The sequence below is a fragment of the Schistocerca cancellata genome, chromosome 3 (genome assembly GCF_023864275.1).
Source record: "Schistocerca cancellata isolate TAMUIC-IGC-003103 chromosome 3, iqSchCanc2.1, whole genome shotgun sequence".
Taxonomy (NCBI): Eukaryota; Metazoa; Arthropoda; class Insecta; order Orthoptera; family Acrididae; genus Schistocerca; species Schistocerca cancellata.
Genome location: NC_064628.1, coordinates 629,878,972 through 630,403,766, shown reverse-complemented (window position 1 = coordinate 630,403,766; position 524,795 = coordinate 629,878,972). Strand labels below are relative to the sequence as shown.

At 42.6% G+C, this 524,795-nt stretch overlaps 1 protein-coding gene across 1 annotated transcript; it reads right to left on the bottom strand.

Annotated features, from left to right (window-relative positions):
* Positions 1 to 233,682: 233,682 nt before the first annotated feature.
* Positions 233,683 to 513,743, bottom strand: LOC126176473 (leucine-rich repeat and fibronectin type-III domain-containing protein 5-like). The gene is made up of 5 exons (XM_049923628.1): positions 513,723 to 513,743; positions 488,612 to 488,835; positions 363,790 to 364,090; positions 324,848 to 326,875; positions 233,683 to 234,380 (listed from the first exon to the last, which is right to left on the bottom strand). Exons 1-4 carry the CDS (start codon positions 513,741 to 513,743, stop codon positions 324,926 to 324,928), a joined length of 2,496 nt encoding a protein of 831 aa, XP_049779585.1. The 3' UTR covers positions 233,683 to 234,380; positions 324,848 to 324,925.
* Between the last annotated feature and the right edge of the window lie 11,052 nt (positions 513,744 to 524,795).

The window sequence follows — 524,795 nt, the reverse complement described above, 5'->3', positions numbered from 1 at the left end:
ATAACAAGCTACATCTGCTCAGATCACTTTGAAGAGAAATATGTGGATGACACAAATGATCAGAGGTGTCTTTTGTCCAAGGCAATCCCAACTGTCTTTAATTTTCCACAACATTAACAACAAAAAGAAGGTGAAATCGCATAACCAGGACCCAGAAAGTGAACTTCTGACAATTTGTACAATAATAGTCGTAATGAGTCATCAGTATCACACAGTAAGTCTATAATTTAATAATTATACTGCTTTTACATTCTTTGCCAACAGCCATGCCATGGTGATATCACCGGTTCCTGTTAGATCACTGAAGTTAAGTGCTGTCAGGCTGGGCTAGAATTTGGGTGGGTGACCATCTGGTCAGCTATACGCTAGCGGCAAGCGGGATGCACTCAGCCTATGTGAGGCCAATTGAGGAGCTACTTGATTAAGAACTAGTGGCTCATATCCACATCCACTGACACCTATCAGCTGAGAATGATACGGCGGGTGGTGAGTTCCATTGGGCCTTCTGAGGCCTGTTCGGATGGACTTCTACATATTTTCATGCAAAGAAAATACCATTTCTGTTAGCTAATGCAATGCACATTTTGAAGTTTACTCAATAATCTTCACGTGGTGCCTGCTCATTTTGCGCTGAATGACATTCAGTTTGCGAGCAAAAAGAAGTTATTGAGGGTGGACGAAAATGTTTTGAGTTGCCCCACAGTTTTATCTACATCAATAACTTAATGCGTATTTTGACTAAAACTTTCCTTGTTGCAGCCAGTGTGCACAGAAATCTCCCCTGTTTACTGTTTTTTTGAAAGTAAATAATGCTAGCGTGAGCTATGTGAAGTTAGTCAAAGTCAATTTCAAGAGGGTGAAACAGCAGACAACATCCTTGACTACAGATAAAATGGCAAACTGATATTCATTTTGCTTCAAACATTGCAGATATATAGCCACTCTACAAAACTTAAGCTCTCTCAGCAGACACTAAGCCATACCAGCAGCGGAAGATGAATGTGCCAAGCTGCACCTGAGCTAGCGCAGATATCTGCTGCTGATTCTGCCACTTCTACCTGTCCAGTAGACAGCATTCTGAATATGGGTTTGAAAGTATCTTGATTTCTCATGTTTTTCGATTAGTCATGTGTCTTCTCCCCCACATTACCCCGAATAATTGGGAGTATACTGTATATCAGAATTATATATAAAAGATGAATGCTATTCCATTGTATATATATGGTCAGTGACGAATAAAGATGAATCCAGCAGTATTGATATGTACTTGGACTTTCATGATGATAATATTAGCTTCATGGCCCTTAGTTCCGCTGCTGGTGGTAAAAAGCCAAGGGTATTGCGGTAAACATGTGCCATGAGGAGTGGTAAGTGATGAACCTGGAGGTTCAGCTCTGTGATATGAACTTGTTTGGAAGTGGACTTCTGTAGGAAACATTATTTGGCATCATAAGCAATGGACTAGTGTCGATCACACTGTTTCCATACTCCCCACTGATCCTGATTATACCGTTAATTTTATAATATGGGAATGAGGCAATGAGGGCTTGGAAGTTTTGGCATTGAGCAAGGTGACACAGTGGTTAGCATAATGGATTCATATTCGTGAGGACAATGGTTTAAATCCTTGCCGTACCATCTACATTTTAGTTTGCTGTGATTTCCGTAGATTGATTGAGGCAAATGTGGGATCATTCCTTTGATAGGGCACGGCTGATATCCTTTCTCATCCTTCCCTAATCTGAGATAGTGCTGCCGGCCGCGGTGGTCTCGCGGTTCTAGGCGCTCAGTCCGGAACCATGTGACTGCTATGGTCGCAGGTTCGAATCCTGCCTCGGGCATGGATGTGTGTGATGTCCTTAGGTTAGTTAGGTTTAAGTAGTTCTAAGTTCTAGGGGACTGATGACCACAGATGTTAAGTCCCATAGTGCTCAGAGCCATTTTTTTTTTAGATAGTGCTGTGTCACTAATGACATCATTGTTGTTGTGATGTTAAGTTCGTATCTTCCTTCCTTCAAAGATTTACTTCATAGACACAAAGTTTTTGGAAATAATGGTCTTCATGTGGCAAAATTAATAGACCAGGATCAAACTGTGGTAAAAGTAGCTTACTATATGTGTCACAGTTGGCCAGAACGCCCTACTAAAGTTAAGAATCTGACACTACAGACTTACTTTTTAGCATGCCTCAGATTAAATCAGAGCTATGGTGTACTATTGCTGTCCACAAAAGAGTCTTAAAATACTAGGTGGCGTTCCTGATCAAATGCCGTACTATTATTCAATGAAGTACACTACAGGATGTCTAGGATGAAGGGATTAGCAAGGAATGATGCATTTTGGCCAGGCATTAATGCAGATATCAAATGTGTGCACAAGGCCTGCCAATTATGAACACAAAATCAGTCGACTCTAGCATTTTACCCTACCCTTCTCAGTAATCTATAGGAATGAGCACAAGATACAAATGCATTCATGGGGTTTGTGTAGTTACTCATTGTGGGAACTCTTCAGAATTTTAATTGTGTTGCCCAGGTGCAGTCAACAATGGCCAGAGCTGCAATATGGCCACTGGCAACTATATTTGATATAGATGAAGCACCTCACATTATAGTGTAAGATAACAGCCCACAATTCATATCTGGCGTGTCCTTTCCCTTATGTCAAAGGAATGACATAACATATCTGTCTATGGCTCCTTTTCACTTGGTATCCTAACTCTAAACAAAGCAGATGGTCAAAGCATTTGAAATCTAGCTAAAAAGCTATAATGATCTCTGATGAGTGTCTGACATGCTATTTCACTTCCTATTGCCCCACAACCATGGCTCAGCAGAGATTTATGTGAGTGTAGGCTTTAGAAACTATTCAGCTTCTTAAGTAATAGAACCCAGTACGTTGTACTCGATGGTGAGTGTTCATCGGAGGTGAGGGTATCATCTGGAGTGCCACAGGGAAGTGTGGTAGGTCTGCTGTTGTTTTCTATCTACATAAATGATCTTTTGGATAGGGTGGATAGCAGTGTGCAGCTGTTTGCTGATGGTGCTGTGGTGTACGGGAAGGTGTCGTCGTTAAGTGACTGTAGGAGGATACAAGACTTGGACAGGATTTGTGATTGGTGTAAAGAATGGCAGCTAACTCTAAATATAGATAAATGTAAATTAATGCAGATGAATAGGAAAAAGAATCTCATAATATTTGAATACTCCATTAGTAGTGTAGCGCTTGACACAGTCACGTCAATTAAATATTTGGGCATAACATTGCAGAGCGATATGAAGTGGGACAAGCATGTAATGGCAGTTGTGGGGAAGGCGGATGGTCGTCTTCGGTTCATTGGTAGAATTTTGGAAAGATGTGGTTCATCTGTAAAGGAGACCGCTTATAAAACACTAATACGACCTATTCTTGAGTACTGCTTGAGCGTTTGGGATCCCTATCAGGTCGGATTGAGGGAGGACATAGAAGCAATTCAGAGGCAGGCTGCTAGATTTGTTATGGTAGGTTTGATCATCACACGAATGTTACAGAAATGCTTCAGGAACTCGGGTGGGAGTCTCTAGAGGAAAGGAGGCGTTCTTTTCGTGAATCGCTACTGAGGAAATTTAGAGAACCAGCATTTGAGGCTGACTGCAGTACAATTTTACTGCCGCCAACTTACATTTCGCGGAAAGATCACAAAGATAAGATAATAGAGATTAGGGCTCATACAGAGGCATATAGGCAGTTATTTTTCCCTCGTCCTGTTTGGGAGTGGAACAGGGAGATAAGATGCTAGTTGTGGTACAAGGTACCCTCCGCCACGCACCGTATGGTGGATTGCAGAGTATAAATGTAGATGTAGATGTAGAAGTTTGTGCTCAACCCTGAGTAAACTGGGTCTGTGGCCATGCCTGTATTGTCTAATGGGCTTACTCATCTGGGCTTGTATGTTCAGGAGTATATTGGGATGGACCAGATGACATATCTTTGCTCTTAGAAGACTACTAATATGTGAAGTAGTGGTGAGTCAGTGGCAACATGTGTGGTGCTGAAATTAGTTCATGCCATGGAAACAAATGGGTCACACTTCCTAATAAAACCATGGCAGGGCGCAAATAATCATATCAGACTTCCACCACTGCTGGTTATGAACTACAGTTGGGCTTAGTTACCCTCTCAGTAACATAAAATCATAGCTAGTAAGATTCTGTGCCTCAGCTTCCAACAAATCTTAGGGGGACCCCAGAAGCACCAAGGGTCTGTCCTGCACAGGCCAGTACAAGCAGTGGTAATGTAGGAGTAAATGGTTGTTGAATTACTTCCCACATTAGTGGAGGCATCTACTGTTATAACATTGTTGGCACAAATATAAGCACACCTGTCATCCTTGAGCTTAGGACCATATCAGATGTCACCCTCACGGAATAAATTGAATTAATTTGTCGCACTAAGCGACAAGATATTTCGATGATGACTGACTACATAGACTGCTAATTCTAACCGCCCCACATCATCACGTTTTTGTAGTTCCATTAGTACCCACAGTTGATTTCACTATTGTGCACTAAATTGCCATTGTAACTACAAAGACATTTTCACTCTCCAGCGGACTGTGCACTGATTTTAAACTTCCTGGTAGATTAAAACTGTGTGCTGGGCTGAGACTCGAACTCGGGACCTTTGCCTATCGCAAGCAAGTGCTCTACCATCTGAGCTACCCAAGCACGACACACGCCCTGTCCTCACAGCTTTTATTCCGCCAGTACCTCATCTCCTACCTTCCAAACTTCACAGAAGCTCTCCTGGTAGAGCACTTGCCCACAAAAGGCAAAGGTCCCGAGTTCGAGTCTTGGTCTTGCACACAGTTTTAATCTGCCAGGAAGTTTTGCCATTGCAACTGTTCCATTGATACTTCAATGGATTATTAGATCTTTGCACTATGCCTGTTGCTTATTTATGACTGATGCTGTTATCTGTTAGTTGTTTTGCAAAAAGGTACTATCTTGGCCTGCTCAGACAATTCCAATCACCTCATGGTGCCCGACTCAGAAAATGCCTGATACCAGTAATCAGTTACAGCATCTGAAATGGGTATAGACGAGAGCAAGAGCTAATGTTACATGCATTTTGAATGAGATACACTACTTTAATGATGCAACCCCCTTTGGAGACGACAGATTTTCTATAGATCAATTACAGGAATTATTGTGTACATTAACAGACACTGATGACAAAATCTACAATCTACTTGATGGCACAGCCAATGTGATGAATATATAGTCGCAGTCAAGCATGCCGTATGATGCACATTACAGGAAATATAAGGGAAATTGATAAACACGAAGGGTCACACTACTGTTGATGATAAACAACCTTCCATGACCGGAACTTCACCAGCTAATGTCAGACTGCCCATTATAAAACTTGAGGCATTTTCTGGAGATGTTGAGACCTGGGCTCATTTTTGGGAAGAGTTCTAGCAACCAACTGATCATGAGTCACAGATATCTACCACTCATAAACACACATTTTTCGTGGATGCCTAGACGGAGAGCCAAAGTATTTAAATGATAGTAGTGCTGTCATCTCTGACACACAAGAAAAAACCAACAGAATTCTCACGGCACAGATAGAATTATACAAGGTCACGTGGATTACTTGGAATGTATTAAACACACAAACTTTCCAAATCAAGGATCATACAGTTTTTCATTTATCGATTGCAGTCATCGCATCCAAGCATTGTGAAGACTTAAATGTTTGTGGTTGTGTACTAGCACCAAAACTACTCAGAACTTTTCCTGACAATATCTGCTGATGTTGTGTTATTTATGTTGAAGCAGACAGGTCTCTGATGGGGACATAGTTCAGTTGATGGGATTTGTAGAAATGGAAATAGGTGCAGCACTTATTTCACAGAAAATCCACTGTGATGATAAAATGTTGATTTACTTTCAACGGCAGCAGACCTTCATGTCTTTACTGGTCAGAAACAAACTTAACCCAAAGACAGTAACAATTACACTCCATTTTGCATGTTCTGCAAAGAATGTTGTCATTAGACCCAAGGATATAATAAAATGACTGATGTCACTGAATGAAAACAGAAATTGAGAAGTACAAAACGGTGTTTTTTACACCTAAACCAATGACATAGTTTCACAATGTAGGAAGGAGGGTAGGATATTTTGTGCTAAGTGTAAAACATGCATCACAAGTTGATGTGTGTCAAAGGTACGGTGTGCAAGATCTCAGCAGCACAGTTGCCTCAACTGTACAAAGCTTCATGTTGTTGCAAACAGCTCAATACTTCAGTATCCTGCTAGATACCTCGTAATATCCACAAGACATTTTAGTCTTCAACATTTTAATTATTGTCTCAATCTCTTGTCAGTGTCACTGACATGTATTTCAGGTAGCAGTGTTGTACAGCTATTTTCTAAGGGAGTTAGATGATTCCCAGTCGAAACTAACTTTTTGTTTAATTCATCTATGGTATTCAGAAAGTGGTTGTTACATTCTATACATTTATCTGAATTATCAGGAACAAAAACGTTTTTGTTATATATTGAGTTTATATCCTTCATCTTGTGCTTTTGGCCAGATGACTGACCATACTGTTTAATTTTATCGTGAGAATTAGCTGCCCTCCAAAATGAGATTTTCATTCTGCAGTGGAGTGTGCGGTAATATGAAACTTCCTGGCAGGTTAAAACTGAAAACTGTGTGCCGAACCGAGACTCAAACTCGGGACCTTTGCCTTTCGTGGGCAAGTGCTCTACCAACTAAGCTACCCAGGCATGACTCACGACCCACCCTCACAGCTTCAATTCTGCCAGTACCTCGTCTCCTACCTTCCAAACTTCACAGAAGGTCTTCTGCGAACCTTGCAGAACCAGCACTCCTGAAAGAAAGGATATTGCAGAGACATGGCATAGCCACAGCCTGGGGGGATGTTTCCAGAATGAGATTTTCACTATGCAGCGGAGTGTACGCTGATATGAAACTTCCTGGCAGATTAAAACTATGTGCCGGACCGAGACTCATTTGCCTTCTACTTCTACATCTACATCTACATACATACATACTCCGCAATCCACGATACGGTGCATGGCGGAGGGTACCTTGTACCACAACTAGCATCTTCTCTCCCTGTTCCACTCCCAAACAGAACAAGGGAAAAATGACTGCCTATATGCCTCTGTATGAGCCCTAATCTATCTTATCTTATCTTTGTGGTCTTTCCGCGAAATGTAAGTTGGCGGCAGTAAAATTGTACTGCAGTCAGCCTCAAATGCTGGTTCTCTAAATTTCCTCAGTAGCGATTCACGAAAAGAACGCCTCCTTTCCTCTAGAGACTCCCACCCGAGTTCCTGAAGCATTTCTGTAACATTCGTGTGATGATCAAACCTACCATAACAAATCTAGCAGCCTGCCTCTGAATTGCTTCTATGTCCTCCCTCAATCCGACCTGATAGGGATCCCAAACGCTCAAGCAGTACTCAAGAATAGGTCGTATTAGTGTTTTATAAGCGGTCTCCTTTACAGATGAACCACATCTTTCCAAAATTCTACCAATGAACCGAAGACGACCATCCGCCTTCCCCACAACTGCCATTACATGCTTGTCCCACTTCATATCGCTCTGCAATGTTATGCCCAAATATTTAATTGACGTGACTGTGTCAAGCGCTACACTACTAATGGAGTATTCAAATATTATGAGATTCTTTTTCCTATTCATCTGCATTAATTTACATTTATCTATATTTAGAGTTAGCTGCCATTCTTTACACCAATCACAAATCCTGTCCAAGTCTTGTATCCTCCTACAGTCACTTAACGACGACACCTTCCCGTACACCACAGCACCATCAGCAAACAGCTGCACACTGCTATCCACCCTATCCAAAAGATCATTTATGTAGATAGAAAACAACAGCAGACCTACCACACTTCCCTGTGGCATTCCAGATGATACCCTCACCTCTGATGAACACTCACTATCGAGGATAACATACTGGGTTCTATTACTTAACACTTTAAGGTCTGGGACATAGTACGACATTCTAGCACACGAGACTGGTGTTTCTTGTCGTTTTTCAAAAAATCGTAATTCAGGAACGATTAGAGATAAATCATTACAGTTTTTTTCATTTTAACCACTGTAACTTAAACTTTACAATGAAGTAACACATTATAGTTACTAACTTCACTTAAATTTACACTGTTATCACAAGCTGATAGCTGAAACAAGGAAAATATAAACATCTTGTAGTAGGATTTATTGTTGGTAGAAAGAATATGGCACTGGATTATGTTTTATAAAAACAAAATGAAAGGTATTTATTTTAAAAAATTACAATGCACAACTAAATTACATTACATTTTGTATAAATCATTTCTATACGTAATTGGCTTTTGTATGAAATAGTTCAAAGCATTCTGGCACGCACAGTGAAACATCACACATTGCACAGTAATAAATTGTATCTTTCCTCTTCCACTTTCCAGTTGCTTTCTCAGCCCTGTCACCACACACTTCGCACGATCTGCATGTCCTCGCTTTGTTGTCAGTTGGAGGAATGCCCAGTTGGTCTGTCGCATACAGTCGAAGGGTTCACTCCCAATTGTTCCTCCCCTGCCATCGTGGCTAGTTTTTCTTCAATCACAGACATGAATATATGCAGAGAACATGGTTGTCTGTGTGACATTTTATACATTATGTAACTGTTTACTATTCCCCGAATGAAAAGGTGGAAGAAAAGCTTCTTCCACCATTTCATACTTTTCTTTTTGAAGGGATAGTAAGCAACAAGTTGATCCCTTCAATCAACACCTGTCTTGTTCATATTATAATCAAGGACTGTATCAGGCTTGAATTTTTTTATATGGGCCCCTTTAGCCCTGACAGTTACGTCAGATACTGTTGCCCCATGTTTTGAAGACAACACTGTCACATCCCAGGTGTCTTTCCACTTACAAGCCATCATATGTGGTCTATGTCTGAATGTCATTTCAACTTTCTTCAGTACAACTTTTTTCAAACTCTTAGGCATTTCTTTTCTGTTTAGCATAACAGTGCTAACACCTGAAGTGTCTTTGCTCCATAAGAAGTCAATAACTTTAGGGCTAGTATAAAACCGGTCCATGTAAACAGTGTGACCTTTAGATAAATAGGGTGAAAGTAGACGTTCAAACAATGGAATAATTGTGAAGGCATCACCTTTGCCTGTGTAAATCTCCATATTTAGAACATAACCAATGTTTGAGTCACACACAAAGGACAGTTTGGTGCCATACTTCTCTGGTTTGTTCTTAATGTAGACTCTAAACTGTATCCTGCCTCTAAAGGCACACATTCCTTCGTGTGTGGTCAAATTCTCACTTGGCACTAGCGAGTCTCTGAAGCTTTGCACAAGATAATCAAAATATGGCCTGATGTTATGTAAAGGATCAGGACTTGGCTGTCCACGTTGTATGTATGTATGTATCATTATTATTTATATGCAGCATTGCCAAAATTGACTTGAAACGATCTCGGGACATCAGTTTAGCTGCAAATGTGGAGTGAAGAATGGGAGCTGCGGACCAGTAATCTGCTATGGATGACTTCTTTACCAGGCACATGTGAATTACTATAGAAAAAAATTTATAAACCTCTGCTAAAGTAACAGGTTTCCAGTGCGACCACAAAGTGTGTTCCTTGATTTGATTGGTACGCCTCAAGTTTGCAATGGTATTTGCATTATACCTGTTTGTTTCTTGTTTCACAAGCTTCGCCATATTCCTGTTGAAATTGTTTTCAAAAAACTCAAATTCAGTTGATGTGGCATCAAGTGGAACTGTAACTCTCGGAACTTCTCCATAAACAGTGTTCCTTACAGGAGGTGCAGACATAGGAATGTCATCCCACCCAAGTCAGCCAAAATTGTTTACTTTTATTACAGTCTACTGATTATTTATAAGCACAGAGAGGGAGTGAGAGCAATTACCCTTCCGAAATTTGTGATCTATTGGACGCGTTTCCTGCTGAAATGTCAAGTCAATATCATTCTGAAGCTCTTCTTCTGTAAATAAATAAGTCATATGTACAACTGGATAAACTTGTATTATCATTATAAGTCTAAAATATATTACTCGAAATATACATAGCAAATGGGTATGAGCAGCCTACTGTTTCTTACATGTTTTAATGTATCACAACCTCAATTCCAGTAAATATGTTATAATTACCTGTAGTATCTCTGCCATCTTCAGAATAGTCACTAAGTTCTCCTTCAGGACCCGAATCATTGAACAGAACATCCAAAATTTCTTCATCTGTAAGTCTTTGTCTACACTGTGACATCTTGCCACCACTGCTAATGCATGGATGTGGCAGACTCTATAGAAACGAACATTTCCCCAGTTGGTGCTGCTATCTAGCGGATTTTTCGCATAACTAAACCATCAAGCTGTGTAACGGAACACACGAACTGTGAGTATAACCCGTAGTTTGTTTTCTATGCATTTTTATACATCACTGCGGGCATAGCTCGTCGCTCGTTGGCAGCGCTCACAACAGGGACTGCGGGCATAGCCCGCAGCTAGACCACAAAGTGTTAAGAAGTCTTGCCTTTCGCGGGCAAGTGCTCTACCAACTGAGCTACCCAAGCATGACCCGCTCTCACAACTTCAATTCTGCCAGTACCCCGTCTCCTACCTTCCAAACTTCACAGCACTAGCCTGCGGAAGGTGAAGGTCCCGAGTTCGAGTCTCAGTTCGGCACACTGTTTTAATCTGCCAGGAAGTTTCATTAGCTGTCCTGTTTGCATACTACACACTTTTTGCCTTCCTTATGACATTTGAAGCACCTTACAGTACTGTTTGTAATGGACTCGTGCAGTTCGTCTGTTACTATTCGTATCATTTTGATATAATTTACAGTTTGTTGTGCATGTTATCTTTATCCCATTAGTCACCCATCCGGGTTGCCTGTTAGTGACAGTATGCTATTTTAAACTTTCTAATGTGACTGTGTTGGTGATCCCTGTAACCCGTACAACAGGTCTTGCTGTCAAGGACAGAGGCCGTTTCTTTACCAAAGCACTGTCATTGGGATGGAAGAGATGTGCTCGGGTGATCTGTCAGCAGCTCTGTGTTGTGTGGAGATAGTAACAGCTTAGTCTTTCCACCAAGGATGGTCAGGGATGTGGATGACTGTTTACAGGTACTAGTCAGGGGCAGCAACAGTTAGCACACCTGTCCTCCTGTCCTCTAAACTCTTGAAGTTGGTTGAATGTATTGGTAATGTACCAAGTGAAACTGTCTGAATATATCCTTCACCTAGCAGTCTTCTTACCAATTCCCATTTCCTATTCCCCAGCCTCCTCCTCTCTCCTCATCCTATCTAATTCCTCCCTTACGTTTTGTAAATGCACCTAAGGGCACAGATCTTATTCTCCTGCTTCTCTATTAACTTATTTTTGGTACATATCCTGCAATTCCTAGTGAGAATCTCCAGTATTTTTGACAAATCTCACATTGTAACCCACCACTCGTGAAACTACAATAAAGCCCACACTTCTCACTCTTGGTAAAACTTTTACAGCTGTCACAAAAAAAACCTATCTATGTTGTTTCACTTACCATAAGAAAGGAAAATGCATACTCATTCACCCAAGAAAGCACACCTCATGCACACATGACTGTTGTTTCCAGCTAGAATGCAACTGTGTAGCATCGAGTGGAAGCAGTAATCCAAAGTGGGGTGGGTAATGAGGAGAAGCTGTGGGGGAGGGAGAGGGTAATGGCAGTAGAAAAGGAGAGGAACAGAGAAGGGGAAAAGACCGGTGGGTGCATTGGCAGAGTGTGCTGCACAATGAGGGTGAGGGGATGTCAATTGGGAAGAGGCGATAGGGCGGAGAGGACTGAAACAGTTGGTGTAAGGTGTGGGGACAGTAGGTTGAAGCCGGGATGACTTTTGGAGTGCAGAATGTGTTATAAGGATAACTCTTCCCTGGCCATTGAAATCAAGCATGTTATGGTCACCTGCTTGTTGTGCCACACTTCGCTTTTGGCCACATTTCAGGGTTGGCAGAGTTGGTATATGACATGGCTGCTTTCATAGGCGTCTGATGAAGTAAGATAAGCATGTGACAGGGCTGAATAGGACGTGCTGGGTGCATGTATTGGGCAGGTCATGGATCTGGGTTCAGTTGTTCCACTCTGCAGTGGAATGGATGATTGAGGGGGTGCTCCATTGTAGCTGGTTCTTGGGGGTTCTTGGGGATGGTGCGTGGATTGCTCGATATTGTATGGAAAATCTTTTTGCAGACTATGTCTGGGGGATAGTGTCTGTCTGTGAAAGCTTTTGTGAGACCCTTAGCATACTGGGCAAGGGAGTTGTTGTCGCAACAGATACACTACGCCTGGGTGGCCAGGCTATGCGGGAGGGATTTTTTGAAGCAGAAAGGAGAGCAGCTTTTGAAATGAAGGCACTGTTGGTGATTAGTGTCTTTAATGTGGATAGTGGGTGGATGATGCCATCAGAGAGATTGAGGTCAAGTGCAGGAAGGTGGCACACTGGGTTGAGGAGCACTAGGTGAAATGAATAGGACAGAAGGTGTTGAGGTTGTGAAGGAATGAAGATAAGATGCCTTGGTGCTGAGTCCAGATCATAAAGATATCGATGAACCTGAACCAGACCAAGCATTTGGCATTTTAGGAGGCTAGTAAGGTTTCCTCTAGATGGCCCAGAAACCCATAAAGAGGTTGGCATAGGCAGGTGCCAATGGTTGTAATGCAGATTTGTTTGTATACCTTCCCTTCAAAGAAGAAATGGTTGTGTGTTAGGATGAAGTTAGTGAGGTGTATGAGGAAAGAGATAGTGGATATGAAGTCTGAAGGACATTGGGAAAGGCAGTGTTAAATAGTGACAAGACCATGGGCATTACGGATGTTGGTGTATAGGGAAGTAGTGACAGCATTGATGAGTAAGGATCCAAGAGGTAATGTGGTGGGGATGGTGGAGAGTTGGTGAAGGAAGTGATTGTTATCTTTGACATGGGAGGCTTGATTTTGGGCAGTTGTTTGGTGGTGCCCAATGAGGGCCAAAATTCTTCCGGAGGGAGCATAATAACCAGCTACAATGGGATGTCCAGGATTTTTGGTCTCGTGGATTTTGAGGCACATGTAGAAGGTGAGTTTGTGGTTTTGTTTTTTGGTGAGGATGGAAATAGATTCTGGGAAGAGGCTCTGGGAAGGTCCTAAGGTTTTAAGCAGGGATTCGAGGTTATGTTGATCTTTTGGGATGGGATCACTTTGGCAGAGTTTATAGATGGTGCAGTCACACAGTTTGCAGACTCCTTCTGCCAGGTAGCCACTGTGATTCATAACAACAGTGGTGGAACCTCTGTCTGCAGGTAGTTTGTGTGGATCAGGATCTGTTTTGAGGCTGTGTGTGGCTGTGCTTTCTTCTGCTGAAAGTGTGGTGTTCTGAGGAAGGGACCTGGGGAAGGATGGTGAGACCAAGTTGGAGGTGAGAAATTCGTGAAAGTTGACCAGAGGGTGGTTAGGTAGGAGGGAGAAGATCGTGGTATGAACTGGGAGAAGCAGGGTTCATGGTATGGATTAGTTTGACTTTGACTGGATGGATTGGTAGCAAAGAGGTGTTTCCATTGCAGGGATTGAGAGAAGTAGAGTACAGCTTTTTGACAAGTCCAACATGGTTAAATTGGGTGTAGGGCTGAAGACGAGGTTTTGGATAGGACTGTAACTTCTGTGGGGCTGATGTTTTTGTTGAAAAAGATAACGACAGTATTCTGGGATTGTTTCAGCTCTGAATTTAGTGGAGTGTTGGCAGAGAGTTTTGGGGGATGAAGCAAGTTGAAAAGAACAGGTATCCAGGGTCTAGGTACTACGAGGGGTTAACAAGGAGGAGCACTGTGAGTAGAATAGGGGTTGGATAGTGGTGCCACAAGGCAGCAGTAGGATGTCAGTCGACCGATACATTATGGAGATGATGTCTGAAATGCTCTTCCAGGTGCTGGAGTGCAAGGCATTCAATTTCAGAGATGAGATGTATGAAGTAGGGATTGCACAGTTGCAGTATCCTGCAGAGAGAGCAGAGATGGTTCTGGGATACCTGTGCCCTGGAGATGTGTGTTTTGCAATACCAGGTTTGTGATGGGGAGGGACAGGAGGAGTGTCAAAAGGTGAAGGTCATTGTGAAAGGAGGGATGTGATCCAGAGAAAGGAATTTTTTGGTTAGACCATTAGGGGGATTCCATGGTTTAGGCTGCATTTAAGGAACAGGATGTGTTGCTGAGTTTTAGCCAAGGAAAGGAATACTGGAAATGGTGCAGAATTATGGGGCAGGGGTCCATTGTGGCAGGGATGGCGTTGAGGAAACAGGAAATGGACAAGTGAAGCCTTGTGTTGCGCATGGCCAAGATTGTTGATTCCATGTGGTTTGGATGCCAGAGCATGTGCGGTTTGGAAGGCAATGAAAAAACAGAGGGAAGAAGAGAAAGAATGGACACTGAGTAGACTAATGCTTTAGAGAATAGTAGCAAAGGAATACATCACTGTGTTGTGGGTTGGAAGGAAAGCTATTAAGCAAAATTAAATAATGGCAAAGATAGATTGCTACCCACTGTAAAGTGACATATTGAGTTGCAGACTGGCACAAAAGAAGACAATGTAACGTCTCCTGGCAAAATACGTATTATATGTGGTAAAAAAGAAAAAAAAATTGAACTGGATAATTGTAATTTTATTTTTGTGTGTACAGTGATTGTGTGAACTTTATGTAATAAAGAGAAACCATTATGTGTCATGTTTTATACTTGTTTAGAATTATGTACAGATTTTTTTAAAGATAATATCTGTGTCGGCGAGTACTGAAACCGCCACAGATGATACTTATTAATATATCAAACAAAGATGAGAACATGTCAACCTATAAGTATTAGTGACCGAGCATTAATGTCTGTGTCATCTTTTTGGAATTATGTGAGTAGGAAGAGCCTGTGACGCTATATTGTATGCTTGTGTAGCATTTTTTTGTCAAGATTGAGAGGACGCCATTAGGTACTGATTTTTAAAGGTGTGTAAGAATTTAATCTGTCTAAATGTTTTGAATAGAGTTACTTAGTGAAAACTTACATTATGATTTGTAATAAGCTTGCCTGGTATTTTATCCCATTCTTTTAAGACATTTACAGCTATTTAAATACTATTTGTGGTGCAGAGCTGTGCTACGAATGAACGAGCTGATGCCGCGGCGCATTCAAACTGCATTAAATGAAACCAATCATACTGCAAAGAAGCAGACAGGTAATAGTGAACTAAAATTATTTATTTCAGCTTTCGGGATTGCAGGGCAGAACAGCAGATTTTATGATGTGTTTTACAGGTGGACGTGGGCTCCAGATGATATATTATTAACAGTGCAAAAAGATAATTTACCTTCATGTCATAAAAGAAATCTTGCTATGCATAGTTCTGGTCTGGCAAACATTATAGTAAAAACATTTTTGCTCTGATAATAATCTCATGTTCTCATGTTAGTTGTGGTACTTATTGGTGTTTTACTGTTAACAAAAGTCCACTGCAAAATTTTGATGTTGAACAAACATTGTGTACTGTAACCTCAGTATTGATAACGAAATAATTTTCAGTAACCTTTTCAATAACTATGAAATAAGGAAGATATGATGAACTTTATAGTGAGTTGCAGTAACGAAACAATGTTCTTTTTATAGAAAGCCAGATGCAGAATAATAAGAACATAATATATTTTGTTTTGTTGAAAATTAATGATCCAAAGAAAGTCACAGCACAGCACCCCTAAAAGGTATTTCAGGGCTCTTTTTGTAGCAACATATTTTATCTCATATATTCGTTGTTACGCGGGCAATAACAAAGCAGAGACAGTGAAAACAGTCACACAAACAACCAAACAACCACACCTCTCTCTCTCTCTCTCTCTCTCTCTCTCTCTCTCACCCCCCCCCCCCCCACACACACACACACATACACACATGACCATTATCTCTGGCCGTTCTGGCCCAAATGCAAGTGTGTGATGTTGAGAGGTGGCAGTAATTTGAAGTTTGATGGCTGGGCCCTCACTTTGTACTCCTGAGATGGTGACAAGGTACCGAGTTGCCTGGGCATCCTGGTGCTCAGGCGACAGGCAGGTATTCAGGGCCTGACAGTGGTAGAAACAGTTCCATCATCAGCACGATGCTGTCTGTCAGAGACTGGACATCAAGCAACTGTCTAAGCTGTTCCATGATGACGATCTGGTTTGGTCGGGTTTAAATGCTGTAGCTTCCTGCTGAAATTGTTGTGGTCACTGCATTTGTTGACCATGCCAAACCCTTCTTGAAGGCTGGCCGTAGGGCGTTGACACTAGGAATAGTGTCACTTCCCACTGCTGCTGAGGGGTGCTGATCAACTAGAGACGACACCCAGCAGCAGCCATTGCCCACTTTGTAGTGTGTTGTTCTTGTGTCGAAGCTTTTCTGTAGTTCATCCTGTCACAGATGAATATATTGCAACAGATTTTGATTGATAGTAGGTCACAGATTGTACCAAGTTATGTTTCAAATGCAGATTTACAACATTTTGACTTTGATATTTGATTACACCTTCGGGTGTTATTTTTGAAAACTTGTATTTTCAGGAGTTTTACATGAATGTTGAATAAATTAATATTTCCAAGATTTTTGCAGTATTAACAAGCTGCATTTCTGCATTTACTTGTATGCATGAGATCAACTTTTTACACATTTTAACGTCAGAATTTCCAAAAGACTGAATCCAAACTATCATTACCTACCAACCAAAACAATCATAAAGGAGTAGGTAACCTGTCATTCACGTTTACAGAGTACAGTGTGAACTGAGAGATCAGCTCATTTGTGGAACTGAGACATAAATGTTTCATACACTGTGGAAGGAAGGAAGGAAGGAGGGAAGGAAGGAAGGAAGATTGGGTTTAACATCATGTTGACTTTGAGGTCATTACAGATGGAGCACAAGTTCGGATTGAATAAAGGATCAGAAAGGAAATCGGCTGTGCTCTATCAGAGGAACCATCCTGGCATTTGCCTGAACATTGTGTAATGAGATAGAATCTTCAGGAAGTTAAAATGACACAATGCAGATGTTAACAGACAGAATTAGGTGCCAAAAAGTAATTACATCTTCTGTATTATCATTTAACTGTCAATAAACAATTACATATTCAGCTATATGTGTTTTGTATCTACTTTAAGACAACTTGGTTTAATAATAAGAATTTTGGCTATAGGTTATTTTTGTAGTAAACGTGTTTCATAATAAATCGGTGTTTATAATTTACAGTTGCTGTGAATGAGTAACATATTGTGTCACATTAGTTCTCTGTTTTAACAGGATTTTACATTAGCTACATTTATCATAAATTAATGCTCCTGTCAAATTTTCTTTGTAATCATAACCTGAAAAGTGCTTCAGAGAAATAGTGAAACTTGTAACAAGTTTCCTGTTATCATAACAGATAGCTCATTTCTGGCTGTAGATTACTTAAATTCCAAAAGACTACTGATAATAATTAGAGTATGTCGGGCTCATAAATTAAAATAGAATCAAAACTTAGTATAAAGTTATTTGTTTACTGTTCTGTAAGATATTGCACCAGACATCATGCAGCACCACTGTGCTTGTTCTGAGGCAGAGGACGAGTCGGTTGCTATTCATAAGCAGCTGGAAATCACCCCGAATGCTGTCAAACAATTGGTAGCTGCTGCAAATCAGTGTGTTGGAAGAGCTCACATATCGGTCGATACCTGTGGTACCCAAAGTTACTTAAAGTACTATCCTCTCCTGTTGATTGTGTCTCATCTGCAGAAAGTACGGGATCTGTCATTACTTGTCCACTTTACTATGAGTGGCATGTCAGTGGTAGTTCTAAGTGTCCTCTACAGGGTAGACAGGGACCAAGGAGGAGTCAGGGTGTTGTACTGATTCCCCCAAAATCTGAGGGGAAATCTGCTTTGTTCTGTGTCAAAAGGAAGCAGATGCACAAGGGCAGCAGTCTATTGATCACTGGCAGTTCAAACATATTGCAAATAATGCTACCCCTATAGAAAATAGCAGCAATTGACAGGAAGGAACATAAGTTGCACTCACTGTGTAGGCCTTGGGGCCTCATTCAACATGTTAAAGAGGTCATTTCGGCAGCCATTGAGGGAACAAGGTGCAAGCAACTGCAGATTGTGGCACCTGTTTGAACAAATGTTCTTTGTCGTCTAGACTCTGAGGTCATATTTGGATCATTCCAGTGACTGGCAGAGAAAGTTCAGGAGGCTAGCCTTGAACATGGAGTTTCAATGAAGCTCACAATTTGCAGCATTGTCCCCAGAACTGATTGTGGCCACTTGCGTCTGAGTCGAGTGGAAGGACTGAACCAGAAACTCTAAAAACTCTGTGACAAGCTAGGTGAAACTTCCTGGACTTGTGCCATAGGATTGAAAACTTTAAGAGTGCCCCTGGATGTGTCATGTGTGCACTACACATCAGAGGCTGATACCCAAGTAGCTGAATGTGTGTGGAGTGCACACAAAGTTTCTTTAGATTGTATAACTCTCCATTCAATCCAGATGACAGCTGTAGGAGACCCAGAAGTGTAAGTTTGAGATCTAAAAGAATGCTCCTTGCAGGCAAGAGTGTCAAAATCTTAGTAGTAAACTGCTGAAGCATTCAGAACAAAGTGCCAGAATTTGAAGTGCTCCTGAAAAGCAGTGAAGCTCACGTAATACTAAGTACAGAAAGCTGGTTGAAACATGAAATTTATAGTTTTGAGATTTTTGGGGAAAATTTAAGTGTATTTTGAAACGATAGACTAATGAGAAATGGAGGTGGTGTATTTGTCACAATACACAAGAAAGTCAAATCCACTGAGATAGAAATTGAAGCTACATGTGGGATTGTTTGGACAAGATTCGTATAAAGGGTGGGCGTAAAATTATTGTAGGGTCCTTCTATCGACCACCAGATTCTTCTTCTGATGAAACCTAAAACCTGAGAGAAAATCTCATGTTGCTTATAAATAAGTTCTCTAATCATACTGTATTCATTGGAGGAGACTTAAATCGTGCAACATTCAGTTGTGGAAATTACAGTTTTGTATGTGGGAGTGTGACAAGACATCCAGTGGAAAAGTACTGAATGCCTTCTTCGAAAACTACCTAGAACAAATAGTTCAGAACCCCACTCATGATAGAAATATATTTTATCTAATGGTAACAGACTGACCTGACCTCTTTAAGGAAGTACACGGTGAAACTGGTATTGGTGACCAAGAGGCTGTTATAGCAACTGTGAATACCAGAATACAAATGGCAACTAAAACAAGTAGAAAAATTTATATTTGCAGCAAACTGGACAGAGAAACAGTAGCGTCATATTTCAGTGAGGAACTTGAAACTTTTAGCTGAGGACAGCAGCATGTAGAAGAACTATGTCTCTAGTTCATAGGAATAGTTGATCATGCACTGGATAGATATGTAGATATGTACCCTGTAGAACAGTTCATAACGGGAGTGATCTTCCATGGGATACACTCACCATAAAGAAAATTCTAAAGAAATAGAAAACTATTGCAAAATAGGTATAAAACAATCCATAGAGCAATAGATAGAGATGCTGAATGAAGTTCATGTGGCAGTCAAGGAGAGCAATTCATGAAGCCTTCAATGACTACTGTAGTAGAATACTGTCAAATGATCTTTCAGAAAACCAGAAGAAATTCAGGTCATATGTAAAGGCAGTTAGTGCCTTTGGAGTTAGTGTCCAGTCACTCTTGGATGAGATAGGAACTGAAAATGAGAGTAGCAATATTTAGTTTTATTCTTGCTTACGGGTCTGTTAATTGATATTGCGACACCAAAGCTGCCTGTAAATTACGTAAACTTCTATATAATAGAAGTCAGACTTCTGTAGGCAAGCATACATATATTAACAATTACAACATACACACCTCCTCAACGTAAATGACTCTTAAAGAAAAGAAAAGAAAAGAGAGAGGAAAAAAAAGCGAAAACACAAGTAAGACAGACAGAAGTAGTAGTGGCTATTACAACCATTTCTTGAATAGAACAAGAAAGCATATTATTATCTGTAATTGCAGTGGTCAGGGATGGTAGCTATATTGTTCAGACTATGTCTCTGATAAAAAATGATTACTGTACACTTCAGACATTTTAGAATAAGTTACAAAAATCTCGCAGTCTTTAATGTCAAGATATTTCACTTACTGTAATGCCAGGAGCACACTGGTTCATGGTTTGTGTGTGGCAGTGCACTTAAGCGTTCAATCACTTTATTGCACAAATAATAAGAGTTCTTTTATCCACAAGTTCAAAAATTCACATACATTACAATGTTCATACATACCTTTTGAAAAATATTTGAGTTGATAGTGTCTTTGAATCTAGACTTGATTTCATTGATGCTACATAGTCACAATAATTAAAATCTTTATATATTTCTACACAGTTATGTGTTCAGTTGAGTATAGTCTGTAGATTGCAGTTTGCTGGGGATTAATTTTTGTCAGATGCTCCTCCATTTGGATGTGGGCTGACAGAAAACCGTGGTGGAGAAGGCAGACTATATAACTCATTTCTTTCATTTCATGCTTTTGTTTTCCATATGTCAAGGTGCAATTAAAACAGTTCTACAGAAACAGAATTGAAAATACTATAACGAATAATGCAAAAGACATCGTCTCTACATCACATAACATTACATGCCACATGATAAAAGTTTTTCATTTTACAGTGTTAAGATTTAATTTTTCTTGATTTTGGTTATTGTTTTGTTTTGGTGGTTTATTCAAAATTTGTTACTGTGGGCACAAAGGTGACCACTACATTTTCTAATTAAAGGTTTTTTTGTTATTTGTTTCCAAAAGTTCTTAAATAGTCAAATTTTTTCTATGAGCTTCTGCACAGTGGTGTATAAATATTTTCTTAAATGCCATTGTCTTGATGCATCGTCATAGTCGTCGTATGCTGACTGGAGTGACAGTGCATTGGCTGGAAAGGGATGTTGTTGGTGAGGTGAATGCTCGGCCAGAACACGCGTTCAGGTTTCGAAGTCTGATCCAGAAAAATAATGCTGCTAGTTTGGAACATTGCCGGGTGGAGTCGTGAAGGCCCACTCTCTTCGCTCCGATGCTCAGCATGACAGATTGAGTCATCATGAACAGGTTCATGAAAATAAATTTAAACATAGTATAGGATTCTGACTACAGGCAGATGTTATTTTGGTGCAGGGTAGAATTCAATTAATCTACTATTTATTTTTCCATACAGGCCCAGTTTCTGTCACTGTCTCTTACATTACACTTGCGTGAGCATTTAGTGTCTTCATTTTCCAAAACATGGTTGCTTTAATTCGTACAACATAAGTCTGTTCACAAATGTTTCACATATAGTTTGTAAAACAGCTATTAATTCATTAGGTATGTGAAATTATGATGCACGTCAGAACATAGGCTTTTAATAAGCATTCCTCTATATTGACAGTTTGCATCCTACACAGGGTTGCACAAACATTTCCACTCACACCCTCTTGCAGTTCATTTCAGCTGGAGTCTGCAGTGAAGCAGAATTTTACATTGTTGATGCACTGTAACTCGCATCCATTCCAAGCACATTTACTTCATCATTTTGGTTCTATACTCATATCACCATCTTAATGTCTTGTGTTTTTCTGTGCATACTGATGTCTTGCCACAGTTTGTACATAGTATGGCTAACATTCAATGTTACGTGCTCTTGTCACTAACCATAGTTAATTCACAGTCACTGTTAACACAAATGTTCACTTTTTAATTGCTTTCACCAACATACTTTGTTTTAAAGTTCATGTCAGCTTAGCACATTTGGTTGCAATGCCCTTGCAGCTGTATGTTCCTTTATGCGCCACAGTTCACAATTTCAGTACATCTTGTGCATGAACATATAGGTACATATTTATTTGTGTTTCCTTGTTATTACTTACAGCATCCCATATCATTTTGTGGTCAATAGACCATTAAGACTAACAAGACTCTGGTCTGACTTTACCATATTTCTCCTTCATTTTCAAAGCAAGTCATATTTTTGTAATTATATTTTTCTTTGTAGGGGCGCCAAACACATTTTTGTTTTTTACGTAAGTAGTGAATCGTGGATCCCATCGTGAAGATCATAAGGACACAACTAAGGAGGTACATGTGCTCACATGGCATGACACAACTAAAACAAATAACCCTACATGTTGTACTATCATAGCATCATAGATGATTCATACTATTTGCTGTTTACACTGCATTACACATGTGATCATTTCCTCCATTGTTTTCATTAAAGTCTCTTTCTGATTTTACTAGTGTGATTCCAGTGTAAATAATTATAACTATAAGAATTGAAAATCGGAAGAGGAGTTGGAGCAAATGACCAAAGCACTAAAGGAGGCTGCCAGCAAATTTGGGCTAAACATAAACGAAGCCAAGACAGAGTACCTCGTTATGATGTGTGGTCATTGTCAGACTGCTGATCATCTACAATCACTGCAGGTTGGGGACCATTCCTACAAGAGAGTGCAAGAATTCAAATACCTAGGGGCACTTTTCACTGAGAACTCGTCATGTGAAGCAGAGATCAATGCCAGAATACAAGCAGGAAATCGATCTTACCACAGCCTAGCACAACTGCTTTGGTCCATATCTCTCTCCAGACAGTTCAAGATTCGACTGTATAAAACCCTGATCCAGCCTGTTGTTCTATATGGCTGTGAGACATGGAGTATCCGGAAACAGGACTTCCATAAGCTCCTTGTTTTTGAGAGAAAAGTGCTTCGGAAGATCTTCGGTCTGGTTCTGTATGCAGATACAGGGGAATGGAGGATCAGATACAACCAAGAGCTTGAGGAACTATACCAGCAGCCCAACATAGCACGAACTGTCAAAGCCAAACGAATGCCAGCCATGTGGCCCGGATGGAGGATCACAGATGGCCTCGAAAGCTCCTGGATTTCACACCTACAGGAAAGAGACCGCCAGGGAGACCCAAGAAGCGTTGGAGGGATGGACTCCATGTAGATTTAAACCAAGTGTCAATAGATGTGGGCGAATGGCGGATAGCAGCAATGGACAGAATACAGTGGAGGAGGAAACTTGTAGATGCGTGCGGTCCACTGGGCCTGATCACGTAGTAGTAGTAGTAGTAGTAGTAGTAGTAGTAGTAGTAGTTGTTAAGGATGACTTAGGGTGGTTTCTTGCTAGATAATAGTTTTTTCACGGTCTTATCACATTTTGCTTTCCTCTGTTGAGCGCAACTAGTCAAACTGACTAGAGCTTCTCTTACGTTTTCATCGCTTGATTTGTTTCATCCTGGTAATTTTGGCAATGGCTTAACCACTAATTTGATTCAATTACATTAAACACAAGCTCATTGGGTGTGTAACTCATCGCTGGATGTGATAATTTTTGTATATGCTTTTAATACAGGCACCAATTCAGACCACCTGGTGTGTTGTTTAGAGGCATAAGTGCATACAAAGCAATTGAACTCGTGGAATAATTTCACTGGTCTTGCTTCTGTGTGGAATCTGGCAACTAGAATGTGCTTGATGCCTTGGTCTTCAAGGAACAATTTTCATTTGAAACTAGTAAAGTATTTGACATTATCAAATAAAATGGCAGGGTTGTTTACTCACTTTTGGGGTATAATCTCTCAAGATTCTTTTAATTATTGGGTTCGCCATAGTGGTTTTCATGGTATAAAGTTTGAGACACTTGGTGAAAGTATCATAGACAATCATTCAATATTTGGCCCCACTCCTCATTGTGGGTTGAGGTCCTGCAACATCCACAGATGTTAACCGATGTGGATAAGCCGGAACAGTGGATTGGAGCTTAGTTTTGCATGATCTGTTGATTAATTTTGCCTTTTGATAGACTGTACAAGTTCTTACAGTTTTATGTATGATGCATTTGAGGTTTGGAATATAAAAGTAGCTTTGAATGATGGCGACACACTTTTCAATTCCTACGTGACCCTAAGCATCATGTGTATACCATATAAAATCTTCTGTGCATTCATTGGGGATGCACACACACCAGATTTTCAAATTCATACCCCTCCTATAAAATAGCCCATCATTTTCTACCTTGTAATGTGGACTTAAGTTATTACTTGGGTCTGTTTTATGGACTGTTTGATCTTCCTCCATACGGGATCAGAGTCATGTAAGTGTTTTTGCATAGGTGTAAATATTCACGTCTGTGTGACTGGTTCTTTATTGATAATATCTTGAATTCTGATACTCGGTCTACTAGTTCCACTAATTATGGTGTGCCCTGTGACAGTCTAGATGGAGTGTCTGCAATAACATTGTCCTTTCAGTTTATGTACTTTATCTGAAAATTATATTCCTGCAGGGCTAGAGCCCACCTAGCTAATCTTACATGCAATAGTTTGCATGTTAATAAAAAGCCTAAAGCTTCATGATCACTAAATACTTTTATTTGTTTCCCATAAACATAATAATGAAATTTTCTTAATGCTGACATGACAGTCAAAGCTTCTAACTCTTTAACAGAGTAAGATATCTCACAGCATGTCAAAGCTCTGATGGTGAAAGCTATAGCTCTGATCTTGTTGTTGCCAGCTCCTTCTACTTGAAACAAACACCCCCCTCCCCCTCTCTGTCAATCCATAGGAAGATGCAGCTGTTGCAAGACAAAAGTCCTTCTCCATATTAGGGTGGTATAGTATGTTTGAATTTATCAGTGCCTGTTTAATACACTCAAAAACTCTGTGGCATTTATCTGACCAAAACTATGTAGTATTTTTATGTAACAGGCCCAGTAAAGCATCGCCATTAAGTAATTTGTCCAGCACGAATCTTCTAAAAAATGTTAAAAGGCCGATAAACACCTTTGGTTCTCAGCTTTGAGAATTCCTCAATTACCAGCGTTTTCTTACTATTGGGAACTATTTCTAGGGGAGAGAGATGGTATGCCCTAGGAACTCTATTTGTTCCATCCCAAACTTGGATTTATTGTTACCCGAGCATCTGCAAATTTTCTCAGCAGTCTTTCTAAGATGTCAACATGTTCCTCCCACTTAGAGATGATTGCTGACAGACCATCGATATATGTGACCATTGTGTCAGTAGCTCTGGTCTTAACACTGTATCCAAAGTGGTTACAAATACTCTTGCACTCACATTAAGTTGATGACTTCTGCCTCCAAAAATAAATGCAGTGTACTTTCTGGATTCTTCTGAAAGTGGGATCTGCCAGTAACTGGATTTTAAGTCAAGGTTAGGTTCTTAGCTCCATAGAATTTCTGTATCTGCTCTTCCAAATTCTCGGACCTTGTGCGTACTGGTGCAACAATCTTGCTAATGTCTCTGGTGTCCAACATCAACCTAAATTTCCCTCTCGACTTCACCACAGCAACTAATGGACTACTATATGGCAATAAAGATGGTTCTATTATAGCCCATTGTATCCCATTGTATCATTTTTCTTATTTCTTTGGTAACTGCATCTTTTTTTGTCCACGGGACAGAGTAAGTTGAGTGACAAAATGTTTTGTGGGGATCCACTTCAATAACGTATAAATAACTTTTAATTATACCTGGTTTCTCCGAAAAAAAAAAAAATCTAAATAACCATTTGATAGCTGAATCAATTGCTTTTGTTGCTTGAAACCCAAATAATCCAATTTTTACACCTTGGAGTTAATCACGAAATCCAGAACAATTCACCTACCTTAATTCACTATGCTGAATTCTCTGTTCCATAGGTTATTTGCCTTTCTTTCACATAAGAAGTCACATCCCAGGATACAGGCAACCGTTAGTCCCTTAACCACAAGAAAAGAGCATTTCATGGCTTCTTCTCATATGAAAATATCTACCTGCATCTGGTACTTAATACTTGTGCCTTTGCACCAGTGGCTCCAGACACCTTACAGTACTGCACTGGATACATGGGCAATTTTTGTGCATCACTCATAGCTTTGAACAAATCATAGCTCAGGACACTATCTGGTGCTCCTGTGTCAATATATGTATCCACAGGTATGCTAATATAAGTGCTCTATTGCTTGCAACATCTAAACTCCGGTGCTCTTGCACCTGCGTGGTTCCATTAGTATATCTTTCTGCATGTCCATACCATCTTTGTACCTCAGCATTTGTGTATTCGTGTTTTTGTCAAGAGGTGTGTCCCCTCTCTGCCTGTCAACCAACAGTTGGGAGCTTATTGGGATCGATTCTAGTTTGACGACCGCGAGGGGTCTGAATAGCTTTCATTCGTCACCTCGACAATTCTTACATTATGATTTGGATCAGGCCAGTGTTGTTGGTTGAGGTTTACATTCTGTCCTGAATTCCTACTGTCATTAGGATAAGTATGATTATTCTCCTGTGGTGGTGGTGGTGGTGGTGGTGGTGGTCTTGTGCTCTGGATCCACTGTACTGGATAATTACTGTTACTGATGTTATTATTAGTCCACTGATTTCTGTTATTCCTCCTCTGCTGTTGTTATAGCTTGGATTAAATCTCTCATTATAGTGCTGTTTTCTGTTAAACTGCGTGTGACCATTTCTGTTTGGCAGTCCACCTGTACCTTGTTGTTGCTCATACTTCCTCCTATTATCATTTCCTTGGTTGGAATGAGGAATTTGGTTTTCATGTTTGCACAGAGACGATTGATTATTCCCCTGCTCTCTGCTTGCTTTTGCGTCTTCTTGTGCCATGTCAGTGGCGTCTAACACAGAAAGATACTTTTCTAGATCATCTTCTGATACATTTATTAATATATCTTTGATGTGACTAGATAGTCATAATTTCAATATCCTAGTCACATCTTGAGTCGAAATTGGTTTGTCCCAGTGCCAGGTAGAGCACTTGCCCGTGGAAGGCAAAGGTCCCGAGTTCAAGTCTCGATCCGGCACACAGTTTTAATATGCCAGGAAGTTTCACCTTTGTTATAGTTGGCAACTGAGGCTTCACATTTGCCAGTGGCTTTGTTTCTATCACTTGGTATCATGTAATAAATTTTTTCAGTTCACCCATTAGGGTATATGGGCTTGACATCACCCATTGTCCTATCCTATCATGTGAAAACATTCCTGTATGTTTCCCAACTTCTTCCTATTGTTCCAGAAGCTTGGTGTTTTCCCATCTTTCCCAATTGTTGGTCTGATTACGTCAAATGCTTAAGGCTTCTTCCTTCCATATAGTACCTCATAAGAGAGGTAGCCCAATGCTAGTGAAATCCTTTGATCAGTATGCTGTGACAACAAATGACAAGTAAGTATTCTAATTATTATGGTGAGAATTGACACAGTAACTCAACATTCCACCAATCATAAGATGCATGCATTCCGTTTTACTGCTGGCTTGCAGGTCCAGTTCTTAGTTTCTGAATCAGTAGCAAGTAACATGGAATTGCTTCACCAGGGCTCACATGAAATTAGTACATTAGTCTGTCATTACTGTTTCAGGGACGCCAAACTCAGCAAGTAGTTGTTCACCATGCTCCACTGTAGTCATGTGTTGATTAGGAATGGTGAATATTTCCATGTACTGTGAGAAATTGCCAATAATCATTAAAACAGTGGTTCCCTGCTGCAGTCCACTTAAAAGTTCTTTGAATACCCATTCTTATAATTCCAAAAGGTTTAGTAGCCTCTGGCAACCTTTGTGGTGGTACTTGCTGATGATTTGTATCTGCTTATTGCACATACAGTACACAATTTATAACGTACTTTTCTTTTTTTCCAACAGTAACACTCCGCCACCCTTCATCACCCTCCGACACTCTTGCCCAGATAGCACATGGTTGTGTGCTTCCTTCAACATCTCTTCTCTCATGTTAGTGGCTACTACCACACGTGGTCCCGGCTTATGTGACCTATATGACAGGCCATCATGCACAGTGAACAGTGGCTGTGTTGTGTACAGCTTGCATTAGTGTCAGCAGCTTGTGCTGCCTGCCACTCTGCAAGACCATAGCCCATTGCTTGCACCACTGTAATCTTCTTGCTTGTTTCATCTGCATTCCCATGCTTTTAGCCTGACTTGTGAATAACTTGATATTCAAACTCACTCAGCCTCTAGGCCCACTTTGTGAGTTTGCTTGAATCTTTCAACTCTGTAGTTGGTTACCACCTTGAACTTCTTGCCATACAAAGAACACTGAATATAGTTAATCCTGTGTATTAAGTGCAGCATCTCCTTCTCCATTGTGAATGAATTCCTTTCTACATTATTTAACTGTTGAGTAGCGTAAGCCGCAGGATGCTTTTTGCCATCTGTTACTCAATTCAAAACGCACCTCAGTGCCTGGTTGGAAGCATTACATGATAATAAAAACTTGTTCTCATAGTCTGGAAAAATCAACACCGGACTTAAGATCAGACTGTCTGTCAAGCTCTCAAACATGGCTTGATGCTTTTGCCTACACAAATTTCACTCCTACTTTTAGCAATTGCTTAAGTGTCCATGCAAGATCTGCCAAATCTTCATAAATTTTGTAAAACAATTGACTTACCTCAAAAAGGACTGTAACTCCTTGCTTGTCTTAAGGGTTCTAAAATCTCTTACTGCTTATATGAGCCTTGGGTCATTCTTCATCCCCTTTAGACTAATTATGTGTCCAAAGTAACCAACTTCCTCCAGGACAAAATGACACTTCTCAGTGTGTAACGTAAAATGTATGGCACATATCCTTTTAAAAACTTCCGTAACTATTGTACATGGCTTCTTCATATGCTTCTTCTTCTTCTTCTTCTTCTTCTTCTTATTCTGTTCCCTTGTGCTTTCTAGTGTCAGGGTAGCCTTGCTCTATTTTAGGATTCCACTCTGTTCTTGAACAATCTCTTCATTTCCATGACTGTTTTTTGATTCATTTGTCCCAATTTCTTGACTCTGTTGTCCCATGTGATACAGGTTCTTCCTCATCCAGCTCCTCACTACACATACATTTTAAAGACTTGTTTCATTTTTCTTTTTTCTTCCATTCTCTTAATGTTCCCATACCATCTCAGCTGATGCTCCTCAACTATCAAACTCATTGCTTTATTCTGCCCAGTCTCTTCTCTAATTCTTTAATTTTTAACTTGATCTCTTGTGGTTTTTGCTACCGTTCTTCTCATAAACTTCATTATATGGCAGTGATCCTACTTAGATGTTTCTCTTGTAGTGTCAAACTCTCCGTATTATCTGCTGTAATTGGTGCCATAATTTCATGGTGTAAGGATTTTGTGACCCCATCACCCAGTGAGAAACCAACACAATCAGCCAACTGAGAACTGGTGGGAAAACCATACCTAAATGCTAACCCCATATACCTGGGGTATGGTGGCCAATTGGACCAAGGGGAAGGTGACCCAACAAACAACTCTACATTGGGCTGATCACCCATGAGGAAGTAAACAGATCGTATGCCTTGAGAACACAATTATATCATCAAGGTACACCATACATTGTTGAGGTTTCAAACCCCTTAGTAGCACATCAAATGACAGCTGAAATGTTGTGATGGACTTTTTTTTTATCAGAATGGCATACTCGGTATTGGTAATTACCCAAGGGAGCTGAGAACACCAATGTTTGGCCAGTCACCTGGAACCACCTCTAATTGGTGGTACTTAACCCCCATGGACTAGTGCTCTTTAATTGGCTAGCTGCTCGTTAATGAAGTCCTCATACTTGACTGTAAATGCCAGGCTATATAGGATACAGTTTCTTTTATACTGGTGCCTCAATGGAATTGTATATCGTGTTATGGGCATTGCTGACAATGGGCCTTGAGGACTAAATAGATCCTTGAATTCCTGTAACAACTTTTCCATTTCCTCCCTCTCTGCTCCCTTTGCATGCTCTGCCGTCATATGTAATACAGTAAAAATTGACAGGTACTACTCTCCTGCCATCCTACTCCTGTATGTGTACAATGTGTCTTCACACAAAACAATGTGATGCATTCAATACATCATTTTATCTAGTGGCTGCAGTACGCACAATATATCAGTAGGCATCTCTGGCTCCACTCTCGCCCAGAGTACCTTCCCATTGCCTCCTGACGCCACATCACACAAATTAACTCCAGTGTTCTTTTCCCACAGTTTATATTATTGGTCTGAATGAACCTTGTGACAGTACTCCATTGGTGACAGCTTCTCATAGGTAGCACATTGTCCCTCTAAGTCAGGCTGTTCCAGCTCATTGGCTCCGTTGTGAGCCGCGGAGCGCTCCCTGCTCCAGGGAGCCGCGTCGCTCGCTGTGACCATTCAAGTGGGCCGGCACGTGGCACGGCTGGCTGAGGCGGGCGGCAAGGCGAGCGTTTTGATGTGCCAGCTGCGTCTTACAAGATCGACAACCTCGTACTCTTAGCTGCTAAGACGTGGTGACGTGCTACACCAGGAAATACGATGTTCAGGAAATAAATAAGGAACAACTGTTTTACAAATTTATTGGGCCTCTTTAGCTTGACATTTTCTTTTCATTAAAAGATCGGAAATATCTGGCGTCAAAGTGTTCGCAGCGTTAATGCGGAGGACGGCCTTTATTGTTGCATCCTGAAGAAACGATCGTTCCTTACTTTTTACTCTTTTCATTGCTGAGAAAAGCTGCTCACAACAATACGTAGATCCCAACATGCAGATGATCTGAGCGGCATCGTTGTGAAGCTTGGGAAATGTTTTCTGCTGTAATGAACGATACCATCGTGACAAATCCAACGTGTTGTACCTCTCTTTCAACAAAGTTGAATTTTGCAAATCAATAATCTCCAATTGAAGTGACGATGACAAGTCATCGGGGGAAACTGAAAAAGGAGTGCTGAACACCGTAAGTTCCATTTCCAAACTAGTGAGGTCTCGGAATCGTGTTTCAAACGACGTGATGAGCTGCTTTAACTTTGCTTGGTAATCGCCGAAAGTAGTACCTTCAGGTAGTTTAAAGAAGCAAGACGATTGAAGAACGTTAAATGTCCATTACTCATCTGCCTCTTAAATAAACGTAACTTTTCCATGAACGCTTTGATCTGGTCGTGCATGTCAACGATTAGCTGCCCTTTGCCCTGCAATGACAGATTTAAATTATTCAGATGCATAGTTATGTCAGCTAGGAACGCCAGGTCTGATATCCATTTTATATCTTTCAGACAACGCATTTCTTCCCCTTTCATTTCGAGAAGAAGGGATATTTCCTCACGAATGGCAAAGAAAACATCAGAACTTTTCCCCGACTCAGCCAACGAACTGTACTGTGGTAAGGTATATCCCCATATTCTGCTTCCATATCTTTCAGGAATCCTTTGAATTGGCGATGATTCATACCGTGACGCCACACAAAATTCACACATTTCACGACATCTTTCATTAGGCCACCTAGCTCTACTGTTTCAGCACACAGTGCCTCTTGGCGAACAAAACAATGAAGAGTCAAAATGTTTTTCCCGAATTCGTCCCTGAGTTTATTTTTCAAACGAGAAGCAAAACCTTGGTGACGCCCGATCATTTGTGGTGCAGCGTCTGTCGCTACAGAATGGAGCTTATTCCACGGGAAATCCATATTGTCCACTGATTCACAAACAGCTTCAAAAATGTCACGTCCTGTTGCGGTGTAATCGAGTGGTACCACATCCAAGAGTTCTTTAGTTACTTGCAGCTCCATGTCGACACCACACACAAACACTGCCAGCTGAGCACAGTCCGATATGTCGGTGCTTTCACCAAGCGCTAGCTAAAATGCAACGAAGCTCTCCGCTTTTTCCCTGAGCTGTGTCTCTAAAACCGCTGCCATATTCAGGATTTGACGAGACATTGTTTGCTTCGACAGGCAAACTCAGGCAAACCCCTTCAATTGCTTGCACCTCCCTTGGAAACAAACATTCTGCAACTGCTACCATGCACGATTTTACGAGTGGTCCCACCGAAAACGGCTTGTCACTGGTCGCAAAGACGTGAGCGATCCTGTAGCTTGCTCGAATTGCAGGTTCAGTAGTGTTTTCTCCGCTCTCATTCACCTGAAAATTATAAACGCATTACAGAACACGAACTATGTTGCATGTTTCGATACCCTCCGTATTACGCCTCCTGGTATGTCGTTCTTAAGCCCAGCTACCAATTATCTGCGTGCAACGCCTTCTACCTGATCGTAGTGCGCTGCGTGAAGACGTGTATAATGTCGGTGTATATTGTACCTCTTCGCAGAATTAAATACTTTATAACATACAAGACACTGGGGACGACCATCCCTCTCAATGAATAGAAAGGTATCCTCCAATAGAGGTACAGGGCTCCCGCGGCTAGTCATAGCTGTCATTGAACACGGATTATTGCGTCAGTTGCGGCTGCATGCGGCCAGGGGGCAGTGAGTTCGCTTTCCCCCTCCACGCAGGCTCCGAGCTGCCGCAGTGAGCGCTCCGGAGCGCTCCGGCTCCCTGGAGCTCGGTTGGAACAGCCTGCTCTAAGTTCTACCATGCATCACTGAAGGTCAGTTTTGACTTTTTGTTTGAGGAGAAAGTCTAACCCCCAGGATTGCACAGTAACGTGAACATACACAAGGTACTACTCTACATATTGTTGAAATTGATCCGTCTCAACCTGAAAACTGAATACTGCTGAACCTAGGGATTTTACATTACAGTCGTTCACTAGCACAAACTAGAGTGGGTTTAGGTCCAGACTTGCCACGACCTATGTTCCTTTGTGTCTAACATCCTTCTGCGGATCCGGGGGTTAGAATAGGCCTGAGGTATCCCTGCCTGTCGTAAGAGGCGACTAAAAGGAGTCTCACTCTTTTTGGCCCTATAAGTTCAGGTTCCATTTTATGGTGTCAGTTGCCACTTTCCAACTTCTACAGAAGTGCGGGCCATATGGGAAGGATGCCTTATGTGGTGCATAAGTTATCCATAGTGCCCTTAGATTCGATCTCCTGAACCTCTTGCATGGCTTTGCATCACCACCTGTAATTCAACTATTTGGGTGGGGTATGTCATCTTCTTCCATTGTCTCCTGCCCTCTTTCGCCCCCATCACAGCATTGGATTTCTCTGCACCCAATATCCAGCACGGTAGCCAGTCTGTTGCAGTGGGGCCGTCATGTACCCATTTGGTGGTAGCCTCCTGACAACACAGGGATCATACTGCTGATGCCTGAGCTGTAAACTCCCCATGTATGCCAAGGAGTAGATGCCTGTCTTCCTGGGACACCAGGACTCCCAGCAACGGCCATCGTTACAGGTGGCCTTTGCTGTGGCTGGGTGATGACCGTGGGAGAGCCCCTGATTGGAGTTGGTGGCATCAGGGTGGATGACCCGCAATGAAGCGGACTAAGTCATCTCTTGCTGGTGTCTGTACGGCGCCAGCAGTCTCTAAGAAGGGCAAGATTGAGTACAATGCTGACAGATATGATCCTAAATTGTGTCCCTCCCTTGCTACACCATGGGAGGAACGTAGGGCTACAGAAAGAAGAGAGCCGTATTCGCCTCGGTATTTAGTCTGTAGCAAAATGGGCAGGGACTCCTTTCTACCTATGAAGCCTCAATTTTTTGTTGAACATCTTGAGGAGAAGTTTGGGGAAGTGACAGCGCTGTCCAAGATGAGAAGCAGTGCGGTCTTGATTCAGACAGCATCTGCAGCCCAATCCTGGTCGTTACTCACTTATGACTGGCTGGGTGATATTCCTGTTTCTGTCACTCCCTATAAAAGCCTCAACATGGTCCAGGGGATTGTTTTCCATTGCGACCTCCTCTTGCAGTCTGATGACGAGCTCCGAGCCAATCTAGAATGGTGGGATGTTCATTTCATCCGGTGCGTTTAAAGGGGACACAAAGACAACAGGGTTATTACTGGTGTCTTCATATTGGCCTTTGAGGGCGATTCATTGCCTGAAAAGGTCAAGGTGATGGTTTATCACTGTGACGTTAAGCCATATGTCCCTCCCCCTATGCAGTGCTTTAAGTGCTGGCAATTTGGGTATATGTCTTTCCGCTGCACTTCCAACGCCACATGTTGAGACTGCGGACGTCCACTGCGCCAGATACTCCCTGTGCGCCTCCTCCCACTTGTATCAACCGCAGAGAGCAGCACTCCCCCTGCTCGTCAGACTTCACAGTACTCCAAAAGGAGCGGAAAATCATGGAGTTCAAGGCCCTGGACCGGTTGACTTACCAAGAGGCTAAACGTAAATTTGAACGATTACACCCCATTTGGTTGACATCCACATATGCTGCAGCTACATTACCATCGCCATCACAGGTACCAGTTGTACCACACTGTGTGCCACGAACAGTGGGCCCTCCAGGCCTCCAGAATATATCTGCCCCCTTGGTGGTAGGGGGAAAATCTCCTTCCACCCCCAAACGCAGGGGACATCGCTCCTCTCCCCCCAGCCAGAGGCAGCAGCCTCCTCCGGCTCCTCTCATGCCGTAGGGGTCCCTTGGGACCCTCTCTTCCAAAGTCTCCACTAATGCTTCAGTGGACACTCGCCATTGGATAAAGGAGCCAAAAGCTGCTGGACGAAGAGCTTCACGGTCTTCCTCCGTGCCTGAAGCTACTTCAGAGAAGCCCTCCCAGCAAGCCCCTAAAGAGAAGCGAGAGGGCAAGCAAACAAAGAAGTCTACTAAGAAAAAGGACCCTGCAGTGGCCCCAACACCACCACTCCCTACCATTTCTGCATCTGCAGATGAGGTGGAGATCTCAGTGTCCCCCGAGGACCTGGATTTCACTGATAACTCATCCACAATAGAAACGGATACAACTACTCAATCAGTGGCAGCAGCTGACCCTGAGGCGTAACCTGCCTCCCTGCATGCTTCATGCCTTCCTAGCCTCAAGATAACGATATCCTTCAGTGGAATTGCTGCAGTTTTTTCCACCACCTGGCTGAGCTACGGCAACTATTAAGTTTTACACGTGCTTTCTGCATTGCTCTCCAGGAAACCTGGTTGCCAGCAATGGGGACCCTTGCCCTTCAGAGCTGCAGGGGATATTCCAAGAACTGTAGAGACTATAATCGAGAGTCAGGTGGGGTTTGTGTATATGATCTGAACTCGGTATGCAGTGAACCCCTCTTGAAGCTGTGGCTGTCAGGATAGGGACGACACGGGAAATAACTGTCTGCAATGTATATCTTCCTCCAGATGGTGCAGTACCCCTGAACTCATTGGCTGCACTGATTCATCAGCTCTCTAAACCTTTCGTACATTTGGGAGATTTTAGCGCCCATAACCCCTTGTGGGGTGGCACTGTGCTTACTGGCCGAGGTAGAGATATTGAAACTTTCCTGTCTCAACTCGACCTCTGACTCTTAAATACTGGAGGTCCCCACACCTTTCATTGTGGCTCATGGCATTTACTCGGCTATTGATTTATCCCTCTGCAGCCCAGGACTTCTGCCATCTGTCCACTGGAGAGCCCACGATGACTTGGTTGGTATGACCACTTCCCCATCTTCCTGTCACTCCCCCAGCGCCATTCCCCCGGACGTCTACCAAGATGGGTTTTAAACAAGGCAGACTTGGAAGCTTTCAGCTCTGCTGTCAGCACTGAATCTCCCCCACATAGTACCATCAATGTGGTATTTGAGCAGGTCACTAGAACGATCTTTCTGCAGCAGAAATCACGATCCCTTGTTCCATAGGGTGCCCCCAGCGGGAGTCAGTACCCTGGTGGTCGCTGGAAATCGCTGAGGCCATTAAAGAACGTCAGCGAGCTCTACAGCGACATAAGTGGCACCCTTCCCTAGAGAGCCTAATAGCTTTTAAATGGCTCCGTGCCCGCGTTCCCCAGCTTATAAAAAGACGGAAACAGGAGTGTTGGGAGAGGTACGTCTCAACCATAAGGTGCCGTGTGTCACCTTCCCTAGTCTTGATGAAGATCAGACGTGTTTGTGGGTACCAGACCCCAACAGGTGTTACTGGCATTAACATCAATGGCGTGTTATCTACCGACGCAAACGCAATTGCCGAGCACTTTGCTGAGCACTATGCTCGAGCCTCTGCATCAGAGAATTATCCCCCAGCATTTCGCACCCTCAAATGGCGGATGGAAAAGAAAGCCCTCTCGTTCACTGAACGTCATAGTGAACCCTATAATGCTCCATTTACAGAGTGGGAGCTCCTCAGCGTCCTTGCACATTGCCCTGCCACAGCTCCCAGGCCAGATTGGATCCACAGTCAGCTGATCAAACCTCTCTCGGCCGACTACAAGCGACATTTCCTCATCATCTTCAACCGGATGTGATGCAATGGCGTCTTTCCGTCGCAATGACGGGAGAGCATCCTCATTCCAGTGCTCAAACCCGGTAAAAACCCGCTTGACGCGGATAGCTATCGGCCTATGAGCCTCACCAACATTCTTTGTAAGCTATTAGAACATATGGTAAGTCGGCAGTTGTATTGTGTCCTGGAGTCACGTGGCCTACTGGCTCCATACCAGGGCAGTTTCCGCCAGGATCGCTCTACCATTGATAATCTAGTTTCCCTCAAGTCTGCCATCTGAACAGCCTTTTCCAGCCACCAACACCTGGTTGCTCTCTTTTTTGATTTATGAAAAGCGTACAACACGACCTGGCGACATCATATCCTTGCCACATTATATGAGTGGGGTCTCTGGGGCCTGCTCCCCATTTTAATCAAAAATTTCCTATCGCTCCGTACTTTCCATGTCCAAGTTGATGCCTCCCATAGTTCCCCCCCATATCAAGGAGAATGGAGTCCCGCAGGGCTCTGTATTGAGTGTATCTCTATTTTTAGTGGCCATTAACGGTCTAGCAGCAGCTGTCAGGCCACTGATCTCACTTTCTCTGTATGCAGATGACTTCTGCACTCCGTACTGCTCCTCCAGCACTGGTGTTGCTGAGCGGCGCCTACTGGGAGCCATCCACAAGGCGCAATCATGGGCTCTAGCCCATGGCTCCCAGTTTTCAGCCGCAAAGTCATTTGTCATGCACTTATGTCGGCATCATACCATTCATCCGGAACCAGAACTGTACCGTAATGATGATCCCCTCACTGTAATGGAGACATATCGATAGTTAGAACTGGTTTTCGATGCCCAATTGACGTGGCTTCCTCATCTTCGTCAGCTGAAGCGAAGTGCTGGCAGCATCTCAATGCCCTCCACTGCCTGAGCAACACCAACTGGGGTGCGGATCGCTCTACACTGCTGCAGCTCTACAGAGCCCTTGTTCAATCCCGCCTTGACTATGGGAGTCTGGTTTATGATTTGGCGGCGCCCTCATCGTTGCATTTACTCGACCCAGTGCACCCTGTGGCGTTTGACTGGCAACATGAGCTTTTAGGACGAGTCCAGTGACCAGCATCCTGGTGGAGGCCAGAGTCCCTCCATTGAAGGTTAGCGTGCACAACTGCTCGCCAGTTACGTTGCACACGTTCGTAGTTCTCTTGCGCATCCGAAATACCGTCTCCTTTTCCCATCGACAGCGGCTCATCTCCCATCTTGGAGGCCCAGCCAGGACTTAAGTTTGCAGTTCGAGTCTGATCTCTTCTGTATGAAGTGGAGTCCTTGCCTTTACCACCTATTCTCAAGGTCCATTCACGTACACCTGCATGGTCTACACCTAGGCCAAAGCTTTGCCTGGACCTTTCACATGGTCCTAAGGACTCTGTTAACCCCACAGCTTTCTGCTGTCACTTCCTCTCGATTCTTGACATGTACTGGGACCATGAAGTGGTTTACACTGACGGCTCGATTGCTGATGGTCACGTTGGCTTCGCGTATGTCAATGGAAAACATATTGAAGAGCACTCCTTGCCAAATGGCTGCAGTGTTTTCAGTGCAGAGCTGGCAGCCATTTATCGTGCTCTTGAACACATCCGCTCATGCCCTGGCAAGTCGTTTCTTCTCTGTACTGACTCCTTGAGCAGCCTACAAGCTATCAACCAGTGCTACCCCCGCCATCCTTTTGTAGCGACCATCCAGGAGTCCATCTATGCCCCAGAATGGTGTAGTCGTTCTGTGGTGTTTGTATGGACCCCAGGCCATGTAGGAATCCCAGGAAATGAACTTACCGACAGGCTGGGCAAACAGGCTACACAGGAACCGCTTCTGGAGATCAGCATTCCTATTATTGACCTGCGATCATTATTATGCCGCAAGGTTTTTCAGCTTTGGGAGATGGACTGTTATAATCTTAGTATGCGCAACAAACTGTGTGCCCTTAAGGAGACTATGAATGTGTGGAAGACCTCTATGTGGGTGTCTCGCAGGGACTCTGTGGTTCTCTGCCAGCTTCGCATTGGCCATATGTGGCTAACACATGGTTACCTCCTCCATTGCAAAGACCCACCTCGGTGTCACTGTGTTCACATGTGACTCTCGTCCACATCTTGCTGGACTGCACACTTTTAGCCGCTGTTTGGCGGACTTTTAACCTTCCCAGCACCCTAGCTTCGGTGTTGGGTGACAATGCCTCAACAGCATATTTAGTTTTATGTTTTATTCGTGTTTTTATCGTACCATTAAGGGTGGACATTTAGACTTCTCTCTGAGGTCGCCAGCCTGCCTCCATTTTAACTCGGTCGCACTTTATTTGAATTTGTTTGCCTTGGTGGTCGCCTTTTCTCTACATGGGTTCATCTCACCTTGTCTTTGTGGGGTGGACATTTAATGTGTTGCAGAGTGGCTGGCTCATCCTCTTTTAGTATTGTGATCAGCCGGCCCAGACCATATGCTCTATGGTTTTAATACCCTCTTCTACTTTTCCTTGTGGTATATGTTTTCCCCATGTTTTGTTCATTTCATTCGTTTTCTTTTTAGGTGTGGTTTTGGGGATTTTTGTACCTTGAACCTTATTTGCGTCAGGAAAAAGGGACTGATGACCCTGTAGTTTGGTCCCTTTATACCCCAAACCAACCAGCCAACCAACCAACCTAGTGTCCCCCACTTCGTGTTCGGTGGTTAGACTAGGTCGCCGTGTTCCTGCCTGTCGTAAGAGGCGACTAAAAGGAGTCTCAAACTTCTCTGTCTATTTGTGATGATCCCCTCTCGGGTTTGACCTCCATATTTCCAAATTCTTCCGAAGAGCGAGCCAATTGGGGAAGGGCGCCTTACATGGTGCATTGTGTTCATAGTGCATTGAGACCTTTAGCCAACTTTCTTGTCGGCGCTTTGCCATCCCTCTCGTTCTCCATCTCTTGGGTGCGACTTCCACCATGCACTGTGCAGTGTTGTTTTTTTGCGGAGACGACGACCATGGACTTCCTTGTACTTAATATCCAGCATGGTAGCCAGTCCTTTATGGTGGGGCTGCCATGTACCCTGTTGGTTGTAGTCCCGTGACAGGGATTGCTTTGCTGATGCCTGCGCCATTAACTCCCCGTGTATTTCAAGGAGTAGATGCCTATCTCCCTGGGGCATCGGGACTCCTGGCAATGGCCGTCCTGCCAGGTGGCGCTTGCTGAAGCTGGGTGGCACCCATGGGGAGGGCCCTGGGTCAGAGTGGGTGGCATCAGGGTGGATGACCTGCAATGAAGTGTGTGTGTTACATCATCTCTTGCTGGTGGCCAGTCGCTGGCAGTCTCTAAGTGTTCTCGGGCTCAATTCAATGCTCAGAAATATGACCCCAAATCGTTCCCTTCCATGGCCACATTGTGGGAGGAGCGTAAGGCAGTGACACTTATTCGCCCCAGTTCCTAGTTTGTATGAGTGCTGATGGGGAGTCTTTCATGTCAATGAAGCCTCAATTCTTCGTAGAGCATTTAGAAGACAAGTTTGGGGAGGTGGAGGGCTTGTCCAAAATGCTCTCTGGGTCAGTATTGATGAAAACGGCATCCTCTGCCCAGTCACGAAGTAACTTGCTTGTGACAAGTTGGGGGATGTTTCAGTTACCATCAAACCCCATAAGAGTTTAAATATGGTCCAGGGTATTATTTTTCATAGGGACCTTTTGCAATCTGATGACGAGCTGCGCGCCACTTTAGAGCGTTGAGGTGTTCATTTCATCCGGTGCGTTCACTGGGGTCCCAAGGATAATCAGATTGCTACCAGTGCCTTCATCTTGGCCTTCGATGGTGATACATTACCAGAGAAGGTCAAGATGATGGTCTGCTGCTGTGATGTCAAGCCCTATATCCCTCCCCCGATGCGGTGCTTTAAGTGCTGGAAGTTCGTCCATATGTCTTCCCGCTGTACTTCCAGCCTCACATGTTGAGATTTCGGACTCCCATCATATCCCAATATGCCATGTGCCCCGCCTCCCATCTGTGTCAACTGCAGAGAGCATCATTCACCTTGCTCACCAGACTGCAGGATCTTACAGAAATAGTGGAAAATCATGGAATATAAGACCCTGGACTGACTAACCTATACTGAGGCTAAGAGGAAATATGAATAACTCCATCCTGTGCGAATGACTTCCTCATATGGCGCCGCTGCGACAACTGTGATAGCCCCATTAGTTCAGCGAAATCCAGTCGGCTCACTGAGCTGTACATCTCCACATGTCCCCTTGCCCATGGGGGCGGGGTGCGGGGGGGGGGGGCACTACCCACCCTGTTGCTACTGCGCCACCTACTTCGGGAGCAACACTCCCCCCCCCACCCCCCACCCACCCATCGGGGACGTCCATCCCTGCTTGTATGCCAGAGAAGCGTCCAACTTCTTCGGCTCCTCTTGGTCACAAGGGGTCCCTTGGGTCCCTCCCTTCCCAGGTTTCCACAAGTGGGAAGGATGACTCCCAGCAGTGGCATAAGTGCCCACAAGCAGCTGGTCGTAGGGCTTTGCGATCCTCCTCTGTCCCGGAGACTGAATCTGAAGCCCTCCCAGCCAGTGAAACCCAAGGAGCGCCGAGACAAGTCCAAGAAGACCTCTAAGACGAAGGAACTTGCAGTGGCACCCACCCCACCTCAACCTACAAGCTCTGCGTCTGAGGACGAGGTAGAGATTCTGGCGTTTGCTGAGAACCTAGATCTCGCTGGACTCTCAGACACAATGGATGTCACTTGCACAGGTATTCAATCAGTGGCAACAGGTGACCTAGTGGCGTAATCTGCCTCCTCGGTCCCTTCACGCCTTTCTCGGTCATGGACAATGTCATCCTCCAATGAAACTGCAGCGCTTTTTTCCACCATCTTGCGCGAACCCCCACTCTCTGTGGCTATTGGAGTTATTATAAAAACCGGGCAGCTTATGAGAGGGTATCTGGTGGCGTCTGCATCTACGTCCTTCACTCCCTTTACAGCGAGTCTGTCCCTCTACAAATACCTTTAGAGGCTGTCACTGTTCGGGTGTGGATGCCTCAGGCTGTTACTGTCTGCAGTCTCTAGCTTCTACCGGATGGTGACGTCTCGCAGCATGTCCTGGCTGAGCTGATAGCCCAATTGCCGCTACCTTTTCTGTTACTGGGTGACATCAACGCCCATAACCCTCTGTGGGGTGGATCAATGGCAACAGGCCGAGACAGCATCGCTGAGCAAGTATTGGCACAGCTCAACCTCTCTCTTTCAAATAATGGTGCCTTCACACATTTAAGTGTGGCGCGTGGCATGTACTCAGCCATCGACTTTTCGATCTGCAGCCCTAGCCTATTACAATCTGTCCAATGGAATGTGCATGACGACTTGTGCAGTAGTGACCACTTTCCAATCATTCTGTCACTGCCACAGCGTCACTCTTCTGGGCGCTCCTGCTGATGGGCTATGAGTAAGGCTGAGTGGGACTTGTTCGCCTCCATTGCCACTATTGAGCCTCATTCCAATGACGCCATTGATGCGGTGGTCCACTCAGTCACCACTGCCATCATTACTGCCACAGAATCTGCCATTCCCTGTTCTTCTGTGTCCCCTCGGCGGGGGACTGTGTCTTGCTCGTCGCCTGAGATCACTGAGGTGATTAAAGATGGCAGGCAGTCCAGCATGATGAGCCAGAGGTTGAGTTGGCTACTTGAGTCTCAGGGCCTTCTGGCTCGGTCTCAGGGTGGGTTCTGTAAGGGCCACTCTGCCGTCAATAATCTGGTGTGCCTGGAGTCAGCCATCCGTATGGCCTTTGTCCGCCGTCAGCATCTGGTCGCCATTCTTTTTTGATATGCGATAGGCATACGATACGACATGGTGACATCACATCCTCTCTACGCTTCATGGTTGGGATCTTTGGGGTCCGCTCCTGATTTTCATACAAAATTTTCTGTTGCTTCGGTCCTTCTGTGTGCAAGTTGTGGCATCCCATAGTTCCTCCCGAATTCAGGAGAATGGGGTACCACAAGGATCTGTCTTAAGTGTCTGCCTCTTTTTGATTGCAATTAATGGGCTCGCTGCGGCAGTGGGAACGTCTGTCTCAGCTTCCTTGTATGCTGACGACTTCTGCCTATACTAAGGCTCCACACTCATTGCAGCTGCTGAATGGCAGCTGCAGGGCACTATCCGAAAGGCACAGTCTTGGGCTGCAGCGCATGGCTTCCAGTTTTCAGCTGCCGAGACCTGCATTATGCATTTCTGCCGGCGACGCACTGTTCATCCTGAGCCATGGCTTTATATTGATGGCGAACTTCTTGCTGTGGTTTTTGGGATTGGTTTTTGATACCTGGTTGGCTTGGCTGCCTCATATTCGGCAGCTTAAACAAACGTGCTGGCGGCATCTAAACGTTCTTCATTGCTTGACTCACACCAGCTGGGGTGCCAATCGGTCTACCCTTCTACAGCTGTACCAGGCGTTAATTCAGTCCCGTCTAGATTATGGGAGCCTGGCTTACAGTTCAGCATCCCCTTCCGCATTGTGATGGTTGGACCCCATCCTTCACAGCGGGATCCGACTCGCCACTGGAGTTTTCCGGACAAGCCCTGACAACAGCATACTTGTGGAGGCATGTGTCCCTCCATTGCGGTTTTGGCGCCAACGATTACTGGCCGCTTGTGCTACACAGGTTTGTAGTTTGCCCGGGCATCCCAGTTATCGTCTCCTGTTCCTTCAGTCAGTCGTCTATCTTCCGGAATGGTGGCCCTGGTCAGGGTGTACGATTGCGGTTTGCATCAGAGCTCTTCTCTCTGGGCTTGAGGTTTTCCATCTTCCTCCTCTTTTCTGGGCCCCTTTGCGTATACACCCATGGTGTGTGCCCTGCCTGTGCATTCGGCTCGATTTGGCACAGGGCCTGAAGGACTCAGTCCCTCCTGAGGCCCTCCACTACTGCTTTCTTTCAATCCTTGCCATGTTTCAAGGCTCTGACGTTGTCTATACTGACGGTTCGATGGTCGCTGGTCGTGTCGGTTAAGCTCTTACTCTAGAGGATCATTATGAACAACACTCATTGCCAGCTGGCTGCAGTGTTTTCACTACCGAGCTGGTCGCCATCTCATTTGTCATAGAGTATATCCGCTCCAGCTCAGGTGAGTCCTTCATTATCTGTAGTGACTCCCTGAGCAGTTTACGAGCTATTGACCAGTGTTTCCCACGCTCTCGTCTGGTGATGGCTATCCAGGGGTCCCTCCATACTCTTGCCCGTTGTGGCTGCTCTGTGGTCGTTGTGTGGACCCCGGGTCATGTAGGCATCCCGGGAAGTGAACGTGTTGACATTTTGGACAAACAGGCTGTCGGTGCACCAGCCTTGGAGATTGGCCTTTCGGAGAGTGACCTCAGGTCAGTTTTGCAGCAGAAGATACTTCGCAGCTGGGGTGAAGAATAGCACACTCTTCCTTCACCCAACAAACTTCAGACCATCAAGGAGGCTACCAGTCTGTGGCGCTCCTCCTTGTGGGTCTCTCGCAAGGACTCTGTTGTGCTCTGCCGGCTGCGCATTGGCTACACCTGGATGACGCACAGCTATTTATTGCGCTGCGAGGACCCACCTTTATGTCGCTGTGGATCAGCTTTGACTGTGGTCCACATCTTGTTGGACTGCCTGCTTTTAACTCCCCTCAGGCAGACATTTGCGCTGCCTGATATGCTTCCTGCACTTTTATCAGATGACGTTGTGATGGTAGATTTAGTTTTGAGTTTTTTTGTGTTGAGTCTGGCCCTTAGCCTACGATTTTAGACTGGGGTTTTTAGTGCATTTCTTGGTGGTTGGCTTTTTCTTTTTTTGTTTCTATGGTCAGCCAACCACTGTCACACTCGGTCTGATTTTCATTCCTTTTGTCTGGTCTGTCTGTGTCTTTCTTGTCCTGTGTCATAGCTTGTCATCTCCATTGTTGGTTTTTTTCCTTGTGGGTGTTTCAAGTTCATGGAAAAAGGGACCGATGGCCCTAGTAGTCTCGTCCCTTCAATGCCACAAACCAACCAACCAACCTAGTATCCAACAGAAATTTTTATTTCTTGCCTCTCACAATTCCCCTTCCATCACTTTCTGCCTCTGCATATGTTTCTGTGGCTTCAGCTCGTAAGTCTGCAAATTTACTTCCCATATTCTATCAGTAAAACTTTCCACTGCCCCATCCCGTATTCCACTTAACTGCCCAGGGAAAAATCTTGCAATGTTCTAGTATTATAGCTTGTTGGAGGCCCTGCTTCAACTCCTCAAATGTCTGTGAATTTTTTTATGCCTTCCATGCATCTCTCAAAGGCTTTTGCTTCTCCTATCGAACTCATCGTTGCCAATTGGAATAGCTGACTATTCACCCAATCCCAATCTTTGATGCAGCTTCTTGAATGTCTAAGAAAAACATTACAGCCTCAGTTGACCTGCCAGAAAAGGAGTAACCAAATTAATGGCACCCGAATGTATTAGAGGATTAGCTGGCTTAGTTAATACCTCCTTTTCCTTTCTAGCTGCCAGTTCCCTTTGCAGCTTTGAATTATCTGTGGACATCTGCACTATATCATTAACTCACAACGTAATCAGCTCTAGCTCAGTAACAACCTATGTCCTGTACTCTGCTGTTGTTGTGCCTCTAATGAAAATACACAACCATGTATACAAAAAAACAGTACTACAAAACAATAGTTTACACACTCATAACCATAGCATACTAACTCACACCTGAAGCTTCATCATTAATCAATTTGCCTCTGTACTCTTCCTAGCAGTATGGCCATAACGGTAACACATAAAATACTCTACTGATACAAACTCAGCACATGACACACTGTGTCCTAGTAAGTTGTGTTGTGAATACCTGACGACGCTGCGGAGCTTTCCCTGACATTGTCATGAAATTCTGACTAGTCACCTGCTTCTAATTGCTTCACAAATGCTAACTTTAAATTCCAGTGACAGTCCCACCCGGAGCCCACATCCTTTGCACACAAAAACAGGAGAAACAGAACAGTACCTTCACTCATTCCACCATGCTGACAGTGTGAGCTGCAGCTGTGATGTGATACTGCATGTGGTGACCCTTACAACAACTGTAGAGGTCAGTGGTAGATGGCCTCTGTGGTGGTATGGTTGGGGGTAGCGGTGGTGGATCATTGTCAGGGTGTTGGCCATTGATAATACAAGAAAACAGCATCAGTAGACAAACATTTTATTCAAGTTTGAACTGCAGCACTTGCAGTGCTGCTTCACAGCGACCATAACCCATTTGGCACATGGTGAGGGCAGCATGTGGAGGACTACTGAGCCAGCATGTAGCCAGAGGTCAACTGTGACTTGAGCAACCAGAAGAATGCTGATGCCTGGAGTCCTTGCAGCTGCACATGTACTAGCTATGCATGGTGCATCTACTTGTGGTGAGGTGTGTTAGTGATGCCAAAGCCCTCAGAAGTGAAACTTAACTTTGCGAGGAAAGGTGCTCTGCATCAGAACAACCCGCACCAGTGTAGAAGGGTATGCAGCTGCAACATGCAGGTCTCTAACAACCACCATGTGACAGGTCTGCCGTGGCCAGAATTAGCTGGAAGGTGGTTCATAGCAGGAAGGTGCAAAGTCCAAGGATTTGGACCTCGAGCTTGCAGTTGGACCAATGGTGGTAGAAGCCCAAACTCGTGGTGCTTGCAGAACCATAGTGCCATGTCATCTGATGTAGTCCTTTGTGCTTCCAGACTGGAATACCTTTGGCCAGAAATGATGGTTATTTATACAGGTTAGGTGCTCATCTGTTGTACCGGTGTACTACTTCTAAAGACTTATGGTAAGACAAATCTATGTCTAGCTTATCTTGCAAGACATCTGTCCTTTTTCTATATTGTCAGTTCCCAATACATAAACAGGGTTGTTGCCGTAATTGCAGTGACAGTGTTTTAGCTCCTGCCAGCTTCTAAAGCTTTTTGTAAGTGTTGTGGCAGAGCTGCTATTTTCTAAGTAATGCGAAACAATAGTGGCTGCACTACATAATATCATACCATTATAAAATCTTTGTGCTTTCCTAATGTGTTGCATGTAAAGTGCATTCTTTTTAGTTTTGATCACATAAAATTTAACCTCTTAAGAGATAGGGTATTACCTGCTGATATGCTCCATTTTGATGCAAAACATTGATATGAACTTTTCTTAACTCTAAAAGGCATACCATGATGCAGACCCTAAAAGACCACGTTGCTTGCAGGCAAATTGTTGAAAGGTTGTTCTGTTGTTTGGTGAGCTATGCTATGGCATGTCTAAATGAAAAAAATCCTATATCCATGAAATCTCCCCTTCAGTACAAACCTCAGTCCTTCAACTGTTCAACTGCACCATGGGTGTCACCAAAACTAAATTACTGGGAGTGGGAGGGAGGGGAGGTGCGTCGACTCAAAGATAGGGTATAGATCACAAGGGGGTCGAAATGTGAGACTCCCTTAAAAAAGGCTGAAATAATTCTAATCTAAAACCACTTTACTTTATGTAACATTCTGGATGCCTGAGACCATATACAGAGTGTTACAAAAAGGTACGGCCAAACTTTCAGGAAACATTCCTCACACACAAATAAAGAAAAGATGTTATGTGGACATGTGTCAGGAAACACTTAATTTCCATGTTAGAGCTCATTTTAGTTTCGTCAGTATGTACTGTACTTCCTCGATTCACCGCCAGTTGGCCCAATTGAAGGAAGGTAATGTTGACTTCGGTGCTTGTGTTGACATGCGACTCATTGTTCTACAGTACTAGCATCAAGCACATCAGTACATAGCATCAACAGGTTGGTGTTCATCACGAACGTGGTTTTGCAGTCAGTGCAATGTTTACAAATGCGGAGTTGGCAGATGCCCATTTCATGTATGGATTAGCACGGGGCAATAGCCGTGATGCGGTATGTTTGTATCGAGACAGATTTCCAGAACGAAGGTGTCCCGACAGGAAGACGTTCGAAGCAATTGATCGGCATCTTAGGGAGCACGGAACATTCCAGCCCATGCCTCGCGACTGGGGAAGACCTAGAACGACGAGGACACCTGCAATTGACGAGGCAATTCTTCGTGCAGTTGACGATAACCCTAATGTCAGCATCAGAGAAGTTGCTGCCATACAAGGTAACGTTGACCACGTCACAGTATGGAGAGTGCAACGGCAGAACCAGTTGTTTCCGTACCATGTACAGAGTGTGTAGGCACTATCAGCAACTGATTGGCCTCCACGGGTACACTTCTGCGAATGGTTCATCCAACAATGTGTCAATCCTCATTTCAGTGCAAATGTTCTCTTTACGGATGAGGCTTCATTCCAACGTGATCAAATTGTAAATTTTCACAATCAACATGTGTGGGCTGACGAGAATCCGCACACAATTGTGCAATCACGTCATCAACACAGATTTTCTGTGAACGTTTGGGCAGGCATTGTTGGTGATGTCTTGATTAGGCCCCATGTTCTTCCACCTACGCTCAATGGAGCACGTTATCATGATTTCATACGGAATACTCTACCTGTGCTGCTAGAACATGTGCCTTTACAAGTACGACACAACATGTGGTTCATGCACGATGGAGCTCCTGCATATTTCAGTCGAAGTGTTCGTACGCTTCTCAACAACAGATTCGGTGACCGATGGATTGGTAGAGGCGGACCAATTCCATGGCCTCCACGCTCAGGGATTCCATGCGACGGAGGGTGGATGCATGTAACCTCGCTAACAGAGGAGATTTTGAACATTTCCTGTAACAAAGTGTTTGAAGTCACGCTGGTACGTTCTGTTGCTGTGTGTTTCCATTCCATGATTAATGTGATTTGAAGAGAAGTAATAAAATGAGCTCTAACATGGAAAGTAAGCGTTTCCGGACACATGTCCACATAACATATTTTCTTTCTTTGTGTGTGAGGAATGTTTCCTGAAAGTTTGGCCGTACCTTTTTGTAACACCCTGTATTTCACTGGCACATAAAACATTCAAAGCTTGCATTTGAAAGCCTGGATTACAACATATTTTGTGATTACCAAGTACAAAAAGTCATATAAATTAACGTTTAAATTTATCGACTCTGTGTGTGTGTGTGTGTGTGTGTGTGTGTGTGTGTGTGTGTGTGTGTGTGTGTGTGTGTGTGTGTGTGTGATTATTATTATATTTGCATCCTAAACAGCCATGGGAATTATTTAAAGTTGAATTGTTTTTCAAACTAAATAACAGCTTAGTTCATGCAAAATTTTGGCTGTCATTTAAGTGAAACAGTGATAGGCCTCTGCATTCTTAAATACTGTATTAGTTTGATTACTAAAACCAGTCTAACAAAAATTAAAATAATCTGCTAGAAACCAAAATGTATTTTGCAGTTTAAAGTACAGACCTATGCTTTTTACAAGAACACCTTAAAAAAATACACGCTGTTGTTGTTTTCTTTTACTGTGTAATGCAGGCAAAGATGCGAAGGGTAAATTGCTAGTTTATTACAAACCTTTTTGTGGAACTTAATAGGCTATATGTTATATGTAGATCAGTTTACAAAACAGTTCATAAATTCCTCCAAACTAGGTGTTCTACAACATATAGTGGCAAAATTCAGTAAACTGGAATATATTTTGTAATAAATATTTACATACCATCATTCCATCGTGTTAAAAAAAAAAAAAAAAAAAAAGAGTATGGATGAACTGACTTAAGCTCTCCTCACAGAAATTCCTCTTGACACACACACACTGAATATAACTTTATTATTATACCAACATCAGACTGTAAGTGATTGTTGTATGGAGTTCAGTTGTTATCCATGTGCCTCCAGGCCACTGCTCCTAAAAACTTACAGAAAAACCTAGTAGATTGGTTCTTATCTATCCCCTTCCTTGACCACTTGTAGACGTATCAACACAGTTCATTAAAACTCGGAATATTGTCTTTTTAGTGAACAACAGAAGTATAGATTTGATTTACTGGAACGTTAGTAAATCCTGCAGACCATTAATTCTTACTGCATGAGAGCATTTAGTATGTGTAATTAGTTAAGCTTGGATATATTCATTCAGTCGTGTCATTTTTTGTCAACTAAGAATCTAAAAAATCAGTTGTTTTTCAGAAAATATTGAGGGAAGAGGGGAGGGAGGACGCACACTTTCCTCCCTATCCCCCATCGTGGTGACTCTCATGAACTACCCACACTTCAAGTACTTGTATGCTCCTCATGTCATTCTCGAAGGTACATCACACACATTTCACCAGTCACTTGTAAACAATGAAGAAATAAACAAGATCCTTTGTAATTCCACTATTCCAGCCAGAACGTGGGATGATGAAGCATAGAAAGAGAGAACTGACATCATTGTCCTAGCTGGAGCCGGCTGGTGTGGCCGAGCGGTTCTAGGTGCTTCAGCCCGGTACCACGCTGCTGCTACTGTTGCAGGTTCGAATCCTGCCTCGGGCATGGATGTGTGTGATGTCCTTAGGTTAGTTAGGTTTACGTAGTTCTAAGTCTGTGGGACTGACAACCTCAGATGTTAAGTCCCATAGTGCTTAGAGCCATTTGAAGCATCTTAGCTGGAATAGAAGAGAGTTGACTTCACGTCAATGGGAATTATTAATATCACAGTCAAGTTGATGAAAGCATGTGGACAGGTCAGGTTTATTTCTGCAGGAAAGTTTTCCTCAATTGTAAGGCGAATGCTAGGATTAAGTAATAAGCGTAAGAACATCTTTCTCTTGCCCACCAGCATAAGGTACTATGTGTTAATCAAATAAGAACCCAAGGTTAAAAATAAATTGTGGCACTACAACATTAACAGTAACTAGCTGAAAAGAGCTTCACCCTGGTGTGGCCTGTCATCTCTTTCAGAGATGGAGAGAGATTAAAAACAGGCATCAGTGGCGTGTATGGTATTTTACACTTACAGGCATGTCACATCACGAGGAGTCGTCACTAAAGTTGCGGCGCTCCTGCCTCAGCACAGATGCTGAGAATAGGGCTGGTCTTAATGGCTCTGGTAGCCAGCCGAACTCCCTGATAGTACGTCACATCTAATGTTTTTAAAGGCAGCGGTGTAATAGACCCATAAACCATGCACAAGAAGGCTTATCGAAAGTGGAGTGGACGAGTTCTCTTTGTTTCACATGGACTACGAGCAACACATTTTAATATAGTAGTGTTGTCGGTAACCATTCTTCCACGTGCCTCGGGTATGGCAAACTTAAAATCAAGGTCCAGAAATATCATTATTTGTTTCAAATTTGAAATAGTGCTCCTCATTCTCTGTTTAGGAAAGTTAAAAACAGATAGCGAATGATTAAAAAAAAAGGACAAGCAGATTTATCTGTTGATAACTTAATACCCTCCTTATCCGACCGTACTTCCAGCCTTCTGTGGATCAGCTGCAACTGACAGATTGGTGTTGTGACGCCCTGAGAAAGAACAAAAGATGCAGAAATCATCTACAAATAAAGCACGCTATACAGAACTTATCGCTATTGATGCTATACTGTTAATAACGACAGTAAAGAAAATCATACATACAAATTTACCTCAAGCAACACCATTCTGACTGCACGTCTCCGACTCAATGTTTAAAATAATGTTGACAGAGGAACTGCAAACCTTACGAACGTGTCCTCTGAAGCACCATTCGTTAGTTGTTAGTGGTTCAATGACATTTCCTGAAGGTGACTAAGCCTATTTTAGCGATCTCCATGTGATGTCCAGGATTGTTGTTAAGTCTCTTCTTGCTTTCCTTAATAGCTGCGGATCACTTCATTATCACTACCCAAAAGGCTGCAAAGTTTTCTGTACGTGCCGCCGCTTGGACCTTTGCAGCGATGACCTATTGTGCCCAACTGCGGAGCAACACCTGTTACTCCACCAGAATACAACTTACAATCATAGTTGGCCTGAAGACCAGGTAAAAGCTCCAGCGTCGTGCTAGATCTTGTTGGTAATGTGATCCATCCATTTGTGAACAGATTGCCTATACTGCGTCCAGTTTGTCTTGCCGAGCACCCATCTGGCTGGATAATTTTAGGGGGAGTGACAGGTGACTCTAGATTGAAAAATGGCTACTGGAGCCAAAGTTGTCTACTTGTTTTTACTGAATAGTTTGGTGTCAGGGAACGACTGCATTACAGCGCTAGAGTCCGTGTTCTGCCCCTTGTTATTCAGACACATAAATGATTGTAATAGAAGGCTCTCAGAAGGTCTGTCCGTGGGATAGGCGACTGCTGAGCCCCATAACGGCTTGTATGCGTTACAAATATCCTTTAAATGAGGAATGGATGAGAGAGCTTTTTAATGTTTTTTTCCCCCATAAACCCTCTTGTGGAGTCAAGTTTAGGGAACATATGTTTGCTCTGCGATTCACCTGCATTGATATAGTGTTTACATTAAATTAGTGGTGAGGGAAGAGGCGAACTGTGGACGTGTTAAAAAAAAAGAAAGTACATTCTTTAGCTGTCTCGCTTTTAGGCACAGGGGTGTCAGAAATGTTAAAATGCGTATAACGGAGACTTGGGTATTCTTCATGTCTCTTGAAACTGCTGATGTTTCATTTTAGTTTGGAAGACAACTAAATGCTAAGAATTTTCTCTTTCTCTTTTCCTTTTATCTTTTCAATAAGCAAAGGGGTTTGTGATGGTGGGAAAGGGGCTTTACTTCAGAGACACTCTAGTTCTCTGAGGGAGGTATCGACGTCAGTATGTAAGTAGCATGGTTGTCAGCAGATCTATCAGCTAGAAACAAGATCATATCTTTTGTAACTTTCCACCAGACCAAGTTTTTTTTGCTGTTGCGCTTGATGTGGGCTTCGTGTTCGAAGATATTAATGATACTATGCTACGTGACACACTGGTTTTCTTCTTTTTGAGTGCACTTGCAAGTTTTAGTATTTACAGAACTTGTCGTAGTTTGGATGCCAACACTAATACTCACTTCGTTTTTTTGGCGGATTGTTTCACGAAAGTAGCCGGGCGAAAGTTAATTTCTGTACTCAGAGAAGAGAACTGGATAAGAAACACTGGTGAGGTACTGTCCGTCTGTAAACTGGAAAGGGAGCAACGGTCATGTTGAGGGAAGTTGCCTTTTCCAGAAGAACGCTACAAACGCCGTACAGAGTGACTACGAATCAGTTTCTCCTCTGGCAGTGTAAAACAGTGAGAAGAGATTTAATAGAATCTCTCCAACGCGTTCCTTGCGTTAGTATTATTATTAGCAAGCGTCTGTTTCCATTCTGCGTTAGTGTTCTTTGTGGAAAATCCACCTGGGCATGTCTGTATAGTGGTACATGCCGTTTAAGCAAATGACAATTCCCACTCCCTGTTTATGGCAATGAAAGATGATCGTGATAAAATAGTAAAACCGTATTAGATAAGGACTAACTGGTAAGTCGCGCTGTCGTTTTGTTTCGCGTTTGCGCAGAGTTGAACGGAGAAGTGTGCGGTTCGAGTAATCGGCAATGCACTACGGCGAATAAACATCTTCACCTGCTATTGGCGGGGCCTTTTATGCTTTGACTTCGCGGCTTGGCGGTGACTTGACTGTCAAGAAGCAGAACCTCTCTCCAAGAATGTTAACAGCCAAGAAAAGGAACGAACTGCGGTATTTCTTGTCGAACCTTCGAGGCGGATGTTATGATTGAATTAAATTGTATCTGCTCTAAGTTACGAAGTAATTGTGACCTATACATCCACTGAAACAAACACAAGACAGTGAATGCTGAAATGTTGATGTCATTTCGTAATTAGAGTAAGTATTGCTTTTCCTTCCAGCTGCGAAGGAGGAGAATTCAAGTTTTTCCAGGCCTACGCACGGTTCTACGGAGATATTGCTTTGCAGAACCTCCACATGAAGACAATTAACGGTGACCGAGTTACATTAAAGGTGAATTAACACACGATACGTCGGGTGACATATCAAATGTGAGTGTTCTGACTCAGCTCCAAGCACGTAAGAAGAAGATGATGAAAAACACTTCATCTGCATACTGGGTCATAAGTGATTCATGTGGTGAGCTGCGGAAGGATCGGCATTACTTTGTGTTTTTCAGCTTGCACATCTATGAAGGAGGTCAGACATCTACATCTACATCCATACTCCGCAAGCCACCTGACGGTGTGTTGCGGCTTTGAATTCCTCTATCGGTTCTCCCTTCTATTCCAGTCTCGTATTGTTCGTGGAAGGAAAGATTGTCGCTATGCCTCTGTGTGGGCTATAATCTCTCTGATTTTATCCTCATGGTCTCTTCGCGAGATATACATACGAGGGAGCAATATACCGCTTGACTCCTCGGTGAAGGTATGTTCTCGAAACTTCAACAAGAGCCCGTACCGAGCTACTGAGCGTCACTCCTGCAGTGTCTTCCACTGGAGTTTATCTATAATCTCCGTAACGCTTTCGCGATTACTAAATGATCCTGTAACGAAGCGCGCTGTCTCCGCTGGATCTTCTCTATCTCTTCTATCAACCCTATCTGGTACGGATCCCACACTGCTGAGCAGTATTCAAGCAGTGGGCGAACAAGCGTACTGTAACATACTTCCTTTGTTTTCAGATTGCATTTCCTTAGGATTCTTCCAATGAATCTGTCTGGCATCTGCTTTACCGACGATCAACTTTATATGATCATTCCATTTTAAATCACTCCTAATGCGTGCTCCCAGATAATTTATGGAATTAACAGCTTCCAGTTGGTGACCTGCTATTTTGTAGCTAAATGATAAGGGATCTGTCTTTCTATGTATTCGCAGCACTTTACATTTGTCTACATTGAGATTGAATTGCCATTCCCTGCACCATGCGTCAATTCGCTGCAGATCCTCCTGCATTTCAGTACAATTTTTCCATTGTTACAACCTCTCGATACACCACAGCATCATCTGCAAAAAGCCTCAGTGAACTTCAGACGTTATCCACAAGGTCATTTATGTATATTGTTAATAGCAACGGTCCTACGACACTCCCCTGCGGCACACCTGAAATCACTCTTACTTCGGAAGATTTCTCTCCATTGAGAATGACATGCTGCGATCTGTTGTCTAGTAACTCTTCAATCCAGTCACATAATTGGTCTGATAGTCTATATGCTCTTACTTTGTTCATTAAACGACTGTGGGGAACTGTATCGAACGTCTTGAGGAAGTCAAGAAACACGGCATCTACCTGTGAACCCGTGTCTATGGCCCTCTGTCTCTTGTGGACGAATAGCGCGAGCTGGGTTTCACACGATCGTCTTTTTCTGAACCCATGCTGATTCCTACAGAGTAGATTTCTAGTCTCCAGAAAAGTCATTATACTCGAACATAATATGTGTTCCAAAATTCTACAACTGATCGACATTAGAGATATAGGTCTATAGTTCTGCACATCTGTTCGACGTCCCTTCTTGAAAACGGGGATGACCTATGCTCTTTTCCAATCATTTGGAACGCTACGCTCTTCTAGAGACGTACGGTACACCTTCGCGTACTCTGTGTAAAATCGAACTGGTATCCCATCAGGTCCAATGGCCTTTCCTCTTTTGAGCGGTCTTAATTGTTTTTCTATGCATCTGTCGTCTATTTCGGTATCTACCATTTTGTCATCTGTGCGACAATATAGAGAAGGAACTACAGTGCAGTCTTCCTCTGTGAAACAGCTTTGGAAAAAGAAATTTAGTATTTCGGCCTTTAGTCTGTCATCCTCTTGTTTCAGTACCATTTTGCTCACAGAGTGTCTGGACATTTTGTTTTGATCCACCTACCGCTTTGACATAACGCCAAAATTTCTTAGGATTTTCTGCCAAGTCAGTACATAGAACTTTACTTTCGAATTCATTGAACGCCTCTCGCATAGCCCTCCTCACACTACATTTCGCTTCGCGTAATTTTTGTCTGTCTGCAAAGCTTTGGCTATGTTTATGTTTGCTGTGAAGTTCCCTTTGATTCCGCAGCATTTTTCTAACTCGGTTGTTGTACCACGGTGGCTCTTTTCCATCTCTTACGATCTTGCTTGCCACATACTCATCAAATGCATATGGTACGATGGTTTTGAACTTTGTCCACTGATCCTCAACACTATCTGCACTTGAGATAAAACTTTTGTATTGAGCCGTCAAGTACTCTGAAATATGCTTTTTGTCACTTTTGCTAAACAGAAAAATCTTCCTACCTTTTTTAATATTTCTATTTACGGCTGAAATCATCGATGCAGTAACCGCTTTATGATCGCTGATTCCCTGTTCTTCGTTAACTGTTTCAAATACTTCGAGTCTGTTTGTCACCAGAAGGTCTAATATGTTATCGCCACGAGTCGGTTCTCTGTTTAACTGCTCAGGGTAGTTTTCAGATAATGCACTTAAACAAATTTCACTGCATTCCTTGGCCCTGCCACACGTTATAAACGTTTGAATCTACCTGTCTATATCCGGCAAATTAAAATCTCCACCCAGGTTATAACATGGTCGGGAAATCTACTCGAAATATTTTCCAAATTTTCCTTCAGGGACCTTCACCCAAATTATTTCACATTTCGGATCTCCGACAATTTCCTTCGATACTATTGCACTTTTTATCGCTATAAACACGCCTCCCCCTTCACTGTGCAGCCTGTGTCTGAGGTATACATTGCAATCTGAGTTTAGAATTTCATTACTGTTTACATCTGGTTTCAGCCAACTTTCTGTCCCTAGTACTATGTGGGCAGTGTAACCGTTTATTAATGAGAGCAGTTCTGGGACCTTTCTATAGACGCTCCTGCAGTTTTCTATTACCACATTAATATTGTTATTCCCTGTTGCGTTTTGCCTACTACTACCTTGTCGCGTCTCAGGAGGCGTTTTGTCGGGCCTAGGGAGGGAATTCTCTAACCTAAAAAACCCACATGTGCACTCCACACGTACTCCGCTACCCTTGTAGCCGCTTCCTGCGTGTAGTGCATGCCTGACCTACTCAGGGGTACCCTACATTTCTCCACCCAATAGCGGAGGTCGAGAAATTTGCACCTCAGATCTCCGCAGAATCGTCTGAGCCTCTGGTTTAAGCCTTCCACTCGACTCCAAAGCAGAGGACCGCGATCGGTTCTGGGAACGATACTACAAATAGTTAGCTCAAATTCCACCCCGCGAGCGAGGCTTTCCGCCTTCACCAACTCCGCCAGCCGCTTGTATGAACTGAGGATGACCTCTGAGCTCAGATGGTAGGAGTCATTGGTGCCGACATGAGCAACAATTTGCAGTCGGGTGCACCCAGTACTCTTTATCTCCGCCGGCAGGGCCTCCTCCACATTTCGGATGAGACCCCCCGGCAAGCAGACAGAGTGAACACTGGCCTTCTTCCCCGACCTTTCCGCTATTTCCCTAAGGGGTTCCATCACCCGCCTAACGTTGGGGCTCCCAATCACTAAAAACCCCCTCCCCCCGTGTGCCTGCTCAGACCTTACTGAAGGAGCGGCTACATGTCCACTCACTGGCAGAGTGCGCGATGCCACACGGCCAGCCTCCACATTGACCCTCCGCCTCGTGCGCCGCGAACGTCGCTGAACCCGCCACTCCGCTTGGGGAGAGGGTGGCCCAACCGCGCCCGGTACCGCGAAGATGTCTCGGCAGCAGGGACCGTGGGTGAAGCATGTAACACCTGGGGTGTACCATCCGTCCACCTGCCTTCCCTGAATTTTTAGTATGTCGATTCGAATGCCGGACATTTGCCACACCGGACATTTGCCACACTTGCTCCTTCGCCAGGTAGCTTGAGTAGCGATCCCTCAGGTAAGGGACGCCCTTCCCCGCACTACCTCTGTCCGCTTTCAAACCGCCGTCTCCACATCTTACTCGATACAACTAGTACGTAAGGGACCTTCTTCTTCGACGTCTTGGCCAAATACAGAGCTTCTTTTCCGAAATCGAAATATTTATAACTTTTGGGAAACGAAAGCAATACCGACGATTATGTCAGCATGTAATTAGTTCTGCCAAGTATAAATATAGATTCCTCTGTCTGTACGGTAGCTTCCTTTCACGCTTACTGATTGCGATAGAAACAGTCCATCGGCATGGGAGCAACAAGAAAGGAACGATGAAACGAGAATCCAAATGTACGCTAATCATTTCTTTTTTATCACTGCATTTGTGCCTACTTTAATTACTACAACTGCATACCCAAAAGACACTAGGGAAAGAATAAATGAGTTTGTGAATGTTTGAAAAGAAGAACGACATACTCCATATTAATTTACTCTCTAAAAACATGAGTTAATAAAGTGTAGTGGGACAATGTTCAAAACGACTGAAAACACGTTCACTAAATAGAGATAAGAACATCTATGATTGACATGTCATCTAAAGTAGACTTACAATTTTAAAATGTTAGAAATAAGGAAATGAAGTAATACAGAATGCTACGCTTGTAACGTTGTAAGTAGGCTGTTTAGATTTTTATATGGGTAATGCCACGTAGCGCTCTATATGAAAATCACTGGCTGTGCTGTGTGCAGTATGTGTTTTTAGGCTGTTTAGATTTTTATATGGGTAATGCCACGTAGCGCTCTATATGAAAATCACTGGCTGTGCTGTGTGCAGTATGTGGCTAGTTTGCATTGTTGTCTGCCATTGTTGTCATGAACTGCTACAGCTGGAGGTGAACAGCGCGTAGCGTTGGGCAGTTGGAGGTGAGCCGCCAGCAGTGGTGGATGTGAGGAGAGAGATGGCGGAGTTTTGATAATTTGTAATACTGGATGTCAATTATGAATATTAAGGTAAATACATTGTTTGTTCTCTATTAATATCTTTCATTTGCTAACTATCCCTATCAGTAGTTAGTGCCTTCAGTAGTTTGAATCTTTTATTTAGCTGGCAGTAGTCGCACTCGCTGTATTGCAGTAGTTCGAGCAACGAAGATTTTTGTGAGGTAAGTGATTTGTGAAAGGTATAGTTTAATGTTTGTCAGGGCCATTCTTTTGCAGGGATTTTTGATAGTCAGATTGCGTTGCGCTAAAAATGTTGTGTGTCAATTTAAGCAGAGTCTTGTCTATTTGTAAACTTTGTCAAAAGGCGAAACCATCTACTATCTCACATCGTGCTCCGCTGTTTCCTATTATTCCTTCTAAATTAAAAGAATTTGCTGCTGTTGATCTCTTGGGACCCCTTGTCAGAACATCGAATGGATTTTCGTACGTTCTAGTCGCTGTTGAACTTACTTCAAAATTTGTTTCTTTCACTCCGTTACGTAAAGCCACGGGACGGTCTGTATCCAACGCCTTTGTTAAAAATTTCTTACGTGAAGTGGGACACGTTAGTAAAGTCATTTCAGATAACGGACCGCAATTCAGATCTGCTGTTTGGTCACGCATGCTTCGGAATCATAAAATCAAACCTGTTTTTATTTCATTGTATTCACCACACTGTAACCCGTCTGAACGGATTATGAAAGAAATCAATAAGCTTTGTAGACTTTATTGTCACAGAAAGCATCAGCATTGGGACAGATATTTACACTTATTTCAAAATGTGCTGAATGAAATGCCTCATGATTCCACTGCTTTACCACCTACTCTTGTACTGAAGAATGAAGAACCTCCTAACAGAATCAGAGAGCTTGTACCTTTCCCGAATACACGTAAACTTCGACACAAAGACATAATTGATTTGGCTCTAAAAAATATAAAATCTGCAGCAGACAAAAGGAGAAAACTACACGGTAAAGCAAATGCAAAGAAATTATATATTGGTCAGAAAGTTCTCATTAAAGCTCATTCATTGTCACATAAGAAGAAACACTTGAGTCACAAATTCTTTCTAGTTTACAATGGACCTTACAGAATCCGACGTATACCACATGATAATTGCATTGAAGTTGAAACTCTGCGTACTAGGAAGAGTAAAGGTTTACACCACATTTCTCATGTAAAACCATTTATTGACAGATAATCTGGTTTTTAACTTAGTCTTTGCAATTTTCACTTCACGCTACTTGTACAATTTGTCCCACTGAGAAACTGTTAACATGCAACTATGTTTTAAAGCTAACTAACCATCCAGTCAAGAACATAGGTAACTTAGACAAGTAATTGCGAATGCATTGTTATTGCGAACAGACGACACAGTGTTGTTATTTATACATTCCTCCTTGTTAGTTGCACGATTACATAACGAATATACGGCTTACATACTTAGAACATATACCAGCACTGCTAATGAAATTTTCATGCAACATTTTGGTTTGCTTGAGAGTGGATTCAGGATTTGAGCTGCTTTCTGTGAAATGCCAGATGACACAGTGGTTAGTTTATGTGACAGCTACAAGATTTTATCACGACGCTGCTAATGCGTGACAATTTACAATGTTGCTTTTGCGGTGTATCTGTTTTATGTCTGCACAGTTTTTTCTGAATTCTTCTATAAAGTGAGACATGTTTTAGTGGTGACTTTTGTGCTATTGCTACAAAGAGACAGCCTTTTCCGTAGGACAACAATACGTTACAGCACAGTACTTTCCTCATCACGGCAATAAGCGTAATAACTAAGTTATCTATACGCAAAGCATTTCACTTTTGTGTATCATGAGGTAAGTACATTGACTTCTGCAGAACTTAGCTTTCGGAGGACAATAACTACGACACTTCCCAGAGATTATCTTACAGCAAGACGCATATTTAGCGCTACAGGACACGTATTTGAGTGATTAATTTTGTACTTAAAACATTTATTTTTAAAGATTTTTGAATTACAAAGAAAGTTTTTCGTGATACATCTCATTCCATTGCTGTAATCTGTCACACCTGAGGGTATAATTACAATAAACCTCAGGGGGGTACACGCCTACTTTGTGTACCATGTGTTTGGCAAGCACAAGGAGCCCTAGCTAATATGGTATTTGCTTATACAATTTAACACATCGGTACCATATTTCTCTAACACATAAATTACACAGCTATCTGATCATTTAACAGAGAAACAAACATCTTTTTACTACGTCAGTGACACATGTTTACGCAATTACAGAGTTGGATTACTTCACACTTAAGAAATTGTACTTTGTACTTTGTGAACTGTTCATATTTTTTCGAAACCATTGTGATACTATGAGAGCTTTGAATGATGTATTTGGTATGAGATCATGATTTTTAAAGTACGTTTGAGGTAGATGACACTACTGAAATGAGCAGAGAATTTTCTTTAGGTTTTGAAACAATTGCAGAAAGCTACGACGTTTTTGAGATTTGACTGAGGTGTTATGATGTTATTATTACGACGACGATGTGTATTATGCTGTTGAGGTATGTTTATGTCAATAAGATGATGCTACCATATATGAGGAAGGTGATTACCTGTTTATATGTATATGAATAATGAATAGAAGATAGGGACTCTTGACTTGTGAAAAAGGTTGTTGGAAACCAAGAATCGTACTTTAAGAGTTATGAAATGTGTGTAAATGCGTGAATGTATCACAATGCCGGCGAAAATTTTTTTGGACAATGTTGTATTCATAGGATTTTGTTTCTACACATTTGCAACGCAAATTCTCGACCCGTGAAATTTTGTATATGAGACTGTCTCTGTAGCGGAAAAATGTCGTAAATATTTCCATAAGAAAGTTAAGTGACCACCTGCACGTGCGTCGTCGGCACACAGCTGTGTCAGACACCTGGAGAACAAGCCATTAGGGTGTGCCTTTCATCGCTAATGCGACACGCTCGTTACTTGAAAACATATGATTACTCGCACTTTGTGCTAATTACTGAAATGCTTATGAATTGATGGGAAATATTCGTACATCTGCACACCTGATTATGACAAGTGCCTTTCTCCGAGAGTTGAGTGCTACTGACTTACGAAATGCCACATGACTATTGAATGATATTTTTATGCTTTGCTTTTCATAGTTGCTTATTTCATTTAATATCTGGTTTCCAGCTGTGTTGCAGCATTAGTTTTATAAAATAAACTTAGATGCATTTGCTAATGTGAACTCTTTCTGTCAACAGATCTATTAAATAATAATTTTGTAATCCACATTCTTTAAAAAAGGAGCTCTTGGAAAGGAAAGAACAATAAGAAGGGACTAGTAACAGTCACTGGACACATAGTTTTCTTTTCAAGTACATGGTAATATTTTTTTACAATAAGTTGTTATGGTGCACCACTTTAATTACATAGACATTAAGATGTGAATATGCATTTCCCTTATCTGCATTGTTGTTTTTAGTGTAATATTTTTTCTGCTTGAGCTTTGTCACGTTTAGATATAAGTTGCTGCTGCTGTTTGTCAGGCTTAGTGTTACTGAATTGGACTTTGTGTTACTCTTCTAAGCTAGTTTTTCTTGTTTCCTGCACAGTGCCTTATATTAGTTGTAATATTGCACTTGCTTTGCTAATTTATGCTGCTAGCTTTGCCAATTTGCATTTTTTGTCATTTCTGTTTGTGTTGATTTGTTGTGATGCTGCATTGCCTCGTCCCTTGGTATATATATCTGAGCTCAGTAGATTTAAGTTAGCTTAAGAGGGGGTAGACTATATAAGAAACTGACTATGGAGAATAGGTAAAGAATGCATTGCGAAGAAAGATTTGGGCCCAATGAGTATTGTACAATCAGAAATAATTATTTTGAAAGAAATATGAATAGAATACAGGAACGAGGTATAGGTAGGATTTTCTTGGAAATAAATGATGAGGTAAGCAATGTGTGAACATATAAATACAGAAAGCATGCTTAGATAGAATTTTTTGGTGGAAACAAAGGATGAAATACGAGGAAAGATATAGGGAATGAATTTGGGGTGGACTGCAGTACCAAATGTTACACTGAACACAAACCCTGTCCTTTCCTTTTGTGTTATTCCGCTATATGTTTGTGTGCCCTTGTGTATTTGTGTTTTTCCTGTCTTTATGTGTTTAGCTGATGAGAGCTATGTTGTAGACTTTTTCTAATAATATGTTATTTACCTTGTAAAGATGTTTAGACATTATTTATTCTGTGTTGTTTTCATGCTCATGTGTGAAGTTGACGTTTCAAAAGTGATTCTGATCTTTTATTTTTGTACTCATGTCATCATTCCTGTAACACTGATGTATATGTTTATTTCTATTCTTTTGTAAAGCCCATATTACTACAAATATTATCTGTATTGTTATGTTTTTAATGATGTATCTTGTATCTTTGTAATTGTATTCTTATGTTATATAATCGTAATTGACACCAGTTCATCATGTTATTAACTTGTAAGCATTCATTTCACTGCACACTTTTCTGTTGGTCATAGTATATGGACAATATGTGAGAAGTAGGGACTGTTAGTGTTTGCACATGTGTTAATAATTCAGCAAGGGACTGGATAACAGCATTGCTGGTTCTAAGGACAGTTCCACAAACTTTGTGAGTGCACAAGTGGGGGTATATGGACTTGCTATCTTCTCTGCAAGACTCTTCGATGGTGATTGTGCACCTGCACAGTCGCAACAGATGGCTGCTGGCCATCTCTACAAGGACTACAGTGGGTCTGCATCTCTGATGACCCACCAATACCATTATTTCTACAAGGACTGCAGTGGGTCTGCATCTCTGATGACCCACCAATACCATTATTTCTACAAGGACTACAGTGGGTCTGCACCTCTGGTGGCCCACCAATACTCTCTACCAGGACTGCAGTGGGTCTGCACTGTGATGACCTACCTACCAATATTCGTCAGAACTTCGAATGACTCTGCTGTGGGTTTGCTCCATTGTGGCCCATTACCTGTCAGCATGTCAAGAGTCAGCACTGTCTTTCTGTTGGAAGGACAACACTACTTCTTCAAGACTGCGTGGAAAACCACTACTTCTGTGTGCAATTTCTTTTACTAATGAGACTTTGTGAAAAACAAAAACTGTAATTACTATTATGATGAACAATCTGGACTGTCTTTATGGACTGTGAGAAAATTTAGCTTTTGACCAACATTGTATCAATAAGTGTGTGCATTTGATATCTTTGTTATTGTAATTATGAAAAATTTTATCAAATCTTTATTGGCCACTGCCCAAAAATATTTTGTAAAATTTTTTGTGGGGAGCATGGGGGCTATGTAAGTAGGCTGTTTAGATTTTTATATGGGTAATGCCACGTAGCGCTCTATATGAAAATCACTGGCTGTGCTGTGTGCAGTATGTGTTTTTAGGCTGTTTAGATTTTTATATGGGTAATGCCACGTAGCGCTCTATATGAAAATCACTGGCTGTGCTGTGTGCAGTATGTGGCTAGTTTGCATTGTTGTCTGCCATTGTTGTCATGAACTGCTACAGCTGGAGGTGAACAGCGCGTAGCGTTGGGCAGTTGGAGGTGAGCCGCCAGCAGTGGTGGATGTGAGGAGAGAGATGGCGGAGTTTTGATAATTTGTAATACTGGATGTCAATTATGAATATTAAGGTAAATACATTGTTTGTTCTCTATTAATATCTTTCATTTGCTAACTATCCCTATCAGTAGTTAGTGCCTTCAGTAGTTTGAATCTTTTATTTAGCTGGCAGTAATCGCACTCGCTGTATTGCAGTAGTTCGAGCAACGAAGATTTTTGTGAGGTAAGTGATTTGTGAAAGGTATAGTTTAATGTTTGTCAGGGCCATTCTTTTGCAGGGATTTTTGATAGTCAGATTGCGTTGCGCTAAAAATGTTGTGTGTCAATTTAAGCATAGTCTTGTATAATTTGTTCTAAGTGGACGTTTCATATGTAAAATTGTTCTAAGGGGATGTTTCAACGTACGTTGTTGTTCTACATTGTTTAGCTCTGGTATTTACAGGGTCACAGAGAAAGCATCTTAGGTTCTGGAGGGAAGAGCCGTAATTGTAATTATCTGCGCTACAACAGAAACAAGAAGGACTACTTAAGGAAAAATAATGTGAGCTCACTATCGACTTTGAAGCAGATAGTTCCTGTGACTTAGTATGGGCAGAGGTTATACTCGACAACAGGAATAAACAATAACTGTCTCCTTTTACAGACCCCCCTGTCTCAGATGAAACAGTTGCTGAACAGTTCAAAGAAAAGAAAACTTGAGTCTCATCACAAATAGGTACCCTAATCATACAATTATAGTTGGCAGTTACTTCAATCTACCTTCCCCATGTTGACAAAAATACATTTTCATTCCCTATTGTAAATAGAAAACAACTTTCGTAATTGTTCTAAATGCTTTTTTAAAAATTATTTTTAACAATTAGTTGATGAGGACATTCATATTGTAAATGGTTACGAAAACACACTTGACCTCTTAGCCACAAATAATCCTGAGCATCACGACGGATACAGGGATTAGTGAACACGCAGTCGTAGAGAGGCTCACTTCCGTAACAAAGAAATTCACCAAAACTAAACGCGAAATATATCTATTTATAAAAGCAGCTAAAAATTCAGGTGACGTCTTTCTAAGAGATAGTCTCCAATCCTTCCAAACTATGTAAATGGAGACTATATGTGGCTTAAGGTCAAAGAAATAGTATCAACAGCACTCGAGATATTCATACCAAATAAATTAATAAGAGACGGAACTGATCCCCCATGGTACACAAAACACGACAGAAAGCTGTTGCAGGAGCACCGCAAAAGGCACGTATAATTTAGACGAACGCAAAATCTCCAAGATTAGTGAAGTTTTACTGAGGCTCGAAGTTTGGTGCGGATTTCAATGCGAGATGCATTTAATAGTTTCCACAACGAAACTCGCTCTAGAAATGTGGCGGAAAATCCAAAGAAATACTGATCCCATGTAAGTAAACCAGTGGAAAGGCTCAATAAGTACCTTTACTGCGCGACAGCGATGGTAATGTTACTGATGACAGTGCCACTAAAGTGGAGTTAGTAAATGCATTTTCCGAAATTCCTCCACCAAAGAAGACGAAGTAAATATTCCAGAATTCGAAATGAGAACAGCTGCAAACATAATTTAGAAGTAGATATCCCTGGTGTTGCAAAGCAACTGAAATTACACTGTCAGTGACAGAGGAAATGATCAAACATCTTTAAAGTAGGTCTAATACATTTGTTTCTGATGTTCTTTAGTAACAATTAATTTTCAGTAGTAAGCTCCTTGCTTTTATTGACCTGTTTAAAGATAATCAACAATTTAGTAAGAAATTTTAATTTTTAAAGGATTATATCTAAATGCACTTAAGTAGATGTAAATCTACTAGAAATGTTTGCAGCTAAACTTAAATAAAAAATATTTGAGGTGCTAAAATGTCTACATCAGATCAGTTTTGGGATGTCAATTTTAGGTGCAATTCAAAGGTTCAGTTCCCATTTTCTTTTACGAAAGCGTATACTATCAGCTTAACAAACCATGATATTTTAGGTGATGGTTGCGATTCTGAAGCTTCATAAAATTATTTTAGCACTCACAATTATTTAATAGTATGGCCATAATATTGGAAGGCAGAAAAAAGTTATCTTAACGTGACAACAATAGGGATACTTTTGTGAGGCTTGAAACACTTTTTAATTTTTACATTAAAGGCTGATTCGCATCACACTTTGCACAGGCTTTGGACCGTGAAAATGATAAATGACCATCTACCATTCTGGCGTGTGTAAAATCAGCCTAAATACGCTGAACTAATGTACACTCTATTTACAATTACAACTTAATATTAGCTCCGATAATGCTGCTTCAATGTTTTAATAATTTTATGTCAGTAACCTGCGAGGACTCGGTAGTCTTCATAGTTTTTAATACATTATTTTTAACGTATTTTAGTCGAGTTTCTGAATATGGGCAATGGCTTTCAAGCAAGACCTAATGTTGCCATTCTCTTCATAATTCTTTATGATTCTCTCTATCCTGTCGTCCAGCTTCAAGTACTACTTCTTCCTCTTCTTACCTTCAAGATTCATTTCCAATTTCATGTACATACAGTTTGTGAGCTGTGCTTCCTTTTTCAAGCACTCCACCAAATAGTTGATTTTAGGGTGAGGGTTTCCAATAATACTATTTATTTTGTTGTGCCGCCCTTCAACAGCATTCGTCGTTCGGTGCCTTTTTCCGTAACTGTCCCACATTTCTATTGCGATATCCTCATTCTCTAGCCAGTTATCCACAAAGTAGTCAAAAAATTGAGAGAACCTTCTGTTATCAGGAGCTTCTGCATGAATCTCAATCCATCCATTGCTTACGTCCTCCAGTTTTACAACTGCCAGCGCTGCACACATGCTGACGTGAAGTCTTAAATCCTCGTTCTAGCGGTACTCCTCAGTTAGACCGAGAACTCGAGTTCTTCTCCATAAACTCTTCTTCATATGGAAACAGAATCCATTTATTTCAGTTGTGGGAAAAACTTGACGAATGGCCGATATCGCAGCTGCCTCAAAGTCCATCTTTACTTGTTTAGGACACCACTCAGAGACTGCCTGTTTTATCAGACGAAACAGACGAACATGTGTGTCTTTCTTCTTATTAGGGAGCAGTGCAAATACAGTAGGAAGAATGTTTGTTTCTTTAATCGGGCCTCCTAAGTCTACGTGTATGGTGTAGATCTGTGCAAACTGCTTGCTGCATCTCTTAAATGTTCCATCCATAAAAAAAATGGGAACATCTTTTTAAACTTTCTTTTCCTTTGCTTTCACTAAAAATCATTATTCTCACCTCTAATCTATCGTCTTCCAGAAGAATACTACTGCCATCTCCCATTTTTAATAGATCTTCATGAAGATCAATTTCATAAGAGTTCTTAGGCTCTTGTTGGTTCCCCCACTCTTGACTCCATCGAAGACGCATGGTTCTCTTCATAGATTCTGAATTAGGCATCACTGTAACAAAGTCATAAACTGTATTATGTAGATTTCCCATTTCATCCGCGTATACCCCCGATAACTGTGTAGTTTCTTCTCGAGACCTTCTCTTCGCTCTTTCCACTTTCAGAGCTGCATCGTCAGGTGGTCCACAGAGATGTTCTAATACACTCAACATTTCTCCGTTCCTCGAAAGCAGCTTTCCCTTGCAATGATCCGCTTTTCGGCGTAAGCACATCCATGTAACACCACCTTCTGTAGATTCCCTCTGTTTAAGATACGCGTAACCTTTCTAATGAGCAGGAGGCCTGCCCTTGTTCGTTGTAATAACTTCCATACTGATGGTCACGTTAGGAACTTCGAAAGCAAACTGGGCGGGCGGGTGAGCAGGAAGAGGAGGGGGAGGGGGAGGGGAGACAAGGGACCGAACCCTTCGGAGCAGGTAAAACCGTGGCAAATGTCCGGCGTGGCAAATGTCCGGACACCGTCGATTCTGGCACTCCTGCCTATCACCGTAGAAAATTTGTGATTATACGAACTTTCCCCTTACTTTGACTGGACTAACGCTACGTGCCCCACACTGTCAGGGGCACTGCCTCTCCCCCTCCCCCCCCCCCCCTTCCTCCCACACGCACAAGACTTTTATTCATACGTCGTGTTCCACACTGAGACTGTTTGCTTTACGCTGTTAACAAAATTCTCCTGAAAATCGTTTATTGATACACCCACGTATAAGGATGTACCCAACGAGGGGAAACAGAAGGCAGCTGCCCCGTACATGCTTAAAAAATAATTTTAAATCAAACTCGTGTCATACCCCACCAGACAGACTGACTTATCAATTTAAGTGTGAAAAAAGAACACTTAATTGATGTTGATAGTAGCAAGTGTACCCGAGCAGTTCGTCGTGAAATCTCAAAACTCTTTCGTCATTCACCGCGAAACTATATGAATTTAACAGTAGGTCGGTCACATTGTTCCCAAAGTCCGAAAACTATTAGTTTTAGTTAAGGTTAATAATTGTTTACGTTTACGCTTTTTTTCACTAATTTGAAGTTCAGCCACACTGCGCCTTTGCAGTAGAGTCGAGTCTTGCTAATGCGGTCGTTCCTTGCACATTTGGATAAGGTAAAGTGCCGCATTATTGAGAGGCTGTCTTAAATTTAGTGCACATAGGGATTATACTTTAATAAATCCAAAGATACATTCATTTTCACAAAAAATTTGGTCCATGAGTGTGTACATATACGGTAGTATGTAACTATGAAGTATGTCCTAAATTCTTAGCTGGCCCCATGATGATACGTGACGGAAGTATGCTTTATCACACAACGGCTTTACAAGCATTACTGTACGTTTCTGAGTGTTGTGTATTGTACTCCAAGAAGATCTCTGCAGCTTCAGCACCAGCTGTGTGTGATATCTCATGTTCTTTCCTCCTATGTCCTCTTCTTCATCACTTTCATCGCAATTTTCTTGTACGCTTTTGATTATATCTTCGTCTGTTAAAGTTTGGTCATAAATAGTTGCTCGTCCAACATTTTACTCAGCAGCGATGGCTTTCTGTGAAGAAACTCAATTCAGCTTATTTCTAATTACGAGTTTCTGCTTGAGGTCTAGCATAACGTGTCTTCTTTCAGAGGCCATGATACTGAACTGTGAAGAATGTATAGCATTGTAATTAGCAACATTGTAGGACACCAAAATTCATTGCTGTATGCGTCGCTTCTGATTGAGCGACTAGAGGCTGGATGTTGGCCGGGTTACTGAGAGGCCTGATCAGCGAAAATTTAGTGTACTCTGTCATGTTTCTACCGATTTCTGCAAAATTTTCATCGTTGATTCAATGTTTAACACATTCAGATACGCCAATGTTGCAGTGTTAGGTTTCCAATTTTCATCACTAAATAAGCGTTGATCAAACTTCCACAGCCTGTGTCACTATATTGTGTTCTATCCAGAGGACTAAATTTTAAAAGTTTATGAGGAATTTTACTGTTTAACGTAGGTAGTAATAATTTATAATCAGTTTCAAGACAGTCTGTACAAATTAGCGCTTGCATGGGCGGGCAACATATAAGTTCTGCTTGCTGGTAATTCGAATAGGCCTAATGGTAACAGTGGTTACCTTTCACTTCCCACGTACTGAAGACAAGAGCGAGAACTCGCTGGTTATACCTGAAACTATCGGTTTTAGGTTATACTGTTTTTCTCGTCTGCGGTTTAGCTAGACTGTCAAAAACGCCAAAAATAAACGATTTCTCTAATAAGCGCCTTGCTGTTCTTTTTTTATTGCTCGTATTTCCAGCAATAAACGTAGACTTTGAACAAAGATTGAAAAATTCTAGTGAAGATAGGAAAAATAAGAGATTTCGATCGATATGAGGATGAGGGTGTAGCAGAAATCGGTCTCACTGTCTCCAGTAAAGATGGTGAAGATGAAGGGAATGGGCGTGGCCACGACGAGAGCGAAAGGTCACAAGTTGATGACTTTCCTGCATGGTCGCTTTTGAGTGGTATAAATTTTTCAGCCTGAAGCAACAACAAAAGTAAGCGTTCAGTTGTTATTTCAAGTATATAGCACGTCAATATAATGTCTGCAGCTCGCGGTCTAGTGGCTAGCGTTGCTGCCTCTGGATCACGCGATCCCGGGTTCTATTTCCGGCCGAGCTGGGGATTTTTCCTGCCCGGGGACTGGGTGTTTGTGTTGTCATAATGATCATCATCATCATCATCATCATCATCATCATCATCACCACTCGTGACAGTGGTTAGATTGGATTATGTACAAATTGGACTGTGTAAAAATTGGGACTCTGTACGGGTGCTGATGACAGCGCAGTTGAGAGCCCCACAACTCAAAAATCATCAAAAACGTCAGTATTGCAGAATGACACCATCCCTAGTTTGAAAGTATTTAACGAAGTGCGGCAATATTGAAGTACAATATTCCATTTGCTGTAAACGATTACAGACGGGAGGAGGCACAACAAACTTGCGACCAGGTGGACGCTGTAACCGTTACCAAACAAGTACCGAGAAATTCCGGTTATTCAGAACAAATATGCCCTTATCGGTTTAACCGGTCGCTTTTCCCCATCCCTGCTAAACGGGTGAATGCGCAGGTGGATCTACTAGTGTTCAAACCCATCTGCGTATCAGTGTTCTAATGTAGACGTGCTTTTTCGTATTCTTCCATTGCCTAAATAAGTGCGAGTAACTGCATTGAAACAACATTGTGGTTGACTAGCGGAATGGTCTCGGATCGACGTGGCGTCGAATCCGAGAGCCTCGAAACTTGACTGTATGGCCACCTCATTAAAAAATGGTTCAAATGGCTCTGAGTACTATGGTACTTAATATCTGAGGTCATCAGTCCCCTAGAACTTAGAACTAGTTAAACATAACTAAACTAAGGACATCACATACATCCATGCCCGAGGAAGGATTCGAACCTGCGACCGTAGCGGTCGCGCGGTTCCAGACTGAAGCCCCTAGAAACGCTCTGCCACAGCGGCAGGCCCACCTCATTAGGTTAACAATTTTCTTGCAGGGACGTTTTACTGTTTATTGTGTCAACATTTCTTTTTCCTTGCTATGTGAATTGAGTTAATAAAACTCAACTGTGATGGACAATTTTATTGTCTTGATAAATGTTTTTTTAAAATTTTTAGTCATATATGATTAAAAATAAAAGTACATAGTGTTCGTTAGTACTTTAGTTAAATAAAACCATCAAATATTACATTGAAATAAAATAGTACTCTTAAAAGAAAGAACGTTTTGCTGCCTTGGGATCTCGCAGGTCTTCAGTGCTACGAACCCCGCGCTAACCTAAACTGGCGCTGCTTATAGCATAAAGAGATCTCGGTGGTGCGGCGTTTAACAGTTTGCTTACTTGGGTTACTTCTTTCGCGGTCTCCAACGGAAGTGTATCGTTTCTTCTTCTTTTATTTTTTAAATTTTTTTTGGCCGTACAAGCTCCTCTAACGGTTTATGAATATAGAAAGAACACAATAAAATTAGCCGTCGTTTCTTTCAGTTAAAATAAATATTCATTGTTCTTTGTTGTGTTGCCACTCCAGGAACCTTGTCTGTTTGGGCCAGGTGGACCTCCAAACAGCTGCGAGTATTGTGTATCGTTGTATAATCAATAAATGCCCCTCAGGCCCTTGCGCTATTTAAATATCTACTTAGGAAGAAACCAGAATACCTGATTAAGCCTAATGCATTTGAAGTTTCTCCCTAAGGCAATAAAACAGAATCAGTTATATTTATTAAATACTATAATATTACAGTTCAAATGCTACTTATATAACACTAACATTAAGAGTGTACTACGCTCATGCTCATAAATTAAGGATAATGCTGATACACGGTGAAACAACGCTCTGGTGGGCGGTTTGCTGGTTTCAATCACCTCGGGGTATGACCAAGCGGTGCATTTGACCTGCAGTCGTCGCACGGTGGCGCTGGCAGCAGTCCACATAAGCAGAGTGTGTTGGTGCTTGTCTGAGTCGGTTCACCGAGTAAGTGTGCAGACGTTTTCAGACGTGTTAATGGTGATTGTGTGTTGAAAATGGCTCAAAGAACACATGTTGATGACGTTATGAGGGGTAGAGTACTAGGGCGACTGGAGGCTGGTCAAACACAGCAGGCCGTAGCACGGGCCCTCTGTGTGCCACAAAGTGTGATCTCAAGATTATGGCAATGATTTTCAGCAGACAGGAAACGTGTCCCGGCGCTACAGCACAGGACGTCCACAGTGTACAACACCGCAAGAAGACCGATATCTCACCATCAGTGCCCGCAGATGGCCACAGAGTACTGCAGGTAGCCTTGCTCAGGGCCTTACCGCAGCCACTGGAACAGTTGTCTCCAGACACACAGTCTATAGTCGACTGAACAGACATGGTTTATTCGCCCGGAGACCTGCAAGATGCATTCCACTGACCCCTGGTCACAGGAGAGCCCAGAAAGCCTGGTGTCAAGAACACAGTACATGGTCATTGGAACAATGGTCTAAGTTTATGTTCACAGACGAGGCCAGGTATAGTCTGAACAGTGATTCTCGCCGGGTTTTCATCCGGCGCGAACCAGGAACCAGATACCAACCCCTTAATGTCCTTGAAAGGGGCCTGTATGGAGGTCGTGGTTTGATGGTGTGGGGTGGGATTATGATTGGTGCACGTACACCCACGCATGTCTTTGACAGAGGAACTGTAACAGGTCAGGTGTATCAGGACGTCATTTTGCACCAGGGGTGCAGTGGGCCCCATCTTCCTCCTGATGGATGATAACGTACGGCCCCACCGAGCTGCCATCGTGGAGGAGTACCTTGAAACAGAAGATATCAGGCAAATGGAGTGGCCTGCCTGTTCTCCTGACCTAAACCCCATCGAGTACGTCTGGGATGCTCTCGGTCGACGTATCGCTGCACGTCTTCAAACCCCTACGACACTTCAGGAGCTCCGACAGGCACTGGTGCAAGAATGGGAGGCTATACCCCAGCAGCTGCTCGACCACCTGATCCAGAGTATGCCAACCTGTTGTGCGGCCTGTGCACGTGTGCATGGTGATCATATACCATATTGATGTCGGGCTACATGCGCAGGAAACAGTGGCGTTTTGCAGCACATGTGTTTCGGGACGATATTCTCAACTTATCACCAATACTGTGGACTTCCAGATCTGTATTCCAAAAATGAACAGCATAGAGACAGAAGTGATGATGACACTTTCTGCAGGAACTAACCATCATTGTGCAGGACAATGCTCAAGCACGTACAGTGCAAGCTTTTACTGATTTGTTTGACTGATGGGGCTGCTAAGTGCTATACCACCTACTGCACTCCCCTGACTTAAGCGCTCGTAAGTTCAACTCGATTTCTAAACTGAAGGAAACACTTCACAGCATTCGCTTCAGAACTGTTACAAATTCGTCAGGCATTAGACCGCGCTGCTCGAACTGCCAACGCAACTGGCACTGCCAAGAGTATCCTACGACTTCCACATCGCTGCCAACGACTACTTTGAAGGTCAGTAAAACTTTGAAACACGTATCTATTTTGTATGAGCTGTAAATAAATAGTTGCCACTATTGAAGTTCCAACCCTCGTATTTTAAAAAGCGTATCTTTTATTTACATATATGAAATAAAGACCTTATTAAATCTATGCTATCAGTTTTCCTCTTTCGGTTATGATCTATCTACAGTTTCTAAAATTGTACACTATATATTTTCTCAATTTCATTGTTTACATGAAGTGTAATTTTAAGTTATGGTGTTCGATGAAAAGTACTGAACTGTAACTACTGATTCTTGTCAAAATTCAATGACAAACCATTTGGCTACATATTTTCAAATATTTCATTGTCTTAAGTTGATGTAAGATGACGGGCACTTGTTTTGCTCCTATTGTATCATCTGAAAAAAAGGACTATTTGCATCTTGTGGAGGTACAAGGTGAGAATTATTCGTCGTCGTTGCTGTGGTCTTCAGTCTGAAGTCTGGGTTGATGCAGCTCTGCATTCTAGTCTATACTGTGCAAGTCCATTCATCTCTGCATAATTACTGCAACCTACAACGATTTGAATCTGCTTACTGTGATGAAGCCACGGTGTTCCTCTATACTTCCTCCTGCCTCCCTTCATTACCAAATTAACTATTTCCTGATGCTTCAGACTGTGTTATATCAACCAATCTGTTCGTTTAGTGAAATTTGCAAATGGCACATATGGCTTCGAGTCACCTTCAGGGGAGCTTAGCCACCTGATGCAAGTATGATTATTTGACGCCACTTAATCGACTTGTGCAGCAATTATGAAATGATGATAACAATACACACATCCAATTCCGAGCGGAGAAAATTGCTGATCCGGCCGGGAATCAAACACAAAGCCCTATGATCGAGAGTCAGAAATGTTAACCACAAGACCACGAGCTGATGATTCTTCCTTTAGTTATTTAGTTAGTTACATGTTCCATAGGTCATTTGAACCATCCTTTCATCGAAATGATACGGAAGGAGTCAGTTTACATGGTATGTATACATGATTAGTGTTAACACTAATAAACACATTATTTTTTTAGTCCTACGTATGCAACTGTACGTAAAAACAGATTTACCTTTTTCTTGTTTTCTGTTCTCGTTTTTCTTACTGGCTACCAGTTCTTAAACAAAAATTTGACAGCGGAATAGGAGTAGTTAGTTGTTCAGGAGAAATGATTTTAAGCTAAATTTAAAACTTGCTTGGCTACCTGCAGATATTTTCTGTTGTTGAGCAAATGGAAAAAAATTGTTGTTGCATACTGAACTCCTTTCTGAGCCCGAACAGCTTTATTAATGAGTAATAAAGGTAATTTTTCCCTCTAGTGTTGTTCTTCTTCTCAAATTGTAATGGATTATTTGTAGAACGAATTTCACTAGGAAATATGAATTGTGACAGTACAGTTAAAATGCACAGCTCCTTGAAGAGGTGTCTACATGACGTCCCTGGGTGAACACACGTTATGATGCGACAGAGCAGAAAATTATTCCGTAAGAAATTATTGAGTGGATTATTCTTTCTACTCGTTTTTGGGCGATCAATACTTTCTTTTTAAGTGATGAGTTACCGCAGAAAATTATTCTGTAAGAAATTAGTGAGTGGAAATACGCAGAATATGTCAGTAGGTTGATTTGTTTATTTCTAAGATTAGAAATTATATGAAGTGCAAAAGTAGCTGAACTTAATTGTTGGAGAAGCTCAGTAATATACTTCCTAGATTTTAAGCTTCCACCAATATGTATACACAAATATCTGGAATATTCTACCCTATTTACTGATTCCTTCTCATGTGCCACTTCAGTCGTTGGTATGACTCGTTGCCCAGAGTTGAAACAGTATGTTTTTTCAAAATTTAGGGAGAGTCCATTTTCTGATAACCACTTTATAATTCTTCCGAAAATATCATTTACCAATGTCTTTTGTTGCTTTCTTTTTGATGGGATTTAGTGTAACAAAGAGTCCAATGCTGCTTGTCGAATGTGAAGTGGAAGGTCATTCACATACACAAGGAAAAGTAGTGGACCCAGAATTGAACTCCGTGGGACTCCCTTTGCGATTTCTCCCCAGTCACTTAAATTTTCCTCCCTTCCGGTACTGTTTGAATTATTCCACACAACCTTTTGCAGTCTTATACGTTAAGTGTGATTCAAACCAATTGTGCACAAAGCCGTTCAATTCCATGAAACTTGAGTTTCTCTAAGCGGGTAACATGAGGAGCACAACCAGACGTGTTGGAAAGATCGCAAAAAATATCAAGTGGTGATATTTCATTATTTAAGGTTTGTACTATTTGGTGAGTGACTGTGTAAATAGCATTCTCAGCTGAACATCTCCTCTGGAATCCAAACGGTTATATGGTATGCTAAGTAAATTGTTTCCTATTAAGTATAAGACTACTCCTAAGTACATTATTTTTTCGAATATTTTCGAAAAAGATGTCAGTAATGAAATTGGACTATGACTTGAAGTCTGTCTTCTCACATTTCCTATGAAGACGTTTATCAGTGACATATTACCACACATTACCTGTCCAGAAAAATTGCTGTGCCAGTGATGCATTGCATATATCACTAAGGACATTACTTATGAAGTCGGAACAATGTTTTGGAATTTGTTTCAAATTCCATCAACACCACTTAAGCTTTTGTTTTTTAGAATTTTTATAATTCTGTTAATTTCAGTGAAGGATGTTGATGCTACTTCTAGTTGCTTAAAGTTTTGTGAAATGACATTTTTAATTTATTCTCATGTTTCTTCAACTGAGCCGTTTAATCCTGTACAAATTGTATAGGTTAATTACCGTCTTTTACAACTGTAATGAAAGTTTTATTAAGACCTTCTTCTTCTTCTTCTTCTTCTTCTTCTTCTTCTTCTTCCACCTGTATGTGTTGGGTTTTGCACACAGTAGTTTCACAGCACAAAATAATTTACGTTTCTGTGTTGAGAAGTATCACTGTTTCTCGCCATTTCGTGTGGCAAGAGGTCACTGGTACTTCTCAGCACAGAAATGTGAATATATTTTGTGCTGTGAAAGTGCTATGTGCAAAAACCCAATACATACAAGTGGAAGAAGAATGAAGTAAACAACAAAAATCCTGATCACTGAAGATGCTTTTGAATAAGAAGAAAAGCGTCTGGTCTTAATAAGACTTTTATTACAGCTGCAAAAGACGGTAACTAAATGATACAACGTGTATACCTGCGACTGCGGAAAAGAGAGACCGAAAAACAAAATAGACAACATGTATTTAATCCTGTTTTTGCTGCTACATTTAGAAAGAAGTTGTTAATCACATTGTGCCTTAAATTTCTTTTCCCTCAAATTGGATTCAGTTCTTGTTCATTAGTTGTCTAATGTATCCATCCGGTCTCTCACACTGAATTCAGTTCTTCTTCATTAATTATCTGCTCTATCCGTCCATTCTTCAGCATTCTTCTGCAGAATCAAATTTCAAAAGCTGTTGTTATCTTCTTGTCGTCTACATTTCTTTCCACATATGGCTATACTCCAGACAAATTCTCTCAAAAGATTTCGTAACACTTAAATGTATATTCCTTAATAATTTTTTTCAAATACACTTGTTTTGTCATTGCAAGTGTGCATTTTATATCCTCTCTATTTAGTTTATCATCTGTTATCTGGTTGCCCAAATGACATATCCCATTTGCCACTTTTAGTTTCTCATTTCCTAAGTCCGTCAACATCGTCTGATTTCAGTCGACTGCTATTCATTACCCTTGTTTTACTGTAGTTAATGTTCATCTTATAGCCTGTTTTCAAGACCCTATCCATTCTGTTCAATTGATCTTCGAGGTCCTTTGCCGTTTCTGATAGAATTATCATGTTAGCGGCTAACTTCGCAGTTTCTTATTTTTCTCCTCAGTGTTTAATTTCCTTTCCAAATTTAATTTTGGTTTCCTTCACAGCTTAGTGTACAGATTTTACACTGAAGAGCAAAAGAAACTGATACACCTGCCTAATATCGTGTAGAGTCCCCGCGAACAAGCAAAAGTGCCGCAACACGACCTGGCATGGACACGACTAATGTCTGAAGTAGTGCTGGAAGAAACTGACACCATGAATACTGCAGGGCTGTCCATAAATCCGTAAGAGTACGAGGGGGTGGAGATCTCTTCCGAACACCACGTTGCAATGCTTCCCAGATATGCTCAATAATGTTCATGTCTGGGGAGTTTGGTGACCAGCAGAAGTGTTAAAACGCAGAAGAGTGTTTCTGGAGCCACTCTGTAGCAATTCTGGACGTGTGGGGTGTCGCACTGTCCTGCTGTAATTGCCCAAGTCCGTCGAAATGCGCAATGGAGATGAATGGATGCAGGTGATCAGACAGGATGCTTTCGTACGTGCCACCTGTCAGAGTCGTATCTAGACATATCAGGGGTCCGATATCACTCGAGTTGCACACGCCCAATACCATTACACAGCTTCCACCAGCTTGACCAGTCCCCTGCTAACAAGCAGGGTCCCTGTATTCATGAAGTTGTCTCCATAACCTTACATGTCCATCCGCTGGATACAATTTGAAACGACTCGTCCGACCAGGTAACATGTTTCCAGTCATCAACAGCCCAATGTCGGTGTTGACGGGCCGGAGCGAGACGTAAAGCTTTGTGTTGTGTCGTCGTCAATGGTACACGAGTGGGCCTTCTGCTCCGAAAGCCCATATTGACGATGTTTCGTTGAATGGTGCGCACGCTGACACTTGTTGATGGCCCAGCATTGAAATCTGCAGCTGTTTGCGGAAGGATTGCACTTTTGTCATGAGAACGATTCTCTTCAGTCGTCGTGGGTCATGTTCTTGCAGGATCTTTTCCCAGCTGCAGCAATGTCGGAGATTTGATGTTTTACCGGATTCCTGATATTCACGGTACACTCGTGAATGGTCGTGCGGGAAAATCCCCACTTTTTTGCTACCTCGGAGATGCTGTGTCCCATCGCTCGTGCGCCGTCTATAACACCATGTTCAAACTCGCTTAAATCTTGATAACCTGCCATTGTAGCAGCAGTAACCGATCTAACAACTGTTGTCGTATATAGGCGTTGCCGACCGCAGCGACTTGTTCTCTCTACATACCTTTGTATTTGAATACGCATGCCTATACCAGTTTCTTTGGTGCTTCAATGCATATAGCATTAAGGTAGGGTACAACTCTGACTCAATGCCTTCTCATATACTGATGTCCTTTATTGTTCTTCGACTCTTACAACTGCATCTTATTTCTGTACAAGTTCTAGGTGCCCTGTTGCTCCTTGAATTTTAAAGAATGTATCAGCACTGTCAAAAGCTTTTTCTAAGTCAGTGCTATAAATGTACATTGACTTTCGTCAACCTACCTCCCAGAATATGTCGCAGGGTCAATATTGCCTTGTGTGATACTATATTTCTACGAAATATAAACTGATTATGGCTGCGCGCTTTTAGACGCCATGTCACTGATTGCGCGGCCCCTCCCGCCAGAGGTTCGAGTCCTCCCTCGGGCATGGGTGTGTGTGTTGTTCTTAGCATAAGTTAGTTTAAGTAGGGTGTAAGTCTATGGACCGATGACCTCAGCAGTTTGGTCCCTTAGGAATTCACACATACATGAACATTTTTGAAACCGATTGTACCTGAGCTCGGTTTTTGCCAATTCTGTAAATAATTTGTGTCATCATTTGGAACGAATGACTTATTAAATCGATGACTGTATAACATTTACACCTTTCAGCATTAGCCGTTTCGATATTGGATTTACTGCATTCTTCATGAAGTTCGGGGTATGCGTCGGCGCGGTTACTTTCTTCCATTACCTGCACCTACCTGTGAACTCGTTGCAGCAGATCGCCGCTAGGAAAGCCGTACAGAAACCTACCGTACTGCAACTCACACCAGGTTGCATACAACGTACTATTCTAAGAATTGGGAGAAGGTCTTAATTTTGAATGAAAGGTGGAAATACTGGCAAATCTTCGGTATATTTTGAACCTTGAGATGTACAAGTTCACTGCCAAGCCCGTGCTAATCTTAACACGGTCATGCACAAACCCTTTCATTCACGTTAGCAAGTTTATGATAACGTATTGCCCGAAATCTGAACAGCTACTAAGCACGGATTGTTATTAAATGAAAGTGCTCGTCATACTATTAGTCTAAGTTTATCGGTGTCAAATTAGTTTTTAGTCACCGATCTGCTCAATATGGCACTGTTTTTTCTCATACACAACATGCCTTCACTTAAAAAAATTTTTGAAACATGTAGCACAACTAAAACCGGCAAATTATAACTTCCTTCAGAGCTCATACTATACTCGACCATACCATTGAAAGGCTGGTCTCCGACTCCTTAAACTGCCATAAGCATTCAATATATCCAAGAGAAAAGACGCACGAAGAATACTCCGTGTTGATTGGTCAGTTTTCTTTAAGGCCAATTGAAAAACATTATTCTCCGCGTTAGTCCGCGCTTTTCATGACTAACCAACCAACAAATAACACACTTTCGAACTGTACTTCTTCCCGAAATAAATATTTAACATTCTGATATTTTGTTTATACTTTACGTTATTAACTATTTTCATTTGCACTCGAATTAGCTTTCCTTTTACCATAAACTTATTTAACTTCTTATGACACAAAATTCCCCTCGTCTGCATTCACACTGTTTTAAAACTTTCTCACACTAGTTTGTACTGCGTTCATCAGTAGAGCAATGAGCTACATATTTACTTTAGACCACATTCACGCATCATTCACATACTAAAAGCGTATTCAAAACTGTACAAACATAAATAAACAGAAAAGCCTTCAAGAAATAAACAGAACAATTCACAAAAACATTCTCTTGACCTTTTTCGTGAATGTCTCTGTGCACTACTGGACTCTGGTGCTCAAACTTCTTAACTATATTATAGTTCTTTCTGTTTAGTCCTGTCCGCTACTGTCCTCTAGCAGACGAAAATTAGAACTGCATACTCGACCGAACCCGCTTCAGACCATCTGTCACTGTGCGCGCATGAGTCATTCTCCCGATACACAGGCTCTAGACAGGAGCGATACAAGGCGCCACGCCTCAGGTACTTCGTCAATTTTGAACGCATTGGTGACCACTGCCCATCGCGAAACTGACTTGCCGCTTGGTTGGTAAGGTTATTAATTAAATGAAGCAGAGAATCACTGATCTGCGTCCAAGCAACGAGCTTGGCCGACCACAGGGCAATCAGAGCGCTGTGGCCCCCCATATCGCCGATGCGCCACCGGCGCGAGAAAAGACGACCAAAGCGCTGCTGAGAGGGGTGCCTTGGTGCTGTTATGAAACAGCAGTCCAGGAAGGGCTGTTACGCGCTGGGTTCGGTAATGCAGCTGGAAGGCTGCATAACCGGACCAGCAGGAGGAGACCGCCGTTGTTTGCCATAGCGGTGCAGACAGCAGACGGCGCAAGTCACGTCTTCTGTCTGCGGAAGCTGCTGGGTTTCCCTGTGACAGTGGAAGCTGTCCTGACCGGCATGGATCCTCAGCCCCAGTGCTACACGTGTCAGAGCGAGAGCCATGTGGCCAAGTACTGCTGCTATGCAGCGCGGTGTGTGAAGTGCACTGGCGAGCACGACAGCCGCACTTGTGACCGCGACAGAGAAGTTTCAGCGACCTGCGATCGATATGGCGAGCCACAAGTAACAAACTGGTGTGGCTGCCCAGTTTTCTCAAGCTTCAGGCGGGCCGACGGCGGCGTGGATGCTGCGGCCTCCACTACGCATAAAAGACGACGGCGTCGATGGGCGAAGACTAGCCCGGCACAGCAGAGGGACAGCACGGAAGCAACCCTCCCCACCGACAGCGGGGAAAACCGGCCGAAGGGATCGGTCGGGAAGCACCTCCCGTAATGAGAAGACGATGAGCGATGACCTACGCACCGTCGCAGAGGAAGCAACAGCGACGCTTAAAGCCACCATAACGGCAGAGAGGGCCCTGTTCACAGTAGCCCTGGCTGCTGAGAAGTTGGAGGCCATGAGACAACTGCAGGCCTCAGACCATCTACAGGGACGCCTACCCCGGCGACCGCTCCTGTACCATCGCAAAAGGCCGTCGCCGAGAAGACAATCGTTGGAAGGGTGCCTGACCCTGCAACCACTCCAGCAGCACCGAAGGAGAAGGGCGCCACGAAGACTCCCGTCGCCCCATCGGCAACGGCGACGACTCCACAAGCCACGTGGATGACTTGCTCAAGGAAGAGAAGAAAGCAGTACTAATCGCGAAAGTGCGAGAAGACGGCATGCAGCTCGCCGAAGAGGACGTAGTGCAGGTCTCCCACTGTGCAGCCCTGCTCGAAAACCAGTTACAGAAAAAATGCGTCATGCAGTAACAGAAGAGGCCGAACACCAGTGAGCTGTCAACCTGATGCAGCTCCAAGTCACTATTGACACGGCGCAGCTGTAGGGCTCACAGTAGTGCACTGTGCTGCCAGACAGGACCGACCTTACTATGATGAACACTAGGTCTGACACGGTATCTAGATACATGATACGCACTAGTAACATAACCTATCCTTGCATGATCTTTTGCAGTTAGCAATAAATCCGCTATTGCTCTTACTATCCGTCCAGACTGTCGCAGAGGTTTTTCTCCTTGGCGCTTGCCTTGGCACTCTTTCCCTCTGCCCTTAAAACCGCTACTCTTCATCACTTTTCGCCCACTTCTATCACCTTGATGGCCCGTGTTAGTGGTTAATCCTACCCAGATGCACGGACAACGTCACAGCTCCACATCCCGTGAACTCCTCGATTTGCAGCTAACAATAGGGAGGTGACAGCAGACCCATCGATATGGTCACCACGATGATTCGGGCGTTGAGGACCAATTGTGCTGCAGTGGTTTCAGAAGCATGATAATAAAGTCACAGTGATGCCTTCCGATGGAATACATGTGGGACGCTGTAGGACGCCAGCTCCACACCTACAAAACACTGGCCTGTAATTTATGAGAAGTAAGTGACCTGTACATAGTCATCTGATGAAAACCTAATAAGGCCCACTCTCATTTTTCTAGCATAGAAAGTTTGAAAACAGCGCTAAATGTCTTCGGTAGTCATAGCTTGTGACATGTAGTGGCCAAGGCAACAACTGTTTCCGCACCCGCTCTCGTACCGGCTATTTTACTTTCAGTTGTGCTACGGCGTTCAACGAACGAGGGCTGCTTCTTATTTTCAAGGTACGTTTCGTCTAATGCAGTCGTTTCGGTTATGAATAGTTTTTACTAGTAAATATGTATTTATGAGCAGAAAATTGTGTTGTATTAAGATAGTGGCATTATCTTCCTAATAAGGAGTTTGTTTTTAAACAATAAACGCACACGCGTTTGAAACTGGTTGTTCCCAACAAGGCCCATCCGTTACGGTCAAAACAAGGCCCGGGCGAGTCTTATTAGGCATCCTGTTGTATAGAGCTGTGCATAACGACAATGCATATTTAATTTTAGCGTGTCCTGGAAAACCTCATGTAGCATGTATTTACTATCTCTAAATTAAATCTAAATTATTTTATACATTTTTACTGACCTATTAGTTGGTCGTTGCAAGAAATGCCAAAAGAAAACATTTCAAATCCCTTCTTGGTAATCTTCGTGACAGGGCGTTCTTCATTTAGGTCAATAATTTTTAGTAGCTATAATTGAAGTAAGGTACTTTAAAAATATATATAATCACAGTTTTACATCCCTAATTCAGGAACGTCAGGCTGACTGGAAATGTTTTTAGATGGAGCCATAGAAAAAAAAGAGCAACATGGGATCCAGATAATTTAAAAAGAGTTATGGTAGCTGTTGCTGAAGGGATGCCTGTCACATCCGTTTCGAAAACATACAGGATTCCTCGACGTGCGTTACGCAACCACTTAAGTTCTGGACTAACAACCAAAAATCTGTTTGGGCGAAGCTCAGGAAGAGAACTATGCCGAAGAATTTTTCGACTCGCTGAAGTTGGTTATCCAATTACAGCAAAATTGCCCAGAAAATGTGTATATGTATACTGTGAAAAGAATAGTGTGCAGAATCCATTTAATGAGATGAAGAGATTGGCTGGACACAAATGGCTCAAACTTTTCCTACAAAGACACCCAGACGTTGGAAGAAGGAAGACACAACACTTGAATCCAGGAAGAGCTGCATAGCTAAAACAAGATTATTGTAAATGATCATTTTCAGAAACTGAAAATGGTCTTTTCCAATTTGGAGTTATTTGACCAACCCCACCTTATCTACAATATGGACTAAAACGGATGTCGCCTCTCACTCCACAAGTCTCGTGAAGTTTTAGCGAAGAAATGTGAGAAACGCTTGCACTTTGTTGCCCCAGAACATGGGGAAAATGTTACCATTGTCTCATGTGGGAATGCAATTGGACAGGTTATTGCTTCCATGATGCCTTTGAAAGGAAAGCGACGCAAGCCAGAATGGGAAGACTATTTGCCACCTGGGACAGCAGTAGAAATGACAGATAGGAATCAATTAATACTGCGACAATCATCAAATGGATACATCATTTTGCCAAATACAGCCTGAAAAAGATGTTATTTTGATATTTGGTGGAACATCGCCACATTTGGACTTGATATTTGTGACGTTGCCGAATAGCACAATATCAGACTTTACTGCTTGCGCAGCAATACAACACATGAGCTACAACCCATGGATAAATCAGTATTCAAGCCGTTTGAGTCTTACTGGGATGATGAAGTTCAGCTGTGCTGGTATACACATGAAAGGGAAGGAAACAGAGCAATTAATAGGCGTGTGTTCGGAAAAATCATCAGCAAGGTGTGTCCAAAAGTAGTATCCCAGTAAATGTCATGTCTGGGTTCCGTGCAACAGGGACTTATCCTTTTGACCCAGAAGCTATTCCAGACACTGGGTTTGCTCCCTCTCGTCTATCAGAGCGTTCTGACCCAGGAGAGCACATGACAATTGCCCCTGAAACAGGGAAACTGCCAGAGACTCAATCAGTCCCAAAGGCTTCCCGAAAAAAGAGACGCCACTCCATTGATTCCAGTTCATCAGAAAGCGAGGCATATTCAGTAAAGGATAGTTCAAGTGATTTCAGTCTTGAAGATATTGACGCAGCTGAAGATCTCGATTGTTCTTTCAAGGAAATTTTGCAAACCCGAAAGCTGAAGAAAAATAACCAAAACACTACGGAAGAAGGCATTAAATAACAAGGCGCAAGTCGTATGTAAAGCACTGTTTACGCAGATTCGAAAGAAAAATGCTACCAACGAAAGCAATGGGTCTAAGGAAGATACACGTAGCAAAAAAATTTCAATGTCAGTAAAGAATATTCAGAAAAAATGCAAAAATAAAGACTCCACTGAAGTAAGCATCAGCTCTGCCTCTAAGAAAGTGTTGCAAGAGGTTAGCTGGTTTTGTCACGTGTGCTGTTAAGATATTCGAAATGAGACTCCAAAAAAGTATGAAATTTGTGCGTGAAGATTGTGTAGGATTGACACTCAAAGACAAAGTGCAAAATTTCGTGTGCCCCACCTGTAAAAAATGATTTAAATGAGCTAAACCATTTTCACGAATCATTATTCACGTGTTCATTGAAAATGCAATGATTAGAATGAAAGGGAAGAAAACAGGACAATTAATAGACGTTTGTTCGGAAAAATCTTCAGCAAGCTGTGGCCAAAAGCTGCTGTCAGAACAATTTTGATTGCTGATTAAATTTAATAGTCTGAAGAGCTAATAAGCAGTAAGTACCAACAGTTCTATATGAAGCGTTTGTAAAAACAAGTAATTATAAGAGTCTAAGTATCATATCATTTCACTTATTTCTAAACTAAAACTACATTGCAACTCTTGCAGTGTATTCAAACAGTTTTCCTGCCATTTACATGCCCCAGTCTGTTAATATGAACAAGATGTGGCTACGGGCCATATTAGGAACAAGGTCTCCTAACCAGGTCCACTTGCAAGAGTTAAACATTTTCTTTAAAGTGACGATATTAATTACATAAACTTTCATTTATTTTTGAACTGAATATGGTTCCAGGATGTTTCACGTACGATATCAGAATCTTACCACTTACACATCCTGAATACGAAATTCCTAAACGTTATGAAACTTCCTGGCAGTTTAAAACTATGTGCTTGACCGAAACTCGAACTCGGGACCTTTGCCTTTCGCGGGCAAGTGCTCTACCATCTGAGCTACCCAAGCACGACCCACGCCCCGTCCTCAGAGCTTCAGTTCTGCCAGTACCTCGTCCAAACTTTACAGAAGCTCTCCTGCGAACTTTGCAGAACTAGCACTCCTGAAAGAAAGGATATTGCGGAGACATGGCTTAGCCACAGCCCTGAGGGATGTTTCCAGAATTCTGGAAACATCCCCCAAGTCTGTGGCTAGCAGTAGACTGGTACGAGTCATACATGCCTATATGTAGTCAGGGCTGGAGTCAATACAACATTCCCCTCCTGACAGCCTCTAACCCCACAGTGGTTGCGCTACTTACTCCTCTGCCGATGAGGTAAGCAGCCAACTTTACTCGGTGTACATCCAAATTGACAAACATCAATTAAAATTAAACACGTTTTAAAATATTACCGTCTCTGTAGCTTTTTTTCTTTTTTGTTAGTTAGCCCTGATTGTTGCCAGCATCATATTTAAAGTACCAGGGAAGCAGGTTGCTAGCCTTACTTGCCCCAAGTCCCATTGGGTTTTACCCCTAACGGCTGAGGGACTAACCGGTGGATTTGATAGTCTTTGCCGTATGAGCACAAATGTGACCACGACTCAGAATATGTCCGAGATGCCCAGCCTTATTCCAAAGTAACTGGTATCCCGACTGTCGGGACCACTTACTTGGCCACTCATACGTTGCCCGTGGTTCATGAACTAGGACATGACTACAGGAACCCAGACCATGAAGCAGTAATCACACCAATCTTTAAACATGGAAACAGAAAAGATTGTAACAACTACAGAGGTATCTCTTTAATCAGCGTTGTGGGTAAAATCTTCTCAGGTATTGTTGAAAGGAAAGTGCGAGTATTAGTTGAGGACCAATTGGATGAAAATCAGTGTGGGTTTAGGCCTCTTAGAGGTTGTCAGGACCAGATCTTTAGCTTACGGCAAATAATGGAGAAGGGTTATGAGTGGAATCTATGCTTTATAGATCTAGAAAAGGCATATGACCGGGTTCCTAGGAGGAAGTTATTGTCTGTTCTACAAGATTATGGAATAGGAGGCAAACCTTTGCAAGCAATTAAAGGTCTTTACATGGATACTCAGGCAGCAGTTAGAGTTGACGGTAAATTGAGTTCATGGTTCAGAGTAGTTTCAGGGGTAAGACAAGGCTGCAACCTGTCTCTTCTGTTGTTCATATTATTTATGGATCATATGTTGAAAACAATAGACTGGCTGGGTGAGATTAAGATATGTGAACACAAAATAAGCAGTCTTGCATATGCGGATGACTTAGTTGTGATGGCAGATTCGATTGAAAGTTTGCAAAGTAATATTTCAGAGCTAGATCAGAAATGTAAGGACTATGGTATGAAGATTAGCATCTCCAAAACGAAAGTAATGTCAGTGGGAAAGAAATATAAACGGATTGAGTGCCAAATAGGAGGAACAAAGTTAGAACAGGTGGACGGTTTCAAGTACTTAGGATGCATGTTCTCACAGGATGGCAACATGGTGAAAGAACTGGAAGCGAGGTGTAGCAAAGCTAATGCAGTGAGCACTCAGCTACGATCTACTCTCTTCTGCAAGAAGGAAGTCAGTACCAAGACTAAGTTATCTGTGCACCGTTCGATCTTTCGACCAACTTTGTTGTATGGGAGCGAAAGCTGGGTGGATTCCGGTTACCTTATCAACAAGGTTGAGGTTACGGATATGAAAGTAGCTAGGATGATTGCAGGTACTAGTAGATGGGAACAATGGCAGGAGGGTGTCCACAAAGAGGAAATCAAAGAAAAACTGGGAATGAACTCTATAGATGTAGCAGTCAGGGCGAACAGGCTTAGATGGTGGGGTCATGTTACACGCATGGGAGAAGCAAGGTTACCCAAGAGACTCATGGATTCAGCAGTAGAGGGTAGGAGGAGTCGGGGCAGACCGAGGAGAAGGTACCTGGATTCGGTTAAGAATGATTTTGAAGTAACAGGTTTAACATCAGAAGAGGCACCAATGTTAGCACTGAATAGGGGATCATGGAGGAACTGTAGTATAAGGGAGGGGGGGGGGGGCTATGCTCCAGACTGAACGCTGAAAGGCATAATCAGTCTTAAATGATGATGATGATGTTAGTTAGCATGGCAATTACACTCTGAAGTTCTGAACGTTAGTTGAGGTTTTTGGATTTGGCTGTTAGTTGCTAGATCATCTTCTTCGCTATATACACTCCTGGAAATTAAAATAAGAACACCGTGAATTCATTGTCCCAGGAAGGGGAAACTTCATTGACACATTCCTGGGGTCAGATACATCACATGATCACACTGACAGAACCACAGGCACATAGACACAGGCAACAGAGCATGCACAATGTCGGCACTAGTACAGTGTATATCCACCTTTCGCAGCAATGCAGGCTGCTATTCTCCCATGGAGACAATCGTAGAGATGCTGGATGTAGTCCTGTGGAACGGCTTGCCATGCCATTTCCACCTGGCGCCTCAGTTGGACCAGCGTTCGTGCTGGACGTGCAGACCGCGTGAGACGACGCCTCATCCAGTCCCAAACATGCTCATTGGGGGACAGATCCGGAGATCTTGCTGGCCAGGGTAGTTGACTTACACCTTCTAGAGCACGTTGGGTGGCACGGGATACATGCGGACGTGCATTGTCCTGTTGGAACAGCAAGTTCCCTTGCCGGTCTAGGAATGGTAGAACGATGGGTTCGATGACGGTTTGGATGTACCGTGCACTATTCAGTGTCCCCTCGACGATCACCAGTGGTGTACAGTCAGTGTAGGAGATCGCTCCCCACACCATGATGCCGGGTGTTGGCCCTGTGTGCTTCGGTCGTATGCAGTCCTGATTGTGGCGCTCACCTGCACGGCGCCAAACACGCATACGACCATCATTGGCACCAAGGCAGAAGCGACTCTCATCGCTGAAGACGACACGTCTCCATTCGTCCCTCCATTCACGCCTGTCGCGACACCACTGGAGGCGGGCTGCACGATGTTGGGGCGTGAGCGGAAGACGGCCTAACGGTGTGCGGGACCGTAGCCCAGCTTCATGGAGACGGTTGCGAATGGTCCTCGCCGATACCCCAGGAGCAACAGTGTCCCTAATTTGCTGGGAAGTGGCGGTGCAGTCCCCTATGGCACTGCGTAGGATCCTACGGTCTTGGCGTGCATCCGTGCGTCGCTGCGGTCCGGTCCCAGGTCGACGGGCACGTGCACCTTCCGCCGACCACTGGCGACAACATCGATGTACTGTGGAGACCTCACGCCCCACGTGTTGAGCAATTTGGCGGTACGTCCACCCGGCCTCCCGCATGCCCACTATACGCCCTCGCTCAAAGTCCGTCAACTGCACATACGGTTCACGTCCACGCTGTCGCGGCATGCTACCAGTGTTAAAGACTGCGATGGAGCTCCGTATGCCACGGCAAACTGGCTGACACTGACGGCGGCGGTGCACAAATGCAGCGCAGCTAGCGCCATTCGACGGCCAACACCGCGGTTCCTGGTGTGTCCGCTGTGCCGTGCGTGTGATCATTGCTTGTACAGCCCGCTCGCAGTGTCCGGAGCAAGTATGCTGGGTCTGACACACCGGTGTCAATGTATTCTTTTTTCCATTTCCAGGAGTGTACATAAACTGCGGTTCCCTCCTCGCTTCTGTCTGTTCGTATCGTCTAGTCTCAGGGACTACAGTAGGGATTTGACTAACGGGTAAAGTGATTCAAAAGGAAGAACTTTAATGAATTAAAGTCCGCTATTCCTGTGAAAACGATGGCATAGCCATCTAGCGGTACAGCTGCCACAGCTCCAGACGACAGCGCAGCTTGAGTAGAATTCGATTCGGGCTGATCGTCTACCGGTAAACTGCGTCCCTGAAAACCGAAAGGTCGCAGGATCCAATTCTGGTTGGACTCCGGTTTTCTAGCTGTCTTTTAACCTAGCATTCACATCTCAGTGATGTGGACATACGCCAGAAGCAAGTACTTCATGTTAAACTGTGGAGTAGAATTAGAAGCTGGGCTTGGTGGTCTAATGATAATGTCGCCTTGCGCGTCGAGCGAGCGGGTTGTCATTAACTTCCGCCTGTGCCGCAGCGCCGCTTGTGTCGAAGCTACTCAGTCTTGTTGGTGTATCGGCCGGAGTCACATCGTAGTTGCGTAGCGGAGCTTGTTGTCGTTTTCCTCTTGGCGGCGGTGTTTTCTGCCCGCGCCATGGTGTCTGTCGAGTCTCCTAAATCTGTTCCTCGTCGAGCTACTGTTCGTTTCAGTTTTGACATGAGTACGCGTCGTGTTCAACCTGGCTCCTTAGAAATTCACGATTGGTTGGATGGTATTATCCGTGTTACACCTGATCGGGTTAGATACTGCTTACTTTGATTCTCATTTGTATGCATTATTTATGTAGTTTTATGATCCCGTTCAAGTAGAACTACTTCTCTGCCTGGTTGGTTCTCAAGTGTTGTTTACACATTGCGATGGTTCCGTTAGTCAAGTCTCCTTGAAAATGCGGCACTCCAGTATACTCCGGTTCGAATTTATAACCTTCCTCCTGAAGTGGACGATTCATTTCTTACAACAGCGTTGCTTCCGTTTGGAGTAATACGACATATCGCCCGCGTCTCGTGGTCGTGCGGTAGCGTTCTCGCTTCCCACGCCCGGGTTACCGGGTTCGATTCCCGGCGGGGTCAAGGATTTTCTCTGCCTCGTGATGGCTGGGTGTTGTGTGCTGTCCTTAGGTTAGTTAGGTTTAAGTAGTTCTAAGTTCTAGGGGACTTATGACCATAGCAGTTGAGTCCCATAGTGCTCAGAGCCATTTTTTTTAATACGACATATCCGATGGGAACGCTGGTCAGCACAACATCACTTCCAATGTTATAATGGTATCCGGACTGTGGACATGTGCGTTAAAAAGAATATTCCTTCCCACTTAACTGTTTGTGGTTACCGAATCCATGTTGCGTATGCAGGGCAAGAAGGAACATGTTTTCTCTGTAACGAAAGCGGTCATCTCAGATCTGATTGTCCGCGCCGTGCTACTGTTCTGACGTCGGCTTATTAAAAATGTCTCCCTTTAACGTTAGCGGACATAGTATCTTCGCAGTCAGCTGTCAGTCAGTCTCCAGCTTTAAGCGATGTAGGGGCAACATTACCCCCTACTCCCCGCGAATTTCCACCGTTACCAGCGCGTACCAGTGCTGCCTCTGTCCATGAGGGGACGACGGCTCCTGCAGCGCAAGTCAAACGCCGGCGGACTGACGGTACAGATTTCGAGGACGCCCCACTCCAGTCTCGTTCTTCTGACACGGCGTTGACAGAGGGTGCACCTTCTGGCGGTAATGAATTGTCTACTGGTGTTAATTGTGATTCCAGCTGCTTCTGTTGATGTTTAAATGTGCGTTGAATCTGCGTCCCCCACTTCACCCGTCGACGTGACGTTTCCCATGAGTTCCGCTGTTCCCGCAGAGACGTCGCCTGCTGGCCAGTCTTTACAGTGTTCTAGTGCAATACCACCCCTCCTCCACCCCGAGACGGTAGAGCAACAGGATTCTACGGGTTGTCTTCCTGATGTTCAAGAGATGCCACCCTACACCGGCACTGCATTACCTGTCTCTTCCGTACCTGATGTTGCTGTTGGTCGTTTAGAATTATACCTTCTTTTCCCCGCCTCCAGACGTTGAGACTGACGTGATAGTGCTTTTTCCTTAGTATTGTTTTATTGACATTACATGTGTTAACGGATGCAGGCGTATACATTTCTAACCCTCAGTGTTAATAGGATACGTTCCCAATTACGGCTTGCTGCGTTATGCCAGTTCATTTAAGATTCCCAAGCTGATATCGTGTGTTTTCAAGAGGTATTAAAGTGTTTTGTCTTCCTGGATATTCTATATTTATCAATGTCGCGCCTGAAAATTCTACCGGTATGGCTTTGCTTTATCGAGATGGAATCCCACTGACGGACTTCGAAACACTAGATGATGGTCGCGGTATAGACTGTAGTTTTTATGACCTCACCTTAATTTTTCTTTATGCTCCTTCTGGATCCGGTCGTTCATCCGATCGCGAGCGGTTTTATAAGGAAGAAGTTGTTTATTTACTCCGACGGAACCCGCGCAAGGTTTTGTTAGGGGGCGATTTTAACTGCGTCTTACGCCGTGTAGATCAGACCCCCAATTATACATTTTGTCGTGAACTTAATGATATGGTGACGTTCTTGCATCTCCAGGATGCTTGGGTTTGCATATATCCTACATTGGTGCGGTTTACGTTTTTTACAGCCACTTCAAGTAGCCGATTGGACCGCTTTCATTTATCTGCCCGCATATGTAGTCAGCTTCTATCGGTTGATGTAATTCCTGCCAGTTTCACTGATCACTGTGCCGTTTCAATGACTTTTAACCACGTCCCTCAGCGGGTCCATCTTTCACGCCCTTTATGGAAGCTAAACACTCTACATCTCACGGACGCCTCTCTGGAAGATATCGTCGCAGACGTATGGCAGCGGACAACCCAGTCCCAGGAGAGTTATTCCTCACTTCTAGAATGTGGGTCACCTTTGCTGAACCCCGGATTCGAAATACACTCAAGCATTTTAGTGCTGAAGAAGCGGCTGAAATAAGGCACACTAGGGAATTTTATTATGCAGTACTTCGCGATCTTTACAATAATACTCGTGATGCCCCCTTGAGGGTCGTCGACGTCCACTGTGTGAAGGCAAAACTTCTCCAACTCAAACGCAGGCAAATGGATGGTGTCCGACTGCGTTCCTAGCCTCGTTCAATCGTACAGGATGGGTTGACCTCTCTATATCATCTTCTCCGGCTTCACAAGCGATCTCAAAGGACGTGTGTTTCTACCATTCGTTCTCTAGATGGGCGTGAGTGGTCCTCCAAATCTGATATCATCGTGAACTTTACCTGTACTATTCCGAGCTTTATACTGAAGTGGACTCAGACGGTCCACAGTGTGTTGATTTCACCTCCCTCCTTGATAGTGTTGTTACGCCAGCTCTCCAGGAAGAGTTTTTCTCTGCATTCCATCGCGATGATATACTTGATATCGTGGCTCGTTCTCCCTCCCACAAATCGTCTGGCCCCGATGGCCTTCCCATAGAATTTTATATTCGATTTTGGCCCCTAATAGGAGATACGATAACTTACCATGGTGGATGAATTGTTCCACGGAGGCCTTCGACCGCCCAGCTTTAAGGTTGCTAAAATTGTCCTGGTCCCCAAAAAGCCGGGACGTTTGCGTGTGGATCAGGTCCGCCCGATAACCCTCTTCAACTATGATTACAAAATAGTGGCGCGAGCGGTCAACAGCCGACTATCTGTATTGTTGACTACCATCATCGCGAGCCATTAAAGTTCTCTTCCAGGTCGTACTCTCCTGACTCCCGTTGCTGAATGTCGTGACTTAATTTCGATTGCTTCCACCATTTCCGTGCCAAGCGCTTTGCTTTCCATTGATTTTCACCAAGCGTTCGACTGTGTTAATCATGGATTCCTTATGCGAGTATTGACGACTGTTGGTTTTAACGATGCTGCACGACGGATGTTTAGCTCTCTAATCACTGGTATTCGGGCGTCCATTGACGTAAATGGCAGTCTTACTTCCCCCATCGCGGTGGGTCAGGGCCTCCTTCAAGGGAGTCCATTATCCATGTCGTTCTACGCGCTGTTTCTGGAACCCCTATTGCGAACTATAGCTGCTCGTTTGGGTGGCTGGTCGCTGCTGGGAGGGAGGTTCACCGTTCGTGCATATGCTGATGATGACGTTGTGGTTCTTCTCTGTACCCATGGTGATATACCACTGTTGAAGGAAGTTTTGGATGCCTTTTGTCGTCTTACGGGAGCGCGGGTTAATGACCAGAAATGTCGTTTACTCAGTTTGCGAGGATTTGACGCTGTTGAAATTCCATGGGCTTTTAAGGTCACCCGATATCGATCGTTGGGTGTTATAATTGACGGTTGTCCGCTAAAGGTGGCTACGATAAACTGGAAGTCTGTCACGGATAAGATTCAAGGTGCAATCATTGAACGAGAGCGTCGTTCCCTCTCACTTCTTCATAAGGTTCGGGCCATGGAAACGTATGTGTTAAGTAAGGCTTATTTTATTGCACAAATCTTTCCACTTCCTGCGATGATGTACCGCAAGCTGCAAAATTTAACTGGCAGGTCTATCTGGCGCCACTCTGTATGGCGCGCCCCCCGTTTGCAGGGAGGTTTGGGCCTCCCTGATATTCGGGTTAAGGCTTCTGCCTTATTCATCCGCCGCACTATTTTAACATGTCAAGCCCCCCCCCCCCCCCCCCCGCCCCCCGTCACTTACAGCTCGTCTTTATGAGTGTATCCGATCGGCGAGTTTAACACCTCCAGTGGATATTGGTAGGATTAGTTATAAACTACGGCACGTTAAAGAATTTTTTCTTGAGGTCAGTTATTTAGGAGTAAATATTCTTTCCCAAGCGAATCTCTCCCTAAAAATTTTGTTAAACCGCTGGACAATTCCTCATAGTATTCCCTCTGTGGAAGCCCTGTCGCCAGGAACGAATTGAAAGATTTTTTGGTCTAACATCAGCCTCCAGATTTTCCCGATGGAAGTGGCGTCCTCTTGGTACCAAGTTGTTCACGATATTGTACCTACCAACGTGCGACTTTTCCGTATTGGCCTCAGTGTGACGGATCGTTGCAATCGTTGCCATGAAACTGGTACATTATCTCATCGGTTGATTTCCTGCGGTCATGATCATTGGAGGTGGCTTCGCCGACAGCTGGTTTTTCTCCTCAGGACGTCGCAGGCGGCTATCTCGGGAGAGATTCTCGTGCGTCCCGATTCAACCTTCTTTCCCCGATCGAAGAACAATAGCATCATGTGGCTTGTTGGACATTATGTCCACACCGTGATGGTGAGTGGATATGACGCAGATCCGTGTGCCTTTTCCCAATATATGGCCACTGCCCATTCGACGTGGTTCAGGATGCCCCGTTATCGTGAATTTTTTTCTAATATGTTGTATCTTGTTTTTCATCGACAAGGCGTTGGATGGGTTGCCATTCCCCCCTTTTTATTTTTGTGGACACTTCTATGGATTTAGATGTTCCACGACGTAAAAGTGACGGAGGAAATAATGTGTGGGCACATTAAAATTAACGCCTCATTCCTTCATGTACGTTATTCTGATTTCACCCTTTTGTTTTTGTCGAAATGACTTCGTTTTATTTTAATTGATTGCCTTCAATAAGTGCTTTGAAAAAAAGTGAATGTTTTCGTTTTTTGAAGGAATACGCTGCCATTTGAGTGTATATTTAGGTGTGTTTCGTGTGTGCCAAAAAAAGTGGTTATGGTACTAGATTCTAAAACAAAAAAAGTGAGTCGTCAGTTCTAATGAATGCGTAAATCGTTTAATTTATATGAAAGGGATGATATACAGTTACCTTGCGTTGTTCTCTGATTTTTAATCCTACTTCTACGCAGTGTGCCTTAAACAAAATTACCGTTACGCTAGGCAAGTTGGGTAGCGCTCTGTCTAGGGCGCCTTGTCACGGGTCATGCGGCTCCCCCTGTCGGAGTTTCTAGTCCGCCCTCGTGCTTGGATGTGTGTGTATTGCCTTTAACGTAAGTTAGATTAAGTAGTGTGTAACGCTAGGGACCGACAACCTCAGCAGTTTGGTCCCACAGGAACGTACCATCAGACAAGTTATCCGGTCGTAGATACTTAAGGCCACGCATGTGAAGCCAGGCCAGGTCGCTGGTATTGTTATAAAATATGGCTGAGAACCGTGGGCGGCACGGATACAGGGTGCTTACACTTAAACTACCCAGTACTTGATTCTGGCCACATACGGCCTGCGAGCCGCAGTTTGACGACCACTGCACTGTATTATTATTGATACATTTCTAATGTAAGAGTCGACCATCGTGACCACCAGTGGTCGCCGACTCATACCCAAAGGCTACAGTTGGAGACTTGGCAGTGGTGACCATCGGCTAGTTTGCGAAATCTTGTCTCGTTAAACCCTTCCTCAGTGAAAGCTGACAAAATTCCCTGAGATGTTCGCCGTTTAGCATGACGCAGAGGCACATTTAGACATTGGTACAGATAGGACGGACATACCACCTGGGACATTGTGTTTAATCCAAAGATATTTATCAGTATAAATATTTGTTCGATTCATATTTCCTAACATTTATTAGACAGACAGTTTAAGAAGAAACTGAATTGGTTATGTACGTTACACATATTGCAGCTCGTTTTGTAGAAATGATATTTTCATTTCATGATGGTATACGAAACAGTCTCCAATTCAGTGTCTGTGTCAGGGATATGCCTGTTTGGTTTCTGGTTCGCTCCGTTGTTTTTAATTTCAGACGGTCTCTTTCGTTACCGGCTTTTCTTACATTTTTAGGTGCATGGCTTAGTAAACCTGCTACGTTGAATGAGAAATGTCTGTTATTTATTAGAGAAATCTACGACGTCATTTTATTACATCTTAAGTACTTGTAAAATACGTAAATTGTAAAGAAAATAAAGTGTGGGAGATGGGGGAGAAACTTGGTCATATTTCGCTTTTAGCAATCCGTCTATTTAAAGCACCGATAGTCTGACTATCAGATACCTTAGAAACAGAGTAGACCACAATTTCGTCAAGATCATTATCATATATATTTGTATGTTCATTTTAAGTGTTCTTTAAACAATCTAAACATTAAATTTTGCGGTATAGAAACTCTATAGGGATTTCTGAGTATCCACTGCAGTCGCAATTATTCACAGATTGGCGTGAATTTTAGACTATTGGCGTGACTGAACGGTGCTATTTTTAAGATGTCCTGGTAAGAGAATAACTATAATCATTACTGGAACATGGTAACAGTTTTTACATCATCACATTTAGACTTTGGAAACGCTGAACGTACTTGGTTTGAACAGTTTGTCGAAGAGAAATCGAGTCTCTCACTGCAGAGGTTTCTGAAATGGCTGATATCTCAGACGGGTGACGCGGATTGTGCACCAAAATCGTGTGATGTGATACCGTAAGATTTATTTCTTTGAAAGTTCCTGAAATCTTACGCATATACCACAAACCCAACTAGCGAAATATGCATCGGCGTTTGAGGAATAACGGGGGTTGTCAGACTTGACAACTTTCCTATGTTAACAATTACCTGCTCGACCGCTACTGACAAGGGAATTAGACCCAGCTGGAACACCTAATTACGGAGAGTTTTATGTTCTCCCACACGTCAAGATCACGCAAACCGCGAGATCATTTGCTTGAAGCAGTGTGTGTTAACACATGCAGTACTTGCAGAGCCATATTTCCCAAAATAGAAGTTGCTGTGTTGTCCAGTCGGGTCATGTCGCAATTACTCCACTATATTTTGGCAAACACAGACTTATTGGCATTTTCAGGTGGTTCAAATGGCTCTGAGCACTATGGGACTTAACTTCTGAGGTCATCAGTCCCCTAGAACTTAGGACTACTTAAACCTAACTAATCTAAGGACATCACACACATCCATCCCCGAGGCAGGATTCGAACCTGCGACCGTAGCGCCGGCCACTGGTGGCCGAGCGGTTCTAGGCGCTTCAGTCTGGAACTGCGCGACCGCTGCGGTCGCAGGTTCGAATCTTGCCTCGGGCGTGGATGTGTGTGATGTCCTTGGGTTGATTAGGTTTAAGTAGTCCTAAGTTCTCGGGGACTGATGACCTGAGATGTTAAGTCCCATAGTGCTTACACCCATTTTGCGACCGTAGCGGTCGCGCGGTTCCAGACTGTAGCGACTAGAACCGCTCGGCCACCCTGGCCGGCCATTTTCAGGTGGTCCCTGATGAATGTTACTCCGCTCCCATGGGCTTCCTACATATGCTGGCCGTTGATCCCTCCACAATTTCTCTCCTATTGCTATTCGTGCCGCCGCTGCAGTGGATGGTGGCCGTTGTGGGGGTAGCGGCGCCCGGCTCCGAACTCTGGTCTCAAATGTCAGCGCTATCGTTGTCGGGATATGGGAACGCTTTTCTTTTCCTAGTCTAAGTGCAGGGTTCCACGCCTGACTTAACCGTAGGCTGTTATCTTTATGAATTAGACCACCTTGGATGCAGATTTCAACGGCCTCTTTAATCACGCAGTGCCAGAAGGAGGAAGATTGCCTAAGTATTTTGGTGTTGTTGTAGTCTATAGTATGGCCAGTTTTTATACTGCAGTCGGCCACAGCTCATTCGTTGGTCTGGATTGATTAAGTGTCGCCTATGTTCACGGCACCGCTCTTCTATCGTGGGCCGTAAAGAGGGTATTCCACTGCGTCCCATAATTAGCAATATGGAATCATCAACATACGGCTATGCCAAACACCTGACTGCCTTCCTCAGTCCATCTGTGGGGAAATTCGAACATTACACACGCAATTCCATTCATTTTGTACAGCATCTGCTAGAACTTCGATTCAACGACAGTGATCTGTTGGTGAGTTTCGGTCTGGTGCCCTTCTTCACCAGGGCACCACTGAAGGACTTGTATTCTATTCAACGTACTTCTTGTTTGATGGAAATTATTATGAACAGGCGGAAGGCGTCGCCATGGGATGTCCTCTGTGGGTGGTTGTGAATTTGTTCGTGGAGGATTTCGAGGAGCATGCTCAACAAAACGGAACTTATTTCTATCGCTATGCGTATGACACGTTTGTCGTCTGGCTGCATGGACGGAACAGCTTGAGTGGATTTCTCTGCTACCTGAATTCGCTGCACTCCAACGTACAGTTTACCGTGGAGGTGGAACAGGGTGGCGCTCCCATTTCTTGACGCCCAAGTGAAACGGAAACGCTGATCTATATCTGCGTGCCTCCAGTAGTCATCACAATTCACAGCATTAAACGCACATAGGTTCACGGGGCACGATCCATCTGCGACCAAGACAGTCTCCCAACTGAGCTGAAGCACCTCGAGATGACTTTCCGAAGAACTGGGTACACCAGCAAGCAGATAAGGCGTGCGTTTAGACAGCCTGTATCCAGACAAAAGCAGGAAGAAAAAGACGAGCACAAATCACTGGCGTGTGTCGCGTTTGTCGCCAATACCTCCAGAAAAATCGGCATTATCTTGGAGTGACATAATGTCAAATGTGCAATTTATCCACCACCTAAAACATCGACACTACTAGGCTCTGTGAAAGATTATCTATACCCTGGCCGTTGAAACATGTCACTTCGAGGTCACTCCCCAAGCGCCGTAGAATTGGTAGTGTAACAAACAAACAAGTGAGGAAAGGGAGGCGCCGCGTCTTCTGAACAATAACAGCACCGAACAAAAGCCGGTTCCGGCGTCGACGCTACCACGTTGCCGGCTACCATGTAAACACTGTACGCTAGTGCGCGAACGCCTGCTGTCGTGTTGTGTTACCTCCTCGACTACAGTCTTCGTTTGTTAAACAATGTCACCAAAACGATGTCGTTCACGAGGCGACAATCCGTTGCGCCGTGGAGTGCCGTTAGTCAGGCTTTGGAATTGCTAAGGAGGACGCGTGAGTTTTACGACCAAGAAGAAGAATTAGTTTCTGTTCATGGGCATGCGTCGATTCCTGCCCATAAAGTTTTAGAGTGTACCTCGAAAACTCTAGGACTCAGTGAAAGAACAGTTATAAGGAAAGGGGTACTACTTCAAGGCTTACAAGACAGTGGAGTAAACAGTGTGGAAGAAAGCCCCTGTGGAAGAAACAGTGTGTTTTTAAGTACTCCGGGCAAGAAGAAGAAGAAAAAAAAGACAGTCTCATCCTGTTACAGATATTGATTCTTTTCAATCCGATGCAATTCGTCGGCACATGTACGGATACTACAAAAGGAAAGAATACCCCACAATAGCGATGTTGCTAATTTCTTTAAAAGAAAGTGAACTTTTCTCAGGGGGGAAAACGTCACTTAAGATGATATTAAAATGTATTGGCATCCGTTTTAAAAAGTTAGATGGACGAAAACTGTTACTAGAAAAAGCTCATGTCGTTGCAGCTCGTACCATTTTCTTACACAAAATTGTAGAAAGGACATACTCAGTCACATGGTTAGACGAAACCTGTGTCAACGCTGGAGAATCAGTTGAGAAATGCTGGACAGATGATACTCCGAATAGCAGCGGTCATCAGCCAACAAGAAGAGGATCCCGATTAATTGTGGCCAATGCAGGATCTTCAAACGGATTTGTGCCTGATGGATCGATCGAAAAAAACCGGTGACTATCATGAAGATATGGACCACCCACGGTTTCTACAGTGGTTTAAACATTTGTTGCTCCAGTTTAGTGTTGCGACAGTTTTTGTGATGGACAATGTACCGCACCATTCCGTGATTTTAGATGAAACTCCCACCACTAGTGACCATAAACTATGGCGCAGTGGTTACAGGCGATAGACATTGCTGCGGACATGAGCGTGACAAAGCTGCTGTTATATTCGCTCGTGGAAGAAAATAAGCCTGTGACGCCTAAATACATTGTAGATGAAATTGCAAGCGAACATGGTAACTTGGTAATTAGGCTACCGCCTTATCACTGACATTTTAATCCAACTTATTTGGTCTGGAGTGAAGTCAAGGCGTACATTAGAAGTAACAACAAGACTTTTACTATAACAGAAGTGGAAAGACTGCTACGTGAAGGTCTTGCTACTGTAAACGCTACCTCTTGGAGGAAAAAAGTACACCATGTTGCTACACTAATAGTAGAAGCACAGACCATAGATGACATTATAAATTAAAACGAACAATTAATGATTTCTCTTAATGATGATGATGACGAAGACAACGGTTTTGGCGCCGATTCCGACGACAGTGAAGGAGAACTTGATGGAATTGCGCCATTGACATCGTGAAGTGGTGAGTGTAAATATGTACAGAACTAATTCTTTTTCTCTCAGCAATCGGACAGACTATGCATGTTTTGCTTTATTTCTTTCTATGAGTGTGGACAGCGTGTTTTCTGGTATGCTTAGATTACATTATTATACGACGTTTCACATGAAGCTATTACTGTAATAATTTGCAACGACATTTCGTAGATATTGTCTTTAAATTCGGGTGTTTTTATTTCCCGGTTTAATATACTATCAAACGCTTAGTCTCCGTCGTCGTTCTCTCCATTGTTAGAAAAACGTACTTTGTTGCACCTATGTATAAACGTTGATTGTAGCTTACATTTACAAAACGTACTTCGGAGTTGTGGACGAGTGCGGTGGCAGTTATTGCAACCTCGCAATCTCAGTGTAGCCAACCACACGCGAGCTGTCAAGTGACATGTTTCACCGGCCCGGGTATAGGCCTACGCCAACAAGGAGTCTACCAAGTCCCTTGCTAGTACGGCAAGACAATTACCTTGAAGGGGACAATATCGTTGGAAATTTAGGATGGAATAATGGCAATATTCCGACAAATACAGACAGCTGCTCACCATATAGTGGAGATGCTGAGTCGCCGATGTTTCCGTCGGTTTTTGAAGTTGAAGGTCTACCTCAGCGAAGTTCATCTTCAACCTGTTCTAGATCTTTTAAAAATGGTTTTAATCAGCGGTAAACGTGTGCTCTTGATAAGGAATGTTCCCCATAGGCGTGTTTCAACTATTCAAATGTCACACTCTGAGATTCCCCAAGTTAAGCGTCAAACTTTATTGCATAAAGTTGCTCTAAATTCTGCTATTCCATTTTCGTAAAAAATAACTAAAACACAACTTCAGTCTTGGTGCTCTCAAATATCTCGTCATGGCTGCACTTAACTGAAGCTCGGACTGAGCATCTGGAGGGTGTTACACATCGTGCAACATTATCGAGATGGTCTCTGTAGATTCAGTAAAACTTTCTAGTTCACCTTTACAACCTGTTCACACAATATTTCGACAGATAACACCTGTAGACACCCTGCAAGTTCTATATACAAGAAACATAAAATGGATTTTATAGCTTATCGAAAATTATCTTCAATGTAGGCTTGCAACCAAATCTGCAACAATGCAATTATCGAGAAAAATTCTGAAGCAGTCAAAAGTCATATCACATGAAAACAAACATCCGAGCATTAACAACATAGAAATAGACATGTTAATTTAAATAACAAACCAAAAGCTGAACGATACAGATTGTGCAATATTGTTAAATTATTAATTATATCATCTTTTGGAACTTTATGCCTCATCCGAAAACTTAGGACACAGAGACAATGAAATGCTTCCTAGTTTTTGTCAGTACTACCAAAATAGAAAATAGCCAAATTTGAAATATGAAAATTGCTTCGTAATTTTCAATTCAAAAAAATAGTTGATTTTTCCAAACTATTCACACCAAAATTACTTTTATTATTTGTAAATCCTGGCAGGGAGCGTAAAACAGATGTAATCTATTCGTAGAAAACACAAAACTGCAAAACACCTGTCTGACAATCAGACTGGAAAACACGCCAGAGACAAATTAAGTGTACCATTGTCAACACTTTATGAACATCATATTCCCGTAAATAATTGTCAATAGTTACGGTAAGCATTATTCTCAACTTGTAAGTTCCACATTTTTCTAGTTTTTGTAAGGATATTAACCTGTCTCAAAAGCTTGTAAACAAAAATCAGAATAACAACTACAGCCTGAATCTGGAGGTTTTACGAAGTTCTTGATGTCTCGTTGCAGACGACGCAATTGGTCGTCAGGAGGGTAGGAAGTGTACGTGTTTTGAGGGTCGCTCTAAAAACTGTTATCACTAACACATGTGAATACAGTAACCAGCAGTATTGAAAGTGTAATCAGGATTTTGAAGTAAACTATCTGTTGGAATATGACATCATCATAGCCAAGACTTATTTAAAGACAAATGTCAAACCTTTTATCAGAACCTATTTAGGGTAGAAGACGAGTACTGGAATTTGGTCGTACCCAAAACGTATTAGGACATGTGGATGAAGCCACGTTCGACGTGGTACCGTGACCTGAATCCTAATGTGCAGATATTAATAGATTCTATTTCTATTGCAGAAAAAGGTGTTTAGAGTTTCTATTTTCGTGACATGTAACCGTAGGGTAACCGATCTACACAAGTAGAACAACTAAGCGTTACCAGATCGCTTGCAGTATTGTCAGTCTCATTGCGCTTCTGAAACAGCTCGTAGGCCGCCAACAGGAGCGGAGCGGCTTTCATCGGGGACCACCAGAAGATGGCAACAACTATATTTGGAAATATCGTGGAGTAATTACAACGTGACCCAGCCGGGCACCTGAGAGTTCTACAGGTTAGAAATACGCCTCAGAAACATCATATGGTAGCGGTAGTCTTACACCGAGGTGACAAAAGTCATGGAATAGCGATATGCACTTAGACAAATGGCGGTCGCATCGCGTCCACAAGGTATAAAAGGGGACTGCGTAGGCGGAATTGTCATTTGTACTCTGGTGATTCATGTGAGAAGTCCGACTTGATTATGGCCACACTATGGCAATTAAGACTGTGAACGTGGAATCGAAGTCGGAGCCACACGCATGGGACATTGCACTTCGGAAATCATTATGGAATTCAGTATTCCGTGATACGCAGTGTCAATACGCCGAGAATACCAAATTTTAGGCATTGCCCCTCACCACAGACGATACAGTGGCTGACGGCCTTCAGTGAATGACCAACAATAGCAACATTTGTGTAGAATTGTCAGTGCTAACAGACAATGAACACTGCTTGACATAACCGCAGAAATCAATATGGGACGATCGACGAATATATGCGTTAGGACTGTATGGCGAAATTTGGCGTTAATGGGCGATGACCGCAGACAACGACACTTTTGCTAACAGCGTGACGTCGCCTTCAGCGCCTCTCATGGACTTGATGACTGGAAATCTGTGGCCTGATCAGATGAGTCTCGATTTCAATTGGTAAGAGCTGATGGCAGGATTCAAGTGTGACGCAGACTCTACGAAGCCATGGATCCTAGTTGTCAACAAGGCACTGTGCATGGTGGGTTGGTTCCACAATAGTGTGGGCTGTGTTTACATGGAATGCACTGTGTCTTCTGCTCCAACTTAACCTATCATTGACTAGAAATGGTTGTGTTGGCAACTTGGAGACCGTGTGCAAACATTCATGGTCTTTATGTTCCAAAACAATGATGGATTTTTTTGGATGACAATTCGCCATGTCACCGAGCCATAATTGTTTACGATTGGTTCGAACGTTCTGGACATTTCGAGGGAATGATGTGGCCATCCATATCGCCTGACATGAATCCCATCGAACATTTACGGGACATAATCGAGAGGTGAGTCCGTGCGCAAAATCCTGCACCAGCAACGCTATCGTAATTATGACGACTATAAAGGCAATATGCCTCAATATTTCCGCAGGGGACTTGTTGAGGCCATTCCACGTCGAATTACTGCACTACACCAGAAAAAAGGAGGTCCAGCACGATATTAAGAGGTATCCATGACTTCTGTGACCTCGGTGTAGGTAACTGTTCTTAATAAGTACCGAGCGAGGTGGCGTAGTGGTTAGCACACAGGGCTCGCATTCGGGAAGACTACTGTTCAATCCTGCGTCCATCCATCCTGATAGAGGTCTTCCGTGATTTCCATAAAATCGCTCCAGGCAAATGACGGGATGTTTCCTTTGAAAGAGCACGGCCGACTTCCTTCCCCATCCTTCCCTAATCCGATGAGACCGATGACCTCGCTGTCTGGTCTCCTCCCTCAAACAACCCAACCCACTTAATATAAGTCGTTTTGTGTGACAGTCGCAGTGTCATTGTCCTTGACTCGAATCTGTCGTCAATTACCTGCAAAACTTTGCTGTTGATAGGAAAAAGGGAACAATAACTACGCTGTCCCTTAGAAATCTCATTTTCATCCTCCTCCTCCTCCTCATCCTCATCCTCATCCTCATCCTCATCCCCTTCATCATTGTCACCATCATCATCATCATCATCAAAACATCGGGTAACTTTTTTATGAAAATGCGATTGATTGCTAGGAGTGGCGAAAGGTTACTAAATAAAATGGTGTTAGTGTGAAGGTATGTGGCCGTGCGGGACCTTTCCTGCGGGGACAGCGGGGGCCTATTCCGGGCGCGGCGGCCGGCCGTGCAGCGCGGGTAGCAGGCACGCCTCATTGGGCGGTCGCCTTTGTGCCCGGCTGATATTCATGCGCCATTTGGCGCGCGGCTGATTCCGCGGACAGGCGGCCGCTCCGGCTACGCGCCGGCCTTCGTCTCAGATGACCGTGGCCGTGCTTCCTGACGACGTGGTGTGGCGCGGCGCGGCGCGAGCTGCGAGCCTCAGAGTCGCCGTTAATCTTCATATCTGCCTCCCACTTCTCCGTACCTCCAACGACAGTTTCCTCTTTTATGGTGCACATGCTTCATTGCACCGAGCTGCTGTGCCTAGTCACACGTACGAAAGTGATTCAATAAATAAGCTAAAACGATGCTCCCGTGGACAAAACTTCATTCTACAGACATTCATACTGCTGTACCAGGCTGCGCCATCCTCGCCCTTTGTGCCATGCACGCCTGCGAGTCCATGATCGTACACCGGGCAGATGCTTAAGCCGTCGGCACATTGGCACGTTGAGCGTGCCGAGTTTCTGATTCAAGGTATGAAAAAAGCACGCTGGGGAGTCTTGCCGAACGTCCAGTACAATACCCAGCATGTCAGATATTCTGAACGTGCTTTTCAACGTAGACTAGAGAGATGCAAGAACGTCACCTTGAACAGATGACGCCATCTCTCGTCAGTACAGAGTCGCGAGGCGCCATTTTGTCTTTCAATCAGCCCAAATGGACACATGTCATATCGAGACACCAGCAACTTACGGATCTTTCGAAAAACAGTCTTTAATTGCGGTATTTTTTTGTAATAAAATGATGGGATACATCATGTTGGTGATTACAGAATTATTATAACTTGCGTGTTATGAAAGTATGCTGTTTCAAGGAGACAGAATTTTGAGGATCTATCAAAAAGGCATTGTTCTTCCTACAATTTGTCTTAATTCAATGTCAGTTAATAAGGTATTTACGATTAAGGCTTTCAGGAGATATTAAGATGCGAAGTGTGGTCATTGATTATGCGAGATTGGTATTGCGTAAGGAGTGGAGACGCTGATCTATACAAATAAAAATCAATTGCCGCATATATGAAAGATCATTGCCTTGGGAACGGCTTGGCCAATTGATTGATTTTTTGTTGTTGTATTCGTTAGTATCTGGACAAGGTCAGTATGAAGAAAAGAAATGAAAATAGAACGGAAAAGTCGGAAATTAACATCAGATGCACCATGTATTAAATATCATCAATTGAGAACGGCTCGATAGATTTGGTTGATTTTTGTCTTTGTTATGTTCTTAATTTTCAGGGCAAGATTTGTATGAAAGAAAAATTTTGGGAAATCCCGGGTAAAGTCGGAAATTAAAATCAGCTGTGAAAGATCTTACTTGAGAACGGCTCGACCGATTTAGCTGATTTTTTTCATTGGGGATGGTAGTAGCATTATTGACATGAAAAAAAAAAAGAAATTGCCTTCTCTTTGACTTTTTAAACGACACTCTAATGAACGTTTGAACGGACGTAGGCTACATATGTTTGTAATATATACATATACACGTAATATATAAAGAGAAAGCGTAGTTACCACAACTCTTGAAAAGTTCTTGACGGATTTACTTCAGATTTTACTTTAATGAACATTCAGACGGAAATAGACATAGATAGGGGAGAGAAGATGATGGAAAGGGAGAGGTGGCAGGAGGTTTTGCACAGAGGATGGGGAGGAGGGGGGGGGGGGGTAGGAAGAGATCTACGGCCAGAGAGGGCCAGAGAAGGGGGGTGTGAGATGACGGGAAGAGATGGAGGGGGGAGGGCAAGGAATTTAGGATGTACATGAAATTCCGATACATGTAGCAATTGTCAGGCATTGCCGGATTCGGTAGTTAGTAATGTTATCACACGATGTGTCGTTGGTTCACATCGCATTGGATGAAAACATTTTTTTGTACTAACCTTCGCGTTTTCTGCTTTCTTATTAGTTTAATTGAAGAATATTCTACAATATTCAACTTTGTGGACATAAAAGTGTGCTGCTTCTGAGGAATAAGTTTGTTCGATTGGCTTTATTTACAACACAACTTTCACTAATTGCAGTAACATATTTTTTGCACTTTGTTGTTTCAAGTTTTGTATTTCACATGTTGAAAAGATTCTGCTACTGAAAAGGAACAGTGATCGAGTAAGAATGACGTTTAGGTTTTACTAAAAAGTGAGAATAATGAAATAATGTTTACATTACGTGGGGAACTATTGTAAAACTACATCGCATTATTTGTAATGAAACTTTTAGAAGCCAATGTCGTTACTGACTAGACATGCTACTTTACTACTTGCCTTTACCATGTTCATGAATATTGAAATTTTTATTTATGTATGCTACAGACAGAACAGTGTGACTAGCGTATGGAGAAGGGAGGAAGTGTGCTTCTTAATAGAGCTAACTCAGGAAATTTACGTCCACCCATTTCGTAAACAATGTGATTTGCGAACCAGTTAGTGACGAAAAATGCCGATGAAGCGCGCTGCGATCGTGTGTACCCCGTCAAGGTACACGTACCCTATGCACAAGCCTCATCGTTTCTGAGAGTTCAGCAGCACATTGATCTCGGCACGCTCAACGTTGATGTTCGAAATCACGGTCCGTGTGCCGACTACTTTTTGGAAGCCCTCCAGGCAATATGCCGACGTCATGACGTACATTGCATGAATTTCGTATTGAGCCGGGGGTGTCAGTCACTTCAATTTCAAAGGTCTTTAGCTTGGAGACTATTGTTGACATACCTTACCATCGTGTAGTAGAGGCAAAAAATATTTTAAATTCTTTACGAGTCTGGACGAAATCGTTATTTTTATGGCAATGACAAGACAAAAAGTCTCATAAATCTGCCGGCTTATCTCTCCTCGCTTTTACAAGAAAAACCCTAATCGTTGGAATGTGCCATAAGATGCGTTCTTCGACAAATCGACAAAATTTTACTTCAGCTATTACAATCACAAGACAACTGTCATGGCATACCGCCTAATATTGTGCCGGACATCCTTTTGCCCAGCTTAGTGCAACAATTCGGCATGACAAGCATCAACAAGTCGTTGGAAGCCCCTGCACAAATACTGAGCTACGCTGCCCGTAAAGCCCCCCCCCCCCCCCCCCCATAATTGCTAAAGAGTTGCCGACGCACGGTTTAGTGCACAAGCTGACCTCTCGATTATGTCCCATAAATATGGATGGGATTCAAGTCGTACTGTCGGGCTGATCAAATCATTCGCTCGAGTTGTCCAGAATGTCCTGTCACGGCGCATTGTCATCCATAAACATTCTACCGTTGTTTGGGAACATGGAGTTCATGAATGGTTGCAAATAGTCTCCAGGTTAGCGAACTTGACCATTCCAGTCAATAATCGGTTCATTTGGACCAGAGGACCCAGGCCATTTCATGTAAATACAGTTCACATAATTATGGAGCCACCGCCTGCTTGCACCGTGCCCGTTGACAATTTGGGTCCATGGCTTCGTGGGACCTGCGCCACACTTGAAACGTACTATCACCTCTTACCAACTGAAATCGGAACTCCTGTAACCAGACCACGATCTTCCAGTCGTCTAGGGTCCAACCGATATGGACACGAGCCGAGGAAAGGCGCTGCAGGCGACGTCCTGCTATTAGCAAAGGCACTCGCATGGGTTTTCTCATGTCATAGCCCATTAACGCCGAATTTCGCTGCACTGTGGTGGTGTAAGGTAATGCCTGAGATATGGTATTCTCGGCACTCACTTGACACTGTGGATCTTGGAATATTGTACTGCCTAATGATTTCCAAAATGGAATGTCCCATGCGACTAGTTCCAGATACCATCCCGCTTTCAGTCTGTTGATTCCCGTCGTGTGGCCATAATCACTTCGGAAACGTTTCCACATGAATACCTGATACAACTGACAGCTCCGCCAATGCACTGCCCTTTTATGCCATGTGTACGTTGATACTTACATGTTCTTATCACTGACTGTACATGTGCACATCAGTATTCCATAACTTTGGTCACTTCAGTGTATAAATGTAATTTTGTCTTTTATCGCTGCAAGTACTTTCAGACCAACAGCACACCGAGTAACTCCGCCAGTCTCGAGACAAATAGTCAAGACCTTCGTATCATTCAATATTAAATTAAATTATGTATCACTTATTTGTCAATTTCACCTGATACTGTGTGTATTGAAAAGCAGTTAAAAGATTACACATTTACTATATTATGTTCTCACTATAGTACCATGACTCTGTTACGCTTTTTTGTGACGCACATGTAGAAGAATTTTATAAATGATACAGAAATGCAATCGGGATCATGGGAACACGTGGGTCGATTTTTGTTTGAGGGGAGGAGAACATTTTCCTCTCATCAGAAGGAGTAAAATGCGGAAAGATCCCAGCTTCACGATCCAGCAAGGAAAAACGAACTCATCTTGTGACAAATCGGGTTCTGACACCGATCATTTTGTCAGTTGTACATAAAAAGACAGCCAACACTTAACAAGCAGTATGAAATATTCGTACTTCAACTTTTGAAATATTCATTATTCTACTTTATCGTGAAGCTTTCCTAGTAATCACAGTCTTATTTACGTAGTCATAATAAGCTCACTAGTTAGTGTTCTTGTGTACACATGTAATGTACCCGCTCCTTCCCACCCCGCATCCGTTCTCGGATATCACCTCCACATGAGACACCTATCATAGGTCTTGCTACACATATAGACTAGTCTTACTGCTGTTTGACTCTCTCTATAATTCATGGATTGAATCTTAGGATAGTGAATCCATCTTCACATTCAAAATTCCACGGCTACCAGCCTACGAGACTTCCTTAGGCACTCTGACTAATGCAGTCTCGAAGAGCGGCAGCTCGTTCATTGAATCAGTAAAACGCAGTCAGGTTATCAATTGTACGTGTTCACCCCAATAAAATACATATAAATCACTGGTGGTAATCAAAAGGATAGACCCAAGAAGAAACACACGTATAGGAATACGGCTAGAAAATGACTTTTATTTTTTCAGTTAACCACCAGTGATTTATATGTATTTTATTGGGGTGAACACGTACAATTAATAACCTGACTGCGTTTTACTGATTCAATGAACGAGCTGCCGCTCTTCGAGACTGCATTAGTCAGAGTGCCTAAGGAAGTCTCGTAGGCTGGTAGCCGTGGAATTTTGAATGTGAAGATGGACTCACTATCCTAAGATTCAATCCATGAATTATGGAGAGAGTCAAACAGCTTTCAATTAACAAAATGTGTCCAAAGTTTTCGCCACGCTTGTGATTGCTACCACAGCAGTGAAGCGTATTCAAGTTGTAACGCGCCCTTCACCAGTCTGCTATCGAAAATTCTGCTTCCAGTTCTTTATTACTACCTTTATTACTATATTCGAATGCGTCTATATTTTCCACTCATCCACACTCTTACTATACAGCTGAAATGGTTCAGTGTTCTTTGGAATACTTAGTAGCCCCCTTCTAGGAATGATGTAAATCTCCTCCTTCTTTGCAAACTTTGAGGACGTTATCCTTGGGTCACACCCTAACCATTCCCTTGTTTAGGACTTTTTGACCGTGGTGGCCGGGAGAGTACAGCAAACTCATCATGGTCCTCTTCGAACCACGCACGTACACAGCGAGCTGTGACACGTTGCATTGTCCTGCTGGTAGATGCCATCGTGCCGGGGAAAAACAAATTGCTTTTAGGGATGGACATGGTCCCAAGAATAGATGCGTACTTGTGTTGGTCCACTATGCCTTCTGGAATGACGAGATCACGCAAGGAATGCGACGAAAACATTCCCCAGATCGTAACTCATGGAAGGTATTGTAACGTCCCCTTAGAAAAATTAATGAATTACTGTGCTGGTAAGCCCCTATGTTACTTGATTTTCAAACAGCTGAGCAGAACTGAACGTACTCAGACATTTCGCATTTCGCTGTCTACCTATTCTGATCAACACTAAAATGACACACAATGTTTTTAGCGCAACGCAATCTGACTCTCAATAATCCCTACAAAAGAATGGCCCTGACTAACATTAAACTATACCTTTCAAAAATCACTTACCTCACAAAAATCTTCGTTACTCAAGCTACTGCAATACAGCGAGCGCCACTACTGCCAGCTAAATAAAAGATTCAAACTACTGAAGGCACTAACTACTGATAGGCATAGTTAGCAAATGAAAGATTTTGATAGAGAAAAAACAATGTATTTTCCTTAATATTGTTCAAAAGTCATATTATATATATATCAGTTCATGACATCCAGTCTTACAAATTTAGTGTCTCTGTCCAGATCATTCGCTCTCACAACTCCGCCATCTCACTCCCCACATCCACGACTGCTGGCGGCTCACCTCCAACTGCGCAACGCTACGCGCTGTTCACATCCAGCTGCCCAACACTACAATGGCGAATATTACTCCAACAATGCAACCCAACCACAGCCTTCACACAGCACAGTCAGTGATTTTCATATAGAGCGCTACATGGCGTTACCAGCATAAAAACCTAAACAGCCTACTTACAGTGTTTGCTTTCAATCCTCATGCCGTACACGCCAACGGCCATCTGTCCGAGGGAACACAAAACGCGATTCATCTGAAAACGCCACTTGTCGTCACTTGGTAGACGTCCAGTTGCAGTACTATGATGCAAATTCCAACCTCCGTCGCTGACGATCACCAGTCAGCGTGAGTGCATGAATCAGGCGCTTGCTGCGGAGACTCATATGCTGTAACGTTTGCTGAACGGTCGTCGAGGAGACACTGTTGGTAGCCTCTTTGTGCATCTTGATGGTCAGTTGCTTAACAATTGCTCGTCTGTTCGACGGTACACATCACTGCAGCCGTTGTTCACCCCTGTCATCTATGGCCCGTGGTGCACCACAGTTACCTCGGCGCCAATCTTGGATAGCGCCGTTTTTCCATGCACGGTGTATTTAGTCACGGCAGCACCGAACAGTGTACAGCCTTAGCCATTTCGGAAATGCTTCCACCCTTTGCCCGAAAGCCAATGATGGTGCTCTTTTGGACTTCAGATGAATCGATCCGTTTCTGCATTGCGACAACGGCTGCATTGTTGCTGCTCATCCCCCCGACAAGCTTTGTATACTCTTCATTGCTAGTGCTGCCATCTCCAGTCTGTGAGCGTTATTACACCTTTATGTCGAACATAGGCGGTGGTCACATTAATGTGACTGGACCATATACACTCCTGGAAATTGAAATAAGAACACCGTGAATTCATTGTCCCAGGAAGGGGAAACTTTATTGACACATTCCTGGGGTCAGATACATCACATGATCACACTGACAGAACCACAGGCACATAGACACAGGCAACAGAGCATGCACAATGTCGGCACTAGTACAGTGTATATCCACCTTTCGCAGCAATGCAGGCTGCTATTCTCCCATGGAGACGATCGTAGAGATGCTGGATGTAGTCCTGTGGAACGGCTTGCCATGCCATTTCCACCTGGCGCCTCAGTTGGACCAGCGTTCGTGCTGGACGTGCAGACCGCGTGAGACGACGCTTCATGCAGTCCAAAACATGCTCAATGGGGGACAGATCCGGAGATCTTGCTGGCCAGGGTAGTTGACTTACACCTTCTAGAGCACGTTGGGTGGCACGGGATACATGCGGACGTGCATTGTCCTGTTGGAACAGCAAGTACCCTTGCCGGTCTAGGAATGGTAGAACGATGGGTTCGATGACGGTTTGGATGTACCGTGCACTATTCTGTGTCCCCTCGACGATCACCAGTGGTGTACGGCCAGTGTAGGAGATCGCTCCCCACACCATGATGCCGGGTGTTGGCCCTGTGTGCCTCGGTCGTATGCAGTCCTGATTGTGGCGCTCACCTGCACGGCGCCAAACACGCATACGACCTTCATTGGCACCAAGGCAGAAGCGACTCTCATCGCTGAAGACGACACGTCTCCATTCGTCCCTCCATTCACGCCTGTCGCGACACCACTGGAGGCGGGCTGCACGATGTTGGGGCGTGAGCGGAAGACGGCCTAACGGTGTGCGGGACCGTAGCCCAGCTTCATGGAGACGGTTGCGAATGGTCCTCGCCGATACCCCAGGAGCAACAGTGTCCCTAATTTGCTGCGAAGTGGCGGTGCGGTCCCCTACGGCACTGCGTAGGATCCTACGGTCTTGGCGTGTATCCGTGCGTCGCTGCGGTCCGGTCCCAGGTCGACGGGCACGTGCACCTTCCGCCGAGCACTGGCGACAACATCGATGTACTGTGGGGACCTCACGCCCCACGTGTTGAGCAATTCGGCGGTACGTCCACCCGGCCTCCCGCATGCCCACTATACGCCCTCGCTCAAAGTCCGTCAACTGCACATACGGTTCACGTCCACGCTGTCGCGGCATGCTACCAGTGTTAAAGACTGCGATGGAGCTCCGTATGCCACGGCAAACTGGCTGACACTGACGGCGGCGGTGCACAAATGCTGCGCAACTAGCGCCATTTGACGGCCAACACCGCGGTTTCTGGTGTGTCCGCTGTGCCGTGCGTGTGATCATTGCTTGTACAGCCCTCTCGCAGTGTCCGGAGCAAGTATGGTGGTTCTGACACACCGGTGTCATTGTGTTCTTTTTTCCATTTCCAGGAGTGTATTTCGGTAGCCGAGTTAAAGTGTAGTTTGTACGCCGGACATGGAAATGATTTCCTTGGCGATATTGTCAAGCGAATTGCATGATTTACCACAGTGTGACCTTTCGCAGCATATAGTATCATATGTTCTCATATAACCTACAGCAACTGGCGGAAAGCCGGCCGTTGTGGCCGTGCGGTTCTAGGCGCTTCAGTCTGGAACCGCGTGACCGCTACGGTCGCAGGTTCGAATCCTGCCTCGGGCATGGATGTGTGTGATGTCCTTAGGTTAATTAGGTTTAATTAGTTCTAAGTTCTAGGCGACTGATGACCTCAGAAGTTAAGTCGCATAGTGCTCAGAGCCATTTGAACTGTCGGAAAAAAATATTTTCGTTCCTTCCGAATAACTCTCTTTCTGCATCATCCCAGCAACTTACATATAAAATCACTTATTGGTTGTTAATTAATCTACACCACATCAAAATATTTTGAAACTCACCATTTATATAAACCAGGTTGTTACAAAAGGATGAGTGCAACTCTCTTTGCGTATCTCAGTTCAACATCCTCCTGGAAAAGACAAAACAGAGATGCTTCTATACTAGATGAATTTAGTCTGAGTATTTGCACGCGGTGAGTCGCGCTGCTTCAAGACTTTTACAAAATTTCTAACTGTAATACTTGTCTTACAGTGTTAAACTTTTAACGTAAGTTTATAACTTTTAATGAGTAGATTATGCGAGCATTTTAAATTTTGAAGTTCGGTCAATAACTACAACAAAAGCAAAACGAGGGTAATGGAATGTAGTTGAATTAAATCAGGTGATGCTGAGGGAATTCGTGTAGTAAATGAGACACTTAAAAGTAGCAGATGACTTGCTATTTGGGAAGCAAAACAACTGATGATGGTTGAAGTAGGGAGAATATGAAATGTAGACTAGCAATGACAAGAAAAGCGTTTCTGAAGAAGAGAAATGTGTTAACATGCAGTATAGATCCGTCAGAAAGTCCTTCATGAAAGTATTTGTACAGTGTGTAGCCTTGTATGAAAGTGAAACATGGACAATAAACAATTTAGACAAGAAGAGAATAGAAGATTTTTAAATGTGATGCTACAGAAGAATGCTGAAGATCAGATCAGTAGATCACGTAACTAACGAGGATGTACTGAATAGAATTGGGGAGAAAAGAAATTTGTGGTACAACCTGACTAGAAGAAGGGATGGGTTGGTAGGGCACGTTCTGAGGCATCAAGGGAGACAAAGAGATGAATACAGTAAGCAGATTCAGAAGCATGTAGGTTGCAGTAGTTACTCGGAGATGAAGAGGCTTGCACAGGATGGAGTAGCGTAGAGAACTGCATCAAACCAGTCTTTGGACTGAGGACCGCAACAACGATTACTATATGAAATATTGAAAATCAAATTTTTGTTGCTCCTGGAAGGCGTTAGATTGTTAACCTACAACTGGGACCGTGCACCATTAACCATGAGCTGGATTAGCCACTTAGTAATGCAGAATCAAAATAAGATAAAATTCTTTTATACAAAGTGTGGACAGCTTCTTTGCTACTGCTCGTTATGACAGTAATCTTCGTTTCTGCTATGATGTGAAGATCCTGAAAGTACTGGTTCTGAGGTTGTCTGGTTGGTGATTGCAGTGTGATGGATTGTGAACTGCTTGAGATTGGTGAATCACAGTAGGTTTAAGTTCGTATGCTCCCACGCTCAGTGTTATTTTGAGTAAAATAATTTTGGGTATTAGACCGCATCATTATAAAACATTAAAGTAACTAAGCCGGACCGAGCACACGGGGACCACCTGTGGATTTCCCCTTACGTAAACAACCACTGTCATAACTCTACAAGGGTACACTAGGTTCAGTCTGACTCTGGGGCAGCGTTGCCAAACATTCAGCTTTACTGGATCGCATAATTGCATCGAAATTATTGTACGTTTCGTTAAGGGATCGTACATATCTACTATCTACAATATAAAATCCGTTTTTGGGTGTCTGTCCTGGTTTTTGTTGAGGTGTCCTGTCTAACGGATTCCAGGGGTAAAAAGTTCATTTTCAATATTTCGCGTAATTATTGACCGATTTTAGAAACTTAACATGTTTTTATAATCTACTCATTAAGAGTAAGTCAAGTTTAACACTATAAGTGTTACAATTAGGAACTAAGTATTTGTCTAGAAACCGATGGCGCTCAAATATTCCAACTTTGTTCATCCATTACACGAAAATGATGACACTTCCAACAGACTTTACGTATAGCTTCAAACTTTTACGAAACTTTCGCTGACAGGCCCCACAAAATGATAGAAGGAAAAAAGTTTATTGCTGACTACATTTTCACTATTTATGTGGCCAGTCTTCAGCATCTGTCATGATCTTTTAATTTTTTGTTTCTTTATTGCTACTGCTATTCGCAACTCACTTTGGAGACATTATCTAAAAACGTCACTAAATGCACCTGCAAAATTATATCACATACGACACATAGTTCAGAGGGATATGACGTGATAGAGACTTAGAAGTGTCAAAAACTAGCTTTTGCTTACATTGGCGTTCAACATCAGACGTGACTTTTAATTTATCACTTTTATACTACTAAATCCATTCGTAACACTTTGCACATAGTATATACATACATGTATCACTGAATGCACCTGCTGTGTAATAACACTGTACAGCAAATATACACATCAAAAAAAAGTTTTGTATCACCTCGGTTCCGAGGGTTCCGGAACCTGTACAGAAAATTGGAACAGAGATCAACATAAACATCATTTCCGCCCTTTTTATTCCTCATGAAAACCACACCTTGCATGTTGTACCACAGTACAGGGAGACCTTCAGAGGTGGTGGTGCAGATTGCTGTACACAACGGAACCCCTAATACCCAGTAGCACGTTCTCTTGCACTGATGCATGCCTGTATTCGTCGTGTCATACTATCCACAAGTTCATCAAGGCACTGTTGGTCCATATTGTCCCACTTCTCAACGGCGATTCGGCGTAGATCCCTTAGAGTGGTTGGTGGGACACGTCGTCCATAAACAGCCCTTTTCAATCTACCCCAGGCATATTCGATAGGGCTCATGCCTGGAGAACATGCTGGTCACTCTAGTCGAGCGACGTCGTTATCCTGGTGGAAGTCATTCACAGGATGTGCACGGAGGGCACGATTGTCGTCCATAAAGACAAATGCCTCGCCAATACGCTGCCGATATAATTGCACTATCTGTCGGAGGATGGCACTCACGTATCGTTGAGCCGTTACGTACGTCGGCCTCACATAATGCCACCCCAAAATAGCACGGAACATCCGCCCTGTTGCACTCGATGGACAGTGTGCCTAAGGCGTTCAGCCTGACCAGGTTGCCCCCAAAAATGTCTCCGACGATTGTCTGGTTGAAGGCATATGCGACACTCATCGATGAGGAAAACGTGATGCCAATCTTGAGCGGTCCATTCCGCATGTTGTTGGGCCCATCTGTACCGCGCTGCATGGTGTCGTGGTTGCAAAAATGGACCTCGCCATGGTATCTCCTCCATCTACGAACAACATCGCTTTGGTTCATTCCGAGACGCCTGGACACTTCCCTTGTTGAGAGCCCTTCCTGGCACAAGTAACAATGCGGACGCGATCGAACCGCGGTATTGACCGTCTAGATATGATTGAACTACAGACAACACGAGCCGTGTACCTCCTCCCTGGTGGAATGACTTAAACTGTTCGGCTGTCGGACCCCCTCCGTCTAACAGGCGCTGCTCATGCACTATTGTTTACATCTTTGGGCGGGTTTATTGACATCTCTGAACATCAAAGGGGCTGTGCCTGTGATACAATATCCACAGTCAACGTCTATCTTCAGGCAAGGTCTATCTTCAGGATTTCTGGGAACGGGGGCGATGCAAACCTTTTTTTGATATGTGTAGTTCAGGATATATGACGTCGGAGATAATGAAATGCGTCAAGAACGCACTTCTGCTTGAAAAGGAGCGCAGGCTACTTATCCCATAATATTTCGTTATGAAAGCATTTAGCAACTTCCAGTAAACTTTAAGTATAATTTCAACCCTTTTCTAACCTTCTTCTCACTTGCGTTCTTATCGTCAAGAATAACGGAATTAGAGCGCTGTTATAATTGTAGCAGTGCATCGGGGAGAGCACTCGGCCGGGGCTGTATGCTGGTACCTTATAAAAATAGGTGTCTCCAATTATTTCACGTTAACTTCTCCACCTTTTAATACTGTTGAATTTTAATTTTTTTACTAGGAAACAATTTATAAAAATTAAACATAGTTTATAAAATTATATAAAGAATTACTTCGTTATTTGGTTATCTTGAAAGAGTTTTCTTCATGCTCAACACTGGCTGGCAAGCAAACATCCATTTACTGAGGAAGTAACGAGCCTATTCCTGTTTTTCACTTTTATAAGATTCACCTTACTAAACAGTCGTTCGCAGCCAGCATTTCAATGTGAGAGGGATAAACAAGAGAGCACAAACTCTGGTAGGGCTGGGAATTTTTTCTCGCTAAATAAAGTTTTTGTGTTGACTATGTTCCCCCCAAAATACGTCCACTTCTGAGCAGTTCTCAATATTTTCGTCTATTTTTACGACAGTAAGTTTCCTCCAGTCATAATCGATTTGTTGTAGATGTTTAGCATGATCTAGAGAGACCATTCTTGCCAGTTTTATCATAAGACGTATAAGAGAGGAAGTTTTCCCTCTTTATTTGTTTGAAAGAGCCCCTTTAGGGTTCAAAACTGCAAGCAATGGCAGTAAATCATCATCAGAATTATATCTGTTTGTCTGTTTTGAACATCCGGTCTGCATGAAATCCCTACACCTGCGGTAAAAGTCTTCATGGCATCCCGTTCATTTCGTATTTGTGGTTTCTGAAATGCCTTCAGTACTTTAACTCCTAAATGCATTTGACTGTCAGGAAGAAATTTTACTTGTTGTTGGGGTCAAAGTCATTCAATTTATTGGTTGCGACATACTGCTGGTCCATGTAGCAAAGCAACATTTCTTTCCGCCCTTCTACCATATTTTCCTGTAAGTCAGTAATACCAACTTTACCACTTTGGAAAAGCTTATTTTAATCTTTTAATTTTGGTGAAATATAGGCCAAAAATAAATTTAAAAAATTGTCATTGAGCGATTGGTGAATTTCTTCTGCCGCAGTTAACCTCTCCTCTTGGTATTTTGAATCAAAATAAAGACGCAAAGCTTTTCACTGTTCTAAAATTCTCGCTACAATGGCCCGCGAAGATGTCATCTTGTCTGTGATGGATGCAACAATTATGAATTTTGATATCTAAAAGCTTTTGAAATTCATGCAGTTGTGCCTACCTCTTTTGAAAATGCAGTCATTGTTTCTTTATTATTAGGGATATGTACTTCAAATAATGTTATGCATTCACATTTAACTGTTTGTATTACTATAATGTCCAGAAGATTCCAAATTAAGAAATATACCTTATTTTAATAATAGACCTTATTTTAATTCGGCATTTTTTATAGACATATTCTGTTTATTTCGTTATGGAGAGTTGGCAACAATGCTGCCACCAATGTAAATTTAGAATGGAGTGAGACCTAGTAGAGGATGGACGTTCAAAGTTGAGATAGATTTTTGTTTACTTAATATGACACAAATATTATTTGAAGGGTCGCTATGACCCTAGAGTATAGATTGTATGATTGTTCCATCGCTGAGTGTTAAGGATACAGGGTACTTATAAATGGTGAAAAAAATCGAAATTTTTTATGACTTTATTAAATTCTATAGTGTGACCTGATTACATTGATATATACATTATACGGTTTCAAATGTATGCCGCCGCGCCTCCTTTATTTCTGTTATAGAAACCAATGTTAGTTCGAAAAGAACTGTGAACTTTTCTGTTTCCAGTGATTATACGTATGACACATTGTATATGTTGGTAACAGTGCAGGTTCCTAGTGTCTGTAAATGATTATCTTTGCTAGTATTTACTTTTGTTTCGCTGAAGCAGTTTGTTCACGTGTTACTGAATGTTTGTTGCCCAAGTGCTACATATCCCTTAGTGTGCAATCATTACGAACTATGCCACGCATCAAGAAATCCAATAAAAGGAAATTCCTTGGTAACCAGTTCACAAACAAAGCAGGCTACACTGTTGAAAGTAGCCTATGTATCAGTTCTTCAGGGAAGGAACTCCCACATGGCACGCATCCTGTTGACTCAAATTTTTCTGTTAACAATGCCGCTGTTTGTAGTGGGTTTGTTGTTGTTGATATGGGCATCTTATATTCTTTGATAAAGGAAATGGCGAAATGTTAACAATGTAATGGTGCAAGCTGTCTGGAAATAACTGAGCAACAAAGTAACAGGAAGGGTTTAGCGTCAAAATTAGTTGTTCTGTGTAGATCCTGCAATAAATCTACCTCTAAAATGACTTCGAACATTGTGCATAATTCATATTATGTGAATTTGAAGTTAGTGTATGCAATGTGTGCAATAGGAAAAGGAAAAAAAGGGTGCTCAAAAGTTTTGTGGTTTGATGGACCTTCCTCCTCCTCCCAGTAGGTTTGGAAAGTATATAAAACTACTTTTAGGTGCCTTGATGGTTGTGTCTAAAACATCTATGAAACGTGCAACAGAAGAAACTGTAGATATTGGTGGAACCAGGGTCATTGCTGTTGCACTTGATGGGACATGGCAACATCGAGGCCATCGTTCCTTGAATGGTGTTGTAGGTGCTACTTCTCTGGAGAATGGAAAAGTTGTTGATGTTGAGTGCTCATCTAAGTGCTGCCACACCTGCCATGGTAACACTGAAGGACATATTGAACATCAGTGTTCTAAGAATTATGGTGGTTACAGTGGTGGTATGGAGTGTGATGGAGCTCTACAAATATTTCAGAGGTCGGTGCCCGTTTGGTTCGTTGGTTCACATCGCATTGGATGAAAACATTTTTTTGTACTAACCTTCGCGTTTTCTGCTTTCTTATTAGTTTAATTGAAGAATATTCTACAATATTCAACTTTGTGGACATAAAAGTGTGCTGCTTCTGAGGAATAAGTTTGTTCGATTGGCTTTATTTACAACACAACTTTCACTAATTGCAGTAACATATTTTTTGCACTTTGTTGTTTCAAGTTTTGTATTTCACATGTTGAAAAGATTCTGCTACTGAAAAGGAACAGTGATCGAGTAAGAATGACGTTTAGGTTTTACTAAAAAGTGAGAATAATGAAATAATGTTTATATTACGTGGGGAACTATTGTAAAACTACATCGCATTATTTGTAATGAAACTTTTAGAAGCCAATGTCGTTACTGACTAGACATGCTACTTTACTACTTGCCTTTACCATGTTCATGAATATTGAAATTTTTATTTATGTATGCTACAGACAGAACAGTGTGACTAGCGTATGGAGAAGGGAGGAAGTGTGCTTCTTAATAGAGCTAACTCAGGAAATTTACGTCCACCCATTTCGTAAACAATGTGATTTGCGAACCAGTTAGTGACGAAAAATGCCGATGAAGCGCGCTGCGATCGTGTGTACCCCGTCAAGGTACACGTACCCTATGCACAAGCCTCATCGTTTCTGAGAGTTCAGCAGCACATTGATCTCGGCACGCTCAACGTTGATGTTCGAAATCACGGTCCGTGTGCCGACTACTTTTTGGAAGCCCTCCAGGCAATATGCCGACGTCATGACGTACATTGCATGAATTTCGTATTGAGCCGGGGGTGTCAGTCACTTCAATTTCAAAGGTCTTTAGCTTGGAGACTATTGTTGACATACCTTACCATCGTGTAGTAGAGGCAAAAAATATTTTAAATTCTTTACGAGTCTGGACGAAATCGTTATTTTTATGGCAATGACAAGACAAAAAGTCTCATAAATCTGCCGGCTTATCTCTCCTCGCTTTTACAAGAAAAACCCTAATCGTTGGAATGTGCCATAAGATGCGTTCTTCGACAAATCGACAAAATTTTACTTCAGCTATTACAATCACAAGACAACTGTCATGGCATACCGCCTAATATTGTGCCGGACATCCTTTTGCCCAGCTTAGTGCAACAATTCGGCATGACAAGCATCAACAAGTCGTTGGAAGCCCCTGCACAAATACTGAGCTACGCTGCCCGTAAAGCCCCCCCCCCCCCCCCCATAATTGCTAAAGAGTTGCCGACGCACGGTTTAGTGCACAAGCTGACCTCTCGATTATGTCCCATAAATATGGATGGGATTCAAGTCGTACTGTCGGGCTGATCAAATCATTCGCTCGAGTTGTCCAGAATGTCCTGTCACGGCGCATTGTCATCCATAAACATTCTACCGTTGTTTGGGAACATGGAGTTCATGAATGGTTGCAAATAGTCTCCAGGTTAGCGAACTTGACCATTCCAGTCAATAATCGGTTCATTTGGACCAGAGGACCCAGGCCATTTCATGTAAATACAGTTCACATAATTATGGAGCCACCGCCTGCTTGCACCGTGCCCGTTGACAATTTGGGTCCATGGCTTCGTGGGACCTGCGCCACACTTGAAACGTACTATCACCTCTTACCAACTGAAATCGGAACTCCTGTAACCAGACCACGATCTTCCAGTCGTCTAGGGTCCAACCGATATGGACACGAGCCGAGGAAAGGCGCTGCAGGCGACGTCCTGCTATTAGCAAAGGCACTCGCATGGGTTTTCTCATGTCATAGCCCATTAACGCCGAATTTCGCTGCACTGTGGTGGTGTAAGGTAATGCCTGAGATATGGTATTCTCGGCACTCACTTGACACTGTGGATCTTGGAATATTGTACTGCCTAATGATTTCCAAAATGGAATGTCCCATGCGACTAGTTCCAGATACCATCCCGCTTTCAGTCTGTTGATTCCCGTCGTGTGGCCATAATCACTTCGGAAACGTTTCCACATGAATACCTGATACAACTGACAGCTCCGCCAATGCACTGCCCTTTTATGCCATGTGTACGTTGATACTTACATGTTCTTATCACTGACTGTACATGTGCACATCAGTATTCCATAACTTTGGTCACTTCAGTGTATAAATGTAATTTTGTCTTTTATCGCTGCAAGTACTTTCAGACCAACAGCACACCGAGTAACTCCGCCAGTCTCGAGACAAATAGTCAAGACCTTCGTATCATTCAATATTAAATTAAATTATGTATCACTTATTTGTCAATTTCACCTGATACTGTGTGTATTGAAAAGCAGTTAAAAGATTACACATTTACTATATTATGTTCTCACTATAGTACCATGACTCTGTTACGCTTTTTTGTGACGCACATGTAGAAGAATTTTATAAATGATACAGAAATGCAATCGGGATCATGGGAACACGTGGGTCGATTTTTGTTTGAGGGGAGGAGAACATTTTCCTCTCATCAGAAGGAGTAAAATGCGGAAAGATCCCAGCTTCACGATCCAGCAAGGAAAAACGAACTCATCTTGTGACAAATCGGGTTCTGACACCGATCATTTTGTCAGTTGTACATAAAAAGACAGCCAACACTTAACAAGCAGTATGAAATATTCGTACTTCAACTTTTGAAATATTCATTATTCTACTTTATCGTGAAGCTTTCCTAGTAATCACAGTCTTATTTACGTAGTCATAATAAGCTCACTAGTTAGTGTTCTTGTGTACACATGTAATGTACCCGCTCCTTCCCACCCCGCATCCGTTCTCGGATATCACCTCCACATGAGACACCTATCATAGGTCTTGCTACACATATAGACTAGTCTTACTGCTGTTTGACTCTCTCTATAATTCATGGATTGAATCTTAGGATAGTGAATCCATCTTCACATTCAAAATTCCACGGCTACCAGCCTACGAGACTTCCTTAGGCACTCTGACTAATGCAGTCTCGAAGAGCGGCAGCTCGTTCATTGAATCAGTAAAACGCAGTCAGGTTATCAATTGTACGTGTTCACCCCAATAAAATACATATAAATCACTGGTGGTAATCAAAAGGATAGACCCAAGAAGAAACACACGTATAGGAATACGGCTAGAAAATGACTTTTATTTTTTCAGTTAACCACCAGTGATTTATATGTATTTTATTGGGGTGAACACGTACAATTAATAACCTGACTGCGTTTTACTGATTCAATGAACGAGCTGCCGCTCTTCGAGACTGCATTAGTCAGAGTGCCTAAGGAAGTCTCGTAGGCTGGTAGCCGTGGAATTTTGAATGTGAAGATGGACTCACTATCCTAAGATTCAATCCATGAATTATGGAGAGAGTCAAACAGCTTTCAATTAACAAAATGTGTCCAAAGTTTTCGCCACGCTTGTGATTGCTACCACAGCAGTGAAGCGTATTCAAGTTGTAACGCGCCCTTCACCAGTCTGCTATCGAAAATTCTGCTTCCAGTTCTTTATTACTACCTTTATTACTATATTCGAATGCGTCTATATTTTCCACTCATCCACACTCTTACTATACAGCTGAAATGGTTCAGTGTTCTTTGGAATACTTAGTAGCCCCCTTCTAGGAATGATGTAAATCTCCTCCTTCTTTGCAAACTTTGAGGACGTTATCCTTGGGTCACACCCTAACCATTCCCTTGTTTAGGACTTTTTGACCGTGGTGGCCGGGAGAGTACAGCAAACTCATCATGGTCCTCTTCGAACCACGCACGTACACAGCGAGCTGTGACACGTTGCATTGTCCTGCTGGTAGATGCCATCGTGCCGGGGAAAAACAAATTGCTTTTAGGGATGGACATGGTCCCAAGAATAGATGCGTACTTGTGTTGGTCCACTATGCCTTCTGGAATGACGAGATCACGCAAGGAATGCGACGAAAACATTCCCCAGATCGTAACTCATGGAAGGTATTGTAACGTCCCCTTAGAAAAATTAATGAATTACTGTGCTGGTAAGCCCCTATGTTACTTGATTTTCAAACAGCTGAGCAGAACTGAACGTACTCAGACATTTCGCATTTCGCTGTCTACCTATTCTGATCAACACTAAAATGACACACAATGTTTTTAGCGCAACGCAATCTGACTCTCAATAATCCCTACAAAAGAATGGCCCTGACTAACATTAAACTATACCTTTCAAAAATCACTTACCTCACAAAAATCTTCGTTACTCAAGCTACTGCAATACAGCGAGCGCCACTACTGCCAGCTAAATAAAAGATTCAAACTACTGAAGGCACTAACTACTGATAGGCATAGTTAGCAAATGAAAGATTTTGATAGAGAAAAAACAATGTATTTTCCTTAATATTGTTCAAAAGTCATATTATATATATATCAGTTCATGACATCCAGTCTTACAAATTTAGTGTCTCTGTCCAGATCATTCGCTCTCACAACTCCGCCATCTCACTCCCCACATCCACGACTGCTGGCGGCTCACCTCCAACTGCGCAACGCTACGCGCTGTTCACATCCAGCTGCCCAACACTACAATGGCGAATATTACTCCAACAATGCAACCCAACCACAGCCTTCACACAGCACAGTCAGTGATTTTCATATAGAGCGCTACATGGCGTTACCAGCATAAAAACCTAAACAGCCTACTTACAGTGTTTGCTTTCAATCCTCATGCCGTACACGCCAACGGCCATCTGTCCGAGGGAACACAAAACGCGATTCATCTGAAAACGCCACTTGTCGTCACTTGGTAGACGTCCAGTTGCAGTACTATGATGCAAATTCCAACCTCCGTCGCTGACGATCACCAGTCAGCGTGAGTGCATGAATCAGGCGCTTGCTGCGGAGACTCATATGCTGTAACGTTTGCTGAACGGTCGTCGAGGAGACACTGTTGGTAGCCTCTTTGTGCATCTTGATGGTCAGTTGCTTAACAATTGCTCGTCTGTTCGACGGTACACATCACTGCAGCCGTTGTTCACCCCTGTCATCTATGGCCCGTGGTGCACCACAGTTACCTCGGCGCCAATCTTGGATAGCGCCGTTTTTCCATGCACGGTGTATTTAGTCACGGCAGCACCGAACAGTGTACAGCCTTAGCCATTTCGGAAATGCTTCCACCCTTTGCCCGAAAGCCAATGATGGTGCTCTTTTGGACTTCAGATGAATCGATCCGTTTCTGCATTGCGACAACGGCTGCATTGTTGCTGCTCATCCCCCCGACAAGCTTTGTATACTCTTCATTGCTAGTGCTGCCATCTCCAGTCTGTGAGCGTTATTACACCTTTATGTCGAACATAGGCGGTGGTCACATTAATGTGACTGGACCATATACACTCCTGGAAATTGAAATAAGAACACCGTGAATTCATTGTCCCAGGAAGGGGAAACTTTATTGACACATTCCTGGGGTCAGATACATCACATGATCACACTGACAGAACCACAGGCACATAGACACAGGCAACAGAGCATGCACAATGTCGGCACTAGTACAGTGTATATCCACCTTTCGCAGCAATGCAGGCTGCTATTCTCCCATGGAGACGATCGTAGAGATGCTGGATGTAGTCCTGTGGAACGGCTTGCCATGCCATTTCCACCTGGCGCCTCAGTTGGACCAGCGTTCGTGCTGGACGTGCAGACCGCGTGAGACGACGCTTCATGCAGTCCAAAACATGCTCAATGGGGGACAGATCCGGAGATCTTGCTGGCCAGGGTAGTTGACTTACACCTTCTAGAGCACGTTGGGTGGCACGGGATACATGCGGACGTGCATTGTCCTGTTGGAACAGCAAGTACCCTTGCCGGTCTAGGAATGGTAGAACGATGGGTTCGATGACGGTTTGGATGTACCGTGCACTATTCTGTGTCCCCTCGACGATCACCAGTGGTGTACGGCCAGTGTAGGAGATCGCTCCCCACACCATGATGCCGGGTGTTGGCCCTGTGTGCCTCGGTCGTATGCAGTCCTGATTGTGGCGCTCACCTGCACGGCGCCAAACACGCATACGACCTTCATTGGCACCAAGGCAGAAGCGACTCTCATCGCTGAAGACGACACGTCTCCATTCGTCCCTCCATTCACGCCTGTCGCGACACCACTGGAGGCGGGCTGCACGATGTTGGGGCGTGAGCGGAAGACGGCCTAACGGTGTGCGGGACCGTAGCCCAGCTTCATGGAGACGGTTGCGAATGGTCCTCGCCGATACCCCAGGAGCAACAGTGTCCCTAATTTGCTGCGAAGTGGCGGTGCGGTCCCCTACGGCACTGCGTAGGATCCTACGGTCTTGGCGTGTATCCGTGCGTCGCTGCGGTCCGGTCCCAGGTCGACGGGCACGTGCACCTTCCGCCGAGCACTGGCGACAACATCGATGTACTGTGGGGACCTCACGCCCCACGTGTTGAGCAATTCGGCGGTACGTCCACCCGGCCTCCCGCATGCCCACTATACGCCCTCGCTCAAAGTCCGTCAACTGCACATACGGTTCACGTCCACGCTGTCGCGGCATGCTACCAGTGTTAAAGACTGCGATGGAGCTCCGTATGCCACGGCAAACTGGCTGACACTGACGGCGGCGGTGCACAAATGCTGCGCAACTAGCGCCATTTGACGGCCAACACCGCGGTTTCTGGTGTGTCCGCTGTGCCGTGCGTGTGATCATTGCTTGTACAGCCCTCTCGCAGTGTCCGGAGCAAGTATGGTGGTTCTGACACACCGGTGTCATTGTGTTCTTTTTTCCATTTCCAGGAGTGTATTTCGGTAGCCGAGTTAAAGTGTAGTTTGTACGCCGGACATGGAAATGATTTCCTTGGCGATATTGTCAAGCGAATTGCATGATTTACCACAGTGTGACCTTTCGCAGCATATAGTATCATATGTTCTCATATAACCTACAGCAACTGGCGGAAAGCCGGCCGTTGTGGCCGTGCGGTTCTAGGCGCTTCAGTCTGGAACCGCGTGACCGCTACGGTCGCAGGTTCGAATCCTGCCTCGGGCATGGATGTGTGTGATGTCCTTAGGTTAATTAGGTTTAATTAGTTCTAAGTTCTAGGCGACTGATGACCTCAGAAGTTAAGTCGCATAGTGCTCAGAGCCATTTGAACTGTCGGAAAAAAATATTTTCGTTCCTTCCGAATAACTCTCTTTCTGCATCATCCCAGCAACTTACATATAAAATCACTTATTGGTTGTTAATTAATCTACACCACATCAAAATATTTTGAAACTCACCATTTATATAAACCAGGTTGTTACAAAAGGATGAGTGCAACTCTCTTTGCGTATCTCAGTTCAACATCCTCCTGGAAAAGACAAAACAGAGATGCTTCTATACTAGATGAATTTAGTCTGAGTATTTGCACGCGGTGAGTCGCGCTGCTTCAAGACTTTTACAAAATTTCTAACTGTAATACTTGTCTTACAGTGTTAAACTTTTAACGTAAGTTTATAACTTTTAATGAGTAGATTATGCGAGCATTTTAAATTTTGAAGTTCGGTCAATAACTACAACAAAAGCAAAACGAGGGTAATGGAATGTAGTTGAATTAAATCAGGTGATGCTGAGGGAATTCGTGTAGTAAATGAGACACTTAAAAGTAGCAGATGACTTGCTATTTGGGAAGCAAAACAACTGATGATGGTTGAAGTAGGGAGAATATGAAATGTAGACTAGCAATGACAAGAAAAGCGTTTCTGAAGAAGAGAAATGTGTTAACATGCAGTATAGATCCGTCAGAAAGTCCTTCATGAAAGTATTTGTACAGTGTGTAGCCTTGTATGAAAGTGAAACATGGACAATAAACAATTTAGACAAGAAGAGAATAGAAGATTTTTAAATGTGATGCTACAGAAGAATGCTGAAGATCAGATCAGTAGATCACGTAACTAACGAGGATGTACTGAATAGAATTGGGGAGAAAAGAAATTTGTGGTACAACCTGACTAGAAGAAGGGATGGGTTGGTAGGGCACGTTCTGAGGCATCAAGGGAGACAAAGAGATGAATACAGTAAGCAGATTCAGAAGCATGTAGGTTGCAGTAGTTACTCGGAGATGAAGAGGCTTGCACAGGATGGAGTAGCGTAGAGAACTGCATCAAACCAGTCTTTGGACTGAGGACCGCAACAACGATTACTATATGAAATATTGAAAATCAAATTTTTGTTGCTCCTGGAAGGCGTTAGATTGTTAACCTACAACTGGGACCGTGCACCATTAACCATGAGCTGGATTAGCCACTTAGTAATGCAGAATCAAAATAAGATAAAATTCTTTTATACAAAGTGTGGACAGCTTCTTTGCTACTGCTCGTTATGACAGTAATCTTCGTTTCTGCTATGATGTGAAGATCCTGAAAGTACTGGTTCTGAGGTTGTCTGGTTGGTGATTGCAGTGTGATGGATTGTGAACTGCTTGAGATTGGTGAATCACAGTAGGTTTAAGTTCGTATGCTCCCACGCTCAGTGTTATTTTGAGTAAAATAATTTTGGGTATTAGACCGCATCATTATAAAACATTAAAGTAACTAAGCCGGACCGAGCACACGGGGACCACCTGTGGATTTCCCCTTACGTAAACAACCACTGTCATAACTCTACAAGGGTACACTAGGTTCAGTCTGACTCTGGGGCAGCGTTGCCAAACATTCAGCTTTACTGGATCGCATAATTGCATCGAAATTATTGTACGTTTCGTTAAGGGATCGTACATATCTACTATCTACAATATAAAATCCGTTTTTGGGTGTCTGTCCTGGTTTTTGTTGAGGTGTCCTGTCTAACGGATTCCAGGGGTAAAAAGTTCATTTTCAATATTTCGCGTAATTATTGACCGATTTTAGAAACTTAACATGTTTTTATAATCTACTCATTAAGAGTAAGTCAAGTTTAACACTATAAGTGTTACAATTAGGAACTAAGTATTTGTCTAGAAACCGATGGCGCTCAAATATTCCAACTTTGTTCATCCATTACACGAAAATGATGACACTTCCAACAGACTTTACGTATAGCTTCAAACTTTTACGAAACTTTCGCTGACAGGCCCCACAAAATGATAGAAGGAAAAAAGTTTATTGCTGACTACATTTTCACTATTTATGTGGCCAGTCTTCAGCATCTGTCATGATCTTTTAATTTTTTGTTTCTTTATTGCTACTGCTATTCGCAACTCACTTTGGAGACATTATCTAAAAACGTCACTAAATGCACCTGCAAAATTATATCACATACGACACATAGTTCAGAGGGATATGACGTGATAGAGACTTAGAAGTGTCAAAAACTAGCTTTTGCTTACATTGGCGTTCAACATCAGACGTGACTTTTAATTTATCACTTTTATACTACTAAATCCATTCGTAACACTTTGCACATAGTATATACATACATGTATCACTGAATGCACCTGCTGTGTAATAACACTGTACAGCAAATATACACATCAAAAAAAAGTTTTGTATCACCTCGGTTCCGAGGGTTCCGGAACCTGTACAGAAAATTGGAACAGAGATCAACATAAACATCATTTCCGCCCTTTTTATTCCTCATGAAAACCACACCTTGCATGTTGTACCACAGTACAGGGAGACCTTCAGAGGTGGTGGTGCAGATTGCTGTACACAACGGAACCCCTAATACCCAGTAGCACGTTCTCTTGCACTGATGCATGCCTGTATTCGTCGTGTCATACTATCCACAAGTTCATCAAGGCACTGTTGGTCCATATTGTCCCACTTCTCAACGGCGATTCGGCGTAGATCCCTTAGAGTGGTTGGTGGGACACGTCGTCCATAAACAGCCCTTTTCAATCTACCCCAGGCATATTCGATAGGGCTCATGCCTGGAGAACATGCTGGTCACTCTAGTCGAGCGACGTCGTTATCCTGGTGGAAGTCATTCACAGGATGTGCACGGAGGGCACGATTGTCGTCCATAAAGACAAATGCCTCGCCAATACGCTGCCGATATAATTGCACTATCTGTCGGAGGATGGCACTCACGTATCGTTGAGCCGTTACGTACGTCGGCCTCACATAATGCCACCCCAAAATAGCACGGAACATCCGCCCTGTTGCACTCGATGGACAGTGTGCCTAAGGCGTTCAGCCTGACCAGGTTGCCCCCAAAAATGTCTCCGACGATTGTCTGGTTGAAGGCATATGCGACACTCATCGATGAGGAAAACGTGATGCCAATCTTGAGCGGTCCATTCCGCATGTTGTTGGGCCCATCTGTACCGCGCTGCATGGTGTCGTGGTTGCAAAAATGGACCTCGCCATGGTATCTCCTCCATCTACGAACAACATCGCTTTGGTTCATTCCGAGACGCCTGGACACTTCCCTTGTTGAGAGCCCTTCCTGGCACAAGTAACAATGCGGACGCGATCGAACCGCGGTATTGACCGTCTAGATATGATTGAACTACAGACAACACGAGCCGTGTACCTCCTCCCTGGTGGAATGACTTAAACTGTTCGGCTGTCGGACCCCCTCCGTCTAACAGGCGCTGCTCATGCACTATTGTTTACATCTTTGGGCGGGTTTATTGACATCTCTGAACATCAAAGGGGCTGTGCCTGTGATACAATATCCACAGTCAACGTCTATCTTCAGGCAAGGTCTATCTTCAGGATTTCTGGGAACGGGGGCGATGCAAACCTTTTTTTGATATGTGTAGTTCAGGATATATGACGTCGGAGATAATGAAATGCGTCAAGAACGCACTTCTGCTTGAAAAGGAGCGCAGGCTACTTATCCCATAATATTTCGTTATGAAAGCATTTAGCAACTTCCAGTAAACTTTAAGTATAATTTCAACCCTTTTCTAACCTTCTTCTCACTTGCGTTCTTATCGTCAAGAATAACGGAATTAGAGCGCTGTTATAATTGTAGCAGTGCATCGGGGAGAGCACTCGGCCGGGGCTGTATGCTGGTACCTTATAAAAATAGGTGTCTCCAATTATTTCACGTTAACTTCTCCACCTTTTAATACTGTTGAATTTTAATTTTTTTACTAGGAAACAATTTATAAAAATTAAACATAGTTTATAAAATTATATAAAGAATTACTTCGTTATTTGGTTATCTTGAAAGAGTTTTCTTCATGCTCAACACTGGCTGGCAAGCAAACATCCATTTACTGAGGAAGTAACGAGCCTATTCCTGTTTTTCACTTTTATAAGATTCACCTTACTAAACAGTCGTTCGCAGCCAGCATTTCAATGTGAGAGGGATAAACAAGAGAGCACAAACTCTGGTAGGGCTGGGAATTTTTTCTCGCTAAATAAAGTTTTTGTGTTGACTATGTTCCCCCCAAAATACGTCCACTTCTGAGCAGTTCTCAATATTTTCGTCTATTTTTACGACAGTAAGTTTCCTCCAGTCATAATCGATTTGTTGTAGATGTTTAGCATGATCTAGAGAGACCATTCTTGCCAGTTTTATCATAAGACGTATAAGAGAGGAAGTTTTCCCTCTTTATTTGTTTGAAAGAGCCCCTTTAGGGTTCAAAACTGCAAGCAATGGCAGTAAATCATCATCAGAATTATATCTGTTTGTCTGTTTTGAACATCCGGTCTGCATGAAATCCCTACACCTGCGGTAAAAGTCTTCATGGCATCCCGTTCATTTCGTATTTGTGGTTTCTGAAATGCCTTCAGTACTTTAACTCCTAAATGCATTTGACTGTCAGGAAGAAATTTTACTTGTTGTTGGGGTCAAAGTCATTCAATTTATTGGTTGCGACATACTGCTGGTCCATGTAGCAAAGCAACATTTCTTTCCGCCCTTCTACCATATTTTCCTGTAAGTCAGTAATACCAACTTTACCACTTTGGAAAAGCTTATTTTAATCTTTTAATTTTGGTGAAATATAGGCCAAAAATAAATTTAAAAAATTGTCATTGAGCGATTGGTGAATTTCTTCTGCCGCAGTTAACCTCTCCTCTTGGTATTTTGAATCAAAATAAAGACGCAAAGCTTTTCACTGTTCTAAAATTCTCGCTACAATGGCCCGCGAAGATGTCATCTTGTCTGTGATGGATGCAACAATTATGAATTTTGATATCTAAAAGCTTTTGAAATTCATGCAGTTGTGCCTACCTCTTTTGAAAATGCAGTCATTGTTTCTTTATTATTAGGGATATGTACTTCAAATAATGTTATGCATTCACATTTAACTGTTTGTATTACTATAATGTCCAGAAGATTCCAAATTAAGAAATATACCTTATTTTAATAATAGACCTTATTTTAATTCGGCATTTTTTATAGACATATTCTGTTTATTTCGTTATGGAGAGTTGGCAACAATGCTGCCACCAATGTAAATTTAGAATGGAGTGAGACCTAGTAGAGGATGGACGTTCAAAGTTGAGATAGATTTTTGTTTACTTAATATGACACAAATATTATTTGAAGGGTCGCTATGACCCTAGAGTATAGATTGTATGATTGTTCCATCGCTGAGTGTTAAGGATACAGGGTACTTATAAATGGTGAAAAAAATCGAAATTTTTTATGACTTTATTAAATTCTATAGTGTGACCTGATTACATTGATATATACATTATACGGTTTCAAATGTATGCCGCCGCGCCTCCTTTATTTCTGTTATAGAAACCAATGTTAGTTCGAAAAGAACTGTGAACTTTTCTGTTTCCAGTGATTATACGTATGACACATTGTATATGTTGGTAACAGTGCAGGTTCCTAGTGTCTGTAAATGATTATCTTTGCTAGTATTTACTTTTGTTTCGCTGAAGCAGTTTGTTCACGTGTTACTGAATGTTTGTTGCCCAAGTGCTACATATCCCTTAGTGTGCAATCATTACGAACTATGCCACGCATCAAGAAATCCAATAAAAGGAAATTCCTTGGTAACCAGTTCACAAACAAAGCAGGCTACACTGTTGAAAGTAGCCTATGTATCAGTTCTTCAGGGAAGGAACTCCCACATGGCACGCATCCTGTTGACTCAAATTTTTCTGTTAACAATGCCGCTGTTTGTAGTGGGTTTGTTGTTGTTGATATGGGCATCTTATATTCTTTGATAAAGGAAATGGCGAAATGTTAACAATGTAATGGTGCAAGCTGTCTGGAAATAACTGAGCAACAAAGTAACAGGAAGGGTTTAGCGTCAAAATTAGTTGTTCTGTGTAGATCCTGCAATAAATCTACCTCTAAAATGACTTCGAACATTGTGCATAATTCATATTATGTGAATTTGAAGTTAGTGTATGCAATGTGTGCAATAGGAAAAGGAAAAAAAGGGTGCTCAAAAGTTTTGTGGTTTGATGGACCTTCCTCCTCCTCCCAGTAGGTTTGGAAAGTATATAAAACTACTTTTAGGTGCCTTGATGGTTGTGTCTAAAACATCTATGAAACGTGCAACAGAAGAAACTGTAGATATTGGTGGAACCAGGGTCATTGCTGTTGCACTTGATGGGACATGGCAACATCGAGGCCATCGTTCCTTGAATGGTGTTGTAGGTGCTACTTCTCTGGAGAATGGAAAAGTTGTTGATGTTGAGTGCTCATCTAAGTGCTGCCACACCTGCCATGGTAACACTGAAGGACATATTGAACATCAGTGTTCTAAGAATTATGGTGGTTACAGTGGTGGTATGGAGTGTGATGGAGCTCTACAAATATTTCAGAGGTCGGTGCCCGTTTATAACGTTAGATATACGAAGTACCTAGGCGATGGGGATTCTTAAGCTTTCAATACAATTAATGAGTTCAATGTTTATGGTGATATCTTGGTAACAAAACTGGAGTGTTGTGGACATGTGCAAAAGAGGATGGCCGCTAGGTTGAGGAAAATACGAAGAGAAATGAAGTAAAGTTGCTATTTGATAAAAAGTCTCTGTCTGACCAAGGCAGATTGACAGAAACTGAAATGGATCAACTTCAGAGTTATTGTGGACTGGTCATTAGACGAACTGTACCTCTGAATGATGTTACAGCAATGAGAAAAGTTGTATGGGCCACCTACTTTCATAAGTTGTCCACAGATGACCACCCTGTTCACGGACTTTGCCCTGAAGGAACAGATTCTTGGTGTGGTTATCAAAAAGCAAAAGAAAGAGGTCAAATATACAATCATAAGCATTCTCTTTCTGAGCCTGTTATGAATGAAATAAAACCAATTTTGAGAGACCTGGGTGACCCTGTTTTGCTTAGTAAATGTCTTCATGGGGGCACTCAGAATACAAATGAAAGTTTCAACCATTGCATATGGGAAAGATTACCCAAGAATGTTTTTGTAGGACTAAATACATTAAAAGTTGGTGTACTGGATGCAGTAATATGTTTCAGTGATGGAGTGATAGGAAGGTTGGAAGTCCCAAGAAATTTAGGCATAAAATATGGCTCTAACATATAAGATCAATTGCTTGCATGTGACAGACAATGGGTGCATGAAGCTGAAAGTTTCGCTCTTCAAGTTACCAAAGAAGCAAGAAGTGATGAAAGGAATGCCAAGAGGACGCTTGAAGATGAGGAAATGCTGCAGCATGAAGACTATGCTTCAGGAATGTTCTGAGGCACTGTTTGATAGGACTCATATATTTATTCGCAATTTCCCGCAAGTTATATTTTTCAGAATTCAGGCACAAGTATTTCCTAAAGTTCATGAACCACTGCTCTAATTTTTTTCTGTAACTTGCAATAGTCCATACTTATGTAGTAGACCTAAGCTTTTTTACAGAATCAACTAAATTATAGAAAAATAACATTTTTATTAGGAAAAAATTATAAAACTTGAAAGATGAGATATTTTTTATCCTTGTAATACACATAATAGGTGGAATTAAATAGGTCTAGTACCTCAGCCATCATGTCATGCATATCTGCTAAGAATTTGGTCTCCTTCAAATGTATAACATTGGATTTAATGGTACCTCAATTTGAGGAAGCTTTTTGAAAAAAAGATTGCATCAATTTCTTTGTAATTTTTTTAATAACCCTAAGCGGGTTCAAAAATATTCAAAATACTTCTAATTTGTTTAGAAAGTGTGCTGCATTACCTGATATCAACAAAAAAGATGTAAAACATATTTGTGCCTGAATGAAATAGGCGTTGATTTTTACGTAATATTGAGACGGAAAACTACCCTGTATCCTTAAGTCCATTTATGTGAAAATGTCACATAGAAATGACGTTATTCAAATGGCTCTAAATACTATGGGACTTAAGCCGGCCGAAGTGGCCGCGCGGTTCTGGCGCTGCAGTCTGGAACCGCGAGACCGCTACGGTCGCAGGTTCGAATCCTGCCTCGGGCATGGATGTGTGTGATGTCCTTAGGTTAGTTAGGTTTAACTAGTTCTAAGTTCTAGGAGACTAATGACCTCAGCAGTTGAGTCCCATAGTGCTCAGAGCCATTTTGAACTATGGGACTTAACATCTGAGGTCATCAGTCCCCTAGACTTAGAACTACTTAAACCTAACTGACCTAAGGACATCACACCCATCCATGCCCGAAGAAGGATTCGAACCTGCGACCGTAGCAGCAGCGCGGTTCCGGACTGAAGCGCCGAGAACCGTTCGGCCACAGCGGCCGGCTGAAATGACGTTATTGGGAGATGCAGTATGGGAAGCATTGTTAGAAGAACATGTTAGTGACCTAAGTGACATTCCTGAAGTATGTGTTTCTGAAGCTGGTGCAGCAGTTGTGGACAATGCCGAAACTGAATAGTCTGCCGAATCTCAGACAATGATGAATAAAATACAGTCGTCCATAGTGAGAATGGCCATTGTTGGAACACAGCTGTCGCTAATAGAAGAGGCTGGCTAGTTGTTCATATTCCAGGAGGGTGGGAATAATGAGTGACTCAATTTATGAATAATTGAGAACATCTCTAAATATTTGTGTAGTATGTGAAATTAATTAATGAATAGCGTATTCATCTAATTAATCTGTGATTAAAATCTTTAGATCAGGATCACTTTAAAGTTTGATCATGGAAAATCTTCCAAAACAGTTTTTTCTTTGCCTCGAATATTGGATGCATTAATGCTAATATTGACTGAAAATACCTGACAGTGGCGAAATAAAATGCGTTTAGTATAAGACAGTCCAATTTCATTGTAAAATATTCTATATTCAGGCATTTTCTCCAGCAAGTAACTAAGGGCCACCGTGACCCTATTGTATAGTTCATGTGACAGTTTCATAGGTGCACATTATTAGGGTTAAAACTGCTGGTGACATAGCCGAATGCTTTGAACTGTAGGAGGTACAGTTCCGTGCTCTCGAAGAAAATCTCGCTGAACGGTTGCAACTGAACAGAACCTGTTGAAACAGGGAACGCAAAATGCTTTTTGTTGCTGTGTTACCGCCATCTTGACTCCACACACTTTTCGTAAAGACCGAGCGAGCTGGCTGCACCATGGAGATCCCCATTGGCAGCCACATTAACCGGCGAAATACACTTTTACTTCCAAAGGTTAAGTTACGTTTCTTCCTTTGTAAAACTAGAAGATATAGTTTTATGAAATCCTATAAACCTTTCCCAAACGCTCTGTATATGAATTATTAATTTAAAAATATTGTTCATTCTTGACAGTGGCTGTACTCGTCCTAAATAAAGAAAAAGAAACTGTAATGTGAACATGGCTGTTCTCAGCGCAAGTAAAAGAAATGTATGCAGCTTTAGTTCTCTCACGGCATGTAATGCGTTACTGTAACATACATTGAATCGGCAAAAAAACTCGTATAGGCATGCATATGCAAATACAGATATATGTAAACACGCAGAGTATGGCGCTGCGGTCGGCAACGCCTACATAAGACAAGTGTATGGGACGGCTCATACACTTTGCACGTACTTCAACGACCCTGATCAGGTAGAGCGGTGGAACAACAGATGTTACCGATAGTTATCTTGGCTGATTGCTGAAATGGTTGAATGAAGATCACTGTGATAGCATCTTAATTGCAAGAAGATCTACACTTGGAAGAGGAATCCAGCTTTTGGGAGAAACACTTACCAAATGTGAAACCATATGAGTTGCTGAACCTCAGTGGAACTAAGTTCGGCGAGAGAATACAGGTGTGTTTGTTTAGCCTTTCGCATGGCTAAGGTAAGTCAACATCTGAAAATTCCAAAATATCGAACTCTTATCACGATAACTTACAATTAGTACGAGATCTATATTTCAAAAAGGTCCTGCCGAGTTATAACGGCGAAAAGGCGATGTGAGGTGACTATCTAACAAGAGCGCAAACAGCACAAAGGTCAGCTTCTTTTTTCATTTCATTTGCCATATGCGCACTGACAAAGTACATTATGGAATGATTAACTCTACTTCTTTCCTGACTCTACCTTCTGAAACCTTTATTCTCCTTCAATTGCCACACCCTACAATTATAGTAGCTTTATTACTGAAGACCATCACTTCGTAAGAACCGTTATAACTCGAGTCGCTAGACGAAAACATCTTTCTTCTTCCACAAACTTACTTAAATTGTTCTCTAATAGAAATCGTTCTTTCTATCTAGAAGAGAGAAAAGTCCAGTAGCTCTAGATAACGAGATTTATACTTTGCGCCGAAGTGCGAAAGACCTCTAAGGAAGTTAAAAAAATGTGAGTTTTCATAGCTCTTTAAAAAACTGGCAGCTGCAGCAGCGTTATAGACAAGTCAAGCAGAATCGGACCGAGTGGATTGTCCATCACCTCCAGATTACTGATAGGAGGTATATACTGTTAAAGGTACACCTCAACATGCCAAGCTAATAAGCTTCCAGCGAGATGTCTCCAGCTGCAATCTCACCAGTCACTATCTAAGAATCAATGTGTAGCTGAAAACGGCGAAGCAAAGGATACTACTCCAGAATCATGGCGTGTGGTCCAAATGCCGATCTAATTCAGACATCTCATCAACGTTCAAAAGGTGAAAATAAATACAAAGTGAATATCAGAAACGGAAAATAACAGATAACAGTAGGTTATGTTGTATTCGTTTCTTTCATAAGCATTGCGAATGTACGAAAAGTTAACAGGAGAATTTCTAGATCACAAGAGGAATCAGTCTCATCAACTCCGTCGAAATAGTGAATCTCCAAATAAAATTTTGGGACTACTCGCAGCCAGTACAGAAAATATTATACTTCTATTACCGGCACTTACAAATAAAATATATTATTTTGACGATAAAGGACACTAATCAACAGAAAAAATTGGAGCAGGAAGCAAAAAACCTATCTAGGTAACTGCCATGTTTAAGTATGAGATCAGAAGAGCAAATAGAGTGCTTGAGTTCAGCTAGATTTCTGTGTGTGAATGGTTTATGAGTTCAAAACATGAGTGTATATCTTAAGTGTGTGAATGCTGTTCACTATGGGAAATTACTTAACTTTTATTTTATGTTTAGCTATATTTTATTAGTAACATTAGCAATTTTGCACACTAGTATGTTACCTTCATTAAATTTAAGTCACTGTGCTATTTAATTATCTATAAACTGCCAACATTTACCCATTCACAATAGCAACTAGTAATACAGCTGGCAAATGACTCGTTTGTAATCACTTCGACGGAACTCTTGCAAACGATTCGTGACACATGGAATTAACTAAATAACTAACTAAGCACGACTTTTGAAGGAAATTGTGTATATAGGGTGACTCTTATTAACGTTTAAGAAACACCAAAGAGACGTAGATGACGCTGAAACAAGTAATTTAATATAAGACTCGTGGGGCAGCAAATGTCGGGAAATGCCCCAAAAGTGGATGACAAATGTTGAACATGTGACGTCACCAGATGCAGCGGTGGGGCCCAACAGTCCGTCACACCTGATCATGCAAACTCATATGAAGTATTCACATCGGCGTGGCTCAGGGCCTGTACGCGCGCTTTTAGCTCGTGGGGCTCAGGGTTCGAGTCTTGCGCCTGGCAGGCAGTATTTTTTTGCGTTGCATTAGAAACTTTTGAGATTAAATTCACTTAATATTCATTATTTTATTTACCGGCTAATTGCAAAGTACAGTACAACAAAAACCTATCACATTGCGTCACAGGTAAATAAGAATTCGCTTCCAGTAAATGAACTACTCGTTCTTTACAAAATAGTGTCTAAAATAAGGGGGCAAAAGGAAAGACAAAATAAGAACATCTTGTGCTTGGTTACATCGAGGACAATAATTATCTAACTTCTACGTTTACAACAGATCACAATTACGAAAGGTGCTCGAAAACAGAGTAGCCTATCGGCGCGATGTGTGGCCTCTGCTGGCGTGTGTAGGATCGACAAGCCCAAACGCTGCACGTGCGGGGAGGTACGTCATCTGGTAACTTCACATGTTCAACATTTGATGTCCACTTTTGGCGTATTTGCCGACATTTTCGGCGTCTTGTGTCTTATATTAAATTACTTGTCTCAGTATCATCCACATCGTTTCTGGAGATTTTAGGCGTTAATAAGAATCACCCTGTATGCAAGATGTTTCAGAGTCTCTGCATCAAAAGTCTAGGCGTAACAGATCATGTCATGGGGAACAAGTTTTACTAGAGACGATATGCTCTCTGGGATTTTCTGACGTCATTAGGCGTCTTTCATAATTGGTTATGCCCCTACGAGGCGGCTGGGCCAAACCAATCTGCGGCCCCTGCATATGCAGTACCGAGCGAGGTGGCGCAGTGGTTTGCACACTGGATTCGCACTCGGGAGAACGACGGTTCAAACCCGCGTCCGGATCTCCTGATTTATTCTTCCCGTGATTTCCCTAAATAACTTCAGGCAAATGCCGAGATGGTTCCTTTGCAAGGGCACTGCCGATTTCCTGCCTCCATCCTTCCCCAACCCAAGCTTGTGCTCAGTCTCTATTGACTTCGTTGTCTATGGGAGGTTAAACATTAACCTCCTTTTCATTCTCGTATGCAGTGCCTTTAATTCAGTCATCTCCTTCGAGTGAAAGGGGGTAGGCTCAGTTTCTAAGATATTTTAATTCGCTTACATATACTCATTCTTAAGGTGTTATTGTTCTGCTAGTTTGGTGAAATCTCGTCGTCTGCGGGTCGGCGAATTCAATAAAAAGACGCCTAGCGTCTCCGGGAAGCGTCAGCGAACAGTTTATCTGTAACAAAAGTTGTTTGTCATGACGTGATTTATCACCCCTAGATTTTTTATGCAAAACATTGAAACATCCTGTGTAGACACTAATGAGACATAACATTACGATCACCTGAAGAATTACGTGTTGGCACAGCTTTGGAATAAATCACAGCAGCAGTTCTGCGTAGCATGAACTCGATAAATCCTTCATGGGCTTCCGGAGGTATTTGGCACTAAAAGTATTCGTAAAAGTGAATCTGTTCCCGTAAATTACAGGTCGGTGGTGTGGAGGCATGGAGATCGCGCCCTATATCGTCCCAAATGCGTTCCGGCGAAGTCAAGGTCAGACGAATTTGGTGGCCAGGACATAAACGTCAGTTCTCTATCTAGCTGCTGTGCCCGGCATTGTCCCGCGTGTTTCATACCTGCCACACAAACAGATTGTGCCTGTTCCTTGTTGATACTCATAGCGAATGCAAGCCGCTTGAGAAACTGTAATCGTTCTAAATTGAAGGGCATGTTTGAATCACTGGGTGTCAACTGAATGCGACGAATGAATGAATGTGTCTGCATCCGTGTGGAAAGATATTTAGTTGCGCCATCAGTTTTTACGTTTACCGATTAATATTTCGTTGTTTTTGGGGAATTATTCTTCTACGGTTTCAGCTCAGTTTTCGCTGTTTCGAGTAGGATTTTTTTTTTTGGGCACGATTCGAACTGTTCGAACTCTTTACGTCACAGTTGGGTCCTCTTCGAACTTTTGATCGGCCCGCGATCTAGTGACTTTTGTTGGTACTATATCCGAGAACTGCCTTAAAATTTGTATGGCACAGTGAATTTTAATTAAAAAGCTGTGAAACACGGATTAAAATATCTCCTTTATACTGTATATTACATACATGTATGTTTCAAGTCTGATTACGAAATCGTATGTAGACAGTGTACAAAATGTCACCAAACTGTAAACAATAATAATGGCCAATTCCTTCTGTATCATTTAAGGAAGCCACACGTATTTACAAATACTGAGTATACTGATACGGTAGTTGGTGTACGGATTTTGTAATGGAAACACTTCTGCTATCTGTAGAGAGCATAGTAGACGTTTTATAATCGCAGAGTGCCAGATTAAGGAGTTTTTACTTGTATTTTCACTAAAATGTGAGAGCTTGCTGCAATGTCCAGCAGTCATGTTTCATATGAGCATCCAGATGTGTAGTTGCGCCACTGAATCTTCACTTGGCAGTTGAAAGTCGTGGCCGAGTTAACAGAAAGCGTCACCAGGTGATGGCGCAAGAAGAAGACTCAGAGAAGTAAAGCATACTGAAGTTGGCAAGGCCTTTTTTACAAGTCACTACAGGCGCGCTATGTTGACACAGCAAGAACCTCTTCCTAGGCCCTACTGTAGAACAAGTTACCACATATTCAGCCTCGACACCACTGTCAGGACCGCGAACAAGCTGACTCAGGAAGAGTACTGAAGCCAAGCCGCAGCAAAGATGACCCGGATTACCAAACGTCCGTACCCGGCACCAGGCCACTTCACTGGTCTATGCGACGAAGAGTGATGGCCTAGCCAAACAGTGGTGAGTCGATCTACCACTAACACCGCCCATTTCAGCTATGCAGTGTCTGTCGGCACCTAGCCAGCTTCGAGAGGTCCTTCACGACAGTCGTCGATCTGTATTGAGTAATCTAGCTGCTATTACTAGACGCCAACTCCGCCAGCTGCGGAACTACGTGCTGCGGCTAGGCCTGACGTCACTGGCAGCTGTACTGGTGTCTCCCAGCTAGGGAAGCGTGGTTCACACCTTGGCTTGAGCAACTGGCGAGTCGTCGCGTGCCCTGTGCGGCACACTCTACTACTGCAGGCTTCCCTCTGCTGGTCGCTGACCCTGCATCCTAAGCCGTGGACTTTGGTTCAACTCTGCACACTTGAGTGCTTCCCATACTGAGACGCGCATATGTGACAGCCAATGTGACCGACTTCGGCAGAGACCGTTGTAGCTGTGTGCCAGCCCGCTGCCTGGAACCGACAATGCGCTTCGTCACTTGACAGACAGCTGACAGGGTGACTGCACTCATTAAATAGTACAAGTCTGATATAATAAAATATCACCAGTTAGTATTTTTTGTGATTTTTCCAAGGCGTTTGATTATGTAGATCATGTTACTCTCTCAGAAAACTCAAATTTTATGGAAGTGGTGGCTTTACATACATCTGGTTAGCTGAGTGTTCAGCGCGACGGAATGTCATACCTAACGGCCCGGGTTCGATTCACGGCTGGGTCGGAGTTTTTCTCCTCTCGGGGACTGGATGTTGTGTTGTCCTTATCATCATCATTTCATCCCCATCGACACGCAAGTTGCCGAAGTGGCTTCAACTTGAAAGACTTTCACCAGGTGAACGGTCTTCCCGACGGAAGGCCCTAGCCACACGGCATTTCCATTTACATACATCTGGTTTGAATCATACAGAATAAAAAAGATTGTGCTGAATAATGTAGTCAATGTCCGAAAGACAGAAGATTTTAGTGACTGGAGAGAAAAAAAAAGAAACAATCACAAAGGGAATTCCACAGGATTTAGTTTTGGGTCCACTTCTAACCTTATATATGTGCGAATGACCCTCTACATGACAGTCAGCAAGCGGAATTGTTATCTTTTACAGACGATACAAGTGTGATAATAAATCCCATTACAGAGAAACCAGCAGAAAAGTTCATCATAAATGATATTTTATAAAGAATTATTAAGTGGTTCTCTGAAAACGGACTCTCCATAAATTTTGGAAAAAAAAACGCAACACATTCAATTCTGTACAACACTGACGTAGCACATGAGCAGGAGTCAGTAAGTATGGTAAATTGCCCCAAATTTTTGGTGTACATTTTGATGAAAACTTAAACTGGAAGTAGCATATTAGTGAGCTTCTCAAACAATTAAGTTCAGCTTCGTGTAATTTGCTAATCTTGGAAACAAACTTATCAACCTCGTGACAATTTTGCATATTTCCACTCAGTAATGTCTTACGGAGTAGCTTTCTGGCGTAACTCATCCAGAAAGGAAGTATTGACTGCACAAAAGCGAGCCACAAGAATAATATGTGGTGTTCATCCACGGACGTCATGTAGGTACCTCTTCAAGGAGCTACGCATTTTAACTGCGCCGTCACACTACATAATTTCACTTGTGGAATTCGTCATAAATAGTCAGTCACAATTTGAGAAGAACGGTGTTGTACGTACCTAAAAAGCTAGAGGGAGAAATGACCTTCATTACCATTCTTAAAGCTATCAGCGGCTCAGAGAGAAGTTCAACATGCAGCAATAAAATGTTTGTTCATTTGATCAATAACATAAAATGTCCGATAGGCAGCGAAGCAACTTTAAAACCTAATTTAAAATCATTTCTCCTGGGCAACTGTTTTTATTCCACCGACGAATTTATACTTAAAAACTGGTAACCAGAAGTAGAAAAAAAGAAAAAATGTTGCATGAATAGGACTAAAAATAATAATGTGACTATTAATGTTAACACTAACCTTGTATACATATCCTGTAAACTGACTGGCAGCGAAGCAAATTTAAAACCTAATTTAAAATCATTTCTCCTGGGCAACTGTTTTAATTCCACCGACGAATTTATACTTATCGTTCGGATAGTGAATGGTGGAGCCCTCATAAAACGACACCATGACTACCTCGGCAGAGCTGCAAGTAGTGTGGTCAAAAGTACGTCGAAGTCGGTGGTGACAGTTTTGAAAATCAACTTTATACTTAATCATTTGCCTTTGCTTAATATCTTCTGCGAATATTTATATGTGTTGTGTCCTAACGCATAAAAACTAGATACTTGTTATATGGAATATTTCATTCAAAATAGTTTATAGTGTCATCTTCTAAAATATTTGCTATTCATCTTGAAACACACGGTATGCTGTGGTTCGTATGATAGTAATGGATACGAGTCTCCGGGTTATTCTGAGAACGGAGACGATGAAACAAAGATTAAAAATGTATTACATTTACCTAAAAAACGGCTTATCCTCCGAATTCAAAAAATTCTCAATCGTCTCTCTCTTCCTCAAAATAAAGTCGTTAATGCTCCATAGCATAGGAACAAAAATTACATAATAGCGTAACTCACTTCAATTACCCGCAAACATCTGTTATAATGTAGACCTAAAGTTCACAATAAAAAAATAAATCTTGATTCGTTGAGCTCTTTTGAAGCTGCAGTTATTTACAATAATCTACATTTACATCTGCATGGATACTCTGAAAAGCACAATAATTCTACACTACTGGCCATTAAAAATTGCTACACCAAGAAGAAATGCAGATGATAAACGGGTATTCATTGGACAAATATATTACACTAGAACTGACATGTGATTACATTTTTACGCAGTTTTGGTGCATAGATCCTGAGAAATCAGTACCCAGAACAATCACCTCTGGTCGTAATAACGGCCTTGATACGCCTGGGCATTGAGTCAAACAGAGCTTGGGTGGCGTGTACAGGTACAGCTGCCCATGCAGCTTCAACACGATACCACAGTTCATCAAGAGTAGTGACTGGCGTATTGTGACGAGCCAGTTGCTCGGCCACCATTGTCCAGACGTTTTCAGTTGGTGAGAGATCTGGAGAGTGTGCTGCCCAGGGCAGCAGTCGAACATTTTCTGTATCCAGAAAGGCCCCTACAGGACCTGCAACATGCGGTCGTGCATTATCCTGCTGAAATGTAGGGTTTCGCAGGGATCGAATGAAGTGTAGAGCCACGAGTCGTAACACATGTGAAATGTAACGTCCACTGTTCAAAGTGCCGTCAGTGCGAACAACTGGTGCCCGAGACGTGTAACCAATCGCACCCCATACCATCACGCAGGGTGATACGCCAGTATAGCGATGACGAATACACGCTTCCAAAGTGCGTTCACCGCGATGTCGCCAAACACGGATGCGACCATCATGATGCTGTAAACAGAACCTGAATTCATCCGAAAAAATGACGTTTTGCCATTCGTGCAACCAGGTTCGTCGTCGAGGACACCATCGCAGGCGCTCCTGTCTGTGATGCAGCGTAAAGGGTAAACGCAGCCATGGTCTCCTAGCTGATAGTCCATGCTGTTGCAAATGGTTGCTGTCTTGCGAACGTCCCCATCTGTTGACTCAGAGATCGAGATGTGGCTGTACGATCCATTACAGCCATGCGGATAAGATTGGGATCCAGCACGGCGTTTCGTATTACCCTCCTGAAACCACCGACTCCATATTCTGCTAACAGTCATTGGATCTCGACCAACGCAAGCAGCAATGTTCGCGATACGATAAACCGCAATCGCGATAGGCTACAAAATGGTTCAAATGGCTCTGAGCACTATGGGACTCAACTTCGGAGTTCATCAGTCCCCTAGAAGTTAGAACTACTTAAACCTAACTAACCTAAGGACATAACACACATCCCTGCCCGAGGCAGGATTCGAACCTGCGACCGTAGTGGTTGCGCGGTTCCAGACTGTAGCGCCTAGAACCGCTCGAACATATCGGCAGGCGATAGGCTACAAACCGACCTTTATCAAAGTCGGAAACATGATGGTACGCGTTTCTCCACCTTACACGAGGCATCACAACAACGTTTCACCAGGCAACGCCGGTCAACTGCTGTCTGTGTATGAGAAATCGGTTGGAAACTTTCCTCATGTCAGCACGTTGTAGGTGTCGCCACCGGCGCCAACCTTGTGTGAATGGTCTGAAAAGCTAATTATTTGCGTATCACAGCATCTTCTTCCTATCTGTTAAATTTCGCGTCTGTAGTACGTCATCTTCGTGGTGTATCAATTTTAATGGCCAGTAGTGTACATTATTCCAATCTCGAACAGCGCGCGGAAAGAACGAATACTTATGTCTTTCCGTGCGAGCTCTGATTTCTTTTAATTTATTATGATGATTGTTTCTCCCTTTGTAGGTCGGCGTCAACAAAATATTTTCGCATTCGGAGTAGAAAGTTGGTGATTGCAATTTCGTGAGAAGATTCTGCTGTAACGAAAAGTGCCGTTGTTTTAATTATGCTCACCCCAAATCCAGTATCATCTCAGTCACACTCTATCCCATATTTCGCGATAATACAAAAGTGCTGCTGTTCTTTGGACTTTCTCGATGTACTCCGTTAATCATATCTGGTTAGACTCCCACAATGCGCAACAGTAGTCCAAAGGAGGACGGACAAGCGTAGTGTAGGCAATCTCTTTGGTAGATCTGTTACATTTTCTAAGCGTTCTGCCAATAAAACGCAGTCTTTGGTTTGCTTTCCCCACAACATTTTCTAAGTGAGCTTCCAATTTAAGTTGTTCGTTATTGTAATTTCTAGATATTTAGTTGAATATACGGCCTTTAGATTTGAATGATTTGTCATATAACCGAAGTTTAACGGATTCCTTTTAGCACTCATGTGGATAACCTCACACTTTTCATTATTTAGGGTCGATTTCCTTGTTAGCACCATACAGATTTCTTTGCTAAATCATTTCGCAGTTTGTTTTGATCTTCTGATGACTTTACTAGACCATACGCGAGAGCATCATTTGCAAACAACCTAAGACATATTGTCTCTTAACTTGTTTATATAGATAAGGAAGAGCAGAGTGCCTATAACACTACCTTGGAGAACAGCAGAAATCACTTCTGTTTTACTCGATGACTTTCCGTCAGTTACTGTGAACTATGATCTCTCTGACAGGAAATCACGATTCCAGTCGCATAACTAAGATGATATTCCATAAGAACGCAATTTGATTGCAAGCCGCTTTGAAGGTACGGTGTCGAAGACCTCTGGAAATATAGAAATACGGAATCAATTTGAAATCTCTTGTCAATAGCACTCAAAACTTTGTGTGTGTAAAGAGCTAGTTAAGTTTCACAAGAACGATATTTTCTAAATCCGTGTTGACTGTGTGTCAATAGATCGAACTCTTCAAGGTAATTCATAATTTCGAACTCATTATATGTCCCAAAATCCTGCTGCATAACGAGGTTAATGACATAGGCGTGTAATTTAATAAATTACTCCTACTACCTTTCTTGAATATTGGTTTGACCTGTACAACATTCCAGTCGTTCCTGTCTTTCGTCGAGTGAGCGGTTATATATGATAGTTACGTGTGGAGCTATTGCACCAGCATATATCTATCTCAAAGGAACCTAATCCTGACCAGTCAACAACCCAGGGATTCTGGCCCTCTTGGACAAGATGTGTCGCCGATGGAGCAGTGTAATAAAAGGGGAAATGCCTCAGACACGGCCTACCGATGTGACTTATACACTCTAAGACAGAAGAAAACGACGCACCACAAAGGAATTATCCGAATGGAACGGAACTCGGTAGATGTGACAAACATGTACACTGAAGCGCCAAAGAAACTCGTATAGGCATGCGTATTCAAATACAGAGATATGTAGACAGAATACGGCGCTGCGGTCGGCAGCGCCTATATAGGACAACAAGTGTCTGGCGCAGTTAGATCGGTTACTGCTGCTACAATGACAGGTTAGCCAGTTTGATGCTAGTTTGAACGTGGTGTTACAGCCGGCGCACGAACGATGGGACACAGCATTCCGAGGTAGTGATGAAGTGGGCATTTTCCCGTACGACCACTTCACGAGTGTGCCGTGAATATTAGGAATCCGGTAAAATATCAAATCTCCGACATCACTGCGGCAGGAAAAAGATCCTGCAAGAACGGGACCAACGACGACTGAAGAGAATCGTTGAGCTTGACAGAAGTGCAACCCTTCCGTAGATTGTTGCAGATTTCAATGTTGGGCCATCAACAGGTGTCAGAGTGCGAACGATTCAACGAAACATCACCGATATGGGCTTTCGGAGCCGAAGGCCCACTCGTGTACCCTTGATGACTGCAAGACACACAGCTTTATGCCTCGCCTGGTTCGGTCAACACCGAAATTGGACTGTTGATGACTGGGAACACTGCCTGATCGGTCGAACCTCGTTTCAAATCATATCGAGCGGATGGACATGTACGGCTATGGAGACAACCTCCTGAATCCATGGACCCTACTTGTGAGCAGGGGACTGTTCAAGTTGGTGGAGGCTCTGTAGGGTCTGTAATAGTGTGAGGCGTGTGCAGTTGGAGTGATATGGGGCCCCTGATACGTCTAGTTACGACTCTGACAGGTGAACGTGCGTAAGCATCCTGTCTGACCACCTGCATCCATTCATGTCCATTGTGCATTCCGGCGGACTTTGGCAATTCCAGCAGGACAATGCGACACTCCACATTTCCAGAATTGCTACAGAGTGGCTCCAGCAACACTCTTCTGAGTTTAAACACTTCCTCTGCCACCAAACTCTCCAGACATGAATACTGTTGAGCATATCTGGGATTCATTACAACGTGCTGTTGAGAAGAGATCTCTACCCCCTCGTACTCTTACGGATTTATGGACAGCCCTGCAGGATTCATGATTTATGAACAGTCCTGCAGGATTCATGACGTTAGTTCCCCCAAGCACTACTTCAGATATTAGTCGAGTCCATGCCACGTCGTGTTGAGGCAGTTCTGCATGCTCGCGGGGGCCCTACATGATATTGGGCAGGTGTACCAGTTTCATTGGCTATTCAGTGTACGGTACATCCTAAAAATTATTACAGGTTCAGAAAAGCTGGATGTCTTATTCCAGAGAAAGAGCTTCACAAATTGAGTTGGTCCACGTCTGGCCGTTATGCAAGCAGTTATTCGGTTTGGAAGTGATTGCTACAATTGTTGGAGGTCCTCCTGAGAATATCGTGTCAAATTCTGTCCAGTTGGCGAATTAGGTTGTCAAAATCCCAAGAGGTTGGAGAGCCCTGACAATAATGATCCAAACGGTCTCAATTGGGGATTGATCCGGCGAGCTTGATGGCCATGGCAGGGTTTGGCAAGCACAAAGACAAGCAGCAGAAGCTCTCGCCATGTGCGGACGGTAATTATGTTGGTGATACGTAAGCCCAGGAGGGGTTACCATGAAGGGCAACAAAACGGGGCGTAGAATATCGTCGACGTACTGCTGTGCTCTAAGGGTGCTGCGGATAACACCTAAGGGGTCCTGCTGTGAAAAGAGACGGCACTCCTGGCCATCACTTCAGGTCGTCGGGCCATGTGGCGGGCGACAGTCATGTTGGTATACCACCACTGTCCAGGTCGTCTCCGTAAACGTCTTTGGCTTGGAATCTCATTGACTGGAATAGAATTGTCTTCACTGATAAGTCCCGCTTCGAACTGAACACCGATGACCGGCGAAGGCGTCTGGAGATCTCCAGACAGTGGTGGGATACCAACCTGACTGTCGCCTATCACACGGCACGACAACCGGGAGTGATGGTCGGGTGTCATTTGTTTTCATGGCAGGTCTCATTTGGTTGTCATCAGCGGCACCCTTACAACACAGTGGTACGTCGACAATATTCTACTCCCATATGTTGCCCTTCATGGCAAGCCATCCTGGGCGTACATCTGACCAACATAATAATCGTCTGCACATGGTGAATCTTTCTACCTCTTGTCTTCGTGCTTGCTAAACCCTAACTTCGCCAGCTAGGTCACCGGAACTCTCCCCAACTGAGGACGTTTGGTGCATTATCGGCAGGGCCCCCTAAACATTTCAGGGTTTTGACGAGCTAACGAGCCAATTGGACAGAATTAGACACAATGTCCCTCAGGAGGACATTCAACAACTCTGACAATCAGTGCCAAGCCGAATAACTGCTTAAATAAGGGCCAGAGGCGAACTAATGTGTTATTTGCTTGGTTAATTTGTGAAACTCTTTTTCTTAACTAAATCGTCCAATTTTTCTGAAGCTGTAGCAATTTGTTTGTATGTACATATATATGTCACAACTACCGATATCCGTCTCATTCCGATAATTCAATCGTTTTATATTTTTTTTTATTTCTTATTTTTTTTAGAATGTTTTTGGCTGTCCGCTTGTGTACAACCTAAAATGAAAGACTCTAAGATAGTTTGACTCGACATCCCGCCGTTTTTGAGAAAACCACCCTAGAATTCATGGTGCGCGATCGATTCAGATTTGACGGAATTGATAGATAATTGAGAACTGAACATGTTTCATCGTCTTTTTGTGATCCTGAATAGTGTATTTTCTTAGAAATCGGGGAAAGAAGTTGTTACAACTATCGCTTATGTATGCATAAGGTAAACGCTATTAAACAAAAGCGCCGCTGGTGTAGCGACAAAGAATCTCGCTGGGGAGAAGAAAATCTGTGTTCGATCCCCAAACGTATCCCCCAGTATTTTTTCCGTTTAGAAATTAATAGGAATAGGAGGGTAGGTAAAGTAATCAATAAGGAATAATAACAAAGTAGGTAAATAAATTTCTCAAACGACTTCGGTTAGTAAAGAATTAAAATTTTGACTCTGGTTGCCTTACAATGGCTCTTCCACTTACTCGGTTACATCTCCTCAATTTCCTTCGAATAACGACATGAATGGTACTTGTCATGCAAACATTCCAAGCGGCACCAAGAACATCTAATGAATGCAGTCTTCACGCATCTACATCGTTCCTTCGGAATATTTGGCGGGAAACAGACTTGGCTTGCTTTTAAAAATATTTCTTTTTCGGCAATTAATTTTAATGCATACCACGCAAACGATGACATCACCTGAAAAATCGAAGCTGAATGTTGATCATGGACTGGTGTTGCATCCGTTCGGTTGTGGAATCCCACCTGGGTTTCCAGAAGCACGTTTCCCTTTTGAAACCTCCAAATAAAGTTATATACCGCATCTCGTTGTAATTAAGCATCGTGCGGTCGGCTGTCCACGGTCCCTCATGACGAATTAGTAGCTGTATTACTCGGACTTTTCACATAACGTTGGCTTAAAATTTTAATTCTTTACTAATTCTACTCGTTAGAGAGATTTATTTGTCTACCTTGTTATCATTATTTATTGACTACCTTATTAACCCTGCTATTCCTACCAATTTCGATGTAGGAAAATACAGATAAAAAACTACAGAATGCATTTGAGCATAGAACACAGACCCTCTGCTCTCTAGCTCTGGTCGCTACACGAGGCGCTTTCGTTAAACAGTGTTTGCCGCATGGGTACATAAGCAACAGTCGTAACAGCTTCTTTCCACGTTATCTAGGAAAATATGCGTTTGCGGACCCCACACATGATGGCAAAACATGCTCAATTTTCACTTATTTATCAATTCTGTCAGTTTTTATTCGATTGTGCGTAATGAACTTATTTAGCGTGCTGGTGGGCGGGAGGGGGGGGGGGGTTGAGCCCAACTACCTTACACTCTGTCATGAGCCGAGACGCATATTCGGAAAACCAGCCCTTTTCATTTAATCGTCGACAGCACTTGTGAATGAGGCACATGAACCACCTTCAAAAGGAAATAGTGTTGAATAGAGTAAACAGAGGCTGAATCGCTGATTAACTGTGTAATATCGTTGGATGAAAAGCAAAAAATGCTCGTGGCATGCCATATCAATCTGCTAAGAGCTGAACAATTGCTAAACCCACTCTAGCGACGCCCTCGAGTCATTCGTTACTGTGTCAGATGGGAGGGTCTCATAACTCTAGGTCTACACATGAGTAATTCTTATATACACTACTGTGTGCTGAACTGGACACGAGGCTTACCTTGGTAAACTGCCTCCAATGCTCTAAGTACTTCTCCAACCTACGCTGGAGAATCTCAATGGGATCACAACGTGTCTCATTGGCCTTCGTGAGCCAACTGACAAGCATCGTTTCCTTAGAAATGGCATACCGATCGTCAGCTGTCTTCCATTGTTGCGTGCACCATGGCTTCACGTGAGTACTAGGGTACCGTATGGTTCAGCTAAGACACACGTCTTGCAGGTACTGGTGTGAGTCCTGCTACAGAAATTCTTTAATGTGGAATGTTAACTCCAGAAACAATCGACCAGTGTATGTTATCTGAAGGTAACCTATCGGTTTCACTGAATGACTGGCATGACCATAATGATGATGAAATTTTTTCAGGCGCATAGTCCTTGTGTTTTACTGGTTTTAAATCATCTATCTACTTGACTGCACTATTTTCATATTATATTAGAAGAGTTGTTAGATTGTAGGACACCGTATCTTATGTCTATAAAAAAATGTGGATAGTGACTGTGTTTGTTTAAGAAATTAAACCAACACATTTGTCTATCAGTTGCTGTGCTACTGAAGTGCAACTCTCTGTACCTTTTGTGCTTGTACCGGCTGTTTGTGCTTACTGCGACGGTTTGCTGGAATTTGTTGAGATGGTGTACCATTTAAACGAGTAATGTCTGAATATAGATCTAGAGATTTCTATTCCTGATGGCTCTCAAATGGCTCTGAGCACTATGGGACTTAACTTCTGAGGTCATCACTCCCTAGAACTCAGAACGACTTAAACCTAACTGACCTAAAGACATCACACACATCCATGCCCGAGGCCGGATTCGAACCTGCGACCGTATCGGTCGCGCGGTTCCAGACTAGCGCCTAGAACTGCTCGGCCACTACGGCCGGCATTCCTGATGGGTTTGAGTAGTGAAACAAAGAAGGTAATTTAAACAAAATTATGCAGATAAATTGGATATAGTAACAGAACTTTTGGCATAGTTGAAGGCAGGTGAGAAAGAGAGGGAACCGAGGGTGGAAGGAAATAAAAGAGAGGAGGAGTTAGAAATAGACAAAATCTAGGAAGAGGCCGAAAAGGAAAGAGACAGAGAACAGAATAGGACCTAGAGAGAAAGTAAGAAGAAGGAAGTGGACGAAGAAAGAGAAGTGGATTGAAGTGATTTCCAGGCAGTTAAGATTAGGGCGGGGAGCATGTAAAAAGGGAAGGACGAAATAAGTTGGATGAGAAACGGAGGAGTTAAAAGAAGAAAATTCGAGGTCGCTCTTTGAGGAGGATTTATCATGACTGTGACTCAGAAGATGATGATCTCTCCCAAAATGGTGGGGAGAAGGATACTGTCTCATCCTCACAAGACGTGGATGGAGCCTTGTCTCTTGGCCTCTAATAGCAAGGATTGGAAACCAACGAAGAAAGAGATTCATCTGAACTAGAAGATTCATCTGAAGAGGTGCTGTGTTGAGATGCTGTGAGATATTACTGAGTAGCTGGGAATGACAGTTAATAATGAGCTCTCAGAAATGAGTTATCTACAAATCTGGAATTGGAAGACAAGTCGTAAATCTGAAGGGAAAAACCTGTTGTCCAGAAAGAAAGACTAATAGGAAGAAAACTGTAGGTGCCAGGGGAAAGAGAAATTAAACTCAGAAATCGATACAGTTTCAGTGGCAGTCAACATGTGCAGTTGTTGGTACTAGCGCAACTTGCTTAGTTTTCGGCGTAGCTGCGACATACGAAGCGGAGATCGCTGCTGAAAGCACTTACGAGGTGCAGACGAGGAAGACATTACTGCCTCATCGTTCGAAGAAATCGCAGGATGGAGAACCAAATCCTCCCTGACGGTCCATGTGACCTCCACTATACCATACACTGCACCCTCCCGAATTCTCCTCAACGATCCCATCTAGTAAGTTGATTGTGCAGCAGGTTTGCAGTGATTATCCAAATACGCGCTCCAAACATGGAGATGCTTCGTATTTGAAGTGTTGAATGAGAACCTGCTTGGTGAGTGATTTTCAGTTACGAGTGTTTGTTTTTCTTTGTGCTACTGATGTGCTCAGGTGTTACTAGAATGGTTGTTAGCAACAGTATCCGTTCTTGAACGTAAATGTAGGCATCATATTCAGTTAATTGGGATTAGACACACCTTTTGGGGTCGGGACTTGACCTCAGGGCGGCTGAGGATTCGGCCAATCGTAGGTTAGGATTAGGTGCCGCTTCCTCGCCCTGACGTGGGTTGTAGAGGTGGTGGTAACTGGAAATGCTTGCGAGCCGTTAATGAAACATCCCTGTTTACAAAAGTCCTTTATTCACTTTAATGCAGAGAAGGGATTGAAGCGGGTGGGAGGCTATAGTCTTTTGATAACGTCGATGGCTACCAGTGCCTCGGATGCTGAGGTCAGCAACTGCTGGCTCGGAGAACGGCTCATGTTAGCAGCGACGGCGTTGGCGTCAGCAAAGTTGTCGCCGAAATATGCCACGCACATCTCCTGGCACGCTGACAAACACGTGGCTGCAACGTTCCACGCCGATGTAGACAGCATGGCTGAAGTCAAAGATGTGCCCACACTGTGTGGTGATCAGCGACGATGAAGGGCCTCAGGAACTGACGTACGGCCACAGAGTGGCTGGGAAACCCGCAACCCAGGCTCGAACACGTGATCCTTCTGGGAAATAGTTGCCAGCAGAAGATAGTCACTCGGCAGGTGATCCTGTCACCATGTCGTCTACATACGATACCCAGCCCAGCGGTAGCCTGCAACTTCTGGAGACAAGTTCTCGGTAGGTTACTGGATACTTCATCTGACACTGTAGTGATCTTCACCTCGAAGTCAACAGCTGAGGAAAACAGTGTCCTTCAGCATCACACACACACACACACACACACACACACAATGGTACAGTTATGTACAGAGAATGCTAGCGAGCATCTGAGAACTTCTGAGAAAGAGGGTCTGACTTTAGGGGCGGGGGGTATTCATGTGAGTTTGCTGGCCAGTACTTCTCCAGCAGCAGTATGCCCAGTCTGAAAGAGACAAAAGACTGTATCAGTCAGGTGTCACTAACTGGTGGTGATGACTTCAATCGTTCAGCTTTTCTCGTTTTGTCAGCTCTTGCAAGAGCTGTAATATTGCCCAACTTCATCCACCAGAGGCTCTGATTAGCGTCTTCTGCATTATCAGCTTCCTGAATTAGTGCTCATTCTGAATACACCTTCTTTTGAAACGGTGTCAGGGCTGTCGGCTGACGTTCACTTCCCTCCGTTTGATGTCTTTTTGCTGAGCACTGAAGGAGCAGTTCATTGTACCTGACAGAGGCAACACTCCTCCCTACTTGAAGAAATCAGGTCTGTGGATTGGGACCTATTTACATTTCTGGACTACAAGGATCTTAATATAGGTTATACACGTTAACATAAAAATACATTATTTTTCCTCTTCCGTTTACACTTATTCGTAGCATAAGCCACAAGGTTCCTTAGCTGTTCCTTTACTCTAAACGTTGTTTACTATGGTTAGCCCAGTTAACTTCTCTCGTTTTCACACACAGATAGAGCTCTATTGAATTGTCACTTAACAGACTATTAAATTTAAATTACTAAAACTCTTCTTTCGTTGCAAATTCTTGTAATAAATCATTTAACACAATATGATTTCAACTCAACTGGAAATCTACTTGTTGTTCAGGTGGTTTCTTAACTCCCTGATTTCGTACATCATCCAAAACTTTATCTTCGAAACAAAAGATACCCTTACGTTTCTCAGAAAACAAATCCCTAAAACCATACTCATACAAAATCTACACGTAGCATAACCACACGCAACATTTTGATCGGCAGAGCCACTTAATCCATTTACTTTCAGGCTAATTACAGAGTGAATACTTCTTGCGATGCCATGCTTTCTTGTACCTTTACTCACCAAAACCAACTTCTCTGTGCCCTTCGGCAGTTGAATGTGCGAACTGAATCTTGACGATTTCATTTGCAGTTTGCTTGATACCTCACTCATGTCGATAGAACGTTCCGACAATGTATCACTTGCAGCAGTCTGCTTCGCCTGAACAGTGTCTCCCTGAATACGACTGTACATTGCCGAAGAATAACTACGCAACGTTTTTACTACCCATAACCCTACAAGCATCATCAACTTCATAAACCTCCCGACCCTGCAAGGATGCAGTCTTGTTGGCTTGTGGTACATGTACTTCCCTGTACATCTCGTCCAAGCTCCACGTCCTCCAAACAACACGCGCAATCACCCAGTGGAGTAAATATCACTGCACCTAAATAAATATCACACATATTTACTTCAGTACAGCACACATTCAATTTGTCTGGCAGTGCAGGTAATTCATGCTCCACACTTTTTCAAGATATGGGAGCTGATAATTCTACGTTGTTCGCCTCAACTTCTAAAATATTAGTACTTTGTGCGCCAATTAAGCTCACACTATAATGTTCATTCTCTTCATTTCCTGCTTCCGTGCAAGTACTGTCTTCTTTAATCTCTCAAGCGTACTTGAAAGATTAATAGTGGTCGATTTTCTACCCACCATTCCTCCCACTCCTGCTCCTTCTTCTCTTCCTCTGGAGTAGTTGGACTCTCCAATCTCGGTTCCTTTCCTTCTCAGTTTTTACTTTCTTTGCTATATCAGCCTGGTGTGCTACTGTAGTCTCTGTTTTACATATTTTCACATTACTTTCTTGCAATTGAACTACTGGGGCTGCTAAAATGTGCATTGTTTGTCCAGTGTAGCTCACTGTGGCATAGAAAACGACACTGTCGACCCTTGATTAGTTACACGAAAAACAGTAAATAGCAACAGAATGACAAGAATAACTCTTAAACATACTGCTAACATAACACTTCTTATTGTAACACAATCTTTCCTTCTAAATGGCTACTCAAGGCTTTAAGTACTCAAACCAAAGAGTCATACTCCTTGCTCACCACAAAATAAATTGCCTGTTCTAAATGGCACAATCTAAAACATGTACTCATTCCCGGAACTCCATCTGAATTTGCTTTCCTTACACGGCATGTATCCGCAGCTCGTGTCCTCGCGGTAGCGTTCTCGCTTCCCTGGTTCGATTCCCGGCAGGGTCAGGGTTTTTCACATGCCCCGAGGTGAAAATCATCGTTCATCCCCATTACGGTCGGAGGAAGGCAACGGCAAACCACCTCCATTAGCACCTTGCCTAGAACGGCGGTGCGGGCCTGCTGCGTCGTTCCCCTACGCTCTGTCAAGAAGCATGGGACTTCATTTACATTTTACACATCGCATGTACAAATACAAACAACTGGCAAAAACCCGTAAATTTCCGAGACCCTTGCAGACAAACGAACGCACAAAAAGACACTGTATTCACAACACTCTTAGTGTCGAAACTGCAACCCAGGGTGGTGGCAACGTCACAGTTAGGGCGCCCTCTTAGCTGATGGCAGTAGGCGATGCTGTAGACACTTCTGACACCAAGATATTGACGGAAGTGTCTATCGTTTTTCATTCATAGTCACAACTGTCAGGCCATGGACTGGTGACCACTGCTAGGTATCAGTGTAAGCAGGTCGCTGTGGCAGCAAAGTGGCATCGAGAAACGGCCAAGTCAGGCCTCTGGCCCTGAAGCAGCGCTAAATGTGGCCGGTGAAGGACAGCCATGATGGCTTGTGCATACACACAGCTTGGAGCACGGCACATCGGAATGTGTAGAATTGAACGGTAAGGGGACCGCCAATGATGGGTGGTGATCTGTGATGATTAAGACCCACAGGAAATGTTTTACAGAAACAGAGAGACCAGACAGCTCCTAGCCCAAGCTCGAACGTCCAACACACCACGGAGGTGGTCGCAGGAGAAGATAGGGCCCGGCAGGTGACCTATAGGGGAGAGGCGCCAACCTATCTGCGTGCAGTCTCTCGCTCAGACAATCGCCTACAGCTTCTGCAGGTGAAGTCCTAGGAAGTTGATTGGATGCTTCATCTGGCATTGCAGCAGTCTTCACCCTGAAGTTAACAGCTGATAGAAGCAATGGCGCTCAAAATCACATATACAATCCAGTAGTGTCATGTACAGAGAACATCGGTGATTGTCTGAGAACGTCTGAGAATGAGGGTCTGATTTGGAGGGATATTTATGATATTCTGCTATTCAGTACTTCTCCAACAGCAGCACCCCTACCTCGGAACAGACTGTAGCAGCCAGGTGTTACCATTCTTTGGCGTTGACTTCATTCCTACAGCATTCCTTATTTAGTCAGGGAAATACTATTAGGGAAAAAACTACTGGAAGTGTTGACAGGCAGAAACGTCTTATAGCAGTACTATGAAAATTAACCGGAAGTGGCTAAATGAAATGCCTCCTTTCTGATCCGGAGGCTAATTGATCGAAACGTCTACATGTTAATATGCTTTCGTGGAGTTGTTGGCAGCCCGTGAAATCGACGAGTGCCTTGGCAGCTCTAGTGGGTTGCAGGGGGTTAGTTTTGAGTCCTAGTGTGGTGGCGTGCGTTTCAGAAAATTATATTCAGGTATCAATAAAGTTCTTCTCTTGGTGCGGAAAGTTAAAAAGTTCTCAAGTGTTCGGAAGTGCATTCCCGTGTGCAGGCGTGAGAAGTGTCCTGTTTTCAGGGCGGGTGTTTAGGCAGAAGATGCCTAGCAGGGCGTGGAGCAACTGGTAGCTGGAGGGGCTGCCTAACTAAGGTGGTGGATTTGTCAAGGATTTTTAGAAGATGATAAATTGCGTGTTGTCCTTATCGTCTTTCACTTAGACTGTGAACCAGTGTTATTTACAGACAATACCGTAGAAACAGGTCGGTAATGAATGACACTGTGGTGCTCGTTGTCCAATCCAGTGGTCGGATTTGGGAGTCTTTGGAAAGTAGTCAGATGTTGCAGGGCGTTGATTAGCAATACATATGTGATTTGTCTCACACACTAAATGCTGTGAAGATTTTGTGGACCCTGTCTGCAGCTATGTGTGGATCTTCATCAGACGCTAAAGAATATCACTGGGCAGGATGAGGAGGAGTATTTCACGTCAAGATATCATAAATATCGACCAGGTGGTGGAGTAGTCGAATTTTGGTGAAAATCACGATAGCTCTGTCGTATCGCAAACAGTGGTCACTTGAGTTGCTGAATGGGGCCGACGTGGTTTAGTTCTTTTTACAATTTGTATAAAAAATTATAAGTCCTTGAAAACATATGGGGAGGGCGGCAGACCGAACAGCTGCTATTGTTACGTTCACCTGAAACTCTACCAATTCTCATTAATGTCTTGTACAGTTGTGTCCCCAGAAGTTATCGCTTTACCTCATTTCTTCTTGATAGCAGCAGCTCCGGAATCTTCTTCTGTGGCCTTCCTTTTACTAGATAAATAAATTTCTTCTGATCTTGTCGCGCTGATAAGGCTTCGTCTTCGTGACATAAGATTTTTGTAGAAGGAGCCGTAGGTGTTTCCTCCTACTAAATAAAACTCCACTCTAAACTTGTAATAAACACTGTGTTGAATACTTTGTGGTACAACTTTATTCTTTCTTCCATCACACAAAAAACGGAGCGTCTCCATAAGACATCTTACCACGGAGGCGTCCGAAACAAGAGAAGTGATTAATAAAAGAAAACTGTTAACAAACGAACATTTAAACAATTTAAATTACTTAGATAACATCTTTTCTATACAGCATGTAATATAGTCTTGTTGGGTTTTTCTTCCTATGAATTATGAGGAAGAGAGATAGAAACAATTAAAAAATTACAGTCTTTTAGGTATCCCAGTCTAGGTACAAATCATAGCTTTCGCATTACTGTCAGTATAGTCGTTAATATTTCATATAATGAACGATATGATTCAATGTCTAAAGCTTTTGTGCATAATACAACATTCATGATTATCCATGAGTTCGAACGAATCTTTAACTTAGACGACCCTCATTACTCATAAAGAGACAAAAATTCCGTTAGTGTAATACTCCGCTACTCTTTGTTTTCAAGGAAAATAAGGCAGTCGATTAAACTACCCACAACATAATTTCGTCCAGCGTACACTTCAACAATTTATGGGAATCTATCTAATTAAGTGTTAGTTGCTCTTACTTTAGAACCTAATACAGAAAAATGATTGTGGGGTTGCAGTCTTTTTTTTTTTCTCCATTTGCATGTAGAAATATTTTGAGTTTTACGTGTTGACACGTACACGGCATTTTCTTGAAAGTGAAACCGAATGGTCCCATAAACACTGTCCAGCATTACAGGTAATTCAGAGATTAAGGTGAGATGTTATTAGTCAATGCTAGAGTCGCGGATGTGTGATCTCCTCGCTGGAGGTTTTCCTTGAGCACTCAGAAGGTTTTTAACCTCCTGAGAATTCCTTGGAATATATGTAGAATGAGGCACATGGGAGACTGAAGGTCAATTACGTTCGTTTTCAAAGGATAGCAGTGCTTGACTGAAACTACAGTATACTGTAGGCGACTTGCCTACAACAAATAATTGCATAGCCGTCCGGTACAATGTGTTAACGAAAAAATATTTATTCGCAAAAACTCACAATGAGAAGAAAACTAAAAAAACAACAAAGAAGTAACAAAAACTAGGAGACTCTATGCTCTCACGGCAAAGATAAAAAAACAACACACGACCATAAAAAACTCTCGCGCACTTTTTATATCACTTTGCACCAGACATGAAAAATATCACTGCCACACAGCCCCCCCCCCCCCCCCCCCCCCCTTAAAGTGCGGAGCCCCAGGGATATCTTGATACTTGAATTTTATTCGACGTCCAGCTCTGGTGTGCGTCGGGTGTCTCGGGGGCGGTGACGTTGTTGTTTGTGGTGGTGATTCACCTGTCTCGGACGATGTACTGAGCGGTGTTTCGGTATGCTCTGCGTCCATCATGTGTTGATGCACAGGCGTGGTGTCAGAGGTCGGAGATGGTAAAACCCATGCTGGCTTGACACGTTCAATCGATACCTTTGTCGGAACACCATTGTACATTATGTTCACGGTATGCTTATTTCTACTCAGCACCTGAAATGGGCCCGTATATGGTGGTTGTAAAGGCGATTTGACTGAGTCTGTTCGCAGCATTACGTGAGAGCAATCGTATAAGTCTTTGTGTACAAACACCTTACGGTTGCCTTGGCGAGAAGGAGGCGGGCAACGTATATTTGTGCAGTGACGTTTTAGCTACTGCGCCCAGTGCTTGAGGCCCTCTGATCCAGGTAGTGAGGTTGGTACTGAATAATCTGCAGGAATCCGTAGCGGCTCGCCGTAAACCATCTCGGCAATTGATGCACCAATATCGGGTTTGTGAGCTGTCCGCAGGCCTAACAACACTAATGGTAATGCTTCCATCCTTCTCTCTTGATGACAAATCAATGCTGCTTTGAGTGTTCTGTGCCATCGTTCGACCATATCATTACTGGCAGGGAGATAGGTAGTCGTGTGGTGGCGTTGGAAACCGCACATTTTGGATAGCTCGAGGGACAACGTAGATTCGAACTGACGTCCTTGGTCAGTTGTGACATGAAGTGGGCATCCAAAACGGACAACCCACGTACACAGAAACGTCTTCGCAGTAGTTTCGGCTGAAATATCGACTATTGGAGTTGCTTCTGCCCATCTTGTGCACCTACCTATGGCCGTAAACAAATATCTGTAACCCTCTGACTGTGGGAGAGGTCCAACCAGGTCCACGTGAACGTGTGTGAATCTAGCAGAGGTACCTTGAAAATCTCCAATATCAGCAAGCAAATGTCGTCCTACTTTACTTCGTTGACAAGGAATGCAGGAACGTACCCAAAGGCGCGCGTCTCTTTTCATAGAAGACCACACATAGCGGTCTGTCAGCAGCTTGATTGTAGCGTTGGTTCCTGGGTGCGATAGTGTGTGGACACTGTCAATGTCGTCTTGCGCAGTATTTCTGAAATGAATGGTCTTGGCCTGCCTTGAGAAAAGTCGCACCACAGCTTCAGCTTGGAGTTAGGCACAAGAATTTGCTCGAACTTCAGACCTGTAGACGGGTCGTTTAACAGCTGTCGTAGCTCTGCATCCTTGGTCTGTTCCACTGCAAGTTTATCATAGTCTATAATTTCTGAAATCCCGCAAATACGTGAAAAATAGTCAGCCACTAAATTTTCTGCGTCTCTTAAATGGCGTATATCTGTCGTGAACTGACTTATGAACTCAATATAACGGAACTGTCTTGGTGAGCACTTATCAATGGTGTTTTTAAAAGCCGATGTTATGGGTTTGTGGTCTGTCAACACAGTCACTGGTCTAGCCTCTATTTGTGGGCGGAAGTATCGAATTGCTTCGTAGATCGCAAACAATTCTCTGTCATACGCGCTCCACTTCCGTTGTGCAGTCTGTAACTTTTTAGAGAAAAACCGTAGTGGTTGCCATTGCCCTTCTACACGTTGGTGCATCGCCGCCCCTATTGCTGACTGGCTCGCGTCTACAACAATAGCTAGCTGTGCGTAGTGAACTGGGTGAGCGAGCAACACTGCTTTGCTGAGGCTTGCTTGAAGATCATTAAATGCTTTGTCCATTTCTTGTGTCCACTTAATTATTCGTCGACCTTTGGCGTCGCGTCCCTTGAGTGCATCAGTGAGTAGTGCTTGCACCGTAGCCGTTGCTGGCAGATGACATCTATAAAAATTTATTACTTCCATATATCGTCGTAGCTCTTGGCAGTTTGTCGGTTTCGGAAGGGCCTATATCGCCGCGATCTTCTCTGGCAGAGGCAATATACCTTCTGATGACACAGTATGGCGGAAGAAAGTGACTTGGTTCTTGTGCATGACGCATTTATTTTCGTTTAAAACGACTCCGTGGTCAGATAGACGCTTCCAAAGTTGACACAGATGCTGTTCATGTGTTTGACTATCCGGAGAGAAAACCAAGATGTCATCAAGATAAGCAAAGCAAAATGTTAATCCCTTTATCACTTCGTCGATAAAACGCTGCCAAGTCTGTGCTGCGTTCTTAAGGCCAAAAGACATAAATAAAAACTCGAATAATCCAAATGGTGTAATCACTGCTGTCTTCTGAACATCTCTTGGAGCCACCGGTATCTGGTTGTATGATTTCTTGCAATCGAGGACGCTAAAAATTTTCGCGCCGGCCAAAGCACATGTGAAGTCCTGTATATTAGGTACTGGGTATCTATCTAGAAAGGTTCTTGAGTTTAATGCTCGGTAATCCCCACACGGTCTCCATGATCCATCTTTCTTACGTACTAAGTGTAGCGCTGAAGACCACGGACTGTCTGACCGGCGAATTATTCCCGACTGTAACATTTCCTCGAATATCGCCTTTGTTTCTGTCAATCTCTCTGGTGCGATTCTACGTGCTCGTCGTGAAACTGGTTGTTCTGGCGTGGTACGAATATAGTGAACCGTACTATGTTTAACTTCTTTTGTCTGTCTGTCAGAACATCTCCGATTCTTCTCTTCGTCATGTAGCTCTTCGGCTACAGAATTGCCAATCGCCGGTAGCTTCTCACACGTTGTGTCCCCTTTAGTGCTTGATATTGCACTGTTGTCTGTCAGATTTAACAAACGTTTTCCTTGTAAGTCGACCGCCAACTCGAAATGTGCCAGAGCCGGCCGGGGGGGGGGGGGGGGGGGGGGCGAGCGGTTCTAGGCGCTACAGACTGGAACCGGGCGACCGCTACGGTCGCAGGTTCGAATCCTGCCTCGGGCATGGATGTGTGTGATGTCTTTAAGTTAGTTAGGTTTAAGTAGTTCTAAGTTCTAGGGAACTGATGACCTTAGAAGTTAAGTCCCATAGTGCTCAGAGCCATTTGAACCATTTTTTTGAAATGTGCCAGAAAATCAGCGCCCAAAATAGGTTCTGATATACCAACTATCACAAAAGACCAGGTAAACTGTTTGGAAAAACCCACATCAATCTTGCACACTTTACATCCGTACGTGTTAATCACCGAGTTATTCACTGCCTTCAAACGTGGCTGTATGTCTTTTTCGTTGTGTGGCGCATGGCTGTCAGGAAGCGAACTACGAGCTGCATTCAAGTTCTAAAGCCTCCGATTTTTTTCTCTAATTAACTAGTAACCCGAAATCGATGAAACTGGCGTTACTTCTCGACGTAATCGCCCTGCAGACGTACACATTTTTCACAACGCTGACGCCATGATTACATGGCAGCGGCGAAGGCTTCTTTAGGAGTCTGTTTTGACCTCTGGAGAATCGCTGAGGCAATAGCAGCACGGCTGGTGAATGTGCGGCCACGGAGAGTGTCTTTCATTGTTGGAAAAAGCCAAAAGTCACTAGGAGCCAGGTCAGGTGAGTAGGGAGCATGAGGAATCACTTCAAAGTTGTTATCATGAAGAAACTGTTGCGTAACGTTAGCTCGATGTGCGGGTGCGTTGTCTTGGTGAAACAGCACACGCGCAGCCCTTCCCGGACGTTTTTGTTGCAGTGCAGGAAGGAATTTGTTCTTCAAAACATTTTCGTAGGATGCACCTGTTACCGTAGTGCCCTTTGGAAAGCAATGGGTAAGGATTACGCCCTCGCTGTCCCAGAACATGGACACCATCATTTTTTCAGCACTGGCGGTTACCCGAAATTTTTTTGGGGCGGTGAATCTGTGTGCTTCCATTGAGCTGACTGGCGCTTTGTTTCTGGATTGAAAAATGGCATCCACGTCTCATCCATTGTCACAATCGACGAAAAGAAAGTCCCATTCATGCTGTCGTTGCGCGTCAACATTGCTTGGCAACATGCCACACAGGCAGCCATGTGGTCGTCCGTCAGCATTCGTGGCACCCACCTGGATGACACTTTTTGCATTTTCAGGTCGTCATGCAGGATTGTGTGTACAGAACCCACAGAAATGCCAACTCTGGAGGCGATCTGTTCAACAGTCATTCAGCGATCCCCCAAAACAATTCTCTCCACTTTCTCGATCATGTCGTCAGACCGGGTTGTGCGAGCCCGAGGTTGTTTCGGTTTGTTGTCACACGATGTTCTGCCTGTCGCACCCACGAACGCACTTTCGACACATCCATAACTCCATCACCACATGTCTCCTTCAACTGTCGATGAATTTCAATTGGTTTCACACCACGCAAATTCAGAAAACGAATGATTGCACGCTGTTCAAGTAAGGAAAACGTCGCCATTTTAAGTATTTAAAACAGTTCTCATTCTCGCTGCTGGCGGTAAAAGTCCATCTGCCGTACAGTGCTGCCATCTCTGGGACGTATTGACAATGAACGCGGCCTCATTTTAAAACAATGCGCATGTTTCTATCTCTTTCCAGTCCGGAGAAAAAAAATCGGTGGCCTTAGAACTTGAATGCACCTTGTAATGTCTGACCCGGTATCCACCAAAAACCTTGTACACGTAAGTAAGTCTGATACATACAATCTTTTCGAAGCAGGAGGCATATGTATTGACGATTGCTGCCGCCGACATGAAAACACTGCACTGTTTCTGTACATACCTTGGTTGTCTGAGTAGTCGCACAGTGATGTACATCTTGTAGCATCTCTCCAAAAACGTTTATGGTACCAACACACCTTACGCTCGTTGTCTTGTTGACTTCGTGTTTCACGCCCAGCCCGGTCTCTCTTGCGCTTAAAGGTAACTTGTGGTCGTTGTAGCGTGCGTAGCTGCGTTCGCAAATCCTCTATTTCAGCTCCTAAATCTTTAATTTCGTTTGAACTTTTTGTTGTTTGTCGCGTTGCGACCGCGGCACACTTTACTGTTATATCGTCAGTTTGGTCTTGCTGGTAATGGTAGTTATCGTACATGGCATCTGCCGACGTCATTGCGAATGTTGCAGTAGGTTAGTGCGTCTCGTAGATTCTGTCTGCAGCGAGCAGCAGTTTGTCAACAGATCTTTCGTCTTATATAGCTAGCGTAGTTCTTACTTGTGTTGGTAGCTTTTGTTGCCATACGTGGAGTAACAGTCTATCAGAGACTGTCGAACTATCTACCAGGCTGCGTAAATGACGCCAGTATTCTGACGGGGTCCTATCTCTCCGTTTCTCTTGGTACAGTACTGTTTTGACTCTGAAGTCGACTGACTTCACACACCGAGAAGTTAATTCTTCTTTCAGTCTACAGTATGCTCCTTCAGAAGGCGGGTTCACTATAATGTCAGATATCAAAGCCGAGGTCTGATGGTCCAAATTACTTATCACCAAGGTGAACTTCTCGTGATAACTGACTATTCTGTGTTGTAGAAATATATTTTCCATTACCGCGAACCATGTGTGTGTCTGAGAAGGCATGAATGGGGGCGCTCGTAATTGCAACCATTGAGTTGGTGAAGCGTTGAAACCAGTGGGTAGTTCCATTTCTGTTACTTGTTGTGGTTGTGCTGCAGTAATCCCAGTTTCCGATGATGTTGCCTTGCTGGTGTGTGCCTGCAGTTGTAGGTTGGAGAATAGAGAGCAAAACAGAACAGAACAGACCAGAAACCACTAGCTTCATCCCACAGGCTCCAAAAAGTGATCTTTGCACCATGCTATTTTGGTGCTATTGTCAATTACATATTCCCTACTGGAAAATGGTTCTAGCTTGCAAATGTGTCACAAAAAAAATCAAATACTATACCTGAAATATAATAATTAGTAGTATATTCATGCAATGTCAATGCATACACGTAGACATTTATTTTAATTGTATATTTTAAATGCCAACAACATCTGGCGAAGTATTGATTGACAGAAGATAGGTTAAATTCTTCTCATACTTAGAAACGGAAAGTTTTTGCCAATTATACCCACAATGGACTTACATGAAAATTAGGGGTCAGAATGACCAGTTTATAATGCTTACAAGAGACAGTATCATAGGTCTACTTAAAAGTGGAGTAAAAGGGACTGTGCTCTAATGACAAAAGTAAGAAGTTCACATTGCTAACAGTGGTTGCAATATTGAACATATTGTAGTCTTCACACATGTTTTCTGTTGATGGCATCTTTTGCTTCTGTTGTATATCTCCACAGCGAGCAGCACAACCTTCAAAGGATTCGCCATCACATGTGACGGGAGACTGAATGTTCATCTTAAAGTGGCTTGCTGAGTATAGATACAGATGCAGAGAACATTTTTCACAACTCGAACTGGCGCCAGGACGATTGTTTCTAAACACGTAGCAGACAGTAAAAGAAAATGCAGCCCATAGAAACGAATATTAGTTTCCCTTTCTCACCAAAATCTTGCAGCGATAGCACTTTTTAGTGAACGCTTCTAAAGGACGGCCGCACTCCCGAAACATGTGCGTAATGCTCACCATGTCAAGAGCTCGCCACTCTCGTTTTCCAGGAGTAGCCAGCCCTCACTGCAAGCCACAAGCAAGAAAAACAGCCGTTTTCGTGATTTTGTTTAGGTGACTTCCGTTTCATGTCAGTAGTTACAGTTTTACATGCGGACCTTCCCATAGTTAACTAACAGTGGTAAAAAAATCTGTACATGTTTCGGCATGACAAGTCTCACCATTTCCTTGTAAGATGTTCAACCTGAAAGATAATGTCTTAAATTGGTAACATTTACCTTTAAACAAGAAAACTGTATATGGTCTTGATTCTTCAGCTAATGGAACCTGTCAATACTAGCTTTAGGTCCATTAGGCTAGAGAAGCTTGCTTCTTCAAATTTAGATAATAACTCTAGTATAGCAATGGGCCTCTTGCGTCCAGTTTTCACACATCTTTTCAGTGTTCTGGCATTCAAACCAAGTGAATATACAGGGTAGTCCATTGATCGTGACCGGGCCAAATATCTCACGAAATAAGCGTCAAAAGAAAAAACTACAAAGAACGAAACTTGTCTGGCTTGAGGAGAGAAACCAGATGGCGCTATGCTTGGCCCGCTAGATGGCGCTGCCATAGGTCAAGCGGATATCAACTGCGTTTTTTAAAATAGGAACCTCTATTTTTTATTACATATTCGTGTAGTACGTAAAGGAATATGAATGTCTTAGTTGGACCACATTTTTCGCTTTGTGATAGATGGCGCTGTAATAGTCACAAACATATGGCTTAAAATTTTAGACGAACAGTTGGTAACAGGTAGGTTTTTAAAATTAAGATACAGAACGTAGATACGTTTGAATATTTTATTTCGGTTGTTCCAATGTGATACATGTACCTTTGTGAACTTATCTTTTCTGAGAACGTATGCTGTTACAGCATGATTACCTGTAAATACCACATTAATGCAATAAATGCTCAAAATGAGGTCCGTCAACCTCAATGCATTTGGCAATACGTGTAACGACATTCCTCTCAACAGCGAGTAGTTCGCCTTCCATAATGTTCGCACATGCATTGACAATGCGCTGAAGCATGCTGTAAGGCGTTGTCGGTAGATCACGATAGCAAATATCCTTCAACTTTCCCCACAGAAAGAAATCCGGGGACGTCAAATCCGGTGAACGTGCGGGCCATGATATGGTGCTTCGACGACCAATCCACCTGTCATGAAATATGCTATTCAATACCGCTTCAACCGCACCCGAGCTATGTACCGCACATTCATCATGTTGGAAGTAGATCGCTAATCTGTCATGCAGTGAAACATCTTGTAGTAAAATCGATAGAACATTACGTAGGAAATCAGAATACATTGCACCATTTAGATTGCCATCGATAAAATGGGGGCCAATTATCCTTCCTCCCATAATGCCGCACTGTACATTAACCCGCCAAGGTTGGTGATGTTCCACTTGTCGCAGCCATCGTGGATTTTCCGTTGCCCAATAGTGCATATTATGCGGGTTTACGTTATCGCTGTTGGTGAATGATGCTTCGTCGCTAAATAGAACGCGTGCAAAAAATCTGTCATCGTCCCGTAATTTCTCTTGTGCCCAGTGGCAGAACTGTACACGACGTTCAAAGTCGTCGCTATGCAATTCCTGGTGCATGGAAATATGGTACGGGTGCAATCGATGTTGATGTAGCATTCTCAACACCGAAGTTTTTGAGATTCCCGATTCACGCGCAGTTTGTCTGCTACTGATGTGCGGATTAGCTGCGACAGCAGCTAAAACACCTACTTGGACATCATCATTTGTTGCAGGTCGTGGTTGACGTTTCACATGTGGCTGAACACTTCCTGTTTCCTTAAATAACGTAACTATCCGGCGAACGGTCCGGACACTTGGATGATGTCGTCCAGGATACCGAGCAGCATACATAGCACACGCCCTTTAGGCATTTTGATCAACGCGATATGACGTTTTCCGCAAATGGTAAACAGTCCATTTTAATGTATCACGAAGCAAATACCGTCCGCACTGGCGGAATATTACGTGATACCACGTACTTAAACGTTTGTGACAATTACAGCGCCATCCATCACAAAGCGAAAAAAGTGGTCCAACTGAAACATTCATATTTCTTTACGTACTACACGAATATGTAATAAAAATGGGGGTTCCTATTTTAAAAAAAGGCAGTTGATACCCGTTTGACCTATGGCAGCGCCATCTAGCGGGCCAATCATAGCGCCATCTGGTTTACCCCTTCAAGCCAGACGAGTTTCGTTCTTTGTAGTTTTTTCGTTTGACGCTTATTTTGTGAGATATTTGGCCCGGTCACTATCAGTGGATCACCCTGTATACTGACAGTTTCTTAACAACTAATAATGGATTACTATAGACACTAAGACTACATTCTAAAATGTCATTGTTAGCCATCTTCTGCATTTATTTTCTAACAGCATTTTGTAGACTCATATGTGTAGAATAAGGTTTACAGGAGAAATGTTTATGTTCCTTTACTTTAAACTTGTAAACATAGGCCTCAGTTATACCTGGCTTGCCAGAAAATATATTCATGTGCTTTAAAAATGTATTTCCTAAAGCTCTTTTGTTCTTCACTCAGTATATCAGATTCTTTAGATTTCAATTTAACATTTTTTCCAGCAGTTCTTATCTAACTTGTTCTGTTTCTTTTACCGCAACAATATCAGTAAAAGCTACTAGATGAATACATTTGATATTTATTTTTCTTCATGGAACTGTAATAAATTAGTGCGGAAAGATATACGAGCCTGACCATCATTAATTTTCCGCAAGACTCTTTTTCTAGTGAAGTCGAATATCACCTTGTTAAAATTAGGGACTACAAGTTTAAATTTGGGACTAAAAGAAATGTTTGGCAGAAAGTGAATGTGTTTATATTCATATTTGTTGTTTAATTTGCTTTCCTTTATTGCCAGTAATGCCAACAATAAACACTCATGCTACTGTTAGTAAGGATATGAAAACTTTTTTTCTCATTATTGCTAGCAACACGTGAGATATTAAAGATATTTCACTCCAAGAATCTGAATGAATGTCCACTTTTGTCTTCAGTCACAATAAGTTTGACTTTTCCATTGGCAGTTGTGACTGTTTGAGTATGAGGGTCCCGGAGCCTGGCCCTGCTCCAGAACATGTATTATCTTCCAACAACTATTATTGAAAAGGCCTGTCCATTGGTCTATTCACATGTTCATTGTTCATGTTTATTTTACGTTGGAACTATCGTGGTTCCTGATTCCATTAATATTATCTGATCGATGATTCTCCCCTTGGGGACAGACTCCTCGGTGCCAGATTAATGTATCTAGTCCCTCTCTTAACATTAGTAACTCTTTAACAATAGCCCAACCCCGATACCACATTTCTTTTCGCAGTTAGTAGGGCAGCCAACAAACCATTATCTTCATTAAGTGACCTTCCTGCATGGGGCTGTGTAAATACTTTGACCTAATGAAGTATCGTTCAGTATATTTCTTGTAACTACTCCAGCAGTTTTTATAATAATGATGATCCAACAACTGAAGTGCTAACTCATTTCTTGTACTTGACGACCAGTATTTCCTTTTCAAAATTTCTTGGAAGTCATTATATGAAGTAAATTCCTTTGAATGTCTTGCATTCCCGGCTAGGTTTCTACGTACAAAATATGTCTTTCTCTTGTCATCCCAACGTTTTGGTAGTGACCTAGGAAGTACTCTTAAAAAGCATGTGGAATGAATTTCCCCTTCTGGTTTGAATTTTGTAATTTGCTTGTATTCAGTTTCTTTCTCTTAACCACTCACTGCTTTCTAGGGCGTCTCCAGACTCGTCTTCGGCCTGGTATCTCATTGAATGGAGTAGAACTGTCTTTTGTGATGAGTCCCGGTCCGAAAGGCGCCCCTAAGACCAACGAAGACGTGTCTGGAGTCGCCCTGGACAGCGGCGGGATACCAGTCTGACTGTCGCCCGCCATATGCCTCGACAACCAGGAGGGATGTACTTGGAAGTCATGCTCTTTCATAGCAGGACACCGTCGGTTGTCATCCGCGGCTCGCTTGCAGCTCAGCGGTATGTCGACGATACTCTACGCCTTGTTTTGTAGCCCTTCATGGCAAGCCATCCTGGTTTTACATTTTAACAGGATAATACTAGCCTGCACATGGCGAGAGTTTCTACTGCTTGTCTTCACGTTTGCCAAACCCTACCATTGCCAAGAAAGTCGCAGGATTTTTCTCCAGTTGAGAACGCTTAGAGAATTATGGGCAAGGTCCTCCAACTAGCTCGGGAGTTTGACGAACTAAAGGCTAACTGGACAGAATTTGGAACGATATTCCTCAGGAGGACATCCAACGATTCTATCAATCATGACAAATCTAATAACTGCTTTCATAAGAGCCAGAGGTGAACCAACTCGTCATTGACTTGCTCAGTTTGAAAGCTCTTTCTCCTGAATAAATAATCCAATCTTTCCGAAATTATAATCATTTGTTTGTCCGCACGTGTACATCACATCTGCCGATTTCCGTCTCCTTCGTATAATACCTTCGTGGTGGGTCGTTTTTTATTTCCTTCATTTGCCTCATAGTGTGTTTCGAACTTGGATGCTGTTTGTCTAAGCTACAAGGAGCCTACTCTCTCGCCACGACCCATTACCATGACGCAACCCCGCACAGAAGTGGCCCTACATTCCAGGACCACTTCACACAGAACATATACAAATATAATAAATGAATCCTTCACATCAGGGACATTTCCAGAGCAGTTAAAACAGGCAAGAGTTGTACCTTTGCTTAAGAAAGGTAATGCAGAAGACATAGAAAATTACTGGCCCATTTCCCTGCTGTCAGCATTCTCAAAAATAATAGAAGCAATTATGAAAGACAATATTTTAAGCAAATCATAGTTTGGTTGCCGAAGTGGCAAAAATACGGAGTCAGTCATAGTAGAATTCACAAAAGTTGTACTTGATGCTCTTGATAAAGATGAGTTTGTCACAGCCATATTTTTGGATCTTTATAAGGCGTTCGACACAGTCAACCACAAGTTGTTGTTGTTGTTGTCTTCAGTCCTGAGACTGGTTTGATGCAGCTCTCCATGCGACTCTATCCTGTGCAAGCTTCTTCATGTCCCAGTACTTCCTGCAACCTACATCCTTCTGAATCTGCTTAGTGTATTCATCTCTTGGTCTCCCTCTACGATTTTTACCCTCCACGCTACCCTCCAATGCTAAATTTGTGATCCCTTGATACCTCAACATGTCCTACCAACCGGTCCCTTCTTCTTGTCAAGTTATGCCACAAACTCCTCTTCTCCCCAATTCTATTCAATACCTCTTCATTAGTTATGTGATCTACCCATCTAATCTTCACCATTCTTCTGTAGCACCACATTTCGAAACCTTCTATTCTCTTCTTGTCCAAACTATTTATCGTCCATGTTTCACTTCCATACATGGCTACACTCCATACAAATACTTTCAGAAACGGCTTCCTGACACTTAAATCTATACTCGATGTTAACAAATTTCTCTTCTTCAGAAACGCTTTCCTTGCCATTGCCACTCTACATTTTATATCCTCTCTACTTCGGCCATCATCAGTTATTTTGCTCCCCAAATAGCAAAACTCCTTTACTACTTTAAGTGTCTCATTTCCTAATCTAATTCCCTCAGCATCACCCGACTTAATTCGACTACATTCCATTATCCTCGTTTTGATTTTGTTGATGTTCATCTTATATCCTCCCTTCAAGACACTATCCATTCCGTTCAACTGCTCTTCCAAGTCCTTTGCTGTCTCTGACAGAATTACAATGTCATCGGCGAACCTCAATGTTTTTATTTCTCAATGTTTTTATTTCTTCTCCGAATTTTTCTTTTGTTTCCTTTACCGCTTGCTCAATACACAGATTGAATAGCATCGGGGAGAGGCTACAACCCTGTCTCACTCCCTCCCCAACCACTGCTTCCCTTGCATACCCCTCGACTCGATTGCCATCTGGTTTCTGTACAAATTGTAAATAGCCTTTCGCTCCCAATATTTTACCCCTGCCACCTTTAGAAATTGAAAAAGAGTATTCCAGGCAACATTGTCAAAAGCTTTCTCTAAGTCTACAAATGCTAGAAATGTAGGTTTGCTTTTCCTGATTCTATTTTCTAAGATAAGTCGTAGGGTCAGTATTGCCTCACGTGTTCCAACATTTCTGCGGAATCCAAACTGATCTTTGCCGAGGTCGGCTTCTAACAGTTTTCCATTCGTCTGTAAAGAATTCGCGTTAGTATTTTGCAACTGTGACTTATTAAACTGAGAGTTCGGTAATTTTCACATCTGTCAACACCTGCTTTCTTTGGGATTGGAATTATTATATTCTTCTTGAAATCTGAGGGTATTTCTCCTGTTTCATACATCTTGTTCACCAGATGGTAGAGTTTGTCAGGACTGGCTCTCCCAAGGCCGTCAGTAGTTCTAATGGAATGTTGTCTGCTCCCGGGGCCTTGTTTCGACTCAGGTCTTTCAGTGCTCTGTCGAACTCTTCACGCAGTATCGTACCTCCCATTTCATATTCATCTACATCCTCTTCCATTTCCATAATATTGTCCTCAAGTACATCGCCCTTGTATAGACCCTCTATATACTCCTTCCATCTTTCTGTTTTCCCTTCTTTGCTTAGAACTGGGTTTCCATCTGAGCTCTTGATATTCATACAAGTGGCTCTCTTTTCTCCAAAGGTCTCTTTAATTTTCCTGTAGGCAGTATCTATCTTACTCCTAGTGAGATAAGCCTCTACATCCTTACATTTGTCCTCTAGCCATCCCTGCTTAGCCATTTTCCACTTCCTGTCGATCTTATTTTTGAGACGTTTGTATTCCTTTTTGCCTGCTTCGTTTACTGCGTTTTTATATTTTCTCCTTTCATCAATTAAATTCAATATTTCTTCTGTTACCCAACGATTTCTACCAGCCCTCGTCTTTTTACCTACTTGATCTTCCACTGCCTTCACTACTTCATCCCTCAGAGCTACCCATTCTTCTTCTACTGTATTTCTTTCCCCCATTCCTGTCAGTTGTTCCCTTATGCTCACCCTGAAACTCTGTACAACCTCTGGTTCTTTCAGTTTATCCAGGTCCCATGTCCTTAAATTCCCACCTTTTTGCAGTTTCTTCAGTTTTAATCTACAGTTCATAACCAATAGATTGTGGTCAGAGTCCACATCTGCCCCTGGAAATGTCTTACAATTTAAAACCTGGTTCCTAAATCTCTGTCTTACCATTATATAATCTATCTGATGCCTTGTAGTATCTCCAGGATTCTTCCATGTATACAACCTTATTTTATGATTCTTGAACCAAGTGTTAGCTATGATTAAGTTATGCTCTGTGCAAAATTCTACCAGACGGCTTCCTCTTTCATTTCTCTCCCCCAATCCATATTCACCCACTATGTTTCCTTCTCTCCCTTTTCCTACTCTCGAATTCCAGTCACCCATGACTATTAAATTTTCGTCTCCCTTCACTACTTGAATAATTTCTTTTATTTCGTCATACATTTCATCAATTTCTTCGTCATCTGCAGAGCTAGTTGGCATATAAACTTGTACTACTTAGTAGGCATGGGCTTCGTGTCTATCGTGGCCACAATAATGCATTCACTATGCTGTTGGTAGTAGCTTACCCGCACTCCTATTTTTTTTATTCATTATTAAACCTACTCCTGCATTACCCCTATTTGATTTTGTATTTATAACCCTGTATTCACCTGACCAAAAGTCTTGTTCCTCCTGCCACCGAACTTCACTAATTCCCACTATATCTAACTTCAGCCTATCCATTTCCCTTCTTAAATTTTCTAACCTACGTGCCCGATTAAGGGATCTGAAATTCGACGCTCCGATCTGTAGAACGCCAGTTTTCTTTGTCCTGGTAACGACATCCTCTTGAGTAGTCCCCGCCCGGAGATCCGAATGGGGGTCTATTTTACCTCCGGAATATTTTACCCAAGAGGACGCCATCATCATTTAACCATACAATAAAGCTGCATGCCCTCGGGAAAAAGTTACGGCTGTAGTTTTCCCTTGCTTTCAGTCGTTCGCAGTACCAGCACAGCAAGGCCGTTTTGGTTAGTGTTGCAAGGCGAGATCAGTCAATCGTCCAGACTGTTGCCCTTGCAACTACTGAAAAGGCTGCTGCCCCTCTTCAGGAACCACACGTTTGTCTGGCCTCTCAACAGATACCCCTCCGTTGTGGTTGCACTTACGGTACGGCTATCTGTATCGCTGAGGCACGCAAGCCTCCCCACCAACGGCAAGGTCCACGGTTCATTCTATTCTATTAAATTCTATTCTATTAAATATTCTATTCTATTATATAAATTAGAAGCATTAGGAATAAAACAGGTAGCTAATGACAGGTTTCGATCATACCTAGCAGATAGGGTACAATGATTAGAGATACCACATACTTTCAAATAGATCTAAACATTTAGTAAAACACTTATCAGAATCAAAATACATTAATATAGGGGTTCTGCAAGGTAGCATATTAGGGCTAATACTATTCCTGATATACATCAATGACTTTCCCACTAGTGTTACTCATGGTGAAAAAATTCTCTTCGCTGATGACAGCAATATTATAATCACTGAGAAAACAAGAGAACTCCTTGCCAAGAAAGCAAATGAAACTCTCAAGGAAGTTTATGATTGGTCAATAACCAATATAGTGACATTGAACATAAAGAAAACTAATGCCATGAATTTCAGTTTCAAGAGGAAAAATGACAATGTTAAATTAAGTGTAGAACACACCTCTATATACTGTGTAACAAATGCAAAACTTCTAGGAATGAATATTGATTCTCAGTTGAAGTGGTGTGAACACACAAAGGTACTTGCAAACAGAATGTTATCAGCATGTTATGCCCTTAGAATCCTATCATCAGTGTGTAACATGCAATGTATTTTAGTTACATATTATTCATATGTACACTCAATTCTTAGCTATGGCATTCTTTTCTGGGGAACAAACGCACAAAATTTGAACACAGTTTTCAAACTCCAGAAAAGAGCCATAAGAATAATAACCAAAAATACTAGTCGAGCTCATTGTAAAGATCTGTTCAAAACACTGGGGATATTTAACTGCTCCATGTGAATACATTTATCAGTCAGTTACACACATAAAAAATAACATTGTTAATTACTGCCCAAACAGCTCTGTCCATGACCATGCAACAAGAGATAGACTCAACTTGCAGTTACCAAGAAAAAATAAACATAAAACTCAAAACAGCATTTTCCACCAAGGAATAAAACTATACAATAAATTACCAAAAGGCATGAAAGATATTGCAAAAATATACTTATTTATAAAGGCAGCTAAAAAACACCTGTTAAGCAATACATTTTATACATTGGAGGATTACTTAGATAAAACAAAGTAGCCGTGTGATAAAAAGTGTTGTACAAATAAATAATAGTAATAATAATGATTATAAAACATCCAACATTCCACATAAGACCTTGACTTTATGTTTTTTTGCTTCTTTTTTCCTATCTAGAAATACTTACCCCCAAGCTATGCATAGCACAATACTAACACCTCTTCCTCTTTCTGAGTTCAACATCTTACTCAGTATGGAGGGATGCTGACTCAGTTTTTCAGGATAGCAAATGGAAAGCTGCGGTACAGAAAATAGCCCAGAGATCACCAGTGTGTGTATGTATGTATGTGTGTGTGTGTGTGTGTGTGTGTGTGTGTGTAGTGAGTGAAGTGTTATGAAACTATGTGCGTATAGTGTGTGCAGTGACTGATAGTGAACGGTGTGGCATTACATTATTTAATAAGTTATTTGTAAAAAAAAATATTGTATACCAGGAGTAAATCTAATGATTATGTCTAACTGGAAGTCTGTAAATATATGTGTATAAAATTAGCTTTTTTAAATTGGTCTAAACTTGTAAATACTTTGACATGTCCTATATCCGTGTAAAAAGAGATATACAGATGAATAAAGCTACTACTACTACTACTACTACTATTATTATTATATCTTGTGTGTTCTCTTGAGGTCATCTGGTACTCGCAGTTCCGTTTGTGTGCTGAACTGCTGCTGGGAATAGTCGAAATCCTTACTGACGCTAGTAGTGCTATTAAAAGGTGACAGAATTATCATCCGTGAAGTTGTCACTAAACTCTAAGCCCATGCGAATTTTCGACAAGGAGGTTGTCCTTCCAGATTTGGAATTGTGCTTTTAGTCTAATATGTGGTTTTTGGAACACTTTTCTCAAAAATTTCGTTGATGACAGCTAGCTTACAAATGCATTTTTTAAGAATATATATTACAGAACTGGTCTTCATTCATTTTTGTGTCCAATGTTCTTGAAACACAAGTTTCCAATATTAGCAGTATTGACTTACGGCAATGAGATAAATACTTTTAATACTAAAATCATTCAAATAATGACAGTTGAACGATGAATAATGGAGCTATGCATGTGGGAATTACTTGGACTGACAGGAAGCGTAATAGACGAATCAGGCTACTGGTTGGACTAGAAGGCATTAGAATGTTCGTAATGAAATTGAATTGATGGTGATACTGAGATGCAGCAAGGCAATCAAGAGTAGATGAACAAAGGCAGTTGTTTGCTGTATTGCAAGAGACGAGAAAGGATCGAGACGAAAACCAGAAATAAGCAGGCTAGATGATACGCAGGAGCAACAGGGATATGTACAACGGAAGAAGCAGTGCATGTTAAATTACTGATCGTGATACAAAATAATTGTTTATAGACAGTGTAGGGAACATGGCTGAAATTATTCTTTGTATCACTCTTATCCGTATGGCTTATCCCATCATCAAACTTTCTCGAGTTGCTGAAGAATGTTTGATGCATTAGCAAAAAATTGTTCCCACGGACTGGAGTACATGGCGCGATGTTTCATAGGTAAATGAAGTGTATTCGCTGTTGCGAATGTGGACAACAATTAGCTGTACAATGGAATGACGACAATGTAAATTTGTGCCAGAATGGGACTCGAACTCGGATTTCCCACTTATCGCTATCGGTCTCCTTACCGTTAGGCTATCCGAGCACGATCATACAGCAACACCCAAACCTCAATATGTCGTCACCGGTGTGTTGAAAGTCGCAGTACCTGTTCCTTTGGATATGCATGCATATCCGAAGGAACCCTGCATCATAATTCGGAATAATACAAGCACTGCAATATCCTGTCAGCTGGCAAGCGACTTTTAATCAAAATGTATCCCCTGTACGGGAATATACATAATGGATGTACGAGTACATGTCGTAGACACATTGTTGACGACATTTGGAAGGTTGGATCTAGCCGTGAGTCGGGCACGGATAGCCTAATTGTAAGGCGACCGCTCGCGATAAGGGGGGATCCGGCTTCGAGTCCCCGGCCCGGCACAAATATTCGTTGTCGTCATTCCATGCTACAGCTGATGGTTGTCCATATTCGCAACAGCGAATACATTTCATGTATTTCATAACGGCTGTAGTCGCTGCAGAGTCTTTTCCTTCTGATATGCATGCATGTCTGAAGAAACATTGCATCGTAATTTGGAAAAACACAGACGTTGCAATATCATATATTTCATAGGTCTTCCGCGACTATCCAGCTGAAACGTCATTGAGTAAGGTTCAAATGGCTCTGAGCACTATGCGACTTAACTTCTGAGGTCATTAGTCGCCTAGAACTTAGAACTAATTAAACCTAACTAACCTAAGGACAGCACACACATCCATGCCCGAGGCAGGATTCGAACCTGCGACCGTAGCGGTCGCTCGGCTCCAGACTGTAGCGCCTAGAACCGCACGGCCACTCCAGCCGGCATTGAGTAAGGCAATCGATTCTCAGATTCGAGGAGCTGAGCTAAAATCCCTGTACAGCCATCCTTAAAATTATTTTCTGAAATCGAATCAAGCGCCCACTGGAATAGTTTGACTGGAACTATAAGCACGATTTCATTCCCTGTTCTTGCCTTGTCAGAGCCTGTACTCCGTGACTAATGAATTTCATATTTTGTGTTATATACCGTGACTGTTTAAGAGTGTCCTCGGTTTCGTCGTTTACTAAACTAATTATTTTATAACTTCATTCATAAATTTTTCTTGTTATGTAATGTCGTAATTGCTGTTAACGTTCCCGACTAAACGTACAGGTATTTCACTCGCTGTAGGCAGAGCACGTACTCTTTCAATTATAGTTATCTGTAGTGGAAGTGAAGGATGCTGTGTGAGAGATCATTACGGATAAACTTTCCACTGTGAACCACAAAGAACTTAATACTTTTACTAAGTGACGCCGTGTTATTCTGGAGACATATTATTGTATTGTGAGCCTCCACTGTTTTTTTGTTTTTTAACTAAGTCAAGTACATAACTGGTATGATTACAGAGAAAATATTCTAAAAATATGGTCCATTTTTATACAAAATTTTGACTTATCAATGAATAACAATGCGATGTGAGTGTTGTATGTCGGGCATAGAAGCAGGAAAGATTTTCGTAGTGCGACAAAGTAGGAACGGAACGGCGACTCTGGGTCAAATACACACACCGTCCGTGTCTCGTGCTGTGACAGGTGGTGGAGAGGGCAGGGCTGTAGTGGTGGCGGGATGACGTCATCGTGCCCCTCCAGTCTTCTAAGCCATGCCTCTTCTTGAAAATAGACCTATCAGACAACATTTAAGCCAATACACATACACTACTGGCAATTAAAATTGCTACACCAAGAATAAATGCAAATGATAAACGGGTATTCACTGGACAAATATATTATAATAGAACTGACATGTGAGTACATTTTCACGCAATTTGGGTGCATTGATCCTGAGAAATCAGTACCCAGAACAACCACCTCTGGCCGTAATAACGGCCTTGATACGCCTGGGCATTGAGTCCAACAGAGCTTGGATGGCGTGTACAGGAAGCCCATGCAGCTTCAACACGATACCACAGTTCATCAAGAGTAGTGACTAGCGTATTGTGACGAGCCAGTTGCTTGGCCACAATTGACCAGACGTTTTTAATTGGTGAGAGATCTGGAGATTGTGCTGGCCAGGGCAGCAGTCGAACATTTTCTGTATCCAGAAAGGCCCCTACAGAACCTGCAACATGCGGTCATGCATTATCCTGCTGAAATGTAGGGTTTCGCAGGGATCGAATGAAGGGTAGAGCCACGAGTCGTAACACATCTGAAATGTAACGTCCACTGTTTAAAGTGCCGTCAATACGAACAAGAGGTGACCGAGACGAGTAACCAATGGCACCCCATACCATCACGCCGGGTGATACGTCAGTATGGCGATGACGAATACACGCTTCCAATGTGCGTTCACCGCGATGTCACCAAACACGGATGCGACCATCATGATGCTGTAAACAGAAACTGGATTCATCCGAAAAAATGACGTGTTGCCATTCGTGCACCCAGGTTCGTCGTTGAGTACACCGTCGCAGGCGCTCCCGTCTGTGATGCAGCGTCAAGGGTAACCGCAGCCATGGTCTGCGAGCTGATAGCCCATGCTGCTGCAAACGTAGTCGAACTGTTCGTGCAGATGGTTGTTGTCTTGCAAACGTCCCCATCTTTTGACTCAGGGATCGAGACGTGGCTGCACGATCCGTTACAGCCATGCGAATAAGATGCCTTTCATCTCGACTGCTAGCGATACGAGGCCGTTGGGATCCAGCACGGCGCTCCGTATTACCCTCCTGAACCCACCGATTCCATATTCTGCTAACAGTCATTCGATCTCTACCAACGTGAAGCAGCAATGTCGCGATACGATGAATCGAAATCGCGATAGGTTACAATCCGACCTTTATCAAAGTCGGAAACGTGATGGTACGCATGTCTCCTCCTTACACGAGGCTACACAACAACGTTTCACCAGGCAACGCCGGTCAACTGCTGTTTGTGTATGAGAAAGCGGTTGGAAACTTTCCTCATGTCAGTACGTTGTAGGTGTCGCCACCGGCGCCAACCTTGTGTGAATGCTCTGAAAAGCTAATCATTTGCATATCACAGCATCTTCTTCCTGTCGGTTAAATTTCGCGTCTGTAGCACGTCCTCTTCTTGGTGTATCAATTTTAATGGCCAGTAGTGTACATATTCAGGCCCGCTCAGACGTAGCCACTTAGCAACGATTCTTAACAGCGCTACCGATGGCGAATGTTATTTAGGTATCTGAGCAGTGTCACACGCAGCCACAGCCACTAAACGGTGGTGTTGCTGGCGAACTCGGTGCTCTACTCCGCCGCGAGTGGCGACCTCATAAAACGTGACTCCACTCGTGACCATGTAGGGAACGTAATGGCAGCGTTCAGACCGAGCCACCGCCACACCACTATTTCAAATGCATGAGCGCGGCGCTGCTAACGGACGAGCTGCTTTTTCCTAGCGCAGTGGCTGCTGTAGTGGGAGTACACGGACCGAGCATCAAATGCAGAAGATTTCATCACAAAGGTTGAAAAGTGGCCTGCCATATGGGATCTCAAACACGAGATTACAGCAAAAAGGCTGAAAATAAGAACGAGTGGAAGTTCATCGCAAGGAACTCCTGAACAAATTTTACTGACATGCACACAGAAGAGGAAAAGTCAATCGGTAAGTAAATTAATGATAATATCCACCAAATATCAATAGTACAAGAAAAATTGAGTTCGCTGAAATACTTTACTAATTCAGCACGTGCTAAGTTGTAATTATAGCAAATATCTCAACTGCATGTTAATACTGACTTCAAATGTGACGTACACTGAAATTATTTCCATTTGCAACGGAGATGCTCCTTCGTTCATGAGTTAATTTGCAGTCGGCCGAAGTGGCCGTGCGGTTAAAGGCGCTGCAGTCTGGAACCGCAAGACCGCTACGGTCGCAGGTTCGAATCCTGCCTCGGGCATGGATGTTTGTGATGTCCTTAGGTTAGTTAGGTTTAACTAGTTCTAAGTTCTAGGGGACTAATGACCTCAGCAGTTGAGTCCCATAGTGCTCAGAGCCATTTTGAAGTTAATTTGCAAACTCTGTTCGGATGCATTTAGTAGCGTTTCCTGGTAGAGGGTTGTCTACTGGTATCTCACCGTCTAGTCTAGCAACACAAGTGTGCCCTTAAATTTATACCCATGTCTTTCCTTGACGAAGTTATGCAGAAGACAGCAAATTTTTATTACAGTTATTGTTGAATATTTAAGGCTGATGAAATATCCTCCATTAATTGCTCGGTTTATCAAAACACATTCGCTGTATCTTCTGGCTCTTAGTCAATACTTGGACACTCAATATACAACAGTTAAAAATCTTCCTGCAAAATCTCTCAGAAGAAACTGAAAGGGTCCAAATCCATTGTCTCCTTAAGGCACATTCGCAATTGCCTCAAACTTTCGTTGTGAAATTGGTGTTGATGCTGGTAACTTGATTCTGTTGTTGTTCACCATTTTGTAATAATCTAAATTCTTGGACACTTTCAAAGAAGCCTATTTTCCTGCCCCACGTACCTCAACGTAAAGAAATTTATACCATGAATGACATGCAGCGAGTAGAACCATAAAAAAGTTTGTAATTAAAATCCAATGATGCACTTCCTTCAAGCTTTATTGCTCCTACCGCTGCTACACAGTAGGGAAACTTGGCTTATTCTTTAAATCCTGCGGCACACTCTGCTAAAAGTTCTGAAGGTAGAGATGGAAACCAGTTTGCTTTCCACGTCGACCACATAGCTTCGGAAACGTCACGTAGCATCTCATATATTTCTGATAACCCAATGTGATGATCGATGTGCAGATTGCTCAAAATGCAGAGGGTATTATACAAATATCTTTGTACAAAGATATAATGTTACAGTTGTACCAGACATAAAATAAGACTTTTATGCTGTTTCTGCAGTCACTGCTTAGCAATAGAAAAGTAACTGTGCTTCGTACAAGAGGGAAAGAGGCAAACCAACAAAGAATGTTGCATCAGGTTCTCCTGAAAGGTACAGGTGACAGTACATATTTTATGAAAAGTTAAGCTTTCTCGATACTGTGTACGAGAGCCCAGGACCAAATTCGTATCTCGTCGTTTGACGGCTAATACGGTACAAAATCTTTAGATTAGATGATCCTGAACGAGACTACGTGGGCATTAACGGTATAAATGTCGCAACTGACATTAAAAATGTTCATGTATTTTGTCATTTTCTGACAAAACCGTTTGGTTTCAGACTTTTGGGCATAGTATTTGGCCTGAGCACATTTTTAAAAATACAAAATGTTTTTACCGAACTACACTCCTGGAAATTGAAATAAGAACACCGTGAATTCATTGTCCCAGGAAGGGGAAACTTTATTGACACATTCCTGGGGTCAGATACATCACATGATCACACTGACAGAACCACAGGCACATAGACACAGGCAACAGAGCATGCACAATGTCGGCACTAGTACAGTGTATATCCACCTTTCGCAGCAATGCAGGCTGCTATTCTCCCATGGAGACGATCGTAGAGATGCTGGATGTAGTCCTGTGGAACGGCTTGCCATGCCATTTCCACCTGGCGCCTCAGTTGGACCAGCGTTCGTGCTGGACGTGCAGACCGCGTGAGACGACGCTTCATCCAGTCCCAAACATGCTCAATGGGGGACAGATCCGGAGATCTTGCTGGCCAGGGTAGTTGACTTACACCTTCTAGAGCACGTTGGGTGGCACGGGATACATGCGGACGTGCATTGTCCTGTTGGAACAGCAAGTTCCCTTGCCGGTCTAGGAATGGTAGAACGATGGGTTCGATGACGGTTTGGATGTACCGTGCACTATTCAGTGTCCCCTCGACGATCACCAGTGGTGTACAGTCAGTGTAGGAGATCGCTCCCCACACCATGATGCCGCTTGTTGGCCCTGTGTGCCTCGGTCGTATGCAGTCCTGATTGTGGCGCTCACCTGCACGGCGCCAAACACGCATACGACCATCATTGGCACCAAGGCAGAAGCGACTCTCATCGCTGAAGACGACACGTCTCCATTCGTCCCTCCATTCACGCCTGTCGCGACACCACTGGAGGCGGGCTGTATGATGTTGGGGCGTGAGCGGAAGACGGCCTAACGGTGTGCGGGACCGTAGCCCAGCTTCATGGAGACGGTTGCGAATGGTCCTCGCCGATACCCCAGGAGCAACAGTGTCCCTAATTTGCTGGGAAGTGGCGGTGCGGTCCCCTACGGCACTGCGTAGGATCCTACGGTCTTGGCGTGCATCCGTGCGTCGCTGCGGTCCGGTCCCAGGTCGACGGGCACGTGCACCTTCCGCCGACCACTGGCGTCAAACATCGATGTACTGTGGAGACCTCACGCCCCACGTGTTGAGCAATTCGGCGGCACGTCCACCCGGCCTCCCGCATGCCCACTATACGCCCTCGCTCAAAGTCCGTCAACTGCACATACGGTTCACGTCCACGCTGTCGCAGCATGCTACCAGTGTTAAAGACTGCGATGGAGCTCCGTATGCCACGGCAAACTGGCTGACACTGACGGCGGCGGTGCACAAATGCTGCGCAGCTAGCGCCATTCGACGGCCAACACCGCGGTTCCTGGTGTGTCCGCTGTGTCGTGCGTGTGATCATTGCTTGTACAGCCCTCTCGCAGTGTCCGGAGCAAGTATGGTGGGTCTGACACACCGGTGTCAATGTGTTCTTTTTTCCATTTCCAGGAGTGTATATTGTAGCCATCCGGTCCAGTTTTCTTTAAACCTTTTGATTGACTACCAGGATTACCATAATACTGTTTGTAGACGTTTTTCAATGTCAACTACACTTCCAAAAACGAAAAGAATGTTTCGGCGCTTTTACGATCCTGTGATGATACGATACTTGCAGAAAAATTGAAATTACTGATATGAGATCAGTAGATGTTTTAATCATTGATGAATTCTTGGTGCAGAATACCTTAGAAGACATTCTACGAACGTTCGGAGATCTCTCGAAGAATATTTTGTATACATTGTACAAACATGGTGTTGCAAAAATTGACCTAATATTTCACAGATATTTCTACCCTTGTAATAGGAACACCGATCATGGATTGCACGAAAGCATAAATCGGTAGATTTTTACATCTCAGGATCGCAACAAGATAGACCTTCAAATTTCGCAAATATAAAGAATTTCTGGCTAAATGTTTAATTAATAATTGGTCCCAATGGGACATGGCGCAGATCGTCGTGAACAAAACCATCTATGTTAATCAAGACATGTGCTATGAATATTGGGTTGAAAATCGTACTGTTAACCAGACAATATACGAGTACTGTTAACCAGACAATAGACGAAGATATAACTTGTCAAGAGCACGACCAGAGAGATATAAAGATTGTTTTGTGTTGACTGTAGCAGAGGACACATGGCAGCCCCTAGTGGCTTGCACCTCTGTTGCATTTTATTTTAATTCTATCTGACGCTGACAGGTATGACCGCAGCTTTCGTATTTTTTGGTACGCTATGCTGTAACATTTAGTTTTAATTTTGTCCGAAGAAGGTGTCCCTTGTGACACCGAAACCTAGGTCACAAATTAATTGTGTTCGCGACTGAGGGCTGTGTTTTTCGAAATTTTGTATTGTTCAATAACTCTAAATTTTGATTTACCTAATTACGGCGCGTGCAATCTACTGCCGTATAAAGCAGAATTGGATTATTTATTTATTTTTTTGTTGAGAACAAGATATATTGCGCAAGTATGGTACAAAGCTCATACGATAGCTCTAAACCCCACGGATTTCGGACGGTTTGACAACGACAGATGTTACTATTTCTCGTGATTTTTCTCTAGCCAATTAAGAGAAATGAGCGGCATTATTTTAGATGAAGATTCAACTTTAATGTAAGATATTTTTAAGAAATGAGTAATTTTGACTAATTGTATCTGTTTTCCAGTAGAAAACATCGAAGATCTGGGTAGTGACATAAAGAATGATTTTGATGGCAACGATAATGAGTCCGACAGTTAAAAACATTTGCATTTTTTACATTTTAAATAAGTTGTATTTTTCAAAATTTATCCCCGTTTCCTTTAGTACAATTTATTTAAAAATTCCTTCAACTTAAGGCAGCGGTTTCGATTATGCTCTTTGCTAATTATCTGAGAATCTGAGGGTTGCAGCTTATTCACTGGATTTCAGCATTGACTTTCATACGCCCCAGTATGATTTTTTAACGTATTCTGAGCATCGAAAAGTTGTCGAGTTAATGAGGTACTGAACTAAATTTTTTTGATATCAGTTTTTCCTACAGCTGGGCAACTAATTTCGTCAATCCAACAGTTTTCAGATGTAATGCTTTGTTACCGATCGGTGAAACTTTTTAACATTTTGAAAACGGAAGGTGCTCAGATTTTCTTCTGAAATATAATTTTTTCGCATTAATTGTGCCAAATCCACCAGTAAAACAGATTTTCATACGGTATGCTATGAGTTTACTTCTTTGGTCTAAGTTTTAATTTTTTCAAATGGTTTGCACTACGTTACAGGTATCTGCAAAACGTATTTTCGTTTATCTTATATCTATCATTCAATCATCTTCAAAAAATCAGGTTTGTTGCTGTAATACAGTTCGGTAAAATTTTTGGACATTTTTGAAAATGCTGTCGGATTGAACGCGACGCTGTAAATGTCTGAAATTAGTATTTTTTTGTTTAGTGTAATCAAATCTGTCGATTTCATTCGGTTTTGGCGATACTGCTATAGCTTAAAATTTTTGGCGTGGGCTGTCGTATTAATATTAAACTGACTGAAAAAAGCCAGACACTTGGGAGTGTTGTCTTCTGCTAAACGTGCTGCCTATGCACCTGTAGCACCAATAGGCTCCATGATCCCTCAATTTTGTATACATCAAGACAATGGGACCTCACTACCAGCCTAACTTCAACAATCACCTTTGCGGTTACACCAGCAACAGTCCATGCTAACTGGGGGCTTGCTGCGTTTCCATACAAGGACAATAATAGGACTCGACTTTGTATACAACGTGATGATTACTCAGATAATCGTTTACTTCAGAGTCCTGATGCAGTGACCTAAGCAGCTGTAATGATGTATCTAACGACGTTTTTACTGTACTGTTTCTGTATGCAAGTCAGTATAACGTTTTCTTGCGCCTGATAAATGCTGGAAAATATCAGATTTTAAAATTTAGATTTTTTACTTACCTAATTGTCAGTGCTCGAGTCTCTTCTAGCAGAATGGTCTGTCGCGTAGCGGTCTCTTTGCTTCGAATGATATTACTAATTCAGCCAAAAGTTCTTGAAACGAATGTTTCGACTTACGAAAATCATTGTCAGATTTCATATCATCAAATAATGTGTGAAAAATTCCACGATTGCATCTTTTAGAAGACTAAGATAAAATCCAAGGTCGGTTATGTTGAAGCGATAGCCTAGTGTTATGTGTAGAGGCACCATGTTGCACTGCAGCGTTTAAGCACGTATAGTGTTGGAACCCTGTTGCATCATTTTTTTTTATTCACCTTCGCATCTTCGGAATGGTTGTGCGACTTTCCTACGAAGTTAACAGAAATAATTTCTGTAATACTTAATGTTACGGAAATATAAGTGCGTTCTCTGTCAGAATTGAGTTTGTTCAATTTAGTGAACTTTCATGAGCTGGTGTTCTTACTAACCCAGACATGTATCTTTCCTCTTTGTCTTATTACATGTTCATGGGTATTGAAATTTTTATATATGTATACCACAATAGAAATTTTTATATATGTATACCACAAACGGAACATCACGATTAGAATATGGACAAGGGAGAGAAATGTGCGTTTTAATAGAGTAACGCAGGAATCCTACGCGTCTCCATTTTCGTGAGAAAACTGTACTGTTTACGAGCCAAGTAACGCAGACAGATCCGCTGGAGAGCACTGAGAGTGTAAAATCACGTTAACCGTGTGCCGACGGCACTGTCTCTCGTGGCGTTGTACATCACGTGTGCGTGTACGTCAACGTTAGCTGCCTCGTCCCGTGTGCTGACGGCTTTACGCTTGGTAGCAGCGCCACCAACGTCAGCGGAAGCGCTGCTTGCGAACCACTGAGCAATGCTGTGAAGGCCCCCCTTCTAAAGCTGGCCTTAGATCTCCCAACCACAGCCATGTATTTACCATCCAATCACATTTTTCGACTCCTCCTTAAGCCACAGCACTTTGTTTGAAAGAGGCCAATCAATGAAGTTCTAAGACAACACAGACATATTTCGATCTCCCAGTCACAACCCAGCAACCCAGTACTTCACCGGCCATTAAAACCAAACAGCTAATCAGTATGTCCCACAGAACAGCTGTTTTATCAGCATAATCCACACAGTTTTGTCAGCAGGTAGCACCCACCCACACAAACACACACACACACACACACACACACACACACACACACACATTTTGCTCTCCATATCGCAACCCCAGCATTTTTCTAGCCCCATCAGCTTCTCCTATCACGATTCTCAACTCCTCCTTAAGCCGTACCATCTCCACCCCTTTTTACTTTATCTCTTTGAAATATGCTAATGAGAGAGCTCCTTATTTCACAGATGGGAAAGAGGAGAGAGCATGATATCATTCTGTTCCAGTGTTGATAGCGATTGCCCTATCCACAGCATATGTTTAGCTTGTCTGCACAGAGTCAAGTCCTTACACATACACTCTCAGGGATATATCACTTGATATAATGTATGCAGTATAAGAAGGGGATAGATATTTTGTATGTTATGGAATTTGAAACAGGCAGGACAGATACAAATCACAACAAAAAAAACTGAAATCTGTAGATCAATACATTCTGGAACGTCCCATTCTCAAAATATATCAATAACATACAGATTACTAATTCAGTTTCATAGTACATTTGTAGCATGTGGGCTACAATTTCAGTTTCATAATACATATACAATAAGTAGGTTACGAATTCCATTTCGTAATACTTGTACAATTTATCGATTACAATTTCAGTTTCATAATACTTTTGCAACTTACACCTTACACTCTCCGTTTACATTTTTTCTACGAGGATAATCCCATAAGTAAGGTCTCCTATTTTTTTTATAAGTACGTAGACCTGTTTATTTCTACAGTGGTTGACATAAGTTTACAGCTTGAACATTTAGCTATTTTTCGACATAACCATCATTTCTGTCGATGCATTTTTGTAGACGCTGTGGCAGTTTTTGCATGCCCATGTCATATCATCTCGCCGCCAAGCAGTTCAGAAAGTTATGAACCTCTTCTTTCACCTCGTCGTCGGAGCTGAATCGCTGAGACCACAATTAACGCTGACATGTACTGCGAGACTCTGAAAAAACTCAAACGGGCAATTCAGAACCGGAGCAGAGGAATGTTGAGCAACGGCGTACGCATTCTGCATGACAACGCTCGCCCACACATCGGTCGGCAAACCGTGGAACATAATCACTCACCCACACTATAGTCCTGGCTTGACGCCCAGTGACTATCACCTGTTCCCTAGATTAAAAGAACATTTGGCCGGAAAGCGATTCAGCTCCGACGACGAGGTGAAAGAAGAGGTTCATAACTTTCTGAACAGCCTGGCTGCGAGCTGGTATGACATGGGCATACAAAAACTGCCACAACGTCTACAAAAATGCACCGACAGAAATGGTGGTTATGTTGAAAAATAGCTTAATGTCCAAGCTGTAAACTGATGTAAACCATTGTAGAAAAAAATAGTCTATGTACTTATAAAAAAATAGGAGACCTTACTTTTGGGATTACCCTCGTATAATATACAAATTACAATTTCAGTTCTGGGTTTATAACGGGTAGCTTACAGTTACAGTATTTTGTATTCACAACCGGTAGTTTAATGCTGCAGTAATTGCTGGGTACAGAGCTGCCTTCTCAAAAATGACCCCACACAACTGTGCTCACTTTATCGGCTTGTATGAAACGCTTTTCATCTTTTGCTGACAGCCTTAATTTATACTGCTTTACAGTCGAAACTATATGCAGTTTGTGTCGAATTATGTACTACTGTACAGTCGACTTATCTACATTATTCAGCACTGATTGTAGTTAGTTATGAACTGTCAGTTTCTTTTCTGACGAACGTTTCACACCCTTCTCTCTTCGCATTATGCATTGTACCTCAGCTTCGACATTTTTGCTCTCAGTAATATTAATTATTTAATAATATCCCCTGATTATTCATCTTCCATGAAATCCACTTTCTTTTTATTAGCGTATGGAATGTGTCAAACCTCCTGTGCACATTACTTTTATTGTAACATCATGCATAATTGAGGTAGTTGCATTATGTAAGAGTATTAAGCTATCCGTCTCTGCATAGTACTTTAAAATTTTCGCCTCAAACTTCTCAACATACAGCCGTAATAGAAATCCACAAGTAGCGTATAAAATACACAGTCCTACAGCAATGCATTTCTCGAAAACAATGTTAAGTGTACTTAATTCAATCGCAATAAAATTTTTCTTAAATACGACAGCGCACGTGAAATTCCGTCTTAAAGTCAGAGCAGCCACTTCATATCTGCCATCTCAAGTTGTAATTAGCTTCAACACTAATTTTTCGTACATAATGCATAATTTTGCCAAAATATTGTTATTTATACGTCTCAAGAAATTATTTTCAAATCTTTTTTTGCATTCATATTTAAGCAGTAACATTAAATATGATTTTATCCAGGGACCTTTACACACTGATAATATCAAATAAATTTTGCTTAGAATACGATTATTGTTCAGATACTGCTTTAAATTTCTGTAGTGATTCACATAATGTTTCTACCATATAATGTTGAAATCAGCTTGTTTGAAACATCTCCTTGTTGATGCTACGTGATAGTAAAATTTTCTTTGGAAACACTCAAAGGTCAGAATGAAGTTCATGCATATTTTCTGGATACTTAAGATCTACTTCTAAACTGAAACCTGTGCCAGAATCAGGTGGTATACTCGTTACATCAGAACTGTGCACAGACAGCCATGCAAAATCAGAAGTGGAAGGGACTGCATCATTTCATAGAGACTATAACTCTGAGGCATATAATACCAGATCCATCGTTATTTTCATTATAATGAGCCATAAACGTAGCGTGTGCAACTTTATATGAATGTGAACAGTAAACAATACCACTTCTGATGACATGCCAAGTAAATTGTAATTATTCTATGTCCATAATAAGCTACAATTATGTGATAATAGTTTTCAGCAGGGCACCAATGCTAAGTCAGGCTAAGTCTCATTTGGGCTGGCTCCATTTCGTTTGTATTAAAACATATGCGCGGAAATTTTCGAACACATTTGCCAAGAGCAAGGCATTAGCTTTCAAGTATAAGTCGAAGTAAGCTCCTAACGTCTTGCATTCAAGTAAACACAATTGGCGGCAACTGTTCATCCAACAGAATATATTATTCAGTCATATACTCGTGTGGAAACACGCCTCTCTTATAGGTCATATTGAACTGCTCGCTCTTAGAGAAGTACTTTTTTGTTATCTGCAAGTCATTGGGCTATAGATGTGAGTCACATTTTTGTAGACAGCTCACCGAAAAGATAAAGGACTTTATAAAGCGTAATATACCACTGTGATAGATTTAGTAAAGACTTGCGACAAAGATCGAAAAGTAAACCCATTCGTTCACGTAGATTCGTAATTATGAAATGAGCATCGTAATTCATCAGATTGCAAACACAGCGGGTGCTGTATAATTAGGTCTATAACTTAAATTACAGCTGTCATGTCAGCAATTTAAATTACAAATCTCAAGTGCATCTTTGCTTAATCTACCTGTAAAGTGAATTTAAGGGACTCTGCAGGTGAAAGGACTTTTGTATGTCTATAGTGCTGAGTAGGAAAAACAATCCTATAAGGTAGGAATAAAGAATTGATGGTGTACTGCCCGACACAGTCACATTCGTTAAATACCCGAGTGTAATGTTGCAATGCGATATGAAGTGGTACAAGTGCGTAAGGTCTGTTGTAGGCAGGGATAACGGTGGAACTCTGTTTATTGGGAGAACTATGGGAAAATGTAGCTCATCTATAAAGGAAACGCGAGTGTTTGGGATTAAGATTAAAGAAAGACTTCAAATGAGTTCGGAGACATGTTGCCAGATTTTTTACCAGTAGGTTCGATCAACACACGAGTATTATGGAATTGCTCTGTGAACTCTAATGAGAGGCCCTGGAGGAAAGAACACATTCATTTCACAAGACACTATTGCGAAGTTTAGAGAAATGGCATTTGCAAAGACTGCAGATCGATTCTACTGCCTGCGACTCTTATGTAGCGTAATGATAGTGAAGACAAGACAAATCAGGACTTGCGTTGTTTATTCAGGAAACCACTTCTCCTTACAGGAGAACAGGGAGTAGGTATTTTGATGGGCCTAATTGTTTCGGAAACTGATTGAATTTTGCAGTCTGATGGAAACAAGTGTGACTGGTCTTCATAAGTAGCATCCTGGAGGTCTGCGTTTTCCCTATTCTGTGTGACCCTAGATTACACGCGCCTGTGCAAATTTGTACTACGAATGTAGAGCGTGCGAGGGGCCATAGTTGAATCCTACCACGTCGAGGTAGAACGCACAAATGTTCTAATTGTCCACTGACCTGGTGTCTTGATGAAGAAGATGATGATGTCGCAACACAGAAGCAGCACGTAGGTCGTTGGTGTCCGGCTCTGTTGATGTGAGACTGTAATGAAAGCTACCAGCGAGTGGGCTGAGGCTGTCTAAACACCGGAGAGAAGTCCATTTTAAATTTCAGGGATGTCAGTGGCTTTTAATTGTAAATAAAAAGGATATAGCAGATAAGGTCACAAACTGGTAATAAAAGAAACGATGAAAGATCGACAACAGAATCACACGTTATACTGTTAACAGTTAACAAACCTGATACAATTCAAAAAAACTTTGTATGCAGCACGTAATGAAGTAACTCTATAATTCATAGAATCTGATCTGCATTTTAAGCAGAATAATAGTACAAACGTGATGAACAAGGATATTATCCATGCAGCACTGCCTGCATCAAGACGTTTAGTCGCGTTCAACCGCCCATGTTCCGCGCTGGACTCCAGATATATTACAGCCAGGAAAACTTCATTCAGCTCTCATTATTGGAGTACCGAATTGGATCACGTCAGCGTTCTAATAAATGAAAGTTGTCCGTACTTCACTCTGTCACATACGTCATATCAGCTAAAATTAACCTTTAGATATCCTTAACTCGATCAGTGGGCCTGGTGAAGATCAGCCGGCGGCGTCTGATCGTGAACTTGAGTCAGCCGACTGTAGCGTGACGTTGCATGGCGTAATATCAAACTTCTCCAAGTTGTGATATGAATAAATACTGTTTCTCTTTCCTCTCTTTTCCATCGAGAGTATACAGGCACATGTTTACCTGAAAATACAAAAAGAGGCACTAAATTAGCAGTCTAGTTTACACACTCAAAATCTGGAATAAATCATAATACGAGGGTTGGAACTTAAATAGTGACAACTATTTATTCGCAACCGATACAAAAGACTTACATGTTTGCACCTATTACTGTCCTTCAGAGTAGTCACCAGCGTTGTGTGGAACCCGTTGCCAGCGATGTGGAAGGCACAGTATACTGTTAGCAGAGCCTGTTCTGTTGATGGTGCGAACGAGGCGGTCTACTGCCTGTCGAATCTCTGGAAAAGTTCTGAAGCGAATGCCACGAAGTGATTCCTTCATCTTCGGAATCAAATCAAAGTCAAAAGGATTTAAGTCCGGGGAGTGTGGTGGATGGTACAGTACTTCCCAGTTCCATCGACCGAACAGAGCAGCCACAGCTTGCGCTGTATGCTCATGCGCGTCGTGCAAAATGATGGGTGGGTTGTGCAGAAAGTGTCGCCGCTTGTTTCACAAAGCTGGTAGCAGGTGATGCTCCAAAACGAACAGTAATACTGTGCATTGACGGTCTGCCGTGGAGGAACGTAATTCGTTAGGATAACACCATCACAGTCATACACGAGACTCACCATATCTTTAGACCGCTCCACTCGCACCATCAACAGAACAGGCTCTGCCAACGGTATACTATGCCTTACACATGGCTGGCAACGGGTTCTACACAACGTTGATGACTACTCTGAACGACAGTAACAGGTGCAAACATGTAAATCTTTTGAATCGGTTGTGAATAATACTCGGCGGTCTCTGTCAGTCAACAAACAAGGTCAGCCTGTAGGCTTTTGTGTTGTACGTGTTCCTTCACGTTTCCAATTCACTATCACATCGGAAGCAGCGGACCTAGGAATGTTTAGGAGTGTGGAAATTTCGCGTACAGGCGTATGACACAAGTGACATCCAACCACCTGACCACGTTCGAAGTCCGTGAGTTCTGCAGAGCGCCCCATTCTGCTCTCTTACGATGTCTAATGACTACAGAAGTCGCTGATATGGAGTACCTGACAGTAGGTGGCAGCACAATGTGCCTAATATGAAAAACGTATGCTTTTGGGGGTGTCCGGATACTTTTGATCACATGGTGTATGTAGGTCTCCCAGTCGCTGGTTATCAGCGTTCATTTCGAAGCGGGACGCATCACTGAAGGCAACTGTACTCCAGTCAACAAGATTCCAGGTCGGGGACGTTTCTGGAGATGCCCTGGATAGTGCTGGGATACCAACCTGACTGTCGCTCGTAATTCGTTTCGACAACCAGGAATGACGGTTTGTGGTGCCATTTCTTTCATCACCTCTTTGGTTGTCATCCGCGTACCTTGCAGCACAGCGGTACATCGACGATACTCTACGCCCCGTTTTGTTGACCTTCATGGCAAGTCATGCTAGGCTTACATTTCAGCAAGATAAGGAGCGCCTGAACACGGAAAGAGTTTCCCTTGCTTGTGTTAGTGCTTGTCAAACCCTTCCTTGGCCAGCTAGGTCGTCGGGTCTCTTCCCAATTGAGAACTTTTGAACCATTACGGGCAGGGCCCTCCGGTTATCTCGGAATTTTCCCGATCTAAAGCGCTTGTTGGACAGAATTTGACACGATATCCCTCAGGAGGACACACAACTCAGGTCGAATAGCTGCGTGCATAAGGGCCAAAGCTGACCAACACGCTGTTGAGTTGCTCAATTTGTGAAGCTCTTTCTTTTGACTAAAGCGTCCATTTTTTTCTGAAATTGTAATCATTTGTTTGTCTGTACATGTTCATCACACCTACCGATTTCCGTCACATTCGTATAATTCCATCGTTGTGCTTCGTTTTTATGCCTCAGAGTGTATTACGGAAATTCACACTTGCAAGCAGTGGTCTCACTATACATTCCTGCATGTTGCAGCATAGAAATGTCCATCAAAATGAAACATAAAAGTCTTCGAATTAGTGTAGGAAGTGTGACTATTCAAGCTTCCCCGGCGGATGTGTTGTAAATAGTCTTCAAGGGTTTGCCGCCGGCGGCAAACCCGTGAAGACTAGTGCAGGCAGAGTTTTAATGATGCGTCTAGTTTCACCGGTCCTGGACCACCATGTGGTTTGTTTCGCAGTCTATTCGAGCACACTGCTCAAAGCTATGTCACGCTGACACCAGACTGGTCAGACAGCTTCTCCTCCAAAGTGCAGCGCGTAGACTTATCTCCTATATGCAACTAATACTTCGGTGTTTGTAGCAGACGAAATCCCTGTGCAGTGAGTCTATGCATCTCGCCAGTGACCAACAAATGGCTAAAGATAAATGATCTGAACAGTGTTTTCTATCGCACGGCTTTCAGTATTACCATTTATAAAGCACATTTTTTTATTTTTTGTTATTGACTACTTGTCTAAACTAGAGTAAGTGCTTCGCTTTAGAATGAAGAGTACGCTGTTATGAAGCTCCTGACACGTCATACCTCTGTCAGGTGTGAGTACATGTCTGCTATACATTTCCACTCTATCTGCTCGCTCTTTACGTTCAGAAAGACCGATTACCATATAATCGCTTATATACTGAAATCGGTTCTAACTATCCATTACGAATTGTACGCTTACTGTTGTTCAGTGGATGGGTTTGTTTGAGTTCCTTTGTGTTCCTGTCAGACTAAAGACTTGTCATCGTAATTAAATTTCATTTCAGTGTGTTGTCGCATTATTACGCGAGATTTTTCAAAGTGTTTTTCATTGGCCTGTCACTACCAGTCCTGAATAGTTTCTAGGAATCGAAAAAGGTTGCTACTCTGGGATGACTGTTACAGGGTGACATGTTTTACCGCATGCAAGCGAAAACGGCTGTAAGCAAGTACACGAATTACTACATATGTTTGAAGTTCTGTAGCAGTATCGTCCCAGGCTTCCCACTTTATAATTTGCGGGTTCGAAGTGCCGAAGGGTAGTGGAGTTCTCTGCACAGCACGTTGTCTCGTAACATCTCGCGAACGCTGAACAAGATTCACGTCCGCCTAATACACAGGCCACTAAATTTGCGCGAACCCCTCTCTCCCCAGTGTCTCAGCAACTTTGGCAGGACTGTGTCTAGGGATACCGTCTTCTATTAGAAGTACCAAGTGAAGTGGCGTAGTGATTGTGAGACGGGAATCCTATCTTGGAAAATTTGGAAATTTTTGGTAAGTTCCTTTGGGACCAAACTGCTGAGGTCATCGGTCCCTACGCTTACACACTATTTAATCTAACTGAAACTAATTTACTCTAAAGACAACACACACACACACACACACACACACACACACACACACACACACACACACATGCCAGAGGTAAGACTCGAACCTCCGATGGGGGGAGCCGCGCGAACCGTGGCAAGGTGCCTGAGACCGTTCGGCTACCCCGCACGGCCATATCCTGGAGGCACAGGATCCAGATCCCTGTCCGGCTGTTCAGATTTAGATTTTCGTAGTTTCTCTGGCTCAATGGTTCCTTTGTAAAGACTACAATTAACTTCCTCATCCTTATGCAATCCGAGCTGGTACTCTGTCTCTAATGACCATTCTGTCAACAGAACCTCAAAACCCTAATCTTTCTTTTTCTATGAAAATGAGTAAAGGTTCACTGTATCCAGATAAAATAGAACTTTCCATTCTATGATGTCGTTACAGCACCTTTCCTCTGTGACCATCCATGCGAAAAAGGTAAGCAGTGACATTTTTCTATTCAATTACTCAACTGATCCCAACTTCCCAATGCATTTCTTTGAGAAATATGCGGGGACGGGGGTTCCAGCTATTAAATTTATCCATATCTCATGCATTTGTTGTGCCCAGTGCCATGGACACTGACTCGCAACCAGTAAACAGGGAATTAATTGAGGAAGTCATTACGTATATTCATAATCGATTAATGATTTATTCTTTTACTAAATGCAGTTTTTATATTAACCTGGTTACTAATTTTCATCGTCGCTTCCTGTTCCGAAATTTCCTTAACCATTTTAAAGTCTCAGGGGGGAGTTTTTGTAGCGTTATGTGAGAGGGAGGGTAGGTTGCTATGGAAAACAGTTCTTAAACGATTTAATCAGTCACATTACGTCCATAGCAATGGTCGCCATTGGCATACATCTGATAATAAGAACATTGTTTGCAAAACATACATTTATTGAGATGATCGTTAAACAAATTGTTACATTACACAAATAAACAAATCTGTGGACTAAAGATTCTCTCAAGCTGAATATACTATAAGCTGAACATCCTAAAGGCAACTTATTACTATACTCAGTAATTTAATGCAAATACAGATCAACATGACAAACCGTCAGCTCTGATTATAAAAAATTTAAAATGAGAGAATATACTTTACCCTTCAGCGTCAGTCTGGAATACATACTTGAACAAGCCATGTTACCGTTTCTGCCATTCGAAACGATCTTCCTCCGTCCCCCAAGAAAGGCGGTGTCAGCTGGAAAACACACTACCCCCCCCCCCCCTCCCTCCGCCTCCCCAAGCTATCTGTCTACTGTTTCTTTCTTAGTCACAGCTATTTTCATTATTTAACTGAAGTACTTTCGATCACTTACAAGTTGAACATTTGAAAACCATGCTGCATCCTTTCTCCATCGTCGTTTCTATCTTTATTAGTGACTAGCTTAGCATCCACTGCTTCACTAACGTAGACTGTATGGTCTGGTCTGCACATATGTTTTTGTTTTTTTTGTGTTTTTCTTGAATCGAATTTTTATGTTGTTCACAAATTGGAACATCTAAACTTTTCAATCTGCATTGTCTTTTCCGAATGTACTTTTGACCAAAAAGCGACATTTGTAGCTGGGGTCAGAGATCTTTGTAGATCCTGCCTTTTGAGTTCTTGTGGTGATATTTCCGTTGAAAATTTCATCCCTAACACATATTTCCTTAGAAGTCAAATACCAATTTTCACAGATTTAGCCTTAAAAATGTTTTAATATAACGAAATATTTTAATAAAAAATTTCTTACCGTAATTGACCCCTTTAGGACTCGAATTTCCAAAAGAACTGAGCAGGTATTTTTTATTTCCAAAAGAGAAGCCAACAACAGTTTTCATGGATGTAGCTTCGAAAATGCTTCTATAATGAAACATTTCTATAAAAACTTTCATTCCCTGTTCCACCCCCTTAGGAACTGAATTTTCCAAAAACACTGAAACACACGTATTTTATTTCCAACTGAGAGTTCAAATGCCAGTTTTCATAGATAGAGCTTTAAAAATGGTTAGTAATTCTTTAATAAAGATTTATTGTAAAAAATCTATCACAGACTATTTCATATACTTAAAGATTAAATTTCCAAAAATGCTGAAACACATTTTTTTTCGTAGGCAATTGTCTACAGTTGTTAAATAATTTGGAAAAGGCGTATTTGTGCCATTTGCTGAACAATTTTATGTTTATTCTCTACCGGCTTCGATTCTTAGAATTACTTTCAAGGAGAAAAACATTGTACATCAAAGGATCAACCGCACATTTCCGTCATATATGAGCTATACGAATGTAGAACATATATAATTGTCATAATAGTGTGTCTTATCATAGTCCATATGAACAAAAAATGGTTCAAATGGCTCTGAGCACTATGGGACTTAACATCTGAGGTCATCAGTCCTCTAGAACTTAGAACTACCTACACCTAACTAACCTAAGGACATCACACACATCCATGCCCGGGGCAGGATTCGTATACTCCTAGCTCACTCATTTGTTACATAGTTTAATTCTTAATTTCTTTGCGTGTTTTTGGTACTTGCATTGTTTAATTCATAAATTTCGGGCGTATTATAGTATTTGAGAGTTGTAGCATCGCGTTTTAGTACCTGAATAGTGTAAATTCGCGTAGTCGTCTGTCAACTGTTTTTGTTTTGAACGGCCAGTGTCGGTTGGTCACAGTCAGTGTGCTCCCTGCCGCCGTTGGATAAGCAGCTGCAGCAGCAAGTCGTATACTCCTAGCTCACTCATTTGTTACATAGTTTAATTCTTAATTTCTTTGCGTGTTTTTGGTACTTGCATTGTTTAATTCATAAATTTCGGGCGTATTATAGTATTTGAGAGTTGTAGCATCACGTTTTAGTACTCGAATAGTGTTAAATCGCGTAGTCTCCTTCTGCCGCCGAGCAGTGTGTCAGCAGTGCACAAGTGGCAGCATTACTGCATTTACTAGGCAATCTTGTATTTTAATAACCGCTTCAATTTTGTGTCGTTTTGTTTGCGCTCTCTGTAGATTAGTTCAGACGTTCTTTGCACAGTTTTTAGCATGGATAGGGACTGCAACTGCTGTGTTCGGATGCAGGCTGAGTTGGCATCCCTTCGCTCCCAGCTTCAGGCAGTGTTGGCTTCGGTCACACAGCTTGAGGCTGTTGCCAATGGGCATCACTGTGGGGGTCCGGATGGGGGTTTGTCGGGGACGGCCAGCTCGTCCCACGCATCCCCCGATCGGACTACGACTGTGGTTGCCCGGGATACTGCCCGCATTGAGGCTGATCCCTCACCTGTGGTAGAGTGGGAGGTCGTCTCAAGGTGTGGCAGGGGGCGAAAGACATTCCGGAGGGCTGAACGGAAGGCCTCTCCAGTTTGTCTGACGAACCGGTTTCAGGCTCTGTCTCAGGCTGATACTGATCTTCAGCCTGACATGGCTGCTTGTCCTGTTACAGAGGTTGCCCCTCAGTCTGCAAGATCCGGGCAGTCGCAGAGGGTGGGCTTACTGGTAGTTGGGAGCTCCAACGTCAGGCGCGTAATGGGGCCCCTTAGGGATATGGCAGCAAGGGAGGGGAAGAAAACCAAAGTGCACTCCGTGTGCATACCGGGGGGAGTCATTCCAGATGTGGAAAGGGTCCTTCCGGATGCCATGAAGGGTACAGGGTGCACCCATCTGCAGGTGGTTGCTCATGTCGGCACCAATGATGTGTGTCGCTATGGATCGGAGGAAATCCTCTCTGGCTTCCGGCGGCTATCTGATTTGGTGAAGACTGCCAGTCTCGCTAGCGGGATGAAAGCAGAGCTCACCATCTGCAGCATCGTCGACAGGACTGACTGCGGACCTTTGGTACAGAGCCGAGTGGAGGGTCTGAATCAGAGGTTGAGACGGTTCTGCGACCATGTGGGCTGCAGATTCCTCGACTTGCGCCATAGGGTGGTGGGGTTTCGGGTTCCGCTGGATAGGTCAGGAGTCCACTACACGCAACAAGCGGCTACACGGGTAGCAGGGGTTGTGTGGCGTGGGCTGGGCGGTTTTTTAGGTTAGATGGCCTCGGGCAAGTGCAGAAAGGGCAACAGCCTCAACGGGTGCGGGGCAAAGTCAGGACATGCGGGGACCAAGCAGCAATCGGTATTGTAATTGTAAACTGTCGAAGCTGCGTTGGTAAAGTACAGGAACTTCAAGCGCTGATAGAAAGCACCGAAGCTGAAATCGTTATAGGTACAGAAAGCTGGCTGAAGCCAGAGATAAATTCTGCCGAAATTTTTACAAAGGCACAGACGGTGTTTAGAAAGGATAGATTGCATGCAACCGGTGGCGGAGTGTTCGTCGCTGTTAGTAGTAGTTTATCCTGTAGTGAAGTAGAAGTGGATAGTTCCTGTGAATTATTATGGGTGGAGGTTACACTCAACAACCGAGCAAGGTTAATAATTGGCTCCTTTTACCGACCCCCCGACTCAGCAGCATTAGTGGCAGAACAACTGAGAGAAAATTTGGAATACATTTCACATAAATTTTCTCAGCATGTTATGGTCTTAGGTGGAGATTTCAATTTACCAGATATAGACTGGGACACTCAGATGTTTAGGACGGGTGGTAGGGACAGAGCATCGAGTGACATTATACTGAGTGCACTATCCGAAAATTACCTCGAGCAATTAAACAGAGAACCGACTCGTGGAGATAACATCTTGGACCTACTGATAACAAACAGACCCGAACTTTTCGACTCTGTAAGTGCAGAACAGGGAATCAGTGATCATAAGGCCGTTGCAGCATCCCTGAATATGGAAGTTAATAGGAATATAAAAAAAGGGAGGAAGGTTTATCTGTTTAGCAAGAGTAATAGAAGGCAGATTTCAGACTACCTAACAGATCAAAACGAAAATTTCTGTTCCGACACTGACAATGTTGAGTGTTTATGGAAAAAGTTCAAGGCAACCGTTAAATGCGTTTTAGACAGGTACGTGCCGAGCAAAACTGTGAGGGACGGGAAAAACCCACCGTGGTACAACAACAAAGTTAGGAAACTACTGCGAAAGCAAAGAGAGCTTCACTCCAAGTTTAAACGCAGCCAAAACCTCTCAGACAAACAGAAGCTAAACGATGTCAAAGTTAGCGTAAGGAGGGCTATGCGTGAAGCGTTCAGTGAATTCGAAAGTAAAATACTAGGTACCGACTTGACAGAAAATCCTAGGAAGTTCTGGTCTTACGTTAAATCAGTAAGTGGCTCGAAACATCATGTCCAGACACTCTGGGATGATGATGGCATTGAAACAGAGGATGACAAGCGTAAAGCTGAAATACTAAACACCTTTTTCCAAAGCTGTTTCACAGAGGAAGACCGCACTGCAGTTCCTTCTCTAAATCCTCGCACCAACGAAAAAATGGCTGACATTGAAATAAGTGTCCAAGGAATAGAAAAGCAACTGGAATCACTCAACAGAGGAAAGTCCACTGGACCTGACGGGATACCAATTCGATTCTACACAGAGTACGCGAAAGAACTTGCCCCCCTTCTAACAGCCGTGTACCGCAAGTCTCTAGGGGAACAGAAGGTTCCAAATGATTGGAAAAGAGCACAGGTAGTCCCAGTCTTCAAGAAGGGTCGTCGAGCAGATGCGCAAAACTATAGACCTATCTCTCTGACGTCGATCTGTTGTAGAATTTTAGAACATGTCTTTTGCTCGAGTATCATGTCGTTTTTGGAAACTCAGAATCTACTATGTAGGAATCAACATGGATTCCGGAAACAGCGATCGTGTGAAACCCAACTCGCTTTATTTGTTCATGAAACCCAGAAAATATTAGATACAGGCTCCCAGGTAGATGCCATTTTCCTTGACTTCCGGAAGGCGTTCGATACAGTTCCGCACTGTCGTCTGATAAACAAAGTAAGAGCCTACGGAATATCAGACCAGCTGTGTGGCTGGATTAAAGAGTTTTTAGCAAACAGAACACAGCATGTTGTTCTCAATGGAGAGACATCTACAGACGTTAAAGTAACCTCTGGCGTGCCACAGGGGAGTGTTATGGGACCATTGCTTTTCACAATATATATAAATGACCTAGTAGATAGTGTCGGAAGTTCCATGCGGCTTTTCGCGGATGATGCTGTAGTATACAGAGAAGTTGCAGCATTAGAAAATTGTAGCGAAATGCAGGAAGATCTGCAGCGGATAGGCACTTGGTGCAGGGAGTGGCAACTGACCCTTAACATAGACAAATGTAATGTATTGCGAATACATAGAAAGAAGGATCCTTTATTGTATGATTATATGATAGCGGAACAAACACTGGTAGCAGTTACTTCTGTAAAATATCTGGGAGTATGCGTGCGGAACGATTTGAAGTGGAATGATCATATAAAATTAATTGTTGGTAAGGCGGGTACCAGGTTGAGATTCATTGGGAGAGTCCTTAGAAAATGTAGTCCATCAACAAAGGAGGTGGCTTACAAAACACTCGTTCGACCTATACTTGAGTATTGCTCATCAGTGTGGGATCCGTGCCAGATCGGGTTGACGGAGGAGATAGAGAAGATCCAAAGAAGAGCGGCGCGTTTCGTCACAGGGTTATTTGGTAACCGTGATAGCGTTACGGAGATGTTTAACAAACTCAAGTGGCAGACTCTGCAAGAGAGGCGCTCTGCATCGCGGTGTAGCTTGCTCGCCAGGTTTCGAGAGGGTGCGTTTCTGGATGAGGTATCGAATATATTGCTTCCCCCTACTTATACCTCCCGAGGAGATCACGAATGTAAAATTAGAGAGATTAGAGCGCGCACAGAGGCTTTCAGACAGTCGTTCTTCCCGCGAACCATACGCGACTGGAACAGGAAAGGGAGATAATGACAGTGGCACGTAAAGTGCCCTCCGCCACACACCGTTGGGTGGCTTGCGGAGTATAAATGTAGATGAGTATAAATGTAGATGTAGATGTAGAACCTGCGACCGTAGCAGTCGCGCGGTTCCGGACTGAAGCGCCTAGAACCGCCATATAAACACACTGTGCCTTGGCACAGTTACAATAGTGCACATTTGGTGATAACTCCATACTTAATTATTGTGTTATCACCAAATATGCACTACTGTAGTTGTGCTACGGCACAGCGTTTTTGTATGGACTGTGTTAAGGCAAACTATTATGACGATTTTATGTGTTCTACATTTGTATGGCTTATATATGAGGGAAATGTATGGTTGATCCATTGATGTACAATGTTCTCCTTGAAGATGATTGTAACAATCGAAATCGGTACGGAATAATCATAAAATTGTACAGCCGAGGGAACAAATATGCCTTTTCCAAATGTAATTCTGACAGAGAAACCAAATACTAATTTTCGTAGTTCTAGCTTCAAAATTGTATTAATAGCGACATATTTTCAAAAAGCTTTCATCAGCTATTTCATCCCACAGGGGTCGAATTTCGGTAATTCCGTTCTTAAACGATGCCTACAGTATAATATCAGCACCCTCTTCAAATTTCATGTTTCAGTCCTTAGCAAGTTTGGGCTGGGCACTGATGAGTCCGTCAGTCAGTAGGACTTTTCCTTTTATATATGGAGATTACATTACACTTTTGAGCAGTGCCTCATAGCCAAATACAGGCCGTAGAGGTCAACGGCATGTCTCCTGTTCCACCCTGACCGGCGCTGCTGGGGGAGGGGAGGTGGAGTGGGGTGTGAATCACTCTCGCTACGGCACCGTTAAAAACATGAAAGCGGCCCCACACACTGTCGCACGCAGCCGCTGCTTCCACCGTATAGGTCACCGACTTTGATCTACCCTGGTTGAAAGTAGCTTCCAGCGCTGCGAACGGGTCACCGTACATTCAACTATTACGCGATACGGCACACCATGTTCTACTTGCAGTCTATCGACTTCATAACTGTGTTATTACGAGTGCTCGTTCTCAGAAAATAATGTTACTGCTAATGGGTCATACTCAGGAATCACAGTTTACAATACCTTTCTTTGCAAACTATCTCGATGTTGCACCTACCAAGCAGCAAGAAATCGCTAACTGAAGTGTCCATACTCTGCTGTGGAGGCTGTCTAGCCGAAAGGCGTGAACGTTGAAATGATTTCGCGGAGCGGTTTTGGAGTTCTCGAAATCGGGACTCAACCGGCAGCCCTCGCGACGGCAGGATGGGAGTAGTCGGCGCTCTGGGATTGGGCTGAGGTTTCAAAAGTGTTGCGTGTATTGATCCTCACTGATAAATAGTGCTCTTCTTCTGCTACGGGAAACTGATACGATTGGCAAGTGCGTTTCATATATTGAGGTGTAAAGTGCTCAGCTGCTTTCCGACTTTTGTGAGAAAAGGGTGCGGCTTGATGAGTGAGCTCTTGTTTGGTCGACAGAAGGTCCCATTTGAGAAGGTGGAGTCATCAGCGCCTCACATAAAATGCTTCGATTCTCTTTTGTTCCGGTTTTCCCACACTCCATGTTTCACTGTTGTGCAATGCCGTGCTGAAAACGTACATTCTTAGAAATTTCTTCCTCAAATTAAGGTCTATGTTTGATACTAGAAGACTTCTTTTAACCAGGAATGCTCTTTTTGCCAGTGCTAGTCTGCCTTTTATGTACTTCTTGCTTCGTCTATCATTGTCTGTTTTGCTACCTAGGTAGCAGAATTCCTTAGCTTCCCCTAATTAATGATAATCAATTCAAGTTTCTCTCTCATTTTTGCTACTTCTCATTACTTTCATTTTTCTTCTATTTACTCTCAACCCGTATTCTGTACTCATTAGACCATTCATTCCATTCAACAGATACTGTAATTGTTCTTCACTTTCACTGAGGATAGAAATCTCATCAGCGAAACTTATCACTGATATCCTTTCATCTTGAATTTTAATCTCGCTCTTGAACCCTATAGAATAAAATAGATTCCATTTGTTCCAGTGAAAACTTGTGGTATTTTTAAGCGTGTTCTCCTTTTTAACTTTAGAGTGTTACCTTGTTTTTCCGACTGATAAGATACTAGCAACCGGTTGGAGACAGTTTAGTAACCGTTTGCAGTTCTCGTATTCCAACCCAGTGGTCACAGCTGCGAATTTTTTGAAAGCAACTGAATAGCTGCAGGGCACTGACTATTGTTATAGGAGTAGTGACTATTTTAACCCTGTCTCTCGGGTGAAAGCGAGGCTGCCGACCGTCATTTAGACTGATTGTGTAGCAGTGCAGATAATTAACCCGCGTCCGCTAATGTTCCCAAGTAAGTGTGAGAAGTAAGAGCGTGACTCGTCGGACGTCACGGAAGCTCCGTGCACTAGACGGGAAGCGGCGTTCCAGGCCACCACGACTTCGGCAATAATTACTGCGAGCTCCACTGACGACAGGTTCGGAAGTCCTGTCATTAACACAAACCACCGGGGAAGAAACGTTCGTTTCCTAATTGACACAAGGGTTCAAATTTCTTTGACGTGATGCCGTACAGAAGAAAGTTCGTGATAGACAAGGTCTGTAATTGAGACGTTGGTTGGCAACCGACTAGGCAGTTACAGACACGTTTTGATTGATTTCTTATAAGTCTAAGATAGATATACGGTCGGAAGTCCACTGATAAGGCGTGAAGAAAGACGTTACGAATGTGTATTAAAGTCAGCTTTCCTGATTCCTAGCCATCCTTAGAGCAATGTAGTCAAACGAGGACTTCTTTTGGGTCGTAACAGTTATGGCTGTGAAGCTAATTCTAAAAGTCATATTCAAAGTGGCGTTGAAGTAATGTGCAAATCAAGTAGGTACGCAGTCATATCGTTCGAAATTGAAGACTATTTGACTGAATCTGAATGTGAATACAATACACCCCCCCTCCCCCCTCTCCTCTGCCAGGGGCAGTGAAAACTACGTCAAAATATTCCAACTACGAGAGAATTGTTCTGAACACAGCTATCATCAACTGGAATTGATAGATCTGAGATATCGTTATGTAGCAGTGTGATTGACGAAACGTTCAACGGAATGTTGTGCGTTCCAGTGAGTATTGCTAACATGGGCGAGCCATGGCGGCTCTCTGGATATCGACGCTGGCAACCTGTTTTGATCTTCGGTCGTCTGTTGTGACTCGAGCGCGACGTGGCGCGCTCTGGTGGCAAGTGAAGGGGTCGCTGGAGAGAGGTGAGGGCAGTGTCTCGCGCTGTCGTCGTCAATGTAGCCGGCGTTGGCAGTGCTTGCACTGTGTTGTGTTTGCTAGCCGGGGAGACCAGGCGCTTGGAGATCTTTGACAGCTGTTGCTATGTGGACCTGGTTCTCTTATCTACCAGTTGGAGAATTTATGCTCTCGAACGTGGATTCTTGGAAATGATTTAAGGTGATTTTCCTGTGCTTACGTCGTTTTATTTGAACATGTTTTCTGGCCTCTAAATCTACAGGTGTGTTTACCCTGTAATTGTTTTATGTGCAGTTTGCTGTTTGGTCCTGAACTCTGCGTTCATATTCATGATTTATTGCGCGGATCGGTGTTACGATCCGTTAAGTTCAGTGGTGCTGAGTAATAATTCAAGTTACCGCGCCTGTGTTCGAGTTGTTCCATTGACACTGTTAGTTTGAAAATCTGTCAACATTGTGGTTATTTTTTGTTTCACCCGCTCTTACAAGGGAAACTCCCTATCGCACGCCCCTCAGATTTAGTGGTAAGAAGGCTCAATGGAAAGCCCGTCAAAAACTGAACACAGATCTAGGATGAAAACAGGAAGAAGGTGTACTGAACTGTGAGAAAAAGCAAAATAGAAACAGTGAGTGGTTGAAGGACAAGAAGTCCAATATAGAGTTGCGTAAAACATCAACGGCATCGTGGTTAAGTGGTCACGGTGTTCGACTGCTATGTGGGCGAACCGTGTTACTTCGTGCTAGTTCCATTATTTTTTCTTTTTTTTTTCTCCTCTGTTGACTGTATTCAGATTTGTGTCTGCGTCGTTCTTTAACGTCCGTTTGTAACAGCGAGGTGTAAGGAAGGGACTTATAATGACAGTTGATTCTGCAGAGCTACTCTATTAGCAGTAGAACGGAAGTGGGCTTCGAATGGGAAACGCAAACGTTTGATGACAAGGCGTCAAGTCAAACGTATCTTCCATCGGAAAACACGTCTGGTATGCCATTCAAGGCATTAGTGACAGTACATGTGTCATGTACTGAAGAGCCAGAGAAACTAGTACACCTGCCTAATATCGTGTAGGGCCCCAGCGAGCACGCAGAAGTGCCGCAACACGACGTGGCATGGACTCGAATAACGTCTGAAGTAGTGGTAGAGGTAATTGACAACATGAATCCTGCAGGGCTGTCCATAAATCTGTAAGAATACGAGGAAGGGGAGTTTTCTTCTGAAGAGCACTTTGCAAGGCATCGCAGATGTGCTCAATAATGTTCGTGTCTGGGGAGTTTGGTGGCCAGCGGAAGTGTTTAAACTCAGAAGATAAGTTATCCTCTTAGCTTCTTACCACTAAATCTAGATGGTGCATGGGGAGTTTGCCTTTGCACTACTCGCATTTAGTCTGTTTCAGGCAGCACTGTGTATTACCGAGCAAAAGTCGTATTCGACAGCCTTGTTATTGCGCCAGATATTTCCTGGGGAGCTTTGGGTGTTGCCTCTGCAGCTGAAAGCAATGATTGTAAGGCAGATTTATAACTGGATATTTAGTGAATTAGTTTTATGGCAATATTGAGGTGGTTTTCACCCGAGTGTTTTAGGATTTAATTTTCTTGTTACCTTGATTTGACTGTCTCCTGTTTGTTCGTGATTTATATTTTGTACACTCAGTTGAAATTGTGTCTCTGCATATGGGTTCCTTGCGTTGGTTCCTGGCTTAGGTGTGTGAATATAAATTGGTTGCATGCAGTTGGGGTGTCGGTAATTTAATATTTACTAATGCATGTTCTGTACTCCAGGTATCTACGCTAAAATTGATTGCTTGTGGGCCATGTACTGCTATGCGCGGGCGTGTGTGTGTGTTTGAGCCTGGCTGGGGCTTGTGATCCTTGTTTCGCACGCCCGTAGTCTGTTGGTACACTCTTCGTCCCCACGGCGGCTGCTGAGCGGTTGCGCTAGCGTGGCATTAACCTGCGTCTGCCGTCCTGCGCGACAGTGTTATCAGAGCCCACTCTTTGCACGGAATTCATATACAAGAAGTTGTATTCGTTTTGTACGACCCCTCAAAGCTGTCGACATAGTTTTGGAGTGTCTGCTTTAATGGCTTGTACTCTCCAGACAGTCACTAAATTCTGTGTTAAGCGAAAGAGTTTTAATTTTGGCATGAAGAATTTCGCGCGTGGTACTCACCAAGAGTATGGGGGTCTGTTGTCCCCGCTAATAGCGATGATTACGATTGTTCAAAATTATTTTAATAAGGAGGGGTTGTAAGCCCCTCACTTTCCTAGATCAAGTTCTTGCCCTTTATTGCCATTATCTTATTCTTTCTAGGGCCAAATTATTATTTGTATGGTTGCCACCCCTTGGGGCTTGTTATCTGTTGTAAATATATTTTGTAATTGTCGTTATTTGTTCAACCCTTTATTAATTGATAAAATTGTTATTAATTGGTTCATGTGAAATGAAATTCACTTAATGATCTCTTTCCCACTAAGGGGTTGTTGCTGAAGTCATTCAAACAAAGTTCACAGCCCTCTACTCAGCGGTCCAGCTGCCACCGTTTTTCACTTAGAGATCCCCTCCCACTTTTTTTTGCCACCAAGGAGCGCCGCTATTGGTTTCCGATAGTCGTTTCAAAATTAATAGGCAGAGGTGATGCTTCAGGATGGCATACAGTGCCACAACACGTCAGCCAGCTATGACCTTGCTGTAGTAGTCCTTCTCTTGACACCACGAAACTACCACTTTCGTTTTTTCAGAGACAGAATCATCCACTGTCCTCACCCCTGAAATCGCCTGGCCATTTCAGCAACTGCAGGCAAACAGCTCACTGGAGTCCCACAGCTCCACTCACACAACAAGAGAACTGACACCAATGGAGATGGACATCATCGTCCCAACAGCTCCGGCCACCAGTGCAGGACCTGTCTCCTCCAGGGTATTCCAGGGATTAGTTCATGAGCCCACGCGTATAGTAAACGGTTGTGAAAGCACACTTGACCTCTTAGCAACAAGTATTCCTGAGTTAAAAACGAGCATTAAAACGGACACAGATTAGTGAGCACAGGATTGTCGTAGCGAGACTGAATATTGTAACCCCCAAATCCTCCAAAAGTAAAGACAAAATTTACCTATTCAATAAAGCAAATAAAAATTCACTTGACGCCTTCTTGAGAGACAATCTCCACTCCTTCCGAATTAACAATCTAAGTGCAGACAAATGTGGCTTGAATTCAAAGAAATAGTATCGGCAACAATTGAAAGATTTATACTAAATACATTAACGAACGACGGAGCTGATGCTCTTTGGTACACAAGACGGACCAGAACACCGTTGCAGAAACAACGAAAAAAACATGGCAAATTTAAACAGACGCAAAATCTCCATGACTGGCGATCTTTTACAGAAGCTTGAGATTTAGCGGATTTCAATGCGAGATGCTTTGTCTTGAAACCTGACAGAAAAACCAAAGGGATTCTGGTCGTATGTGAAGTATGCTAGCGGCAAGACACAATCAGTGCTTTTCCTGCGCGGTAGCAATGGAGGTATTATCTGAGGCGTAGCGCTGTATACCGACCCAGCCTTGGAGGCGGTTAGGTGGGAGATGGGTCTGAGAGCTGGATAGTGACAGATGGTGACGCGAGACTGGACGCGCACGTAGTTTATGTATCAGCCGATAGAGGACAGTATTGGATAAGGGACTGATTTAGTTTAGATTGTGCCCATTACAGTGCACTAAAGTAATAGAATGTTTTTCATAAACTGTTCTAGTATTTTCATAAAGTGTTATGTCTTTTTGTGTAGACAAAATGTTATAAATGTGTTTTAGCAGTATGAATGATGCGTGAGTGTGGATTAAGGTTAATATGAAGATAACTGTTTAACGAGTTATGTAGTGGGATTTAGTGTGGGAACATTTCGAAGAAGTATGGATGTGGACAAAGGGGATTTTTGTAGATAGATTTGTAAAGTAAGTTTATGATAACGGGAAAGTTAATTCAGATATAAATAACAATAGTAAATAATTTTATGCATAAACAAAACTTCAGGATATTAGATAATTACATCGGTAAAAAGTGTAGTCGTTAGGTTTACTATTTTGCGATTGGTTATTGATGAAAAGCGCGGATTGACGCGGGAGAATGTTGTTTTGCTATTGGCTGTTGAGTAAACTGACCATTCGTAAAGCAATATTCTTCGCGCGCCTTTCTCTGCTGGTAGAGAAGACTTAGAGTATTCTAGAGAAGAGTCGGAGCCTAGCCATGAAACGGTTAGGACGTGTGTAGTAGTAGTAATAGTAGTAGTAGTAGTAGTAGTAGTAGTTCCGATAGAAATGATAACTTGCCGGATCTAGCAGTGTGTCATACATCAAAGTGATGTAAAGTGACGGCATAATTATTCCGATGTGTGTGTAGAAATTTCGGAATTTTTAAGTGAATTTTGTGACGAGAAAAGACATAAATTTCGCGTGGATTATTGAGCAGGTAGGTGGCTAAAAACTGTGACTGCTTTAGGACCGACAGACTTAATATTTGGCGAGCATTCTCATCCAAAAACAATACATATTTTTGTAGCTATTACGTTTTCGGGAAATGCAACACCATAAACTTACTAACGTGAATGAAAAGGATTGTGAGTGACAGCGTTAAGACTAGCACGGGCTTGGCAGTGATACTTGTTTACCTAAGTTTCAGAATATACACTCCTGGAAATTGAAATAAGAACACCGTGAATTCATTGTCCCAGGAAGGGGAAACTTTATTGACACATTCCTGGGGTCAGATACATCACATGATCACACTGACTGAACCACAGGCACATAGACACAGGCAACAGAGCATGCACAATGTCGGCACTAGTACAGTGTATATCCACCTTTCGCAGCAATGCAGGCTGCTATTCTCCCATGGAGACGATCGTAGAGATGCTGGATGTAGTCCTGTGGAATGGCTTGCCATGCCATTTCCACCTGGCGCCTCAGTTGGACCAGCGTTCGTGCTGGACGTGCAGACCGCGTGAGACGACGCTTCATCCAGTCCCAAACATGCTCAATGGGGGACAGATCCGGAGATCTTGCTGGCCAGGGTAGTTGACTTACACCTTCTAGAGCACGTTGGGTGGCACGGCATACATGCGGACGTGCATTGTCCTGTTGGAACAGCAAGTTCCCTTGCCGGTCTAGGAATGGTAGAACGATGGGTTCGATGACGGTTTGGATGTACCGTGCACTATTCAGTGTCCCCTCGACGATCACCAGTGGTGTACGGCCAGTGTAGGAGATCGCTCCCCACACCATGATGCCGGGTGTTGGCCCTGTGTGCCTCGGTCGTATGCAGTCCTGATTGTGGCGCTCACCTGCACGGTGCCAAACACGCATACGACCATCATTGGCACCAAGGCAGAAGCGACTCTCATCGCTGAAGACGACACGTCTCCATTCGTCCCTCCATTCACGCCTGTCGCGACACCACTGGAGGCGGGCTGTATGATGCTGGGGCGTGAGCGGAAGACGGCCTAACGGTGTGCGGGACCGTAGCCCAGCTTCATGGAGACGGTTGCGAATGGTCCTCGCCGATACCCCAGGAGCAACAGTGTCCCTAATTTGCTGGGAAGTGGCGGTGCGGTCCCCTACGGCACTGCGTAGGATCCTACGGTCTTGGCGTGCATCCGTGCGTCGCTGCGGTCCGGTCCCAGGTCGACGGGCACGTGCACCTTCCGCCGACCACTGGCGACAACATCGATGTACTGTGGAGACCTCACGCCCCACGTGTTGAGCAATTCGGCGGTACGTCCACCCGGCCTCCCGCATGCCCACTATACGCCCTCGCTCAAAGTCCGTCAACTGCACATACGGTTCACGTCCACGCTGTCGCGGCATGCTACCAGTGTTAAAGACTGCGATGGAGCTCCGTATGCCACGGCAAACTGGCTGACACTGACGGCGGCGGTGCACAAATGCAGCGCAGCTAGCGCCATTCGACGGCCAACACCGCGGTTCCTGGTGTGTCCGCTGTGCCGTGCGTGTGATCATTGCTTGTACAGCCCTCTCGCAGTGTCCGGAGCAAGTATGGTGGGTCTGACACACCGGTGTCAATGTGTTCTTTTTTCCATTTCCAGGAGTGTATTAAGGAAAAAATTTCCAACCTTTCATTTCGTGTGAAAACTTTCTCCCGAAACGTAGATTAGTGACTTTAATTGCAGCCTGGTTCACGTCGAAGTACAGTAGGTTTCGCACGGCTTCCCTACTGATCTGCTGAGACAATGTTCACAGGTAGTGCAGGTACGTCGTAAAGGGACGGAAAGAACCGCGCTGCCGCATATGCATTCAGAAAAGAAGACGAAGTAAATATTCCAAAAATCGAATCAAGAACAGCTGCGAACATGAGTAACGTAGAAGTTGATATCCTCGGAGTAGTGAAGCAACTTAAATCACTTAATAAAAGCAAGTCTTCTGGTTCAGACTGTATACCAGTTAGGTTCGTTTCAGAATGTGTTGATGCAATAGCTCCATATTTAACAATTGTCAGCTCGACGAAAGATCCGACCCTAACTCTGGAAAGCTGCACAGGTCAAACCAATATTCAAGAAAGGTGGTAGGACTAATCCACTAAATTACAGGCCCATATCATTAACGTCGATATGCATCGGGATTCTGGAACATATATTGTGTTCGAACATTATGAATTACTTCGAAGAAAACGGTCTATTGGCACACACTCAACACGGATTAAGAAAACATCGTTCATGTGCAACACAACTAACTCTTTACTCGCACAAAATGTTGAGTGCTATCGACAAGGGATTTCAAATTGATTCCGTATTTCTGTATTTCCGGAAGGCTTTTGACACTGTTCCACGCAAGCGGCTTGTAGCGGAATTGCGTGCTTATGGAATATCGTCTCACTTATGTGACTGGATTGGTGATTTCCTGTCAGAGAGGTCACAGTTCGCAGTAACTGACGGTAAGTCATCGAGTAAAACAGAACTGATTTCTGGCGTTCCTCAAGGTAGTGTTATAGGCCTTTTGCTGTTCCTTATCTATATAAACGATTAGTGAGACAATCTGAGCAGCCGTCTTAAATTGTTTGCAGATGACGCTGTCGTTTATTGTCTAGTCATCAAAAGATCAAAACAAATTGCAAAACGATTTACAAAAGATATCTGTATGGTGCAAAAATCGGCGATTGACACTAAATAACGAAAAGTGTGAGGTCATCCAGATGAGTGCTAAAAGGAATCCGTTAAACTCCGGTTGCACGAAAAATCAGTCAATTCTAGAGGCCGTAAATTCAACAAAATACTTAGGAATCACAATTACGAACAACTTAAATTGGGAGGAAAACAGAAAATGTTATGGGGAGGCTAACCAAAGACTGCGTTTTATTGGAAGGACACAGATATTCGAAGGAGACCGCCCACAGCACGCTTGTCCGTCCTCTTTTAGAATACTGCTGTGCGGTGCGGGATCCTTAACAGGTAGGATTGCCGGAGTACATCGAAAAACTTCCAAGAAATTTTTGTATTATCGAGAAATAGGGGAGCGAGTGTCACTGAAATGACACAGAATTTGGGATGGACATCATTAAAACAAAGGCAGTTTTCGTTGCGGAGGAATCTTCTCACGAAATTCCAATCACCATCTTTCTCCGCCGAATGCGAAAATATTTTGTTGACGCATAGGGAGAAACGATCACCATGATAAAATAAGGGAAATCAGAGCTCGTAGGGAAAGATAGAGGTGTTCGTTCTTTTCGCGCGCTATAGAAGACTGGAATAATAGTGGAATAATAGAGAATTACGAAGGTGGTTTGATGAACCCTCTTCTAGGCACTTAAATGTGATTTGCAGAGTATTGATGTAGATGTAGTTGTGGATCTTCACCTTCACCATCTCGTCCTCTCCGCCGTGGGGTGGCGGTGAGGGTTGAGGAGGGGTGCTGTACTGAGAGTAACGTCTGTGGTTTGAGCAACCAACGCTACATCCGTGCTTCAAGGGTGCGTAACATACGGAGGACAACTTTCCAGAAGACTAACGGACATACTGGCCATCAGTAGGCTACTCAGGCAGTGCTAGAGGTCGCAGGCCGCAACAATTATTCCCCTCTGCAAGACGCATGATCCGCTCAGTACGGAAGAACCGAATTCACTCCAAGTGAGTCTCATTGGTCAGGTGCTGAATCCTTAAGGATTCCATCAGTCAGGATTCTCACCCGAGAGCCGTCTCTACGAAGTCGCTGCCGTGCTTGTCTGACTTGCGACACTTGGAACTACTATCCGTTGACTAAAATTGTTCGTGGTTCCTCACTGTTGTTGTGGCTGACTTGTGAACTTGTAAAATTTTTCCTTTTGGACTTTTCAAACATGTGCACACCAGACAGAGATCTTTGCTCCCTACGGGACTGAAACTTTATACATTCGGTATGTAAATAAATTCTGAGCGTCCTGTGACGCTCTGACTTTGATTAAGTGTGTGTTTAAGGAGCATAGACCTCGTTGATAATCTATCCGGCCTTCAGCCACCAGAAATATTCGTGGTTATTCCATGAAGTGACTTATTTTATGCCTTGTTTTCAATCCACGTCGGAGTAGAAAAATGGTTCAAATGGATCTGAGCACTACGGGACTAAACATCTGAGGTCATGAGTCCTCTAGAACTTAGAACTACTTAAACCTAACTAACCTAAGGACATCACACACATCCATGCCAGAGGCAGGATTCGAACCTGCGACCGTAGCAGTCGTGCGGTTCCGGACTAAAGCGCCTAGAACTTTTGACCAATACAGCTGTTCCATTATTACTACCTGAGTCTTTTTGTCTGCTTCTCTTTGGCAGACTTACCAGAATCCCAATCAGCTTCTGTATTCTACACCTAATTTGCAGCTGAGGTATCCCCTCTTAATCATAAAATTCCGTAGATCCTTCGAACAGAAAACGGTACCGAGTGGTGAGAAGAAAGCAAATCTGCCTACAGAAAGAGTAGCAGAAGTGATCCACAAAACTACATTCTTGACATCCATTTGTTATACACTCTTAGAAAATATCCTCACCTCAAACATAACGAGGTATGTGCAATAAAACGATCCCCACCACCACCGAGCGTGGATTCATAGACACTGATTATATCAAACCCAACTCACGCTGTTCTCACATAACATCCTGAAAGCCGCCGATCTAGGATTCAGGTAGATGCAGTATTTCTTGATTACTCAAAATCATTTAACACAATACCACACCTCTACTTATTATCGAAAGTACGATTTTGTGAAGTATAAACCGCATTTGTGACAGGATTGAGGATTTTTTGTTAGGGATGAGGCAGGATGCTATCTTTCATTGAGTCTTACACGCGCGCCCCAGAAAAGTGTACTGCGACTCATTTTTTCATACTGTATCTTAAGGACTTGGCAGACAGTATTAACAGTAACTAACCCCAAACTTTTAGCGGTTGAGTCAGTTATCTACAAGGAAGTACCGGAAAAGAAACGAGGACAAATATCCAGTCAGATCTTGACAACGTTTCATAGCGGAGCAAAGCTTGGCAGAAAAGTTGTATTCTACGACCACAACATCAGTGAGTCGCAAATGGAAAGATCACTTCAGCACAGTCTTAGATACGGCAGCTAGTAGAGGTTGGTTCAGTGATAATATACTGGGAAAATGCAGTCACCAAAGGAGACTGCTTACAAACTGCTATGTGTACCAGCACAGAATATAGCTCAAGTGTGTGGGACACACATCAAACAGGAATAATAGGCGATATTGAACTTATACAGAGAAGGGCAGGTTTTCATGACCCAGAGGAGAGCGGCTCTATGAGGCTGGAAGAACTGAAATAGCGACAGAATATATATACAAAAGATGGGCAAAAATTATTTCGTCAAAGCCTACTTGAGACGCCCTGCTAAACCCGCAGGACAGGACAGGTAGTTTAAATTGTGGAAATGGGCTAAAAAAGCGGCTGTCAGTTACGCTCGAACATACAACCTTTTATTTGATCAAGAGCCAAGAATTTTTTTTTTTTTTTAAAGGAACACAGCTTTAGTTTCGGAACTTAATTAGCGGCTGAATGCGCCGTACAATCTCATGGCTTAAGGTCAAGACCACTTTAATTTAAAAACGGGTGAAAGCCAATAACTTAAAGCTCAACCAAAATCAGAGATTTAAAAGGCAAAGGCTTATCTTAAAACAGTTCCTTAATCAGGCTGAAAGCGCAAAGAATCTGACACTTTAAGAGCAAACAGCTTAAATTCAAAATCGGCTGAAGGCCCAACACTTAAGACTCAATAATATTAATTTTAAAAATGCCACAGGCTTTACGTAAAACAGTTCTTAAAATTGGCTGAAGGCACAAACCATCTGGCGCCTTAAGGACAAAACAAACTTAATCTAAAAATCGGCTAGAAGCCATACAAGTACAAACAACAAGAACAAACAAGAAAAGGCACTACACCCAAAGGCGCTCAGAAGTTACGAGGGTCGGCCTGGAATTGAAACACTAACGCTCGCTTAGGTGAGACAGGCAGTCGGCCCAACCATTACGATCCGACGACAACCCAACCGACAGAGTCAACGGACCAAGCGACAGGATAACTAATTCAAACGACACAATGTGACCAGTTGGAGATGGCTGGTAGATTAAGTAAAGATTCAACCTTCGTGTCCGGGATCGGTGAACCACGGACCTCGTAGCAATGGGAACAGCCCCTCACACTTCTACCGCGCATGGACGCCTCCAGGCCCCGGCCAGACACCCGCTACGGAGACTTCCCCGCTACTCCACGTCAACCGACCAACTGCCCAGGCCCGGAAACGGTGAAAGGACCAAATATACGTCGGCCGATGAGACAACCAACCGAACGACCAACCAATTGGTCGGCCCGCTGCAATCTCCGTCCGTCGGACAGTTCTTGTGTGTCGCCAGCGGTCGGCGAGCACTGGCTGTCGGCGCCTCACCGGCGCTCCGTCCCCGACTTCGCTGCTGCTGCGTCCCAACTGCACTGCTAGTCCGTCTCTAACTGACTTCCAGACACACGACGACCCGGAAATACTATCGGTCGCTCCGGAGATGGTACGACAGTGCACTTATCGATACGCTCTGCTGCTGCCGCTCACGGGCAAGTAAGGCAGGAAGTTAGTGACGCCAGTAAATGGAATACGAAAACGAGGCGGCAGTACCGTAAAGATGACAAACAATAAATGGGATAAACGCGAGCCATGCACGCCTCACTACTTACGGACTAACATAATGGACTTTTAAACTATGTCCCCGTGCTTACAGAAAATAATGTTGAACTGAAAAGGGCCCGCCTTGTTCCAAAAAAACTTACGAAGTTTCAAGAACCAACTTTATGGGTGAAACTAGGAATATACTGTAACTCCGTACGTATCACTCCCGTGGGTGTTACGAAGACTAGATAATGGCAGCACGCTCAGAGGCGTTTAAGCATTCTTACTACGTCCCATACTTCAATGGAATGAGAAAAATCACAAAGAACTGTTACAGCGAGAAGCATCATCTGCCATACTCGTCACAGTGGTTTAAAGAGTGCTGGTGTAGATGCAGCCTAGGGTGCTACAGTGTTCTTCGATTTCCGAAACACGTCAGACACATATCCGGATTGTCGCTTGGTGAATAACGTACGAGTTCATAGAACATAGGGCCAGCTTTGTGAATGAACTGGAGACTTCCTGTTACATAGGTCTCCGTACGAGGTATAGTAGTTTTCATTATCACCTCGAAAAAAATGAAGTTACGCGCATCCTGGTACACACTGTCATCCCCGCGCCACAGCACTGTAGCACACCGCTAGTGGAGGCAAAATAAAATGGCCGAGGCCATTGGTAAAACGGAGATCGTGTAGAAATTAGTCTGCAGCGTTTGAAAGGAAACATCGCTACAACAATCCACGCTGGACTGGTGCAAGTGGACGTCAACAATGCATCATATGACAAAGTGATTAGGCTACATAGACGCTTCCAGCAGCGTCAAATAATTCCGAATGACGAAGAACATTTTCCTGTGAAGAGACAGCAATCGCAAGAGGAGGCTCTGGTGCCAGAAGTCTGGCTTATCACTATTGAGACGATAGCGAAAATTTGTCTGGGATGAGTTTTTAACATCTTGCATGACACGTTGAACTTGACAAATGCTTGACAGGTGCTGGATGTATTATTAAGACACAAGATCAGAGGAAGCAGTTGAAACATGTGGATTCACTCCCACCGAAAACGGCGAAGATCCAACCATCATATAAAAAGGTGATTCTCGAATTTTTTTGGATTGGTGTGGGTTGATCGCATGTCAAAGTGAAAGTCGAGTAATAACGTATAGAAGGGCTTTCTAGAATGAAATCAGGTCCTAGGCATCCCTATTTGAAGAAGGTTCCTTTGAAGTTGGAATATAGTTCAGTAAAAGAGAATGCACTGGCTGCAGTGAGCTTAATTCTTCAAAAAGTGAGGGCAATTAAAGGCAAAATAGATGAATTGCTAATACATCTTGACTGCAGGCTACAGGGCCCGCGATGGCCTGTCGAATGGTTCCCGCGTCAACGTGTTAAATGCCGCACTAGGAGCCTTTTCGGCCAGTGTCATTCGAACAGTGAAACAAGCATCACGTGTGTGTTGTAACATTACATGAGTATGTCCTATATGGTCGGATCTACTTTGCGTCACGTGAGTGTAGGGGAGTCGAAACCAGTAGTGACCCATGACGTCATATCAACTTGAGATTTTTTTACATATGTCATCCATTTCTAAGTTTTATTATTTACAGAATAAAATATTTAATTATGTACAACATTTAATAGGTAATGTGTTTTAATCAGATAGATATAAATATGTTTTGACATAGCAAATAACCTTGTTGCATTGCATGATATGTTTTCTCTTTGTAAGGAAATAAAACTTCCGTGTTGCTCGAGTGCGCGATCAAGTAGTCGTCGAGTGCGGATCTGCTGTAACTTTCATGAATGGACATAGAATTGTTAATTTAAAACCCGCAGTTGATTTAAAAATTATTCTAGGGAACCACGGCCCGACTTTGGTGCAACCAAATCGCGTGCGAATTCTCAAATATCGGCGCGGACGGAAAGTCATCGAGTAATACAGATGTGATTTCTTGCGTTTTCCAAGGTAGTGTTAAAGGCCTTTAGCTGTTCCTTATCTATATAAACGATTTAGGAGCTAATCTGAGCAGCCGTCTTAGTTTGTTTGCAGATGATGCTGTCTTTATTGACTAGTAAAGGCATTAGAAGATCAAAACAAATAGCAAACCGATGTAGAAAAGATATCTGTATCTTGAAAAAATTGGCAGTTGACCATAATTAATGGAAAGTGTGAGATCATCTACATGAGTGCTGAAAGGATTCCGTTAAACTTCGGTTACACGATAAATTAGTCAAATCTAAAGGCATTAAATACAACTAAATACCTAGGAATTACAATTAAGAACAACTTAAATTGGAAGGAACATATAGAAAATGCTATGGGGAAGGCTAACCAAAGACTGCGTTTCATTGGCAGGACAGTGCCCCGATAGCTGAATGGTCAGCGTGATGGATTGCCGTCCTAAGCGGCCCGGGTTCGATTTCCGGCTGGGTCGGGTATTTTCTCCGCTCAGGGACTGGGTGTTGTGTTGTCTTCATCATCATTTCATCCCTATCTGTCGCGCAGGTCGCCCAATGTGACATCGAATGTAGTAAGACCTGCAGCAAGGCGGCCGGGTCTGCTCCATAACGGGCCTCCCGGCCAATGACGCCAAACGTTCGTTCCCATTGGCAGGACACTTAAAAATGTAACAGATCTAAGGAGACTGCCCATACTAACCTTGTCCGTCCTCTTTGAGATTACTGCTGCGGGGTGTGGGGTCCGTGTTATCGCCAACAGGGGACAGTGTGTCACTGAAATGATACAGGATTTGGGGTGGACCTCATTAATACAAAGGCGTTTTTTGTTGCGATAGAATCGTCTCACGAAATTTCAGTCACCAATTTTCTGCTTCGAATGCGAAAATATTTTGTTGACACCTTCCTATATAGGGAGAAAAGACTTCATAATAAACTAGGGGAAATCAGAGCTTGCACGGAAAAATGTAGTTGTTCCTTTTTTCCCCGAGCCGCACGAGGTTGGAGTAACAGAGAATTATTGTGAAGGTGGTTCGAGGAACCCTCTGCCAGGCATTTAAATGTGATTTGCAGAGTAGCCATGTAGCTGTAGATGTTCTTTAGTATGTGAGGCACTTACGGGGCTGAACTATAGCTTGACAGCGGTAGTCATTTTCTATGATTTGACAAAAGCATTTGATTGTGTAGACCATACATTATGGGGTTAGGGGAAAAGCTCAACAATGGTTAACTTCATAAGCATAAGATTTTCCTCCAGTATCCACAAATAGGGAAGAGGTCCGATCCCGACTAGGGCCATGTAAGGTGGGAGAGGGAGTGATACAGGCCTCTGTTCTAGTCCAATTGTTTTTCTCGATATACGAGATGCCTCTCCTAAGAGCTGTCAAGCGCATTTAGTCTAGTGTTTCGCAGATGTTTCCAATTTCGGTTTTGCATTGTGTAGCTGGAGTCAACCCAAACAATTACTGCTCGCCACGTTTTTCATGCTACGCCTGGTACCACCAGAAACCGTAATTTTACGTGCCCATTCGATAGATCGCTCGCAAACTAGTCTAGTCTGATATTCGTTATAGCGCTGTGTATTAACAGGGAGAGCAAAACACGGAGAATAAATGGAAATCCAGCAGCGACTCAGTAGCGCGTGGTTGGCAATAGCAGTCAGCGCGGGCCAGGGCAGTGCTGTCGTTGCTGTAGTACTGATTGTTCTTCGTGTTTTACTGTCCCTTTTAGTATATATCGATAAAACAAATATCGCACTAGATTAATTTGGGACCGCTCTATCGAATGGGCCCTTAAAATTCTTCTTTAAAAATAATTTTGCTTGTAACAGGAAACAAACCTACACCTTCTGTTGGCACTGGGCGTCGAATGAAAGAAGTTACGAGCAGTTATTTGTTTGGGCTGACTCTACGTACACAATGCAAAAGAAAAATTGCAAATATCTGCCGAAACACGAGAGAAAATTCGTCTGACGATCTGGCGCTATACATCACAAATAACAAAAAAAATTTCTTTGCTGATGACACAAGTGTTTTTGTGAAAGATTTAGGACGTAATATAAATTGTATAGCTAACAGGGTGGTCAGCAATATCAACACGTGTTTTTCAGCGAACAGATTAACGCTTAAATGTAACATAACGAAATGCATAGAATTTCTTACATGGAACTGTTATAAAAGAGACGGCTTTCTTGGAAGTATCATGTTCTAGATCTTGTGGAAAAACTCAGTTCTGCTACCTTCACCATAAGAATAATCTCCACTGTCTCTGACGCTGAAACGCCAAGGCCTGCTACATTGTTTGCATTCATTCTGTTATTGCATATGGTGTTATATTTTGGGGCAATTCTGTGCAGTTACTAAACATTTTCTCAGGCCATAGATTGCCGGTCAGATTGATCTGCGGCGTCAGTTCACTAACTTCGTGTAATGAAAATACAATAAAATCCTGACCGTTAGCTGCTTACAGGCGTTGATAAACATCAACGGGGACAGTTGAAAATGTGGGTCCTGACTGGGGCTCGAATCCGGGATCTCCTGCTTACATGGCAGACGCTCAATCCAACTGAGCCATCGAGGACACAGAGCATGTGACTGGCACGCTCCCCGCGAGACCTACATTTCCAACTTTACTGTCCATACACTACATTTGTGTAAGGCGTTGTTCTAGTGTCTCGTAATTCTAACCCTGTCGTTCCTGTACATATATTCCTTTACAGGATATGGTGCTAATACTGATTCATTAATAGTGTGCATCCGGGTGTGCTGCAGAGTTGTTGTTTCCATTTTATGCACAATGTTTCTCCAGGTGCTGCGAGTTTTGCTGTTATGTGAACTCACTTCCTGGATTCCAGCCGGACTGTGTGTTGGTCTCACGCCGATATGTATAGCCGAGTTCGATTCCCGAAGCCCACTAGTCCCTCTGATGCTCTTTTGTTTATCATAGCTCGTCCTGAGATTCCGTGAATAGAGAAATACTATGGAATATCGTGGCTGAACGAAGTTATCCGTCTCACCTCATAAATGCTGTTACGAGCCTATATACAAACACCGAATGTGTTACAGATGTGGGAAATATAACAACAAAGCCAATGGACACAAACAGATGAGTACGACAAGGACGCCGTATTTTTCCAACATTCTTAAATATATAGATATAGATGAAGCTATCAGCAAATGGAAAATGCTGAACATAAATGGAGTTCTTTTAGATCGTGACACTAGATCAAATGTAATTTTATTTGCAGTTAACTTAGCTCTGATTACAGAGAATAAAGAAGACCTTCAGATAGGAGTCTGCAAGTTGCAGCCTATAGCTTCAAATTACAATCTAACATTGTCGGTACATAAAACGAAAGTGATGTCATCTCAGAACAGACAACCAGAAATATCTAAAATAGTCCTGAATAATAAAATCTTGGAATAACTAAAACATTTTAAATATCTAGGATGCGACATCACTTATGTTTATAAACATGACGTGGGCTGAAAATTAAATAAATTTACTTACATATGTGGAACCAGAATAAAGCCAGGAAAGAAACCCAACTGAAGTTATAAAACAGGAGCAGTACCAGCTCTTACTTAAGGAAGTGAAGCATGGGCAACAACAAGACGCCAAGAAAGTAGAATAAAAGTTCAAGTAATGAGATATCTAAGAAGAGTGGAAGGATGTACAAGGGGAGATCGGAAAAGAAATGAAGATTTAAGGAAAGATGTAGGAATATACACTACTGGCCATTAAAATTGCTGCACCACGAAGATGACGTGCTACAGACGCGAAATTTAACCGACAGGAAGAAGATGCTGTGATATGCAAATGATCAGCTTTTCAGAGCATTCGCAGAAGGTTGGCGCCGGTGGCGACACCTACAACGTGCTGGCATGGGGAAAGATTCCAACCGATTTCTCATACAGAAACAGCAGTTGACTGGCGTTGCCTGGTGAAACGTTGTTGTGATGCCTCGTGTAAGGAGGAGAAATACGAACTATCACGTTTCCGACTTTGATAAAGGTCGGATTGTAGCCATCGCGATTGCGGTTTATCGTATCGCGACATTGCTGCTCGCGTTGGTCGAGATCCAATGACTGTTAGCAGAATATGGAATCGGTAGATTCAGGAGGGTAATACGGAGCGCCGTGCTGGATCCCAACGGCCTCGTATCACTAGCAGTCGAGATGAGAGGCATCTTATCCGCATGGCTGTAACGGATCGTGCAGCCACGTCTCGATCCCTAAGTCAACAGATGGCGACGTTTGCAAGACAACAACCATCTGCACGAACAGTTCGACGACGTTTGCAGCAGCATGGACTATCAGCTCGGAGACCATGGCTGCGGTTACCCTTGACGCTGCATGACAGACAGGAGCGCCTGCGATGGTGCACTCAACGACGAACCTGAGTGCGCGAATGGCAAAACGTCATTTTTTCGGATTAATCCAGGTTCTGTTTACAGCATCATGATGGTCGCATCCGTGTTTGGCGACATCGCGGTGAACGCACTTTGGAAGTGTGTATTCGTCATCGTCATACTGGTGTATCACCCGGCGTGATGGTATGGGGTGCCATTGGTTACACGTCTCGGTCACCTCTTGTTCGCATTGACGGCACTTTGAACAGTGGACGTTACATTTCAGGTGTGTTACGACCCGTGGCTCTACCCTTCATTAGATCCCTGCGAAACCCTACATTTCAGCAAGATAATCCACGACCGCATGTTGCAGGTCCTGTACGGGCCTTTCTGGATACAGAAAATGTTCGACTGCTGCCCTGACCAGCACATTCTCCAGATTTCTCACCAATTGAAAACGTCTGGTCAATGGTGGCCGAGCAACTGGCTCGTCACAATACGCCAGTCACTACTCTTGATGAACTGTGGTATCGTGTTGAAGCTGCATGGGCAGCTGTACCTGTACACGCCATCCAAGCTCTATTTGACTCAATGCCCAGGCGTATCAAGGCCGTTATTATGGCCAGAAGTGGTTGTTCTGGGTAGCGATTTCTCAGGATCAATGCATCCAAATTGCGTGAAAATGTAATCACATGTCAGTTCTAGTATAATATATTTGTCCAATGAATACCCGTTTATCATCTGCATTTCTTCTTGGTGTAGCAATTTTAATGGCCAGTAGTGTATAAGCTCAACGAGAAAATAAAGGGAAATAGGAAAAAATGGAAGAAACATACAGACCGTATGGGTGAAGAAATGTCCCCAGTAAAGGATCTAAATTATAAATGCACTGGAAGAAGAAATGTAGGAAGACCATGCAAGAGACAGGTACCGTAACAGGCGATTTACGTAATGCATGAAGTGACGACGAAGTAGAAGAAGATTAATTCTTTAATTGTTTGTTTATAAACTCTGTAATCAGCATCATTCTGTAATCTATGTACAGACTAGTTCCAGGAACAAGTAGCTTTGGCTCGAATGGTTCACGGGACTTGATAAATAATAAAATGAAGGGGATGTGTTTGCTCCACTACAATGTTCCCAGTTCACAGGAGACAGTCACACATGCTACATCTCCGAAATATCAAATTTTGCCTCCGTGTCGTTCCAGCCTTGGTCCTGTTCCCGTCTGTCTCGGTCTCGGCTTTCTGCTTATAGTTCCCGGGAACGGGAAACGGTCTGTCTCATTCCCGAACGGCACATCGGCGGGTCTTGTTCCATCCTCAGTACTGTTCCCGTCTGTCTCGGTCTCGGTCGCGGCTTTCTACTTATAGTTCCCGCGAACGGGAAACGGTCGGTCTCGTTCCTGCAACGGCACGTCGGCCGGTCTCGTTCCAGTCTGTCTCGGTCTCGGTCTCGCTCGGCCGGACTCGTCCTTCTTCGCGTGACCACTCGCCGCAGTTCCACTGCCGACTGATCATAGTTAGTTCAGTATCGATTTGTTGTTCTCCGTTTCGTTCGCATCGCACGCCCATTCTAGATCTGTTTCAAACCTTTTTTGAACTCTGAACTTCTGGTTCTTTTCGTATTCTGTTCAGCGTACACGACCGATAATTAAAATGTATTCTATAGTCAGGTAAATTACACTAAAATTACGTGCTATGTAATACGTAAATCTTTTCAGGTAACAAAACGGCGTATCATCTTACTTAACTATTCGATAAACAGCAGAAGAAATACTTGTAAAAAGGCAAGATTTTTTGTTATTACACATGCCTAGGACGTCGGCACTGCACACACGAGTGGCCATTTTCCTTCTTCTTTTGATCCAAGATAAAAGAGCATGTTCATTGCTATGGAAACCAGACCGACTTACAACCGAATGAAGCCCGCGCTTCATAATCGAGTGTATGGTCTCACATTTTGTAAAGAGAATATAACTCTTACAATATTATTTCAGTGGTACAGGGTGGCGCACGAAAAATGGGCCCAGAGTACTAACTGATCATTCTCTCTTACCACTCGTCATCTATTGCTTCGAAGTTATTTGCATTAGCTTATTTGTTATTTTTTCATTGCCTAATTATTACATGTTTATCTATTCTGCTCGTAGCGGTCAACAAATCGTGCGTAATTGGCGAGCAGTCTGTACTAGGGGCCGGTTTTTCGTGCGCCACCTTATATTATTTCACTGCGATCAGCCACATAACGCTGCAGTTGGCTAAACGAGAGGTTTCGTAGAATCGCGAAAATTACTCATCAAGTGTGTGAGAATTCTGTAATGAATAAAAACTCTGTACACTAGAGGGGAGGCAAGTGCCCCCTCTTGGCACCTTCCATCTTCAGTCACCTATACTACTAATTTTCAATTTTTCATATGGACCATATACCATGATAAATGAACGGTGAACGAGTAAAAATGAACGGTTCCAAAAAAAGAGCGATCACCAGTGAACTAGTTTACAAGGATGAACGACTTTGCCCATCTCTATTAAGAGTGGCGCTCGTAGCGCTCTATGAGGATACAAATGAGGTTTGCTTTAACGCTATAACGGTACTGAGCATTAGTTACCTTTGAGATTGCACTTGGTGAGTTGATGTTAGTCAAGACTGCCTTTAAGGGGAGCCGGAGGTGGTCAAATCCAAATAATAACGATTTTTTTTTTGCTACCGAAAATTAATTGTAACATTCCTCTTTAATGTAAACTTTGAATTATTGTTCTACTCGCCCTGGAAGTGGAGTTATTACCATTTTCCCCCACGCCTGCAGAGGAAATGGGTGGGCGCTGAATGCATCTAACACCCTCTCGTGACTTCCTGGCGAACTGCTTGGGATTTTCTCGGCCTGTTACGCATACAGTGCCTTATGTTACGCATACAGCGAGTGTGCAAGGGTTGGCTTCATTGTTTTCGGTGACAAATGAAGCGCTAAGAGCGCGGAACATCGTCTTTGCTGTTTACCGTTTCGAATTAGTTCAGTGTTGCGCCAGTTGTTGGTAGTATTATACTTCTTGTGTAAAGCGTTGTTCTGGTTACGATGCCACGTTTTAGTAACCTTGTATATAAGAAGAGGAAGAACGTAGGGAAAAGAAAATTGACACTAATACCAAGTTGCGATACTACAATTACTGAAACAGTGCGTTCTTCTGCTAAGCAACACATGGCCGGCCATAGCCCTGTGACATCTTCTAGCAAGAAGCTGACTGGTGGAAGTGACAGATTTCGTGAATATGTTAGTGACAGTGATGATATTTTTCATGACTTAGCACAGCCAGAATTGTTACACAAATGTCTACACGGAAAGGCACAGAATCCTAATGAGAGCGTAAACAATTTGATTTGGAAAGTGATTCCTAAAAGGGTGTTTGTAAGCATAAAAACACTGAACTTTGGCATTTATGATGCAATAGCAACCTAAAACCAAGGGAACAGTGTGAAGTGTGAAGTTCTGAAGGCATTAGGATTTACAGCTGGGGTGAACACTGTACGAGCACTAAGGAATATTGACAGAGAAAGGATAAGAGGAGAAGAAGAGGAGAAAGGCATATGAAGTATGATGGAACAACAGGCCAGAAAAGAAGACAGAAGAGGAAGCTTTTGGTTGATGAAGAAGAAGACCCTGATAATCCATCCTATAGTGCAGAAATGTATTGAGAAACTTTGATGTCCATTTCCCGTAAATTAGAATTTTTCGAATATAAGGAACATTTTCTCAAAATCCACTCAAGCTAGAGAGATGAAATTTTTATACAGCACTCCTAGTGGTCAAACTTACATTGTAACACAGCCATTTGGCAATATGTTCAGTAGTTTCATTTGTTTAATTATAAAGCAATTATTTGTAAAAAAAATTGTGTCATTAATAAAAAAAATAATTGGAAGGAAACTAGAAAAGATACTCCAAAATCCCTCTGTCATAACTGCAATACTAAACTACTCTACGTGTAAAAAAAATTCAAATTTTTCTATTTGGAAGTTTATTCATAAATGTTCCTCAAACTTAGTGATTTTAACATGGGCAGCATAGGCACCTCCGGCTCCCCTTAAGGCGACAAAGACGCCATTATCAACACATCACTGAGTTTGAACGGGACTGTGTAATAGCGCTACGAGAAGCTGGGGGTTCCTTTTGCTATACTGCAGAAAGACTTTGGAGGAATGTAACCACTGTACATGATTGCTGGTAGCGGTGTCCACGAGAATCTACGGCCGCAAGAAGACGGGGCTCCAGACGGCGACGTGGCACTACCGGAGGAAAGACCGTCGTGCTCGGCATATTGTACTGCATCTGCCTGAAACCAGTCTGTCTGGGCGCTTAGACGCTCTGGACCTTCACCTGCAGTTATGGCGTGGAGTGCGGTTTCATACGACAGCAGGAGTACTCTTGTGGTTATCCTGCTCACCCTGATTGTGCGTCAGTCTGGTGGTTGGAGCTGTTGTGCTGCTGTTCATTCCAGGGTGTTTTCCATCATGCTCTCAGAACGTCGATATGTTGGCTTGGCCTGCTCGATCTCCAAGTTTGTCTGGAATCGAGCACATAAGGGACATCATCGGACAACTCCAGCGTCATCCACAAACAGCATTAACCGTTCCCGTATTAACCGACCAAGAGCTACGGACATGGAGTTCCATACCACAAATTGACATCCATCACCTATTCAACACAATGCATGCATGTTTGCATGCTGGTATTTAACATTCTGGCGATTACACTGGTTGTTATTGTACCAGCATTTCACACTTGCAATTGCCTGTCTCGCGCTTACATTAACCCGTGATCTTGCAGGTTTAATGACTTGAATATGTCATATAGGCAAATGTATTCCAGGAACTTCTCTACATTAATTATTTTTTTGTTGTTGTAACTTTGTTCGGTGAGTGCATTTCATGTGTTCTAGTTTGATGAGCTTTCAGCAGTCAAAGAACTCACATTTATTTCCGGACGAAAAAGCTTCGTCTGGTCACAACAACGTCCATTTGATTTTCGAGGGGAAAAGTTTTCCGAACAGCCAAAATGCAGACTGTTACAACCAAGATCTGCACCAAGTCAATGATCTTCAAGAAAAAAATGTGACATTGAAGAGTCGACATGCATAGAAGTACTGACACCACTGGAGGTAGCTTGATTCTTTCGAGGTGATGATTGAAACCTTACGATCAGTTTCGTCCATCGTTCTCAACGGAATGAAATCGTCAGACAAGATAGTAGGGCGTGCCACAAACTAGCGTTCTGGAATTGTTATTGTTTACGAGATATATAAACAAACTCGTGAGTAGTTTTGCGAACTCCGTGAGGCAGTTCGATGGAAACTGGCTAAGAACATGTGTAACCTGACCGGGTGAAGTCTGAGGAATTCGGTCTCTCGAAACATGAACTCTGTGAGGATGTGTCGGTGACAGTGCTTACCTATGGGCACTGGAAAGTGATTTTACAGCTCGTGGCCAGTTGCCTTCTTCGCAGAGGGCGTCGTTTAATAGAGTGATTTTTCCGAACTTGTTTTCAGGGCGTAATGTAAAACTAGTAGTGACTATCCGTGATCAGAATACCGATGGAATGATTGAAGGCTGACTGATAAGACTCTTTTCGACTACAGGCAGTTTAACTTCTAGGTTCATTTCGGGATGATCTAAGGCACACAGAAATACACACATCAAAAAAAGTATTGCATAACCTCGGTTCCGAGAGTTCCGGAACCTGTGCAGAAAATTGGAATAGAGATCAACATAAACATCATTTCCGCCCTTGGTATTGCTCATGAAAACCACACATTGCATTTTGTACCACCATACAGCGAGACCTTCAGAGGTGGTGATCCAGATTTCTGTACACACCGGTACCTCTAATATCCAGTAGCACGTCCTCTTGCATTGATTCATGCCTGTATTCGTTGCGGCATACTATCCACAATTCCATCAAGGTACTGTTGGTCCAGATTGTCCCACTCCTCAAATGCGATTCGGCGTAGATGCCTCAGAGTGGTTGGTGGGTCACGTCGTCCGTAAACAGCCCTTTTCAATCTACCCCAGGCATATTCGATAGGGTTCATGTCTAGAGAATATGCTAGCCACTCCAGTCGAGTGATGTCGTTATCCTGAAGGAACTCATTCACAAGATGTGAACGATGGAGGCGCGAATTGTCGTTCATGAAGACGAATGCCTCGCCAATATGCTGCCGATATGGTTGGACTATCGGTCGGAGGATGGAATTCACCTATCGCACATCTGTTACGGTGCCTTCCATGACCACCAGCGGCGTACGTCGGCCCTACATAATGCTACCCGAAGCAGCAGGGAACCTCCACCTTGCTGCATTCGCTGGATAGTGAGTCTAAGACGTTCAGCCTGACCGGGTTGCCTCCAAAAACGTCTCCAACGATTGTCTGGTTGAAGGCGACACTCATCGGCGGAGAGAACGTGATGCCAATCCTGAGTGGTTCATTCGGCATGTTGTTGGGCCCATCTGTACCGCGCTGCATGGTGTCGTGGTTTCAAAGAAGATGGGCCTCGCTATGCACGTCGGGAGTGAAGTTGCGCATCATGCAGCCTATTGCTCAGTTTTCGAGTCTTAACACGAAGTCCTGTGGCTGCACGAAAAGCATTATTCAACATGGTGGTGTTGCTGTAAGGGTTCCTCCGAGCCATAATACTTAGGTAGCGGTCATCCACTGCAGTAGTAGCTCTTGGGCGGCCTCAGCGAGGCATGTCATCGACAGTTCCTGTCTCTCTGTATCTCTTCCATGTCCGAACAACATCGCTTTGGTTCACTCAGAGACGTCTGGACACTTCCTTCGTTGAGAGAACTTCTTGGCACAAAGTAACAATGCGAACGCGATCGAAACGCGGTATTGACCGTCTAGGTATGGTTGAACTACAGACAACACGAGCCGTGTACCTCCTTCCTTGTGGAATGTCTGGAACTGATCGGCTCTCGGACCCCCTCCGTCGAACAGGAGTTGCTCATGCATGGTTGTTCACATCTTTGGGCGGGTTTAGCGACATCTCAAACAGTTAAAGGTACCGTGTCTGTGATACAATATCCACAGTCAACGTCTATCTTCAGGAGTTCTGCGAACCGGGGTGACGCAAAACAGTTTTTGATGTGTGTAGAAAAAAAAGTCCGCAGATGATGCTCTTGTATTTTTAAGTTTTTCAACGCCAGAAAAATATAGCGAAATTGAGAAAGATCTGAAGATAGCCTTTAAAATGTGCAAGGATTTGCAGTGAAACTTCTAACTCCCAGAAATGTAACATATTGTACGTAAATAAATGAACTGTTACTCGATTGCAAAGTTGGCCAGCGATCACTGCAAAACAGTCACAACCGTAAACTGTGTAAGAGCATGCGTCTGAATTAATTTAAGTTGTATCGAGGACGAAAAACAAATAGTGGAAAGTGTAGGATCAAGACCTAGACACATTGTAAGATTGCAAAGGAAATGTAATTCATCCATTAATGAGGTAATTTTAAAAACCACCTTTCAATCGATTCTTGAGTATTGACTATAAGTATGGGAACCTTACAAGTCAGATTAACAAAGGGTACAGGGAAGAGTCAACACGGGGTCGTTTAGTATGCGTGAGAAGTCACGGAGACAGCAGACGCTAAAAACAGAAGCGTTGCGAATGTTCGAGAGGGTTAATGTAACGTTTCCGGAAACACACGTCCAGGGAGAGCCAGGGATCATACTACTTCCTCCTTCACCCTCTTACATTCAACCCTCCCCTCCCTTCCCAAATTTCATTTCACTTCTTGCCTCTCACCTTTCTCCTCCAACTCACTATCCATCACTCTACTATGCTCTTTGCCCTCTCATACTTGCTTCTCCCTCTCCTGTCTACTCATAAAAAAGCAGTTCCATCATTATTCCTTCATTAATTTTACACACTATATAAATACAGAGAAAAATAATCAAACAGAATAGCATACTCGCGATGAATTACAGAAAAAAGAAAGAAAAAAGAAGAAAAAATATTGATCAAAGACAACTAATGGGAATGTTAGCAACACTGCAAAACACAATATACAGTTGGAGTATACAAATAAACAGTGAACAGTGGTGTAAGGAAAAGTATGCTGTATAGAACGTGAGAAATGCATAGTTCTGCAAAGCAGCGTAAAATTAGACCACATGTATCAGTGTCTAACGTAGAAAGGAACCAAAGACGTGTTAGAAGACGGCGTTTCCTGATGTAGGCGAAAAACCAAGCAGAAATGACCATAAGTTAAATCCAACAGTTTGTTGACGAATTAGGAAACAAATTAGACTGTAAATATGTTTAATTACAGACCACTGACGATAATTTGCTTCAATAAAGTGAAACATGTCTGGTAAGAAAAACACCCTTTTTCTTTTAGTAGTAACAAAAATACCCTAAGGAATCTCAAGAAATAAACTTGGCGACAAAATCAAAGAAAATCAATCTTGAATAGTGACTTGACGACAATTGTTGTTCTCTCACATAATTTGTGAAAAGAAGGTGGAGGGAGGGGCGAGGAGGGGGAGGGGGCAGTGGTACACAGTTTATACTCTGTTACGCACCCCAAGGTGGCTTGCTTAATTCAAACGTTGATGTAGATATAAAGTGGAACGATCGCTTTCATTTGTTAGTTCACTAGCAGTTCCTGTATGAGTGACTCTACTTCAATGTGTCTGCTATTATTGAAATACTATCTTACTCCCGCGGTGTTACCATAGGTTAACCACTCATTTATAAAGAAATGTTAATGCCGAAACTTACTATGCACACGTATGTGCCATCACAAAAGTTACTTCTTGGAGTTAATGAGGCGCGAACAACTTGCGGTCCAGTAAATCTCACGATATGAAAAAGAAAAAGAGCCTCATCAGATGTTAGGTGATGGAATAAACTGACAGAACACATGTCGCTCAAAATTCTCTCGTTTACTTATGGAAAAAAACCTAATCCCTACGCTAAACTTAATGTTTTAATTTGATAGTTAACTTTCATGGATGACTTTTTAGTGACGCTACCCATTGCACGGGAACGACGTTTTCTTTCGGAATAAAAGGTAGCCTACGTATTAATTCATGATATAGGCTACCTCCATTTACAAGTTCATCCAAATCCGTCCAGTCGCTTCAGCGTGAAGCACTAACAAACATACTAACTCGACGAAGAAAGGAAACAAGCAGTTTCTACTTTGGTGCACCGTAAATTTTATAATGTCTGTACTTGTAACAACGTCGCCTGGCCTCACGTGTATGCCTGTTACCAGTGGATAAGCTCGCATATCATAAATAAATCCAGCTCAGCGGCTAAACTGCAACGGGCTTGTGTGCAAGTATGGGTTAAACACTTTGAGGATTGTATAAGCATTGTATTCATTATGTTGAATCGTATTGTGTAGAACATATTAAACAATAAAAGCATTTTCACAAGTACGACACAGTTAGAAAATAAGAGTGAACAGCTTCTTCTAAGAATAACTGTTGTTCCACTGGTAAATACTTTTACAACTCTTGGCCAGTTGCTGACAATTCTCTTCTTCGGAGAGGCTGACATTTACTAAAGTGATTTTCCAGAACTTGTTTCCAGTGCGGTGTGTAAGCATTCCAAATTTCTTCCAAAGCCGTGCAACCGTTTCAGCGAGAAGGAGCAACAAACATACTCACTTACGAACTCTCGCATTTATAATATATATGGAAATCTTAGGCAGGTTTTTGGAACAAAAATTTTGTCGACTGGAGGAAGGATTATATCAGTAATAGTCGTTTCAACTCACAGTTCACATACATCGGGCTGATCTGGTCCACTATTGGTAGTCAATTTTTTCTTTGCAGGCAAGTATATATTCAATTAATTCGCTGTTTTTTAGCTTAAAGTATCCAGTAAGTTGTTACAAGCCATTAGTATGAAACACATTTATTGACATTTATAAAAAATCAACTGCTGAGTTACTCGCACACACTGAGTTCAAAAAAAGACCTTGTAACTTCAGTACTACATCGCTGTCACTGTCCAGATGAGCCCCTGCACATTATGACACTGAAAGTAAACAAGTTCAGTCCTATGACCAGTCGAAGACTGACTACAGTTTGAATACGTGGAAGCCAGATTTCCTCCTCCGTGGGTGCCTCCGTTTGCTCGCAAAGTGAGTTCTCTCTTGCACGTTCTGCGAAGAGAGAGCGAGTAACGCCACGGTGACAGAAGGGACAGCCATCCTTCTTCCTGGCAGTCGCCGCATCGGCGAAGAACTGCGTTCCACAACGGTGCCTTGTCTGCTGAAAAAAAAAAAAAACAATTATTTCTGTATCACCCAGGTTTCAGTAGTAATACAATAATACATCCAGAAAGAATGTTCACTCTGCATCGGAGTGTGCGCTGATGTGAAACTTCCTGGCTGATGAAGACTGTGCTGGACCGAGACTCGAACTCGGGACCTTTGCCTTTCGTGGCAAGTGCTCTACCATCTGAGCTACCCGAGGACGATTCACGAGGTAGTAGCGGAATCAAAGCTATGAGGTCGGGTCTGAGTCGTGGTAGCTCACATGGAGCCGGTACGGTAGCTTAGCGTTTTCGGTCAGAGGGTTCGCTGCACTCTGTAATAAAAGAAACTGAGTGAGCAGATCAACAATGGACTTGAACAGGTGTCATGGGAGGTCCGCCCCGGACATATGCAACGAACATTAATAAAAAAAAGCGAGATCAGAAAAAAAAGATGGTAGAACACTTGTCTACGAAAGGCAAGGGTCCCGAGTTCGAGGCTCGGTCCGACACACAGTTTTAATCTACCAGAAAGTTAAAATTTTTTGCTGTGCATGCAATAAAACTGTCGCATGCAGCACCGACTTTTTAATTTATTTTTTCTTTACTATCAACTGTATTTGTGACACATTTTGTAGATAGTATTCATATATGCCACTGAATGGACCAAAAAAATTAGATCACTGTATGACAGTTCAGAACATAGTAAGACGCGTGAAAAACTAATGCGCCACGCAAGATGTTTAAATTTATTACTTCGTTGCTACTAACTTTATTCGCAACACTTTTCACAGACAGTATACAAATCTGCCGCTGAATCAATCTATAAAAATATGTCATTGTATGACACATAATTCAGAAGATATGACGTCATAAACACTGAGAAGCGCATGATGCATTACGTTTCAATTTCTTACTTTTTTACTACTATTTCTACAGTAGTCATAACACATTTATCAGATAGTAGACACATGTAACACTGGATGTACCTGCAAAATTATATCATTTTACAACACATATTTCAAGAGATACGACTTGATATCCACTGAACTGTGTGAAAATGAGGGCGAAATTAACTAGAAATACAGGTGAAATATGTGTGTGAAATACGGGGTGCTTCAAAAAGAATATACCTATTTCGAGTGCAGATATTTATTAAACTTTAAGACATACGAATATGAAACTTTACAAACATGTTTACGAACCTCTCAAGTTCAGATTACGGATGTTCAATATGTCCTCCATCAGCGACACGAACAATATCACATCGATACTCAAATTCCTCCCATACACGAGCAAGCGTGCCCTTCGTTACTGATGTTATGACAGTACGGATTCGGTTCTTCAACTCTTCCAGGTTCTATGGGAGTGGTGAAACACAAACGTTGTCTTTAACAAAACCCCACAGGGAGAGTCAGAGGGCGTCAAATCCGGTGACTGTGGAGCCCAGCTGAGACACGCTAAGTACCAGCTCCTTGACGACCAATCCAATGGTTGGGTAGAGTTTCATTCAGATATTCACACATTTTGTGACTCCAGTGAGGGGGTGTCCCGTCTTGTTCAAAAATGAAGTTGTCTTCGTGCGGCCTCGGAAACAACCAGTTTTGTAACATAACCGAGACCATTAACCATGTTTCAATCAAGGAAGAATGGGTCGTAAACAGATGATAGGGATATCGCACAAAACACATTGACTTTGGGAGAATCTCGTACATCTTCAATGGCTACGTGTGGGTTCTGTAGGCCCCAAATTCGAACATTGTGTTTGTTTACCTGACCACTTAGGAAAGTCGCTTCATTACTAAACACCATGCATTGTGCGAAAGTGTTATCATTGTCAATAGCATCAAGAATCTCGTTACAAAATGTCACACGTTTGCGTTTGTCATGAGGACGCAGTACTTGTAACAGCTGCAAATTGTACGGCTTCGTAACCACCCGACGTCTCAAAACACGCCAAATTGTTGTTTTAGACAGTTGTAACTCCCGACTGGCACGACGAGACGACGAGTTGATTTTGAAGGACTACGTAGGAAGGCAGTTTTAATTCGTGCATCATTTTCTTCAGGAACACGAGGGCGGCCAGAACTCTTTCCTTTACATACACATCCTGTGTCTAGAAACTGTCGATACCATCTGCGAATGTTCCACCCATTCGGTGGATCAATTTGGTACGTCAATCTGAAACGTCTTTGCACTGTAATCGTGGAATTGCACTTCGAAGACTCGAGAACATAAAGTGATTTCTGTTGCGGCGTAGCCATTTGAAACATATGACGGTTACGTAGTGAAACAGAAGACAACTGACAGCTAGCGGCTATTAATATAAATTAGACTATGTATTCGTTTCTCCAATAGCCGAGCCGAGGCGCAGCGATCGATAATTTGGACAAAATAATACTTTGTATACGTATATTCTTTTTGAAACATCCTGTATGTTAAACGTATATGAAATAAATAGAAGCGAGAAGTCATCGCTGAACGCCACAGAAAGCCACTCAATGTCCCAGTTAACTCTGGCTCTAACCCATGCAGGTGTCTGTTTTCTGTGGTTTGGTGTCAGCGGTAAGCGGCACATGGCAACTCAAGATCTCAATCCAACTCATTGTAACCAATTATACGACAGTTCGTGGTGACACCATGTCTGTAACGCATGCCTGGCTTTCTGCTATTTTCATCCACCTATACCTCAGAGCCAGGTGAACAATCCTACGGTCCGCCTGCGGTGTAATGATGGGGGGGATTATAGCTTAGTCGTCTTGCCACACTGCTGTCTTGAGTCCATTTCGACACCACTGTTCCACAATCAATTCGCTTCAGCCAAGTGTCTTTGCGATATGTTAGTATGACGGTGTTATGTCCTCTTGCCAATGATCTGATCTATCTCAGAGTCCAAAAGATGAGAAAATGCTGCTCTCGGCGTGCTATGTTGCGATCTCCATCTGAAAAATCCCAATAACGCTAGACAGTAACCGCACCCAATAGCCTCCATGTACTCACCCCATTCTCCATCTGTAGGAGTAGCTTTCTTCTGCAATGAAGGTAGAGAAAAAATACTTGCATAACAATGAAATTTTGATGAACATATGTTACACACATGGAAATACTGGAGTATTAGTTTGGTAGCGATCATGATGTGGTGTCGTCCAGAGATCGCAGTGTCACACCAAAGTCGGCAATGCACATCGATACCAGACAAATTAGCGAGGTCTGGCTGCATGAGCAACAACGAATGAGAGACACTCATGAAGATCATGGCCTCTCTCTTAACACAGCAGCACACTCGCACAGAGGTCAATATCGAGTTGAGCATGTATGCGCTCTGCTCCAGTTTGAGTCCTCAGATGAAGCAGTCAACACCATCAAGTAGGACTAAAGAGTTAATGAAAATGAACTTCTGTAAATGTTGAACATTGTACTTCAAGTTATGCTTTAATACTCAGTGAGGGTTGTAAATTATCAAGCACTCTCCTCCGGCGAAACTTTTTATCATTCACACAATAAAGTGAATAAATATTTCATATGTTTAAGTTCCAATAACCCATGTCCCAGAGCAGTCAAAGGACCCACAATTATGGTGGGACGATTGTAATGTCATCTGGTTATAACGCATCACGTAAAATATTCCGTTTCCGTCAATGTAGCGAGATCGGAGTTGTGAATTCCTAATCTTAATACTAGGGCTAAACCAAGACTGAAAAATCTACTAAAACAATTTCACGAGTATAGTTCCCCCAGCTATACGGAGTGATGTTTCCTTCACCGAACGTGTCATATACGTAGGTCCATAGCGTTTAGAGAACACGGACGGTGACAGAGGGTCTCTCTTCTTCGACCACGCGCAGCAGAAGAAGCAATATTTCTGGTTTAGTCATTAAAATTCGATGTATGTACTATTTACAGGGCGACTGTGACATCTAAACAATGTTTTTTTATCCTTTGCTCGCAGGAGTAACACGAGTTTTCAGTCTCCTTTGGCTCATAAGATTTAAGTAAAGAAAAAAATAAATCAAATAAAAAATGTTTTTAGCCCAGATCCACAAAAAAGAATTGTAATTCTATAAGACTTAGACGTCGAAATTTTTGCACTATATGTTCTCCGCTATAAATCTATCTTGGAGAAATTGCGTTTAATACGTTTCACATTTCTACAGTATATTGATGTGCCATGGCATGATAACTGGTCGTATTTTGTACGAGAGAGTGTTGAACCTAGACGATAGTGTACCTAGGAACTCACAATCTTTTATGGCCGGTACTTCGGTCTGCTGACTGATTTTAGAATCACATGGAGCAATACTCTCAAGAGACAGCCATAAGCAGTTACCGCCATTTTCTACAATTTTTGTTCTTGTTGTTTTGGGCAGTATGTGTAAATATTTCGAGTTCTACTTGTTTAAATGCTGTATGGTTTATTAAAGCTATTTGGAACAGATAATTAATTCTTCATTTACAGAATTTTGTGGTAAAACAAGTTATATAACTTGATGACGATGAAACCATACTTCATCGGTCGTACACTATGTTTTATCTTGAAACGGCATAAAGTCTTTTACCATGGAAAAAGTGATATTTGCAAATGAACTGAGTTTCTTTAATTTATTAACAATTTTACCTGTCTCTAAAACTGAAGTTTGTGTTAGTTTCCAGTAGCTTCTATTTCAAAACGTATTTAACATGGAACTGGTATTTGATAATATTACTGCACAATTTGATTTCACTTATTGATTCTTGGTCTGTAGTAGAGTAATAATGTAACATACAGTCGACTATATACATTATTGACAAGATTTTTCTCGACTGAAACGCTTTTAAATTTCAATCGATTATTTGTTGCTAGGTACATGACCTTGAAACATGTTTTCACATATTCCGGAGCAATTTTTGGAATTTCAGAAAAAGACTGCATCACATAAAAGGTGATTACCATCAATTAAAAGTAGAATAACAAAGTATTTTACACTTCCATTACAGGAACGGCCAGAGCAAAAGTCTGAAAATTGTTCCAACCTACAACATTCTCCCCTATCAGTTCGTAAAGAATATCCTCGACAGCATGAGTAGATAGTTAGCACTCCTCAAAGTTTTGGCAGCTAAGTGAGGGAATTCCGTGACATCTTGTAACTTATTTTTCTCACTAATGCACGATGGGCTCTTTACAATCACGTTCAACTATTGTATTTGAAGAAATCAAACCTCAACTGTAATAGAACACCGAGGTGACGAAAGTCATGGGATAGCCATGTACACATATACAGATCACAGTAGAATTGTGTACACAAGGTATAAAAGATCTGTGGATGGTTGGAGCTGTCATCAATACTCAGGTGATTCATGCAAAAATGTTTACGACGTGATTATGGTCGCACGACAAGATTTAACAGACTTTAAGCGTGGAATAGTAGTTAGAGCTAGACGTATGGGACATTAAAGTTTGGAAATCGTTAGGGAATTCAATATTCCGAGATCCACAGTGTCAAGAGTGTGCCGAGAATACCAAATTTCAGGCATTATATCTGACCACGGATAACGCCGTGGCCGAGGGCGTTCACTTAACCATAGCAGCAGCGTTTGCGTAGAGTTGTCAGACAAGCAACCGCAGAAATCAATGTGGGACGTGCAACTAATGTATCCGTTGGGAAAGTGTGTTGAAATTTGGCGTTAATGGGCGATGAGAGCAGAAGAGCGACACGAATGCCTTTGTTAACAGCACGACATCGCCTGCAGCGTCATCCTGGGCTCTTTACCACATCGGTTGGACCCTAGATGACTGGAAAACCGTGGTCTGGACAGATTAGTTCCGATTTAAGTTGGTAAGAGCTGATGGTAAGGTTCGAGTGTGGAACAAACCACACGAAGCCATACAAGTCGCCAACAAGGCACTGTGCAAAGTGGTGGTGGCACCATAAAAGTGTAGGCTGTGTTACGTGAAAATGCACGGATCATTGACTGAAAATGGTTATGTTCTGCTATTTGGAGACCATTTGCAGCTGTTCATGAGCTTCATGTTGCCAAACAACAAAGCAATTTTTATGGGTGACAATGCGCCATGTAAACGGGCCATAATTGTTAGCGATGCTTGAAGAACATTCTGGACAATTCGAGTAAATGATTTGGCAACCCAAATCACCTGACATGAATCCTACCGAACTATTACAGACCTAACTGAGAGGTCATTTCGTGCACAAAATCCTGCACCGGCGTGACTTCCGCAATTATGGCCTGCTATAGCGGCAGCAAGGCTCAATATTTCTGCAGGGGACTTCCAACGACTTATTGAGTCCATGCCACGTCGAGTTGGTGCACTACACCGGGCAAATGGTAGTCCGACGGGTTATTAGGAAATATCCCATGACCTCTGTCACCTCCGTGTGCATCCATTGGCTGAAATACTTCTCCTCTAAGAAATTCATTGGATCCAACAACTTTTTACCAGCATTCATCTTTCGTCGTATTCATTTGTAAGCGTGACATGTTAATTTTTGCACGGACGCTATAATGATATCCTACTAGCGAACTACAACCACAATGTTTCATGTGTAACAAGTATTGCCATTTGGACACCATTTTAAATTTTAACGATTCTCTAAGTTTTCTGAGTCTCACATTTAATTTGACGCTGTAATGGCAACCCTACCAAACATACTTGAGGGAAGGTCGTTCAGTCCACTGAACATCTTGGGGTGCCATAGTCACAGGTCTTGGGGAGCAAACAGGTCACGTCTGCTCAAATTTTATGAAGGTATTGTACGATCCTAGCTCGACTAAGGACGCGTGGTTTATGGATCACTGCGAACTTCCCCAGCGTAGTCGAAACAACCTTGGCAACATGTGAAGACACCATTTATCGTCGCCAGTAACGATACGGGATAGGAATGGTCGGTGTTGTTCAATTGATCACGAACAAGCAGAGCTGCACATATGGCCACCCGCTGATTTTTCTGGTTTGGGCTTAGAGCATGCGGTACACATACATCCGATTTTTGAACTTTTCCCATTGCATACAAATGTCGCATGATAGTGGAATGATCACAACATCCAGTACTCGAGTACACTGACGTTGATAATTGTGGATTAATGCGTGTAAATGAACTTCATCAAACCGTGAAGATCTTCCCGAATGTGAAGGTTCACTAATGTCAAAACGATCCTCTTTAAAACTAGAAAACTATTTTCTTTCCGTGCTCTGTCAGGTGGCATTATCTCAATAAATGGTGCAAATGTTTCTACCTGCTTCCGCTGACGTCAAGTCTCTACTGAACACAAACAGGAGAATACGTCGGAAATGTTCCGATTTCTCCACTTGGCACTTCATTTTCTAGCGTCCACAACTCTACTCACTATCTCAAAATTACAAAATGACAAAATGTAAACATACAGCAACAGTGAACTACAAATAAAAAATGACAATCGATGAATAAACCCATAGTAACCGGAATACCGACATGCAAAACAAAAACACTACGAACTAATGCACCAACATAATAGTAAACAAAAGGTTTAGAGATAGGAGTCTACTCTTAATGCTATCTTGGGAAGGAGCCTAGAAAACAGACGACTTGAACGACAAATGTAATCCAATTCTTTTAATCTTTATTACTTTCTTTAATAACTCCTTCCTATTGCAAAAATGCAGGCACATATGCAGTACTAATAAACAACCGATTTCGATAACTCATAGCTAAGGAATGTTATCAGACAGGCTAAAACAATACATTACATCAAAGGTCTCGGAGCATGGGCCAGCACATGTTTCGAATACGTTGCAGAAGTTCCGCTGGAAAGCCCGTACATATCCTCCATACAGACCCAATCTGTCCCGATGCAAATTCCGTATTTTCGGAGCCGTAAATGAAGTATTCGTGGCCGTAGATTTTCTTCAGACAAAGAGGTGCTCGCTTAGGTACAGCCATGGTTCCCTAGGCGACCGTAAAAATTTTTCCATGAAGACATCGACTGTCTCGTCTCACAGTGAGATACATACAGTAAGAGATATGGCGATTGATTATGAAATGTCCGCCCCTGGTAGCTGAGTGATCTGCGCGACGGAATGTCATTCCTAACGGGCCGGGTTCAATTCCCGGCTGGGGTCGGTGTTTTTCTCCGCTCAGGGACTGGGTGTTGTGTTGTCCTTATCATCATCGTTTCATCTCCATCGACACGCAAGAATCCCAAGTGGCGTCAACACGAAAGACTTGCACCAGGCGTACTGTCTACCTGACGGGAGGCCCTATCCACACGGCATTTCCATTTCCATTTCCATATTATGAAATAATAAACGGTTTAATTACTCTTTTTCCGACTTTCTCGTTTTCATTTGACTGCCCCGTATACTTAACCGTGGCGTTTCTCATTTCGACCACTGAGTGAAATGGAGTCTTTCTAACTTGACTGCTGAAATAACAGAGTTTATGACAGGACCATTCAATGTTTGTTGCTTGCAGGGTGCAGACGTAAGTTTAGCACATTTTAATTTTGTGTGTTTTATATTAAGACAAGAGGGGAGAACCTACTTCAGCAACTGATCCTCTGTTCTAGCAGACAAATGTGATACGGTGCTTAAGATTATGTTAATTGTCCTTAAATTATCTGGGAGAAGGTTTTAATAAGTTCTTAGCCCTGTTAGCCCTATTAGCTGTGTAAGTTGGCTGTTAAGGTTTTTATGTTGGTAACGCCACGTAGCGCTCTGTATGAAAATCACTGACTGTGCTGTGTGCAATCTGTGGCTGGGTGGACTCATTGTTGGAATATTCGCTTGTGTAGTGTTGGGCAGTTGGATGCGAACAGCGCGTAGCGTTGTGCAGTTGAAGGTGAGCCACCAGAAGTGGTGGGTGTGGAGAGAGAGATGCCATAGTTTTGAAAGCGGACGATCTGGGCGTGTGTCCGTCAGAAAAAGGAAATTTGTAAGACTGGATGTCATGAACTGATATATATATATATTATGACTTTTGAACACTATTAAGGTAAATACATTGTTTGTTCTCCATGAAAATCTTCCATTTGCTAACTATGCCTATCAGTAGTTCGTGCCTTCAGTAGTTAGAATCTTTTATTTAGCTGGCAGCATTGGCGCTCGCTGTATTGCAGTAGTTCGAGTAACGAAGATTTTTGTGAGGTAAGTGATTCATGAAAGGTATAGGTTATTGTTGATCAGGGCCATTCTTTTGTAGAGATTGTTGAAAGTCAGATTGCGTTGCGCTAAAAATATTGTGTGTCAGTTTAGTGATGATCAGAATAAGTAAAGAGAGAAATGGCTGAGTTCGTCCAGTTTTGCTCAGCTGTTTGAAAATCAAATAATGTAAGAGGTTTTCCAGGACAGTCATGCTTAATTTTTCTAAGGGGACGTTTCAGCTGGTTCATTCTCGATTTTTTTGAAAGTGACCAGATACACAAACTGTCCTGATTTATTATTTTTGCCTTTATTTTGTTGATTGGTTCCGAACGCATATTTTAAAATTGAGAAAGCTATCTTACATTCTGCAGGACTTGGTATTATTGGGTAGATGAAGGAGAATGTACAGGGTGTTTCAAAAATGACCGGTATATTTGAAACGGCAATAAAAACTAAACGAGCAGCGATAGAAATACACCGTTTGTTGCAATATGCTTGGGACAACACTACATTTTCAGGCGGACAAACTTTCGAAATTACAGTAGTTACAATTTTCAACAACAGATGGCGCTGCAAGTGATGTGAAAGATATAGAAGACAACGCAGTCTGTGGGTGCGCCATTCTGTACGTCGTCTTTCTGCTGTAAGCGTGTGCTGTTCACAATGTGCAAGTGTGCTGTAGACAACATGGTTTATTCCTTAGAACAGAGGATTTTTCTGGTGTTGGAATTCCACTGCCTAGAACACAGTGTTATTGCAACAAGACGAAGTTTTCAATGGAGGTTTAATGTAACCAAAGGACCGAAAAGCGATACAATAAAGGATCTGTTTGAAAAATTTCAACGGACTGGGAACGTGACGGATGAACGTGCTGGAAAGGTAGGGCGACCGCGTACGGCAACCACAGAGGGCAACGCGCAGCTAGTGCAGCAGGTGATCCAACAGCGGCCTCGGGTTTCCGTTCGCCGTGTTGCAGCTGCGGTCCAAATGACGCCAACGTCCACGTATCGTCTCATGCGCCAGAGTTTACACCTCTATCCATACAAAATTCAAACGCGGCAACCCCTCAGCGCCGCTACCATTTCTGCACGAGAGACATTCGCTAACGATATAGTGCACAGGATTGATGACGGCGATATGCATGTGGGCAGCATTTGGTTTACTGACGAAGCTTATTTTTACCTGGACGGCTTCGTCAATAAACAGAACTGGCGCATATGGGGAACCGAAAAGCCCCGTGTTGCAGTCCCATCGTCCCTGCATCCTCAAAAAGTACTGGTCTGGGCCGCCATTTCTTCCAAAGGAATCATTGGCCCATTTTTCAGATCCGAAACGATTACTGCATTACGCTATCTGGACATTCTTCGTGAATTTGTGGCGGTACAAACTGTCTTAGACGACACTGCGAACACCTCGTGGTTTATGCAAGATGGTGCCCGGCCACATCGCACGGCCGACGTCTTTAATTTCCTGAATGAATATTTCGATGATCGTGTGATTGCTTTGGGCTATCCGAAACATACAGGAGGCGGCGTGGATTGGCTTGGCCTCCCTATTCGCCAGACATGAACCCCTGTGACTTTTTTCTGTGGGGACACTTGAAAGACCAGGTGTACCGCCAGAATCGAGAAACAATTGAACAGCTGAAGCAGTACATCTCATCTGCATGTGAAGCCATTCCGCCAGACACGTTGTCAAAGGTTTCGGGTAATTTCATTCAGAGACTACGCCATATTACTGTTACGCATGGTGGATATGTGGAAAATATCGTACTATAGAGTTTCCCAGACCGCAGCGCCATCTGTTGTTGAAAATTGTAACTACTGTAATTTCGAAAGTTTGTCTGCCTGAAAATGTACTGTTGTCCCAAGCATATTGCAACAAACGGTGTATTTCTATCGCTGCTCGTTTAGTTTTTATTGCCGTTTCAAATATACCGGTCATTTTTGAAACACCCTGTAAATGGAAAAAGTCTGATGGAAGTTTTAGGTGAGGATACATTCGATGAATATTTAGTCTTATGATTTTTAACAACATTCGTATCATATTAATTTAACAAAGGTGCTAATAACTCTGCTGCTAGGCGCCCTAAACACACAGGCACACACACACACACACACACACACACCTATATGTCTGCATGATTTCACAAGGTTCAGTAATGACGCACAAACACATTAATTCGTTTATTTATTGCCGTAAGTGTTTATAATATCGATACTCTTTTTGGGAAATCCTGCGGAATTAAAATCATGGTCGTGTTCATTTCCTCAGCACCTAATACATGATAGAATTTTCAGCTGACCCGTGCAATTCCCACATCCAACCAAACATTTTATGTTAAGTAGGTGCAATAACACTCTGTGACGGAGAAATATTGTCGAACATTCATGTTTAAAGTTAAGAAATGGAACTACCGATATTTTAATACAGAGTCGCGTTTAATCATTTATTATTTTGCACCACTTACTGTTGGTGTTTCCACTGCGATCAACAAGTACTCATGTAATGTTGATTGGCCTGCGATATCCCCTTTATACATGGTTTTCCCGTTGTCAGAAGTTATCAGTGTGTACACAACTGTGGACACTGCACGTGTAACGACAGTGATAAAAATATATTGTAGCAAAAAATTGATCAAATTGATCCGTGCGATCCCATCATGCAGGTATAGATGAACCAGGGAGCGGTCTCAGACGCCGATAAATTTCGGTTCTGTGTCCATATTTTTCCCCACTTCGGTGTGTAAGAAAATACATATCTTCGCGAAATACGTTAGAAGTTATCCAGTTAAAGTAACAGTTCTGTGAATTTAGATCGCAAAAATTTTGAAACACTGAAAAAGCAATGGAAAGTATAGCGCAGTGGTCTGTGATTTAGGACTGTTCAACGAAAAGAAATATTTTTTTAGCTCGGAGACCGGCATGTCGGATCATGCTGCTTTCTGACGTTTCGTCAGTAGCTCTTCTGAAAACTGCTGCAAGGCTCTGGGGGTGTCCACCTGAGGCATTACCGAAATATCAGGAATCACTGCGGACAGTATTTCTTCATGTACGATAAAATTATACAAAAGCACTAATTTCATTTACTATATTAGTTAGTTCTAAAATTCTGAACCCTCTCTAATGTTGTTGTAGGCTGAGTTACCGGAATAGTAGTCGCTTTACTGCATTACTTAGTTCTAAAATTCTGAAGCCTCTCTAATGTTGTTGTAGGCTGAGTTACCGGAATAAGTAGTCGCTGGCGTCTTGATGCAGCATAAATCTGGAGACGCTCAGTAGCTCGGTACGGGCTTTTGTTGAAGTTTCGAGAACATACCTTCACCGAGGAGTCGAGCAGTATATTACTCCCTCCTACGTATATCTCGCGAAGAGACCATGAGGAAAAAATCAGAGAGATTAGAGACCACACAGAGGCATACCGACAATCCTTCTTTCCACGAACAATACGAGACTGGAATAGACGGGAGAACCGATAGAGGTACTCAAGGTACCCTCCACCACACGCAGTCGGGTGGCTTGCGGAGTAGGGATGTAGATGTAGATGTAGATGTAGAGTACCTATGTGACAGAACGCAAGGTCTCTCTCACAATTGTACACGAGTTCTGTGAGACAGGTTTGGTCTACAGTTCGTTAGTTCGTACGGTTTTATTATTGGTTCTCGTTTTGTATTTATGGCTAGGAAGTTTGAAGAAGAGCCTGTTGCAGTTTCACGACTATTGAACCTCACACAAGGAACTTATAAACAAAGATACAAAAGTAAGATACACTTCCGAAAAGAAAAATAATACACTCTTTTAGAACTTTCCCGTTCACTCAAGATTTATTGTTGCAACAGTGGAGTGTATGAAATGCGTATGTATACAGATCAATAGCAGAAGCAGTTATAAGGTGGCAGATATCGAACATGCTGAAAAACCCATATTAGTACGTGGTGTAGTCTCCACGGGCGCAATGCAGTCGCTAGCTCTAGCATCCATTCGATCGTACGGACGGCGAATACTGTCCTGGGATACGTTACGCCACGCATGCTCGACCTGTTCACTTGGTTCTGTAAAGTTGGGGGTTGACGAGTCACACAAGTAACTTCTTGTCCAATCATATCCCACACGTACTCGATTGGAGCCAAGTCCGGAGACTGTGCTGGCCAGGAGAGCTGCTGGGCTTCTTGCGGAGCACGTAGAGTTTCACGGGCTGTGTGGGCGAGCATTATCCTGTTGGAAAAGGATATCACCTTCCTGTTGCAATAATGGCACAAGAATGGGTGTAACAACGTTCTGCACGTACCGAGCGCTGTTGAGCGTAGCCTTCAGAAACACCAAAGCTAAACGAGAGTTATAACCTTGTAAGAGGTCCGAGCAGATGTAATTTCGATGTATTGCTCATGCGCTGCCTGCGATATGCAAGGTATAAGAGAATCGCTGACCAGAGAGCAGTGTTGACTGCAGTAGGAACTGTGTAGCTGTAGCAGTAAGTTGTGGCTAGTCTGCAGTCTGCTCTGGTCTGGTCTGGTGTATCGTGTTGGCTGGGCCGGTCGCGGTGCAGCGATGCCGGAGCCTGAGTATTATTGTATAAGGTAAAAAGCAGCCTCGCGCATATGTAGTAATGTTATCTCAAGTCCCATGTAAATGTTTTAAAAATGTCCTAATAATAATCTTTCTAATATAAAGTAATTTTTAACAACCATTCATTTCAATTTAAAGAATTTACTAATTTCTCCAATCCATGATCATCCCGATTGTTGCAAAAGAAAAATCAGTTGCTTCCTTTCATAAATGACAAATCTATCAGCCAGCATTGCACAGGGCTGTGCCAGAAAAATTTATTGTAAGAGCAGATATATATGTGTTATCCGGCGACTTCATTGAGGTAAGAATTTTTCTCTTTTTATTCAGAATGATCTTTCAGGGCCATGACGCAGCACTGCTGACGTCCAAAATTTACCACAGTCTGTTATTGAAAAGTTATAAGCGAGCGACAATCTAATAGAGATGTTAGTTACATTGTATTATTACCAGTTTACTGAATATTTTTTTGTTGCGACGTTACACTGAATGTAAACGACATAATTATAATTTTTACTGTTGAGAGGTTTAGGAATTTTTCTGTTTTGAGGTTACACTAAAATGGGAACGAATTTTGTGGGGAGGTTAAATGAGAATGAATTTTGTGGGGAGGAAAAATGAGAATGAAATTTGTGGGGAGGAAAAATGAGAACGAATTTTGTAGGGAGGTTACAAATGTGAAAGAAAGAATTTTGTGGGGAGGTTAAATGTGAAAGAATTTTGTGGGGAGATTACAGCCTATCGCACCCCAGACCATAAGGCCTGAGGTGGGGCCAGTGAGTCTTCAACGAATGCACTTTACGAGACAGCGCTGAATGGGTCTACATCGTACGCTCAAACGACCATCACCTGTGCGCAGGCAGAATCTGCTTTCATCGCTGAAAATCACTGCGCGCTGTTATCCTCTGACGACACCAGTCGTGCCGTGCACGTCGATGCTGTGGCGTGAGAGGAGAACGGTTAGAGGTGTGGGTGCCGTAGTCCTACCGCTAACAAACAGATTTCAACAGTTAGTGTTGACATGTCTGGGCTCACAATCCCTGTTATCTGTGATGTGGTAGCTGTACGGTCTGCCACTGTTGCCCTTACAATACGACGATCCTAGCGGGAATCTGTGCTGCGTGGACGTCCAGAATCTTGTCTGTGGATGTGAGAATGTTCGCGTAACCACTGATACCAACACCGTTGCACAGCAGACTCTCACGTCCGACTTGTGTGACTGTTTCAGAGAGAGCCATCCCGCCACTTGGAAGGCCACAGTTTGCCCCTTTCAAACACGCTCAGTGGACTGTACGAAGCGCGAGTGCCTCTCCGTGGTATGCTTGTCTGCCTGCTACATACGTTTCCACTACACTGAGCTTTCCGGCTGCGAGCATTCTCTATTGAAGGATAGACACAGATAGGGCTTTGGTAGCTATGCCACTACGCTATGTGTTGGCGGACGACTTTGAAACCATTACCAGTATATCTTCTGTTTCCCAGATGGCACATCCGTCATAGAATCAAAACTGACATCAACTTTCCAGGTGTACTAATTTTTTTTTCCTTCAGTGTAACCCCGAAAACTTGAATAACCACTGGAGGCCTTCACTCAACACTTTTACGTGGCATAGCACTACTGTATTTTTTCCATAGTTACATATCAACTGAGAACCATGTCAAGATAACCATTTATTTCTCTTTTCCTTCCTCCGATTCTCTTTCATTTTCTCAGAATGGGCTCTTTTCATCTCATTTGACCATTTGACACCAGTTGTTCTTCGTTTCTTTTAGCTTACAGAAAACCTTTGTATGTCTTCAACTCTAGTCTGATTCTTTATATAGTAAGGTCTCCTATTCAACCTGCATTTCTTCTAAGTTCTTTTTAATTTTGCCTCCCCACCCAGTTTCTTTGTCTGTTTAACTGTTCTGGAAGAATACTTGGGTAGTCTTTGTTAATTTGTCTTCCTCCATTCTCTCTAGATGTCCATAAACTTTAACACATCTTTTCCACGTCATGTCTGTTATTTTAAGGCAGAATGAGTGTATTTCTTTATTTGGACCAAAAAACCAATTGGCATCCTTGTTCTTTGTTGGACCTAACATTTTTCGCTGGATTCTTCTTTGTATCTTTTCCAGATTTTCTAATAGCCTTTTGCATCTGGATAAAATTAGTGCTTCCAATCCATAGAGAACTACTGGTTTTACAACTGCATTATAATGCCTTAATTTAATATCTTTAGAAAAACATTTTTGTTGTACATATTTGTTACATCATGCCTGCTCTTTTCATTTTTTAGTCTTGATTTTACCTGCTCCTTTTTCACTTTTTATATTCATATTTTCTCCCATATATTTAAAGTTGTCTGTTTTCGTGATGTTACCATACTTGATTTTTAAAATTCTTGTTGCTGTCTTTTCATATGATATCTGTAGATCTGTCATCTCCGTTATCTCCTTCAGAAGTTCTGGTCCTTTCCTTGCATTCTCTGAGTTCCCTCTATTATTATCCGATCATCTGCAAAGACCAAACAATTTATTTTTTCTTTCCATTTAACTAACTTTACATAGTTATTAACTTTTTGTTCTTATTCCTCTGTTTTACATTCACTTACAAAAAAATAACAGTGAAAAGCTGTCTTCTTGTCTGACTTCTAATACAATTTGGCAGGGACTAAGTTGTTTCGAGAAGTTTAACTATAGATACTGTGGTTGTAAGTGTTTCTTTAATCACTTTCAGAGTTTTCCTGTCTACTGCAAATTCCTTCAGGGTTTGGAGGAGGGAGTCACTGTCTATTGAAACACACGCCTTTTTAAAATTAAGAAATATTGGCACAGTCTTTTAATATGATATTTTCATATAAGTAATTATTTGTTTAAAATATAGAATTTTTCTCTGGACAGGATCCGTTACTTCTAAATCAAGTTTCATACCCTCAGATTTATTTATCTAATTGAGGATATGATATGTCCAGAAGAGCTTTCGATAAGATTGTGTATTCAAAGGGTAGCAGTGAAATTCCTCATAATTATTGATATCTGTTTTGTTCCCCATTTTATAAAGAGGGTGAATTAATGTGACTTTCTAGTTTTCTGGAATTGTTTCATTGTTCTGAACAATGCATAGCATTGCTATAACAGCACTACTATTATTATTGTTAAATGCATCACTTTTTGAGATCTTCATTGAAATCCTACCATCTTTTCACTTCTTTTCTCTGCCTATTTAGACTTCTTTGTGTCCATTTTCTGTTGTCTCCTGCCTCAGAATCCTTCAATTCTGTTACTCTCTGATGCTGTTTCTCCAATTTTTGTTGTCCCTCTTGGTACACAGAATGTAACATGTTGATGACCACTGATTTAACGTACTGTACCTCATATAATATTACAATTTCTGGTGTGTTGTATCATTTGTTTCTTATTTACAAAATTTTGTAGTTGTTAATGAACTTAATATGTTTGTTGTATTTAATCCCTCTTGTATTATCAGTTCTCATAAATGATATAATCTGACATAATTACCATAAAGGATTGTGACTATAATATAAGTTAAATGTTTATTTGACATTACAATAGTGAAGCGATAGTCACAATACATACAACCAAGAAACCACCTCCCCCCTCTTCCCTTTCCATACAGTAAGTATAGTTTACTCACCACCCCTTTCCCTTACATTCTCCCCCATCCTCCCCTCCCCCTTCCTACCTCCTTCAGATATACAACACATCCAGCACTATATGCTTTTATATATAGTGTCCTGATGTGATACATAGTTATTATATCTAGTAAATAGGATTTTAATTTGTTCTTATAATTGTCTGTGTGAAAGACTGTAACAAATGACAGCTTAATGGGAAGCATGGCACTGGCATTTTGTAATTTGTGTACAACAATATATTGGTTGTTATAATGCTGTTTTGAGTTGAAACTTAGTTTCTTTGGTATAATACCAATGTATACCAGCATTTTGGTTTTTATACCAGTGTTTGTACTAAACATCAGTGAAAATAGCAAAAAATAGCTACAGATTTTAACAAGAAGTATATTTTGCATAAAATAGTCCCAAAGTATGCAAAAATCAGTATAATAACAAAAATAAATTAGCACAGTTAGTTAAAGCTAGAAGTGAAAACTTTTGGTTAACTTGCAGATAACAGAATTTTATAAACAGCACTGTATTTTAACAAAGATAGTCAGTAAATGTAGGAATACTTTTAAAAAATTATCTATCACAAGAACATTTCATTGCAATACAATGTGTTATATGCATGAAAGTGAATAAGTCTCTCAGACCAATACAGAAAAGACATGATAACAAAATTAAGTCTTTGTTGTTAGTAAATAATTGTATGTATGAAATACAGCAAGCAAATAAGAATAAGTTTGAAGATAGAATGATTAACCTTACTGACATCACTTTTACTGAAGAAGAGTTGAAGCTGATTGATAAAGGTTTACAATATAATATCCCAAAGAATTGGGCAGAAACAGTATTAAAGAGACCATTGCAGAGGTAAAAATAGCAACAGAAATGACTAAATAGAAAAATCCAGAAACAACTAATATTGGTGTACAGGTAGCTACAGCAATCAATGCTGAAAGTAAAAATTCCCTAAGTAGAAATACAGAATAAACTGTTTTAAAAACTATTAATAAAAAGCTTAATGAGAATAAAATATTAGCAACCAAGGCAGACAAAAGCAACACCATTGTTTTGATTAGTGATAATGATTACACTAAAAAAACAGAATAATTCTTTTCAAGTAATGACATTATAGAAGTTAACAAAGAACCAACTAATAAGTTTCATACAATGCTTAAAAAGCATTACTTTTTACTGATAGGGAGAAAAAAATACATGATTGTGTCACTCCCTAAGTTAAGATCACAGGTTAAAACATGTAAATTAGACAAAATGATCAGGCGGATTGTGAATAATATGACATCACTGAACTATGAGTTAAATAAAATACTGAGTTGTATACCATACAACATCATATTAATGTGAAAAACAGTTTAGAATTAATACAAGCTTTGAATAATATTAAAATTTCTCAGCAGTCATGTCTTGCATCTCATGATTTTACCAATTTACATACTAACTTTCCAATTGCAGACACAGTTGCAGTTATTAAGGAAAATAAGAAAGCAGCACCTGAGGAGATTATTGAATTAACTGAACTTCTACAAAAGTCATTACAGTACAATTATTTTCAATTTAATAAGAAAATTTGTATCAAAAATAAGGATTAGAAATTGGTAACGGTCTGGCTGGAACACTTTCCGATATTTTTGTAAACCATGTGGAAAATGCCTTTTTTTTAGCAACATAAAGAAATAGCACAGAAAGTAGTGTACTATAAAAGATATGTAGATGATATTATAATTAGGGTAAATGGCACAGAGCAAGACATGGTAAGTGTTAAGAACAGTATTAATAAAATGCACAAAAATATGCAGTTTATTCTGGAGTTACAAGAAGGCAATTCTTTGGATTTTTTGATCTAACTATTAAGAAAGTAGGTGATTCCCATTTGTACAGCATCTACAGGTAACCGACAAATAGTGGTGTGATTATAAATGGAACATCCTTTCACCCTGCAAATTACAAAAGAATCTTTTTTTAATTCTATGAGTTACTGGTTATTAAGAACACCACTTCCAGAAGTAGAGATTAAAAAAGAATTACAAATTTTGAGACAGATTGCCAGTAATAATGGATATGAAAGAGTTTTAGTGGATAAAATATATAATAAAAATGAAGATTTAATTGAAAGTAAATAGGAAGAGGGAAATAAACAGAACAATAAAGATAAATGTTCTTATGTTTCAATGACTTACAGAGGCAAGGTTCCTGAAAAAATTGATAGGCAGTTTAGAAAGAATAAAATCAAAAGTTACAACATAATATTAGCAGTAATGAAGACAAGTATGATAGGTCAGGAATACATAAATTGGAACATTCAGATTGCAATTCACTGTATATATGACAGATGGGTAGAGCATTTAAAATTTGGTTTAGAGAGCATCTGTATGGGCGAAACAACACTGGGTTGCATTTAAAAAGTACTAAACCCACGGTGGGTGACATCAGGCAAAATATGGATATATTACATAGGGAAAAAAGGGGCTTGGACTGGAATTACTGGAGAATATTAATATATACAATTTCCACAAGAAAGAGTGTGATAAAATTTTAAATGAACAGGCTGATTGCAAATATAAGAACATTTTACATTTCTTGATGAGGTTATACAGCAATATGTACTAAGTACTAATTTGCTATAACTTTGAAAATGGTTAATGAAACATCCTTCTTCATTTTGGGTAAATTAAAAATGGCAAATAGTCTGAATTAAGCAGTAATTAGTTTACCACTTTGTATATCCTTAACATTATATAGTTGCCCATCAGTACATATACACCGTGTTATGGCCTAATATAAAAAAAAAATTAGTTTGCTTACTTTGTATATTTAGGATCAGGTTGTCTTTGTGTATGGCAAAGTTAGATAAAATGCACTTTGCAGTTACGTGATAGTTGGACTGCTTTCAATACTTACGTTTTTATGGTGTTTATCCCATTACATAAGGTAAAGAATCGTGCAGGTTACATAGCCTACTGTGTTAGATGCTGTGAGTGTCTACGACACATAAATAGCATTGTGATAAATTACTTTTATATGTACCTGTTGTGTTAATTAATATCTTGTACACACTCTGTACCTATTTTCATAGGTTGCTTTTATCATTATTTAAGATTGCTGGAATGTAGTATGTAGAATGTAGTTTCAGGTTTGCAGTAACTATGATGTTGTTGTCTACTGTTAGCTATTTTACAATTGTATATGTACGATTACATACTAATAGTATAGTCTTTTAGTTTCTTAATATTAATTTTGATGGATATATATATTAATATAAAAAACACACATTTCTGTAACTCTCCTCCTCTCCCCCCCCCCTCATGTTTTTTATACAATCAAGAAACCCCCCTTCCTTTTTCATGAAATAAGTATAAATTACTCGCTGCCCCTTTCCCTCACATTCTTCCCCCATTCTCCCCTCCTCTCCTCCCCTCCCCTCCCACCTCCCCCATTCAAATACACAACAGATCCAGCCCTTTATGCTTGTGATATATAGTGTTTTGCTGCGATATTTAGTAATTATACCTGGTAAATAGGATTTTGATTTGTTTTTGTAATTGTCTGTGTGGAAGATTGTAACAAACGACATCTTAATGGGAAGCAAGGGACTGGCATTTTGTAACGTGTGTACAACAATATTTTGGTTGTTATAATGCTGTATTGAGACGAAACTTCGTTTCTTTGATATCATACCTTATCGACTATGCTTTGCTATCTAATTTGAAACTGTGAACAATGTATACCAGTGTTTTGGTTTGAATACCAGTGTTTGGTTTGTGTTTATATTTCAACTAGAGGCTAGTTTCGTCAACACTTGATAGTGGCGCCATCTAGCGCCCGTTATTGTACATTATGTAGGTACTACTTTTTTTCTTTTGCTTCTTTACTACGTTCATACCTTCTAGTGAAGGAATGGGTTACCAGGCAAATGGAGCAATGTTATTATAGCAAGTTAGTAGTGTGTCAGTCTTACATGAGAATAAAGTGTGTTTTGAGATTTTTTTTGGAACATAGTAAAATCATGTTACAGCGTGAAGGCAAGCGCCGGCACGTCGGTCGGGAACGTTAGAGCAAAGAGAGCTGTGAAGATGACGTCAGCCAATAGCATGCTGACCGATCCCTCTCTAGGACGACAACGCGACAACAGCGGCCTCTAGGTGAAGAGAACATAAGCGCCGCTCATGACTGGTTGCGCCCACTTCTACACATACATCAGGATCAGCGACCTGGATTGAAACATCCACTGTATTACTTCACTTGTACTGGAATCGTCATACTGAAGGACACTGATTATTTTGCAAGTCGCCCTTTGCTTGCGACACAACTGTATTTCCCAAAGTTAAGTATTGTCATTTATTTTCTGTAATAAAATTCATTAATACGATTTGCTTAAATTGTTGTTAAGTGATCCGAGAAAGCAGGTTTCCTAGGCACCCCATATTTGACGAGGAGGCAGGATACAACACAAAAGGTATTTCATACACCTCAAGATACAACCCAACTTACACCATCCACTTCCAGTGCAGATGATGTACAAGGGGCAGTCAAAAGATGACGAGGCAGATAGAAAAAAGTAAGTAAACTGTTTATAATTTCAGAAGTAATCGCCAGAACTGTTAGTACGTTTATCCCACTATGAGATAAGACGGTGAACGCCTTCATGGAGAAAAGTTTGTGTTTGTATACGAATAAGGACAACTATCAGCTGTAAGTCGAATGACGACAACGAAAATTTGTGCTGTAACGAGATTTCCCTCATGTCGCGAGTGGTCGACGTTGTACTTGAAAGTCGCTTGCCAGATATCGGCAGATAAATACCATATTGTAGTGCCCGTGTTATTCTGAGTACGATGCTAAGTTCCTTTGGAAAGGCATTCATGCACTGCAATATCGTATTTATCTGCTGGGCAAGCGCCTTTCAAGTACAGTGTTTGATCTGTACGGGAATATACACAATGGATGTACGAGTACAGGTCGTAGACGCATGGTTGACGACATATGGAAGTTGGGGTGTGGCAATGAGTCGTGCACGTAGAGCCAAATGGTGAGGCGACCGCTCACGACAAGCGGGACGTCCGGGTTCGAGTCCCGGTCCGGCACAAATTTCATAGTCGTCATTCCATTCTACAGCCGATCAATGTCCTTATTCGAATTGCGAATTCATTTGATGTATTTCATAACGGCTGCAGTTGCCGCAGTGCCTGTTCCTTTGGACATGCATCCATGTTCAAATGGTTCTGAGCACTATGGGACTTACATTCTGAGGTTATCAGTCCCCAAGAACTTAGAACTACTTAAACCTAACTAACCTAAGGACATCACACACATCCATGCCCGAGGTAGGATTCGACCCTGCGACCGTAGCGGTCACGCGGTTCCAGACTGTAGCGCCTAGAACCGCTTGGCCACCCCGGCCGGCTGCATGCATGTCCAAAGGAACTTTGCATCGTAATCAGAATAACGCAGGCACTGCAATATCGTCTTGGCTCACAGTGGGATAAAGGTATTAACAGTTCTGGCGAGTACTTCTGAAATTATAAACAGTTTACTAACTTCCAGAATGAGATTTTCACTCTGCAGCGGCGTGTGCGCTGATATGAAACTTCCTGGCAGATTAAAACTGTGTGGCGGACCGAGACTCGAACTCGGGACCTTTGCTGTGAGGACTGGGAGTGAGTCGTTCTTGGGTAGTTCAATTGGTAGAGCAGTTGCCCACGAAAGGCAAAGGTCCCGAGTTCGAGGCTCGGTCTGGCACACAGTTTTAATCTGCCAGGAAGTTTCATATCAGCGCACACTCCGCTGCAGAGTGAAAATATCATTCTGGAAACTTCTCCCAGGCTGAGGCTAAGCCATGTCTCCGCAGTATTCTTTCTTTCAGGAGTGCTAGTTCTGCAAGGTTTGCAGGAGAGCGTCTGTGAAGTTTGGAAGGTAGGAGACGAGGTACTGGCAGAAGTAAAGCTGTCAGGAATGGGCGCGAGTCGTGCTTGGGTAGCTCAGTTGGTGGAGCAGTTGCCCGCGGAAGGCAAAGGTCCCGAGTTCGAGTCTCGGTCCGGTACCCAGTTTTAATCTGCCAGGAAGTATCAGTTTGTTAACTATTTTTTCGATCTGGTTCCTTTTGGCTTGACTACCCCTTGTTAGTGGCGTTGCCTTCTTAACGTGCATGATATATTTTCTGGGACATTTTTGTCCACCCTATATATGTTCTTTGTCATTGTATCTTTGGTTCCTTGATGTTGCCCGCTCCGTTTATCTGTAAAATGCACGTTTTCAACGTCCGATGCCTGATTTTGGAGCAATAAGAAATGCTTTTAGTCTTGTGAAGGAACTAAACAGGCAGTGAATAAAACAGTTCGTTAGGATAAATTACTTTTGACGGGAATTTGGAGTCATAGTGCACCCACAAGATAAAAACGAGGATGAAAAAGTGTAGACATTTCAAAACAATAAGCCTGATGACTCATCTCTTGAAAATATTTCTAAAAATTACTCACAAAGAATGTATAAAGTCTGTAAAGAACAAACGGAACCTACACAGTTCGGCTTCAGAAACGGTGTCGGAGAGTTTTAAGAGTGCTACGGACACACAAAATTATTGACAATGTAATTCTACACAAAATGAAGAAAGGAAAGGAAGTCCTAAACACACTATAATGCAGGTAACGACAATGTCTCGCCCACGTAATGAGGAATGTGAAGAAATATAAAATGCTGCAGGACATACTTCAAGGAAAGATACCTTTTAATAGAACACGAGGAAGAAACAGGACATCTTGACTCGGAAACTTAAGGACAGGGACTTTACACACGAAGGAAGAACTTTTTCGAATAAATTGAATTGATATAGCTGTGATGGTCATTAGCATCCGAAACGGATAGGCACTTCAAGAGGAAGAAGAATGGGAAAGGAGTCCGCGTGCCATTGTTCCCGTTTGTGGTCACCGTAAGCCTACTGAAACCCTGTACATTTAAGTTTTTGCCGCGAGCAGTAGTGTCAGTTGCTGTGTGGAGTCACGCTAGAAAGCAGAGGCCTGGCTAAGCCTAAGACAAATGAGTTTCCGCAGGTGCGGCAGGGTTTGCAATCTCATTACTTTTCCTGCTCAACGCCCGCTGATCTCCTCGGCTTACAGCTTCCTCTCCCCTCTCAAAGCGCTCCTCCCACAGTGGGGTTTTACTGAGGTCCGCGTCTCTCAGGATAAAGACGGGAGAAGGCGAGGTGCCGCCCCTCAGACAAACAACATTTTAAAGTCATCCACGACGGTTTTCGCCTACGTAAGCAGGGAATATTACCGTGGCAGGAGGCTAGTTACTCCACATCTGGAGAAACGTTTATCGTGTTGGGAGATCCTTAAGGCTAACGGATTTAAAACCACCAATGGCTGCAGTAAGGTACGAACCCAATGAGTATTGCCTTCTAAGTTATTGCAGTTTTTTTCCTATGAGTGAAATGATTTATAGTCCGATTAAAATTGCTTGATAGTTGACATCTAACGCGTTGGTGCTGGTTTTCTCCAGGCAGAGCGCTCAACGTCACGCACAAACTCCTCGCTGTTGCAAAATTACCACAACGGTTGGTCACTTCACTTGCAGTTCCTTGTCCGGCATTCTTTTTTGATGTGTTTGGATCTCCAACCATGGGGTCTGGCACTGTTATTTCATCACACACGAATAACAGAAGTCCGCAGCTCGTGGTCGTGCGGTAGCATTCTCGCTTCCCGCGCCCGGGTTCCCGGGTTCGATTCCCGGCGGGGTCAGGGATTTTCTCTGCCTCGTGATGACTGGGTGTTGTGTGATGTCCTTAGGTTAGTTAGGTTTAAATAGTTCTAAGTTCTAGGGGACTGAGGACCATAGATGTTAAGTCCCATAGTGCTCAGAGTCATTTGAATAACAGAACCCCCCCCCCCCCCCCCCACACACACAAACACACAAAACGATGCTATGAAATACACTCGCTTCATATACAGCACTAGCCAAACACTGCTGGATACTTCCGCGCAAGACACGATTCAGCGTCACGTATACAGTTATAATCACAGTTATCGGCTTACAGTAGATAAGCTTAGAGCGACATTGGATGAAAAAAAAGAATGATGGTCCAAATGGCTCTGAAAACTATGGGACTTAATTTCTGAGGTCATCAGTCCCCCTAGAACTTAGAACTACTTAAACCTAACTAACCTAAGGACATCACACACATCCATGCCCGACGCAGGATTCGAACCTGGGACCGTAGCAGTCGCGCGGTTCCGGACTGTAGCACCTAGAACCGCTCGGCCATCTCGGCCGGCTCGACACTTGGTGACACCGCCCTTTGGAAGGCTGGACTGCGACTGGACCTCCACGTTCCTAAGTATAAATTGGAACCAAGTGTTGTAGCGTAGCGCAATGGATAGCAAATAAACCTACCATGTAGAAACTTATAGGTTCGAATCTCGTCAAAGATACGGAAATTAGCCGGCCGGTGTGGCCGAGCGGTTCTAGACGCTTCAGTCTGGAACCTCGCGACCGCTACGGTCGCAAGTTCGAATCCTGCCTCGGGCATGGATGTGTGTGATGTCCCATAGTGCTCAGAGCCATTTGAAGCCATAGAGAAATTATTTTTATTTCGAAAGCTAATCAAAAGAATTTGATTATTATTTTTATTCAGTTAATTTGTTTAAATACAGTTTTTTGTTTCTAATTACTTGCCACACCATTTTCATCATCGTCTTAACTTTTTTGATTTGCTCTTATTTTCCTTCCTATCACCTTTTCTTCGTCTGGAATCTGTCTGTGTCGCCTATAATCTGCATCCAAGCGGCAACCAGGAGTCGTCATCAGTCGATAATGCGTCATCCTGTGTAGCCGGCGTGAGGTTAGTTTTTTGTAGCCGATGCCAGCGAGAAATTACAGTTTACTTTTAGCGCTGAAGCCGGCCGCGGTGGTCTAGCGGTTCTGGCGCTGCAGTCCGGAACCGCGGGACTGCTACGGTCGCAGGTTCGAATCCTGCCTCGGGCATGGGTGTGTGTGATGTCCTTAGGTTAGTTAGGTTTAAGTCGTTCTAAGTTCTAGGGGACTTATGACCTAAGATGTTGAGTCCCATAGTGCTCAGAGCCATTTGAACCATTTTTAGCGCTGAAACTGATTTTTTTCTGTCTTGACTTTGCTCGTAGAGGTTAGCTTTAATCGCCGTGAACAAAGCGATTTGATTTTAGTTCTGCCGTAGATTGGTGACTCGTTTTCTCGGGTACATTGCACATGTCGAGGTTGTGTTAGGTTAGGGCATGAGTTTAAATTCAGGGCTGCAAAAAGCGTCGTTTGCCGCAGTTGCCATTGGTCATTTAAAATCAGCTGCCGCAGAGCATCTCGCATTTTCAACATACCTCGCGGCGGCCTCGGCAACATTGCTCGGGGCTACACATTAACAGCATTTGTGAGGTGGACCGCTGTGTTTGTGCGTCACCAATAACCGAGCGGTAGCCGATGTGGCAACACTGTAGCGACAAATGACAGATGTTCACTATCAAGTAATTTTAATTGGACTCTACGGGCACTATTTGGACGATGTTTCAGTAACATAAATGGCTGCAGTCCCACTATAAAAGAGGTTTGAAAGAACTCGTATCCGTCGCAAGAGAGATGTGTGACATATACAATTTCCATTGTGGAATCCATTCACGCCTCCTACGACTTTTTTGATGCTATGCAAAGTCGCTTGACTAGACAAGATTGTAGGTCACACCTGAACACAGTAAGGTGCACTACAACGGATGCAGAGAACTGCAGACGAGTATCGTCAACGTCATTGTGTTACTAGTTTCTACTGCACATTATAAGGTCGAGGATTTTGATTTCGCTGAAGAAACCGAAGCTTCTCTCAAAGAATGGGCGTGTGTTAGAGAAAAATTATTCGTTTTAAACAAAGCTGGAGTTTTTCAGCACGGTGCCTAGCAAATGGTCGATGCCAGTTAATAGCTACATTGCGTTTTCCTAGATTTCAGTAAGGTGTTGGATGTTTTACCATATTGTTGACCAGTAAGCCCGATGCCATCCTATGGAGTGCTCTCTCTAATTTCTAAATATGTCTATGTATAAAAGGCAATGTCTCAACTGATTCACTCACTCACCGACTCATCATTGCCCTGCCCAAACCACTAAGGAAAGAAAATTTGCAAAGGGTGTTTATTTTATACTATAATTTTTCAAAAATTCCTTCCATAAGGGGTTGAAATAAGGGATGAAATGTTTCTTCAAAAATAGCGTTATCAATGCAATTTTGAAGCTAGAGCTACGAAAATTGATATTTGGTTTCTCTGTCAGAAACAAAGAAATACGTTTTCCGGCATTTTTCGAAATGTGACCATTATGGGGGTGAAACAGACGGTGATTTTATTAAACAAATAGTTATTTAAGACCTACTAAAGTATTTTTAAAGCTACATATATGTATACTGGTATTTGACTTCAAGGTTAGAAATTAAAAAATACGTGCTTCAGCGTTTCTGGAAATTCAACCCCAAAGAGAGGATGAACGTTTTTATGAGAATATTTGATTATATTAAAGCAAAGCTAAATCTTTGAAAATTAATATATGACTTCTAAATATGTATGGTTAGAGGATGAATGTTTCTCTCAAAATATCAGCACGAGAACTCAAAAGGCAGGATTAACACACATCTCCGACTCTAGCTACCAGAATCCCTTTTTGGTCAGAAGAAAATTCCGAAAAGACCATGCTTTTATGCCCTTAATTAGCGTGAAAAGTTTAGAAGATGGTACAATTTTTGAGCAACATAAAGATTCGATTAAGGGAAAAAAAATCAATCCAGACCATACAGTACACGCGAACGAACCAGTGGGCGCTAAGCTAGTACGTCCATAAGACCCTCTCTTACATCTAACCATACGTTCTCGATGTTTTGTGATTATGTGGGTCTTACGTTTAGTATGGACTGTATGGACACTTAGAAATTATAAAGACAGAAATAGTAAAAAAGTAGTTGCATTACCAGAAAAGACATCAATATTTATTTGTGAAAAATAGACTGACAAAGATAATTTACAAGCAGGTTGTTGTTGTTGTCTTCAGTCCTGAGACTGGTTTGATGCAGCTCTCCACGCTACTCTATCCTGTGCAAGTTTCTTCATCTCCCAGTACTTACTGCAACCTACATCCTTCTGAATCTGCTTAATGTATTCACCTCTTGGTCTCCCTCTACGATTTTTACCCTCCATGCTGCCCTCCATTGCTAAATTTGTGATCCCTTGATGCCTCAGAACATGTCCTACCAACCGGTCCCTTCTTCTCGTCAAGTTGTACCACAAACTCCTCCCCAATTCTATTCAATACCTCCTCATTAGTTATGTGATCTACCCGTGTAATCTTCAGTATTCTTCTGTAGCACCACATTTCGAAAGCTTCTATTCTCTTCCTGTCCAAACTATTTATCGTCCATGTTTCACTCCATACAAATAATTTCAGAATCGACTTCCTGACACCTAAATCTATACTCGATGTTAACAACTTTCTCTTCTTTAGAAGCCGGCCGGTGTGGCCGTGCGGTTAAAGGCGCTTCAGTCTGGAACCGCGTGACCGCTACGGTCGCAGGTTCGAATCCTGCCTCGGGCATGGATGTGTGTGATGTCCGTAGGTTAGTTAGGTTTAATTAGTTCTAAGTTCTAGGCGACTGATGACCTCAGAAGTTAAGTCGCATAGTGCTCAGAGCCATTTCAACCATTTCTTCTTTAGAAACGCTTTCCTTGCCATTGCCAGTCTACATTTTATATCTTCTCTACTTCGACTATCATCAGTTATTTTGCTCCCCAAATAGCAAAACTCCTTTACTACTTTAAGTGTCTCATTTCCTAATCTAATTCCCTCAGCATCACCCGACTTAATTCGACTACATTCCATTATCCTCGTTTTGCTTTTGTTGATGTTCATCTTATATCCTCCTTTCAAGACAATGTCTATTCCGTTCAACTGCTCTTCCAAGTCCTTTGCTGTCTCTGACAGAATTACAATGTCATCGGCGAACCTCAAAGTTTTTATTTCTTCTCCATGGATTTTAATACCTACTCCGAATTTCTCTTTTGTTTCCTTTACTGCTTGCTCAGTATACAGATTGAATAACATTGGGGAGAGGCTACAACCCTGTCTCACTCCCTTCCCAACCACTGCTTCCCTTTCATGTCCCTCGACTCTTATAACTGCCATCTGGTTTCTGTACAAATTGTAAATAGCCTTTCGCTCCCTGTATTTTACCCCTGCCACCTTCAGAATATGAAAGAGCGTATTCCAGTCAACATTGTCAAAAGCTTTCTGTAAGTTTCCAAATGCTAGAAATGTAGGTTTGCCTTTCCTTAATCTAGCTTCTAAGATAAGTCGTAGGGTCAGTATTGCCTCACGTGTCCCAACATTTCTACGGAGTCAAAACTGATCTTCCCCGAGGTCGGCTTCTACTAGTTTTTCCATTTGTCTGTAAAGAATCCGCGTTAGTATTTTGCAGCCGTGACTTATTAAACTGATAGTTCGGTAATTTTCACATTTGTCAGCACCTGCTTTCTTTGGGATTGGAATTATTATATTCTTCTTGAAGTCTGAGGGTATTTCGCCTGTTTCATACATCTTGCTCACCAGATGGTAGAGTTTCGTCAGGACTGGCTCTCCCAAGGCCGTCAGTAGTTCTAGTGGAATGTTGTCTGCTCCCGGGGCCTTGTTTCGACTCAGGTCTTTCAGTGCTCTGTCAAACTCTACACGCAGTGTCGCATCTCCCATTTGATCTTCATCTACATTCTCTTCCATTTCCATAATATTGTCCTCAAGTACATCGCCCTTGTATAGACCCTCTATATACTCCTTCCATCTTTCTGCTTTCCCTTCTTTGGTTAGAACTGGGTTTCCATCTGAGCTCTTGATATTCATACAAGTGGCTCTCTTTTCTCCAAAGGTCTCTTTAATTTTCCTGTAGGCAGTATCTATCTTACCCCTAGTGAGATAAGCCTCTACATCCTTACATTTGTCCTCTAGCCATCCCTGCTTAGCCATTTTGCTCTTCCTGTCGATCTCATTTTTGAGACGTTTATATTCCTTTTTGTCTGCTTCATTTACTGCGTTTTTATATTTTCTCCTTTCATCAATTAAATTCAATATTTCTTCTGTTACCCAAGGATTTCTACTACCCCTTGCCTTTTTACCTACTTGATCCTCTGCTGCCTTCACTACTTCATCCCTCAGAGCTACCCATTCTTCTTCTACTGTACCTCTTTCCCCTACTGCTGTCAATTGTTCCCTTATGCTCTCCCTGAAACTCTGTACAACTTCTGGTTTAGTCAGTTTATCCAGGTCCCATCTCCTTAAATTCCCACCTTTTTGCAGTTTCTTCAGTTTTATTCTACAGTTCATAGCCAATAGATTGTGGTCAGAGTCCACATCTGCCCCTGGAAATGTCTTACAATTTGAAACCTGGTTCCAAATCTCTGTCGTACCATTATATAATCTATCTGATACCTTTTAGTATCTCCGGGATTCTTCAATGTATACAACCTTCTTTTATGATTCGTGAACCAAGTGTTATCTATGATTAAGTTATGCTCTGTGCAAAATTCTACCAGACGGCTTCCTCTTTCATTTCTTAACCCCAATCCATATTCACCTACTATGTTTCCTTCTCTCCCTTTTCCTACACTCGAATTCCAGTCACCCATGACTATTAAATTTTTGTCCCCCTTCACTATCTGAATAATTTCTTTTATCTCATCATACATTTCATCAATTTCTTCATCATCTGCAGAGCTAGTTGGCATATAAACTTGTACTACTGTAGTAGGCGTGGGCTTCGTGTCTATCTTGCCCACAATAATGCGTTCACTATGCTGTTTGTAGTAGCTTACCCGCACGCCTATTTTTTTATTCATTATTAAACCTACTCCTGCATTACCTCTATTTGATTTAGTATTAAAACCCTGTATTCACCTGACCAAAAGTCTTATTCCTCCTGCCACCGAACTTCACTAATTCCCACTATATCTAACTTTAACCTACCCATTTCCCTTTTTAAATTTTCTAACCTAGCTGCTCGATTAAGGCATCTGACATTCCACGCTCCGATCCGTAGAACGCCAGTTTTCTTTCTCCTGATAACAACGTCCTCTTGAGTAGTCCCCGCCCGTAGATCCGAATGGGGGACTATTTTACCTCCGGGATATTTTACCCAAGAGGACGCCATCATCATTTAACCACACAGTAAAGCTGCATGCCCTCGGGAAAAATTACGGCTGTAGTTTCCCCTTGCTTTCAGCCGTTCGCAGTACCAGCACAGCAAGGCCGTTTTCGTTATTGTTACAAGGCCAGATCAGTCAATCATCCATACTGTTGCCCCTGCGACTACTGAAAAGGCTGCTGCCCCTCTTCAGGAACCAAACGTTTGTCTGGCCTCTCAACAGATACTCCTCCGTTGTGGTTGCACCTACGGTACGGCCATCTGTATCGCTGAGGCACGTAAGCCTCCCCACCAACGGCAAGGTCTATGGTTCATGGGGGGTACAAGGAGGTAGGTTTGGATTTTTGGCCTGGCAGAAGAGACTCAGGAATATGGGGAAGTGGTGGAGTACCAGTAACTACTAAAGGAGTAAGAAAGAATATGACGTTAACATCAGAAAAACAAAAAGAGAAAGGATCAGAAATGACAGTAGGAGTGAGCATTTGATTTGCTGTTTCTCGCAGAGATGTGGCTATACATTTAAACTGTTTCTTGAAAGCTTTACAACATATCCTACATTTGATGATTCCGTGAACAGACATGCGTCTGAATGGTGTCAATGTTTCGACAAATTGTTGTTAGATTTTAAATTATGACAAGTGCCAAGGCGCTTCGAAATTTATCCAATAATAAGTTGACATCACGTTCGTTATACACATCTGAAAAAAACTTGCAATTTCTCGCCTGGAATTGTGTGTAGAATGCAAGGTACATGGTCTCTGATGCACACAGCAGCAATGGAAAAATGTCTGAAAGTGCATGTTTAAGGCAACAGTTGAGATATGTATTTCGATTATGATAAAATGATAGGTACTTGAAGGGTGGCGAGCGAATGAGGGGCATACAAAAGTGACAGGTTTCAAGAATTTTGACTACAAGAAATCCGTTTGTTGTACCGGATGTGGAATAATCAACAGAAACGAGCGGAACATTAAGTGTGTTCCAAAGAAGTGCGAGAGATTCGCTTTTTAAGGGGACCAAAAATGGCGTAATCACAGGGATAGAGGTGCGGACTGTATGGAGGGTGGCCGAAAGCCTCCCATGTGAATTTCTGCAGGAGTACCGCGACTGTGTTGGCAGCATGAGGCTTTGCAGGGCGTGGAGCAGAATGACCCCAAGGGTAGGATTGCCTGGTCGTTTTGATATGATCGACTGGCGAAGGATGGTCAAGGTTTGCGAGTAACGCTGGGCATCCACTGTTGTCCCTTGCTGCAAGAAGTGAATCACAAGAGGGTTCATCTTGGTCTCCATAAAAAGACTCTGAGGGGCAAACGATTCACCTCGGACGACGACGTCCAGCAGTACGTGCGGAACTGGTTAACTTCGCAGCCCTGGGAATTTTATGAGACAGCCATTCACCGCCTTGTGTCACAGTGAGTTAATTGTCACAACAGCCAGGGTCAATACATCTAACATACAGCAACTGGTTTCGATAATTATGCCTCCAGCTCGTTTCCTTTCAAACGCCCCTTATAGAATTAATTGACTTTTGTGAAAGTTATTATTTCGTTTTTCAAAAGAGAGTTCTATATAATCTTTGAAAAGACGCTACTCATTCTGTTTAATATTGTAAGAAGTACAGGTGGTTAATAAATATAATATACCAACAGGAGAAATTATACTGAATAGAAAGCTCCATGTTTCTGGTACCCAATCTGTAAGAAGAGTCCGTAAAAATCCTATACTGGATCTGTTGAAGTAACTACATACCATTAATTCTGTCAGGTAGACGTTAAAGACATAGACACCATCAGTGGGAACATATTTTGCACATTTTGTTGGTACGAGATAAGCAATGGGGTGGCTACCCGCTTACGGAAAAAATACTCATTGTACAAAATAATTTGATTAGAATTTTAGAATTATAAAAGAGGTACACACAAGAACATCTTGTGCATTTTGTTCAGACACATGAGCTACCACCGGAGTTTGACACTACATTAATACTCTGATCAATCGGAATCCTGTCCAGGTAAAGCATAATAACTGCTTTCAAGAAACCATATTAGACGGAGAGGAAAGAGCGGATACGTGGGACGATTACAATGAAGGCCTCTACCAGGGGAAGAAACTGTCTGGTGACGTGATAGAAGAAGAGCTGAGTCGATACTTAAGTGTGTGGAAGGTAATTCACTATTATAGCCATAGTTTGTCTTCGAAAGGCTTGCGTAGTAATAAGGCGGAAGGCATAGATAACATTGCTCCGCAATTACTGAAATCAACGGGGTATCAGACATTCGGAAAAAATATCAGCACAATCCCGAAGATAGCAATGACAGATAAGTTTCACACAATCCGCTTGACATCTCATACACTCGATTTGCTAAGAAGGATAATGTACAGAAGAATGGAAAAGAAAACTGACGATCAGTTAGATGGCGATCAGTTTCACTTTAGGAAAGGTAAACGCTCCTGATGTTGTGCTCGATAACGGAAGCAAGACTGAAGAAAAATCAAGACACGTTCACAGAATTTGTCGATCTGAAGAAGTGTTCGACAGTATATGATAGTGCAAGATGTTCGAAATTTTGAGAAAAGTAAGCTTAGGTTGCAGGGAAAGACGCGTAATGTACAGGGTGACTCAAATGAATGGGAGATTTTGGAATGTGTTGTGGCAATGCTGGGTGGCAGGTGGCGCCGAATGAGACATAGAATGCTGCTCGCACTGTCTTGCCATTTAGGAAACAGTAAACACGGAGCCTTTGCGGGAAAAGTCTATTATCAGAATGGAAGTGTTGAGACCGCGCCTCGACATTTTCGGCGTCATTTCAACATCGGACGGCGTGGTCCTGGCAAACAACACCTGGATCCTCAGTTTTAAAGCAACGAGTTCGGCACTGAAGAAGCAATCTACAGGGAGACCCCGAAATACTCGTACGGGAGACAGCATCGAGGCTGTGCCAACTGCTTTCGTAACAAGCCTACAGCGTTCTGTGCGACGTGACGCATAGTCTCTACAGTTGCATCGTTAGATTGTTCAACAAATGCTGAAAGTTAACGACCTGTGGACGTCGGACGAAGCTCACTTCCACCTCACTGACTTTGTCAGTAGACAGAATTTTCGCTGTTGGGCTCGGCAAAATCTACGTCAGCTACACGAGCGTCCATGGCAGAGCAGCAAGGATTCTGTATGGTGCGTCGTGTCGTCACATGGTGTTATAGGATCCTACTTTTCTTAAGATGATGATGGGTGCACCACCACTGTTAACGTCCCTTTGGAGTGATGCCATGATGGAAAGTCTTGTAGCTTATCAACTGCCCCATTTCCCTGCCAACAGTTAGTTTCAGCATGACGCTGACGCAACTAGTGCGCACTGCGTTAGCACAGATATCGATGGGAGCTGTGTGACGATTGTTTGCTAATCGCGTCATTCCAAGGCACGGTGACACCGTATGGTCCCCAAAATCGTATGACCTAACAGTGTGTGATTTTCTCCTGTGGGCCACCTTACGAGCCTGGTTTACGGTACTAGACTTCCTACCACCGAAGAACTTAAAGCAAGAATACGAGAGGAAATTTCCAGTATTCCTATTGAAATGTTGGGTCGAGCGATGTATAATGTTTCTATCAGACTGCAGGAATGTGTGTGCTGCTAGGGAGCTCATCTGTCGGATGTGATATTCAAGAAATAAAAATGCTTGCGGCATTCAGTAATGGCATATCCTGTACTATATATTGACATAAAAATATTTGTAAAGTAACTACGCTCATCCATTAGAATCCATTCCAGTATTTCTTGTTCTTTTGAGTCACCCTGTACAGTTTGTGGAAGGACCGTGAGGGAACAATAATATTGAAAAATCGAGAAGGAAGTACTCTGACTAAAAAATGTGCAGGACAGGGATGCATTCTTTCGCCCCCACTGTTCAATCAATACGTCGAGGAAGCTACAGAGGACGTAAAACAAAGGTTCAAGAGGGGGGTTCAAATTCAGGGAGAAAGGTTATTAGTAACAAGATACGTCGATGCCATTGCTATCCTCGGTGAAACTTATGAAGAATTACAGGGCCTGTTAAATGGCATGAATAGCCGAATGAGTACAGAACACGGATTGAGAATAGTCGGAAAAACACAAAAGTAACGATAAGTATCAGAAATGATAATGGTAAGAATCTTAACACCAAAATCGATGTCACGAAGTAGACGGAGTTAAGGAATTCTGCTACTTTGGAAACAAAAAAACCCATGACAGACGAAGCAAGGAAGACAAAAATGCAGACTAGTACTGGCAAAAAGGGCATTCATACCGAAAAGAAATTCACTAGCATCAAACATCAATTTTCATTCGAGGAAGAAATTTACGAGAATGTACATTTGTAGCAAGAGAAATGAAGAAAATCAAAATGTTTGAGATGTGATGATGTTGAAGGGTGTTGAAAATGAGATTGACTGGTACGAAATGAAGGTACTCTCCGCAGAATCGTTGAGGAGAGGATCACACGGAAAAGACAAGAAAGAGAGACAGGATGATAGGACATGTTTTATGACAACAAGGAATAACTTCCGTAGTTCTAGAGGGAGCTGTAGCGGGTAAAAAATGTAGGCGGTGTTGGAGAATGCAGTACATATAACAACTAATCGAGGATGTGGGTGCAAGTGTTACTCTCGAAGGAAGAGGCAGGTACAGCAGAGAAATTCGTGGTGGGTCGAATTAAACGTCAGAAATGTGATGAACACCTTCTCCCCCCCCCCCCCCCCCCCCGCCAAGAAAAAATGTGACAAGATAGCTACACCCACATCACTTGATCTGATACCAATGGGCTACTTTACGTCAGAAAATGCGTACACCAGATCTGTCGTCACAGGGCCAAGTGTTGTGGTTCGTGACGCTTTAAAAGTGATCAGCCACGTCTTTACGAATCTCCTTCAGCAGTGTTTCAACAAAACACTAGCTGTTTGAGTGCTGAAGGTGGAAATAATAACCCATCACTATTAAAAAAATGTACTAAGACTAAAGCTACTTAGCCCATCCGGTTAGGCGTGCGGTCTAACGCACTGCTTTCCGGGCGGGAAGGCGTGCCGGTCCCCGGCACGAATCCGCCCGGCGGATTAGTGTCGAGGTCCGGTGTGCCGGCCAGTCTGTGGATGGTTTGTAGGCAGTTTTCCATCTGCCTCGGCGAATACGGGCTGGTTCCCCTTATTCCTTCTCAGTTATACTATGTTGGCGATTGCTGCGCAAACACTGTCTCCACGCATGCGTACACCAAAATACTCTACCACGCAAACCTTTGGGGTTACATTCGCCTGGTGTGAGACTGGGGGCCGAACCGCACAATAACGTTGGGTTCGGTGTGGAGCGGCGATGAGGTGAGTGGACTGCTGTAACCTGTTGTGGGGTTGTGAACCACTGAGGCGGTATGAAACGCTACGGCAACGTCAAATGAGCACGGACGAAGCCTCTCCGTCCTTTCTAGGTCCCCAGTTCAATACAATACAACATACTTAAATTCGTCTTATAGTCATTTAGATCACTAGAGAAAGAACTAGATGTTCCCATTTCCTAGTTACTTACATGATATAATCTGTTAGCGTGCACTTTATCACTCCTTGATGTTTCTGAAAGTAATTTCTCCACATCACGTGTGCGCAACTCTTGTACAAGTGACGAGTTTATCAAGAATATGGTTTGAAGACCATGTATGTAGCACTCTTGTACAAGTGATGAGTTTATAAGAATATGATTTGAAGAACATGTGTCTAACAGACTATTTTATTTAGAGTAGCAATTTTTCTTCCGAAAGTCACACTTCTGCAGAGAGTGAACACTGACCTTTTGTATAGCCGTGTCTCTGTGTCGTTTCATTGTAAAAGTGGGTCGTTTTGTTTTCTATAGGTCAGCCGCTGCCAAATTCGCTTTTTAAATATTAACAATAGCAGCAATTTACTTGGAATTCTATACTCTCATTTATTGAGGATATCAATTAATTTACCCATGCCTGCAATAGGTCTTACAAACGCATTTTGCAGTGGTGTTATATAAGTACAATGTATGAGTTTACGATATTTTAAGCTTCATGAGGCTATATGAAACGCTACAGTAACGTGAAATGAGCAGTAGAGAAGGTGAAGGAAACACTTTTTCAGAAGATTCTGGGATAGCGAGATGCATCTGTAAAGAAAATCGTGTCGTGGATGCTGCTAGTATTAACTATTGTGGAGTACTCCTTCGGTATTTGGAGTCCTCACCGTTTAGGCATGACAGAATACAACGAACAAATTCAGAAACGCGAGGATAGGATCATAATAAGTCGGTACATACTTTACTAGAGCGCAACGGAAGCGTTCACGTTGCTTAACTGGGAATCTATTGAAGAAGTACGATGTTCTTCTAGTGAAACCCTATTTGGTAAATTTAGATAAACGGCATTCGGGAAGGTTTGTGCAATAGTATTGCTGTCTCCATTGTATATCTCGCTTAAGATCCATGATGATTGGATAAAAGGCATGTAAAACAATTTTACCCTGACCATTTGCGAATAGTATAGGACACAAAGTGGCTGATATCGGCAAGAAGGACTCTCCATCACACTCTGTGCAATGACTTGTGGATTGTATGTATAGATGTATAGGGCAATTACAAAAATCAAGCTCGGACTGGCCGGACGAAAATCTGAAATTTGTCCCTTGCGAGGCCATGCTGTGCCTCCTATATTTTATGTAATTGTATGCCAAGCTACAAGAAATTCGCTTTCAGCTAATAATTTCGCTTCTTCTTATCCGCCTTATCTGACAGATGTTTATGTAGTTACAATTACATATGCTGGCCACTGCACTAACTCTCATTTCACGTAAGACAGCCAGGTAACGAACTGGAGAGATTGTGGTTTGTGACATGCGCGCTAACACTAGTTGAACACTTTATGAAGTCCGCTAACTGATACTGACGTGATAATTTTATCATCACACAATTTACCGTTACAGGGCTGAAAACCACTAGCTGTATAATCTTTTTCAATCTACATCGTCTTTCTACCAGTCACTTGAAACATTCAGCCGTCTTCGATGGTTTTCCAGTTTACCGTGGAGATAACTATGACTTGAAAATAAACAGGCATCACACGGCACTTCTTATTCCCCCAAGTTGTGCCTCATAATGGAGTTCGAACACTGAGACAGAAATTGAAAACTAATTTTAATTATAACAATGTAACAATAACTGCAAATAATGAACCAAAAGATTGTGCACCCTTAACTGTTTTATCAGAAGCATTGACATATAGATAAAATTATATTTTATGAAGATCATTGCGCCGTATACAAGGTTCTAAATAATGTGAAGACACTGCTCATTCTGTCTCGTAGTGTGACACATACATGTGAACGGTGAATGCAGTATAACATCAAGAAGAGTTACATATAACGGAAAACTCCACGTTTCTGGGAACCAGCGATAAAACCGTAACGTGGTAAAATAATATAGTGAACCTATTGAAACGATCACGTCTGTAGCTACATTTGCATATACTCTGCAACCCTAGCGGAGGGTACTCTGCACCAATTTTAGTCATTTCCTTTCTTCTTCCTGTTGCAAATACAGCGATGAAAAGAAGATGGTCTACACGATTCCGTAAGAGCTACAATTCTCTCATATCATATATTTGTGGTTCAAATGGTTCTAAGCATGGGACTTAATATCTGAGGTCATTAGTCCCCCAGACTTAGAACTACTTAAACCTAACGTAACCTAAGGACATCACACACATCCATGCCCGAGGCAGGATTTGAACCTGCGACCTTAGCAGCAGTGCGGTCCCGGACTGAAGCCCCTAGAACCTCTCGGCCACAGCGGCCGGCTATCTTTGTGGTCTTGACGCCAAAGTTACTTTGACGACAGTTGATTCGGCCAGCTTCAAATGCCGGTTCTCTAAAGATTCCCAACACTGTTCCTCGAGATATACGTCACCTTCCCTCCAGCGACTCCTATTCGACTTCCCGAAGCATCTCTGCAATACAGTACTTGTTCGAACCCACCGGTAACTAATCTGGCAGCCCGCCTCTGAATTGATGTTGTCCGTCAATCCGACCTGGTTCGGATCCCAAACACTCGTACAGTACTCGAGAATGTGTCGCACTGGCGTCCTATATGCGGTCTCCTTTACAGATGAAGCACAGTTTCCCAAAATTCTCCCAATTTAAGTCGATCAGTCGCCGCCCCTACTGCAATCCTTATCTGCTCGTTCCGTTTAATACTACTTTCAGTGTTATACCTACGTATTTAATCGACATGACAGTCAGGCAGCACATTACTCACATTACTGATACTGTATTCGAACATTCGCATTAACTTACATTTTTCTGCATTTAGACCTACGTGACATTCATCAAAGGAACTAGAAATTTCGTTTAACTCATCTTGTATCCTCCTACAGCCACTCAGCGGCGACACCCTCCCGTACACCACAGCATCGTCAGCAGACAACCGCAGACTGCTGCCCACCCTGTCCGCCAGCTCATTTATGTACACTCCTGGAAATTGAAATAAGAACACCGTGAATTCATTGTCCCAGGAAGGGGAAACTTTATTGACACATTCCTGGGGTCAGATACATCACATGATCACACTGACAGAACCACAGGCACATAGACACAGGCAACAGAGCATGCACAATGTCGGCACTAGTACAGTGTATATCCACCTTTCGCAGCAATGCAGGCTGCTATTCTCCCATGGAGACGATCGTAGAGATGCTGGATGTAGTCCTGTGGAACGGCTTGCCATGCCATTTCCACCTGGCGCCTCAGTTGGACCAGCGTTCGTGCTGGACGTGCAGACCGCGTGAGACGACGCTTCATCCAGTCCCAAACATGCTCAATGGGGGACAGATCCGGAGATCTTGCTGGCCAGGGTAGTTGACTTACACCTTCTAGAGCACGTTGGGTGGCACGGGATACATGCGGACGTGCATTGTCCTGTTGGAACAGCAAGTTCCCTTGCCGGTCTAGGAATGGTAGAACGATGGGTTCGATGACGGTTTGGATGTACCGTGCACTATTCAGTGTCCCCTCGACGATCACCAGTGGTGTACGGCCAGTGTAGGAGATCGCTCCCCACACCATGATGCCGGGTGTTGGCCCTGTGTGCCTCGGTCGTATGCAGTCCTGATTGTGGCGCTCACCTGCACGGCGCCAAACACGCATACGACCATCATTGGCACCAAGGCAGAAGCGACTCTCATCGCTGAAGACGACACGTCTCCATTCGTCCCTCCATTCACGCCTGTCGCGACACCACTGGAGGCGGGCTGCACGATGTTGGGGCGTGAGCGGAAGACGGCCTAACGGTGTGCGGGACCGTAGCCCAGCTTCATGGAGACGGTTGCGAATGGTCCTCGCCGATACCCCAGGAGCAACAGTGTCCCTAATTTGCTGGGAAGTGGCGGTGCGGTCCCCTACGGCACTGCGTAGGATCCTACGGTCTTGGCGTGCATCCGTGCGCCGCTGCGGTCCGGTCCCAGGTCGACGGGCACGTGCACCTTCCGCCGACCACTGGCGACAACATCGATGTACTGTGGAGACCTCACGCCCCACGTGTTGAGCAATTCGGCGGTACGTCCACCCGGCCTCCCGCATGCCCACTATACGCCCTCGCTCAAAGTCCGTCAACTGCACATACGGTTCACGTCCACGCTGTCGCGGCATGCCACCAGTGTTAAAGACTGCGATGGAGCTCCGTATGCCACGGCAAACTGGCTGACACCGACGGCGGCGGTGCACAAATGCTGCGCAGCTAGCGCCATTCGACGGCCAACACCGCGGTTCCTGGTGTGTCCGCTGTGCCGTGCGTGTGATCATTGCTTGTACAGCCCTCTCGCAGTGTCCGGAGAAAGTATGGTGGGTCTGACACACCGGTGTCAATGTGTTCTTTTTTCCATTTCCAGGAGCGTATATCGAAAATTACAACGGTCCTTTCACACTTCACTGGGACGCTCCTGACGATACCTTTGTCTCTGATAAACAGTCACCGTTGAGGACAACGTACTGGGTTCTGTTACTTAAGAAGTCTTCGAGCCACTCACGTATATGGGAATCTTATCTGTGCTCGCAGCTTCATTAACATTCTGCAGTGGGCCACTGTGTCAAATGCTCTTCGGAACTGTAGAAATATAAAATCTGCCTGTTGCCCTTCATCCATGGTTCGCAGCATATCTTGTGAGGAAAAGACGAGCTGAGTTGTGCACGAGCAATTCTTTCTAGAACCGTGCTGATCCGTGGACAAAAACTGTTTCATCTTAACGAACTAAATTATATTCGAACTAAGAATATGTTCAAGAGTTCTGCAGCAAATCAGTGTTAACGATATGGTAATTTTTCGAGTCCGTTCTATTCCCTTCTGATATACGGGAGTCACCAACGGTTTTTTCCAATCGCTTGGGACTTTGCACAAGGCGAGAGATTTCCGATAAATGCAAACTAAGTAATGGCCAAGCCGTAAAGTGCCCTTTGTAACACCAAATTGGGATTCCATCCAGACCGGGTTACTTATTTACTATCAGCTCTTTTAGTTGTTTCTCTACTTTAGTGAAGCTTATTAGTACACTGACAGGAAAAAAATTGCAACAGCAAAAATTAATTAATGTAGACTAATGAAAGTTTAGGAATATATTTGTCTAGGTAACAGACGTAAGTGATTAAAGCGGCAAGATTGCAGGTTAATGGAAGCGCGACATAAGCCAATGCAGATGTGAAATGCAGGTTCATTAATAACCGGTGTAACCGCCAGAACGTTGAATGCAAGCACCTAAACATGCAGGCATTGTGTTAAACAACAATATCAGAAATTGAGTCCAACTTGATGCAAAACACTTTGTTATTCGTTTATTTCTTTATTCTCCCAAACTAGTTTCGGCGCAAATATCACCATCATCAGTGTTTTTTTTTTAAATCTAAAACATGCAGAAAATAGCGTGGTTATAGAAACACAGTGGAACATTATTACACTTTTACTACTCGATTTTTGAAGTATTGTTTTCTGTGGATACTTTCATACTACCTTGTATGTATGTAAGTATCCATAGAAAACTATATTTTAAAAAGTGAATAGTAGAAACGTAATAATGTGCCTCCGTGTTTGTATAACCATGCTATTTTCTGAATGTTTTAGATTATAAAAGAAACCACTGATGGTGGTGATATTTGCCGCCGAAACTAGTGTGGGAGAATAAAGAAATAAACGAATAACAAGGTGTTTTGCATCAAGTTGGACTCAGTTTCTGATATTGTTGTTTTTCTATGCAAACACAGACCAAATGGAAGAGTTCCAAGATAAAATTAATGCATTGTCTTATACAGGAGCCGGGCGTCTGTTTGTGGGATGGATTTCGATGCCTGTTGCATTTGGTCGGCCAATACAGGGACAGATGATGCGGTTTGTGGGTGACGTTGGAGTTGTCGTCCGATGATGTCCCATATGTGCTCGGTTGGAGACAGATCTGGTGATCGAACAGGCCAAGGCAACATGTCGTACTCTGTAGAGTATGTTGGGTTACAACAGCAGTATGTGGGCGAGCATTATTCTGTTGGAAAATATCCCTTGGAATGGTGGTGACGTATGACAGCACAACAGGTGGAATCACTAGACTGCCGTACAAATTTGGAGTCAGGGTGCGTGGGATAACCACGTGAATGCTACCGCAGACCATAACTCCAGGTGTAGGTCTAGTTGAAAGTATCTAACCAAAATTGGATCCTTTTATTCAGTGAAGGTATCAGTGATAAGATTGTTCTAAATTAATTATTCAGCAAACCTGCATCTGACTGCGTCTGTGAACTTGTTTCTTGCACTCCTCCATTTTGCCAGAAATGCAACATGTATTTGACTCAGCAATCAAGTTTAAGAGAATAATGCCGTTTGTGCAATGGCATTAAGATGGTACTGGAAAATTAACCTTTGGCCCTGATGTGTACTTGGTTCTTTCATTGGTGGGTAACTTTAGTTTACTACTCATTTTCATATTCACTACAAGCAAAGGATGTGGATTATGATTCAGGCTGTTAGATTTAAACACAATGTTGATCTCAATATATATATTGTTAAAATTTTAAGTCATACACAAAACCAACTATTTCAAACATTTTCGTAACACGAATCACTCTTACAAAAAAATTTACAAAACGCTTACTGTGTCAAACCTTGGACATACAAATCCTAACTCTGAACATTATCTAACAAAAACCAGTTTGAAATGGTTATCTTCTCTCATTTACGTGCTAAACCTAGGTCAGGGGCAGCGACCTACCTTAATGCTGTCACCACACGTCTGCTTCCTCCGGGCACCTACCTGCGACCCCTCGGTTTTTTACTGCACTCTCCCGGCTCTCTTAACCATCAAAGATCCTCCTACTGAAAGATATTATACTCGTTCCGCCTTGCGGTTGGCAACTACCGACTATTTTCTGGAGCTACCCTGCTCAGACCTTAGCACATACCTTTCACAGTGTGTCTAGTACGCAGACAGGGTGGTTGCAGGCCCTCAGCTAGCCTCCTTCAAAACACCACACGGCCATCATTGACACCGAGGCAGAACCAGCTTTCAACAGAAAACACAACAGATCTCCAGCCGGCCCTCAAATGAGCTCTCGCTGAAGTCGCAAATGGCAGTGATTTGGGTTCAATGGAAAGCACGATACAGGGCGTCTGGCTCGAATCTGTTCTTGAAGTAACCGATTTGTAACAGTTCGTTTCGTCATTGTGATGCCAATTGCTGCTCAAATTGCTGCTGCGGCTGCGTTACGAAGCGCCAGAGCCATACGCCGAACATGACAGTCTCTCGGTAGCGCCACGTAGCCGTTCAGAGCCCGGTATTCTTGCGACCATACATTCTCGTGTCTACCGCTGCAAACGACCGTGTAGAGTGGCTACCCATTCCTGCCAAGTTTTTCTGCTATACTGCAGAAGGAACACCCAGCTCCAGCCCGTTCGTACTCTGTGAGCTGTTGACAATGGCGTCTTTGTCGCATTAAAAACACTCTTGACTAACATCAACTCACCACGTCCAAACTAAAAGGTAACTAACGCTCACGACCGTTACAGCGTGTATTTAAAGCAAACCTGATGTGCATCCTAATAGTGGCGCTACTAGAGCCACTCTTGTGCGACTGGTGGGAAAGTTGAACAGACATCGTCTTTTAGATGTAGAAACACGCCTATCAAATTTTGTTTGCGTCGCATAACTCATTCTTAGTGTTGTTATTTTTTCCCCATCAGTGTGTGTCCTTCCTATGGGAGTGCGTGCGATGGTCAAACAACGGTATGTTTGTACGATTCTCCTATATGAATGATTTCTTAAAAGCAAAATTTAAAACTTGCGTTTTTATTTTACCATTAATTCCGCCATGTCGACTTTGAAGTCATAAAAAGAATCAATGTTATTGTACTTTGCGTATTGCCTCGCTACAGGATAATGCATTGGGGAAATTATCCACTTCCGAAAAATGACTCATTACACAAAAGATATTAATTAGAAATAGACATATAAGTGAAATTCGTTTGAGAAAGCAACCACTTTATTGATATAAAGATAAAATTGTGAAATCCATCGGAAGGGTGCGGAGGTAACTGAACGAGTGAAGACGGTAGTTCTTTTGGAAATGAGATCAGAAATTTCTTGGGCTGTGCCACCAGTTGCAAACGAAAGCAGAAAAATCTCGATTTACAGAAGAGTTGCAAGTTTTTCAGCTCGATCGTGTTGCTAGTGTAAGAGTTCAACGGAAACTTTATTCGAATTTCAATAAGGACGCCTGAAAGATGGATCACGCCAGCCGTCTCCTGCAGACGTCAGACTGCCAATCTAGTGTGACGGCTTCCGGAGACGTTTTACGTCTGCCCCAGGGAGGGGGGGGGGGGGGCAAGCTGATCTGATACGTAAAAGGAATTAGGACCGTACGGGAGGGCACGGCGATAAAACGCTCCTGTGGTGTTGGGGAGCGCTGGATTGACCTCACTGTGGACGCGCCGTTGGGCTATAGCAAAGAAAGCGGTGGAGGACAAGAAAATTGCGGCGTTGACTGTAAAACGTTGGAAGAAATTTCACATTTCTCGAAAAACAATAGAGAAGATATTACTGTGTAATCATTGTCACCTGGCAGTATAAATTATTCGCTGACATTCGAGAAAGGAACAATCCGCAATAAATGAACACAAGCAGAGGCATGGTTCGTTTCATAACGGGACATGGACCATACCCTGTATATCTTCATAAAATCGGCAAAAGTCAGACACATGCGAATGTGGACAAATTGGCACATTTGGTCATATTGTGTAGCAGTGTTCTCTGAACAGAGATATCAGAGCAACATTGATGTAAATATGGAACGATAAAGCCTGAGCCCCGGACAGCTGTAAATGACATAAAAAGGAATGCAAACAACTGAAGTGTGAACATCAAACGTTATAGTAAAATTTTCAGATGAGAGTAAGAACAATTTGTTACATAATGTACTTAATACATGTACCGAACATTGTCCTTTATATCTTGTACTACTGTTTGTAATTGGAATTGATATGTAATTTATTGTTGCTCTAGAAAAACTGTTGATTTGCATTAAGTCATGTGTATTTTATGTTGTGGACTACTGCTGCCTCTGGATCACAGGGACCCGGGTTCGATTCCCGGCCAGGTTAGGGATTTTTCTCTGCCCAGGGACTGGGTGTTTGTGTTGTTCTCATGTCATCATCATCACCATTCATGAAAGTGGCTAGATTGGACTGTGTCTAAATTGGACTGTGTAATATTTGGGACTTCGTATGGGCGCTGATGACTGCTTGGTTGAGCACCCCACAAACCGATCATCATCGTCATCATCATCATCATGTTGTTGACTATACAGAGTGTTAGGTGTATAAGTGCAGATATTTTTATTTGTGACTGAGGACAGTGTACTCAACAACATTACATTAGTATTGACTTCATCTGCAGGCTAATAATTATAGCTTTTAGGAGTAGTGTGTTTTTAGGTTGGTTGGTACCTCCAAGTACATGCAGCAAGAGTGTCATTAATGCTTATTTTGTCCTGGGCAGCAGGTTAGATGTTGAATTGTGGACACATGGACGCAAAACATTTAGTCTATACTGACAGGCATACTCTACTTGGGGGTGCAGCTACGATTGTGTAGAAAACTCAAGAAGTAAATTATGTGACTCGTTCGCAGGAAACTTTGTGACGCAAAGGAAAAAAAAATAACTAACACACTGAAGTGGGTACATATTTAGGTACCAATGTTCATAATATCCAGCCCTACCACAATATCTACCCCAGCACTCTGTATAACTAAACAGGCTGTGGCTAAGCCATGTCTCCGCAATATCCTTTCTTTCAGGAGTGCTAGTTCTGCAAGGTTTGCAGAAGAGCGTCTGTGAAGTTTGGAAGGTAGGAGACAAGGTACTGGCAGAATTGAAGCTGTGAGGACGGCTAGCTCAGTTGGCAGAGCACTTGCCTGCGAAAGGCAAAGGTCCCGAGTTCGAATCTCGGTCCGTCACACAGTTTTAATCTGCCAGGACGTTTCATATCAGCGCACACTTGGCTGCAGAGTGAAAATCTCATTCTGGAACATTCTTGCTTTTTGTTTCTCCTTCTTCTTATGATTATTGTTACTCCTCATTCTTCCCCCTCTCTTTTCATCTCTTTCTTTCCTTCTCTCCCTGTCTGTCTCCTTCCCTCTCTTCTATCCATGTCACCCTCTCCTCCTTTCTGCTCTTCTTGTTCCATCTTCCCAGTACCCCTCTCCATCTTCTACGTGCCTCCTACCCCTCCCCCTGCTCCCTCCTCTGTCTGACCCATCTCCTCCTTCCACCTTTGCCTTCCCATTTCTTCTGCCTCCCTCTGCTCAGACACGCCCATCCGTATGTATACCCCCTGGGACATTTTCTGATATTACCTGTATAGCACACCTATTGTGCAGAGTAGCCTCTTCCCGTCCCTATGGGAGCTATGTGATTCTTATCCCTGCAGACTGATTCTCAAATATAAGTAGTATGTGTACCAAATTTGGGTGAACACACACACACACACACACACACACACACACACACACACACACACATACAGAGAGAGAGAGATTTATATATGTGGATGATATGATTATTATTACATGAATCTTAGAATATCATACATTTCTAAACATAATACCTTATATACAGGGTGTTACAAAAAGGTGCAGTCAAACTTTCAGGAAACATCCCTCACACAAATAAAGAAAAGATGTTATGTGGACATGTGTCCGGAAACGCTTAATTTCCATGTTAGAGCTCATTTTAGTTTCGTCAGTATGGAGCACGTTATCATGATTTCATACGGGATACTCTACCTGTGCTGCTAGAACATGTGCCTTTACAAGTACGACACAACATGTGGTTCATGCACAATGGAGCTCCTGCACATTTCAGTCGAAGTGTTCGTACGCTTCTCAACAACAGATTCGGTGACCGATGGATAGGTAGAGGCGGACCAATTCCATGGCCTCCACGCTCTCCTGACCCCAACCCTCTTGACTTTCATTTATGGGGGCATTAGAAAGCTCTTGTCTACGCAACCCCGGTACCAAATGTAGAGACTCTTCGTGTTCGTATTGTGGACGGCTGTGATACAATACGCCATTCTCCAGGGCTGCATCAGCGCATCAGGAATTCCATGCGACGGAGGGTGGATGCATGTATCCTCGCTAACGGAGGATATTTTGAACATTTCCTGTAACAAAGTGTTTGAAGTCACGCTGGTACGTTCTGTTGCTGTGTGTTTCTATTCCATGATTAATGTGGTTTGAAGAGAAGTAATAAAATGAGCTCTAACATGGAAAGTAAGCGTTTCCGGACACATTTCCACATAACATATTTTATTTCTTTGTGTGTGAAGAATGTTTCCTGAAAATTTGGCCGTACCTTTTTGTAACACCCTGTATTTATATAACGCCATTATAAAATGCAGTTATGAGATCTGTTTCAGGCACAGGAAAAGCTGACTGACCGCCTAATTAAATGAAAGTACAGAATTTTTGGTAAATTGCTGCTGTAGTTAATATTTACTAAGCGATTTTGGCAGCAGGTAATGCATAGAAAACAGAACGACCAGCTTTTACGATGACGCACCAGAGAGACATGGCTCAACGAAAGGTCATTAATCACTCTCTGCACAACTTTGTGAGAAAACTTGGTTATCTGATAAGTTAGTCTGTTAGATGCAGGTTCTTGAAATCATATTCTTGATAAACCCCTCACTTGTATAGGAGTTATACAAACACACATGAAGTGGAGAAAATACTATCAGAAACTTCAAAGAGTGATAAAGTGGACACTAACAAATTGTATCATACAAATATGTAGGAACTGGAAACTTCTAGTTCCCTCTCTAATGATTAAGTGTTATCGGTACATATGTAGATGATGTGGCAGTGTGCGAAGGTTTACCATTATTCGTATAATGGATGCTAATAGATTCTTTTCTTTGTTGTAGCTATTGTTTTGTATTATCCACATTTAAAGAGAGTTAACATTCAGTACACCAAGAGGAAATAGAATCCTGAAAAGTTTTGAATTTCCTTGTTATCATTTATCTACAATACTTTACTATAAACAAGAGCCCCATGAGTGAACAATCTCGCAGTATTGCTAAAATAATATATTTTATTTTATTTTAAGAACACTGGTGGTCGTAGTTCGATCCTTTAGCCCCTGTTGAGCACTGTCCATCCACTATTATGTATCCATACCATTACAAACGAAGACCAGAATCCTTGCTTCAAAAAAGACAATGTTCGATGCCTGTTCCTATCTTTTTCCAACAACAGGTAGAACTCTGTCTCTAATAAACTTAATGCTGACGGGAAAATAAATTCTAACAGTGCTGTGCAGCAGTTCTTATATTTCATGCCATTTCACTTAGTCTAACACTGCATCTTCTGCTGTTCTCTTTTGTTCTATACATCCATAAATTGAAGTTTCCTGCTCGCTTCTTTCTGTATTTTCTAACTAATCTCAGGAACTACTGCAGTGATTTTGATGCAGTTTTTACAGATATGTAGAATGATTTATGAGGAAGGTTTGTGCACGTAAGTTGGTACTATTTCGTGCGAACTGATTGAACTACAATGAATTTGTCATCCACATTTGTAAAAACGACGCCATTCCCATCCAGCGGCGAATGGAAGAACTCCTTGAACCCACAGCTCTGGGCAGTGCGCGACGTGACATCCGTTCATGTACCGGCAAAACGAGGAATATATTCGGCGCAGCGCGCTCACTATTAGTGTGCACGCGCCCTAATGTATTTATGATTATATTATTCATTTAGACACTTTCAAATTACACAAAAGGCTAGTAAACCAATATGCACTGGCGAGAAAGATTTAGGCATGGTACAATCTTCTTGAAACGAATTGAGAAGTTTCTTGCTGATGGATATAGAAGATTTCGAAGTGTGCTGGATTGCAGATGGACGCATGTCGAAAAGTGACGACAATTTCAGACTGCCAATATCTGCTTCCCTCTGATTATCAATGGCAATTCACAATTTTAAATCACTGTTAATCCTTCGAATATTTTACACGGAGTTGCTGAACTTCGAAGTATAGTAATAAATATGACCCATAACGGAAAGATAACCATCTCATCGTGTGTGACCTGAAATGCGAAAGAATCAAATATTTTTACCCAATAGTTTCCCTGCAGTCATTTGAGAAGAGATGCATAGCGAGAAAACATACGAATCCAAAATCTGTGGCGCTTAAATTATATGAAAGTTATGATGTTCCGTTATCCAACGCTGTTCTCTAAGTTTTATTCGTAACGCTACGCAGTAGCCAATAAACAAGATTACCACTACGTCAGACAAGTCCTCATGCTGTAGATACTTAACGCTACCCATGCGAAGCCCTGTCATTCTCACGCCCGGGTTCCCGGGTTCGATTCCCGGCGGGGTCAGGGATTTTCTCTGCCTCGTGATGACTGGGTGTTGTGTGCTGTCCTTAGGTTAGTTAGGTTTAAGTAGTTCTAAGTTCTAGGGGACTGATGACCATCATAGATGTTAAGTCCCATAGTGCTCAGGGCCATTTGAACCATTTGAACCATTTGTACCCAGTCCGGTCACTTGTCTTAAATGAAACTAACACTCAACTGTGAAATCAATTTGATCTCCACAAATTTGGAAAAACGGTATTAACTTGGGAAACATAGTATTACCTATGTGAAGAGAGCAAGTGTTTCTTGCACCATCACTGTAGGCACAGGAGTGGGGGTACCATCTGATTCGAAACTTTCTTGGCACTAGTGAAACGTAGTACGACGTATCACATTCTCAGAAGTCGTAAGACCACACGTACGTTTAAAATAATGCTTTTTATTGAATATCCTTCAGACAAAAATTGTGTTTCCAACAGCTTTGACAATTTTATTGCTCTATAGGTACTAGTACCTACCGATGAGCTGGATCTATTTCTGGCCACTTAGTTTGGCAGTAACTGTATTACATCTCATACGTACATAAAGAGGAGCGTCTGGGAGTTTGTTTGTAAGTCATACAAATCTACAGTTTTGTGTTGATCTTGATGAAATTTTGTACCCTTTACCTACAAGACAAGAGGAAGATCGCCGTCTACGTATGATTTCGTAATATGCCTTGAAACATGTATGTATGTGGTTCTTGACCGATTTACTTCAAATTTCTACACTATACCCTAATAAAAATTTGAGCAGACGTAAGGTACGCGTATTCAAATACAGAGATATGTAAATAAGCAGAATACGGCACTGATGTCGGCAACGCCTGTATAAGACAACAAGTGTCTGTCGCAGTTGTTACATCGGTTACTGCGGCTACAATGGCAGGTTGTTAAGATTTAAGTGAGTTTGAACGTGTTATGGTCGGCGCATGAGCGATGGGATACAGCATCTCCGACGTAGCGATGAAGTGGGGAATGTCAGCAGGGGACTGTTCAAGCAGGTGGAGGCTCTTTAATGGTGTGGGATGTGTGCAGTTGGAGTGACCCCTGATACGTCTAGATACGGTTCTGACAGAAGACACGCACGTGAGCACCCTGTCATTCAAGTAAATCCATTCATGTCCATTTTGCATTCCGACGGACTTGGACACCATTTCACAGGTGTATCGTCAATATCGGAAATCCGGTAAAACATCAAATCTCCGACAACGCTGCGGCCGGAAAAAGATCCTGCAAGATTTGCACCAACGACGACTGAAAAGAATCTTTAAACGTGACAGCCCTTCCGAAAATTGGTGCAGATTTCAGTGCTTGGCCATCAACAAGTGTCTTTGTGTGAACCATTCAACGAAACATTATCGATATGGGCTTTCGGAGCCGAAGGCCCATTCATGTACCCTTGATGACTGCCAGACACCTTAACCTCTCACCAGGGCCTGTCAATACCGACATTGGACTGTTGATGACTGAAAACGTGTTCCTGGTCGGACGAGTCTCGTTTCAAATTGCATTGAGCGGATAGACGTGTACAGCTATGGAGACAACCTCATGAATTCATGCACCCTGAATGTCTGCAGGGGACTGTTCAAGCAGGTGGAGGCTCTTTAATGGTGTGGGATGCGTGCAGTTGGAGTGACCCCTGATACGTCTAGATACGGTTCTGACAGGAGACACGCACGTGAACACCCTGTCATTCAGGTAAATCCATTCATGTCCATTTTGCATTCCGACGGGCTTGGACAATTCCGGTAGGACAATGCGACATCCAACACGTCGAGAATTGCTACAGAGTGGCACCAGGAACACTCTTCTGACTTTAAACGCTATCACTGGCCACCAAACTCCCCAGACATGAACATTATTGAGCATATCTGGGATGCCTTGCAACGTGTTGTTCAGAACAGATCTCCACCCCCTTGTACACTTACGGATTTATGGACAGTCCTGCAGGATTCATGGGTCAGTTCCTTCCAGCCTTACTTTAGACATTAGTAGAGTCCATGCCACGTCGTGGTACGACACTTCTGCGTGCTCGCGGGGGCCCTACACTATGTTAGGCAAGTGTACCAGTTTCTTTGTCGCTGCAGTGCATATCGTGGTAAACTGACTGTAATTCCTATCGCGAGAAAATATTTCAGCGCCAATACGCATATCGGAGATAGTACCATTAGACGTCACCAGATCGCGTGACGAACGACAGCTCGCGAATTTGACTGGGATATTGTTGCAACATCTTATTTATTGATTAGTTGTCGTTGTTACATAGGACATGTACCCCAGAAGATATTTTAGTCCGTCTTCCACAGTTATTTTTATTAATAAAATGTACATTGCCTTAGAAAGGCTAAGGCAGTTCGTTGATATAGTATCAGTAAATCACACTAGATCGCGGGGCGATCAAAAGGTCGTACAAATAGTTCAAATGGCTCTGAGCACTATGGGACTTAACCTCTGAGGTCATCAGTCCCCTAGAACTTAAAACTACTTAAACCTAACTAACCTAAGGACATCACACACATCCGTGCCCGAGACAGGATTCGAACCTGCGACCGTAGCGGTCGCGCGGTTCCAGACTGTAGCGCCTAGAACCGCTCGGAAAAGGTCGAACAGAACCCGATGTTTGCTGACATGTGAGGTAAACTGTTCGAACAGTTCGAGTCGTGCTCAAATGCAAGCCTAATTAAAACAGTGAAAGCTGCAAAAGGAGACGAATTCTACAGACACACAGTGAGATATTTATCGCAAAATAGAACAAAAAAGGCGCAACTGATCCTGTTTCCATACAGGGAAAAATACAAAGTTTGCGAAAATGTACTTGAAGAAATCAATTAAAAATGCTTGTAGACACGGAGCCAATCACTTTTCGTGGCAGATATTAAACATTCCTGGCGACGTTTGACACTGCAGCTAGTACTACATATTCCCGGCGTACGGTCGGTGGAAAAGCGACCGATACCACACACAAAAAAAAAAAAAAAAAATTAAAAAAAATTAAAAAATAAATAAATAAATAAATAAATAAAACCTGTTTCAGCCTGTGAAAGTTTGTACATATTGGACATTCTTATTACTGCTGGCCGCAATTTACATCTGTTTAATGGTGAACATTGATCTTTTCTTTTAATATGAGGGCTATCCACAAAGTACATTACTTTTTGGAATTAAAAATAAATAAAGTATTGAAATTTTTTTATTATATACAGATGAAAGCCACACTTAAATACTACTTTTCTACATAGTTGCCATTTAAATTAAGGCACTTATCGTAGCGATGGACGAGCTTGGAAATTCCTTCGTCGTAAAATTCGGCCGCCTGCGCCTTCAACCACGCGGTTACCTCTTCTTGAAGCTGCGCGTCGTCATCAAAACGCTGCATAGCCAACCACTTCTTCATTGCTGCGAATAAGTGCAAGTCGCTCGGTGCCAGGTCGGGACTGTACGGCGGATGAGGAAACAACTCCCACTTAACAGATTCGAGAACTTCACGAGTGGCATTTGCCGTGTGGGCCCGGGCGTTGTCGTGAATCAGCAAGATCTTTCAGCCCAACTTTCCCCTGCGCTTGTTTTATATTGCTCTTCTGAGGTTGTGCAGAGTTTGGCAGTACCTTTGAGAGTTTATTGTAGTGCCTCTTTCCAAGAAATCCACAAAAATCACACCTTTTCTGTCCCAAAAGACAGTCGCCATCACCTTCCTTGCCGATAATGTCTGCATACATTTTTTGGGTTTTTGGGGGGAATTTGTGTGCCCCCACTGCATTGACTGCAATTTTGTCTCGCAGTTCACATGCTTAAACCATGTTTCGTCACCAGTAACGATGCGATCGAGTAATGAGTCGCCATCTTTCTCGTAAGCGTCCAAAAACGTTAACGCTGCAGACATTCGCCGATTTTTGTGAATCTCTGTCAAGATTTTTGGTATCCATCTTGCACAAAACTTGTGGTAACCAAGCTTTTCGGTAATGATTTCGAGCAACAAACTTCGTGAAATTTGTGGAAAACTCAGAGAGAGTTCCGTTACTGTGAAATTACGATTTTAACGGACCGCGGCATCGACTTTTTCGACAAGTTCGGCAGTCACTATGCTGGGTCTTCCACTTCGCTCTTCGTCGTGAACGTTAGTTCGGCCATTTTTAAATTTTATGACCCATTGACGCACTCCACCTTCAGTGATTATGTTGTCCCCATACACGTCACAAAGCTGCCGATAGATTTATATCGGTGTACAGTTTTTTGCAGTCAGAAACCTTATTACAGCACGCCCTTCACACTTCGCGGCATTTTCAATTAACGCTGACATTTCAAACTGTCACAGTAACTCAACGGAGCACAGCACGAACCTCTCACTAGCACAGCAGGATGCCGACTGAACGGCGGAATGCCATGACACCAAGATGGCCGCGCTAGCCCCGCCCCTAACGGACACAAACGAAAACGTAATGTACTTTGTGGATAGCCCTCGTACTTGAACATTTACTTGGGAAGCGAGCTGACGACTGCATGCCGGGGGCAAAGGTTGCACTGTACATTTTAAGGTTGCGCTGTACACCATACATTTATTGTCAGGAAGGATATCTTGCAAATATCTGTTCCTTTATTTTTCTAATAATGTACTGGAAGTTTCTGAAACCGTTAGCCAGTTTGAAAAATGAATAAATTGCAACGATGGAATAAAACATATATTTTTTCTACCCTAGTGCTTCGGTAAGTATAATGCGAGCGCACACTGTGGTAAAGTAGTTTACGCTTTGCAGCAGACGTTTCTTAGTTTCAAGGCCAGATTGCAGACACTTCTTGCTGATATTTTTCTTTGAATTATGTTCCAAATAAGTTTGATTCGATTTGGATCCCAGTGATAGGGAGATCATTGAAAACAGAAACCGTCTTTCCGTTGAAAATCCAACTTACCGCGTCGTACTCATATACAGATTTAAATTTATTTGCCTGAACGGATTATAATAGCTCTCGCTTGGTCTTGTTTTCTGACACTGAGGTAATGTTTTCCTCAGACACGACAGTGTATGTCTCTTGAGAGAAGTGACGTAGTAAGCATCTTTGCTTGAACTGTGTGATTTGGCACACTGACAGGTACAGCAATGGGAATGGATTGCGTCGTTCACGCATCCACTTTGTAACACGTAGTTTTCTGCTTGTTAGCATTGTGTAACGGAATAGTGAAATCTTTCTTTCTACATTCGCTACAGAATTATCTAAACTGTGTTCGACTTTCATGCTTTGAAATTGTGTCAGTAACCTAGGTTTTCTTGGAGGTGTCTCCTTTCCAGGTGAAGACATATATGAAGCAGACATTCTGCAGTGCACATGAGTAACAGCTGCGTTACAGACTGTACGTGTCGCACGCGAGACATTAGGCAATTCATCCACTCTCCAGCATCTATCGGTCCTATTTCCAATACTTGCCGCTGATGAAGACAATTCAGACGGGCTTCAAACGTCACGATGAATATCAATGGCGTTAGGGCACGTAGCAGACGACCATATGTTCAGATTGGAAGACAGTTGATGGCGTGAGGGTGAGAGAAGCTAGCTGAGACAGCCAGTGTAATTGAATGGCACCACGGCATCATCGTGCTTGGTGGCAACTCTTTTTAATCACAGATTCAGTATCCAAAACTTCTAACTACAGGTGGCCCTGGTCTAAAGCACGTCCAAATCACCGACATTTTGCTACTGAACATTCAAAGGAATATGGTCATAACCATCTTTCAGTTGTGGTATGTCTCGTTGCAGTCATCATCATCATCATCATCATTTGCCATCTACTGTTGGATGAAGGTCCCCACGCCTTAGACTTTAGCTACACGAATCCACGTTGCTCTTGCGAGTTCTCTAATGCCGTTTACGGCCCATACACCACCCATTTTGCTGGCTGCAAACCATCCCGTCTCAGTTTGGATATTAAATGCTGTCATAATCACTCTTTCCACTTTAGCTCCACTGCTCATTGTGGAACCCTCAGTTGTGAATGGTTTTCTCGTTAAGAACCCATATCCCCAGTGTATTAAGTCGAAACCTTTAATACACACTGACTGTAAAAATCTCGTTTCAGGAATGTCTCAATACGAGTTAAATACATTTATTTTATCTTTGCACAACAGGATACTTTATTATTTTTTGCCGTTCCTTCGTTGTCCAGCTGACTTAAAATACAAAGCTCATTAGCTGTTTCCATGATTTTATTGTTAATTTGTTTTACTCTCTTTCGGATACGTTAGTCAAAAGAATTTTATTTATATTGTAATTGATTTTGAGGTCTACTTTCTAACCTTTTGTACTGTGTTCTTCCAGTCGCTGTGGAAGCTCTCCTGCTATACAAATGAAGAGTAAAATGTGATCAACAAGTGGAAGGTGGCTTACGTGTGTTCCATTAACATGTACCCCTTTTTCATTTACCTACTTTAAGAAAATGCAGTCTCCTTGCTGGGATCAAAAATGGTTCAAATGGCTCTGAGCACTATGGGACTTAACATCTGTGGTCATCAGTCCCCTAGAACTTAGAACTACTTAAACCTAACTAACCTAAGGACATCACACACGTCCATGCCCGAGGCAGGATTCGAACCTGCGACCGTAGTAGTCGCGCGGTTCCGGACTGAGCGCCTAAACCGCTAGACCACCGCGGCCGGCTTGCTGGGATCCACTTTCAGTTTTAAATGTCCTCTTTCGGTGAAGTCCAAAGGGAGGCGTAGTAAATAATGTATACACTGAGCTGACAAAAGTTATGGGACGATGACATTAGATTAGAATAAATATACTTTTCGTTCCAATTCATCCAAAACAAAATTTTGAAGAAAATTTTCGGAGCAAAAAGGGATGACAGTAGCGGAGAGTGGCGGAAACTGCATAACGAAGAGGTTCACTAACTCTATTCAAGCCCTGACATAAACAGTGTTATTAAATCACGTAGGCTGCGATGGGCGGGTCACGTAGCTCGAATGGATGAGGGCAGGGCAGCGCGCAGAGTACTGGTAGGGCACTTAGAGGGAAAACGTCCTGTGGGGAGGCCGAGGCGTAGATGGGAGGACAATGTGAAGGCTGATTTGAGGAGCCTAGGTATTGAAGGTGAATGGAAGGAAATAGCCCAAGACAGGGACAGATGGCGAAAATACGTTGCTGCAGTAATGGACTCTCGAGTCCGGTATGACCAGTGAGTAAGTAAGTAAGTTCCAATTCATCCACAATGAGGAGATGCTCTGGGATGTGTAACATGTCAGAAAACAGAAATAAACTATAAATATTTACAAGATAAGAACAGATATGCTATTGTACCTTCCACAGACACGAATAAAAAGAAGAGAGGGAGGGAGAGAGAGAGAGAGAGAGAGAGAGAGAGAGAGAGAGAGAGAGAGGGCGAAATAAAAAAGTCTTAATTAATACACTTAGGTGGATACGCCAATTCTTAGGCTATTGTAGCCATCAAATAAAAAAGAAAATAAAAAAGAATTATAGCACCCACTTAACACGAAATTTGTACAGAAGTCCGATTGTACGTAGTACGTACATTATGTGATATTATTAATAACATACAAGCATCAATCGGTTGTTTTAAGAAGTTCTTCAATGGAACGGAAAGAGTTGGTCGCCTGTATATCTTTTCGACTTTCCTTTAACTGAACTATATTATTAGTTAAGCTTTTTATGGTTGCTGGCATGTTATTGAAAATATGTATTGCTGAATCAAAGTAAGTGACTTTAAATCTTTCTGATAGTGATTCTTACTTCTGGTATTGATTCCATGAACTGAACTGTTGGTTTGAGAAAAAGATATATTTTAATGAAAAATTTCGTTAAGGAATAAATATATTGGGAAGCAGTAGTTAGTATCTCCAGCTCCTTAAACGGGAGGGACCTCCTTTTGCACGGCACGGGCTCAACGAGTCTTTGGAAGTCCCCTGCAGAAATATTGAGCCATGCTGCCTCTAAAGCAGTACATAATTGCGAAAATGTTTCCAGTGCAGAATGTTCTACAAGAACTGACCTATCGAAAGTCCCATAAATTCCAGGGGATTGATGTCGAGCGATAAGAGTGCTCTTCAAATCAGTCGCGAACAATTACGGCCCAGTGACATGAAATCGTTGTTTGGAAACATGAAGCCCATGAAGGGCCTCAGATGGTCTTCAAGTAGCCGAACGTAACCATTTCCAGTCAATGATCGGTTCAGCTGGTCCAGAGGGCAGAGTCCATTTCATCTGAACACAGTCCACATCATGTGCAACCACCACCATCATAAACAGTGCCTTGTTGTCCACCTGGGTCGATGGCTTCCATCAACTCCTACCAACTGGAATCGGGACTCATCTGACCAGACCACGGTTTTCCAGTCGTCTAGGGTACAACCGATATGGTCACGAGCCCAGGAGAGCTGCTGCAAGCGATGCAGTGCTGTTAGCAAAGGCACTCGCGTCGATCGTCTGTTGCCATAGCCCATTAACGACAATTTTGCCGCACTGTCCTAATGGATACGTTCGTCGAACGTCCCACATCGATTTCTGCGGTTATTTCACGCAGTTGTCTGTTAGCACTGACAACTTTACGCAAACGCCGTCGCCCTCGGTCGTTAAGTGAAAGCCGTCGGCCACTGCGTTTTCCGTGGTGGGAGGTAATGCTTGAAGTGTGGTATTGTCAGCACACTCTTGACGCTGTGGATCTCGATTCCGATTTCCGAATTGTAATGTTCCATGCATCTAGCTCCAACTACAATCAGGGTTTCAAAGCCCGTTGATTCCCGTTGTGCGACGATAATCACGTGGTAAATATCTTTCGTGTATCACTTGAGTAGCGGGCCGTTGTGGCCGAGCGGTTCTAGGCGCTTCAGTCAGGAACCGCGGTGCTGCTACGGTCGCAGGTTCGAATCCTGCCTCGGACATGGATGTGTGTGATGTCCTTAGATTAGTTAGCTTTAAGTACTTCTAAGTCTAGGGGACTGATGAACTCAGATGTTAAGTCCCATAGTGCTCAGAGCCATTTGAACCAAGATCGTTGCTGATCTGATCAGTCATGCACAGAATATTGGTTCAGGCCTATGTGACTGTTAAAATCAGTCGTACCTTTAACAGAATATTCAATAACGTTCTTTTATCCATTATCGTTTTCCTAAACTGGACAACACTTGGTAGCCAATGAAGTCAACAGCCGCTGGTAATAACAAATTCGTAATTATTCCGCATCGGTTCTAGTGGAGGCCTACGATTACTGAGAGGTCATTTCTTCAGTACTGTAAGTTTTCATCTGCGATATTTTTGCGTTATTAAATATAACATACAACGGATTACGTACCTAATATGCTACAAAACACTGCGCAAAACAACAGTATTTTTCGGTGCTCATGCCTCGGGTTCTGTTCGTGATAAAACTTAGGGTCAAGTTTCTGGATGGCCCTTGGACTAGAGACCGTTTGTATACTTAACAGAAGGGTCATCTTAATGTCACTATCCTACAGTACAGCGTTATTACACAGCGTTATATTACACAGTTCCTCCTGCTTAGGTAAATGGAGCAAATCGGTTGGTTCTTTCTGCATTTTATGTGATCTACGGTGAGACTGATGGACGTATGGAGGCGCCATTAGTTCATGGGCCGGTTCTCCGTAAACCCCAGAAAACGTTTTTTCTTAACCATATTTTCGCCGTTACCAGCAGACCAAAACCCATTCGAGGATTCCGAGGGTAATGGATAGAAAATGGTTTAATTTTTACGATATATTCATAAGATCCAGATCTCGAACCACCTTGAAATTTTTTTTGATATTTGCATCCGTTTTCAAGAAACAGAGATTCAGAGTTACCCTACTTCTACATGTAATATCCGGTATGAGGCGAAATATAAATAATAAATAACAGCAGAAAATTGCTCCAATTTTATCGATATATTATCTGGGATCTAGAAAAATCACATCCCGGTTTCAAAAATATTTATCCAATAACCAAAAACGGATTCCGAGACGGCTATGCACAGCAAATGACTGTAATTTTTATGACGTATTCAGTACTCCTAAGATCTTGCTCTCAGATTAACTTGAAAATTTTCTTATCTTTATTCGTTTCCGAGATACAGAGATTCAAAGTTTCTAGACGTAAAATACACATGCAAAACTTGGTGCAAGGCGAAAATATAGTTCATAAAGTGACGTAGAACGGAGAAATATGCTGTAAAGTGTATCCGTTATTATCTAGGAACCCCATGTTATAGCACTGACGCACATGGAAAAAATGTTTGTGCGTGAAACCTGGTCTGAGGTGTAAAATTAGTCTGGCGTTAATTCAGTTCCACACCAGTAAACTGTCTTAATTATTCTGATCAGTGCATTTCTTTTCGTATGAGTTACACGCCCTGCTGTATCAGCGAAAAGTACAGAACCAGAGGTAAAATGCCCCTATCGTAACACATAAAAAGCGAATATGTTCCTGTTTATTTATTAAAAGATTTAGAGTGGGGTACAAGCTGGCTCATTCTGCCTTCCTTAGCACCTTTAATAATTTTCTTAATAATTTTGGCATGCAAACATATTCGCGCTTTTTTTATGCCCGAGAGAAGAAGACAATGGCAGTGGGAAAGGAATGGAAAAGTAATAAATACTGGGAGATAGTAGAAAGTATTTGTGTTAGAGAATGACCGAAGGAGACAATGGCAGTGTGAGAGAAAATGTTTGTGCGCCGTGGAACATAGTTGACAATGACAGAACAATGCTAGGAACAGAGTGAAGGAAACAGTGGCACGGGCGGAGGAATAAAGAGAAAGTGGTAGGGGTGAGAACCAGTGATAATGAGAGACAGATTGCAACTACGAAGAGAGAAGTAGTGATAGTGAGAAGAGACAGCAGCTGTGGGAAGGAAGAACAAGAGAGAACAAGAGGCAGACGGTGACAGGAGATTGTAGCACAAGGACAGAACGAAGGGGACTGTTGGTGTGACATGAAAATATGAGACACAAAGAGTAATGACAATGAGTCAAGGTTGAATGAGTGAGAGGGAAAGCGCAACTGGGAATGGATGCGTATGAGTGACTTACAGCGATCGACTATTGAGTGTGAGTGAGTTACAATTAGGGGTGCTCTTGGGAGGTTGAGGTGAGCTGCATAAAGGTGCTGATGGAAGTAAAATGAGGCAGCTAATATCCCACTTTTCAGTCAGAGTCTTTTAATTGTTCGACAGGAACATATTCGCGTTTTTGGTACTCCGATAGGAGCACTTTTCCGCTCGCATGTTCTTTATGTCTTTAAATGTTGTGAAATTTTTTGTTTCAACCGATGTTCGTTACCTAATACACTGAAGCGCCAAAGAAACGGGTATAGGCATGCTTATTCAAGTACAGAGATATGTAAACTGGCAGAATACGCCGGTGCGACGGCAACGCCATTATAAGACAACTAATGTCTTGCGCAGTTGTTAGATCGGTTACTACTGCTGAAATGGCAGGTTATCGAGATTTAAGTGAGTTTGAACGTGGGGTTATAGTCGGCGCACGAGCTATGGGACACAACAACTCCGAGGTAGCAATGAAGTGGGGATTTTCCCGTACGGATATTTCACGGCTGTACTGAGAATATCAGGAATCCGGTAAAACAACAAATCTCCGACATCGCTACGGCTGCAAAAAGATCCTGCAAGAAGGGAACAAACGATGACTGAAGAAAATCGTTCAGTATGACAGAAGCGCAAACCTTCCCCAGATTGCTGCAGATTTCAATGCTGGGCCATCAACAAAAGCCAGCGTGCGAACCATTCAACGAAATGGGCTTTCGCGGCCGAAGGCCCACTCCTGTACCCTTGATGACTGCACGACACAAAGCTTTACGCCTTGCCTGGGCCCGTCAACACCGACATTGGACTGTTGATGACTGGAAGCATGTTGTCTGGTCGGACGAGTCACATTTTTGAATTGTATCGAGCGGATGGACGTGTACTGGTATGGAGACAATCTCGTGAATCCATGGACCCTCCATGTCTGTAGGGGACTGTCCAAGCTCGTGGAGGCTCTGTAATGGTGTGGGTCGTGTGCAGATGGAGTGATATAAGACCCCTGAAAGGTCTAAATACATCTCTGACAGGTGACACGCACGTAAGCATCCTGTCTGATCACCTGCATCCATTTATGTCCATTGTAAATTCCAACGGACTTGGGCAATTCCAGCAGGCGCCTTGTCACGGTTGGCACGGCTGCCCCGCGAAGGGTGGTTCGAGTCCTCCCTCGGGCATGGGTGTGTGTGTTGTCCTTAGCGTAAGTTAGGTGCAATGAGATTAAGTAATGTGTAAGCCGAGGGACCGATGACTTCAGCAGTTCGGCCCCATAGGAATTTACCACCAAATACTACCAGCAGGACAATGCGACACCCCACACGTCCAGAATTGCCACAGAGTGGCTCCAGAAACACTCTTCTGAGTTTAGACGCTTCCGCTGGCCGCCAAACTCCCCAGATATGAACATTATTGACCATACTTGGGATGCTTTGCAACGTGCTGTTCAGAAGAGATCTGCACCCCCTCGTACTCTTACGGATTTATGGCCAGCCCTGCAGGATTCATGGTTTCATTTCTCTCCGGCAGTACTTCATACATTAGTCGAGTGCATGCCACGTCGTGTTGAGCTACTGCTGCGTGCTCGCTGGGGCCCTACACGATATTAGGCAGGTGTACCAGTTTCTTTGACTCTTCAGTGTAATGGAAGCGCACAAAACTGCGCAGACATTAATTTGAATTTCTAAATATAATATTTGTTTGTATTTATTAATTTTTGTTATAAAATAAGACAAAAATGGATAAAGTATTATAGTGCTGGAGCATAAAACGGAAGACACAAGAGTCATTGCAATTATGATGTAGGAGTATTACCACGTAAACTTTCACGGCCGGAAATGTCACAAATAATAAAATCTTCCAGGCTGTTTTGCCGTGGTCGAATATCCCCGCACGTTTTAGTAATTGTAATAGTATTACAGCCGTTGAAATCCAGTATTATGACAACACAACAGAAGCTGGATTTCGTGGAGAGGAGTTTTGAGATCTGCAGGTCAGTAAAACGAATAGGTTTTAAGCTAGGTCTTATTTTACGTGAATAATATGATGACAAAATCTGAACAGTCCGATTTCGGCAAGAATAAAATAATCGCTGGGGTAAAAACTTAAAAAAGTTCGGTCTCACGGTCAGTAAACAGGTTAAAATTAAAGAGAGCTATGAAGGTCAATGATGGAATGGAACAAATAGAACACTTTCTGTATGACAGCGTGTTGTTACAGTCTAACAGATGTGTTAGAGTGAAACATTGTTCTCCTCCGTAGGTGTGTGTCAGAATCTTAAGGAGTACAGGAGCTCTAGTGGAAATGTTTACGAGCAGGTCGTACTATCGGGCGACGGCTGTTAGCCGCTCGTGGTTGGCACAACAACAAATAATGCATCAGCAGTGCGCCCTGGTCGTTGTCGACCTGAGAGCCCAATCGATGGGGTGGAAGCCGGTCGGTGCGCCAGCGACGGAACAATCAGCTGCAAGTACCGCACGTCGTATTATCAGCGCTTTCGATCGACGGCGATTCCGCTGCTGTTTTGCTCACTCCGTTGTGCGGAACGAGTGAGGGGTGACTGGGTTGGCTTTCAGAGTAATTGCGGCTGCGTCGTCACGCTCATTGCCAGGCGCGAACAAACCTGACGTATTGTGGTAGGCGACTGCGCTCCTGCCAGGGCCTGCTTCATCACGTTGTCGCACCCCTGTACACGTCAGGCAAGTCATCGACTACGCACTCTGACACACGCAAACAGATGCACGCAACAGAAGCGTACTGAGATGACCCTGCGCTAGGGATGGGAAAAACCGATCGGTTAAAATCGGTGCCGTATTTCAGTTCAGAATAACCGGTATTTTTCGGTTTTCGTTTGGTGTCGGTTACAACAGGTATTTTTATTTTTGCCTGGTAACTGGGTACCAAAATGATATATCAGTTCACCTCAGCAGTGGTGCTAAAATTTTGTTTTTTAGAAAAAACTTTTTTGTAAACTAGTTTGGAAGGAAGTTCTGTGGTTTCTGAAAGAATGGTGTCGCCCTTGAATGATGCCGATGAAAGGAATCAACGTGCAGATCAAAATATTATATAACGATTATTTATGAAGACACAGGACAATAGCCGGGCAGTGTGGCCGAGCGGTTCTAGGCGCTTCAGTCTGGAACCGCGCGACCGCTACGGTCGCAGGTTCGAATCCTGCCTCGGGCATGGATGGGTGTGATGTCCTTAGATTAGTTAGGTTTAAGTAGTTCTAAGTTCTAGGGAACTGATGACCTCAGGTGTTAAGTCCCATAGTGCTCAGAGCCATTTTGAACCACAGGACAATAAATGTTGGCCGGTGGATTAATTCATTATTGAAATTTTAACTATTGCCATGTTATTTTTCCAGGTAAATGCTATATTTCATCAGAATTTTTTGAAAGAACCTTTTCGGTTTTGTCAGGAAAAACTCAATCATATTCAAATTCCCATCAAAAAGCAAAGATAATATTTGACTAAAAACGGATTTTTCATTCGAGATAATTAAAGGGAAAGAAAAATACAAATTTTACACAAAAACTTATTATTTACCCGTCATATCTATGAAATAATAAAATGGAAAGGAAATTTTGGAAACACTAATAAATTAAAAACCTAACAAGTAATTTAAAAACCTAACAATTCGTTGACAGTTTACAATAAAAATAGAAAGTAGCTGATCAACTGCCTAATGCTTTTATCTGCTTGTAGCTTTTGAATGCAGACAACTCAACATGAAACACAGAATTCTCCAATTTCAGTTTTTACCCTTTTGCACTGAGTATTCGCCGGCCGCTGCGGCCGAGCGGCTCTAGGAGCTTAAATCCGGAACCGTGCGACCGCTACTGTCGCATGTTCGAATCCTGCCTGGGGCATGGATGTGTGTAATGTCCTTGGGTTAGTTAGGTTTAAGTAGTTCTGAGTTCTAGGGGACTGATGACCTCAGACGTTAAGTCCCATAGTGCTCAGAGCCATTTGAACTGAGTATTCGTAATTGCGAAAGTGGTATGATTCCTCACTGCAATATTATTTTTGAGCGGAGGTTTAAAAAAATTAGACTCAGTAGGAGAATACTTGTGAATTTTTTGTAGTATTGAAACCCTCTTTACTTTTCGAGAAAAAGAGCGAATGGTGAATGGACTAAATTTTCTTCACTTTATCTACTTTATCTGGTATTGTGAGTCTATGTATCTTGGAAAGTACACTCCTGGAAATGGAAAAAAGAACACATTGACACCGGTGTGTCAGACCCACCATACTTGCTCCGGACACTGCGAGAGGGCTGTACAAGCAATGATCACACGCACGGCACAGCGGACACACCAGGAACCGCGGTGTTGGCCGTCGAATGGCGCTAGCTGCGCAGCATTTGTGCACCGCCGCCGTCAGTGTCAGCCAGTTTGCCGTGGCATACGGAGCTCCATCGCAGTCTTTAACACTGGTAGCATGCCGCGACAGCGTGGACGTGAACCGTATGTGCAGTTGAAGGACTTTGATCGAGGGCGTATAGTGGGCATGCGGGAGGCCAGGTGGACGTACCGCCGAATTGCTCAACACGTGGGGCGTGAGGTCTCCACAGTACATCGATGTTGTCGCCAGTGGTCGGCGGAAGGTGCACGTGCCCGTCGACCTGGGACCGGACCGCAGCGACGCGCGGATGCACGCCAAGACCGTAGGATCCTACGCAGTGCCGTAGGGGACCGCACCGCCACTTCCCAGCAAATTAGGGACACTGTTGCTCCTGGGGTATCGGCGAGGACCATTCGCAACCGTCTCCATGAAGCTGGGCTACGGTCCCGCACACCGTTAGGCCGTCTTCCGCTCACGCCCCAACATCGTGCAGCCCGCCTCCAGTGGTGTCGCGACAGGCGTGAATGGAGGGACGAATGGAGACGTGTCGTCTTCAGCGATGAGAGTCGCTTCTGCCTTGGTGCCAATGATGGTCGTATGCGTGTTTGACGCCGTGCAGGTGAGCGCCACAATCAGGACTGCATACGACCGAGGCACACAGGGCCAACACCCGGAATCATGGTGTGGGGAGCGATCTCCTACACTGGCCGTACACCACTGGTGATCGTCGAGGGGACACTGAATAGTGCACGGTACATCCAAACCATCATCGAACCCATCGTTCTACCATTCCTAGACCGGCAAGGGAACTTGCTGTTCCAACAGGGCAATGCACGTCCGCATGTATCCCGTGCCACCCAACGTGCTCTAGAAGGTGTAAGTCAACTACCCTGGCCAGCAAGATCTCCGGATCTGTCTCCCATTGAGCATGTTTGGGACTGGATGAAGCGTCGTCTCACGCGGTCTGCACGTCCAGCACGAACGCTGGTCCAACTGAGGCGCCAGGAAGAAATGGCATGGCAAGCCGTTCCACAGGACTACATCCAGCATCTCTACGATCGTCTCCATGGGAGAATAGCAGCCTGCATTGCTGCGAAAGGTGGATATACACTGTACTAGTGCCGACATTGTGCATGCTCTGTTGCCTGTGTCTATGTGCCTGTGGTTCTGTCAGTGTGATCATGTGATGTATCTGACCCCAGGAATGTGTCAATAAAGTTTCCCCTTCCTGGGACAATGAATTCACGGTGTTCTTATTTCAATTTCCAGGAGTGTATAATGAAAAAGTCTGAGGAAGGCAAAATTTTTCAATCTTTGCTCGATGTCTGTATTTATTGCTGAAAAAATAGCAATAAAAAGCCGAAAATCGATTATTTCAGAAACCGGTTATTTTGTGTGATTTTAACAGTGAGGTTAAAATGGAAATGAAAAAAAAGGTGTAATCGATAACCGATTGTTTCAGCGATGACCGCCATCCGTACCCTGCACCTCTGCTGGAACTGTCTCCCCCCCCCCCCCCCCCCACTACATTCACTGTCCTGCGTCCTGCGAAAACTACCTTTCTGCACTTTTTTCTAGTGGATTTAGCAAATTTTGTATTTTTTAAGCAGCTTTACTAAAAATGTGACATTTTTTAATAATATTATTTATATCTAAACCTTCATATATACTCCACAATACACGGTATGGTGTATGACGGACAGTACCTACCACTAACAGTCATTCCCGTTCCTGTTCCACTCGCAAATGCAACAAAGGAAAAACGACTGTGTATGTCTCGATAAGAGCCCAAATTTTTCTTATCTTGGACTTTACGCGAAATGTTCGTTGGCGACAGTAGAATCGTTCTGCACTCAACTTCAAACACCTATTCTCTATATTTTCTCTGTGGTGTTTCGAGAAAACATCTTCCTTCCAGGGACTCCTACTTGAGCTCAGGAAGCATCTCCGTAATGCTCGCGTGTTGATCGAAAGCACCAGTAGCAAATCCAGCAGCTCGCCTCTGACATGCTTTGATGTCGTCCTTTTATTCTACGTGGTGGGGATCCCAAATACTCGAGCAATACTCGAGAATAGGTCACGCTAGTGATCTATATGCGGTCTCCTTTACAGATGAATCACACACTCCTGAAACTCTCCTAGTAAACCCAAGTCGTTATTCGCCTTCCCTACTATCGTTCTTAAGTGCCTGTTCCAATTCGTATCACTTTGCAACGTTACGGTCAGATATTTAATCGACTATGTAAAGCGACGCACAACTAATACTGTATTCGAACGCCAAAGGGTTTCTTTTCCTACTCATACACATTAACTTACAGTTTTCTACATTTAGTGCAAACTGCCATTCACAAACCGGAAATTTTGTCTGAGTCACCTTGAATACTCCTACAGTCACTCAACGACTACACTTTCCCGTACGCCACAACATCAGCAGCCAAGAGTCACAGATTGCTGTTCACCCTGGTAGTCAGGTGACTTACGCACACAGAGAACAAAAGCTGTCCTTCTCCACTGGGTCAATCCTGACGATAGCCTTGTCACAGATGAACTGTATTGATGAAAATTCTGCATACAACAAATTAAATGTAACACTATAGTATTTTTATTAAAAATTGGAAGACAAATAAAATTATATGTTATACGATATGCCAGCTGCCGTACATTCATTTTATTATGTATATGATATAGACCAGCTTCTATTTGCTCTTTGTAAATTATTAATAGTGCATAAGTAATTAATAGAAATAAACGAAGAAGGGCTCTAATTAAAAACTGAAAAAGTTTTCGTGCTCATGAATTATAATTTTAGTTTTCATTTTCATATTCTTAGCGAAGCAAACTATTGATAATATCACTGAAATCAAGATTAGCAGCTATATCGCGCTCTATTGACAAAGAGGATAGTCGGCTTTCACACGTACTCGACCTTAAGTAGTTTTTTATCATCTTTAATTTGTTGAAACTGTGTTCACATTACGCTGCAATCAGTGGTATTGCCATAACTATCATCGAAGCTATTTCGACGTTTGGATAAGCATCTGTTACATATTCCTTGAAAAATAAATAAATAAATACTTTGCTTCAGCAGCCGCTCGCCGAACTTTGGGATCCTGCTGTATCGTATCGAAGCAGCAGCAAGCGTTGTTAAACATTGCCGAGCCGTTTGAACCAAGTACACTGTTTCCACATAACCATGTTAGCGATAAACGTCTATTCGCTAGTAGTCTTTCCTTTTCGATTCTGCTTGTTTTATTTTTGCGCCCACTCTGTGCCTGCGTCCTAGGCGGAGAACTGCTCGCTTCTCCCTCGGTATGGCCGTGGCACATACACATAGCAAGCTCATATTTTTAATTCGGACGAAAGATTTCCCATCTGAAGATTAAAATTAGTTTCAGACTTCAGATTCAATCCCAGGTTTTCGGGAAGTTTCCTTGTTTGCAAAGCAGATGCGGGAAGAGTTGGGATTGACTGAAAAAAAAGTATAGTTCTGCACGTGACAGAATTCTAAAATAGCTCGTCGTGCTCTATTGTGTAGAGAAGTCTATTGAAAAAGAAGAGAGTTCATGAAAAAGTAAAGATCTAAACCACCTCAATAATACTATGTTTGAAAAAGTAACCTTTACTTTACTGACTTATTCTATTACACAGATCTTCTATCAGTCCTACCTTGCAAGGATCTCAGATTGATGAATCGGTTGGACAAGCGCATTTAAGTCTATTCTTTTGTGGATGAATTACATTTGCTTCAGATTCTTCCTATGAATCTCAGTCAGGCATCTATTTTTCCTACTATTCGCTTTATGCGGTAATTCCACTTAAAGACGCTTTGGATAGATACTCCTAGATATTTTACTCTTTCCAGCAATTTGTCATCAGCATTGTAGTTGTACATTAGCGGATTTCTTTCCCAATGTGTGCGCGATATTTTACATTTATATACGTTCTGGGTCATCTGCCACAGTCTGCACCATTCATCAGTCTTCTGTCGGTCCTTCTGAAAATAGTTACTGTCACACTGCCTTAAGTTAACCCCGAAATTACCTTGACAGTTTGTTCCGTTAAGAGCAACGTGTTGAGCTCTGTCTGCAAGGAACGCTTAAATCCAGTCGTAAATTTGGCCCGATACTCGGTAAACTCGTGTGTTTTTCACTAACCTGCATCAATCTGGGCGACTATGTCTACAGCACTGTGGAACTAATGGAGGAACAGAGTGAGCTTAGTTTGGCAAGATCTCCGTTTGCGAAATCCATGTTGATTTCTTTAGAGGGGAATTTCGTTCTCCAAAAATGTCATAACATATGGGCATAGAACATACTCCATAACTCTACAACAGAGTGACATCAACAATATAGGTCTATAATTATCACCGACCCATCTTGGAGATAATTGTACGGATATCGGTCGAAATATTGGATGAAGAAATACTGTTGTACGCCGGAAAGTTGATGGAATATTCCATCTGCTCGGAAGCTTCAAGAAATACAACTTCTGATACGTTTATACGAACTGCAGACTACAAATCAGCACATGTAACATGGTTCAACGACCGACGAATTGACGATTTTGATTGTATATGACTTAGCATCCAGTTACTGCAGGTCATTTGCGGAGAAAGGAGAAATTGACAACAACATTAAGAAGTGATACAAACGTAAAAACATTGATACGCATAAACTTTGCAACGATCAGCACTCTAACGCTTGTACTGCACAAGTAAATTTTTATGGAAAGTTTGTGATAGTAGTCACAATACACAAAAATTCGTCTGGTGATTCTGAATTAATTATTAAACAACTTAATGCATTATTAAACTTCTTGACTTCCTATTGGAATGACGTAATATTAAGTTAAGATTTAAATTTAAATTTTGTAGAGCATATATGTAGTCTTGATAGGATCCCCAAATCTTTTCCTCTGACGGAACACTTCAAGAATCCCGATGGACCACCTCTTTTATTTCGAAAGTTATTAAAATTTTTAAAAAATATACCAAAACTTTCTTATTCATCGATGATTTCAATTTTAAATCATAACATAGAAATCATGTTAAGATAAAAAAGTTGTCGAAATGCCGAAAAATATCCATGTTTTTCGTAGAGTACCTATTCACTTCCTGCGGAAGTGTTCCATGGGGCACTTTTTGGGAAATCCTACTGTACAGCTGAGCTTACTTCTTTTGTCATTTCATATAGTCTAGCTCACCACATAAGATTTTCAACAAGTTTTATGAAAACAAGCAACGCTGATAATGACAACATTTTATAGACGACAAAATCATGGCGTAATATCCATTGTTAATGTTCTCTGAGAAACGATTGTCAACAGCTGATGTCTAAGATCAGGCTGCATGACATAAAAAAATGGAAAACGGCAAGAGTAATAAAAGAGCAACCGAAGAATTTTAGAAATACAAAGTGAAAAGATGTACACAGCACCATGGGGCTTCCTAATAAATTAACCATTGAAAGCAAATTAAAAGCTCCTGAGTGGGGTTACAAATGAAATCAGGATGTAATGAAAAAGTAAGAGAAGACTCAATCAACTACCACACGTGATGGCAGGGTTAAATTGCATTACAGACGGTACAGTAAAATTCTAAATAAATTCATCAGAGTACCAAAATGTAGGAACTGTCATAAAAAAATAACCTCCTTCAGAAAAAAAATGAGAGAGGAAAACGAAGAAATTTCTTTAAAAGTAGATAATGAACTGATCAAAAGTTGAGCAAATATTGCAGACATTTTTAGTAACTTTCTTATGTCAATAACTGATAATTTAGGTTTGAACACTTTCTAAGAAGACAATCCACAGTTTCTAAGCAAAGACTTTCAAAACAAGTTTGGTAAAATTCAACTTCATCCCACATTTCCAAAAATAAGTTTACAGTGTAAGCGACTCGCTGAAAAATAAATGTTTTTATCGTTACGATGAAACCAGTGGTAAAATAATGAAATGATATTCAGCTCAACTTAATAATATGTTGAGTTGCTTAGATAACGAACTTTTTCACAGTAGAAATTTCCCAGAGAGGCTTACGCATACCAGGCACTTCATGGAAAAAGAGGCCGAACATTAATAAGGAATTACTGCAACCATTACTTCAACCTTCTCCGAAAAATTTCGAAATCTTCACAGCAGACTATGTAAACACTTAGTCAAGGAAAACGTACTCAGTTGTAAACAGTTCGGATTTAGAGAATGATCGTCGACCAAACAGGCTATATTTATTTTGATAGATGATCTATAGTACTCAACAAATGATAAGTTAATACTATCGAGAATATTTTGTGACTTGTTTAAGGTTTTCGATTTTGTGAGCCTTGATATCCTAAAAAAAACTGAAGTATTGTGGAATAGCAGATACGGTAGGTTCATGGATTTTATTTATGTGAATGATAGAAAGCAAAGTGTTTCAGCTCGTAATTCACTAAAAAATTCGTAGTGATTCCGATTGCCCGAGCAAAATGCAGACGATGCACAGCTTCGGTGACATCGTAATTAAAACTCGGAGTACTATGGTAGTTTTGTTGTTATTGTAAAAAGTAACTTGCCTCCAATGACTATGTAATACCTAACTGAGAAACCTGGCGATACCAAGACAACTATTTGAAGCTGTGTCTGAGACATCGTACGCTTGAAATTTATTTTTAACTTAGAAAGTTTCTTTGCATTCAACGTAGGAAGTAGTATGTTTGAGGACATGAATGAAGAGTGTGTATGCTTCGCTAACTCAGGAGAGAGCTATGTAGAGCTGGCATGCTAAAAGCAACTGACCCTAAGATCCACGCCAGAAACATTCAGACTTTAGCTTTGTTCAAGGTCATTGGGAATTTTACTTGTTTAAAATGAACAGGCACCCAAATTACAAAGTAAACTTAATAAATTCGTTTCTCCCAGCAAGGAATATAAATAAAACCTGTCGAAAGTGTAGGGTCATCTAAGAAACGAGGTCTCATGTCAAAGCTGATACCTCACGACAGTAGCACAAGTAAGTACAATTGATGCCTGACACAGCAACGAATGACAGACATCGGCAGAGACACAGCCTCAAGAGTTTCCGCACGCCACCACTGCTGGAAAAGTACTTACATCTGTCACTCAGTTAAAAAAAACTAACAACGTCTTCTGTTGATTCTTTGGTGTACACCGAAACTAACACCGCCATCAGTTGGTTCTTTCCTGTACTACGCCTTGATGATTAAACAGCTGAACTAATAAACTGAGCAGACAATTTTAGATAACACTTTAAAATACGATAACTCGTTTGCTGTCTACTGATTTTTAAGAAATAAAACCTGTACGTCTCCCAAAGCTACACTCAAGTTGTTTATGAAAACCTCATCAAAATTCATCTAGTTGTCTTGGAGATCAGCGTGTTCAAACAGACAGACAGAAAGGCACGTTTTTACAGTTTTTTTGTTAGTGTAGTATAGATAGTCGTAGAAAAGTCAAATATCCATTGTGAGCAGTTTTGAAACTGGTTAATATCCGGTGAAAATAATTACAATTGCAATCAGATAAATTTAAATTGTGAAACCACTTATATCAATAAGACGGAAAAGCGTCAGTCAATAATGTGTAAAGATTATTAAAATTGTGTTGTGACGTACAGTATTTCCATGTCATGTTATTTATCAAAATACATATGACAGTACTGATGTATTCCACAGGTTAACCTCCACTAGAAAACGGTCAAACTGCTATCTTGGTACGACATTTGGTCCAAGGCAAAATGGAAGCCTAAATTAAATATTTACCGTCTAGATTATCTGTATTATTGTTCTACAACAGCACAAAACACGAGTGGCTAAAGTAACAGGATAAGTAAGCAGTGCAGTATTAATGGACACTTCGTCTTATGCATGAATGAGGCTATGTTACAAGTGGTGCAGAAATCACCTCGCCAGGAACCATTTTAGAGGGAAAGAATATTTTACTTTTGATATTGGATTATTACTTTTGATCTTGGAGCTACCTCTGGTTTTGATCCACAGGTGTACAAAGGAAACTTTCGAGGAAAGCTGCAACAGTACTGGTCGGAACCATGGTGCTCAGGCTCACTAAAAAAGTTTGCACACTGTATCTCCATAATCAACTACTAAATAATACCAATTTCTGTTCCAAGTTTCTCCACTAATGTCATATTTTCTGAACACAACTAACCATACCAAAAATGGCGCAGTTTGGCGAGATTTTTAATACCTTGTGTGAGTCAAATTGCATATTATGTTAGTAAGCAAGTATAACTTCGAAATGCACCAAATAAGATAAGTTAGCTTCGTAAACGTGATAGGTAAAAGACAATGATAGATAAGGTTTCACACAGATCTTTAATCGCTATCAAAATTCGAGGTTTGCACCAAAAGAAAATCATCTGTATTATCCACCAAAATACATAAATATTTTTTTACAACAGTGCAAAACGCATATAATTACTGTAGTTACGGTTATAGTTTAATAGTTCAATAACAGTAAAAAGCACACGTAGCTTATTGGCACTACTGATGTTACTTACAGTTCGAAAAGCAACTGGTAATCAGTAAAGTTCTATCAAAAATGGTTCAAATGGCTCTTAGCACTATGGGACTTAACTTCTGAGCCCCTAGAACTTAGAACTACTTAAACCTAACTAATGTAAGGACATCACACACATCCATGCCCGAGGCAGGATTCGAACCTGCGACTGTAGCGATCAAGTGGTTCCAGACTGTAGCGCCTAGAACCGCTCGGCCACTCCGGCCGGTAAAGTTCAATTATACATTACTTTAACGAAACCAAAAATTGTTTCTATTACTTATCAAAATACATAAAGATTTGTTCTACAACCTTACAAAACACACAAGGAATTACTGATCAAACCTACAAGGTAAAGTGCACTTATCAATGACAGTAGTGTGAACTTTGTACCTAACTTATTGATCAAAATTCACGTGGTTGTTTATTGGTAATGTTGATCCAGGCTGACATAAAAGTGTACTTTTGAAAGGCAATACACTAATCTTTGTACCACAGTTTAAATAACAACCAGCCCCCAGGAAACTGTAAGAAATTGTTCCCTTACTTTGACATTTTGTATTCGGTTACTGATAGGTATGAAATAAAACTGTAAAAAAATCGTCCCATAGATTTCCATTCTATATTTAAATCCTCTTTTTCTAAATGTTCCAATGCAATTTTTCTTAATTTTGTTTCCGTTATATCATAGAAAACTTTCATACTGTAGAAAAATATGAAAATGGATGCTATTTGTGGTAATGAGACTCAGCTGACATGGTGAATACCTCCACAACAAATGCATAGTTGATACTATTGATGTAACGAGCAGCATTTTACATGTTACTGACATTACCTCGATCATGGTGACTGCCATCACTCTGAACACATAATATGATTAAAGGCAAGCAGCAAATAACATTTGTTAAAACTGCCTCAACGTCGTGATTTTATATTCAGTTACAAATAAGAGTCAAACAAACTCACAACAGATGTCACCCATTTTATATTTCGCTATACATAAGCACCAAACTAATTTGTAATAAACTGCCTCATTTTATATTTCTTTACAGGTAAGCATCAAACAAAATTGTAGTAAATTTCTCTATTTTATATTTGGTAACAGGTAAGGATGAAATGAAGTAGCAAATTTCCCTACACATCAGCTGATTCCGTACTGACTAAGCATACATACACATCTTAGAATAGCCTCCCTCTTACATAATTATAACATCACTTCTGTTTATGCATGCTAAATTAAGAACATGTCTCAACTTGTATGAGAACTTGCTGAGTAACTATACTTATAAATTTTGGCACAGCTCCCCTGTGACAAGGGGGGCAGGTGGAGATAACAGTGGGGCTACATGTGAGTGATGTCAGATGGCTGTGCTAAGATGTGTACACAACTGATTAGTCAGTAAATTCTCACAGTGATTGAGATAAGTTCTAAATTTAAGAGATGTAACTGGAAGTGATTCATGATTATGTAGGAAAGGGATTGTGCTAAGATGTTTATGTATACTTACTCAGCAATGTCTCAGTTGATGTATGGGGCAGTTCGTTACAGTTTTGTTGGATTCTTATCTCTAACCAAATGTAAAATGGTGCAGTTTACTATAATTTTGTATGATGCTTATCTGTAGTGAATGTGGCTTGTGGCACTCTGTTGTAATTTTGTTTGATGCTTATATGAAACTGAAAATAAAATGCAGGCAGTTTGTTACAATTTTGAGAAACTTACCAGTATCCAAAAATAAAATGGAGGTGATTTTTTTATATTTTTATTTGATGCTTGTCTGTAACCAAATATGAGATTTGGCAGTTTGTTACAATGTTGTTTCATGGTTATCTGTAACCAAACTTAAAATTGGGAAATGTGGTGAAATTTGTTACAATTTAATTTGATGCTTACCTGTAACAATCCATTGTCTGGGATAATGGCAGTCACTATGATTCAGATACTTTGTCACTGACCCCATTACCACAATAATATTCATCATATGTTTTATTTTGGTGATGGTATGCATTGTGACTAAGGTAGTCTCAGTCACCATGTCAATTGGTTCAAATGGCTCTGAGCACTATGGGACTCAACTGCTGAGGTCATAAGTCCCCTAGAACTTAGAACTACTTAAACCTAACATCACATACATCCATGCACGAGGCAGGAGTCGAACCTGCGACTGTAGCGGTCGCGCGGTTCCAAACCGTAGCGCCTATAACCGCTCGGCCACTTCGGCCGGCACCATGTCGATTGTGTCTCGTTATACTCAATAGCACTGGAGGTAACAAGAGACATTTTTACATCACCAACCATTTTATACGGTATCATAGCAGCAAAACTAAGAAAAATGGCGCTTGACTCTGCAGAAAAAAATGCTCTGAATATAAAATGGTTATATAAAATACAAATTGATACAATTTCATTCTATACTTAGCTGTAACTCAAAATAAATTGTCGATATATAGGAACAAGTTGTTACAATTATTATGGGGGGCTAGTAGTTACTTCTAGTGTGGCACAAGAAATGAAATATTGTCATTGATAAGTCCACTCTACCTTGTAAGCTAGATTAGCAGTACCAGTAAGCAACCTATGTGTGTTTTGATAAAAAATGCATACTTCGTTTTATGTCTTCAAAGTGTGGTACAAAGTCTGAGGTACTCACATTGACTAGGGCACTTTTCAACACGTAAGTTAGACTATTAGTGCGATTTGTGTTTTGTAATGTTGTAGAACAAATGTTTATGTATTTTGATAAAAAATATAGATAATTTTTGGTTTCTTTAAAGTATGGTATAGTGAAAGAAAGATCTTGCTACCGAGAGCAGCTCAACCTACAGTTAGATCGGTAATGTCAACTTGCAAGTAATGTGTATTTCTTACTGTTATAGAATAGTTAAGTTATGACAGTAGTGCCACATGCATTTTGAACTGTTGTAGAAAACACTTTTATTTAGATAAATGGTACAGATGATTTTATTTTGGTGCAAATATTGAATTTTCGTTTGGAATTAGAGACCTGTGTGGAAATTTATGTATAATTATTTTTGACCAAGCAGTGCTTACGAAGCCAACATATCTTATTTGGTGCACTTTGAAGTTTTATGTGCATATTGTGAGAACATACACTTTCAGTGATACAACACATTAAAAATCCCACCAGAATGCATTATTTTCAGCATCATTGGTTATGCTCAACGTCAGCAAATGTGATATTGTGGAGAAACATGCTTTCGAATTGGTAATGCTTAGTAGCTGATTATAGAGATACAATGTGAACAATTTTTAGAGAGCCTTGGCGCCATACTTTCGATCAATAAATGTTGCAGCCCTCGTCAAAAATTGGCTTTGTACTCCTGTGGAGCATAGCCAGAGGTAGATCTAAGATCAAAAGTAATAAAAAAAGTTATATTTGTCTTGGTGCATTATGTTCTTTCTCCATAAAATGGTGTTTGGTCAGGTGATGACAGTTCCTCTTTTTTACCTACAGTTACATAGTCTCATTTATGACTAAGAAAAAGGCTCTACAGTTATTGAAATACCTGCTTAGCATGTTATTTTACACACATGAATTTTGTACTGTTGTACAACAACAATACGTGCAGTGGTACGAAGGTCGAGATTTGTTCATTGTCTAGTTCAGATTAACCTGTGGAACAAATCGAAAATGGATAAAGGTTATAGCTGCATTGTCAATATCTTCACATATTTTTGGCAGACAGTTAAGACACGAAAATAGCATAGTTACAGTCGACATAAACGTTATCTCTTTTTGATAAATAGTACCTACATTTTATATTAGAAAATAACATTGTGACACTTGACATAAACATTGTTTTTGCTGACAAAACTTCCATATTTTTGGTAATAAAACATACATTTAAGACATGGAAATAATGAAAGCTGCACCATTGTCATGCATATCTTCACATAGTTTTGATAAATTATTCGGCTTGTTTGGACGCTTTTGAAGATGGCACCGGTTTTCGCAATTCAGATCATTCAAATACTTTTGAACATGGCGAAATTGGTGGCTCTGCGGCTAGATATTGATTGGCTGTTTCGTTTTAATGAGTGATAAAATATTGGGCTGTGATTGGGAGATCTAAATATGTGTGTTGTCTTAGAGGATCTGGGTTGGATTGATTTGGGGAGGAGACCAAACTGCGAGGTCGTCGGGGAAGAATGGGGAAGGAAGTCGGCCGTGCCCTTTCAAAGGAACCATCCCGGTATTTGCCTGAAGCCATTTAGGGAAATAACTGAAAACCTAAATCAGGATGACTGGACGCGGGATTGAACCGTTGCCCTCCCGAATGTGAGTCCAGTGTGCTAACCATTGTTCTACCTCGCTCGGTTTAGAGGATATCTATCGATTCATGAGTTTCAGCTTAAGATAGAGTTGAAAAAATATTGGCCTTATAATAAAATTCTGGGCTGTGTTTGGGAGATCTAAATATGTGTGTGTGTGATGGCTTAGAAGCAAGGTACATCAAAGGATCTGTAGACCCATTTACAATATCATGGAAGGTAAATGGGAACTAAGAACAAAAGAAGACCTGTAACAGTGGTTCTTAAAGTCACGCATTGGTCGAATATTAGATCAGAAGAGCCTACAGTGCTTTGAAACCTTCTTTTGAGCTGATAGATAACCCCTGCACCCCCTCCTTACCGATTCCTCCTTTCTCAACCTGCTGAAAAACGCCCAAAGGAATCTCCAAGGACGCAATGGAAGAATCGAGTATTAACAATTCTTAAACAAGTGGAACTAACGGCAGTGAAAGATGAAGTTAGAGACTGACAATGATGGCCTACCCTCTGCAGTACACATCAGAGACTGACAATGATGGCCTACCCTCTGCAGTACACATCTTCTCTCTTGTGACTGTCTGACTTCCATTTTTATTGTGTTCTCTGTAATTTGTTCAATTTTTATAGTGTGTTGTTTATTTCTTTTTTTAGTGTGGTTATTTCTTTTGTTTTCCTGCTGTATGCCTTAAAGGCTCATTAATGCAATATATGATGATGATGGTTAGCTTAGAAGTTCTATGATCGGCCTATTTCCAAGACGGGGACTGGCTTAGAAGAGGGGAGGTACTTGATGATGTCATGCATATGCCCTTGCATGTAGGTAACCCGCGTGTGTGACTGCATGGATACGGTAATACGCAAAGTACAGACGCAGCTCAGGATCAAAAGTGTACTGGAATCGACATAGCTGTACTACTGTGTTGGCAACTGAATAACTGACGAGACTTGGCAAATCTTTGTTAGTAGCGTTCGGAAGAAATAAGTGTCAATGATAGTTTGAGTGAGGCTTGGAGAATGCTCAAATAGCCTAATGGTAGAGGCGAATGCTCGGGATCTTCAGGAAAACGGAGTTTCTGTCCGGTTTGGCACTGATTTTCAGTGGTATCTATACATTCAGTATCCCGCATATACAGCATATTTGACGATTTGCACTGGTGTAATTTTATGGCATCTTTTTTAGTGATTTCACTCACACAGAACCATTCATTTCACTTCATTCCATTTAATAAATTTCATAAGCTGTTAGGGCAATTTTGAATTGTTAGGAACAGTCTGACCGTAGTATTGAGACTGCCTTAAAAGCAGCGACAAAAATATGGAACACCCCGACAACTGCATGCTTAAATGTAAATGCAGGTGTTAGCAACGCCTGCAGGCTGCGCAGTTGTAGTTGATCACGAACAGCACCTTTGCATTGCCCTCAATACTTTTCAAGGGGCAGTCGTTTCCAGAACACAGGGTGTGCAGGCTCCGGGACATCCGGTAAATCGGAGAAAAGCCCTCGAATGTTTTCATCCGGGAGAAAACCGGGAAAAATCCGGGAAGTTTTTAGAATTCCGGGAATTTTTCATTGTTTTAGACTTCAGTTAAATTTTTGTAATTTTGACTGGTAAGAAACGATAAACAGCAAAATGTGTCAAATGCTTTAGGCCGAAACTATGGAATACAACAATAAACTGCTGCCGACGAGCGTGACGCCGGCCGGTGTGGCCGTGCGGTTCTAGGCGCTTCAGTCTGGAACCGCGTGACCGCTACGGTCGCAGGTTCGAATCCTGCCTCGGGCATGGATGTGGGTGATGTCCGTAGGTTAGTTAGGTTTAAGTAGTTCTAAGTTCTAGGGGACTAATGACCACAGATGTTAAGTCCCATAGTGCTCAGAGCCATTTTAGTCTCCACGTAAGCCGAGTTTACGTTTAGTGATTTTGCTGTTTCCTCTTAGTTTACATTTCTCACATCAAATGAAAACAAAACGTATTTCTGTCCTTGGAAGCTATCAAGTGAATTGAAATACATTCACATGATTACGGAAGGCTAACATAAGTTATAAGTTTCAGTTTTCTGATTTTATTTTATATGCACGTTTTTGGCAGTCAATCGTCTTGCAGAACACTGACGTTATTTTTGTCGGCTTGCTAAATAAATGTCACTATTATTAATCTTTTCCCCAGAGTCAGTCAATTTATTACAAACGAAGTGTTTCATTCTGCACTATTGGCTAGTTTCAACTGATCACTGGACTTCAAGTGCACATTTTCATCGTCTGGCACGTATGGAATTATGCCATAATAATGAACCAAACATGGGATAATACAGTACTGGTACCCCAAAAAAATTTCCGTCCCGAAAACAGCACTGAAATCTTAATATCAGTTTGGGACCTACTTCATTGTGATTCTGAACATATGAATGTGCACTTTAAGCCGAATTATGCATTTTAGTATTGTATACAAAATTCCGATGCTCTTGGAGTATCCTGTTTCTTTAATGACGTCATGTAAGATATCTTAATACTTAATACGTACGAAAATATGGGCTTCCTACGTCATCGTAGCTGCCCACGCAGAGTAACGCCTGTTTTCTGGCGTTCTCTGGCAACTGCTGAAACGAAGCTGTTTCTAACAGGTGGCTGGAAAATGTAGCCAATGGTGCTTTGAAAAGCGTTAGTTTCAAAGTAAATTTTCTTTTATGCAAGATGAATTATGTTACGTGTGCGAATGTGCAATGATGTTTTTTAAATCACAGGGCGTTTGACTCTCATTTAAAACTTAACACATTGAAGACTAGCCACTTAAGAATTTCGAGCCCAGAAGACCAGACATTAACGTCATTATTTAAAATTTCACTGGCACATTTATGTGATGTATCTTAAAAGTGTTACACACTCAAAAAAGACTAATATTATATGTGAAAACATAGCTTTTCTTGTAGCTTATTAATCTTCAAGACCAATATTATGCGTGAAAGCTTAAGTTTTGTTGTAGCTACACTATGTACAGTAATTACAATCGTTAACTTTTCCTATTTGTGTGTTCACACTACTTAACAGTGATGTTGCTATCGGCTGACTACGTCACTTGTCCTATGCTCTGAATATCTGCTTTCATTGGCTCGCGAGATCACGTGATATGAGCTATGACTAGTTTACAAAAGCGATTTTCAGTCTCTATTTCAATGCTTCGGAAAGTAACGTGCTGTTTCGAATCTATACTTTCGTAATATGAATACAAAAATAGGCAGCGTATCGTAATATGAAAATACACAGCATAAATCAAAAATATTGCTGCACATCACAGATCTTCCTAAAACTTTTCTTCGCCGAGTTTTTTCATTCTCTGAAGTTCCACACTGGTATATAAAACATTTATCATTCAAAGGATTGATATTTTTACAGCTCCAAGAGAAAGTATACTGTCACTTATCATGAAAAAAGTGTATTTTTCACCTTGGTAAGTAACGTATTTTCACTTGGGAAAAAGTGCATTTTTAACCGGGAAATCCGGGAACTTTTTTTTTTCTTGTCCGCTTATAGACCCTGGAACAGAATTCTGTGCAGTTGTGAGTGCATTATGTCGGAGCTAAGTGGATTCGAAGGTGGAAAAATTGTTGGTGCTGGAATGGCGGGTGCTTCCGTGACCAAAGCAGCCGAAGTGTTTCGTGTTTCAAGAGCCACTACATCGAAGATTTACGCCGCACACAGGGAAAGCGGAAAAACTTCATCCGCTAGGTCACATCGGGGTTGAATGTTTGTGTTGAGTGATCGTGATAGACGGTCAGTGAAGAGGATTGTGGTGAAAAATAAGAGGATGACAGTTGCAAAATTCATTGCAGAACTGAATGTCGCACTCGTGAACGCTGTCAGCACTAAAGAACGCGAAGGGTGTTGCTGAAGCAGGGAATTTTAGGGCGAGTTGTAATTAAAAAGACCACTCATCAGTGATGCAAACTCCCGTAAGTGGGACACACGATTCAGAAACTGTAAAACCTGGACTAAGGTGCAGTAGAAGAAACTCATTTAGTTTGATGCGTCATTTCACAGTTTCCAACTTGTATCGAAGTTTACGTCCCAAAATTGAAACATGGCGGGGTTAGGAGATGAGCTGGGCAGCCATATCGTGGTATTCCAGTGGTCCCACGGTCCCTTTGCATTGCCGCATTACTATCTACGATTATGTGACTGTTTTGGGCCATCAAGTCCATTGCGTGGTACAATGTTTGCTCCCACATAGTGATGCTCTGTTCCAACACGACAGAGCCCCTGTTCACACAGCTCTGATCGTCCAAAACTGATATTTTAAGCACGAGGATGAATTGTAAAATCTCCCTGGCCTTCACAGATACCAGCTGTCAGTATTATTAAGGCTTTGTGATCCACTTTGGAGACAAGGGTGCGTGATCACTAGACACCTCCAACACCGCTAACTGAACTTGTCATTATTTTACACAAAGCATGATGTGAGATTCCGTTGAAAACCATTCTGTACCTATATTTATCCGTTCAGAGAAGGCTAGAAACTGTTTTAAATGTCAACCGCTTCCCTACACCGTATGGTTTCTGTGTTCCCATGTTTTTGCCCAACTCCCGTAGATAAGCTTACATGAAATGAGGTTAGGTAGTTGTACTTTGTAACCGTTGTACTTGCAGGTATTTTTCGTCTCCGTAGCGACACACAGTTTGTGAATCTCATTTTGGAGTGACATCACAAGTTTACTTTACACTAATGCAAAGTTTGTAAAATTTGGTGGTTGTCACCCTGAATAACGTACTAGTAGCTGAGACATTATGTTTTGTGAATTCAGGCTTTATCGGAGAATTTCAGTAATGAAATCGTCTGCGGTATTTATTTATTTATTTCGAGTCAAAAACATTACAACAATATTTACAATATATACAATATAACAAATCAGGTCAAATCATAAAAGAACAAACTAAACGGTATTAGCCCAAAATTGTGCAACGGCAGCAGCATTGTCTGAAACATCAACAAGCTCTTGTGTGGAACATGATACAGGACATCTAGGACAGTTAATTAAATGTTTGGTTGTCTGTTCTTCTCCGCAGTCACACAAGGTGGAAGATTCCTTCATGAAGCCCCATTTAAACAGATTGTCCTTAGTTTGTCCGACGCCACTCCTGAGCCGATTTAGAGACTTCCACACTGTCCAGACTTGATTTCCACCAGGAGGAAGGGTCTCAGAAGGAGTCATCCAATCATTACTGTCAGATTTTGCTGTCCACTGAGATAGTCTGGCTGCTCCAGTCCGACCGGTGAGGGGTGTAGTAGTTCTCATGAAGCTCCTCCTAGATTTGAGTCTACTAATTGGTGGCTGGTATCCATGTAGCAGGTGATCGGTGTTATGATCTGCTTTATGTCTCTCAAGTTTGGCTGCGACTTCACGCCTTATGTCTGGAGGAGCAATACCTGCTAGTTTATGGAGTTTATCAATAGGTGTAGCTTTGAGGCATCCCGTTACTGTCCTGCAGGTTTCGTTCAGGGCCACATCAACCTGCTTTGCATGAGATGACTTGTACCATACAGGACATGCGTATTCAGCTGCGGAATAGCACAAGGCCAAGGCTGATGTTCTTAGTAGTTTGGGATCTGCACCCCAAACGCTGCCAGTGAGCTTCCGCAGGATGTTGTTACGAGCAGCAACTTTCTGCTTAGTGTTAGTGCAGTGTTTTCTGTAGGTCAACGTTCGATCTAAGGTGACACCCAGATATTTGGGGTAGAAACAATGTTCAAGCTCTTGATCTTCCCAAACCACTGTAAGTTTTCTATAGGCCTCTCGATTGCGTAGGTGGAAAGCACAAACTTGAGTTTTAGCAGGGTTCGGTCTTAAGTTATTGACTCTGTAGTACTCAGATAGGTCCTTGAGAGCAACAGTAAGCTGGTTTTCTACTGTGTCAAAATCTCTGGCTTGTGTGACTAAGGCAAGATCATCTGCATAGATGAAACTCTTTGTAAGAGAAGGTTGAGGCTGGTCATTTGTAAATATGTTGAACAATATGGGGGAAAGGACACTACCCTGAGGCAAGCCATTCCTTTGACTTCTCCATCTACTCTTTCTTCCTTGGAACTCCACATAGAATCGCCGGTTTTCCAAAAGTGTCTGCACAGTTCTGGTGAAATTAATGTCTCTAGTGATGTAGTAGACTTTGTGCAATAATTGTCGATGTTGAATGGTGTCATATGCTGCTGTGAGATCCACGAAGACAGCCCCGGAAATGTATCCTTTTTCATATCCCTCTTCAATATGTTCAGTCAGATTAACATATTGAAGAGGGATATGAAAAAGGATACATTTCCGGGGCTGTCTTCGTGGATCTCACAGCAGCATATGACACCATTCAAATCGTCTGCGGTTATAAGTCGAGTAATGTTATTATACACTGTCACAAATATGTGTTCACAGAACCACCATAAGAACCTAGTTTTCTCGAATAAGAAGCTTCCTGAGTTTCGAGCAGCTCATCTCTAATTTATTTTGTATTAAAAAGTTCAATAAAATTTACATAACATCGAGAGTCTGCAAATTTATGCGGTTCAAGAATATTCTGGTATTAATGACGCAGTCGAACGAGCACAAATTGTGCATTTACGTGGATTAAATCAAGTGTTAATTATTATAGCTAATGAGCATGTTATTTGTGCAATGGGCGTAAATGCTATATCGAATGAAACGAGACTGCAGTCGAGTCGTAATAACAAAAAATTATCTGTAATTAAACCTATAAATACAGTCACAGAAATGAATAGTATTTCACCATGAACATCTTGACCGTAAGCTATCAGACGGATACTGAAATATTTCCCCGCCTGTAGTTTACTTTGATTATAATTTCATCATTATACCAGCTGATTTTCAGTATTTTCACTACAGAAGAAGGCCATCCCTACATATGAAGAATGGCGTGGTTATATGATGACTACTGGGTGGGCCTAATGTTTCTGGTACTTATCAGTTAACGACTGCAACACTAATCAGAAGACCTGCACGTTGAATTTATCGCCTTATATCGAACTTTGGGAAAGATCGAATCATAGTCGTGAGGGACATGGCATCAGATCACACCGACAGTTTGCTGTTCTGCAGGATAGCAGAATGAGTGCTGGACCCCTGATGAGATACACTCAAGACAAGAGAGCAGCAAAGAGAATAGGCAAGGATCCTTCCAGAATGACCACACCGCGAGAAGATAGTACGATTATTCAAGTGCGTGTGACGAACAGTCGGATGTCAACAGGTGAAATGCGGGACAGTTTACTTGCCGAGCGTCACCACGAATTGTCGGGAACAATTTACTGGAAGCTGGATTGAGACCACAGGTTGGGCAGTTCGCATTTGAAAACGCGAAGTTGACCCCGCCCAGGCAGGGAAAAGTCGCAGGGAAAAAGTCGCAGCATCAAAATGTAATTAATGTAGAATAATGAAATTTTGGGAATACAGTAGATAATGTATTTGATTAACATTGCAAGATCGCAGGTTAATTGAAGTGCGAGAAGCCATGTCAACTGCGGAATGTTGGTACATTAATAACTGGAGTAACTGCCATATTGTTGAACAAAAGCATGTATATGTTCACGGATTGTGTCGTACAGGTGACGGATGGGATTTTATGCGATAGAGTTCCGTACCCAGTTGCACTTGGACGGTCAATAAAGGCACGGTTAACGCTGTTTATGGATGAGGCTGGAGTCATCGTCCAGTGATGTCCCATATGTGATCGAGAAGGCTCAGGCAACGTGTCGACATTCTGTAGAGCATGATGCGTTAAAATAGCGGTAAGTGGGCGAGCGTTATGCTGGAATGCTTTTCATTAATGACAGCACAACAGACTGACGTGCAGTTTAGCAGTCAGGCTGCGTGGCATGGGATAACCACGAGAGTGCGCCTGCTATCATACGAAATCGCACCTCTGATCATGACTCTAAGTGCACGTACAGTGTGTCTAGCACGTAGGAGGATTGGCTGCAGGTTCTCAACTGGTCTCTTTCTAACCAATACACTGTCATTACTGGCGCCGTGGCAGACACAACCAGCTTCATCAGAAATACTACAGACCTCCAGCCTGCCCTCCAATGAGCTCTCGCTTGACGCCACCAAAGTCACAAATGGCGATGGTTCAGGGATGGTAGAATGCACGGCACATGACGTGTGGCCCAGAGGTGTCTCGAAGTAACCGATTTGTAACAGTTCTTTCTGTCACTGTAGTGCCAATTGTTGCTGACATTGCTGCTGCAGAGCCAAACGGCGAACGCGATGGACTTCCCTCTCGGTAGTGCCAGGTGACCGCCCGGAGCCCGGTCTTCTTGCGACTGCACGTTCTCATGCTCACCGCTGCCAGCGGGGATAGCATTCATCTCACGCTAGGTGAGGACAACCGTACGTCATAATGACGTAACGCTACGTCATCATGACGTGAATAACCTAAATCGACTAAATGAGTACGTATATCGATCTTTGCAGTTGTACCGATAACGTAAAAAGCTAAATGTAAATACATGTGTACAAACGAAGTGGCAGGAGTTGTGTGATATGCTCGTCCCAGTGAATGAATTGTTAAATGTAATCCCAACAATTTGCGATGTTATTGTGTATTTCTGTGTGTCGGGTGATGCTGAGGGAATTAGATTAGGAAATGAGACACTTAAAGTAGTAAAGGAGTTTTGCTATTTGGAGAGCAAAATAACTGATGATGGTCGAAGTAGAGAGGATATAAAATGTAGACTGGCAATGGCAAGAATAGCGTTTCTGAAGAAGAAAAATTTGTTAACATCGAGTATAGATTTGAATGTCAGGAAGTCGTTTCTGAAAGTATTTGTATGGAGTGTAGCCATGTATGGAAGTGAAACGTGGACAATAAATAGTTTAGACAAGAAGAGAATAAAAGCTTTCGAAATGTGGTGCTACAGAAGAATGCTGAAGATAAGATGGGTAGATCACATAACTAATGAGGAGGTATTGAATAGAATTGGTGAGAAGAGGAGCTTGTGGCACAACTTGACTAGAAGAAGGGATCGGTTGGTAGGAAATGTTCTGAGACATCGAGGGATCACCAATTTAGTATTGGAGGGCAGCGCGGAGGGTAAAAATCGTAGAGGGAGACCGAGAGATGAATACACTAAGCAGATTCAGAAGGATGTAGGCTGCAGTAGGTACTGGGAAATGAAGAAGCTTGCACAGGATAGAGTAGCATGGAGAGCTGCATCAAACCAGTCTCAGGACTGAAGACAACAACAACAACAAACAACAACATTGTGTATTTCATGAACGTAATTAGTGTCTGAGCGAAGGAGCCATAACGAAATCTAAAAAAAGCTTGTCATTCTTTTTAAATCCGATGAATCGTGCATAAATCGTGTGGACATAAAAATGAAGTAATTAATTATTTAGTTGCAATCCAAAGAATGTGGGATGTTATTGTGTGTTTCGTGAACGTAACGAATATCTGAATGAAGGAATCATAACCATAACGAAAGTTATTAAAGTGTCTAGTCATGTTTTCAGTCCGATTAATATTGAATAAATCATGTGGATAAAAACTTGAAATAGGAAGAAATTAAAGTGTTTCGCATTTTTATAAAATCCGATGAATTGTACATAATTCATGTGGGTAGAAACGTTAAACTGAGAACTTGAAGTGATTCTGAAGATAATTCCGAATGGTGCTAGAAATTTAAACCATCTAGTTCCATTTAATTTTGCCTTCGTGTTGTAAATCAACTAAGAAAGATAGTGAAATCTTTCAGACTATCTTCATGGATCTGCTGGAAAGTTCTCTCATCTCCGTTAGAGCCCATGTTCAGAACGACGTACACGCTAGCAACACCGGACAATAGGACAATGAAAGCACATATACAAATAACAATGCAGATTCAACACGCACACAACAGTCGATATATACAGAATGCACACAACAGTCGATAGGACAACTCGTGAAACTCATGATGACGCGTGCCTACGTCAGTATGACGTAGGGCTCTCTTCACCTAGCGTGAAATGAATGCTACCCTGCCAGCGGTCAGGTAAAGTGGCTACATTCCTGCCAAGTCTTTCTGAAATATCGCAGAAGGAGCATCCAGATACTCCTAGCCCCATTTCACGACTTCGTTCAAACTCATTGAGATGATGATAATCGCGTCTTTGTCATCTCATAGGCATTCTTGACTAAAACCAACTCATGACGTCCAATCTCAAAGGTAACTAAAGCCCACGACTGTTACAAAGTGTATTTAAAGCAATTCTGATTTGCATCCTCACAGTCGCGCTACTAGCGGCACCCTTACGCGATTGATGGCGAAAGGCCCACACAACTCCTTCTTGATGTTTTTATTTTTTATACTTCAATGTATTAACTTTTCACCCAGAACATTTTATTGTACGATGTGTCGTTTTCCAGATATTTAGTTGTGTTTCTGGTGTACCTAAAGAATGGGTCGTTACACGGGTCACACCAATAAACAAGAAGGGAAATAGAATTAATCTGCTAAATTGCAGACCCATATCATTGTCATCGATTTGTAGCAGAGTTTTGGAATATACGCTATACACTGTGTTCCAAGATTGTGAAATACCTTTACAAGCGGCGTCTAATGAAATGATTCGTCCGTGCAGTATTGCCTCAACTGTACTACTAGATTCATGCCCCAACTGTACTACTAGATTCGTGATTTTCTGACAGAAAGGTCACAGCTAGTAGTAACTGACGAGAAGTTATGAAGAGAACCCAAGATAGTGTTTTATTGGAAGTTAGAAGGTGTAAAGACACTGCCCTCACTACGGTTTTCCGCCCTCTTATGGGTTCCTGCTGCGCGGTATTGGGTATTTACAGATAAAGGCGCTTTTTGTCGTTGTGAAATGTTTTTAGGAAATTTCAGTCGCCATTTTCCTCTTCCAACTTCCAAGGAGAAATGACTATCATGATAAAATAAGAGAAATCAGAGGTCCCACGGAAAAAATAGGTGTTATTCGAAGTGCTTTTCGAGAATGGAACAGTGGAGAAAGAGCTTTAGAATGGTTCTATCAACTTTATGCCAAATACTTTAAATTGCAGGTTAATCGTGTAGATGTAGAAGATCGGACAAGATGGGATGAAACGTAGGAACACATTATAGCAGCCAAATTTGTAAAGAGGGTTGTCCAGAAAGTAAGTTCCGATCGGTCGCGAAATGGAAACCACAGTGAAAACCAGAAACGTTTTATTTGCAACAGTTAAGTACACCTTCCACCTACTTCTCTACATAGTCGCCGCTCCAACTTCGAGTTTTGTCGTAGTGTTGTATTAACTTTCCAATATCCTAATATCCTCGTCATAGAAAGCAGCCGCCTATGCTTTCGGCCAGTTATCTGCACTGGTCTGCAGCTCGTTGTCTGTGGAAAAATTTTATCTTCATATCCAGCGGTGCTTGTGAGTAGAGATGAGACTCAGGGGTAGCCAATTACGGATTGTATTGTGGGTAATCAGACACTTCTCATCGGAAACGCTGCAGGAGAATCTTCATTGCCCCTACAGTGTGCGGCCGAGAGTTGGCATTAAGAAGGAACTGCTCGACAGTTGCATTATGTGGGCTGCATGACGCAGGCGAAATCTCTAACTGGGCCCTCATACTTGGCGGGAGTCGCTATTCCCTACGCGTCTTTGTGTGCTCACTATTCACTCAAAACTGAAAAGGCTACGCGACACGATCGACGGGCATACTAGAGACACTGCCCAACATATTTGTGCAAAGCTTTACCGGATTTTCCCACCGGTTTCCATTTCGCGACCGATCAGAACTTACTTTCTGGACAATCCTCGTATATACCAAGTAGAAACCGCCATGCTTACCTGTACTAGTGGAAGCAACTTATGAGTTTCTGCAAGGCGTGAGCTGCACTTCCAGTTAGCCGAGGCCAGTAAATAGCCCTATTGTCGCCCTGCGTAGATATCTTCGGAGAAAGTGGTGTTAGTGGAGTCGGTGCACACGGAGCAGTTTGATGAGGAAGTACTCGGGCGGGATCCCGAGTGTGATGATCTGGTGGAGGGAGGTGAGGAGCTCTGCCGATTGGCGCCGTCCTGTCGCTGAAACATCCTCCTGACGCTGCCGCTCGACCGCCTCAGGAACTGGGCGACCAGTTGCACTGGTGATGCTGGTGGTTCGACATTGATGTAACTGCCGGAGCCAGTGCTCTGGCTGGAGCTCGGGCGACGAGGGTTCGGAGGTGGAGGCGGGGGCCACCAAGACGGGAAGGAGAGTCGCCGATCCGGGACCTTGGGCCTCCGTTGGATGACGGTCGTTTTGCCCATCTCCCAGACATCGTGGAAAATCCAGGTCGGATGACGCCGCACCAGGAACACGGCTATCCCCGCCGACAAAATCGTCACCACGATTGACCCGATGGCTGTCATACCCGACACGAACGGTACGTCGCCGTTGGAGAGCCATGTTCGTTTGGTGTACTCTGCCATTGTCCTGTGCGGGTGGCAATTGTGGATGGATGTTCTCGTCTCTTCAGGTCGCAGAACGCAGATATTGTAGTCCACCTCAGGCTTGAGATTTTCCAAAACAACGGTGGGTGAGTTCAGAGGGCTTGTCTCGTAGCAGTCTGCGGTGTCCGCTTCCTTCCACACCATGAATCCACCAGCGACACTGTACGGCACAGAGATTTTGAGTGTACACTCGTCGATGTCGTGGATGAGAACCGAATCTTTTCTCCAGTCCTCCATCACATCGTGCTCCGAGAACTCTACGTGGTAGCATAGCTTCAGATCTTCTGGACGCTCATCTGGTAGCGGTGATGTTGGAATCTTAACAGTGGTGAATGTAGAATCAGTTGAAGCATGTGCCGTGGTGGGGGCTTCGGAAGTGCTAAAGGGTGTAGAACTTTGTGGTGAAGTTGTTGGGAGCTCGGAAGTATTGTCAGGTGCCGTGGTTGAGCTGTGATCGCTGGTTGAAGGTGGAGAGCTCTCATCATTAGCTGTCAGTCCAGTTTCCGCTGTCGCGCTTACGGATGTCCCTGTAGGTTCTGAGGTTCCAGTTATCGAAGACTCTGTCGGTTCAGGGGCAGTTGACGGCGGCAATAACGTGGAGGATATAGCGCAAGATTCCTTCAGCTGGTCCAAGGCAGATGTCAGATTCCAGCCAGTGAAATGTTGTGGAGTTGAACAAATTGGCCTATCTGCAATTGTACTGACATGTGGATGGAGCCACAGAAGGGAACAGTCGCAGTTCCAGGGATTGCCTGCGAGATATATTTGAAAGTAATCATGGTGATTTTCAAACGAGATTGACATATTTCTCAGTGTTGTTAATTTATTGTTATGCAGGGTCAACAGTTGACGATTCGTCGATGTCGGGAAGGTACCAACTAGCACATCCTCGATGCCAGACATTTGGAGGTTCAGGGTCGCCGCTGATACGGCTGTGACGCCGATGTCCTCGGGCCGCAGTGTGCCCAACTCGTTGAGTTTGAGGTCTACGATCGCTGCGGTGCCCGCGAACGCTGGGAGTATCTGCCTATTGCTGCTGTATATGGTTCTCAGTACTTGCAGGCTCCACAGCTTAGGAAGCACGTCTGTGAACTTCGGATCCACTTCCTGCAAAGCGTGGCAATCATCAAGAGACAGGGTTCCAACGTTGCGGAGTGGACGGAGTGCTGCTGTCTGCAGTTTTTTTAAGGGGAGCCCACTCAAAATCAGCGTTTCCAGGTTGGCGAACTGCGAAGTATTGAAGGCGTCATCGTGGAAGGCTTCGATCGAGCAGTTGCTGAGGGTCAGTGAACTGAGTGTCGCCCTCACATCCAGCCAGCCGGCTGCCAAGGTGCTGTTAGCAAATTCGACGTTACTGACCCCTAGTTTCATGCTACTGGTGCAATCCTGCGAAAAGACAACACATCACCTGAATTAAAAACATAAACTTGCTTCTTCAGCGCTATGAACTGTGTACGTGAGAAGCAATATTAGACAAAATACGCCTGTTGAACTGAATCAGCAATATAATGACAAGCATGGTTACTATTTCGACTGGGCTACTTGCAGCACGTCACGGCATTCATCAGCTAATGGAACGATCTCCAGTGTGAGGTGGTCAGGTTTGACATATGTCAAGTTACTCGTCTGTCACATTGTTATCTAGGAGACCAGAACGGTTTCAGGCGACCAGAGAGAACTGTTGTTTTTACGTTAAGTGATACCTTCTCTTAACACTGTTTCGTTACCGAATTTAAATTCAGTAATAAGCGCAGAGTTTGCCAGTTCGTAACTGTTTCAAAAGTTGCTAGTTAAAATGCTTTTGAGTACAAATTTCGGATTTTGAAACTAATACGTTTGTCTCAAATTACACAATACGTATTCCAGGCATGAGCTCAAATATGGGGATTAACTGTCCAATAACTTACTGGTTGAGACCGTGTAATTCGTTCTTAGTGGAGAACAAAGTATGACTTGAGCACTAATATTAACTATTAATTAATTAAAATTTTGATATTAGGAAGCTACGGGAGGAATTACTTTTATTTATATTTTAAGTTGTATATTTTCCTCACTTCGATTCAGCTTCCGACCCGATGCCTTGTTTGCGATACATTCAGGCGCACAAACACACGATGTAGTGATTAATTGGTCGGGGCTAAAAGGGATTACGCTAGATCCTGATCTCAGTGTTTGGATTTATTCACATTGGTGACTTGCAGACAAGCTGCCTCGCTGTGTCCATGACCCCATTATACATTACTTAGCGTAATTACTTGTTTACAGGCTACGAACACGTACAGGTATCGACTTTCGAGGTCGAAGTGTCACGAATGCTGTGTCAGTGATAATAGTTGTGGCGTCTGGGATTGTCGTTGAAAGGCAGCTGTTGAACGTGTCGCTTTCTCCTCAGTAATCCCTCAACAACAGACATAGTTGCAACGATTAACGGGAAAGTGTATTGTTATACTTTATGAGGAGATGTATGGGGGCATTATATGACTGAATAGTACGATAGGCTAGCATCCACAGGGCCGGCGGTCTTGGTTTGCACTGAATTTGGGTTGTTGAATGCCTGCATCACTTAAAAGTGGTGTATGATGATTAGTATTTCATTTTGGCCTGTGTTGAGGTTCACCGTCATTAATTTGTGAGTTGAAGGGGTGACTGCCTCATGTTATATTTAAGGGGGGTAGGAAGTCAAACGGGCCGACTTGGAGCAGGAGAGGCACCACAGGACATTTTAATTTCCACTGTCTATACTTTTACAAATAAATTCATAAAACTTCGTCAGAATGACTCGGAAGGATTCAGGATTCACACTCATAGCAGTGGAACTTCAAAAGCATTAACAAAATAAATTTTTTTCACATGTGAAATTTCATATTTTTTTTCATTTACTATTGGCTGCATTTGTTGCTACAGGTACACTTTTCTTTATAAGTAAGAGAGATTCTTCGATTAATTTTGCACGGCATACAAACCATACTTACGGGTGTATGAAACTTCTTTTTTTTTTTTAAAATATCTTATGGGACTTAACGGTTAAGGTCATCAGTCCCTAAGCCTACACACTACTTATCCTAAATTATCCTAAGGACAAACACACACACACACACACCCATGACCGATGGAGGACTCGAACCTCCGCCGGGACCAGCCGCACAGTCCCTGACTGCAGCGCCTCAGACCGCTCGGCTAACCCCGCGGGGCTGTATGACTAGAATTTTATTTATGAAAAACTGAATAAGCTGCTACAATTTAAACTTCATGTTTAGAAAAAACTCAAATTTTATAGTTAATTATCTCAATTTTGTAAAATTCTAGAGTTTTGCATTAAGGAGTTCGTGTTTAATAAGCAGTCCAAAATTAATCGAAGAATCTCTCTTACTTATGAAGAAAAGTGTACCTATAGCAACAAATGGAGCCAATAGTAAGAGAAAAAAAGATGAGATTTCGCATGTAAAATAAATTATTTTATTATGATTTTGAACTTTCACTGCAATGAGTGTGAATTCTGAATCCTTCCTGGTCATGCTGACAAAGTTTTATGAATTTATTTGTAAAAGGATAGACAGTGGAAATTGAAATGTCCTGTGGTGCCTCTGTCGCTCCAAGTCGGCCCATTTGACGTCCAACCCCCCTTAACGAGACGTAAAAACGTACTATCCTAATAGTTCAGCATCAGTGACTCACAACTGGAATCAGTCAGTTCATAGAAATACCCGAGTGTAACAATTTTTTGAATATAATACACACTGATAAGGTAAAACATGACCACTGCCGACGGCGACGTTGCGGTGGCGTTGCGAACACGTGGCGCGGTAACGAAAGTATGTAGAAGGAAGTGTTTAAAAGGTGCAGACACGGACGGGGGATCACCCTAGGGAAGATATGGATTGCAAATGGGGAAATCCATTGGGTCAAGTGACTTTGACAAACAGCAGATTATTACTGCACGGAGCCTGTGAACGAGTATTTCGAAAACGGCGAAGTTGGTCGAATGGACGCGTGCTACTGTCGTGAGCGTCTACGTTAAGAGGCGGAAGCACAGTGAAACTACCAGTAGGCGCTAAATGGTTGGACCTCTACTACTCATCACATAACGTGGGATTCGGAGGCTCGTCTGCTCTGTAAAGTACGCAGATGGGTGATCCGTGGCATGCCTGCCGAAAGAGCAAAATGCTGGTGCACGCACAAGTGCTTCGGAGCACACCGTTCGTTGTACATTGTTGAACGTGGAGCTCCACGGCAGGCCACTTCTTTGTGTTCCCACGTTGACCCAACGACGTCGTCAGTTACGACTGCAGTGGGACGGGACCATCGGTATTCGACAGTCGATCAGTGGAAACGTGTCGGCTCTTCGGGTGAACCACATTTTTGCTACACTAGGTACCCCCATGAACCATGGACCTTGCCGTTGGTGGGGAGGCTTGCGTGCCTCAGCGATACAGATAGCCGTACCGTAGGTGCAACCACAACGGGGGGGTATCTGTTGAGAGGCCAGACAAACGTGTGGTTCCTGAAGAGGGGCAGCAGCCTTTTCAGTAGTTGCAGGGGCAACAGTCTGGATGATTGACTGATCTGGCCTTGCAATACTAACCAAAACGGACTTGCTGTGCTGGTACTGCGAACGGCTGAAAGCAAGGGGAAACTACAGCCGTAATTTTTCCCGAGAGTATGCAGCGTTACTGTATGGTTAAATAATAATGGCGTCCTCTTGGGTAAAATATTCCGGAGGTAAAATAGTCCCCCATTCGGATCTCCGGGAGGGGACTACTCAGGAGGACGTCGTTATCAGGAGAAAGAAAACTGGCGTTCTACGGATCGGAGTGTGGAATGTCAGATCCCTTAATCGGACAGGTAGGTTAGAAAATTTAAAAAGGGAAATGGATAGGCTGAAGTTAGATATAGTGGGAATTAGTGAAGTTCGGTGGCTGGAGGAACAAGACTTTTGGTCAGGTGAATACACGGTTAAAAATACAAAATGAAATAGGGGTAATGCAGGAGTAGGTTTAATAATGAATAAAAAATAGGAGAGCGGGTAAGCTACTACCAACAGCATAGTGAACGCATTATTGTGGCCAAGATAGACACGAAGCCCATGCCTACTACAGTAGTACAAGTTTATATTCCAACTAGCTCTGCAGATGATGAAGAAATTGATGAAATGTATGATGAGATAAAAGAAATTACTCAGGTAGTGAAGGGAGACGAAAATTTAATAGTCATGGGTGACTGGAATTCTAGAGTAGGAAAAGGGAGAGAAGGAAAAATAGTGGGTGAATATGGATTGGGGGAGAGAAATGAAAGAGGAAGCCGTCTGGTAGAATTTTCCACAGAGCATAACTTAATCATAGCTAACACTTGGTTCAAGAATCATAAAAGAAGGTTGTATACATGGAAGAATCCTGGAGACACTAGAAGGTATCAGATAGATTATATAATGGTAAGACAGAGATTTAGGAACCAGGTTTTAAGTTGTAAGACATTTCCAGGGGCAGATGTGGACTCTGACCACAATCTATTGGTTATGAACTGTAGATTAAAACTGAAGAAACTGCAAAAAAGTGGGAATTTAAGGAGATGGGACCTTGATAAACTGAAGGAACCAGAGGTTGTACAGAGTTTCAGGGAGAGCATAAGGGAACAATTGACAGGAATGGGGGAAAGAAATACAGTAGAAGAATGGGTAGGTCTGAGGGATGAAGTAGTGAAGGCAGCAGAAGATCCAGTAGGTAAAAAGGCAAGGGCTAGTAGAAATCCTTCGGTAACAGAAGAAATATTGAATTTAATTGATGAAAGGAGAAAATATAAAAACGCAGTAAATGAAGCAGACAAAAAGGAATACAAACGTCTCAAAAATGAGATTGACAGGAAGTGCAAAATGGCTAAGCAGGGATGGCTAGAGGACAAATGTAAGGATGTAGAGGCTTATCTCACTAGGGGTAAGATATATACTGCCTACAGGAAAATTAAAGAGACCTTTGGAGAAAAGAGAGCCACTTGTATGATTATCAAGAGCTCAGATGGAAACCCAGTTCTAAGCAAAGAAGAGAAAGCAGGTGGAAGGAGTATATAAAGGGTCTATACAAGGGCGATGTACTTGAGGACAATATTATGGAAATGGAAGAGGATGTAGATGAAGATGAAATGGGGGATACGATACTGCGTGTAGAATTTGACAGAGCACTGAAATACCTGAGTCGAAACAAGGCCCCGGGAGTAGACAACATTCCATTGGAACTACTGACGGCATTGGGAGAGCCAGTCCTGACAAAACTCTACCATCTGGTGAACAAGATGTATGAGACAGGTGAAATACCCTTAGACTTCAAGAAGAATATAATAATTCCAATCCCAAAGAAAGCAGGTGCTGACAGATGTGAAAATTACCGAACTATCAGTTTAATAAGTCACAGCTGCAAAATACTAACGCGAATTCTTTACAGACGAATGGAAAAATTGGTAGAAGCTGACCTCGGCGAAGATCAGTTTGGATTCCGCAGAAATGTTGGAACACGTGAGGCAATATTGACCCTACGACTTATCTTAGAAAATAGATTAAGGAAAGGCAAACCTACATTTCTAGCATTTGTAGACTTAGAGAAAGCTTTTGACAATGTTGACTGGAATACTCTCTTTCAAATTCTTAAGGTGGCAGGGGTAAAATACAGGGAGCGAAAGGCTATTTACAATTTGTACAGAAACCAGATGGCAGTTATAAGAGTCGAGGGGCATGAAAGGGAAGCAGCGGTTGGGAAGGGTGTGAGACAGGGTTGTAGCCTGTCCGCGATGTTATTCAATCGGTATATTGAGCAAGCAGTAAAGGAAACAAAGGAAAAATTCGGAGTAGGTATTAAAGTCCATGGAGAAGAAATACAAACTTTGAGGTTCGCTGATGACATTGTAATTCTCTCAGAGACAGCAAAGGACTTGGAAGAGGAGTTGAACGGAATGGAAGGTGTCTTGAAAGGAGGATATAAGATGAACATCAACAAAAGCAAAACGAGCTTAATGGAATGTAGTCCAATTAAGTCGGGTGATGCTGAGGGAATTAGATCAGAAAATAAGACACTTAAAGTAGTAAAAGAGTTTTGCTCTTTGGGAAGCAAAATAACTGATGATGGTCGAAGTAGAGAGGATATAAAATGTCGAATGCCAATGGCAAGGAAAGCGTTTCCGAAGAAGAGAAATTTGTTAACATCGAGTATAGATTTAAGTGTCAGGAAGTCGTTTCTGAAAGTATTTGTATGGAGTGTAGCCATGTATGGAAGTGAAACATGGACGATAAATAGTTTGGACAAGAAGAGAAAAGAAACCTACGAAATGTGGTGCTACAAAAGAATGCTGAAGATTAGATGGGTAGATCACATAACTAATGAGGAGGTATTGAACAGAATTGGGGAGAAGAGGAGTTTGTGGCACAACTTGACAAGAAGAATGGACCCGTTGGTAGGACGTGTTCTGAGGCATCAAGGGATCACAAATTTAGCGTAGGAGGGCAGCGTGGAGGATAAAAATCGTAGAGGGAGAGCAAGAGATGAATACACTAAGCAGATTCAGAAGGATGTATGTTGCAGTAAGTACTGGGAGATGAAGAAGCTTGCACAGGATAGAGTAGCGTGGAGAGCTGCATCAAACCAGTCTTAGGACTAAAGACCACAACAACAACAGGTCGATGGTCGTCTCCACAAAAGCATTCATCGAAGAGAACTGCGGCTCGAAACTTACACCGCGCCACTGATGCCTGCTGGTGGCAGTATTATGCTATGGGAGACATTCTCTTGCCCTTGTATGGACCTGTGGTAATAACCGTACACGCTGGCAGCTGACAGCGTGCACCAGCATTGTGCTTTTTCGGCAGGCATGCCACCTGTATACCTACATGAATGATGTTTTCCCCTAAGGTGATTCCATCTTTCAGCAGTGTAATTGTCCATGTCTCACAGCCAGAACCATGCCAAAGTGGTTTGAGGAGCATTGTAGTGAGCTGACGTCGATGTATCGGCCACCAAATTCGCCTGATGCAAATCCGATGGGCTCATGTGTGTCCCTATCTAGCGCTGTCACCATATACGCAAATAAGTGACAGTTTAGCTTGTAGTGAAACTGAAGTAGATAATTCCTGTGAGTTAGCGTATATGGAGGTTATAATTGAGAACGAGAGGAAATTAATGATTTATTCCTTTTACCGACTCCCCTACTCAGACGATACAGATGCTGAACAGTTCAAAGAAAAATTGTCTCATTTCAAATGTTCAAATGTGTGTGAATCCCTAATGGACCGAACTGCTGAGCACATCGGTCCCTAGGCTTACAGACTACCTAAACTAACTTATGCTTAGAACAGCCCACACACCCATACCCGAGGGAGGACTCGAACCTCCGGCGGGAAGGGCCTAGCAATCCGGGACATGGCGCCTCTAACCGCGCGGCCACTCTGCGCGGCTGTCTCATTTCAAATAGGTACCTCATTCACAGTTATATTTGGTGGTGACTTCAATCTACCTTCGGAATGTTGGCGAAAACACGTGTTTAAAGTCAATGGTAGGCATAAACGTCGCCCTAAATCGTGCTAAATACTTTATCAGAAAATTATTTTGAACGGTTAGTTCAGGAGCCCACTCTAAGTACAAATGGTTGCAAAAATACACTTGACCTCTTAGTAACCAGTAATCCTGACCAAATAGGGATTAGTGACCACAAGGCTGTTGTAGCTAGATTGAATACTGTAGCATCCAAACACTCACCAACAATAAACTCAAAATACGTCCACTCGTGTTTTAAAAAAAGAAAAAAATAAAAAGATCGCTAGACACCTACCGAAGAGACAGTCTCCACTCCTTCCAATCTGGTTACGTAACCAGATGTGGTTTGTATTCAGAGGAATAGTATCGATGGCAGCTGGGAGATATGTACTACATAAAGTAATAAGAGATGATACTGATCCCCCATGGTACACAAAACAGGTCAGAACCTTGTTGGACAAGCAACATAAAAAGCACGCCAAATTTAAAAGAACGCATAACTCCCAAGATACGCGAAGTTTTACCGAAGCTAGAAATTTAGTAGGAACTTCAATGCAAGATACTTTTAATATGTTCCACGCCGAAGCTATCTCTCGAAATTTGGCAGAAAACCAAAGAGATTCTGGTCGTATCTAAAGTACACCAGCGGCAAGACCCAATCAATACCTCCACTGCACGATAACAATGGTGATGTTATTGATATCAGTGCCACTAAGGCCGTGTTACTTAACACTGTTTTCTGAAATTCCGTCACAAAACAAGACGAAATAAATATTCCAGAATTCTAATCATGACTAAGTGCCAACTGAGTAACTTAGAAATAGATATTCTCAGTGTAGCAAAGCAGCTTAAAACAATAAAGGCAAGGCGTCCGATCCAGACTATATATCAGTCAGATTCCTTTCAGACTATGCTCGATACAATAGCTCCATACTTAGTAGTCATATACATCCACTCACTCGTAGAAAGATCCGTACCCAAAGACTTGAAAGTTGCACAAGTCACATCAATACTCAAGAAAGAAAAGAGGAGTAATCCGCTGAATTATAGACTCATATCACTAACGTCGATTTGCAGTAGGATTTTGGAACATGTACTGTGCTCGAACATTAGTAATTAACTCTAAAGAAACTATTTATTAACAAATAGCCAACACCGATTCAGAAAATATCATTCTTGTGGAACACAGATTTATTCTCACGAAGTAGTGAGTGTTATCAACAGGAGACGTCAAACTGAGTCCATATTTTTAGATTTCCAGAGGGTTTCAGGTACCGTTCCTCACAAGCGACTTCTTGTCAAATTGTGTGCCTATGGAGTATCGTCTCAGTTTGACTGGATTCGTGATTTCCTATAAGAAAGGTCACATTTCTTAATAACTGGCGGAAAGTCAGCGCGTAAAACGTAAGTGATATCTGGAGTTACCCAAGAAAGTTTTGTAGGCCCTCTACTGTTCCTCGTCCACATAAACCATTTAGGAAACAATTTGAGCAGCCCTCTTAGAGTGAACCATTCACATGAGTTCTAAAAGAAATTTGCTAAATTTCGGTTAGACAGTAAATCACAGAAATCTAAAGGCTGTAAATTCAACTAAATACTTAGGGATAATAAGTACAAATTTGCTTCACAATTACAAATAACTTAAACTGGAATGATCACATGCATAATGTTGTGAGGAAATCAAACAAAAGACGGTGATTTATTAGCAGAACACGTAGAATGTGTAACAGATCTACTAATGAGACTGCCTGCATTATGCTTGCCTGTCCTCTTCTGGAGTATTAGTGTGCAGTGTGGAATCCGCCTCAGATGGGATTGACGGAGGACACCAAAAAGTTCAAAGAAGGGCAACTCGTTTTGCATTGTCGAAAAATGGGGGAGAGAATGTCATGGATATTGTGCGCCAGTCAGGGTGTCAGTCATTAAAACAAAGGCGTTTTTTCGCTCATGGAATTTCAATCACCATCTTTCAGCTCAGAGTGTGAAAATATTTTTCTGGTGCCCACTTGCACAAGGAGAAATCATAATTATAACAAAATAGGAGAAATCAGCTCGCACGGAGAGTTTAAGTTTTTTTTCTCGCGCGTTGTCCGAGAGTTGAGCGGTAGAGAAGTAGGTTGAAGATGGTTCAATGAACCATTTGCCAGATACTTAATTGTGAACTGCAGAGTAATCATGTAGATGTAGATGTAATTTTCTCGTCCTTCCTGTGTCCAATCAACTGCTTCTCCAAATTGATTCCTTCTGTACTATAGACATACGTGTCTGTTGGGTGTGATTACTCATATTCGACAATAATGTAGTTAGGAAATCGCGCCGGCCGCGGTGGCCGAGCGGTTCTAGGCGCTCAGTCCGGAACCGCGCGACTGCTACGGTCGCAGGTTCGAATCCTGCCTCGGGCATGGATGTGTGTGATGTCCTTAGGTTAGTTAGGTTTAACTAGTTCTAAGTTCTAGGGGACTAATGACCTCAGAAGTTGAGTCCCATAGTGCTCAGAGCCATTTTTTTTTTAGGAAATCGCTTAATCTAAATAAGACACATTTATGAAATTCCACATACTCGTTAGTAGATAGAATCACTGTTTTGGAAGAAAAACTGAGTGATATGACGGACGAGTTAGAACAGTACCGAAGGCGAAACCGCCTGCGGCTGTTTGGCGTAACAGCAAATGAGGCGGAAGAAAAAGACAAATTGCTCATACTGGTTAGAAGTCAAAAATTAGTTACTGAAGTAAGAATGGCGGACATCGACAGGAGCTGTCGGCTGGAGCGGAGAGTATCAGGTGCAGCTAAACCTCGGCCAATAATTGAAAAGTTCATCTCATACCGAGAAAAGGCCGAGGTTTTTAGCCAGGAGGAAAGATTAGGAATGGCAGGGCTTACAATAACTGAAGATATGATAGACAATGGCTAATGATGTTGTAAAATGCCATATACCATTTGAGACTTCAGAATGTGTGGACTAAGGGTGGCCCAGTAATTATGAAGACCGCAGCGGGAAAGAAGATACACAAAAATATGACAGAACTGAATAGCATTAAGTGAAACTACTTGACGCAAAGTATATAGTTAACGCAACTTGTCTTGATTTGCTATTAACCTAGTGTAAGAACCGTTGTTCTCTGACCATTCTCATGAAATTTTATATTACCTCTGTGTTTTACCTTCATCTGTCGGTCTTACTACATTAACCTTGACTATAGCCATTACTTAATTTTAGTTACTGCTGACACTATTTTTCTTTAGCCCAAAAATTCTATACATTTTTGCAGCAATAGCACTGTGATTATTACTCTTTTCCTTGGTTGCGTTACTCACACAACTTATTGATTGTCTGGTCTAAATTGCCAATTACAAAAATCACAACCTGTGTTATTAATATTTCGCAGGAGAGCTTCTGTAAAGTTTGGAAGGTAGGAGACGAGATACTGGCAGAAGTAAAGCTGTGAGTATCGGGCGTGAGTCGTGCTTCGGTAGCTCACTGCAGCAAATGCAACCTCGTTGATAGTGTGCCTCATCGTTACACTTGTGGAGATCGGATTATCAACTGGAGGTGGACTAGGGAGAAAATTGCTTAAATAACAAGAACTTCAGCAAACAATGTACCGACTAACATTTTCTTCAGACCAGAGGAAAGTTACTACCCTCAGGCAAAAAATAACGCAGTGATTTGGTTAATGGGCAAATATACAAGTTATGTTTTTAACAATATTGGGAGCGATGAACATATTGAATACAAGATGTATATGGAAAATGAATTCGAGAAAATACTCAAATATCAGAATCACAATAAGAAATATGGTAACACGCTCCGAATTGTCTTCAACCGAATGGGTATAGGTTAGGAACTGGATTTCTAGTAGAGAGGGAATGGATTGGGTCACTTTCCCGACCCTAACCTCACCTGCAAGTCACACATGAAAAATAAATCAGCAGTACAGCAGATACAAGAATATGGCGAGAAACATCTGGTGTCTGATATAAAGGAAGATCTTGAACTCCCTATAGATGCGTTTAGAAGGCTGGAACTGACAAAAATAACAAGGCAGTGAAATATTTTGCGATGTCGCTGCTCCGGACTTCTCTTCTGTCCATGTAATTTACCCTGGAAGGAACACACATCAAGGATTTACTGAATGATTAATTTGGGTCTGGGAAAAGATGATGAGGAACCGGCTGCAGAAGAAGAAAATGTGCATGCTGAACTGCCACCAGTTGAAGGTGACAGTGAAGGTGCTAAATTGTGCTACTGCTAAAGACTCATTTTTTGAATGCTGAAATTTATGACTGCAATTATCTGTCACCTTATTTATGTCATTTCATTGTAGCCATTTTTGTTACTGTTTTTGGAGAATAAAAAAAAAGAGGTAGAGCACTTGCCCGCGAAAGGCAAGGTCCCGAGTTCGGGTCTCGGTCGGGCACACAGTTTTTATCTGCCAGGAAGTTTCATATCAGCGCACACTCCGCTGCAGAGTGAAAATCTCATTCTGGAATATTTTAGTAACTTATAATTCAATTTAGCTTTCTACGCTAATTTGTAATTATTTAATTACTTTACTGGCGGCTTCAGCTCCGTAAATCATTTCTCTTTTTCTTTCAACCCTGAACTGTAAAATACCATAATTAGGCCTACATTTCACCCCGAAGACAGAGAGCTGTTTGTCTCATAGTTGTCATTATCTCTACCATATTTTCTCACAACAAATACTGCTAATTCCCATACCTCTGTAATCTCAGAAAATCTTAACTTTGCTATCTCTTCTACTTCAGGGGTCGTAAGTAAGAATCCCTTTGCTGCGCGAAATCTCTGTCACCCCTGAGGTAAGCTGTTTCCCGAAATGCCCCTTATCTCCTGCAGGCTGTGGGGTAGCGTGCGTTGGAGCTGGTAACAGAGCATTGTTTGCACATTACAAAGTAATGAACCTTCTCTTCTGAGAAATAAACTTTCACGTAAGACTCCAGTCCGAAACGTGGCTAAACACACACAGGTCCTCTGCATCTGTTTATCCATACATTTCTTAGGTTCGATAGACCAAACGCGCATGATGGGGGTGTCGGTGCGAGTATACGACCTGACTCCAAACACAAAGTCTTAACCACGTCAAACCCTACTGAAGAAAGACAGGCCGAATTCATGGTAATTGAAATAGGTGTACAGAGTCAGAGGTGCTTAACTAACGTGTTGCTACAAGCCGCTATAAATCAGATCAACGACATACTTTTAGTCAGAATTACATTCACTTCAATGACAGTACGAAGGTGTCATCGTAATAATGGGAGACATGAACACACAATTCTTGAGACAATCCTCCACAATAAAGCTAAGAAGTCCGCAGCTCGTGGTCGTGTGGTAGCGTTCTCGCTTCCCGCGCCCGGGTTCCCGGGTTCGATTCCCGGCGGGGTCAGGGATTTTCTCTGCCTCGTGATGACTGGGTGTTGTGTGATGTCCTTAGGTTAGTTAGGATTGAGTAATTCTAAGTTCTAGGGGACTGATGGCCATAGCTGTTAAGTCCCATAGTGCTCAGAGCCATTTGAAAGCTAAGAAGATAGTGTAATTGCAACGACGTAAACATTCTTACGTTCTTTCATTACAACCTACACTCTATAAGTCGCACATTCACTCACTTCGCAACGAAAAAAAAATAGACGGAGTAAGAGATACAGGGCCAAACTTCGACTCCATGCCTCTCAGCAGAGTAGAAAATATTCCTGGTCTGCGCCTCCTAGCACTCAAAGCTCAAATCGCATCACATTAAACATAAAAACTGACGAAAAAAAATCGTAACATACAAAAATTAATGTAGAGTAATGAAATGTCGAGAATACAATTGCCTACGTAACGTATTTAAGGGATTAACAATGCAAGATCGCAGGTTAATGTAAGTGCGAGAAAAGAATCCCAAATGTGAAACGCTGGTGCAGTATTAACCACTAACACCGCCAGAATGTTGAATGCAAGCATGAAAATGTGCATGCATTGTGTTCCACAGGTGCCTGATATCAGTTTGTGGGATGGAATTCTAAGCCAGTTGCACTTGGTTGGTCAGCAAAGGGATGGGTAATGTTATTCGTGTATGACGCCGGAGTTGTCATCCGATGATTTCCCATAAGCGCTCGGTTACTGATACAATAGCTCTATATTCAGCAATTATGTACAACCGCTCGCTCACAGAAATAGCCGTACCTAAAGACTGGAAAATTGCTCAAGTCACACCAATACCCACAAAGGGAAATAGGAGTTACCCGCTGAATTACAGACCCATATCACTATGGTCGATTTTCAGTAGGGTTTTGGAACATTCATTGTGCTCGAACATTATGAATTACCTAGAAGAAAACGATTTATTGACACATAATCAGCACGGATTCAGAAAATATCATTCTTGTGAAACACAACTAGCTCTTTATACTCATGAAGTAATAATGCTATCGACAGGGGATGTCAAATTGATTCCATATTTTTAGATTTCCAGAAGGTTTTAGACACCGTTCCTCACAAGCGTCTTAAACTGCATGCCTATGGACTATCGCCTCAGTTGTGCGACTGGATTCGTGATTGCCTGTCAGAAAGGTCACAGTTCGTAGTAATAGACGGTAAGTCATCGAGTAAAACAGAAGCAATATTCGGCGCTCCGCAAGAATATGTCAAAGGCCCTCTATTGTTCCTGATCTACATTAACGACATAGGAGACAATCTGAGTAGCCCACATAGATTGTTTGCAGATAATGCTGCCATTTACCGTCTTGTAAAGTCATCAGATGACCAAAACGAATTGCAAAAGATATCTGTATGATGCGAAAAGTGGCAATTGACCCAGAATAAAGACCCTGAATTTAAAAAAAAAGGAAAAGTGAGTACTAAAAGAAATCCGCTAAATTTCGGTTACAAGATAAGTCACACAAATCTGAATGCAACTAAATACTTAGGAATTACAGCTACAAATAACCTAAATTGGAACTATCACATAGATAATGTTGTGGCTAGAGCAAACCAAAGACTGCGATTCATTGGCAGAACACTTAGAGGGTGCAACAGATCTACTGAAGAGACTGCTTACACCACGCTTGTCCGTCCTATTCTGGAGAATTGCTGTGCGGTGCGGGATCCACATCAGGTGGGACTGACGGATAAAAAAAGAAAAAAGAAAAGAAAAGAAAAAAAAACAACTTAAACCACTCCGTCTGCAGGCCACAAGTGGCCCATCGGGACCATCCGACCTCCGTGTCATCCTCAGAGGAGGATGTGCATAGGAGGGGCATGGGGTCAGCACACCGTTCTCCCGGTCGTTATGATGATATTCTTGACCGAAGCCGCTACTATTCGGTCGAGTAGATCCTCAATTGGCATCACGAGGCGAAAAAGTACAAAGAAGGGCAGCTCGTTTTGTATTATCGCAAAATAGAGGAGATAGTGCCACAAACATGATACGTGAATTCGAGTGGCAATTATCAAAACAAACGAGTTTTTCATTGCCACGGGATCTTCTCATGAAATTTCAATCACCAGTTTTCTCCTCCGATTGAAAAAAAAAAAAAAAAAACATTCTGTTGGCACCCACCTACATGGGGAGAAATCGGGACTCGCTCAGAAAAATTTAAATTCTCTTTTTTCCCGCGTGCCGTTCGAGAGTGGAACGGTATAGAGGCAGCTTGAAGGTGGTTCATTGAACCCTCTGCCAGGCACTTTATTGTGAATAGCAGAGTAATCACGTAGACTTAGATGTAGATGTTGAAGACAGATCTGGTGATCGATCATGTCAAAGTGACATGTCGATACTTTTTAGAGCATTTCGGGTTACAATAGCGGTATGTAGTCGAGCGTTATGCTGTTGGAAAACACCCCCTGGAATGCTGCTCATGAATAGCAGCACAACTGGTAGAAACACCCGACTGACTTACAAATTTGCAGTCGGCGTACATGAGATAACCACGAGAGAGCCCCGGTATCGTACGAAATCACATCCCAGACCACAACTGCAGGTGTAGATTCTGTGGTGTCACCGCCAGACACCACACTTGCTAGGTGGTAGCTTAAATCGGCCGCGGTCCATTAGTACATGTCAGACCCGCGTGTCGCCACTGTCAGTACTTGCAGACCTAGCGCCACCACATGGCAGGTCTAGAAAGACGGACTAGCACTCGCCCCAGTTGTACGACGACTTTGCTAGCGACTACACTGACGAAGCCTTACTCTCATTTGCCGAGAGACAGTTAGAATAGCCTTCAGCTAAGTTAATGGCTACGACCTAGCAAGGCGCCATTTGTAACATTGCATGTATCTTAATGAGTCTCACTTGTATCATCAAGATTGCTGTATACCAAAGGATGCATAAAAGTTAAGTGTTCTAGTAGCTACGTTCTTTTCTTTATCGCATTCACTAATTATCCCGTTCCAGAAATCACGCCAGTCGGCGTGTGTGTACGCGTGCCTTTCTATCGGCTACCCGTCATTGTGGACTGGCTGCCTTGACAGTCCACAACATTGGCGACGAGTCTTAAAAGAGACTTTAGCGTTCGTATTGTATTAATTTGCTTGTGTCATGGCTTCGCCACAATCTCCAGATGTACTGTCCGAATTTTATCGCTTGCAGAATCAGCAGACGCAGGCGTTATTGGATGCCCTGGGACAGCTCGTCCAGGGTCAACGTGCGCTGCAAAACGATGCGGCCGCCGCCGCTTCCTCACAGCTACCGCAGCCACAACATGCAGTTGCACCGCAGTTTCGCCAGTCTGTAAACAGCCTTCGCGCACGTCCGCAACTCAAACACGTGTCCCGCGAAAGCGAGCAAATGCAGTGCTGAAATCATGCCCGCGGTGTGCAACTAGACATTCGCGTGAGAATTGCCCGTCACGCCAAGCTATTTGCTTTTTCTGTAATAAGAAAGGACATGTTCAAAGTGTTTGCCAGAAAAAGCTTAGATCGGACACTACCAACCATTCCAGGCTCTTTGCTTCGCGCCGGAATCGGACCAAGGACACTCAGGCTCGGGAACCGTCGCCCATGGACATTCATATAGTTCATGCCACTCCGCCCAGTGTTCCTCTCTCTAACAGTGACTGTGTTCGTCCCACAGAAAGTGTGCGTCGACGTCGACGGCACTCCCGTCACGTCGCAAGTGATTCTGTACCAGTGTCTGTTCAAGTTGCACAAAACAGTCGCTCTTGTCGTCAGCAGGACAATAAACTTTTTGTAGATTTGGACTTTGCCGGACAAGTGATACCATTCCAGCTCGATACCGGAGCTGCAGTTTCATTGCTCAATCACGCCACGTACAAACAACTGGGCGCCCCGCCGTTGCGTGCCGCAAAAGTTCAGCTCACTAGTTATTCAGGACAGCATATCCCTGTGTTAGGACAGTGCAGCCTTCTTGCAACATACAAGGGACAAACAAAACTTGTGTCGTTTTACGTTCTTCGTTCTTCTGCTGCAGTGAACTTGTTTGGTTTAGATTTATTTCAATTGTTTAACTTGTCAATAGTGAATCAGGTCCTATCAGTGAACCAGACTGTGCCTTCAGCCAGTGTTTCTCGACTATGTGAGGAATTTGCAGACATTTTTGCACCGGGCCTTGGTTGCGCTAAGAACTATGAAGCACGTTTGGAACTCAAAGTCAACGCGCAACCGAAATTTTTCAGAGCGCGCAATGTTCCCCACGCATTGCGTGATGAGGTCGCAAGAACATTAAACGATTTAGAATCTCAAGGTGTAATTGAACGTGTGCAGGCTTCTCTCTGGGCTTCACCCTTAGTAATTTTGCAAAAACCTTCCGGAAAATTGAGACTTTGCGTGGACTTCAAAGCAACAGTGAATCCACAACTAGTGACTGCTACTTTTCCTTTGCCCCGCCCGGAAGATCTTTTTGACGACCTGTGCCCGGGAAAATATTTTTCAAAGTTGGACCTAGCAGATGCGTACTTGCAAATACCGGTGGAAGAAGAATCCCAGCGCGTATTGGTGGTTAACACGCATCTTGGATTGTACAGATTCAAAAGACTGCCATTCGGGTGTGCATCCGCCCCTGCATTGTTTCAGCAATATTTACAAACTATTTGTGCGTCGGTCCCTACTGTAGCAAACTATCTGGACGACATAGTGATCTCCGGAAAGACGGAAGCGGAACATTTACAAAATCTCCGAACATTATTTCAGGTCTTGCGACAGAATGGTCTTCGCTTGAGGAAGGACAAATGTGTGTTTTTTGCTCGTGACTTGCCATATCTGGGCCATGTCCTTAATGCCCAAGGCATACATCCGAGTCCGGAGCACCTCCGTGCCATACAGGACTTGCCTTCGCCGAAAAATGTGAAGCAGCTACAGAGTGTGTTGGGAAAAATTAACTATTATCATAAATTTCTTCCTCATGCCTCTTCCATTTCAGCTCCGCTTCATCGCTTACGCCGTAAAGGTGTTCCGTTCGTCTGGTCGACGGAATGCGAACGCGCCTTTCGCCAGTTGAAATCGGCGTTGCTTTCAAATACTTGCCTTACGCCATTCGATCCCCAGAAACCCCTTTTGTTGATGGTAGACGCATCGGATTTCGGGATCGGTGCTGTGCTTGCGCACAAAGATGGTTCGCATGATCGCCCTATTGCCTTTGCGTCCAAATTGCTCTCGTCAGCGCAAAGAAATTATTCCCAGATTGAGAAAGAAGCTTTGGCTCTCGTGTTTGGTGTTACAAAGTTTCACGATTTCTTGTATGGTCGTCACTTTACCATCATCACAGACCACAAACCTTGACATCGCTTTTTCATCCGAACAAGCCTGTACCTCCACGTACCGCGCAGAAATTCATTCGCTGGTCTATTTTCCTCTCGCAGTACCGCTACGATATCTTGTATCGGTCCACTGCTAAGCACGGAAACGCAGATGCGTTGTCCCGTTTGCCAGTTGCTGAGGATAGAGCATTCGATTCTTCCGAACTTGCTTGCATGTTCATTGATGCGGAAACCGATGACGTGGTCGAATCGTTTCCGATTGATTTTCGTCGTGTAGCTACAGCCACAGCTGCCGACCCTGTCCTTGCTACCGTTATGCGTTTTGTTGCTACGCAATGGCCCTTGTCGAAGTCGCGGATCGAGGATCCGTTGGTTCGCCGATTTTTTGCTCACAAGGAGAGACTTTTTGTACGACGTGGTGTTTTGTTGTTGCGTTCTGATAATGATCAGTCTAGGGTCGTGGTCCCACGTTCGTTACAGTCCTCTGTCTTAAAGCTTCTCTACCAAGGACATTGGGGTATGGTGCGTACGAACCAACTTGCTCGTCAGCACTGTACTTGGTTCGGAATCGATGCTGCGATTACGAATATGTGCTCTTCTTGCATGGCGTGTGCCGAACAACAATCCGCACCGCCGCGGAAATTCTTTGCATGGCCAAAAGCCACTTCCCCTTGGAAACGCTTACACATAGATTTTGCTGGTCCATTCTGGAATGCTCGATGGTTGGTTGTTGTCGATTCCTTCAGTAATTTTCCTTTTGTTGTCCGGATGTCTTCCACGACGTCGTCTGCCACCATCCAAGCGTTGTCTGCTATCTTTTGCATTGAAGGTATTCCACAGACTGTTGTTTCCGACAATGGCCCACAATTCCTGTCCGCAGAATTTCAGTCATTCTGCAAGGCCAATGGTATTCAACATCTGACGTCCGCGCCGTTTTCGCCTCAGTCAAACGGTGCCGCGGAACGTTTGGTCCGGACTCTTAAGTCACAGATATTGAAGTTGAAAGAGTCGCATTCTCGGGAGGACGCGTTGTTGCTCTTTTTGTCTTCCTATCGCTCTCAGCCCCGCGATGGTCGCTCGCCGGCTGAGTTGCTTCACGGTCGTCCTCATCGAACCTTGATGTCTTTGCTGCATCCGCCGCATCAGGTTCCTGTGCAGCGGCAAACTCCTGCTTTTGCTCCGGGCGACGTGGTATTCTATCGCAACTATCGCGGTTCACGGCGTTGGCTCGCAGGGCGCATTCTTCGCTGCCTCGGCCGCGCGATGTATTTGGTATTGGGGGCCTCTGGTGAGGTGCGTCGGCATCTCAATCAGCTGCGCCTCTGTCGTCGCCTGGGTTCTGCCGCTCCCCGTCTGCTTTCAGCGACGGAGCCGTCCGGTCAGCGCCCTGGGGACCCATCTACTGGCTCGCCTCATCCCCAGGTGTTACCAACGATGCCATCCATTTTGCCTCATGGCGTCGCGCCGCCGCCACAGCCGCCGCCGGCGCAGCCCGCAGAGGACGCTTCGCCGCAGCCGCCGCTGCCGCCGCCCGCCGAGGACGCTTCGCTGCAGCCGCCAACCGCCTCCCTGGGTCGCGCGCCGCCGATCGCTTCCCGTGACCAGCTGTCCTTCGCTCCGGACCACATGGCGTCATCGCGCGTCGGATACCCCGACGCAATGGAGGTCGATCCTTCGGCCACTCATGTCTCATTACGGGCGCATACGCCGCATGTTGACGTGCACCCTGGAGTAGGTTTCCAGGCGTTTCATAGCTCCCCTCGGACCGAATGGCCGGGTGCGGGTGGCACAGCCTCGCCTGTTGTTAGGCTCCCCACCTCCTCGTATACGTCAACATGGGGCCCTCCCCCCGGCGGGCGGAAGCCTTATAACACGACAGTTCGCCGATTTGCGGGGGAGGAATGTGGTGTCACCGCCAGACACCACACTTGCTAGGTGGTAGCTTAACTCGGCCGCGGTCCATTAGTACATGTCAGACCCGCGTGTCGCCACTGTCAGTACTTGCAGACCTAGCGCCACCACATGGCAGGTCTAGAAAGACGGACTAGCACTCGCCCCAGTTGTACGACGACTTTGCTAGCGACTACACTGACGAAGCCTTACTCTCATTTGCCGAGAGACAGTTAGAATAGCCTTCAGCTAAGTTAATGGCTACGACCTAGCAAGGCGCCATTTGTAACATTGCATGTATCTTAATGAGTCTCACTTGTATCATCAAGATTGCTGTATACCAAAGGATGCATAAAAGTTAAGTGTTCTAGTAGCTACGTTCTTTTCTTTATCGCATTCACTAATTATCCCGTTCCAGAAATCACGCCAGTCGGCGTGTGTGTACGCGTGCCTTTCTATCGGCTACCCGTCACTGTGGACTGGCTGCCTTGACAGTCCACAACAGATTCAGTGTGTTTAGCACGCACCTAAGTAGGTTGTAGGCCATTACTGGCACCGTGATACAACCACCTTTCATGGTTTCTCCACCATGCCCTACAATAATTTCTCACTAGACACCACTGAAATCGTAAATGGCGGTGGTTTGGGGTTATTGGAAGTGTTGTGTACATAGTTCCGCGTAGTCAGCGCGTACACAACTTTCCCACTAGAGCGTGCCCCTCTAAGCACAACACCGCAGGCGCAGCGCTCGTCCGTCTCCGCTCTACGAGATGGCGCTGCCATAAAGACAGACCAAATTCTGCTTCCGCCGATCCGCGTATTAATATGTAACGCAGCCAATGAGATTGCTGCTAACGTAGAACCTTTTCTCCTCGCGGATCACACTCGCGCAGTGATACCTGAACGCTCGAGGTATTATAACGAGTGTACAGACCTCCGATTAGTCAGTCTGCATTAGTCTGCAGTCAAGTTTCAGTCTGCGCCTAATAAGATTATCATATTCCTGTACATAGCCATGAAGATAAATGAATAGACACTTTGTCAAGTATCAGAGATATGTGAGAATAAGATTAACGTACCAAGACCAAAGGAACTTCAGATTGTCAATTGTAAACAGAATCCAGAATCAAGTTAAGTAAATTCTATGCTTTTTATTATTTTAATAAATGTGTGTGAAAATTAATCAAGTTCTGTTTAAAGTTGGTCACCGTCAATCTGCTACTCTAAGCGTGCAAGTGGCATTTCTATCGTCTGACCTAACGGCAGAAGATAAACACGCCACGATAAGACCACGAGACATATTGCTGCCACTCGCCTACTTCGTTAGAGCGACAAGTCAAGTAATCTGATGGTGTGTGTATCGAAGGTCTTACAGTACAGCCGGCCGGTGTGGCCGAGCGGTTCTAGGCGCTTCAGTCTGGAATCGCGCGACCGCTACGGTCGCAGGTTCGAATCCTGCCTCGGGCTTGGATGTGTGTGATGTCCTTAGGTTAGTTAGGTTTAAGTAGTTCTAAGTTCTAGGGGACTGGTGACCTCAGATGTTAAGTCCCATAGTGCTCAGAGCCATTTGAACCATTTTTCTTACAGTACGCACACCACAGGAAGCCACGATACAGGGCGTCTAGCTCAGAGCTGTCGTTGAAGTAACAGACTTGTAACAGTTGTTTGTGTCACTGTGGTGAAAGCTGCTGCTAAAATTGCTGCTGAAAGTGCAGTATGATGCGCCAGAGCCACACGCTGAACAGCCGCGCGGAGTGGCCGCGCGGTTCGAGGCGCCATGTTACGGATTGCGCATTCCCTCCCGCCGGAGGTTCGAGTCCTCCCTCGGGCCTGGCTGTGTGTGATGTTTTTAGCATAAGTTAGTTTAAGTAGTTTGTAAGTCTAGGTACCGATGACCTCAGCAGTTCGGTCCCTTAGGAATTCACACTCATTTGAACATTTGATCACACTGAGCACGATGGTCTTACGTCTTGGTAGTAACCGGTGGCTGTTCGGAGCCAGATCCTCTTGCGACCATACGTTATCGTGACCACCGCTGCCAGCAATCATATTCAGTGGCTACATTCCTGCCCAGTTTTTCTGCAGTAGCGCAGAAGGAACATCCACCTTCTCGTAGCCCTTTACGCGACCTCATTCAAGCTCAGTGAGATGTTAATAATCGCTTCTCTGTCGTCTTAAAAGGATTCTTGACTAACATCAACTCACCAAGTCCAATCATAAACTAACTAACGCTAACGACCGTTTATTTAAAGCAATCCTGATTTGCGCTACAAGCGCCACTCTGATGCGACGGATGCGAAAATTCAATAGACATCATCTTTCAGCTGTAGAAACACGTCTACAAACTTCCGTTAATGTCACACAAGTCCACCTTGGTGCTGCGAATTCTTTCCATCTGTGTAGATCGTGCCGCTCTACAGCTGACTGCTGATAAACCTCATAGTTCAAATATTCAGATAGCTCAAAATCGATGACAAAATTTACTAATAAACACTCTACTTTTACGACACCTACGCTTCCGTACGTAGAAACTTTGGAAGAAAAATGCCTGCTCCTTTGTTGAGGAATGAATTACATCAAATTATGGTCAATAGGAATACTGCTTGTAAACTTTTCAAGACAAATTCGAGACCTGACGTTACAAAGAACACAAAAAGCAGCAAAACCTGGTATAGCAATTCGTTCTTAATGCCAAAATCTTGCACTCTTGTTTATTTGTATGCCGTGATCAGACAACCGGGACTTTTTGGAAGAATCTCCGCAGATTGGGTGATGGAAAGCCAAAATAAGAAACTGATTTTCAAGTCCCATCTGACGGGATGAATCAATTTTGCTGAGCACCGGTGAACCTCAAAGTGGCAAAAAACTGTCGTCCACAAGAATCCCCCTACTACAAAACTAACCACTATGCTTTCACCAAAAACTTGTAACAACAAATAAAACAAGGATAGCTACACTGACGGAAATAATCGAAACACCAAGGAGGAATTGTGTGACACAAACGAAAGTTGGTAGGCGTGTTTTCATATCTCGAAGATATAATCTGTTCAAATTTTGCGCCAGTCGTATAAAAGTGGTACTACAATGCAAATCACGTTTGCTTTCAACACACGGTGTAATGGTCGTGAGCGTTAGTTACCTTTGAAATTGGATGTGGTGAGTTGATGTTAGTCAACAATACCTATAAGATGACAAATGCACCACTATCAACACCTCATTAAGCTTTAAAGAGGTCGTTCAATATGGCTACGAGAAGCTGAATGTTTCTTTTGAGATAGTGTATAAAGACTTGGCAGGAATGTAGCCAACGTACATGGCTGCTGGCAGCGGCGCTCACGACAATGTACGGTCGCAAGACGACCGGGGTCTGGACAGCCACGTGGCACTACCGAAAGCGAAGACCATCGTGTTCGGCATCTGAAGCAGCAATTTGGCCAGCGGTTGGCACCACTGTGGAGTAACGAACTGTTACAAATCGATTACTTCAAGGACAGCTTAGAGCCAGACTCCTTGTAGCATGCATTCCACTGACCCCAAACCGTCACTATTTACGACTTCATTCGTGTCAAGCGAGATATCGTCGGTGGTCAGGGTGGAGATCTGTAGTGTGTTATAATGAAGCCAGTTCCGCCTCTCGGTGCCAATTACGGATTTGTGTATATTAGAAGGAGACTAGTTAAGGGTCTGTCTGCGTGCGGTCGGAGTTTGATATCGTATGGCACCAGGACCACTCTCATGAACTCCCAGGTACCCTGACTGAAAAACTGTACGTCGACCTGTTGTGCTTCCATTGATGAACAGCATTCCCGGGGGGTATTTTCCAACTGGATAACTTTCATCTACGTACCGCTGTTGTGACCAAACATGCTTTACAGAATGTCGAAATGTTGCCTGGGACTTCTCGATCACCATATCTGTCCCCAGTCGAGTACATATGAAACATCATCGGTCGACAACACTAGCATCATCCGTAAACGGCATTAACCGTCCCTTTTCTTGACCGACCAAGTGCAACAGGCATGGAACTCCATCCTACAAACTGACATCCGCCACCTGTACAACAGAACGGATGCTCATTTGCATCTTTATTCAACATTCTGGCAGTTACACCTGTTATTAATGTACCAGCATTCACATTTTCAATGGATTATCTCGAGCTTACATTAACCTATGATCTTCCAATGTTAATCACTTAAATACGTTACCTAGACAAGCAGTTGCTAACAAATGTGAAAATTACCGACTATCAGTTTAATAAGTCGTGGTTGCAAAACACTAACACGAATTCCATACGTAATAGCAGAAAAAGTGATAGAAACTGATCTCGGGAAAGGTCACATTGGACTTCGGAGAAAAGATTCAAAGCGGATCCTACTACTTATCTTAGAACATAGGTTAAGGAAAAGGAAACCTGCATTTGTAGCATTTGTAGACTCAGAGAAAGCTTTTGACAATGTTGACTGGAATACTCTCCTTGAAATTCTGAAAGTAGCGAGGCTAAAATATAGGGTGCGAAAGGGTATTTACAATTTGTATAGAAACTAGTCGGGAATTATAAAAGTCGACGAGCATGAAAATGAGAAGCAGTGGTTGTGAAACGAGTGAGATACGGTTTTAGGCCATCCTCCTGTGTTAGTCAATCTGTACATTGAGCAGGCAGTAAAGGAAACCGAAGAAAAATTTGGAATTCGGATTAAAGTTTAATGAGAAGCGGTAAAAACCTTGAGATTTGCCGATGTCATTCTGATTCTGTCAGTGACAGCAAAGGACTCGGAAGAGCAGTTGAATGGAACGGACAGTGTCTTGAAAGGAGGATATAAGGTGAATATCAAGAAAAGCAGGACAAGTACAATGGAATATAATCGAATTACATCAGGAGGTACTTAGGGAATTAGATTAGGAAAGAAGATAATTAAAGTAGTAGATGAGGTTTGCTATTTGGGCAGCAAAGTACTGATAATGGCCGAAGTAGAGAGTTGACTAGCAGTAGCAAGAAAAGAATGTCTGAGGAAGAGAAATTTATGAACATCGAATATAGGCTTAAGTGTTAGGAGGTATTTGTCTGGAGGTAGCCATGTACGGAAGTGAAACAAGGACAATAAACAGTTTAGACGAGAAGAGAATAGAATCTTTTGAAATGTGGTGCTGCAGAAAAATCCTGAAGATTAGATGGGTAGATCAAATAACTAATGAGGAGGAAATGAACAGAATCGGAGAGACAAGAAACTTGTGGCCCAACTTGACTAAATGGTTTGATAGGTTGATAGGACACATTCTGAAATATTAAGGGATGACAAATATAGTATTAAAGGGGAGTGTTGGAGGCAAAAAACGTAAAGGGAGAAGAAGACATACAGTAAACAGATTATATTGTTATATTGTCGTCAAGTGTAGGAAGATTTCCACTTGCTTCTATGCACTCAAAAAGTTTTGGTACGTATTTCCTCAGAATGTGAAATGCAAACTTAAGCAGTCGCCGTATCTAACGGACCGCCATTATTGTGATGTAATTCACCATGGCATGAATGGTGAAGACAATAGACATTTAGACCGCTTATAGTGTTTGTGTGCTTTACATTTGCAACATTCGTCTATATGAGCATGTCAGTGCTTTATGCGCCCTCTTAGGGTGGTTGCTGTCAGACACGTGATGTGAGTACCATACGCCACATCTGCGTCACCGGCTCCTCAGTGAGAAAGGACCTCAGTACCTTGCCTCAAGGATTAAAAACTTTCTTGTCATTATAATGGAAGCACAAGGTCTCAAGTTGACCGACTTCTTTCTATTATCATGATTGTATTTCCCCAAAAATTAAGGGTTATGGTTAACTTCACCTCTGTAAAATAGCAAAGCCAATGCTTCTGTCTTTTCCCAGTTGCAGTTCTGTCTCTTTTCCTTTCTCTATGAGTCGCGCCACTTCCATTTACCTTATGTTAATTAATTGTGTGTTATGACATTTTCCTTTCTGTCGCTCTTCCATCACTTTCTCTCACGATCATTTTTGCTAGCGTTCATAATTGAAACTTGATCTACTGTAATTTCTTTTTTATTGTTGTATCTCTGATGAACAAATATAAACTGTGTTCGTTTAATCTGTGCTATCGTAATGTTTAATTTCTAAATGTAGTATAACATGCTTATCGTGATATGCTACCTGATCGAAAGTACCTTGACACACCCCTGTAATGTAGAATTTGACAATTAGATTCATGAGTAGCTGACGTGCAGGTATAAGGGGAGGCGGAGTCTTTTGTGTTGCCAGTAGACAAGCAGTAACAGCAAAATGGGTCAGAGAAGAGAGCTCAGTGACTTCGAACACAGACTGTTGTTGTTGTGGTCTTCAGTCCTGAGACTGGTTTGATGCAGCTCTCCATGCTACTCTATCCTGTGCAAGCTTCTTCATCTCCCAGTACTTACTGCAACCTACATCCTTCTGAATCTGCTTAGTGTATTCATCTCTTGATCTCCCTCTACGATTTTTATCCTCCACGCTGCCCTCCAATGCTAAATTTGTGATCCCTTGATGCCTCAGAACATGTCCTACCAACCGGTCTCTTCTTCTTGTCAAGTTGTGCCACAAACTCCTCTTCTCCCCAATTCTATTCAATACCTCCTCATTAGTTATGTGATCTACCCATCTAATCTTCAGCATTCTTCTATAGCACCACATTTCGAAAGCTTCTATTCTCTTCTTGTCCAAACTGTTTATCGTCCATGTTTCACTTCCAAACATGGCTACACTCCATACAAATACTTTCAGAAAAGACTTCCTGACACTTAAATCTATACTCGATGTTAACAAATTTCTCTTCTTCAGAAACGCTTTCCTTGCCATTGCCAGTCTACGTTTTACATCCTCTCTACTTCGACCATCAAGTTATTTTGCTCCCCAAATAGCAAAACCCCTTACTACTTTAAGTGTCTCATTTCCTAATCTAATTCCCTCTGCATCACCCGACTTAATTCGACTACATTCCATTAAGCTCGTTTTGCTTTTGTTGATGTTCATCTTATATCCTCCTTTCAAGACACTGTCCATTCCATTCAACTGCTCTTCCAAGTCCTTGTACATGGACTAGCGATTGGATATTACCTGAGGAACAAATCCATCAGAGAGACTTCAACTCTTATAAAGCTGCCCCAGTCCACTGTTGGTGATGTGATTGTGAAGTGAAAACGCTAAGAAACAGTCACAGCTAAACTAACACCAGGCTGACTTCATGTACTGATGGATAGAGATAGTGGAGTACTGCGGAGGGTGCTTGTAAAAAATCACATGAAATCATCAGAAGGCATCACCTGTGAATTCAAAGTGTTATCGACAGTCCAGTTACCTTAATGGCCGTACGTAGGGAGTTAAAAGGAGTGGTTGAACAACTCCTCAAAGGCCACAAATTCCTGTAGTCAATGATAAGCGACGCTTGGAGCTGTAAAGAAACGAGTAATGGGGATTGATGAATTACCCTATACCTTGTGGCAATCTGCTGGAGGGGTTTGTACACTCCTGGAAATTGAAATAAGAACACCGTGAATTCATTGTCCCAGGAAGGGGAAACTTTATTGACACATTCCTGGGGTCAGATACATCACATGATCACACTGACAGAACCACAGGCACATAGACACAGGCAACAGAGCATGCACAATGTCGGCACTAGTACAGTGTATATCCACCTTTCGCAGCAATGCAGGCTGCTATTCTCCCATGGAGACGATCGTAGAGATGCTGGATGTAGTCCTGTGGAACGGCTTGCCATGCCATTTCCACCTGGCGCCTCAGTTGGACCAGCGTTCGTGCTGGACGTGCAGACCGCGTGAGACGACGCTTCATCCAGTCCCAAACATGCTCAATGGGGGACAGATCCGGAGATCTTGCTGGCCAGGGTAGTTGACTTACACCTTCTAGAGCACGTTGGGTGGCACGGGATACATGCGGACGTGCATTGTCCTGTTGGAACAGCAAGTTCCCTTGCCGGTCTAGGAATGGTAGAACGATGGGTTCGATGACGGTTTGGATGTACCGTGCACTATTCAGTGTCCCCTCGACGATCACCAGTGGTGTACGGCCAGTGTAGGAGATCGCTCCCCACACCATGATGCCGGGTGTTGGCCCTGTGTGCCTCGGTCGTACGCAGTCCTGATTGTGGCGCTCACCTGCACGGCGCCAAACACGCATACGACCATCATTGGCACCAAGGCAGAAGCGACTCTCATCGCTGAAGACGACACGTCTCCATTCGTCCCTCCATTCACGCCTGTCGCGACACCACTGGAGGCGGGCTGCACGATGTTGGGGCGTGAGCGGAAGACGGCCTAACGGTGTGCGGGACCGTAGCCCAGCTTCATGGAGACGGTTGCGAATGGTCCTCGCCGATACCCCAGGAGCAACAGTGTCCCTAATTTGCTGGGAAGTGGCGGTGCGGTCTCCTACGGCACTGCGTAGGATCCTACGGTCTTGGCGTGCATCCGTGCGTCGCTGCGGTCCGGTCCCAGGTCGACGGGCACGTGCACCTTCCGCCGACCACTGGCGACAACATCGATGTACTGTGGAGACCTCACGCCCCACGTGTTGAGCAATTCGGCGGTACGTCCACCCGGCCTCCCGCATGCCCACTATACGCCCTCGCTCAAAGTCCGTCAACTGCACATACGGTTCACGCCCACGCTGTCGCGGCATGCTACCAGTGTTAAAGACTGCGATGGAGCTCCGTATGCCACGGCAAACTGGCTGACACTGACGGCGGCGGTGCACAAATGCTGCGCAGCTAGCGCCATTCGACGGCCAACACCGCGGTTCCTGGTGTGTCCGCTGTGCCGTGCGTGTGATCATTGCTTGTACAGCCCTCTCGCAGTGTCCGGAGCAAGTATGGTGGGTCTGACACACCGGTGTCAATGTGTTCTTTTTTCCATTTCCAGGAGTGTATTTAGCGAATGATTGGAGAACTTTATCATGCTAGCAGTGAAGTACTATGGAAGTAGCCTTACGGTATAGGGCTATTTTTCATGGTTAGGATGTGGTATCCTAATTGTGCTTAACAAAACGCTAATTGGGGGATATGAACGCACTTTACAGCATTAGAGTTCTGTCCTGGATGCAACAGGGGAACAATTCGGAGATGATGATTGTTTATATCAGAATGTTGAAATACAGTGTCATAAAGCAGCATCTGTGAGGCCATGGTTTGTGGACAGTTACATTCCTGAAATGGACTGGCCTGCGCAGAGTCCAGACCTGTACCCAGTGGAACACATTTGGGGTGAGTTGGAGCGTCGACATCGCTCCAGACCCCACCATCTATCACAACCTTCTTCGGTATCGGCTCTTGGAGAACAATGGACTGCAACTTCTCCATAGATATGACACCTCATTGAGAGTATCCCTGGCAGAACTCCAGCCATCACAAAGGCCAAGGGTTGACACACTCTATGTTAATGTACACAAGTAGGTAATTGTGTACTTTGGATCAGAGAGTTTATTTGTAATGTAAAATATTACCACGTGTAGAAGTATGAAACCGGAATTTGGTTGCAATAATTACACGTCTGTTGTTTCAAACTGATAAACAATATTATATTCAAAATAATCTCCATTGCTATTTATAAATTTCTCTCACCTCTCCGGCAGGCTAAGAATACTACGTGAAAGAAACGGTTCTTCTTTTGAAGCGAACCAGTAAGCGAGCCATTTTCAGACGAACTGAAGCGTCGTTCAGCGAGAGCGTGTTCCAGTGATGCGAATAGATGATAATCGGAGGAACCAAGTCTAGAGACTAAGTCGTGTGCCCTAGTATTTTCCAATTGAACGCCTCGATCGTTTCCCTGACCCGTTTTGCTGTGTCTGATGGGCCGTTATCATGGAGCAGTATAACTTTGTGTTGCCTTTTTCCACATTCCGTTCGTTTTCCACGTAATGCTCGATTTAAATGGATCATTTTCTGTTGGTAGCGATCAGCGTTAACAGTTTCAACAGGTTTTAGCAGCTCATACTAGATGACACACTTTTGATTTCACCAAACACAGAGCACTCTCTTCTTTCCAAAGGATTTGGTCTTGCAATGGATGTCGATGGTTTGCCTGGATTCACCCTTGATTTACGGCGTTTAGGATTCTCAAAATATACCCATTTTTCATCACCTGTCACTATTCGATGGAGAAACAAGTTCCTTTTGTATCTGGCGGGCAGCATTTCACAAGTGGTCTTTCGATTTGCTTGCTGTCTTTCATTCAGTTCATGTGGAACCCATTTTCTCAACTTCTGCGCCTTTCCTATAGCTTTCAACCGAAGAGAAACGGCTTTCTGCATCACATTCAGTTGTTCCGCGAGTTCCTGTTGAGCCTGAGTATCATCTTCATCCAACAAAGCCAGTAATTCGTTGTCTTCGAACTTTTTCGGTGGTTTCCCGCGCTCGTCGTCTCTCACGTCAAAATCACCACTTTAGAATGTTTTGAACCACTCGAAAGACCGTGTTTTTCCGAGAGCATGTTCGCTGAAAGCTTCGACAAGCATTCAATAGTATTCTGCAGCAGTTTTCTTCAAATTGATAACAGAAAACCAATGCAGTCCGCAAGTCGTAGTTCGTAGGCACAAAACTCGGCATGTTTACGGATTTAAAACACATACCGATATACGGAACTTGGGTTAGTGTGTGTTGACATTCGTCGTCAGCCGTTACAGGAAGCAGATGGCGCTGCAAACACGGTTTCACGGGCCCTACATTGACGGCTAACACCATCTATAGGGAAATTTCGGTTTCATACTTCTACACCTGATAAATTGCCTGGTTGGATATAACAGAGGTCCCGAAAGCCCTAATCTTGTCAGATAAAGTAAATGCATAAACAAATAAATAAAAAAGTATTCCTTCCTTTCCTTCTTATATTACTGTATTATATCGAGGTGGGTATAGAACGTAATGAAACGCATCTGACACTGTGATCATGTTCCATTTAACTGATGAAGTCATCCGTTTTTAAGGTATGTGATCATTCAGACTCGGCATGTAGTAATTCCATGGAAATGACTTCGTCGTTTCGAGTAATCATCATCAGATAACTGTGGCTAAAATTAATTTAAAAGACAGAATTAGAGAAGCTTATAAATAAATACTGGAAAACCAATGTAACAACAGGAACGAAAGTATACGTTGAGCATAAATTCTTACAATATGCTTAGGAAAGCTCATACAAGTGAGCAATACAAGAAAAATTTACACTCTCATGTGCAATTGCTGTTAAACGTATTTTCAAAATATGTTACGTTGAGACGTCATATGCCAGACTGGAGGAATCAGAATCGAGAACCGTATTACCCCAAAACTTGCCTCTTTCCCCGCTCACCTCACCCTTAGCAATCACTTCCTACTTCCACCTGATCTACCCCTTCCCTGACTTTAGTGTCCCCCCCCCTCCCCCCCATCTCCTCTATCTATGTCAATCCCCAGTCCGACCTGACACGGTTGGACATGGCCAATTTGTGCTCTCAATAGGTTAACAACTGCATGGTTCTTTTTGAAAAATAAGAAAAAATGCACATTGTCTTCCTTTATAATGATGAGCTTTACTCTGTTGTTTCTCGATTGAATATTTGAACACTGTGCCTAGTGTGCTGTACGCTCTTTGTATATGTCACTTGATAGGTTTTATTCATAACGTATGCAACGTTGATATATTTTTTCATTGATGATGTGACGCTTATCGTAAAAAAAACAACATAAAACAGCTGCAACGTGATAGGAGATGTTTACCATGTTTTGTATATTGTAAACGGCTGTGTCCTGGTATGTTACGACGTTTCAGATCAACACTACCTGGCGTCAAGTTGAAGTAATACGGTTCTCGAGCATGCTGCCTCCAGTGTGGCATGCGACGTCTCACAGAAACGTCTTTTGAAAATACGCTTAAGGGGAAATGGCATCTGGGAGTGTACATTTTTCGTGTATTGCTCACTTGTATGAGCTTCCCTAAGCATATTGTAAGCATTTATATTCACTGTGTATTGATGTAAAATTGGTCGTGCATTTTTTATACACACTGAAGAGCCAAAGAAAGTAGTATGCCTGCTTAATGTCGTGTAGGACCCCAGTGAGCATGCAGACGTGCAACAACACGACGTGGCATGGAGGTGGTTAGTGTTTAACGTCCCGTCGACAACGAGGTCATTAGAGACGGAGCGCAAGCTCGGGTTAGGGAAGGATTGGGAAGGAAATCGGCCGTGCCCTTTCAAAGGAACCATCCCGGCGTTTGCCTGAAACGATTTAGGGAAATCACGGAAAACCTAAATCAGGATGGCCGGAGACGGGATTGAACCGTCGTCCTCCCGAATGCGAGTCCAGCGTGCTAACCACTGCGCCACCTCGCTCGGTACGTGGCATGGACTTGACTAATGTCTGAAGTAGTGCTGGAGGGAGCTGACGCCATGAATCCTGCCTTATGGCAGGAACAGCACGTTGTAATGCATTCCAGATAGGCTCAGTAATGTTCATGTGTGGGGAGACTGGTGACCAGCGGAAGTGCTTAAACCCGCAAAAGTGTTCCTGGAGCCACTCTGTAGCAATTCTGAACGTATGGGGTGTAGCATTGTCATGCTGGAATTGGTCGCGTCCGTCGAAATGCACAATGGACATGAATGGATACATGTGATCAGAGCGGATGCCCACGTACGTGTCACCCGTCAGAGGCGTATCAGGGGTCGCATATCACTACAACTGGACACGCCCAACACCATTACAGAGCCTTCACCAGCTTGAACAATCCCCTGCTGATATACAGGCTCCACGGATTCATGAGGTTGCCCCCATACCCGATACGTCCATCCGCTCGATCCAATTTGAAACGAGACTCGTCCGATCAGGCAACACGTTTCCAGTCATCAACAGTCCAATGTCGATGTTGACGGGCCCAGGCGAGGCGTAAAGCTTTGTGTCGTGCAGTCATCAAGGATACCCGAGTGGGCCTTCGGTTCCGAAAGCCCATATCGATGATGTTTCGTTGAATGGTTCACACGCTGACACTTGTTGATGGCCCAGCATTGAAATATACAGCAATTTGCGGAAGGGTTGCACTTCTGTCGAACGATTCTGTTCAGCCGGTGGTGGTCCCATATTTGCAGTATCTTTTTCCTGCCGCAGCGATTTCGGAGATTTAATGTTTTACTGGATTCCTGATATTCTCTCTACACTCGTGAAATGGTCGAACGAGAAAATCCTCACTTCGTCGCTACCTCGGAGATGCTGCGTCCCATCGCTCGTGCACCGATAGTAACACCACGTTAAAACTCTCTTAAATCTTGATAACCTGCCATTGTAGCTGCAATTACCGATCTAACAACTGCGCCAGACACTTTTCGTCTTATACAGGGTGGTCCATTGATCGTGACCGGGCCAAATGTCTCAAGAAATAAGCGTCAAACGAAAAAACTACAAAGAACGAAACTTGTCTAGCTTGAAGGGAGAAACCAGATGGCGCTATGCTTGGCCCGCTAGATGGCGCTGCCGTAGGTCAAACGGATATCAGCTGCATTTTTTAAAGTAGGAACCCCCATTTTTTATTATACGTTCGTGTAGTACGTAAAGAAATATGAATGTTTTAGTTGGACCAATTTTTTCGCTTTGTGATAGATGGCGTTGTAATAGTCACAAACATACGGCTCACAATTTTAGACGAACAGCTGGTAAAAGGTAGTTTTTTTAAATTACAATACAGAACGTAGGTACGTTTGAATATTTTATTTCGGTTGTTCCAATGTGATACATGTACCTTTGTGAACTTATCATTTCTGAGAACGCATGCTGTTACAGCGTGATTACCTGTAAATACCACATTAATGCAATAAATGTTCAAAATGATGTCCGTCAACCTCAATGCATTTGGCAATACGTGTAACGACATTCCTCTCAACAGCGAGTAGTTCGCCTTCCGTAATGTTCGCACATGCATTGACAATGTGCTGACGCATGTTGTCAGGCGTTGTCGGTGGATCACGATAGCAAATATTCTTCAACTTTCCACACAGAAAGAAATCCGGGGACGTCAGATCCGGTGAACGTGTGGGCCATAGTATGGTGCTTCGACGACCAATCCACCTGTCATGAAATATACTATTGAATACCGCTTCTACCTATGTGCCGGACATCCATCATGTTGGAAGTACATCGCCATTCTGTCATGTAAAGAAACATCTTGTAGTAACATCGGTAGAACATTACGTGGGAAATAAGCATACATTGCACCATTTAGACTGCCATCGATAAAATGGCGGCCAATTATCCATCCTCCCATAATGCCGCACCATACATTAACCCGCCAAGGTCGCTGATGTTTCACTTGTCGCAGCCATCGAGGATTTTCTGTTGCCCAATAGTGCATATTATGCCGGTTCACGTTACCGCTGTTGGTGAATGACGCTTCGTCGCTAAATAGAACGCGTGCAAAAAATCTGTCATCGTCCTATAATTTCTCTTGTGCGCAGTGGCAGAACTGTACACGACGTTCAAAGTCGTTGCCATGCAATTCTTGGTGCATCGAAATATGGTACGGGTGCAATCGATGTTGATGTAGCATTCTCAACAACGAAGATTTTGAGAGTCCCGATTCACGCGCAATTTGTCTGCTACTAATGTGCGGATTAGCCACGACAGCAGCTAAAACACCTACTTAGGCATCATCATTTGTTGCAGGTCGTGGTTGACGTTTCACATGTGGCTGAACACTTCCTGTTTCCTTAAATAACGTAACTATCGGCGAACGGTCCGGACACTTGGATGATGTCGTCCAGGATACCGAGCAGCATACATAGCACACGCCCGTTGGGCATTTTGATCACAATAGCCATACATCAACACGATATAGACCTTTTCCGCAATTGGTAAACGGTTCATTTTAACACGGGTAATGTATCACGAAGCAAATACCGTCCGCACTGGCGGAATGTTACGTGATACCACGTACTTATACGTTTGTGACTATTACAGCGAAAAAAGTGGTCCAACTAAAACACTCATATTTCTTTACGTACTACACGAATATGTAATAAAAATGGGAGTTCCTATTTAAAAAACCGCAGTTGATATTCGTTTGACCTATGGCAGCGCCATCTAGCGAGCCAACGATAGCGCCATCTGGTTTCCCCCTTCAAGCTAGATCAGTTTCGTTCTTTGTAGTTTTTTCGCTTGATGCTTTATTTCGTGAGATATTTGGCCCGGTCACTATCAACGGACCACCCTATATAGACGTTGCCGACCGCAGCGCCGTATTCTGCCTGTTTACATATCTCTGTATTTGAATACGCATGCCTATACCAGTTTCTTTGGCGCTTCAGTGTATAAGCTTCTCTAATTTTGTCTTTTGTGGTAATTTTGGCTTCAGTTATGTGATGATCATATACTTATAACGCATCATAAATAGAGTGCTGAGCGTTCAAGAAGTCTCCAAGGAATAACCATATGCCAATGTGATTAGAACTATGTACGATGCACAGTCTGTATACAGGGTGTTACAAAAAGGTACGGCCAAACGTTCAGGAAACGTTCCTCAAACACAAAGAAAGAAAATATGTTATGTGGACATGTGTCCGGAAACGCTTACTTTCAATGTTAGAGCTCATTTTATTTCATCTCTTCAAATCAAGTTAATCATGGAATGGAAACACACAGCAACAGAACGTACCAGCGTGACTTCAAACACTTTGTTACAGGAAATGTTCAAAATGTCCTCCGTTAGCGAGGATACATGCATCCACCCTCCGTCGCATGGAATTCCTGATGCGCTGATGCAGCCCTGGAGAATGGCGTATTGTATCACAGCCGTCCACAATACGAACAAGAAGAGTCTCTACATTTGGTACCGAGGTTGCGTAGACAAGAGCTTTCTAATGCCCCCATAAATGAAAGTCAAGAGGGTTGAGGTCAGGAGAGCGTGGAGGCCATGGAATTGGTCCGCCTCTACCAATCCATCGGTCACCGAATCTGTTGTTGAGAAGCGTACGAACACTTCGACTGAAATGTGCAGGAGCTCCATCGTGCATGAACCACATGTTGTGTCGTACTTGTAAAGGCACATGTTCTAGCAGCACAGGTAGAGTATCCCGTATGAAATCATGATAACGTGCTCCATTAAGCGTAGGTGAAAGAACATGGGGCCCAATCAAGACATCACCAACAATGCCTGCCCAAACGTTCACAGAAAATCTGTGTTGATGACGTGATTGCACAATTGCGTGCGGATTCTCGTCAGCCCACACATGTTGATTGTGAAAATCTACAATTTGATCACGTTGGAATGAAGCCTCATCCGTAAAGAGAACATTTGCACTGAAATGAGGATTGACATATTGTTGGATGAACCATTCGCAGAAGTGTACCATGGAGGCCAATCAGCTGCTGACAGTGCCTGCACACGCTGTACATGGTACGGAAACAATTGGTTCTCCGTAGCACTCTCCATACAGTGACGTGGCCAACGTTACTTTGTACAGCAGCAACTTCTCTGACGCTGACATTAGGGTTATCGTCAACTGCACGAAGAATTGCCTCGTCCATTGCAGGTGTCCTCGTCGTTCTAGGTCTTCCCCAGTCGCGAGTCATAGGCTGGAATGTTCCGTGCTCCCTAAAAGACGCCGATCAATTGCTTCGAACGTCTTCCTGTCGGGACACCTTCGTTCTGGAAATCTGTCTCGATACAAACGTACCGCGCCACGGCTATTGCCCCGTGCTAATCCATGCGTCAAATGGGCATCTGCCAACTCCGCATTTGTAAACATTGCACTGACTGCAAAACGACGTTCGTGATGAACACTAACCTGTTGATACTACGTACTGACGTGTTTGATGCTAGTACTGTAGAGTAATGAGTCGCATGTCAACACAAGCACCGAAGTCAACATTACCTTCCTTCAATTGGGCCAACTGGCGGTGAATCGAAGAAGTACAGTACATACTGACGAAACTAAAATGAGCTCTAACATGGAAATTAAGCGTTTCCGGACACATGTCCACTTAACATCTTTTCTTTATTTGTGTGTGAGGAATGTTTCCTGAAAGTTTGGCCGTACCTTTTTGTAACAAACTGTAATATGTGAAGTCATTTCGATGTCGTACATTTGCTCCAGGGGTATTCGTCTTTCATTTTTTATTGTTGTGCTGTAATAATTCGTAGACTGCGATGTTGTGTGGGGTGGAAATGGGTTACCTTGTGGTTTTCCAGAAGCTCTGAGATGCTGGAGCTCAGGTGTTCGCCTTTCATATTTTGGCACGTAACTTGGCACGTCGGCTGGATGCCGCAGGACTGTGTCCCGTAGCTGCGCACGGCGACGACGTCGGCTACGGGTGGGGCGTCGATGTCGGCACGTCTGCCGCCGTGCGGGTGCGTCTCCGAGTCTGCGTCGTCGTCTCTGTCGCCGGAAGGAGCCATCAGCTGCAGCAGCGCCACCAGCCCGAGCAGCGAGATGGCGAGCCAGCAGGCGGCCACCAGCATCCACACGCGCCGCCTCCTGCGGGCACCGCAACCACACACTCACACTCCTCTGCCGTCACACCCTGCAGGGCGTGCAGTCGACCTAAGCCGTTTCTATTTTCAATAAATAAATACCTAACCGGAACGAAAAGTGCTTCTATCAGAGCACAAAAAGGGCGAATGTTCCTGGGAAGAATTATGGATGTAAAAGAAGGGAACTAACTTTTTGACTTGTATGGTAGCGTCAAAGAAATTTTTATCAAAACATCTTGACATATTCGCGACTTGTTTGCACCGTGTCAAGTAAAGTAACATATTACACTGCCGAAAAAAAATTAGTAAACCTGGAAAGACGACGTAGATTTTGATGCGATAACGGCATGCCTACTCGTGAAATGTTCGTACGGGAAAGACCTCATCGCTACCTCGGAGACGCTGTGTCCCATCGCTCGTGCGCCGATAGTAACACCATGTTGAAACTCTTAGATGTACTTACGAGGGTCACTCCAAAAGAAATGCACACTATTTTTGTAAAAATACAATTTTCATTCTGCATGTGTGAAGGTTTTACGGTGTGTAGATACATTCTTCCCGCTTGTTTTCAAACTTAGCTCAACCTGTTCCCGTAAGTGGCGCCGCCGCAGGATGTCTTCAAGATGGCTGCTACACTTTACGTTCGTCCTACGACCATAAATATCTATGGTCGAAGCGTTCGTCATAAGCAACGTGCTGTCATAGAATTCCTGTGCTGTGCTGTGAAAACGAGACTGTGGGAAACACCCACAAGACGTTCAAAAAGGTGTATGGAGATGCTGCTGTCGATCGCTGTACAGCTAGTCAGTGGACAAGTAGGTTACGTGATGAAAGCGGGCACGGTACCTCGCAGCGGCAGGCCTCGTACTGCACACACTCCAGACAATGTGCAGAGAGTTAACGAATTGGTGACTTATGACAGACGCATCACGGGAACGAATTGTCACGCTACGTTGGGATAGAGGAAGGAAGTGTTTGTAGAATACTGAAAGTGTTGGCATTAAAAAAGGTTTGTGCCAGGCAGGTTCCCAGGATGTTGACAGTGGCTCACAAAGAAACAAGAAAAACGCTATGCAGCGAACTTTTGGAACAGTACGAGAATGGTGGAGATGAATTTCTTGGAAGAATTGTGACAGGTGATGAAACATGGCTCCATCATTTTTCACCAGATACGAAGAGGCAATCAATGGAGTGCCATCAAGCAAATTCACCCAAGAAAAAAAATTCAAAACCACACCTTCTGCTAGTTATGGCTACGGTGTTTTTCGATTCCGAAGGACTCTTGCTTGTGGACATCATGCCAAGTGGACCCACTATAAATTCTGATGCATATGTGACGACACTGAAGAAACTTCAATCTCGACTGAGTCGTGTTCGACCACATCGGCAAAAGCAGGATGTTTTGCTGTTGCACAACAGTGCACGGACACATGTCAGTCAAAAAACCATGGAAGCGATCACAAAACTCGGATGGAAAACACTGAAACACCCGCCTCACAGTCCTGACCTGGCTCCATGTGACTATCATCTCTTTGGGAAACTGAAAGACTCTCTTCGTGGAACAGGGTTTGAAGATGATGATTCTCTTGTGCACGCTGTCAAACAGTGGCTCCAACAGGTTGGTCCAGAATTTTACCGTGCGGGTATACAAGTGCTGGTTCCAAGATGGCGTAAGGCAGTTCAGAGGGATGGAAATTATGTGGAGAAATGAAAATATTGTTCCTAAAGGATTTATCTACACACTGTAAAACTTTCAAACATGTAGAATAAAAGATGAATTTAAAAAAAATAGTGTGCTTTCTTTTGGAGTGACCCTCGTATAATGGTTTCAACGTCATCTGCCAACAGATAGCGTAGTTACACACCTACCAAAATGTTTTCTGTGTTCACCCTTTAATAGGGAATGCTCACAGCCAGACGGCTTAGTGTGGTGCAGATGTGTGAAGCAAGAAGGCAACCATGCCAGAGCTGCAATCATGCTTCCTACAGCCAACTGAGCGAATTTGAAAGGGGCCAAATTGTGGCCGTCCAAGAGGACTTTTCCGAGAATTGGAACACATGTTGGACGTGCTGCATCAGTTGTCAACGATGCTGGTATCAATGGTCACGTGAACGTTCTCACACCATTACACGAGGTTCTGGACGTCAACGCAGTAGAGACGCCCGCCAGGATTCATCGTATTGCAGGGACAGTAGTGGCACATCGTACAGCTACCAAAGCACAGGTATGAGGGCTTGTAAGCCCAGGCGTGTCAACATGAGCTGTTGCGAACCGATTATTAGCACTGGGACTATTGACACTGCCACAGCATCGACATGCACGGCTCGACTGATGCCTTCAGAAAATCACTTGGATGATGGAATGGCGCGCCATGATCTTCAGCGATGGATGAAGATGATGCTCGTTTGCGCGTACGACCCAGACCTGGTGAGCGCTGTCTCGTAGAGTGCACTAATTCAAAACATACTGGCTGCACCCCAGCCCTTATGGTCCGGGGTGAGATAAGCTACAACTCCCGTACAGCTTTTGTGTTTCTGGTGGAGACGCTAACCAGCGTTCGGTACGTGTAGAATGTTATTAGGTCCACTCTTTTTCCTTTCTTGCAGCACGAAAGTGACGTTTTGTTCCAACAGGAAACGTTCGCCCACAAACTGCACGTGAAACTCAAAGAGCACTGCAAGAGCTGCGGCAAATTCCCTGGTCAGCACGATCTCTAGACTCGTCTCCAGTTGAGGGCTGTGATGGACGAGAAGTGACTCATGCGACTCGTCAACCAACAACCGTTTCTGAACTACGTAAACATGTCGGACAGGTGTGGCATAAAGTAAATGTGGCAGGACAGTATTCGCCTTCTTTACGATCGACTGGATGCCAGAGTCGTAACGAAAAAGGGATAAAGCGAGGCTGTCTTGACGGAAGCAACATTTCTTCACCAACAGCTGTAATATGGTGTGACCGAGCTGCTGCTGCGTGAGATGTAGGAAAAGTCAAATCAGTTACATCTTAGAACTTCACTCCAACGTTTTATCTCACAACTCTCGAAACATTTGCTTCCAAGTTCCTCAACAGATACGAGGCACTATTTTCCATGTTTCCATGTTGCCTTTAGCAGCTCTATCCTTTACTAACTCGTTTCGCGACGACCACTCTGTGCTTACCTCCTCGACAAAAGATGTTCAAATGTGTGTCAAATCTTATGGGACTTAACTGCTAAGGACATCAGTTCCTAAGCTTACACACGACTTAACCTATATTATCCTAAGGATAAACACACACACACACACACACACACACACACACACACACACACACACACACACACACACACACACATGTCTGAGGGAGGACTCGAACCTCCGCCGGGACCAGCCGCACAGTCCATGACTGCAGCGCCCTAGACCGCTCGGCTAATCCCGCGCGGCGCCTGCTCGACCCTACGTCAAAATAACAGATTTGCTTTTGCACAGGTTGCCTTATAGTAATGTTGCAACAGGACGCTTGAATGATATGTTATTGAGAATTAAACATTTCTTCATAATAGTGAATTTTCCAGAGGAGAAATAAACCAAACAAATACATAAATAAATACAAGTGCGTTCTCTTACGACAGTAAGACAAATGCTCGATTGGCTACATAAAAGAACGGAGATAATCACATGTGTTTCATAGTTACCCGAAAATAAGACAATTTGGTCTCGAAATGTATACTAGAAATGTGAAATTAGTATCAATATAAAATAAAAATATAGCTGCGAGGAAACTGACTTTCACTGGAATAAATACGCGATATTGGATAATTCAAGTCTCAGAGAGCTGACCAAGAATTGTTACCACAGCAGAATTTTAAGTGTCGGTGTTATATCTTGCGGGAGATGATATGTCAATAAGCGTCCTTCAGTTTGCCCATGAAATGCTTACTTCGCCGTATGCTGTGTGAGAGGTATCGGTGGAGCAACAGCAGATATATTTTTGTCGTACATAACCTATGCCAACAATGGGCGGAAGGATTTTTTATTCGGAACTCAACAGTCAGTTCTTTCAGTGGACTGTCTAGTGTTATGATACAGTTTTTCGTAACAGTCCTACAACATATGTAAACTGACAAACATTCGTATTAGAGATCCACCCTCGACCTGAATAATTGGTTGCAATCAGAGAAAAGAATTGATATTAAGTTTACGAGTAATTATCAGTTTCCGTAGTAATCTGAAACAGAACTGCATGCTAGTTGGACATAACGGAATGTTTTTGGAGGTACACAGGCAGACACGGGAACATAACCAAATGTCGGAACAGTCTGGAGTCCTTTTACAACCTTAGAGAACTCTGAAGATTTGACTTGTGTAAGCATGAACAGTTTGCCTCTAGAATCCAGAACAGGTGTGACATATTACCTTAAATAGTTCTTTGTATTGTCTTCATTACTTGTATTCTATGTTAAACAATCTCACAACAATCACAAGATACTTGCGCTATTATTCTCGGTTTTCCCCCGACCTTCATGTTGGATTCGTCAGGTTTGCGATGTCAAGGAATGCTTTTTCTAAATAAGTATTAAGAAGTAATTTTTGAGAACATTTCTCGTGGAGAAACAGCGGTCTGGCTAAAAATACTTTAAAATGGATTAAAAAGAGTCTTGACCGCAATAAAATATTTATTTCCAATGCTTACCGGTTTCGGTCAGAATGTGACCATTTTCAGTCCATTTTTACCATGATAGTAGGCGTGGCGATGAACGGAGCAGATTTCATGCCTCTACGACCGTCCACTGCTCAAGTTGCTGCAGTCAACATCCGCATGGAACTTCCGACACTATCTACTAGGTCATTTATATATATTGTGAAAAGTAATGGTCCCATAACACTCCTCTGTGGCACGCCATAATGGCGGTACTAGCACCACTCTTTTGCGACTGCGTGAAATTTGAGTAGACATCATCGTTCAGATGTAGAAACATACCTGTCAGCTTTCGTTTATGTCACACATCTCCTTCTTGGTGTTGCGATAGTTTTCGGTCAGTGTAATTTAGATCACTTAGTAGTTGTCCGTGAAAGCAACTGATAAATTATAACTCCTGCAGAACGAATCACGGTGGCTGGAGTTACTATACTAGTTTACGATGATGATAGCCAGTCTGATGTTCATTTGGCACTGACGCATTCTCGTGAAGTGCGACAGAATTAAAGTCCATTTGGTTGGGCAACAACTGGGCACTAAAGGTAGTCAAAGTTCGACACTAGAATACCAGTATTGAAGCACCGTGTGTGCTGGAGGTCACGTCGGAGGAGGTGAAGTTCCCTGGGTGATGACTGGCTGCTCGTAATGACTGCGGTGCCGTATCCTCTGGATTCGGATGTTGCTGAAAACACATACTGTAGGTACTGGTGGTCGCTCTGCTTCAGAACTGCTTGCAGTGGCTCAACGGACTGAGCTGGCGGAGAGCGGCCGGCCGCCGTCTCGTATATGTCCGGCAGTGTGATGTCTGGTCGATGATGGGTTGGCTCGTGATTCGCGAAGTAGTGCTTCCGATTGTGGCGCTATTGTCTGGGACGCATGGACTGTTGGTCTGAGGCTGGCTCCTCTCATGGCGAAGCTAGCGCCACTAGTTTCTGTGATGCCAGCTGGCTTCAAAATAGCGTCTTCGATTGTTGTGGCTGATTTGCCGTGCCCGTTGTACTGTTGCTGTATGTGTCTACCAAGGAAATGTCTCCTGCGGAGCCAGAGCATGGGCAACCTGCAGGTCATGCCTGTAGTGCTGGTAACAGCTAGAGCAGGCGAAGGCTTGGATACAGCAGCTACATTCTGTGCTTGACTTCGATTGGCTGGAAGACTTAAAAGTTAATGAATTTTGTGGAGCAGTTTGGAACTCGCGAACTTGTGGAGTCGGCTGGCAGCCCTCGTGGGATGTAGAAGTCGTGTGCCGTCAGGGACGGAGATTTTGTTCTTATAGTGTGTTTCAGAAGCTGGGAGAAGATGGTCCTTGATGATCAGCTGAGTTATTTATTGCAGTACGTAAAATCGTGAGAGTCCGAAAGTGCATTTCCACAGGCGGGCAGGGACAGCGTGTTGAGACTGTCGTATCACATATCGATATTACCCCACTGCATATCATGGCTGGAACAGGAATGGCAAGTTTCTGACTGACACCGACAGCGGTCGCGCGGGATCTGCCTTCTATCGTCACAGTATAGGACGCTCTGCGGCAGGCGATCAGCCCACTTGGGTTTGGAGCCACTACACTACGACGCCTTCGTTTATGCATCATCATTGTTCACATTGTGATAGCTGGACTCTGACTCTTTCAGCATTATTTGGAGAAATAAGTAAATCTTCTGTTTACTGTATTAACTTTCTCGCTATTCATTTCTGCTCCTGTGCAGCTTTCCTACAACAACAGTTGCTGTACCACTTTATAGCCGGCGTCTCCTTAGCATTGAGTTCAAAACCGTACACAACAGAGTCGCTCCCGTTTCTAGGTGAGTTGGGAAACGCTCAACGGGCAGAGACTTCAAATCAAATCGTAAACGCAAGTACTTATCTGGATGGTGGATTCAGTGAACATGCCTGACTTGGCACATGTTAATTCTAAACAAATAATACCATTTATTGGCATAGAAATTTTGAGTGTGTGTCTCTGTATATTCTATGACCTATTGAAGTCTAACGGTATTCCAGGTTTGTTGTTGTGGAGAGTATCGCCAGAAGTTGTGAGGAGCCAGTTGGAAGATGAAAGAGTGTAACGTCCAGCCGACATCGATCTCCTTAGAGATGGGAGCCAGTTGGAGGTGGTGAAAATCTTTCTGATAGTAATTGGATTGCTATAGGAAATTAGACTGAGGTGACAAAAATTGTGGTATAGCGATAGGCACACATACAGGTGGTAGTCATATCGATGCATTTGAGATGTGGTGCAACAGACGAATGTTGAAAATTAGGTAGAGTCTTAAGATAAGGAATGGGGAGGTTCTGCTCAGAATCGGAGAGGAAAGGAAAATGTGGAAAATACTGACAAGGCGAAGGGATAGGATGATAGGACTTCCGTTAAAACATGAGGGAATAATTTCCATGGTAGTAGAGGGAGCTGTAGAGAGCTGTAAAGAAAGAGACTGAAATACATCCAGAAAATAATTGAGGACGTACGTTGCAAGTGACACTAGAGGCGACAGAGAAGCGATTTTGGTCATTATAGGAAGCCAGTGGCTGATAAACTAACATAACTGAGCACAGATTTGCTGCGAAAATTGGAGGCCTCTGCCTACAGCCCTCTGCACAGTCGAAGGTTTTCTTCAAAACCCGAGATTTGAGGTAACCCCACATCAAGAATCGCCTCACTGTGACCCGGGTTCTACTGCCACCAAGATGCATGCGTGTGGCTGAAATAGGCCGTCTCCAGAGGACAGGGTTATGCCATTTGGACGCCACGTTGAGACAGTTTAACTGACTGTTACAAACACCAGCAAATCGATAAGAAATTGCCAGTTTTTCTGATAGGCAATTAATGGTGTTGTTGTTCGCTATCTGCTACAATTAGGTAATCCGAAATTTCGATGACAACTCATAATTACTATCCGCGCGGAGTGGTCGAGTGGTTTGAGGCGCCATGTCACGGATTGCGCGGCCCCTCCCGCCGGAGGTTCGAGTCCTCCCTCGGGCATGGGTGTGTGTGTGTTCTTAGCATAAGTTAGTATAAGTTAGTTTAAGCAGTGTGTAAGTCTAGGGACTGATGACCTCAGCAATTTGGTTCACTAGAAATGCACACACACACACATACACATACACACACACGCATAATTACTGTCGCATCTGGACCACCGCCACTAAAGTAATTTGCCACGTTTGACTGCCTTGTGCCATCGCTACACAATATCCCTCTCGCTCGCACCCCCCCCCCCCCCAAATTAAATGCTTCATTTCCTGATTTTGCACGTGTTCTTTGATTATTTATACCTTTAACTTTTCTTAGTTGACTGTGGGTTGTCTCCTGGTCCAGTATCAACTATCTCGTATCACTTTAACTACCTATTTCACTGCCTTTTATATCTTGCTCAATAGTAAGCTTTGTTATTGATATATTTGTGTGTCTTTTATCAAAATACGTATGTTCGATTGAGTCTGTAGGCCACTGTTATTTACGTAGAGCTGTGCTATTTTCCTTCTGTCCGCGTATCATCCCGTCTGATCTTCTTCACTGTGATTGTGATTACGAAGTCGAACTACGGCCATAGCAGGAGATGAATTCGATGTTTTAGGCAAGGCAATGAGTGGAGCAGTGCGTGCTCGTATCCAGGCCACATAGCTGGGGACGTGGTTTCACCTCAATACTAACAGATACGTGTGGAAGTCTGACTGGAATTTTTCGAAGCATTACAGAGTCATGCATTATATATCACTCCTTCCTACTCTGTCCTCCCCCATACCAACCTCATTAAATGACATCAAGACTTTCACTCTGAAAAATGTGGATTCTGCAGAAATACTGCTTCTTTTTGATTTTTTTTTCGGTCATCACTTTCACAGTCGCATCCCAGACTTGAGGGTAGTGTCTTACTATTTGAATAATATGTTGCATAGTAATCACACGTGCACTGTTCGGTTGAAACCACATCAGGCATTCCAGAGCTGTGCTGGGACACACACACGCACACACACACACACACACACACACACACACACACACACACACACACACAAATTCGGTTTACGTATGCAGTGTGATCAGAAACAGTCTGGAAAGTTTGTAAGGTTGCGGGAAAGGTTGTTCTGAGAAACAGTTGTTAAGAAAAAACTTCGTTTCGTTGTGCCGTTTCCGAGCTATTTAGCGCCACCCAAATTCAAGCAGCCTGCCAGAGACAGTGTCGCCAGACGCGTTCTTCTTTGGTTTTCATCAAACCGCACAAACATAGTCTTTGCCACCTAGCTTTAATAGATCACTTTCTAAAAAGAAACATTTTAACTGGTAATGGGTATTTGAACAAGTGATAACTCAAGGACACACATGTCATTTTAGTTCGTGCAAGTGCTTGACTTTGCGCTTGAGACGGCCTGATTGGCTAATTCCAATGTTAAATAACTCAGAAACGGTGCAACGTACCGAATTCTTTTCTTAACAATTATTTCTTAGCACTAGCTCCCCTGCAGCACCCTTACAAGATTTTCAGATGTTTAAATGTTTTTGTAGGTGTAGACGGAACCATCTGGCTTCAGCCGGTTCTGGACTCCTGATAGCGGAATGACATAGAAAAAGTATAAGAGAGTGCATCAGACATTTGAGCCTTATTGAGTTTCACGTCTTTTTTTTCAACTGGCAGAGTCTGTTTTGGTAAGGATAATCGCACTTGAAGGCCAAATAAGAACGCATCACTGGAGATCGAATTTCCCGTCTGTCGTAGTGATCACACGTTGTTCTTGCTTTCTGCAAATTTCACTGGCAGGGTATCTGAATTCTGCGTTTCTTTCTGTGATGCATGCAACGGTAGGAGTAGCTGTTTGGCAAAGGTGTGACTCGGCTTTTGTCTATCGGCGACAGGCCAGTCTCCACATATGGCACATGCTTTGTGCTGTGTCGCGTAGGCGCGTCCCGAACGCTCTATCTTCCATTGGTGATAAGAGCTGACATGGGTGTCGAGATACCTAAAGATACGGTTTACACGCTCATTTTGTTCTCTAAAAGCGTAGGTGGAGTAACAGCTGTTCGCAGGAGAGAAAAATCCCCCTCTGTTTCATTGTTTTTGTCAGTAGAGAATCTGCCAGATGTATTTTTACGAAACCAAAAATGCTATCTGTTTCTGACTTAATCTATCTTTCTTCGATTGCCATGTACTGCAGAAAATTACAATTCCCTAAACATAAACTGATGGATCATGCGTGCTTGTGCGCACGCCCGCACGTGCAATGTGTGTGTGTGTGTGTGTGTGTGTGTGTGTGTCAGACTTCACGTGTTTCTCTAATTATTGGCAGTGTGCTGAAGTGTTTGTCAAATAAACCCTGTGTCAAACGTGTTTGAGAGAAACTTTGATTGACGGCTGATTTGGCAAACAAGTTTGACTGTTTATGAATGTATTTGTCAAACAACAGCCAGTTGCTTGTCGAACTATTATCTGCAACTTAAAGATATGTGACAATGGAGGAGATTTCGAAGACTTAAAATTTTCACGAGCATTGCACCACGTACATTGCCCATGAGTATCTAAATGCTTTGTGACACGATGCGCATAACACGACAGCTGCTTCAAAAGAAACGCGAAATTTGGCAAACTTGGCTGTTACATCTGCTCGCTTGTTCCACAAACCCATTAATAGCAAATAGCAAATTTGACAGATTAGTTTTATCGTTTATGAGGACTTTAAGACACTCCAGTCCCTATGGGTGTGAAGGTGAGAATACGGACAGGGGTAACATGTAAAAATACTCTAGAATGATCGATACTGACGCCGAAAACAAAATTTTCGATTTTTGAGGTTGATTGGTGATAGCGTCGATGGAATATAAGTCCAAGTTTAGTCCAACAGACCTTTGCATACATGTTTGCAATTTTTTGCAAAAACAGAGTTATGCGAAATTTCGAGAAAAAACTATCTCTGCAAGGAATAGTGTTTCTCTATCAGTCTGATAAATCGTTCGCCTTCATATACACACATACATCTGCGTTTACATATAATGAATGGATGGGAGGAAGTGATGGACAGAGTATTATAGTCTAAAATATTGTGTAACTTTTTCAATGAAAGTTTCACTCATGAATATATTAACCCTCGCTCCTAAAGCGAAAATTGAGAGTTGTTGGTAATCAAGTTATTTGTTAAATTGATGTTATGATTTCCTTGATAATTTGTGCACTGTACTAATAGTCTACTTTTAAAACCAAGTTATCAAAATTACTTTGATGTTAGCACATGCGTAGATTTAATTCCTTTTCTTACCTAAAAGAAGGCTGGGACAATTAATTAATTAGGTAATCCTTATTAGGAAACAGAAAATCAGAGCTTCTACAATGGAACTGATTTTCGAGCTGATACAGAGAAAACGATACCAGACGATGTAGACAACGTAAATCTGAGGGGTTTTAAAACTCGCGTTAACGCCTATTTGACTGCAGTCCCGACAACTGCTGAATATACCTTAGTACCGCGAGTGAGAAGCCGATTTATGTACGATAACTGTTGTCGTGTATGCGAAATGTGGAATGTACACTACCTAATTGTTGGCAAAGATAGCACGATAGTCACCTAGCATTTTAGCCAATTACGCGGTGAAAGGAAAACAGATTGTAAATATTTTAACGAAGGATGAAAGCAGCAAACAGGTTGCACAAATTTTATTGCACTGACCTGCTTTTCCTTACCAGCTAAGGGTATCTTCATCAGAATAAGTTAGAGTTGCTTGTCTTTTATAATTTTCTCCTTAAGTCTTTCTTTTTTGTCATAGCCCAAGTATCTTAGGTTGTGACGAAAGATAGAACATGGAATCTATAACACCCGAATTTATTGGTGTTCAGACATGTAACTGATCACAATAAATTGATGATTTACAAACTGAAAATCTGTTCACAACTGGAGTTTACAAAATATGTGTGACTGGTGTAGGATATTGTTTGCTGGAAGCTAATACTCGTACAATAATTACGACTAGAGGGTTGAGTAGTGGAATACCTGCAACGACTTAGAAGTGGACGTGGAAAGCTATTTAATTAAAGAAGACTTATTTTCCTACCTATATCAACAAAGGCTTCAGAATTACCTGCTTGTGGACTTGTAAAATTCCATATTGGAGAAGTGAGCAGAGTTTCAAATCTACAATGAAGATACTTGCAACGGATGGGCTAGAAAGAAGAAAATAAGAGTATTTAAGAAAAGATTTACACATCTGGAATGAAGAATTAAATCAAAATATAGCAAAAAGACTAAGAGGGAAAAAAGTATTACACAATAAGTCGTGGATTGTGCAAGCCGACTTCTGTCTTATGACGTGTGGCAAGTAGTTCACTTTCCTTTTTTCTGTAGCATAAGCGTAGAAGTCGATAAAGGATTACGCACGGAGTTGTGGTGGGCATTGTTGTAAAATTAATTGACGACAAGAAAGAAACAAGAGACCGAGAAGACAGCAAGTGAGGAGGATGTCTTTCAACAATATAGAAAATTAGAAAGATAACTGTGTGACAATGCAAAATACAGTACAACACGTGGGATTTCGGTTACCCTTCTCACATCACAAAAAAGAAATGAAAGGTTCTTAGTGGGTTATCGCCATGAATAAGCTTTAAGGTAGCAGTTTCTCGTATACTGTCAACAACAAACGGAAATGTAAACTCTGTCAAAACTTAATAGCTTTAATTCTGCTAATATTTGCAGCCATTTCTCCCAACTCCGATTTCAGTTATGCTTTATCTAGTACATCCAGATAATATAAATGTACAAAAAGACAACTATGTAGTTATAAACAGTTAGAAAATGAAATGAGCTGTCAAGAATCGCTACAGATTTCTTTGCAAAAGACGTACAATTAAATAATTTTTTGCATATTATAGACCACTGAAAATGCCTTGCATGAATAGGCGAAACATGTTTAGTACATACAAATAAAATATTCAGTTGCAAAAGACTGAATTTTTTTATCTATATGATACATCATAATTATTAAGGGGTTTTTTCCCTGGTTGGAAGATTGGACCATAGTGCACTCAGCCTTATGATGCCAAATGAGGAGTTATCTGAGAGAGAGAGAGAATTTATTTATTCATTTCTCAAGTAAGGACCTGCTGCCTGTTGTTATATAGCAGTTCGTACATTTTGTGATTTCACACGTTATACAACATAAATTCAGTTTTATTACTATTACACTTTTTAAAGAATGTAACAAAATTTCAAATTAAAAAATAAAATAAAGTTAAAAGTACAAACGTATGTATAAAATTTGTTTAAGCGGTTTCTAATTTAGATAATGATAGTAAATGAGATACAGAATAGGTTGTGTGTAAGTAGGCTGTTTATGTTTTCTTATTGGCAACGTTACGTAGCGCTCTGTATGAAAATCACTGGTTGTGCTGTGTGCAGTCTGTGCTTAGTTTGCATTGTTGTCTGCCATTGTAGTGTTGGGCAGCTGGATGTTAACAGCGCGTAGCGTTGCGCAGTTGGAGGTGAGCCGCCAGCAGTGGTGGATGTGAGGAGAGAGATGGCGGAGTTTTGAAATTTGTAATACTGGATATCATGAACTGCTATATACATTATGACTTTTGAACACTATTGAGGTAAATACATTGTTTGTTCTCTATTAAAATCTTTCATTTGCTAACTATGCCTATCAGTAGTTAGTGCCTTCCGTAGTTTGAATCTTTTATTTAGCTGGCAGTAGTGGCGCTCGCTGTATTGCAGTAGTTCGAGTAACCAAGATTTTGGTGAGGTAAGTGATTTGTGAAACGTATAGGTTAATGTTAGTCAGGGCCATTCTTTTGTAGGGATTTTTGAAAGTCAGATTGAGTGGCGCTAAAAAATATTGTGTCAGTTTAAGCACAGTCATATATAATTTTTCTAAGGGGACGTTTCATGTGGATGTATTTTATGTTAAAATTAGAAGTGTATTTAATGGAAGAAATAGGAGATGGCAACTGGACTTAGATATGATGTGACTGTTCTTCTCGTTATATGATCTGTGTGTATAGTTACATCTGTTATATATGTTGTCTTGACTATGGTAATAATTTAATAATTTTTTGATAATGCGGGGTCACAATCATAACATATTTCTTTAAAGTCAGTACCGCCATTAGACTGTTGTTTATTTACAGTGTAACATTTAGACTTACACAGTCATGATTTCGGCTTCAAAGTGCCGTTATCATTTTTTTTTTGAAAGCAGGTTAGACAATAACAGTGTAACACATAACAAATGATATAACCGTATAAGAATCCATATTTAATATGCTTAGTTACAAGTGTTATAAACTGCCTAAGATGGCATACTGTCGTATTAAAATACACTATTAGACACACTGTCTAAGAGTCGATATTTCTGGGAGAGCCTACTGCGCTTTTCATTACTGAACACACCATCTTGACTGAATGACAGTTGGCTAAGTGGTCAAATTGTCTTGGTCGAAGAAATTCCTGTTACGAGCAGGTGTTCGGTAGGATAGGAAAGGTTAGGAGCAATTTATTTTCTTTGGTAGTTGTTACACCTTTGCAGTACTTGTTTATCTTAGTGTACAATGAAGTTGCCTGTTCATAAACACAAACAGTAAAAAACCTCTCGATAATATTCACTGCATCCATAAATATAGCAGTCCCGTTAGTCATTGACGTTGTTTAAAGTACTTAAACCGCTTGAGTATGAGACAGGGGCCTACATCCACATGATGGGAAGAAGGTTCCCCAGAACACACTGTCTTCTTCTGCGGGCAGTACGCGAACAACAGGCATACAGTACACTCCACAACACAGAAAAGGACGTACATATATACATAATAATAAGAGACGAAGAACATTGGACACAACTAAGTGCATTAACAAACAGCATTTCAAAAACAACACATGTAGATCACTTGCGGTACGACATAACATACATGCTTATATGCAACGTAGCAACAGTCTGCAGAGGTTGGAAACCGTCACCGACAGTGACAGCGAAAACAGTTAACACTAAAGAGGAACAGGAGGAGAGAGACGAGATGAAACAGTAAATAAGACAACTAGAGTTATAAATCATACATACCATGGGTAAATGCACTGAAAAATGTATGTACCAGTCAGATAATAGATGAGGATGGCGAATACTAGAGTAAATGTAGTGTAAGGTGCTGACGATCTAGCCAAGAAAGGACCCAATGTTATATACTGATGAGTACCTAATGTTAATACAAAGAATTAGCAATAATATTTCTCTACTACTAACTAAAATTTTTTGCTGTGACTGGCAGTCAACATCTCGAAGAAACAATCCCGAGACATTCACTGCCATCCACAGTTGGTGTTGGCACTAACAAATCTCTCCTGTACCCTAATATCTTTTTACATTCTTCTTAAAACAACAAAATTTTATCTATATTTCAACCTCAAATTATTATTATTTTTTTTAAATGTTCTTTGTCAAATGATGTAGATAAAAAAAACCACAAGAAACATGACAAACGGAAACTGTAAGATGTAGAATATATTTTAAAAATCGGACAACAGGTCTCTGAATTTGCAATAAATAAATGTGGCAGGGTATCAGTGAGTGATTAATTGGTTTATTTGCTGAGGATACGCATAATCAGACACAAAAATTTCTTGTTTCTTCGGAAAAATGACAAAAAGACTACATTTTTCGATCAATACGAGATAAAAAGACTTCTTCCGATCTGCCACGGACGTGCCTGACGGATCTGTACTGCGGGTCTGCTAGAAGTGGCGTGTGGTTGTGTAAGACTATAGGGGAGGGTGTTGTACCTCAATACACTTTTTAGACTTTGGCCTACAGCCAACCCTGTAATAGAAGTTTAATATATTTTGTTATTCCTTTTTCAAGTAATCTAATTCACCATTAATGTGTTGCACTCTTTTTCTGAAATCCCAAAAATTACTTCGGATAAATGAGATTTTTCCAAGGTACAAATTGATTATGTACTGAGAAAATCCTGTAAGTACAGCGTGTAACAGTCGATATGTTACATTCTTAATCTGCTGCACACCAATAATCAGTAAGTGAAATAAAATTAAGGAGAAGTATTATCAAAAACGATTCACAAGTTTAATATAATTTGGAATAGAAGCTATTTGCAAGTAACAAAAATTTCCTCCTTCAAGACAGCTGAAATTGTTAAGACAGTAAAAAAGTTCGGTTCATTCCCAAGTATCGTATGTTCCATGCTAAAAGACCTTCAGGGAACACGACCGACGAAGAATGGCTTAACTGTTCACATGTTATTTACAGAGTTCTAAAAATTTGTAGCATGTTACTCACCATAACATTCTACACCTGAAAAATTAACAACATATTCCAAATAACTTTAGTATACACTACTGGCCATTAAAATTGCTAAACCAATGCAGATAATAAACGGGTATTCATTGGACAAATATATTATACTAGAACTGACGTGTGATTACATTTTCACGCAGTTTGGGTGCATAGATCCTGAGAAGTGAGTACCCAGAACAACCACCTCTGGCCGTAATAACGGCCTTGATACGCCTGGGCATTGAGTCAAACAGAGCTTGGATGGCGTGTACAGGTATAACTACCCACGCAGCGTCAACACGGTACCACAGTTCATCAAGAGTAGTGACTGGCGTATTGTGACGAGCCAGTTGCTCGGCCACCATTGACCAGACGTTTTTAGTTGGTGAAAGATTTGGAGAATGTGCTGGTCAGGGAAGCAATCCAACATTTTCTGTATCCAGAAAGGCCCGTACAGGACCTGCAACATGCGGTCGTGCATTATCCTGCTGAAATGTAGGGTTTCGCAGGGACTGAATGAAGGATAGAGCCACGGGTCGTAACACATCTGAAATGTAACGTCCACTGTTCAAAGTGCCGTCAATGCGAATAAGAGGTGACAGAGACATGTAACCAGTGGCACCCCATATCATCACGCCAGGTGATACGCCAGTATGGCGATGACGAATACACGCTTCAAATGTGCGTTCACCTCGATGTCGCCAAACACGGATGCGACCGTCATGATGCTGTGAAAAGAACCTGGATTCATCCGAAAAAATGACGTTTTGCCATTCGTGCACCCAGGTTCGTCGTTGAGTTCACCATCGCAGCCGCTCCTGTCTGTGATGCAGCGTCAAGGGTATCCGCAGCCGTGGTCTCCGGGCTGATAGTCCATGCTGCTGCAAACGTCGTCGAACTGTTCGTGCAGATGGTTGTTGTCTTGCAAACGTCCCCATCTGTTGACTCAGGGATCGAGACGTGGCTGTACGATCCGTTACAGCCATGCGGATAAGATGCCTGTCATCTTGACTGCTAGTGATACGAGGCCGTTGGGATCCAGCACGGCGTTCCGTATTACCCTCCTGAACCCACCGATTCCATATTCTGGATCTTGACCAACGCGAGCAGCAATGTCGCGATTTGACAAACCGCAATCGCGGTAAGCTACAATATGACCTTTATCAAAGTCGGAAACGTGATGGTACGCATTTCTCCTCCTTACACAAGGCATCACAACAACGTTTCACCAGGCAACGCCGGTCAGCGGCTGTTTGTGTATAAGAGATCGATTGAAAACTATCCTCATGTCAGCACGTTGTAGGTGTCGCCACCGGCGACAGCCTTGTGTTAATGCTCTATAAAGCTGATCATTTGCATATCACAGCATTTTCTTCCTGTCGGTTAAATTTCGCGTTTGTAGCACGTCATCTTCGTGGTGTAACAATTTTAATGGTCAGTAGTGTACTATACACCACTTAATTGTATAGAACGCGAAATACTTACAAATGCTGCGCAACAGACAACCTCATGTCTAACAACAAGGAAAACTGGACAAAATGGCGGAAACTGCTTATGACCGTCTCCAGTGTGCACTCCGATATCAGTCACTAGACTATAGTACCGACGAAAAGTCATCGCGTATTCCTCGATACGCTACTCTCGGGATACAACACATTCTCCCCCAGCATATCTACGAAACTGAAAGGCCAATAAATGAACGCGTCAAAGAGCACGTCGTATATGAGGACAAACGTAAATACACAGGTAACGGAACAGCAAGACGAACGTGACTAGATTATGGATTTTAAGGAAACAGGAGCAGTATCCAAAGAAACTAATATTTATAAATGTAAAGTCCGTAAAGCAGTTGAAATATCTAAGAACGAGTACAATTTTAATAGAGATGATGGCTACAGGCTTCCGTTTTTGTGGCTACCGGGAATCACACCCAACCACGGTGAGCTAGGAACATTAAAAACTACAACAATAATCTGTATTCCCCTTCTCTTTTCAGTATTTATTCAATGACGACGTCCCACTAACAGCAGCCTGAAGATAATGAACTTCTCCTCGTAGGGGACGACAGTCATATAGAATTTTTTGAAAGAAATTTCCGCTATTTTACTGTTAACTGCACATTTATATCACGCAATCATGATTTCTGCTTGTCTGACTTGTCTGTGACATAACATCGTTGGACGACAAGTCACAGACAGGTCAGACATATTTTAACATTTCAACACGCAATAGACAATGGCTGCAAACGTTTTTTTACTCAGTAATATCACTTTCCGAAAAGCGTGTGAAATGGCCTTGTAAAGCGAACGGGACACTGTCTTTCCACAGTGGTCAGCCATCACCGACAACAGCGGAATCCTGACGAAAATCCTAGCAGAGGGATCGAAACGTCAAACAGTGCAGAAGTTCGGAGAGAAAGATGACGTGGTCTGACGAATCAGAGGATCTAATCTAATTAACGAGTAGCTGCTCCAGACGCTGATACATTCTTTACTTTACCCAACAATTGGCCTCCGCTTTTATACTGAAGACATTTACAAATTCATTAAAAATGACTTCAATATATAAGATGAGAGTGGACGTGGGCTGAAATAGAGTACGTAACAGCAACTGGAGCGTGTGGTGGCCGAGCGGTTTTAGGCGCTTCAGTCTGGAACCGCACGACTGCTACGGTCGCAGGTTCGAATCCTGCCTCGGGCATGGATGTGCGTGATGTCCTTAGGTTAGTTAGGTTTAAGTAGTTCTAAGTTCTAGGGGACTGATGACCTCAGATGTTAAGTCCCATAGTGCTCAGAGCCATTTTTTAGACATCACGCTAATACCATATACAGCTAAAGCAATTCATTGATGACTGTGTCTCGTAGCGCTACCAAACTACTGATACGTTGATTGCTACGTGTCCCCTGCTATTTCAAATACCACCTGACATTTACTATGGGATAAGATTGTGTGTTTTAGCGGGGCAGTCGAGATGTGACAGTGTGTCTAAGTGAAGCGGAGACCGGGGGAATACCGACGTACCAGGCAATACCGACATCGTCCGTTTACCAGCCGGGTAGCGCTGTTTTAGGGATGCCAGTTATCGCTGAAACAACCAGGTTTTCGGTTATATAGTTTTTTCTTCAACGCTAATTTAACCCGAGTGTTAAAGCCGCTCTATGTCTACAAATACAATGAACGTACGTTTGCCTTTCCTTAAACTATCTTCTAAGAGAAGTAGTAAGTTCAGTTTTGTCTTGCATGTTTCTCTGGAACCAAACTGATTTTCCCAGAGGTAAGCTTATGCCTGTTTTCCCTTTTTCTATAAATCATGACTTACTAAGGTAATTGTAATATCCAGACATGTCAGCCCTTACCTTGGAACAGGAATTATTATACTCTTCTTGATGTCTGACGCTACTTGGCCTGTTTCAAGTACCTCGCAGATAAGGTGGAATAGTCATATTATGGCTAGCTCTTTTCAGGATCTCAATAACTCCGAGAGAATGTTGTCTACACCAAGGGTCTTGTTTCGACTTAAGTGTTTCCAAGCTTTGTCAAATTCTTATCGCAGCATCATATCTCCCGTCTCATGTTCATATACTTCTTCTCCTTATAATATTGACTTCAAGTTCGTTTCCCCTGTATCCTCGCTATTCACTGAGATGACAAAAGTCATGCGATAACGATATGCATATATGCAAAAAGCGAAGATAGACGCTCCATAATGGTGTGGGTTGTGTTTGCATGGTAGGAACTGGGTCCTCTGGTCAAGTTGAACCCATCACTGACTGGAATGGTTATGTTCGGCTACTTGTAGACTATTTGCAGCCATCCGTGGACTTCATGTTCCCAAAAAACGAAGAAATTTTTATGAATGACAATGCGCCATGTCAACTAGTCACAATTGTTTGTGATTAGTTTGAAGAACAGTCTGGACATTCGAGTGACTGATTTGGACATCAGATCATCCGATACGAATCCCGTCTAACATTTATGGGGCACGAGCGAGAGGTGTGTTCGTGCACAAAATCTTTCACCTATTGCAATATTTTTGCAATTATGGACTGCTATAGAGGCAGATGGCTCAATATTTCTGCAAGTGACTTCCAACGACTAGTTGAGTCATGCTACATCGAGTTGCTTCACTATGCCGGGCATAAAGAAGTCCAACACGATATTAGGAGGTACCTGATGATTTTTGTCACCGCAATATACAGCCTTGCATTTGTCCTCTAGTCATTCTTGCTTATGTATTTTCCAATTTCTGTGAATCTGATTTTTAGACGACTGTATTCCCTTTTGCCTTCTACTTTTGCTCCACTTTTAAGCTATTTTTAGACTCAATATCTAGTGCGCTATCCATACATTTCTACTGTGCCCTGTCTTTTTGACTATTTGATCGCCTGTTGCCAAGTATTTCATCTCTCAAGATCAACTATTCATCTTCTGTCGTATTACTTACTCCTGATTCTGTTCAATACGGCCATGTGCCTTCTCAAATGCCCTCTGACTCTTTCATTTTATCCAGGTTCCTTCTTAATAATGTCCTACCTTTATGATGTTTCCTCAGTATCATTGTACAATTCATAACGAATTAATTCGCCACAGTCCATATCTGCATCTGGAAATATTTTTTAGTTTAAAATCTGGTTTCGAAATCTCTGTCTTACAATTATACGCAGTGCAATAAAAGAACGTATCACTTTCTCGAAAACCATAGTAGTCTCACCTTGTGACATGTAAGTTTAAAATTTGGCTTAAAGGTCCTTATAACCTTTCTCTGTATTTGTGCACAAATGTGGCGCCCTGTGACTTCACCTTCCGGCTCGCCGATCCTTCAAACAGCAAGGTATCGTCACATGGGAAATAAAGGCCATAGCTGAGAAGTTCATGTCAGGTGTAAGGTTGATTAGTGTCGGCACGTTGGCACAAATTTCACCTTAATTCTGTCCAATGCCACCGTGGACATGCCGCACGATGGAAAGGTTGTCATACCCCCTCTTACCCACATTACACCCATTCTTTTGACGCCTCTGCGACAGAGGTAAGAACTGCGAAACCCAGTGATGAAATCATGCATTTTTCTTATGCATGGCCGAGGAAAACAGTTCAGTCACATTGACACTCAGAATCGAAACGAAAAGAGCTTTCATGGTGACAAAGGGCGTCAACGTAACCACCCCTTCCCTTGAGAACGACAGTTCGCAGTTGCGTTCTTCACAACATTCGACACTGTTGACACACAGCAGGACGACTCTGCCCTACTCTAAGGACATCGTGGGAATCAACCCCACTGAACGGCATCTGACCCATTTGGAGTGTATCGGGATCTAATTTTTACTCTGGTATAAAGGGTGGAACCACTAGGGACCGTTCAAAAGCATTCTACAAAATTTGAACGTGATCTGAAGCAGCAAAGGGTGTTTATGCTTTTTCAGCCATCTTTTTTGCACTCTCCTGTGGCGTGCTAATGGAGGGGTGCAACATTGACTTTTGTATGAATAAAACGCTAAAACGTCCCTCTAAGACCCCCAGCTGGGCAACACCCTCAGTGACACTTTTGTTGAGCACTTTCAAATTGTACCTGTCACAGGCTTTGACACCCACTCAGCTGAGTGATGCCTCTCAGCTGCTCCAGCGCCTGAATGCAGGCAACCCCCCTAAAGTGTGGCCTTTTCATGTGTGTGTTGACACCTTGCTGTTTGAAGTGTCACCCAAGCTCGAGGGTTACGGCGCACGGCGACACCATTTTGCACCATTACAGAGTATAGTTGTAGTCACCTTTGAGCCAAATTTCACTTATGCATCACAAGGGAAGACAATTATGGGGTTTCAAAAAAGGGCTCTTTTGTTTGCACAGTTCATTATTCGAAACCTTCCTGTGTCTTCAGGGTTCTTTCCATGTACGCATCCTTCGTGATTCTTACACCAAGTATTAGTAATGATTAAACTATGTTCAGTGCAAAATTCTGCCAGGCAGGTCCCCTTTTATTCCTTTCGTCTGGGACTACATTCTCCTACAGCTTTACCTTCTTCTCCATTCCCGATTTTTGAATTCTGGTTCCCAAACATAATTAACTTTTCAGTTTACTTGAATCGTTGAATAAAGAGTGTATAAGAATGGTTATTGGTGGTTCGATAACTATAAATTGATGAGACTGTAAATGTTCACTTTCCTTCATAATTTTATCTCATCCTACATGTTTTCAATGTCTTCATCACCTGCAGAGCTAGTAGACATCTAAATCTTTACGTCTGTGATGGGTATTGATTTTGTATCTGTCTGGGGTACTATAGTGTGTTGACTATACTTTTCGCTTAGTGCGGCAAAATTTGGAAGATGCCAAATTTTTGGCTGAAATTCAAAAAATAGCCATGTATTGGATTTATCGTCTGACGTTGTCAGTGATATTATGTTCTGGTCACTTTAATGTACAATTTCCTTAGTTGTATCGCAATTACCATTCAAGAGTGGCCCTGAATTCTGGCATGGATGAGCGTTTTCAGAAGATTAAACTAATACCAAGTAACAACCAAAATGAAGGACTTATTTCTGCAAGAAAATTTTTATTTTCTCACTGGCAAGTTTTCGGTTGCTTAGAACATCATTGAGTGAGATCAGATGTCATCTGACGATAGCCTAAAGCCGCACGGAATGGCCGTGTGGTTTGAGGCGGCCTGCTACGTATTGTGTGGCCCCTCCGGCCGGAGGTTCGAGTCCTCCCTCGGGCATGGGTGTGTCTGTTGTTCTTAGCATAAGTTCGGCTAAGGTAGTTTAAGTAGTGTGTAAGTGTAGGGACCGATGACCTCAGCAGTTGGTCCCTTAGGAATTCACACACATCTGAACATCTGATAGCCTAAAAAGACAGAAATTCGTTGCTGAGACCTAAGAATTGTTGCAGATCATCCCAAAACTATTTTAGTTCTTATTATTACATTCTATCAATCAGTGATGGGTTTATTTTTTATCGTTGCTGTTAATTAATATCTCAGAACGAGTTCAGTTCTTATAATGTTAATTGCCTTCATGTTCAATAAGCACTTATGTGATTAATCTTATTTTTCTTAATGTTGTGAACAAATGGTTAGTGTGTCGACCCTGTGAATCACTGTTCACAGGTTCAAACCCATTTAAAATTGCTGTCGGTTTTATCCCTTGAGAATCATTGTTCTCTTCCATCTCTTCCATTATTTTCTAGTAGAACAAGAAAGGGACATTAGTAGTGGCTTGCGGAGTATGTATGAAGTTACAGAGAGAAGCCGTGCAGTGATAACGCAATGGATTCGGAAGGAACAGCATTCAACTCCCTAGCAAGGCATCCTAATTTAAGTTTCCCACTGTGTGACATCAGGTAAATTCCGGGATGGTCCTTACATAAACACGGTTTCGTTCCCTTATCCTTTTCCATCCGTGCCACTGTTTCCATTTTTTTAATATCAGTGGTAAGCCAACCGTAATCCGTGTAAAAGTTTTAATTAATATTATTTTACTAAAAATTGAACTCCTTTTCTGACGGCCCAACTGTACCGACCGACCACCGTGTCATACTCAGCCGAGAGGTGTCACTGGATGCAGGTATGGAAGGGCATGTGGTCAGCACACCGCTGACCCGGCCCTTGTGAAGGTGTAGTGTACCCCGCTTGCGAACACGACTCATCATATCCGGCACGGATAGTGCTAGCCAAGCCCGCCATCATTTAGCTTCGGTGATCTGACGGGAACCCGTGATAGCACTGAGGCAAATCCGTTGGCTAGTCTTAGGTTGCTACTTTATTTTAAAATTGTATCCTTTGGCTATTGCAGAATCGTGAAACTTTGAGTACGTCTGAGGGTGTCTGTGTGTATGCGTAATCTGCCTTACGCAGGTCTCAGTGATTGAAGCTGTCTGTGTGTTTGTGTGTATATGTGATCAGCCCTACGCAGATCCATGAGTTTTTACATTTATCAGAGTGGTTGGTACTTTCTAGTTGTCTTTATCAGTGGCCAATGAGCTAAAATTTCAAGGTTTTTATACATAATTTTGCATGACATTTTGTTGAGAATTATTTTATTCTATGGAAATTAACGATTTCAATGAATTTATGAGAAACATTTTACTTTTTGGAGCTTATTCGTCGGGTAAAACTATTTATGGGCATAAATAACCTAGGTGGTCAATGCCGCAACCTATGAATGGTAGTTATCACTAAAACAACGGGTTTTCGATTATATCGTTTCTTTTCGCACACCAGTTTAACCAGATTAAAATAACCAATTTATGAAATTACCCATTTTCGGTTTTTTACTCCAATTATTTCTGGTAATAAACGTAGAAATCGAACAAAGATGTAAAACTTGGACACTCTCAGTTTTAAGATACATAGAATCAAAATATTAAATAGGCAAAAAAATGAATTTATTCCTTCCACAGTTCGCTACTTTTCTCGAAAAGCGGTAAGTAGTTGAATACTAAAATTAAAAAAAAAGAAGTCACCAGCATTCTCCTAATGATTGTTCATTTTTTGAAACTGTTCAAAAATCGTGAGGTAATCGGGGATCGTACTACTATTTGAGCATTACGAATAGTTAGTGCTAAAGAGTGAAAACTGAGGTTGAAGAACTCAGTTTTTCGTTTTCAAGGGCCACAAGCAGATAAATACCTGTTATGTAGACACAGGCAGAAGATCAACTACCTTATATTTTTATTGTATGCTATGAATGGATTGTTGTTACGTTTTAAATTTATTACTGTTACCATAATTTCCTGCCTGTTTCATTATTTCATAAATATGACAGACAAACCTTCAGCCGTTTAAAACAAATATAGTATTGTACTTCACTGCTACGCCACTTCGCACAGATATTTCTAGGGTTGGTGCCATTCTACAATACAAGGGACGTCTGGCTACGACAGTGAGAAACTAAGGTGTAGAACAGGAGGGGCAACTCTTGCACACTGCAAATACACGCTTACCTATAGCCACGACACACAGCAATGCTGTACCAGTTCTTATGCCCTGTTTTTGTTACTCGCTTCTGTCGGCGGTTTCATTAAAATAGCACTGATCGCTTTTCCGATTTCCTATAATAACGGAGTACTTCAAACCAATGCAAATTTTACGAATAAAAGTACTCCTTTTTTTTAAAAAAAAGTTTATTTAAAAACTAAAAATTTCTGCACTGTTGCTTAGTCTAATTCCTATTTCGTTTTTTTTTTTTTAGATCGGTTACTAGTTAAAAATAAGAAACACATCTTATAACCGAAACCAAACAAATACATTAAAAAGTATCAAATATTGAGAACTAAAATACCGGTATCGGTTTTAACCAGTCATTTTTCCCCATTCCTATCTCAAGCCCAAACAGCAGCAGAAACAGCAGATTCACTTCTAATGACGACGCTTTCGATGGTACGTCAAGCTCCAAGATTCCTTCTGTCGTGCATTAGATTCCGTAAGTAAAAAAGAATGCAATTAACCTAACCTGTTGTTAAAGACAGAAATGTTGCTTTTCCAAATGTCTTCTGTTCGCATAATGAATCAATGCAACATTAAGCTGTTGCAATTTGTCCCTGTAGGAGGAAGGCAGGACACGTAAGATTTAACAATCCAGTGAGATGAAGGTTAGAATACACGAAAGTAGATTAGTGCAAGGAACTCGACAAAGCGTTTTGAAGATACGAACATATTTAAACTGGCGATACAGCATGTTTGGTTTGATTTAGGACGTCATCAAAATAGCTGGTGTAAAACAACATTTACCGAAATGTACATTAACCGCAACTAGGATTTAGAATCCACACTTGTTGATTTTGCCAAGCCAACCTAGACCTAAAAAAAAATGGCTCTGAGCACTATGGGACTTAACATCTGAGGTCATCAGTCCCCTAGAACTTAGAACTACTTAAACCTAACTAACCTAAGGACATGACACACATCCATGCCCGAGGCAGGATTCGAACCTGCGACCGTAGCGGTCGCGCGGTTCCAGACTGAAGCGCCTAGAACCGCTCGGCCACCAGGGGCCGGCAACCTAGACCTCGGACTATGTAGCAGAGTCTGACACCACAACACAAATTAGATAAAAAAAGAGTCAGCTCTATTTACACTCCTACGACATAAGTCGCTACAACATTACTGCGTCATATGTCAAAGCCAACACCCGTTTTCGATAGGCTCAGTCCAGCCTGGTGTAATTTCGTCTCAGGGTTCGTTTACAATATTTTCAGGAGAGCATATATACTCTAAACGAGTGTTTTCGGAAGCCTGTCCACCAGAAAGTTACTCTAGCAAACGAGCGACTGCCGCTCATTGACTGTTCGTTGACACAGACTGGGTTCTGAATGAGGCGATGAAGCTATTCGGTGTCTATCATGCTGTCTGTGTAATGACAAACTTTCTAGAAGCTATACTAGGACCGGGAGTGGGAGGAAGGTTGTAATAAAGGGCTTCATAAATTCAGAGCACAGCGGAGCCCGCATACGAGACTGCAACGCGAGTACGATGATAAATAAGTACTGTATGAAACTGCTCCGTCTGGTGGGACCGACTTGATTAGCTTGGTGCAGGATGTGTACGCTGCGCTACGGGCAGTATGACGCTAGGGGCACGGTGCGAGCCTGCCCTGGACTCGGCTGGCAGGTGGCTTTGTAGCGACCGCCTTCCCCAGGGCTCACAAATCACGCTGCCAGCCGCCGTGCGTGGCCGTGCCCCTCGGGACGCTCCCGTAAATAAGTAAGCGGGCCTAATCTCGTCGTCGTTGTGGCCCTGCTAAAGTTTAAAAAGCGTCCACAGGTCAGACACCTGCTACACTCACAGGCTGTTTCCTCAGCTCAACAGGACACGACCAACTGGGGGGAGCAGAAAAGCGTGTTGGAAGTAACACGTCTGTCATCTGTGTAATTCAAACGTTCTTTGAGCAGTCAATAAAGAAAAATAACGAGAAATTGGATAGGGGAATTAAAGTTCAGATATAAGAAACAAAATAAAATTAAGATTTGCTGATGACATTACAGTCTATGTGACCAAGCGACTGTGCCGGAACCGGTATTGGCAGGTTCCCTATCTGACAGCTTTCAGGAGCAACAAAAATACGATTATCAATATTTTTCTTAATTACTGTCCGAATTTCAAAATTTAAAATGTTGCCATAATCTAGCCGTTAAGACGTATAATCTTACTTTAGAAGTTTAACACAATAAGACAAGTATTACAGTTAGAAACTGCTTGATTGTGTAACTGACGGCGCGCAATTCCCGGACTTTATTCGTCCAGTAATTGAGAATGAGAGCACTTAGCAACTTCCAACAAACTTTCCACGTAACTCCAAACTTTTTCGAAACTTCTGCTCGCTGTCACCCCACACAAAATGAAGAAAGGAAGAAGTTTATCAGTGACTACATTTCTGCTGATCACACAGTAAAACGGCATCACCAGACATGACGTTTCAATTTATTCCGTCTTTCCTACTAACTTTATCCGCAACGCAATTTGGAAACAATAGCCATATACACGAGGGGACCGGAAAAACCAATCAATTAAAACCTATATTGGTATTCTAGTTCTAAATAACCGATATTTTTTGGTATCTGTTTGGTCTAGGCTTTAACAGGTGTCTTATTTGAAGCTTCCTGTCAGATTAAAACTGTGTGCCGGACCGAGACTCGAACTCGACACCTTTGCATTTCGCGGGCAGGTTCGCAGGAGAGCTTCAGTAAAGTTTGGAAGGTAGAAGACGGGGTATTGGCAGAAGTAAAGCTGTGAGGAATGTGCGTGAGTTGTGCGTGGGTAGCTCAGTTGGTAGAGCACTTGTCCGCGAAAGTCAAAGGTCGCGAGTTCGAATCTCGGTCCGGCACACAGTTTTAATCTGCTAGGAAGTTTCATATCAGCGCACACTCCGCTGCAGAGTGAAAATCTCATTTAGGTGTCTTATTCTTTTACAGACAACCATGTACAAAACCGTTATATGAGTTAGCCATAGTACCAGAGCTATTTTGTTGTTTTAAAATAAACTTTATTTTTTTTTCCAAAAATGGCTCTGAGCACTATGGGACTTAACATCGATGGTCATCAGTCTCCTAGAACTTAGAACTACTTAAACCTAACTAACCTAAGGACATCACACACATCCATGCCCGAGGTAGAATTTTTTTTTCAAAAAACGTTACTCGTATTCGTAAAATTTCCATTGTTTTGAAATATTGTATTATTATAGAAAATGGAATGACTCTAACAACAATCCCGACAGAAACGAGCAACAAAGACATGGAATAAACACTGGTACAGCATTGCTGGGACAATAATGAGCCAGTTTCCATTTGGTGTGACCTATTAGATACGAAACATGTACATGCAGTGTCCAAGACTTAGCCTGTCTGGTGTGTATGGTAGTTTCTGACTGTCGACGTCGGACATCTGTTGTATTACAGAATGGCTCTATTCCTACACTGAAAGTTTCTTACGAAGTGCGGTATCAATGAAGTAAAATGCTATATTTGCTTTAAAAGAAAACGGGAGAAGCCACAACAGAATTGTGACGTCACGTAAGGAGAAAACTTAAAACTTAACAATTCATTCACAGTCTACAATAAAAATAGAACGTATCTAACATGCTACCTGTGTCTACATAATATGCCTTAGCCCTTGAAAACGGACAAATTAACCCGAAAAATAGAGTTCTTCAAACACAGTTTTCACCCTTTAGCACTGACTACCCGTAATGCCAAGAAGTGTTATGATCCTCGATTACAAAGGGTTCTAGAGTAGAGTTTAAAGAAAAACTAGAAGCAATAAAAGAATACTTGTAATTTTGTCGTAGTATTCCACCACTTACCACTTCTCGAGAAAAGCGACAAACCTTTGACAAACTATATTTTTCTTCCACCACTTATTACTTTTTGAGAAAAATAATGAGCCATGGGCAGACTATTTTTTCTTTTATTTGCCTACTTAATTTAATATTTTGATTCTATGAATCTTGAAACTGAGGAAGTCAAAATGTTTTAACCATTTTTCGATAACTACACTACGTGATCAAAAGTATCCGGACACCTGTCGGAAAATAACATACAAGTTCGCGGCGCCCTCCATCGGTAATGCTGGAATTCAATACGGTGTTGGTCCCTTAGCCTTGATGACAGCTTCCACTCTCTCAGACATACGTTCAATCAGGTGCTGGAAAGTTTCTTGGGGAATGGCAGCCCATTCTTCACGGAGTGCTGCACTGAGGAGAGGCCGGCCAGTGTGGCCGAGCGGTTCTAGGCGCTTAATCTGGAACCGCGCGACCGCTACGGTCGCAGGTTCGAATCCTGCCTCGGGCATGGATGTGTGTGATGTCCTTAGGTTAGTTAGGTTTAAGTAGTTCTAAATTCTAGGGGACTGATGACCTCAGATGTTAAGTCCCATAGTGCTCAGAGCCATTTGAACCATTTGAACTGAGGAGAGGTACCGATGTCGGTCGGTGAGGCGTGGCACGAAGTCAGCTTTCCAAAACATCCCAAAGGTGATCTATAGGATTCAGGTCAGTACTCTGTGCAGGCCAGTCCGTGTAACCACTCTGCCACAGGCCGTGCATTATAACAGGTACTCGATCTTGTTGAAAGATGCAATCGTCATCCCCGAATTGCTCTTAAATAGTGGGAAGCAAGAAGGTGCTTAAAACATCAATGTAGGCCTGTGCTGTGATAGTGCCACACAAAACAACAAGGGATGCAAGCTCCCTCCATGAAAAACACGACCACACAATAACACCACCGCCTCCGAATTTTACTGTTGGTACTAAGCACGCTGGAAGATGACATTCACCGGGCATTCGCCATACCCACACCCTGCCATCGGATCGCCACATTGAGTACTGTGTTTCGTCACTCCACACAAAGTTTTTCCACTGTTCAATCGTCCTTACATCAAGCGAGGCGTCGTTTGGATTTTACCGGCGTGATGTGTGGCATATGAGCAGCCGGTCGTCCATGAAATCCAAGTTTTCTCACCTCCGTCTAACTGTCATTGTACTTGTAGTGGATCCTGATACAGTTTAGAATTACTGTGTGATTGTCTGGATAGATGTCTGCCTGTTACACATGACGACCCTTTTCAACTGTCGGGCTGTACGCTTTTGTGCTGTACGTGTCCCTTCACGTTTTCACTTCACTACCAGATCGGAAACAGTGGACCTAGGGATGTTTTGGAGTGTGGAAATCCCGCGTACGGACGTATGACACAAATGACACCCAATCACCTGACCACGTTCGAAGTCCGTGAGTTCCACGGAGCGCTGCATTCTGCTCTCTCACGATGTCTAACGACTACTGAGGTCGCTGATATGGAGTACGTGGCAGTAAGTGGCAGCACAACGCACCTAATATGAAAAAGGTATGTTTTTGGGGGTGTCTGGGTACTCTTGGTCACATAGTGTATATTTATTACAGGAAATATTAGGAATAAAATAACCCGAAACTCGGTTATTTCAGAAACCAGTTATTTTGAACGGTTTTAACAATCATGTTTAACTGGCGTTAAAAACCGATATAAACGAAAACCGATTGTTTCATTGATAACCACCATACCTAGTTCAGGAGGTATGAGATCATAAATGTTTAGTTACGTGAAAAACTAGCGTTTGCTTGAAACTGCGTGCAATAAAACTTCCACATCAGTCATTACATTTTAATTTATTACCTCTATACTAATAACTCTATTGATAACACACTTTGCAGACAGAATCACATGTATCACTGGATGTACCAGCAAAATTATATCATTCTATGATGCGTAGGTTAGGAGACATGATGTCATAATTTATGCGTCAGAAACTATCTTTTTCTTAAAATGGCGCGCAGTAAAACTTCAACTTAACGCATTATGTTTCTCTACTGCGAACTATATTCGCAACAAACTTTTCATACAGCATGGACACGTATCACTGAACACTTGCAAAATTATATCATTGTGTGACATATAGTTCAAGAGATATGACATCATAAACAATGAGACGCGTGATATACTAGCTTTTGATTAAAATGCAGCGCAAATTACCTAGTCTGTATTCATCCACTGTTACACAAAGAGAGCCCTTAGTGACTTTTAACAAACTTTAAGCATAATGTCAAACCGTTCCCCAACTTTTTCCTGCTTAATGCTTAAAGCAAATATTTAACAAATTAAATAATTTGTAATCAGACGCCTGAAGTTGTTTTATTCATTAGAATTCGATTATTTAAAGAACCGGGGGTTTACTGGCACTTTCAGAAAGGGGTAAGAACTTACAAGATCAGCTGAACGGAATGAAATGCGTCTTGAAAAGAGGTTATTAGATGGACGTACGTAACACTTGTCATCAGAGAGAGGGCAAATGGTCAAACTGGGCGAGGACGACGCAGGAAATCGGCAGTTTCCTTTCAAAGTGACCATCCCAAAATTATTTTTAAGTGGTACAAGGAAATCATTATCATCATCTTCTTCTTTTCAGTGATCACAGGCCCCGTAGACCACGCGCTGCTTCAACGATCTTTTTCTATCTCTCGCTGTGTTTTTCCACCCTACGGGGAGTTCCTAATGCTGCGACGTCCTTCTCGGTGTGATCTTACCACCGGGTGCGAGGTCGGTTCAGTGGTCTTGTTGCTTGTAGAGTGTCCTCAAATGTGTTCCTGGAAATTCTGGTGGTTTCCATTCTAGCCACTTGGCGAACCCATGGCAGTCTCCAACTATTTAATTTCTGGACGACAGTGAGTTGCTTCATTAAATGATAAATTTCAGTGCTCTTTCGAATTCTCCATATGTCATTCTCCAACACAGGTCCCCAGATTTTTCTCATCACTTTTTTTCGAAAACATTCAGCATTTCTCTTTCTTCCCTAGTAAGCGTCCAGCTCTCCGAACCATACAGTACTACTGGGCAGATGATGGTGTTATATATCTTCGTCTTAGTGATCACTAACAAAGCCTTCATTTGCTTGAAGCGTACAGACATCTTGATCCTGAGGCTGTTCTCTCATTTGCCTCGAGAGCTATGATATTTTTACTGCTGAAGTGCGAACCAAGGTATTTAAACTGATGAACTTCTATGAATCTAGAGTGGTGATCAATTTCAAAATGTTGGTTTGGGTTTGTGACTCAACCTGTTTCCATATACACTGTTTTCTCTTGATTTATTAAGTCCCATTTTTCTGACACTATGCCTGAGAGATCTATACATGTTCCTCAGCTCTTCTTGTGTTTCGCTGAGTAAGACTATATCATCTGAGTATGCCAGGAGTTTAACTTCACTGTGTTCGAAACGGAGACCATTATATAGCTGTAAACTACTCTCTCGAACCACATTCTCTAATGCAGCGTTGAAGAGAACACATGAAAGAGCATGTCTCCATGTCGTAAGCCTGTTTTGATTGGGAAGTTGGGGGATATGGGTCCTCTGAACTTCACTACTGCCTGTGAGCCATCCATGCAAAGTTGTATCATGGTAATGATTTTACTGGTTATCCTGAATTAGCGTGTGATAGAGGCTACTTCTGTGGATGGTTTCATAGGCTCGTTGGAAATCAATGAATAGACAGTGTTTTTGTTAAATTCCCAGAACTTCTCAAATATTTGCCGGAAAGTAAACAGATTATCGTCTGTGGAACGGTTTGATCGAAATCCTGGCTAGTACTCTCGAACAATGTTTTCTGTGTAAGGCTTAATTTTGTCGAGAATAGTCACTGACAGAGCTTTGTATGTTATACTCAGCAAACTGATTCCTCTGTGATTTTCACATTCCATTTTGTTTCCTTTGTTGTGTATGGGGAAAATTATTGCGGTATTCCGGTTTTCAGGTAGTGTTGCAGTTTTCCAGATCATTGTTATAAGGTTATAAATATCTTTGTGTAGTTTGTTTCCTCCCTCTTTCAACGTCTCTGCTGGTATCTGGTCTTCGCCTGCAGCCTTATTGTTTTGCGGCTTTTGAATCGTGTGCACCACTTCCTGTTCTGTGATGCTGTATTCGTCAATATTACTGCCGTTACTCTCGATCATTTCGTAGTTAAAGGTTATGTGAGGGGCAGTGCCATTTAGCATGTAGCTACATATTGTGTTTGTTTGTGTACATAGCTTAGTAATGCGCGTTATAAGCAGCAATCTGATGTGAATACCACAAGGCAGTTCACTCAGCACCAGCACTGCATGTAGCTACACTTGGTCCACAACATAATTTTCTTGTAACACCTACATCTGAAGATGAGTCTGCAGTGTCTCGAAAACATGTTAATGGTTGAATAAATCGTAAAAAAGCGACTGGTTGGATATTTATTACCAGATAAACGCCAACTTAAATAACAGTTGTAGTTTGTCATCCACAATGGATAAACTCAAATAATGATAATTGTCTTTATAGAAGAGAAAATAAATAAACAACTGATGTTCATTGTACCTCTGTTCCACGTTCCCTACGCTTTCCTTGGTTTCTGGAGGGTGGGAACGGGACGTGGTGGACAGGACTCTGGTTGCGACCCCTGGCCTGTTTGCCCCCCCCCCCCCCCCACCCTTTGGGTGCCAGGAAGGTTCCTTTTTTTTGGGGGGGGGGAAGTGGCTAATACTCCTGTCTAGTAAGCAAGAGACCCGGGTTCGATTGCAAGCCTTACTACTAATTTTCACTCGCCGGTTCAGTCTATATACATAAAACGACATCTTTCATTAGTTTGCAAGTTTTAGTTTAACTGCGATATTCACTTACTTTCCGGAGAATATTATTATTTCTCACTTTGGGTTCTAGTAGTCCTCCACAAGCTGTTTACAAAGATACTCGAATCAATATTCTAGCTAAACGTGTTTCCATGCTACGCCAATTTACAAATTTACACAAAGCTAATACGTAACAATCACGTGCATGGGTCTACACTGATACGATGACAAAACAAATACTATACGATAAACACCTACAGGCACCATCTATCTGTTATGTGCTCAAGCATTGTTTACGCTTCATTAGTCTCGTTGTCATTAGCGATTCAAATTTGACGATATTTTGTCACACAAGAAAGTTCGATAAAAAAGGGAGAGGTTCACAAAACACATCCGCATCATTGTGTAATTTGTGTGTGTGTGTGTGTGTGTTGTAGAGGCGAGAAGGTGAAAGGGGAAATTGTAGAGAGGCTACAATAGAGTAAGTAAGGAAACAGAGTGCGTTGTTATGCACTTGAAAGACTTCTACGCAAGTTAGACCAGCCTGGAACGTTGTATCAATACAGTCTTTGAACTAATGACTATTACAACTGTGAGTTTGACTGTAGATGCATCCTTAAAAAAAAAAGAAAGTCCAACGTAAAGGAGAAAATCCGACACGTTGTTCCTAAAGCTGTAAGTGAGAGAAATGTGCAGCCGACAACCAATACAATCCACATTTTCCTGTTCTGTTTGCATCAGTAACGGAGTCCGTATCACCGACTATGGTCGTTCCAAAATGACAGCATGGGCCAGGTTTACTTTCACGGCACATAGAGTCACGAGACGACTAGAATTTACAGTTTGATGCCGGGTTCTTCCATTTGTATTCTACCATGTCTTTGATTGAAAATTTACTGTCGAGTGTCTTCCTCTTCTCATTATATGTGACTGTTTGCCTTGAGAGAATACAAAACCTGCCTCTCCTCCGAGGAAACCCGTGAGAATTCGGTGCTATAAACGGTTACGTGATCAGTGATATCTATCTCGGCCTCACACTTGCATCGCGCTGTTGATTGTGTACTGTGCAGGTTATGAGGTCATCTTGGTCACTACAGAACGGTTAACATCTTATTTTCATATATCGATATGCACACATCTGTGAGCAAGCCACGTTGATCTGCGATCTTTGGTTGTGTTGTTATACAGTGTCGGATGTGAGTTATCAGGAAGTTTTTATCTGGAATTGAGATGCTAAATATTGAATGCAGATTTCCTGGAAATGATTGAATGAGATGATGAGAATATTTATGGACTTTGGAAAGAGGTTTGTGAAGAATTGTGATTGAAGGTAAATTACCAGCTTTGCATACTTGCATGTAGTTAGTATTCTATTGTAAAATTAATTGTGTCGTAATTTGTTTGAAACACATCACATGGATTGCTCACAGCTAGGCAAGTTCTTTCTCCTCCCTCACATATACATTCTTTGTGAAAGAGTAGAGAACATTTTATGTAGGTTAATCTCTGTAAAGTAAATTTTTTGAATAATCAGCATGTTAAAAAAACAGTCATTGTTGTATGAAGTCAATGCTGTTCACGATCTTGAAAGTCAATATACAAAATAATACTTTGTTATAAAATTCTTTCAGAAAAATAATTTGTAGGATATTAGCACACAAAATTATACCCATGCAAGAAACACTGTGTTGCTTGTGTCCGTCTTATACGTTGCGGCACATACTGTTTGAATGTCATTTTTAGCGTACCATTTTAACTTAGCTTTGATGCGGCGCTGCTTGTTGCGCTATTCCTTCGAGAGAACTTTTACTGCACCAAGGTAAGTGCAAGAATAGTTCAGGAATATAGTCGTACACTTACACTACACAAATGGTTCAAATGGCTCTGAGCACAATGGGACTTAACTTCTGGGGTCATCAGTCCCCTAGAACTTAGAACTACTTAAAGCTAACTAACCTAAGGACATCACACACATCCATGCCCGAGGCAGGATTCGAACCTGCGACCGTAGCGGTCGCGCGGTTCCAGACTGAAGCGCCTAGAACCTCTCGGTCACTCCGGCCGGCTACACTATACACACACAGAAGTACGTCACTACACAATTAATAAGTGATAAGGTCATATAGCTTACAATCAGTTTGGAAGTTATTTCATGCAATTTTGTCATATGATGACATGTTGGAGACCGTGGCTGTTTTTGAAGACAAATGTTGATGGTATCAGGACAGCAACCAGCCACAAATTTACTTTGAGTTCCTTTATTCAAAGGAAACCGTTACCGGTTTCGAATCGTTGCGATTCATCATCAGACGGTTTACACGCTTTCTTTCTGACATTTGGTGTGTTTTTTATACATTAATAGTCCTAAAATATAAATAAAACATAATTACAAACACGCCACACACAGATGGTTGCGTTGCAGATTTTCGTTGCATGTGACTTACGTGAAACGTCGGTTTCGAGTGATTGTTTCCATAATGTTCATCCAATCGATGTAAATGCATTTCCACTGCATCCTCGTTGTTGCACACGTAATAGTTCTCACTGTACACTGTCACTGAGATCATTCCACGCACACACCACATGTTTTGGCACATACAAAGAGTTTACAAACATATGGGTGTCACAGATGCTATGATATATCGTAAATTTGACAATGATGTCCTATGTTTGGAAAGGATCATATATTCTTTTACAAAACTGTAATGTCTTTTACTTTAGTACAGAGAGAGATTGATTTTTTTTTCATCTGTTATTGCTAATTTAATTATAAAGTTTTTTGTATATATTTAGAACTGTATAGGCAAAATAGTATATTATTTTATTACATTTGGCAGCATGAGAATTATAGTGACATATAAATTTTCTACTTGATCTGCAGATAGGTGTATTAATATTATTTGCTTTGGAGGCTGGAAAGTAATTTTTGGAAATTTTTCAGGAAAGGGGTGTTAGCCAACTCTGTTTGTTCGTTAAGGATATAGTCTGGGGTGCTGTTTGTGTGTGTGTGTATTTCTATTTCTTCTAGTATATTCATAGTGGCTCCTTTTTCTGTTAGATGCAAAATCTTTAAGTTGTCCTCAATGTTTCCCACTGAATGGCTTTCTTCAGCAATATGGGCTGCAAATGCTGATTTGTTCAAGTTACCAAGTCTTAGAGCATCAATATGTTCTTTGTATCTAATTTCAAAACTTCTGCCTGTCTGTCCAATGTAGAATTTTGGGCATGTATCACATTTGAGTTTGTATATTCCTGACTTACGGTAGGGACTCTTGGAGGTGTTTACATCATGGATTACTTTTTGTTGTAATTTATTATTTGTGGAAAAGCTGATTCTGATATTTTTCTTCTTTTTAAATAAGTTTGCTATTTGGTATGAAAGTGGGCCTATGTATGGGAGAGTAGCATATTTAGGTTTGGCTTCAGTGGCACACTGATTTGGCTTGAAGTGACTGCTGTGAAGTGGATCTGTGGGTTTTGTCTGCATTTTGTTGTGGAGTTTTTCTATTATTGTGGGTTTATATTCATTATTATGAGCAACTGTTTTAATTATATTGATTTCATTTTGTTGGTCTGTGTCACTCATTGGTACTTTTTTAATTCGGTGTAGCATCGTTCTGAAATATGCCATTTTTTGTTGGCGGGGGTGGCAAGATGAGTTGCTAATACTGACATCTGTGGTGGTAGGTTTTCTGTAAATACTGAATTGATGTTTATTGTTACTATTGCAAATTTTCAGGTCAAGAAAGTTAATGCTTTTATTAGTTTCATGTTCAACTGTGAATTTAATATTTTTGTGCATTTTGCTAAGATCTGCTGCTAATCCATCTATTTCATTGCTTGTACCATCAAAAAGCAGTATTGTATCATCAACATATCTTCTGTAGTATATTATTTTGTTTGAGATGTGCTGATCGGCAGAAAAGAATTTTTGTTCTATATGGTTGATGTAGATGTCAGCCAATATCCCAGCTAAGCTACTTCCCATTGCCAAACCATCATGTTGTTGGTACAGTTTGTTGTTGAAGCTAAAGTAATTATGCTCTAGAATAAGTGAAAGTATTTCTATGAGTTCACAGATCTCTGCAACACTAATTTTCTTATATTTAAGCAGATTGTTTCTTATAATGTTAATAGTCTCTTTCACAGGGATGTTCGTTCCAATATTATGTTTCAGACCTTTATTTAATAAAGTGAGTTCACTGCTGCTAAATTGGATGTCAGTTGTATTAATGACTCTATCAAAAAATTTGTGTTGGCTTAGCTGTTTGTTATTATCAAACTCTGGATTGTTCATAGATTTTAAGGCTTCAATTTTCTTTTTGTGTTTGGATAGGATAATTTTTTGTTCTTTGTCTACTTTATCATCTATGTGCTGTAGGATGTGCGTGAATTGTAAAGGTGAGAGGCTGTGTCCTAGCTGCAGATGCAAGTTGTACATGACATTGTTTAAGTGTTCTTTTTTCTTGTATTGCATTTTAATCTCTGTTTTTAGCCATATATTTTCACATTTCTGCTTAGCAAATCTGGCAGCTTTAGTTTTGCAGTTAATTTTGACTTTGACATATTTTGGGACTATTTTAAGTGACATACACTCTTTGTTGAATTTAATGTTAAGAGACGTTTTCATTAGGTTAATTTTATGTTTCTTGAAAGCATGTATATTTCTCATTACCTGGCGAGGTAAGCTTAATGCAATTTTGTCATATGATGACATGTTGGAGACCGTGGCTGTTTTTGAAGACAAATGTTGATGGTATCAGGACAGCAACCAGCCACAAATTTACTTTGAGTTCCTTTATTCAAAGGAAACCGTTACCGGTTTCGAATCGTTGCGATTCATCATCAGACGGTTTACACGCTTTCTTTCTGACATTTGGTGTGTTTTTTATACATTAATTGTCCTAAAATATAAATAAAACATAATTACAAACACGCCACACACAGATGGTTGCGTTGCAGATTTTCGTTGCATGTGACTTACGTGAAACGTCGGTTTCGAGTGATTGTTTCCATAACGTTCATCCAATCGATGTAAATGCATTTCCACTGCATCCTCGTTGTTGCACACGTAATAGTTCTCACTGTACACTGTCACTGAGATCATTCCACGCACTCACCACATGTTTTGGCACATACAAAGAGTTTACAAACATATGGGTGTCACAGACACTATGATATATCGTAAATTTGACAATGATGTCCTATGTTTGGAAAGGATCATATATTCTTTTACAAAACTGTAATGTCTTTTACTTTAGTACAGAGAGAGATTGATTTTTTTTTTCATCTGTTATTGCTAATTTAATTATAAAGTTTTTTGTATATATTTAGAACTGTATAGGCAAAATAGTATATTATTTTATTACATTTGGCAGCATGAGAATTATAGTGACATATAAATTTTCTACTTGATCTGCAGATAGGTGTATTAATATTATTTGCTTTGGAGGCTGGAAAGTAATTTTTGGAAATTTTTCAGGAAAGGGGTGTTAGCCAACTCTGTTTGTTCGTTAAGGATATAGTCTGGGGTGCTATTACGTGTGCAACAACGAGGATGCAGTGGAAATGCATTTACATCGATTGGATGAACGTTATGGAAACAATCACTCGAAACCGACGTTTCACGTAAGTCACATGCAACGAAAATCTGCAACGCAACCATCTGTGTGTGGCGTGTTTGTAATTATGTTTTATTTATATTTTAGGACAATTAATGTATAAAAAACACACCAAATGTCAGAAAGAAAGCGTGTAAACCGTCTGATGATGAATCGCAACGATTCGAAACCGGTAACGGTTTCCTTTGAATAAAGGAACTCAAAGTAAATTTGTGGCTGGTTGCTGTCCTGATACCATCAACATTTGTCTTCAAAAACAGCCACGGTCTCCAACATGTCATCATATGACAAAATTGCATTAAGCTTACCTCGCCAGGTAATGAGAAATATACATGCTTTCAAGAAACATAAAATTAACCTAATGAAAACGTCTCTTAACATTAAATTCAACAAAGAGTGTATGTCACTTAAAATAGTCCCAAAATATGTCAAAGTCAAAATTAACTGCAAAACTAAAGCTGCCAGATTTGCTAAGCAGAAATGTGAAAATATATGGCTAAAAACAGAGATTAAAATGCAATACAAGAAAAAAGAACACTTAAACAATGTCATGTACAACTTGCATCTGCAGCTAGGACACAGCCTCTCACCTTTACAATTCACGCACATCCTACAGCACATAGATGATAAAGTAGACAAAGAACAAAAAATTATCCTATCCAAACACAAAAAGAAAATTGAAGCCTTAAAATCTATGAACAATCCAGAGTTTGATAATAACAAACAGCTAAGCCAACACAAATTTTTTGATAGAGTCATTAATACAACTGACATCCAATTTAGCAGCAGTGAACTCACTTTATTAAATAAAGGTCTGAAACATAATATTGGAACAAATCTCAATAATCACAGTGTTAAAAACCTCATAGCCTGCACAAAACTTGCTTGTGACACAGCAAAACTAGACACATGTGAGAAAAATGCAGTTGCATACAAGACAAATAAACTGATAATGAAACAACTTCAAACAAATAATACCCGCAAAAACACTGAACTTAAAGATTTGAAAAATATTAACAGCAAACTGTCTGAAAGTAAAGCACTCATAGTAAAAGCTGACAAAGGAAATTCTTTAATCATAATGCATGAAAGAGAATATGTAGAGAAAACCTTGCAATTTTTCCATAGCAACAATATTACTGAAATAAAGACAGATCCTACAGTAAAATTCCAAACTAAACTCCGAAAGCTACTGCAAAACTGTAACTTTTTACTGAACAAATATGAAATACGTAACTGCATAACAATGAATCCCTCGGCACCAAAACTGCGTGCACAGCCAAACGTTCATAAAGAAAATTGTCCCATCTGCCCGATTGTTAACTCAAGAAACAGCCCTGCATACTTCATAAGCCGTAAATTAAAAGACCTCATTACCAAATACTATACATTTGAAAATAACTACACCATACATAACACACATGAACTCATAAGCTTAATTAAAGACATCCACATCCCACCAACAGCTAAATTAGCATCACTAGACATAGTCAACCTGTACACGAACATCCCTGTGAAAGAGACTATTAACATTATAAGAAACAATCTGCTTAAATATAAGAAAATTAGTGTTGCAGAGATCTGTGAACTCATAGAAATACTGTCACTTATTCTAGAGCATAATTACTTTAGCTTCAACAACAAACTGTACCAACAACATGATGGTTTGGCAATGGGAAGTAGCTTAGCTGGGATATTGGCTGACATCTACATCAACCATATAGAACAAAAATTCTTTTCTGCCGATCAGCACATCTCAAACAAAATAATATACTACAGAAGATACGTTGATGATACAATACTGCTTTTTGATGGTACAAGCAATGAAATAGATGGATTAGCAGCAGATCTTAGCAAAATGCACAAAAATATTAAATTCACAGTTGAACATGAAACTAATAAAAGCATTAACTTTCTTGACCTGAAAATTTGCAATAGTAACAATAAACATCAATTCAGTATTTACAGAAAACCTACCACCACAGATGTCAGTATTAGCAACTCATCTTGCCACCCCCGCCAACAAAAAATGGCATATTTCAGAACGATGCTACACCGAATTAAAAAAGTACCAATGAGTGACACAGACCAACAAAATGAAATCAATATAATTAAAACAGTTGCTCATAATAATGAATATAAACCCACAATAATAGAAAAACTCCACAACAAAATGCAGACAAAACCCACAGATCCACTTCACAGCAGTCACTTCAAGCCAAATCAGTGTGCCACTGAAGCCAAACCTAAATATGCTACTCTCCCATACATAGGCCCACTTTCATACCAAATAGCAAACTTATTTAAAAAGAAGAAAAATATCAGAATCAGCTTTTCCACAAATAATAAATTACAACAAAAAGTAATCCATGATGTAAACACCTCCAAGAGTCCCTACCGTAAGTCAGGAATATACAAACTCAAATGTGATACATGCCCAAAATTCTACATTGGACAGACAGGCAGAAGTTTTGAAATTAGATACAAAGAACATATTGATGCTCTAAGACTTGGTAACTTGAACAAATCAGCATTTGCAGCCCATATTGCTGAAGAAAGCCATTCAGTGGGAAACATTGAGGACAACTTAAAGATTTTGCATCTAACAAAAAAGGAGCCACTATGAATATACTAGAAGAAATAGAAATACACACACACACAAACAGCACCCCAGACTATATCCTTAACGAACAAACAGAGTTGGCTAACACCCCTTTCCTGAAAAATTTCCAAAAATTACTTTCCAGCCTCCAAAGCAAATAATATTAATACACCTATCTGCAGATCAAGTAGAAAATTTATATGTCACTATAATTCTCATGCTGCCAAATGTAATAAAATAATATACTATTTTGCCTATACAGTTCTAAATATATACAAAAAACTTTATAATTAAATTAGCAATAACAGATGAAAAAAAATCAATCTCTCTCTGTACTAAAGTAAAAGACATTACAGTTTTGTAAAAGAATATATGATCCTTTCCAAACATAGGACATCATTGTCAAATTTACGATATATCATAGCATCTGTGACACCCATATGTTTGTAAACTCTTTGTATGTGCCAAAACATGTGGTGTGTGCGTGGAATGATCTCAGTGACAGTGTACAGTGAGAACTATTACGTGTGCAACAACGAGGATGCAGTGGAAATGCATTTACATCGATTGGATGAACGTTATGGAAACAATCACTCGAAACCGACGTTTCACGTAAGTCACATGCAACGAAAATCTGCAACGCAACCATCTGTGTGTGGCGTGTTTGTAATTATGTTTTATTTATATTTTAGGACAATTAATGTATAAAAAACACACCAAATGTCAGAAAGAAAGCGTGTAAACCGTCTGATGATGAATCGCAACGATTCGAAACCGGTAACGGTTTCCTTTGAATAAAGGAACTCAAAGTAAATTTGTGGCTGGTTGCTGTCCTGATACCATCAACATTTGGAAGTTATTTTCTTGTTATACTAAGTACTTTCCAGTCAGCAGTGTGATGTATCCGTGGGTGAAGCGATTCGCATATTCTGAGTTTTGTTGGGCAGTTAGGTTCGTCGATCTGCAGTCTACTTGATTAAAACAATGTGGACAATTTATTCAGATAAAATTTAGTACTTCGTCTGATGTGTATTATTGGTTTTATTTTGGCGTGTTTTGAGATGTTGAAAACTGTTAATTGGGACGTCAGGGAACACACCACTCGACTGCGCTATATAGGGTGGTCCATTGATCGTGACCGGGCCAAATATCTCATGAAATAAGCGTCAAACGAAAAAACTAAGAAGAACGAAACTTGTCTAGCTTGAAGGGGGAAACCATATGGCGCTATGGTTGGCGCACTAGATGGCGCTGCCATAGGTCAAAAGGATATAAACTGCGTTTTTTTAAAATAGGAACCCCCATTTTTATTACATATACGTGTAGTACGTAAAGAAATATGAATGTTTTAGTTGGAGCAATTTTTTAGCTTTGTGATAGATGTCGCTGTAATAGTCACAAACATATGGCTCACAATTTTAGACGAACAGTTGGTAACAGCTAGGTTTTTTTAAATTAAAATACAGAACGTAGGTACGTTTGAACATTTTATTTCGGTTGTTCCAATGTGATACATGTACCTTCGTGAACTTATCATTTCTGAGAACGCATGCTATTACAGCGTGATTACCCGTAAATACCACATTAATGCAATAAATGCTCAAAATGATGTCCGTCAATCTCAATGCGTTTGGCAATACGTGTAACGACATTCCTCTCAACAAAGAGTAGTTCGCCTTCCGTAATGTTCGCACATGCATTGACAATGCGCTGACGCATGTTGTCAGGCGTTGTCGGTGGATCACGATAGCAAATATCCTTCAACTTTCCCCACAGAAAGAGATCCGGGGACGTCAGATCCGGTGAACGTGCGGGCCATGGTATGGTGCTTCGACGACCAATCCACCTGTCATGAAATATGCACTTCACTACCGATTCAACCGCACGCGAGCTATGTGCTGGACATCCATCATGTTGGAAGTACATCGCCATTGTGTCATGCAGTGAAACATCTTGTAGTACTACCGGTAGAACATTACATTGCACCATTTAGATTGCCATCGATAAAATGGGGGCCAATTATCCTTCCTGTCATAACGCCGCACCATACATAAACCCACCAAGGTCGCTGATGTTCCACTAGTCGCAGCCATTGTGGATTTTCCGTTGCCCAATAGTGCATATTATGCCAGTTTACGTTACCGCTGTTGGTGAATGACGCTTCGTCGCTAAATAGAGCGCGTGCAAAAAATCTGTCATCGTCCGGTATTTTCTCTTGTGCTCAGTGACAGAACTGTACAAGACGTTCAAAGTCGTCGCCATGCAATTCCTGGTGTATAGAAATATGGTACGGATGCAATCGATGTTGAAGTAGCATTCTCAACACCGACATTACTGAGATTCCCTATTCTCGCGCAGTTTGTCTACTACTGATGTGCGGATTAGCTGCGATAGCAACTAAAACACCTAGATGGGCATCATCATTTGTTGCAGGTCGTGGTTGACTTTTCACATGTGGCTGAACACTTCCTGTTTCCTTTAATAACGTAACTATCCGGCGAACGGTCCGGACACTTGGATGATGTCGTCCAGGATACCGAGCAGCATACATAGCACACGCCCATTGGGCATTTGGATCACGATAGCCATACATCAACACGATATCGACCTTTTCGCAATTGGTAAACGGTCCATTTTAACACGGGTAATGTATTACGAAGCAAATACCGTCCGCACTGGCGGAATGTTACGTGAGACCACGTACTTATACATTTGTGACTATTACAGCGCCATCTATCACAAAGCGAAAAAGTGGTCAAAGTAAAACATTCATATTTCTTTACGTACATCACGAATATATAATAAAAATGGGGGTTACTATTTTAAAAAACGCAGTTGATATCCGTTTGACCTATGGCAGCGCCATCTAGCGGGCCAGCGATAGCGCCATCTGGTTTCCCCCTTCAAGCTAGAGCAGTTTCGTTCTTCTTAGTTTTTTCGTTTGATGCTTATTTCGTGAGATATTTGGTCCGGTCACTATCAATGGACCACCCTATATAGGGCTTAAGCAATCTCTTTTTCAGTAATTACTTTTGTGTACTTATACACTCCACATATATAAAGAGTTTTTTTTAGGAGAATAGTTACAAGGTACGCAAGTCATTAGACTCTTTATTGTGGTGGAGTCGGTTAAAATACTCGTCTGAACACATAGATTTAGGTTTTCCGTTACTTCTGTTCAGACAAGTGCACGGAAGATTCCGTTTCTTCGAAAGGGCATGTCCGACATCCCTCCCGAGTCGGTGCTCTGCTTCACTTCTACCGATACTGTCGTCGACAGGACGTTAAACCCTAATCTTCCTGCCTTGTACAATGATGATTAGAAAAAGGCCTTGTTTTGGCGAAAAATCTTCAAATTTATCCTTCTTTTAACTTTGGAAAGAAGTAATAAACAGACATTCTGCAGTGACGGATAAAAACTATAACACCAAAAAAATAATTAATGTAGAATTATGATATTTCGGGAATATACACTACTGGCCATTAAAATTGCTATACCAAGAAGAAATGCAGATGGTAAACGGGAATTCATTGGACAAATATATTACACTAGAACTAACACGTGATTACATTTTCACTCAATTTGGGTGCATAGATCGTGAGAAATCAGTACCCAGAACAACCACCTCTGGCCGTAATAACGGCCTTGATACGCCTGGGCATTGAGTCAAACATGTTATGTGTATATGTGGCGTCTACAGGTACAGCTGCCCATGCAGCTTCAACACGATACCACAGTTCATCAAGAGTAGTGACTGGCGTATTGTGACGAGCCAGTTGCTCGGCCACCATTGTCCAGACGTTTTCAGTTGGTGAGAGATCTGGAGAATGTGCTGCTCAGGGCAGCAGTCGAACATTTTCTGTATCCAGAAAGGCCCGTACAGGACCTGCAACATGCGGTCGTGCATTATCCTGCTGAAATGTAGGGTTTCGCAGGGATCGAATGAAGGATAGAGCCACGGGTCGTAACACATCTGAAATGTAGCATCCACTGTTTAAAGTGCCGTCAATGCGAACAAGAGGTGACCGAGACGTGTAACCAATGGCAGCCCATACCATCACGCCGGGTGATACGCCAGTATGGCGATGACGAATACACGCTTCCAATGAGCGTTCACCTCGATGTCACCAAACACGGATGCGACCATCATGATGCTGTAAACAGAACCTGGATTCATCCGAAAAAATGACGTTTTGCCATTCGTGCACCCATGTTCGTCGTTGAGTACATCATCGCAGGCGCTCCTGTCTGTGATGCAGCGTTAAGGGTAACCGCATCCATGGTCTCCGAGCTGATAGTCCATGCTGCTGCAAACGTTGTCGAACTGTTCGTGCAGATGGTTGTTGTCTTGTAAACGTCCCCATCTGTTGACTCAGGGATCGAGACGTGGCTGCACGATCCGTTACAGTCATGCGGATAAGATGCCTGTCATCTTGACTGCTAGTGATACGAGGCCATTGGGATCCAGCACGGCGTTCCGTATTACCCTCCTGAACCCACCAATTCCATGTTCTGCTAACAATCATTGGATGTCGACCAACGCGAGCAACAATGTCGCGCTACGATAAACCGCAGTCGCGATAGGCTACAAATCGACCTTTTTCAAAGTCGGAAACGTGATGGTACGCATTTCTCCTCCTTGCACGAGGCATCACAACAACGTTTCACCAGCCAACGCCGGTCAACTGCTGTTTGTGTATGAGAAATCGGTTGGAAACTTTCCTCATGTCAGCACGTTGTAGGCGTCGCCGCCAGCGCCAGCCTTGTGTGAATGTTCTGAAAAGCTAATCATTTGCATATCACAGGATGTTTTTCCTGTCGATTAAATTTCGTGTCTGTAGCACGTCATCTTCGTGGTGTAGCAATTTTAATGGCCATTAGGGTATTTGTCTAGGTAACATATTTAAATGATTAATGTTGCAAGATCAAATGTTAATGTAAGCCATTGCAGATGTGAAATACTGGTATATTAAGAACCAGTGTGATCTCGAGAATGTTGAAAGAATGCATGCAAAAGTGCCTGCATTCTGTCGTAAAGGTGCCAGATGTCAGTTTGTGGGATGGATTTCCATACCTGTTGATCTTGGTTGGTCAATACAGCAGCGATTAATGCCGTTCGCAGATGACGCTGCGGTTGAAGTACCGTATGTGGTCGATTGGAGACAGATCTGGTGCTCAAGCAGGCCAAAGAATCATGTCGACACTCAGCAGACCATTTTTTATTGCCGATAAACTTATCGTTATTGGGACTGAAATTGGCAAAATGAACTGCCGAAACTGGTTGCTTTCAGAATAAGGTAAAATAGCTTAAAGTATAGGGTTGTTGGTGAAGTTTATCGACATTAAAAAGTACTTACCAGCCGATGTCCCCTGGCCGTGATGGACCAACAGAGACTGTAAAGCATGTTCGGTTACAACGGCGGTATGTGGGCGAGCGTTATCCTTTTCGAAAACACCTGCTGTAATGGTTTTCATGAATGGCAGCACAACAGGTCGAACCACCAGATTGACGTACAGATTAGAAGTCAGAGTGCATGTGACACCCATGAGAATGCTCTTGCTGTCATACGAAATCGCACCGCAGACCATAACTCCAGGCGTAGCGACTCTGACAAGCTGGCTGAGGGTGCTCATCTGGCATCCTTCTAACCCACACACAACCATCACTGGCGCCGAGGCTGAACCAGTTTTTATCAGAAAAACACAACACATCAGATCTTTATCCTGCTCTCCAATGAGTTCTTGCTTGGCGGAGGTTTGGGATCAATGAAATGCAAACTACAGGGCGTCTGGCTCAGAGCTGTCCTTGAACTAATCGATTTGTAACAGTTCGTCGTGTCACAGTGGTGCCAACTGCCGCTGAAATTGCTGCTGCTGATGCAGTATGATGCTCCAGTGCCAGACGCCGAACACGATGGTCTTCCCTCTCGGTAGAGCCACGTGGCCGTTTACAACCTGGTCTTCTTGCGACCGTACATTTCCGTGATCAGAACTACTAGCAACCATGTGCAGTGGCTATACTCCTGCCAAGTCTTCCTGCAATACCGCAGGAGGAACATCGAGCGTCTCGTAGTCCAATTACATGACTCGTTCAAACTCAGTGAGAGTTTGGTAGTGGTGTCTTTGTCACGTCAAAGGTTCTTGACTAACAAGTCACGACGTCCAATCTCAGAGATAACTAACTCTCACGACCGTTACAGCGTGTATTTAAAGCAAACCTGATTTGCTTCATCATGATGGCACTACTGGCGCCTCTCTTATGTGACTGGTGCGAAATTTGACTGGACTTAATCTTTCAGATGTAGAAACACGCTTACCGACTTTCGTTTATATCGCACAACTCTTTCTTGGTGTTGCGATTTTGTTTCCGTCCCTGTGGTTTCGGAACTGTTTCACTTTAGCAGTCATATGTTTTAGCTTTCATTTTTTGCGTTGGTGACATTAATTACTCTTCTCCCGATAATATCAAATCAAATGGTTCAAATGGCTCTGAGCGCTACAGGACTTAACTTCTGAGGTCTTCAGTTCCATAGAACTTAGAACTACTTAAACCTAACTAACCTAAGCACATCACACACATCCATGCCCGAGGCAGGATTCGAACCTGCGACCGTAGCAGTCGCGCGGTTGCAGACTGTAGCGCCTAGAACCGCTCGGCCACTCCGACCGGCTCCAATAATACCCTCATCTTTAATATAGAGCCATTAAATTACTACCTGTTGCCTATCGTTAGATATAACGGACAAAGCCCCGTTCTAATAAGCACTCCATCGGCGGCTAATGCTTCAGATGCACCCACCGTCCCTACAAGAGTTATCTTTATCGGAGATCTTAGACATGTATTATCGTTCTATTTCGATACAAGAGGAAGTAAAGAATGCTGTTAGCGGTGGAGTGTGAAATGGAGCGGAGTTTTGGTATGACTCGGCAAGTTATCAGTAACAATCACCCACGTAGAGCGTAGCTTTCGTAGCAGAGGCGAAATCTCCTGCAACGGCGGCACGCGTCTGCCGGGCGTGTCCCTATCAGTGTGTCATATGGCTGCCCAGATAACATAGCGTCACCGGAGAATTGCTTGCTGTGATGCAAGTATCTGGTCGCTACCTGTTGTCAGATAACCGCACGGGTCCTCTTATCTTCACTTACTGGCCTAAGTGCTTCATAAATGTACAAATTTACAGTGATTTCAGACGCTCGACTTGACGACAAAGTGTATTAATTACCGATCTTATCAGCAATGCGCCTAGACACTCAGTGACGTCGGCGCATGCCCAGAAATCTATATTTTACTGTCAAAATACTGGAAAAATGAGTCGCAATCTGGGATGAGAGATCATGTACACACTGTGCTTTGGTATCAGTTCGTCAGTATACTTGAAAAAAGAGACAGCATTGGTCGTATATTTTTTACTATATATACGGCCAATGCTGTCTCTTTTTTCAAGTATACCTGTTATCTGGTCGTAGTGCACAAGACAACATGGAGTCGCCAATCAATACGTTCGTCAGTATTTTCGCGTGTTTTGGATCTCCAGCAAATCTGGCCTTCGTGGGAAGAAAATATAGTCGATTCTGGAGTTTTTGAAACGATTTATTAATTAGCACGAACGAAAACAATGCGGAGTTGCGGTGGACAAACAAGACACACTTTAATGGGTGATTAAAGTGTGATTACACACGGCTGTGTACTGCGTCACATCATTACACAAACGAGTGAGTAAACGAAGTGCACCCAGAACTTAAAAAACTGGTAGTGTGATGATTCATTATAGGCTTTCTGTATAGGTAACATTCTGTACATGTATGAAAGTTGTTGAATAATTTTATTATATTTATATGCAGCTATTGCTCCTAGCAGTTGGGCTTAAGCTCTGGGAGACTTTGAAATTAGTTTAATTTTCTTTCAAAACACCCGAACTTCTATAAAAATAAATTGTCCAGGACGCGAAGGATACTTGAGCTTCTGCCAGGACAAGGTGTGAATTGTGTCTAGGATATGGTGACTATTGCTCGCTTAAGCGATATAATATTTTCTCCTTGATTGAATCTCACATTGTGTGTAATCACTTGGTCTGATTCAATGATATTCTTATGCACTCAGTATAACAAACAAATAATACAGCGTGGCTGTAATCAAATTTCAGTTAATGCAGAAGTGTCGCAGATCCATGTCAGAGGACGACCCCTGTGTTTATGGTCACTACTGCAAGGGGAAAAAATCACAACGCACTTATGAAATAGTATTAATAGAGGAAATAAAGACCCATAGCAGAGTTAGTGCGTTTTCTCAGCAGTCCGATAAAAATGCGCGGGAGGGCTACATACGCGGGAGACATTGTGCGTCATAGAGAGGTTTACTAATAAAATTCCGAGAGCGTACGTTCCAAGATGGTTCATGAAACGTATTGTTACCCCCGAAATACGTCTCACGAAATTGTGAAGAGGAGAAGATAATGGGTATCAGGACCAATGCGGAGGTTTATCGACCGTCGTTGTTCCTCCGCACCAGGCACAAATGGAACAGGAATGGCTGGAAACGATAGTGGTATATAAAGTACTCTCCGTCACACACCGTAAGTGGCTTGCGGAGTAAAGATGTAACAAAAGATACTGTATACCAATATTAGCCGCTTTCCTCCCTGTTCCCTTCGTGTGTGGAACGAGGCAAAAAGGATTGTGCGCGTGCTTCGGTCATGTGACTTACTCTCATCTATCTTATTCTAATGATCTCTACGCGATACAAGTGACAATAGCAACAGAGTTCCGCCACAGCCTTCCTTGAATACAGGGTACTTTACATTTCCTGAACAGAACTAGCGAGGACCCCGTCACTTTTCTTTCAAGGACTCCCGCTGAAGTTCCCCGAGTATCTTTGTTATACTTTTGTATAGGCTGCGTACCTGTTACGACCATAACAGCGCGCCTCTGACTTCTTTCGATGCTTCCTGCAACGCCTATTTGATAAGGACTGCTAGTTCTGTTGGTGTACTCTACAGTACGTCACGCTAGCGTCGTGTGGGCCGAAGAGGGCCTATACAGGATGCTTACAAAAAGTGTCACACATTCAAAACGAGGTAGAATTGAAGAAAACTAGAAGAAAAGTTTCTATAATTACATCTGCGGAAATCAATACCTGTTGAGACATAAGCCAGTCTGTTTTCTAATTCAATCTGTCTGTAGAATTAGACATTACAGGCAGCGCTGCAGATGGTTACCAAGCATGCTGACACTTCTTTCAGCCTTTGTTCGCAGTGAACCGAGCAGGATGGCGCAGTGGTTTGCACAATGGACTCGCCCACGGAAGGACGACGGTTCAAATCACCATCCGATCATTCAGATTTAAGTTTTCCGTGATTTCCGTAAATCGCTGCAGCCAAATGCTTGGATGATTCACTTGAAAAGGGCATGGTTTATATCCCGTCCCATCCTTTCCTAGTAAGAGCTTGTGCTCCGTCTCTAATGTCGCCGGGACGTTAAACTCTAATCTTCATTCGTTTCTTCCATGTTCGCAGTAAGTCACGCAGTCTTTCAAGTAACCTGGCTGCATACAGATTGCTTCACAAGCATTGGTCACTTTCTGCTGTAACGCCATCACATTGTCCTTGGATTAGGCATACAACAATACCTTTAAGTGTATCCGTAGCCAGAAATCCAACGGATTCAAGTCCACTGAACTGGGAGTCCATGATACCCGACCTCCTCGAACTGTCGCCCATGAACGTGGTATCGAAGTACTGTCGCGTGATCCATAGAAAATGGGGTTGTACCCCGTCTTGCATGAACCACGGAAGTTGCCTTTCTTCGACGATAACGTTCTCCAATAGCTCTGGTAGTTTATCACTCAGAAACCGGTGATACGCAGCACCTTTTATGAGTTTGGTAAGTTGTACGGCCCTAGGCGTCAGTTACCGAAAATTCTTGCCCATACAGGGATAACGAAGCAATCCCAATGCCTCACCTCCATAACTGACTGATCTGCGTTTGTCATGACGTGGGTGTTGTGGTAATTCCTCTTGTGAATCATGCCCCATCTTGTAACACCATAGCTTTAATGCTGTACAGATTTATTTTGATTTTTTTTTGCTTTGGTTTAATGTTATAACATTGAGTATCTGTAAAGGTGTTTGAATCGATAACATAAAATTGTATACTCCTTTCTTTGTTAAAACTGTGATGTGGTTTGATTCTATGAAATGTAGTACATCTGTCATTTAAATTCTTTGTCTCATTTGGAGGGAACAAAAGTTACTATATATAATTGTAATTTCTGTGTTAATAATTTTTTGTAGAAATGCTAATATGTGCAAAGGTTCTGTTTTATTTAAAATGTTTGTTCTCTGCTGTGTAAACTGCTGACCTTCACTTAGGGTTCTTAGTTATTCTGTATGTAAAATTTGTTGTGGTTCCCCTCGGGAACGGAACTGTGTAGCGCGCGCAAATTGTAGTTGGCATAGGTAGGAAAGGTGGAACAAGAGTCAGTCGGGGACGAGCTACCAAACTGTGCACTGCCATGTGAGAGTTGTATATTGTGCTGGTTCCGAGAGAGGCTTTTTCTGGTACTTTCCAATTGCCTCGGATGGATGGCTAAATAGCTGGAACGATTCTGGAAAAGGTATTCATCATCGTTACCAAGAAGGGCCAGAGTACAGCAATTCTATCTGCAAATCCGCCTACCAACATACAGGTGCCACCACATTGCGCAATCACTGTAAAGGAGTGTTATAATAGTGTACAGTGAAGGATCAGCTTATTGGGCGATTTAGTATGCACAAATATAAGGTAACTTATAACTGAATTTATGTACCTACCTTGATTTTTTCCCTATCACAACACCTCTCAGGTTCCTCTCCATTTGAATTATGATTACCGAGTGTCCTATTTTGTGAAAAAAATGAAAGCTTCGAAGCTAGACAGTTAATTACATGATGTTGTTTGATCTTTGATGAGAAGGGAATATTCAGATTTACTGTGGATTTAGTGAAATTGTAGGAGGCAGTAAATGTAGTTTTGTGCAGTTTAAAGTCACCTATTTAATCATTTACTTGAAAGTAGAAGACTGTGGTAATAAAGACAATTTGCAGTTTCTTTTAAAGATTAAAAGCTCTTAAAACTGAGACTTATAAAGTTTTGCTTAGTAGATGATCACATTGCTGTCTGTAGTAAATTCTAAAAGGTGAGTCAGTTTCTTGCAATTTTGTCAACATTGTGTTTCACTGTAGTAAAAGTGGAAAACTGCAACAGTAGAAAATTATATGGTCATGATTGCTAAGTGTTTGTCTCTCTTATGTATTGGAAGTGCATATTAATAGTATAACAGGATCCACAGTTTGTCTATTATGCTAAGGCTAGGTAACAAGTAATGGGAAGACCACTATTTATGAAAACCATAATTTCTTTATTCAAAAGATAGTGAGAAGCAACCTGTTAGTGGATTCCAATTAATTTTCATTTTAAATAGTAAAGTGTTTAACTGAAAGATACTTAACCTATGCCCAATTTACGATCCTGCAGTGAATGTTAATAGTAATGTTATAAAGACCATTCAGTTTGAACAAGCCCTGAAAGTAATAGTGTGTTTCGGTATCTGTTATATTTTTGCCAATAGTTTGTGCTGCTCTAGTTGTTAGCTTCAATCTTACCGTAAACATATGTATGTGTCAGAGTTCATTGCACTCGCGTGTGGCCAAGTCTAGGTTGTGTTTGTCCGTTGAAGTTACTCATACCTATTTTCTTAAACGAGAACGTTAATCTTTCTCTTGCCTAATTAGGCTGGCGACCGTTTTCCTTATTCCTTAAACAGCATAGCTAGGCAAAAATATTGTTTGTTACTGTCTGAATATTTACTTAATTCTGATTTTCATTTCCGATAAGCCATCTCCGTTAGGTATAACACGGTCAGCCTAGCAAAATTCCTCTCAGAGGGTAACACTGCTCTGTTGCTTTATACCATAATTGTTTTAAGGGGCTCCGGAACGCCCAATACTTGCAATGTTAAAATAACGCTTATAAATTACATCTTTCCTCACAAAGTATTTCAGGTAGGAAGTTGAACTTTTTACAGATTATTTATTGGAATATGGGCTACAACTTAACACAGGGATTTTACAAAATTTTAGTTCAGTTATTAAAGATGATTGTTTTCAATTGTAATGAAAATTCACAACATTTTTTTACAATTTTTTATTTATATATTCAAAAATATACAGTTTTTTGGAAAAAGGCTGTGTTAAATTATGCAGAAGGTACTGTGTAACATTTACTGAAAGTTTGAAACAAATATGTTTGGAAGATTCTTAGAAAACATGTAATAAGTATGAGAAAATAAAAGTTTTGGGAATCGAGCGACAAAGATTGGATTAACTTTTTAGTGCATTCCAGGTCCATAGAGTGGATTATCTTCATCCTCTGCAAACTCCTCCTCCAGCTTCCTCTTGTTCCTCCTCCTGTTTACTCTTGCTTGTATTTCTAGACTCTTTACAGCCCTGTCTGCAGCCCGAAGGCGTTCCTTGTCTAAAGCAAGCATCGCTCGTACCATGTTACAACCTATCTTCATTCCCATATTTCTAAATACCTTGCACCTTACAATGTTGCCATCATTGAAAGTCGCAACAGCAACTTTACTTTTACTCATTATTATACTTAAACAAAACAGAGACTCAAGAAACAGAGCCGGCCGATGTGGCCGTGCGGTTCTAGGCGCTTCAGTCTGGAACCGCGTGACCGCTACGGTCGCAGGTTCGAATCCTGCCTCGGGCATGGATGTGTGTGATGTCCTTAGGTTAGTTAGGTTTAAGTAGTTCTAAGTTCTAGGGGACTGATGACCTTAGAAGTTAAGTCCCATAGTGCTCAGAGCCATTTGAACCATTTGAATCAAGAAACAGAATTAATTACGAATATTTTCGAGATAACGACAGAGTAAATAAACATGAAACAATCGACAATCACACCAGCGATATATATTGAACCATCACAGGTTAGCCACAACCATCACTAAAATGTACCTGATGAACACGGACGTTAATAATAACACCATTTGACAGCAGTTTAACAGCGCCACAGTGGGTCACGCCCATGTATAACACATTTAAAAAAAAATTTAAAAATAGTTGTAGTCTTCGGAATTGAATAAATCTATTAAAAGGTAATAGTCTGCAGATTCAGAAAACGCAAAAAAGTAAAAATTGAACTTTTCATGATTTTGAGCCTTTCCGGAGCCCCTTAACAAGATAGATTTTTATAATCTGTAGAGAGAGAGAGAGGGAGAGAGAGAGACAGAGAGCCCATAGGCGAAGTCCAACGTGATTGGCTGACGTCATGTTCCATCCGCGGTGGTCTCTATCAGACTTTCTGATGTTGGAATCTTGTTTTCAAGACTTGTAAAGATGACTGCAATGTATAAGGAAATATTTGTGAAGAAACCATGGCGGTTTTGAAGCCAGCATGATAACGTTTGCACGGTGTGTATCTGAGAAACTGTCATTCATTCTGCAGATATTCAAGAACGATACCAGGTTGTGCTGCTTCTCAACGTGCAGATGGAAGCGAAGGTGGATTTCGTATGGTCTTTCTCCGTGGAACGGGAAAGCGGGTCTTTTAACACAAGAAAAATCTATCATATGACCCCCGTGAGAGATACTTGTCACGAAATATGTTTGGTTATTTACTCACAGTAAGTTCCGAAGTTTCAAGAAGTTTCAAGATGTTTCTGTAAACTTCATTTAACAAAACCAAATATTACAACATATTGGTGTTTTTAAGTCTTATATTCCTTTAAAATTTTATGCATATAACCACCAGGTTTTGTGAGGGCTGTAAGTTGCACTCCTTTCTCATAACGTAAAGCTTCGACAACACCTTTGTCATGAGTTATTCGAATATAGAACGTCAGTATCACTTTTATTACGATTCGGAACACGAGGTTTGTTGCCGTTGCGGTAATACCGCTGATTAATTGCTAGCATTTTTTCCGCGTTTGTTGTTGAAGTATGTTTTGCTCATGCGCTGTGTTGAAGTATTTTCTGCTCATACGCTGTTCACCGTAAATAAATGTCCACTCAAAGCTTTTTTCTGCTGAAAAAACGTCTTGGCGAAGTTTTACAATCTCATGACATACCCGATCTGTAGGTTTATTGCGTAAATCGGGACATTAATATTTGCGATAGGATATAGACCGTTTTCTTGTTATATTTGTTCTTTTATTTCGTTATTATATAACAGTAATATATATTACATGGACGTTTCAGTAGAGCAGCAATTCAGAAGTGGTTCTTATTCTTAAAATTATCCATGAGTGGCACTCAGGCTGAATCTGTAAACGATTCTGCAGAAAGGACATATGATTACATTTTCTTATGCCGTCAATAAATTGACGAGCGTTAGACATTGACGCTGCTTATGATTTTATTTTATTTTATCTGACGTTGTGTATGTTTCGTTTTTAACCTTAACCACTTGACATGGAAAACAAATCATTTAACATCTCAATATCAGTAGTCGGGCAACAAGGAAGTCACCCCAAATCTAAGATAGCAACCGTCACCCCAGGCGCGGCGTCCCCCAAAGTACCATTATCCAAGATGGCTCCCGTGACGCAAGTACATGACGTCAGATGATGACGCCATTGTCGTAATTCAAGATGGCGTAAAGATAAAGCAGTTGGACTGCCTCCAGTAACCTAAGTCACATCGTCATAGGAACTGGCCGGAAGTTTGAATTTTGGTGGGGAGATAGGTCATTTAGGCTACCTATACTAACCTAAGAAAATGTTTGGAAAGAAAGGGTACTTGGGCTACCTCCACTAATACCTTACTAGGAACTGGTCATAAGTCTTTATTTAAACAATTACAAGCAGTACTGCCATCAATTGTCTTCGCCATCCTCTTGGAAAATTTTGCTGAGTGGAATTGGTATGGTGTCACCCCCACTAGAGGCTGCTCATTTAATTCGAATGAAATTTGTATCAATTTGTTTAAATTTTTATAAATTTCTTTAAATGTCTATAAATTTCTTTAATTTATTTAAATTTGTTTAAATTTATTATCTACCTACAGCATTAGTGTTGTGTTACCACCACAACTGTCTGAGATATCGATAGCTGTATTACATGCACTCATTCAGCTCTGGACATAAGTTTTCATTTAAACAATTATACGCAGTACTACCATCAACTCTGTTCACTAAATTTTGCTCTAACAGCTGAGGGGGGAGGTATGGTCTTTCCATTCAATTCGAATATAATTTATTTAAATTTATTATTTACATCATTAGCTTCGTGTTGCCACCACAAGAGGCTGAGATATCGATAGCTGTATTACATACACTTATTAATGCTTGAACATATGAAGAGTACAATCAGGCTTTTCACAGGAGGCAAGTGACCTAGTTTGCCACTACCACATTGCTTCGCGATATGTCACGTTGTCGTCTGGCTGTATGTGTGTGTCGCGTGCTGATAATATGAACAACAGCTGACTAGCCTACTTTCACACCTGCTGACGTCTGCCAGACACAAACATTCTCACTTTCTCTAAGAACACTCTCTCCTGCTAGTCGCCCATGCCTGCGTCACCTGAAGTCCGGCAGGGTCATCATATGCCGAATGTCCCCAAAACAGGAACCACACAGGTGATCTTAACAGCTTCTTCAATTGATATGCTTAATAACACCGAGAAAACATTTCCAAGTATTGAAAGACTATTATACACTTATTCCAGCTCTAAAGAGTTCCAAACATGTGACACTTCACTACAAAAGTGGCTGAGATATCGACAGCTATATTACATGCACTGGACATAAGTCCTTAATTAAACAATTAGACACACTACAACCATAACTCTGTTCACGAAATTTGTTCCAACAGCTGATGGGAGTTAGTATCGTGTTTCCATTCAATTCGAATATAATTTCTATAAATTTGTTTAAATTTATATAAATTTCCTTAAATTTATTATCTACCTACAGCATTAGTCCTGTGTTACTGCCACAAGACTCTGAGATATAGATAGCTGTATTACATGCAATGGACATAAGTCTTTATTTAAACAATTAGACCCACTACCGCCTCAAATGTGTTTACCATCCTCTCAGAAAATGTGCATGAATTTTGCTGATAGAGGTTAGTATGGTGTTGCCCCTACTAGAGGTAACTCTTTCATATAGGCAAGAAAAAGTGTTCGCTGCACTTCCAAATACCTAGTTTCAACTACTTTTCAAGGTCATCCAACCACATTTCCTACATACTTCGAATTACGGATCTCAACTAGTTTATTACACTGATACAAAACACTCACCATGCCAGTAGTCTGGAGGGGAGGAAAATTGGTGTGAAAAAGTGAAGCAGCCTGTTCTGGGCTGCTGGTGAAAGGAGGGAGTGTACTTTACCTTTTTTTGAACAATTTATTTAGCTACGCATTTCACCTAATTTATTTATTACGCTGATGCAAAATTGTTTAAATAGAGACTTATGTCCAGTTCCTAGTAAGGGATTAGTGGAGGTAGCCCAAGTACCCTTTCTTTCCAAACATTTTCTTAGGTTAGTATAGGTAGCCTAAATGACCTATCTCCCCGTCCAAATTCAAACTTCCGGGCAGTTCCTATGACGATGTGACTTAGGTTAGTGGAGGCAGTCCAACTGCACTGTCTTTATGCCATCTTGAATGACGTCAATGGCGGTATCAGCTGACGTCACATGACGTCACGTACTTGCGTCACAGCAGGCATATTGTATAATGGTACTCTGGGGTGACGCCGTGCCTGGGGTGACGGCCGCCAACTTGGATTTGGGGTGACGTCCTTGTTGCCCCACTACTAATATGTATTATATATCGTTGTTCGTGATTTGTCTCCTGAAAGATCTTAAAGGCACAAATATCTAGCTGAAAGATAGTTTTTAGAGTCACCACACGACTTGAATGCACCATAAACAGAAATGACCCTAGTTTCATTTATTATCAGTCTAGCAAAGATCCAATACGTCAAAAACCGTTTAGTAGTTTATTTTTCGCAGTTTGATCTTGCGTTTTGTCTCAGACAGAGATATTTCACCGGAGTTCACATTTCGCTATTCCCTCTTCATACGTTCCGTCACACTATGGATGAAACATGGCCGCCATGGTGGTGTTGACCACTTTCTCACTGTATAAAGGCTCTGTGGTACACAGGTTCCTTTACAGGTGTTGGGAAATAAATGAATAAAATCATGGTCATTACTCGAAATACAAGAGGTGCGCAAAAGTATGGAGATACCGCGAGAATACCACATCTGAACGTAAATGCAAATGCTAGCCAAGGCTGGAGGTGGCGCCTACGAACAGCACCTGTGCAGTGTCCTCCATTCGTTGCGAGTGTCAGTCTTGGTCAGCACGGTGTTCCATATAGCTGTGAGTGCATTATGTCGGAGACAAGTGATTCAAACTCGGGCGTATCGAAGATTTATACCATATACAGGGAAAGCGGAAAAAAATCATCCTCTGAGTTATAACGCGGTCTAAAGATTGTGTTGAGTGATCCTGACAGACGAGCACTGAAGAGGATTGTGACGAAAAATAAGAAGAAGACTACTACAAAAATCTCTACAGAGCGGAATGTCGCACTCGCGAAGCTTGTAAGCATCAAACCAACACAAAGAGAACTCCATAATCTGCGAATTACCGGGTGAACTGAAATTCCAAAACCACATATCGGTGATGCAAGTGGCCATAACAGGAAACCGTGGTGCTGAGGATATAAAACTTGGACAATGCACCAAAGGAATGGTTTCGGATAAGTCTGGTTTCACAAAGTTTACAACTTCCGGCCGCAGACTGCTTGCTGTCAATTGAAACATGGCGGGGGAGAGGGAGGGGGGAAGTTTGGTGATGATTTAGGCAGCCATATCGTGGTATTCCATGAGCCCCACGGATACGCTGCAAGGTCGCATTAGTGAGAAGGATTATACGACGTTTTGGCTGATGAGGTCCATCTCATGGGACAATACTTGTTCCCCAGTAGCGATGTTGTGTACCAAGACGACGGAACAGCCGTTTACACAGCTTGCATCGTCCTTGATTGATTTTGTGAGCACAAGGATGAAGTGTCGCACCTACCCTGACGATCACAGTCACCTGATACCGTTATTACTGAGCCTCAGTGGTCTGCTTTGGAGAAAAAGGTGAATGATCGCTATCCATCTCCATCTTGGTTACCTGTACTCGCTACGTTATGTAGAAAGAATAGTATTAATATTCCCTTGAAAAACCCTATTTGTGCTTTCCGAGGCGATTGGAAGCTGTTTTGAATGCCATCAGTTTTCCTACACCGTATTAGGCATGGTAATCTGTTGTATTTTTGGTGTTACCGTATTTTTGTCACACCTTGTAATATGCAGAGCAAAATAATATGTTGCCTAATTCTTCGTGGAAGTTGTGTTCTCGTAGTTTTAACAAGAAATCTCTCGTTTATAAACAGTGCATCTCTTCGCCACTGGACTGACGCTTGGCGGAGCTCATTACTCACCTTCGGATTTTCATCTGCATCTACATCTACACTTTGCGTTCAACTGAGAAGTGCGTGGTAGAGGGTATGTTTCACTGAACCAGTTACTAGGGCTTTTTTCCATCCCATTTATGTATGGAGCGCGGGTAAATTATTGTTTAAATGCCTTTGTGCCTGCTGCAGTTAATCAAATCTTATGATCCCTATGGGATATATACACTATGTGATCAAAAGTATCCGGACACCAGGCTGAAAATACAAGTTCGTGGCGCCCTCCGTCGGTAATGTTGGAATTCAGTATGGTGTTGGCCCACCCTTAGCCTTGATGACAGCCTCCACTCTCGCATGCATACGTCCAATCAGGTGGTGGAAGGATTCTTGGGGAATGGCAGCCCATTCTTCACGGAGTGATGCACTGAGGAGAGGTATCGATGTCGGTCGGTGAGGCCTGGCACGAAGTCGGCGTTCTAAAACATCCCAAAGGTGTCCTGTAGGATTCAGGTCAGGACTCTGTGCAGGCCAGTCCATTGCAGGGATGTTATTGTCGTGTAATCACTCCACCACAGGCCGTGCGTTATGAACAGGTGCTCGATCTTGTTGAAAGATGCAATCGCCATCCCCTAATTGCTCTTCAAGAGTGGGAAAGCAAGAAGATGCTTAAAACATCGATGTAGGCCTGTGCTGTGGTAGTGCCACGCAAAACAACAAGGGGTGCCAGCCCTTTCCACAAAAAACACGACCACTCCACAACACCACCGCTTCCGAATTTTACTGTTGACACTACACACGCTGGCAGATGACGTTTACCAGGCATTCGCCGTACCCACACCTTGACATCGGATGGCCACATTGTGGTCCAATGTTTACGCTCCTTAAACCAAGCGAGGCGTCGTTTGGAATTTACCGGCGTGATGTGTGGCTTATGAGCAGCCGCTCGATCATGAAATCCAAATTTTCTTACCTCCCGCCTAACTGTCATAGCACTTGAAGTGGATCCTGATGCAGTTTGTAATTCCTGTGTGATGGTCTGTATAGATGTATGCCTATTACACATTACAACCCCTTCAACTGTCGGCGGTGTCTGTCAGGCAACAGACGAGGTGGGCGTGTACGCTTTTGTGCTGTACGTGTACCGTCACCTTTCTACTTCACTATCAGAAACAGTGGACCTAAGGATGTTTAGGAGTGCGGAAATCTCTGGTACATACGTATGACACAAGTGACAACCAATCACCTGACCACGTTCGAAGTCCGTGAGTTCCGTGGAAAGCCCAGTTCTGTTCCCTCACGATGTCTAATGACTACTGAGGTCGCTGGTATGGAGTACCTGCCAGCAGGTGGCAACAAAGAGCACCTAATATGAAAAATGTATGTTTCTGGGAGTGTACGGATACTTTTAATCACATAATGTATGCAGGGGGTTGTAGTATATTCCTACACTCATTATTTATAGCCGGCTCTTGAAACTTTGCCTGTAGACTTTCTCGGGATAGTTTCAGTATATCTTCAAGAGTTTAGAAGTTCTGTTCCTCCAGCATCTCAGTGACACTCTCCCGCCGGTCAAACAAATCTGTGTCCATTCGTACTGTGCTTCTCTGTATACGTTCAACATGCCCTACTAGTTCTATTTGTTGCGAGTCCCACAAACCCCTAGACCTATGTTGTAGGACGGATCGCTAAATTCATAGGATACTACGCTTTTTCGTTTAGTGACGTGTACAGTTTTACGTATTTGAACAGTTAAATCAAGCTCCCAGTCTTGTCAAGGTATGAATGAATATTTGTAGAGCTTCGTCCAGAGTGAGTTTCGTCGAAGATAATGGCATCATCTGCGAAAAGTGTGAGGTTTCTATCAATACTGTACGCGGGATGGTTGATGTATAACATAAGCAGCAAGGGCCCCAAGTCACATCCCTCGGATACACCGAAAGTATCTTCCAAACCTGTGATGACTCTCCATCCAAGATAACATGCTGCGTTGTCCCTACCAAGGATCCTAGATCCATTCACATATTTCGCCTAATACTCAGTATGATCGTACTTTTAATAATACACGTAGGTGTGGTACTGAGTCACATACTCTTGGAATTAGAAAACTGTTACATTTACCTAACTTTCTTGATCCATAGCTTTCAGGATGTGAGAAAAGTCGAGTTGGGTTTCACATGACCTATGTTTTCGAAATCCATGCTGGTTGACATGCAGCAGGTTGTTCTGGAGATACCTCACTATGTTTGAGCTCAGAATATGTTCTAAGAATCTACAACAAATCGATTTCAAGGATATTAGAAGGTAGTTTTGTGGATCACTTATGCTATCCTTCTTGTAGACAGGTGTTGTAACGCAGCAACCCTGCGGGTTACAAAATTTTTCCTTGCAATTTTCTTTTCAGTGTATTTCTTGTATGAATCAAAGTTTGTAAATAAGTGTACTAATGTTTGTACAATGAAATGGAAAGTTATCTCATTGCGTAGTTAAATAAATGTTAATTGTAAGCTAATTGTAAGTAGACACGCTGGCTTAGTCAGGACGATGCGATATTGCCAGAGAGTTTAGCGAACTGGCAGTTGCACTCTCTCTGGACGCTCAAGTGCGCCAGAAGTTGAGTACAGTGCAGAGCAGACGGTAGGAGATTGTAGAAAGACAGATGAGTCGAATCGTGCTGAGGGCTTTTTTAAATTGAGAAATTCTCCTAAAACGGCGGCCTACTCGACGGACATTTGGTGTGGACAGATGGAGTATATCGCATTAAATGGGCACAGCATAGCTACCGAAAGAGGAAGCAAATTTAACGTGAAGAGTACTGTGAGTCCAATTTCATTTGTTACAGAGCTACAAGATGAAGAATCTATGCCACACATCGTAAACGACTACCTCTCAGCCTGTAGTAAGATCGAAATAATTACTTGGTGAGACTTGTATACGACTTGCAAACGTTGTAGTTCGTTTTGTGTTTGAATAATGCCGAATTATACCAAAGTGATGACCTTCACTTTTACAAAATACCTAACTAGGATCCATTCTATCCATTATTATTGATGTGAGAGACTGCTAATGATTACCAAACCATTACAGCGTTTTTTTAAAGTAATAATGGTAATTAAAACTTCAATAATTTACAAAACAATAACCAACGTAAGTCGTTTAGTCTAGTAAACACTAATGTGAAAGACAGTACTTCACAAAGTAAAACTCAGTAAAAGATATCTTTTTACTATGGTGTTTAATAGATAAATAAGTTTTCAGTTTTACGCAGCTGCAATCAGTCAGAAATGACTGTTAACGTCTTGAGCCAATAATAGTAGTTACTGCCCAAAGTGATTATCAGTAATTGTTAATAAATAGTAATAAAGCCTGAAGTTACAAGAAGCCGATGAGTCAGTAAAATCATATCACGAACTTTGCCGTTCTTTTACAATCGAAATTTTGACTTTGCAAATTACGTAACTCTAACTCACAGCTATACCTTTACATAAATTTAAAGCTAAATGACAGCGTTCAGTAATGAATAAACATAAACAACCTTATGAGTTAAATAACTGTAAGCATTACGTCGAGTGACGTCACGAATTTTTTAATTTACGTAACTGTTTACTGGTGATGAGATGTTGTTGTTCTTTGATTATTGCTAATTGAATTTCATGAGGTGCTACCTAATTGAAAGGTATTTGTTCACTGTGACATATCCATTTTAAATCACGCTAGAACAATATTTACCAATTTTGTGCTTTTTTCGCCTTTCAAGAAAGCTAAGTGCTCTTCCGCAAGTTTTTCGCAATTAGCAGACAGTGATTATAACGACAGTAATTTTGCTCACGGAGAGAGATGGTGACTATTAATTTAATTCATTAACTAAACTTATAACATTTTTCCAATTTAACTAACTACTGTAATTCCATCCAACCAAATTTTGCATTCATTTAACCTTAACCGAGTTTTTACTTCTTGTCGTAGCTGCAAGAACAGAGATGTTGTTTTGTTATTTTTTTGAGGAAGGAGACCAGACAGCGAGGTCATCGGTCTCATCGGATTAGGGAAGGACGGGGAAGGAAGTCGGCCGTGCCCTTTGAAAGGAATCATCCCGGCATTTGCCTGGAGAGATTTAGGGAAATCACGGAAAACCTAAATCAGAATGGCCGGACGCGGGATTGAACCGTCGTCCTCCCGAATGCGAGTCCAGTGTTTAATCACTGCGCCACCTCGCTCGGTGCAAGGACAGAACATTGGCGAATCGGTAATAAATGCACTTACGTTTCACGGATATCATTTATTCTTCGGAGTAGGTGTCTTTTCCGCGCAACAGGGAACTTTAGGTACACGATCCATTTAAATCCTATTGACCGAAAGTGTAGTGGGTTATTGTAGTGTGACCCGTGCTTGCTTCCAACAACTGATGACAGTTACTTGTTCGGGGAATCTACGGTAGATTACATTTAACAGAAGGGCTAAGCAGGCGCGAGTTGGGTATAAATCTGGTAGGGATTCTATATTACTATGTAAGTAATCTCCTAGGCGGGTGATATCCATTTTTGTGGAATAGTTCCAAAGAATCTCAAGTAAGCATATAGTTTCTCCGCAGATAATTGTATAGGGTCTTTTCCGTTTAAATAGCTCATGAGACATACTCCTAATTCTGTAACTCATTCTAGTGGACGAACACCAGTCCAGCAGGACTTCTGTAGCTTATTATGGGCAATAGGTTATTTTTGTAAATTTTGGGCGTCAGTTGCCCTTTCTACACCAAGCGTCAGTCCTCTGCAGCTCTTCCGCCATTTGATTAAAATTTTGTGGTGTTCTAGCTTTTCTCCATACAACAGCGTGTGGGAGGAGTCAGAGCTCCCGATGTTATCCACCAATTGGTTCGTGTACTGCGTCGCGATTGATAACGGCCCCTTTAAACTTCCACGAGTTACACCATAATCTACATTTAAGTTTGTGATTTCACTTCTTGAGAACGACATACTGAGTTCCATCCGTATCTATATTACCCAAATCGCCTTGTGGTGCATGACAGAGGTTACATTGACTGTCAATGTCTCTTTCCCCCTTTTGTGTTCCAGTCGCGAATGATGTGTGCGGAAAACAATTGTTGATAAGCCTACGTGTGTGTTCGAATGTTTGTAATCTTATCTCCATGGCTTTTTGTCAGATAAGAGTAGGAAGAAGCAATATATCTGTTGAATCTTCCAGGAACGTACGCTCTTGGAATTTTAGCAGTAAACGACACCGTAATGCGTAGAGATTCTTTTTTAACGTCTGCCACTAGAGTTCAGTGACCATATCCGGTGATACATTTACATTTTTGGGCTTGCTAAATGAATCTCCGACGAACGGCACTTCTCTTGTTTGAGGCTTCTCTATTTATTCTATCAATACTATCTGGTACCGGTTTCAGATTGTGTACTACACTTCCTGCGGATTTTTTCACTGAATCTCAGTCTGGTCTGTACCTTACCAGTAATTCCTCCTTAAATCGCTTTGTACGCATGCTACCAGACATTTTATGAATGTGACTGCTTCCAGCATTCGTTCTACAGAATTGTAATCATACAGTCACGAGGCTTTCTAGCCATTTATATGTAAAACGTTATACAGGGTGTTACAAAAAGGTACGGCCAAAATTTCAGGAAACATTCCTCACCCGCAAATAAAGAAAAGATGTTATGTGAACATGTATCCGGAAACGCTTAATTTCCATGTTAGAGCTCATTTTAGTTTCGTCAGTATGTACTGTACTTCCTCGATTCACCGCCAGTTGGCCCAATTGAAGGAAGGTAATGTTGACTTAGGTGCTTGTGTTGACATGCGACTCATTGCTCTACAGTACTAGCATCAAGCACATCAGTACGTAGCATCAACAGGTTAGTGTTCATCACGAACGTGGTTTTGCAATGAGCGCAATGTTTACAAATGCGGAGTTGGCAGATGCCCATTTGATGTATGGATTAGCACGGGGCAATAGCCGTGGCGCGGTACGTTTGTATCGAGACAGATTTCCAGAACGAAGGTGTCCCGACAGGAAGACGTTCGAAGCAATTGATCGGCGTCTTTTAGGGAGCACGGAACATTCCAGCCTATGACTCGTGACTGGGGAAGACCTAGAACGACGAGGACACCTGCAATGGACGAGGCAATTCTTCGTGCAGTTGACGATAACCCTAATGTCAGCGTCAGAGAAGATGCTGCTGTACAAGGTAACGTTGATCACGTCACTGTATGGAGAGTGCTACGGGAGGACCAGTTGTTTCCGTACCATGTACAGCGTGTGCAGGCACTATCAGCAGCTGATTGGCCTCCACTGGTACATTTCGGCGAATGGTTCATCCAACAATGTGCCAATCCTCATTTCAGTGCAAATGTTCTCTTTACGGATGAGGCTTCACTCCAACGTGATCAAATTGTAAATTTTCACAATCAACATGTGTGGGCTGATGAGAATCCGCACGCAATTGTGCAATCACGTCATCAGCACAGATTTTCTGTGAACGTCTGGTCAGGCATTGTTGGTGATGTCTTGATTGGTTCCCATGTTCTTCCACCTACGCTCAATGGAACACGTTATCATGATTTCATACGTGATACTCTACCTGTGCTGCTAGAACATGTGCCTTTATAAGTACGACACAACATGTGGTTCATGCACGATGGAGCTCCTGCACATTTCAGTCGAAGTGTTCGTACGCTTCTCAACAACAGATTCGGTGACCGATGGATTGGTAGAGGCGGATCAATTCCATGGCCTCCACGCTCTCCTGACCTCAACCCTCCTGACTTTCATTTATGGGGGCATTAGAAAGCTCTTGTCTACGCAACCCCGGTACCAAATTTAGAGACTCTTCGTGTTCGTATTGTGGACGGCTGTGATACAATACGCCATTCTCCAGGGCTGCATCAGCGCATCAGGGATTCCATGCGACGGAGGGTGGATGCATGTATCCTCGCTAACGGAGGACATTTTGAACATTTCCTGTAACAAAGTGTTTGAAGTCACGCTGGTACGTTCTGTTGCTGTGTGTTTCCATTCCATGATTAATTTGATTTGAAGAGATGAAATAAAATGAGCCCTAACATGGAAAGTAAGCGTTTCCGGACACATGTCCACATAACATATTTTCTTTCTTTGTGTGTGAGGAATGTTTCCTGAAAGTTTGGCCGTACCTTTTTGTAACACCCTGTATTTGTTATGTTGAAAGTCGACTTGGAATCTCTGAACCAAGCGTCGATGTTACGTAGGTCTTCCTTTCTAGCGTTGCGACTTCTCATTACCCAACAGCATTATTCGGGAAAAGCTTCATGGAACTTCCGACGTTATTCACAAAGTCGTTAATGTACATTGTGAAAAGCAATAGTCTTATAACACTCTCTTGGAGCACGCCTGAAGCTACTTTTACATCTGAGGAAACCTCTGCACTGATAATGACACATTGTGCTCTGTCGACTACTAACTTTGCAATCCAAGCACAAACTTGGTATGATACTCCGTAAGCCCGTATTTTATTCATTACGTGGCAGTGAGTCAAGGAACACGGCATCTACCTGGGCGCCGGTGTCGATTGCCTTCTGGGTCTCGTGGACGACGAGAGCGAGCTGGGTTTCCCACAATCTCCTACTGAGGAGATTATCGGTATTCAGAAACGTCAACAACCAACTGACGTCAGCCGCATAGGCCTACAGATTTGTCCGTCTGCTAGACGACAGTTCCTGAAAAAGGGAAGACCTTAACATTTTTCCATTCACTGGGAACGTTTTGTTCCTGCAGCGAGCCACGGTACACCGCTGCTGGAAGGATAACAAGTTGTTTCTCTTATTGTGTGTGGAATTTTATGGGCCTCCCATCAGATCCAGTCGCCTTTCTTCTGTTGAGCGATTTCATTTGATTTTCTACCCCGCGGTCTTTTAATTCGATATCTGTCATTTTGACGTTCGGGCGATTATTTAAATGAGGAGGCACCACCGTACGATTTTCTTCAGTCAAAAAAATGTTGGCTAAGTAATTTAGTACTTCGGTCTTCTCTCTGTTATCCACGAACTCGATGCCGTTATGGTCACGAAGTTTCTGGAAAGATGGCTTTGATCTGGTTCCTTAATTAATAAAGTCCAAAACTGCAAGCACGCGCTCATTTCAGTCGCAAAACAGATTCGAAATTCAGTAGGCAAGTATTTTTTCAACTAAGTGACATTACCTTCCGGAAGTCACGATAGAGAACATCGACTGTGTCGGAGGCCTTCACTGCCTCGTGCACCTCTTAGACGAACAGAGAGAGAGAGTTGAATATTACAGGCTTGCTCTTTCCGAAATTTAATTAGTTGCTTATTTACTTACTTACTTACGTTTTCTATAAATCATGTGAACGATTCTTAAGTAGAAATTAGTCAATGGAACTGAAGGAATTGTCCAGGAGAAATCATTTTAAATTAGATTTAAAATTTGCTGTCAGACATTTTATGTTATTGGGCAACTGATCAAAAATTTTTATTTCTGCATGTTGAACTCCTGTCTGAGCCACCGACAGCTTTAGCGATGGGTAATAAAGGTTATTTTTCCCTCTATTTTTGTAAGTATGTGCATCACTGTTCTCAAATTGTGACGGATTATTTACGACAGATGTCACCAGCGAAAATGTGTTATGAAGAGGCAGTTAAATTGTCTAGCTCCTTGAAGAGCTACGTATGTGATGTCCTGGGGTGAACCACATATTATTCTTAGTGTTCTGTTATGTGGAGTCAACATTTTCTTTCTAAGCGATGAGTTATCCCATAAAATTATTCCGTAAGATGTTATTGAGTGGAAATGCACAAAATATGTCTTCAGTTTGATCCGTTTATTACCAAGACAAGCAATTATGCGAAGAGCAAAAGTAGCTGAACTTAATTGTTTGAGAAGTTCAGCAAGATGCTTGTTGCAGTTGAAGTGTTTATCAATATGTACACCCAAAACTTTGGAGCATTCTAACGTACTTATTTACTGCTGCTCAAGTGCTACATCAATTGTTGGTGTTACTGTTTGTTTTACAGACCTGAATGTAATATGTCTTTTCAAAGTTTAGGGAGAGTCCATTTTCAGAGAACCACTTTGGAAAATGTCATTTACTAACTCCTTTGTTGCTTTCTGTCTAATGAGATTTATAGTAGCACCAGTATGACCTGCAAAAAGTACCAATTCTCCTACTGAATGTTAAGTGGAAAGTCATTCACATATATGAAGAATAGGAGTGGTTCCAAAATTGAACCCTGTGATATTCCCTTTATGATTTTAACCTAGTCACTAAAATTATCTATCTATGCCGTCGTTGTCTGATTTATTCAGGACAACTTTTTGCATTTTGTTTTTCAAGTGTGATTCAAAGAAGCTGACAAACAGAATGTAAAAGATAGTGCTGAATAATTCAGGATGTCGGAAAGATGTTCATTTCTTCAGAAGAGATATTTTCTTTCCAAGGAACTCACAATACGTGAATATAAAAATTATTATTTAATACAGAAAACGGGAAGGACTTGCCCTCTTTTCCAATCGCATGGGACCCTTGAACGCAAGGACGCAGGCAGCCTGGGTGAGGTGGCGAACAGCACCAGGAGTCACCTGCGAATGACGGGTGAAGGATCATCTGAAGTCAAAGATCTACCAGACTGCCATCCGGCCCGTTGCTCCCTGCGGCACCGAGTGTCGGCCAGCTAGAAAAGAAGCAGAACGACGGCCGGGGCCATGGAGACTATGACATCACTCGATTGGGTCACGTTTCCAATGATACTATCAGGAAATGTTTTGCGGTCGCACCGATCCAGAGTAAAAGGCAAGAAAGCCGTCTGCGATGGTTTGGACATGTGCTCCGCGCAGAGGACGATATTATACCAAAGGCAGCATACACAATGGAAGCCAAGGGAGAGAGACCCGAGGGACGGCCAAGGCAACGATGGGCTTATACTCTGCACGACGACGTCAGTAAATCTACACATGGCCGAAGAGCGAACAAAATGGAGACAGCGAATCCACTCAGCAGATCCTGCCACCAGGCGGGACAAACGCTAAAGAAAAAGAAGAAGATGGGACGCTTCTTTGCTGCAACGACTTACGATAAACAACAGGTAGAAGGAGAGAGAGTTATTTTTTATATACTGAGGTGATTTTCATGGGAAAGCGATGTGAACATATACACAACGCGGCAGCATTGGGCAATGCATTGGGGAGCTATCATTTGAAAGCAGGTGATTTATGTGAGAAGTTTCCGACGTAGTTATGGACACACGAGTGAAATCAACAGATTTTGAACGCGGAATGTTAGATGAAGCTAGACGTATGCGACATTCCATTTCGGAAATCGTCATGGAATTCAGTATTCTGAGATCCAAAGTGTCAAGACTGTGCCGAGAATAACAGATTTCAGGCATTACCTCTCACCACGGACATCGCAGTGGCCGATGGCCTTCACTTAACGACCGAGAGCAGCGGCGTTTGCGTAGAGTTGTCAATGCTAATAGACAAGCATCGCCGCATGAAGTAACCGCAGAAATCAAGGTGGGACGTACGACGAACGTATTCGTTAGGGCAGTGCGGCCAAATTTGGTGTTAATGAGCAATGGTAGCAGACAACCGACGAGAGTTCCTTTGTTAACAGCACGACATCGCCTGCAGCGCCTGTCCTGGGTTCCTGACCGTATCGTTTGGATCCTAGACGACCGGAAAACCGTGGTCGCGTCAGATGAGTCCCGATTTCATTTGGTAGGGGCTGTTGGTAGTGTTCGAGTGTGATGCAGACTCCACGAAGCCACAGAGTCAAGTTGTCAACAAGACACTGTGCAAGCTGGTGGTGGCTCCATAATGATGTTAGGTATGTTTATATGGAATGGACTGGGTTCTCTGGTAAAACTAAACCGATCAATGACTCGAAGTGGTTATGTTCCGCTACCTGGAGGCCGTTTTAGCCTTTCATGGACTTCATTTTCCCAAACAATGATGGACAGTTTCTCGCGATTGGTTTGAAGAACATTCTGGACAGTTCGAGCGAATGGTTCGACCACCCAAATCTCCAGATATGAATCTCATAGACCATTTATTGGACATAATCGAGAGGTCAATTCGTGCTGTGCGGCTGGTCCCGGCGGAGGTTCGAGTCCTCCCTCGGGCATGGGTGTGTGTGTGTGTTTGTCCTTAGGATAATTTAGGTTAAGTAGTGTGTAAGCTTAGGGACTGATGACCTTAGCAGTTAAGTCCCATAAGATTTCACACACATTTGAAAATTTTTCAATTCGTGCACAAAATACCGCACTGGAAACACTCTCGCGACTATCGTCGGCTATAGAGGCAGCTCGGCTCTACATTTCTGCAGGGAACTTACAACGACTTGTTGAGTCTAAGCCTCTTCAAGCTGCTGCAGTACGCAAGGCGAGAGGAAGTTGCACACGGTATTACGAGGTATGCCATGTCTTTCGTCATGTCAGTATTATCTATATAACATCATGCGGTTGTCTCATACTGGTTGCTTTCTTCGCTGTAAGAGGAGTGAATGTTCGAAATGTTGACTCTCAGTAAAAAAACATAAGGTCACTGAAAGAGGATCGATGGAAAGATTGTTGTTGTTGTGGTCTTCAGTCCTGAGACTGGTTTGATGCAGCTCTCCATGCTACTCTATCCTGTGCAAGCTTCTTCATCTCCCAGTATCTACTGCAACCTACATCCTTCTGAATCTGCTTAGTGTATTCATCTCTTGGTCTCCCCCTACGATTTTTACCCTCCACGCTGCCCTCCAATACTAAATTGGTGATCCCTTGATGCCTCAGAACATGTCCTACAAACCGATCCCTTCTTCTGGTCAAGTTGTGCCTCAAACTTCTCTTCTCCCCAATCCTATTCAATACTTCCTCATTAGTTATGTGGTCGACCCATCTAATCTTCAGCATTCTTCTGTAGCACCACATTTCGAAAGCTTCTATTCTCTTCTTGTCCAAACTATTTACCGTCCATGTTTCACTTCCATACATGGCTACACTCCATACAAATACTTTCAGAAATGACTTCCTGACACTTAAATCTATACTCGGTGTTAACAAATTTCTCTTCTTCAGAAACGCTTTCCTTGCCATTGCCAGTCTACATTTTATATCCTCTCTACTTCGACCATCATCAGTTATTTTGCTCCCCAAATAGCAAAACTCTTTTACTACTTTAAGTGTCTCATTTCCTAATCTAATACCCTCAACATCACCCGACTTAATTCGACTACATTCCATTATCCTCGTTTTGCTTTTGTTGATGTTCATCTTATATCCTCCCTTCAAGACACCATCCATTCCATTCAACTGCTCTTCCAAGTCCTTTGCTGTCTCTGACAGAATTACAATGTCATCGGCGAACCTCAAAGTTTTTATTTCTTCTCCATGGATTTTAATACCTACTCCAAATTTTTCTTTTGTTTCCTTTACTGCTTGCTCAATATACAGATTGAATAACATCGGGGAGAGGCTACAACCCTGTCTCACTCCCTTCCCAACCACTGCTTCCCTTTCATGTCCCTCGACTCTTATAACTGCCATCTGGTTTCTGTACAAATTGTAAATAGCCTTTCGCTCCCTGTATTTTACCCCTGCCACCTTCAGAATTTGAAAGAGACTATTCCAGTCAACATTGTCAAAACCTTTCTCTAAGTCTACAAATGCTAGAAACGTAGGTTTGCCTTTCCTTAATCTTTCTTCTAAGATAAGTCGTAAGGTCAGTATTGCCTCACGTGTTCCAGTATTTCTACGGAATCCAAACTGATCTTCCCCGAGGTCGGCTTCTACTAGTTTTTCCATTCGTCTGTAAAGAATTCGCGTTAGTATTTTGCAGCTGTGGCTTATTAAACTGATTGTTCGGTAATTTTCACATCTGTCAACACCCGCTTTCTTTGGGATTGGACTTATTATATTCTTCTTGAAGTCTGAGGGTATTTCGCCTGTTTCATACATCTTGCTCACCAGATGGTAGAGTTTTGTCAGGACTGGCTCTCCCAAGGCCGTCAGTAGTTCCAATGGAATGTTGTCTACTCCGGGGGCCTTGTTTCGACTCAGGTCTTTCAGTGCTCTGTCAAACTCTTCACGCAGTATCGTATCTCCCATTTCATCTTCATCTACATCCTCTTCCATTTCCATAATATTGTCCTCAAGTACATCACCCTTGTATAGACCCTCTATATACTCGTTCCACCTTTCTGCTTTCCCGTCTTTGCTTAGAACTGGGTTTCCATCTGAGCTCTTGATGTTCATACATGTGGTTCTCTTATCTCCAAAGGTCTCTTTAATTTTCCTGTAGGCAGTATCTATCTTACCCCTAGTGAGATAGGCCTCTACATCCTTACATTTGTCCTCTAGCCATCCCTGCTTAGCCATTTTGCACTTCCTGTCAATCTCATTTTTGAGACGTTTGTATTCCTTTTTGCCTGCTTCATTTACTGCATTTTTATATTTTCTACTTTCATCAATTAAATTCAATATTTCTTCTGTTACCCAAGGATTTCTACTAACCCTCGTCTTTTTACCTACTTGATCCTCTGCTGCCTTTACTACTACATCCCTCAAAGCTACCCATTCTTCTTCTACTGTATTTCTTTCCCCCATTTGTGACAATTGTTCCCTTATGCTCTCCCTGAAACTCTGTACAACCTCTGGTTCTTTCAGATTATCCAGGTCCCATCTCCTTAAATTCCCACCTTTTTGCAGTTTCTTCAGTTTTAATCTACAGGTCGTAACCAATAGATTGTGGTCAGAGTCCACATCTGCCCCTGGAAATGTCTTACAATTTAAAACCTGGTTCCTAAATCACTGTCTTACCATTATATAATCTATCTGATACCTTTTAGTATCTCCAGGGTTCTTCCATGTATACAACCTTCTATCATGATTCTTAAACCAAGTGTTAGCTATGATTAAGTTGTGCTCTGTGCAAAATTCTACCAGGCGGCTTCCTCTTTCATTTCTTAGCCCCAATCCATATTCACCTACTACGTTTCCTTCTCTCCCTTTTCCTACACTCGAATTCCAGTCACCCATGACTATTAAATTTTCGTCTCCCTTCACTATCTGAATAATTTCTTTTATTTCATCATACATTTCTTCAATTTCTTCGTCATCTGCAGAGCTAGTTGGCATATGAACTTGTACTATTGTAGTAGGTGTGGGCTTCGTATCTATCTTGGCCACAATAATGCGTTCACTATGCTGTTTGTAGTAGCTTACCCGCATTCCTATTTTCCTATTCATTATTAAACCTATTCCTGCATTACCCCTATTTGACTTTGTGTTTATAACCCTGTAGTCACCTGACCAGAAGTCTTGTTCCTCCTGCCACCGAACTTCACTAATTCCCACTATATCTAACTTTAACCTATCCATTTCCCTTTTTAAATTTTCTAACCTACCTGCCCGATTAAGGGATCTGACATTCCACGCTCCGATCCGTAGAACGCCAGTTTTCTTTCTCCTGATAACGACATCCTCTTGAGTAGTCCCCGCCCGGAGATCCGAATGGGGGACTATTTTACCTCCGGAATATTTTACCCAAGAGGTTCGCAGTACCAGCACAGCAAGGCCGTTTTGGTTATTGTTACAAGGCCAGATCAGTCAATCATCCAGACTGTTGCCCTTGCAACTACTGAAAAGGCTGCTGCCCCTCTTCAAGAACCACACGTTTGTCTGGCCTCTCAACAGATACCCCTCCGTTGTGGTTGTACCTACAGTACGGCTATCTGTATCGCTGAGGCACGCAAGCCTCCCCACCAACGGCAAGGTCCATGGTTCATGGTGGGGGATGTTTAACACAAAACGGAGCGTTCGTTTAATCTGTGCTACAAAAATGAAGACATGGCATTATACTACAGAAGATTTATTAATTTTTTCGTACCATTTAGCTGCGTTAGATGACATAGAATCCTTGTGTCCTCCCTGTAGCTCTGATTTGTCCCTAGATATTCCTCATTTTTTCAACAATTTAAGAGACTTCACTAAAGACCTTGGAAAAAGACATTTGATAGATGTTTTCAAAAGATGAAGAGATGAAGAAATACTTTGCATGTAGTGAATATTATTTGGAGAGAGCAAAATTAATAAATATCCATTACGAAACTAAAAGGTACAGGTAGGTGCAGCAAGTGCAAGTACACATACCTATATGCTCCATTTCCTGCTGTTGATGTCTTGGACAGCGACGCGGTACAGTTACTCAGCTTAAGTTCGGCCAATGTTTTACTCGTCCTCCGCGGGTAAACGTGTGTATGACTTCGTTTATTGTCAGTATTGTCAGTGGCCCCTATCTGATTTAAATACATCACTTCAGGGTGTCGACAGCTTGCTCTGTGATTTGACAGCCACCGCGCACGAGAGAAATGTGAACAAGTTTTCCTCCTTCTGAGGTGCATTTAATGACGAGCGAATCATAAGCTGTGTAGATAAGGAGAGCTGTTATGTGTTATCAAAGACCGTATCTGCTTGTTTTAGTCTAGAAAGTATCGTTAAATACACTCCACAGCAATAAATGCCGCTGCTTCGTTTTCTTGAGAATAGATCGAACTTCGAAGGAATTCCTGGAAGCAGCAGATTTTCTGATAACATAGTGCTGCTAGCAGGAAAAATTTTTTCAGCTGAAATCAGTGATAATGAAAATAAATTATCTGCGCTGAAGGTACCAGGGTCGGCCAGAATATTTTTTTCTTACCCAACAACACTCGTATGAATGCGAAACTTTACGTATGCGTATTTGAAGTTTCTAGAGTGTGTACCCAAATTTTCCGTTTCCTCCGGCACACAACGTAGCGCGTCCTCATTGAATTTCTCACTGCGGAGAAAGCAGCTGTTGGCAACATTGACAAACGTCTGTGTGCAGTTTATGGAGCATCTGCAATGAAAAGAAGTGCTATTAGTCTCTGTGCAAACGGGATGAGGCCATTACGAGAAGGCGATTCGGCAGAACTCCAAGATTTGCAGCATTCCGTAAGGCCGTCCACGGCTGTCGCCCCTGAGAAGAAGCAGCTTGCTGATGCGCTCACTCGCGAGGACCCACGCATAACGAACGACTCGGCAGCCGGCGCTGAAGCTGTCAGTCAGCAACGTTAATAGTGCACGCAACCAATAATCCTGGTGATCCATTTAACGTGATAACATTCGGCCTTTCACAGGTTTAAGGACTACATAACACTGCCGTAAACATGATTGGACAATGTTACCTCGTCCACCTGACCTATAGTTCAATTCTTTTATCTTGGCGGCTAGCGCATGCCCGCCCAGACGCGGGAGATTGCTGCGTTGCCAGTTGCACACGACGCACGCGCCAATAGAAACAGCGCCATAGTATAGCATAGTTCGCAAGCTTACGTGTAGGGGGGAGCGTGCAGTTCATGAAGTAAAGCGACCACGGCCGCATTAACCCTTTCGCTGCTACAAAGACGTGCTCCCTGCATTCCGCGCTGTGCGCGATTTTGTCACTGCACTGCTCGCCTGTGCAGACACATCGTATTCCGACTGCTTTGACACTCTTATCAATCGATTCCACAAAAACTATTTGGCCCAAAAATTAGATTTTTACACATCTTCTTGACTGATACCTTCCCCCCATAAATGACTTAATTTTGTTTCGATGTTCAACGCAGTTATTATGCAGCATTAAATACAGTAAACCATTGCACAAAATTTTGAAGAGTTTGCAGAGGTAAAAGTCCATAGAGTATACTTTCCGTATGGTCGATTTTAGTTGCCACAATGTTGAGAATGAAATGTGGACAAGATACCTAAATTTCATATAAAATTTACTGTATAACAATAGCTCATTTAAGTACCACATAGGTGTCGTATGTAATATTGAGAAATATGCCGTCTTTCGCGGCTGTAACAAAAGTTTTATTTACACTGAGCACGTTTGGCTTTATTTTAAAGCATTTCAGTCAATCAAAAGGAAGTAGACAAAATACATTAAACAAAACTGTGGACTTACAAAAACATTAGGACTTGAATATACCGTCTATCAGTGAAGTGCTCTGAGCTATGTCAAATATAATTTTTGTGTGTGGCACACACAAACATCATTTATTTGCTAAAACACTGATCTGCCAACACAAACGTTGAATATTGTGTTACCGCAGGACAAAACTATGAAAGGTGACTTGGCAATGGAGGAGACAAAATACTGTCCACTGAAGATGCTTCAAAATAGAGAAACGCGTCTGGTCTAAATAAGTCCCTTATTACAGTTGCAGAAGAGGAATAAATTTCAGTACCATTGATAAAACTGCGACTGTGGAACAAAAACAAGAAAGAGAACATGAGTACCATTGTGTATGTGCCATACCTTTCCTTGATTAAAGTGCTTTAAAATAAAGCCAAACGCGTCTGGTGTAAATAATACTTTTATTACAGTCGCGAAAGACGGAATATTTCTCAATATTACATACGACACCTCTGTTGTACTTAAATTAAATGAGATATGGTTATACAGTAAATTTTATATGAAATTTAGGTATCTTGTCCACATTTCATTCTCAACATTGTGGCAACTAAAATCGACCATACGGAAAGTATGCTCTATGGACTTTTACCTCTGCAAACTCTTCAAAATTTCGTGCAATGGTTTACTGTATTTAATGCTGCGTAATAACTGCGTTGAACATCGAAACAAAATTAAGTCATTTATGGGGGGAAGGTATCAGTCAAGAAGATGTGTAAAAATCTAATTTTTGGGCCAAATAGTTTTTGTGGAATCGATTGATAAGAGTGTCAAAGCAGTCGGAACACGATGTGTCTGCACAGGCGAGCAGTGCAGTGACAAAATCGCGCACAGCGCGGAATGCGGGGAGCACGTGTCTGCAGCAGCGAAAGGGTTAATGAAGAGACAAAGCACTAGAAATTTCAAAAAATTGCATTCAAACGAATATAATTCGTGAAGTAAGGCACTTCGATATTGTTTTTAAACAATGAAAATATTAAGCACCGCTCAAGGTTTGCACTCATAACCTTTCACGCAGCAGCCATACACCTTAACCGTTACGCTAACGCACCTCGTCTGACAACAATATGCCATGAGGACTATAACACGTCACGCAAAATACTGACAAACACTGTTGGTATGACTATGAATTACTCACGCTTCGTCGAAGTACAATAGGAAACAAACAATTACCACTGTTCTTTATTGCGAAAAAGCGGTTCGTGAGAGTGATACAAACACCTCTCCTTGCTATCGCCTGAATTAGGAGTCTTATTGCTTGTTTCGTTTAATTAATTAATAGAATATGAAGCAATTGGTATAAAGAATGCTTTTTCCAAACTTTCTATAAAAGAATGTCTGCTACCAAGACATTGCTTTTGTTCTATTACTTTATTTATGACTGAACGTTTCTAAAACTGAAGACACTCGTCCATGCTCTGCACTGCAGTCGAGATGTGGCAACGTCGTTCTCTGTTCATTGGATGACTGTGTTTTGTGACGTCAGATGCGCAGAACGAACCTAAACTCGGCCGCCAACATAAATGACGCGCCCTTTAGTTCCCCCAGACTTACTTTTTTGGGCTGTTAAAGGATGGCATTCGAGAAAACATTTTGAGGATGACGTGGAGGTTATTCGCCAATACCACAGAATGGGAAGGACATTACGTGAAAAAAATAGGATTTGTGGAAGAAACGACATTCTTTCTTGTGTGTTCCTTACATTGTGTTCAATAAATAATTATTGAAGAAACAAATTGTGGTGCATTACTTGCTGGGCGACACCTGTAAAACGGTGGGCTCTCGGAGACGTCACTTCAGAAATCAGAAACAGAGGAATTAATATTAATACTACCGCTGAACTGTAGTGCTAGTGCCTTTGCAGCCAATGAACTTGAAATTAATACTTCTTACCAAAAATATCCGACAGTGTTGAAAACGTAAAAAAGGACCGACACCCAGTTGTGGTTCTGATCAGAAGAATTATATGATAAGGTGTAATTTGCCAGACTCGCAGCACGAGAATCCTAAGGAACGTTCGATGGTTACATTCTTATTTCATGTCTTCTGACATAGTTCATTTCGGCGTGGTTCCTCGTCGTTTCATCTTAAATGGCAGCGTTAAGTAAATCTGTGTTCGATGGTCGTCTGGTACACAACGTGAACTTCAGACACGTCTTTCAGGAAATCTTCCACAACTCCAGTTAACTATTTCATGTTTTTATTATTTCATAACCAGTTTCAGGGATAAATGTTCATCTTCAAATGCTCATGATTATTATGGTGACGGTGATGATCATCATCATAATATAGCTTTAACAATTGTAAAGGGACCATATGATATGGAAGTGAAGGGCAAAATTACATGTACTAGTTGAAACCGAACGTTGCCACCGTATTAACCATCATATGTAAGAATTCACTCAAATCTAAAATGAGAGGCTTTCACCGCTGTGTAACAGCCAGATAATGATCTAAATATTTCATAGACACGCCTTCGTATTTATAGAGTGGAACTAGTTGTTCCAAGTTCAAAGTGTTTCAGTGAGCGAACGACCAGCTATGGTTGTTTGTGGTGACTGGTCGCCAATGATGTAACCGAACCTCTTATTTTTTATTATATTTTTTATACTGAGGATCAACTATCAGTCTCTGCACCAAGAGTCGACCAGGTCTTCTCCATTTCTTTACAAGCCACATATGTATGTAATGTATATACGAGAACACCACTCACGAACGCACTCTCGAAGCTTACGGTGGTATCCATCAAATCATATATATATATATATATATATATATATATATATATATATATATATATGAGGTGGGCAGAAACATGGAAACATAAAAAACGCAACATATATCCATGTCTATACGATGTAGGAAACGCTTTGACGTTGAAAAAACATTCCAGCCTTCTGGTTGTGTGGTTTTCAAGGGATCTTATACCACTGCTGCTGGTAAACCTTTCGGGGTATAAGGTCGTGGTCCACAACCTTATAACCCGAAACGTTTAGCAGCAGCAATGTCATCCGATCGTGAAAGGTGTCATTCTATCCTCATAATCTTATACCATTCTTCAGAAAAACAGTGAAAAGTTCAGATAACGATGACGCAGGTGGGTAGCGATCGTGCAACCTTCTCCCCGAATCAGACTACCAAGCCTCAATAATATTGAGATCTGGTGACTGTGGTGGGCAGGGGATACGACAATTGATTCTCGTGTTCACAAAATCAGTCCTGTACGATGCTAGCTGTGGGTACAGGGGCCTCTCGTCTTGGAACACAGCATCACTACTGGGGAACCAACATTGAAACGTCGGGTGGATCTGATCAGCCAAAATGGTCACATAATCCTTGTCTAGAATGCGACCATGCAGAGCACCCTAGGGGCAGATGAAATACCACGATATGGCTTGGGCAGCCGAACCTTTACAGTTTTACTCTTTGGACGAAAACTCGGCCTGGAGGTGGAAACAGTGTGCAACAAGAATCAGCCTACCAAATCACTTTCTTCTAGTGCCCCACAGTCTACTTTTTATGGCTTCTGCACCACGTTTTCCTGTTGCGGGCATTTGTAACACTGATGAGATGGTTTGAAATTCCAGCTCACCTTGCACTTCCAGCTTGTGGAGTTCCGTTCGTGTTGTTTTCGTGCTGACAGTCTTTGCGAGTGTGGCATTCAGTTCTACAGTGACTTTTGGAGCTCTCGTCCTCGTCTTTGTGACAATCCTCTTCAGTGACTATCTGTCACGATCACTCAACACTTTCTTTCACCACCGTTGTTACTTAGCGAATGATGTTTCTCCACTTTCCCTACATGTGGCATATATCTTCGATACGGTGTCCCTTGAAAACGGAACCACACCCCATTACAGCAACAACAATTTGCCCACGTTAGAATTCACTTGGCTCCGACATAATGTACTTCAAATGGTTCAAATGGCTCTGAGCACTATGGGACTTAACATCTATGGTCATCAGTCCCCTAGAACTTAGAACTACTTAAACCTAACTAACCTAAGGACAGCACACAACATCCAGTCATCACGAGGCAGAGAAAATCCCTGACCCCGCCGGGCGACATAATGTACTCCCAACTACACAGAACACTGGTCTGGCCACGACTAATCCTTGCAACGTATTTAGGATGTCGCACAAGTGCCATTAACGGTCAGATGCAACAGCGCTACCTGTAGACTTGGTTAGCATCTGCTTTTATTTTCAAGTATGCATTTCTCGCGGTGTTTCCGTATATTTGGCCAGCTCCTGTATATATGTCGCTCTAATAGCTTTATGACTGTGAGTCAGGGCTCAAAATATTTTACGTATGAGACTTTCTCACCGTTAATAACGACTTATTGTTTTTTATCTGCTGGTAAGTTCTTAAGTTAACCACAAATCTTGTCCGATATTTCGTAAACTGGATATCAAGGAACAAGGCATAAACCTGGGCGACGTTAACTACTGACATCTCGATCTTACTGACGAGTGATTTTGTATGATCTTTGTTTGCGAAATCCGCGTTGATTCCTCCAGACGAGATTATCGTTCTGGAAAAACGTCACGTGGTGCAAGAACATCGTAACTGTACAACAGATTGACGTTAGCAGTGTTTGTAGAAGTACTTAACAAGTTCGGGAATCGATATAGATGCATTCACATGACTTACCGGCCGGTTTATTGTGAAATTTTTAGTGAAGTCCATCAATCTTTTACCTGATAACAAAACAAGCTGAATGCGACTTCCATTGGTTATGTGGCACACATCTCATCAGGTCGGTTTCTTGTCAAATTCGCTGTACTGTGTTAGGCCTAACGTTCAATTCCACTGTAGATTCTTGGCCTGAGCTCTACTGTAGAAGCTTGTAATGGTGGTACTGGCACATATCCTTGGTAAAATCCGACAAGGAAAAATGAAGATGTGCCCGGTCCCGCGAGCGCCCAGTTCTGTTCTCTCACGATGTCTAATGACTACTGAGGTCGCTGATATGGAGAACCTGGAACCTGGCAGTATGTGGCAGCACAATGCATCTAATATGAAAAAAGTATGTTTTTAGGGGTGTCCGGATACTTTTGATCACATAGTGTATCTATGGCCACAATTTCTTTGTCATTAGACTATCGGTTTCCGTCTATAATTACCATCTTCAAAAAATGGCTCTGAGCACTATGGGACTCAACTGCTGAGGTCATTAGTCCCCTATAACTTAGAACTAGTTAAACCTAACTAACCTAAGGACATCACAAACATCCATGCCCGAGGCAGGATTCGAACCTGCGACCGTAGCAGTCTCGCGGTTCCAGACTGCAGCGCCAGAACCGCGCGGCCACTTCGGCCGGCTACCATCTTCAGATCTGTTTTCTAAAAACAGTATGTTAGGACATGTTTTTATAAAACAGATCTGAAGACGGTAATTATAGACCGAAACCGGTAGTCTGATGACAAAAAAATTGTGACCATAGACGTGAAGTAAGGGAAATTTATCCTTCACAGGTGTCACTCAGCGTAAGACCCTGTTCACGCCACTTATATATCCTACAAGTCCTGGTAACAAAACTAAACACAAACAATACTAATCCCCTCTGCCAGCTGTTGTACCTGTGACAGAGAATTTCACCTCCAGTCATTTATATACCCGCCCCTAGTGTGTACTGCTGCGAAGTTACATTGACATCTGGCTGTGTCATCTGCGTATTTCACTTTTTGTCAGGCAGTACGTACGTTTCTATTACGGAACTGTTTACCGGAATAACACCGAAGATGACCACAAAATGAAAAAAAAGAAAAGCAAAGAAGGATTCATTTATCAGTTCAATGAACGGTAGTGCACCTAAGCAAATTCCGACGCAGTCCTCTCGGACTTCCATCAGGGTAACTGCCATCCAGAAGGAAAGCTAAGAATATATATTCCTTTTCAGAAAATTCACCGACCCTTCCCAATTTGAACGGATCTTTACACACCAACGTAATACTTCCACATTTTAATGAATTTCCTTCAGAGAACGCTAAAAGTGAGTGAAACTGATGTGATGTCCGTACTTGGACAATAAGTAAATTAGGAAAAATTGTTTGGAACTCAGGCACATCACACATGGACGCCCTCTCCCCCCCCCCCCCCCCCCCAACACACACACAAACAAGCGAGAGAGAGAGTACGTAGATACGTACAAAGGCTTTACAAAACTGCAGCTTATAATAATACTGTATATTGCTTGTCTCTGATGCACACCTGGGGCGGATAATTAAACCGTGTTTTATCAGTAGGGACCGTCCAAAAGCATTCGACAAAATCTGAATGTGGTTTCGCAACCCTTCTATTTTCCGCCTCCTGCGGCTTGGTTCAAATGGCTCTGAGCACTATGGGACATAACTGCTGGGGCCATCAGTCCCCTAGAACTTAGAACTACTGAAACCTAGCTATCCTAAGGACATCACACACATCCATGCCCGAGGCAAGATTCGAACCTGCGACCGTAGCGATCGCGCGATTCCAGACTGTGGCGCCTAGAACCACTTGGCCACACCGGCCGGCTCCTGCGGCTTGATCACGCAGCAGCGCAACATTGACATGTGCGTGAATAAAACGGTAAAGGGTCCCTCTAAGACACCCCAGTTCGGATCGATGCCATCCACGTATCTTTGTTGAGCACGTTACAAATGTACCATCAGAAATTTCGACACCAAATCAGAGTGTCGGCTGCTCTAGTGCCATAGGGTTAGGCAAACTCTTCGATACTACCTGGGTGGGGTTTGCCTACCTTTAGGCGGTAGAGCAGCCTCCAGACTGGTTTGGTGTTGATGTTTCTAACACCTACATTTGTAACGCGCTCAACAAAGTTGCTTGGATGGCACCAAGGGTGTTGCCAAACTGGTGTTTCTTAGGTGGACCCTGTGTCGTTTTATCCATACACTTGTTAATGTTGCACTCCCTTGTGACGACGTACCGGAGGGCGGATAACAGGAAGACTGAAGAAGTGTAAGTACTCTTTGCTGCTTCGAATCACGTTCAAATTTCGTTGAACAATTTTGAACGGTTCCTGGTGGTTCCAGTCTGTACAAGAGAGCAAAAATTGCGGTCGCGCTGCACTCAAAAGGGGTGTAATCACGTTCAGGGGTGATGCAGCCCCACAACGCCCTTAAAAAAGGGTTGAAATATCCCCTGGCCTCAGCATTGTCAAAGATTGTCAAGAATCTCTTCCTATTGCCCTTTGCACTACGAATTGTTTTTTCCAACCGCGAAACGTCTGGGAATCAACGACCGAGAGAAAGCTGTGGTTACATTGACGCCCTTTATGCTATCCCATGAGTTGTTTTCGTGGCGATTCTGCGTGGCGATGGGTCTGAAATGTTTTTCTCGGCCCCTCACTTAAACACTGAGTGTTGTGATTCTCACCTACATCGCATAGACGTCAAAAGAAGGGGCTGAAACTTGGGTAAGAGTGGCTGTGACGATCTTTTCATCGTGTGACGGGTCCACAGAGGCGTTGGGAAAACTTTTGGTGAAATTTTGTGCCAATGTGACATCATTAACCCAATTTACGCCTCACATGAACTTCCGAGCTGTGGCCCTTTTTTCGCATTTCTCGATATTTCGCTGTGTGAAGAGTCGCTGAGCCGAGGGTGACGTCGCAGATCACCACGCTTTCTCGCCATTGCAGAGGTAGGTTGTAGGCACCGTTGAGCCAAATTCAAACTTATGCGTCGCAATGGGAGGCAATTGTTGCGCAGTGTGATTACGGTCGAATTCTAACCACTGCTTTCGTGTAATTTGCGGCTAATGTGTAACAGAAGGTAACCAATATTCGTTGCAGTTTGTCAAATGTCAGAAAATTCTTATGTACGTGTCTTAATATCAAAGTTCATTTCCAGACTGTTGCTGTGAAAAATTTCTTGAACAAGCAACCTGCGTCCTGTGAAATACATTAACAGATTAGCTTTTTGTGATGTTACTGTCGTTGGTCAACTGAAGTCTGACAAATTTACGGTGAGATGTTTCGAGTTTTGTGTTATACCATAGACAGCCTAACGACATTGTTCGCAGAACCATACGCCTGACTGTGAAGACTGAAGCATGAAAAAGTACTAAGAAATTTGAAATAAAATTGTGTGGGTGAGTACAGTACTGAGTTTTGGGTGGTTCACTTTACCCTGGTGCGTGACTGCAGGTAAGATGTTAATTCTTTTGCCGTTCATTTTTGTGTCTTGGGATTTTATATTATGGTGCAATCAATGTCAGTAAGAAATGAAAATGAACCAAATTTAGATTTGCGTACGGTAATATGCTGTTTTGGGTTTGTTTAGGTAACTATTGCGATGTTTATGAACTAATGGGAATGATTTCATTAGTTATATTAAATAGCAAACAGATTAATCTGCTTTCATTGTATGTATTGTGTTCAGTGATCAAATTACTCGCATTTATGGTTCATTTCGTACAACTGATAATGCTGAAATTAGATAATAAGAACTCGAACGCAACGAATCACAGGCAGATATTGTCAGAACAAAAATATCGCTGGATACTTATAGTTAGAATGGTGGATGGATTGTTACAGCTTATGATTTTGCCGAGATAGACGTCTTTCTGACTTGGGGAAGGGTAAGAGAAGTGAACGGCCGTGTCGCAGTCGATACACCAGTTCCCACCAGATCGCCAAAGTTAAGCACCGTCGGGCGTGCCCAGTACTTGGATGGGTGATTGTCTCGGTTCGCCGCACACTGTTGGCAACTTACCCTTTGCCTTTACGGCTAGGTGGGATGGGAGGGATCGTGGCATAAAGTCATTGACCACCATCCCTGGATTAATTTCCAAACCTTGCCGCAAAGTCTCGTGGAGTGAGGGCATGCCACACTGTTAATGGTGATCCCTCCGTCGAATGGAGACGTTAAACATGGTGACTCCTAGGGAGTTATTCGAGAGGAGCAGGCTATGTGTCAGCACCGAGTTTCAGCCTCTTTCTTCTCACCTCATCGTCATCCAACACATACATGACACAAACACGTCACCTACACGTAACATTTACACTTAACAACAGTGAAACGTCGCCTTAGAAAAATTTAAAAAATGACAGTGCTGGAAAACCTCCTACGTTATTTGGTTTTCAAACAGCTGAGCAAAACTGAACGAACTCAGACATTTCTCTCTTTACTTATTCTGATCACCACTTAACTGACACACAATATTTTTAGCGCAACCCAATCTCACTTTCAATAATCCCTACAAAAGAATGACGCTGACTTACAATAACCTACCTTTCATGAATCACTTACCTCACAAAAATCTTCCTTACTGGAACTACTGCAATACAGCGAGCACCAATACTGCCAGCTAAATAAAAGATTCTAACTACTGAAGGCACTAACAATTGATAGGCATAGTGAGCAAATGAAAGATTTTGATAGAGAACAAACAATGTGTTTACCTTAATAGTGTTCAAAAGTCATCATATATATATCAATTCATGACATCCATCTTTCGAAATTTCCTTTTTCTGGTGGACACACGTCCAGATCGTCCGTTCTCAAGACTCTGGTATCTCTCTCTCCACACCCACCACTGCTGGCGGCTCACCTCCAACTACGCAACGCTATGCGCTGTTCACATCCAACTGCCCAACACTACACAAGCGAATATCCCATCAGTGAGTCCAGCCAGCCACAGACTGCACACAGCACAGTAAGTGATTTTCATATAGAGCGCTACGTGGCGTTACCAACATAAAAACCTAAACAGCCTACTTACACAACACACAACGGTCACATTTCGCGAAGAAAAGGTGGCTGTAGATATGAAGGATAGAAAGCATTTTCCCAGCTCAGGCGCCAGAGCATGGCCTTCGGGACGTTCCAGTCATTCACGCAATACGATTTTCTTTAAGGTAAAGGGAGGAAGCGATCGTGAAGTCGTTAAGGAACCATCGGTCGTTTGCATGTTTGCATGAAGTCACTTATCATAATCACGGAAAATCTATACCTGGTTGTGGGATGCATATTTTAACCCCTCTCCGCTCGAATTATAGGATGGTATAGATTTACAAAAAGCTATTGACATGTTGACTAAATTTACTCTTTGAAACTGTAGTGTTATCAGGGATAAAGTAGGTGGAGTGAAAGGTTGTCTGCAACTTCGGCGGACACCAGACAGCACTGTCGAAAAGCCTGAGATGGAGACGGCTGTTGAAACGGAAATCAGAAGAGAGTGTTTTTCACTCTGAAATTTGAAAATTAATGAAGTTCCACGGTCAATAAATAAAGACCATAAGGTTTGATGATGACATCGTAATTCTTAAGGGATGACCACGGTCTTGGAAGACTGTACAGAGTCTTGAAAGAGGCTGCAAGTCGAACAGATGGGTTCTGCTGTTTGGTCATTGTAACAAATGATAACGGAGGAGTAGAGAGGATATAAATTGTAGAGTGGCAATACCAAGAAATTGTTTTGAAGGATATAATTACTTTAATATGGAATATGAATTTAAGCATTAGGAAATATTTTCTGAAAGTATTTGTTTCGAGTTAAGCAATGTACGGTAGCGGAATGTGGACGATACGCAGTGCACACAAGGATAGAATAAAGATTTCTGAAATGTGGTGCTACAGGATAATGCTTCAGATTTGATGCGCCGATCGAAGAATTAATGAGGATGCACAGGGTATAAATGAGGTGTATAGAGTTTTGTAGCAGAAGAACACTGAAAGAATAGTTAGGATACATCATAAAGCATCAAGGAATAGTTGGTTTGATAATGGAGTGAAGTATTGGAGGGCCACAAGCGTAGACGGAGACCCAAACTTGCTTACAGTAAACAGTTTCAAACGGATGTAGGCTGGAATAGTTATGCAGAGATAATGAGAATTATGCAGGACAGACGAGCACCGAGAGTTACTCTAAACGTCTCCCGATTCACGAATACAACGTTGACATCTTCTTAAAGACTGTGCCACCTTGTTCGGTTTATTATGTTATGTGTTCTGTAGAGAAATTGAGCCTAGCATTCCCCTGTTGCGGAGCATCCCCACAAAAGTCTTACTCCGAACGATACTTTCGAGAAGTTTCCTTTGATTTATGTCTATGGCCACAATCTTTTCTGTTTAACAGATTACCGGTTTCGGTCTTTAATGACCATCATCAGATCTGTCTCATAAAAACAAAGTCCTAATGCACTGCAGCCATAGTGGCATAGTCAACTGTTAAATGCGGAATCAGCACCAGCATCGTCAAATACATATAAATCGACCAACTGTGCACCGGGTGAGTGATGATAATACCCATATAGCACCAAAGTCTACGGTCCTTTTGCCTTTCGCAGGGAGCATTTCGAACAGGATTCGTCATGAATGAGATTTTCACTCTGCAGCGGAGTGTGCGCTGATATGAAACTCTTGGCAGATCAAAACTGTATGCAAAGGTCCAGAGTTCGAGTCTCGGTCCGGCACACAGTTTTTATCTGCCAGGAAGTTTCATATCAGCGCACGCTACGCTGCAGAGTGAAAATCTCATTCTGGAAACATCTCCGAGGCTGTGGCTAAGCCATGTCTCCGCAATATCCTTTCTTACAGGAGTGCTATTTCTGCAAGGTTCGTAGGAGAGCTTCTGTGAAGTTTGGAAAGTAGGAGACGAGGTACTGGTGGAAGTAAAGCTGTGAGAACGGGGCGTGAGTCGTGCTTGGGTGGCTCAGATGGTAGAGCACATGCCCGCGAAAGGGCAAAGGTACTGAGTTCGAGTCTCGGTACGGCACACAGTTTTAATCTGCCAGGAAGTTTCATATCAGCGCACACTCCGCTGCAGAGTGAAAAATCTCATTCTGTAAACATCCCCGAGGCTGTGGCTAAGCCATGTCTCCGCAATATCCTTTCTTTCAGGAGTGCTAGTTCTGCAAGGTCCGCAGGAGAGCTTCTGTTAAGTTTGGAAGATAGGAGACGAGGTACTGGCAGAAGTAAAGCTGTGAGGACGGGGCGTGAGTCGTGCTTGGGTAGCACAGATGGTAAAGCACTTACCCGCGAAAGGCAAAGGTCCCGAGTCCGAGTCTCAGTCCGGCACACAGTTTTGATCTCCAGGAAGTTTCAGGATTGGTTATATTTTGCGGAAATATGATATGAAATTTGTTTTTAGAGCACCATCTAAGATCAGGGTCCTCTCGATTTCGTGAAGGACGATACTGGTTTGTGAATGGCGGATATCAACCATATTCCTTTTAGTTGTGGCATGTCATACATTAGTAAGACTATCAGGGCTGTGGAGAACAGGTGTACTGAGCATAATCGGCACACACGCTTACAACAGACGAGCAAATCCGCCATTGCAGAACGTTATTTTGGCATCGGACATCCGGTGTAATCTAACAGGACGGATATTCTGGCATGCACTTCCAGCTGTTGGCAGGGTGTATTAAGGAACCTGCTGAAATTAAATTAGCAAGTAACGTAATGAATAGAGATGGAGGCTTTTGTTTAAATTGTGCATGGAATCCTGCTCTCTCAATGTTCATCAAACAGAGGGGGAGAGTTTATACTACCTCACCCATTGATTATTAATTCCACTATCGATAACTTCTGACGTCGGTCGTCTTTGTTTTGTGATGGCGCTAGTGTTTACAGTGTGTGTGTGTGAGTGTGTGTGTGTGTGTGTGTGTGTGGGTGTGTGTGATAGTGCGCGCGTGTGTGTGTTATCTTTACCGATGTTTTAAATTCGCTTGCACAGCGCTTGCTTGTTGCAGTTTTGCCTTGGAAATGACAGGATGTGCTCCTGTCTAAATATCGGCTGTTGTTGATGACGTCACCCGGATGGATTCTCTTAAGTTATTTGAGCTCTGTATACACCGGGAGAAACTAAGGTCTCGCAATGAGTTACTTGTTACAATGACAATACTTGACCGTTCCAGGCAAGTCCATGGACGTCAGAGAGAACATTGTGTGAAGAGTTCGATTTCTTTCCATTGCGGGCAAAATTTGCATTTTTACGAAATTCCGGTAGTATCCTAATTAACAATGAAACAGGCAAGTTTCACCCATGGCCCGTGATTGAAAACGTAATAGGTGCTTGAAGGGGCACTGGGATCTTTTGCTACCGATGTAAGACGTTACATCTAACGCGCCAATGACGGCCAAGAAGGATAGTCAAGCAGGGTACGTGTCAAGACCTCCAAGATAACCATCCTGACGTCAAACCTCTGAAATTTTCTCTCTTGGATCTTATAAAAAGTGAAGTGCAAAGCATTCCCGCCGATACGGATGGACTGTAGCTGCAAATTTATAACCGTGGTCATGCCAAGATTAATGAGGTGATCTGATTGTGTTTGAAAGAATTCGAAGCTCACAACAGAGACGAGCGCAGTGATGCATCAAAATTCGGGAATGACATGGCGAGCATCTTGAACAGGTATGAACGTACAGTAAAGTGAAGCATACAGCTTACAACACTATTGACAGTGAAGCTTCTTTAGGATGGAAACGTCTGCTTGGATTGCGCCTGGGGTAGTTTTTTTTTTTTTAAGAGGAGCGGGCCACATACCGTCTTTGGCTTTCATCCTACTCCTTCTATCCTTTTTTTCTCATTACCAACACTTGAGATAATATTCACGTATTGCGAAAGAAACACATTATTGTTTGCAGAATCTACTCCTCGAAATCTCCCAACCAAAAATATTACACATTTTACTGCAGTAACACAAATTCGTACTTAATAGATATCATCATAGGGTAGACAAAGGTTTCCGAAGTATTCAGACTTGAAGAATGTGAGAAAAACGCTACGCTGTTCTGAGAGTGGGTCAGAAGTATTTTCCTACCAATAACACTCCACCGCATATAGTGATAGGCTACTGGGATTTGAAACCATTCATGCTAGACATAAGCATGGAGGACGCCGGCGTTTTTTCTTTTCTGTGCTGAAACACTTCTATAACGAACTGAGTACTTTTAGTAAATCATCACTCATTTAGCATTAAGCATACCATGGAAGATTATTCAGAGGTAATGTAGGTGCCTCATTGTAAGATATTTGGATTAAAACCACTTCATACATTCCTAGCCTTGATGTTTGACTGTTCTGTAGTCATATTGGTATTGACCACTGGAATCGACTTAACGTTGTACAGATTCTGAACGTATGCTTTTTGAATCAGTGTATTTTATACTTGTGTTGTAAGGAGACCATAACGTTAGTCACCTCAGATGTCACCTCGCATTATTATTAAGACCATTTTTTTAAATTCTTAATACTTAAATTATATTTGAATTTGTCTCTGAACTCAGAGTCCTATTGATTTAATTCTTTGGTTACAAAAGAACCACGTAAGAAAAACAAAAAATGATTCAGAAAAATATTCCGTGAGTACTTGGGTGGTATTCACTTGATTAGAGCGTGACAGGTAGGTGGAGAGATAACCAGTGCTGAAGGAACGCCAGCGTGGCAGTCTGGGGGTGACGACGGTCACATAGGTATGGAAAGAGGTAGGCCACAAGGCAATAGTTTAAAGCGTGCGGTCACGGACGGGAGTAAGTGTCTGTGCGTGAGCAGAATTGAAAAAAAAAATCAATCTCTGTACAAGATCATGTCGAGGGTACAAGAAAGGCGCGAATATCAAGAGTGAATAATAGGTAAAGACCTTTATTCATTTCAGTGTTCGCCAAAGTATCTTATGTGATTGACAAGGACAGTACAGTAGGTACTATTTGTGAATGTCAACAGTCGTTGCCAGAAGCTAAGAGATCAGTAATAATAATTCATAACTCAAAAAAATTGTGGGCTTCTAATATAACCTTCGCTCAAATACCACGTTGAGAATCTACAGTGATAATGATGGGAGCGAAGCACTCAATCTGAGTTCGTTGCAAAATACAGTTAAAACATAGCACATTACTGGCTAGCTCCAGAAACCATTTCGGGCGCAGAGGACAGACCAAAACACACTTTCAACATGTGAACATTGGATTACAGTAATCAAGACCACAGATCGCATGTCACAGATTCTTTCACTGATATTACGCAGTCAGATTCTGAAAAAATAAATCTGTTGCACAACATAAATTAAATGTGAATTGCTTGACTTATGTTCGTGTCACGAGTCTTCTTCTCTTGTTACGTCATCATCTCAGAGTAGCACTTCCACCGTACATCCGCAGTTATCTGTCGTATGTATTCCGATCCCTCTCTTTCCCTACAGTTTTTACCCTGTGCAGCTCCATGGATTGCCAAGGAGGCTACTCCCTAACGTATTATCATCTCGTCTCTTCTTGTCACAGTTTTCCATATGTTCCTTTCTTCGCAGATTCTGCTGAAAACCACCTCACTCCTTATCGTCAATCCACCTACTTTTCTACATCGTTCCACAGCAACAGCTCTCAAAGTATTCGATTCTCTTCTTTTTTGGACTTAGACCAGTCCATGATTCACTTCCATGCAGTTGTGTGCTCTAAACATGTATTATCATATTAAGGCCCATGTTCCATTCTTGAAAGCTTCTTTTATCCAGGAATGCCCTCTTAGTCTGTGCTACAGTGCCTTTTAGGCCTCCTTGTTTCGTTTGTCATGCGTTTCTTTGATTTCAAAGTAGCAGATTTCCTTAACTTCATATTCTTCGTGCTCACGAATTTTGATGCTGTGTTTATCGTTAATCTCGTTTCTGATAATCCTAATTTCTTTCGTCTCTCTTTGATTTAATTTTAATTCATAATCTGTATTTATTAGACTGTTCATTCTCTTCTGCAGGTCCTGTAATTCTCTTTCAGTTTCACTGTGGACAGACAGGAGTGTCATTAGCGAATGTTACCACTGATATCCTTTTCCACAGAATTTTAGTCCACTCTTTATCCTTTGTTATATTTCCGTCATTTCTTCTTAGGTGTATAGATTGAACGGCAGGAGTGAAACACTGCATCCCTGTCTTACACACATTTTAATCCGAACATTTTGCTCTTGCTTTTGCTCTTGACTACAAACAGTAAGAAAGAATATTTTGTACTACAGCTTTAATATTCGGTAATAATTGCTAGTTCACGCTTGAATTTTGACGACAGGATAAAACCAACAATTTTATTTCAGTACTGTAGTATATGGCTTTCTGTGTCAACATCGTATTCAGCTATTGGAGTCGAACTATAGCGTTGCTAATAAACGGCGAGTGTTCCACACTACGCTACGACCTGACAGCTTTTTGACTGCCAGTCGCGTGCCCCTTCACTACGCTGCAACCTTTACTTAAACGAAATGGGAATACTGCTTTGATCTAAGCACTACATACAGCAACACACTTGCAAATTAAACACCTTGACTCAGGTTTTTTCTGTTTCCTAAATCGCTTCAAATTAATGTCGAAATGCCTGTTTTGTCATACTATGGCCCACTTTCCCGCAGATTCACGTCTCTCTGTGGTTGTGTTCATTGACAGTATCTGAAAATTTAACAGACAATTCATTCTAATTATTCTTTATTTGCTACATCATTTTCATCAGTTCTATATTTTTCGAATGGAAAGTTGAGCAAAATTTTACAAAGATTTTGTTCTCATTATTCTTCGAAATGGAAACTATTAATAGAATCACAGTAGTCTTTGGACTTCCTTATTCCAGTGCAGATATTATTCATTTGCACACTAATCTCCTTGTTAGTAGCGTAATCTTGCAATAAAACTGTTCTGATACACCCCTTAAACCGCAGCTGGGAGTTCCAGGAAGAGATCCTTTTAACCACTTTTTCCTCTCCTCTTTCTTCTTCCATTCTGACTGAGTCATATTTCCCGAAAGACCTGTGCGATAATTTAACAAGGCAATCGGTAAATGTTGGAATTGAGTTCAATGTTCCTCTACATATGTTTCAGTATCCACATGGTAAGTGGGTGTTTATTCACAAGAAAATCAAGTAAAACAGAAGAATAAAACAGCCAAATCCAGCTAATTGTTTGATGAGAACGAAGTCTTTCGTGACGGAACTGCTGTATAAAACATTCTCGGACTTCTTGTCGCGTCAGGTCAGAGAAAAACTCGAGCTTTCGACGATTGCTTCCACCGTCTTCCTCAGGAGCAACTGACCGTCAAAATCTCTGCTCTAGTGTCCTATGTAGCCCACAGACGGCTTCTGATTGGTCGGTATTTACGTCATGCTGTCGCAGATGGTATTAACATATGAGCTGGTGGCGTAACCGCTCCTGCCGTAGCGTAAACATTTGCGATGAATATCCCCGGCTCTTTCTGCATCAAGAGCTCTCTTCCATGCACTGCTAAGATTATATCCGCTGTCACTGTTGAAAATTTAGTCAAATGCGGAAGCCATATATGGTCTGTATAAGGCCACTACAGCAGCAGTTTTGACAGTCAGTTGTTCCTGACGAAGACGATGGAGCTAATCGTTGAAAGCTCATTGTCTGATGTTAGAAACCTACTTGTGTATGTAGAACGTAGCTTACTAGTACAAGTTGCTCTACATTTCGCTTTACACCGGCTGGCTAGACCAAATTTCACATCACCCGTTTCCATGATAAAGTGAATCTCAGTACGGAAATTAAAACCCGTTTCCTCTGGGAAACGGAAAGTACGATGATTATGATCCGATGACGCAGAGGAGACGTAGTCATATGGGGCTATTCTTGGGAATTAAAATGAAGGTGGCATATGGCTGTTATAAAGATATCAGCCGGATTCATTACTGGAAATTTGACTGAAAGAAACAAAATAAAAGAAAAGTAACTAAGAGTAGCTAACATGACAATTGCAATCCGCTCTGAACGGCATATATGGCAAACGCAGTTACACTTAAGCTGTCCCAAGGAGGAGATGTGATTTAGTCTAACTCAGGTAAAAAGAGCTCTCTTTTATGGAAGAACTACACAGCTCATAGCGAGTTCTAAACATGGACAACAGTTCTGAAGTTCTGTCGTTCAGGGAAACCACTTTATGGGAATGTAGGTGAGCAGTATTTTATAATAAGAACAGTGGAATATAAAGGTGATTCGATAAGATATGGGGAGGTTGCAGGCAGAACAGACAAGGAAATAACCTTGAGGAAACACTTATCGTAAGATAATAGGAGCTGCTAGTATGTGCGACAAGATATCCGTGGTTGGTCAATACGACGATGGGGACAACAGAAGGAAACAGCTATTGTAAGTGAAATAAAATATATTACAGTACGAGCGCAGGTCACTGAGCTACCATATGGATTGTTAAAGTGTTCAGTTCGTGTGAAAACAACACTGCAGTGAATAGTTAACACAAATTACACATTCGAGAAGCGAATAATTGTCGCATTAAGCTAGAGAATTATGAAACATTGAAGGGAGTTTTACGGTCGAACTACAATGTTACTTAGCAATCCGTGGCCTCGTACGCACTGCTCGTAGTGCAATGTAAACATAATAACGATAAAAATCGTTTCAAACAATGGAATCAGATTCCACACACTTGTTTAGAAACGCGTGTTACTGATAGGGGCTGTAACACGCAGGATTACAAACAGGTTATTGAAATTTCTTTCGTTTACAAGTCAAAATACGCTCAACAAGTAACACTGAAAAAGCATGCGTTCTGACAGACACACTCAACAACCCTCATAATAGTGGACACAATGTTATTTCCCTTTTTCAACAAGAAACACGTTTGAGTTTTGGTCTAACTAATGGTGTAGGAACACTTACTGATTCGATTTCACTCAAAGCACACAATCTCGTAAAATGAGAGAAGCTACATGCTCGATAAATGACGGTTACTGTCGTCTCCTACTAAGAAAATTATATAAAACAAAATGTGGTTTATTTACTTAGGATTTTTTCTGCGTTTTGCTCTTCCCAGTGGACTGATTATTGTCTGCTGATTTCGTTGATTCGAAAACGAGAACCGGTCTTGGAATTATTCACAGAACTAGGAGGTTAATTGAAGTAGTTACTTTCTACCATAGTTTTCATACCCTTTATACCTACAACGCGTTGAGACTTAACTAACGTGATAGAAAATTAATTACTTATGTGGTTGCGATCTATTGTGAACTGTGCAATAACGACGCATACGTGATGCTTTTCTGACGTGACGTGCAAAGGAGGATACTGATTTTATATTTATATGCAGTACCCACGACAATAATTCAGTAACGTGAACATTGTCAGTTGAGTTTAACATAAAACTATGAGATGAAAACAATTAAAATGCTTTAATACAAATAATATTTCCGTTGGTTCTGTTCTTCTCTCATTTTGTAGAAATCGACTGTTTAAAAATTAAATGTGTTGATAGATGTAACTATTTAAAAAGTCATAAAATTAAGGGAAAATGAGATCAAAACAATTAAAATGCTTTAATACAAATAATATTTCCATTGATTCTGATCTTCGCTCATTTCGTAGAAATCGACTGTTTACTTTAAAAATCAAATGTACTGATAGATGTAATCATTAAAAAGTCATAAAATTGAGGGAAAAAGAGATCAAAACAATTAAAATGCATTAATACAAATAATATTTCCATTGATTCTGATCTTCTCTCATTTTGTAGAAATCGACTGTTTACTTTAAAAATCAAATGTACTGATAGATGTAACCATTTAAAAAGTCATAAAATAGAGGGAAAATGCTGGGGCAAAGGAAAATTAATTGTATAAAGTACCGAGACAATCAAATGAAGAAGTATCGATTCCTGATAAAAAGCCAAGTGATTTTCGTGCACATTAATGTGTCGCTGAAATTAAAGATGAATTCGAAAAACATTTCAATACAAAAAATCAAAATTACTAAAGAGTATCGTAATTAACTATCATAACAGCTAGAGTCAATGTAAAGGACTGTCCTAATTGTAATTATGCTATAAGTAGGTATGCAGCTGAGGCCGCTGGAGACTGTATTTCGAGTTTGTTTTTGAATGTGGGTGGCATTTGGGTTTTGTATTTCAAATTCTGAACTTTTCGTCACTGTACATTATATTACGAAATTTTTCGAGTATGTTAATGAACTTGTTTGGATTGTAAGATGACACGCCTTACGTTAACGAAGAATAAATGGTAAGCAAGAACATGTGTCAGTATATTTGTCAACATCTGGACATTCGTTTTGTACAACATAAAGTTAAGTACAAGTTTGGGAACAGGTGATGTAACGGTCTATCTCCAATGGTATGAAAGTGGTGATGCAATGTTGTTACAATCGCATAGAAAAGCACTAATAGAGACAAAAGACACTTGAATAGTATTGAGTTGTTTCTTTATTAATACCTTTTTGTAGATTAGCTCGTGCGGAGGATATGTTAAAGTGCACGACTTTGGATTCAAGGGGAACCCGTCTCTTTATAATGCACTTCTTGGTTCAGCCATCCTGTGCAATCTCGTTTCTTCTGTTGTACCTTCTCCAAATTAGACTGCAGTAATTTATTACTCTTCATCGTTTCGTTTGTATGAAGAAGCCTATCTTATCGGTGCAGAAGTTGTTGAAAAATATTTAGAGTTTCTGGACTATGTCACCCGTGAAGATTAGCGATAATAACTCTTAATGATGCACATTTACTCTTATCGTGAAATTTTTTCCCTCATCGTTTACTGCTTGTCCGACTAACAAGGTAATAACAAACTGACGAACTGCAATCCTATCTTACGTAATTCTTAACATTATATTTTCTTTCTCAAGATTCTTATTTTATTCCAATAAAAGGAACTGTTTTATAGCTGTATGTTACTTAATATTGATCCAACTATGAAATGAAAAGTGAAACCGAAACTGAAACCTGGAAAAATATGGATGGAAAAGATCCAGAGTACAGCAAAGTGCGTGAAGAGCTACGACAAGAAATCAAATGTACGCAGAGTTCCTCTGAAGCATACCTATTTAATGATGACAAGAATATGTTTTTGATACGCCACTCATAACATATCACAGCTAGTATTTACCGTCTGCTCTAAAATATGTTACGCGTGTGATGAAAATTGATGAAGCAATGAAAAATTCGATCACACTTGAATTATGAAATAAATTCATAAGAACTCGGTGAATACCTCCCCCCCCCCTCTCTCTCTCTCCCGCACACACACACACACACACACACACACACACACACACACACACACACACACGGACAAGACGAGCGGACTGAAAGCTAAAACCTAAAACTAGTCCTTAGGCTTTGTCCAGAGACTACAGAAATTTATAAAAGTTTAAACCTAAAACTTAAGTCCTTAGGATTTGTCCAGACACTACAGAAATTTATAAAAGTTTTGCACACTCCTGTCTTTGCCAGATAAAACGGGCTATCAGGTCTCTACTTAAAATTACTTGTGGTCCCTCGTCCAGTTATTAGTTATAGTTAAAATCTGGCATGTCCTTATTTGATGAGCGTATAGCTTCAGTCTAGCTTCTGTCGTAGACGTTTGTTGCTTAGCATTTCGTTGCAGAGGACAGCATAGTTATGTACAATTCTGATTAGGAAAGGCTTGTGTGATGTGGATTGTGGCCCAGTTTAATTTCAGATAAAGTCAGGGATGCCATTAAATACGTTTAGTGTGGCAAGAGTGCAAATTAAATCTTCTGTTTTCTGAGTTGTGGTTCGTCTAAGTCAGGGATTCCATTAAATACGTTTAATGTGGCAGGAGTGCAGATTATATCTTCTGTTTTCTGAGTTACGGTTCGTCTAATGCGACTAAATGAAAGGCTGTTTTTATTGTGCCGTACGGGTTCCGTTTCTGTTTATTTATGAAGCATCTTCAGTGGCCTGTAATATCGTTTGTTTTCGTATATAATGTTTGCGTTATCTAATAGTGACAGATTTCTTAATACTTTACAGCTTTTTGTTATTCATTGGTTGTTAGGTCAAAAATAACTTTTTGTAGCAGAAGCATCGTGATGTTGCATTGTTATTTGTTTCTATTTACCTTTTGTGATCGTATTAGTGCGTATGTGCCGACCTAGAACTTCACTTAGAAAATTTGCTTAACATTATTCCGCAGTACGGACTAGTAGAAACTTGCTACAAATCCTATGTTTCATGAACATGTAGTTTTGGTTATTGTAGGGTTCATGAGTGACTTTTTCTTTTAACGGAATTGCTAGTACGCGTGCTTTTATAAATATAATGATGATCAGCGCCATCGTATTGCAGTTATACGTTCAATTATGTATCAACTTTAGTCTGAAACATATATAATATAGGTGCGTCTGAAAAGATAGCGAATGGCCTCAGAAAATAAAGGAAACAAGAGTTACAAACAAAATACCTTTATTGGCCTTTAAAGCAATCGCCATTAGCTACCACACGCTTCTGACATCGGTTAGAAAGCTGCTGGAAACCGCCAGAAAATGCTTCTTGTGGAACCGCCCGGATCAACGTGGTGACGTGTTGTTGGATATCCTCACCATTACAGGAGATGTGACCTGGTGTTACGATCCGCGGACCAAGAGACAGTAAATGGCATGGTGTTCATCGGCTTGCCCGCCCCTTCCAAAACAAACTAGGAGGACGAAACCGCGTCTTAGGACGATGTTGATCGCCTTTTTGAGCGGCAAGGACTTGACCAATCATGAATTTTTCTATAGGGAAGTGGGAAAAAATTTGAAAACTATGCCACTGAATTTCGCTTGGCCTTCGGATGATTTTGGTAGCACCAAGTATTATCTTCTGCAATGACGCGGACATCCAACAAAGCGTGACCACGGCGCTTCGAGCGATTCCACAAGAAGAGTTTGCTGGCCTTTTGAAACAGCTTTAAAACCTATGTCAGGTGTGTGTTGTAGGTAGTGGTGATTACTTTGGACGCCAGTAAAGTTATTTTGCTTGTAAGTCTTCTTTTCTTTATTTTCTGAGATCATTTGCCTAACCTTTCAGGTGCAACTTATATTTCTTGTAAGTTTATGAGTAAAGGGCCTTTTCCGTGTCCCTCGTTGCATTCGGATCACGATATACGTGTTGCGGTATTCAGTTCGAAGATTAGTTTGATGCAGCTCTCGCCGCCAATCAATTCCGAAGAGACCTGGTCATCTCTGCTTAACTGCCGCAACCTGCTTCCTGTAGTCAAGCCTTAGGCTCCCTGTCCAATTTTTGCCCCACACTTCCTTCTGTAACAAAACGTACAATTCTTTGATGTGTCCGGATGCGTTTAGTCCGCTGATATCTTCTTTTAGTCAGATTGTGTCATAAATTTATTTTGCCACCAATTTAGTTTATACTTTCTTATTAGCTATTGCCGGCCGGGATGGCTGAGCGGTTCTAGGCGCTACAGTCTGGAACCGCGTGACCGCTACCGTCGCAGGCTCGAATCGTGCCTCGGGCATGGATGTGTGTGATGTCCTTAGGTTAGTTAGGTTTAAGTAGTTCTAAGTTCTAAGGGACTGATGACCTCAGATGTTAAGTCCCATAGTGCTCAGAGCCATTTGAACCATTATTAGCTATTCAAGTTATCCGTCTAATCTTCAGCATTTTTCCCAAGAACCACATTTCAAAACCCTCTGTATGAACTGTTTACCGTCTACGTTATGCTTCTGTAGTCCATACAAATACATTCATCAAAGACCATCTAACATTTAAATTTATATTTGATGTTACTCAGAAACGATTATAATGTCATCGGCAAACGGCGAAGTTGTTATTTTGTTCTACCTGAAATTTAATTCCCTTTCTGAACTTCTCCTTGGTTTTCGTTGCAGACCCATGTTTGTTCGGTCTGCAACGAAAACCAAGGAGAAGTTCGGAAAGGGAATTAAAATTCAGGTAGAAGAAAATAACAACTTCGCGGTTTGCCGATGACATTATAATCGTTTCTGAGACGGCAAAGGTCTTCGAAAAACTGTTGAACAGTATTTGTTACACAGAATGAATATTAAAAAGAGCAAAAAAAGGGTAACTGAATGTAGTCGAATTAAATCAGGTGATGGTGATACAGTCAGCTCAGATAATCAGACACTAAAACTATGAGACGAGTTTCAGTATTTGGGCAGCAACCTTAAAGTCGACGGTCGAAGTAGAGAGGATAGAAAATGCAGAATAGCAAACGCAAGAAAACCGTCTCTGTAAATTATGAATCTGGTAACATCAAATGCCTTACACTCATCTCAACTGCTGGAGTCCCTTTCATGTCCTTCTACACTGATCACTGCAGTCGGATATCTTGAAAAGTTGTAGGTAACATTTAGCTCCCTGTATTTTATCCCTGATACTTTCAGAATTTGAAAAAGAGTAATCCAGTCAACAGTGTCAACATTTTTCGCTAAATCTACAAATGGCACACTAGTAAGCGGCCTCTTCTATTGGGTGTATCAAAAAACTTCCCACATTTATTGTATTGCTCAGTTTGTCCCATTTCTATTATACACAAATTATTCTCTCGTGGACATCCAAATGCAACATCGCTGCTTAACCCTTCCCCTCCCTTCCTGTTTCACTCCTCGTCACATTCTTTCACTGTTCCTTTACATTGCTCGGCCTCCATCCCTTATCCCCCTTCTGTTTCTCAATCATCCTGTTTCATACTCACACCTGCAAACTGCAACCAGGCTAGTCCGTTTATTTATGTCCACACCAAGAGATCGAAGTCATGAGAAAAATGTAGGAGAGGGTACGGAATTTGATGCGCTGAGGAGTATGCCACATCTCTGTAGCTTGTCATTTTCTAAACCAGCGAAGTCCTGAAGGGCGCTACACTCTAGTGGGCTGTTGATGCAACTCGCTCGGCTGGACGAAGGAGGCAAAAGTTGCCCCTGAGTCAGTGTAGCGAAATGATACGAGTCTTGCCACCGACTGTTTTAATTTTTCTGCTGTGAATTTTGAGAAGTAAGACCGACTGTTAATTTATTAGTAAATGCATTTAAAATAATACAATCGTCATACGTTTCTTTAACCAGAGCTACAATATTTAATAAAATGCAATGATAATTATTTTTTGTAAAGTGTTTAGTCAATCAATGTAAGCTGGATTAATATGGCGCATAAACGCTGTATATGTCACATAAGGCCACGGTATAATATGTTTATTTCAATTATAACTACACTGTTCCACAGATAGCAACAGATTTTGACGACTACGCACTAAAAAGTATTGGTGAAATTCGAGAAGAGAAGCAAAAAGTAAAAGAAAGTGCGAAATTAGGAAATCAGCAAATACTTTGATAAGTAAAACGGGTCCTGCTAAGACAAAGCGTCAAAATTAATAGCGAGAATTTGAATTTTCATCATCTAATCCGAATAAGAGCTAACTTGACCAACTTGTGTGACGTCAGTGAACTATAATTAGATTGAAAATCGTCAAAGAAGAATCCAAACATTATCACAGTATTGTATACATTTTTCTTAAGTTAACAGCCTCCGACATTCTTACACCAGCAGATTCATGCCATCCGCGGTCATAGAAGATTACATTTGTTAATTAAATGTTTCACAGCGTCGCTAAATTTTGATCAGATGAAGAAGATGAGGATAGGGAAATTGACACCATTATTCACACAGGCAACGCAAGTGGTTACAGGGAAAGTGACATTAGAAAGATGGATGAAAAAGTATATAGGAAAATAGAAAATAAAAATCCTTTTTAGGTGGTAATACGTAGTACATATCTCTGCCGTATTATGGATCGCAGTGTGAAAAATTTGGAAATGCTTTCAGAAAACATAACATACAGGTAGGTTTCCGGTCAAACAGAAACGTTATTTATTTTTTTTTTTTTTTTGGTAATTTGAAACCCTTACCTCCTCCCCGTCCCCTAAAAAAAAATATTTTAACGCGGGAGTATATAAGATAAAATGCTTACCTTCCAGCTGCTACTACATCGGGAAAACGGGTAGAGAAATTAGAAAACGGTTTATGGATCGTAGTTACACAGGCAACAACAGCATAATTGTGGGCACATCTACGAGACAATAACCATAAGCTAATAGAAATGGAAAATTCACTTATTATATCGCACGTTGAGAATAAGGGTAATAATTTAGATATATTAGAAGAGTTACAAATTTTCATTAACAACCATTCAAATCATGATTATTTCACTAACGAACAAACGGCAAGTAGTCGAAACTGGTTTTTTAGAATATTAGATGGATTGTTTCTCGATCGAAACGAATGAGACAATTACCTTTCCTAGTCACTTTAGGAACATATGATTTAATTCAAAGTCCCTTGTTGTTTCACCTGAAATATCTTCATGAAATAATAAACTTATTACAGCAACCCGATGTGAGCACTGTACTCCACTTCCTAAAGTAACCAATCCAGGACACTGTACGTATGAACTTAATGATTGCTTTTATCTTAGCTTAAAATACATATTTACAGAGCAGCCAAACACGTTATCGGCAGACGTGCAGCCGTTTTATGAAGTTTTTCCACAACTTTTCCTTTTCCAGTTCAACGAATACAGACAATTTAATTTCGCAATGTATGTTATTCAGTAAATTCCTTGTAAAAATTGTCAGTGATCCAGATTGTGGGTCCGCAGCTCGTGGTCGTGCGGTAGCGTTCTCGCTTGCCGCGCCCGGGTTCCCGGGTTCGATTCCCGGCGGGGTCAGGGATTTTCTCTGCCTTGTTATGACTGGGTGTTGTGTGATGTTCTTAGGTTAGTTAGGTTTAAGTAGTTCTAAGTTCTAGGGGACTGATGACCATAGATGTTAAGTCCCATAGTGCTCAGAGCCATTTGAACTGACCAGATTGTGGACCACAGTGGAACTTCTGGTTTTTCGTATACGTGTATGCTAGCTGTTCACTTGACCAGTACCTTCCGCGTAAGCCACGCGAAGTCGTGGGGTCCGGCACACATATGCGTGCTCCAACGCCTTCTAGCGGGTGCCTTGTCTTTTCTTGCAGGGCAGGCAGTTCGGGTTGACACTGCAGCTCTAGCCTTATGCCTGTTAGAAAGATGGCGTAATGTGTCGCCGAGACTGGTCGCTCAATAACATAACAATTCGAAATTTAGACGACTGAAGTTGTTTTGATGCGACATTCTGCACCGCAACCATATGTATAAAAGTAGACATGCGGAGACTTATGCCTGTTAGATTTCCTGCTGGCGTTAGGTTTTTAATTGATGAAGCTTAAGCTTCAATTGACGATAATCGTCTGGTATGTCAAAGTCTTGTTGTACATATATACTCTGTAATATATTCAGAGATTCGCATTTTATTATTCTTGAGTGTCATTTCATTGTAATGACCATTATAAGACTCTCCTAACGTCTAGCATACGTAAAAAGAAATTTTGTCTGTTTATCAGGCCAGCAGATGATTGAATAATCCCGGTACATCCTGGCAGATTAAAACTGTGTGCTGGACCGAGACTCGAACTCGGGACCTTTGCCTTTCGCGGGCATGTGCTCTACCAACTGAGCTACCCAAGCACGACTCACGCCCCGTCCTCACAGCTTCACTCCTACCAGTACCTCGTCCCCTACCTTGGTAGAGCACTTGCCCGCGAAAGGCAAAGGTCCCGAGTTCGAGTCTCGGTCCGGCACATAGTTGTAATCTGCCAGGAAGTTTCATATCAGCGTACACTCCGCTGGAGGGTGAAAATCTCATTCTGGAAAAATCCCGGAACACTTCATTGTAAGAAACAATAAAGAAATTCACAAAAAACAGTCAATATTTTTGAGCAGCATTACAGTCCATTTCATAGTCAATAAACTAGATAAGCCGGCCGGGGTGGTCAAGCGGTTCTAGGCGCTTCAGTCTGGAACCGCGCGACCGCTACGGTCACAGGTTAGAATCCTGCCACGGACATGGATGTGTGTGATGTCCTTCTACATCTACATCTACATCCATACTCCGCAAGCCACCTGACGGTGTGTGGCGGAGGGTACCTTCAGTACCTCTATCGGTTCTCCCTTCTATTCCAGTCTCGTATTGTTCGTGGAAAGAAGGATTGTCGGTATACCTCTGCGTGGGCTCTAATCTCTCTGATTTTATACTCATGGTCTCCTCGCGAGATATACGTAGGAGGGAGCAATATACTGCTTGACTCTTCGGTGAAGGTATGTTCTCGAAACTTTGACAAAAGCCCGTACCGAGCTACTGAGCGTCTCTCCTGCAGAGTCTTCCACTGGAGTTTATCTATCATCTCCGTAACGCTTTCGCGATTACTAAATGATCCTGTAACGAAGCGCGCTGCTCTCCGTTGGATCTTCTCTATGTCTTGTATCAACCCTATCTGGTACGGATCCCACACTGCTGAGCAGTATTCAAGCAGTGGGCGAACAAGCGTACTGTAACCTACTTCCTTTGTTTTCGGATTGCATTTCCTTAGGATTCCTCCAATGAATCTCAGTCTGGCATCTGCTTTACCGACAATCAACATTATATGATCATTTCATTTTAAATCACTCCTAATGCGTACTCCCAGATAATTTATGGTATTAACTGCTTCCAGTTGCTGACCTGCTATTTTGTAGCTAAATGATAAAGGATCTATCTTTCTGTGTATTCGCAGCACATTTCACTTGTCTACATTGAGATTCAATTGCCATTCCCTGCACCATGCGTCAATTCGCTGCAGATCCTCCTGCATTTCAGTACAATTTTCCATTGTTACAACCTCTCGATACACCACAGCATCATCTGCAAAAAGCCTCAGTGAACTTCCGATGTCATCCACCAGGTCATTTATGTATATTGTGAATAGCAACGGTCCTATGACACTCCCCTGCGGCACACCTGAAATCACTCTTACTTCGGAAGACTTCTCTCCATTGAGAATAACATGCTGCGTTCTGTTATCTAGGAACTCTTCAATCCAATCACACAATTGGTCTGATAGTCCATATGCTCTTACTTTGTTCATTAAACGACTGTGGGGAACTGTATCGAACGCCTTGCGGAAGTCAAGAAACACGGCATCTACCTGTGAACCCGTGTCTATAGCCCTCTGAGTCTCGTGGACGAATAGCGCGAGCTGGGTTTCACATGACCGTCTTTTTGGAAACCCATGCTGATTCCTACAGAGTAGATTTCTCGTCTCCAGAAAAGTCATTATATTCGAACACAATACGTGTTCCAAAATTCTACAACTGATCGACGTTAGAGATATAGGTCTATAGTTCTGCACATCTGTTCGACGTCCCTTCTTGAAAACGGGGATGACCTGTGCCCTTTTCCAATCTTTTGGAACGCTACGCTCTTCTAGAGACCTACGGAACACCGCTGCAAGAAGGGGGGCAAGTTCCTTCGCGTACTCTGTGTAAAATTGAACTGGTATCCCACCAGGTCCAGAGGCCTTTCCTCTTTTGAGCGATTTTAATTGTTTCTCTATCCCTCTGTCGTCTATTTCGATATCTACCATTTTGTCATTTGTGCGACAATCTAGAGAAGGAACTACAGTGCAATCTTCCTCTGTGAAACAACTTTGGAAAAAGACATTTAGTATTTCGGCCTTTAGTCTGTCATCCTCTGTTTCAGTACCATTTTGGTCACAGAGTGTCTGGACATTTTGTTTTGCTCCACCTACCACTTTGACATAAGACCAAAATTTCTTAGGATTTTCTGCCACGTCAGTACATAGAACTTTACTTTCGAATTCATTGAACGCCTCTCGCATAGCCCTCCTCACACTACATTTCGCTTCGCGTAATTTTTGTTTGTCTGCAAGGCTTTGGCTATGTTTATGTTTGCTGTGAAGTTCCCTTTGCTTCCGCAGCAGTTTTCTAACTCGGTTGTTGTACCACGGTGGCTCTTTTCCATCTCTTACGATCTTGCTTGGCACGTACTCATCTAACGCATAATGTACGACGGTTTTGAACTTTGTCCACTGATCCTCAACGCTATCTGTACTTGAGACAAAACTTTTGTGTTGAGCCAACAGGTACTCTGAAATCTGCTTTTTGTCACTTTTTCTAAACAGAAAAATCTTCCTACCCTTTTTAATATTCCTATTTACGGCTGAAATCATCGATGCCGTAACCGCTTTATGATCGCTGATTCCCTGTTCTGCGTTAAGTTTTTCAAATAGTTCGGGTCTGTTTGTCACCAGAAGGTCTAATATGTTATCGCCACGAGTCGGTTCTCTGTTTAACTGCTCAAGGTAGTTTTCAGATAAAGCACTTAAAAAAATTTCACTGGATTCTTTGTCCCTGCCACCCGTTATGAACGTTTGTGTCTCCCAGTCTATATCCGGCAAATTAAAATCTCCACCCAGAACTATAACATGGTGGGGAAATCTACTCGAAATATTTTCCAAATTATCCTTCAGGTGCTCAGCCACAACAGCTGCTGAGCCAGGGGGCCTATAGAGACATCCAATTACCATGTCTGAGACTGCTTTAACCGCGACCTTCACCCAAATCATTTCACATTTCGGATCTCCGTCAATTTCCTTCGATACTATTGCACTTCTTATCGCTATAAACACGCCTCCTCCTTCACTGTTCAGCCTGTCTCTGCGGTATACATTCCAATCTGAGTTTAGGATTTCATTACTGTTTACGTCTGGTTTCAGCCAACTTTCTGTCCCTAGTACTATATGGGCGTTGTGATCGTTTATTAATGAGAGCAGTTCTGGGACCTTTCTATAGACGCTCCTGCAGTTTACTATTAGCACATTAATATTGTTATTCCCTGTTGCATTTTGCCTACTCCTACCTTGCCGCGTCTCAGGAGGCGTCTTGTCGGGCCTAAGGAGGGGATTCTCTAACCTAAAAAACCCCCATGTGCACTCCACACGTACTCCGCTACCCTTGTAGCCGCTTCCGGCGTGTAGTGCACGCCTGACCTATTCAGGGGGACACTACATTTCTCCACCCGATAGCGGAGGTCGAGAAATTTGCACCCCAGATCTCCGCAGAATCGTCTGAGCCTCTGGTTTAAGCCTTCCACTCGGCTCCAAACCAGAGGACCGCGATCGGTTCTGGGAACGATACTACAAATAGTTAGCTCTGATTCCACCCCGCGAGCGAGGCTTTCCGCCTTCACCAATTCCGGCAACCGCCTGTACGAACTGAGGATGACCTCTGAACCCAGACGGCATGAGTCATTGGTGCCGACATGAGCAACAATTTGCAGTCGGGTGCACCCAGTGCTCTCTATCGCCGCCGGTAGGGCCTCCTCCACATCTCGGATGAGACCCCCCAGCAAGCAGACAGAGTGAACACTGGCCTTCTTCCCCGACCTTCCCGCTATTTCCCTAAGGGGCTCCATCACCCGCCTAACGTTGGAGCTCCCAATAACTAATAAACCCCTCCCCCCGTGTGCCTGCTCGGACCTTGCTGAAGGAGCAGCCACATGCCCACTCACAGGCAGAGCGGGCGATGCCACACGGCCAGCCTCCACATTGACCCTCCGCCTCGTGCGCCGCGAACGCCGCTGAACCCGCCACTCCCCTGGGGGAGAGGGTGGCCCAACCGCGCCCGGTACCCGCGAAGATGTCTCGACAGCAGGGACAGTGGGTGAAGCATGTAACACCTGGGGTGTACCTTGCGACGCACCAGACTCCCCACTGCCACTACACTCCGAGGCAGCAGCCTGAAGACGGCTGACCGCGGCCATCAACACGCTCAGCTGTTCGCGAACAGTGGCCAGCTCCTCCCGCGTCCGTACACAGCAGTCACACATCCTATCCATCCTAAGGAATCAATTTACTGAAGAGAGTTAGGTTGGTTAGGTTTAAGTAGTTCTAAGTTCTAGGGGACTGATGACCTCAGAAGTTAAGTCCCATAGTGCTCAGAGCCATTTGAACCATTTTTGAAACTAGATGATATGGGTACCTTTTCGAAGCAATAAATTTGTTTAGTGAGTGTTGAATTTGGCCAAAAATATATCTATCCCGCTCGTACTGGAGCCATTTAGAATGCAGCAGGTGGGACCCTCCTCATAATTGCGAAGCCCATATGCAAAAGCTGCTCCCTGCATGATAAGCGGAACTGAGGAAATCGCGAAAAACTCGTCCCATCCAAACTACTAAAGTTAAAGACCTCATTTCTTTTCTAAAAGTAAGTGAAACAAATTAATTACTCGGTATTAACGACTGAAATCTGCAATTAAGTTTTATATGTTAAATGTTAAACGAAGTATTGACTGAGCGGTTTTCGCAACTGATTTATGCAGTTAGCAGGTTTCGTAAGCGTATCGATCCAATTACGGAACAAATATTCGGTTGCAGATCCCGCTGTTCGGTGATATGTTAGGAATTACAGAAGGGATGGAATTTAATTATTGGGAATATAAACAGACTACGTTTTATTTCAAAGAGAAGTCTGAAAATTCTACAAAATTGGCATTTAAAAATACGAAGGTGGCATTATTTTACCACGAAAAACTGAGTTATTCGACGTCAAAAAGAGAACAAAAATGAATATTCAACACGAGGTTTTTTTTATTAAAAAATCGACCATTTTGCTTTCGACATCATACGATATTGTAGAAAATAAAATAAGTTCCAAATTGCTTCCTAGTAAAACATCGATAAAATTCTAGAAAACGATAAAACAAGCGGAAAGTTGCATCTTAGTTAAAACAGAGACAAAAAATTCTAGAAAATGTAACTGGCTGAAAACTGCTTTTAAGAGACATCGACCTCAACACTGGCATCAACTCAAAATCGCTTCTTGCTTCTTCCTCGTTCTAGAGATTTGCAGCGGTAGGAGCGACTCTAGGAGTGCCTTCTTGCTCGTCTAACATCTCGGTGTGCAATTTGCGTTTGTCGTGAGTCACCCAGTATTCATTGGACAAATGTATTATACTAGAACTGACATGTGATTACATTTTCACGCAATTTGGGTGCATAGATCCTGAGAAATCAGTACCCAGAACAACCACCTCTGGCCGTAATAACGGCCTTGATACGCTTGGGCATTGAGTCAAACAGAGATTGGATGGCGTATACAGATACAGCTGCCCATGCAGCTTCAACACGATACAATAGTTCATCAAGAGTAGTGACTGGCGTATTGTGACGAGCCAGTTGCTCCGCCACCATTGAACAGACGTTTTCAATTGGTGAGAGATCTGGAGAATGTGCTAGTCAGGGCAGCAGTCGAACATTTTCTGTATCCAGAAAGGCCCGTACAGGACCTGCAACATGCGGTCGTGCATTATCCTACTGAAATGTAGGGTTTCGCAGGAATCGAATGAAGGGTAGAGTCACGGGTCGAACACATCTGAAATGTAACGTCCACTGTTCAAAGTGCCGTCAATCCGAACAAGAGGTGACCGAGACGTGTAACTAACGGCACCCCACACCATTACGCCGGGTGATATGCCAGTATGGCGATGACGAATACACGCTTCCAATGTGCGTTCACCGCGATGTCGCCAAAGACGGACGCGACCAATATGATGCTGTAAACAGAACCTGGATTCATCCGAAAAAATGACGTTTTGCCATTCTTGCACCCATGTTCGGTGTTGAGTACACCATTGCAGGCGCTCCTGTCTGTGATGCAGTGTCAAGGGTAACCGCAGCCACGGTCTCCGAGCTGATAGTCCATGCTCCTGCAAACATCATCGAACTGTTCGTGCAGATGGTTGTTGTCTTGCATACGTCCCCATCTGTTGCCTCAGGGATCGAGACGTGGCTGCACGATCCGTTACAGCCATGCGGATAAGATGCCTGTCATCTCGACTGCTAGAGATACGAGGCCGTTGGGATCCAGCACGGCGTTCCGCATTACCCTCCTGAACCCACCGATTCCATATTCTGCTAACAGCCATTGGATGTCGACCAACGCGAGCAGCAATGTCGCGATACGATGAACCGCAATCGTGATAGGCTACAATCCGACCTTTATCAAAGTCGGAAACGTGATGGTAAGCACTTCTCCTCCTTACACGAGGCATCACAACAACGTTTCACCAGGCAACGCCGGTCAACTGCTGTTTGTGTATGAGAAATCGGTTGGAATCTTTCCTCATGTCAGCACGTTGTAGGTGGCAGGGGTAAAATGCAGGGAGCGAAAGGGTATTTACAATTTGTACAGTAACCAGATTGCAGTTATAAGAGCTAATAATTTGCATATCACAGCATCTTCCACGTGTCGGTTAAATTTAGCGTTCCCGCGCCCGGGTTCTCGGGTTCGATTCCCGCGGGGTCTCTGCCTCGTGATGACTGGGTGTTGTGTGACGTCCTTAAGTTAGTTGGGTTTAAGTAGTTCTAAGTTCTAGGGGACTGATGACCATAGATGTTAAGTCCCATAGTGCTCAGAGCCATTTGAATCATTTGAGCCAAATTTCGCATCTGTAGTACGTCATCTTCGTGGTGTAGCAATTTTAATGGCCAGTAGTGTAATAAAACCAGCACCAACGGGGCCGGACCTGCCCCGCAACTGGCTGTAATGTCCCCACAGAAAAATACCCTCTACCACGCACCAATTGATCATTGTCAATCAAATCATCCACATTTATTCACTTTTGAAAAGTATCTGATCGGGTTTTCTAGTAACATACGTGCCGACAGCTCGTCGACGCCAAAGTATTTTCTAGTACGTTTATTCTTTGGAATAACAGAGATACATATATGTATTCTCCATGGTTGGGAGACTGGTAACGAGGACAGCTTCGGTTGTATCTGTTGAAAGATTGACGGGTTTCTAAAAGAGACATATTTGCTTTTCTTCTCGCTAAAGCGAGCTATTAATATTTGTGCCATTAGCGGGTTGTTTGAAGAGAAAGAAACTGTAACGGAACATAATTAAGACTTGGAACCAACAGAAATCTGGACATGTAATGGAGATGGATTGAATATACAATTTCCTTCATAAATAAGGTTTGTGACCCCTTTTATTCTGGAGTGAATGAACGAATGAGTTCTTTGTCTGAATCCTTGATGATCGCGTTGGCCCTGTAATTAGTGGGGAAGTTTCAGCTGTGTCGAAGAGAGCCTGCAATCACCGAGTCTTTGTTAAATCGTCCAAAAAGGCTTCATACACATCTGGAATTCGAAATCTGTCGTAAAAGGAACGAATTGTTCAAACGATCGATTTTCCCAACTGAATGCAGCGCTTAACAATAATAATAAATGTAAAGATCTTTTACAGCAAGCCAGCCGCTGAATACTAAGACGAAGGGCTCCACCATAGATTCTATTGGGCTGATTTCACGTAATGGAATATTATATTTAAAACTGTACATAGATAAAGGAGAGAGAGAGAGAGAGAGCGAATGAAAATTAGAGAAAATGCTATTAATCCTCCATTAGTCTAATTTTTCGCCTGTCTTATGACGGATCAGCCTAAAGGCAAAACGGGAGGCCCTTACTTTACTGTATAGATTTATGTGTGAAAGTGAAGGGATCTTAAAGGCAACAGATACACGTCTATACAGACAAGACATTACACAAAGTTAGCGGCAAGCTGCATTCATCATTCAGCATCTATTCTATTCTTACATTAATACATTATAGGGCCTCCCGGCTAATGAGGCCAAACGCTTATTTCCATTTACCGGAGTATATTTCGACAATGCATCGGCAGCGAGAGCTTCATTGTTACGCACGTGTTCGCTACAGCGTAGCCAGCCTAATTCTGAATAAGAAAAATATCCCTTATAATCTTAATAAACTGAAATTCAGCTTCGAACGTCTAGATGGGTAAGTCTATTGTCAGTAGGCGGGATTTGCATACGGACATGGCACGGCGGTCGCAGTGCCTCTTCAACTAGGTGAATTTAGCCGGCTTTGTACCCGAAGACAACGTGCAGTTAGCGGCTTTTGCAACTGAACACGATTTTCTATAGCCATTTTCAACAGTTTATAGAGGGTTTTACATCCTGAAGCTTATTCCATCGTGTAGGCGCTGAAAAAATCTACCGCAGTGTGCTCAACTCAAAATCGACGAAAAATGCCTTTAGCGGCTCTTTCGTCTGGGCTACTCAATTACACAGGGTGGGTCAAAAAAATGTATACACACTTTGAATTGTCATAGACAATTTATTTCACGTTCTACAATGTTAAATGTCTGTGAGAAAGTAATGTTATGTTTCTTCAACAGGTGGCAGCAGTGGCAAGGAAGTAACTGCAAGATGGCGGACGTGCGTTTGAGCTTTGAAGATAATCAAGTGGTACTGGAAGTTTGAGAATGTAGCTGTGGTTGGAAGACAGTGGAGAAGTGAGTATGGTACAGAACCATCTTCAAGGTTAACAATTACACGTCTACGAGACAAATTCGAAATTCATGGAACAGTGTGTGATTTGCATGAAGGTCGGTCAGGGCGACCTCGTACAGCTACAAGTGATGATTCCACAACTGCAGGCTTGGAACTGTTTCAGCGTTCGCCTCAAAAATCTTCAAGGCAAGCGGCACGTGAGAATAGTGTAAGTGCTAGTAGTGTGCCACGCATTCTGAAGAAACGCAAGTTTCGTGTGTACGTTCCAAGGCTGGTGCAACAGCTAAGTGACGATGATCCATTTCGAAGGTTAGAATTCTGTGAATGGGTTCAGGAGATGGTGAGACGTTAACCGGGATTTATAGGTAGCATAATTTTCGGGATGAAGCCCAATTCAAACTCAATGGAACTGTCAATAGGCACAATTGTGTGTTCTGGGCTGAAGATAATCCTCACATTACAGTTAAGGCTGTGAATTTCCCTGGTGTAAATGTGTGGTGTGGTTTGTCTGCAAGGGACACATTGGGCCTTTCCGCTTTGAAGGTATTGTTACTGGAGAAACGTACCTAACAATGCTTGCTGACTCCATATTCCCTGCCATTCGTGCATTATACGGTAATGATGAGTTTAATTTCCAACAAGATCGCGCCCCGCCGCACTATCATAGGGACGTACGAGCATACCTGGATCACAATGTGCCAGGCCAGTGGGTAGGACGCAGGGGACCAATCGAGTTTCCTGCACGCTCTCCAGATTTCTTCTTATGGGGCACAGTAAAAGATGAGGTGTACTAACGTAAACCACGTAACCTGGACACACTTTGGAATGAGATTCAGGCGGTGTGCGCAGAAATCTCATTGGACACTTTGGTACGATGTACGGAATCAGTGCTGAAGGCCACCAATTTGAACATTAATCACGTTTGAAAAGTACATTTATTCTTCCAATTGGACTTTAAGCTTTCCATTTCCAGAAATGTAACATTGTAGAACGGGAAATAAATTTTCTATGACGCTTCAAAGTGTGTATACATTTTTTTGACGCACCCTGTATACGTGGTATGTATTTACGGAAACAGTGAATTTCTCAAATTTTGATCGAACGTGTTGAACGCTGGACTCTTTGCTTTATTTCTCAAGTTTATATTGATATGTTCTATCTTCAGATTAAGCTGAATTTTAATCATTTAGCTTGTTAAAAGAAGGCTGTGTTACGATCTGAACCACATAACGCAGAAATTTAAACATCTTACAATGTGTTAACCTCAGCTGAGGCGTCAATTTTCCTACCATGTTCCAGTAAAATGGCGCTACTCATGAATTAGGATAGATTTGCTAGATACACAAAACATAGTTATGTAAAAGTCATTTTATATTAGCACTGAGTTACGCCTCACGGATGGAAGTTCAGAAATAAATTCCAACATTTTGAGAATACAATCTTATGATTAATAACAAACTTCCCTACGTGCTCAAGATTACCCATCATTCCCTAAATCCTACCTGAAGTAGCACACACTGAAATCAGAAGGGAAGTGAACGCCAAAAAAACAATTTTGAATTTCCACCTCCGAGGTACATTCGATATATGCCCACCAAATCGTCCACCAGCGCCTCTATTCGAGGTAAAGCTCTGTACGCTCAACCAAAGATATGAGTGAGTCAGCTCAACAGTCCAGGAGAACTGCCGAACACACAACAATCATCTGCTAATTTGATTGGCGCCTTCCGAAGAATCTTCATTCCGACGCGGCATGGATATCACTGTAGACTTCGCACATGGGTGTCTAGATCTACAGTTGGAAGAATAAGATGGGGCTTCCCGTGCCAATCAACTACGTGTGTATGTGGGGAAGAAGATACAACGATGCATCGCGTGAACTGTCCATTATATCTAGCAACAAGACCTGACGCCACCAATCCCAAATAGCCATCTTCTGATCGAAAATAATATTGATCAGTCCCGGATCTGTGGGGCAGAGGGGGGGGGGGGGGGGGGCAACCGGGTTACTTGCCCCGGGCGGCAATTTCGGGGTGCCAAATTCATATTCTTGAAGAAAAAGAACCTTGTTTCACAAAGCGCCTAGCATCCACCGCACGTTGATCCCTCGATTATCCATATGATTTTGAAACGCAATGCAGTTGGTTTTTGAGCCATTTGAACACATTCTAAGTTATTTCTGAACGAATGGTGAACTGATTTTTGAATGCGTGCATAGCGTACGTGACGTCTCTGCCAGGGGAATCCCTGTTGCATCTAGGAATAAAAATGTTTCCCACAGACAAAAGGGGACGGGGCTATACGAGCTGATCCGAATAAACCCGAACGGGTAAACGCCAGTCGCTGTTTATGTGATTGATTGGGTGTGCAAATGATCAGTGTTGTTGTAATTATTAGTGAAATCCACAGATTCAGACTATCAGAATGGAAATGAACGACTAACAGGAATTACACGTAAGAAAGATTACATATTATCGCCTCGGTATATCTAAGAAAATGAAATTCTGACTGAAAATTTTTGTCAGATCGCTACACTACCCGTAGTACAGTCCCCAGCTAGCAGCCAATGTAAGTTCTATTCTCAGAATAGGGCGGAAAACGAGTTGCACGAACACATAATAACGCCTAACCGGTGAATAAACGCGGGATAACTGAACCTGTGATTCTGGCAGGGTTAGCGAAGTTAACCAAAGAATAAGTTTTGGCAATGGCGGAATAGTTAACAGAATTAGTGTTGACAAGACTGTTTGTTAGAACGAGGAAGGGGAAGAAACGGGGACCTCACATAAATTATATGGAACAATGTGATGATTCCAAATTTATATAAAAATTTCGAGCTACTACTTTCGATCTCATGCTTGAGAAACTGGAGCATATGAATGAAATGTTAAACTATTTCCTAACATAAAATTTTTGCTTGTAGTAGGCTTCATAGACATTTGATACTGGTGCTTCGTGAATTATATTCTGTCGTGTTATTATGCAAATGAGGTACATAAAAGTGACCATTTGTGCCAAAACAGTGTCGCTTATTTGGCGTTTGCTACGATTGCCGCAGTATTAGAAAGCCTATTTCGTTTTATCTAGTAGATAGTGACAAAATAGACATAATCAAATCGAGAAACCACACCAGCCTTGGTTATTATACATATTAACAGCTTTTTCTGTATTAGACAACGACAGTTTCATTTTTCATGTGGGAAAACATTTGACGAACTTTGATGAGGTAATCGATTCTTTCGCAGAAAGACTGTAGCAACCTTCCCGCCGGAGGTTCGAGTTCCCCCTTGGGCATGGGTGTGTGTGTTGTTCTTAGCATAAGTTAGTTTAAGTAAGATTAAGTAGTGTGTAAGTCTAGGGACCGATGACCTTAGCAGTTTGGTCCCTTAGTAATTCATACACATTTGAACATTTTTGACTGTAGCAAGATTAGAGAGAAAGAAATGCTGAGTCAAGGATTGAAGTAATGTATACTGTTTTGCTTGTCTCTTGTCTTTATTGGTTTTATGCTTCCTGTATTTAGTTTCATGTCAAACAAAACAGAAAGTTATTGGCTAGAAGGGAATAAAGAGTGCAAATTTTTTGAAGAGTTCTTATTCTCCCGGTCACAAATAACCTCACCCAGTATTAATTGTGACTTTATTTAAGGGGTGTAGGATGTCAAATTACCCGGCTAGGAGCAGGAGAGGCGCCAAAGGACATTTTTATTTCCACTGCACTGAATGTAGGTTTGATGGCTCACATTACAAAATTTACACGTTTGAATTCCACAGAGCGAAGTACAGTGTGGCGCAATAAAAGATTGCTGTGTAAAGAGTCGTGGTACTGCACTTTGGCGCACTTAAGAGCGAATAACATGTCTTACATTTTCGCGAACACATATGTTTCATATATCAAACTATGCAGAAAGATGTGTTCTACAAAATGAACATATTTTTGAAAAATCGATTTTAAACGCTTGACAGGGCGGCTCCACTATCAGGTTTTTATCCCGGTTCGGAAATACCACAGATCCGTGGCTGATATTGATATGAAAATGTATAGCTCGTTACTCCTTTTTGTTATTGTTTGCTTATGATATACTGTATTTCGTTAACTGTACTTCGTGCTTCCAGATTTGTTTAGTGTTATGTATGTTTTAAGTTTGTATTTTTTATGACGTTCCTGACACTTATAAGCAAATAAATAATGAACCCTTTGACCATCTCTCTCCACAGGTTCTTACTTTTTCAGTGCATTTGTAGCGTTCAAGAGTTTCCCACTTTCTGCACCGTATTTTTCTATGAAAACAAAGGAGTATGCAGTTTTATTTTCCATGCTTAGTGAAAGTCATTTCTTGAATCTCTTAAACCGCATGTAAATATTTCATGTTTACATTGTGTTGTAAAGATTAATGTATGTGAGAATATTAGACTAAAGGCGGGTACTGAATACATACAAAGAAGGGCAACACTAATGCCCACAAGATTTGTTTAATTCGCGTGGCAGCGACAGCCTCACGCAATACTGATATAATCTGAACTGGCAGATGCTTTCCTCGAAAACCTACTTAGTAGTTCCGAGAACCAGTGTTAATTGAGTAATTCTGGAATGTGCCAAAGTCCCCTACTTATATCTTCTTTGGAAAGGTAAAGACAGAATTAGGGTGCTTACAGTCCCCACAAAGGCTTTAAGCTCTCATTGTTCCGCCATTCCAATCGCAGATAGAACTGGAAGAAAGTGTAACGTGTGATATTCTCCCACGCACTTCGCTGTGGATTGCAGTGAAGGATGTAGATTTAAATGTGGGTGAACGCCCCCAAAACTCAGTTTCGTACAACTGAGTCTCCCAAACCGTCTTCCGTGGTCATACTCAACGGAAAAATAAGTGTAGCTGCCTTATTAGGTTTGCAATGCTGTAAATATGTGTGGGAATCGGTAGCAATGGGTGAGTAATTTTTGATTCTTCACAGTACCTTACAAATGCAAACGCTGATACTGGGGCTCGCGTCGTATTCCTGTTCTAACTAAAAAATCTAAGAGTTCACCAGCCTGACGAGTTAATTTCGGATCGTGAATGAAACGTGAATGAACTTACTCGTTCATTTATTACTCCATACAGGCTTCGTCAATCATTGGCTGTGTTCCAGAAATATCTCAGCTAAATTTATGGATACACCCATTATCAACGATTCTCTGTCATATCAAAACCACTTAATGCCACCCTATGCCCAAATCCATTTCAAATTTTAGTCGTTGCCATGAAGCGTCAAAACCCTCTCGGCAGGTAGTGGTGATTCACCAGAATAATGATTCCTTGTTGTTACTTTGGTTTACTGGTCGTAAACAACACTATTTTATTTTGTACGTGTGTGTATTTTCGTATACATGAGTATACCGCAGAAAAAGATAAGAAAAAAGTCTCGTTATTTTTGGTCATCCTTGCATAAAGAACGAGAATTGGAGATGTTTCCATAACCCAGAATGGTAGTTCTTCGCAGTTAGTGAAATTCGTTCTTTTAAAATTAAATGTAGACATAGAACTCTATCTGGTCACCAAATACCACTACGTAATGCAAAATTCACCACTAGATGTCACTAGGGGTGGACTCGTCTCTTTAAAAGGAGGCGGTGAGTATTGTATTTCCAGCAGAGGAGCTATAATAGCAGAATGGGTTGGTCAGAAGTTCTCAGTAACTTCGAACGTGGACTAGTTATTGAACGTCACCTGAGTAACAAACACATCAGTATTTTTTCGTTGTTGGGAAGTGGGCCCCTCATTGTGCTTAAGAAAGCGCTAAATGTGGAAGGATACGAACACATCTGTGAGGCTAAGGTCTGTGGACAACAAAATTCCTGAAACGGATTGGCCTGCACAGAGTCCTGACCGAAAGCAGATGATACGTCAACTGCTATCTAGACCCCAGTGTGCTGCTCTTAGGAAGAAAGGGCTGCTGCTTCTCCACAGACATTCAGGCATCTCACTGAAAGTGTCCCCAGCAAAGTTCAAGCCGTCGTAAAGGCGAAAGGTGGATGGACACAGCCCGTATTAATGGTCACTAATAGATGGATGGATGCTTATCCTTAGCCGCACGGCCTGAGGCGTCTTGTAACGGTCCGCGCGGCTCGCCCCCCCTCCCCCTCCCCCTCCCCCGGCGGAGGTTCGAGTCCTCCCTCGGACATGGGTGTATGTGTCGTCCTTAGCGTAAGTTCGTTTAAGTTAGCTTAAATAGTGTGTAAGCTTAGGGACCGATGACCTCAGCAGTTTGGTCCCATTAGACCTTAGCAAAAATTGCAGTTTTTTTGCTCATCTTTAGTTTACGTACCGCTGTCAGCCCCTCTCCCCACCTTTCTGTGCCCATTCCGTTCAAATGTGTCGAGGGTAACAGAATAACGACGAGAAAAGAAACGCAGCTTACTAGCTCGGTCTAAAATGTCTTGCGAACAGTGAGTACCTTTTTTCACATCCATAACCCCGCATCCACGTCTTCTTCCCGATGTACAGGTACAGAAATTTTTTAAACAAAAGTCATCTTGTGTCCGCACGATTAAATGTCGAAAATGAATGTAACAGTTAGTTTGAGCTCAAGAAGATGGGTGAGCAATCCACCTGTCCATAAATGTTGCAATATGTGACCTACGTTGTGAGTAGCGGTCTTCAAGTGACCTTAAATTATCGTATCATGTCAGTACTCAACCTGCCAGAGAGGAAAACTACACAACAAGGACTAGTATCAGCGCTAGAGATAAAAAGCCTGAGCCGATTTTTTTCCTTATAACATAGCGTGAGATAGTTTGAGACAAACATTTCTATACGAAAATGCAAGCGCGTCCTTAGGCGAGTTCGCTAACGCACGCCTCTGCTGTGGCACTCGATTCGGAGGTATGCCGGTTCGAATCCTGGTGGTGTATGTAATTTTCCCTGGCAATATTTGTCCGAAGTGGGGAGAACAGCTGGTGGCGTTAAGTAACTGATCATCAGTCCTTACGCCAATGTCCTGGATTAAATTCCAAACCCGTCCGCAGTGTTTTCTGAAGCGAGGCCATGTGGCAATGTTGATGATCCGTCCGTCGAGTCGTATATTGTACACACCTACACTCACCAAATACACGTAGTACATTACCCTCAGATATCCACGAGGAAACGGCAGTAGTCAGATAATGTACTAAAGCGAAGTTGTGTACACTTTCTGTCTGTGAATCGGGTGAACTTTGTTTTGTGTATTATAGTATTTTAACTGTTTGTGCATCGCATTCTATGAGGCCGAGACTGAGGACCCAATCACAAAATGTCTGCATGAGGTTGGCGTGATGCTACTCAGGCAGAGTAGCAGTATCTTGATAAGAACCTCCCACACGTCTGCTTTCAACCACAATAAAAAAAAAAAGTAGTGATGACACAGTTTTTAATCGAATGCCTTTGTTGTACACGGTATATCGTTTAAAAGTAATATAGGACTGTACTACATGTATCCCTATCATATATAAGAAAAAATAATTACAATTATTATTGGTATTATTATTCTGCTAACTTATATTCACCGTAGATGAATAGATTGTACTCGTACCAGCCTTCAAGTGAGGGGTCTATATTTTCCTTGTTTCCAGCAAGCGGAAGAGTTACCTTATCCAGACACTGATATAGGAGTGTTCATGTTAATTTTGTACTACGTTTTTAGTAGCATCATGTTTACGAGAAAGATGCGCTGTACTAGATTTTTGAACAAGTGTTAAGAAAAAGAAGTGGTTTACATAATTAAGAGTATAACATGATTTTTTAAAAGACCTACTGCTGTTTATATCTTCGAAACGATTAGAGATACAAGGACGTCAGTCGTGATGGTTAATGTCTGTCTGGTAGCTTAAACATTTTCTTGATACTTTTTTTGCTTTCTGTTGGACGAAACGTTCCTTGGGGGTGATCAAGATAAACGGCAGACCCTATTTGTGTAACTGAATTAGTAGATAAAGGCGGAAGCTCTACAGTGCTGTTTGCAGATGATGCTGTTGTATACAGAGAAGTCCTAAAGTTATAGAGAAATGCAGGAAGACCTGCAGTGGATCGGTACTTGGTGCATGGATCGGCAGTTTAGGCTCAAGATAAATAAAAGTAACGTGCGAGGGCCTTTAAATAGCTAATGGTTCAAATGGTTCTAAGCACTATGGGACTTAACTGCTGAGGTCATCAGTCCCCTAGAACTTAGAACTACTTAAACCTAACTAACCTAAGGACATCACACACATCCATGCCCGAGGCAGGATTCGAACCTGCGACCGTAGCGGTCGCGCGGTTCGAGATAAATAGTTAATGCAAAAACATTTTTTTCTCGGGCAGTTTCGTTTTAAAAAATGCGGAATTTGTTGCGTTACGTCATGGAATATTCTCTCACCAGAGTTTCGTGAAGTTCCGATATGTGGCGGCGCCATACGTAGTAGCCTTCACAATGGCACCTGTAACGTAGGTGGGTTCCAAGGAGAGAGCTATCACTGGACATCTTTTGGTGGAAAATCAGATCGTTGGATATATTCATAGACGCTTTCAGAATGTCTACGGAGAATTTGCAGTGAACAAAAGCACGGTGAGTCGTTGGGCGAGGCGTCTGTCATCATCGCGACAAGGTCGCGCAAACCTGTCCGATATCCAGTGTGCAGATCGGCCGCGCACTGCTGTGACTGCTGCAATGTGTTCGTCGCTAGCAAAATGCAAACAAACTTCTCGTTCTCCAAGACAACGTGAGGCGTCACACGACTCTGCGCACCAGAGAGGAGCTCGCAAAACTGCATTGGACTGTTCTTCCTCATCCACCCTACATCCCGGATCTCGTACCATCCCACGTCCATCTGTTTGGCTCAATGAAAGATGCGCTCTGCGTGAAGCAGTATGTGCATGATTGGGATGTTATTGATGCAGCAAGACGTCGATCGGGAGAGTGGTAGCATGCGGACATAGATTCTCTTTTAGTTAAAGTGGCACATTGAACGGAGATAATATTGAAAAGTAGGGTTTCGTAGCCAAAGGAATGGGGAATAATATGGTGTATTGGAATCCTGAATAAAAGGATCCAGATTTCAGAAAACAAACGTGTTGCATTACTTATTGAATGCCCCTGGTAGGATGATGATGATATTTTGGTTTGTGGGGCGCTCAACTGTGCGGTTATCAGCGTCCGTACAAATTCCCAACCTTTGCTCAGTCCAAACTCGCCAATTTCATGAATGATGATGAAATGATGAGGACAACACAACACCCAGTTATTTCGAGGCAGATGAAAATCCCGGACCCCGCCGGGAATAGATTGCTTCAAATGGCTCTCACCCCATGACTCAACTTCTGAGGTCATTAGTCCCCTAGAACTTAGAACTAGTTAAACCTAACTAACCTAAGGACATCACACACACATCCATGCCCGAGGCAGGATTCGAACCTGCGACCGTAGCGGTCACGCGGTTCCAGACTGCAGCGCCTAGAACCGCACGGCCACATCGGCCGGCGCCGGGAATAGAACCCGGAATCCCGTGCTCGGGAAGCGTGAACGCGACCGTGATACCCCGAGTTGCAGACGCCCCACCCCACCCCCCATCCCCGTAGGATAGATAGATGCCAGAATGACGCAGTGGCAGAATCCTCAGGAAGTGTAGTGCTATATGAAGGAGGTACATTGCACGTGATTTTGGGACCCTTGCCAAGTAGGTTTGATGAATAAATTAGAGAATATTCAAAGAAGGGGAGCACGTTTCAAAACAGATTAGTTGAATAAGAGCCAAAGCGTTACGGAAATGGTCACCCAACACCAGTGGCACACGCTGCAAGAGAGCGGTATAGCTTCACGATTACGTTCGTTGTTAAAATGCCGAAAGAGTACGTTCCTACAGAAATCAACCAACATAGTTCCTCCTCCTACGTATATTACGCGAAAACATTAGAGAGATTCGAGCTCGCACGGAGGCTTACCATCAATTGTTTTCATCGTGCACCACTGGGACTGGAACAGGGCAGGAGAGATGCACGAAGTATCCACCTACACACACAATAAAGAGGCTAGCAGAGTATAGAAGTAGGTATGTTGTTGTTGTTGTGGTCTTCAGTCCTTAGACTGGTTTGATGCAGCTCTCCATGCTACTCTTTCCTGTGCAAGCTTCTTCATCTCCCAGTACCTACTGCAGCCTACATCCTTCTGAATCTGCTTAGTGTATTCATCTCTTGGTCTCCCTCTACGATTTTTACCCTCCACGATGCCCTCCAATACTAAATTGGTGATCCCTCGATGTCTCAGAATATGTCCTACCAAACGATCCCTTCTTCCAGTCAAGTTGTGCCACAAGCTCCTCTGCTCCCCAATTCTATTCAATACCTCCTCATTAGTTACGTGATCTACCCATCTAATCTTCAGCATTCTTCTGTAGCACCACATTTCAAAAGCTTCTTTTCTCTTCTTGTCCAAACTATTTATCGTCCACGTTTCACTTCCATACATGGCTACACTCCATACAAATACTTTCAGAAACGACTTCCTGACATTTAAATCTATACTCGATGTTAACAAATTTCTCTTCTTCAGAAACGCTTTCCTTGCCATTGCCAGTCTACATTTTATATCCTCTCTACTTCGACCATCATCAGTTGTTTTGCTCCCAAATAGCAAAACTCCTTTACTACTTTAAGTGTCTCATTTCCTAATTTAATTCCCTCAACATCACCCGACTTAATTCGACTACATTCCATTATCCTCGTTTTGCTTTTGTTGATGTTCATCTTATACCCTCCTTTCATGACACTGTCCATTCCACGTCCTTTGCTATCTCTGACAGAATTACGTCATCGGCGAACCTCAAAGTTTTTATTTCTCCTCCATGGATTTTAATACCTACTCCGAACTTTTCTTTTGTTTCCTTTATTGCTTGCTCAATATACAGATTGAATAACATTGGGGAGAGGCTACAACCCTGTCTCACTCCCTACCCAACCACTGCTTCCCTTTCATAGCCCTCGACTCTTGTAACTGCCATCTGCTTTCTGTACAAATTGTAAATAGCCTTTCGCTCTCTGTATTTTACCCCTGCCACCTTCAGAAGTAGGTATAGAAGGACTAAAATTTCAAAATGTCTTAGAAACATTGGAAACAAAAGAACGACAGGAACACATTATAATACGGACACTGTAATGTGGCAGCCGGCTTTGAGCATAAACGAATGAGAACTTGGGCCGCTGCGGGTAGACGAGAGGTGTGGGGAACAAGCTTTGTACTCAAAGCATTTGGTAAAGGCTATCGCACAACTGCGCTATGGTGTTGGCAGTGTTGTAAACATGGTAGTTCATGGCTGACGTCACCTGTGTCTTAGACAGTAGTTCAAAATAATCCCCGCCAAAAAGCGCCACGTTAAAGTGTCCGCGCAGTACGCTCGTGGGCCGCTGTAGCTACCTGTGGCGGCGCACCGCATCGCCGGCGGCCCCTGCGCCCGGGGCTTTGTCAGCAGCTGCGCCGGCCTCCGGCCCAGCCGCAGCCAGCTTGCAGCAGAGGGCGCGCGCCGCGCTGACGTCGCCACACCTGTGAGCCGGACTGCCCGCCTGCCGCCTGCGCTCGCTGCAGCTGACACCGCCACCGACGCCGACGGCTCGCCGTCCTGTGTCGCGCCGTATCAGATAGTGTCGCAGCCGCGGACACACTCTCCCGGCCACATCCAGCTAATCCTTATCTGCCGCAGCTCTCTCTCTCTCTCTCTCCCTACGTCACACAACGCCCACCTGTGACGTCTTTGCGAGGCATTTTCCTCCTATTACATAAATTAAAGGTACATCTAAACGATTGTGCTATATCTAATCCTGAAGCCAGCTAGATTAAAATAAAAAGTTTTCTGTTATTACAAACGGCAGTAAAAACCACGTTAGTGTTTTAATCAAGCAAAGAACAAGCTTTTCTCAGCACTGAGTATACAGTATCTACATTTACATCTTGTGTCCGCAGATGTCTTCAGTGTGTGGCGGAGGATACTTCTGATACCACTATTATTTTTCCAACTGTCCGGTTCCATTCTCGAATGATATGTCGGATGAACGACTCCGCAAGATCTCTACTTTCATTTTCTCGTCGTCATAATTTTGCGAAATGCTTGCTGGTCGATGGGATGCTGATCAGGAGTAGCTTACTCTGTTAGTACAACACATTGCCTTCCTTTGGCAACAATGAAAAAACAACAGCCCTAACAACATTCTGAATACACCAACGGTGGTTGGCGTCCCCTCCAGAAACACTAAAAATGAATGAGAGTTGTAACTTATCGCATCCCAGACCTTAAGATCTAAGGCGGGGCCAGTGCATTTGGACGAATACTTTCTACGAAACAGTACTTACCAGGTCTATGTCATATGCGTAAACGATCACCACTTGTCTGCAGGCAGAATCTGCTTTCATTACTTAAAGATCATAGTGTGCGATTTCATCCTACAAGAGATCCTCTGAAGGGAACTGGCAAGCTGCGAGTGGAAGACTCCTAGAGGGTGTGCGTGCCCGTAGTCCCACTGGTAATAAGTGGTTCGCAACATTTCGTTTGACTCATCTGGGATCACAAGCCCTCTTATTTGTCCTGCAGTAGCTGTACGACCCACCATTGCTTCCATTAGGACGATCCTGGTGGGTGTCTGTGCTACATGGACGTCCAGAGTCTCAGCTAAGAGTCTGAGAATGTTCACGTGACCACTGACACTAGTATCATTGCACAACTGACGCACCACATTCAGGTTGTGTGTCAGCTGTAGGAAGTATGAGTCTCTGTGGCATGATTGCCTGCTTGCTTCACTTGTTTCCACTACAATGAGCCTTCTAGCTTTTTTTTTTCTTTATTGAGATTTCATTCCCCTGCCCAATATGGAAAGGGGAGGGCTGTAAGCGGCACAATCCGCCGCTCTTCAGCCAAGTGACATGATAACTAATACAAGAATAAAATGTTACATTTAAGGCGATAAAAAAGGGGAACATAAAACAGAGTAAGGGGAGATAATGGAGTTAAAAAAAACACTGACATGGAGACATTCATGGGGGACAATTAAAAAAGTCGACATTAAATTAAAAAACACAGTTGATGATTCGTAGAAACAAAAAAAGACACTGAAGTCACACACACAGGTTAAAAGTTGGCCACAGTATTAAAAACACTCCAGAACAACACACTTTAAACCCACTTGGAGTACACGCAATGAAGAATAAAACTGCCAGGTGGGACCTGCCAAGGGAGAAGCCTGAGAGGATGGAAAAGGAGGGGAGAGCAAGGTGCAGCAGGGGAGGGGGTGGGATGAAAAAAGTAGGGGCATCAGTGGGTGTACCAAGAGGCAGGAGACAGGTGGGGCAGGAGATGAAGAGGGAAGACAAGGCAGGAGGGAGTGCAGAGACACTGAAGGGGAGCACAAGAGAGGGAGGAGGAGTAGGAGGGGAAAGCCACTCAGGAGAAAGGAGGGGAAGGAGAGGGAGCCCTGAGGAAGAGGCAGGAGGAAGATGGGGTTAGAGTAGGGTAGGTAGAGTGGGGTGGATCTCAGGGTGAAGCTCATCATCTGGGAGGGGTAGATGGTGGAAGTGGCATTGGTAAAAGAGGCGGAGGGTGTGGAGATGGAGAGAGGTTGGGACACAACAGTGAAGGTGTGGCAATGGGCTGTGGGTGGAGAGAAAGGGAGACACCACGGGGTGAGGGGATCAAGGCAGCGGACAATATATAGTGTGTGGATGTGTTCAAGGAAAAGGAGAAGGTGGGGGAAGGGGATGAGGTCATAGAGGATGCGTATGGGGAACGGGAGGCGGATGTGGAAGGTGAGGTGGAGTGCATGGTGTTCGAGGATTTGGAGGGATTTATAGAACCTGGGACGGGCAGAAATCTAAGCAATATTGGCATAACAGAGGATGGGGCAGATCAAGGATTTGTAGGTGTGAAGGACGGTGGAAAGATGAAGACCCCAAGTGTGGCTGGACAGGAGTTTCAGGAGGCGGAGTCTGTTGTGAGCTTTGTGTTGGATGGTAAGGAGATGGGGAGTCCAGGTGAGGTGGCGGTCAAGGGTGAGGCCAAGGTATTTGAGGGTAGGAGTGAGGTGGATAGTACAGCCATAAATGGTGAGGTAGAAGTCATGGAGTCGGAAAGAGCGGGTGGTGCGGCCTATGATGATCGGCTGGGTCTTGGAGGGGTTGATACAGAGATACAGAGGAACCACTGGTTGCACCGAGTGGTGAATTGGTCAAGGTGGGTTAAGAGGGTACGTTGGAACCGTTGAAGGGTAGGATAAAGGCCTAGGAAGGCGATGTCATCAGCAAATTGGAGGAGATGAACAGGCAGGGGAGGTTTGGGCATATCACCAGTGTACAGGAAATAGAGGAGACGGGAAAGGAGCCTTGGGGCATGCTGGCAGAGGGATAGAAAGTACAGGAGTTGGAATTGTAGATAGTCACACAGGAGGAACGATGGGAGAGGAAGGAAGCAACAAGACGGATGAAGGTGATGGGGAGAGCATAGGACTGGAGTTTGAAGAGGAGCCTGGGATGCCAGACATAGTCGCAGGTGTTCTGGAGGTCAAGGGAAACAAAGCTGAGCGACAGGAGTTAAGTTGGAGGGAAAGAAGATTGGTAAGGTTAAGGAGCTGGTTGTCAGCTGAGAAGGAAGCCCAGAAGCCACACTGGGTAAGGGGAAGGAGGTGGTGCTGGTTAAGGTGGCGGTGAATACAGTGGGAGAGGATCGTCTCGAAGATCTTATTGAACATGGAGGTGAGGCAGATGGGAAATAGGAAGAGGTATCAGAGGGGGGTTTGTTGGGTTTAGGGAACAGCAGAACATGGGAAGTCTTCCACAGGTTGGGTTAAAATCCAGTGGAGAGGAGGACATTGTATGGGGTAGCAAGGACAGCCAGGAAGGATGGGGGGGATTCCTTGAGGTGGCGGTAGGTGATCCCATCATGACCAGCGGCGGTTTTGCGTTTGGAGGACGAGTATGATGTTATGTGCGGTGATGGGAGTGTTGATGTCTGAGAGGGAGGGTGGAGGTAATTGATCCAAGTACTGGAAGTTAGGGGCAAGCGGTGGGACAGAGGTATCAGTGTGGTCAAGGACGGTGGGGAAGAGGGAGTAATCAAAATGGGGATTGTTGGGAATGAAGAAGACCTCAGAGAGGTGGGAAGCAAAATGGTTAGCCTTACTGAGATTGACAGGAAAGGATTGATCATCATGGAGGATAGGGTAATGCGGGGTGGGATGGCTACCAGTAAGGAAGTGGAAGGCTGACCAGTACTTGGAGGAGTTGACAGGGAGGGTAGAGTTGAGGCGTGTGCATGTCTGGCGCTAGTCCCGGCGTTTCTTTGCTCTAAGGAGGTTCTGGATGTGTCACTGTAATTGCCAGTGGTGGATGAGTGTATCTTGGTCACGGGTGTGGAGGAAGGAGCGGTAGAGCCTGCAGGATTCATGTAGAAGAAGGACAGCCTTTAGAGGAAGCATAGGATGGTGAGGGTGGATGAGTTTGGTAGGGACATGGGCCTCCATAGTGTCAGTGATGGTCTTCTGAAGGAAGGAAGAGGCATGGGTGATGTCAGCAGGATGGTGAAACGTGAGGGCATGGCTTTCGCCCTGTAAGGTAATGGATTCCTGGTAGGCATCCCAGTCAGCATGGACAGACTTAGGGGCAGCTGGGGGGATGGCTGCAGGGGTGTCACGGGCAGAGGAGGTGGTGAGAAGGACAGGGAGATGGTCACTACCAACGGGATCAAGGACATCCATGATGATGGGACCAAGGAGGTTGGGGGAAGCGAGGATAACATCGGGGGTGGAGTTACTTTCAGAACGGTTGTGGTTTGGGAGAGGAACAAGATCACTATGGAGGGTGGCAGGATCACTGCTATGGATGCTGAGGTCAGTGGCAATCACATAGGTGGAGAAGGTATGGTCAACACGGGAAATGAAGTCATAGAGGAGAGGAGCTGTGAGGCGGATATATATGGTGGCACAGGTGATGGTGAGGGAGGGAAAAAATATGCTGAGGAGAAGATGTTCAGTTGGGTCATTGAGGAGGGGTTGTGGCCGGACAGGGAGGTGCTTGAGGTGGTCTATAGCGACCCTGCCTTGGGCGAGTGGAAGGGGATTGTCAGTGCAGTGAAGGAGATAGGGGGAGGTGCATACAACATGGTGAGGTTGGAGGAACGTTTAATTAAGGATGAAGGAGTCAACCTGGTGCTGGAATAGGGTGTGCATGAAGAGGTATTTGTTGGCAGGGAGGGAGTGAATGTTGAGGTAGCGGAGATGATACTGGTGACGCACCAGATGTGGGAGGTGGGAAGGAAGCGGGATGAGGAGATAGGGGCTTAAATGAGGGTGCCGAGGCAGGTGAAGGTAAAGTGGGCCTGGTTGTGGGAGTAGGTGGCGCAGGTGTTTAAGTGGAAAACAGAGTGGGCGGTGAGGGAAATCTGCTGGAGTGTGTGGGGGCGCTGGAAGGTGTGGATGTTCTGCAGGAAGATGGTGAGGAACCGGATGATGTCTTCTGCTGTAGGGAGAGGGCGGAGGGAATTGTTGGGGTGGGCAGTGAGCTCAGGGTTGGGTGGAGAGAGTTTTGCTTTGCGTTTGGAGGAGTATGTGGAGTGGGGTTCGTTGCAGGTGTTGCAGGAAGGGGGAGAGGAGAGGTTAGGACACTGTTTAAGTGGGAAACTTTACAATGGGGCAGGTGGGGGGGGGTTCTAGCAGTTTTGGGTGAGGTGGTTGTTGTACAAGAGACAGAGCTGGCAGTGGGAGGATTGAGGAGGGTAATGGGATGGGTCAAGAGGGTGGTGGCGGTTGAAAATCAGGGTGCCCTTTGTGAGGAGATGGTCGATGGAGGAGGCAGACTCTGTAAATATGTTCATAGGGAAGGTAGGGCTGAAAGAGTTGTATTTATGGTGGGCTGAGCGGATTTCTAGGGTGGGGTTGGTGTTCAGTTTCACCGACTCCTCAGCCTCCATGACCACAGGGCTGAGTTTTGTAATCATGGCGGTGAGGGTTGGCAGGGCTGACGGGGAGAGGAGGATGTAAGGAAAGGAGTGAGGGATGTATGGGGGCCTGAGAGGGTGGGGGGAAGGTGCTGGAGGAGATCAGTAAGGAAAAAGGGAGAGGAGGACTTGATGAGAACAGAGTCTCTGTGAGGGATAAGTTGGGTGATGGGTGCACTAGGGATGTACTTCCAGTTTTCAAGGCTGAGGGTGTGGGCATCGAGGAATTTTGGATCAGGGTTGGCAAGGACGGAGTTATACAGGGAGGGGGCTAGGGTGGAGGGAGGTGGGTGGTATCCATGGTGGATCAGAGGGATGTGGGGTGGGCAGTGGTTTTTTGGAGGAGGAGGTGGAGGAGAGGTCGCCACTGGGATGTTTGGAAGATTTTTTGGCTGGTGTGGCCTGGGAGGAGGGATGAGGGACTGGATGGATAGGGAGGTGGTGGTAGGCAGGGCCCTCCTGTGAGGCAGTGGCACCAGGTAAGAGGGTGGGGCGCTCTGTGGTGGCGACTGTGGCGCAGCGGGCGGTTACTCGGGTGGGGGAAGCAGGGGTAGTTGCAAGTGGAATGGGGGAAAAGTCGTCTCGGCGAGCGACAGGAGTGGGAGGGGGCAGGAGCAGGGCAGGAGCAGTGGCAGGGGCAGGAGCAGGGGCAGGGGAAGGAGTGACATACAGGTGGGGATGCAGGGATGAAAAGGAGATCGAAGGGGAGGAAAATGAGTAGAGGAGGTGGATGAGACGGGTGAACCCCAGAGGAGGCACTCCACGAAGTTACAGTGGGGGCAGGTGAAGGGGAGATGTAGATGATGGTGGTAGTGGGGGTGTCCATGACCGCAGGCAGTGCCCACGGGCGACAGGAGTCGCCGAAGAACGAAAGGAACTAAAACGGGGTGCAGCCACGAGCACTGGGCGGCGGCGAGCACCAGGACACGGTGATGGTGGCGGCACGGCAGCAGCAGCAGCAGCGAGCACCGGGAGGCGGCGGCGGTGGCGAACTCCGGGCAGCGGGCAGCAGTGACGGCGTGCAGACGGACGAAAAGACGACAGCAATGGCTGGGGCTCTTCCAAATCGACGATACACTCTGAGTGTAGCCCAGGCAGCATAATTCCTGTACTAGGAACTCAGGGGATCCAACCCTCGATAGCTCAGCCTTCTAGCTGTGAGCATTCCCTATTAAAGGGTAGACAGAGATGACGCTCTGGTAGCTATGCCATTGCACTATCTGTTGGCGAACGATGTTGTTAAGCATTATCAGTACATTTACTATCCCCCAGGTGGCGTATGCCGTCACTAGATCAAAATCAACGCCTTTTTTTCAGGTGTACTAATTTCTTTCTGGCAGTGTAATTATCTAGAAAACAATACTATACGTTGCGCCGTTTGCGAGTTATTTAGCACTGAAGTTAGCCGCTTAGGTCGTCGCGTCCGCAAATTCAATCACTGCACCCACAAATTCAACCTGCCTGTCAGAGGCGATGTCGACAAACGTGTTTTTCGTTTGGTGTCCTTAAACGGAACAGAAGGAACTTCTACTCACGTAGCTTAAAGTTATCAGTTCCGAAAAAGGCACACTTTAACTGGTAATGAGCATTTCAACTAGTGATAACTCACAGATACACAGCTGTCTGTGCATTACTGTATTTTAGCGCGTACAAGTGCTTAAATTCACTCGCTCAACGGCCTGGTTGGCTAATTTCAATGCTAAATAACTTGCAAATGACGCAATGTATCGAATTTCTTTTATTTAGCAATTATTTACCGGCACAACCTCCTCTCTAACACCCATACATGCTCTTCAAACTGTTTCCTACAAACCTGTATGTAAAAAGTCATCCTGCCTGTGTGTGTGCTCGCAAAACTCAAAAAGTAGTCTGTCGATTGACTGACATTTTGACACAACGTTGCATTCGAATATGCGCCTGGTTTTATATCTGGGAATGACTTGATTATCTGTTTTCGAAAATAAAAATGTGAGTTACTTTGATTCCCATTGTTATATTCAATTCATTTCTTTTGTTTCAGATGTTATTTGATTATCTGTTTTCAAAAATCGATTTGGTTGGTTGGTTGATTTCGGGGAGGGGACTAAACAGCGACGTCATCGGTCCCATCGGATAAGGGAAGGCTGGGAAAGGAAGTCGGCCGTACCCTTTCAAAGAAACCTGAAGCGATTTACGTAAATCACGGAAAACCTAAATCAGTTTGGCCGGACGCGGGTTTGAACCGTCGTCCTCCCGAATGCGAGTCCACTGTGCTAATCACTGAGCCATCTCGCTCGGTAAAATCTATTTCATTTCTTTCGTTTCTTTCCAGTAGATCGTCGTCTGTGTTTTACTGGGCCACATAGGTGTTTTATGAGTTGAAGATGAAGAGAAATGTTCTTATTTTCGTTCGCACTAGTTTACATAATCAATCGTTGGAACTGATTTGATTATTGACGATGTGATTTGAATGACTGTTTTAGAAAAAAACCAAATGTGAGTTAATTTGAAACCGATCGTTGTATTCAATTCAATTAATTTCTTTTGTTTTGGAAAACTTAGTGTTATGTGTTTTCGGAAATCAAAATTTGAGTTAGTTCCATTTTGATTGTTACATTCAGCTTAATTCGTTTCTTTCACTTTTTCAGTTTTTTTGTCGTCTGTGTTTTCGTCAGCCATAGTACAAGTTTTATGAGTTGAATCGAGTAGAAGAGCAGCGCAGTCGTCTCAAAAATGCCAAGAACAATTAGATCAACAGCTAAGACGTATAAAGTTGCAATATCTCCATGTTCAAATTACATGTCATTAAGTCATAATAAGACACGCAATAACGGAACCTCAAAGAAGATAAAATCGCATTGATTAAGAACGTTTAGACGAGTCAGAAATTTTCAAAGGCGAGTAAAAGAACCAGCAGGTCAGCGAGAAGAAAGACTTGAAATCCTATGAGTTGAATCGAGAAGAAGTGATGCATAGTCGTCTCAACAACGACAAGAAGAATTAGATCAACATCGAAGACGTATGCAGTTGCAATATCTGGATCATCTAGCTTTATATCACCAAGTTGCTTTCTTACCATATACGATCCAGGTATTCAATGTAGTACCCCATGTAAATTCGTTTAAATCGGATAAACGTCCACACCGCAAAACTGTGAAATTTAAACGATAATAACCGGGAATGTGCTGCGCGAGTGGAAAAGTGAAGCTAGCTGAACTCGAGCAGCCAAAAGAACAGCTGAAAAGATTTTAAACGAAATTACTGATGATTCAGAAACATCAGAAACTGTATTTCCTGTTTTCAGGTGGCGTCATTCGGTGCTAACGTTATAGCGGAGCATTTTGCCCTGGCCTTTGTAATTCAGGGACAAATTTACCTGCAGTTGCCGTTAAGTCTTCCAAGTCTACTGCATCGGAGATGAAAATGACCAAGTCAATGCATGGTGCGAAATCTCTACTGGGATCGGAAGGCACGTTGTTGAGTTGTTACAAAAAATGTTACATGACAACGGATGTTAAAACAACCAAAGAATGATTATTCGTGCTAATCAAACACCAACCAGTGAGTATATCGGATGATATCATGCGTCAACAATTGATGAGGTAGCAGTTGTCATGGTTAGAGAAGAATTTCATCCCCGCTATATCTTTTTGCAGCGCAGAAATAAGCAACTACAAAGAACTGCTGACAACCTTAGATGTTATAATCCTCTGCAGTACCCAGTTATGTTTCCAGGCCCTCAAGATGACATCACTTCAACATCAAAATGATTAACAGTTACAGGGGAACACACAGGCAAAGAAAGATATTCTGAAATGTCGTTAGTTGTTGCATCAGTACATCGTCGATATGTACGCGAATACAGAATTTGAACGGCGTCTATTAGTTAGGTTCAATCAAAAGAATCTGAGATCTGAAAAATACGTACGTTTGAGAGACGCAGTAATTAATGATGGAGATATAAGCAGCCAAAGAAAGATCACCATATTGCCTGCCACATAGACTGGTAGTCGGTGACATATGCGCGAATCTGCGCAAGACACTATTACTTATGTGCGGAAATGTAGTCGTACTGATCTGTACATTACATTTACATATAATACAGCATGGGATGAAATACAAGCGTTACTACCTGTAGGGAAAACTCTTACCGTTCACCTCGACATGCACTCTTTGAAGTGGTAAAAAGGAGGAATACCACATGTGCACGTTCTAATGTCGCTTACTGAGAAGATAACGCCAAATGAAATCGATAAAGTAATGTCTGCCGATATACTAGATACCACAATTGATAATGAGTTTAATACACCTAAACATGATCTGTAGTAAGCTGTAATGCGATATTTATTTAATTAGCTAATTTAGACTCAGCCTAATTGTCAACCACAATTGTAACGCCTGTATTACATGTCATTTTCAAATTACTCTTAATTACAAGCAAAAAGTAGTCATATTTTGTCATTTTACGAAAGGATTCCCCATACAGTGACACCTTTTAAGATTGATTTTAAAGGGTGTCTCTGTAGTGTAGTGTTGTAATTAAGATTGATTTAAAAATGACATGAAATATAGATGTTACAAATGTGCTTGACAATGACGCTGAGTCGAAATGATCTAATCGCAGGGTTAAGTGAACATTGCATTACAGCCTATTACGGATCATGTTTACGTTTATTAAGTATCTGGAGGCTGTGGGTCCCCACAAATACAAAATTTCCTTTATAACAAGTTGTTTGAAGTTGTGACAAATAGCATGATACACGGACCATGTGGAGAATTCAGTACAAATTCACCATGTATTATCGATGGGAAATGCTCTAAACGACATCCCCGAGAGCTGTTAAAAAACGGGAAATGATGGTTACCCACTATATCGACAAAGAAGTACAAAAGGCGATGGAAAAGCAATTACTTAGAAAGTGAGAGGAAGTGACCTGGAAGTCGATAATCGTTAGGGTGTTCCATATACACCCTTTTTATCGAAAACTTTCAAGGCACAAATCAACGTTGAGTATTGCAATTCTGTGGAATCCTTAACATGTATCTGTAGCTACGTCAATCAGGACAGCAATAGGGCCGTGTTTGGAGTTTCAACAAGAAGTAATTTAGATGAAATCTCTCAATATGAAACTGGCAGATATACACTCTAACACAAAAAAGGAGATGCGATGTACATCTACAGACAAACAAACGATCACAATTTCAGAAAAATTGGATGACTTATTCAAGAGAAAGAATTTCACAAATTGAGCAAGTCACTAACGCGTTGGACCATCTCTGGCCCTGATGCAAACAGTTGCTCGGGTTGGAATTGATTGACAGAATTGATGTCCTCCTGAGGGATATTGTGCCAAATTCTGTCCAACTGGTCCATTAGATCGTAAAAATCTTGAGCTGATTGGAGCACCTAGCCAATGATACTCCAAATGTTCTCAACTGGGGAGCGATACGTCGAAATTGCTAGACAAGGGAGGGTTTGGTAAGCACGAAGACAACCAGCAGAGATTTTCACCGTGTGCGGGCGAAAATTATCTTGCTGAAATGAAAGCCCAGGATTGCTTGTCATTAACGGCAACAAAATGGGACGTAGAATATCGTCGACGTGCTGCTGTGCTGTAAGGGAGCCACGGATGACTACCAAAGGAGTCCTGCTATGAAAAAAATGGCACCCCACGTCACCATGTCTGGTTATCGGACTGTACGGCGCTCGACTGTCAGGTTGGTATACCATTGTTCTCCAGGGTGTCTTCAGACATATCTTCGTTGGTTATCGTGGCTCAGTTCGAAGCGGGATTCATCACTGAAGACAACTCTACTCCAGTCAATGAGATTCTGGGTATAATACATGTCTGGAGACGCTCAGGACAGTGATGGGATACCAGTTTGATCGTGGACTACCTTACGATCCGACAACCAGGAGTGATGAAATGGATTGACATTTCTTTTCATAGCAGGACTCCTTTGATTGTCATTCGCGGGATATTTAGAGAACAGCGGTACGTCGGCGGTATTATATTCCTCCATCTGTTGCTCTTCATGGCAAGCCATCCTGAGCTTACATTTCACCAAGATAATGGCCGTCCGCATACGGCGAGACCGAGCGAGGTGACGCAGTGGCTAGCACACTGGACTCACATTCGTGATGACGTCGGTTCAATCCCGCGTCCGGCCGTCCTGATTTAGGTTTTCCGTGATTTCCCTACAGCGCTCCAGGCAAATCCCGGGATGATTCCTTTGAAAGGGCACGGCCGACTTCCTTCCCCTTCCTTCCCTAATCCTATGAGACCGATGACCTCGCTGTCTGGTCTCCTCCCCCAAACAACCCAACCCAACCCATACGGCGAGAGTTCCTACTACTAGTGTTCGTGCTTGCCAAACTCACCACATCTCTCCTCAATTGAGGATATTTGGAGCATTATGAGCCGGGAACTCTAACCAGCTCGGGATTTTGTTAATCTAACGGACCAGTTGGACAGTATTTGACACTATGTCCCTCAGGAAGACATCCAACACCTCTGTCGATCAATATCAATTAGAGTAACTGATTTTATAAGGGGCAGAGTTGAGTTAACGTGGCCGGCCGGGGTGACCGAGCGGTTCTAGGGGCTACTGCTTCGGTGGCAGGTTCGAGTCCTGCCTCGGGCATGGATGTGTGTGATGTCCTTAGATTAGTTAGGTTTAAGTAGTTCTAAGTTCTAGGTGACTGATGACCTCAGATGTTAAGTCCCTTAGTGCTCAGAGCCATTTTTGAGCTAACGTGTTATTGACTTGCTCAATTTTTGAACCTCTTTCTCTTGAATGTCATCCAAATTTTCAGAAATGATAATCGTCTGTCTGTACATGTAAATCAGATCCACCGATTTCTGTCGCCTTTGGGCGATTCCTTCGTAATGTGTTTTTTGTCTTAAGTTGTATCTGTAACAATGAAATTGAGTGGCGCTTTTTAGGATTACCATTTCACGAGAGGGATCAAACCGTCGTTTATCTGACTGTCCATCATGAAAACGGACTAAGAGTGTAGTTCACAGAACGGAATTTAAGGACATAACGACAAATCCATAGAACGCAACATGAATAGCGTTTTTTCCTGTTTTGTCACACAAATGATTTTTGCAAGAACTTGATGTGTGTAGACATTCCGAGTTAATGTTCACTTGGAAGGCATCACGAAAGACTTTTGAAAGAATGGAAGCTTTAGGAAGAATATGCGCTATACATCCGAACCACGCTGACTGCTTTTATTAATGATTTCTTCTGATTACTGTCGGTAGTCCAGCATCATCTATACGTTTACGAACAGTGGCTGAAGTAGTACAAAATACATATCAGACTGAGTGCGAGGCACTTCATCTGTTGGAAAACTACGATCGTTTGGACAAATCAACTGAAAACTCATTCTCCACTTCTAATCCACTTCCAATACTACGCTTTCGCAAGTATATCTACGTGTTCCTCAACACATGCAGTAAAATTGTGGGAGATACATAAAGATTACATGGTCGAAGATATTCTGCACAGAATGCATCAATAAGCTCAAAATTATAGCTTGCACTTGGCAGAAGAAATACAATGTGAAACGCTAATTCTCATTGAGGACCTTTGTCTTGCAGTGTGTATCGAGTTGTTGGAACGACAGCAGCAAATTACTCCATCAAGGTACAACATTCGACAGAGAGTTGCTCAAAGTGCAGTCATACAACAGAAATAATTTACAGCTGTTCGTCCAATAAAATACATCGAAATTCCTTCCAGAACAAAAGGCAGCTTTTGATACCATCATACAAGACGTGGACAACCAGTCAGGTGGATTGTACTTTTTGGATGCTCCAGGTATTTCCTTGATCCTATCTAAAATACATTCAAACGGCCATATTGTTTTAACTCTTGCTTTTTCACGCATTGCTGCTACATTGATGGAAGGAGGGAGAAAAGCGGATTCAGCTCTTAGATATGTCACTAAATATACAGTTCACAGAAAAACCAACATGTAACAGAAAGATAAGGAATGGGAATGGTTCTTCAGCGTGCAAAGCCATTGTATGGGATAAGTGTACAGTGGCTCACAAGAAGTCACTAGAAGCATCAGATCCTACACTGAAAGACTTGGGTAACAAACATATGCCATTTAGTGGAGTGTTGGTGTTACTATTTGGTGACTTCAGGCAAATACTTCCAGTTACACCCCTTTCAATAGCAGTTGATGAATTGCATGCTTCGTGGAAACACAATCCTGGAAATGGAAAAAAGAACACATTGACACCGGTGTGTCAGACCCACCATACTTGCTCCGGACACTGCGAGAGGGCTGTACAAGCAATGATCACACGCACGGCACAGCGGACACACCAGGAACCGCGGTGTTGGCCGTCGAATGGCGCTAGCTGCGCAGCATTTGTGCACCGCCGCCGTCAGTGTCAGCCAGTTTGCTGTGGCATACGGAGCTCCATCGCAGTCTTTAACACTGGTAGCATGCCGCGACAGCGTGGACGTGAACCGTATGTGCAGTTGACGGACTTTGAGCGAGGGCGTATAGTGGGCATGCGGGAGGCCGGGTGGACGTACCGCCGAATTGCTCAACACGTGGGGCGTGAGGTCTCCACAGTACATCGATGTTGTCGCCAGTGGTCGGCGGAAGGTGCACGTGCCCGTCGACCTGGGACCGGACCGCAGCGACGCACGGATGCACGCCAAGACCGTAGGATCCTACGCAGTGCCGTAGGGGACCGCACCGCCACTTCCCAGCAAATTAGAGACACTGTTGCTCCTGGGGTATCGGCGAGGACCATTCGCAACCGTCTCCATGAAGCTGGGCTACGGTCCCGCACACCGTTAGGCCGTCTTCCGCTCACGCCCCAACATCGTGCAGCCCGCCTCCAGTGGTGTCGCGACAGGCGTGAATGGAGGGACGAATGGAGACGTGTCGTCTTCAGCGATGAGAGTCGCTTCTGCCTTGGTGCCAATGATGGTCGTATGCGTGTTTGGCGCCGTGCAGGTGAGCGCCACAATCAGGACTGCATACGACCGAGGCACACAGGGCCAACACCCGGCATCATGGTGTGGGGAGTGATCTCCTACACTGGCCGTACACCACTGGTGATCGTCGAGGGGGCATTGAATAGTGCACGGTACATCCAAACCGTCATCGAACCCATTGTTCTACCATTCCTAGACCGGCAAGGGAACTTGCTGTTCCAACAGGACAATGCACGTCCGCATGTATCCCGTGCCACCCAACGTGCTCTAGAAGGTGTAAGTCAACTACCCTGGCCAGCAAGATCTCCGGATCTGTCCCCCATTGAGCATGTTTGGGACTGGATGAAGCGTCGTCTCACGCGGTCTGCACGTCCAGCACGAACGCTGGTCCAACTGAGGCGCCAGGTGGAAATGGCATGGCAAGCCGTTCCACAGGACTACATCCAGCATCTCTACGATCGTCTCCATGGGAGAATAGCAGCCTGCATTGCTGCGAAAGGTGGATATACACTGTACTAGTGCCGACATTGTGCATGCTCTGTTGCCTGTGTGTATGTGCCTGTGGTTCTGTCAGTGTGATCATGTGATGTATCTGACCCCAGGAATGTGTCAATAAAGTTTCCCCTTCCTGGGACAATGAATTCACGGTGTTCTTATTTCAATTTCCAGGAGTGTATTTGGCTTTTTGGAGCACAGTAAAAAAATGCAATTAACAACAAATATGAGCGTTCATCTTCATACTGATCCAACAGCCGAGCCGTAGGGCGGGGGGGGGGGGGGGGGTCGGCGGGGCTGGCAATCGATTTCGGGTGTCACTCGAGCTACTATTGGCAGCGCGAATCGATAGTAGCTTCTCGCTGATTCTCTCTGGCAGGGGGAGTCCTAAGGCAGGCCTTGAGCAGCGGTGATGGCGCAGTAAGAGTCAGGCAGCGAGTGACAGCGGACTAGAGGGCACCACGGGCCGAGTTCTGGACATAGTGGGTCAGTCGGCCGTTAGCTCTGTTTATGCCAAGACTTGGTGTAACTGGTGAAGTCGGAGTTGTCACCCGGAGCTGAGTACAGTGTCCTTCCATCTGCGCCCGCTGATGTCAGCCACATTCTGCATTTATGGTCAGTATTTCTGACACTACGGTATCCCCATCTCTGTTACGTGAGCTTGGCGTGCTACTGGAATATTTGTTTGGGCATAATTATCTGAGCCAAGGCTCTGTTGCTTCAGATTATTTATATTTCTGCTTAGTCGAATATTTGGATGTATATGTAATTGTGCCTGTATCTGGGATTTCTGTGTACCACTTAGTCGAATATTTGGATGTATATGTAATTGTGCCTGTATCTGGGATTTCTGTGTACCACTGAGAGCTTTATTATAGCGTATATGCGTTGGATATACACAGTGTGAAAGACTAAATTTAGTGATTAACCTTAATATTAGATTTTCCCATTGATATGGCTATCGGCTTTCTTGTGCTGTAGGATTTTGGGAAAGTGTTTTGGTAACAAGCCATGGGAAATGTTGTAATCTTAAATTTTTCATATTTAATCTTTTATTTTATGTTTTGTTTGCTTTGACAGAAATTTCCTGTATTTAATATTTGTGTTAAAATTGTGTTGTAGAGTTCCATATCTAAATACCATGTAGAAAGCATTACTTGTCAGATCTAATTATTAAGAACTGCCTCGTAGAGATAAACTTGTCATTTTCCTCACATAAGTACTTGGTTGATGCAAGGTTCCTTTCCGAGTAATTTGGCTAATTTATTGCAGTTTTCTTGTATCAAATTGTATTCAGCTAAATGTTTTAAGAGACGTTACCTTCGCCAATACCACACATTCTTGATATTTTGTGAATTTGGTTAAAGATAATTTTTTCAAATTTGGTGTCATGTTAGGACGCCTTATGCTGACCATTTATCGAGAAGGTGACCATTAGTTTTTGGTTAACTTACTTGCTTGGCCTATGTTTCACCTAAGTCGTGTCTGTTTACAGTCCTACTTAGTCTTCTGAGGTTTGCGGCCGGTTTTTCAGCAGCTGGTGGCTGTGTGGGAGTTTCTTGCTGTTATCCACGCCTTGGTGTTTATTGGTTGCCTTTGAGGCACATCCATGATTGCCTTCATGTGTTGCTTCACGCTGCCTGCTAATAAATTTTAAGTTAATTACTTAATGTTCTGATCTATGGAACTTTATTTAAAATTTTACTTAAAGTTGGACTTCTCCTTTGGAATATGCTTGTGTCGTCCATGTTATAAATTTAGGCAGATAGTTTTTTTCTAAACTTGCTTAAGCACAATGTAATTTCTTGATTATTATGTTATGCGAATATTTTCAAATCATTTAACCATAATTACTGACTTGAACCTAAATTGGGATTGTATTTGCCTCACATGTGGACAACCTTAATCTATTTTGCCGATTCGGTACATGATAGAATTTTCAGTATATTTTAGAAGAATGTTTGACCTCTTCTATGTTACGGGCATGTTTTATTAAAAAGTTAGTTTTCTAAAAATCGTTTGAAGACCATAAGTGACAATTTCTTAAATTGTCGTAAAGGTATCTTTGCTGTGCCCTTGGAGCAGCTTCTGTTTTATATCTAAATAAGTTTTTTTAAAAAAATTATTGTTTTATGTTTACTCTGGCACTGTGTTAGGTGGCATGTTGAGGTAAAACCATTTGTTAACGCCAGTTATTGCTGTAAGCAACTAAATAGCCATACCCTGTCATCCACAATTATTTGTGATGATTGTATTTATTTATTCATGCTATTATGTGTTGGTTAAATAAATGTAACGATTCAAAAGAGAAATGACTCTGCTATTCTGGATTCGCCCTTCCATGCTTTCCTTGTCCTACCCCATCCTGTGTCTGGGGATTTCAATGGTAGCAGAACATGGTTGCATTGTGTTTAGATGGAGGGCCGACTGCAATTATCTATCCCTTTAGTTTCATTTGTCCTTTGAAACTCACGAATTCCTCTCCAAAATTTTTTTTTTCTGTTTCGGGAAGCCATTTACTCTCATGGGCATATCGCATCCAAAAAGGAACACACTACGTATGAATTAATGGTATGGCGTGTTTCTGTGGAAGGTAGCGTCCGGGAATTGGCGGCCAGGTTGCATGCAGCATTGGATAACCCTCTTCACATTTCCCCTGATACCGTTGGAGAGGTAGGCGCTAGTATTTCTACTGTATCTGTAGCTTTGGAAGAAGTGTCCCATAACTTGCAATTTTTGGAAGGCAATCAACCTACTAATAGACAGTTGTGTAGGGCCCGAGCCTGTTTAGCTGATTTAAATTGTCTTGAGCTTAGTGATCAGCAATGCGAGGCTGTTAAGCAGTTGGTCGATCAAGTGAAATATCTACAAGTTAGGACAGGTTCATTGAGTTTGGATAGCGAAGTGGGTAGTTTGGAACAGGATAGTTCCGCAAACAGTTGCTAACTAGATTTAAAATACGTTGGAGCTCTAGGTCTTGGTTGTTTGGGCTCTGATGCATTATCTAAATTACCTAACCCGATCATGTGTTTGTTGAGCGGAATTTCCGAGTTATCTATTCATCACTTAGATCAACTTCCGCAAGTCTTGTGATACTGGTCCGATTTGAATTTTATGCTGATGCTTTGCACATAACGCATTCTGTGATACTTTCCTTGCTTTATACTTTGTCGAAGTGGTTGTTAGGTATCTTGCTGTCTGAGATATGTAGAAATCAAAGTATCCTATGTCAGCTCAGGACTCGGATAACACAGGAAGTTATGTATGCGTAAGGAACTTGCGCGGGTACACTATTGGCAGTACAAACAACTACAGAGACCTTGAGTCAGTGTATTGAGCGTGTTCACATTTCTGTCTCGACTTTGAATACGAAGGTTACCGAACAGGACTGTATCTCGAACATTTCGGAAAGCTTGAAGCCGGAAGATCAGATGCGTTTTGTGTTTGTGCGCAAACCTTTGGCTTTGAGTTAAATAAGTTACTTGGTTCTGTAGAGGCACTTAGATTTTCAGATGAGCAACGAGATCGGGGTACGGGTTTTCAGTCTGAACCTCCTAACCGAAATGATAATCATCAGCAGTCGCCTTTTATTCATTAGCCGGTAAACATTGTCATCGTTGTAGCGTCAGTAACCATCTCGTGCGCGAGTGCCAGGTTAGAGGTGGTCCGAGGCCTAAAAAAAAAAGGCTCTGAGCACTATGGGACTTAACATCTGAGGTTATCAGTCCCCTAGAACTTAGAACTAATTAAACCTAACTAACCTAGGGACGTCACACACATCCATGCCCAAGGCAGGATTCGAGGCCTAACATCTGACGACTTAGGGTGCAGGGTAGAACTATTCCGAGTAAGATTCCAGCTCACTGCGTGCGTATTCGTGCTCTTAATAAACGTGCTGTTCCATACGAGTTTGTTTACTCGGCTTTACCGAGAACGTGTTTTTGCACTTCTGGATTCTGGAAGTTCCGTTTCCTTATCCGACTATAGTTGGTATCTCAAATTTCATAATTTGTGTATGATGCCTCCAATATGCCCCTCATGCCAGAGATGTCGTATGGCCAATGGGAAAGAGTTACTTCTGGTGATTGAGGTGCGCGGGAGTTCATCTAGGTGTGAGTTTTCTTGGCCTGTTAGATTCATTGTCGTTAAGAACTTGTTTGTTACCTTGTTGCTTCGGTGTGATTTCTGTCAATGGACAGGCTTGGTTCTCGACGTTGCTAGTAACACGTTTTCCTTTAGATTCCATCCGTCTGAGAAAATAGTCCTTTGCTCTTGTCATTTTATCAATAACTTCGATTCTTGGAAGGCAGAGCCCTCGGAATTCGAGGTTAATCAGCTCGATCATCCTAAAAAGTTAACAGCTCTTCTAGAACGCCTTCGAATGTATTTACTAATAAGCTGGGAGTAACCGATCTAATTCAATATAAAATCCATCTGGCCGACGACATCCCGGTGCGGTATACTCCGTATCGAGTCTCATCCCCTAAGATGAGAACATTAAGACAAAAGATCGATGATATAGTGCGGGATGGAGTTGTTAGATCATAAACTTCCCTGTATGCTTCACCTACGTGGGTGAGGATTATAGGCCAGTAGTCGATTATCGAACCCTTAAGGAGAAGGTTATTTTGGAGTCAGTTGACCTTCCTGATTTCTATAATTGTTTCATATGGTTTGCTGGTACTTGCTATTTTACCGTACTTGATTTAAATCAAGCTTACTAACGGAACCCATCAACCCAGGAGCCTAATCACGTTACTGCCTTTTGTACAGACTGGAATCTGTATGAATTTAATAGGGTATCATTTGACTCAGCTACTGGGGCCGCGGTTTTTTTCACGACTTTGAACCATGTTCTGGGCGACCTTAAATTTGGTTATGTATATAATTATCTTAATGATTTGGTGGTCTATGGTCGCTCTTTTGATGAACATCTTTCTCATATTGAGCAGTTATATCAAAGCTTCGATCTGCCAGATTAACTGTCAAACCATCGAAAATTACTCTCGCTGGGCAGCAGATCTCTTTCTTGGGTCACATGGTTTCCAGGGTTGGTGTTAGGGTTGATGACAAACGGACTTCAAATTTGAGAAAATTTGCTCCCCGAAAGAATAAAAAAGGAGTGACCAGATTCATTGGTATGGTCAATTATTTTCGGTAGTTCGTCCCTAATTTCTCCCAACTTGCTGTTACCCTTAAAGTCGGCGTAAAAATGGAGGAAACTTTTTGTTTCGGGAGAGAGTCAGCAATCCGCCTTTAAGCAACTAAGACCGCCCTAAGCGACCTTCCTGTATTAGCTGTTCTGGACTTTGGAAAGAGATTTATAATGCAGACTGATGCTTCCAATGCTGGAGCTGCTACTGTACTTCTACAGCATTATTTGGGCGAAAGGAGTCCTTTGGCTTTCGCCTCGAGGAGGCATAAGTACGTGCTTTATGTGTGTGAGGCGTAGGCTATCTTATTTGTTCTTGAGAAATTTAAAATCAGTCTCGAGCATAGGGAATTTGACTTGGAGACCGACAATCAAGATTTGAGTTGGGTCTTAGCACGCCATAGGAAGACCGGCAGGATTGCAAGGCGGGCCTTCCGTTTGAGTGCGTCACATTAGAGGCTCCGATAATCGGGTTGCTGATGAGCTTAGCCACATGTTTGATGGTGGCACTCAGGAACCTGGCAACTGTTCATTGTTGGCCAGTTCATCAGTCTATTGTGCTTCAACAGAGGGACCTCAATTCTTTGGGGATCTCAAGGTTAGAAAGGATCAGGATTCTTATTTTGGACTGATTACGGCTCGTGTGTTGGCTAGGGAGGTTGGGACGAAACAAGCGCTGTATTATTGGAGAGATACAAAGGCGAGCGAGTGTGCCGGGAGTTACCCCAGGTCACTGCTAGTAGCGCCACGTCACCACAACGCGTCTGTGCATAGCACACAAGTATTGCCCCGTAATTTAAGAATGGAATTAAAAGTTAAAGCTGCTTTTCCAAACTTTGTTAGCATGTGCTTTGGTATATTAATTAGTAAATCTCAGAATGATCAGGTCAATATTTCTCCCTTAATATATCGTTAAAAAAAGTGGCGCTAAATAGTAAATAAAGCTAGATACCCAAAAATTGGTCATAAAGTGCATATGTATGTCAAAACTAACTGGTACAAATCTCAACGTGATTAAAGAAATGTTTTGGTCAGAATCTGTTTTTAAGAAAAATTGAAGGCGATCAATATTAGACTTAGAAATATGAAAATTTGTGTGAAGCTTCAGTTCGAAATACAAACATTAATTAAGTAACCCCACTGTGCTACCTCTAGTAGTTTTCGAGTAATTTGCACAAAACTAAATTTGGAACTAAAATGTCCTTATTTGTAGAAGTTAAGTATCTCTTATATTAATGCTAGAAAGTTTTGATTACAGTATGTGATGAAACCTATACTAGAGCTATACCAAGTTTCAAGGCCTGGATGCAAATAATAACAAATACAAATATCTTAAAGTTGTAGTTCGGAGGCCAGGTTCTATTCTCAGTTCCGTTCTGAAAATTCTAGACGGCAAAGTTTAAATGCAGGCAAGCTAACACTTTTTCTGTGATTTTAACCATCTTAACAACACGCATACAAAAATTACGAAAATTTTAAATTAATACACAACAGTGTCATAAAATATAATGTGTCCGAGAAAGCGGCCGTTTAGACGCTGCTACTGTGGGCATAGGACGGATAACAGCAAGTGTTCCGTTGGCTTTCCGGTGCGCCACATATATAAGTACAGCCCGAGAGGCAAGACTAGCCCTCACTTGGCACCCAGCCACTGTACGATCCACGTCAGTCAAATGCCGGAGTGCGCGCTGCCTCGGATGACGTCAGAGACAGGCGGTTACCAAACGCTTATTTTCAGTAATAATAGGAAGTGAACTCGCGAGGACTGTACATCGTCCTGGATCGCTTAGATTTCGCAAAAGTAACTGTTAGTGTGCCGCCCTAATGTTAACAAATCCACGTGGCAAGTGGAGACAATTATTTTCCACTTTTGTGGCGAGCAATTATTTTGATTATCAGAAGTCAGGGGGAAAGACAATTAAATGGGAACTTACCGTAGATGTCGCATCTGAACTGCTTATAGTGCTCTTTAGAATGGAGAGATTTATTGTCAGTACTAACATCATGAATATTACAATGTTGAACGCGTGAAACTTTGCCAAATATATCTTTCAATTAAAACTCAAAATCTTCATTTGTAATCATAGTACTCATCCTGCTGAGTAAATAGAGAACAGAAACATTTCTTTCTGTGGACTGAACAAGAATGTGATTAAATAGAACTTGGATAGAGCTGGGACGAATATTGACTTAGCCCACTGCTGTAACGGGAAACGAGGCAGACAACCCTTTCGAGGGAATGTGGAGGATAAGATTTTCGTCTGGAGCTATGGGCAGGGGACAGTTCGGTGGAATTACAGGGACTCTAGCTTCTCGAGTTATGGGTCTTCGCTCCATTCTTAGGACCCTTAGTTACGTCAATTTACTTGCTTGCAGTCCGGCTACTGGTAGAATTTTTAAAGTTCGTATAGTCCGGTGAAACAGACTAATTACCAGCTCCTCATTTTTCCTTCCGTACTGAAGAAGAGAGCAGAGGCTCTTTCGGTTTGAGTGGGGGAGATTGTTTGAGCTGTGTGTGTGGGGGGGGGGGGGGGAGGGGGGGGCACATCCGATTTCGCGTACCTTGACTTCAGACATTACTCACTTGCGCTAATACTGGCAGCGCGAGTCGATAGTAGCTTGTCGCTGATTCTCTCTGGCAGGGCGAGTTCTAAAGTAGGCCTTGAGCTGCGTTGGTGGGGCAGTAAGAGTCAGGCAGCGAGTGACAGCGGACTAGAGGGCACCACGGGCCGAGTTCTGGACGTAGTGGGTCAGTCGGCCGTTAGCTCTGTTTATGCCAAGACTTGGTGTAACTGGTGAAGTCGGAGCTATGACCCTAAGTTGAGTACAGCGTCCTTCTGTCCGCGCCCGCTGATGTCTCCGGCTTTGATAGTCCATGCTGTGCGGGACTGGGTGCTGGTAGCCGCACTGGATATTTCCAGGATTATCAAACATCTGCCATATCGGACATTTACGGTCAGTATTCCTGACACTACGTTATCCCCACCTCTATTGCCGCGCTTAGTGGCTTACTGAAATATTTGTTTGGGCATAATTATCTGAACTAAGGCTCTGTTACTTCAGATTATTTATACTTCTGATCGGTCGAATATTTGGATGTACATGTAACCGTACCTGTATTGGGGATTTCTATGTACCCCTGAGAGCTTCATTGTAGGGTATTTGCATTGGATATACGCACTGTGAAAGACTAAATTCATTGGTTAACCTAAACATCAGGTTTTCACATTGATATGGCTATGAGCTTTCTTGTGCCATATTAGTCTGGGAAAGTGTTTAGGGAATAAGCCGTGGAAAAGTTTTGTTCAAAAATCTTCAAATGAGTGTGAAATCTTTATGGGACTTATCTGCTAAGGTCATCAGTCCCTAAGCTTACGCACTACTTAACCTACATTATCAAATGGTTCAAATGGCTCTGAGCACTATGGGACTCAACTGCTGTGGTCATAAGTCCCCTAGAACTTAGAACTACTTAAACCTAACTAACCTAAGGACAGCACACAACACCCAGCCATCACGAGGCAGAGAAAATCCCTGACCCCGCCGGGAATCGAACCCGGGAACCCGGGCGTGGGAAGCGAGAACGCTACCGCACGACCACGAGATGCGGGCCCTACATTATCCTAAGGACACACACACCCATGCCCGAGGGAGGGCTCGAACCTCCGCTGGGACCAGCCGCACAAACATTTTTTGTAGGTTGAATTGTAATTAAGTGTTTTTAAGGATTTTGTATTCAATCTTTTATTTTATATTTTCTTTCTGGGTCTGTGTTTAGTGATTTCGACATTTTCAAGACAGTTGCTCAAGGTCTATAATGTCTGTAGCGTCTCAAAATGTCGATATTAGTAGCATCTTTGTAAATAGAACCACAAATGAAGCAGTGACACACAAATCCATTGACTCCGTCTGGAAGCAAAGTGAAGTAGTGAATTTTCTAATGGAATTTCTTAATTCTCTTGATGTTCCAGGGTTACCGTCATACATATGAATTCGAAAATTGGAGTGCCAATTAAATTACTGCGAAAAAATGTCAGCCAAAGTTATGCAATCGGACACGATCGGTAGATACAAATTGACTAACAGTTTAACTGAAGCAACATTTCTGATTGGGCCTATAAAGATCAAGAAGTAGTGGCTCCACGAATACGACTCATTCCGATCGACATGGCGTTAGAGCTCAAACGACTTTAATTTTCAATACGCGTTGCGTTCGCTACGATTATCTATAAGGCGCAAGGGCAGTTTTTACAAGTGAGCGATTTGAATTTAAAAAAAAACGATTGGTTTTCTTATTGACAGTTATATGTCGCATTATCCACAGCCGGCAAACTGTCATATTTATGTTTATGCAGAAGACGGACAAACAAAAAACTGCAATCAGTCCACTAGCTTTAAAACAAAAAATTATTTTCTGTGAAAATATCTTTTTTCTTCCTTATATTTTATTCTACATAGCCACAGCAACGCAAAGCAAGACATTAAAATAAACGATACATTTTCTCAGTTGATCTATGTTCGCTAGAACACTTTTATTTTCTTTCTCAGTCACTTCATATCAGACGGAGCCACAACGAAGTGTGGCTGGGTTTAGCTAGTTCTGAATTAAAATTATCAGTAAGGGCAGCCGAAGACTTTCGTAAGAAGTAATCAACCTTCGTTCCTTCAATAGCTTTGTCAAAGAGTGCGGAGGACCGAACAGAGGCTCGGCGCACTCTCTTGAACTTTGTTTCGAAACTGTCCATAAAGAGGCGGAAGAATCGGAAATAAACAACGGCATGAGGATGCACAAGGCAATGGAAACCACTGCACTAAAGATACATACTGTGATTCCGCAGGACTTGTGACCTGTAAAATTCTCAAGCCGATCTCTCCATTAGCAGAACATTATGTAACGTCCCCCATTCAAATATATGGCAGGGTGAAAGCTTACCTTTTCGTCCTTGACAGTCATCCTGGTAGAAAAGCTAACAAAAATTAATGCTGCCGATAATGTAACGTATCTAAAATGGTTACTATCCTACAGGTTGAATGAAATTTTAGACTTCTGCATTCACCTTCACGCCAACTTCCTCATCTGCTGCCTTAGAAATTAGGATGTGCTGTCAAGTTTTGGCCCAAACAGCAAACGTCGTACGACGCGCTGCGGAAACGAATTCTAGCAGGCAGGTTGCAGAAGATGACTTTCAAGAGACTGGCGGTTCGCTTCAGCATCAGTGAGGAGAAACTGGCTTTGTTTCTTAAGACATGAACAACTAGTCGTACACGCAACACACTAAGATAGGAGTACCAATAATGAACTATTACCAAAACATCACAGGGCATGGCATGGTTCCCCTAACACAATACTCATGTCAGGACATCGGAAATACACCCACGTGGGGAGGAAAATAAGAAAATCGTTACGCGCAAGAAGGGCAGACTATTATTCTCTCGCATTTCTTGCAGAGACACTTGGAAAATGCTTCCCTACTAACTACCGACCCCTTCTGTGAAGGGTGATAGCAGAGCGATGAAAGAATATGCCCTGGCAAGGAACGGACACCCGAAGATGATGCTGATGTTTGTTTTGTGTGGCGATCAACTGCGCGGTCATCAGCGCCCGTACAATGTCCCAATTTTTATACAGTCCAATTTTTTTACACAGTCCAATCTAGCCATTGTTAAGAATGATGATGATGATGATGGTTATACGATGAGGACAACACAAACACCCAGGACCTGGGCAGAGAAAATATCCAAATCGTTCAGGAATCGAACCTGGGACCCCGTGATCCGGAGGCAGCAACACTGGCCACTTGACCACGAGCAACGGACCCCAAAGATACTTTTGTCGACTCAAAAGTCATTATGAGATGCAAGAAGAGCCCAAAATGTATCCCTGATTCGACTAATTCTAGTGAGCAAAACGCAACGGATAGAACGCGACCTAATGTAGGCTAAATTCCAACCTTCCAAGAATAGCAGGATACCTCGCGCTTTCGTAGGGATGCACTAACGACAGCAGCCATACACTGTACAGAACATGTCACTCGGTCCGTTACCGATTCTGTCCTCGCTCGTCGCTCCGGGTACTCTGTGCGAGAAGCCCTAGCGCAAGTGAAATCATTCGACGATCCATGGAGGTGTGGGGAGGGAAAATGAGGTAAGTTCATACTCTCTCTGCTGTAGTCATATTTCCACACTCGTATGAAACTGTGCTTTAATCTGCCATTTACACCCCCACCCTCTCACGAATGTTACTTTTGTATCCACCGGCAGAGTGTAAAAGTTATCGTCAGAATTTAAAAACGACAATGGTTATCTCGTCTACGGTTTAGCGTTTTGCCATCTCCCTCAAGCAAGGATCTTCATTTCACTTCCAAAGTTGAATTCCTTTTCATGTGGTGGGGAGAGACTTTCGTCAAAGTTTGTCTTCTTCCTCATGCAAGGCACGCCTTTCTCACGCTCGAGGAGGGGGAGGAGGAGATTAGAGTTTAATGTCCCGTGGAGAACGAGATCATTAGAGACGGAGTACAAGCAGGGATTAGGGAAGGCTGGAGAAGGAAAGCGACCGTGCCCTTTCGAAGGAAGGGAAATCAGGGAAAACTGCCGCCCGCTGTGGCCGAGTGGCTCTACGCGCTTCAGTCCGGAAACGCGCTGCCGCTACGGTCGCAGGTTCGAATCCTGCCTCGGGCATGGATGTGTCTGATGCCCTTAGGTTAGTTAGGTTTAAGCAGTTCTAAGTCTAGGGGACTGATGACCTCAGATGTAAAGTCCCACAGTGCTTACAGCCATTTGAACCATTTGAACGAAAAACCTAGATCAGGATTGTCAGACGCGGGTTTGAATCGTCGACCACCTGAATGCGAGGCCATTTGCTAACCACTATGCTACCCAGCTCGGTGCAACGTTCACTTTCAGTGTGGGAGAAATTTTCGTTAACATTTGTAAGAACCAAACCGACTTTCCCGTCCGTACTGAACATATCCTTCCTCTGTTACTACGATGCGTTAAATCTCAACTACCCATACAATCACACAACTTCAGTCGCACATGGGGCGAGGAATAAAGGAACTTAAATGAAATAAAAAACCTAACATGTCCTGTCTTCTTAGAAGAAAGGTTTAAAGCAGCCTCGTTGAGGTAAAATTAGCATGGAAAACTCTCTGTGGCGCCACCAGGGTGTTACAGCTGCAACAGTAATTGGGATAACGGGAGTAGGATTCATTATGAATAAGAAATCAGGGATGTGGATAATTCAGAATCGATAGCAAACCAGAGACAACAACAGTAGTTCAGATGTACACGCCTCCGTCACAATCAAAAGATGAAGAGATAGAGATCTAGACATGGAACGTGTAATTCTGGGTGTAAAGAGAGTTCAAAATCTAGTAATCATAAACGATTAGAGCAGGGAAGGAATACAAGACTGAGATATGGGAGAATATGGCCTCGGTAGTAGCAAAGAGGAAAGAGAGAGACTAATCGCCTTCAGCAATAAATTTCAGCTAATAACAGCGAATCGAATACGTCGTTCAAAAATCAGAAGAGAAGGAATTATGCTGGGAAAAGGCCTTGCGACATGGAAAGATCTCACCTGGATTTCGACACGGTGAGACAGAGACTCCGAAATCAGAAACTGTTTGTAAGGCGTACTCAGGAGCAGATATAGACTGAGACCAGAACTTAGTAATGATGAAGAGCAGGCTGAAGCTTAAGAGAGCCGCCCAGATAAATCAATGAGCAAGAAAGTGAGATAATGAAGTACTGATTAATGACGTGCCTTTGAAATTATCTAAAACTGTAAATACTGCGATACTGAATGCCAGGGTTAGCAGTACGGTAACTACGAAGCACACATGGGTAAAAGAAGAAATACTGCGAAGGAAGCACAAAAATTTAAAGGAATACAACAATATAACGCAGCTAAGAATTAAATAAATAGCAATTGTAGGGAACTAAAGCGAAATAGTTAAAAGAAACACGTGAACAAAGTGAAAAAGTAACGGTCTTCCCAAGGACTGATTCAGAACACATAATAATCAAATTACACTACGGTAAACCTAAAAGCAAAAGAGTCAACGTTGGGTGCAAGCGAATATCACTGTTATTGCAGAGGAATGGGCGGATAGGTGTCAAGAGTACACTGAACTCCTCTACGAAAGCAGTGGATTGTTTGATGACATGACAGAAGAAGGTTCAGGAACTTATACGGAAGACACAGATTATCCGCTATTAGAATCGGTGTTTTATGTAAGTTTGGAAGACTTACGATCAAATAAGTCCGATGGTATAGACAACATACCCGAGGATTTTCTGAGATCATTCGGGGAAAGGAGCAACAAAACGGCAGTTCATATTGGTGTGCAGAATCTATGAGCCAGGAAATGCTATTGACTTTTTTATGACTTTGTATCGTTTCCCAGAGCAAGTGTGTGTGGCAGCTTTTCTCCTCGGCTAGAATTACCGTGTCGGCGAATTTCATGAATTTTATTTTGTGGTCGGTCTCACACAGCGCATGCTACGCCACGGCCATTTTCCACCAGTCTAAATCTGCCATATCATTTTTGTTCGGTGATTCTGGTGCTATTGTAGTAAATGAAAATTCCTTCTATAGAATTTTTCACTCTTATATTGACTGCGTGTCAAAATTGAGAACTATAATGTCAGTGGATTGTGAAGAAAAAGTACATGAAGTTGCTACAATGTAAGTTATGGAAACCTGAATCAAAAATTTGACAGTGTTTGTATTAGGCCTTACCTTGTCTGGGCGAACTAGTGCAAACCACACGCATTCTCCTCTTCATCCTCAATGTCTTTTGCTCGCTTGTCTTCTTAGCTTAACCTAATTTTCAAACTGAGTAACAATAATGCCAGCTGCATCAATTCTCCTGTTATCGATTTCCTTCGATATCGACAGAATGAAAGCTCCTGGATCAAATCCTAGTCTATGTATAGTCCGTAGTCTGCCAAGATCAGCACGGTTAAGAACCAAACAAGCATAAAACGCTGCAATTTCATCAGGGGCTGTGGAGAGACATCTTGTCTTGCAGCATGGCTTTCCTATCAGGGAGTAGTAACTTTCATTAGGATTTTGAGTTTTTGTATAAATTCTGGATAAGCTAAACAACTAAATATTCCCCACATTGTGATAGCATAAAACCGGAAGAATACACCGCAGGATAAAGTAATATGAGAGAATACAGAAGCTTTTGTTCACTGATATTTTCATCACGGTTAGGAGCGGAACTGGAACGTGATATTCAGGAATTGAAATTTCAATACCATGCAGTAAATGAAGATCTGTCCGCCCCCGGTAGCTAAGTGGTGAGCGCTACAAATGTCAATCCTAAGGGCCCGGGGTTCGATTCCCTGCTGGGTCGGAGATATTCTCCGCTCAGGGACTGGGTGTTGTGTTGTCCAAATCATCATCATTTCATCCCCATCGACGCGCAAGTCGCCGAAGTGGCGTCAAATCGAAAGACTTCAAACCGGTAAACGGCCTACCCGACGGGAGGCCCTAATCACACGACATTTACATTTAATGAAGATCTAATAAAATTTTTTCTCAAATTTGGTCGCTTTCGAGTAGGTCGCTCCTTAATTCTGTCATTTACCATAGAGCCGTTTGCGAGGAGTGAACTACAAAGTGTCTCTTTTAGACCGGTGACTGATATCACAAAAGAAACAAAATAGACAGCACAAACAAAATACAAGTTTTCGGCTTCAAGGTAATTCCTATTGCATAGTTGTTTACTGCACAGGTATCAACAGCCGAACTTTTGCTTGTTGAATAAAGACCACTGCAACAGTTTAAACCCTTTATTAAATGTATGACCGGTTTCGTAATTGAAATTACATCAAGTACAACAGATATTTATAAAATGCTGTCTTTAGCATGACAGTTCGTTGGACAAGTATCCACAGCAAAACATTTGCACATTTAATGAAAACCGCAGCTGTAAATACTTTGTTAAAGGCATGACCGGTTTCGTAATTTAAATTACATCATAAGGTGCCTTTAATAAAGCATCTACAACAGCTACAGAGGTTTTTATTCAACTTAACCGCTGTACTTATCACGTTTATAAGGCTGCTGGAAACTGTCAGTGTACATTCGTTTTGGAATTAATCAGAGCATTGATGTTGTTTGTCTTTGGCTACGCCTGCGATGGTAATGGTTGAGACAGGTCTTATTCGCTGTGTTGTTAGGTTGCGGGAAAGATGGACCGCAGACGGCTGCGTCATGACTGCAGTTTCCTATCCTGATATCTTCCGTCTGTGATTCAAACCAAAAGAACCAGACTAGGTTTACAATTTACTCAAATGAATGATGGCTTCAGCACTGTTCTTCCTGTCCCTAACTCCTCTAACGCCACTATGACGCGTCTGTCGCAGTTGTACGTCAAGCAGCCTTGGCTCATCATCAATAGTTTCCTTTCAGTTTTACCAACGCTTGAATCAGTTGTAAACACATAGCTTCCGTTCTGTACCCTGGCACCAGAAAAGCATATTATTCATTGCTGGTTTTCAGATTTTGTAGCAAACAGCTATATTTTATTATCACTCCGTAATACTACGACACGAGTCTTCACTATTCCTGACTTCGGCCTGCCACAGTTGACAAATCCTCTTTCGTTTAATGTGTTTCATGCTATGCGGAACTTCATGTGGTTCAGACTGTGCTAAAATTCCAAATACTCTAAGGAATTCCAAGTCGATAAGTGTCTAACTTCTGCACACTGCAATGTTTTTGTGTCGTAGCCAAAATACACTTAATACTGAAAGATGCGTACATAATGAGAAATGCTTATGAAATATGTATAATTATATTGTGAGAAATATCAGTTTGTTTGGTATGTTTGCCACTATAAGCATCTTGCATGCGTGAACATATGGGTGATACATGTTCTTTGGCTACCAGAGGTTGTGTTATTGAGTAGAGTTTAAATGTCTAGGGAATGAGCATTCGGATGCGCAGGACGAGTATTGGCTGTCCGCAACATCTCCTGCAGCTCAAGTCACGTGATTTTTGGGACGGCCCGTTTTAGCCCGTATAGCGATAACTGCTTAGCGTTTCTTTTTTTTTTCTCCTTCTAGTGTTGTTACTTCGCCGCCACAGATAGGTCACCTACAGAAGGACCGCGAAACTTGGCATATGTGTTTATCTGTTACATACACGTTAAGAATTTCATACAAGGAACTGAAGTTGGAATTAAAATATGTGAAGAGTAATGGTATTGTGCTTCAACTGTGCCATAACTCGGATTCCACTTTACTTACGTCTTTCCGGTGCCGGTATAAGAAGTGACAGCCAACAATATTTTTTACGTTTTCCGTTGTAGTTATTCATATTGTCGAATCTCTGTTCTAATTAGTTACTACACAATGACACGGTAGATGGAGGCGAAGTGTCACGAAAAACAACGCATTTGGAACTACGAAATTTTTATAGTAAATACGGTAAGCAATTTGCATCACCTGCTTGTCCATTATTATTGTCATTTTTTCTTTATTTACCATCTCTGATTTTGTAGACAAGTGAAATATCTATAACATTTCTTCGACCTCTCATCAGAAAAGTAAAATCATACACTGTGCACAAAAAATAAAAAATACAAGATCAATGCTCGAATTTGGTAGTAATAAAAAGTGACAGCTAACAATATATTTTAGGTTTTCTATTGCACTGATTAATGCTGTCGAATCTGTTCTAATTAATTACGTTACAGTGACACTGTATAGGAAACTGTCTCACGCAGAAATACTTAAGATACACACAAGGGTTTAAGAACCTGCAAAACTCGGAGAAAATTAATCAGAATCTCATGTATAAATTTTATCTGCATATGAACGTTGCACCAATGTGCATACACTCAAACATAATTGCAAATTTGTCTAACACTTGTCTCATAAACAACTGGTCAGAAATTCGCAGAACTTATTTCCACAATGCAACATTTTATAATGCCGTGTTCAGATATTTTTCAACATATGGAGAGCCACATATCAATATAACATTTGCCGTTATACGTTTGATTTACATACCTATGTGAAAAACTTGTCCCCCTTTTACATACTTCTCTTTACAGCAATAGCAACGAGAATACTGCACCATAGCTGTTACTGAAACTCAGACAGATGTTGAGAACATGCGTACTGGATTTCGTTCATTCCATATGGGGTGAGCGAGTCAGCCAGCTGCAGAGAGAGAGAGAGAGAGAGAGAGAGAGAGAGAGAGAGAGAGAGTGAGAGGGGGGGGGGGAGGGAGAGGTAGGATGGTTGTGCCGCACAGAGAATGAATTTTATTTGAGACAGTCCCAGAAGTGTAAGTCATAATTAAGGATGATTTTTAAGAGGATTTTATGTACAGACCACAGTTTTGGAGAAAAGTAATGTGCTCTGTGCTTTTATTTACTGCAAGCGCTACCAGAATAATTATTGTGGTGTAAAGATTTCGTTGTGTTTAACAACATCTATGTGTTGGTAACCAGGGTGAATTGACAGTCATGTTTTGAATTCTTCTGGACCTGCGGCGTTATAGATGTCTTGCAAGGACCTTACACCACTGATCAGCCGGAGCATTACGACCACCGACCTACTATCGATATAAATCCGTCAAGGCGACATCAGCGTCACCTGGCGAGGAATGACTACTAGTCAGACACACGCATGGTTCATTTAGCATTACTGAGCGTGCTGTCCGTGCCTAGGATGGGGAAGGTGCGCGATCTGCACTCCTGGAAATGGAAAAAAGAACACATTGACACCGGTGTGTCAGACCCACCATACTTGCTCCGGACACTGCGAGAGGGCTGTACAAGCAATGATCACAGGCACGGCACAGCGGACACACCAGGAACCGCGGTGTTGGCCGTCGAATGGCGCTAGCTGCGCAGCATTTGTGCACCGCCGCCGTCAGTGTCAGCCACTTTGCTGTGGCATACGGAGCTCCATCGCAGTCTTTAACACTGGTAGCATGCCGTGACAGCGTGGACGTGAACCGTATGTGCAGTTGACGGACTTTGAGCGAGGGCGTATAGTGGGCATGCGGGAGGCCGGGTGGACGTACCGCCGAATTGCTCAACACGTGGGGCGTGAGGCCTCCACAGTACATCGATGTTGTCGCCAGTGGTCGGCGGAAGGTGCACGTGCCCGTCGACCTGGGACCGGACCGCAGCGACGCACGGATGCACGCCAAGACCGTAGGATCCTACGCAGTGCCGTAGGGGACCGCACCGCCACTTCCCAGCAAATTAGGGACACTGTTGCTCCTGGGGTTTCGGCGAGGACCATTCGCAACCGTCTCCATGAAGCTGGGCTACGGTCCCGCACACCGTTAGGCCGTCTTCCGCTCACGCCCCAACATCGTGCAGCCCGCCTCCAGTGGTGTCGCGACAGGCGTGAATGGAGGGACGAATGGAGACGTGTCGTCTTCAGCGATGAGAGTCGCTTCTGCCTTGGTGCCAATGATGGTCGTATGCGTGTTTGGCGCCGTGCAGGTGAGCGCCACAATCAGGACTGCATACGACCGAGGCACACAGGGCCAACACCCGGCATCATGGTGTGGGGAGCGATCTCCTACACTGGCCGTACACCACTGGTGATCGTCGAGGGGACACTGAATAGTGCACGGTACATCCAAACCGTCATCGAACCCATCGTTCTACCATTCCTAGACCGGCAAGGGAACTTGCTGTTCCAACAGGACAATGCACGTCCGCATGTATCCCGTGCCACCCAACGTGCTCTAGAAGGTGTAAGTCAACTACCCTGGCCAGCAAGATCTCCGGATCTGTCCCCCATTGAGCATGTTTGGGACTGGATGAAGCGTCGTCTCACGCGGTCTGCACGTCCAGCACGAACGCTGGTACAACTGAGGCGCCAGGTGGAAATGGCATGGCAAGCCGTTCCACAGGACTACATCCAGCATCTCTACGATCGTCTCCATGGGAGAATAGCAGCCTGCATTGCTGCGAAAGGTGGATATACACTGTACTAGTGCCGACATTGTGCATGCTCTGTTGCCTGTGTGTATGTGCCTGTGGTTCTGTCAGTGTGATCATGTGATGTATCTGACCCCAGGAATGTGTCAATAAAGTTTCCCCTTCCTGGGACAATGAATTCACGGTGTTCTTATTTCAATTTCCAGGATCGTATCTAAGTTCGACCAAGGGCAGATTGCGATGATCCGTAGGCTCAACATCAGCGTTTCAGGAACTGCACCATTTGTTGGGTGTTCGAGGAGTACTGCGATGAGTGACTTCAGCACTAAGACGAAACCACGTCAAGGAGTCGTGGGGTTGGGTGGCCACCCCTCATTACAGACGTCGAACATCGTAGGCTGAACAGACTGGTAAAATAGGACAGACAGGAACTGTGGCAGGCGGAGTAGAAATGCGTCTGATCACACACAATGCACCGAACACTTCTAACTATGGGCCTCCGCAGCTGACGACTCATGCATGTGCCATTGTTAACTCAACGACATAAGGTTTCACAACTGAAATGGGCACGTGACCATCGTCACTGTACCAACGCGCAGTGGCAGATCTTTGGATCGTGTGATGAATCCCGATACCTTCTTCATCATGCTGATGGGAGGGCGCGAATCCGTCGTCTTGCAGGAGAACAGCTCCTTGACACTTTTACTGTGGGACGGAGACAGCCTGGCGGCATCTCCATTATGCTCTGGGGAACATTGACTTGCCCATCTATGATCCAGTGGAGCTCGTACAAGGCACCATGGCGGCCAAGGAGCATTGTACAGTGGTTGCAGACCACATACGCCCCTTCATGGCGATCATGCTTCCCGATGGCGCTTTTCAACAAGATAATGCGCCATGTCACAAAGCCAGGAGTGTGATGGAGTGGTTTGAGGAACACAGTGGTGGGTTCCAGTTGATATGCTCGCCGCTCCTACTCGCAAACTCTGAAACCGGTCGAACACATCTGGGATGCGACTGAATGTCCCAACAGAGCTCATCGTGCCCCCTCCTCAGAATTTACGGGTGACTTATGTGTGCAGATGTGGTGCCAACTCCCTCCAGAAACCTACTAGAGCCTCATTGCTTCCATGACGACGTGTCGCCGCTGTTGTCTGTGCCGAAGGTGGACATACTGGTTATTAGGTACGTGGTTATAATGTTCTCGCTGATTAGGGTATGCTGTAGTAAGCCAAATGGTGCTGTATTCAAAGACTTTTAATTATGATGTTATTTTCTGGTATTATAATCTTATTTCGGCTCCATGGCCATTATCAAGCTATTTGCAAACATATGGATTTGTTAGTGAATATATCTCTGTCTATTTGTAGTTAATAACAATTTTGTGTTACTGACTACCATAAAGCACCGTTAACCCTGTCACTATCTAATATTTTATACTACTGCGTATCGTAGGTGTAGCAAAGACGAAATTGTAGATAGTAATGGAATATGTTGCTGAGCAATATTCGCTAAGATCTATTTAATAACCCTCGTATGTTTGACAGATTCAGTTGACAGCTAACGATGTTCTATGATTACATAAGTGGTTAATTTACCTATGGAATGATAGATTTATCAGCCTGATTATAATCGTATGAAAGCATGCATGTTTGTATGTTTTAGGATGACAGAAATTTGCGTCAAAGATGTTATGCGATGATGTCCGTTTTCTGTAGATTTCAAATTGATGTGTGATTTGAATGTTTTTCATTGTTGTGTCCATGACACAACTCGCAATACAATATGTATTGCAATGTAATTCGCAATGTATCTGAATTTTAGATCCTGAAATATGTAGCACAACAACTTCAGTCCCAACTTAGCCAACCAAATCTATGATAAAAACAACAACGGATACATTTTCTAATTCATAGCGATATAAAATTAACAATAGAGACAGCATAAAAAACAGAAAATAGCATACATACCTCTAACATATAAGTTATAGGAAATATATCAAACAGACTTATCACATTATTAAACAAAACTACAGTAAGATTTGGATACCACACTGTGCATGACCTAAGAACAAAAAT

Excerpts from the sequence above, each read along its gene's own strand:
- LOC126176473 (XM_049923628.1), bottom strand. The coding sequence starts at position 513,743 with ATGACTGTCAAGGACGAAAAG. Across the intron at positions 364,091-488,611 it reads AGCTACAGCGGCCCACGAGC|GAGGCGGCGCGTGTGGATGC; the intron begins GTACTGCGCGGA and ends CGGTGCCCGCAG. Across the intron at positions 326,876-363,789 it reads AGCTTCTGGAAAACCACAAG|GATTGCACCAGTAGCATGAA; the intron begins GTAACCCATTTC and ends GTCTTTTCGCAG.